The 576,716-nt window shown below is 39.2% G+C and overlaps 7 protein-coding genes and 4 long non-coding RNA genes across 34 annotated transcripts; 7 read left to right on the top strand and 4 right to left on the bottom strand.

The window, feature by feature from the left end:
• Positions 1 to 9,561: 9,561 nt before the first annotated feature.
• Positions 9,562 to 71,098, bottom strand: CGNL1 (cingulin like 1). 3 transcript variants are annotated; one of them, XM_065688416.1, is made up of 19 exons: positions 70,952 to 71,098; positions 53,449 to 55,045; positions 52,857 to 52,951; positions 51,873 to 51,966; positions 50,728 to 50,829; positions 49,848 to 49,996; positions 49,176 to 49,311; positions 46,436 to 46,648; positions 31,187 to 31,393; positions 30,764 to 30,868; positions 25,750 to 25,902; positions 24,866 to 25,036; positions 23,318 to 23,479; positions 22,421 to 22,510; positions 15,911 to 15,994; positions 14,201 to 14,325; positions 13,611 to 13,719; positions 12,567 to 12,730; positions 9,562 to 11,932 (listed from the first exon to the last, which is right to left on the bottom strand). In XM_065688416.1, the coding sequence occupies exons 2-19, from the start codon at positions 55,024 to 55,026 to the stop codon at positions 11,797 to 11,799; spliced, it is 3,873 nt and encodes a 1,290-aa protein (XP_065544488.1). In that variant the 5' UTR covers positions 55,027 to 55,045; positions 70,952 to 71,098; the 3' UTR covers positions 9,562 to 11,796. The 3 variants fall into 3 exon arrangements, with proteins under 3 accessions (XP_065544488.1, XP_065544486.1, XP_065544487.1); XM_065688414.1 differs by having other exon boundaries at positions 9,562 to 11,935; positions 70,952 to 71,097; XM_065688415.1 differs by lacking the exon at positions 70,952 to 71,098 and adding an exon at positions 55,539 to 56,146 and having other exon boundaries at positions 9,562 to 11,935.
• Positions 71,099 to 99,513: 28,415 nt separating this feature from the next.
• LOC136019160 (uncharacterized) lies at positions 99,514 to 107,024 on the top strand. The gene is made up of 3 exons (XR_010614761.1): positions 99,514 to 99,580; positions 104,969 to 105,098; positions 106,779 to 107,024. It is a non-coding gene; the product is annotated as an uncharacterized LOC136019160 (long non-coding RNA).
• A 7,036-nt stretch (positions 107,025 to 114,060) lies between these two features.
• TCF12 (transcription factor 12) lies at positions 114,061 to 278,513 on the bottom strand. 10 transcript variants are annotated; one of them, XM_065688651.1, is made up of 22 exons: positions 278,247 to 278,513; positions 277,040 to 277,131; positions 276,178 to 276,250; positions 233,833 to 233,906; positions 229,583 to 229,651; positions 219,030 to 219,132; positions 182,972 to 183,036; positions 166,578 to 166,713; positions 163,512 to 163,564; positions 142,246 to 142,351; positions 140,958 to 141,097; positions 140,506 to 140,650; positions 138,827 to 138,891; positions 134,554 to 134,632; positions 129,837 to 129,910; positions 128,843 to 128,914; positions 127,912 to 128,118; positions 121,424 to 121,538; positions 120,418 to 120,589; positions 118,891 to 119,120; positions 116,058 to 116,211; positions 114,061 to 114,396 (listed from the first exon to the last, which is right to left on the bottom strand). In XM_065688651.1, exons 2-21 carry the CDS (start codon positions 277,112 to 277,114, stop codon positions 116,069 to 116,071), a joined length of 2,196 nt encoding a protein of 731 aa, XP_065544723.1. In that variant the 5' UTR covers positions 277,115 to 277,131; positions 278,247 to 278,513; the 3' UTR covers positions 114,061 to 114,396; positions 116,058 to 116,068. The 10 variants fall into 10 exon arrangements, with proteins under 10 accessions (XP_065544723.1, XP_065544720.1, XP_065544722.1 ...); XM_065688648.1 differs by having other exon boundaries at positions 118,891 to 119,123; positions 278,247 to 278,510; XM_065688650.1 differs by having other exon boundaries at positions 118,891 to 119,123; positions 127,912 to 128,115; positions 278,247 to 278,510.
• A 38,160-nt stretch (positions 278,514 to 316,673) lies between these two features.
• On the top strand, positions 316,674 to 365,517 carry ZNF280D (zinc finger protein 280D). Of its 7 annotated transcripts, none has more exons than XR_010614493.1 (18): positions 316,674 to 316,846; positions 322,013 to 322,161; positions 325,934 to 325,999; positions 326,101 to 326,471; positions 332,441 to 332,558; positions 339,564 to 339,673; positions 340,234 to 340,463; positions 342,848 to 343,005; positions 343,430 to 343,530; positions 343,619 to 343,765; positions 344,411 to 344,545; positions 346,522 to 346,763; positions 347,908 to 348,048; positions 349,687 to 349,749; positions 350,315 to 350,433; positions 350,611 to 350,647; positions 353,239 to 353,336; positions 363,697 to 363,785. XR_010614493.1 is itself a non-coding variant. In XM_065687939.1 (17 exons), the coding sequence occupies exons 2-17, from the start codon at positions 322,020 to 322,022 to the stop codon at positions 364,331 to 364,333; spliced, it is 2,817 nt and encodes a 938-aa protein (XP_065544011.1). In that variant the 5' UTR covers positions 316,674 to 316,846; positions 322,013 to 322,019; the 3' UTR covers positions 364,334 to 365,517. The 7 variants fall into 7 exon arrangements, 4 of the variants coding, with proteins under 4 accessions (XP_065544011.1, XP_065544013.1, XP_065544012.1 ...); XR_010614494.1 differs by lacking the exon at positions 363,697 to 363,785 and adding an exon at positions 358,698 to 358,745; XR_010614495.1 differs by lacking the exon at positions 363,697 to 363,785 and adding an exon at positions 355,028 to 357,260.
• Positions 365,518 to 399,590: 34,073 nt separating this feature from the next.
• Positions 399,591 to 407,057, top strand: MNS1 (meiosis specific nuclear structural 1). 2 transcript variants are annotated; one of them, XM_065688133.1, is made up of 10 exons: positions 399,591 to 399,653; positions 399,734 to 399,865; positions 400,060 to 400,187; positions 401,021 to 401,123; positions 401,947 to 402,176; positions 402,881 to 403,097; positions 403,176 to 403,283; positions 403,860 to 404,117; positions 405,003 to 405,128; positions 406,769 to 407,057. In XM_065688133.1, the coding sequence occupies exons 1-10, from the start codon at positions 399,651 to 399,653 to the stop codon at positions 406,865 to 406,867; spliced, it is 1,404 nt and encodes a 467-aa protein (XP_065544205.1). In that variant the 5' UTR covers positions 399,591 to 399,650; the 3' UTR covers positions 406,868 to 407,057. The 2 variants fall into 2 exon arrangements, with proteins under 2 accessions (XP_065544205.1, XP_065544204.1); XM_065688132.1 differs by having other exon boundaries at positions 399,601 to 399,865.
• On the bottom strand, positions 405,700 to 432,103 carry TEX9 (testis expressed 9). 4 transcript variants are annotated; one of them, XM_065688137.1, is made up of 12 exons: positions 431,916 to 432,103; positions 431,736 to 431,827; positions 430,771 to 430,834; positions 429,143 to 429,213; positions 425,695 to 425,743; positions 424,583 to 424,668; positions 422,908 to 423,086; positions 419,458 to 419,540; positions 417,135 to 417,308; positions 412,751 to 412,885; positions 412,149 to 412,283; positions 405,700 to 408,371 (listed from the first exon to the last, which is right to left on the bottom strand). In XM_065688137.1, the coding sequence occupies exons 1-12, from the start codon at positions 431,958 to 431,960 to the stop codon at positions 408,294 to 408,296; spliced, it is 1,191 nt and encodes a 396-aa protein (XP_065544209.1). In that variant the 5' UTR covers positions 431,961 to 432,103; the 3' UTR covers positions 405,700 to 408,293. The 4 variants fall into 4 exon arrangements, with proteins under 4 accessions (XP_065544209.1, XP_065544206.1, XP_065544207.1 ...); XM_065688134.1 differs by having other exon boundaries at positions 431,742 to 431,827; positions 431,916 to 432,060; XM_065688135.1 differs by lacking the exon at positions 412,751 to 412,885 and having other exon boundaries at positions 431,916 to 432,060.
• Positions 409,964 to 418,368, top strand: LOC136018674 (uncharacterized). The gene is made up of 3 exons (XR_010614525.1): positions 409,964 to 410,013; positions 416,411 to 416,697; positions 417,470 to 418,368. It is a non-coding gene; the product is annotated as an uncharacterized LOC136018674 (long non-coding RNA).
• On the top strand, positions 421,535 to 449,022 carry LOC136018675 (uncharacterized). The gene is made up of 4 exons (XR_010614526.1): positions 421,535 to 422,020; positions 422,408 to 422,686; positions 422,832 to 422,961; positions 448,713 to 449,022. It is a non-coding gene; the product is annotated as an uncharacterized LOC136018675 (long non-coding RNA).
• Positions 449,023 to 457,538: 8,516 nt separating this feature from the next.
• Positions 457,539 to 507,560, top strand: RFX7 (regulatory factor X7). The gene is made up of 9 exons (XM_065688234.1): positions 457,539 to 457,868; positions 479,990 to 480,023; positions 487,709 to 487,791; positions 488,600 to 488,722; positions 494,719 to 494,835; positions 497,458 to 497,542; positions 498,212 to 498,419; positions 499,074 to 499,369; positions 500,317 to 507,560. Exons 1-9 carry the CDS (start codon positions 457,723 to 457,725, stop codon positions 503,626 to 503,628), a joined length of 4,404 nt encoding a protein of 1,467 aa, XP_065544306.1. The 5' UTR covers positions 457,539 to 457,722; the 3' UTR covers positions 503,629 to 507,560.
• LOC136018717 (uncharacterized) lies at positions 506,778 to 517,003 on the bottom strand. Its single transcript, XR_010614543.1, has 2 exons — positions 516,046 to 517,003; positions 506,778 to 512,655 (listed from the first exon to the last, which is right to left on the bottom strand). It is a non-coding gene; the product is annotated as an uncharacterized LOC136018717 (long non-coding RNA).
• A 333-nt stretch (positions 517,004 to 517,336) lies between these two features.
• NEDD4 (NEDD4 E3 ubiquitin protein ligase) lies at positions 517,337 to 575,706 on the top strand. Of its 3 annotated transcripts, XM_065688189.1 has the most exons (29): positions 517,337 to 517,435; positions 529,282 to 529,355; positions 530,965 to 531,043; positions 531,946 to 531,984; positions 532,429 to 532,482; positions 551,489 to 551,539; positions 554,369 to 554,430; positions 556,470 to 556,572; positions 556,880 to 557,049; positions 557,630 to 557,747; positions 557,875 to 558,042; positions 559,846 to 559,911; positions 560,525 to 560,644; positions 561,072 to 561,278; positions 562,065 to 562,142; positions 562,381 to 562,435; positions 562,526 to 562,584; positions 563,484 to 563,549; positions 565,602 to 565,831; positions 566,449 to 566,570; positions 566,670 to 566,740; positions 567,604 to 567,699; positions 568,793 to 568,866; positions 569,014 to 569,074; positions 569,646 to 569,705; positions 569,801 to 569,908; positions 570,523 to 570,619; positions 573,788 to 573,860; positions 573,938 to 575,706. In XM_065688189.1, exons 1-29 carry the CDS (start codon positions 517,391 to 517,393, stop codon positions 574,038 to 574,040), a joined length of 2,709 nt encoding a protein of 902 aa, XP_065544261.1. In that variant the 5' UTR covers positions 517,337 to 517,390; the 3' UTR covers positions 574,041 to 575,706. The 3 variants fall into 3 exon arrangements, 2 of the variants coding, with proteins under 2 accessions (XP_065544261.1, XP_065544260.1); XM_065688188.1 differs by lacking the exons at positions 517,337 to 517,435; positions 529,282 to 529,355; positions 530,965 to 531,043; positions 531,946 to 531,984; positions 532,429 to 532,482 and adding an exon at positions 536,829 to 538,543; XR_010614540.1 differs by lacking the exons at positions 517,337 to 517,435; positions 529,282 to 529,355; positions 530,965 to 531,043; ... (13 more) ...; positions 573,788 to 573,860; positions 573,938 to 575,706 and adding an exon at positions 536,793 to 538,543 and having other exon boundaries at positions 562,069 to 562,142.
• The last annotated feature ends 1,010 nt before the right edge of the window (positions 575,707 to 576,716 follow it).

Genomic DNA, 576,716 nt, shown 5'->3' with positions numbered 1-576,716 from the left:
TGGTAAATATCATCTGATCATTTTAATGTAAAACTTTCCAAAAAGATTAGGTTTTCCCTGTGTAGAAATTCTGAGGTTTCCCTTGGGCTAGAACAGCATGATTTTGTACAAAGCTTGGTGATACAAAGTGGGCAACCTGTTCAAGTAGAAATTATGGTCTTGTTAATCCATAAAATTTTACAGATACCTGATGACATGGCTAGTCATCAGTAAATAAACCACACACATTTCACCACAGTTCATTCTCTCCTCTGTGAATTCTGGAAAAATGGAGGAACTCCTAGGGCCCATGCTGTGAAATGTGACTGCTCAAACCTCATCAGTCTGTAGATGTCATGGTCTGCATGACACGAACAGTATTTTTGCTGGCCACTGGTGTGGTGTTGATCTACACTCCAATAAGCAAACATCAAACAAATCATGTTTTCAGTGAGAGAACATCCTTGTATCTCTCAAGTCAGATGAAAAAAAAAAAATGGAAATATCTGAGAAAGACCATAAGAAGTGTAAACTCTCCAGACCCTTAATGAAAGCATGAACGTACCTGCTTGTACTTTTCCTGCACTGCTGACATCTTCCTAAGTCAGTGCCTGAAGTTAGGTGGAATGAACCCAGGTCTAGGGTGGTGTTGAAAATCTTTTGTTTGAGAATGTTAAAATGTTGAGGTAAAAGACAACTTCATTTCCAAGAAATTCTTTTTGTGAAGTCATTGTCCAGCCGTAGTCACAAACTACCTCATATTGCTTCTCATTATTATGCAGAGTAGTACAAATGCTCAGACTGTATCAGAGCTGCTATCTTTGTCAGTGGTCAGGATTTCCTGTTTCAGAAAAACATGTAAGAACTTCACAGGAGATAGATGCTGATTATCCTCCCACTCTCTCCAAAAATCTCCCTGGATTTCTAACCGTTAGAGACTGGCTTACTTCCCGAACTATAGGTTTAGTAACTCCTGCTGACACATTTTCATGAATAATGGGTATTCTTGCCAGCTATGAACTTTCATTTCTAGCTAAATTATCACCATCAGCACCAGTGTGTCTAGTCATGCTGCATAAAAAAGTACAAATTTTGATTTTACTTTTTTTATTTTAGTGATTGTCTCCTTGCTACAGTGTTCTAAATGGTAAAGAGCAGATATTATCTATGCTCTTTCTGTCCTTTTTAAATCAATTTCTCCAGACTCAGGACCACTCATTTTTCTGTCCTCCTAAGAGTCATAAAATAGTATCCGAGTACTTCTTACAGCAGTAGCACTTTTCTAGGAAAGCATCATACCCCTTCTCACGTAGGTCACCTCCTGCACCTTAATATCTTGAATGCTATTTTCCCTATGGTTCTATACTGAAAAGGATCTTTGTTGAGCAGTGCAAGAAACTTGTACTCTGGCAGGAACTCAATCTCAGTATTTAAATTTTGAGATAATCTTTAGCTTGCCAATCTCTCTTTTAGGTTAGTGTATATATAGAATCATAGAATCATAGAATAGTTAGGGTTGGAAAGGACCTCAAGATCATCTAGTTCCAACCCCCCTGCCACAGGCAGGGACAACTCACACTAAACCATCCCACCCAAGGCTTCGTCCAACCTGGCCTTGAACACTGCCAGGGATGGAGCACTCACAACCTCCCTGGGCAACCCATTCCAGTGCCTCACCACCCTAACAGGAAAGAACTTCCTCCTTGTATCCAATCTAAACTTCCCCTGTTTAAGTTTTAACCTGTTACCCCTTGTTCTGTCAGTACAGTCCCTGATGAGAGCCCCTCCGCAGCATCCCTACAGGCCCCCTTCAGGTACCGGAAGGCTGCTATGAGGTCTCCACGCAGCCTTCTTTTCTATGAAGGCTCTTTGCAGAGGGAGCATCACAATTGGTTCCACATCAGTTGCTGCATGGGAAAACAAGACAAAAGGTGCACTATAAGGGGATAATTAACACAGGTCAGGAGGGAGGGTGCAATGCCTCAGCTGCAATGACAGCCACAGCAGGACTCCCTGGCTGCTTAGCAGTGCAGAGGGATGAATTTTGCCATCCTCACTATACTGAAGGATGCCAGCAACAAAAGGCAGTAGTGCCTCTGAGCAATTTATCACGCCCTTGGGAAGTGGTGACTAGCACATGGATGTGTGAGATTCTTTATGACAAACCCCTGTATTTTGGCAAAAAACATACAGTCATGTTATTCAGGGGGTATTGTGTCATTAAACACAGTTCAGGATGTATTAAAGTGTATCTGCAGAATGAGGTTGAGACCCGCATTTGCAGCACTCCAAGACCAAGGTGGGCATTCCCAGCACCGGCACTGCCGCACTCTGCTGGGGCCTGCGGGGTGCATCCCTGCCTGGCATGGCAAGAGGGACCGCTGAGGCACTTTAGGCACAACCACAGTTCCCATGCTTAACACTTTGGAAAGTTTTCCGTGGAAAGAGCCCTCCACACTCCAGAAAACTTGCACCAGCTTTCCCCTTTTTGTATCCTCTTTTTTACTTTTTTTTGCTCCAGAGCCAGAAATGTCAAGCTCTGCCAAGCACACAGAACTTTCAGAGGAGCAGCAAAACTTATGGGTATCAACCTCCCTTTTCCTCCTCCATATTACTTCTAAATTTGTAAAAATTATAAAGGTGATGAGAAAAATTGCACTCTCTGGATAAAGACCCAATCCAAGTCAAAATGTGCTGCTTTTACCTGATTCTCTGCATGTGGTTGCAGAGCATCCTCAGAGGGCCTCACAGCTGCTCTCTGGCAGCCATGCACACTCCCATTGGTGCTCAGCAGCATGCCACTGCATGTATACCTCAGGGAAATGTAACTGCAGTTAGTGTAGTAGGTAGCACCAGGATGCTCTGTGGCCGGTTGGTATCTTCATATTCTTGAGAAGAATAGCTAAAATGACATGACTTATAAAAGTTCAGTTACTTGGTATCTGATGCTGTAGGCTTGGCAGGTATAGGAGGTACATGTCTGCGTAATCACTCAGTGTGGAGACCTACTCTATCTAGGAGTTACTCATCCTTTGCACTGGCAGCAAGCTTGACACCATATAGAACAAAGCTGGACAGATTCCTCAGTGAGTTTCCAGGTATTCTATCTCCTCTTGCCACCTGTACTGCCCTTCCCATGTAACTACTAACGTCATTCATTTGATGGCACATGGACGTCTATGGATGTTGCAGTTTATACACAGGCTCCTGAGGTTAGTGTCATCCCACTTTGAGTCATAAGCACCTGCCTTCCCTGAAAACAACCTTGTGAAGCTTTGCAGTAAAAGCCCTCCAGGTGAATACACAAGACGCTAGGTGTGGGGTTAACTGCAGAAGTACAGAAAGCTCACTCATTTGCTCAAACAAGCTGAAAGATAGGTGTTTAATGTCATGTCCACAATGCATCATTGTCGTACCAGCCTGGTGATGTCATCACAGCAGACTACAGATACTGCCTGCCTCTCACTTTACTTGTGGACATGAGGTAAGCAAAAATAAAATCCCATATATGTAGTCAAAATTTCACCCACAAGAAAGAAAACCTAACAGACACCTTGAGAACACAACCAGGAGAGAAACCTCCCCAAGCTCAGTTTTGGTCTTGTTTGTTTTTTTTTCTTAGCTCTGATCAAAACAACCTTCCACTTCCAAACTCTAAACCTGCCCCAAAAAAGCATAATGTCCCAGCAGCCACACCTTTCTGTCAGCACCTGGGAACCCGTGTTTTTTGTGAATAAGCTAATGTTAACTCTGCATTTTCTAAAAGTCCGGCGGTCAGGACTCCTCACTTCCCCTCTGCCTTCGTGCATGTAATGCCATGCACTGGGTTTTCCAGCAGTGTCTGTACTTGTCACTGATGAAGGATGGACCTCAGCTGAGAAGTGCAAGAAAAACTGTCAGCCAGGAACCATGTCAGAAAGCACACCACACATTGGTACCCCTGAGACACCTGCATCTTCATAGAGCTACTGTGCAATAAGTAGCTGGCCCAGCAGGAACTGCTGGGGCTTGTTTCATGGGAGTTGTCACAGGACATGTGATGAAAATTCAGTGTCTTTGAAAAGTAATTCCACAGGAATTATACTTCAAACATTTAATTCCTGACATACACATGCATTTAAATGGAATCTATTTAATTTTAGAAACAAATGGTTGAGTTTGTGAGCATTTTGAGTTGGGTTTGTTGTGTATGTACAAACTTACAGCTACCTTTCTCCTGCAGAGAATATGAAGGATTATCTTACTGAGCAGGGGCTTCCCAATGCCACTGTAACACATCCTCTTAGTAGAGAAACCAACAACAGCAGGAAGGACAGAAGACAAAAGGAGGTTAAGTAGACTGCAGTTTTCCTTCTGCCATCCCAGCTCCACACCAATAGCACCAGTGTGGTCCCTGCATACAGTAGGCTTATTGTGTGCACATCTACAAAGATTCCTTTCCCCTCATATATGTGGCCCTATTTCTTACTCATTTTTTATCTTCTCTGCTTATCCCACAATGCTTATTTAATTTAGTCCATCTGAAAAGGATTCCTAACCAGGAAACCAGTTTGCCAAGCAAACTGAAGAGATGAATTCTCTTGAGCTCTGTAGGAAGCTCAGACAGCCCTTGTGACATCCTGATAAATATTTGTCCTTACGTCGTATCACATACAGCAATACACAGACCACGGTCTTCCATTGTGACTCTTAGTAATGCTTAAGAAGTTCACAGTTGGGAAAGACATTTTGATCTAAACTGTGAATTTGATCTTATCTTAAAAATAGCTGGATACCACACACAATATTTACTGAAATAGCAAGGCACAGTGAGCTGTGTTTAAAGTAAACAGCCCAATTCAGGAGGCTTCCTTTCTTTGGTTGGCTCATGTTCCAGCTTTTACATACTTTTACTGGACTATGCTTTATTCTTTCCTTACCTCTTTTCATAGCCATTCTACCTGTTATACAATAAACCATTTTATTATTACAAAAAATATAAAAAATTGAAACTCCCCATAAAGCAAGGAAATCTATACTTGAGGCTGTTCTGCAGCAAAGATACTCCAACAGAGCCTGCCAGTTACTGCAGATCTTCAATCTCAAATACGTGGCAGGTAAAACAGCACCCCACTAGGAAAGCATTGCAGCATGTCCCACACTGCAGGGCAAAGGGCTAACACAGCACAAAAAGCAGATATGCTGAAAAATGAGATTCACTGAAAAATCAGATCCTCAGCATTTCCTCCTAGTATTTTTATCCAGGAAGTTTCAACATAGACACAGCAAGTTTTCAAAGCCTGGTTTTGTGTTCCATAAACTAGGCACATCGACAAAAGCACGAGGAGGCCAAGGACTGAAGCAGCAGCTCAAACAGATTAGAATCCTCCTATTTCTCAGTGCTCTACTTCCAACTATTAGACTACCCTGTCTTCTCTGGATGGTTCAGCTTCCTTTGTTTTCCTTTGTTTTAATTTGTTTAGACAAATTAAGAGGCTTCTTAGGCCTCTGTCAAAAAGCTCTTTCACACAGCAGATATCCAAGAAAACACCAGAACTCAGATGAAGGTGGTTTGTGCTGAGGATTTACAGTAAGCACAGTGTGACTGTAGCCACTGAATGTGTGTATCAATTTTAAACATCAAGATGGATTATGTTTTCAGGCAGGCACCAAATCAGCTGATACAGCACTTGCAGTGATGCATACCCATATCTGCCTTCAGAGCATGTGTGTATGTGCACAGGTATTTGCTTTTGCATGCTCTAGTCACAAATACCCAATGAGTCTTTTTTCCTTAAACATTATTTGCTGTGCTTTAACCAAAACACTTGAACAAAATTAAAAGTATACCAATCTCAGCCTCATCTATATGGAGCTTTGAGCAACCTGGTCTAGTGGAAGGTGTCTCTGCCCATGGCAGAGAGGTTGGAACTATATGATCTCTAAGGTCCATTCCAAGTTTAATATTTCTATGATTCTATACAACATAAATCACATGCTGGCAGCCTCAGCCAAGTCAAGTTACAGGTCTCAGTCCTTATCTCCCAGTAAAACAAAGGCCATACTGGGCTGAGTATAGTCAGCTATGCGGCTGTCAGAGGTGAACTTTCTGTCAACAGCTCACCTCTCCTTTGCACAGTGGAACTGGTTTCTAGACAGTAAATTTCATTTCTAACACAGACTGAATTTTCCCAGGGATAAGTCCCAAACAGTTTCATCTCTCTTTCCACTCCATGGGCAATAATGTTTTCTTTCTCTCTCACAAAAAAAACCCATCTAAGGAAATACAAATACATCTTCGACCAAAAGCCGAATCAAGGCAAAACACAGAACCACAATTTCTTTCTGGAAAAAAAAAGATAAAGCTAAAACGTGAGTGACACAAAATACGTGTTTCTGATACTGGCAGGCACTTGGGTATCCACGGTTTGAAGGTACTAAAAGCATTTTTGCAAAACAGAACTACCCATGCTGCACAGGGCTACGCAGCTAATCAGTCTGCATTAACAGTGCACCCACAGAAGTATCAGAAACATATGCTGCTCCTTTCTCAGCACTATCATTTGCCTCAGTTGGACTCTTTTGTGAACGTATACAGGAAACAGGCATTTCAATGTGCACTACTTCAATGTGCTCCCTACAATTCTGATCTTGAACATTTATAGGCCTTCCCTGGGAATAAAATCTTATATCCATCCAAGCCCAAATTACGTATCTGTAGGTTTAAAATAGCTTAAGCAACGTTTAGTACCAGGCTCTTTAAGAAACATGAAGCGAAGGTCATAATCAAATCAATCAGAACTGGGCCCTGCATTCGCCTTTCACACCATCTGTATTTTCTCCATAACTTCACATTATGCCATTGATAGTTTTCATTCTAGCGAGACTGCATGCAGCCAAAGGAGATGGTTTGCTTGAAACTAGTATAGTGAAACTTGGTGCTTTGCAACCGAATATATAAAGTGTTCAGAAAGCCAATTCTGCTGAAGAAGCGCAAGTACACAGAAAGCACAGAAAAACTCAGATTACCTGTAATGAGTCCCTCTTCTGCACTCACACATAAGTGTTCCTACAGCTTTCTTACTGGCAACTTGAAGAGCTTAAACCTTCATCATCCACCTGTGCTTGGAAGTTGATTTTTATTGCCTGTTCTGCTAATGGCATGAAACTTCAGGATCTGAATAAGACAGCAAATTGTTATTAGAATCATAGAATAGTTAGGGTTGAAAAGGACCTTAAGATCACCTAGTTCCAGAAGGAGGTGATCCTTGAAATCTTAGGTCCCCCTGCCCTGTGGAGAAGAGATCAAGTGTTTCCCGTTACACAAAACATAGTCTCTGCTGACCTCACATAACGTTCACTGGTACTAAGCATTAAAGTGCTGTCACTTCTACTGAGGTAGGTGAGCCCAATCCACTACTGCACTTAACCTTGTCTGTTGAACTTTACCCCCTTCTTAAGTCTTTCTTTCTTACATGTTAAAAGAAAAACCTGTAATACAAAAAAAAACAACCCAACCAAAAAAACCCCCAAAAAACAAACCACTCCATTTCTATTCATATCTATACCTTTTCCTCAACAGTCCAATGCTTACAAATAAATTCTGAAATAACAGTGAAATTTTCCCTGCTATATAGTAGGGGCAGGGGGTTAGACAAGTGAGCTATTCAGCACCTTATGCAAAAAAGAACAAATAAATTGTTCTGGCAATCTCTAAAGAATGTTGCTCTTTCAGCAAAGTCTTTGAACATTTTGCAATGTTACTTGATAACTGCAGTTGGTAGAAATTAAGCAGCTGAAATGTGTAGTCTACTCATAGCATAGAAAGCTCCAGTAAGCTAAAAGCATCAACATTTAATTACTGAAATATGCTGCATGATCCAGAAGAGGCCAAAAAGCTGAAGCTATTGCACTGTATAACTCACTCAGCAAAGCACACAGCTGATCTGTGAAAAATGAGGAATGTACATGGTTTCTGGAATAGTTTAGAAAATCAGCTATAAATCAGAACAGATTATTTAACAATTAAGTTGAGAGGAATGAGGATAAATCAGAGGAGGAATATGCAGGTTATTAAACAAATTATAGTCTAATCACCATAAGATTAACTACATTTGGGCAGGGAGGGTGAACGTGCCTGGTGATTGAACAATAAAAGGCAACTGACAATGCTGAACTAAAAAAGTATTTGCATATGATAGGGTTTTCCTTAAAGTGCAGCACAAGGAAGCAGGTAGAGGGGACAGTAAGAAGAGAATGACTTTTTCCTTTTTTTTTTTTCCTATACACTAAAAAGATGTTATATCTTAAAGACTTTAATGCTTTTATGAAAAGAGATATCTTCCAAACTCAAGGGCATTAAAATCCAATGTATGTGACGAATATCCTTAATTTTATTAGTTGGACAGTGAGTGAGGAGTCTTTGGACAACAGAAGGATTTTGTTTGCTTGCTTCACATTTACATATTTTGCATTGTACAGCAATTGCCATTGAAAGATCTTGGAACATTTGCCAAATGTTAGTAGTTTAAAACATCAAAACATTCTTGTAGAAGTTAAATTGTATTCCCCAATTACAAAAGTAGGCCCAGAAAACGAAGCGAATCTGCCAGACTGTAACAGACTATGAAAATCCTCAAAACAGAACTTGGATTTGGTTTTCAAACCCAGGAATTATAAATGACCATGCAAGTCTTCTTAAGGCACAAATTGTCAGGAACTGAATATGGCAACATTAATCTTACACTGCTGTTTGAAGAACATGTCTATTTAGACAGAACAGAACTCTAATGGGAAGGAAATACTTTTTTATAGAAAACTTCTCACCAGGAAAATGGTCAAAAACTCTGTGGGATATGAAAAGCCATTAATCCCAGAAAGGACAAAAAGTTCATTGCTCACCATAGGTTACTTACCCTGAGAGAGAAGCATCCACTACACAAGTCATCAGGTTAGGCTTGTATCAAAAGCTTGGGTCTGTTTATGAGATATTACGATATCATCAAAGAAAACTGAAGGTCTCTAAAGCTCAGAATTCAAGCCATGTCTAATACACCAGAAACTGATGCTTGCACAAACTTCTAGGGACTGTCTCACAACCATGTTTCTTCACATATTCTCCCTCTTGCTTCCTGTTTTGGGTCAAGAACTTCTGAAATTAATTTACAAATAGATTACATAGAAATATTGGGAACATTTTTCTAAACTAAACCTTGAAATGAGTTTTGATGAAAACCTACCATGAGATGGAGTGAACAAATCAGACATCCTTAAACTATTATCAATGGGGTTTTTGTGGCAATCAAGATCTACACCCTACCCTTATCACAGCTAGCATGTATTGAGAAACTGAACTACCAACTGTTTTGTGAAGGAGCTGAAGTATCTTTTTCAACATCTTAAGATTTTGTTTGATTTTCATCATATTGTTTGAGAACTCCAAAGAGGAAAGGCCAGGGCCAAGTATAAATGAACAAACTAAAGACCAGTTCTTTTTATGAAGACAGAGAGGGGGAGATCTAATAAGCAGGATAACTCCCATTAGGAGTCTGCAAAGCTGCATCTCCCTCTTTCAAACTTGAAGTTCAAATGAGAAAAGGAGTCTTCTAGATATTACACGCGCCACCTGCTTTACTAGTTAGAAAGCAACTATCCAAATAAGAAGAAAATGCAGAAACTTTTTTACAGCATCAGTATTTCCTAGATAATTATTTTCTTGTTATATTTTAAACACATGAATTTTCCATGAGAAATTCAATTGTCAGATTGTGCATATTCAGTCATGCATGTACAAAGCAGAAGTGAAAAACCTGACTGATTAAGTGAATTTTTCTTTTACGGTTTACTGTAACTGGAGGTAGATGTAATATTTAGGGATTTTCTTCTAGTGATTTGAAATAATAGCTGTCTGTGAACATTAGGACAGAGTACTGAGACTGGAATCCATTGTTGAAAGTTAAATCTACATAAACATGCAAATAAAACAACAAAAAATACATCACAGCAGGTTATATGATGATTGTCGGTACAGTATAGTACGGATCTTCTTGGAGGAAAGTCTCTTTCTGCACTGTCAAAACAGTAATGCGAGTACTGCAAAAAAGTATGTATACTACTTGAAAAGATTAAGAGTATTACAACTGCCATTCATATAATTCCTCATGTATCTCAAACCATCAAAATCAAGTTGAAGGGAATTAAAGGGCAAGAGTCCGTAATCTGCTATGCATTAATAGTATTTCTGATCCCACAGGCAGGAATTTCATTTCACATAACTGTATGAAAATGGCTACTGCCATTGTCAGGACTTTTGCCATTACCAAGTCTATCAGCCTCACTTTCAGAGTTGTTAAATTCATCCTTTTTAGTAGACGCCTTTCTGGGAGTAATGGAAGCTCCCAGCAACTTCAGCTTGAATTATTTTTTTTACAATTACATTACACAATTATTTGTTCCATTCAACAAGAAAGTGCTCACTAACCTGTAACTGTGGACAAATACTAATATTCAATTGGACTTAGCTATGGTTTCTTAACAAAATTACACAGTAGTGCCTTTTCCTTAGAATTCTGTACTTGCAAAGTGGCAAAACCAGTCTGGTGTAATGTAAATAGCAAAAAAAGTATTTACAGCAATAAAATTGAAAATGCTTTTGAAATAAAATCTGCAATTCTTTTTTAGTTTCCCTCAAAGTTTGTTGAACAGATGGATCACCTGAAATGCAGATACTTCTGTAAATTGAAATACTAACATATATATGACCACATACTACAATGCATCACAAATAGATGGCCAAGAACAGATTAGAAAGAAAAATCGGATTACATGCTTTGTGTTTCCCTGGTGCAATTTCTTGCAACTGCATAAATTTTGGGGATCAATTAATGAACAGATTTAAGCATGTACTTAATTCAATGACCACAAGTAATTTTACCAGAATAAGTGGGACTCGTTAGAAACTTTAAGATAAGCCTGTCCTGATGCCCTCAAATCAGCAGGCCTATAATGTTCTGCCTCTGGCAGTATGAAGCCCATTTCAGGAAATGAAAGATGCCAAGTAATAACTGACCTCATTCTCACTCTTCCCTACTAAGAACAGAAAGCTTTCCAAACAAAGTTTACAAGAAAGCTCTAGGCAAACCACACTCATCCTTCTAAAGTCCACAGGCAGGATTAACATTTGATTTCTAATATACAGAATACATACAATAAAGCTTACATTGGTTTAAAAATGCAAATGTACTTCTTGGCTCAGGAATTGTGAATCGGCTCTGTAATGCACAAAATTGAATACATTTTCATTTGTTTTCTTTGTAGGTAAAATCCAAATATAGCATTCAGTATAAATTTAAGTACTTTACATATAAACTGATTTATATAACGTTTGAAACTTTACAAAATAGTACTAGTCAATAAAAAGATTAGGCTTAAAATATTTACATTTTATACATAATTTCCCCCTACTTACAATTATTAAATAATCCTTTGTGGTTTCCTTAATTTTAAGGAAAATCTTTTAATAACTACAAACTAATTTTGAATTACTTTCAAATGGCTTTTTACTTGAGCAGAATTTTAGCAAAATCACATTTCCAATGTGAAACATCCCATGTTTTCAGTAACAGTTATGTCTCTGTGTTTTATACCTGTTTCATAATGCAATCCTGTTTTCCATAATAAATAGCAGAGATCTAAGCGAGAAAATGGCACGGTATGGATGGAAACATTATATTCCCAACACTTAAATCCCTGTATGTCATTTGGCTTTTAGAATATCCAAGTTTCTTGATAATTCACGTTATTCTTCCAGTACTTTCAAGGATTCACATCAACACTTATTTAGATTTTAGTATCATCATCTTTTGAAAAGTTATTTCCTGAAGGTACTTCACAGAGACTGTCACCATCCGTACTGATATCATCATCTTCATCATCATCAGAATCAGCCAACACTTTACTTGGTGACTTCTTCAGTCTACTAAAACAAAAATACACATCTTTGCTATTAAAACTGCACATCTACATGCAAAATACTTATGTAAAGTTTAAAACATTGACAGGATTTACGTTTTAAAGGATGCCAAAGAAATTTGTGCTCCAATAGGGGCAGTTTATCATAGACTACATCTTGTATGAAAGAAACATTCAAGAGAATGAAGATCATTATTTTCAAGCACCTCTAAAGTCACAGAGAGTGGAAACTATAAAACTTGCACACCGAGGTGGTTCAAAGATGGCTGAAGAAAACTAACACAAGGTAGCTGTACCTTTCAGTCATCAGCAGGAAATTTTTATTACTACAAATGATAAAAGTGTTGAGTTCAACTACTTTTTTCCATTTTTCATTCCCTGCCTCAATAACTTGATGCAGCATGCACATCTTAGAAAGAAGGTTTGGACAGCTAGAGCACCCTGGAAAGAACTGGAGAACATTTGTAGAGAAAGGAAATGCAGAAGAGTTTCACAGGTCTGTGTCCTAAACTGTCAGCTTATGACAACCTTCAGGTCTATTAGAGGAAGCCTACAGTTTAATGGACTAAAGCGGCAAGAGATCAATCTTGTGAGTGGCAGTGTAATAGATAATTGTAAGGTCTGAGAAGTCATCTTACCTTAATTCCTTTTTTGCAGTGTTAAGCTGTCCTTGCAATTGTTCATTTATGTCTATTTGCTCTTCCAGTTCTCGCTGGAGTTTCTTTTTAGCACTTTCCAGTCTGTCTATTTCTTCTTCAGCTTCTTCAACCTGACGTTTCATTGCTTTCAAACGCAAACTCAACTGAAATATTTACATGTCAGCTGATTAGAAGACTATTTTAATAAAGGAATTTTATTCTTCCAGCATCTATGAGAGGGAGAATAAAGACACAACTTTGCCAGTGTAGTGACACTGTAATCCCATGCTTCAGAATTATTCAAAAGCCAGCTTTAGACTTTGTGAATAGTGATGGGATACAGTTTTTTATGAAGGAAAAAACACCAACAAGCAAACATACCTTCAGTAGAGTAAAACAATATTATGCAATAGCAAGAGCTGGTTCTCAGTAAGGGAAGACTGGAGCTATTAGTATGTCAAAGCTAAGCAACTTTACCTGACAGATACTCTAAAATGTCTCAAAAACTCAGGATTTGAAAGGATTGTTCTCTTAAAAGATGTCTGCAATTGAAACATATTTCATTCTCTAGGCAGACTATTAACTATTTGACTCACATACTGAAACAAACCACGTTTTAAGCAAGGAATCAACAAAGACCACAGGAATGGTAGAGCACATTGCTATTCGAGTATCAACGTATGCTTTACACTTACAGCTTGTATTTAACCATAGGAAACCAGAATATATTGTTAGTGTAAATATTTATAGCATCATATGTTGGTGTATATATTTATAGGATCATATACTGTCTGTTATTGGCTTTATTTCTTTAATTATAGCATTGCTTCTGTAAGTGCCTTATTTTTATAATTTTAGAAATGAGTAATGATTTAGTACTAGACAAACTAACATGGTGACAATAAGAACTATGAATCTCACTAAATGGATGTTCATAAACAAACTTATCAGCATCTACCTATATTAGTCTCATGTGTTTTTTATATGATGATTTATGCTAGTAGAATTAGTATCAAATATTTGCATATTAGTCTTTCCCTCTACCTGGTCCTTTTGATCAGTCAGTGAGAGATGTTCATCATCTACTTGCAACATTAACTCCTTCACTTTTCTCTCAAGTCTGCGGTTACTTAGTTGGAAATTAGCTCTATCCCTAAAAACAAAACAAATAGAAGACAGGCTTATTAAAAAAAGGAACCAAAATACTTCCAGTCCTGCTGACATAAATCTTTACCAACTTTGTAAGACTCAAATAAACACTAATGGCCCCTGCTCTGATTTACTGATTCCATGTAACACATTAAGAAATTTGTTCACAAGCATGAACCACTAAGGGGAATGTGGAAATGTTAAACTATAGTTTGTATTTCTAAGCCTCTTACTTGATATTAGACATTGATAATATAATAAGGTATGGAACCATGTTCGCACTGTGCTCAGTTTTAAATTTACAAGGGAACATCTAGTGTTCTTTCAGTCAAAAAGAAATTTTGCAATACTTGTATGAAACAATAACCATTTTAATTGCTTGCTTGTTGGAAAAAAGTTAATTGTATTAGAGACTTAATATTAGTAAGAAGCCATATTAACAAACATAAACACGCATATTTTCATCTTAATATAATTAGTTTCACCTCTCTTCATTTTCAAGTCGTTCTTCTAGCTCTGTGATCCTTGCTTCCATTTGAGCAACAAGTCCCTCTTTACTGGATCGGTAAGAACCCTCCAGGTGAAGGATTCGGCTCTTCAAGTCTTTGTTCTATAGTTGGAACATACTTGATTACTACATATATGCTGATATTAACAAATATCACCTTAAAACAAACTAAATTTATCCAGGCAAGCATAAAGTGACCAGTATATTTTTAAGTTAGGAAATATGAAAAAAAAAAAACCCAAACCCAAGTCAGTGAGATTTTTAATGCTACTTTTACCACATAGTTTGAAAAACTCTGCAAGCTTCATGATTTGTAAAAGCACACTTTTTGCCCAGATTTACACTTTAGTTTTTATGAGGCCAGATAATTTTATTTTTTAATGGTGACCTGATGATTAAATAAAATTATAAGTAAATAAATAAACAAATAAATAAAGCGTTCCATGAATCCTTACATATTCTCTGTTACACAGCTTCAAACCATGATCTCAGATCTCAAAACTAAAAAACCTATGACAGAAAACTCAGATCCAAAATATAAAGATGTACATGCAGGCAGCATTCCTTTTTCTTCAAACAATTAAGATGGGATTAATTTCACGTCATTTAAAGCATCAAATCAGGTGCTTGGTAGAAACACGTTCTCTAAAATCCCATTACAGTCTGGTTTATGTTCTTGGGACTGACAGTAATGCTATCATTTGCTAAGACAGCTTTCTTCCGGATCTCAGCTAAGGGCTATGGTAATAACCTTGCTTTCAAAGAGCAGTGAGCTGCAGGACAAAATACTGCAAAAACCTAGAAAGTATTTTTAACATACTTTCCGTCACAGATATTTACACGAGTCACATTCCTCCCCAGACAACAGAGAGTAAAGTTCTCTGTCAAATTTGTGTCTCTTCTTTCAGTGGCATGCTGTTTTTCACTTTTTCACTGTTTGCTTCTACAGAAGAAAATACTCGAAAATCACAACTACTTGAAATTATGATCTACCTTCAACACCATTCCTGAAATATTATTAAAATTGTAAAGAACAGCTCCTCAAAAAGCGGTCAAAGGATTTATGGCTAAACTGGACAGCCATGTCTGCAATGTGCTATAGTCTTTTCTGTATATGTGCCTTTTTAAAATTTCTATATTGATATCCCAGTTTTATTTAAAAAAAAGCATACCATATCAACTGTCACATTTCTTACATTTAATGTCTTTGATCCTCAAATGTATAGACAGGATTTGGTGCTACAGAGATGCCTGCTTTTACCACAACAAAAATGTCTTACTATATTATATGAAACATACGTATGCATAGAATCATAGACTGGTTTTGGTTGGAAGGGACCGTAAAGACCACCTAGCTCCAGCCAACCTGCATAGTGCAAATGTTTAGTACATAAAATATATAAACTGTGACACACCTCAAACTGAAAGAGCGGGTACAGGAAGAAAAGAAAAAAACCTAAGATTAGACTTAATTCAATATTTTAGTATTTTCTTTTGAGAATCAGTAGTAAGATGCGTGTTTTTTAATCTATTCTTACCAAAACATACTTCCAGCAGCACACTGTGGTGAGATAATGACAGCTACTAAATGTATTCCTTAAATGTTTACTTGAATGACTTAATGAAGGCAGATACCCACCCTGTCATCTTGCCAGTGAGATGACATGACAGCCATAATTATAATTACCTGTCTTTCCAATGAAATTTTGTCACACTCCAAATCTTGCTTTATAGCTCTTTCCTGAAGCAGCTCTGTCCTCATTTGTTCAATCTATTATAGAAAGAAGACAGAAATTTTAAATATTTAATTTACATTTATCTATATGGTGCTATGTGTATATATATACACCAATACATAAAGTACATATACCTATGCAATGAGAAAAAATTTGCTCTTTCTTAGAACTCAAGACATTTGCATGATTTCCGCTGAAGATTACTATTAGAATCTTGAAAAGAAAATAATTTTTAAAAAGCCACTTTGGGAAGCCCATGTTATTCCTAGTGCTTACTCTCGGTATTTTCCAGCCGCACTGGGTATTGTTGATGTTCAGTATATATATATTCTATAGCAGGGAACTGAACTCTAACGTGTTGCATGAGACATCATGTGGCAGGTAACTGTGTTTTGGAACATCATAACAGTCTTCAAACACCTTCTACAGTTGTTTTCTTCATTCTTAAGTCTGAAGTTCTGAAATGGCATCTTACCTTTAAGCTGCTGACCTCTACTTTAGAGGTTTACTTTATTAAACACAAACTGGTACTACAGAGAAGTGCCTACAACTCAGTGAGACACTTTACAGACAATTACGGTTTTCTGTGTCTGTGAGAATACTAAAACCTCTTTTTCAAGAGACTGATTGCTCCCCTCCTCGAGTTACTTTTCTGTCTTTCATACCAGGACAGCATCAACATCTGGATTTGGGGAGGGGGTTGTTCTTTCTTTCGTTAAAACACAACTTTTGCTATAGATTCTGTAAATATTTCAGGTGCGTATTCAATAACCAAAAGGTAAGTATATTCTCCACACGTAAGATGTTAAAAAAACTACCTCATCAATACAGAATTTAGATAAGAATACAAAATTAGTTTGGTTTAACTTTCTGTTGGACTTGACTGGGAAAAAAGATTCTGAGGACCAAAGAGAAACTCTAAACTGCCTAACAGCTGCTAATGAAATTTCAGAGCTAAAGGAAAAAAGTTTGTAGTGTCCAAATACTTTTCTTCCCTCTCATTCCTGCTGAGACTGCCCTCAAGTATTTACAAATGCCTTTGCAGGCACAGCAAATGTTACCACAGCATTTGTGCTATTCCCTGCACAATGTTTACTATGATTAATGTCACCTGGGGAACACAGGGAACATGCCAATTACTGTATCTCCAAGAAGACTGACAAATGTTTCAGTGGCCACACTATTCTTTCCTGCTTTATGACAGTTACATATTAACTTGCATATACCCACCACCACAGTTAAGCAGCTTTAAGTTACAGATTTATCTCACTAAAGGTCGTTTAAAAGCCATTAGGAATTCTTGCATAGAAAAATCCAAAAGCAATGCTAAGAATGTGAAGGTCAAACAAGTGAAGCACATGAAATTTTACCTTAGGGTTTTGGGTTTTTTTTTAACCACATTATAATATTAAAAGATGCCTGTTTAGTTAATCACATGTTTAAAAGAAGTCATTACACTGTGTCTGTAGCTTTGGAATGAATATATGAATACAAACAATGGTAGCAATACATGCAGTTGCATATCCTATGTCACAGTACAGTTTCAGAACACTAGAAGGCATTCCTGAAAACTAAGGTCATAACAGTCACTGGACTACAAATATTAGCATGTGGCTGTGTTCTCAACAGCTGGGCAATTTCCTAAAAGCTCTCGTATAGAAGCCTAATGATGATAATAATAATAATATACATTATATAGTATAAGATTTTACATATTAGAAGTTTTATGTATACAAATTAGAATCACACGTCCACAGTAACTGCATTTGTTCATGAAATACATGAAAAATATTACAATGTGAAGGATTACATAGAACGTTACACTGTAATTGCTTTAGCCATGAAGACAGAGACAGAAAAAAAAAAAGGCAAAATTCATAGTAAAATGAATGACTAATTAAAAATATAACTGTTAAGAAAGGGGGTTTGTTTTATGTAGGATCTTGTTTAATGGACCGCTGTAAAGTTCTGCTGTGCTCAAAGGCTGTGGAAAATTTGTGCAACCTTCTCAAGATCTCAAATTAAGGAATTATTTAGAGGACAATTATTATATTTGCAAGATAACTGCTACTGTTGTTGGACACTTCAGGGTAAAAGCAACCTCACGGAAAAACAGTGTGGGAGAGGACAAAGTACTGATTAGCACCAGAAAGCTATGCGCTAATATATAGAAGAGCTTGTAAAAAGAGAAGAGCAGCAGCACACATTTCTTGTATGGGGGAGGTGGAAATTGTTTTCACTTATCTCTTTGCACCTTTCATTAGTAAACAAATAATTAGCACACACAAAGGAAAAAAGCAGTTGACTGCCAAAATGTGCTCAAACTTTTCACTTATTTCACAGCAGTTAGGATAGGCTCTGGAGCTTTGGGCTTCATATTCTACCTTTCCCAGATCTAATATATTCTAATTATGTTAGAAGAATAAACTTTTTCTGCAGCTTAAGGCAACAGTTATCACAGCTGGACTTGAAGAATGCTAACAACAAAGTCTTAAGAAAAGCAATAGTATCAGATTTTACAAGGCTTTATTAGATGTAACAGCATTTTGTGCCAGCTTTAGGATTAGAAGCAACTGTTGAGTTCATTATTAGTGAAAACAATTTGATTTCTAGTAATATTGTAGGTATTATCACCATTGTTTACCATCTCACACTAGGGTCACAGCTTATGTTTCTTGTTAATACCAAGTAAGGAAATGTAAAACTTATATATATGACTATATATATTTATCTAGACATACATACACAGTTCTCGTCAAAACCCCCCAACATTTAACAAACAAAAAAACTAAAGCCAAATAAACCCCCTTTGATCCTTCATAACAGAAAAGCAACCTTCACATTTTCATTTGTTTGCTTCCCACAGCTGGTGCCAGCTAGAGCAGGTATACAGCTATCCATTGGGAATGTTTTACCAAAAGAAAATGAATGATGCAATGCAATTTTATCATTCAGTATTTATTCTAAAGTTGTCATGGAAACTAACTAGTCCATTTTTCACACTTACTGAAGTCAATAGACCCACGTTTGCATTTTCACAGAATACAAGAATTGATGAGGGTATCGAGTATTTTTCATTTTTGTTTGCAAAACCAAAATGGCAAGAGGTGCTTCATCTCACTTGTTTGTAGGGGGAAAAAAGCCATCATGTACTAACATGTGCCCTGTTCCTGCTCCCTTCAGGCTCAAAGGGCAGCTGAGCACTCCAGCTTTCTATGTGTGTGTGATTGTTGACCATTTTGCTCTTGCCAGAGCTGCTAATACCTTATCATTTAAAACCTAATAGGATACAATTCATCCTGGCTCCCAGATTTTTTTACTGTTTCCAGTTTTTTGTGGTACTTCTCAAGAATGAAGTAGGGAAGATGAGAACAGTGTCTCATACAGCCATTTCCAGATTCCAGGGTTTTTAAATTAAAAAAGGCCAACATTTCATGGTAAATGAAATGTGAACTACCAACCTTGCCAATGTTTATTCCAACATTTAGCTGTATGTAAAAAAGAACCAGTTGTTTCAAGTTGGTTTTACTAGAAATTTAAGTATTATCATTCATTATCAGTATATTAAAGTAACATGAAATAATTAAAAAAACAAAATCCAACATAACACATTTACAGAAATACAGATATTACCAAAACAAATCCACTGTAATTTCTCATGTCATTATAAATGCTTAGCAGACCCTGAAATACTCTTTTGTAATTTGACTACTTAGTCATTCTGGCATAAAATCAAAACAAAGCAACCTTTGTAACTCATGTGTGAAATGAGAAACTCCAGACCTCAAAATAAACACGCCTTTTACCCATTATGTAACATTTTGGTCACCCATCTGCGTTTTAGGTTTCCATTCTGTTAGCAAATTAACTTACTATAGAACCCACAAGTGCAGCTATGACTGAGGTTCTTTTATCCTAGGTTTAAAACACAGGTACAGATTCCAGTATTAAAGGCTTCCTGATTTAACCATGACCCCACACTATTATGGGTCCTTTACATTCTAATTCACCCAGACTCACAGAGTCTGCACAATATCAATGTAATAAAAGCAAAAAGACTATACTGCAATCAAATAGAATCTCAGCAACCTGGGTCTCAACAAAGTAGTGTTTCAAGGATGCAGGAAAGAAAGCTGAGCTCTCACTCATTTTAAATCTCTCCAGCTGTCTTAGTTGGATATACAATTTCATTGAAAAGGCATAGAAACTGATTTTACTTTCTGTTCTCCCTCTGAAATTAAAGCTACTCCAAAGAATGTCTGCAATTCTTTTTTTCTGGAGAAAGAGAGAGAAATGAAACAATCTTAGTGCAAACTGCCTCCAGGTAATGAGGTATAGCCCTTAATGTAAACCTACAGTAGTAGATACATGCTGGTTTTGGCTGGGATAGAGTTACTTTTCTTCATAGTAACTGGTATGGGGCTCTGTTCCGGAACTGTGCTGGAAGCAGTGTTGATAACGCAAGGATGTTTTAGTTATTGTTGAGCAGTGCTTACACAGTGTCAAGGCTTCTTCTGCTCCTCACTCCACCAGTGAGTAGTCTGGGGGTGCACAAGAAGCTAGGAGGAGACACAGCCAGGACAACTGGTGCTGGCTGACCCAAGGGATATCCCATACCATAAGGCATCATGCTCACCATACAAAGCTGGGAGAAAAAGGAATGGGGGGATGATGTTCCGAGTGATGTTTCGCTGCTTCCAAGTGTCTCACCATTAGGTGTGCTGGAGCCCAGCTTTCCTGAAGACGGCTGAACACCTATCTGCCTGCCCAGGGGAAGTGGTGAATGAATTCCTTATTTTGCTTTGCTTGTGTGCACAGCTTTTGCTTTACCTGTTAAATTGTCTTTATCTCAACCCATGAGTTTTCTCATTTCTACTGTTCTGATTCTCTCCCCCATCCCAATGCAGGGGGAATGAGCAAGTGGCTTGTGTGGCGCTTAACTGCTAGCTGGGGTTAAACCATGACAACACGCTGTAATGAGGTATACACTAGTTTTCTATCTTTCAGAAAGTAAAACTAAGGGAAGGAACGTTGTCTAGACAGTGATATTCCAAGACAGCCACATCACCATATTTGTTTCCACTGACTATTGAAAACCTTCCATAACACTGACTACTTGACCATGGATGCTCCGGTTACTTTTTCAGTCATCAGGCACTATTCTCTACTTTTCTGGTTTATTGTAAGTTTTTGTCACAGGACCTATAATTTTCTATGTCACTTACTTCAGCCCTCTTTCTTCAGAAAAATGAACTCCTAATTCTCTTAAGACTTGATTTCCAGCTTAATGGTCCCATTTCCATTAGCCCACTCCACTTTCCCACACCTGCGTATTCACTGGCCTTACTGAAGGCAGAGGCAAAATACTCACTTATTTGAAGAGGCATACCTGGCTTACTTTTTATCTTTCTTGATACACCTCATCATACAGTTTCCACAACTTCTTTTTCCTACTTACACAGCCAAGAACCTTTTTGTTACTTGCTTGAATTATAGAATCATAGAATAGTTAGGGTTGGAAAGAACCTTAAGATCATCTAGTTCCAAGCCTCCTGCCATGGGCAGGGACACCTCCCACCAACCCATGTCACCCAAGGCTCTGTCCAGCCTGGCCTTGAACACCACCAGAGATGGAGCATTCACAACCTCCCTGGGCAACCCATTCCAGTGCCTCATCAGAATTTCTTCCTTATATCCAATCTAAGCTTCCCCTGTTTAAGTTTTAACCCATTATGTCTCATGTAGCTTGGCAAATCTCACTTTATCTTTACATTTTCTGCCCCATGAGACACAATCTTGCTATTAAATCCTTCTTCCCTTCTTTCTGGGCTATATACCCATACAACACTTCTGGAACTAATGACTGATGTTTTTGTGTGGAAAACACTTTCCAACTGTCTCATATTTGATATACCTTAATCAAATTTTATACTTGTAATGAAAACAAAGCTTCTTCTCTGATGAAACTGGTCAGCACCTTCAGTTTGGCTGACTTCACAAATTAATTCCACAGTTTCCTATGTGGCTCCTTCTTTGAAATCAAGACTCTATTAATGGTGGCCTACTTTTCAGGAAGCTAAAAAATTGTGATCTTTCAACCTAAAATACTTTCTACAACAGGCTTTCTCTGCTAGCCTCAGCACCTAGAACCAAACCTAATATAGCATCATCACTGCACGCATCAGTCATTACTTGACAAAGCTCACTGCATTAAGAATGATACTGGACTTCAGCCTTTATATGCCATGTGTGAGTTTTCCAGTTAGGAAAACAGGAAAAAAAATGGTCTGTGATGACATGGAGGAGCTTGTGAACCTTCTTTTTTTAGATTTACATACTCTGCTTAAGTACAGTATATAAAACCTATTGCTCATCATTATTCAGTCAATCAATATTGTTTGTAATCCTAATAGGACTTTTTCTTCATCATTATACACCAGTTGGAAAACTTGTTGAAGTACCTGTTCTCTGCATCTACTAATCCTCTCGGACAACAAATCCGAATTAGTTTTTTCTTCATCAAGCTCCAGTTCCAGGTGAGATAACTTGTCCTAAGTGGAACAAAGAAAAGTAATTCCAACATACTACTTTCCCATTCCTCTTCAGATTACTACTAGGGCATTCTTCCTTATGCTTCAAGGACTCAAACTGTCTGGAAGACTATGCTTGAAAAGTGAAAAGTGTCTGAAAACATACAGACTCTAGGAAAAAGAGATTACAGGTAGATAAGTTTTTAAAGGGAATTGTGTGATGGAAATAAAATAGAAGTTTCATTTCCTTTTTTAATCACTCCCACCAATCTCCAGAAAGTAACAGCAATTCTGTAACGATTCTAGAGACTGTTCTTAGAATGTTTGTTATATTATACAGTTGGATGACAAATCTCTTTTCATATGAGTATATGAGTACAATGGTATAAAAATACTTGTTTATGAAAGTCAAAAGACAGCTTAGTTGAACTAAACAGTTATGAAGCTAACCCTGCAACAGCATAGTTAGAATAACACTGTTATTTAGGATCCAGAAATGGATTTATATTAGATGCTACATAGAACTTACACATCTAAATTATTTTGATGTTCTGAGTGATAGGCCTATGAACAAAAATAATATAATTCTGCAGAAGAAATTAATTAAAATGAAAGCTAATTAGAACAATGAAAGAACAATTGCAATTTATAACACATCACGCTACAATAGATACGCTAACAAATTATCAGGATAACCCCTGCAGTATTACTACATGGACTTTCAACAGCATCCACTTATTTTGTTTCTTCCTTGCAGAATCCATGTGAAACACCAAAATTATTTTAACCAGTTCTAATAAGCAAGCAACCCTGAAAAATGCCTTTTACCTCCATTAGTTTGATTTGCCTTGCCCGATCATCTTTTAAGTGGGTTTTGGCTTCCAGTTCATACTCCAAGCTTTTCACAGTCTGTTCTAGCAACTGAGTTTTTGTTATTGCCTCATCCTGGGCTCTCTGGTGGTCCCTCAAGTTTTCTTCCATAAGACGCATCTGAAACAATAAGATGGTAACACACTTTAAACTGTACTTTCTATAAATTAATTATGTCAGTAAAGGGGACTGACTACAAACATGACAGATGTTACAGGAATTGCACTGAGCTATATGCTTTTCACAGTGATTTTTGTTTTATCCACAAGATGGCACCAAGAAAATAAACTTGGATTAAATACCATATCTAAAGAGATACTTCACACTACAGGTTTTACAGTGACATTCTTTATTTATTACAGCAAGCCAAAATTTTCACAACTTTTTAAATGGTTCTATCTTTTGAACTTTCACAATATTATTCCTTTAATTTTCAGACTGCCACTACTTTAGCTTTTGAATAATTATGTAGTTTATGTGTTTGAGGCACTTCAATGACAGCATTTTGCCAATGACATAACTGCTAACAGAACAGTTTGGTTCGGAAGGAACCTTAAAGATCATCTAGTTCTAACCCCCTGCCATGGGCAGGGACACCTTCCACTAGATCAGGTTGCTCAAAGTCCCGTCCAACCTGGCCTTGAATACTTCCAGGGATCAACATCAATATCTCTGGGCAACCTGTGCCAGCACCTCACCACCCCCACAGTAAAGAACTTTTTCCTAATGTTTAGATAGATATTTTGATAAATCCACCCTCCTTTAGTTTAAAGCCATTCTCCAAGTCTGTTAAGAGGTCAGGGTAACACAAGAGAAGTTCTGAACTTGAAAAATCAAACTATTAAAAGAGTCTACATAAAGAAAACCTCTGTGACCAGTGTACTCTCATAGCCTTTCCAATGGCAGAACAAGTATATGTAGATCTTTAAAAGACTGGATTGCCTTTGCAGTAAAATTTACATGCTGAGGTAGACACTTCAAGACTGTGGTTGATTCTTAGCTGCACAGACACCTTTGTCATTTAAAACTGCAACTCAGTTCATACAAAGGAAGAGTAGAATATATGTCAGCTCCTTCAGAGCCAGAATTTGATTTTTTCCTGAGTGGGTGGGGTGTTTGTTTTTTTGTTTTCTAAATAACTGCTGTGGGTTGGTGGTTTTTTTCTAATTCACGAATATTTTCACATTCTCAATTCTTTCAGTAGCAGACATTAAAAAAGCATTAACAGAGCAGCAGATCATCAATGGAATTCTTGTCATATCACTTAAAATACATTTATCAAATACTGCATTTATCTGTCATAAACAGGAAACCCTATTTCCCTGGTAGAAGATATATGTTGATCATCATCATGAAGAATTAAAGTCAAAAGCATGATGATTAAGATCAGTCTCTTATGATGGAGTACACCAAAGCATTATAGCAAACATTCATTGTCTTGAAAATTATCTTAGGTGAATTCTAGGCCAAAGGTTAGAATTTGTCACTGAACACAGAAGTCATTACCTCATCTTGCATTCTCATAGTTGCCAGGCGTGACTTTTCTACCTCAAGGTTTTTCTCTTTCAATTGTCTCTGCACATCTGCAAGTTCTCTACGATTTTTCTCCTTGTATTCATCAAGCTGGTTCTGAAGCTCTAGAGTTGACGTTCTCGAGAGCTCTACCATTTCAGACATCTGGGAAAAAAAGTACATTTTTGTTTCCTAAGTTAGAGCTGCAAAAGGTTCTATCATACTTCATATACTGAAAAGTTTTTGTCTCCAGCTTTGATATTCAGCTCAGTATTTTCAACTAGTAAATTTATCAAACTCGATCCCAAAGAAATGAATTTCTATGCAGAAGTGTGAATACACAAAACAGTAAGGTTTTTGTTTCTAATGGTACGTGTGGCAAAACTATTGTCTTGTCTGTCAGTTCTTCCACCTGACTGATGTAATGAATTGCACAGTCACACTTCACTGTATCAATATTAAGTTGCATGGTTTATACACAGATGACAAAAGAAGTCTAATGCAATAGTGTTTTGCGAACCAGCTGTAAAAGCCCGGAATATTGTTTTAGCATACACTAGAACTGAACTCAAATCTGGGATCCTGTTTAAACAAAACAAAGCTGGTTTATAACAGTATTCTGAGATAGTGGTGTTCCAACCACTGTTCCAGTCCTAGAAGCTTTTACTGATAGTCTCTAGGATAAGGAGACTAAAAGTAAAGTTTGCATTTCACTTTCTTCTACACATAAAAAAAAAACCCAAACCCAACCAAAACCAAAAACAGAGCACCAAAAAAAGCAAAGAAAACCACCACAAAAAATCGAGAATTTGGCGGCTCCTTTGCTTCCATCCGTGAAACAATCAGATTCCTGCTGCCTCTTTGGAGTGAACTCATACCTCCTCTTGTAACTTTTCAACAGTCTTGTTCAGTAGCCGTTGTTCATTTTCCATTTCATTTGTTATCTGCTTTAGCTGTTCCTTCTGGTGAGTTTCATCTTTTAACTGCTGAGTTAACTGTTGCCGTTCCTGAGAAATACAACTGATGTTCTCCTGCAGTGGATGAAAAAGTAAACAAACAAATAAATACACATACATATATGATGACATGTAGACTCTCTTTTCTAATGTCTTAAAGGAATGTTATATAACACTCTCCATGCAACAGCTGCTGTAACATTAAGACAATCTTAAATAATGAAAAAAGTTTACGGAGTTACAGTTTGCTAGCCAGCACAGGACAAACATCACTTTAGCAAAGCAGCGCTCTGTCCTTCCTATAAATTCCTAAAACACTGCTCTAACATTTACAGCACCATATGTAGAACCTTTTCATGATTCTTCTACATGCAAAGCATATATTTAGCTTTTACATTTTCCTATATGATCCCTTTAACACTCCCTTGGAAATTTTTTCCTCAGGTAAAAAAAAAAAATTAAGTAAAATACAAATCTGTTTCTACAATGAATGAGCAATAACTAGTGGGGACTTTTTTTCCTGTTGCTGTACTTCTATAGCACCCAGAAGCCCTAATCAAGACGGTGTTCCATTGTGACAGACACTGTGCAAACAGACCTTTGCGGCTCTTAGCACAGAAATCCTCTTCCTGAAAGAACCTTTGCCATTAATATCCAAACCAGACCTTCATTATCTGTATTAAATTTCAAATGAAGTGCAGGGCTATGCTGTATGCTCATCTAACAGGAGCTCCAAATGCATCTGCTACCGCACTGAGGATGCTTAAGAATGTAACACCCTCCAGCTTCTAAATACTGTCCGTCAGCAGAATAACTGACTGTCACTGGTTCATTCCAGTACAAGAAAAGCAGGTTTGCAGGTTATGGTCCATCTGCATGTTGTGACTCTAACCTCTTCCTTCTCCCTCCATAATAAAACACCTTAATGGCCCAACACCAGAAGACTTGAAAAAAAAAAGGTGTTTTTTTTATGACGCCTGAAAGGCGCCGTTAAATTGATTGAAACCAGATTATGAAAAATTTAAATTGTTCCAACAGAAAAATGTAAATAACAAAAATCACCATAAATTGTAAAAAGCATTCCAAAACATTGTTTTACATTTTAAAATTGGACATTTAAAGTTTTGTTAAATATCTAATACCTAGGATGCTTACTTTATCACACTTCAAAAGATGTTAAATGTGAAAACACAGAAAGTATTTCTCTAGGCAACATAGATCAGAATCTCAAAAAAGAATTAATTTGAGAGAAAAGAAAGAACATTGTCAAATACTAGAAGTTTGAGATTTCTTTCGATTCACTGTCTTTCACATTCCTATACAACCCATCAACAAAAGACATCTCTGATACGAACAGGAGTTACGCTGGATGCCTAAGAAGCACATACATAACCCTAAAACACGCTGGGGGCTAATAGATGCTGTTTTGCAAAGCTTAATTCTACACCAGAACTGGTTTAGCTGACACCAACGGATTTTAAGAACCTTGAAAAGGTTCGACTTTAGCACTTCAGTTCTAAAAGCCGCTGAAATCTTGGGACCCTGCTGATGTGCCATATTTTGAGCAGGTCATAAAAACCTCATGTGCACCTCCTTCCCTTCACTGATCATTTAACTTTACTGTTTGTTTACACATCCTTGAGAAACAAACTGTGCAGACACAGATGAGTGAAGTACATTGTGGCAGAATAATGGTGCCAGCAGGATGCTATGTTCTGCATTTCCAGTGTGCTGGAAAGGGAAGTAAACATCAGAGCAAATCTGGTCACTCTCTACTTCACAGTTATCAACACCAAAAAGCCCCAACAAACCAAAAAGAAACCAAAAAAAACCCCAACCCAAATCACCTAATATGAGAAGAAATTTCACCTACTAACTAGGGCAATTGCTAAAGTTATAATAGGTATGAATACTTGTAGAAAATATTATTACGTTAACAAATGTAAATAGAAAGCAGTATTTAAAGAAAGTAATACTAGGGGGCTTGACGCAGGCAGTTTATCACCTAAATTTTCATCAGGTCATGCCAACTTATGCTTGATTTTCAGATAAGCGGCAGACTAAAATGCCCAAGATTGAAATTTAGCTTTTCCTCCTTTGAGTTATATTCTGGCATCCTGAAAAGAAAACTCTGTACTTTTCTTATACTGCATCTGCCCATTTTCAATCACCGTATTTTTACTATTTGTTACAAAGAAGGATGACAAAGTAAATACTAAGTACATCACTAAAATTTAGAAAGTTGTGGAGTTGTAATCATCATTATTTTTACAGAAAATACAATTCCTAGGTAACTGATCTGTTCCAAGAAGAAATTTCCATTTTGCCAAGTTTGATTTTAGTTAGTTCAACAATAAACTGACAGTGGCACTACTACTTCAGAGTACGAGAATTGAAGCTCAGGTGCCTCACACTCTCATTCCCCCCATCTGTTAAAATCTCGCATGCCCACATCCCTCTTGTGATGCAGCAGTAGCTGTTGAGCCATCTGATGTGCCACGAAAATCAGAGGGCTAAGAATCACAGGAAATTTCCTAGGCCAAGGAAGTGGCCTATCACTTGGAAGTTCCTAGCACTTTCCAACCTCCCTTTCTGATAGATCACAATTATTAGTGACTGAAGAAAGCAAAGATTTCTCTGGCATAAACTGCCAGACTGAAAAAAAGAATTAACAGCAGTGTTATTTCTTAGCAAACCAGTTAGTTTTTAATGCACAGCCACTGTCTGTGGAAAAGTGCAGAATAGCTGATTGTTCTCCGGGCTTGATGAATTCAACTTGGCTGGAAACTGTGGTTTTCTTACCCCATCATTCTGCATAATTTCCTTCTCAAAATCTATTTAATATGATTTAATACAGGTCATACTATGATCTGTATTATTTTTCCAGTAACTATGTCATAGAATCATTTATTCTTCAAATAGTGAAAATACCACTGAAGAATAACAATGTCCTTGTTGTTTGCTAAAATGTAGCCAGCAGAAAACTGGATAACATAGGTACATGGTAAAAATATTCTTCATGAAAACTGAGCATTGCAACAGCAATTATCTTTATTTTCAGAAAAACCCTGTATTACAACAGATACTACTTCATTCTCCAATATTATTCAGGGGAAGCAAGATGTTTCTCATCAACAATCATTTTTCTTGGGCATAAAAATTAGGATATGATATTTCTCTTTTCTAGATTAACTGGAAAAGGAGAAAAATACCAATAAAAACTAGCATGCTAGCATGCCTAGCTTAACACTAATACTCGAGATAGACTAATAAGCCATGCTATAAACAACTGAATCTTCACCCAAAGCTAATCAAGATGCAGGAGATGCATATGGTGCACTGATTCATGTTGTGCAGGAAAGTCAAGTCAGACTGTGATAGAATGGAGTTCTTAGAGAACAGTGCTAAATACAAGCCAATGATGAGCAATGTACCACCTACAGTGATTGTGCAGACCATCAGCAATACATACAAGCAAATCTGGAGAATCAGTGAAGTAGAACAGATAAACATGTTTGAAAAAAAGAAAAAAAAAAAAAAAAAAAACAACTGACCAAAAGCCTTCAATGAAACACTTTTTAATGGAGTTACAAGGAATAGCAGCTTAAAAACATTTTTTAGAAAAAAAAAAATCCTTACCAATACTGTTAAAATCTTATATTCTTGAAGCACATTTCATTTTAAAGACACAACAGGATTTTCTTCTTGTTATTTTTTTCTTTTTACTATGATTAACTGAACCATGGGAACACAGTGGTTAACACAATCTTCTCTTGTCTTACAATCCACTTACAAAGAAGTTTCTTTTTCAGAACAGTAATGTAAAATTTGTGTTGAAGACAGCAAGGTAAAACATCTGTTCCATTAAAAAAGGGCCACTAACAATGTACATATATCTTACTTGAGTCTGACTTGTCTGATAGAATCATTTGAAAACTTTGCTTCTAGAGGCAAAACAAACTAAAAGAAATCTAAACTGATATTGTTGAAATAGATGCTTCTTCACTACATGTAAATGGTGAATTGCAAAAAAAAAAAAAAAAAAAAAAAAAGAAGGCTAGGGATCTCTTTTGGATACAGAATACGGTGCCAGTAAGAAAAGTTTTAAGATTTATACATATTCATCTCTTTCCTAAACAGATCTGCATTTTGTTTCCACCTGAATAATTCTATCTTCACTCATATACAGTATTGCCAACATCCCCCTCCACTGCTCTGAAGTAGATCCATTCTCCACATGATTAATTTCTGAGCTAATACAGGAAAAAGCATATCCTTTCCTGGATACTGAATAGGCTAAGGGGCAAGGTAGAAAGAGGACTTCATACAGAGTTTAAGAGGCTGGAAGTCCTACAATATATGTTAAATTTCTCTGGTTTCGTGCTGTAATAACAGTTCCATTTAATATCTGCAAATAAGATTCATAAAAATAGAGAATCAAATTTCCTGACATTTGTCTACTACTACTGTTTTTATTTATATGCAAATACAGCTTTGTATTCCTCTACATGTAAATACCTACAAACAACCAGAGTTGAATGATTATTCAAAATAATAAAAGACACTTATAAAACCTTAGGTAGTTTATTTGGCCATTAATCTCCTTGAAGTTTTGCTAGATCCGTGGGAGTCAAAAAAAAAGAAAAATACTTTGTCAAGGTAACAATTTAAATTAGATGATGATCTGCTTTTTTTGTGTGTCCCATTGCAGAGGGGTTGGAACTAGACAGTCTTAAGGTCCTTTCCAACCCTAACTATTCTATGATCCTATGCTTTTATGCTTTCAGGAAAAATCTGAAGATTGCAGTGAGCTCTGGACTTTAAAACAGAGTGTGCTTCAAAAAGAATGAGATGTTACACTGCAGAAAGCAATAGCGACTCAGGTAAACAAGCAGAAAAATTAATTTTCAATATTGCAAAATGCTCTTGTTCTTACCTGCATATCTTCCAGCTGGCTTTCCAAAGACCTTTTTAACACTACCAGTTCCTTTGCCTCCTTTTCAGCATATTTCAATGTTTCTTCTAATTGTTGCTTCTCTTCCTGCAATGATATGACTTATACATTTAGAAACAGTGGCAAGGCCTTTAACCTGAGCAGTAAACTGAGCTATAAGGTATATTCAATTCTGGCCAATCACTGATCTCCCCAGTTCCAAGCTGTGACTTTTACACTGTTTTTCAGTGTAAAAGTCCTATACATTCCTATACGTGTCATCAAACTGCATCCTGCTTCTTGACAACCTGCTGGTTTTGAGATATCTTCTCAATTATATTGCCCATCCTTTGTCAGATTTTGTTCTACAATGTAACCTTTACAAACAGGAAGGAGACTACTTAAGGAGCTGGTTTGCTAACTTACCTCATATCTCTTTAGTTTTTCCTTCATTAAATTTTCTTCTCCTTTCATACTATCAATTTGCTTGTGCAACTCTTCAGTTTTAATCTCTAGCTCATCAACTGTTCTCTTCAATTTTTCATTTTCTTCAGTCAGCTCTTTGACTTGATTTTCTATACTATTTCGTGCCTCTTGTGCAGCATTTCTTTCATTGGCAAGGACAGCAGCACTCTGGGAAAAACAAATTATATCACTTTTAAAAAAACCCCAGAAATTTCATATGGTGTCACAGCAAATATAGCTAGGATAAAACATTATTAAAATGTTAACAATAAATTTAACTTAAAATCTGTATTCATTACAAACATGTATTTTTCTTGTTCATATTACTGAGAAATAATACAAAATGAGCATTTTCTTTTCCTCAGGTTACCTATGTGCTAAAGTAACACAAAACACCTCAACAGTATCATGCCTGCGATCACATATTTTCACCTTAACATCTTCCTCTTTATTGCCCTAAAATATTTTCATTACCAAATCCTACTGTTAGGTAATTCCAAGTAATCTAAAAAACTTGACATCAAAAGCCATATGGACCTTTAAGGAAGAACATATTGATGAAGAATGCCTTCTACAGCAACACAAAATCCAGGCAGTCTTGCCCCACTGCTTATTCCAAGCACTAACACCCAACATTCTACACTCATGAAACTTTTGTGGGTCTGCAAAGTAAACAAACCTAGGGAACAGGATCAGCTGTAATACATACAACACAGAGATAAATATAGAGAGAACTTGACACCTAAAAAATGAAGGCTTGTAGGGGAAGTGTTACTAGGAAAAAAAGCCCCAAACCCCCAACCAATTTCAAAACACAGTCCCACAAAGTGCTGTACGAGCCCAGAAGAGCAGACTGTGAGCAGGCATGAACAAGCCATAGAGACTGAAAGTACCTTACAGTGGTATTGCTGCAGCTCTTCCTGCACATAATACAGCCCACACTTGGGGCTGTACTTAATTGGGACTTCTACTTGGTTTTCAGTTACTGCCTGAGGATGGAAGGAGTTTAGCCACTAGTTCAACTTGCATTCAAAAATACACTTTTTATTTTTTCAGAAACTCAAATCGATGCACAACACAAAGAGAATGTACAATAAACCACTCACCACAACTCATCGCATGCGATGACAGATTCTTAATTTTTTTTTTTGGCAGGGCAACCAGCTGCAGCATGTAACTTTTGACATCTAACCACCCCTTTAATCTCACCACTTACTCTCTCTGAAACACCCTACCATTTACTGTGGAAACTATGTCTCTATATTGTTACACTATCTATACTGTTATACTGTAACACAGACCAGGTACCTACTTGTAAACATCTCATTCTGGAGTAAAGAGCTGGTAAGATTTAATCTTTGCTCTTCATTCACTTGTCAGTCAGAATTCCCTCCAAATAACATAAAAAGAAACCAAGATACAGTTTTTCATTCTAGCTCTCAGGCATTCAGGTCTGATAGAAAGCAATACTCTGCAAAGACCTGGTTCTAATGTTGTCATGGTTTAAACAAAGTCATCCATAAATCACGCAGTCGCTCTCTCACTCCCCACCTTCTTGTCCTCCCCCTACTCCCAGAGGGACGGAGAGGAGAATTGACAAGAATGCAACTCCCACAGGTTGAGATAAGAACAGTTTAGTAACTAAGGTATAACACAAATCACTACTGCTACCACCAATAATAATAATGATAAAGGAAATAACAACACCTCAACACCAGCCGACCGATAACTTGCCCAACCCCACCCAACCGCGCACCGACCGATACCTCCTCCAACCCTGCAGTACCCAGCCCTTCTGCGTAACTCTCCATTACATCCTGAGCATGACGTGCTGTGGTATGGAATACCTCTTTGGCTAGTTTGGGTCAGGTGTCCTGTCTCTGCTTCCTCCCGGCTTCCCCTCCTCCCTGGCAGAGCATGAGGCTCACAAAGTCCTTGGTCAGACTAAAACATTTGAGCGGTAACTAAAAACATCAGTGTTATCAGTGCTGTTCCCAGGCCAAAAGTCAAAACACAGCGCTGCACCAGCTACCAAGAAGGAGAAAAACAACTGCTACTGCTGAACCCAGGACAAATGTACAGACCCAGTACCTTCTACATTAAGACCTTAAACAATAGTAAGGACACCAGATATGAGAATCTCTCCAATGGCTATAGATTATGTTTATGGTAAAGAAGAACTGCTACAGGGTGAGCCTTTCCTCATTATACACTCCCAGCTTCATTGTTTTTCCTCCATGAATGAATCATCCATTAATTTCTCTAATCCTTTTTTAATCCATTTTTTGTATCCCTTTTTTTGCCTCTACATTATCGGGTAACAATAGGTAATTGCACATTTATTACTGAAGTTTAACATTGTCACATATGAAATTGTGTTTATCTGGATGAAAACAAAAGAAATCATACAGAGTAGTTTGGTAGAAACCTATTTTGTGAAATATTTTATGAATGCACAAAAAAAAACTTTTCAGTTATACTATTTCTGATATTTTCACCTCCCCACCCCCAAAAGGAATAAGTAAAGTTATATAAAGGAGTGTTTACAAAGTGCAACCGCAATAGATTGTTTTCCAGCAAGCAACAGCTTTAAAATAATGCAAATTAGTTTGATAAAGCGGTAACTCTGAAAATGCTCAGACTGTCTACAGGGTCAATGAACTTATTAGACAAAAACTGGCAGCATAAGCAGGCTGACAAGTTCTGGTCTTTTGAAAATACTGAAAAAACTTGTTCTTTTAAGTACCTGACTAATTGAAAGCTCTGAAATTAATCCCTCCTGATGCTGTAAGTTCTCACATACTGAAATTCCAATAAAATTTATATATTCCTTTAATTCTTGCTTTTTGCATACAGCAAAGTTTTACTAATTAGCAAGCATTTCACCAGTGGCTCCTTTTAGTCTCACTTACCCTTTCTGGAGCTGAGTGAAAGCAGCTGAGGCATGCTGGGGAGTTCAGGGAAAGGAATGTTGATTTGTCTGTTCTTTTTCATCCAACCGCCTACACAGGGCTGCACAGTAAGAGAGGACTGAAGCAGGCCCACACCACACCTGAAAATTCCACCACCTCATTTGCCACAGTTTGCTCTCCTTTCCCAATACGGGAAGTATTATTTACTTAGAAGCACATGCACACACACACAAAAGCAAACAACCAAACAAAACCTCCAGATCTACATACTCAAATACACACATAAATACACAGACATATATATATGTATTTAACCTAACAGGTTCAAAATTAAGTTCAGCCTCCACTGATGCAGTCACATCTGGAGACCTGCTCCAGCCTGTCTTATGCTGTACATATCGTAGGATACTTTTCTGGCCACTAAAATTAAACTGAACTGGTATTCTATCTCCTTTTTCACTATGCATTCCAGTAAGTAAGCAAGATGCTACATAAAAGGTAGAGAAGTATAAAGAGTAAGCTGCAAGTATTAAGTTTGTTAACCTAACTTAAAATCTTGGAAAAAAAATGGGTATATAAGTAAAATCTGCTCCAATTTCCAGATGCTTGAGTTACCAGCACTTAACCAGCACATCTCCACAGGTCTCTAATGACCTTGGCATCATTACAAGGGTTATACCTTCACATGGATGAATTGTTCCCAAACAAATTCTCTAACATATTAAGTACAAAATTCCTTTCTTTAACCTGGAAGGCATGTGTCTTTAAAAATACCAACAATAAACATACACACACACTTTTTCAAAATGGTAGGAAACCTCTCAATATATATGGGAGCTTTACTGTATTTTAGCTGGAAAGTGGCCATTTTTCTTACATTATCTTCTACAGAGAGTAGAACAAATTTTCTTCACAGTGCACATTACACTGTGCACTATTGTTTCAGTATAGTTTCAACTTTTTTCAGGTAAGACTGAGAAGAAATACAGGAGTAATTATCCTATCAGTTTATCATACACAATTGTATTATACACTTAAGGCATGAAAGATCACCTTCAGGGTATCAGTCAGGATGATATTAGAAAAACAATACATTAGTATCTTCAATTTTACAATGAAATTTAAACAGTCAAACCACATAAATACAATTTAGATGTTCTTTGAGCAGAAAATGCACACACAGCATCACTTCTTCACAAGAGTCAAATTACACAAGCTGGGTTTAGATAGAAAAAAACCCCACCCTATATTCATTTATCCTCACTGTAATGAGAACTGCATGCAGAGCTCTTCACTGGCACAAATGAAGCTTCTGGATTATAATAGCTTTTGGCAATACACGTCATCTCCCATAGCATATTGCAACAGAAAGTCAAACAACTCCATGCCTCTTCCTTTCTCCTGTTCTCCCTGTTAGTCTTATCTGGCATCCCATGTCACCTTCTACCTCCCCTCCGGCTCTTCTCTTCGGAAGACAGATGAACATGACAGGTATCATTAGAAAGGATATGCAAAGGAAACAAGCACTGAAATGTAGTTCTGGCAGATACCCCTGTACTAACACCATTAGGGGAGAACCCAGTGGAGAGAGATCCCTATCCATATATTGAATAGTTATGTAAGGTTCAGGCCAGCAGCTATCAAATCATACACTGCTGAAGCAGAAACAGATTGTTGCGCCCTTTGACTATGGAACCCCACTCACACAAGCAGTGTACTCAACCAACCCCAGCAACTAGAAGGCAGTATTACTCACACAGAGACCATACATTAAATTTACCACTCTGTAGTTAGAGATGGCTGACTGTATTCTGCATAATAAAACATGCCAGTAGAAGATATGAAAACCAATGCACTGAAATTACAAAGAAATTACTATGTATGCTGGTATATTTTGAATGCCAACTATTGCACCTCATAGGCTAAAACTGAAAGTGGCAACAGCACAGGCAGTTTAAACTGTACAACAGATGGTATTTGCTAACAGCCAGCAGTAATCCTATTCTCTTCAGTTCTGTCTACATGAGCAAGAAGGCGCAGCTTTCATTTAAAATTCAGTAACTGGCTCACACATTCAAAAAAGGAACTGAAAGCTGTTTGCAAAAGCATTGAATTAGAGTGGGTTAGAGTGATGAAGATGAAAGCAGAATGTTCACTGAACACTGTAGGGGTAGTAAGTACAAATGAGGAAAACAGCCAGACAGGGAGAACTCACACGTACAGACTGTGCTGTGGATCCATATCCTTCAGTCCACACATGACTTACTTGTAATGGTGCTGTATGTAAACAGTGAGTTAACAAAAGGTCCTTAAGGCTTAATGACACAACATCAATTAATGACTCCTGCTGGTACCCATTCATAAATCCTGTACATTGCTACATTTGGGGGTATCGGTGAAGGTTTGGCAATAGTTTTAACTAAGTTTATATAAATTTAACCCACATTAACAGAATCGGGTAAAGGTCACAAAGTAATGATTTAAGTTGAATATGAAACATTAACAAACGTTGTTAGCATAACATCTTCAGTTCACAGAACTGCGGATCAGCCTCTTGAGAGTTGAAATGAGATGATGTACATACACACACATAAAAGCATGTAACAGACAAAACTGGTTAAGCAAGATTCTTGAAAACTCTAAAATGAAATACTATATATTCACATGTATTTGTCATACAAAACCCCAACACAACTCAACAAAACACCAACAACCAAAAGCAAAAATCAAAACCGCAACACACAAACCAAACCAGCAATGAAAATACACACATCCTTGCAGACTTCTTAAACATACTGATACTTTCTTCTCATCATTTTTGATTACATGAAATATTTTATTATGCTTCTCAAATTTTATCATCTGCCTTATCAGCAGACTTAAGCTACAGAGACTGAGTAAAAGAAGCTGGAAATGCATTGCAAATTTCTAAAAAAAAAAAAAAAAAAAAAAAAAGCCCAACAAAACAAACAAAAAACCCGCAACAAACAAACCCCAAACCAACCAAAAAAACCCCAAAACTAAAAATAAAACAAACCAAACAGGAGGGTTGGGGGGGGAAAGAAGCCTGGCTAGAAGAAAGAAAACAGCCGGAATGATGAGGTCCCACAGTACAAAGCCCTCTGTGACTGAAGATAAGTTTCTGCATTCTGTCACTGCCATTGTACCATAGTGCACATAGAATCATAGAATAGTTAGGTTGGAAAGGACCTTAAGATCATCTAGTTCCAACCCCCCTGCCATGGGCAGGGACACCTCACACTAAACCATGCCACCCAAGGCTCTGTCCAACCTGGCCTTAGGCTTACTTACTAGTGCAGCAGTAGGCTCAAACCATCATGAAGAAAAAAACACCAACAAGTTATCAAATCCTAAAAGGTCTACTGCAAAAAATCAGTTTCTGACCAGAAAAAAAAAATCATATATGGAGGAAAATAATCTATGGCAGACTATAACCACTGACATTTTCTTACAGTTCTCACACATTTTAATTCTGAAACTGAAAGGACTGGTCCATCAGTTTGAGAACAAGTCAAGAGTTTACAAGGAAAGAGGCTGTTGCTGCAGAAATGAGCAAGGCAGAAAGGATAGTTTCACAGCTAAGGTGCCCAAATACAGCCCTAGAGAATCTGGAGTCTATTATTGTCTCTGACAAAGAGCTCCTGAGGCAAGTCACACAACCAAAATTTTCCAGAGGGTATCAGTAACTGCATGCTCTGTAGTTTCCTTGGTGGTTGATTTGAGACACTAGGGTTTGGCTTTCAAACTTTTAAGTGTACAGTTGCAACTAAAGTCAGCAAAAACTGTACCCTGAATGTACCAAGGACTGTACAATAGTTAACATTATGTTAGCCTTGTCCCCTCTGTTTGAACATGCACAACTAATGGACCCTTTTGACAGTAATCTGTTTGCCTTTTACTTTCCTATACTTACTATGGGGAATAACATTACTTATGAGCTTGCAGCTGTGCTGAGAAAAAGAACTAAAGTTTGTGAAATACTCAACGTAATTCTTTATTCACAAGAAGTTTTTCATAGTATGTACTGAGTGCAGGAACACACCAAAGTCTGAAAAACACTTATCAGTGTTCAAGAATCAAAATTCTAACGTTGTGTTTAAGTGAGTACAAAACTACTTTTAACTTGTAATAGATGAATGAGAAGATGATGAGAAAATGCATCACATGTATGTGTGTACTATTTGATTTGGTATGTACACCTAATTTATAAAGTTTTACCTATTGTAGGTCTGCTTATCTGACCCCACAGAGTCACAGCTGCAGCATTTATTTTTCAGCTTTGGGCCAAAGGAAGTCACTCTCCATAAGGAAAATTCAGCAGCAAAATTCAATTCCCTAGTTCTCATCCTGCTCATTTCAGGCGTTTTGCGTAACAAAGTGAATTTAATAAAATTTGGGTTTGTGTCCTTGTATACAGATTTATAGTCCAAAACTAACTTAAAATATATTAAAATTACTCAAGGCCAAGTCTAAGTAAAGCAATAAATGTTGTTCCAACTCATGTGTTACAGTAATCTTGGCAAAGCAAACACATTTATACACTATTCTGCTCTCAACTTTGATGCAAGCAGTAAACAGATTTAAAGAATTGGAGATGAAACTCAGTAAAAAAGGCATCAAAATCCTTACCACCACTTATTACTGTGTAAACCCAGAGAAACTGGACAGAATACGCAAACGTGGACCTTGAGATGCAAATGAAATATTCTACTTCAACCTGAATACAGCAAAAAATCTCTTGGACAGGAATGCAGGGAATGTTCTGTAGCTCCACATCTTTTTTTTTTTTTTTTTTTTACCACACCCTCAACACTGGCAAAAGCATGAGAGTGGTTGTGCAACTGATCATTAAAAAAATGGTCTTGACCGACTTCAGTGTTTCAGCTGGTGAAATTCCCTTTTGGCAGTGACTGCACAGAAGAGGACCTTCAGAGTCCTTTTACAAAATATAGAAAGAGGTAAAATGAGCAGAAGCTAAGTATCTTGTTCACAGCTTATTACAATTGTTACATTTCAGCTAGATTCAAAGTTTCTTAGGCACGACTCAGCAAATTTTTCTGAAGACCTTTACATTTCCCTTCAGAATCAAGTAAAACTGAGTTCAACCAATTAACTGTTCTTTAACTGTCATACTTGATGTACAAATCTAAGGAATAAATCTCCATTCAAAATGAGCTAGGGCACAAACTGAAGTTTTTTTAATGGAAGTAACAGACTTTCAAATTTTCTTTCCATATACATACTTGTAGAATCAAAGTAAATGACACAATAATCCTCCAAAACATTCTGAAAAATAAAGGGAACAGTGTGGCTGCTCACTTCATTCTGTTCCTGGTGTGGAACACCTAAGGTATCATGGAAGATACTGTCTGCTAAAACCAACTCTAAATTCTCCTAAGCCACCTTTTTAGGTTGATGCTGGACTCAGTTGTTTAACTTCTTGAGCTACATGTAAAAAGCTTCATGTGGCTTCAGGGATTCAGATCTACCTAGCTCCCCTTAGATGACCCTGAGAACTTAGCAGTGGTGGAGATACCAAATCCCTTTCTATTGCTTTTTCCTCTTCCTTTTTTGTATATACCCACATCAAGGTTAACTAAGAGAACTAGACATTGTTTTCCCTATCTAACATGCAGGTGATTTCCAAAGAAAGAAAAAAACAAACCCAACATCCAAAGACTGACACCGAAAGAAAAAAAAGACAAATATAATGAGTCTCAACATAGGGACAGCCCTTTAATTGTAATCCTTATTAGCTCTTCAGTGAAGACAGCTTCTGAAATTAGTATTATTCAGGTATAGTCATCTAGTTTTTAAAGCTCATGAAAGCAAACAACACGCCTATTTCTACTTGTACTCTGTAGTTCTGGTATTTCTCCTCACTGTGTACCTCTAGGCAATTCTTCTAACCTCAGACACTGTTTCTTAAAGCAGCTGAGGTCCTGGTATACCACTGTAACACTGCATAGCACAGATAAAAAAATCTAATAAAAAATTGTTCTAAAAGGGGAGCGAGAAAACTCCTTGAAAGCAAAACAGTGATAGAGTATTAGGCTATGAGCCCCACAGGACTCCCTCTTCCCCCTCCAGAAAAAAACCCCAAGCTTCTGGAAAAGAGACTAAACAGCTTTACTTACTGCTTTTCCACCTTACACTGATTATATTAATTCTCCAATGATCTCAAAATGAGGCCTAGCCTACTTTAACATACGGCTATGCCTTTGGAAGTTAACTATTATTAGTTACCTATTAAAAAGGTCAATGTGTTTTCGTGTCTCAGTGAGGTACACTGCAACCTACTTGAATTCTCAGCTGTACGTCAAGAGATTATTCAGTAAGCAACTGCACAAACTTACAAGCAAGGGAGGCTGTCTTTCCTTCCATTTCAGCTAGAGCCATTCTATTAACTGGTTAAAAATTATTCTCTTGTGACTGTTTAGAGGCAAGACCTGTTCTCTTGCAAGGCCATTTTCACTGATCAAAACGGTATCATATCCGTAATATTATTTCCAGAACTACTCCAGGTTTTACTTTATGAGATATAATGAAAGATTTAAATGCCTACATTTTAAAATTGAGAATGCACCCCCCTTTTTTTTCTTTTTCTTTCTCCCCAGTATAGGCATGACCCAATATTCATTTACACAGTTACAAAATCCACAGCCAGGAAAGTATTAACCTCTCAAGTAGCAGCTATAACCAAAGTCAATATTATCCTCCTAGCTACATATCATGACATACTCAGATTGGCTTATACTAACAGAATTTTCAAGGTCAGAAGTTGTTGCAAATACCAGAGTAAAATATTAACTAGTTCTGTGTTCACACTGCATCCTACTGCACGGACTTACACAGTCTAGTACTTCACACACATGCACAAATACATACTGTCATAGGACAAAGCACCCAAACTTACAGATACTGTCATCTGCTGACAGCATTAGAGACCCTCCTGATGGTATTAAATAAGTATCTGACTGCACTGGCTCTTGCCAACTTTCAGAAAACAACAAACAAAAAAACCCACAAAACCCCAACCCTCCTTTCCAATGCAGGCTAACCAAACAGTCCTGCCTTAAGGTTCACAACTGTCAAATGAGAAAACAGATTTTTTCTTTTGTTTAGATGTGGTCTAATCCAACTCAAACAGAACTTTGCATGGCAGTTTTGCTAAGAGGCTTTCCGGACTCTACATACAGTATAAAAACCACTCAGTTGTAGTTTCATGGTACTGTCTGCATCCAAACATACACATCCCCACTAAATAAATGCAGAAGTAAATTGCACGGAAATGAAAGACCAGATGATCTGGAACTTAAAAAGCTTATTTTAGCACTAAAGGCAAAGTCACCAAGTTGCATCTTCAGTTTGCTTTAGAGGCATGTTTATTATTCTTGTTGACAATACAGCTAATATTCCACCATTTGTTTGATACTTCTTTTAATGGGTGCCTAAAAACATGCATGATACTATTATCAAATTAATTCCTTTCCTTGCACAGAACAGACACTTGAGAGAAAAAAACAAATCAAATCTGTCTCCTGGATTTTCCATATACACTTCTAAAATACATGTTTCCAATAACAGTGCACATTTAAGCAGTGCCTGCAGCCTTCCTTCCACCACTACACTTCAGTCTGTGCACCCTCCCTTTCTTTCCCCTGTTCCACCAGTGCTTGTAGGACCACAGTCAGTCAAACACATACCCAGTGTTTAGAGGACTGGTAAGGGAGAGCAGAAAATGAAAGCAGGGTGGGGGTGGGAAGTGTGTCATGAAAGAGGGGACATTGACTTGGACCAGACACTCCACTGTTCTTGCACTCTGTATACAGTTTAGATCAGTTACCAACTGGCTTCTACCACTGAAATGAAGTGTTATTTCAGTATGTTAAAGGCTGCTCAGGCACGCAAAGGAAGAAACATCAGTGGCATGTGAAATCTTGGCTCATCTTCTCTTACTCTTTTCCAATTGTTGTGTATCTTGCTTGAGGTAAATGGGCTAGACTCAGGCACAGTATTCAGGATGCAGATTCAGATGAGTTATGGATGTATGTACACAAGGGCATAATGATATTCTTAGGCCCAAGCAACTGCTATTATATAATTTGTTTCTTTTACTGTTATAAAGAAGATGTTTTTATAGAGCTATTTATTATAACCCCAAAATTTCATCTTATTAGTTGAAATCCTGTTAGGTTTTTTCCACATATACAGTTTCACAGTTATATACAGTATGTTTGTCTATCCCTTTGTGTACCAGTGTCCCTGTGATGTACCACAACCAGTTATGTCTTCATTTTACTCTGAGTGACTTAAGTAACCACTGCTCTGTGTTTGTAGAGCATTATTTCAAAATAGGTTCTCAGAATATACTAAAATTAGTTATGCTTCATTTTACATTTAAACTATATTTGCCAAGCCATTTCTGAAGAAAGGCACACAGAGTTTATATCAATATAATCTACAATGTTTAAGCTAGTTTTTGTTAAGCTTCTGCTCTATGTGGGAGATTTTTATTAGCTTTGAAGAAAAAATACATTATCAGGCTTGGCAGAAAAAGAATCAATATGCAACTTTCATTTTAAAGTTCTTTGCACGTCTGTGCTAGACTCGCCTAAATTCCCAATCGCTCGCTCTCTCTCTATATATATGCAATATATATATATAGATATTATATATATATAACTGGGGAAAAAAAAAAAAGGGAAGCTGCTTCTCATCTACAATACTCAATATTTTATATTCGTTTCTTATTTTAAAGGAGTATACTTTCACTTCATAATATATGCAGAAGGTAACCATTGTCTTTTGCTGTTGCTTTCACTTGCTCTGATAAAAGTCCTCTTTGATCATACCACAGCTTTACACATACATGTCAGTTAAAACTCATATGACCACTAGCTTCAGTGAATTCTTAAATGTGTGGATAAATGAAACTGCTTCTAAACTCTAAATGTCTGTTTTATCATCTTGAGGATAAGGTCAGAAGTATGATGAACCCTGAATAAATCAGTCGAGGTCAGGCTTAGATATGCCTCCTCACAATGTGACGATTGCAGCATTTTCTGAACAACAACACTTGCGTAGACTGCTTCTCAAGGCAGACATAAATCTGATAGCGCTGGGCAGACTACAACTGCACTCCTGAGCTGATAAAGTTTCAGTGGAATTTGGACAGTACTAGCTGCAATTTGCTACAACCTTTTACCTACAGTATTACATTCCAAAAGGTACTTTCAAATGTCACTGGAAATAAACAGTGGCACTTCATCTACTTCATCTACATCAGTAACAGAGCACTCGCAAGGTAAGCAGTACAATTCTGGTGTATTGTGCTGTTGGGTCAGATTAAATAATATAAATTCTTTGTACTATATTAATGCCAGGAAAAGGTTCTTATTCCTTACTGCTCTGGCATTTGCTGTTATGGAGAAATCCATGTTTAATCAGAAGAACATTAGCTTTTTAATTTATTATTAAATTAAAGGCAATTACTACCTCACAGAAGTATGTTACAGAAAAGTAAAACTTTTACCATTGTTAAATGGGAACAATCTGGTCTCACTCTTAATAAACAATCAATGAAGTTAAGAGAAATCAGAACATCAAGACCACAAGCACAAGACACAACATAGAAATGAGTTAAAAACATGAACTGTAGCAAAAAAACCAACAAAACCCATACAACTTAATAACCTGTGATTTTATATAAAAATCTCTAGAAAACAAGCAAAAAAACTAACCTACCACATCAGTGAGCACGAGAACAGAATCACACACAACAAATAACCCTACTCTATTATCAGATAACCTTGTGTATGTTTTTAACATGACTTCAAAACAGATCTATGTGACATTCTAATCACATAGACTAAATGCGCTCTACATTACTTGCCAACCTATCTAACATCTCCAGCAGCTGAAAAACTCTGTTGATTTAACACAAAAATTACTTCCTTTCTCCCTGAAAAAAAACTTCCTTTTTGGGCTAAGAGATATCACAAACCACCCTTATTCAGTGTACCAATTTGGATGATATGAAAGCAACATAAGAACTAACGACCTTGTACATACAGACTCTGATATACCCCACTCTACCAAACCACTATTACAGCATTTATACAACTGTTTTCCTCATTAAATACAACGGAGTGGCAGCTTCAATCGTATAAAACATGATTTACACATACACTGTTAGGTATTCCAGATTAATTATAAAACCAATAATTAACATCATAAGTAAGATCACAGCAGATCACTCATCTAACTCCCCCAGTTACATTTGCCTAATAGATGATATATCAAACTCAACAACTAATCTCAGCCAGTAGTCATAGAGGTAATGCTGGCCTTTAAAAAAATCATTAAGGGTACTAATACCAGTGAGATTAAAAACAAATAAAGAAGAAACTTCCAATTAAGCATGATGTAAGAAGTTTTACTTAAAATAAAACCAACAAAAATCACTCAAGTAATATTGGAAGAGAAGACCCGGTGCTTAGAGCAACATTAATTAATTAAATTTCACTTTTGAACATCTTATTAAATTTACTATTAGATAGACTATGCTATGCAAGTAAATAAATGCTATTTATAACTATCTCTACACCACAGCAACCCAGTCATAGAGCCATTTCCCAGGCTGTTATTGTTATGCCAAACAGACTACTCTTTCATTTCTTGTCAGTTGTAATTACAGTTCCATAATTGAAATACAGTAAATTACCATGCAGTAACTTTGAAAGATGGTTCACTGAGGTTAAGCTGTCACTACAATTACTGTATGAGAAAAAATGATAATTTACGTGTTCTACTTTTCTCTCAAAGAAAAAAATTAATTCAGTTCAAGCAGCTCAGATGAGTCAAATACCTTCATGATGATGTAAATAAAGAGAAACAACACATTTATCAAAGCCAAACAAGCATAAGTCCCAGGCTGTATATACAAACCAGTGTATTAAAAACTTTTCTAACCAATGAAGAAAATTTTAGAGACAATCCTCAAAAAAATACTATTTGTCAGAATTTAGTCATACAGTATCTACCCAGCATCTTCCATATATGCTCCTATTTGCTCATAAAGCATATACAGCTTTGGATATATCATTCAAGTTGCAAGCTTAATTTTAATTCAGTTCTACATTATGTTTTTGGCCACAAGCAGTAGGATAACTGCAACTCACTTAACACCAATGACATGAAGGTAAAAGAAATTGGCACAGACATTTCTAAGCATAAAACTGGGCCTGTAATTTTGACTTACACTGCTCAAGCAGTTTGCCTGTAGAAATTTTCTGAAATATTTGACAGAAATAAAATGAGGGATAGACACAAATAACTGACACTGTAAAAATAGTGCTCAAAATCTTATGAGAGCTGATCCCTTACAAAAAAAACTTCCAATAAATTTCTAGCTGCTGTCTTCACAAAGGACATCTTTTGGAAAACAGTAACAGATAACGCACTTCCAAAAACTGTTGCTATTCTCACCCCGACAAAGACCACATGCTGATGCTGGAAGAGGCGATTCCTTCAGTTCCATTTTCCTCCTGTCTCCTTCCAGACATCCAATCCCTGCTGTTTCCCTTGAGCTGGCACTCATTTGACTATTCAGTAAATAGGGTAAGCTCAATAAATGAAAAGGGAAAAGGAATACACAAAAAACCCAACCACCCAACACCAACAGCACAAAAAAAACAAACCAAACCAACAACCAAATGAAAAACCAAACCAAAAACCCCAGCAAAAAAACAAATCACCATACAAACAGAACAAAACAAAACCCCCACCACCTAGTCGTGAACGGTTGAAGGAACAAGAAGGGACAATGTAACCAGGAAACAGGATGTGGCACAAGGAGCTGAAGGTAAGAATAGAAGGCTGCAAAGAACTGCTAGAAGCTGTAATTTCCACAGCATCACTGGCAAAGCACACTGGTGCTCTTCAGGGCATCCTCAAGGTTTCAATGATTCCATTTAACCCAAGACAAGTAAATGGTCCTCTGTACTATACTCCCATCTATTCTCTCTCAAAGTTTACAATGAAGAAAACAGTAAATAAAGATGCAAAGGGCCGCAACTTCAGCTATGGCTAGCAATCAAAACATTATATATCTGCATGAAATGAAATTTATTCTCAGCAGCCAAGCATCTCCTAGCCTAAATCTCTACCTATTTATTTTGCTAAGAGAACAGTAGTATCTGGAAGCACCTATTATGACATCTGTGAGAGGGATGACTTTTCTCTGTAGAAATTAATTGTATTCACTTATTTTCACCTCTGTTGCTTTCTCCAGGCTCTGCTGTAGATCGAGCAATTCTTTATCATGTTGTTCTTTAAGTTTATCCATCTCCATGTCATGGCTAGATACTTCTTCTTTTAGTGCTCCTTTTAAAGCGGTAAGCTCTCTCTCTCTTTTTCTCAAAATCTCTTCTTGTTGATCTTTTGCTATTAATACTTCTTCCAGATCCTGCTTCATTTGCATCAGCTCCTAAAGAACAAAATTAAGCACAACTGCATGACAAATAGCTCCAGCGGATGTTCTGTTTGTGTTTCAGAAAAGGAAAGCAGGTAAGATCCCCAAGGCCAACTTTTATTCTTGTGACTTTTATACTAAGCTAAAAATTTTCTAAACCCTAATACTATTAGAAGTATACCATATAGCTCATGTTTCATATAGTGGGCTGTCCTCAGTTCAGCTGGGTTCTTGCTACTGCTGAACACAGGACATGGGTCAACACATCTGATGCTGCAAAACTATGAAAATACTTTGATGGTGTATTCTGCTGTCTGTAAATAAAGCAGGATTCAAACTAAGGCTGCAATTAGCAACTCCCTTAGTCCTACCTTCTGTAGAAAAGAAGCAGGTAAGAACAAAGAAAAACCTTTTTTACCCACACTGCAAGAGAAGTGAACTCAGTGGTAATTCCTTGTCTTTTCTGCTGGAAAGAATAAAGAAAGTTGCTTCTACAAGTGCTGAAGATAAAACAAATGCTTCCCAACTGAGTCAATGCCTTTGCACCCTTCCTTCATGTTCACCCTAGAAATCATTTCTCCTCTCCAAATTGCTGGGAAAGAAGTGGCTAATCAGTGAATCTGAGTAATAAATATACACATGCATGTATACAAGCACAGAATAAGATAACAGCAACAACTGAAAATGTGCATCTTCAAGAATTACCTAATTCGGTATTTCTCAAGATGTGAATAATTGCACTTTAAAAAATAATGTAAACTTCCCCTGCACTGGAGCAGGATCAGTACATCTAAACTATTCCTGATATGCATCACTTATTCTGTCCTTAAAGCTTGCAATGAATACCACTGTCCAGATTGCCACATTCCACGGTTTATTATCCATATTGACAGAAAATGTTTTCCAATACTTACTCTAAATCTCTGCACTTAAGTCTCTCATTTCTGACTCCATCCCCACACAACACAGAAAAATTGATTGCTATTTCCTTTACTGCAACATTATAAGACGTGCTTTTGACTCTTCCCTCACTCTTACATTCAGATTAAAGACCTTCTTCATAGGCAATGTTTTTCAGCACTATCATCATCATTCCAGATACTCCTCTACTTTTGTACAACTTTCAACTTCAGTAACCAAATCTCACCTACACAAAACAAGGTAGTTATTCTATTCAGCATGTCTTGCATATTAACATCTCTAATATTCCTGAGATCAATAATGTTTTTTGCTCCCTCGTTTGCATTTTATCATTTAGCTTCAACTTCTTAAGCTAGTTCTTTGTACTGGTATTAAGTTAACTGTTTTGGAACTACAAAGTATTAAGGTCATTCTGAATTCTGACCTTCCTTTTGAACAATTATACACTGATACTCTTACACATCCTTATCAACAAATTCAATATCAACGTATTTCATTATCAGTAAATTAATACAACCAATTACTCTCTCACAGGAGACAGAAAACCCATAACTCTCTTGTTTCTCTCCAGACTCTATCCCTTCTCTCCCTGGATTTCATTAATAGAGTCAAAAAATTTAGAGACTACCTTGGTGATTTAATTTTCTTAGTTGAATCTTACCTGGACTTGCTAATATGTACACCTTCCTTAAACCGATCTTCCCTGTCCTGACCAATAAAACCTAATTGTTAAAACTGACCAAGATGATTATCTGTCCTGGGTTCAGCAGTAGCAGTTATTTTTCTCCTTCTCAGTAGCTGTTGCAGCGCTGTGTTTTGACTTTTGGCCTGGGAATAGTGCTGATAACGCTGATGTTTTTAGTTACTACTCAAATGTTTTAGTCTGACCAAGGACTTTCTGAGCCTCATGCTCTGCCAGGGAGGAGGGGAAGTCAGGAAGAAGCAGAGACAGGACACCTGACCCAAACTAGCCAAAGAGGTATTCCATACCACAGCACGTCATGCCCAGGATGTAATGGAGAGTTACCCCAGAAGGGCTAGTTGACTGCAGGGTTGGACGAGGTATGGGTCAGTGCTCAGTCGGGTGGCGGGGGGAGTTACCAGTCGGCTGGTGTTGAGATGTTGTATTCTTTCCTCTTGTTATTTCCTTTATCATTATTATTATTGGTGGTAGCAGTAGTGATTTGTGTTATACCTTAGTTACTAAACTGTTCTTATCTCAACCCGTGGGAGTTGCATTCTTTTCGATTCTCCTCTCCGTCCCTCTGGGAGTAGGGGGAGGGCAAGAAGGTGGGGAGTGAGAGAGCAGCTGTGTGATTTATGGATGACTTTTGTTTAAACCACGACATTATCTCATAATAGTGAATAACTCAGCTGTCCCTTAATCATTATGTTATTTGATCTCCTATTCTAGAAAACGATGGCACTTATGCTTTGTATTCCTTTTAGTGTTAATATAGTTATTATAACATGCTTTCTTAGGTCACCTAATAATGGTATATTGTTTTGAATTGACAGAATGGGAAAAAACAAGACATGTATTTCTTCTACCTGTATCTTAGTTCCCAGTTTCTAGGCAGCTCTGATTTTTTCATCCGTCTTCTGGTACTTTGTAACTAACCTCAATCAGAATCTCTTTCTCCCCTTCATCAGTATGTTTTGCGTTATCCAGTTCATCATGCATCTCGGAGAGCTGGTCTTGAAGATCTCTGATCTCAGTCTGGTGTTGTTCCTGCTCCATCTTCACTTGAAAAAACCTTATCAGGAAAAATCAGACAAAATTTTTTAATTTTTAGAAATTACAAATAGAAATTAAAAATTTGTATAAATTAGAAATAACTAATTTGTTGGTTTGAGTACTAAAAAATACAAGTATGTATTCCCATGTTCCCCACAAAGGAATGGGATATAATGAGGCAGAAAAATGAAATGTCAGAGGGGTAAAAATGAGAACTCATCAGTAGATACATAAGTGGAAAGCTGTATTTTATTTTAAACCTAGTACTATACGCTTGATGAAAGTATCAAGTGTTTCCATATTTTAAAGACTTGAACTATACATTGTGACCATGAAATATAAAAAGGAATTCACACTAAGAGGAAGATTATAAATTCAGCAATCTTTCTCTTCCTTCCAGATATTCTAAAAACATGCCTCTTTTAAACAGTCCTACAATAACAAACATCACTGTGAGATTCCATTAACGTATCCTAAAGACACAGGCACTTTTAAACTAAAAGGTTTAAGAATAAACACAAATTCCAATTAATAACTTCTGTAAAATTAACTCACTCCTCTAGGTTCTGCCTGAGTTCCTTCTCGCTTTCTTCCAGCTGCTTTTTTAAGGCTTCTTTTTCACACACACTTTCATCAAGCCGCAGCTGGAGATCTTCCAGCCTTGCTTGTGTGGCATTTCTCTCTTCTTTGGAATTCTGCTGATTCTGAATTTTGTACACCAAAAGTTAAGCAAGATAACGGACTAAGCATAAATAAATTAAAGGCTCTTTTTTATTGTATGAAAGAAGCCATTGCAAGATTGTGATATTTTTCACTTGTAGAAGTGCTTAATAACCTATGTATATTAAAAGCCTGGAATGTTTATTTGCACACACAAAGCACTGCTTTTTGGTTTTTATTAGAAACATGATAAGTGAAGTCTCCTCAGTACCATCTCATCAGTTCGAAGTATACTGGTTCTTATGACAGGGTTAACATGCAAACTGAAAGAAGCCAAACTGTTTTTCTTCATGTCTTCAGAGCACGGCTGTACTTAATTACTTCAAATTCAGCACTGCAAAAATAATGCAGTAATTAACAAACAGCAGCTAAGTAAGTAATAGTTTGTCTCTCACTCCACATCTGTCTTGCTACAATCAAAAGATTAACATTTACCTCTTCGGATACCTAAGAAATTTTATGTGTATGTGTCTAACATTTTTATTCATCTCTCCAAACTCCTTTTCAAATACTAAGAAAGAGATTTCTCAAGAAAAGGGTAACCATGCTATGAGCAACTACATTTAAAATTAAAAGTCTTCTGTAAAAGCACAGGTATCTGGATTACAAGGAATACGAAGCAAAAAGGAAGGATTCAGCTGGTTGATCAGTTGTCACTTACTTAGAAAAGTTTATCTGAAGTAGTCAAAAGCTTTATAACAACGAAGTGCCATACCTTAATTTCTAGATCCAATTTTTTTTCTAATTCTTCCACTTTCCTTTCAAGTTCTGCTTTTTGCTCCACCAATGCTTTTACTTCAGCTGAAGAATCTGAAACCTACAAATAAATAGAGATGTTTAATCCCACAAAGCCAAGATGCTCTTTGACAATTGTTCTTTTTAAACCTAAAGTAAAGCTACAAGCCAGGCTAATGAAGTGTAGCATCACCAGTGACTTTTCCTACAGGTCAAGCCAAGCTAATATTTTCAAAGGAACCATGAGATTTGATTTTCATAAAACTTCTCAGTAATTGCTCAAGGGATGTTGCAAATATATTTTGCAAAATATCCAAAATATACAGAAAATATACAAACCTAAAGAAAAATTCAAATTAGGCAGCATATGAATAAAGTCACAAGAACTTGGGGCCAAATTTGACTGAGATACCACCAATTGCACAAAACTGCCATCAAAGGGGTTCATACTCAGATGTCAAGACAGATTTTCAAATACTGGTTTTTGGTAATTTCTTCAGATGTGTTTTGTATATTCATTTTGACTGATTACAGCCCAGGATAAAATAATCATCAAAAGTAAGCATTTAATCCACATGCCATCACTGCAACAACTGGGCATTCCTTCACTTTCCTTTAGAACTGAAAAAACAGCTCACCATGTAGCACAAAACAAAAACTCATCAGCAGGCAGACTGTCAAATGCCATTAATGTAATATGGCTTTTAAAAAAAGTCCTAAATTATTGCTTTTCTAAATTACAAATTAAAATAGTCTTTCCATTTAGATATCTATTTATAATCACTATAACAAGATGCTCCACCATTATTTATTAAAGCTACGTATGTTAGCTTTTTCTTTGATCCAACAACCTTTTGATGTTCGAGTCTGCATCTCTCCTTCTAAAATGTAGAAGCTCTCAAAGTAGACTCCTTTACATTATTCTCTAATTGTTAACAAACAGATTTCCCATAAGTCACCTCAGTGCACGATTAAAATTAAGCTATACTACTGAGAATACAACAATAATATACTGTACTAGAAGAATAGTCTCGTTTAGGTCAGTGAGGGAATTCAAGTTTTTTAAGCCCTGTTTGAATACATATCACTATTAAACAAGCCAAAACAACTTAAAAAATTGTTTACCTGTGTCTTCCCAGCAGCTCTCGACTTTAAAGTCTGAATTTTCTCAAAAACCAAGTTGACTTTCCTCTTTGTCGCATCATCATTATCAGCACTCCTAAACCACAGAGAATAAAAGCAATGATATGATCAAAGGCCCTATTTTTTTAATACTGGAACAAATTCAGTGTCCAAACTATGAAGAATCACCAGCATAAAAAAAAAATCCAATATGAACAATTCAGAAATTTTCTTAGCTATGATTTCATTAAACCCTTTACAGAGAGGCTGTTGAAAAATAATATTCACTGAACTCTTTAATTGTAACTCTCTTCTACAAAATTATAGCTGTGGAAAGACAGGTATTCAACATGTATATTATACAAACATACTGAAATTAGAAGTAATTAGTACTACGTTTTTCAAGTTCTGACTATTGCACCATAAAATACACTTTAGCAGCTCCCAGAACCTGCTACATCAGGAATGCAAAAAAAATTAAGTACATTGTATATATTTTAATTAATTTCTCTTTCCTTCATCTTTCAATAAGTTATCATTAGGAAACACCAAGTAAAAGAGTTACAGGTAGACAAAGGATTAAATGTACATCAACAAGAGAGCTTCTGCCAAAACTTTAAGAGGTAACACTTTTTTGTGGTTTAAAAAAAATCCACAAGCTTAAACTCCCATGTGGCATGATTGGAATTCTTCATGAACCTCCATATCACATGAAGTTTAACTCCTAAAATATTTAAAAGATGAAACAGATTTTAATTCATAAATTTCAGGTACCCTTCATCAAATCCTGCAAGATACCTTATGTAAGTCCTGATTGCCTGGGTATTTCAAGATCCTATGCCTTGAAGGATACAGCTCAGATACAGAATTACAAAGCAATTCTAGCTCTGCTTTTACAGTTTCACCTTTTAAATATAATAGAAAATAAATATTGAGAAAATACAGTCTCTTCAGAGAGCAGTCCTCTCCAAAACTATGTTTACTAACCCTTCCTTAAGGTAATTGTAAAGTATCTGTTTAGCAGTCTCTTCATTCGTTTGCTGTGCAAGATCTTGCTGGCCTTTTAAGAGATCAGGAGTTGCCTAAAATGACAAGACAAAACGTCAAAAAATATAATCATACAAGGGTTGTAAATATAACCTCTACAACTTAAGTCCTCCATTCTAGTCTGTTATGAAAACATTTATGTACTGTGGACCTAAGTTCATAAAGATCCATTGGAGTTTTGGCCTGCTGCAATAAAAAGTATGCTCCACACCAAACGAAAGAAAACATAATTTTGCATTCTCCTCTTGTGCATTTATGCTTAAGAATAATCACATAGTTTACGATAAACTGCTTTAATCCCACCATCTTCCTTCACACAAACAAGAATATACTTTTTTACAAACCATGTTTTTGATACTTGCAGATAAAGGAGTAATTTTTGTGATTTTAATTCTCCAGAACAATCCCATTTGGCAGTATTGTGTAATGGGTGTTTGTTCTAATGAAGAGCAGAAAAATACGCATTTAACAGTATGAAAGTTTTAGTATGCTACAGTGCAAAACACAGCTTAAAGAGTAAATTCAAATTTACCTGTATATGAGGGACAGATGAAAATGTTTTCATAGAAATCTTCTTGGCTTCTGAATCATGTGGAATTGTGATTCGGTTTGGCAACAATAAAGTAGAAGTTACTGTTCTAACTTCTTCTCTCTTACTCTGTCCTGGGAGTGTAGACGACCTGATCATCAAGCTCTCAGTATCAGCTCCATTTTGTTTATGGTATTGCAAAGAACTGAAACTGCTATTCTGAGTGTCTTTATCAGGCATTTGCAGTTTTCCAATACTTCGAGCAGAAACCTTCATCTCTTTGGAAGGTGACTTTTGATCTCTGGGTAATTGCTTGTGAAAGCAAACTTTAGATGGTCCCAGCAAGTTCTCAGTTGACTTACCCAAGCTTTTACTGAATTCACCTAAATAATCTGAATTCACATCAGGCCCTAATGACAAGGCACTATCAACGCTTCTTGATCTTTTACGATCATCTGGATTAATTCTATTCCTTTTTCCTGACCTACCTCTTCTGTGAGGATCCACTTTCTTATCAAACTTTTCAATTAGCTGATCTACTCCTGGAAGTGAACCAGTATCAATATCACGGCCAGTTCCAGGCAAAAATGGGATATATCTTCTGTTTTCATGCCGATTAACATTGTCTGCATATATGGCATACTCTTGGTCATCAAGTAAAAATCTGTATAAGGAATTAGCTGAAGTGGGTGTGGCTGATGAGGATGATGATCTCCGTGAGTCATCCAGTACTGGCCCAGCTGAATCTTGTCTGCGGAAGGGAAGAACATCTGGTCTAGGTTTTCTTTTCTCTGGATAAGCAGTGGGACTAACACATGGGGATCCTCCTGCAGATGAAAATGACTCTGAAACGCACACTTCGTTGAGGCTGATGGTGCTACTGGGACAATCCAACAGCTGCTTGTTTTGATCTTCTGTTTCTACTGACCTGTTCAAATGCAATTTTTTTGCATTTGCTTTGGGAGGCTCTACAAGATACATATTTGTCTTCTGTATGGACACTACTTTAGATGAGGAAATCCAAGGCTTTGCTTCAGTTTTTTCGTCTGCAAAAGATTTAGATTTACTGCACACAGAAGACTGGTAATTATCCAAGTTCAGGTTATTTTTTTCAGGATCATAAGGCTGTAAAAGTTCAGGATGTCTTTGAAAGTTCAACAAATTTGAGGATTTCGTTGTTCCACCTTTAAATTCAGATATTCCATTTTCCTTTTCATCCAGATTGGCTATCTTTAGGCTTTTAAGCACAGCCAGTTGCATTTGCTGTGTTCCAGGAAACACAGTGTGTTCACTGTTTTTGTCCTCCAACCTAAAAGCAGTACTGGAGTCTGTGGCTGGCTTGTTCACAGGATGAGAAACGACCTCTTTTCCAGCAGAAGGATTTTCTGACAAACATCCTTCTGTATTGTTTAGTACAATGTAAGGATGTCCATCAATTCCTTGGACTCTAATACTGACACCATAAGACCCCGTCCTCGAATTTTGTGCATTTCTGGTTTTTTGAGTCTCCTCACTTGTGAGTTCAAGAGTAACTTCGTAGTCCTGCTGCACGTGCTTAAAACCAGCAAAATATGGTTCCATGATTACCAGAGGAATATAGCTGAAGAGAAATGACAAAAATGTCATTGTTTAAAACACTTCAGGTTATTTCAGACTTAACAGTAATATGCAGTAATATGCAGACAGATCAATATACAAGCTATACAAAGCTCGAAGCAAATATACTGTGATCTAAATGTCTGACTGATTCTGGACCAATGTAATGTTATTTTATGATTATAAATGGTAAGAAATAGCAAGTTAAGACTATCTACACAGAGTTGGTGCTAACTGCTTTAGAATCAGATTATTTCAAATATAAGCAATTCTAGTACAATTTTTTGAGTCAAAGCAGTTTTTATTTTCGGTGTCTCCACTGTATTTACTGAAAGACTGTACATTTCACAAATCAATAATCATTTTATAGTCAGCAATTATTAACAGCTATATTAATGCTTGAACATAAGACCAGGAGAGCAAAACACAACCAGGCAGTTTTAGATTATGAATTTTAGGCAACTAAAGCACTGCAAGGAAGGTCAGTATCTTCATACCTTTGAGTTGCACTTTTACATATCTGCTTTTCAACATTTGTTTCTCAAGACATCTGAAAATAAAACTTTTTCATTTATTATCTCATTACCATCGGTAAGAATAAACTTTCCTACAGATTAATTCAACAATTCCCCCAATCGTGGGCTTGATCCAGAAAACTCCAGTTGCTATTTTAAAACAGATACCTTGCTGAGCAACACAAATGCAAAAATGCTGCTAGTATTTCCACGGCTGATAGCACCTTTTCCAGATTCAACAGGAATGCTAATTCCAGTCTGTATGTTCCAAAACTATTCCTGCTCTAAAAAACAAGAAACTAAACCCTACCTGCACTTTTAATGTTAAATGCCATTCTCTCTTTCTGTAAGAGCTGGCTTGGTGCGTAGTTTTACTTTACTGTCTGTGGCATATTACGTGCCGACTGTCTAGTGGCAGAGGCAATGCAGTGACAACAAGAACAGTGTCTATAAAAGGATGAAACACAATACCATGATGCAAAACCTGGAGGGAATAAACTTTTGAACTGAGCTGGAGAGTTGAGTAATCACTGAAGCCTGACAAAACCAAGATCATTAAACAGTGGTGAATAATCATTGAAAGGAAACAGAAAGAACAAGATGTCTCATGGAAAAACAAACCTCTCCAACCAGTTTCACCCTCCTGTGTATCTCAGCATGAACTATCTCCCTTCAGGTATTCTAAACAACAGCAAAATTGTAATTTCTTCCTGACAGTGATTTAAAAAGTTTGGCTCACTATCAAAGTCTTCCTCAGGTATTAAAAGATTCAGTGAATTAGGTAAATTCACCAAAACTAATTCAGAGGTTACATTCACTTAGTGAAGGGAAGTAAATAGACAATATGAATTGGATCTCCATTCAAGACTTCCTGAGGAGGAAGAGAAAGAGAACAAGAGAAAAGCAAAGATGAGCCAGGGAAGGGTAAGGGAAATAGAAAAATGAAGGAGCAACAGAAGGTTAACAGCATGTACCAATACACTTTATTATCTTCGTACTCCATTCTACTTCTGTATCCTTTTTTACCTTCTCTGAATACTCACAATATCTCACATTAATTACACTGTTTCAGTGTATAAGCTGAGACAAAAAGGACTAAGTAAAAACAACAGAAGCTGATTCTAATCATCCAGAATCAATGAAAAGATCTCTATTGGGTTTTTGATCAGGACACAGAAATCAGTTCTGAGCTGCTCTAATGGTGGCTGAGAAAGCAAAGGAGGAAAAAGCACAGAACAGAGCTGTAACAGAATATTCACTGAAGGGACCAGACCACACTAATCTAATGAATGGTTGCTGGAGGTAGGAAAGAAACCAGGCTCTCCACTCTGTTCTTCAGACTGTTGAGTGGGTCCAGCTACATTCAATTACTCTTTGTTTGCTCAAGGCAACAAAAAGGAAGTATTTCTGAAAGTTCAAAAGTTGTTTTCAAATAAGTAAGCCTTTTGAAGCTTTCATGCTTTCCATTTTTAATCACTGCTATAGGATGTTGATCTGAAATCACTACTACTGATATGTAATAATTAAAATTAATCATTTGTTTTAGCAAAATAAAAATTATAAAATAAAGTTTATCAGACTTCTAAAATGAATCTGCTTGATTGTCTAGGGAAAAAGTGTTAACAAGATACAATTTTGCAACTGGGAATTATTGACAGAAACTTCAACCAGCCCATGAAAAAAGCAACAACATTCTGTATCTTCTAAAAAACATTTAAAGTATCTCAATGTTCTCAGAAAATACGTATCATTCAGAACTCTAATTTTATAAAAAGAAATCCAGCTTGCAGAATTCAGTATGCTGATATTACACTAAGTTCAAATCATCCATGGTATATTTGTATCTGACCATGCAAGTGAAAAACCCCCATGATTTATACACAGGTGTAGCATACATCTGCAGTAGATAAATACATGAATGCCTTTAGAAGGGACTTCCACTTAGTGATTCTAGCAAAATCATAAATACCACCAATAAATTTAGACAATTTACTTAGCATATGAAGGTTTACACTACACTCTAAAGCTGTGTGTATTAGCAGACCTATAAAAAGAGTAACATTTGTCTGAATGGTAACAAACACAAGATAAAGGGGTCAACAAAAATAAACTTAAAAAAAAAAAATCAAATCAAACAGCACAAAGAATAGGCAAGCAATAAATGTCAGTATGTCAAATTCAGGGTGATTGTAAGAGCTGTGCTTTCAAACATGTTGCAAAGTTGCTAAAAATATTAGATAGCCAGAAAGAAAAAAACAGGCCACACCAAAATAACCCAACAACTCAACAACAACCACGAAACACCAAAACCCTTCGTGTATAGTGGAAACAGTATTTACATTAATAATCTACCTTAAATTAATCATTAATATATTTAATTTGTCTCTAAAACTATCTAGAAATACGTGAATTTGTCTTCCTCGTGCATTATACTAATGAATTATACATACTACAATATATACTATAATATACTACAAAAAAAAGCATAAAACCTTGTACAAATCAAAGTGCTAATACAGAATTTTTAAATAAAACATTTTTTCTTTCTGGAACTTTGAAAAAATATATATATATAACAATCCCCATTACAAGAAAATCAGACAGCTAGTACTACCATTCTAATATTTAAAGGTCTACTTAAGGGTTCCTATTTTATGGGATGTTAAGCCACGGTCAATAATACTCCCATGAACTACATAATATCTGAAAGTTATTTTACAATACCTGAAAACAATGTTGGTAATATTGTAAACATTTTCAAATGCTTTAAAAAAGCATTACTGGTTTTTCTCACACAACCTTTCTGAGGAAAACCTAACTCCTCTAATGATGCCAATTGTTTAATTACAGTTACAGTCATATTTTTACGCAAACACTGTGCAGTCAGCATCTCCGGCTTTGGCAGGCTCACAGCAATAGATTAAGATAAGAAGACTGAAGCTGTTCCTCTCCCATCTGTCTGCCCCACTCCTCTGACAGACATCATGTCAAAAATGAGAACAATGATGATTGAATATACACATCAGCCACGAATATTTGCAGACTGTCATGCCCAGGTAAATGCAATCAACCTTCTGTTCCATACTACTGGTGGATGAAATTCTGACATCTGACACAGGAGGAGCTGACAGACAGGGCCGACAGCTACTGCCATAGCTGTCCAGTTTTAATCTCCTTTAAGTCTGCTGAACCTCTCAAATGTTATGACAAAACAGTTTGTTTACTCTTAAACTTATAAAGAGGTTAGATGTTTTCAGAGTTGTTAAAGAAGAGATTTTCCCCATTTGCCGAGCTGTTTGTCATTTCCTTGTAGTTATCTATAAAAAATAGAAGCTTTTATTTTTTTTATAGAGGGTGATGCACATTCTAATTCCAGATTTTCTGCCAAACTAGTATTTTAACTTTGAAATAATATAGTCTTGCTAGTAATTTTATTTAGTGTCTCACAGAGGTTTAAAAATACAGTTTTCAGAAAACAGAAGCAGTAATTCTGCATGAATTCTTAACCAGGTAGAAGACAGTTCTGTTATTTTACAAAATAAATAAAATATATTCTATTATTTTATAAAATTGATTAGCATCTCCTACTTGTGAAGTAAATATCACAGCATCATATACAAATTAATCAGGTCATAAGAAATAACTACTTCAATAAATTCTTTTCTTTTGAAAATATTCTACTTGCTAAAACGACAGATAATATAGTCAAGGACATACAACCATCAATACCTTTCAGAGATTAGAAGTTCAGCTGCAGTTTAGGACAATGAAAGTATATTGGCATTTTCGGACTGGTAACTTCATCTGCTCTTTGTACCACACCAAATATTATTGAGCAGCAAAGTTTCACTTGAAAACATGCAAACAGTCCAGAAAAGAAATAGTCTGATTTTCTACAGTTACACCATGTAGACTTAAACAGCTGTATTTATTGATCAACAAGTTCAGTAAATCCAGTCATCATCTAGGGCAAATCCAAAACACAGAATTAAAGATACAGGAAACACTGTCAGGTACAAACCAAGCAAATTCACTGTATTAGGCAACACATTAGGTTTTACAGATATCACTGGAATGTATTCACTGTATGCCCCAGATAAGTTATTTTATTCGAAAATACAGCAAGAGTCATTTTCAATCAAATATCTTATTGAAAACTGTCAAAGGCTGAAACAAACTAACTTAATGAGTTTAACCGTAGACTCAGCCTGAGCCTGCGGGCCTATGTGTTTGTATCTACATAGGCCTTTCCTCACTCTGAAACCTCGTGAAAACCTTGTGTGATCCCAGTATGCTCACGTATAGCTTCATCAGGCTAAAGGATCAAGTTCTTTACAAAGATTCAAATATGTTGGTTTGAAAGATGCTTACTTCCCTTCAATTTTCTTTGTTACTAACTCACCTGAAAAACACAGGTCATAACACACTATTTCCACAAGCAACAGTTCTAGCATCCCATTATCTCAGCTTGCACAATCCTCCCTACTCCTTTTGTGAGCCAGCAACCACACAGCCACACAGCAGTTTTGTGTCACACCAGCAAGTAAGGCACCAAGGAGCAATGGAATCACCTATTTTGGCAGTAATGTGGCCTTGGACTGCTTGAGGCAACCACAAAATTCCAAAATGAGTTGTCAGGGATTTTTTGGGGGACAGAAACCTTTAAACTTTCATAAACAAACAAACAAAAGTCGCACTCAAAATGTTCAGGCCTTTCAGTTTGGGAATTTCTTTCTAAAATCAGCCTTCACAAATGTGTTTAAACACTCATTTTAAATACTGGCCTCCAGTGGATGTAGAAGTCCATATTTTACCATTACTCAGAAGTGGTTTCATTTTTCTGGACAACTTATTTTTGCCAAAAGTAGAAACTATGATATTTTTGTTTATAAAGAAAACTTGTGAGCAGAGGATCTCATGTCTGAACATCCAATACTCTGCATGTTCTTCTGTAGCAGTCTGTTCTTCAGTGATGATATGACACTTTTCAAAGAACCACAGAAGAGGAATACTGAAAGTTTAACAGGTCAAAAACATTTTTCAAAAGTGCCACAAAAACATTTCTGTTCTCAGCTACTTTAAAGCTGTCTATGAGGAGCTATGTAAGACCTGCCTTACAATCAAAGAACCCCTGTAATTTGGAACCCTGGCTGTTCTCTCTGGCAGCATTTGCAGAAAAGAGTGCCCTTGAGAAACATACTCTTCTGCCAGACATGGCTGTTCCCTTCAGCAGCTCTGCAGCCATGTTAACATTACAGCATCACAAAGGCATGGAATTGTGTCCACTCACCCATTTCAGTTATTCTTTTGCTAAATCTGTAGGACAGATATATATACATCATATATAGTGTGTATACATATATATATATAAAACACAAAAGAAATATCCAATATCATAATCCTGAGGCTCCTCAAACAGAACCAACTGAAGATTTTCCATTAAAGGAAGATTAGGGCATACCACACTGTCTTCTCTTTGGAGGAGTGAACTTTTCTGAATTCTGAAAATGCCAAGCTATTAAAGGGTAAAATAGCAAATTCCATTTGGTTCTATGGAATTCACCTCGACATTTTTTTACCAGAAAAAAAAAAAAAAAGTCACTGCCCATATTATTTAATCAGTGCCTTTTTTGTAAGCGGGATGTAACAGTTTATGGATGTTTACTCCAGAGTTTTCACACATGCACAGCAGAATGCCAGGAAGGAACTATAAAATTTGTCATCCAGCTTTACATAACATCAAGCTTGCTCTCCAAGCTAAATAATGGATTCTCTGTGCAGCTGACTATTCAGAAAGTACCAACAGTATCACATGAAGACAAAGTGGGCGTTAGGTCAATAATAAATTGCAGTGCTATGGAAAGAGGACAGGAAATAACTCTGGGAAAGAAGAGGAAGGAAAACTTACATACTGTAAGGTTAAAGGAAAGGAAGCAGACAGGATAATTCATGGGAAGACCAAAACTGTAATGTTTTTACACTTGATGGAACACAGCCTCACAAACATGCCTTGCAAGCATGATGGGAAACTTCACCAGTGTCAATCCTACCTACAAGCTGAGGCTTCTGCAAAAGGAAAAGAGACCTGGATTGCTGTCCCTTTGGGGCAATATGGAAAATAGCTCTGGGGTAGCTAAGTTTATTTGATCTACTGCTTACAGCAGAGCAGGAGAGAGGAAAGTGAAAATTTAAGGTTCTAGATATGAGACTGTAAAAAGGGACAGTGAAACCTGTTTAAGTGCAAACTGACAATATCCAGCAACCTAAAGACATATGAAAACAAGTTTGTCATTTTTCTGGTAGATTACTTAAGCCCATTTAAGATTCTTTCCTAGTTTAGACATATTTTTTGTCTACATAAAATACTACTTGTCTCACACCTAGCAGTCACTCCTCAAAATTGTTAGAAAGAAAATTATGATAGTTACAGAACGTAATAAAACTTCCACAGCAATTTCTTCTTGCCCCTGTACTGTCCGTAAACTGCCACTCCCAGTCTGTGGTCAAAACACACAACTTTCAAAAGGCCTATACAGAGGATCTTCTACAGTATATCATGTCATAATTTGGGGGAGGGAGGGGAAACTATCCTGAGAGATTTATTTGATTATTGGTCAGCATTTCTGATGACAGTATCAAAGACCTACCTAAAATTTCTACAAATGAAAGCTAGAAAACAGAACACTAAGCTTTAAAATATTAATTCATTTTAAAGTAGCATGAAAGCTTCATGTCCCACCTCTTCTTCCCACTTGCTAGAATGAGACTGAAGAATTCTATGCCTAAAAAGAAATAAATCATGAGTTGATGGGAACTTAAGTCATTTGGCAAGTATTATTCAGCCTATATACCAGAGTTACACCACAAAAACTTGATTATCACACAGACACAAGACAAAATCTTCAGCCTCAAAGACAGGGCTGACCTATTATTACAGGCAAAATTAACCTTACATATTTCATAAAAACTAAGCTAGCAATTTATGTTCTTCCAAAACCACTACATATAAATGAACTGCATAAGCTATTGCTAAACTTAATACTAGATCTCATCCACCACCTTAGATACAGTGCCTCCTCATACAGTCCATGTACACATCTACATTATTAACTGGTGCAGTACAAAGAGAAAGGACTAGGTTTTGACCTGCTACATTCCATTATAGTCCCAGGACTGCATACCCAACATTGCATTGTTATCAGCAATAAAATTCAGACCCATTGCCAGTCCAAGATGTGCACGGTGCCCATGTAGAGACATAAATGCTGGAGGACCATATACCCACACTGCACATTGCCTCCCTTTGAAAGCAGTAATGCCAGCCTCCGCACCAGAAGCCATGTAGGTCTGTACCTTCCATAAACGCAACATGGTTGGGTTGTTTTTTTTTCTTTGACCAAGTTGAGATTAAATATGGTACTCATGTGGCTTTGGATACACAATGGAAAATGAAGTCAAGGCAGGAACACTGACCCATACAGAGCCTGGTGACAGAAGGAAGCTTGCCATCATAGTACTACATTTTAATAGTATTTCAACATTTCTGAATCAATCGCTTTATTTCTATTCTATGAAAATATTCTCTGTTCTGATTTCTGATGGCAGCCTAGGGCAGCATAGAATTTCTTGCAGGATGAAAACTCCAAGTAACACTTTTCTTCTATAGCTGTTGGTGGAACATCTTAGATTACACATATTATTTTAATAATTTCTTCTGAAATGCAGCATAGCAAAGTGGATGAATTCTGGATTTGATGCTTCACAGATGAAGATTCCAGTTTCAGTTGTGCCCAAATAGTAAAGAACCTTATTCAGATGCTCAGCCAATAAAACAAAATATTAGTAGCCACCTCTTCAAAGACAAGGACAGGAAGAGAACTGTGTTTAACAAACACTGTCAACAGAAAGAACTCAACAACAGTTAGAGCAAAAGATATTGTTCTCTTGCTTACAGATTGGTTCATACTCCCTCTGGCTGAAAAACGTTATGTTTGAGGAAGTCTCAAAGTCTCAAATGTAAAACATCTTGTTAGTCCTATGAAAGTATATGACAGATCAGCCAAATGCTTGAGCTATGTGACAACTAGCAGGTTTTGTTGGTTATGCTTGAGCTGTGTGACAACTAGCAGGTTTTGTCAGTTTATTTTCCTGCCGTCCTCCCCTTTACCCCTAGTCCCCAAAAATCTGCTTCAATGGCTGCAAGTCAACAACAAGATATTTTGGCAGATCCTCAGGTCTCATAAATTGTCAAAATTTGACTGAAGACAAGGACATAATATATATCCCATTTTCTTAACCTGCTGTGTATGAATTCACATTGTCATAATTTTACAAAATTTATTCCCAGAGGAAATAAGGCACGACCTACTAACCTTGCTTACTGAGTGGAAATTAAAGCATTAATTTTGGGTAATGATAAAAACAGTAAGAAAACCCCAAATTTCTCCTGTAGTTTTCTAAACTATCACCACTGCAACGTATATTTTATGTTATTATTAAAAAGTTCTCTTTTTCTTTACTGAAGTAACTGGTTTCCAGATTCTTCCAAATCAAAGCACACTAAAAGTATACTAACAGCAGTTAACCTGTATCACCTCCAAGAAACTAATTCATGTCATCTGTCTCGACTAGTCCAAGGTCTTGTAAACAATGGTACTAGCTAAGTCACTGGAAGCAGACAGAGATTTACACTTGTTTATTAGTAGTTACATTGGTACTACCTTTATACAAATACCTGCTCAAGTGTACTTGTACCACTATACTGTTTCATGTCCCACAAAAACTCACATACACCTGTACAAGCTCTTTTTTGCCACTAACACAGAATCCAGTCTACTGGGGTTATCTAGTTGCACTTTAAGTATACTGACACCACTGCAGTACAATAACGTTTATAAACTTCAACTACAAAAAGCAAGCAAAGAAGAAAACCTTCTAAATACTTATCTCAGAGCTAATTATATACAAGTGATATTACCACACTTAATTCCTCCTCATTTTTATAACAAATTTGGAAAGGACAAGATTAAGAAAAAAAAAAGGGGGTAATAAAGTCACCAAGAGGAAACTATATTTTACACATACTCTCTCCTAGTTTATCAAATTCTAAATGTTCCTGTCTTTGAAGAATTGACAGAAACAGCAGCTGAGTGACACAACTATACTTACAGATTCTAAAAGCAGTTTGTAATTTCAAATACAATAGCTGGGTTTTATCCAAACATCTGATAGGATTACACCCACTCCACAAGAGATTCTGTGTTGTTTCACTACATTTTCCTCCAATTGTCAGTATTGGAAACTTTGTATTTTGTTCCAAAGGAAATTATCTTTATATATCCCAATGATATCATCATTCTTTGAATAATAAAGAGTATCCTGTTCATATTTTTAAAGGCTTGGGTAAAAACCTCAAGCTTGTTAAAACAGTCTCTTAGAAAGCCCTTCCCAAAGTAATGAAAACAGTTAGGGTAACAGTTGTTAAAAAGTTCTGGCAGTGCTTCAAGAACACAGAATTACTTATAATATTAACTTACATAAACTTGCTTACTCCAGAAATTATTCCTTTGATTTAAATGTGACATACCACCGGACCTTCTTCTCAGTATTCTCACCCCCAAAAAATATAACTTTGTATACAGAAATTACAGTTACAGCAACACAACAGATACAACCAGCATAAAACCTTGACTACAGAAGTATAGCTTATTCCTAAATAAAACTATGCATGCAAAAAAAACAAATGCATGCAAAGATCAAAGTCTCACCTATAAGACAACACACAGGAAAGGGTTAATCTCTATGGAGATGCAAGTATTTAAGTACAAAAAATACAAGTAAAATAGACTTCAGGAGTCATGTTTACACAACCAAGGTAAGGCCACAGCTTCATGCACATTCAAGTTGGTTATGGCTCCCATTTTTCTATTGTTTAACTTTGACTTAATTACACTGTATTCTTTAAGCACCTGGCTTCACACCCATCTAGCTTCTTTCAACTAACTCAACCATGGATTTTAAAATTTAAATACGCAGTCAGAAGTGCAGGCCTTGAGCCCAGCCACAACGAGACAAGAAGGTATCATCACACTCTGTCTGAGACATAAGCGAGTAGAGAAGAAAGAGTCTAGATAGCTACACAGAGAAAAGGAGCTTCATCATGTGCTGGACTGCTCCACCAGGAGATGCATCACTTAGAAGGGCTTATGAATCGTACACAACCAAAGCTGTGTGGTATGGACCCTGCTTGTATGCTGAGTACAGGTTTAACCAGCTTCCACAAGTTGCCACTAGTCTTACCTTCACACTGGTATAGATCAATTACTGGGGGGAAATGAGAGAGGTAGGGCTGCTTCCTTAAGAGGCCTGAAGTGTTTGTGGAATTATAATATAACATTACGTACCAATTGTTCTTTCAAAGGCTGCTACTGCTGAACATTTGCTCCCCGAATACAACAGCTAATGGTGTTCAAATGACTGTATGAAGGCATACCCCAACCTATTATGAGAACACAGCCTGACAAAAATATTCTGAGCTCTATTCACACCACTGAAAACATTCCCTCATCTCTATATAGAAGCTTAAATTTCACCCACCACTGCTGCATTATGCTTTATATAGAAATAGATCACAAATCACTACCCACTTTTGACTGGGTTTATATACACAAAATAAATCTTGCACTCTAATAAACTTCATCAGCTTTTCTAGATATAATTTAATCTAATTTAAAATAGTGTTAAAACACCCCTAGTGGCTGGTAATTACTTATAAGGCTTCTGCAAGAATCTACGAGTTTATGTATACACACACAGGGAAATACATAGGCATGCGTACATATGAATGTGTATGGGCAGCCTAGCCAATAAGTCTCCTTTTCAGAATGTATTTATATAATTTCCACACCATACATATAACTAAAAAATTATTAATTTCTGCCAATGCCTGCTGTCAAAACTTGTGCTCAGGATTCCAACAGTCACATAGCTATTTGAATGATGACTTCTACCACGCCTAGGGACCCTCACAGTGATAATACTTGAGGCATCCTCCAGTTTTACTAATCTCCCTGATGTTTTGGGGTGTTTTTTTACGTCAAAGTGCTTTCTGAGACATCTCTCAAATCACCTTTATTCCTCATTGCTCTCTGTCTTCACCAAAATCAAGTAGAATGTGAAAAGGTTATTATAGACATTTTATTTTAAATCTCATACTATCAATCTGTCTAATGCATCCAAGAAATACAAAAGATGGGTCAATTTCACTTAAACCAAGAGTTCATCTGGCTAAAAATTTACAGGCAGTAATGGAAAAATTATATTACACACTTAAAATGTTTGGCTATGGATTTTGTCATCCACTCTATTTCACATAAAACAGAAGGTTACAAGCCTACATTTGAATAAACTCCTTGAAGGAGTCTGGCAATGATGTTGGCAGAGATGGTACAAGGTCACAGCAAATACACTGAGCTCTAATCCCAAAGAGAGGTGACTCCGTGACTACCACTTCACTAAATCTTTGGTACAAGCATTCCTAATGTGTTAATTTCTCAGGTTTAAACATTAAATTTGCATACTTGGCTACACTGGAAAACATTACCACTTAGATTTTAACTCTACTCAGGGAGTCAAGACCAAAACAGTTCCTGAAATGTGTTAGTGTTTCTAGATAAACATGCCTGGAATAAACATTCCCTTGAACACATTAAGTACCTTCCTTGTAACCAGGTCATGTAGCATTCACAGTGGGACAGTTCTCCACTATTTTGCTAAGTAAGAACAGAAATGACAAAACCAACCTTTTTTTCATTTTTACATATAATACCAACACAACATTCAAGATGTATTAAAACCCCTGTAAACCACCAAACTGAAGATGAAGATGCATCAAGTCAACACCATCCTCCTCATTATTCAGTTTCTTGAGACCTCGCAACAAAACTGGGAAAATTCTAACATCTTCACCTCATCATGGCCATTCAAGACAGTTGTTAATCTGTATTTTAAAGATATAATTCTTTGTAAAGCGCAGCTCTGAAAAATATCATTAAACTGATCAGGTAGAAGAGAACATCCTCCTACCCCTATAAAAGAAGGGTAAGTGGGGCAAACAGAAGAAAGCAGCAACACACATTTTTTTAAGCCTGCTTTATCAGAATACACTGGCAGTAGGAAGCATTTCTGCTGCTATTCAGACTTGCATAGAGAGGGTGTAGAACTGGGAAAAATGGTCCATTATTTTAGTGTTCACTGCTATTTCTCAAAAATCTATTAGCATTAGTGATCTTAAGCAGATTCTTGCTTTCTCCCTTCTTTCAACACAGGTAGGTGGATACTGCTATAGGCTGAACATTCTTTTATGTGATCAGGCTCACATGCCTGGTATTAATACACGCGTTTTCAGGTTATCAACATAGTAAAAAGGACAGATATTAATGACATCATCATAACCACTGTGACTTGAAAACCAGAAATGGTAAAACAGAATACTGCAGAATGAAACTGTTCTGGTCTATTTTTCTTTAATTTCTGACATCAGCAGAATTATTTGGCTTCAAAATACTTAAGCAGCTATTTTTAAATAACAACCTGCCCACAATGGTCCAGGCTGAATAATCACCTTGCACATGTGTTCATCTTGCCTTGCTCCCTGACAAATAATTTAAAAATGCAAGTTTGAGGTCATGCCATTTCACCTACACATTTCAGATGACATTGCAGAGGCTAGACAAACCAGTTTCACCAATACTCCCAGAAAGATCAACTTCCTATTACATAAGGTAAACCAGAACAGAGAACTATCTTTACTTTTGTCATCCTTTCATTGAGGTAAAATTCCTTACACAGGATACACCATAAACCATTTTTGCAGTGAATTGAATTCCACATCCCCTATATATACCCTGTCAGGGGAACCTCAGTGCATTCTCAGTCATTTTACTGGGGACAGTGAGATCTAATGCAATTAACAGAAATTAAAATGAGATGGTTTGCTTGGAGGCCATTCAGGCAGCCTAAGCAGCCATCCCATTTATTAAATTTAAAAGCAAAACACAACTAAGTCAGACACTGAAAATAGAAACAGTTTTGTGATACACCCATAGAAAAGACAGACTCTTTGGAATATCACCACAAATTCTGTAATCTAAAAGGTCAGTCATGATAAGACCTACCTTTCCATTTCCATCATAATGTTATATTTGCTAAAATAATCCTGTCTAGGGTGTATTCTCAGTGAAGAAGGTTTCAGAAACAGTTAACATCAGCTGCAATTCAAGGTGTATATAAGCCAACTAGGAATTCTTTTCCAGTGATTAAAGTTTCAAAAACACATCTAAATTATAAATACACACATACATGTAAAAATTTCAGTCCCTTTATAAGATACTTCATTTGAAGCACTGCATTTTATTTATATCATTTAAAAAAGAATTAAACTGAAAAAATCTTCTACTAAGAACAATTAACTTCTCTTATGCAAAAGATTATATTAATATCCTAAAAGAATCCTTAATAAAAATTAGTCATACTGCTAACTTTACATTTTCTATTTAAAAAGTATAGCTATGTTTCAAAAAGCATATGACTATGTTTCAAAAGCATACCATAAAAAGCTGTGTAATTACCTCCCATAACATGACCAGCTTCATCTTTGTAAAACATGCTGCTTGCTACACTACCACTAGTACATTCCAAAACTGCATGAAAAGTTTTCATTTCCATTTATAATCTTTCCCCAAAAGACCGACATTCAAACTAACACTATATTAGATAAAGGCTTACAGCAACTTGGCACACTTTTATATTAATCACCAGTAACCACAACTGGCTTAGTACACGAGTGTAAGTGAATTTATTCTGGGTCTAACATGAGAAAAAAAACAAGACAATTCAATGACAATGTCATTTCTAGAAAATACAATTGGCAGTCAAACAACTTCTTAGAAAGTACTTAAAAAAGTAATCACTGGTTTGGTTTTGCCATTTTAGTTATATTTTTATAAAAGTTTTAATGTTATCTAAAACGAGTTCTATAAAGAGATCCTTAACTATGAGACATATGACAGTTGTCACAATAGGTATCAGACACCAAAACTATTAATTTCATATAGATAACTAAATTACAAAGAATTATATCTTATGGGGTTTCTGATTCGTTTACAGGATTCATTTTGTGTTTGAATGCAGGTAAATTAAATACAGTGTAGAAGTTCAGATAAATAAAGCAACTGTCAAGGACAGGTGTGCACTGTTTCAAATTTGATAACTGTTCAAACTACATTGCAGAGATTTTTTAAAAATACTTACAAACTAAAAGAAAACCAGGAGAAAGGTAAATGCTATAACAACTACTCTGCAACTCTACAACTGCAGATGCTAATCCAAAACTCACCACATAAGTGTTATCACAGTACTCATCTACCCGTAAACTTGTCCTCATACAGGAGGGTTATAAATTATATCAGATGCAAAGTTAATTGGGAAGAATAAATGCCTGAACTGCCATTCTGAGCTTTTCCCATGAAAAAGAACACACACAATGCGGACACGCCCTTTCGCAAAAATAAGCTAATTCGCGGAATAAAAGGGAGACGAAGAAGTCAGAGTGCCCTCAGCTCAGGAATGCCAGGAATCCCCGGAGGAATGCGTGCGGGCTGGCGGCAGCGGCGCCCCCGACACACCTCGGTCTCGGCGACCCGCGGAGGGCTCCTCGGCGACCGAGCAGCCCGGGGCTCCCGGCCTCAGCGCCCCCCAGCCCGGCCAGTGCGCACTTATCTAGAGCCAAGGCCGACAGCAGCACCTCCAGCTGAGGCACCGCAACTACCGCACAGGCTGGTACACGCACTCGGGGGAAAGAGCCCCCGCTCTTCACAGCCGGGACGGAAAACTCGGAAATAGTCAGGTCTCATCAGAGTCTGTTTTCCCGGAACTCCCTCGCCCCTCCGCGGCCCATTCCGCACGCTCGCCCCAGGGCGGCAGAGCCGCCGCTCGCCAGCTCAGCCCCGAGGAACGTTCGGGGGGAAGGCCTGCCCCGACACGGCGCGCCGCCGGCCTCCCCGCGCGTTACCGGCGGCCGTAGAGGGAGAGCCGTGCTGTTCTCCCCTCACGCCGGAGAGAAAGCGGCAGCCTTGGCCTTTGGGAAAGAGCGTGTTTAACGGAGCGAGGTGGAGGAGGGAAGCCAGCCCCTCAGCTCGGGGAGCCACCTCCACAGCCGCAGGCGGCAACCCAACACGGCGACGTCCCCCGTGCCTGCCGCGCTCCGCTCAGGTCGCGCCACAGCGCAGTGCCGCCCGGCCCCGGACATCCCTGCAGAGAGAACAGCGCGGCGCCGTGCCCGCCCCCCCTCCTCGGCTCCCAGAGCTTCCGTCGCAACCAGCCACCGCGCTCCTCACCCGTCCCGAGCCGCCTCGCCCTGTGCGGGGGTTTCCAGCCAACTTCGTGCCGCTCTCGCAGTCGCCCCGCCAGCCGCGCTCGCCGCTGGAGCTGGGAACGGACTGCCCGCCCCTCGCAGCGAGGGAGGGGGGTGCCGGGGCCGCGCCCGGGCCGGCCCGGGCCGGGGAGGAGCCAGGCGGGGGGCGCTCCCTCAGGTGAGCTCCGGGGCTGCCTCTGGCGCGCGCGGCGGTTTCCCGCCCTTTCCCGCCCCGCTGGCGGCCGTTGGGCGCCCTGAGGGGGATCCTGGCGCGCGGGGTCTCCTCAGGTTGGAGCCCTCCGGCAGACACCTATAAACGGCAAACTGAGGGCAAAGCCACCGGGCTCCGCCTTTGTTCTGGCTGCGCAAACGGTGCCAAGACGAAAGGGGGTGGCTGGAACAGTCTGCACCAGAAATCCAGCCACAGGCCCAGGTACTGTCGTCAGCTCGAGGCCGCCTGACAGCCGGGTTTGCTTTCCCCCGCGAGCGGGACCCGCTTGCGCGGAGGTGGCTGGCGATGCTCCCGCCGCGGAGGGGGGAGCTGAGGCCGCAGAAGGACGGGGCAGGGCAGGCGCGGGTTTGAGCGTGTGTTGGAGGGAAGGAACGAGGAGCTGGGCCGCGGTGTGCCTGTACTGCTCCGAGAGCAACATCATGAGCACCTCTGGGCACACCTGAGCTGCCTTCACCGTTTGGGGTGATTTTTCACAATGTCTGAAGTTAGACTGGAAACACCACAACAAGGTGTTTGTAGATTTCCAGAACATTCTACATGTATAGTCAGGACTGACCTGCAGCTGTACGGCAGCATGATTCCTTCCCCTGACCCATGTGTGAAAGACAGCTAGCTGCTAAGGACATGTGGTTTGCAAGTGTCATACAAAACAATACAGTGATTGTAAGCATGTGACCAGATTTGCTCCTTGGATAATTTCTTCTGCCCTTAGAGATCAGTTCTCGAGATTTGAATCACATAAAACAAGCAGCATCCTCAGGGAGAAAAAAGAGCTGATGGTGAATGTATGGGGATGGAGGGAACAACAAAACCTTATATATCTCCTTACAGAGTTGTTATACAGGAGAAGGATGGATAGGCACTCATCCTGTTTTAAAGTTTGGCTGTGCTTGGTGGTCACTGCTCACATTTCTGCCTGAGCTGCTCTGCTACCTGTTACACGTTCTGAGAAAACAAGCCCAGTTAGCAAACACTATTGTATAGAATTGTATTATATATAATTGTATGGATTTTCTATAGAGAATGTCCCTGTCTTAATTAGGATATAAAAACAGAAGGGGCTAAACTAGGAGAGCAGCTGTACCCAACACAGCATCAGTCATAGAATCATAGAATAGTTAGGGTTGGAAAGGACCTTAAGATCATCTAGTTCCAACCCCCCTGCCATGGGCAGGGACACCTCACACTAAACCATCCCACCTAAGGCTTCGTCCAACCTGGCCTTGAACACAGCCAGGGATGGAACATTCACAGCCTCCCTGGGAAACCCATTCCAGTGCCTCACCACCCTAACAGGAAAGAACTTCCTCCTTATATCCAATCTAAACTTCCCCTGTTTAAGTTTTAACCCGTTACCTATCACTACAGTCCCTGATGAAGAGTCCCTCCCCAGCATCCCTATAGGCCCCTTTCAGATACTGGAAGGCTGCTATGAGGTCTCCACGCAGCCTTCTCTTCTCCAGGCTCAACAGACCCAACTTTCTGAGCCTGTCTTCGTACGGGAGATGCTCCAATCCCCTGATCATCCTCGTGGCCCTCCTCTGGACTTGTTCCAGCAGTTCCATGTCCTTTTTATGTTGAGGACACCAGAACTGCATCCAGTATTCCAGGTGAGGTCTTACAAGAGCAGAGTAGAGGGGCAGGATCACCTTCTTTGACCTGCTGGTCACAATCCTTTTGATGCAGCCCAGGATACGGTTGGCTTTCTAGGCTGCAAGTGCACACTGCCAGCTCATGTTCATTTTCTCATCAACCAGCACCTCCAAGTCCTTCTCCACAGGGCTGCTCTGCATGTCTTCTCTGCCCAACCTGTAGCTGTGCCTGGGATTGCTCCAACCCAGGTGTAGGACCTTGCACTTGGCATGGTTGAACTTCATAAGGTTGGTATAAGCCCACCTCACAAGCGTGTCAAGGTCCCTCTGGATGGCATCCCTTCCCTCCAGCCTATCAACTGAACCACACAGCTTGGTGTCATCGGCAAACTTCCTGAGGGTGCACTCAATCCCACTGTCTATGTCAGCGACAAAGATGTTAAACAAGACCTGTCCCAACACTGATCCCTGAGGGACACCACTCCTTACTGGTCTCCAGCCGGACATTGAGCCATTGATCACAACACTTTGTGTGCGGCCATCCAGCCAGTTCTTTATCCACCGAGTGGTCCATCCATCAAATTGATATCTCTCCAATTTAGAGAGAAGGATGTCGTGTGGGACAGTGTCAAACGCTTTGCACAAGTCCAGGTAGATGACACCAACTGCTTTACCCTTGTCCATCAGTTCTGTAGCCCCATCATAGAAGGCCACCAAATTGGTCAGGCAGAATTTCCCCTTAGTGAAGCCATGCTGGCTGTCACCAAGCACCTTATTGTTTTTCATGTGCCTTAGCATGCCTTCCAGGAGAATGTGCTCCAAGATTTTGCCAGGCACAGAGGTGAGACTGACTGGTCTGTAATTCCCTGGGTCATCCATTTTCCCCTTCTTGAAAATGGGGGTTATATTTCCCTTTTTCCAGTTGTCGGGAACTTCACCTGACTGCCATGATTTTTCAAATATGATAACCAGTAGCTTAGCAACTTCATTTGCCAGCTCCTTCAGGACCCATGGATAGATTTCATCAGGTCCCATGGACTTGTGTACGTTCAGGTTTTTGAGATGGTCTCAAACCAGATCCTCTCCTACAGTGGGCCCAAGGTCTTCATTCTCACAGTCCCTGCGTCTGCCTTCTAAGACTTGGGTTGTGCGGTCAGAGCCTTTGCCAGGGAAGACCGAGGCAAAGAAGTCATTCAGAACCTCAGCCTTCTCCAAATCCTGTGCAGCCAGTTCTCCCGAGAGCTTCCTCAGGGGGCCTATGTTGTCCCTAGTCTGTTTTTTATTTGCTACATACCTGTAGAATCCCTTCCTGTTATCCTCAGTGTTGACACTTCTAAGGCACTGTGTCCAGATTTAGGTGTGAATTGGACAAATTACAAATGGTTCTAAAGAGGCATCTAGTGAAGTGATTGCAGACAGCTAACAATGATTTCTTTTGCTGAGAGGGTGGAACTATTAGGTGTGACAGGGGTTATAAAGGCTTCTGTTGTGGAAAAGCGCACCTCTACATAATGTATTCAATTCATTCTCCCTCAAAATGGACGTTGATAGGAAAGTCATAGATCTGTGAATTTTTATGCCCTTGATATTGGGTTGACTTGTCGGAAGAATGCTCATGAAACACAACAGCGAAAATGTGTTACCATCTTGATCTTTTACAGATTTGACCATTTAACATTTGCTTTTCATGTATGCTATTTTCATTTAAGCAGAGGCCATGACTAATCTTGGAGCTGTTTACATAAAAGGTACATATAGTTTGCTTAGCCCCTTTCACTGTAGTTTTCAGGAAGCACACGGTTTTTACCCCCACCCCCTCTAACTGATAAAAATTAGAAATAAAGAATGGGAAAAGAAATACAGTAATTAAAACTTTGTTTGTTTGTTTGTTTGTTTGTTTCCCCTCAGTTACATCAGCTATGTGTCAAAGTTTTGGGTTGAATTCACAGACACACATGTATATGGCTGTATTTTATTACAGTTAAAGTGTGAAGAAATATGCTGACAGTTTGTTCAGCCTTGTAGTTTTGCAACATATGAAGGAATTGAACTTAATAGAAAACAGAATGTTTCATTTTGTAGCATAGTGTAAGAGGTGTAATAACTTATAATTTTCAGGTTATTGTTAAGAGGTTAATTAAAACAGGTGTTAATCAATTATGTTATACAACAATACATTTCCATTGCTTTTAGAAGCAAGCCAAAAAACCATTAAAGATTAATTTCTTGCTAAAACAACCAGGCTATGATGAATATTAGTAACTATTATATAGTCTGTAATTATTTTTTTCACAGTGTATTACATAGAAGATAGCAGCTCAGGATAAAATTCAGTTCCTGTCTGGCCTGCTCAGCATTAAGCTGCTTAGAAAACCGTTCTCCTGGTCTGTATTGAGTTTAGAAGAATTGTTTCATATGATAATTAGCCCAAGGCATTTTTCTTTCTTATTTTTTGCTTTATTTTTTGTAGTAAAGGGAAAAAAGTAAAGAGAAAAAAGAGTGGAACCAGCACAATTGCTAAAATTCTTTTATTGGCTGTGAGCATCCCAGACTGAAAAGGAGAGGTTTGAGTGGGATTTTGACTCAAAGCTCTATCCTGTACTTTGTGAGCCTTTGAGGAAAGCTTAATTTCAACCTTTAAATTTGCATTAAAACTGTAGTTTGAATCAAACATTGTCAAACAGTTTCTCCCAGATCTTTGGCATACTTGAACATGAGTTTTAGAAGCACTTGGTAAAATAATGCTACAAACATTAAGACTTTGTTCACTAAAAACCATAGCCCAGCTGGAATATTGCAAAAGTACAAGGTTATCTAGTGAGGTAAGAATTTTTTGAAGGAACTTATGCAAACATGGCAATAAGCTAAAATTACACTGAAGACAGAGTTAGGTCATACACAGAATGTCATTTCTGTGCAGGCTACCATTTCCTTTCCCACCCCTCATCCACTTACTTTTCTCTCCTCTTCTTTAAATGAAGGCTTTGGTCCTTGTTTACAAAACCGGATGACACTATGATTAATGTCTCTTTGTCCAGGCAGCGTATTATCAGGCAGTTGCGAAATGCAATACGAATTGGAGTATGTAGCTAAAGCAAAAACAAACAGTAATGCCCTAACAGCTTGTGCTGTAGATTAATTCCAGCTGCTTGTGACCCCAGCACACCTTGGGTACCCAATAGCACTCCCAAAATTCAGCTATCGTTTTGCACTGAGTCAGGTTGTATTGAAAGCTTGGTTTATCAGTGCTATTCTTGGCTCCTAGCAAAATGTATCTCTATCTGTTCATATTCAACTACGCATTGAAGTGAATTTGGACGCTTCATTATAGCCTCCCGATTTCCTTGCAGGAAAGTATATGATCCAATAATCATAATGTAGCAAAAAAAAAAAGTTGTTCTCACAGTATGTTACTACTTTGAAACACTGCTTCTAACTCATCTTTTGCAATACATCTTGCAAATTTTCTCAAATTATTATTAAAGAGTAGATACCTGTTGCTTAAGAAATAACATTATCCCTGTTACTACTGTATTCAGTAAGATATCGAATAGACGGTTTATCTCTTTCTTACATCAAAAAACAATCTTCAGAATTCACATCTTCTAGTTTTCACTGACTTGTTTTCTCAAAACATTGTCTTGAGCAGAATGTTTACAGAGCTGATTCTGAAATTACACCTGTAAAATTGTATCTGTATCTCAATCATTTAAACAAACTTCAAGCACTTTTGAGTTATATAACCATAACAAAGTACCCTTTTATAAAAATCAGACTACTTTGGCTATCCTAGAACACCAAGGAACAGTTCTATTTTAAGTATTAAATCTACTGGGGTGTAAATTTATTTTCAGAGGAGAGTTTGGGTCATATAAAGAAATTTAACTTTACACTTTTACCAGATTCATTTTAAGGTATGACCTCTGTATTTCAACTTGAAAGACAAATACTCAGAAAGGGAGGCCGTTAGTTTTCCACCTTTCTTATTTTTTCCTCTCTTTTTGCAGTCCCTTCCCTTCCTTTTTTCCTCTTTCTACTTTTTCTTTTTGGAGCTAGCCCCTGTCTTTCACATTTGTCATCTCTTGTTCTCCTTTTTCTCTATTTTTCCAAATACAACTGTCAAACGCACAGGGTACTATGAATACAGCCCAGAGCACTGGGTTCCCCCTATCTCTAACCCAGTTGTGCAACGAAGAGGCGTGTAACAATATTCTAAAAAAGCCTGAGTCATCCCAGCCATTAGGTAGCTATTGTAGAACATCTTTACATTGCAGGAGAATAAGATGTGGTAAATAAAATGTATTAAAATGACATATGAAATTGTAGAATAAGAAATCCGCATTTTCAGTTGTCTTCAACAGAGGAAAATAACCTGTTTATACTTTATAAAAGTTAGCTTTACTGTTTTTAGCTAACCTGTGATGAAGAAAAAGGAAATTAAGGTTTAAATAGTAACTTGTCTTCTATAGAATTTAGTTCCATTTTAGTTAGCTCAAGTCTACAAATACTCTTCCTACCGAAGACTGTACAATTATTAATGTTATGTATGTGGAAATCAGGAGATCAGGAGTAAGAATCAGTATTCAAAGTTGTAAGGTGAGAAGAAAAGTTTAAAAGCTGTTGAAGGGAAAATACAACACAAAATTAGATCAGATAATGTGACAGTTTCAATATTAATGTAACAAATACATAGCCTAGTAATGAAGTGAATCATTTGTACAGATATGAACTTCAGTTTAAGAATTTGGACTCTGTTCTCCATCTAGCCACTATGAGACTTTCTGCCTCTCATTCTTCTCCTTGGACAACTTTTGGCTATATCCATATTTTTTCCTTCATCTTAACAGCACAGTCTTGCTCCCACTAGCCTTATTCAAGTAATCCTAGCAATGACAAAAAAAAGTTTTTCCAAAACCAGCCTGAAGAACCTTAGGTACTAATAAGTACATTAAAGTTCCAGAAACCACTGTAACTTCTCTGCTGTGGTCTATGTGGCTCGTCTTGGTCAAGTCCAACCTGCTAGGATTTAGCTGTGCCCATGCTGCAGGAGCAAACTGGTGTTTTGGAAGTAGCATAGACTGAATCTCTGTTTTACACAAATACATGAAGTAGTAATTTGTTGGCACTGTCAATGTATTTATTTGAAGAAAGGTTAAAGGGTGCATTGTTTCAGTCAGTGCAAATGTAAACATTGATTCATTTATCACAGAAATAGTAATGTAGTAAATTAAATGGTTCATATGCTCTTTCTGCATGTAGATCTTAAGAACTATTGTTATCTTTTTTCTATATATTGCATATCTATTTCTTATCTATTTTCTATACTCAGTATTAGGAAACTGTACTAGGCATTGTAGAGCTCCATGCAGATATAGATCCATACCAAAAAATGCTTTACAATCTAAGTAGACAGAGGATTTAATCACAAAAAAACCTATAGAATGTGCTATGCTGAAACAAAAATCATGTATCATGGCAAGAAAACACAGAGGTTTTCTGAGTAATTTAACAGTTCTGTTTCTCATCCTGAAATGACATGCATATGTGTAATGGTAAGCAAATGTAAGCATTTTTGATGTATTTAAATTTTACTCTACACATAGATGTTTGTAAAATTAACATCCAAATTCTTAAGATTGGCATCCAACGATTACATCCTGGGGACATAATATATTTGTCTCTCTCAGAAATACTAATTTCAAATCTTGTTTTACCTTCTTTGTAATACCTTTTTTTATTTAAGGTATCTTTCTTTTGTTTACAATGCATATCAAAGATTATCTTGGTTTAGGGTAAGCAGGCAATTCAACATATGTGTAGTGTACCAAGGAAGACAGCATGTAGAATAAAATTAATATTTTCTTGCTTTAAACTGTACTATTGATTAAAAATACAGCAGGACAAAGTTTTATTTGCTTTAATGTATCTTTTCAGGATTTGCAGACATTGCATCATGTATTCAGTTTTCTTAAAAATGTGTGTCTTTGATGAGAACTAAGGCAAATACACAGTAAAGAATTTAGGCTCCTAATTCCCGTTGAAATTAAATTATTATAACAGGGAGGTGAAACATGAAATATATTCTTGGGTTTAGACCCAGATAACTTTTGAAACAGAGATAAAATCATCACTATCCCATGTAAAAATTTACTTTTTTTTCTTTACAGGCATGCATTAATTATTGAGTTTTTTTTCCTCCTTCTTCTACTTTTCGACAAAGATAAGGAAACTTTTCCAACCCTATGTAAGTCTAAAGCAGTGTCTGATCCAAAACCTGTCTCCTGATGCAGTTTTGGTCCGTTGGCCAGTGCACCTTTATGCTGTTATGCAATTGCACCACCTGGTGGCTAAAATCAGTTTAACCGGTATGATCATTCACGAACGTATCTGAGGAGCTTGAAAATCAAGACCATAAAGAAAGGATTATCTTCAATATTCTTAAGATTGTTTTAATCTCTAGACACTTAACCAGGTGAGGTAATATAATTTAAATAGTTTTGTGAAGCAATATTTTAGAATAGATACAAACTTTTCAGTAATATCCCGTATAAGAAACTTTAAGGACTGACTTTCAAAGATCTTTCTGGTTTAAAGGTAAAGCATCACTCCCAATTCACCTGCAGTATCTTAACTACTATTGCATTGAATACTTAAGAAAATATCTTTATCTTTGCAAATCTAGGCAGACCCAAAAAGACAAGTTAAGAAAGATAAGTTTCAGAGGATTGGAATTTCCAACCTTTATAGATTCATTTTGTCAGGACTGATGCAGAAAAATTCTTAAGTGTCTTATTCAATCGTACTCATTTCTATATGACATATACAGTTATTCAAGCTTAAACATGGAAAAATATTTAGAACATACTACTTGAATACAGAAGCCGGGAAAAGGGAGGTAAAATGAATGAGGGATTGGAAATCCTTAGGGTTTTTTATTTTTCAAGGAAGAAAAAAAAAGGTAGCAAACAGGCATACAACTTCTATACTCATTTGGCAGGGTGGAAACCAGAGCAAAGTCAGTTCTCTCTTAACCAAGAAAATATATACAAATATATATTTAAAATGTATATTTTAAAAAAATAGAAAATATATATTTGAAAAAATAAATGAACAATGGAAGAAAGAATTTTTACCTATAAGATACTACTCTGTCTCTTCTCACTTTGATGTTCCAGGAAGGAATTGTCATGGCTTTATGGGAACTGCTACCCAAAATCAAGCAAAACATAAGTATTTGCACAGTAGAATGTACATGTGTATAATAAGCATTTCATGGGGTTGGGTTTTTTATTTTTCAGTTTTACTTGTAAAAAAAATACTTTTTTTGCACAACTCTTACAAAAAGTATTCTGAGAACTAAAATCAAGAACAAACAAACAAAATTAACTGAGGAAACTAGTTCATCCTGGCCTTTACCATGGGTTAGTCCTTGCTTTCTTTTGAAAATACCACACACTGTCTTATTATGGGTTTCCATTTCAGATCCCACACCCATCCATTGTCTTAAGAAGTTTACAGCCTAATTATGAGGTAGCGCAGAATACTTACAGTATTTTAAATCCTCAAATGTAGAGGCTTCAGTGATGAAGTAGCTTCCATCTTTGGCACTCATGCGAAGTCTGCTCATGTTTACAGGTGCTTAAAGCACTCATAGAGATATATTAGTATAGATTTGACACTATACTGATAAATGAAAGTGATACTCTAGTTTTCATTTCACTTGGGGGGGGGGGGTTAGGTAGGAGAGCTTTTCCTTGTTAGTATTTTGTGACTCTAGAGGGTGCTCTTAAAATACTGGTGATTGTAATACTACATGACAATCAATTTCTCTTTCTGTAAAGCTTATCAATGTTAGAATGTTTATATTTACAAAGAAAGTTGTACATCTAGTTGGGTTTATTTTGGATATGGGTAAGAGTCACTATCCACATTTGTATCCAAATACATCCCTGGAAACTTTTCTGGTTTTAGTTAATTTTTGCAAATATGTTTCTAACAAACAGTGATATTATCATCTGAGAAAACTATTGATGCTGTCTAAAACAAGCTGAAAGAAATACTAAATAGAACGTATTTTTAGTTGCAAGGCCATTCAGAGTTGTATAAGAGCTTATTGTTCTGAAGAAGTCATTAAAATATGCACAGAAAATTCTTTAGTTACATGAAGTTGATGCTCCCACATTGCACTATCTGGAATTCTGTTGAGAAAGATTTAACTTTATTTTACTTTGGTTTGTCTGTAGTTTGTTTGATTGTTCTACCATATTCCCAATCTGTCTGTTTTTTCTATTTCTCTAACTGAATTAGCAGGGGGCATAACCTACATACAATAGACTAAAACTTTATCCTGCTGTATTTTTCTCTCAACTGTGCAATATATGTTTCCTTTAATATAAAATTATGTGTTCCCCTCAGTACAGCCAAGAAATGATTGAGTTAATTCTGTGTGCTTGAGAAATATTATCTCCTTCTAGAGAGGGTAGTCTTAAACCTCAGAAAGGTAAGATTTTTATTTTAATACTCAGAACTGCAGTAAGCCTGTTTTAGAGCAGTGTGAGGAGAGTTAACATTTCTGAGGTCAGGACCTTTCCTGTGACTAGGCTATGGGCTTCTGCCAGCAGTGCTCTGTCAATCATGGTTGGATGAGGTGTGATCCTTGACTGACTGTGTCAAAAAAAGCCTGTATCATAACATACACTTACAGGAGCAAAACTACACTTTCTCTTGAATAGGTTTTATGTTGGGAGAAGATGAAATACAGGCTGCAGAAGCACAGTTTTCTCAGCCTAAACTTTTCAACCATTACTCCGCTTCTTATACTGGATTTGTATACTTACCATGAAAAGGTACTCTTACACATGAACTCCGGTAATAAGACTTTCACTAGTGGTCACTCATTTGAAATACAGACATTATATAAAATTAACCCTATTTCAGACCAGGTCTACAAAAGATACTTAGAGTGTCACAAAGCCTGTGACTTGTGACTACATTTTTGTAACCGCTCTACTGTAGGCCCAGTTTAGAACATAGAAGTCAGTGCAGCTTGTTTTGTCTGGGAAATCCCTCTGAGTTTTTTTGGCTAACTTCAACAGCATCTATTCTAGGGAGACTTTGCCAAGATCATTAAGTCAGGAAACCTTTTAAGCATAGACCAAGCTTAACAGATGTTTGCTGGCTTCTAATGAGATGAACTTGGCCCATTCCTATCTCCAGTTTCTGTGTGAAATTCATCACTCTATGAACTTGCAGTTTAGGGCATGTCCCTTAACACTTTTGTACACTATATCATGCAAAGGGGACTTTATGTTAAGTAGGATTTGCAGGTTTTCCATGTGAATTGTCAAAAGAAACTCTGCCTTTGTGAGAGCAGACAAAATTAACTAGCCTCGCACATCAAGCAAGTCTCTGATAGAATAAATGGTACTGCCCTAGGTTTTAATGGTGGAAAATACTTCTGATGTGAGTCATGTAACAGGGGAGCACAATGATAGGCCAAAACAAAAGGATTGTCTCATAGAGCTTTCCTTCCTTAGGATTTAGTATTAAGTAGTAATTTGAACAAATAGAAAACCAGGCCTCCCCAACTGTGAGGAGTACCCTAGCTATTAAGATAAACAGTCATGTTTAATTCTCTTTCTATCACAGTATTTCTTGTGGTCAGTGTTTTCATTTCCAAAGAGAATCTAGAAGTGTCTCACTTAAACATCCCTTATACTGAGGTTTTTAAAACAGGAAGTTAAAAATGCAAAACTAATATTCTCAGTACGAGTCAAGACTTGAACACAGACTTCCTCTGATCACTAATTCTCTATTCACTGAGCTAATAGATAAAACATAATACTTTTCCTCCTTTTTTGTTAGAAAAGGTTGGCATAAATTTCTAACTCTAGGAGAGAGTTCAGAAATTTATTTTGGAGATTTTCACATCTCTACAGCTCACATTAAAGGACAGAATGTCAGAAACAGAACTCAAGACCCATCACTCTTTCTTCAGTCTTTGATAATGGCCAATCTGGGTGTAACCTGTCAACTTTGGTAATTTCTGTGGTGGACCCTCTCACCCCTAGATGTGGAAAGAGGCAATTGCACTTTCATTCTGGGTTGGAGATTCCACTACACAGCAAAGCAGTCACAGTACCAAAGCCTCTAACCTGTAACTACTTACAAAAATGAGCCAACATTCTAAATTGAATCTGCCTTTACTGATTCACTTTTTAAAACACCCTTTACAATTTTAGAAAATCTTAGAAGCTCAGAAGAAACAATTTTGCATTGTACAGTACTTGTATATTTCAGTCAGTGAAAGCTGTAAATGATGCACATGTTGGAATGACAATAAGATAAATGGAAGCTTTCATTGCGAAAATGCAAACCAGAAGACAGATAGCTTGTTTTGCTTTAGGCAAAGCATGAATGCAAACATTTAAACTGGAGAAAACTCCCCTTTCCTTCTGTGGCCCCTCTGAGCCATTACATTAATTACTTGGAACTATTTACCTACTTCCCTTCATTTAGGCCCCAGGTGCAGACACTCTGGATGCTGAAAATTATTTTCATTCTTTTCACTAAAGTGGAAAAACAATATATGGAAACACTCATCTTTTCCTTTCAGAAATCCAGGACTGTGAGGAGAGATGGTATCATAATAATTATTTTGTGCTTGCCTGTTTTTTAACACCCCATAACAAAACACGTGACTGGGGGTGGAGGGTCAGTGATGTTTCTTTTTCAGAGTACAGTGAAAATATTTGTTTAGTTTGGTTGCAATAGCAGGGGCAGCTGGCAACATTTGCACTTACGTGTCTTCCAACACTTCGCTGAAGAGACACCCCTAATCTTTGAAGAAAAGCAAATACCTGATTTTGCAAATGTGCTGACCTGTGCTTATACCATGCCTCTGAAAACCACCTTTAGTGATCAGAATGTTAGCGTGTGTTTAAAGTATGACCAGTCAGATCCAGGCATGCACTTTTCCATATGGGAAGCTAGAGAATTAACGGAGGCATTAAATGTTTAGAAAATAAACAATCAATCACATTAGAAAATAAAAATTAAAAAAATCGCAGCAGAGGCTCAAAACCTAAATTTCTGAATTAGCAGCAGATAGGATCAGTCTCAGTATCTATGATTCTTTCTGGCAGGATAACCATGTTTCAGTGCTCTTGCTTAATTTCATGTCCAACTTCCTTCTGTGGGAAGAAGAAATTAAACCTTTTCTTGTGCTCTTAGTAAGAGGTTCTTCTGCTTTTGATTATTTTGGAATACAAACAACAGACTGTGGGACACTGGCTGTATAGATATCTTTAAATAATTATTAACAAAATCTATGGCTATTTACACAAAGTGTATTCAACTCCTCCCTTCCCAGTAAAGAATATCAGTCAATCCCAGGGTAGCCCAGGTCATCAAGGGGTGGCTACTGAGTCTGGCTCCCCCTGTCACAGCTGCCTGGCAGCAGGCCCACCCTCAGGAACAGCCAGCTGGCTCTGCTGTGCTTTTCAGATTCCTCCAAGTTTGCATGTGGACCTGTGAAGCAGCTGAATTTAGTTTGCCCGATCAGCTTATTTGTTGTCAACCCAGAGTGTATTCCCATTGCCATGACTGCCAATGATGCAGTCAGTTTGCGCTTGGAGTTTTCAGTATGGCCTCTCTGCTCTGTCATTTCTGCTGGTCTGCACTGGCTCTTCAAAAGACCAGATCTGTTTCACACATTTTGTTAGTTTCAAGTCAATTCAGCATTTCTCTGTTCTGATCCTACTGCTTGTCCAGATGCACAAGTTTATCTGCTAACTGCTGGCCCTTAGCAGACTCAAACTATGAGAAAGACTAATCCTTCCTCTATTTTCTCTTTTATTCCAACTGCAGACTTGTGAAATGTTAGAAGCTACTAGGGTTACCCTTCATTTAGAAGATCTTGTTAGAGCGTAGACACCTATGTTCATCATTAATGATATATATCAAACATTAGTCAGAAATATAACTCCCTTGTAGGACTGTCACCAATAATGTGAACAAACCCTACCTATTCTGTGTGCATCTTCTGATGTCAAGAAAAGGGTGTAAGTAGCATCTGCCATAGAACAAACCTTTGAATTCAAGGATTTTCAGAGGCAATCTCAGGAGTAATTCACTGTTAAGAGAGTACCCTCAAAGTAAAAAGATTATTTTCTGGAACATTTGTTTTTCTTTAAACTAAAAATATGACATATGCCCAAAATATGCAGAAAAGCTTTCTATTCCCAACTAATAGTCAAGTATGTTTTTTTCTGGAAAAGCAAGTTATTTGTCCTAGCAAATACAATAAGATGATATTGTAATTAATTTAACTATTCAGTCATATTTTTAATCTCCTTAGATTAATTAATATCCTGTTGCATTTACTTACCTAGCTGAGAGAAAGAGATATTTTGTAAAACCCTATTTTATTGTCTGTTTTATTGTATGTTGTCTTTTTATTCAGTAGGACAACACTAAAAACAGTTGTAGTGATACTCAGTGCTTTATGTGGCCTCATGATCTTAGTTACTTACAGTCTCAGCTTAGTAGCACAAGTTTTCACAAATCTGTCGTATGAAAGGATCTCCAAATTGTTTTTAATCACTCTCAACTTCTGGACTTCTTCTGTGATTACAGTATCGTTACTGAGATGCAAATTTGACTGAGGAAAAACAGTCCGTTCAGACTTCCATATTCAGGGGACGTGGATTTAAGACCTTGTCATGAGTCAGTGGTGGCCCTTCTAAGCTGGGTTACTGATGAGTGGAAGAGGCTTCTCAGATTTAAACAATGTTTTTTCACAGGCACAGGAAGAGACTTTCAGCTGTTTGAACAGCTATTTCTGTTCACTTCTGAAGAGTGTCAAGCTGGGTGCAGTCATGCTTACTGGCTAGGTGATATAACAACCACTTATTCACATTAGCCATGGCCACCAACAGAACAACATCAACACAAATTGCATACTTCATTATGGAGGCACTAACATATCTCGTTCCAATGCTCCTCCAAACCACACTAGAGTCATCTCATTTAGTATGAATTATTTTGTATTCAACTGGACTCAAATTCATCTGCTTTAATAGGTTCTTTGTTACCTTCCCAAATCTTGTTTCAGCTTGTCAGGAAGTTCTTCTATAGGCATAGCCCATGTCAGCTGTTAGCACCCTAAAATCTGCTGGCAGGTAAATTTATTATGACTGAAGCCTGGTCAGGATGGCATCTGAGCTCACGTCTGATTTATGTGGGCAGAAATACCCAGATACTTGAAGCTGCTTCTTGAAATGGAGCCTCTATCACCTGTAAGGATGAGCAGCTGCTGAGTTGAAAATAATATAAACAAATCCTCTGGTATGGAATTCTGTTTACAATACCTGCTCAACATTTAATACTCAACTAATTCCTGTTAAATATGGTATCTAAAACTTGGTCAGGATCAGTATGGAAGTATATAAAGTAAATATATCTGGGAAAGAATTTATTTTAAATTGCAGTGTGCTTGAGAGCTAGTGATTATACTAAGTGTGAAATTTGTGTGATTCATGATTATTCCTGCTGTTTCTGATTTTTGCTTCAAATGGAATTGGGCTGATTGTGAAGCACATTAGTGAATTATACTGTTTGTTTAAGAATGAAGTTGTAATTTTTGAGGGATGTAGAGTGTTATCACTGACATAGTATTTGGGGGTAAGAAATAAAGAGCCTGAGAGATGCTTTCCCCTAAATACAGTGTTCTTCAGACACAAAGACTTGCAAAGGAAACAATTCCTTCTAATTAGGAAAGTAATTTTAAGCAGAAAAAGATGTAAAAGCTTAAGGACTGTTCTTCTCAGAGATGTTTCTGAGAAGAATTAGGGCAATAGAGGATTATTGTTTTGTTAAGCCTTTGATTGAGATCTCAGACTTTCATCAGTTCTGTAGCAATGCAAGCAAGAGATCTAAGGCTCAAACATATCTCCAGAAAAGAGATCTTAGAGAAAGAAAATAAAATAAAATTAAAAAAACCCAACCCAGACTAGGATTTAGCTTTGGGGTATTTATAACTCCCAGTTGAGAGCCAAGGGGAAGTTTTTCTGTCATCACCCTGTTACTTTTAAAAACAGAAGGGGAAAAAAATTTGCTTTTGATTTCTCAAAAAATAGTGTTAGTTATTTGAAAAATTCCAGACCAGAGCATGAAAGATCCTTGAGAGGAAAACTCCGGAGTATAATCAAGATTAAAGCCTGTAATGAAGGCAAAGCTTACTTGTCTGATCAGATCCTAGCATAATGGTCTAGCATGTGATATTATTCTGTGTAAGTTACATAACTTTTTGTTTAAGAGCATACTTTACCTTCAGCAGCACAAACAACATTTTTAACCTGTTCAGATCCTGGAGAAATGCAAACAGATTTGAATAAAAAAAAACAAAAACAAAGAATATCTGTTAACAAAAGAAAATCAAACCTCTCTGTGCCTTGTTTAAGATGAAAGCAAGACAGGAAACTAATAAAGAGGATCAGAGAACCTGGAAATAAATGTTGACAGGCTTGTGCACTGGCAGTTTAAAATCACATGCTATTAAGCATTAGCTTTCTGCTTAAGTGTTTACCCACAGATTGCCTTTTCCTAGTAAAGGCTAGAGATTACCCACAACTCATTTTGTTTGCAGGTTTTCTGAGTGTGTGTGGGTACATCCTACCATTTATCAGCCACAATGCACTGAGGTCACAAGTCCCCTGCCTCATTAAAAGACAGTGAGCCAATTGAAAAACAACTCCCTTCTCCCTTGGCGCATCTGAACATATGGTGCAGGAGTAGTATGCTTAATTCTGAAACAGTCAGATCTGGGAAGAAGCTAAGCAGTTAGGCAAAAAGTAGGTAATAAAGCTTTGGATTACAGAGTCATGTAGTTTTCCTGTTTTGACAATAGGCTACAGTTTTGATAGTAGACTACAGTTTCAAGCTTTTTAGGGTTTCTTACACACTGAGAAACAAAGATTTAAAGTTGCAATATTAAAAACTTTAGTGGAAAAATAAAAACAGAAGCATGACCCTACTCCAATGTGGAAATGTCAGAGCTTCACAAAATCATCAACTGAATATAGAGTGCTGGTGTATTCAGCATACCTTGAGGTAGGCACATTGGTATCATCAGGGTGTTTGCTGCTGTCAGAAAACATACTGACAGAAGAGAAGGTGGTTTCTTGACTCTTTATATGTCTAATATAATGTGATCTAATATGTCTAATTAAAGGATTGTTATGAGTTTCACAATACAGGCATGTAACAATTGCCATTCCACAACTTAGAGACATAGTCTGAATATGGGTGGTGCTGGCTAGTGTCAAGCCACTAGTCTCACCTTTTTATATTAAGAAAACTATCATTCTATATCACTTTTTCCAGGCTAAGGAACAGTTATACTTTCATTCAGCTTTAAAAAGGTAACAATCACTAAACATTTTATACTTGAGTGCAGACCTTCAGGGTTTTGTTCAAAATGGTTGTCCAGAGAACACAGTAAAACCAGTATCTCTTGGGACAGCAATGGAGAAACTTTCATCAGCACTGAGAATGCAAATATTCATTGCTTCTGCAGCCAAGTAAATGCTCTCTGATTTTGTGGCACCATATATTCAATAAAAGTAAAATTACTTTTGATTTTCTTTATTCCCCCAGCCCCAGCAAGATGTCACGTTCCCTGCTGATTACTAAATTGGTTCTGGTTAACCGGAAAACAGTAAAGTTAGCCAGCATGGAATGTGACTTCATTGCCAAATAAAAGGACACTCTTCTACTGCATCATGCCGTGGGCTCGTACTGATGTAAATAATGTAATAGGATGGATAGCCACACTTGTCTGTGTGTTTAATGCTGTGAATTCAAGTTTTTGCTTGAGGACAAGGCCAAAAGAGAATGTTTGAACAGTACTCCTTAAAACTATCTTTCCTTTCTGTGCCAGACATATAAGCTGATTACTTTTTTGTTACATTTTTAACTAACAAGCTGTAATGAGGATTTAGAAAGCTCCTTCTACATCTATTTGCACAATGAAAGCGTAACACCCCACAAGGAAGTGTTTTCTACAGCTGGAAGAAGGTGGGGGGGAGGCAACACTGAAAATAAATGAAACTGATTTTTTTCTCTTCTTTTTCTCCCTCTTTACCAGCTGTACAGTGCTGGGGTGGAAAGACTGTGCCATGTTCTGTTACTTCCTTCCACAGCACACCAAGAAGCAGAGTAACTGATTTTGTTGTCTAGTTCCAGAAACAGATGTGGTTTGAATTTCTATGCACATGGGCATTGGTGCATTCACAGATGTATGTATATATACCCTGCTTATTTCCACATGCTCCTACTTGATTGAGAAGGCCTACCTGTAACTTTTTCAATCACCCACAGCCTGTAAGTAGTTCAAGCACAGCTCCAGAGCCAGGGTTATGCTTTGTCACCAGGAGAAGGGCTGTGATAATGCATGATTAGTCCAAATCCCTGAGAAGCAAGACAGCTGGGACTACTAAACCTGGCATCACTGACTGCAGTGATCGAGTTGTGCACTGGGGTAGGGAGACACCTGGAAGCCATTTCCTGCTTGTGAACTTATCTCCCTCCCCCTTCCTTTCAAAGATAACTATATGCAATGTGGCTTTTGGCCACAGTGAGGTTTTTTGGATTTGTAATGTCAGGAAAGTTTGCTTTAAAGGCACAGGTCTTTCCTTACATATGAAAACTTCAAAAGACAATTTTTTCCTTCTGCTGGTTTTTTTTTTTTTTCTTTCTCCCAATCTCTCAAATTCTCTCTTTGAGACTTTCTTCAGGTTTTTCAAACTCCAAAGAAGTCTTTGCAATTTCATCTTGAAACTGGCAAATGAACCTTAACAGACTAGAGACTGCTTAGGTACTGGCCTGAGCTTTCACACTGCCAACGCCAAAGCCACTGATTGTTGCTTTCTAGACATACCTCGCTAATGTACAAGTTACAATTTCCACAGCCCCCTCCCCACCCATTAAATATTTGAAGTTTCCTTAGCTGTGCAAATTAAGCACATATTTTGCCCATGAGAATGCCTTTGAGCAGCATCCCTTTTGTCAGTTTGGTTTCTCTTGTGCAGTGTGATTCTTACCAGGAGATATCTCCCGATTTTTATTTTTTTTGTTGTCTCTGGAAACATTTCATTTGATAGAATGTTCTCTCTGTTGCAGCTATTTCGAGACCATCTTAAAAACCTGAATGTACACAAGTCCATGGGACCTGATGAAATCCATCCACGGGTCCTGAAGGAGCTGGTGAATGAAGTTGCTAAGCCACTAGCCATCATATTTGAAAAATCGTGGCAGTCAGGTGAAGTTCCCGACAACTGGAAAAAGGGAAATATAACCCCCATTTTCAAGAAGGGGAAAATGGATGACCCAGGGAATTACAGACCAGTCAGTCTCACCTCTGTGCCTGGCAAAATCTTGGAGCACATTCTCCTGGAAGGCATGCTAAGGCACATGAAAAACAATAAGGTGCTTGGTGACAGCCAGCATGGCTTCACTAAGGGGAAATTCTGCCTGACCAATTTGGTGGCCTTCTATGATGGGGCTACGGAACTGATGGACAGGGGTAGAGCAGTTGGTGTCATCTACCTGGACTTGTGCAAAGCGTTTGACACTGTCCCACACGACATCCTTCTCTCTAAATTGGAGAGATATCAATTTGATGGATGGACCACTCGGTGGATAAAGAACTGGCTGGATGGCCGCACACAAAGTGTTGTGATCAATGGCTCAATGTCCGGCTGGAGACCAGTAAGGAGTGGTGTCCCCCAGGGATCAGTGTTGGGACCAGTCTTGTTTAACATCTTTGTCGCTGACATGGACAGTGGGATTGAGTGCGCCCTCAGCAAGTTTGCCGATGACACCAAGCTGTGTGGTTCGGTTGATAGGCTGGAGGGAAGGGATGCCATCCAGAGGGACCTTGACACGCTTGTGAGGTGGGCTGATGGCAACCTTATGAAGTTCAACCATGACAAGTGCAAGGTCCTACACCTGGGTTGGAGCAATCCCAGGCACAGCTACAGGTTGGGCAAAGAAGACATTCAGAGCAGCCCTGCAGAGAAGGACTTGGAGGTGCTGGTCGATGAGAAAATGAACATGAGCTGGCAGTGTGCACTTGCAGCCCAGAAAGCCAACCATATCCTGGGCTGCATCAAAAGGACTGTGACCAGCAGGTTGAAGGAGGTGATCCTGCCCCTCTACTCTGCTCTTGTGAGACCTCACCTGGAGTACTGTGTGCAGTTCTGGTGTCCTCAACATAAAAAGGACATGGAACTGCTGGAACAAGTCCAGAGGAGGGCCACGAAGATGATCAGGGGATTGGAGCATCTCCCGTATGAAAATAGGCTCAGAAAGTTGGGTCTGTTGAGCCTGGAGAAGAGAAGGCTGCGTGGAGACCTCATAGCAGCCTTCCAGTATCTGAAGGGGGCCTATAGGGATGCTGGGGAGGGACTCTTCATTAGGGACTATAGTGACAGGACAAGGGGTAACAGGTTAAAACTTAAACAGGGGAAGTTTAGATTGGATATAAGGAGGAAGTTCTTTCCTGTTAGGGTGGTGAGGCACTGGAATGGGTTGCCCAGGGAGGTTGTGAATGCTCCATCCCTGGCCGTGTTCAAGGCCAGGTTGGACGAAGCCTCGGGTGGGATGGTTTAGTGTGAGGTGTCCCTGCCCATGGCAGGGGGGTTGGGACTAGATGATCTTAAGGTCCTTTCCAACCCTAACTATTCTATGATTCTATTGGGTAAGGTGTTGGTCCCCTGAAATCAGCAGGAGCCACCAAATTCTAGTATGCCCAAAGTTTTCACCTCCTGTCCACTTAAGACTTGAAGCATGTAACGCTTTGTCAGTTTGAAAGTGCTCCAGCCTTTTCTTGATATTCTCTTTGGAACTATTTGTCTTAGAAAAACTAATAGCAGAGATAAAACATACTGGTATTTCTGACACAAGCTTATGAACAACCTCAAATAATATTTTTTTTTATATTTTGCTAAGAGAAATTTTACTTTTCAGAACTGAAGTCTAAAAAATTTTGAAGACAAATTAAAAAAAGAAAAAATAGAGAGCTAAATGTTAGGAGGCCAATAAAAATGGTTTTGTGAAGTCTCATACAAAACTTCAAATATTTTTAAGGGTTTTGAGGAATTTGCTTTTTACCTAAAGACATCTGTTTTAATGTACTGCTCATGAGTATTACATTATCACACTTGCACACAACTACTGCAGTGCAGTAGTTGTAAGATTTTAATAGTTGATTTTCATCTCTTAACCAGTGGTCTGGGCCCTGTCCCACAAGGACAGAGCAAGACAGCAGGGAAGGCTCAGGGATTAAACAGAAGTCCAAATACCAGGCAGTCAGGCAGTCTACAGGTCAGGGTCAGCCCAGGAATCATCAGGCAGGATCATAGTAACAGGCAGAATAGAGATAAAGCTGCAAGGTCAGCCCACCTCATAATCTGATCAGCAGGGTCCAGGGCCAAACAAAAGCCCACCTAAAACATAACACAGGCAGGGACTGAAGGCACAGGGCTGTTCTTGAATGAAGCTCTGGGCTCATGGACAGGGGTGTGGGAACAGGCCTCAGGTAAGGCTGGTGAGGACCATTAAATACCACTAATGCACTCAGGCCTCCTCACATAAGTCAGTAGAACATCCAGTCTCATCTTTTCAGGCATAAGCAAGAAAGGGGAGAATTATGGTTGTGGTTTGACCTGTGCTGCTTTTTCTGACCCGAGTGCCTGATTTCTCAACCATGATATTACAGTAATGCTGTGTCTACCCATAGTTTATATAAACACAGAGTATGTTAAACAACTGACTTATGATGTGATACTTTTTTTTCCACTGAATTTTAGACCATCTGTGTACTAAAAAATTTCTAGACTTGGAAAGAAGATCTGATCTATTCAGTCATTTCACTAAGTAGTTACAGATACTCAGAGTATTCTTCCGTATGTACTTTGATATTTATATTTCATTCCTTTTTTTCATTGCAATTAAGCATCTGTTGGATCCCAAGGCTTAGTTCATACTTCTGTATTTTTGAAATGTCTTCTTTGCTCATCCTAAACCTTTAATATTGTCTGTTTATGTGCAGTTCAATGCAACCTTTTTTCCTAAGGCTTAGAGTTGCTGTAGCGGAGTTTCAGGTCACCTGATTTCTGAGGAACAATTTGGCCCATGTCTATTGGTAAGCAATGTTTTCTTTTTCATCTATCCTAGCTGAGGTAATACATGCTGCTATCTTACACTCTGAGACATAGAGCAGGATGTCAACAGCACTGCAGGGTACAATTGTAACAGGCAGTCTGTAGTTTTGGAATATCTCCTGGTCAGTGTATGAAATGTCCAGCTGGTTAACTGTATCCCCCACTCTGTAATTACAAACTGTGTGATTCTCCTGTTGGCAGATAGAAGCATATCAACTTCTACCAAGTTCATACTCTGGAAATTTGGGCAGAAAGGAGACATTTCAGTGTCTCACATGAAAGAATTTGAAGCAGAGAGCTTCATTATTTACCTCAGTACAGTCATTTGCTTCCCTAATTCTGGCTGGCTGGGACTAGAAGCAAAAGAGAAACAACAGGTTTTGTTCCAGGTGAAGAGTGAATATGTAAGAAGTTAAAAGCACCTGTGCTGGGTCAAACCAAAAGCCCACCTAGCCCAGTATCTTGTTTTAAAAGTGGTCCAGGATGGGTGCCTTGTGAGAAGGAAATGCTTTTCAACTTTTCCTTGCAAAAATTATTTGCTCCACCCCTACTCAGAGAATCACTGTGGGCAGGACAGCTGCATAAGAGCTAGTAATTAATGTTTTATGCAAGATAAAAAGGATCTGTGTCTTGCTGATATAAACCAACAGTGTTGTTTTCAGTGCCAGTTATCTCTGCTGAGGATATCACCTAAAAATTTTACACAGAAATAGTCTAAATTTAGACATGACTCCAGTAGCCATATCAGACTTCATAATCTGTCCACTTTTGATGTCTTCTCACAGATCGTAGCACTGCTCTGTTTCTAGTCTGACACTTTGTTTTGATTTTAATAACCTAATATGAATTAAAATGGCAGGTGCATAGCAACCCTTTTTTTAGAATGAGTGTTTGATGCTAATAGGCATGTTTAGCCAAGACTTTGCTGAGCCATGGCTTTCATCTCAGCCCATACAATACATACATGATAAAAAATAATTAACCCCTTAGCTTCTGGGTAAAGGATTTTGAAAAGCACGTATCAATACAAAAGTTACAAGTCAGTGAAGTTATGGGAGATGATTAGGAAAAGAGGAGAGATTCAGTATGGTCATTTGAATAATATCACTGTACTCTATATTTCTAGTAATAATGATGTCAAGATTGGAAAATCTGGACATGGTCTGATAATAGTCTGATGCATTTAAAAGGAACCAACCACTACAGAGGATTTCTGCCCAATGCAGAAGTGAAAGGAAAATGTAGACATGGGGACAAGCAAGCTGCAGTTTGCTTCTACTGGAAGATTTGAGTGCTCACTGAACAAAAGGGTTAATGGAGGGCTTACAAGAATTGGCTACAGGCAGCCAGTGGATTCAATTCCTGTAGATTGTTGGGACAGTGCAAAAGCTGAATCTTTGTCTCTTGTAATTGCTTTGTTCATTAGCACCCTCCCCCCACCCCAGTAGTCAAAACAAACAGCAAACAAGCCAAGCCATCCTGTCACACTAGTCTTTCTATTACAAAGGTTCCATTTGTAAAAAAAACACTTGTCTATTTCTGTGCTTTTTAACATTTTATCCTCTTACCAGGATGAAGGTCAGCAGAACTCACAAATAAAACATTATAATTTGTTTCACTAGCAAACTAGTACTTTACTGAAGACACATACTCTATCAGACTGTGATAGTGCAGGCTTCATATGTAACCTGAGTCCAATTTAAAATTCTGAAAAGCAGCTTGGTTGGACTCAGTAATCTTAAGATCATTTATGTGCACTGTTTTCTGTGCAGCATAAAATTGGGTTTTTTTCCAATCTAAATGATTATGTGATTCTGTTATGTGTTTCTGCTACAACAGGTTCAATGTATTATTTAGTTTCTCTTCCAGCTTCTGGGGCAAACCCTACATGCTCCAAATTTCTCTCACATTACCAAATAGCACAAGAACATTCACCTGCAGAAGTTCAGCAGTGCTTTTGCTTCCCCCAGGCCTGCTGTGTAACTTTTTTCCTTACTCGTTCACCAGTCTCATCATCAAGCTGCAGCTGAGGGACAGATGATAGAATGGATATAATTTGAGGTCTGTTAGACTGCCTCTAATCCCACCTTTTCCTCTTGTTACACATTTTTGTATTGTGCCTGAAAAGCAGCCAGCCACTGGTACCAGCTACTTCAGAGATTAGTAGTCAAGTTCCTAATTCTTTCTTCAGCTTGTTCCTTTCTGCAGCCCTAAGGATCCTCCCACAGAACCATTACAGTTAGACAAGCAAAGCAGACTGATGGACAGGACACGCAGAGGAGCACATGTAGAGGGTCTTAGTCACTGGGACCTCTTTCTGGAGATTGGGTCCAGCAGTGCAGACATCCTTGATGTAGTGGCAAGACTGCAAATGGCAAATTGTCAGCCTACTGCTTCAGAGGTCCTTTATGATGGAGAAGTTTTCCAGAGATTAGTCAGATGTTTGTTAAGTTTTGTACGTCTCAGAAAACCAGGTCAATAAAAGAAGGAATGTTTTAATGTCTAGGAATGGAGAAGGAAAGGGTGTCAATTATACTTCATCAAGTATAATTCCACCATGTGAAGAATATATAGAAGTATTTTTGTTATTATCTTAAATTAACCAACACATAATATAAATTCTCTGCACCACTGAAGCTTCTAGTCTTTCCGTGACTTCAATATTTGAGCAACATTCCATGTCTCTCATTCTCAGTCAAGAGAATCTGCACTTTCTGGTAGAAAACACCAGCAAAATGGCAGAGCTTGAAGAGAAATCCAGCCCACATGACAGAATGAGAGGGGCTTCTAGAAGCTGCTGGTTAAATTCTACTTTTTTAAAATATTCTTGGTCTTGGATGTGACTTAGTGTTAGAGGTATAATTGCATGCATTCTCAGCAAGGAAATAGAATTGCTTAAGTGAACACTTCCTCCAGAGTTTTCTTCTTTGGCAGTAAGATGGCTTAATGTAGTTTCAGTTTGGATGAAGCTGTTAATAGGCTGCATTCTTCAGCAGCATCTATTACTCTAGTAAGTTACCATCACATACTGCATGTGTATTTTATATGGGTACATTACTATGTATTTGAAACCAGTGAGCTTAAACTGTGCAGCATAATTAGAGGAATGAACCTCACATTGCTTTGTCAAAACGTTCTTTGATTTCTGGATTTTAGGATTATTGGATTAGAAGATTAGATGGGATGCCTAGAAATCTTAAATCGGAGCATCTAGTAAAGTAAGGCTTCTCATGAATCAGTGTTACAGTGTATCTGTAAACCACACAGACTGTGTAAGTTGCTGGAGTAATCGTTCAAAGGTATTTCAGTGCCAGGACAACAGGATACTGTGTTTTCTCTGACCTCCCTTTTTTTCTAACAAATTTTTTAATTTAAAGGAATTCAGTAACTTTTCTTCTTTATAATCAACTGGCAACTGTAGTCACTCTGAGCTTCGTGTGTAAATCACTAAGCTTCCTTGCCCATATGTTACTAGAGGAATCCTGACACTGACCAGACATTGCATGGAATTCACCTTGCTGCGTATGTTTATTAGTTACATTACAATCACCGAGTACAGCTACAATTTAGTGGCTGTCTCACAAGACATACTTTGTTGTCAGAGAATTCTGCCTTTGTTAGACAGTGTCTCTGAGTCCCAGAAAACATGACGGACTACAAGCCCTTCTCTTTTTCTCAGTGCAATAGCAGATTCACTGGCAGGTAAGAGTCTTCACACATGGCACACACAAAGTTGTTCTGTCATTCTATTGTGTCTCACTTACACAGGAGACTTAGTACTTCAGTCCTAGAAGTTTGTGTGAAAAAGATTTCTCTCTCTGCTGTCCTGCCCTTGCTTGGTCCAGCATATTCTATACCACTCATATAGCAATGGAACACACAAGAAAGACTTTCTATATAGTGTATGTATCTGTGTGTATGAATAGAGAACTGATGGCACAATCATAAATATACTATCAAACAGGGAAACTTTGGGACCTGGTTCAAATCCCTCTGAAGAAAAATGCTATGAAATATGTCATGTCAATATTTGAGCAGAAATGTTTGGTAAATTCTGCCGGGGATTCTAAACCTATAGGTTTAGAGTCCAGATGTTTCAAATGGGATGGTTAATGTAATAGTACTATGTTAGTCTTTTCTGACATGGTTTTGTAAGTATTAGGAAGATGACTTTTAATTAGTGTATTAAAGAGTTTCAAAATTACTAATACTCTGTCATCAAGTTTTGTGAAGCAAACAGGAGTTCTGTTCACAAGCAATATGGAGACAGCTGTGCTAGCCATATTCCCAAGCCATTAACAGAATAGTTGTCAGCACTTCAAAGCACCATATTCCCATATCGTTTAGTATTTGCACTGCTAAAATGACAGCATCCAAAACAAAAACCAAAATGCTGAAGCATTGCAATATGATGAAGATCTTGACTGTCTGAACAGAAAGATCATCATGGGAAGGTGCAAATCATATTTTTATTTTCTGGGGTATAGAAAACCAAGCTGCTTTGGTATAATTTTGGCATCTTTTAAAATCAAATGGTATTTTTGTCAGTGATTTCCACAAGGCCAAAACTGTGCATTCTGGGCCTGATAGTCTTGTCAGGATTTAACATACCTGAACTAGCAGAATTATACATAGTGATAGCTTTCATATTTTCAAACTGAAACTGTAGGAATAGAAAAATAACAGCTTGTCATTTCCTTCTTTGTTGGCAGAGCTCTATCAAAAATACTTTTTTTTCACTAAATTCCCAGTATTTCAAAAATTTCTACCTGAAGTAGAACAGAACTCTCCAACTTCCTTAAGCGTAGTGAGCTGTGTTTCTCTTTAACCCAGGGGCCGATACAAAATGGTGATACTATTGGGTAGCATAAAATAAGGAAATGAATAGCTTAACAGATGTTCAATGGGATACATTTTTTTTCTTTTTTGTGTGTGCCTGCTCACTACTGTTGAACAGAAAGTATCTGCAAATACTCTTTGGATGCCTAAACTGAAAAGTCAGTCTGACTAAGTCTGGTCTAAAGAGTCACAGCAGGGGAGTCTCTATCACTGACAAGAAAGGGATCTCTAATGTAGTACAGGCTTTTTGCCAGCATGGGATTGCAATCTTCAGGTTGTTTTCCCTCATTTTACACCAGTGTAACTATGCTGTCTTTAAAGAGTATAATGGGTACCAATTTAAGCCTGATCAGAGTACAGCTTTTCTTTAACTACATATCCTCCTAAACCACTTATTTCTGTGAGACATCACAGAAAAATTCTTATACAAAAAGCTAGAACACATAGCCTGTAAATAGGATCAGAATTGGATATGAATCACTTCCCACCCCCACGAACAGCCTGTGCCCTTAAGTAGAATTATAAACCAGAGGCCTTGAAATCAGGAGAAATCTCTGGCCTGTTCTGAATTGCTCTCATGGATGATACTAGCCCCAAAGAGCATGGCACAAACCACACATGATTTGGGGGTCAGTAGAACCACCGCTAACTTTCTGTCTGTCAATCAACCCTTTTTGTGTGCCACTAGTTCTAAAAACCCAGTTGTTTTTTTTAGCTTCTTTGCCTTTTAAAAGATATACAAGATAGTTCTGAAGGTTTTCTGTTCTCAGAGATTTACAGAAAGAGAGAAAAGTGTAGAAGGTTATAGTATGTGAATCCTGCCATTTAGATTATAGAAATATTTTTGTAATCAAAAATATCCTTGCCAGAAACAGTTCTTTGGTATTTAGAAATCCTTTGCTAAACAAAGTAAAAATGAATGATAAACAAAATCAAGTTTCCTTTGAGCCTGATGTTCTTGCAGCTGCACTCCACTTTTAAGAGAAACTCATTAGCAATTAATTTAGAATGACACTGGCAAGCAGTCCCCAGACTTTAATTAATATCTTTTTGACAAGCTCATAATCTTTCTAGTTAATAAAGTCTCTCTTAAATTAGTTTAACTCTGATTTCACTTATCATTGTAAGCAATTGTCATCAAATCTAGGGTACTTTACAGAACTTTTTAATTTAAAATACTTATAAAAAGAGAATTTATAGTTGCATTTTACAGAGTAGAATCCACAATTGACGAAGGTCACCCTCAATCCACAGGCAGAGCTGGAAAGAAAATCTAAGTTCCTGAATACCTTTCTATTGTTCAATTGATTATGCAACGGTGCTGTCTCCTGTCTCAGTATCTTGCAAGGAAACGGTTAAATTCTGATTCCAAGTTACATAATTGATTCTTTTCCTTTATGCCAGTATCAAGATCTTAGACAGTTACAGTACAGTATTTTAACTATAATATAGTGAATTACTGTCTGTAAATGTTACTTCAATAATAAATATCAGTATAGGATAATCTAGAGGTCAAGTTTTCATTTAAACTTGTGCTCTCAATATATGTGTCTACTTTTGAAAACTTTGCCCTTAAAGCTTTGTGTCAATTTTGCCTGTATGTCTCAAATACAGAACTGACCTACATGACAACTTTATGCAGCCACATTACTGTGTCCTGCAGAATAAGAGAGAATACTGTGAATTGGAAAAGATGTTGAAACAAAATCTGCTTTGGCCTCTGGGTAAGTTAACAACTTTTATATAAATATTATGAAACGTGCTATATGTGTGCTTGTTGCATATGTGTATTATGAGGGGGAAAAAAAGTATCTACTCACCTGAAACCATTTTTTTATGTAGATGCTGTAGCGAAGTAATTTTTGATATGTAAGATCACACTGGTGTTTCTTTCTACTTTGCCTACAAAATAAACTGAGAGGTGCACAATTTACTGTCAGGCTTTGAGTCTGATAAGTTTTTTCAGGATTTAGAAAACTCCAGCTACTGTAGTGTAAATCTTACACTGATTACATCTATGAAGAAATTATATCTTTTCATTTTAAATCTAATTAATGCCTAGTATCCAATAGACAATTGTGAGAAATATCTGTCTAAGCATTGGATGACTGTACTGTAACACACTGCCAGGGAAGATGGATATAGGGTAATTTTTGAAGGTAAGTTTTGCCGAGTGAGGATATAAAAGTTTTAATTTGGTGATTCACAGGGATGTTTGGTTTTTTTTTTTTAATTTTTACTTCTCATGTAAGATGAAGAATGAGGTAAAATGGGGTATGAAAAAAACCAAGATTTGCTTATTAGTCTCCTCTGTCTCCTCCAGCTTACATAAATGTAAAAGCCTAGTTTAAAATTCTGTCTCATTAGCAAACACTAAGGCAATCAAGATGGCTGAGAAAGGTCAGGGATGTTACGCAACTTAATAGGGATCCTGAGACCAGAAGACATTTCACAATCTCTAGAAGTCATGAGCAGTCTGTCTGTGCTCCAGAGTATTTGTCTAGGATATGTAAAACTGAAAATAACATGACCCAAACACCTTCTAGAACAGTTTTAGTAGCAATAGGCATCAATCTGTACTATGAGCTTAGAATGCTAACTTTACACAAGGAGTTATTTTAGGTTGCTTCTTTATCTTTGTTTTTTCCTGTTCTGAAGTCAACACTGCAGGGGGAGGGGCGCGGTGTGGAACAAAAGAAACTCTAAAAAACAAGACAGGTATTAATTAGTGAGGAGAAGTGCAAAAACATATTTTAAACCAGTAGGATATTCCTCAGCTGAATTTCTACAGTTTTTTCTTAAGTGCCTGCTTCCTATGTCAGTATCAGCATGCTGAACCAGAGGCCTTATTGCTGTGACAATTCCTGTGTTTCTGTGGCAATGATCATTCCGTTCCAGAAGCCACAAATTAGAAAATGGTTTCTCACAGTGAAACACCAAACGAAACACAACATGATCTTCCTCCTTTCTCATGCGTGTTAACTGTAAAAAGTTTCTTTGTCTGGAATGTGGCTCTGATTACATTTCTCAATCCAAAAATAAACATGGTGCAAAAGGAAAGGATATAGGAAGGGGGGGAAATGCTGTCAATGGGCCACCCTCAGGAAAACCTCACAAGATCTACTCTCTGTCTGTGCAAGCCATGGAAGAGCTAAGGAAGTGATCCCAGCTTGGTGGTCTTATTTTTAATTAAAACAAATGAGGCTCTTTCAGCTGCTGCAGATAAATATTTGATGAAAAGAGACAGGGACAGATGTCAAAAAAATGTAGTAAATAAAGAATAAGACCAGAAGAGCAAATGTTATAACAGCATTTTATATATATTAAAAAAAAAAAAAAAGAAAAAAAAAACAAAACCAACTTTACAGATTTCTGTCAAAGGCCTAATTTTACTAAGATCATTCCAAAAGCAGGAAGATTAATTCTTCATATTCTTTTTGACCAAGTAGAATGAAAATACAAGTGCATATAGATAAAGAAACGTTTTTAAGTCAACGTGCTGCACATTATGTGCTTTAAACAAGACTTCAGAGTCATTTCCATACTTCCATAAGAGTTGATGTTGATATTAGTTTGACTAGTAGTTTTGCTCCAAAATACATGTTAAGGATGCACAGTGAAAAGGTGCCTAGCAACATATATTAGCAACATTCTCATTGCAATAATGTGTCGTAACATTCCTAAGTCTTGTCCTTTGGGAATGGTTCATTTTAAAAAGTGAACAAGAAGACCTGCAAAGGTCCTTACCCACTTCAGTTACTCTGTGACTTGATAGCAGTGGGTCCAGATTTAGCTCACCTTTTAGCAAATTCAGTTATAGCATTCTGTGAAAAAAAAAAAAATAATTATTTAATGTAATTAACTTTAAAATAGGCCATAAAAGAAAGATGAGTCATTAAACAGAGGAAGAATCTCAGTAGTTGGTTCTTTCAAGATGAACATTTTTATTGTTAGCATTATATTGGCATTGCCTGCTAGTTTAAGGTCTGACGCTGCCATTCCTTGGTAAAATTTATATTTCCATCGAGTCCAATGTGGATTATACATCTGAATGTGAAAAAATTGATTGTATAAGTAGACCTTACAAAACTGTACAGTGAGTGAACCACAGAAGTTTCAATGGAAATATTTAATGTGACACTAACATTTAAAAATAGCACAGTGATTCAGTTCACCAAGAGCAGGATAAATTTGTATAATCCAAATTCTGAAAATAAAGTTATGAATTAATGTAGTTCTGAAATACATACCTGACTCTGAAGATGGTTAAGAAGAAAAAGTGAGAAGCTGATTGCAGTTCTTAAGGATCTACATGGAGATACTATAGAGCTATGGAGTCCAACAGTGGGCACAGGTGAAAACAGAGCAACATCTGGTGACGTAGAACATAAGTTAAATTCAGATGCAAGATGAGAAACAAATTTTAAACACTGAGGAAAAGTAACCTTAGATTGCAGTGAACTTTCCATATCTGGAGGTAAATAAATCAACCTGGAATTGTAATGACTAGTTATACATATCACATGGAAATCAAACTTATGCAAAGAGCAAACTTTCTGATAAAGTTATAAGTCTAACTCCATTTAAATCAATTACAAACCCCAGCAGCTTTGAGTAGATGTTGAGTGAGGCTGAAGGTGAAAATCAACTCTGAGAACAGTTACAATCAACTTAATACCCAGTTAGGACAGAAAAAATGTGAGAGGATTATTTACGAGTGATGCCTAAGTTAGGAATTCACAAAGAATGAGTTGCAAGGATCTCTGAGCGCTTTAAGGGACCCTTGCAGAGGCTGATAGCATTCGGCAAGGTCAGCATTCTCCCAGTTAGCATGGTGTTACCATACCTAGCTGAGAACTTACCTGGAACCTGACAGCAGCTACCCTCTTTATTTAGTCTCAGGCTATCTATGGGCTGTCAACATAAGATGCAGACAAACTGTTGTACAAACACAGAATTTACTGGCTGATAAAGCAATAAATAAAACATGTAGGCAGAGGGGCCAGCTTTACTTCTGTTTTCTAAACAAGTGTAAGGACTACAAAATCTACAATGCCAAATCTATGGCATGTCCAGTGCAAGACATGAGAGAGGCAGGGAATTGGTACATTTGCTACTTCTGTATGTCCCAAGCTGGCTGCAGCTAGAATATGATTCAGCCTCAGATCAACAGTGCCTGCACTAAATTCACATGTGGCAGTTGTAGATAAACACTCAAAATACCCACACATGAGTTCTATGCTACTGGAGCTATGTCCAAGCAGTATTGTCATTTACACAGGCAGAAATTGAGCAACTTTTCTAAGGAACTTCCTTTCTATTTTTCAGCATGCAGAGGAAATAGATCAGAGATGTGTTTGGTGTTCCTAATCATTAGTGATGTGCTATGTAGAGGTCCATTTCTGGATCTCTACATGGACTTCTGTGCCCAGTGAAATACAGGCAGAGAGAAAAAAAAAAATTCTTCAATTCCTTGTTGAAAAAGGTAAGGAGAAGGCCCCAGAAAAATAATCACTCCTCCTTTACAGATAAGATTAAGGCAGACAGAAATTAAAGGACTCACCAAGACTTTGCCACACAGTCAGGATTTAAACTCAGAACTTCTGAATCCAACTCCACTGCCTTAACCACACATTCCTTTGCTTTTCTGTATTCCCCCACAGTCTTAGGCCATGTGGCCACTATTGGTGAAATGAAAAACAGGTGCAGATCCATGAACAGATGGGAGCCCAGCCCTGGCTGATCTCTGGAGGATAATACAGTGTTGTTTTCCGGCAAAGGACTCCAGAGAACCACAGAGGCAGCCCTAAAAGTGAAGCTGCTCAGCCTCACACTAAATGTTATCTCCACCAGCCCAGCAAGAGGGAGTTTTGAGGCATGGTCTGTTTGTCAGCAAGGACACTGCCTTACTGACCTCTCAGGCTGGCAGTATTGACATCTCTGGTTTTCAGGCATTCCTATAAAGGTTGTAGAAGACTAATCGCAGTCTCATTCTTCGCAGTAACTGCAGCCAATGTTTCTAAGTTGCTGAAACATAAAAGTTCTTCCCTTGAGTAGCCAACTTGGGAATGTCTAACCCTCAAAAAATGCCATTAGTCATATGCAGAATCTTTCTCTGGGAAAATCGGTAGTGGTATGGGACAGATCAGCCAGGTAAGATGAATAATATATTTGTTCTGGATCTGTGAGGATAGATCTAATTTTAATTTCCAGTTCATGGAGAGCTGATTACTTACTCCACAATACGTGGTTAAGCAAAGAATTTGGACTGCTTTCTCACTGGGAGAGAGATAGTAGGTAACTAGTAGGGTAATTGCCTGATCCTAAGTGCAGGATGGAGTGCCAGGATGCAAAGTACTTCCCTGGCTTAAGTGACCCACAGTTATAGTCCCTGCAATGGTACAAGACACATTTTCCCTCCATGTGTCACCTGGCACATCAGCCAGAAGTATTAGAGAAGACACTGTGATCCTCAGTTTCCTCAGATCCACAGAGCACATATCAAACCCAAAGAGGATAACATGCAAGAGGATGGGGTATGTTTCGTGGAATCATAGGACAGTTTGGGTTAGAAAGGACCTTTAAAGGTCATCTAGTCCAAGCCCCCTGCAGTGAGCAGGGATATCTTTAAGTAGATCAGGTTGCTCACAGCCCCATCCAACCTGGGCTTGAACACTGCCAGCAGTGGGGCACCCACAGCTTCTCTGGGCAACTAGTGCCAGTATTTCTTCAGTGTGCATGTCCACTTGTGCCAAGAAAATCTAATAAGACCTGACTGCTTCCTTAGATACCATTTAAATTGGGGCCACAAAACCTGATTTGCAGCAGTAGGCCAAAGCCGCACTGCTAACACCATGTATTCTGCTCATGCTACACAGTAAATCAAATTGTTTGGGAAAATCTATTTTATCCCAGTTTTAAGCAGGTTTTGAACGAAAGCATTCTCCACAGATGACACTAATAGAATTTAGCAACAAAGACCACCCAGGACACTGGGAATCTCAAACTGCTTGGCCTCAGTTTCTCTGATTCATTCTTCTCAGCTTCATGTGTGCTCTTTGAGAGACAAAAAATAGCATTTCCTTAATTTTGAACTTCGATTTCTCTTCCAGACGAACATTCGTGAAAGCAGCTGGTCCCAGAGGTGGAACATTCCAAAACCCCATTTGGGGCCAAGTGAGTACGTTATGGAGTCAGCCGTGACACCACTTTATAGAGAACAGACAATGAGTTTTGGATCTCGTAAGTACCTTTTATCCCTGCAAATAAGTTCCCTTCCCCCATTCTTTTGGAAACATCTCAGTCTGTATTGGAAACAGAGGATGTAATTTATTTTTATCGCCTTCCCTGTCAAACTGGCCAACTGCCACAGGGTTCTGCTTTCAGATGTAGCAAGAGGCAGGAGAATCACGGTGACAAACCATTCATTTCAGTGGCTCCTCCTGTTTCCTTATCTTATTTAGAGGCTACCTACTGTGCTCTCTTATCACTCTTTCTAATCCTGCAAAACTTCTCTGCAACTTGACCCCTTCACAGAAAAAGCTGACCTGCTTAGACCTCCCTGCTTCTCTACGCCTGTTCCCTTCCTCGCAGAGCAAGTTGCTCCTTCCTTTGTTACTTTAGAACTCCTTTTTCAATTCCTATCTTAGTCCCTCTCTCCTCCTTTTCCTAGTTCATTATATTGCATTGTATTTCCTGGCTGAATGCACATACAGCTGTGTGGCCTCCTTCGGGTATGCTTAATTTCTCACTGTCCAGCCTGCCCTTTGATGTCTGCTGAAGAAGGATACATCTTCTTTTCCATCTCTTCACATGTGCTTATTAATTACTCTCTTCAGAGAGACTGTTTACTGACTATCACTCTGTTTACAGTTGAATACAGCTAAACATTTGGTCTTCACAGTTCTTATACACCACCCACCCGGTTTCTTCCCAATTGTTGCAGAATAGGTGTCTCCAAATCACTTTATAAAGTCACAGATGAATTGTACTTTCATTCCCACACCCAGCCTCCTACTCTCAAACACTGTTTTTGCCTCACTTACAGAGATGTGAAGAAAGACTTTGCATTGGTAATTTTGTCTCTAGTTCTCTAATAAGAAATAAACAGTGAGGCTTAACATTTTGACCTTTCTGTTGCACATATTCCTACCTTGGACACTGTAGAGAACCCTGAAAGCTCTGTAAGCATCAGACTTCTGACCTGTGAAGAAATAATACGAACTCAGTACCAAGTACAGAAGAATGCCCACTGAAGTTAGGAGGGTTATCCTATGCATAAATTGTTCATATGTCTTTGTGCGACTAGGAACCTTGGGCAGGGGGAATTTTAATGTGCTGGGGAAGGATAAAAATTACTCTAGCAAATGTGCAGAAGAGAAGAATTATATGGTTATAATACAGCAATTGAGATCTAAGATGAAAATTCCTTCAGATGTCCTTCTCATTCCATATGGAGCTTAAAATATTACAAAATAATATGAAATAAATGTAAAACAAATGTGGACTAAATTATGTTTTTTCCAAAGAAGAGATTATTGTCAATCACAGAATCATAGAATGGTTTGGGTCAGAAGGGACTTTAGAGCTCATGTAGCTACATCCCCCCTGCCATGGGCAGGGACACCTTCCACTAGACCAGGTTGCTCCAAGCCCCATCCATCCTGGGCTTGAACACTGCCAGGGATGGGGCAGCCACAGCTTCTCTGGGCAACCTGTGCCAGCGCCTCATAGAGAAGAATCTCATCCTATCTAATCTAAATCTACCCTCTTCTAGTTTAAAGCCATTACCCCTTGTCCTATCAAGAATGCTCCTTTAACTGAAAATTGCCTAAAAAATTTACCAGTTTAATAAGCATATGTTCAGTATAGGCTTATTAGATTTGAGTTGAATGAGACTTCCCATGTAATTACTCCCTCAAGGTGAGTGTAGTGCTGCATACCAGAACTGAGAAGAACAACTTGCTCTCTGTTCTCCTGCCCCCGCTGCTCTCTTCTGCATCCTGAGGAGGGTCAACTGCTGCTGTACCTAAATGAAGCAGCCCCAGCACTGGGCCTGGAAGGAACAGAAGCCAGCATGCTTCAGGCTGGAAGGGAAGGACTGGAACTAGAGCTGGAAGCCTGAAGGGATAAATCCTCAACAGTGGCCAAGGAGCCAGGCAAGAAGTGGCACAGGTAAGGGGGGCAGAAGTGTCTCTGACGTTTACCTATGGATGCTGGAAGGAGCCTTGCATTGTTAAATCTCACCAATGATCTTCACACTCGAGCAGTAAATGAGCATCACAATAACCATGTTATTAAATAGCAGAGGCATGTACCTGGAAATTACAAATTTTAAGCTTGCTTGTAACCGATAAAGTTTGGAGACCATATCTTATGCTACACAAGCTGGGGGTGGGGTGAGGGCAGGGACAAGGGAGGAAAGAAGTCCAGGAGGACCTGTGGAAGCACGTACAGACAGCTCAGTTTACATGGCCTGCCAGTTGAAAAGTCAACAGTAACAGAAATGTAGAATTGACCGGTGTGTGGCTGTGGTTATTTTTCATCAGTTATCATGGATATACAAAATAGCCACACCAGAAAAATAGACAGCAAAGCTTAACAGACATGTATAATTTTTGGTTTCATTCACACTCTTTTCCCTGATACCCCTGATATTCCTTTAAATGCAGAATCTGTATTTATATCCAAAAAACTTTTATAAAGAGAGCTTTATTGACACATTTGTTATACTTCTATATAACATGATAACGACAACCAGCTGGCTACAGCTAATGGCAGGCACTAATTCATACTGGGTTACTACCTTCATGTTCTGCAGGCTGTCACTTTCTTCCCGCCATTTTTAGCATTCTTGCCCTCTTGTACTTGCATTTTATGATGCTCATGTTTACTATTCTTGCATGCTAGGAAAAGAATGAGCATTTTAAAAGCTTTATGTTTAATTACACTTGCAGCTATTACTTAGTCACATAAACAAATTAAATGGACATTTAATTAAATGTTACCCTTTTAAAAGGGTAAACTGGAAGCAGAGCCTATTGACTGAACACCGATATTGCATGCATTTATCTTAATTAGTCAGGTAGCATTAGGGATTAACGTACTTTAGCTGTTATATCCATAATCAAATACATTAGCATTTATGTCTTTGTAGCATACAGAAGATCAGTTAAGATGTGAGCTCTCTCCTGCTGGGTACTGTACAAACAGAACTTGAAGTGTATCTGAAAGACCTCCTTCTTAAGTCACCTTTGAAAGAAAATACTGCAATACCCTCTCCAGCTTTTGCAGGTGTGAACTGACCATTCTGATGACAATTCAAACCATGATCCAAAAATTTCCCCCACCTTATCATTTTGTATTTATATATAGGAGAATTCTCTCCTATACAGCGAGCTTTCAGTGTTTTGAGATGGGGATTTTTCATTCATAGAATCATAGAATAGTTAGGGTTGGAAAGGACCTGAAGATCACCAAGTTCCAACCCCCCTGCCATGGGCAAGGATGTCTTGCACTAACCCATGTCACCTAAGGCTCTATCCAGCCCGGCCTTGAACACTGCTAGGGATGGAGCATTCACAACTTCCTTGGGCAACCCATTCCAGTGTCTCACCACCCTCCCAGTAAAGAACTTCTTCCTTATACCTAATCTAAACTTCCCTTGTTTAAGTTTGAACCCGTTACCCCTCATCCTACAGTCCCTAATTCCATTCTAGCACATTGAGGTTCTAGTTTGAGTGAAGGATGGTGCTATAGTAAATATCAAGCCCAAATGCCTCGAAGAGCTTATCTGATTTTGTAAGCAGTTATTTCAGAGGTCAGAGAAAATCATTTGGGAGTAGTCTGGAGCACCAAATCTGGTTGTACAGCAAACAATGGGCTATTTGGTGTCTTTCCAACAAACACACAAACTAGGGGTACTGATTAATTCCGCTTCTGTGATAAGCTAATGCTTCTGATCATCTCATTTATGGATTAAAATGCAAAGTAATGAATACTTCTCGGATACCTCATTCTACAGATGAGTTCATAAACTCATGTTTGGAGAACTTATTTTTATAGTGATTGCTACAGACTCATTCATGTTCATGAAATTTCTTTAGTTGTGTTTGGATCTGTAAGACTAACCTCCTCCAATTCCACCAGAAGTATTTATTTTTCCTTTGTGCATACTGGATAGAGAAGGTGTGCATTTAATACAACACTGTGTGTCAAAACTTACATGGGCATAAGGAATCACTTAATTTACTTACATAAGTAAGTAATCTAGCAAACTAGTGAAACAGCCTGTTCTGGCATTTCCAAGAGCTTTCCTTAGTCACTAAAATACAGTGGAGGGGGGTCAGAAAAAGCCTCAGCAAAAAAATAAGAAAGTAGGGCCTCAAATCCACATTACCACAATAGCAACACACTGTGGTTCATTCTGTACAAGAGTTTGATGTCATGTCCATTTACTTCGAATAATTTCCTCCTGGATTTTTATCATTTCTAAGAGCTGAATTGTTGAGTTTTCTAAAACAAACATAACTTACCATGTTGTTCAGAGGTTTGATGGAAAGAGATCTCCAGCTATAGGAGCTGCATAGGCTTCTCATGCTTTTCAGAAATCCAGGACTAGCAGTAGTCTATGTTTAACATAGACTGAATTTTGAATTATATTGTAAATTGCTTTCTCGTCTGTTCCATCACACTTGGCAGCAGTACCCTTCTGATACAGTTTAATTCCTTTGTCTCTCTATATTTAGGTGATACTGTTAAAAATGCAGTGGATCTCTCCTGAAAATGAAGCAACTGTGGTATTCTTGTTTTTCTAGTTTACCTGAAATGACCAGAATTCCAAATATGTAACTTAGCCACTGACCTTAACGGATCTGCCCTTCATCAGTTATGATCAACATTATGAAAGAGATTTTTATCTCACTTGATATTTGGTATAATTTTTTTTTAGGACTATTTTTAAATCAGTTTTTATTTAACAGATGTTGTTAATTGCATCAAAACATTTGAAAAACCAGGAGAGAATTGCAAGAGCTCAGATGATTTGCAGTTTCAGAGCCTAAGGCCACTTGATCAGACCAATACAAACAATCCCAGGGGACTGCAGACAAACAGCTTGACTAGCTATCATACTGAACATGCACATGCAGTTGCTTGTGGTATCAGTTGAACAGTATGTCTGTGTTTTAACCAGGAAGTAAACTCACGATATTTTGCAATGGCATCCAGGTTGACAGTGGGATTAACTTCAGGAAAACAAATGACGGTTAATCAGTACAAAACACCACCCAAAAATGGCACCTGACTTAATCTGCACTTGACAGCAGGAGCTGGAAGGGAAAAGAAAGGATTGTGGCAGTCTCCTATTAGCACCATTTTTCGCCTTCCTGGAAAACTTTTCCCTCACTCTGCTGGGCAGGTGAGCAGCAGAAAGGCAGGACCTGGGGCTGTGCCTGTCACCAAGGATGGAACCCTCCATCCCTGTGTTTGGGGTGCCCTGTAACCAGGGCAGCCATACTGTGCCTCTCACCTCTGGTCACATCTTGTATGGATGGTGTCTGGAAGCAGGAAGGTGTCAGCTTGCTTTCTCATTCCTACTGAGCATTTGAACCCCACTGTTGAAGTGCTGCCAGGCTTCCAAACTGGGACAAAGTATCTCTTCCTTCTACAGGACATTTAGTATCCACAGGTTAGGTATACTAGGAAGCATAAGGTATTAATGTTACAAACAAAAAGCAGTTTACCATCCAGATTGTCTTTTACATTTTGGTTTTGTTCTGCCATGATTTCCAGATGCTAATGGGGAAAATGTTGACTCATTCTTGGAACAATGTTAACTCCTACATAAAGAATCCACAATCTTCTTTTTAACATCATATTACTCAGCGCTGGAGGCAAAAAAGATTAAGTCCATTTTAAGCCTCTCCCAATGCTTTAGAGGAAAGCTTTCCTACAATAATCCAAATGCTCATTCTAGCAGAATTGTATTTATCAAAGGTATTGAAGGACTTGTGATCAGAAAGTGTATGCAAACAGGACAGCAGAAGTATGGTAAATACAAAGAGGAAATGTCATTTTTACTCTCTCTTGAAGAAGTGACATTTGTAGTAGGTCTCATTCAGAAATTGGGAGAGGAGCAATGATGGATACTCAAAGGCTGGATCTGTTATTACTACTGGAGTAAGTTAGAATTGAGAATGTGTGCTAGTGAAGGCAGCAGGGCACCTCGGCACCTCTTCCACAGCTAATACTGAAGATGTACTAGAAGACATACTTACAAAGTTGAGTCTCACCTCCCAATATTTGGCCAGACCTCGTGAGATTTGCCAGTGGTTAAAAGTGCTAGCTTATCAGAAGACCTTGCCTGTATAGGTATGCTGACAATGTCACAGTGTAAAACAGATCTCAAGGTGATAATTGGATTTTTTAAGGTTACAAAGGACAGTACCAAGAGTTGGAAAAGACACAGTACACAGCAGCCATGCTGACATACACCGCATTCAGTTAAACATCATAGCTTTATATGTACAGCATCTATTTGCTTGTCTTTGATGTGCTTTTCCCAGGGATATTTATTTAGAAAACAGTTGAAAAAACTCAAGTTTTGGCCAAGTCTGCTTGTTACTTGAGGCTTTTGGCTTAAACAGATGTGGACTAAGGACTGCATGAGGATTTCCCCACTGTATGGTGTATGCCTTGGACATTGTACTCTTGCCATTTTCTTTCATTTGCACTCGCAGAGAGCAGAACTGTAGAAAATGTGAAAATGTTAATTTCCAGCTTAAGATACAGACTCCCCCCTCCCCCTTTTTTTTCCTAAAACCTACATAAATGCATTGATTCAGAAGTAACTTGGTGCTGAACGTCAATTCACGAAAGGGGCTTCAGCCTTAGAAACCTATTGTAAGGACAGGCAAAGTAAAGGAACAAGATGTAACAGGAAGCATATACCTATTGCTCAGCTCCTGCTCCCAGATTGCTATTTGCCTATGAAATCCCCCTTGTTCCGCAGTGAATGCAGGCAGGGTACTGCTCCTCCTCGCCTCGCTGAGAATTTCTCTATTTGCTTCACAGGAAGTAGCAACAACACTTCTTGTGCCTGCAGCTTATGCTGTGTACCTCGAGAAAGGATGTTAGGTTTTATTTAGATAGAGGTGGGAGCTGATTTTGCTGGTGTTTTTCACGCAACACATTACCTATGAGGAGAGAGGAATTTAAAAAACTCACTGATTTACCATGTTAAAAAAAGATGGCACATTTATTGCTACATAAATGTTATATACATAGTGTTTTCTGTTACATTGACAGAAATTTTTTTGAACTTCTTGCTGCTGGTTGGAAAGGTTTATCAGCAATACCTTGAAATTTGACACAGGGTACAAATCTGCAATAAACCAACAATGGAAACTGGAGAACAAGATGAGAAGCAATTCATCTCGGACAATTAGCTCTTACAATACTCCATAGGTACTACACGGTATGCTAGAACCCTACTATGGTCTTACAATGCTATTGTAAATTTCTGATATTAATGAACAGGTTATGGTAAATAACCCTACATTTTTACTACCTAATATAGTAAAATAAAGTAAGAAACTTTTTACTGAAAACTTTTTCGATTTCAAAAATCTAGAAAGAGTAATATTTAGAATTCAAGAAATTTTCTTACAAGATTATTGTATAAAAGACTAGCTACAGTGAAAAATAAGCCAAATGTTTTTTTCTTTCTATTTTATGAAGGAAAGCTTCTGGGCATACTGCAAAGTCTAATATAGCCAAAAAGACAACAAGCTTAGAAGGAAAAAGGCCAGGCAGTGGCACGTGATCACTTTCACACGTCATAAGCAACAAATTTGTTTAGCTGATAAACACTGAAATGAAGAACAAGGCCACAGATATAGTCAGGTGTTATTTGATGATCTATGCAAATTAAAGTAATAGAAATGAGTCCACTAATTCCACAAACTGTTTTGTTAGGAACCATCCAAACCATGAGCTGAAATTCATTAGTTTATTTTTAACAATCCATCCTTTGTTCTTTCAATTTAAATGACTTCATAAAAATTACTGGTTTGTTCCTGTTTTGTGTGTGAACCAATTGCCAGTGATGAAAGATGCACTATATGAACAATAGCTCAGACAACCTTGGCGTAGGAAATTTCCTCCCATGGTCATTGCAGTGGAAGACAGTTTCCATGGAAGTTCAAAGAGATTTTAACCATTTCAACACAACTGTGACAAAGGAATACTTAGGGACACTGTTCTGGTAGAGAAACATTTGAAGGTTCAATGCTAATGTGGCTTGGAAGGGGGGCATTTGATTCACACTGGGTTTTTTTTTCTTCACTGACAAGCCATACAAAAATGACAAGATAGTTAATGTATACAGTAAGGAAAAACTGGTGACCATTGCTCTTATATTCCATTATGTAAGTAAGCCCACCATACTGGTGGTTATAGCATCACACTACCTGCCACGGTGAATGTAGGATTTCACTATTCACCAAAATTACAGCCTGAAAAAAAATCTCCTTTGTATTTTAATGCATTTTGTGCTTACATACAGCTAACACTTTACATGTACTATATGTAGTACTTACTGCTCGGAAAACAAAGCAACTCTAACAAAGTAGATTCTCCCCACCCAATTTACACTTCACGTTACAAGCTTTACTATGAAGCCTAGAAGCCTAAAAAGGTTTTGTTTATAATTAGAAAAACAAACAAAAAAAAAAAGTATTTGAGGAAAGTCTGAGGGAAAATAAAAATAACTTCTTAAACCCAAGAAATGTTACGGTCACAGCACTGCTCCTGCTGGCAGCCCTCACCAGGCCTCTCACTGGCTTTGAAGCACGGAGCTCAGTATGGAAGGGTGACTATGACCATAACTGTTCAGATTACCAGAGACCAAAAATAACATAAAAAAAAAAGCTATACCAAGGAATAGTTTCCTATTGCATGGAAAACACTAGTCATATGGCAAAAGGAGAGGAAAGGACAACAAAAGACTTTTCCCTTCCTTTTTTAAGACACTAATAGGTATGCTGGGAATGCTACGGGTCGATGTTTGTCACTGCTTTGTTCTCTGAATGTGAACAGCTTTAGCAAATGCTGGCATCCAGCTGAAACTTTATCAGCCTTTAACATGTTAACTTTTCCCTTTATATGTAGACCTTTACAGTTCCATAACAATAAATAAAATTTGTAGTTACAATGCATTTGTCAATTCAGTTTAGGCACAAGGCAACTTCCACAATGAGTGGAGAGATCACAACAGTCTCTGATTGTGCAGAAGCGACACACTGCTTGCAACAGAATGATATGTTCAAGAGTATTTCATGGGCTGAAATTCTGTCTGAAGATCTTGTATCTTCAATCCTGATGCAGGTGTTGACCAGTAGCTTTGATCATAAGATTGCATTTGGGTTTCTTGCTTCAAGTGTTTTCTCCTGTCAGGTTTGTGTCTTCATATAATGTTAGTTGTCTGTGTCCTTGTGAAGAAAGGTCACCTTCTGTGTATCCTACCAATAATTCTGGAATTCTAGAAAGAAATTTGGAAGAGTAAAGGGGTATTATCAAAAGAATCAGTAAGAAGCATGGTTCAACACTGGGACTAATTTAAACCATACCATTTCTATTTTTAACCATACCATTTTCAGTTAAGCACAAAAGAAAAAAATCACACTGAGAGGCCTTGAAATCCTTCTTTCCACAGATATCCATCCATACTGAGTATGATACATCGAACAGTTTACTCTCAGGAACATTCTATTTGACCTCGTGGGCATGGGACAAAGTGAAATCTGCAAACCTCAAACCTTCAATTTGCATTTGACTTTGGTCTCTAAAATAAGCAGGAGTCAGTACCCAAAGTGAATCACTACAGCTGAAGTTAGCCATCGCCATATACCCAATGAGCTTTCCACATCAATGTCCCACCTGAGTCACCTTACAAAGTTACTGCTATTAAAAACCAAAGATATTGTAAACTTTTGAAAGCGGCACATAACAGGCTATAAATTCTGCTGTAAGTCAAGAATTCTCTGACAATTTAGAAGTAGCCTGTTTCTTTGGTATGAAATAGAACAAATTAAAGACATTCTAAGCACCTTCTTTTCCTAAAAAGAAACCCCATTTTGTTTATGAAGCAAGCAGCTGCCCACGAGAGATGGGGAAAAAGTACTGCCTCGAGTAAGGCTTGGTTTCAATGCCATTTTGCTGCTTTCTAAGGAAGATGAGGGAGTAATAAATTTCCACAGAATACATTCTGGCAAGATGGATGCCTTTACCTTAAGCTAAAATAGAAGCAAACCAGTCTATATACACAGCAACAACAAACCTCCGCAACATAAAATTTAGTAAAGTTACGGATGTAAGTAAAGGCATCAAACCCAACTGCTTACTTGTTTTGAAAGTGGCAACAGCTCTACTGGTTTAGAAGACATGGAATAATCAGATTTTTTTCTGTTCAAAATCAAGTTTTCTTCAATTTTAAAGAAAAAAAAACAAACCAAGCAGCTACATGTAATAAAGCCACGAGACTAATATATCCTTGGTAAGAGCACCCCATCAGCATGATTTAAATGAACTACTGCGTTTTGGACTACATGGGGCTTTCGGAAATACTGATTCATCTTGCAAAGCTGAAAGCATTACTTTTTAAATCTTGACTATCTTTACTAATAGAGACTGTGACTTAAGATAGTTAAGCAATCTCTGCTGGGCACACGAGATGAGCTAGAATGCCTGGCCTTATGCCAGACAGCAAATCTCTTTGCGATGAGAAGTCTCTCTGTTTGTTTCAGCACTGGGAAACTACATGGATTTTTAAACGAGCTAATGTGATATTTAGATAATTTAAAAATGTATAATTCATTTCTATTATGCTTGGCTTATCTAGCAAACTGTTAACTATTCCTCTCATGTCATGCCAAGAAGGCCACCTGAGCCAAGAGATGTAGCCATTGGCAACAACACATGGAAATGAAGAGTTTAATGACAACTTCTTGGGATTTTGTTTTATTATAAAACTAAACAAATCTGCAAGCTTTGCTTATGCTCAGAGACCTCAAAGTACTTAGCAGCATAAAGAAGTTTGGTGCTAGTGGCAGCCCAGTAACTAAGAACAGGCACATCTACATCTCCCTAACTGTAGCCAAAAAAAAGCAACAAGAGCCGTTCCCCTCTAGACCAGAGACGTACCTGGCTGGTGTTCACATATGACCCATAGGGTTGGTAGTTTCACTCAGGCCAGGGTGGCTTCCTGGGTGTGGTGTTGGCGGCTCTGCCGATACGGCAGACACTTTTTCTTCTTCCCTTCTCTTAAGGCAGGCTGCTTTAGGGTTTAGGTTTCGCTCTGGAACAGAAAGATGATATTAACATCCCATATGCCGATAAAGAGGGCAGTATCAATCCATTAACTGCTGGAGTAAAAATAGCTATGTAGCTTCCCTCTTCGAACTCCTGATGTCCCTGCGCTAAAAGGCAGGTGTCTAAAGCTGCGGACAAGCACTACTGAAAACCCTCCCAGGCATCTCCTGAGATGGCATTAAAAAAAAAAAAAAATAAAAAAAATCACCCGAACTTCCCTAATTGCCCACCCACCCCCTCAAAAACCTGCTACAAAAGTGCCTCCCTTGTCACCAGGAGTTGCTAACGTGCAAAACGAGAACTCTAAGAATTTACAATGCAAACAACCCCGGATTTATTTCAGTGTTTCACTGGTATGCTGAAGTCCCACCAACCTTACTGACAGCACGCTAGTTTTAGTAACATCACTGCTGCTTTATTCACCTTAATATTAGCCTGCTGTTAGAAAAGGGGAGGCTGAATGTCCTGAGTCAGTAGCTCTCCGCACACCCTCAGGTCTGGGAAACCATCTTAAATTGAAAGAATATGACAATGGCACGGAGCAGAAGGCTCATGTTTTTTCAAACCATGTTTCCTCTCACATCGCAGTCAGTACTTTATATAGGCAGCTGTGGACCAGCTATCAAGCTACCTCCATCAGTATATTTCCACTTCCCCAATTAGCTTTGATAGATGAAGCTTTGGATCTAGTTTTCAAATTATGATAGTTTCTAACAGTCAACTGCTTCTGTTCTTCAAAATGTTTTTTCATGAACCAAAATACAAAAGATGAAAACTGCCATGGCCAAAAAGACACACGAAAAGTGTGTACTATGTTCTACCAGCGCATGTTGAATTTAATCAACATGTTGAGGTATTTTTCTAGCTGTCAGTGAATTCTGGTTTGCAGTTTAAGATTGCAGATATAATTTTAGCTGCAAGGAGACTGCCAAGACTGAACAGACAGCACAAGCCCTTCTCCTGCACTGCACAGGCACCCCATAGTAACTGCAGTTTGCATTTTACAGGGGTAATCTGACAGAGGCAATTTTGGACAGACTTGCTAATTCTGCTTTCACCCAAGTCATTACCAACTGCCTCCTACTGCATTTCCTAAAGATGAACACTCCTAAAGAGTCTACTGGGGGAAAAAAACAACCCAAAACTGCTAACTTTTCTTAATCACAGTTTTCTTTGTTTAAATCTGGCTTGTCTTGAAGTTTTAAAGAAGATTTAATTATGTGGAAACTCTGAAAGGAAGTTAATTTACAGCGATTTATGAAACGGAGATAAAAATGCTAGCCTACAGTTAGAGCTCAAAATCTGAAACGTTTCAGTCTGAATAGCACCAATCACAGAATGAGAAGCCTCATTACCAGCAGGGAGAGGAAATGGCTGATGCAATTATACAACGCACTGGTGAAAGCTCCTCCGGGCACCGCACAAAGCTCCGGTCACTCACTGTCAGAAACAGGTGCTAAGAAAGACGCAGAGATAAATGGGGAGTGCAGCCTCTTGCACAAGAGGCATCGTGTGCTTGCGATGCACGGGGAGTAGGAGCTGAGATGCACACGTGAGGAAGGAAAAGCTCTCAATTTACACTGCCTGCAGAATAGGTCCAATTCAACTGTAAGTACATACAGAAGAAGATTTCCACCAGAGGCATAAGGTTCAGAAGCAACCTCTGACTAGTGATTTTACTAGTTTTCACACAGAGCTTTCTGTGACTGACAGAATCTGGGAGAGCCAAGAGATGGACTTGATGGTTTTTAAACATTAAAAACCATGCTTGATTAATGTTATTCTGACTTCTTTGTAATATGCAACCTGATCTTCCAGGCTATGTCATTTTCAGAGCAAAACAATTCCCAAGGTCAAAGTCTCAGAGATGCTAAAATAGGCCTTTGCCATGGCACTACTTGGTGCCTCATCTGCAGAGTACTTAGCTGCTCTATGGAAGAGCTCTGACTGGAAACTGCGAGCCTTTATTAAAACCCAGGTCAGTAAAACTCTGCCTGAAAACACAGCATCTCATCCTTACTACACAGTACATAAGCTTGTGTTGAGTTATTCCCTTTGTCACTTTCACTGAACTTTTAACTACTGTTTTGACCTGTGCAAAACACAAGCAACAAAATAGGAAATGGAAGTAAAAATAAGATACACAAGAATAAAACACAGACATCATTCAGTGGCATCAGTGATTCAAAGATGTAGTGCATTAAGCAAGTATGACCACTGATGTCATCCACATCTGAAAGACCTTCCCAGTCACCCGATGCACTTCTGTCAGCAGGACACCGACGAAAACAGCTAGTCCAAGAGAGCAAAACCTGATGGAATGCTCATGCCAGCTACACAGATCAGACTATTTCAGTTGGACAGGACCTACAAGGGTCATCTCATACAACTGCCTGAACTACTCGGGGCTGATCAGAAGCTCAAGCAGGGTGCCTCTGCACCTTAACATGTCTCTGACTCAATTCAAGTAGGTTTTCTCTCTCCTCCCCACTACGTGTTTAACACAACCCCCTAAGTAAATGGTTAAATTCACTGCATTTTAATACTTCGATTATGTAAGGTATGTCTTAAAATAGATCTCATATTTTTGTTAGAGCTTTTGTGCTACTACGTAAGTGCTTGTTACAATTTAAAGCAAGGTATGTCAGTATTTTAAATCATTTACCTCTCACTTGCTGCTCTAGACTGAGGATGACTGCCACAGCCTGGTGAAGAATAAGCAGCTTCGTCTGGGGTTTCTCACTCTTCAGATGAAGCTGACACATACGGCCAAGTTCTTTGAACGCTTCATTAATGTCTCGGACACGCAAACGTTCTCGAGCGTTATTTGCCATCCTTCTCTCCTTTTCTCTTTCTATTTTCTGCTCTGGGTTTAAATCCTCATCTTCATTAGTACTGCTGCAAGAAAGCGTAAATAAAAGTATACTGAAGTATCACAAGTGATCCTGCTGCTGGTTCAAAATTTCCAGCTGATGAAATTAAACTTTCTCCACTTAATCTATTTCATATTGAAGTATACTTAGATAGCTAAGGAAGTGTTCCAAATCAGTGCTGAAGTACTCAAGCTAACTCTTGCTGTTCCTGCCTCTTTCTGAAAGTAAGTTTTAAATGGTGTCTGGCTGAAGAATATACACAGAATGTTGTCTACAGGTGGCAAACATCTCTAGGATAAGTAGTGGCAACACACTGCCCCTTGAAGCAAAACTACCACTTCACGCAATCACTGAGGAATGAGGAGCAAAGAGGTAACTCAGCCACCTCATCAGGTGAGGAATAAGGCCTTCTCAACAAGTAGTTCAGACAGTTTCCAATACACCAGCTTATATAAGAAGGCATTCAGGTAATTTTCAATTTACTGTGCTTATTAAAAAGCATTAGTTTTGTTAAATACCTTATTAGCCAATTTTAGAACTATTTTATCTTCTAATAATACCCAGCGTAGAGCTGATCAGTTCTAATCAGAATTCGTGTATCACTTCAAATTATTTATTAACTTGCATAGCCTTTTTTTAAAATATAGGATTGTCCAATTCAGTCTAAAACTACGCACAACCTCTGCTCTAACTAAAATTAACACGCTAAAATGCCATTAGACACATGTGATGATACAGACTGCGCTGCCAATTGTAGCGAAACTCTCATTGTTTACTGTTATCCTAAAGGTCAATGCTTGTTTCAGGCCTATCAGGCACATCTAGAAGAATTTTACTCGGCATCAGCTCCAGGTTTTTTGCCTATGGCTTGGGAGGAGGAAGTGTTTCACAGACTACGTACCTATCGTGCTCACCCCAGTCAATCAGGGTTACCAGGCTGCCGCTCTTCATCCCCACTGGCTCAAGTTTAGAAGCGCAGCCCTGGCCCAGGTACAAAATATCGCAGGTTTCTAACGTTCTCCCATCCTCTATGATGGGCAGGGCTCTCTGTATCTTACACCACTTATACGTACACAGGCAGCTATCAGGGAAGGCACCAACGTAAGGGAATGCACACTTTTCAAGTGATTTCCCCAGAAAATCCTCTATTCTGTATTTAAGTGGATACAAATACTCAAACTGTTTATCTGTTTCAGCTGTCTATTAATAGATGCACTGAGGTAATGCAAAAGCCTTGAAATAAATTCATCAAACATAAGGACGGCATGCTACACAGCATTAAGGAAACACAAATTCTCTAGGACATGTCAGCAACCCACCTTGTTCTGCCTCTAGATGAGACCTTGATATCCTTCTGGGAGGACTCATCATCTGATTTCATGTCATCCGATGAGGGGGGTTCATGTATATTTTCATCCTTCTCCTTATGTTCAGACTTGATTTCTGTTGGACCTATAGCCACAGACTGGCTCTGTAAGCCACCTGACAATGCTGCGGGCAACCAGAGATCAGAGTGAGTATCACGGGCATGAAATGCCAAAGAGAATCTCAAGCAGATATTGTCAATGGGAGGCCAGAGCTGAGCACAGAGTCTGGGAAGACGACAGGAGGAACTACACTCTGGCAACGACAACAAGAAGAGAAATCTTGGTAACACTGCTGTAATTGGGCATGTGTCAGGGGTTGTAAAGGGATCACAGCTCAGAGCAGCTTGATCAGTAACAGCTTCATCTAAGAAAAGCACTGTTAAAGACAACAGGACTTCAGTGAAGTAAGGAAACTTGCACCTTATGTCTGGGCTGCAAATTTTAGGGCAGAGCTGCACTGACATCAAGGCTTGGGCTTAGATCAAACGTGCAACATGCACCTCCCTAAATGGTGCAAGCATGCTAACAAGTAAGCTGACTTGTGTCTTCTATAGCTTACTACTTCAAGCTAAAAACTGAGGGAACCATTACCACCTGTATGGAAGGACTTCCTTTTATTAGCCAGACTGAAACCTGCCTTCAGCTCACTGCAGCCCTTCCTGCCGATTCGGAAATGGCTGCAGTACTGCAAATGCCATTACGGCTCCTTCAGCCAAGAGAACACGGCTGTAATGCAGTCTTCTGCTGTAATTATAGTGGGTCAAGTCTGACACAGGGATGCCCTGAAAACTGTTGCAGGGATCCTTCACAACAGCATTTTACAGTATTTGTAATTAATTTCTTATTTCTCAACATCATCTATGTCTCTATTCCTTGTGCTGATGCAATTTTACCAAGATTTACAGCCTCACTGGCTCTGGATTACTGCAGACCCCATTTAAAATCACTGGGAAGTTACCTCGGTAGCTTTCTTGTGTTTTATGATTTAGTTCTGTGCTCTGAGCAGAAACTGCACTGGGAAGAACTGAATGGTTGCTGCTGAGGCTGACACTTTCTTCCCGATGAGCCGCAACCTAAAGCAAAGCAAATATTTCCATTAAAGATGTGCTTTAAAGAAAAAGAAACAGTCCAGATACAGAAGTTTAAAAGACAAAGTACTTGCTGGATTACAAACCCAAGTTAAAGTTCTAGTTTGGTAAAGGAAAGATTTAGTTGGAAGATGCTGTTACACTACACCACTTGATCATACCACACGGGATTAAGCTGTATTTCAAGCAAAGCAGTGACCAACACCTGTTTGGAATAACACAGCAACCTAGCAACAAGGTTTTTCACTACTTTCCCACACAACACTACAGAGTTTTCTCCTTGATTTATACCTGAGAGGTGTAAGACTTGATTAACCGTTCATTGTTTAAACTAATTCAACTAGCAACTCCTCTGCACATAACATTTTGATCCTTAAACCATGGGGAATAATGGCCTTCACCCCTCCATGTGTAAGGTGTGTATACTGCCCCACGCTCACATACACAGAGACGCACATGTATAAATAGCATCTCCTCACTTGTGCTGAAACAGCATTAAGGCAGAACTGGATCTAATATCAAAATACTATTTTGTTCACTTTAATAATTCCCTTTCATTTTCCTCCTTTCTCAGCTAAATACATTTATCTTAGTCCCATTACAGAATCTTATAATACAAAAATAACCCAGGCATCTAACTGCCCCTACCACCTCTCAGTATTTTCTAATCTGCTCCTTCATAATACATCATGATCAAATTTCCAAGCAGCACGCATTGAGAGGAAGCATAAACTTGGATTAACAGTACTTATGCCAAGAGAGTGATGAGTGCCCGTGCCCAGCTTGAACAGGCAAATCTGTTAAAAACTCTGCTCAAGACAGAATACTGTTACTAATGCAAACCTCTATAAAAAAGTCATATTCTTTTGTTTGAGAAAGGACAAGGTACAGACACACTGCCTGTATTTAAATAATCTGGAATGCAGACTATTTAAAGCTTTTGATTCCTAAAGACACAAAAGTCCTTTAAATATTTATAATACAACTACAATACAATTATACAGCTAAAAAAACCCCCAAACCCTAACAAAGCTGAGGATTCTACTATTATTTATATAGTTACAAAAATTGGCTACAGATGAAGCTTTTTATTGGAACAGTAGCAAACATGTCAACTAGAAGATTAAGCCTTTAATTAAATAGGTTTATTGCCTGGAGTTACACATGAGAACCACTGTTTTTCAATAAATCCTTCAATCCTAGTAAACTGCTGAGCTTTGAATCCCTCTTGAGTAATTAATGCAGCTTCTACCTTTCATGTCTTAGTATGGGTTTTACCCAGAGAGAGATAAATACCCTTATGCAAGTTTATCCTTTGTTTAATACACACTGGTTCCTGTAAGCTAACACACAGGAACAAGAAAGGAAAGGGGGAACCCCCCCCCCCCTTAACTAGTATCAGGTCATTCTGGGCTGCTATCCGTATCTATTGTTCTGCAGAAAATCTCTTGTATACTGCGGGATATCTGTTGCTATTTAAAGTGTGTTTTATCTTCCTGTGCGTGTAATAGGCTTTGTTTGTGAGAAGTTCCACCGTGGATGCAGTCATCTCAGCTCCTGCGGTGCTTGAGAGTTCACTGGGAGCAAAGAGCAGAGCCCGGGCCTTCCAACCTATGAGACAAAACTCTTTACAACAGGAACGTGAAGCTTGCGCTGCACAGAGCACTTCCAAACTGCAGTCTTGCCCTAATTCTGCCCTGCAGGTTGTGTGTGTGACTTTGTTCTTCTGCTCATGCGAAGTCCTAACGCATGAGGGTGCTTTTATTCAAACTACAGACTGTGAATCACTTTGGGGCCAAGTCTGCTCCAAAACGTACTTCTTACAAAAGGCAAAAATTCTTAAAGCTGTGTCCAAACGAAGCCGCTGCCAGAACCCTGGCAACTTCCAGATCTAGGGCTAACCTAGACGTGAGAGATAAGCACATCAGTTCTGATACAGGCAGCAAACAGACCGGGAATAAAAGCTGAATTCAAGTCCATGTTCCAGTCCTTTGAAACAGGCTTGCAAACTCAAAGCGTACAACTTAGAGTGACACAGAAATCTGAAGAGCCAGGTGCCACGAACCTGACCGTGCCATGAGCGCTCATCTCTGACCTGCGATGTGCTAGCAAATCCCAGCAATCCCTAGACCAGGAGGCTTGCTGCGCGCCACGGTACCCCACGCCAAGGCCCAGAGCCGTTTCCTGTAAGCACGGCTAATCTGGGCCTGCTTCAAGGCACCAAACTGGACCTGAAGCACCTTCTTTCCGCCGCCCCTTCCCCGAAGGGGCTCCCTCCGTCGGGGCCTCAGCGCCACCCCGCGCAGCCCCCTCCCGGCAGCGTTACCGGTGCCACCGATCCCCGGCTCTGCCGTTTCGCGGTGCCCCCCCCCGCCCCGGGGCCCGGGGCAGCCGCCAGCTGCGCGGGGCGGGGCTGCGCGCGGCCCGCATTAGCATACAGCTGGGCGCCTCGTCCCCGCCTCCGCCCGCGACAAAGGCGGGCGGGCTGCGCGCGCCGGGGGCCCGCTCTGAGGTAACGCTCTGGGCCGCGAAATGGCAGCCGGGCTGCGGCGGCGTTCCGGCACGCACCGCCCGCTAAAAACGGGCGGCGGCCACGCACCGCCCGGCAGCCCCCCGCAGGGACGGGCGTGCCGCGTCCTCAGCAAGTCAAAGAGGTCACACGTAGCACACGGGCAGCCCGGGGCCCTGTCCCGGCTCCTCAGTGCCGCATTTACCACGCGAACTGAAGCTCTGCCCTTCGGGAGACTCGCGGCAGGGCAGTCCGCAGCCACGCTGCCTTGAGAGCTTAAACAAACCCGTGAGTGCCGACCCTGCTCGGTCTGTTTAAGTGGTAACATTTGGGAGCTGCAACTAGCAAAGCAGTTCAGTATTTCTGGCACCTCAACAAAAACCAGGCGGATCGCGGCAACCGGCAGCGAGCGCACTGCTGCACATGTGGAGATCCGGCCCGGAGCCACACGTGGCGCGGCTAACGCGGGGCCTGCGCCTCACACTTCGGTTTCGTTATTAGTTTTGAACTCGTGGCAATAACAGCTCTTGAGAACTGAAAAACCGACGAAAAAACTCCCCACAAACCAGCCTTTGCTCCTATCTGCTGCGGGACTTACCTGAGCACACTGCAGAGCACAAGCACTTCTCAAGCCACGCCAGGTGACCAGTAATACAATTTTAACCAAGGTGAACATAATTGAGACAATGAAAAGGGCTTTGGAATCCAGATTTTTACACTTGGGACAGCTCCAAGTGGTTCAGCGCGAGCACCGGCTCTGCTCAGAAATACAGCGCCTGGAAGGGCTTTGTGCAAGAGCAGAGGGTGGTGCTGCCAAAGCAGCTCCTGCTGCCCTGTCCTGCCCGTACAGCACAGCAGACACAGGGTAAGAGGAGGGAGGTTGTCCAGTTGTGTTGGATTCCTGCTATACCTGGAAAAAACCCTGTGAGTTAAGGATTGAGTTTCATCCTTAACCGAGTTTCCAGGCCTTTTATTTATTTATTTTTAATCAATTCAGGCTGTTCTTTTTCCATTGTACTTCAATGACAAATAAAAAGCAGCTTGAATAAGAACAAAAAGAGTATTACTTCTTAACTTTTCAATAATACATGAAATAAAATACAAATCAACTTCAAAGGCCATTTAGCAAATATTTGATGAGTTTGAGATATTAAAAATCTATTTGAATAAATCTAATGGCCAGCCCAGCTAAAAAGAAAACAAGACCATTCAGAGCGAGCAGGAAATGAAGTCAACCAGAGTTTTAAAATAAATCTGGCTCAAAAATTAAGCAAATGTTAAAATAAAACCATGTCTGGTTACACTAATTACATAAAAAGGAGTTAAATTACTCATTTCCTAGCTCCTTCTGCCAAGATCATCATCTTCAAGGGAAATTAAATTTAACTTTTCTATTTTTTTTCCTACAGAGAAAAAATGTTTTGTATGAAGAGACACCCCCGCCTCCCTCCCCCAACAAGGAAGTTTCGTTCAGTGCTGCATCCCAATGACGTTTCTTGACTTAAACCCCTTCCGAACACATCAAACAAGAGCAGGTAAACACCTGCATGATGTTCACATTTCCCACCATGAGAGCCAATACATTATTTTCTTAAAATTTACTGGGGGCTCTCTGAAATAAAGCACTCTTTAATTTCTGAACAAAGCCTAGACCTTACGGTGCAAGTGGTGTCAAATTCTCTGTTCTCCTACACTTAAGGTATCAAGACATACAAATAGTAAATAAGTATAGGTTGAAATTAACTGATTATTGAATAACGCAAGAATTGCACCTCTTTGAGTGGGGGGCACTACTGCAATGCAGTCATCATTAACTAACACTGCTCAGAAAGGCCAAGCCTCTGCTCTGTTCATCTTTCAGGCTCTATCCTAAGCCATACTGAGTGCCTGTGACTGCAAATGATGGCAGAGGGCACTCGCTGGGGACTGGTCAAAGCCGCGACAGGATGCTTTCTGTTGGAGCCAATTATTCTGATGTAACAAAATTAGGGTTAATCCAAGGAATTCTTTAGCTGACTCACTATTCAAGCAAAACTGATCTGCAGGCTTGCTTCACCCAGCCAGATGAAATACAAAAGCAAGTGTTGGGGTTTGGGTGTTGTTTTTTTTTTTCCATTTTCCTAATCTAAGTGTTTTTTTTTAACAGAGGGCAAGCATCTTTCAATCGAAACAGCAGGTCAGTCATTAGGTGGCAACTCAAGTCTAGATTACATTTAAGTTACACAACTACATCAGGCCGAGGAATTCATTTTGGGGAGTCATCTTCCACCGCCACCTATTTCAATCAAAACCAAGCTGATAAAATATTTATCACAGCTTAGTTTAAAAGAGAAACAGAGATTTCTGTGTACATTGCAGCACTATCAGCATTTGACAGGATCTGGCTTGGAAGCACCAGAAGGTTCCACAAGACAGAGAGAGAACAATTCTGCCACTGCAGTTTCAGTCACTCTACCCCACGTCATTAAGACCGAGGAAAAAACAAGTTTTCTTTTGTATAACTAGACTGCAGTACCCCAGACCACTGCAGAACATTCCCTTTTAACAGCATTCTCTAAATATGCGGCAGTACTCAGAAAAAGTTCTGAAGTATTTATGCATCACTTCCTTCATTACTAACTGTAATGGTGAAGTTGTACAGAAACCTAAAGCTGGGTATGTGTTGGAAAGCACTCCCCCCCGAAAAGCCCCCAAACACACACAGCTTATAGAAAGTAACCAGTTCTTTTTGATGTCTACTGCAGTGGTTCTGAAATTAATATAAATGGATGTGTGACGTGCGAATGGGAGAGCCTGGAACTAATTCAGTTTTATAGAATACAAACCCTTCAGCAATTGGGGTACCTAATTATTTTGATGATAGGTGAAGTTTTGCCTTGATCACACAGTGCCCAGCTGTGAATCTGTTTTATGACAGAAAATTTCACAGCATGTAACTGGTCTTTAAAATTACGCTGTAAACATGCAAACACATGGCACCACTAAAATAAGCATGTTTTAAAAAGCCCTTTTTCCTTTAAGCGTTCTTGAGAAGGGAGGAATGCAAAGGAAGAAAAAGGGAGGTGAGCAATGCTACAAATAGATTTCGTTTACTGTCTAATGCTTTTAACATACTTCTGATCTATAAAAAGCTCAACTACATTTTTTCAGAACAGTTCACTTTTTTAAAGAAACTAAAAGAGATGGATTGAATTATTTCACTCTTCTTGGGGATTAATCTGAAAGTTGTTTCCTCTTCATTGTTACTTACACTACAGCTGTGCTCAAACTCCTTTTCATTTAGAAAAAGAAGTTTACATTTTGAGCCTGCGCACACCATGGTTCCACATTCCAACAGCTTCCTCCCAGTCCTCTGCCAGCATCTGCTATTGAAGACTAGTTCCAATTTACAATAAACAGCTTTTCCAGACCAGAACACTTGAAATTCAGTCCTTCTTGACTGCTTTTCCCATTCAATCTCCCTATTCACCATTTCAAGGAGAAAACTGTTCTGCCAATTATTACACATCTGGAAAAAATGCATGTATAAGCTGAAATGCTCTCAGCAGAAAGTTTCAGCTTTCTGCATATGGTCACAGCAGGATTTTATGGGCCACTGACCAGGCCCAAGTTTAAGTTTTCCCATCTTTCTCCTCCCCCTCATTTCTACCCCCACCCTAACTCTCTAATTGGAAACCCATAGCAGGTGCAAGCTGTCTGCCACCTTTTCCTCTGCAGAAACCTCAAGCAGTTTCTTCCCGATAAATGTTGGCCATACACTCCAGTTGCAACTCACTAGGCTCTGCGCTAAGTCAAATGCACCAGCTGAAGCCGTTATGCATAAAAACACACATTTTAAAATACCATTACCATTGACGCTTGTCTGTTGGTTGTCACAAGGCTAGATGCTCCATAGTTGGAGTTCAGGCTTCCAATTGGCCCATTGTGGGATGGTCCCAATAAACTGTGTATGTCTCCATGGCCACCTGACAGGCTTGTTGAAGGCCCCACAGCATGATTTCGTAGTACATGGATGGCATCATCAAGTCTGTCCAAGCGATCCTCCATTCGAGACTGCTGTTAGAATGTAAGAGGGACAGGAGCAGCTATTACTGAATAAACCTGCACGCTCATTACACCGCAGTAGTTTCTACCTCAGAGATATTAAAGACAGAAGATGAAATGCGTATATCAAAGACTTTGAAAGCACCTACCAGCACTACAACAAACAGAAAAAAGAAAAGATATCTGGAGATTTAGCTCAAGATAGCATTCATTCCACAAATAGGTGGCAGCTTTTAAAGTGAATCTTATTACAAGGTTAATGTTACTCAGCTTCTATTACATGGCATGAACAAAGAAAAAGGAAGTGCTACAAAATAAGCTAATAAAGGATGAGAAAGAATGATCATAAAATCAGCCTCACCACGTTGGTAACAATAAAGAGAGGCAGTGGCTTTTTGAGAACCTGTATTACAAAAAACCTAGACAAAACTTTGAGCTATCATTTTCTAAAGTGGAGCTTTAAACACATCAGCTACTGCAGAAATAAAAGTAAATTCTGTATGTTACTGCAGGAGAGTCTGTCTTTAAATTACTTTCCTTTAAAAAAAAAAAAAAAAAGACCAAAAAACCCCAAAGCAAAACGGATTCTGACACTGCAGCTCTCCAGAAACTGAAATGGCAGGATGTTGGAGTCAGAAGATGGGTCATATGCTATGCTAATTTAAGTTTTTAATGGGGAATCCGAAGGAAGCATTAATTGAAACACAAAAAGGCACCATCTAAAGTGAAATAGTACCTCACAGACATCCTTTAAGAAGGACATTGCATCTTGCAAATGCTCGTGAAGTTGCTGTTCAACTCGATTTTTCTGGCAAAGTCAAGACAGAACAGGAAGCAAAGCACAAGTTAAGATTAATTCAAAAAAGAGGTGAGGAAACAGCTGATGTGCATGTCAGCAATAAATTGTTAGTGAAGTTAATGCAACAGAGATCTGATTATATTAAGATAAGAAAAGGCTAATATTTAACACTGCAGTTTTGTTAGGATTTTAAGATGTACGTAACAATTATACTTAATTGCAAAAATATTGAAGAAAACGGACTTGGCTTAAACTTATTCTTGTTAGTCAGAAAAATGAAATTTCACCTGTGGAAACTAGAAATATTAACAGGTAATCAATGCCTCCCCTCAAATTTTTCCCTTTTCCTTCCCGATCCTGTCTCAGGAATATTAAGGAAGAAGTCAGTAACTTAAATCCTCTGCTGAATCTTCAAAGGAAGAAAATTTACAATGCTGTAGATGATTTCCCATGTCTTTTTCTGTTAAATGGTTCATTAATTAATAAATGAATACTCCCCCAAAACAAATAATAATTACAAATAAAATATATTGGTACTTTAATGACAAGTGTAGTGAAGGCAAGCCCAAGAGGCTACCATTTCATGGAGGGAGGGGAAGGACAAGTAAATGCAAAGGCATGAAGTCTTTATCTTTCCTCCAGACTGAACTTTAGATAAGAATTAGCTATGGATTTGTGAAAAGGTACCAGAATCTCATAACAGCGCTTTAGCACCAGCTGTCCTCAGCACAGAAGCCTGATGCCCAAGGAACAGATGGTGAAAGACACACCCTGCACGTCTTATATTGTTCAACTGAACAGGCCATTTGTTAGCAAAGAATTCATTTGTAATGCTATCCTACTGTTTCCTTTAATGATATGCAGGATTTATACAAAACCAAGCCTTCAGCTTTTAAGTAAAAAGTACGGTGTTGCTTTCAACAATTCTTACCAAGGAGTGTAGAGAGTTTTCATAGTTTGGAGATGAGGGGGCTTGTCCTCCACTCCTAGACCACTGACTGGCACCTGTCAAAAGTGTCTAGGTTAACAGAGATTTATGCAGCGGAAGTGGGAAGCAGTGACGCGATATTTCTCAACTCAATCAAAACCAGCATTCTGCATAAAGGTAAGCTAACATATGGGTACACAAAGGAGGACAAATTCCTTCATTCTGCCTTGCAGAGGGATAATTTTTATATCCTGGCATCTGTAGGGTTAGGTACATTGTCGATGACAAAGCAGTGACATCTTCACAGTACTTAAAACGATACAAGAGTGGACTAAACACACACACAGAGTACCTGAAATACCTGCCCTCTGCCAGTGTCACCATAAAAGGGTTGCTGAACTCCTTCTTCAGGTTATGTTCAGTATACGTAGGCATATCTTTAATAATGTTAAAATATACCACAAAAATATTTAAAGAAAGCAAATGGACACTGAACTAAGGATAACTGGAAAACCATTTTTATGACACCTCTTTACTAAATGAGAAAACTTAAAACTAGATCAAAAGGATTTATCTCATTCCACATGATACCATTTTAGATTATAATGCATTTCTAGTTTAGAAGAGTAAAAATACACCCAAGTAATCCCCATTTGTGATTTCAGATACACTGCACATAAATTCGCAGTTAAAGAATACTGACTGTGCAACAAATCGTCAATTACATCCATACTACCTATACACTGCAAATTCAAATCCATATCCATTCTCATCCGACATAAATATACCTAATTACCGTGTAAAAATAAAAAATAATTAGATGTGAAATGCTAATAAAGAAGTACTTTTAAAACAAAGCCTGAAGTAGTCAACATGTATTTTTCTCACCAACTAATAGTGCATCTTTTATAAAGATACTACACAAAATTCTATGGCCATTAGAGACAGCTTCCTTTCAGCCATACAAATGTAATAATAAAGCAATTACATTAATAAATTATGGACGTACAATCCAAAGCAGCTCATTAAAGGAAGAGCCTGTGGGCTTGTTCTTTCAATAACAGCCAGAGCTGTACATCTGGAAAACTGGGAAAAGGTTTAATAACATTACAGTTCCTTTGTTCAGAGAGCTGCAAGTAGTTACCTCTTAAAGAAAGGGGTTTATATAACAAAAAGAGTACAGCTTGCATAGCTATTAAAATACCTAAATATTTCCTTTCTAATTAAAAAAAAATAAACCATCTCCAGTTTCATAGCAGCCCAGAGCTGCCGTAACTGTGCTGGAATTCTCTTTTAAAATACGACGACATCAGTGAGCAAGTTTATAATTACCAATTTTCACTTCACACAACTACTCCGGGTCTGGATCTGTAGTCTCCCCCCTGCATTACTGTCGTTCCTGAACTGTGGAATGACGCTTGGAGTCTCACTTATTTTTGCAAAGCATTAATGGAACAACTTTAGAATATTCTGGCTCACTGTAAGGTCCAAATTTTTATCTGGTCAAAACTCCATTTTTAGAGACAAGACCATAGTCAGGGCTTTTAGTGAGTGCTCACTACTAACAGTGAGTGTGCTGCTTCCTACAGTAAAGCATCAGCTGGCAAACAGAAAGGCAACCAGTTAAGAAAGCAAAGGCTCAATGCCTGTTCACCTTGTCTCATGAGTTTGTTGGGGGGCTTTTTTAACGGGAAAAGGTTATTATTTCCTTAGTGTAAGCCCTGAACAAAACTCTTGAGTGGGACTTCTCACAAAGGAAGAAAAAAAAATGAAAGGGGGGGGGGGAGGGAGAGGGAATACTAAACTCCTGTCAAACGAACCACCCAACTGCAACCTGCAGTTTTTAATCACACCTCTAGTAATGCTGGTGCTCTTTCTGCACGGTGGCATACTCTGTCTCCATGTCTGCGCAGGTTGCCAGATGGCACTGATTTCCTGCCTTCCTCATTCCACTCCCCCTCCTAGAAGTTTGTGCATGAAATCCACCAATTATATTAGAAAGCATCCTGGCACCACAAGCCCTGCAATTAACAACTGCAGCTTTTAGTGCAGCACCAACATAGCAGCATGAAAATACAAATAAGCCAGGCAAGTGTTAGGATTTACAGGGGTCATCGATAGTAATCACTCCAGTATTGTTCTTCTACTACCAACACTAATCCTCTGGCTCTCCTTTCAAACACACTCTCGGCATCAGAGTCCACAGAGGGCTGGTTTTGTACCCTCAGAACCAACTGAAGCCTTCTGAATACTTCTGATCCTGGGAGGAGGATTCTTAAAATACCAAGGCTCCCACCATTCAGATCCGTATATAAACTTCACATACGTATACACAATCATTGAAACTATGCAAGAAGCTAAGCTCTGGGCATGTTTATGTAAAATTAGAAACTAAATGAGGGCAGGGAAGATGAGACATGCTATTGTCTCACAGTACTGGGGGGTTTTCATCATGTTGTTCTCAAAGCTTTTACTTAAATTAATTAAAAAATGTCATTACCCTTATTCAGTAATGTAACAGCCAAATGGTCAAATATGAGTTTATCTACGTGTGTCATGAAGCTATCATCTCTCAATGCTTTAAATGGCAGAGTACTCCTACTGTAATTTACAATTAAAGGATATGCAAGTTATGACTCACTCAAACCTATAATAAGAAGAATGCTAGATAAACAAAGAACTGCCTGCAAAAAGAGGAAAATCACAATGAAGGCTGAAATGCTGCAAAGCATATTATTTTAGTGTACATAAAACATTTGTGTTATCTGCAGTAACTTTTTGGGTCAGGACAGAAAATGGCTACCAGGAGTATCAACAGCCATAAATGTAGTAGTAATTACTTTACATTGTGCTTCACTGTGTTCTCAGTGACTCATCTGGGAATAAAGATAAAAGTCCAGATTCATAAATGAAGGTAATTAACTACTGCAGCAATTTACCAAAGGCTTGATAAATTCTGTATCACTGAAATTAAAGGGGGTGGGAGGGTATAATCGTAAAGCAGATGCTAAGTTTGTGCCTAAGAAGGATTTCAGAATTATTTGCTTGCATCTACTACTGTCTTAGCCATTAGAATCCAGAATAATGAACACAAATTAAAATGCAAATTTTGGAGAGTTTTACATTTGATACAGGTTCCAACAGACAAAGGCATCAATGGCAAAGGGAAGCTTCACATTTCAGGGACCTTAAATTTGTATTCTAAAGCCAGGAATTAGCTGGCGCTTTCACACTTACAAAATCAGGTGTAGTATCTGCTCGGGGAACTCCAGTTGGGATCTTTAAAATTTTAAATACTTTGAAATGTCAGAACTTCTTTCTTCCAGCCACAAAACATTTTCAGTATTTGCTTTGATGTTAAAAAGAAAGCAGTAACAATTTTCTGGTCTCATCTACCTTTTCAGTACAACAAGGATACGCAAACCGTTTTTTGTCAACTGCAATCACTGAATCAAAAAGCCCGTTAATCCCATCCTCATTCAATTCAACACAGATTTTTCAGACAGAAAGAAATGCTCAAAGCAGCTGCTCAGGTATACCATTTCAGATATTGAGTAATCCATTAAGGCCATAGAAAACCAGAGCAGTGTCCATTAAACGTAAGTCAGGTATGAATGATGGAAGTTTTCTGGGTGACACTGCATGTAGTCTGTATATTCACTTACATATGTCCATGGCTGCATTTTACATGCCATAACTTTAACGAATTACAGCTCTAGATGACAGAAGTGTCCAGCCAAGCTCTTTCTGTGCACCTTTCACTGCAAGTTAATTTTGGGGTTTTTTTTATAAAAAAATCTAAACACTATTGCAAGAAGCGACCAATGGCCTGGAGCCTGCAGGGATGTATTAAACAACAGAGAAAGGGAAAACAGACTGTTGTATAAACGTTAAATAATTTAACTAATCGCACTATAGGAAAGAACAGGGTTAAAGTTACATCATCTTGCTTGTAATTCTAGTTCTTTGTTAAACAACAAATTTAACTCAATGGTGCTTTCACAGCCCTCTCTATATGGAGAACAGCTGTTCAACTTTTACTAGACAGCTGAGGCCACAGTGTCTGTGAAAGCTGCACTACCCACTAATAGCTGTAGGCAGCTGCCCACAGTTCATCTCCACACAGGAATGCTCCTTCCCACATTCACACTACAAACACACAAAGCACAGGTGACAGAGGTGGCTGCAATACAGAGCATTTATTTTGAAAAATGCCAGAAATTCTTCTCCCATAGAATGAAAGCATTCACGAGAGATACGAATGAAAAGCTATCCTGTGTAAGAACTGGATACTCTCATAGCTACTATATTTTCATTAGAGGGAACACACATCTGCTGCGTTTGTCACTGAAAGCTGCCACAGAATTTTAGCATATAGCTTAAAAAAAAACCCAACAAAACCGACCAAATCACTCTTAATTCTCTCCAATGGTACAGATCTGTACAGACATCTTTATAGCTGTGGTTGTATATGGTCATTCAGTGTTGTCAAAGCTTATTTTAAGAAGCTAATTTTAAAAGCCTGTCACCAGGATTTAAGTGAATGCTCGTAACAAACCAGCTAAGAATCTGGAGTTCTAAACCTGGATTTAGTACAACAGAAATATAAACAAAATGCAGAAGTAATTTTGCAAGGAATCTAACTGCTGATTTCACTGGGATTCAGAACAGGAGGCTTTCAAAACAACACATGAGTTACTGACAAATGGCAGGTCTCTACCTGTAAGAGGCGATGGTGATCCAACTGGTGTTGACGGATTCGATGGGAAACTACTGCTGGTATGATCAGGGGAATAAATCTAACAACAGACAAAAGAGATTGTGTATCAATACATGCCATAATATTCAGTAAAGAAAATAGCTATTAGGATTCCTTTTCATGCTTTTAATTGTCATTCATGATGCTAGACTGATAAAAACCCCAATTTCATCCTTCAATCACAGCTCTGCTTTATCACACTCAAGCCTCTAAAAATGTCCAGAGAACTTTCATTTTCAAGCAGCTGTCAAAATAAGCACAGCCTGTATCTGATAGCAACACGAGTGTAACTGATCTTCCTTCTACTTCAACAGCAGCAGAAATTACAGCCTTGTTGTCACTGAAGGAGAACAATATACATAAGAGTTAACAGCACAAAGATAATTATAACAAACAAAACTTCAGGAAAATGTGAAGAAATAATGACTTCCCAAATTTTAAAGAGAGAAAAGATTTTAGCAGGCAACACGTTATCTTCTAGAAAATAAGACTTCACAAGAGAAAATACCAAGAAAACATTCAGCCCTAGTTACGTACCTACCAAATGAGAACCATCTGAAATATTGTTGCTCTTCCTATTGTATTGCAGTGCGTACAGTTTTTCCCTGTTATTTCTGTACCAGTTGCTCCCTTGAGATAGCAAACCTCAACTTGCAACAATCCATTCCTTGCTATTAATGTAATTAAAAAGCCTTAATAAAAACAGAAGACATAATGCTTAAAGCTTTAATTAAAACTTAGAATTCTAAGATTCTTGGAAAATTCATTTTTTGAAGGCAACTGAATCGGTTTAGGGGCTGACTACGGACTTTAGAACATATTTTTATAGGTCACCAGTTCAAACCTGTTTTGCTTGAGCAGAGACCAGGATTTGTTAGTCATCAGATGGCAGTTAAAAAAAGTCTTCACTGGCAGTGTGGTTGATGTCTCTTCTCACAGACAATATGACATTTCAGCATTTAGCTGACAATAAACTGGGACTTGGTTAAGTTGCATATTGTATTTTCTGAACTGACAAAACCAGGACCTGATAGACCGCATGCTCCTTCTTGGTTTATCACACTTTCCCATTAGAAAACACCATCAGTTCCCTATTGGAAATACCTTCTCCATTTCATATATGCTAGAAAGAGGGTATATTTAAAGAACAAACCACCTCAGACCACTGTAGGAAATTCACGCATTGCGTATGAGTGTAAAAATAAATCTTGGGTATCAGTACGGGAACTGCAGAATTCCAGGCAGGTAAGATACAGAAAATTAAAACTGTATGAGAACAAAGGCCACGAAGTTTGCTTTGAGACTGGCTGTTTTCCACTGCTCTACCTGCTGATTTTGTTTTGCTGATTTTGTATGAGGGAAAACCTCCATTATGCCAAAGCCACAACTAAGACACGAGGTCAGAATTCATTCTGCATTCAGTCCCTGGTCGCTGTGCTGTTAAATGACCAATGATGAACAACCCTGACACCTTCTGCCAGGCTTAAACGGTAACATGACTCATTTTACTGCAACAAATGAGACTCCTCCTCCTATCAGTCATGGTCCATTCCAATCAGCGGGATGCCAATATGCCAGGGTCTAATGAAAAGGCTCTTAGACAAAAGCTGCACAATTGAGAGCCTGCAGAGCCAAACCTCGGAGCTGTTAGTCCAATTTTTTAAACACTACAGTGTACATTTCAGTTAGGCTTTGTTATGCTAATGTTATTGAGTCTAAAGCAACAAAGAAACTTAATTCATGAATTACTTTTAGAAGTCAACTTCCCCACATTTTCTTTTCTTTTGTGAGGGGACCAGTGGCTATTTAACTACTGAGACCGTACAAAGGCCTTTACCCTAGTTCTGAGGTAGGAATCAAAATGTAAGTTATCACAAAGAGGTCTGATATAATCAACAAAGTTAAACAGTCCTCCTGTTTGATCTCCTCTAAATTAAAGACCAAGTGTTTTGATTTGGCATTAGGCAATGAAATAAACCAGATGTTTCTCCTGCCATATAACCCTCCATGGGCACAATCTTAAAGGGTTATTGTTTGGCAAATGTTCAGGGAAACACATTAGAAATGGCACGAATACCCAGATTTTCTTTTCTTTCTATCTATACTAGTTCATTATCCAAACTAATGCGTAATCCACAGGGCTTTGGGAACTTTGTGTAAATACTTTCATGTACAATTCTCTTTCTTGCCTACCCTGAGATTAAGACCACAATTATCCAGGCTTAAACCTAAAATAAAAGAACCTTTGCAAATGTATTATCTGGCCTTACATGTTTAATCACATACTATTCTGTATGGTCTTTAATACCTAAACTGAAGAACAAATGTCGTATCCTCTGATGTTTCGCACATGAAAGGCCTATTGTGAGATGTACATCAACAGAATTTTAGAACTAAAAATTCCTCTCAACAGTTGCAGCAGTAGCCGTTAAAACCCCACCAGAAAGGCACGTACTGTCGTCTTGGGGGAGGCAAAAGTAAACACTAAAAAAGACCATCACAGTATTTAAATGAAACTTTGATCAAACAGAAAAAATATTCTTGTTTTACTGGCTATCAAAATTCATCAGTGCCACCTTCACCTGCAGCAGAGAGCACCTCCCTGCTCTCCACAGCCGAGCTCTGCTCCTCGCCGAACAAGCGCAAGAAGTGTGCTGGGTGCGCGTGTGTTGTGGGGTGCGGGGGAAGCAGATGGATGAGGCGAGGGATTTGAAGTGTGCAGACTATGGCATGCAGTGATAGAGCAGATGGAATGCATCACCATCAGCTATGACAGAAATGATTTATGGAATGACCTGGCTGCTCCTGCCAAGCAACAACACGGGATGACAGAAACAAGTTTCTATGACAACCAGAGCCCACCCACCAGTTAGATTAAACATTTCTGCCCTGACTTCCACTCGCAATATATTTAGAGTTTTTCCTCACAACATCAGCCTGGCTTTCTCAGCTAGAGACTTGGGAAAAAATACCTGAAAGGATGAGAAAATAACTTATAAAAGAAGAGCAGTGGAGAACGTCAAAGTCCCGCAGCTCTAACGGGCCAGCGTGTCAGACTTGCAACAGAAATTTTGGTCAGGCTGCAGAACAGCAGAGCAGACATCCTGATACATCTGCAGAGTAAGGAACAGCCTGAAGTATGTAAGCATTGCTATTTCTAGGAGTCAAAATGATCCCAGTTCCTTTCTGACAGGTCTCAAACAGACAAAAAAGAGAGTGTTAACTGCCCTCTGGACTTGTGAATTGTTATCTGCTTGCTGAATCCCCAAAAGCAACAGGGACAGCGTTTTTCTCCTCAAAGCCAGTAGGTCAGAGTTCTTCTACCCAATTTGGACATTACAGACATTATCAGATCTGGTAATCTTTTAACATATGACCCTCTGAGGGATGCAGGGGAAACAGGATCTGCACGAATATGCGCATCTGCATTCACTGGTATGAGGTAACGGATGCAGAATCCAACCCAGGAATGGTGTTTTGGGCCTGCAAAGTAGTCATTTCTATCTCTTAAATCAGACCTAGTCACCCTATTCGCTATGTAGCAGAAATACAAAGTGGTCCCCCAGCAGCACTCCTAACTGAAATTGCTGCTATACTGAATCAACTACCACTTCATAAAACGTACATCTGATTGTATTAATGCAAAAGTAACTGCTATATGGGTGCACATACCGAGCTTATGGTAGACTGAAGGTACCTGCAATATTTTACATTATCTACATTATTCTAGCAAGAGTTAAGAGTTTAAACTTTATGCATATATAGCATTTTAAAAGCTGCTCCATAAATCATAGCTATACAACACAGCCTTCAAACCCACTCAGTTTAATAAGGCCACTGAGAAAACATTTTTAACCTTGAGGCAGGATCTGCTCTAAGACTAATGTTAAAAATATTTGACTTTAGCTCAACACTACAGGGAAGAAAAAAAAAAAACCCCACTAATCAACCCCCAAGCTCGTCAGGATTGTCTTCTCCTTAGTCTGAACAACTTTCTGAACTCTGTCTGCCCCAAAGTTTTTGATCACCTAAAAAGGCAGAATGAGTCTTCTACAAATAAAAGCATTTTCCACTTGTTTTTTTATACATTTATCTAGTATATGACATTGCATCATAGTGTATTATTCTAACTTCATACATGAAACTCCTGATTTGGTATCATAAAAGGAATGAAATAATGGATGTAATGATCAAAATATGATTTTCAGATCTGAATATTCGAACTGCTACTTACAGATGCCAATGCCTTCCCGAGGGCATCACCTGTCTGTGAGCTTCCAGCACCATTTCCTCTGTTTCCTGTAACATGGAAAGCAAACCCAACACTTATTTTTAAAGCTGAAATTTTATTTATGATTTTATTCATCGTGTACAGCTGAGCAACCACTTCTGAAGTGGATATTCTGAGGAAGTCACTGTCAACAGAATCAGCTCGCATTATACTTAAAAAATTAAATTAAACCAATTATATTTAAATTGAGATGATCTCCTCTTTCAAGTCACACACGGTATCACCGCGATAACTTCAGGACCAGCAAGGGAAAACAGAAAACAGACTGAAATTATTTTCTAGAACTGCAGGCTAATTTTAATGAAATATAAGAAAATCACAATCAGAAAATTGTATCATTGCAGCTGATTTCTAAACTGCTATCACTGAAGTGCTGCACGTTTCATTAGTTCTTAAAGCCAAATGCACTGAATAGCTCCTTGTGTGTCTCCCTGCGCCCCCTGCTCTAATTCCCCGTGTTGTACTCTCATCTTTATTTTAGAAAATCCCTGAAAAGCTCTTATCCACCAAGCTTTCTGTCACCCCTACTCTCAGTTGCATGTCAGCAGCTTTGCATGCCCTTTTGCTCTACACACCATTAAGCCGAGAGGCAGTTTGAAGCCCTGCCAATTGCAAACACAGAAAGGACCTGAATCCTGCAAAATACCTGCTTTACTGTAGGAGACAGACCCTTTAAAAGTGAATCTCCTTTCTCCAATTATCAACTTCTAATGGAAAAAAAGAAGTATTTAATATGAATGTAAGCCGTTCACACCAGAAACCCAAATCATGCAACACTTGCTGCTTCAAGTTTGTGGCAAACTTGGATTTTCTAGCCTGAATTTCCCATGCAGATTCATTAACTGCATTCTGTTTAAAAGACCCAAGTGTAAAACTTCCCAAATCAAAGCCAATACAGTCACTCTAACTAAACTTTGTTTACTTAAAATGAAACTAAGTGCAAATCATATCAAACTGACAAGGGGCATGTACAAGCACTTAATTTCTACGGCTGTATCTTAAGATGTGCAAACACATGTAAGGAATGGATGATCATCCTGTATTTTGTGCTTTCTAAGTAAGCACAGAAGAGACAAATCAGCCACCATCCTGGCTACTCAGTAATGTCTGAATCAGTTAAGAGAGGAATTTACAATGCAGTTTACCAAGCTCCCTGAAGAAAGAGCCTTCCTGCCTTTCTCCAGCACAGTACTTTGGTGATGCAGCAGCTCTGAAAACTGCAACACCAGAGCTACTTACATGAACGGTACATATAGCGAACTATGGAAGGATAGCTGCTGTAAAGTCAGATAGATGCGATCTCCTGGGAATAGGCTTGGCTGCGAAAGCAGACAAGCTAGTAAGTCTTAAGCTAACTGATTTGCCTCATCTCAGCCATACTGAGGACACAAACGTCACAGTGGTGCAGTATCCCTGATTTACAAGCATCCTATAAATTAAAGCTTACAAATTTTGCATGTCATGCAGCCCCAAACTGCATTTTCTCATAAAATTGAAACAAATAGAAAACAACAACAACACCTCCCCCCCCCAAAAAAAAACCACCAAAAAACACCAAACCCAAAAACTTAAACGAAAGGGGAAAAAAAAAAGAAAAAAAAAAGGCAGGAAGAACTTTTTACCCAGAATAGTATCTGATCCATTGACAGGTGGAGTGTGTGAGGCAGCTACATAAGGTGAACTGCTGGTACTGCCACGATGGAAGCTAGACATTGGAGGAAGACTGGCATTTATATCTGTAGGTGAGACTGAATGTGGGGGATAGCTCTAGAGAGAAGAGAAACAGACGTAAGACGTAAAGTTAGTCTTTAAATAAATGTTGACACTTTAAGATACAAAATACACAACACCCAGCTCCTTACTAAAGAAAGGGTCTTCTCCATCCTCTGAACACACCACTATATAGCCACAGATTATTTATACAACAGACTAGTAAAAGGACATAAGTCTAATACAGGAAGTCTGTGATTTCTGACAACTGGGTTTTTAACTGACACACAAGAGCACCAAGAAATTAATTCCTGTAAGTCAGCTCTCTGTATACAAATACACGAATCTCTGCTACGTGTCTTACCAAACGGTCGTGTGTGTGCAGGCTGCCGTAACTGCCGGACTGGGACATGTGGGAAGAGGAGCCTCCCAGCATCCCACCGTAGCCAGGCTGGCTCATGCCATTGGATGAACTCCAGAGGTCAGAAGAATTGTGGGTCCCATCTTTTTTTTTTGATAAAAAAGAAAACAGAAACCCCATGTTGAATGAAGAAGTGAACTGGGTGCTACTTCCCTTTACACCATTACTTTAGGAGCATACAGAACTCAGCTACTCAGACAAACAGCAGCCGGGAAATGGTGACCGGTTCATCCGGTGGTTCCTATTTTCATGCCACCACGCTGCTGCTGAATATATGAAAAAAAAAAAAAAAAAAAAAAAAAAAAAGAACCAAACCCAACAGAGGCTTTTATAGCTGAAACACAATCCCAGCACAGCTGAGAAAATACCCAGTACTTGTGCTAATTACACAGACCTTCAGTAAGGCCAGATTTATATCTAGAGGCTTGATAAAAATTCCAGTCTGAAAGAAATAGTAAAAAAGGGGGTGGAGGGGAGAGACGTTTGGCTGAGCAGAGCTCATCACGAACATACAGTGCAAAACAGCGATTAACCTAAAATAAGCAATTTATAGTCTGAAATACCTCCGTACCATAAAAATATAAAAACATTTCATAATAGCACATTGAAGTCACGGAAATTGCTGCATTACATAAGCCTTAAACCCGTGTGTCGATGCAGTTTTCCTTCTGCAGCACAAACTGAAGTGTTCTGTAAATTCCCGTATTGACAGACTATGCTTTCAATATGCTCCAAAACCTCATCAGACTCTAGTACGAGCTAACTGCATGACGTGAGGCCAAGGAAATGAATTCTGCTCTCGCTTTGTTCAGTGCAAACCCCTTTTTTTGGCATGCTGGATATACAAACATTTGAGAACTTAAGACTGTTAGCTGATATTGTACAGTCAAATTCCAAAGCAGCCAAAAAGCCCCCACCTCATTTTTCTCCATCACTCTAGTGTGCTGCTCTGAAGCCCCTACAAATCAAAGGATGGCGGATTCTCTCCATCTGGCCTGGTGTATAATCCCCTTAAATTTCAGTCAGCAATTAACGTCACGAGAAGAACTTTAAATCAACAGACAGCTCCCTTCATCTAACTGGTTTAGACGTATATAAAACTTATTCATAGGCTCTAGCACAAAGTTACCTTTACACTTCCTCATTCATTCAGTACTGCAGTGACTGACTGCAGATGTCGACCCAAAGGACAAGTGACATCTGCCCATATATTTACTGTCATTTTACCCACCTTGCATAAAGAAAGTGCTAGCAAACATACTGCTCGGTGGCTTAGGAGATGGGTAACTTGGAGATTCTCTGTTGAAATCATCAGAACTCGGGGACGGTGCATACACCTAAATATTGGAGAGCAATAAAAGCAGGTTAGTAATATCTGGGTGTCGTACATTAAAAAAACCCACAACAGCATACAGCCACAGAGAGAAAGCACACATAAAAAAAGAACAGTGTAGCAAGCTGCAGCATTTGTTGCCCTTGTTTTATTTGCTTTTTAGCAAGTTGCCACAGTACAGAAGAACTACAGTAGAATGATCCTAACAACACACTTTCTGGTGTGCCAACTCAGCCAGGTGGCCTGATAAAAGCCTGAATGCTGATTTTGCTTTCTAAGTGCCTGACTCGCACAGACTTGTTGCTCAAGATAAAAAAAGCAAGATAAAACAACTGGGCCCCAAACAAATTTTATTTTAAAACAACTGTATGCCTGTTTGAATATTTAATTAGCTGGCATCCCAACAGTCAGAAACAAAAAGAACATCCAGTGACAGACTCAAAGGTTTTAATGCAACCATTGTACCATCCTTTTAGAAACTTCCACACCCTTGTAGAGTCATCAAAAGTGTAAGTAATGCCAGTCCTGAGGACTCATCTTAAAACTGCAACATCCAGCATGTTATTCTCACACTGGCCTAGCATTAAAGAAAACCCGCCTCATTCTTTTTTCAGTGTAACTCCACATTGGAACAACCATTCTCAACTTGCAAGCAACAAATTATCTTAACAGGTTAAAAACTCTAAGATGCCAAACAAATGTAACCATAGAAGTCTTTCACTGCAGGGACTCTAGGAAGAAATACAAAGTATATTCAGGAATAAGTCAAATCAACAAAGCCAGCGTTCACAGACTCAAGGACTTGACCCACAGCATTAGCTGCTCTACACAACACTATGTCATCACACCAGTATTTTGGTCAATACACTGAACACTGCAGTATGACCAGCGCATGCTAAAAGAAAAATCTTACAACAAGAAAAAGTCAAATTAATAAATGCAGCGAAGAGTATCAAACTGTAACCCTGAAATGAGCACCTTTTTGCTACCACATAGAAAAATAGGTATTTTTTCACTTTATTATTCACCTTACTTGTAAATATGTAAACGTTCATAAACACGTACGTTGAGAGTAATTTTAGAACTTTAAAGCCTACATAATGCAACTTACAGAGCGCACTATGCCCTACAATCCTAAAATAAGAAGTGATTACTTCTGTCCCTTCCTGTGCATCCAGGCACAAACGTTCCTCCAACATTCACATCTCTCCCTCGTCTTTCTGGGATGTTGTTTACCAAGCGAGAGAAGGGCCAGGAAAACCAAGCCGGCCAACAAAAAGCCGTAAGTCCCCTAAAAGGGAACCATTGTTCTCCAGGAGAGTGACTGTTGTGATACGGATATTTAGAAAGTGAAGTGGGCAAGTCCCGCTGCCATTTGCATACCAATACCCCTCCTCCCCACTCCCAAATGCTTTTCTAGCCTGCTGTTGTCAGAACAAATGGCTGGGCATGTGCCTGCAGACAGCGCTCTTTTATATCAGAGGGGCTGATTTACCACTCTCTTAGACTCATTTTACATCAACAGAATTTCAATACAATCTCTCAAACTGCAGTACGACGGAATCGGGACAAGGGCACAAGGAATTAAGTTAGGGCATAGCTGTCGATATGAGCCATGTAATGAGAACGGCAGCAGGTAAAAGGACACCTGGTAAAAAGGAGTCAAGTGGAACGCTTGCAACTTTTTTTTTTTTTTTGCTTGTTTTAACGTTTTTTAAATCAAAATAAATGATTTTTTTTCTTTTTTAGGAAAGAAAGCCTTTCAGTAAGCTTCTGTTCAATATTTTACTTGCAAATTTTCAATTTATGGAATAAATGCCAAACAAGAGATGCTTACCAAACCTGAGTGACAGAATGACAATACGTTCTAAGTGATGTTAACAGTACATATGTATTTACTATATATGATGAATGCATGTATATTCCATGCCTCCGACATATTTTAACAGAAATGTCACTCTGTCAAATTGTAAATACTCGCACTCATAAGACTGCAAACATATTAGGCAAAACTGGGCTTAATTTACAAGTTCTCTGTTGTGCAGAATAACGCAGCATATGCTATAGCTGATGGATAATCTATCACTGTCACAGGACAGCAGTGGAAACAAAGCTTTATGACATTTAGCACTTCCATGGAGATGTACGCTGATTAATGCGAAATCACCTACGGTGACGGAGTGCATTGCTTTTAAACTATAACATTATCAGTGAGATTTGTAAATACAAGCTTCAGACAAATTTTAACATTTTGCATAATTGGGTGATTTATAAAAACTGAACAAACACCATCTCAAAAGGGAAATTAAACTGAAAAACTCCTACAAATGTATCACTTGGATACATATGTACAAGCCATTAACATCATAAAAATATTATGAATTATATTAACATAAAAGAGGCCCTTCCAAACAGCTACATGAAAGCCCTAGCACAGACACATAACTTTATATAGTTTCTGCTTGTTTTGGTATCTTAACTATAGCTTGCAAAAAAACATAGCTGCAATGTTATGAAGCTGCACTTGTGCCAGTCTAGATTTTTCAGATCAAAGGGTTCTTGCGGCAAAACACAACTGATGTGGTCTCAAAGACTTCATTAACTCCAGATGTGGGGAAATAGCCAGCCAATTCCACAAAAGGAGCAAGTCTCTTTTAGTTACAATCAGAACTACCCACAAATTAAAACCAGGCCTCTGATGTCATCTGATCACCTGCAGATGAGCGCCAGGTTTTTTCTGGTTAATGACCTAATCATCATTTTTATGTTGTGTTACTACAAACAGAATTCAAAAGCAAAGGAGAAAATTTATTGAGATTAACGTGAAGTCCACGAGAGGCGAAAGACACGGGCTTAAAATAAAGAAGTGTATAAAAAAAGCTGAAGTTTTATTTTCGAGCCAGGAAGCGAGGTAACGGGCAGCTCGAGGGCTGGCTCTGAGCACCCGCACACACCCAGAGCCCAGTCCAGCAGATCGCAGCCTCTGCGGTGCTGGTCTGCAGCTTGCACGGCTGTGTCCTAGTTAAAGGGCTTTCTCTTCTGCAACAGCTGAGTAAGGCTGTTATAAATATGACGTGGCTGCTCAAGACAGCCTCTTTTAGCTATTAAACTGATAACAGCGACATCCAGAAGGCACCAAACCAGTTTCTCCTGGCTGACATTCCCACTAAGATGAGGAATACTGTCAAAAGGTCAGCCTGTCTGCAGTCTCCTTGAAGAGTGTTGTCTCCAGAAGGTAGAAGAGGAGCCCATCTTCTAATCCCCTGAAAACGCATTGCACCCTAAGGCATCGGATGTGTCTCCATGCTGACAAGCAAAACACTCTCTGATTATGAATGGGAAATTCCCTTCTGATAAACTCACACCAAAACTAGATTTTAACATGACTTATCAAGTGGAGGACTTGACTTTCTTGGAGCTGTGCTAGAATATACATCAATCTTAATGCTGCAGTGCTTCTGAAGGGGAGGCAGCCTCCACGGAGGGAAGTAGGACAAATGAGTTGCAAAGGACATCAAGTCAGAGTCCCACGTCTGTCTCTTCTGCACCCTGAACTGGATTTATGTTTCTCCAGTGGGAAAAGCAGGATGACAACAAAGATATTTTTCTGAGAGGTAGTTGTGGAAGCTGGCTTCAGAAGAGAGCCGAGGCGCCATTATCTGTACTGCATCACGTTTAAGCAAAACAAATACATCATTCCAGTTCCAAAATCTGCCCTGATTATTAACATATATAATGAACACTATCATGAAAGTTACACACACCTCATGTATCTAAAACACATCAAAGGACTAGACCGTGTGCTTCTGTTTACTAACACAAGTGCCAATAACATGAACATTAATTTAAAGATCTGCGTTTACCAAATTTTATGCTAAGTAAAACTTCCAAGTCTTATTCAATAAATGCATTTAACAAATACAACTCTTTGAATCCTCCTGTTTGCATACTTCCTCTCAGGCAATTTTCCTGTAATATGTTTCAAATTCTTAAATATTTATCAATGTTTAATATTAATGTTAAAAGGAGATTAAATAATAGCAACAAAGCAACCAAACCTTCCTTATGACAAGCTTATGCTACCTCAAGACCAGGGCTCCCATCACACATACTGTTTATGGATATAGGAATTATGTTACTCATTTAAGCCTAGTTATTAATAATACTTGGAAGTTCTGAAAAATATTTATCAAGCTGCTGGAGACAGGATTTTCTGAAACCAATAGAGACGGATAACCTATTCTGTAGCTTGTAAACTCTGCTAAGTAGCCTATCTACATTCCATCAGCATCAGTCATGCACTAAGCAAGTGTGCACTGACGAATGATTTGTACATGTGGCAAAATTTTACAGTGTATTATCTGCAGGTTTTGTGGCAAAAGCTAATTCTACTGAAAGGCAGCTCTGGGAAAACGAAACTTGCTTTCATGTTTACTAAAGCTTCAGGAATGTAGAACAGTAACTATAGTTTTCCATGCACCTCTCTACAGTGAGACAGAAGCTGCCAAAAAAAACCCCAAAACCCTAACCAAAAAACAAAACCACCACCATAAATTCTGATGTAGTTAATACTCAAGCAAGATGATAAAATGAAGAGCCCCAGTATACAAGATCAGTACACCAACCACATCCTCAGTCGTACTCTGCATTTCCAATACCAGGTGTAAAGGTTCATACATTTTAAAAAGCCGCCTCACCACCCAGAATAACAATAAAACTCTCCTTTGAAAGAGCAGAGCATCAGTCTTCTCTGCAAACCCAACCATGATTTTTAACATTCAAACTCCCTGAAGTAGCTAAACTGAATTCCATCTTAAATAAATGTTTATGCAGTTTAGGCATGCTATACATGCCTATTTGGCTATTTCTGAAATGCAGAATCTAACTGCAGTGACACACAGCCTAGCTTCTTCCCCAGTGTATGACAACTAAAGTCATGTTAAAAAGTGACAGATAAACTTACAAAAAAAAAAATCCCAAATTCTGTATATGGAAACCTTTTGGTCTGTTCTGTTGATTTTATTTTCTGAATTGTAGTGTGAGGCAGAGAGCGGAGGAAAAGCAGGTAAGGCAGCAGGAACACCGGAAATACATACACATTTGCAGCGCTTGAAGAATCTTTTTGCATTTTATTTGCTAAGCAAAACCTCAAACCTCTTCCCCTCACTCTTCAAACTACACTCTGTTAAAGTGTGCAAGTGTTAGTCTATTAACTAAGTCTTTAGAAATTCCTGATTAAATTCAGATTTTAAGGAAATAAAATCAGCTGAAACTCAGCCTGTTTCTTAACCTGTTCCCTGTATTTCAGAAGGCTGTTCTAGCTGTCATAGGAAACCCCAGCACCAGTACTAACCACAGAAGATGTACTATAAACATGCAAAAGATCGCGCTATCTCTCCTCTGAACTCACTACTCCTCTTAGTTTCCGTAAACCGTCAGAAACTATAATATTTCTGCAAACAGACTTCAACATGCACATGATTATCAAAGCAAACGTGCTGAGCAAACAGGGGTTTGCACCTCTCTAGTGCTCACATTTTGAGAAATATAGATCTGTCCAATACAGCACCTGATCCCAGCCCTCGCTGTTTTCATTTGCCCAAGGAAAGGGACATAACCTTCACTTTAAAGCATCAATAAAGCTTGTTGCAGACAAGACACCCTTCTGGCGTGGGACCACTGCTCAGCAGATTGTCAGTTCAACGCAATGGAGTGGAGAAGGGAAAACTCTCTTGGGCTGATGCATTGTAACTCATTGGGGTTTTTTTAGTGGGATGGGGAGGTGAAAAAGAATGGTGAGGAATGGGGGGGGAAGAAATCCAGCTGACCGGTGTTTACTACCTCTCTTTATTCAATGTCCGCAGCCGTGCGCCCCTAGAGATTTTCCAGATTATCTTATATTTGTCCGGACTTACAAATGTTAGCATTGACCTTGTCTGAGTTGCTGTGGGCAGCATATGGTACAGAACAGCTTTAATTGTACTTTTCTCCCTCTATACTAACAGTTCCGATACTAATAAAAGCAGAATTGAATTGCTCTTTTTAACACCTGGCTGCTCCAAAACTCACAAACTGAAAACATTCTACGCTGATGTTAAAAGACTTAGTAATTATTTATTGCATAGCAGCTCCAGACAGACAGGCAGCCGTGTCATCTAAGCATCGCGCAGTAGTATTAACATGTTTTTCTCTGCTGTAACTCTGAGATCGACAGCTGCAAGACATGCATTTTCTCCACTAAAAAATACCCAAGTATACACATTTGTACTCACACCTGTGTGTATTTAGACATTTATACGTGTGTGCCCATTTGTACGCACACACACATTTATAAACAGCCTTCTAGATTACAAATGCATGAGAAAATTCTCAAAAAAAATCCCCATAAAAAAAGAAAAAATAAAATCACAAACCACTGTGTGAATGCAAAATTATATATATATAAATATAGATATATATATGTTGGGGTTTTTTTCCTCCCTTTCCAAAAAGGCATTGTAGAAATCTACTATGAAAGATGCAGCAACTCCACCTTGGTAAAAGGGCTCAAAATCTCAGCCTGTGCTGAGAAAAACACTTACTCAGACTAGTACATCAAATTAACTTATACAGTGCACAGAATACAACAATAATGTGTAATACAGTCACAAATTTAATCTCATAGAAATAGTAATCATAGCTGATACAAAATATAATCAATATTATTCCTTAAAATTATTTTGGTGATAACTGATACTTTATTGCAGTCTATATAGAAATAATTCTAGAGTACATTCAGAAAACAACCAATTTATTTCTACACTTGTAGATGAACTGAAAGGAGTGGAAATCTTTAAAGTCTGTATTTTATTCCTTAAGCACAAAGAAGATACAAAACTTCTATCACTGAAGTATTATTTTGGTGCTATTGCATTTTATAAAATTTGAACGGAAAGGCCCAGTGAATGAAGCTCATTTATTTATTGTTGGAAAAAGAATCCAATCAAAATTTACCAAGTACAATTTCAATTTGTGCTCCTATTTCTCCCTGAACATTTTTGCAGCCTTTTTTTTTTTTTTAATGGGGGTGTTTTGATGATTTCTGGGTCTGTAGCAGAGCTCTTGAAAGAAAGGGAAGAAAAGGAGAAGCTTCAAGGGAGATGTCATTTTTAACTAGAATTATTTTCTCCAGAAAAGCACTATATTAAAATTTTGTTAGCCTCCATAAGCTGAGAATATTTTGTATATATCAACAGGTGAAGGACAAAAAAAAAAAAACCCCACAGGCTAAATCTTTAAGTTCTTTATTTTCTTTACAAAACAGATTAAAACCTTTTTTCTTTTTAATTTGGGGAGGACTCTTGATATATATATTTATTTATAAAACCTATTACACATAAGGTAAAATTTTACTCCTTAGCAGGGGATATGTATTAAAACATTACTATTCACTTCCATGCCTCCCTCACAAAACACATAGAAATTACAAAAATTGAACCTCTTCTTATAGTAAACCCCGCTGACTTAATTTTTAAGCTTTCAATTTCTGTGCCAGTGCACACAGGACCATCTATTGGGCTGCTCAGACACTTGGCTTTTAGCTTAATATTAAGCTTTCTCTGGCTTACAAATTTAAGAAGTTGAAAAGAACACAATATTTAATAAAAAGCTAACAGACACACACACATTTTCTGCAAATCATTTCCTACTTGCTTTGTGTGCAAATAAATGAGATTTTATATATGTCAGCAGGTATCAAGGAATGTAAACACTCAAAATCTAACACAATAATCTAAATAAAAATCTCAAATCAAAACAACGAGGTACATAATGCCAGCTACTAATGGGTCAAACAATACAAGTATAAGTAGTGAGACATCGAAATGAGGGTATGTACTGTTCCCTCACTATGGAAAGGCTCATACAAAGATTTGGCAAACACACCAAGAGGTGCACTTCATAAACTGTAACACAAAAAACAATCCCCCCTGCTTCACATATCCTCCTGCCGTATATTTAAATCGGTACTTCAGTCCAACCTGCAGAATTCCTAGGAGAGAAAATGCTAAAGACTAGTGAGATGTTCGGGAAAAAAAATTACTTAAATAAAACCCTGGGCAACATGATATAGGATCATCATATGATTTGTCATCTATTTACTAACTCTTCAAGCTCATAAAGGTCACCTCTGACCCACAACAGGCACATGCTATCAATTTTCCAGCCAGGCTCTCCTACAGTACCAGCACTTCCATCTACTATGTGCCTGGAAATACTTAATAAGATCAAAGCCTTTTTTCCTGCTACAAGAACAAAGAGAAATGTTGTAATAGAGTGATCTGTGCTCTAGAAAGAATAAAATCAAAACTTCATGCAAGTTATATTCCCTTTGCTTCAGGGGTATTGTATAGTTAATTTTACTTAAGTCTTATATATATCTCCACATAAAACTTCAAACAGATTGTTTTAGCCTAGGAGCAGACATGAAAGAAAAATAATGTCATATTTGAAAGACAGCTGGCATTTATACCAAAGGAAATGAAATAGAGACCAAGCAATTTTACGCATTCCCCCAGCCTCTCCTCCGGTATCTTTTCTTTTATTCAAGAAGCCCAAGCACAGTGTCTTCAGTAACTATAAAGATCCACAGTTTAATTATCGCCGAACAAAGATCTTGGCAAAAGTTTACCAATGACGGCACGGCGCACACAGGCCCGCAAGAGAAAGAGCGGTTAAAAGAAAGGGAAAGAAAAGAGAGATCGGTATCAGCGTCTCGCTTTTTCTTCCTACTTAATGTAGTTTTTATAACAAAAGAAAGCCAAAACCGCACACATCATCAGCAGACCGGGAGAAGCACACTGTGTGCAGTTCACCATTGTTTGCTAATTTTTATACACAAAATTCCCAGCTGTCGTCATCCGAACTTAAAAATTCAAAGTATCAACCGCGAGGCAGAAATCTCCGGTTTCCACACAGTCGTAACGCAGAGAGGAGACTTCTGTCCGTGAACCTGCCCGCCCGTCTCCCCCTCCTCCCGGGGCAGCGCAGGACTTCCCATGTCCCAGTCCCGCAAGCGAAGGGGCAGCTCTGCGCGGCAGCGGTACCGGGGCGCGGGACCCGCCGACCGGCCACGGCGGAGGGGCTCGAGTCGCGCCCCGGCAGGCGAAGCCCAAACCGGGCACCGGGCAGCGCGCACCGAGCGCCGCGGCCACGCAGCAACTTCTCCGCAGCGCCCCGCCAGCACCTCAGGGGCCCCGAGCGAGCAGGGCGGGAGCGGCTGCGGCCCCGGCCCGTCAGGGAGCGCCGCCTGGCTGCGGGCCGCTGCCCTCCGCCCTCCGTCCTCCGTCCTCCGCCGAGCCGGACCCGGTGCTTCCGGACATAACTGAGGAGACTCGCACCGGCTCCCCCCGCGGACCCCAGCGCAGTTCCCCTTCACGACCACTCGCCGCCCGCCCCGCTTGCTCCGGCACCGTCGGCGCGGGCACGGGCTGCCCGCCCGCGAAGGAGCCGCCCTAAGACCCCAGTGCGTGCCCCAGGACCGGCCGCCAGCCCCGCGCCCGGCGGCTCCCGAACAAAGGCGGCCGCCCTTACCGTCTTCCCGTTGTAGTAGTACATGAGGGAGTTGCTGCCCACCCCGGGGACCGGGTACGCGCAGTACATGGCGCGGCTGGCGGCGGGCCGGGCTGAGCTGCGCCGCCTCCCTCCGCCTCAGCCACCCGCCCGCGCGCCGCTCCGCGCACATGGAGCGCCTCAGCGGCGACTTATGCAAAGCAGGACTGAACCATCTCCGGCCGGCGCGGGGGTAGGGCCGGGCGCGGGGCCCCGCCACCCGCCGCGGCCCGCGCCCCAGACCGCGCCAAGCGCCGGAAGGCGGGGGTGGGGGGAGCGAAGGGGGAGCACGCCCCAGTCCCCACACGCGGGCCCGCCGCCCCGAGGAAGGCGCGACCTGCGAGGCAGCGGCAGCGGGACTCGTCCTGAGCCAGTTCACCGCCCGCTCCCTGTTCTAATTAAATTAGAGCACTCGCGGCAGCCGAGCCGCCGCTCGCTGCGGCTCCAGCCACACGGCCATCTGCCTCACGGAGTTGTCTCCAACTCCGGCAGCGCTTCGGGAGCCGCCGGGCCAGAGGCCCCGGGGCCGGCCGGAGCACCCCGAGAGACACCCCGCACCGGAAGGCTCGTGTGGCGGCACAACACGCACGAGACGCTCGGCTTCATCGTCATTCTTAAAATCATGTAACTGCGTTCGTGTCACAGTGTAACTCCAAAATCCAGCTTCACGATCCCGTATACAAAGTGTGATGGCTCTTTGGAGACATGAGCCCAGACTTCCTGTATACTGTATAATACATTTTTGCAAGGAAAAAGCAGTTCTGTGCCCATATGAGAAAGGGAGGAGACCCTAACAACCCTGGCGCATCACAAAACGGGCATTACACAGCACAGCAAACAGACCGCAACTTCCATCGCAGTAACCCCTCGTATCTGCACATTACCTATGCCTGGTTTCTTCACTTAACAGTGGCATTAACTAATGTTAACTCTTAAATGAGGTTCATTTCTTTATGTCCTACACATGAATGCAGTTGGCTATTAACTGAGCTCCTGATTAAGTCAGAGACGGATTTCAACCCAGGAAAAAAAAAAGGTTAAAGCGAAACCACATTCTCCACCTCTGCGTCAACTGCCAATGCTGTGAACTCCCCCTGCCTCCCTCCTGACAAAAGCAGGAAAATACGTCAGGATAAGGAAAAAAAAAAGTGGACAAAGTTCAGCAATTTACAGGGAAACAAAGCAAGCTGCAGAAATCTGGTTCATACTGCCAAGCACCTTGTGTCAGTGGAATCTTCTGAACTAGAAAGATCCGCAAGGGTGACAAACTGACTACAAGCAGAATACTGTGGTCAGATAAAAACCTTAGTGGGTCTTCTGTATCATACCCATTATCTCAGGACATAACTACTGTAGTGTCTGTACATACACAGAATATGCTCATACTGACAAAAAACATTGACACCTCCAGCTTCAAATGTTTTCTCAGCGAACTCTTCCAATCATTGAGGAGACTACTGTGCTTAGAGTACACTGGCAAATACATCCTGAAGTTTACATCAACTGAAGAACACTTGCACGTTCACTGCAAATCAAACTATATATCCAGAACTGTGCACTAAGGGTAATGATATCCAAACTCAACTCTCCTCTGATACAAAAGCCATAGCAGCAGCTGCAAAAAAGAACATCACTATACTTCAGACTATTAAATCGCCAGGCCTGCAGAGTGACTGGCGACTTCCTTCTTCCCCCAGGGACCACAAAGACCTATTTCAGTCCCCAGAGAGTCTGTAAGAAGCTTTGATTTGCAGCTAACAATGCCATTCCTTAAAGCTCCTCACTAATGTTCAGGACTCTACAGATGAGATATGCTAAAAGATCTTCAGATGTTTACACGTGCTACTTCTCATAGCACCCTAGATTAAAATCATCAATTCAAACTACTGTACAACTTAGAAAAACCCTAAACACTGGAAAATGCACTTTCAGCTTGCAAGAGCTGAAGTAAGAAACCCCTTGTTTTCCTGAAATAATTCAAGCACGCAAACTTTTTAATCACTAAATATACTTCCACGGTAACTGGAATCAGTTCTTTGAAGTAAAGACTATCATCAACATAGTTGTAATTGCTACTGCGCCTCCATGCACACATGCTCTATTTTTTCCAGTAGCTGTATTTGAGCTGAAGAGCGTGATCAAGCCCACTCTCAAATAATCAGCATTCTCCACCCATATTACAAACAATTGGAAAAATGCTAAAAGATACAGCAAAAAAAATAACTTTACTGGGTAGCACTGGGGAGGCTGGTGTTTCTCTGCATTACAATGGCCCTATACTAGTACAGAGCAGATGTAATGAAAAATAAATAGTAAATATTACCAGTTAGTATTACCTAGCCCAATTAACATCTATCAGCACAAGGAAATCATTGACGTTGCTCACCATCACACAGTTAAGCCAACAGCAACAATCTGATCAATAAAAACTGAGTAACACCACTGCAAATGCTGTTTGTAGACAAACTGGTTAAAAAACTTGTACCTCCATAATGAGGCAATAAGTGAATTTCCTCCCGAGCTACTTCCCCGCAAATCAAAAGGATAACAATTTCATTTTACCAAAAAGGGATTTAGTTGTCCTACCCTCAGTTACATTGGTGGGAATAAAATCTTAGGCTACAATATCTGAGATTTATCACTGCAGCTGCTCTACATTTACCGTACAGAAACGCTGTTTCTCACAGGATGTTTGCTACATCGATGCACCTTACAGGATCCAACCATAATTCCCTCCAGCATATGAAACTTTAACCCACAGAAGTTTACTTGCACCACAACACATGAAAAATAAACCTAAACCGGAAGAATCTGAAAGACTGCTCAAACACTTGCGCCATTGTTACCAACAGCTCTCTATATGCAGGAACTACTCCCACATAACTGTTCCAAAAGCTCCTCAAGTCCAAAGTAAGTTTTCGTTTTGTGGTTGCAATTTTTATAATCCCCATTTAAGCCAAGCAACAGCTGCTCCGAAATTTGTTTTCTTAAGAGAATCATGTTACAGTGAAATGAATCATCGCTGGATTAGCGATACTGTACTGGGTACAGTTGTTTACTCCATTTTTCCTTGGTGACAAGTCAAGGGTTAATCTCATGACTCAGCCTGACAAAACAAGTCAGCTGGAGACAGGGCCAATTTTTTAAACTTGATTTCAGACAGACATGCCGTCAGCAGAGGAGCACTGAACTGACATGCACTTTGTAGCCCGAATTGTTTCCACTCATGACCCTGTACTGTGTGTCAAAAACAATAAACTGCCTGTTTCTAAAGTATGCAAAGAGATTATGAAAGCTGATGCGGAATGAAATACTGACCTAATAATAAACCAAGCTACCTGCAGGAGGGTGTTTTCAAAGATGGTTTTAACACCAAGAGGTTTTGTGAATGAACTATGTGTTCTCCCTGAAAACACACTTTTATGTGAAATACGGTTTTGTCCAACTTGTCAGAGCCTCTCACAAACACGCGATAAGCACATGTAACCCATCATTTGAATTTATAGAAAAATAACCATCATTTCTCCAGATGACTGAAAATTATACTGTATGAAGGATAATTATGTAACTGTCTCAGCGGATGAGAGCCATCCTCTGGTCAAACCTATTCCACAACACTGAAGTATCAAAATACTTTTAAAAGGCTACTGCTTTTTAATCATGGCTTTATGTTTTAAATGGGTTTGTTCAAATACAACAAGCAGCAAAAATGAGAAAGTGAAAGTTCCTTTTTCACCAACAAAAGCAACTGTGACCTGTGTGCCCAAGTACCACGAGTTTCCTCGTAGAGAGCTGGTTTCAATCCTGCTGACAAAATGGTGACCTCGTCAGAACCAAAACCTGCTTTGAGGGGATACAAATTCCGTTGTTCTTACCAAGCTCCATTTAATTTCTTAGGGGCTAGGTTAACCTTCTATCTGTGGAAGTAAGGCGAAGGCAACTGCCCTAGAAGCCCCTCCTTTCCTCCCCACTCTGTCCAAGGTTGGAACTCCTTATCAGTTTCAACCACATTTGACAAAGGAACAGAAGTTTCACAAGTGATTAAGCTCTTACCAGTTTCTAAGAAAACAACCTGAAGAGGAGACAGACCCCAGCTGATGCCCCATTGAAATAAAGGCAAGGAATGGGGAAACCAGGATAAAGGACAAATTTACAGTCCACTACTGAACAACCTGTTGCTAATTAAAATGCACTCAGTAACTTTCAGCTGCTTCTCTTGCAACTATAGCAAGGTCAGAGTTAGGATCATTGATAAAGGGTGCATTGAATATCATGCATAATGTAGCTGTTAGACACAGACAAGCTTTCAAGCCTTAAGAAACAAACCTGGCTGTTCTAAGGGGAAAACACATTGCTTATTATACTGTCCTCTATTCAATTGATCAGTTAAGTAAGTGCTAATTTAGTTTTAAATCCTGGAAGTATAGCCTTGTGTTATTAACCAACCACTAAGTACGCTGTTCAGCAGAAACAGAGCAGACTGTGTGGAAGACAATTTAAAATAACCCAGTGGACTAAATTCAATAGGCAAAACCTCCACAATATCCAAAGGAAGATGATTTAAGCAAATTAATTTACTCATCTATGTAAGAGCTAAAATACTTTGGTGGTTTTCCTTTTCAAAAGGTTTGTCTTTAAATTCACATTTAACAGTCATGTTACTACAAGCAGGAAAGAGGGAACAGTTTGAAAGAATAGAGAATAGACAACAAGTACTAATGAAATTGCTATTAATTGCTATCCATTGCTTTTACCTAGCAATACTACCAGGTTTTAGGGATGTTTGTTGGTTTTTTTTATTGCTGCTTGGGAGGGATTTGCTTGTTTTCAAAAATACCCCAGTTACCTGTGACAGTTTGGGTTAAAAAAGTTGGGTATTTTTGTTTGTTTTAATTGCAAACTCCAGGTAGAAAGTTTCTCTTTCAGTAGTTTTCCAAATAATACCAAATTTTACATGTTTAAGTTTTTACATAAATATTGTACGAGAGCGAAAAGCATGAGGAAAAAAGTGCTGTGTATCACATTCTTCAGAACCAAGCACAAAACAGTCTGAGGTTTCAAGACTTGTTCTACAGTCCTTCAAATACAGCTTTGATGGAATATTGCTCAAATCCGGAAAGTTTTATCATGTTGCTGAAATACTAAGCACTGAAGGTTTGAAAGCCTCTATATGAAGGTCTTAACTCCCCGTGTTGGCATTAAAAGGTAAATAAACATGTTAATTACCCTGAGGGAACAAATAACCCCATCAGAAGTCAGATAACCATCATTCCAAAATGTGCTTTAACCTACCCCATCTGAACATGTGTACAGACCATAACACAATTGTAAAGCCTGACATCAGTCAGCAAGGGAAGGCTGCAGACGTGCTGAACCTTTCCACTGCAACTCAGTAGGACCAAGAAAATCTATTTGGAAAATTAAACAGTGATTCGGGGGTCCCTCTGCTGGTGCAACCTCACAGCATCGCTCAACTCTTCTTTCACCACTGAAGGACAGGGTGTTTTTCACTTCCTCCCCTCACCAAAACCGTGCAGCTGCACCTGCACTCGTGTGAGCTCCCTGTAGGTGGCTCCAGACTCTACACCTGAGCCCAGCCAAGTTACACACACACACACACACACACACTCTTTGTGAATTCATGAAACAATCCCGGGACAGAGAAGCTGTAAGAAGCTTGCGTCTCACAACGCAGAGAGCTACTTGTGCCGCAGCACGTATTTCCCTGCATTCCTCCCTTTCTCCTGCACTCCAACTTGCTGCTTGGAAAAACTGTTTTGCAAATGAAGCCAAGCGAGTTACCAAAAGCCAAAGGAGCAATCCTCCTGCCATCCACAGTTAGGAATCCACCTACTACTTCCCTACAGAAAGAAAAAACGCTAACAACTAATCCTAGCTATTGGTGCAAATGGTGAAATCCCATACTTAAATCTCCAAGACTGCACAACTTGCTTTTTTTTTTGTAAGCCTTGACATCACAAGAAACTCCGTGGCACTAAAACAAGAGGTAATTTAATTCAGTTTCTTCCCTTCAGTGTGTAAAGACCCACCTTGACCTGAAATTCCATTTCAAGATGATGTGCTTTAATTTCATAAAATAAAGCAGAGCTTTAATTTCGGTACCATTCTTTTGAAAAAGCAATCATTTCTGTATTGCCCCTTTTGACAAACGGGCAAAGCAACCTGCCCAACACTGGGGCTGAGCAACCAACTGAAAGGAAACATCTCATTTCAACAGCACGTAAAAGCCTAGAAACACAACATTGCTCACCACTTTCCCGGCTGACTTCAGGGATTATAAAAGCCTTCCCACCAATACCACAAGTATTATCAAGCAAAAGACATTAAGAAATAGTCTTCAAAAAAGCTTTTATCCTTATCTAATGTTATAAAACACCACACTAATTTATGGTAATGGACACATTAATCTTTGAGGTAAAGCAGAAGTTGCAGCAATTCCATATAAATTCTCCCTAAATTACATGAGCTGCAATTCAGTCATGTTATTTTTTCCAGATAACAGTTTTAGAACCTATGCACAGATTTAAGGTCCATTTATGCAGATCTACACTCTAATTTAAGAGCATTTAATGTGCTCATTTTGATATGTTGTGAAAACTTCCAAAATAAACTATCTCCAGTAAATCCAAACACAGAAATAATTTGACATCATTAGATATCCCTCATATACGTATATGCAGGATTTTAACAAAGAAGATCTCTCAGTGAAACAACCTCACACTAGTTCCCCTCACTCAGATGATGAGAGAGTCTGGAAAAAGTATTTGATTTTCATTTAAAAAAAAGCTATTAGGAGAGGGCTACTTAAGCACCTTTACCCTAATTCTGTGAGAACTCAATGTGAACTTTTCACAAGACTTGGCAATGGACTGCTTACTTGTTTAATGACAGCTAAACGTGCCCATATAGCAAAGAGCAGGTGGAATGCTATAATCTGAGGTTACTGCTAGTTTCTGATAGATTTCAAATAAAGCTCACATTGAAAAAAACCTAAAATCATCTAACCAGAAACACTTCTGCTTGATTTGTAACAGAATTTGGGGGTTGGATGGTTTATATGTTTGCTTTTTGTTCAAGCTCACAGATGAACATGGTGCTTACAAAGGAGTCTAGAAGCAAGTCCCTAAAAACATCCCTTGAATCAGGTGACCAAAGAACAGGCATAAAGCAGAAGAAAGGAAGATGAAAGACTAAGTCAGAAGGAAGAAATGGCAAGTTCTGTGTTGCATTACCCATAAGGATTTATTTGCTCAGTTTTGTTATTTAAAATTGCCTTCTAAAACACAGCACAGCATCGGAGGCAAGGGTCAGTGAGTTACTGCTGTCTTTGAGAGTGTTAGATACTGAAGACAAGTGACAGTTGAATGTATTACTTGACTGCACAAGGCAATTCAGAACAGCTCTGAACAAACTAAATGCTGCTTTCTATATTCTGACACCATTTCTGGCAAGGGGGAACAAATCTTACAATAAAAACAAAATAAATAGAAGTCTCACTAGAAAGTCAGCTAAACATATCACCGCCAGTCAAACACTGCACAAAGATCTACCTGGGATGCTCCACAGTTTCTATTCAGAGCCACAGACTTCAGCAGAGTATTCTCTACACCAGGCTACTTCAATACCTCAAACTTGGTAATACTGAGGATAATTCTCTAAAGAAAGGCCACTCCACATAGTGAACACTGCATTTCAGATAAGCATTCAGAGGATTGGATCCTTTCCACCCCACCATTTCAAATTATCTCCTTTACCCTTCAGGAGGGGTGGATGAAGTAGGAAGCACAGAAGGGAGCAAGATCTATTATTTTCCTTCTGGTACCATTGCTATCTTTTGAGACATCTCTTAAAGCATGTTTATCAAGCTCGGTCTTAAAAGACTTAACACAACACCAAAAAAGAACAGTAAATGTCTGGGAGGTAGTTCTATTCACTAAACCAGGTTTTGGGGGCTTTTTTTTAGCCTTCCTTCATAAAGAACTCCTGTAATAAATTAGCACCGTGGACTATACACATACAATAGAGGATGATATATGAGGAACCCCTATAATCAAATTGTAAATTGTCTTAAATATATTGAAAAACAATGAACTTGAATTTACTAAGAGAGCTCTGGTACTAGAAAATACTCATTTGACAATCTCTTATTAAATAAGTGGAAATCTAAAGATTAATATTAAACTGATTGTCTCAGGTACTGTGGAAACTAATACACTCAAAATATTTATTAGAAATGGCATTACACAGAAAACAATCATGTATTTGTTCCTGGGTGTCAGAGCTCATTTTCTGTAACAAAAATTAACAGACACGATGTATTTCAGGTTTGTTTCTCTGACATGAGACTAATTAAATGGCAAAAGAACAATGATATTCTCATCATTTTTCTTAGAATTATGACTTAACAATAGCTACACATTATGGTGCTAATAAAAAAAACATTAGTTTGAATTATTTTCTGACTACACATGTAAATAGTATGTTTCTGCTCCTAGCCCGTACATAATTAGATGGCAATCTCCCTGTGCATTTCCAAGTGAGCCTTACTTGTCTTTCTCCTCCCTCTGCGGACTGAACAGTTCTTTGAAAACCCTGGTACCCTGCTCTTCCTAATCCAGCCCCATGGATTAGTTACAACTGGTTTCAAGTCATATGATATTATTAAGTTTCCTGGCTTAGTTAAGGTACCTCCCACAATCAGAAAACAAATCAGAAATACAACGGTCCTGAATCTCCGCGGATAATATAACTCACCAAACAGTATTCCCCCCTGCTAGAATATAAATGGCACATCATAATTTTTCTGCTCACTCAAGCCTGGCTTGAGCTAACAGTGAGAAAAAATAAACCACTGATTGTTTTAGTTTCTATCCTCCCCAAAAGGCTTTAAATTTAGTAGTTGTACAAATGCTCGCGTGTCAACATTCAGAATGTTTTGGGCAATGACTCACCACTTAGAAACTTACAACAGGAAAACTTAAAAATGCATCTGCCCAGTGCATCTGATTTCTGCAGTAAAAGGACAAGTTCAGATTCAGTTGCACTCCAGAACGTAACTAAACAATTTGTTAGCACTTTTCTCTGTAACTGTTTTTACTTTAGACCCCGATAAAAAACACAGGAAGAAAGGTAAACCTCAAAGCAAGTAATTTCAGAAAATACCACACAAGTGCAAGAGACAAAGACAAAAACTACAGGAAGGGGTTTTTAAATTGTTTTTCCTTAAAAGACTTTTATTAAATTATAGTTATCTGGGAAATTAAATTCCTGTTGAGTATCTGCTGACATGGCAGCCCTATACTAACATGACAACATTGCAGAAAATCTTTTAGAAACTGAAAAAATTAAATACAGATTTGTAGAACAGAAGTATCACTTTTCTTGTAACTTTTCGTATTATAATTAAACTTATCTGCACTGCCTACTAGATAAACAGATTTTTATCTCTCCCACAACACATTCAAGACTTCTCACCAAGGTATATTTAAAATAGAGGCAATACTTCCATATTTATCTGTCAGTGAAATTTAGGTTTTGTGTCATCTTCCAAAACACATCATACCTTGTATCACTTTTTTTTTAATACGGCATTTTTGCTTCAAGGCTCTATTCAGCCCTGACAGCATGGGAATACACAGAAACAGTACTTCAAAACTGCAGCATCGCAATCACTGTTTATTCACAGTAACTGCACTTTATTGCGCAGATCGGTACAATGTTAACACAAATAAAATTTAGCAGCATTTTGTTGTCTCCACTCCTCCCACGGAAGAATTAAATGAAAGCCATTTTTAAAATACCGTTTCTTAAAATTAAAGTCTGGGAAGAGAAATGAGAGAAATGTTTCATTTGCTAAAACAATCTCTCTACCTGGCTGACGCTATTAAACATGTAACGCAAGCTTTATTACTCGCCCGGAATTATGGTAATAAATTACATGAAAACTGCACTGCTCTGTATTTTAGCTTCTCTGACATCTTAAATATATTTTTGTTAACCTAGCAGAAATCATCTGCTAGACTGCAAAGCCACCCTACATAACACACAACTGTTAAAATGTAAATTGCCAAACTATTTTTAGCTGCTGCTGAAGGGGAAAGGAAAAAAAAAAAGGAAAAAAAAAAGCGGGGGGGGGGGGGGGGGAAGGAAGAAGAAGAATATTCCTGGCCTCGGGAATAATGATTTGAGGCATTGTGTTCATTTTGTTTATCAAGCAGCTATTCAGCCTCTAGTGGGGCCCAAGTGCTTATGCAAGCAAAAGCTTTTAAGAGTGCCTGCAGCTGCAATCCTGGCTTCCAGGTAGGCTGCAGGTTCAGAGCACAGCTGCCCCAGGCTATCTAGACTATCTCAGCTCCATCTGGAAGTACGGTTAAAATAGGATTTCAGATCCTTCTTTCTGTATGTATCACAGTGAGCAGGGGGAGGGAGAAGGGAAAGAGGGAGGAGAAAACAGGGAAGATGCAAGGGCTAGAAGACACCATCCGTACTTGAGGCTCAATACAAAATGAAAAGCTCAGAGCATTCCGCTCCGCTGTATCTCTGCTGCCCGTGCAGTATGTTCCATTCAGCCTATCCGGCTTTGAGTTATGACTCAGCCAAGTGCACCTGCGCCCATGTGTTAAGTACTGCCAAATAAAAGCCCAACAGCCATTTACACAACAAAGAGATGTACCCCGCAAGGCAGGAGCTTCCCCCTCCCCTCCTGTTTGTTCTGAGCAGGGGAAAACACAATTCCGTCCTTCACTTCACTGGGGATTTTTCACTTCACGTGGATTTTTAAATGCAGATTCATTTATAAACAATTTTCTCCCTTTTAAGAATAAAGCATATTTAATACCACAAAACACCCCTATAGCATTAGATTATCACAGCCATTAATGATTTTTCACCAAAACCCTTCCAACCTTTTTCATCAAAGCCCTTTATTCTCGAAGGATAAATTTTCAAGCAAAGAGGGATCAACAAACTAGTTGCTTGAAAGCTTTCCTGATGCTAGGCTGAAGTTAGGAAAGGCTTAATGAAGGCTTTAAAATCCACCAGGGCTTCACAATGAACATCTGACTCGGTGATTTATGCATATTAATAACCTCAGTCCTACTGAGGCAAGCTGAGCTGTACATGTCCTCCGAATCTTAATGTCTTCAGCTCCACTGGGATTATTACAAATGTAAATTTCTAAGATTCTCAGCTATTAATCTCTGTCTGTCCTCCTGTTCAGCAACATAATGACTAATTAAACATCAAAAGACCTGTACAGGAGATCTTCTTTGACAGCTCCTGGCCCAGCTCTCTTCCCAAGAGAGGAATTCAAATGACAGGGACAAGTGGGTAGGAGCATATGAGCAAGCTACAAATCACTGCTATGAAATCTAAAAATTCCACATCAAATGTGTATTTGGTCCTCTGGAACCACTCCCAATCACCTAGCCTAGCTGTTTATGTCCAGCAGATATCCTTCCTAATGTTGAAGTTAAGTAATTTGTGAGGATGTCAAGTGAAGAGAGCACAATTTGAGCACGATTTGTTTACTATCAGTAAAAACATGCAGTACTTACAGAAGAAGGCAAACCAGGGGGCACCTTTCTTACTTTCTTTGTCTGGAGAGGATCTGTACACAGAAAAACAATGTTTCATCAAATATCTCCGTTACAGATTAAAAAGAACAAATAGCTATGTGAGACAGTTTTTTCGTTCCATGCTAGATTTCTTTCTTTCCAGTGTGATGATGCATTTTTAGTCTGTGCCAGTGAAATCTTTCACACCAATACAAGAATGTAACATACCAATGTTCTTCTCTAAAATAAAGCTTCTGCTAAATATTTTGCTAAACAATTACTTTCAATAAGAACACTAACTCTGAAGGGCACACTGATAACCCTTTCACACTTGCTAAGAAACAGTAAGATATGGACTGATTAGTGAGAGAAATGCTCTCCCTTTTTGTACTTCAAAGACAGAACTATCAAAAAAGATTTTGACATGTTGAAGTACAATTTATACTCTAAGAATACTAATATAATTTTCCATCCTTTTTAAACTATAGCAAGGTTGTAAATAAACAGCAAATCCAATGACCTAATCATTTTTCTTAAGTAGTAAAGCAATACAACTCAAATTTGCATGTCATAGTAAAGCATGATACCTCCTTCCTTCTACCAGCAATTATTATAGCATCACAAAAGTACCTAGCAATTTCACTACCTAAATTAAGACTCTGAACCAGTTTAATCAGCTGCTAATAAAATTACATTTGAACACTGTTCATGCAAATTAGAAGTTAACTGATGGTCTGAAGACTGGTATCTGGCAAGATTACCAGCTCTACAGTTGACCCATTGAGTCTTCAATTAAAATACAAAATTCTATTTTTCTATTTTCATTCAGAACATTCAATCACAACGTTGTTATAAGATATGACAAGATAAAGGTGAGATAAGGTGAGAATATCTGCTGGGTATCTTTACACTGATCGTTCCCCACAGGGCTTGTTTGAAATGAAAATAAAAGGACTTCTGGAAGAGATATTTACACTGCACTCAAAAGTGTCACCTAGAAGGAACCACTGGTTGGGTTCTATGAACTTCTGTAGCAAGTTTAAAGATAGTTTGTTAAAATCCTGGTCAGGCAACTCCTTCCTGGGGATAAAATGGCCATATTGTTGGACTTCTAACTAGTAACATTTAACTAGTCCTTAAAAAAAGATGAAAATTCAGACATACTTTCTCAAGCCACCGGAAACAAGATCTGAGATACAAGTGTACTTCCACTTCCCTGCATATCTGGAATAACATTTGTAACCAGCAGCTGCCATGTCCCAGGTTTACAGTCCTCCAGATTCACCCATGAATCTTGGTATCATGCTGCTATCATTTGAACAGGTTTATACCCCCGACCCCCGCTTCTCTTTCAAGGACAAAAAAGAAATAAATAGTACTACTCTGCAAGCACCATGCTTAGCTTCATCTTGTTATATGTAGTATTATTTGCAACTTACTGAACTCTAGTTAGTTTGCACAAGAAACTAACTTAATCACATAATGAAGTAAGTAACAGGAATCAGACAATCTGATGTAGGACTCTCCCTCAGTGATTGCTCCCTAACTACTCTATGATTCATACCATAACCTTTCTGCACATGCTGCCATCAATGTCCAGCCAGCACCCAAACACTCAAATAGCCTCCCACTACTTGAAACCATAGCAGGTTACTATTACCATAGTTTCTCACTAAAACTAATTCAATGGGGACTAAAATATGATCATCATTATCCCACGACCCAACTCTTCTATTAAGGTTCAAACACCCTTCCAAGCACCAAACAATTTCACTTCACTTCACTTTCCTCAGACTGTTCCTTTTCTGAAACAGATCTGAAGAACTGCTGCCTTTGATTCTCATGTTCTGAGGAACACGAATACTTACAAAAATATCTGTGAAGACAGACAACCCCAGATTAAATGGTGGTTGTCTTGACAACAGGCTAAAAAGTTACACAAAAAAGGTATTTTAAAATACACACACACACACACATATATATAGGTAAAGTTCCAAAGTAATATATTCATAATTAAAAGTTTTAAGAAAACAAATGTCAAGTATGTTCAAAGCTTTTTTAATGCCCAAGGAGTCCGCAGTTCTAGTTAATACTAAAATTACTTTAAGAAACAATTTGCATTTGATGAAACCTTATTTTGAGAAAATACAGTTTAAGTTATGTGGTTTCAAGAAACAAGATTTTATTATGGAATAGAAGTGCTATACAGAACTGGGAGCATTAAAAACCCAAACATACAACTTGACTAATCCTAATGACATAACATGCTAACATTGAAATATAGTAGCTTTTAAAATAGAATATCAGGTTACACTCCTTCTTACACAAAAAAGAATGTTTTAAAACTTGCACACCCAATTATTCATGATACTCATAGCAGAAATGATAGAACAGCTGGTTCCTTCTTGATTCCCTAATTCAATGCGAAGTCTTTACAGCTATGAAACATTACAACTAACTATGACCGAGTACAAAAGTCGCTTAATCTCCAAGTATCTCCAGAATAAAACATTAATACTGTCACAGGATGAGTTCCTGCCTGTACTATTTTGCAAGGTAGTTTGATTTTAGGATGAACGATTAGTTTCCTATTGGTAAGAACTTTAAAGGCATGTTGAACCAATTACAATGAACTATATATTGCCCTGAATAAAGTTACTTTTAGCATATAAAAGGATAATTGTTTCCCCTTTGTGCCTTTCCCCTACTAAATAATGGTAATGACCTCAAGGTCAGGCATTTCCAGGAGTTAATGATGGCATGGGTTAAGGGCACTCAGCTGGTCATCAGCTCCTATCCATCTGTCATTATTGCTTTTGCAATTAAGGGGTTTATTGGGAGTTTCTTGTTTGTTTTATAAGCAATACTGACCAGTGTTGAATCCAAACTAGCATATCAAAGAAAATGTTAATAATTCCAGTTTATCTCTTATATAGCAGTTTGCTGTAATTTGAATTGCTCAGTACAGAGCAATCTCTAGTATATAAAATGAGCTGTCAAAGAAAACAATAAGGTCTGCAGAAATGCATCAGGAAAAGTAGTTTAAAAACTGTCTATATTACTCACCAAGAGCTGGTGAGTCATGAAGTGGTCTTCGGCGCTGATTTGTGCCGGAAAATGGATAGTAGGGTGCTCCAGGTTTTCCCGAGGATGACAGCTGACCTGGACTTCCAAGCCCCATATCTGACCGAAGCAGACTAGACTGCAAAATATACAGAGATAAGTAAAATTAAGCTCTATAATAACTCAGCTGTTATTATAGCAGGCTGACAAACTATTAACCACACATACTGCTCTCAGCATTTATAGAAATTTACTGGGCTTTCAGTGAGGGTCTTGTAGTTCAAAACAGAAAAAGTCTACTTTTTGAAATTAGCATTCAGAGACTCTACATTAAAGCATAATTCAGAAATGCAGAGCAAGTTTGGCTGCGGGCCTCCATGAAACCGGAACCACTGCAGTTTAAATAAGCCAAAAGAAACAGTTCATACTTAAATTCTAAACAAGTATCATAATACGTTGTTTAGTTTGCCAGTAACACCTCTTCTATTACACAATATAAACATAATTGATAAAAACTGCTAAGAGTTTATAGTGTGACATCAGGCTTTAGCACATACTCAGAAATCCAGACTTGTATTACATTCATAAAAACACGGAATAATTGTAAAAAAACCAAAACAAAACGAAGCAACACCCAAAAACCCCCCACAGACCAATGAGATAAGATTAATGCACAGACCATAAAAAATGATGACATTTTAAAAACTTCAAGCCACTAATGTAGTTGAACCCTACCCTTTGTGTTCCCTTTTCATGCAGTAAATACAAAATCATTCTGAATACTTAACAAGTGCATTTTATACTGTTTGGCCTCATGTTATTCGTATTTCTTCTGTGAAACTGAAATGAATGTTAGTGATTTATGAGAACATAGTTTTACCATGGTTGATATTATGTTTAGCCTTCCTTGAGTCTGAAAATCCCCAAACTTGGAGGGAAACCCACAGAACGCTGTACAGAAAACAATGCTCCCAAGGAGTGAAAGTGCATTCCCCACCACTCCCCTCCTGGCTGTTGCATGCAGCTTTCCTCATTCAGCAACATTCAGTCTGTGGTACACATAGCTAAAGACACTTTGCTTTTAATATCTGCAAAATCCGATTATTAACTTTAATAACCTGCAAAATTGAGGTTCCATGGTGGCCTTCAGAAACAAGTGATTTGATTTCTTCATACTTGGTCATTATGTAGTACATACAGTCTTCCCTGTCAGCTGGCAGGACAACAGCCACACTCTTATCATGCAATTGTCAGGTGATGCTAAGACACAAACCACTGACTGGTTTAACTTTTATACCAAAACAAACCAGAGGTGCCACTAGCTAAAGTTTCTCCTTCAGCCCCACCACTCCCAAGCCAAGTTTCCTCCTCCCCTCAAGCAACTCTCAATAACAAAGTCCATGTGTCCCTGCAGGTCCCAAGCTCACGGCAGGAACTGCTCTAGCACTGCTGCCTTCTAGGGGTACAGCAGCCCACAGGAATAGACGCAGAGGCCATTGCTCTTGGCTCTCCTCACCTTTCCTTCTAAGGCCTGGATACCCTCATTCATAAACAAATGTACTTTTTGGATCACATTATATCATTCAAGCCGATTCTTGTAGTGTGATGACTGGTGAAAGGTGAGGCTAACTCACATGGCTTTCAGCAAGGTACTAAATTCCTTCTCATTTGCAATGCACTGGGATTAGCAGAAAATCCTGAGTTCATATAAAATTACAGACCACATAAAAAAAATAAGCAATAACCTCAAGTGCATTTTTCCAGATAAGTGGCTTTGCATCATACCACTACTGAAATTTCTATCTTGTACTTCTCTGATGACTAATTTGAGCATGAAAATCTTGTATTTTAATTCAAAAGACTGGGATGTGAGTCACCCCATTACAAACTAAAGGAGGGCTCAGAAGTGTTAACTATTTCTTACAAATCTATCACACAGTTTGAAGAACAAAGTTAACAATGACTAAAACTGGTAAGGGCATACAGTTTCCCCTCAATTCCATTTCTTCATTCTTACAATAAAACAGTCTTTAAATCAGAATTGTTAACATAAAACTCGTACTGAAAAGAAATACCCTTATAAGGAATGAAGTGATCTTTACACGAAGTACACAGAAAATATGGGGTGTGTGGAGGTGGAATCTGCTTGCAGACTGTTTCAAGATTCGCTATTTTTGTCTCTGACAAACAGTTAAGAGTTTATTGTTTTGCAGAAAACCTGATTATCAGAATATCTGGCTTACACAGTACGAGTCTGAATTTAGCAAAGATACTATTCTAAACAATTATTAGTGGTGAACACTGTGCAGGAAACCTGGGCAACATTTTGTGAAAAGCAAAGGCATTGTTCCTCCAAAACACCTCCCAAAGAAAGAAATGAAACCAGTTCAGCACTTAGCTTAAGACTTGACCTTCAGCCCAAGAATACCTAGGTCTGAAGCAAAACTACTTTACATAGCCCATGGGGAAGGGGAAGAAGTACTGTGATAGTTGTCATTTCAAGTAGCTGAAGCAAGGTCCCACTCACAGCATCCCAGAACCACTGAGGCTGGCAGGGACCTCTGGAGGTCATCTAGTTCAGCCCTGCTTGCTCAGAGCAGCTGTCAAACACAATTAAAAACTATGTCCCACTCACATTAAAGACAAACCTCCCTGCTTCCCCCAGCATCTCCTGATCATTGGCAGGGATTTTGGAAATGCAATGGGATCCATACAGACACCTCCAAAAAAAGAATGGAGGAGCTAAGAACCCTCAACTCCTCTATTCACTGGGTGGTAGCAGGGAAAGAAGGGGAGGGAGATGACAAAAAAAAATGGTCCAGAACAACCCAAACTCACTTCTACCAAGCCACTCCAAAAGGCATGTGTCTATACCTTTTCCAGACTTAACCTCCAACCTTTACCTCATGACATTTGCCACTCTTGCTTTTGTTCTAAGCACTGCAGTTGTTGATGTTTTTATCAGACCCTGAATTTCAAAGCAGCATGGCTACAACAACATGAAGTCAGTGTGTAAGTAATATAACACATACGCAGTAAATCTCAAGCTATGTCACGCTCTAAAGAAGTTTCCTGACGCATACTGTGTTTGGGTAAGAATTCTTTATCAAAAAAGGAGGGGAGGGTAACACACCAAACCCACAACCCTCTTCCACCATCCCACAATCAAATGCAGCATCTGTTTAAAATTTTATAATTGTTCCTCAGTCTTCCAAAAGAAAATACAAATAGATGTCATTAGTTCAGCTCATTGATTTTTCTGCCTGTTTGAACCAATTGAGAAGCAATATTGATCAGGACTGATCCTTTCCTAAGGGCATCTGATAAAGAAAGGAATACAAAAATACCACTGAGGATAGCAAAAAAGCTTTGTATTATCAGCACCAAGCTTCTCCTGACTAAGTGCCCGAGGTCCCTGCACAGAGGCAGATCACTTACACACATAGTTTGCAGCATTCTCCACAGAGAATGTTCATGCTCACTCCGAACCTCATCTGCCAAGCACGGATCCAATTACTAAAGAATAATCAATGACTGGTTATTCTCCTGAACACTACTGAGTCCTGTGTGCATTACCATTATAAATAAAAAGGCATAACCCTTAAAATATGCCTCTTTGGATTCTATAAAGTGTATTTTCAGCCTCGAGATAAACAAGAATTTATTTAAAGCAGTATTTTCCCTAAAGAATATGTGTTCAATAGCCAATCTGAAAAAAAAAAGGGAAACAAAATAAAAAAGGCTTTTATTACCATCACTGAGGAACACAACAAGCCTGATGCCAAAGAGAAGAGAGAAAGAGGTAAACACGACTGCTTTACTTCTCAAATCTATCCCTTTCAGCAAAACCAAAAACCAGTTTTGACAGCCTCAGGGGAAATGGCACAACATGACCCAAAAGAAAAAAAAAGGCTTTTACAAGGGCCACTATCGAGACAAATGCTTTATAGGTGTCCTTTTCCTAAGACGTATTCTCATAAAAATAAAATGCAGGGGAATCATCTGTTCAAACATCGCAAGGGTGAGGCGCGGGGAAAAAGAATCACATCTACATATGGGGTGTGTGTATTTATGCACCTTTGTTGCAGAAAACAAGTGACATTGTACTGCAGCTGCACTTAACGTGCACGCAAAGTTAGCTTCCATTCAAACTAACAAGCTAATCAACCATATGCTTATATGAAAATGGTATGTATGCCTGAGATAAAAAAAGCTCCTTACTCGACATATTTTAGGATGTTTTTGAAATTGATTCTTTCAAGGAATTCGAGCATAAAAGGGAAAAAAAAAAGCATTTGACTACTTTGGATGTTGTCTTTTCCCCAGCCCAACTCTATGAATCTTTAGAATCCAAAAGATACTACTTGATGCCAAAATACTGCTCTGCCTTGAGTGAACTTCTAGGACACCAGCCAGCAGGATTCTAATATGTTGGTAAACACTTCTTTGATTTTTTTTTGTTACTTTGATATAAAAAAAGAAATAAGAACATGTAAAGGCCTGCAGATGTCCTTATGTAATATTCCTTGCATCTCTCCAGCACTGAGGCTGTATGTAGATAGGAAAACCAAGCTATCCTGCAAAATACACAAACATTTTTTAACTAACACACTCCATACACTGCACTATCATATATAAGCTTTTACTTTTCAAAACAATGTATTTGTTATGGGCAGTTAGCCATGTGCTTCTTGGTCTAAATCTCGTTCACGTTCATAGCCAACCTATGCAATATTTTCATCCAAATACAACCATGTGCCTTTACATTATTCATTATTTTCTATCAAAAGAATAATATGGTTGAGAATAAAAGCACTGCCCATTATATGCAACTGATTATGACAGGCCCATTGTGCTGGCATAATAAGGCAGGCTGCTTTGGCAGTGAAATGAGGGCTGCACCTTAGCGACTGCAAACTTAGACCTTGTCCCTCCCCTCCAATAAAGTACTCAGATTTTATTTTCCCTAGGTTTTTTGCAATAGCTTTCTTTTCAGAGCGTTTATGCTCTGAGGCCGAGCAGCCAGGCTGGCCCTATTTCCCAAAGCAGGGAAACTGTCCAAAGTTTAAAAAAAAAAAAAAAAGAGTACTGAAGTGTCTAGTTAAAAACTGGGAGCTTAGGTCCATTATTTTGTAAAGGCAAAGTAACACAACACTTCAATCAAATCCCTCCATTATTCCATCACATAGGCGTAGACTAACTCGCTTTGCATTTCTATTTCTCAGAATGTTACAGAGCAGATTGTAAGTGCATTCCTTGCCTTACAGTAAACTTGAGCCTCTGCACTGAGAAGAGCAAAAGTTTCAGATGCATGTCCTTTTATTCAAGTGAGCCATTTGGATGACATAAAGCATGCATGTAATGTATCTTTATTTCACATCTTGCCTTACGGATAAACCTGACAATTTGCATGAGCTAGATTAACGTAACAATCTAGCTCATGTCATCTAATATAACTGAAGAATGTAACAAAACTGAGAAGTCAAACTCCTAAACTTGCAAAATCCCCCAAGTTGTGTGTGGTTACTGTGATTCCACAAGAAAACCTCTCACAAAAACAAAACGTTAACAAATAATTGTTCTGTGAGATACTTAAAGTACAGAGGTTTGAGCTGAAAAAAAGACCATTCACCTCAGCTCCACATCATGCAGTTTAAGCCAAAAATATAACTAAGATACAAAGTGTTGAATTTCACTTAACTCAAGTCTCCAGTCTTTGGAAACTGTGATGAATATGCACTCCAAAATAGGAGCTGAATTTGGAAAAACACTGACATATGATGTAAATTCATTTTAAATTTAAATTCTAGAGATATGTTTGCAATTATCAGCATGTTGTTAAAGAATCTCATCCTGAGAATATCATCAAATAGTAATGTGAAATACAGTGTTACCATTTTGAGAACAAAGGGACCCTGAATGAGTAATCAATAGCAACTGGCAGAAAATGAGGCATTAATTATGATCCTCTCTAGTGTTTTGTCTCAAACAAGGTTTCATTAAATACATTGTGCTAACCTGTACATCTTCGAGCCATTACCAATAGATCTGATCGGATACATTTTTGGTCTGTTTCAGGAAGAGGAAAATATCAGAATTAAAAACCAACAACATCTAAAGTGTTATATGATAACTTGAGCATTTTTTCTTGATCAATTTAAAGGAAATCAGCAGTTGCTAATAAAACATCTCAGGAGAGGATCCTCTAACAACATGCTGATAATTGCAAACATATTCCTCATCTGAAAAAAAATACTCAGATCTTATAATCTCAATGTAGTCTCTTGAAAATTTAATTATCATCTCCTATACCTAAAGTATCATGCAGGTTTGAGAAGATAATGACAGTCATCCATCAACTGCATCCTGCCAGTGTAATCAGGCTAATCTAGCTCACTGGAGTAAAAACCTGCTACCTAGGGTACTAAATACTGAAGTGATGCAACATCATAAACAAAATAACAGACGTTTAGTTTTACTGTCTTCTCAATTAATGCTAACACTCAAAAATATCAAGGTATCAATATATTCTCTTTTTACACCAAAGCTTTTCCGGATCACCATGAGGTGCTTATTTAATGTGTTTACCTAAGCAGAATCCGGTACTAGGCAAAATTCTGCTTATGTGTAAATATACTGAAACTAAGCACAGGGACAGAGGACAGAAGGAAGAAGTTTATTCAGAATTCCATATAGGTTTTTTAGCAGTGAGCGGAGTAAAGACTAAACACAAAAGCAAGGAAACATTTTGTAGTCCTTCTGTATCTAGATGGCTTTAAAGCACCTGATTAATACAGATACTAGAATGAGGCCCTTCCTTCTCTTTTGCAGTAGTGGCCTCCCTGCTCTGCTACCGCATATTGGCAGGAGTACAAATTCTGTTTTACGCTTCTCAAAGCGGCACCCTGCTGATGTTGGTGTCCAATCCCCGAGGTTATGCTGGCTCAGCTTGTCTTTGCTCATCCCCCCGGGCAAGGTATTTTTGCGCTGCTGACTGAATTCTAGGAAGGCATTACTAAGCATTGTGATTACAGGTCAGGCTCCCCTCCCTTTGCCTTTGAATCTTTTTGCTGCATTATGAAAACAGTAATTTGAACAGCTTCCTCACTGTGATTATACAAAAGCAGAAGGTTTGTGGAGAACTGCAAAATGTCAGAAGAGAAGCAGCTGAGGGGTTATTCATCTACTTTTTAATTTTTCTGTACCAGCCTTCCTGTGTTTCTCTCTGATTACCAGACACGAGCATGAGAAGTCAACATTCTAGTAGAAGATTTTTTTCTTATTTACAGAAGCCAGACGATAAAGCCCAAACTATCCTTACATCTGTTTCTCCCTCCACATCTTCAGCAAAATGATTTCAAAAGATTTCAGACCGTTAGTAGAATGCTTCATGTACACAGCATGGAACCTGTGCACCTCCTCTCCCACACAACAGAAAAAACCTCACTAGCTCAAATCATGAAGTCGGAAAATGCATAACATCATGAGGGTTCAAAAACTAACATTAACATAACAACCAGATAATTGTTAGGGCTTAACACGGAGGGCCCATATGTTTTCACATATGATCAAGTGAAAGCTATGCCCAGTACTAGGGTGCTGATAAAGAGACAAGCCCAGTGAGCATCTTGGGGTACAATCCCCTCTCCTTAAAAAAATGTCACCCTTCTCTCCCTGCTCTTTAGAAATCTGTGCTATCAGGAGCACTATCATCTTGAAAAGCATGCCACAACACAACTGAAACCGGTGCAAGTTGGATGACTTAGTTCCATGGAAAAGGAATCAAAATGCCAAATCTGTCTTGTGCTTCTTTCCAAGCACTGACTATTGGCTCAAGCTGCAGTCTCTCCTAGCCCATGCTAGACAGCAAATAGTAAGCAATAGGTTGCTTACAACACACTTACTTCCCCTTTCCCAATTCCACTCAAGGCCTTGTATTCATCTTAAGAGCAGTCACCTGTGCAGATGCAAAGTTTGGGAAGGGACTTTATCCCTCTGTGAAGAACGGAAGGTAAATGGGAGCTCAGCATACTAGAATAGTCATAGACAAAAAGAATAAATGTCAAGAAAACCCAAAGGGCAATCCAGCTCATTCAGACTGACAGGTTTGGCTGGGAGAACTGAGATAATCTTTTCTCCATTCTGAAATAGTACCATAAATTTTTAATTGGGAAGCACCCAGCTCTGAGGCAGTAAGATTAGCTGCAGACAAACAGTAACTGGCTGAACAAATTGTATCTGCACTCCATGTTATAACATGCTTTTTCCTGCCTTATGCAGGAATATGCAAGATACTATATATATATTGATTTACAGGATATTCATTACCTTAAACACAATCAAACATTAAAAGGAGGCAAGAAAATTTGCCAACCCTAAAGAGTGTGAGAAAGTGAAGGGCAAAGACAAGTAACAGTTTGTCTGCTTAAGACATCCAGAATGATTCCTTGCAGAACTGCTCCCTTTTATAAATAGCATCCCTCCCCCAAGTACAACTAATTCCTAACACCTGCTACCCACTCCATTCCAGGGGGATGTCTTCCCTGATTAACTTCAGGTGGTCACCTCCAGCTCTGGAAGAAGACATCTCGCCTGTGCCCAGTCCTGTTTTACTTTCTGAAAAGGTTCTGCAGGCTCCTTATTTGCTGAGAGACAGGAGATTATTCTCCCAGTAGCACAATAAGTAATTCACTTCTAATAAATCATAATCAAGAGAAAGTTAATATAGCTTGATTTTACTTGAGGAGTAAAATGAAGCAAAATAAACTCAAGTGTGGACATTCCATCTGCCCTTAAACTATATATCCCCCTCCCTATTCCAGCCTTTTAAGACGGTATCAGCTGGCAGAATCCAGAGTCACTGCTTCAGTTAACATTGTGTCACAGCCTTTCCTTCAGAAGACACATTTCTTAGAGATTGATAGCTCAGCTGTAAAAATCTGCTTTGGGGAGACACCTGATATCAAAGATGTCAAAGAAGAGCAGATTAAACAGAGAACATTTACAAAATAAAATCAGTTTGTCAGCTTTAAAGTTATACTGGTATTAAAACCCACACACATGTACAAGCCTTATTTTTTCTGTTTCCATAACTCGGTATTTCCTGGATGTTCTCCATACTGTTTCTAAAACTCTGTGAGGAAGGAAGAAAAGCAACTGGTGCCACTGACTGTAGTCTTCTCTAAAGGCCTCACAGATAAGAAATGTCCAGAATACCATGTATTTTTCTGCCTCACTGGAAAGACCCACCTAAAGCATCATCTAAATCTTTTTTTAACTACAAAACTGTTGCCATCAATAGCACCTATGCTTTTTTATAATTAGCGCATTTAAAGTGTGCAGAGCTTTTCCTTACTATGGGGAACATATGAGGGGTGTTGCAGTTGCTTGTTTGATTGGGGGGGGTGGGGGGGTTTGTTTGGGGTTTTTTGTTTGGTTTGGGTTTGCTTGGTTGGGTTTTATCCCCACTCTAGCATCCCTTTTGCCACAGTACTGGATCCTCTACTGTGTGTCACCTAGGTGTGGTCTAAATTTGCCTCTTTCCATCCAATTATTCCCGAGACAAGCTATTTACATTTTTCTCTCAATTTAAACTCTTTCATTAATTGCCCCCCTCTTAAAAATCTTTTCAGTAACACTGCAGTATCATCGGAGCAGATGGCACATCTCAACACAGAGTAACTGTCTAATTATTTCTCTCGAGGAAGCCAAGCAGGGATAGAAGTCTCAGAGACAAGTAATAAAAGTTTCAGGATATGAACCGAATTCCTACAGGAAGAAATGAAGACTGCAGAACTCCAAATGTGTGCAGACTTCAGCATACATCAGGTACACCCAAGAAACTGCTGGCCCTACAAGAAACACCTGATGTATTTGTTCCTCACAGCTGCCTGCTACTTCTTTCATCTTCCAGCAAGACATCTAGTGCTCACTATTGTTGACATATAATGCTACACCAAAGCATGTTAGTAGTGGTCTAGTACAATGGCCCTTGCATTAAAGTAATGAATAGCTAAAAACTCAGCAAAGCATCCTAGGGGGACTGCAGAGACATGCCATGCCACCGTGCTGCTTTTGGGGAGCCATACCTGCAGATCAAGAAAGACTTGTTTGGAAGCTTTAAAAAATAATCATGTTTTAAAATGCCATGCGCTACAAATACCTGTTTTCTTTTCTGACTTGCCCATTTCAGGTAACATGTCAGCTGTCAGACACCACTAAAACACTACTCTATTCACAGTCACTCATTTCTCTCACTCTCGCCACTTCCGAGTTTTCGGTTCTTACAAAACACATATTTCAGGTTACATTTTTCATACTGTTCTTTGCTTTTCTATTTTTGTCAGTAAAACTCATTTCTGTTTCCCACATACCTTTTTATACACTCTTACCTCCTAACATTCACTTTTTTGTCTGCATGCTTGTTCTTCCAGCTGTTTAACGTCACCTCACGCTTTACTAAAAAAATTAAGTCGGTTCTCTTCCCCATAATACCATGCACACACCTTACAACTCTATGGTTGAGGAATGTTTTTAAAATACATTTAAGATGGTGCTATTTCATTAATTTTTTTGTCTATGCAGCAAGCTGGTGTCTACATCCCAGGACAGATACTTTGTTCACTCTTGCTTGCATTATTCCTCACCACCTCACACAAAAAAGTTGGAAAAAAAAAAGAGCTTGTACATTCCCTCTAGACAACTCAAATTTCTGGAGTTCTGTTCTTATCACACTTCTCTAACCTGTGAGGTAGCTGTTATGGACAGCGTGCTCAGAGATACCATTTTCTCCAGCAAGGCAGGACTGTTCTTTAGATTTGCATTCTGCTCAAACTGTTTTAAAGTCTTTTTAAATTTGAAAGAGGCAAATTACTGACTATGCAAAGGCAAAGCAACATACACTTGCAAACATTTCTTTTGCCAAAGTGATCATCTGTTAAATTGCCCAAGAAATTGGTGCTAAAGGCATTTTTGGCGTTTATTTCAGAGTTCTTATAGTGTGTTTGTTAAAGAGCGACTTAAAATTCTTTTGCACAAAAATAAAACAAGCTTTTTAGTCTGCAGAGGATGTAAGAGCTAATAGACACGGGTTTTCATGCTTGCAAATTTATTCTTTAATAGATTGCTAAATTTGCAAACAACAAGATGCAAACCTTTCAAATTCCACATTAAATTGTGAAGAAAGTTGTTCTTTAGTCAATAAACAGAGGTCACAAATTTTTGCTCAAAAGCCAGCAATATGAGTTCCAGTTGCTTAATAACTATACAGTATTAAATTCTGTAATATATTTCAGCACAAGTCAGGCATATACAAATCTAGCTTTCTCTAACTGACCTCCAGATGAGAATGTTTCCAAGTTGAATCACAGCAAAGCTGGAAGACTGATGAGTTTGTTCCAACATACTTTAGCAATCAGTGTGAAGTCAGCTAATTTCTTCTCCAAGGTACCTACCTAAGTTACAGCATACATTGAAAGTAATGAAACACAAAACATGCTCTGAAGATGTACAAATGCCACATTTATCTTAATACTCCAGTGAAGCGTACTTTTTCTTTCCTGATAAAGAAGAAACTGGTAAATCCTGAAAAGTGGTCTGAAATCGTATCTCAATATGCTTACTTGAAGTATATTCCAATAAGGAACACTAAGTATGGTGCTAATGTGCATAAAATGTTACTGTCATACTGCACAATTCAGGCTCACTTAATAATGCCTGATGTGCCTTGCATCATGTTGCAGTGATGCAATAATCTGCTGCTAAATGAGTCACCTCACATGAGCTTCACAGCAATAGCAGAGTTGATGGCTATTGAAGGGAAAACTGGAGCAGTATTTATCGGAAACATTGATGGGCCAGCTCTTTCTATTGGATTTTTCTTCTTCATCTGAAACTAGAGATTCTGAAGTAGCCTTATTTATTACCAATATGTACAAAACTTCTAGAGTAATGAGTTAAATGAGTTAAAAGCAATGAGTTAAAACCCAAGTGCCACTACTAAATAAAATATAGAGTACACACAGTGTCCCATCAATTCTTCATACACACTCTATGTAGTACGGTATATTTCATACTGCATGAAATATATAGTAGCATATGTAAAGATCATGTACTATACAGTAGTATATTCTGCGCAGTATTTTATATGCAATTTTACACAGACTAAATGAAGTGCATTTAGTAAATATAATCCATAGCTCCTTCCAGCATTCATCTGCAGACCAATTAAGCTTTTTTTCTAAGTGTTTTTACACCATTTAAGCATCCCATCATCATATACTGTACAGATTCAAATGAAAAATAAAGTAAATTACTATTTGTCTCTTTATAAAAACGTTACACTAAACAAAACCTGATTAATGTCTTTTTAGTTCTTGCTTAACATCCACTACATTTAGTAGTTGATTTTTATCTCCTTTCTTGCACATGGGATAGTATGTGGACCTGAAATTATTATATGAAGGGAGGGTTATTGTGTTATCTCAACATGACAAGAAATCCATAATGCCTATTTTTCATGCATGATTGTTTAGAATTAAAATGGAACATTAGGGGGACAGTCACAAATAATTTACTATTTTCAGCCTAGTGATGCTAGTGGGGAGAGACAGACTTTGCCAGGCAGATGAGAACAGGCACTGTTAGGCCAAAGGACCATCCCCCCCCTCTCTCCACCAATTAGCCAGGGCACTTACAGGCTCATGGGGATAAAGTTAGCTTCTGTGACGACCCACAGAAACAATTAGAAGAATTAGTCTAACAGCTACACATGTACTGCACATTTATCTCAATTTCACTTTGAAAATAGTGCAGATTCCTGGCTTTCTTCAAGCTCAGACCTGTCAAAGCAATGTTCAGTGACAGCTGGGTGCCCTTTTGATGATACTGGAAATGGGAGTCATGCATGCAGTTTCTGAAGTCTCAGCACACATCCACACCAGGTTATTAACACCATTTACACCAGTGACATATGGAAAGAACTTTGGTAAGAGAAGAACAGGTTAGAAAGCATTTGGAGAAGTTAGGTATTTTCAATTCAGCTGTACCCTACATATAAGATACTCAGAAAACTGGCTCTTGCCACTGTTACAATTTCAGAAACCTTAGCCACTGTCTGAAAACTCATGGCTCTGAGAGAGTGCAGAGACCAAGAAAGAATGGGATTAGTTGGTTTGTTTCACAGGTAGGAACAAACACAGCGGCTTGCTAATCCTCAACAATTAAAATTTCATTTGGAAGAATATACTGGAAAAAATAAGACTGAAAATGCCAGAAGGTAACAAAGGATTTGTATAGATTCAGCTGGAGTAAACTCTCTAAAGCCTATTCACTTCCTTCTCAGACAGCATAATAGGTGTTTTAATAAGGCTTTTACTACTTTCACATTTCACAGGTGAACTAAGGAACCAAGGACAACTAAAACTACTGCTGAATACAGAGCACAGCTATTTAAAAACCAGTAGCTAAGAGTTCATGATCAACACTGGGTGAATGTATTAACTGAGAATTTGCAGGCGTCTGTTTTGGGCATCATTCCACCTCTTAATTAGTGACTTGGATGAAAAACGAAGACCACATTTACTAAATTCACAAAGCAACCCAGAAGGATCTACAAATGCAGTGCAAGCCTGGAATTCAAAGTTGCATTGACTAATTTAGAGAAGGTAGAAGCAATATGTTAGAAAGTAAATACATTTTTGCATATGGAACCTGTAAACTGAAAAATACAGGCTCAGGAATGACAAGCTGGCCAGCATTACCATAAGAAGGCACTGGAAAATTTTAGACCATGACCAATCAGACAAGTATCAAAGAGTGGATCTTTTTTTAATGAAAAATGATAAATACCATATGGCAGAAGAAAACAACAGTATTGTCAGAAAGATCCAGGAAATTTGTTTTTGCCATAATGGTAAGGCCTTAGATGATGTACTTTACCTAGTTTGAAACACTGGAATTCTCTAGGGTTGTGAACCTACTGGAGAACATGCAGAGCAAACCTTAAGTTTTTCTACCAATACTTCAATCTGAGATAGACCCTGATACATACCTGCTACTAAATATATACCTCATTATACACATCAATGTAAAAATTAACTCTGTTTAAGTCTTATCTTTTCTAAAGACTGCATATCATCTTAATCATCTAGGGGATTTCCAGCCTCTACAGACTTAAAAGAGCACAGATTCTTCTCCACATCCACTGCCTGCAAGACAAGAGTTAGATGCCTTAATTACAAAGATATTTAGATAAGGCATCAGGGAAACTTTTCAGGAGTAAGTATGTTTAAAGGAAAACAAAACCCAGTGTGGCCATGCAGTCTCCATCTCTAGAGGTTTTTTAAGAACTGACTACATGAGCATCCATGAGGGACAATGCAGCTGATTCTTCATTTGGATTGTCAAAATGATCTCTCAGGATCGCTTTCTACCTTCTTCTCTAAGATAGCTTTCAAACATAGTAGCTACATTGAGCTGTATTTCAGGCACTGCTATGGATTTATGAAAAAAACATTAAAAAACCCAAAATTCAGAAACCCCACCACATTTCAAGTTAGCAAATGATTTCAAGCTCTGTCAGATTTAACAGATACTGTCAAATTAAGGTACAAACTGTAACTTATCACAGAAATTTAAACTGTATTAGAATTTAATTGCAAGTTAATTCTATGATCATTTTCTATTACCCTGGGCTATAAAAAACAAAACAGATTTACCTAAATAACATTTTTCCCATATACTGACAATATATTAGAAACTGTGGGTGAGGAATAAGCAGGAAGCATATCAAAGGAATAAACAGAATTAGAAGCGATGTTAATAGAAACAAATATGTGTAAGATGTTGGCTTTTAGAGAGCTACATGTAAAAGATTAATATTAAATGGTACTAGATAGAAACAATTAGAAGTTATAAAAGCATTCTCCTCAGTGAGAAGCCAAAGAACAGAAATTACCCTCATTACTGCACAGTGAAATAGAATTTTATGCGAAGTTAGCAAAAACTCATTTTCCAATACAGAACATTAACTTAATGAAACAGAAATGTAGAAATTAATTTGCTTCCAAACTAATGTCAAGTTTAAGTTATGATATTTAAATATACTACACACAGAGCTATTTGAACAATAATAATAATAATAACATTAATACAACGTTTTACTGTCTAGACTGGCAATAATGTGAAGCCTATAACTTGAACTTAAAAGAGTTATCCTGCTTTCTGTGAGAATGTTACTGAAAGCTCACCAATACAGTTACAAATGGGTCTTTGTTCCTCACATCTGTGTTGCACAGAAGTAGTAAAAGCTGTGAGAATGATCCTTTTTTTAACAGGGGAAGCAATGCTTGGCCTTCATTGCCACATGGGGCTGCCCAGTCACACTTCCCAAACTACCAGTGAAAAGATTCAAAACCAAGATGTCAAACTCATATGCTAAGTTTCATCCTCAAGGAGAAAGATGTTCCTGAAAATATCAGTTCAAAGCAAATTATCTACTTACAGTAAAATTAAAAGAGATCCCTCTTTGAGAAAACAAACACAACAAATTAATTGATTATAATTAAAAATACAGTTATCACTTATTTAAATCTTTGTCCACAAGTACAGAATGCAATCAAAAGTTCATTAAGCATTCAAGCTTCCTGTACATTCGAACAGACTTTTAAACAATGATCAGAGTACTCTTAGTGTGGCTCATTAAAAATAACATGGAAGAGATCTTCACTCTAACATGAAAATTTAACGACGTAAGATGAAAGTTTCTTTAATTAAAAACCACATCATCTAAATTACAAAATAAAACAATATTACACTGGATAACCCAACTGCTAAAAACTGAAAGCCTAGTAACACTGTCTTCTTTAAAAAATACCCATGATGTCCACAGGAATAACAGTTAACTTATGAACTATATTTGGCAATTACTGGAATATTTTGACAAACTAAATGTGGAAAGTATCACGAGTATCATGGACTAATTGTGATGTGCAGTCAATACTGGCCTGCAATTCTGTCTGCAGACTTGGAGAGGGGAACAAATAACTGCAAAGGGTAAGAAAACTCATTTCACAATCATCTGTAGGAGAGATGTGATACACCTGGAGCACATTGCTCCATATGTTCAGACCAGTAACAATCTCCCTTTTACTAAAACCATTAGAATTCATGCTCATGAGCTACAGAACCAGTTCCACTCATACACAGCAAAAGTGTCTCCTCTAAGCAGATGTATTTAAGTGCAAGGTAATTTGACCACACAGAGGCCAGAAACTTTATTCTGCAGGTTGTGGAATAAATTCTTGTTTATTATGTTTGGTAGCCTGACACATTCAAGTAGCTTAAACTAAATTCTAGTTCAGGTTATTCCATTTGCTTTCAGTCATCACTATACTTACCTGACAGCCTGGTAACCCCGTATCTCTTCCATACAGTGGAAATGGACCTCTGTCGGAGGTTTTTCCTGTAAAAGACAGGCATTTGATTAGGTTCTTCTAAAAACCTGCTAGAGAGCTGCATCAGTTGTCCTTACACAGGCAACTCAGAAAATCTGTGAGCATCATAGTAAATTTACAAAAAATAAATTGCATGAATACAAGCCAGCTTTTATACATGTTTTTAACACACGCCAAGACCACTACTATGATAGATGACATACTTGCCTAACTCCATTTCTTACATAACTGATCAGCAAAAAGAACTACTGCCAGTTTTTGTTGTTATAAAATATCCCCATCAGTATGCTTAAATAAAAAGGGCAAAGGTCCAGCTTCATTTCTGTTAACAATGAGAAAAGACAGAGACACTTTTAGACATTTCTCCTTCCTACATGGAACTAATGCATGGCTGGTATCATCTTAGGCAATGAATATACATCGCCAAATAAGCAGCAAAATAAAACCAACAAAATGACATGAAAAGTGAACAAAAATTTCAATTCAGAACAAGAAAACCCACACCAAACTTAAGCCATGGATGAATCATTCAGCCATTGCCACTTACCCCTTAAATCCTTAAAAATCCTTTCATTTCATATACATTCCAGTCAGGTATAAAATACAAGCAATAAAACTGGTCAAGATGGCAAAACAGACTGGACTCTTCTGCCATATGTGCAATATTTGCCTGTAGGTAGCATATACTAAATATAGTGCCTTGTACAGAGTGACTGCCCTCTGATGTTGCGATCTGAGGTCACAAGACATTAGCAACATACTTGTCAAGTCCAGAAAAAGTACTTCATGATTTATTGCTGCTTATGCCACCGAACTGCATGTTTGTGTACTAAAACTCAATGTGAAGTTCTCCAGTAAGGCTCCAAAGTTTGTCAATCAACATTTCTTTTTAAAACAATCCTGAGTAGAAGTCTCTTGAACAATGTTAAGAATCAGACAGTCAAGTATGTGTGTAATGGAAAGCACCAAGCGTAGATGCTTGCCCTGATTATGACACCGTCAGAACTAAGGAACACCCCATAACACCAGTCACTCTTACCCAGAGGTAATCATTAATACACTACAATACCAATTTATTTGAAAATGGATGTCATATTACCCAACTAGGCATTGCCTTTTCTAAACAAGGTATGTCCCATTCAGCCTTCAAGAAGAAAAAGTAGCCTTGCTTGCACATTCCCATTTCAGTGATAAATAGCTCCATGCTATTACAAATGCACTTCTTGAACAGGACTTCCTTTGCTTTTTCTGATTTTCTCTGTTACTACCAAAATTCCCTAAATATCATTTTGTAAGAGGAAAAACTAAGGTATGTTTATAGTTCATTTTAAATGTGCATCTTGTGTAAGCAGAGAGGAAGTTTCAATCTCTTGGAACAACATCTCTGCAAGGTTATCATCTTGATAACAGGTAGGCTGGTCAACAATAGTTTCCTTAAAAAATAGCAGCTTTGCTGTAACAAAGGGACAAAACAACCCCATTTTTCTGCTGAAGCAAATTGCCTCTAACAACTATCAGGCACTAAGCAAGTAAAATACCTAGTATGCAAAATTATATGAAGTAGGATGAATCACGTTGTTCACATTAAACCAGACTCAGCATTTTCCTCCCAGAAAATGAGAATCTTGTACCACATGATAAACAACTTTGACTGAAATATGCAGTATTCCAGGGCAGGCTTTGAAACAAATATTTGTACAAGAGTCAATTACAGATGCTAGAAAAATTATGATTTAAATTATGGTTTGCGTAGCAAGCAAGAAACTGGTAGATAAGAACGCATAAAATCACGTTATTCAAATGTTCTCACTTTGAAAGTTTGGCAGGTTCCTACTACTAGGAAAAAAGCTTACTAGAATAGCCCAATCTATACAAAATTTGGTTCTAAGAAATAATCAAGAAAAGTCAAGGGTGCCTGATGCTGCACTGCCTAAATATTTACCCAGATCTGGAGCCAATTAATATTTAACCTGTGTTCAAATGGCTAAGTTTTTCAGTGAAGGGTTTGGGAAGCAACCTAGGACCAAGACAGTGACTTTCTTAGAGTCTTCCAAACACACTCCCAGTGCAAGCACTTAGATATGACTCTCAAACCTGCAATAGTGTCACAATGTTAAAGGTACACAATTTTAAATAACAATAAAAACCAACAGGCACACATGACAGAAATACATGTTGAGCCCACACTCAAGTCCTGTTCCTGGTTCTCCCTTGTAAGTGGAACCGGACTGTGCTGTCCCTTTTGCAGGACTAGAGCACTGTGATAGCAGCAGTCTTCATATTTGCAAAGCAGAAGCATAGGAGAGAGAAGGTGAGCTATCCTGGACACTGCTAAAGCACATCTGTTGTGCTGTTCATGGGAAAAGAGGAAGGACTCCATCAACAGCCCCTGGAGCTTCACTGATACTGTATCAGAGGTTTCCCAGCATGCTGGTGTCTGGCTGTACCACAGGATGGTTTCACTATCAACACAGTCCAAAAGTGAAAGAGTCTTGACTACAAATTGCCTGTTGTCATTTCAACACACTTCAGCTGCTCCTGCCTAGGCGGGATGATACTGTCACTACTTAAAGCCTTGTAAGCAAACGTCACAGGTAGTGTTTACTTATCAATAGAAAAATACTTAGCAACTACTCCGCACAGTGAGCCAAGTGCCTTAAAAGCAGGTAATGCCGACTTTGAGAAGGTGACACTTCCTCATTGGTTTAACAAACAGGTAGGTCCCATACATAATGTCTGCAAAAACCAAACTTACCAGGGTACCGGTGTTTATGACACTGAAAGCCAAAGCAGACCCTGAAACGTCTTGCAGGTTTACCCCACAAGATTTGCTGTTGAGCATATTCTAACCTCTGTCCAATCACATCTTCACCTCTTGTCTTAGTCAAGTGCTCACTGCGCAGACGGCAATAGCACCTTTCTTTATTACAGCTGGAAATTCAGAAACACTAATGATCAGCTTTAAGGAGACACGAGGAAACTCACTACAGCATCTGACATTAACTGCAAGAGGGTTATGCAAAAACACCGTCAAATGACAAAATCCTCCCTGAATTTTTTCCTTTGCACAGGTTTGTGTGAACATGACTGTAAGGCAGTGTGCAGACATACCAGCTGGGAAGGTAAAGCAATGCCCAAATGAAATTTATTTCCTCATCAGATTCTATTTTCACAAAATATTCATGAGAATTAAAGCAACTTGGGCCAGTTTTCCCAGCCCCACCGGTTACCATCAGCCTTGTGCAGTACAGCTCTCCATCACCTGATCACGTACTTCCTAACTCACACATTTCAGAAAGAAGCTGTCATTTTAGAAGCAAAATCTAAGCCTTGCTTACACAGTGTCTCAATACCCCAGAGTTTTGTCTTTTAACCAGATCTGAACTAAAGCAATGGACATCTAAAACTTATTGAATTGGCTGCATACAGAAATCTTACATCTGCATAGATCAGCTCACAAGGCATTTGAATCTCTGAACTTGAACTCGGCATGAATTTGTATTCTTTTTTTTTCTTTAGTATGTTTCATGTGTTTTCATGAACAAAACCTTCCCTGACCTAATCGCTTCCTAACAGGCTTAAAAGCCCGAGGACTATGAGTTAAAAGACATCCAAACAAGAAAATCCCACGAAGCATTCTTAATCACAAGTATTTCCTGACTTCATAAACTTACAGCCTGGACACATTCTGCACCAAATCAAACATTAATAGGTATTTAGTAAATAATTTTCTTCTCTTGCAATCACTTGTCTAAACATGATATGCTCACAACTTAATATAGCTTTCAAATACCACACAAGGAATTGTCTTCCACAATAAATCTATCTGTATAACAGCTGTGCAGACTAAATACTCTCAACACAGAATGAACTGAAACAGCAAGATGCAAAGTGATAGTGAGCTGAAAACAGCTCTACATAAACTCAGTTGAGGACTACTTCAGTGAATGTGCTATAAATGCCTGCCAGTAGTAAACCAGCCTTTTCCCACCACTTCTAGATAATGCTTGGTTTATGAGAGTATGACAGAACATAACTCTACAAAAAATCACTCCAATTCTCACAGAATTAACCCTTTACAGAATGAAGATCTTTGTATGTATCGCTAAAAATTCATTTAGGTGCCAATATGGAAAGCACCAAAATTTTTTAATGAATCCATGTTTATCATCCAGTATAAATACCACCGTGACCACAGCTGGCAGCTGCTCTGTTTGTCAGACATGAAGTATGTCTGCCCTACTTGTACAGAGAATCATCTTTCAGCAAATCTTGAGGCCTGTTTTTAGAGTTCCTAATCATCAGTTCATCATTGAAAACACTTAACTGGCCACAACAGATAGCATATCCAAAAGTCAAGTCTGTAACAAAACGTTGCTGGTATCTTTGAGGACTTTTTGTGGGCTTTTTTCATTTGGGTTGAGGTTTTTTTAAGTTATTAAATTGCTGTTGGTAAATTTGGTTAGAAATCAATTTTTATATTGCTTTCTCCCCTTCCACACCCAATAACAAAGACTCCAGCAACAAAGTACGTGGCTTTGTTAAGTCACAGAATACATTCAAATGATTTTTCATATGCAGATCCAATATAATAACAAACAAGCTGTAAAGGCCATATTAACAGGTGCATATGGACGATTTAAGAACAACATTCAAAGTAAACATTTGTCTAAAACTCTCAGTATCATTTTCCAACGTACCACAAAATAGAAAGAAGCAGGCAAGTTTATACAGGAACATCCTTGCTGCCCCCAGTACAGACCCATTCTTTATTTTTATTTTTGTTGCTGTTAAAAACTCTTATTCAGCAATTATGAATTGTCATTCAGTATGGTGAGGAAAAGATTACACTTGATCAAAACACAAAACCAGCCTCACTCCCAGGATTTGGCGTGCTGCCGCCCTCTCAGAGGCAAGACTGACACATGGAGCCATAAAAGTTTTACTACATATCTAGACATTTCCCACAGCACCAGAGGAATAATTCCTTCCTCTTCTACTGCTATATAGGCCTACTTATTAATAGAGGCTGTCAGTTTTAATATCTTATACCTACAATCTTATCTCTAACATTTTAAAGGTACTCAATACACATACGTTTGTGTGTGTCTGTGTGTGAATATATAGTGAATAATATATAATAGTGAATATATTAGTGAATATATAGAAGAATATTACACGTTTTTCCTTACAATACTTGTGACCAGAACTCATGGAAACAAAACGAGATCTGAAGCAACATAATTTCAAGAAAGCGCTTAAAAGAAGTGACCTCCTATTCTCTTCACAACAATTTAAGTATTATTGGCTAATGTGTGCCAAGCACGCTGCTGGCTACACTGAGGATGTTTAACAAGCCAGTGCCAACAAGTGCAGCTGCTGGACTTGCAGCACCCTCCTCCTGTTCATCCCAAGCCAAATTACTCACTCAGCTATGAACAATGAAGCAGCAACACAGGAAAATGCCAAGTGCAAGCGAGATTAGTGATGAACTGCAGGATCCCTACAGAGGTCAGTGATTAGCAGGTCCCCCAGTTGTAATCACTTTCCTAACCTAGGATTTTATCTCATCATTACGCTCCATCTTAACTCAGTCTTCTGACTGCGAGCAGTTTTCCAATCAATAACCCTTGAAGTCTAGCAAACTCATCCACACTTTCTTTACCTTTTAATAAAGCAAACCTACATAATACAAGTTTTGAAACGTAAGATTAATGAGTAATTAATGCATTAAAAATGTTACTGGAAAATTCTGCATTAAAGTAATTGAAGAAAAATTCTGAACGTATTAAACCAGGAATGCCAAGTCCAAGAGATGACCGCCAATGCAGCCTATACAGGTAATCACACGAACATTGGTCTATGTGTTTTTGAAGTATGGATAAGGAAATGGTATGTACAGACTATGACCAATGGAAAAAAAGAATACATTATTTGAGATTTCTCCCCCATATAGTGACATCTTCTAAAACCAATTTTCCCAGACAGGGGAAGGAAAGGTTAAGGCAAAGCTGGGTTTTAAGTCTACAGATTTGCTCAAAATTTTGAAAGATCACGATCCTACAGAACAATTCTAATGATCTGCAAGAAGCAAAATACTGCAAGTTTGAATAAGATTTATGGGATTAAAATGTCCAGTCTCAGGTCTGCCAGAAATCTCCTAGGATTCTCCATGCCATAAATTCTCATTTTTAAGATAGCACTGTACTTCTGCTATCCAGTCCTATTGCTTATTTGCCTTATTTTTTCCCATCTAAAAGACCCAAAATATGTAAATTCTGAAGCTGGACTCACCTGGAATCAACTTCCCATTATAACTGCTGAAATTTAGGTACAATCTTTAAGACAGCAAACACTAATTTATTGTTTTTGTTGATGTTTGGACAGGATCATCTGGGAAAAAAGCTTGGCTTTTTATTTTTTTTTTCATAGTACTTTCCAAAGATCAGAAAAGTTCCTAAATTCTTTTATACTTGTGCGGGCACTTGCAGATGTCTTTCACTGTAAGAATTCTACTGACTGAACTGACCAGGCAGCAAATCTCGAGAATACCATATTACAATGTTAAACTTGGAAGCCACGGGATATCTTACCAGACATTTAATACAATATTTTAAAAAGAAATGTCAGTGTGTGAAGTGGTATTAAAGAACCTGCTTCCCAAAGACATGCCTCTGACACTTTCATCCCATTGATTTGTAAGTACTTCTGAGAAAAGATGGAATATTTTGTCAGTTTGCAGAGCACTGCACAGATCTTGTACTGTAAAAAAACAATTTATTAACGCTCTTACGTACTTACACAGGAGGTAAGGGTGGACTAAATTCCATATTCTATTTGGACTGAACCTATGAACTTGTAATTTACACGCTCATGTCAAACCGAGAACATTTCTATTCCACCAGTGGCTGATCCATGATGGCTCCCCTTCCTCAGTACTGTTCCTGTCCCTCCACTTACCAGGCTTACACTGTGCTGAATAACACATCAAATGTTAGCAAGGGTAAAACAGACTGAAGTCTCCAACAGGAAGATGCACATGAGTAACTGAAAGCAAGGGGACAGAGAGAGCACAAACCTCTTACATGAAGAAAGAACTTCCTTATCCTCCTCCTCCAAACCTAAGTGGGTAAGTATCTGTGAACCAAATAATTCCTGAATAGCTGTGTAGTATATTTAATTTCAGTTCTCCACTGCTATGTCTCCTCTAGGCTAGCCTTACCATAAATAATGTTACCGCTCTAGTAACACATTAACATCTGCTATGCATAGAGAGAACATCCAGCAAAATGTACAAAAATGTACTAAAAATGAGGGAAATCAGGTATGTAAAATATTCATAAAATAATAACCACACCAAAAATGCATGTGAATGCACACACATTTCAAATTGCTGACAAGAAGGCATTTTATCACATGCATTTACTCACCTATCCACCACATATATTTCTATAGTGTCCATGTGCCTTCCCTTTGACTATTAAAATGTGCCCGCCATCTTGCCAATCTCATCCCAAACTAATGAAGTTGCTACTCTCAACTAACTTGAAAAGCATTCCTTGCTCTCCTGGTGTGGAATTTGTCTCAGATCTAATGACAGAAGTTATTCAGCCTCTGTCAGTGACTCTGAACATCAAGCACATTATTAAGTCTAAAGGGAAGAGGATTTTTTAATTGGAAATTAATAGAGAATCTACACTTTACAACAAAATGCTACACCTGTTTCTGATTAAAAGATCATTTTGGAATACTACTTACTACAAATTGCTAAATTACTTCATATATATATATATATAATGATATAAAAATTAAAAAACAGTTACTTCTGCATGTATCCACAGCTCCTCTCACCATCCAAGATCTATTAATTCATACTAAACTTGAAAAGCCAGCTTTGTCAACAAAGGTTTCCCCCCTCACCCATTCTCTATATAAATGCGGGTACAAACATGGAAAGCACTTATAACCATCCTCCATTAAGCAGCTGGCAAACACATACAACAGTACTCTGTTGTACAGTTCTTATTTGGATGACTTGCATAACTTATTCAGACTTCCCCCTTCACAGGCAATCCAGCCATCCCCATCACACAGAGACAGATGTTTGTCAGGTATTCCCAAACTGCAGTCTCCAGACTGCTAGGCTGCAAAAAACCCAAGACGAACCAAACAAAACCCAACCAAAACAAAACAAAGAAAATCAAACCTTGAACACCCATTAGATACTAAACCAGGCTTCAAATGAAAACAAAACAACATGTTAAGCATTTTCCCAGCATTACTGCTCCAAGACAGCAATTTCTGTAGTCACCACAGAGTGACCAAATTATCCATTAAAACAGGAGCGAAAATCCTCACAGGACAGTGCCTTGAAAGCAGTCATCTCCTGTTTGGGGGCTGAAATCCATAACTATTCACATGCTCTACTTGCAAGCACACTGAGCCGAAAGAAGGTGAAATGAAAGCCCCATAAAAAAATAGACAGTTTAAACTAATACAAAGCTCCTAAAATGCTAGGAGATTAAAATAGGTGCTCTTATTTCAGTACAAAACCAGTAAGGGACTTTAGACTGTCCAGAAATTTGAAAGCAGTCCTACTAAGCCATAAAATACTGACGATAAGTGCAGAAGAGAACATCACTGTGTTGCAGAAAGACAAACTGGTACCAGGGACAAACACTGGAGACAAACACAGAGAATGAAATTCTAACTATCTACTAAAAAAGAAACCAAAACCAACCAACCAGACAAAAAAAGCCCATTAAAAAAACCAAAGCCTGCCCCAAACAACAACAAAACAAAAGCCAAGCAAAACCAAACAAAAATATGAAACACCCCCAAAAAATTAGACCTTTCTAAACCATCACCCGTAGGCAACCCATGTCTCCATATGTTCATGAAAACACTGATACCTTACTGCCAAGGCACCTGAAAGAAGAACGCTGGGGTTTGAAGTTATTAAAACAAAACCAAAAGAAAACCCCAAAGAAAAACCAACACATGAAAACACCCAGCAACTAAAAAAAACCCAGCCCAACAAGCAACATTAAAACCCAAACCAAACAACCCAAGCAAAGAAAAGCAGTTGCAAAGGAAAACATGCGCCCGCTGTTTGTTTTGGGAGGTGAGACAAATGGCATTCTTGATAGAAAAAGAAAAAAACCAAGTCTTCATGACATATCACAACAGCCGTGGGAACGGACTGAAGAAATGTTAACAATAACATGCCAGGTGAATGCAAGTCTCAGATTCAAAGCCACCAAGGAACATGGTGTGCTGTTCAGTGAGCTAAAGAATAAAACTTCATGTATCACTAAATACTACCTCCCCGCTCGGCTGCCCATGCTTTCTAGAAGTATCACCAGGCTGCTTCGAATGACCTAAAGCAGGTAACAAAAACACTTTTCCTCAGCATGTGACGAACAAAAAGAATACTCACAGCAGTACTGGTAATTATTTTATAGAAATGATAACGCAGAATGATGAAATATTTTCCATTTCGACAACAAGGAAGATGGAAAAGCAATTGCTAACATTCTGCACTTTGGCATCGGCCAATCTAGATAACCCAACTCCAACAGGACTAATGGGGTTTTTTTAATATATATAAACCAAGGAGTTCTCTCAAATATCAGCACTGGCTTACTTTTAGAAGAACAATTTAAAGGCATAATCTAATTACTCTTCCAAAATAATAATGCATTAAGGTAGTAAAAGCCAGGCACCAGACAAAGTTTTAAAATGCAACTGTGAACAGAAGAACATCACTGAATATTTTTCAGTGACTCAAACTTTGTCCCTAGATTTACACACACACTTCCACTCTACCCCATCAACATGACAATCGAAATGTGTTACTGGCAATTCAGAGCTTGTTGGCAGATTGAAACAACTGAAGACAGGTCACTGATCTGGAGCGCTCAGAACTGCATGTAACGAAGCAAGCTGCCTTTTTATTCAGCCAAGTGCAAAAAGATGCCTGCAGGATTGAGACAAGGCCCTACAGCCTCCTGCTCTTTAACTAGATTTATCGTGGGGAGGAGGGTGGTGGCTACAGAAGCTTTTTGTGGTCCACCATTATCGTGACCTTTCCTGTTGGCCAGCCTCAGCATCTCTGCAAGAGGCACACCAGCCCTTGCAAATCCTCCCAGGCACTGAACAGGAAAGCTCAAAATGTCTACCTTGGGGCTAGGAAAATGTTACCATAACTCAAGGAGTTGCAAAGTGAAAATCTTCCTTCTCAGCCTAAATACTGTTAAAGAGTGCAAGTAAAAACCGTGTGGGTTTTGTATCTTTTCATCTATTTTACCTGCTCGTACTTCAATTCCTGTGCTACTGAATGGGAACTGTGCAGTTTGCGCATTATTATAGAAGCCTTTCATACACAAACAGGGATTAATTTCAAAGACACTTTCCCATTTTGTATCTAGCCCTTATCTCTGCTATAAGCTCTCAACTACACATTACTTCTTGATATTAAACAGTGATAAACACTTAGAAAAAGGCTTTTCTTGATCCTGCTCTCTCTTGAGTTACTCATTTAAGTCTCAGCATCTCAGGCACCTATTTTACTTCTCATGCAGTTGCTTTTCAACCTAAATTTATGCTTTTATCAATCTCCCTCCATCTCTGATTTTGTCATTAACAACTATACCATGTATATGGAACCTCTCCTGCTTGAAGTCTTTACCAGTAGCCCAAATTTGGGGGATGCAGTTAGCATGCCTGAAGGCAGAACAACCATTCAAGGGAACACAGATTATCTAGAGAACTGGACCAACAGGAACCTCATAAAATTCAACCACAATAAATGTAAAACCCTGCACCTAGAATAGACTAACCCATTGCAATGGTGCAGGTTGGGGACCAAGTCTGCTGAGGACTGGTAGTCTTGAAAAGCACATGGGAGAGCAAGTGGAAGGGAGTGATTATCCACCTCTACACAGCACTTGTTATACCATATGTAAAATAGTACATCCAATTTTGGATCCCTCAATCAAAAATATTTAAAACTAAGAAACAGAACGAAGCTAAAGAGCAAAATGGTCAACAGGAACATTCCCGCTGCCTTCACTGGACACTGAACAAAGCCTCATGATGATGCATCCCTTCCTTTAAATGGTATCACATCTATTCCAGATTCCCAAATTCTAAAATCCTGCAACTCACAATTCTCCCTCCAACTTCCCATCACTCAGATCAAATCACTTCTGCTCCTCCAATTTCTTTTCTCAGCTTCCTTTTTATTCCACAGCAGGCAACGACTTGATGTATCTATTTCTGTACTGGTTTCTCTTTACCTCTTACACTGAGACTTCATACTTATTTTTCCCCCAACATAAAAATTTAAGCAAAACCAGAAATGCAAGCTTTCCAATTCAGCTGAATTAACTCCCTTAATTATTCTTTACATACCGGCTCTGAAAAAATGCTCATGCATCTAAAAAACCCTACACGCTATTTATTCTATACCATCTTTCCTTCTCTGCCCCTGAGAGCACTCTCTTGCATACCTGCTCTCTGCAGTGAGTTTACGATTTTTCACTATGCTGCATGAAACAGTAAATGATTCTGAATGATGACAAAAACTATTCTGCTTTGAGCAAACCATTTGAGGAAAGGTAATAAAAAGGATTAAAACTGCTATTGAAATGTCTGGACCTCTCCATTTTTAGATTTAAAAGTGCACAGTAAAACATCGCATTGTTGTAGGAGTTCCAGGCTACCGTTGTATCTTAACACCCTCACTACTTCTATGTTAATTTAATTCACATGTATATTCTAATAGAAAAACAAAGTAGTACTGAGGTGATTTAAATTGTTGCACTTTTACTTTTAGGGTTATTTTCACAAAGTCTATTTTAAGAACTCCTTTGGAAGCAATTGATGTTTTATGCAGTGAACTGCTATTTTCCCAGATTAATAGAATATCCATTCTTTGGCTCACAGTTTCCATGACACTAAAAACAAAACATTCATCGGCACCGACTCAATGTTTGATGGTAAATGCAGCTGCAGCTCACAACAGCTCGCAGTGTACCTCAGCCTGCCTCAGCTGAACACAGGCACTGTATTTTCCCAACGCAATTTCATTGTTTTACAGACAAGCCCTTTCTTGCCAAACTCAAACATTTCAAACCCTGCTGGTATTCTGTCTTGAAATGAAAAGTAATTCAGTTCTGCAAGTAATGATACTAATGCAAAGTCTTCCAAATTACTGAACGAAGTATATAACCAGAAACAAGGCTTTGGTAACAGCGTCATTTGCCCCACAGTTATGAAGAAATTTTTGGCCCAAGAATTTAAAACTTTGTTCCCTGTTATAATTCCAACTCACAAGAAGAACATTACAGGGACCATTTAAAACTCATAGACAGAGAAAATCACATTGGCAATTCAGAAACAAGGAACGGCACTCATCAGCTTTCAGTGCTGCTTCACTCCCCAAAAGAAGCATTAAAGCACACACCTTTCTTAAGAACAAAAGGTATCATGAGACACAGGCTTTTGCTTTAGGGGAAGATAGAAAACTCGTATTAGCTAATAATTTAATCCTGCCCCATATTAGGTAGCTTTTCATCTGTTTGAGATGCAGTTTAAGTACAAGGTCACTCACCTTTTCACACTGGTAAGCACACTGCTGTTACACACACCTTGACTTAATCCCATCGGTCTGATTCTAAAAGCCATGCTGAAAACAAAACCTAAACAATGCTCTGCATTTGTAAGAAGCATTTTTAGGCACTAATTCAGTAGAGCTACAAGGCAAATAAGTACTTAAAAGTATAAAAATGTACTAAATTCAGCAGGGATTGCTCGTGTAATTTAAACTGTACATTGGTGGACTGCAGGCTGATTACAGAGAAATCTGACAAAGGAGGATGCATCACCTCGGTCTACTCAACGCAGGCTTTAAGAAATTCAGCCAGGACCTCTGAAAGCACTGAAAATGGAACATGTCAATAATAACCCATTTGCAACTTAAGGGAAGTGCTATTTTAAGCTAGAAACTAATTTCTTTACATTATGCAGGCTGAAATCCGTTTCTGGTTTCGCTACAGAGCAGAGTAATGATACACCCCCTTCTCCAGGCGAAGAAACAAAGTCCTGGCTCACAGCGTGCGCGTGTTTAGGGACACGAAGGAGACAAACCTTCGCACTGAACTACCGAAATATTACGAAAACAACTTTCCAAGACGAGTGAGAGCGGGAGGGGAGGGAGGCGGTGGCAACCTCCTGCCCCCGCGCGGTGCTCCGCTCCCCGTCCTGCCCCTGCCCGCTCGGCACAGGGCTGCCGTGCCGAGAGCTCCCCCTCCTGTCCCCAGGCTCTCGAATCGCGCTGCAGATGGAGCTGCCGCACATCAGCAACCAAACCGGTCCACGGCCTTGCGAGAAACCTCTACATCGGCACGAAAATAATCAGACGGGAAATATAAACTAAAGGCATTTCCTTATACTAAAATGGAACAAGGCTCCCTTTCCAACCAAGCTCCTTCAAAATACATCTCAATAAAGAAAAACATTAATCCAAAGACTGCAGCAGTATTTATTAATAAATCATTAGCAAAACAAAAATAAAAAATTTATTGCTCTTCATACCCAAACCACCGACTTCAACTTGAGATTCTGCAGACCCTTCAGGATCAAAGAGCGTTACAGCAGCTTACTGTCAGAGGCCAGTGGAATTCACTTTCAGGCATGACTCCTAATAAATTTCTATTGATGGCCTTTCTACTGACAACCTACTGGACTTTTATAACATGCTCACACTAAGCCATTAACAAGAGTGGATCATTGGTGAGCTCCCCACAGGCCACTGCAGATTACAAGATCAGAAAAAAGTGAAGCCTGCTTTTGTAGCTTTTCCAGGAGCTGAATAACAACCGCACACACACAAAGAACATTCCCCATTGCCAACACGGCACTTACATGTTCATAGAATACTATGAACTGGAGTGTAATCTATGTCGCAGGTAATCACCGTAGCCTAAGAACAACATTCCTGTTATTCTTCAAATGCAGTCCTGCAGAAGTTCCTTAGTGGGTCAGTAAACACTGATACAGAACACAAATGCTATCTCCAAAATTTCGGTTTTATTACGTGTCTGCTGAGGCTTCGACTCTTACTTTCCTTCAGAAGCCAAAGAGGCGATCAGAAGTCCAGAAGCTGGTAGAAAGAGTCAACTCCCCTGACAGTTCCTGGAAAGAATTTTCTTATCTACAGCTTTAAATTTTTCAAGTTTATTGCAACACTGGTGCACATTTTCCTATCCTAGCGTTTCCCAAACAGTGGACAATAAAATACAGAGACCCGCTAGCTGACTAGCGCACAAGATAACATGTTGTTCTTCCTCTACTTGAAATACGGAGCAAGTTTTACTAAAAATGCTAGACAGATCAAAGATAGATCAAGCTTTTTCCTGAGACTGCCTTTTCCCAACTGCAGTGGCGGTAGCAAATAGGTGACTTCATAGTAAGAATGTAAGCAACAATGTCCTTAAGTCCACAGTAAATTCCCACCCGGCTGTGATACCACACATACAGCCTGGTATGCAGGGGAGAGATGAATGAACCTAGAGAAACTTCTTAAATTATAATTTGCAGCATGAAAAGCTGAAAGAAACCCCATATCCTAAGTCCTAAGCTAACACAGATTCTTCATAGGTCAATAGTTAGTGTTCCTTTTTACTGTTCCCTTCTCAAAAGCAGATTCTTTCTAGCTGCTTACTTTCCAAAACTTCAGATAACGATCAGAGATGCTGAACTGGGATGTCCAGCTAGGAAGCTGGCAATGTGGGAGAGAGACTGGACAGACAAACAGTATCTGTTATAACCACAACCAGTACACCCCTCATTCCCAGTCACGCACCACATCTTCTCTACCTGGCCAGGTACGTACCTCAAGAGCTATTTAAAAAAATAACAAATTCATATTCATGTGATAGTGGTTCAAAGGAAGGAAGAAAAAAAAATACATCACAGCAGCTGTTTTGGATGGGAAGGTCAAGATTTCCAGAGCCTCAAAAAACTGCTTTAGAAGAACTTCCAAAACTGCTATCTAAAAGATGTCTGCTTTTCAGATAGTAAAGCACCCCATTTTATCTGGAGCGTAACTCGATCACAAATACACAGGAATGCTGAAGCCATCTCATGCAGCTCTATTTGAAATCCTAAATATGGATTTATGGCCTTGATCTTTCAAACAACTACATACATGCTTAACAGGATTACGCATGCTTAAAGTCTCTTCGATGTAGAAGTATTTGTAAAATTAGGACTTACCTTGGGCACACAGATCATTCAATAGGAGACATTAGATTTGTATTGGCTTTTGTTAGACTCTAACACATTAGGACACTTCCCATTATATAATGCAACCACTGAAGTAAAAAAATTAAACTACTTCAGCAGCATTTTCCTTCCTTACATTGCAAAAAGCTTATAAGGATTATTTTTTTTCCCTAAAAAACACAGGATAGCATCAGGGCATTACCAAAGCACCAGAATGCTAATTAAGTGATCATTTTGCTTATGATTTAAAAAGAAAGTCATTAAGTAAAAAACAGAGTTTTGTTTCAAACAGCTTTTCTCACACTCTCCTATAACATTGTGTATTCCTGCAACTGGAGCTATCCTGAAATACCTGAAGAGTCAAACCACTTATTATTTTAAGCATCTTGTATGTGTGTATGAGTAACAATACCTCACCTATGTTTCAGTGTATCCAAACCACTTCAGCCATATAGTTTCACTGAAATTTTTCTTCCCTGAATAAGACCCATTCTTTGTTTACTACTTTTTTCTTTCTTTTTTTTTTTTTTTTTTAAGTCTTTTTTTTCCCAATTACGGGCAGGAAATAAAAAGAAATGCAACTCTTTTATGTAAAGTAAATCCATCTGGATGTTTGCTGCATCCTATATTATAAACTTGTGATCCCCAACCAGAATGAGTTATAGTGAAGCTGCAGGCAAAATTGTCTCCATATACCACAATCCATTATCCCTGTCAAGTTAATGTTGCATGTTGAGCCATATGGCGTGGGTACACACTCAACAAAGGAAATTCCTTAAACTTGTTATAATCAGCACTTACAGTCATCCAAAAAAACTGACATAAACAGCTTTATTGTGTTTTGTGCATTTCAGTTGATATCCATGACAAAAAGAGGAAGCTGGGGTGGGGGTGGTAAAGTTGCAATAATAAAAGGGGGGAGGGAGAGGAGACAGAGAGAGAGACTGTACATTTCATAATTACACAACATTTTCCTTAGCAAGTGATTTTCAATTACAATAAAGCTCAAGCCTCCTGACACTGATACACTGTGCCAGATTAACAAGAAACAAAAAAAACACTACCAAAACCCCCTGCATCAATACCTCATTTTCAATGCAAATAAGAAATCCTGTAGTTTCAAAGTGCCTGACTCATGTAAAAGATTCTCAATTAAAAAAAAAAATCTGAATCATTTTTAGTTTTCCTGACTTTGGAGAGAAGGTTTGCCTTCAGTTGTTGTGTAATTACCAAGAATTTAACAGTCCTTCATTAACAACATGGTAATTTAAGTAAAATATCTTTCTATGCATCAAGTGTAGGTCACAGATGAATTAAGGGCTCCCAGAAGCCTCTGCTACCTGGCACAACCCATCACATCAAGCCTAAGTCAAGGTACAAGTAGAGCAGAACTTCATTCCAGCCCCCGCAGTGACAACAATAAAACGCTGAGAAAACACACTATCAAATACTGAACTCAGCATCAATTTCTGTTAATTACAGCCTTGTCAGCAACGTGATTATTCAAACAGCTCATGCAAATGTTAATGAGTCCTTATTTGCATATTTATTTTTTCCTTTGTTGAAATGTCATTGATTATTACATTCTACAATGATGAATGCTGCTGATGATGTGCTCTGATATGTAATTAGTCATTAAGTGGAATGAATAGATCAATTATGAAAAAGGAGTGAGATTAAGAAATATCAAACAAGACCGCCCAATGTAACTATAGAATTTTTTTTTAAAGGAACTAAAATAATTTCTTGGCATTTAAAGTGCAAGATCAGTAGTTTTCAATAAATAAACTACTACTTTTCTGAGGTTAAATAAGATCTTCCACATGCGCTGCTACTTGGGTAATCTAATTACAATAGCGGAGCGCTTTTGTAAGAACAGTGAGAAATCTGCAGTTACCCGTAGGTTTTGGGGTTTGGTTGTCGGGTCCCGACCCTCCCCCAGCTCTTAAAAGGAATTATAGCTGTCCCAGAGCTGCTCACGAGCACGCCGCAGACTATGTGATCTTTTAGCAGAAACGAAAACAGCGCTCGCTGCACTCGCAGCAGCCCCACTTTGTTCTCAAGGCAAAGACTCACGCTGCCTTTTGCAACCGCCGGCTCTAACGACCCAGCCAGCGCTGGCTGCTGGCGGATGAAGGGGAAATGGGAGAGCAGAGGAAGGAAGGAAAAAAAAACCACCCAACAAAAAAAACACATTACTGCAGACCAGATGGGAACATTCCACATGACCAAACCAATCAATCACCTCGGTGGGGCGCAGGTGCAACACAGCCGTGTAGCAACACACCATTTCACAGTCTATCGGGCACAAACACATGGTCACCAATCAATGGCACCCCCAGGACCTGGGGGGGAGGCTCTCTCGAGCCTTACTGGTCCATGCCTGATGACTTCATAATCACACATCATTTCATTCACTGGAGGATACAAACCAGCATTCTAATAACCTTCCCCCGAAACCGGTCATGTTGTGCATATTAATAGTGCTGGGTAGAGCTGAACCACCGGCTCTGCGCCGCAATCTGAGCAGAGCCTGCAAGGAAACAACCTGAAGCTACAAACTTCTGCCCGAGGAAGGATAGTCGGCTCAGACCCAGATCAATGGAAACATTATTCATTTTGCCAAAATAAACTGTGCACGACGCTCGCACCTTTCACAAAGCAACCCTTGAACAATAGCAAGCGAGCAGGGATAAAGGACAAAGCACGATGAAAAAAGAAAGAATCAATGCAAGAATGTGCTTCTGTACTTGGCGATATATTAGACAAGATTCTGAAACAAACAGGACCACTGGCAATCTAAAAAACAAATCTACAAAATCTACCAAAACAAAACACACAAAAAAAATCCACAAGCTTGACAATGCTCTCAGTGAAATAAATTCATTTCTTTTAAAGCAAGTATCACATAAGTTTTAAAGCAGATAAAATATTACACAGCATGATGGGATCACACCACATCAAGTCCTGAATCAGAGCACTAGCTGCTTTTGACTACAGTTAGCAAAAAAGGCCAATTACAAATGTCAATTTATGTTTGTTTTATTGATGACTTAGGAGTATAATAAACATTACAGACATAAGCGTATGGAGACAGTTTGGCCAGAGCTTATCATGCTATACTCATAAGCAATTGCACTGTTAAAAAGATATTCGGAAAACAAATGTGACAAAGAGTGCATCTTCTCTTGAAATTGCATTATGCCTTGGAGGTCAAAGTCAAATAAGTCACAACTGAAATGTAAAGTACTAAACAAACTATTAATAAGCACTTTTCACATTTAGAATGCTCTAAGTGCCCAGGTACGCAGCACTCCACCATTTGGTATCAGAGAGCTTAGTTTTACTTTTGTTTTTCTTAAGCCAGTTATATGAAGAGCAGACACCTCTGAATCACACGGTTAGATCCCACAAGCCTAGCATCAACTGAACCAGCTCATCTTTGCTTTCAGGCATAAACTGCTGAGAACTACTTGGAGAAATAAGTACAGTAGCCTGTATAGTAAGAGTATAGCTGTCAGGCTGCACTATGTGTTGCTTTTGGTTTATCGCAATTCCTCCTTTCCCATCCAGAAGGCTATACAAAGGGGCTACAGTGTAATTCATTAATACAAGAAGGGGTGTGGGGGGAAATCATGTCAAAAGCAGAAAGCACTATTTTTGTTAAAAACCAGATCATTTGGTGATCTGTATTGCTGCAGGCCCTTTTATCTCCTTCCCTTGGCTTCCTCCCTTCCCTATCTCAAAGATCTCAGGAAAATGCACGGGCACATTTGCATTTTGCTCTCAAGTCAGAGTCTTGGTATGATTCACCTTTTCACAGGGCCAAATCTGTGTTCTGTAATCCAAAAAATCCACACGATAAAGAGATTGCAGACTTGGTGCTAAATGAACACAAAAGAGTTAAAGAACAAACATGAGTAATATCAAAGGAATATTCACATCCTTCTGCAGAATCATGTTGACCAGCAACAGATGAGGAAGTACTCTCCCCACACTAGAATACAAAAAATCATTAATCAATAAATCATTAAATTAAGGGCCTGACGACCAGTTCTATTCTGGGCACTCACAGAATGCTAATTACTGTACTATCTGGGGAACCTACAGTGTTCAAACCAGAACATCTTCCTTAATAGGATCAGGTTTTTTAGATTACATTCAGCTTCTTTTATTTTCAAAGCTCTTGAACAGGAATTAAAAATGTCATAGAATGAATCAAGTACTAATACTCGTCATACTTCATATGCAACACAGGGCAAGCTGGTGACTATGCTACAGACTTGAAATCTCTTAAGAGGAAAAAAACTAACAGCTGGTGACATTTACAATGGAAAGAGCTGGGAAGAGTTTGACAAAGAATGTCATCCAAAATGAAGACAGACCTCAGCAAACCTCACCCATACCTTAAGCAAGAGGGAGAAGGGGACAGTTAACCCAAGTGGCCAGGCCAGCCTGAGCACCTCACCTGCCTTCCCTGTGCTAAAGCACTACACGAGGGAAGCCAATGACATATCTCTGGTAGTAGGCATACCCCAGACACTAAACCTCTTCTGGTTCAGAACCTCTCTTCTCATTGACTAAGGTAGGAAAGCAGTGCAGTTTCGCTTGCTTGTGATGTAATTGTACCTAAAAAAGCTACAACATAGAAATGAGGGTTCAGCTGAACATATGGAAACTAAAGCACAAAAGGATAAGGTTTATCAGCGAAACTTCAAAAGAAAGGGTATTCCAAGACGGCAAAAAGGTGGCACCACTTGCAAGCAAGGGGATTTCAAAGAAATCTGCATGAAACGAAGAGACATCTTTAATGAACTTCTGAAAACCTTTTAGAAGTATCGGGGATCCAATTGTTATATCAATTTTATAGGCAACAGGACATCAAGATAACAGGAACAGATTTTAATCAGTTTGTTCAAATCAGTGAAGGAGTCATGACAACAGTAAAACAAATTCTAACCCATAAGCAAAACACTATATAACTCCTGAGACATTTCCGGCAGCAAAGGACTCTAGTGAAAATTTCCTTATACTATGATTCTTACCCCTAAAACATACAGAAGCAAAGTTGCCAACAGAACAGTACATTTAATTCACACATATATAGTGTATAAATTAGTAAAATTTATCTTGCAAGTAGCAGCTTTCATTTATCAATTCGTTCAAAATTAGGCAAGTACCATTGTTTGGAAAAAGGGAACCAGAATATAATGAGCAAGACAGTTATAAAACAAATGAACAACACCCCACCCCCAAACCAGAAAACCTCATCTTGCCAGTGCAACGGTAACTGGTTACAAGGTTAACCTGAAATGATTTCTGCAAGAAGTACTCCGAGTATTATAAATACAGCAGAACTGTTATTTACGATAAACAAGGTAAAAATGTGTTGGAACTTAAAACAGTTGATAGCTAAGAATGCAAGAGTTTTGTGATTTCTGGAGTAAAAATGGTTAAATGAGACACAGTTAATGCAAATGTTGCCCTAGCAAGCAGAAGACACGCATTTGGTCAACGCTAAAAAAAAAGCTTTATGAAATTAATTCAACAAATAAAACCACAAACTGAAAACATGGCTAAAATTAGGTATCTAGTTCCCGTAGTAAAAACAATTCTTTTAAGCATACAAATCCAAAGAAAAACTGTAACACTATGAAGAACGTACTTTAACTACTACAGAAACATACAAACCCAGCTAAACCAAATGATTTAACATTTAGATACAAGCTACAGCTTAACTGGCCTCTCTTATCTAAATCACCCCTACTGATGTTACTCAGCTTTATCCAGGTCAATAAAAAAAATATTCATTTTACATGTTGTCTAACTGGATTCCTTATGATCAGCTGTTAGCATCAAGCTGGTTGATTTCCATTCAGGTTTTACAGCTGGGTTCATTATAAAAAAGGAGTATTAAAACTTGGGCAGGCATAACTGGCTTTGACTTCAAAATAAGCATTTTTAAAGTAATCAAGCTATACTTCCAGGTATCAAATAACATTTTCATTCCAATACTGTTTTTTCAGTGTGACACAGACTGCATGTATTCAAGAATTTCCTGTAGCTGACGAAGTAGCAAAAGTAAAAAAGCAAACAAAACCAGAATTTTCAGAGAGGAGAAAAAAAAAATAAAATCATGAATAGAACGAAGAATTTACCTTCTCTCAGTAAAAGTCTCCTTGCAAAGAAGAGCTGGAGTTACATGGAGGCAAGGGGTTATTTTTCTTTTTTTTTTTTAAGATATAAGGAATATTTGGGGATTTGTTTTACAGTACTGAGTCGCATCTTTACGCTACTTGGAGCTTTTTTACATTTAAAGGCTGCTCTTGATAGTGAGTATTTTCTGCAAGATGAATATATTCTTGAAAAAAAAAAAAAAATCAGCATCCTTGGGGGAGAAAAGGGAAGTCTGTGCAAAATTCTTTATTTCGATTTGGCTTCCAAACCAGAATATAGATGCGCAGCTCTCCCAACAATGCCTGTTTAAGCAAGTATTTGAAAAGGGTCAGGAGGACAGAAAAGAAAAAATCAACTTAAGTTAGAAAAGGTGCTTCTGTGTACAAATGAAATGTGTACAAATGAAAAGATAAAATATGGCCACCTAATAATTTGCAGCTACATTGCCTCCCCCTTCTTAAATCACTGCAAATGTCTGCTAGAAAGAAGAACAGGTGGATTTTCTCAGGGGGAGGGAATAAAGAAGGCAAAGAGCCACCTCCTCCTCACAACAACAGACCTTGAACAGGCTACAAAGGGAGTTAGGGACTGCACTGCTCACACGGGAAGGGGATAACGCAGGAATACATATTGTGAAAAAGACAGTCAAAAGCAAAAAGGCAGGAAGGGCAAGAATGTAAGTAATTGAGAAGGAAAAACAACACAAAAAGAAACCTGAAAATAAAATTTACTTGCTGTAGTTTGACACGGTGCCCTCACTGTTGATGTACTACTATACATTTGCAAAAACAGGGAGATACACATCTTGCCACAACAAAATGGTCAGTGCATATGTTTTTAAACCACTGAATCTGAAAACTGAACAGCCAGATATGAATTTAAGCTTACCTGCTATGAATTTTGAACTATTTAAAAAGCATGAATTGCATTAAATCCTAGAAACATCAACATTTTGTTTTGTTTGGTTTTTTAGGCTCCCCAGAGCATATTTATGGACCCCTGAAAGGAGACAGTTGACCAGATCTTGTATCTTGAAACTTCAGGTTTTATTATCAGCTGCTAGTAATCCTGTCTTACAACCAAAAAATGTATCCAAAGAGAGACACAAAACCTGCATCCTGCAGTTACAATCACTTGACATGATTCTTGTAACAAACTAAAAACAAACACAAAAAAATCCCCATCAAACTTAAGAAATTTAACGAGATAGCATTTTTAAAGCCACACTAGTCCTTTTTGTGCCCTATTTTTGAGTTCGGTCAGCAGTTTCCTCTACATATGCATTTATATGATATGACCCCCACGTTATTTACTAGTAGAAATTAAATGCGAAAAAGTTTTGAGTTCGTACTTTCTAAACTGGTCACAGCAGAGAAAGCTCAGATGGGTAGTCGAACTGAACATCCTTAGGGAGACAAGAGCCACCCCAGCGGCTGTGCGGGCAGAAAGTCTCCAGGCAAAGTGATTCATCATGTGTGGCAAGATGACTGTGACATCTACAGATTCTTGCCTTGAGCAGCATGGTACATGCTACAAGGGATCGAGCGTCCTGAAAAACACCCATGCACAACCCAGAAGCTTCAGTAAGAAGGACATGTTTTAAATAACACAACACTGGACACTAAAAATGTGCATGTTATTTTGCTTCCTGCAGTGGAAAACTATGATGTTCCCCCCTTCAGCATGTCTGAACCCATGCTGTTGACCTAACACAGAAATAAGCAAATTTTACAATTTTGCATTCAAACTCACTCTTTCAGAAGTAACCCAAGGGTGTTTTAACATCTGGCTCATATTCCTTCCTCCAATGCAGCTAAGCCACAGCCTTGCAGGTTTGTTTACAAGCTGGCCATCAATAAATGATTCTTTTCCCAATTTAAAACATATTTTCCTGTAATGGCTTTTATTATTCTCTTGTCCATGCACTGTAACTTCTAGCTCTTCTAACAGAGCATCAGAGAATGCACCTCCATTGCAATAACAGAACAAACAGTTTTGATCTTCCAAATCTAGTGCACAGCAATCTGTGCTGTGAAAGAGAATACTTACTGTACTACACAGCACCCCTGTTCACAATCTGCACCCAAAGATCACTTGGAAGAGCCTCGTTTTGAATGTGCAGATGTCTCATACAAGCAAAAAGTTCCACACTGAAACAGAAATACTCCTCTACCATGGTATTCCACCAATAGCACTGGCCAGTAACACATACACAGATAAAGCACCAAGAATAACAACAGAGCAAATGTGAAGAATGACGTTATGCTCTACATTTCAACAGCCAAAAAAGTACCATACTGTAAATAACAGAGCATAATCAGATTTAAACCTTTCTTTGTATTTAAGATGAAGGGGAAAAAAAAGATAAAACCTATCTACAAAAAGCAACATACCTGCACAAAACCACAAAAAAAAAAAAAAATGGCCTTTCTTAAAACAGTCAAAAAAGTCAACTGACCAAGGAAGACAGTCAAGCCTGGTAAAGACAAGAAAAATCCTGACATGCAGCTGTGAGTAAGCCTTATGGAAGTGCCCAGGTGGAACAGTGTCTTGATCCAGATGGGTGCATTCAGGGACAAAAAACACAAGTTTAACCATACAGTAAAACTATACTAAAACTATACCCTATAGATTTGAGAACAGGCAATTCTGTTGATGATTTTAATGTAAATTTAAGTTTACATTATTTTCTGCTTCTGATGTTTTGGCATTTTTGAAGGAAATATATTGGACCAATGACATACAACTGTGTTGCAGTAAAACAAGAAAGCAACATAAAAGTACCATCAAGAAAACAAGAGAAATTGGACAGAAGGGCAGTGGCAGCTTTTAGAACATAGCTTTCAGCTCAATAGCAGTGCTGAAATAATGATGCTTTAGAACACAAGTCAGAAGAGGAAAAAAAGTTGCTGGGGCCTGGATAACATTTTCTCCTGATGAATCACCGCTTTTCAATTTGGTGTTTTATTTCATGTCGGTTTACTGGCATTTGCACTATGTCTCTATCATGAGACCAAGCTGTGCCTGTGCTGGGGGAAGAGGGAGGCACACAAACCAGCAGCTTGGAGGAGTACAATCAACAGGGAAGCTTGCCTCCTTCATACTGCAGAATGTCAACCAAGCACTAAAGAGCCAGCTAAAGTCACTATCTTGAGTTCAAGGCGTTAGCGCTCCGAATTTTCTTCTGTGTAGGCAAATTGAGATGAATCGTACAGAAAATCCTCTACAAGTTGTTCTTTATCTTTACTCTGTTCTAAATATATTACTGAAAGCCCGCTGTTAATTTCGTATACGTAAGCAAACTATCCTACATAAAATGGTTACAAACTGGAGAAACACATGGGCTTTTTCCTTCTGCCAGCAATCTATATTCCTTTCATAGTTTGCAACTGTGCCACTTAATCACAAAAACCAGCAGTATTTCTCTTCTGGCCCCTCTGCCTTTACCCCCGGCTCCAAAATACTGGAGGAACAGGTTTACACTCAATTAATTTTAATAGTTTTACAAAGTTGTTGGGTTACTTTTACCAAGTACCTTTTGAACCGTGTTTCTAGGAAGATACATTTCTAAAGTAATAGCAAATAAAAAAAATGCAAATGAAATGAAGAACATACACATATACTGGACAAAAAAATTCATTGTAATTGTGCACAAGGCATAGTGCCAGATAGCTGTCAAACAAAGGAGCAAAATCATACAGTTGTTTGGCACTCAAGGCTGAAATCATCATGAAACATGCACTGTTTATAAATTGTCATTGATGAATAAAAGCAGTGAACAAAAAAATTAAAGGAAATGCAGCCAAGCACCAGAAAGACAAGCCAATCATCGCTCCTCCTCCCACCACTCTCAGCAATCAAACAAAACAAAATAACCCCCAAATCCCCAGTATGCTGGGCAAGAACAACACAGCAGTGCAAGGTAAACTGAGCATTGCGTGAACGGCAGACTTCAGACTGTGCTGTCATAGCTCAGCCCAATGTACCCAAAAAGTGATAGGTTCAGGCACCTAAAAATAAACGGCATGAGAATTTCTCAGCTTTGTTATTTATGAAGCAATATTTTAAATACTAGCAACGCTAGTGACATTTATCTTGAGCTTAAGCATATCAATCCCAGAAGATGTAAAGAAAAATTGTTTCAGTGATGGTAAAATATATTAACAGATCTTTTGCCACAGAACATAGCACTGCTGGAAAAAAAGCCCAGAAACAGCCACAACTATTGTTGAGACAATTTAATTCACACCAGGTGAAAGGATGACATTTCCTTCGACTGAGTACAAAGTAAGACAGAATTGTATCCCAGAAAGTAAGAGTTCAGTTTCCGATCTTGGGTATCCGTACCAATTTCAGTATCTTTCATACTTGAAGCTGTGTAATAATGTAACACATTTATATGGAAACAAAATCTCCTATAAAATTAAAGAGAAAACTTTAGAAATATGCAAAAAAATCTTCATTTTTTGACTGACAGGTAGAACATTAAGGTGTGCTAAATGCTTTCTGTAGAATAACACATACAAGCTTCTGCCAACTCCTCTGAAGTTAGGGTGACATGATCAGAAGATTCTCTACAGTATTTCACAAGGCAACGCAACTTTTAAGATAGGTATGGCCTATTAAAGAAATACGGTTCTGTAAGGAATTATTTTCTTTAAATCTCTATTCAAGCAGGCTTATCAGCCTGTACTTGAAGTTGGATGCAGACTCCAAATATATAAATTAAATCAAACCTGAGATGACAGCTTGCAATGGACTAGCAGTATGTGAAGCAAATAAAGGATGTCATAGGAAAGAAATGAATCCAGTCAGAAACAGAAGTGTTACTTATCACAGCAAAATTGTAAGTCAGACTTCACTTTGATCCTACAATGCAGAAAACATACTTAAAACTGCAGTACCCTCATAAAGAGTGTGCAAGTACACTTCTTCCTATCTCTGCACAACTTTTTTTACACACAATAAAATGTATTTATGATGCAGTCATGCACTTATGTATTCAATGCAAATCAAAGGGATCAGCCTTGAAACTTCAAGGGCTGTTAACAAGTCACAACATCACTCTCAAGGCTTCTGTTTTCTATGTCCCATTGTATAAAAGGAAGAAATTGCAAGAAGCCTTATTTGTAGTGCATTTGTGCCACAAGTGCCGGGCTTATTTTAGAGATCCCTGTTAAACCGGAAAGTAAACTAAAATTTTGTAATAGCTATTGTGAAGGTAGTACTGGTTTTGCACACAGCCTCTACACTCCCAATTTGGATTTACACATTATACATTTACACATTACATATTTTAGTGCACTTGGTGCCCAATTACCTTTAAGGTTTATGCCAGACCTCAGCAGTTTCAGGCAAAACTATAAAATCAGTCTGAATTTATTTCAATACTAACTGCTGTGATTCTTTTCCATTCCAATGAACCTTTTTTATTTCATCACTGAACTTAAGGCTAGTGTTTTCTTTAAAGGAATTAGTAACAGTAAACCCAAATACTGTCAGTTACTTTATTCCTGTACATAATATAATATCATATAAAATGATGTATTAACTCATCTTCAGATGGGGGACCCCTTGTAAGCATCTTCCACAAACACTCTCCCCAGCCAAACAGCACCCTCCCTCCACCAAATGCCATCCTGGTGAGGCTTGCACTCATAAGGATAGCAAGGTTTCTATTTCTCAAAGTGACCCTTCATCTGGATGCCCAAGAAATAACTCCTCAGAATTTTCACCTGACTTCCCAATACACATACATGCATTAAGAGTGACAGAAACCACACACCCAGCTGAAAGCCACCGTGCTGTTTGCCTTCGGAAAAGCATAAAGACAGCAACCAAGGAAGGCTTGCATGTAAAGCAAGATACTACCATCGCCTAACAGCACGAGCTGCAGTGTCTCTGGTCTTCTGCACATAGCTGTTACACAAAAATCTTTCACCCACTTTCCAGAAACAAAACTGTGGTGCAATACTGGGCTGAAGTGAAAGCGTCCAGGCATTATTTTCAAAATCAAACTTTAAAAATTTGCTTTCTTTTGGTGATACTCGTTCCATTAACCCACTCCATAACTGAAACACTGCACACGTGCAGCAGCTTACAACTCTAGGGAAAACACAGAGGCCACTCGGGCAACTCAACAAAACCAATAGTATCAGAAGTCCAATACCTTTGTGCACCTAAAAAGTAAAATTACATCTTTTATAGGCTCACTCGCACCATTCCATCCGGTTTGCTTTTAGCTCTGAGGTGTCTGTGTATCTAAACAAAGTCACGTTTCCAGCAGCAACAAACATTTGACTCACTAAAACCCATTCTCTCAAGAAAACTATTAGCAACTTCAAATCATATTAAGGCAAATACTGTAACGCCCCAAATCACAAAAGCTACTTGTTTTGGCACGAGCAGCCTCGTTACATCATTTTGGTTGATCAGTTCAGGATTTAATCACTGGATACGGGCTGCTACATTTATTAAAAGCTGGACTGCTCGAGACTCACAGGCTGCAGCTTACACGCACACAAGAATGGAAAAAAATTAATGGAATGAAATAGAGATTAAGTAAATGATTTTTATGCACCTGGCGATAAGCAAACATCTTTATTGCAAAACAAAGACAAGCCATGAAAAATTACAAAATTATCTTTTAATCACCAGTGAGCTTTCTACAGTCTCCTATTTGAACAGGATAATAGTTATTATGTAGATCCCTCAGCAACTGCCTCATGGGGAAGTTACATCACCAGTATGGGAAAGAGTCACCTCCCTCCTCCCCTCTCCCTGGAAAGGAGCTTGGCGCCTTCAGACAGACTGAAATTTAAAATCCTGCAGCTTCACCCAGCTGATCCCATCCACTGGAACACATCTACAAGTGCCCAGGGATGGCAGGAACCACAGGAGAGAAATATGCCCTTTCAGCATTTCATGCACTGATGAGCCTTGTAACAGATAAACATACCCTACAGCAGCTAAACTGACATGTTATAACAAAGAGGACTTAAAAATTTCATCAGATTGCCTCTGAAAAGGCAAATAAATAGGAGAGTACACTGTGAATAAATTGACACTCCAGTGTATCAGACTGCATTAACTAAAACCGAAGCTTTGCAGAACAAATTTTATCAGAACCAAAATATTTCAAAATTAAAAATCCACAGACTTGCATGTTTGAATTCCCTCACTGGCAATTCAGAAGTACTCAGTATGACAGAAACTCTGGGCTTAAGCGTGAGGCCTTTTGGAAGGAGGCAACACTTTGCCTCCAACACAACCCACACTAGGGCCCACTTACTCTCCCGTCAAACAGGCAGTGCCAACACCACCACTACCCGCAGGGCACCAAACTGCAAGTTCTGCCTGTGGGACATGCTGTGCCCTGTGTAAAGGTGCTGGTGGCAATAGTAGTATCCAGTGAAAAGGTACCACCTGCTCTTCATCATACAGTTTAATGGATTTTCAAACTCAGATTCTTCACCTTCCTACTTGCCAGAAAAAGGACCTTTTTGGTTTTTCCCCTTGAACCTCAGACTAAGTCTGAAAATGACTCCAGCACTGATTTGGAGACTGTAACAGTCTTGTAAACTTGCACAACGTTCCCAGTGCTCGCTCAGGCTGAACTGCCGCAGCAGTCACTTGTCAGGCTCACGCAGGGAGAGGAGGTGAGCGCAGGGCACCTGCTTGCCCTGCTCCTCACCCGCCAGGGCAGGCAGCTGCTCCTACCTGCAGCCCCACACCTGAGCACCACCAGAGGAGGGAGTGGGGCTGCCTGCCCCTCTGCCACAGCTGCTGGCAGGAGGAGGATCAACCTCTCCAGGGGGAGCGAGTGCAGGCGGACACCTGCTACAGCACAGCATTACCGGGGATGCGAGACCCCACTACATCTGTGGAAAGCCTTGAGGTATTACTGTGTTTAAAGAAATGTTAGGAAAGCTATTTGATTGAAATATTACTGTAAACAGAAGGGAAAACTGAGCTTAACACACACTCTTGTGAGCAAAAACCCAAGGGTAAAAATGCCCTGCACTTAGCACTTTCACTAAATGACTGTGTAATTTAATTTCCCAGAAACCCATTAGCTTTCACAAAAGGAAAATGAAGAGCAGATGAGAGCAATTCTTTGGTGTGAGTAGAATTTATTTAATGTAATACCTGGGGAAAAAAAGAAAAGAGAAAAGATAAATCTGAAACCGTACCAAGAGATACAAAACATCGTAACTAGCAAGCTTCAGCCTGCAGATCGGCACAGCAACCAGTAAGCCAGGTCCAAGGTTTTACAGGCAGGACCAACAAGAAGAGTCTGCCTCTGCCTAACTGGCCATGCCAGAGCTGGGACACAGGCAGATGTCCCCAGAACAAAAGGATTACTAGTATTTAAAACAAACAAACAAAACAGGGCAGAGGGGGAGAGAGAGAATGAAGGGGAACACACCTGCATTTTACAGTGATTTATATATATGAAACAGTTCTAGAAGAGAGGAAGAATCATTGAAACTTAGCTTAAAACAGTTCTCTGAGTTTGAAATTTTCATTATAAAGACCAAAACACTATAAAATTCGCATTAGGCTGTTAGCCGATCTATAATATCATCTACAAAGGGTCAATCAAGCAATTAAGCACAGTGCCAAAAGGAGAACCAACATTCTTACACGGAAATGCACATATAAATCTCCCATTTGCCAGGTTCATTATATGCAACTATTGCAGAATAATTATTTAGAAGAAAAAACAAAACATACAGCTACGTGAAGCAACAAGACATGCAGCTTTAGTGAGCTGAAGCAACAGCAAGACTTTCGGAGACATAGCCATGATGTATAACATATGGATGAGTCGGCATCTTGGCATTTTTAGCTTTAATAATAAAAACAATAAATGATTTGCTACAATGTAAACATAACGCTGTGAAACTGCATTACTGTAACTGCATACTGAAACAGCTACTGTCAAGTGAATTTCAAGGGACTTTTCCAGCATGGGAAGTTGACAAGTGTCTTAAAGCAGCCCAATACCCTTGAGTAATGGAACTGTGGATGATTTTAACTTGGCCTTTTTTACTAAGCAAAGTTTTTCTGAACTCTTAGCCTACAATAACGTCTGACATGTAGTTATGTGAAGCTTACTAGCTCTCCTTAACCATTTCCTTTAAACTTATTGCCCTCTTCCTGTAAAATGAGATTAACTGAAGCACTTGGTATAATCTTTGTTGTGCCCCTATTTTGTTATCGTCTTCTTTTAATGTTTTCCTCTTTTTTTTTCCCTAATGATTTCTCTGAAGGATACAAAATATTTTGTCCCCAGCATTCTCCAAGTTAATACCGATGTAACTGCGCACAACTTATTTCAGATCAATCTTGCCATTGCTCGTATCTCTGAAGATCATTTCCCTTGTGATGCCTATTTTATTCCATGTGTGAAGATTAGTAATAACTACAGAAGTCAATTCAAGGAAATCTAACTATTATTTTGGACAAGACCTGCCAACACACTACTCACATCTGTCCTCTCCTTTCCTAAAGGTAATAAAACAAGATTCCTAGCAAAAGCTATAATGGCATCATTCTTAACATTTGCCATTTTAATAACTATTTACCCCTGCTTCCTTTTATTGCTTTCACCATCATAAAGCCATTTGATAATAAGCTCTACCTCTGCAATTTCTAAGTTATTTTATTGAAGAGCTACTAAGAAACAAAATCAGCAGTTTTCCTGAGGATCAGTTAGATTCTTAACTGAGAAGTAATTCAGATCAATGCCTTCTTTCACATGTATTTTGAAGTTCAAAAGTCTCCCTTTTTACCAAGGATAACCTTTGCAATTTATGGTTTAAAAAGCTTACATCACCTGTTCAAGAACACCAACACTGAAAAGCTTACTGAAGCTTCAGCTATTTACCATGTCACTTCAAACAAATGCCTGTAATGTTCATCTTTTAAAGCACTTACCACTGGGACACTTAACTTAAAATTCAGACAATAGATTTTAGAACAAAAATTAGACATAGCAATGTCACGAGTTTGAAAGATGCACTAACTACCAGAAGCACAGTAGCTCTTACCAACCAACATAACCCAGCAATCAAGTCAATTAAGTGAACAGTAAAATCAGAAGACATCCCCAATCCAGATATTGATCACTCATTTACATGATTAATCCACAAAATGAGTCTTTAGTTTCACAGTAACTTGAAAGACAATTCATGGAATCTGGCTTCAACCCATTAAGCACCTCTCTGCTCCTGCCACCCTTCACTCCACGTGGCAGTTTCTACCCAACACATACCCATTAACCACCTGCTACATTGGTACAAGACAGTTAAACACTAACAGAGGATAATATCATAATAAATGGTGTATGTATATGTAATTTATTTGAAAACCCTGTTTTGTGATGCCTGATGACAAACCACCTGAGTGATTCAAGCACATCAGATACAAACGACATTCAAGGGATTCAGACAGCAAAAAGCCCAGAATTTATTACTTTGCTTTCACGAAGGAGTACTTTGTTTGCTTCCTTCACATTTTTATTTCAGGGTTATCCTTTATATTCATATTATATAGAGAGTATAAGAAACTATATTTCAATTAATAATCTGAACAATTTATAGCTCTAATTACCTTAATAATACTGAGGCGTGTCTTGACTTCCCTGCATACACTTAATGCTGACCCTAATAAAATACTATGTCCACAGCTAGTGCAGAGTTAAGTTCGTTAGCAACAGTCACCACCTCACTAGGACACTAGTAGAGGTGGCTGTTACAGTGTCCACAGATGATAAGAAATAAGCTAGTAATTATGACCCTGCAAATGGTCTTTGACAGTGAGAATGTGAGCCCAGAAAGATGCAAATGATCCAAAATCCTTCATTCCTGTACATTCATTGTTTCCTATGACAACAGTTTCCAGTTATCTTGGTTGACAAGTCTTTAAACCGTGTGACTAGCTCCAAAATACCCAGAGTTCTAAAATTTAACCAAATTAAACTGTAAAGCAACTAGCAAAAGAAATAATTGTAAAACAAGGAAGTATACTTTAAAGAAAACTTGGAAAAATGATTTCTCTCTCTACTTCAAGCAACCAATTTTAACACAGCAAGCTTACATTCAACCACCATCTTTTCACTCACTATTGACTAAAATTTTTTATGACATTTTATCATGTATAAACCTGTGGAACCGTGTAGGACACAGATGATGAATACAGAGCACTAAAGTTTTGCCTTTATCCTTTCTGCCTCTTGTGAAAGAACACATACTCAAAAAGAAATGAAGTCACAAACTTCAGATTTTCAGGGCATACCAACAAAAATCTGGTTAAGCTATATACAAGAATGATATGCTTTCTTCCTGGTAAGCGAAAATAGAAAAGCTCTGTAGAATAAAGTCCAGGGAACAGTACAACAGAAGACACACTACAACATACTCAAAGGGTCCTAGCAAAAACTGACCTCTACTTGCAACAGCAGCGCACTAAAAGACAGCATAATTACAGAGAAAGAATCTCATATCCTTGTGAATAGTTTTCTAGAATGTAATTAAACCAGAAAGTGTTGAATAAGCAAAGATTATCCAGTCTAAATGGAGCTACAATACCACCAATATATCTTAGCCTGATTTTCTACATATCTCTATGGATACCAACAGACTATGGTGGTGCCAAGAGGATTCAGTGGTTTTACTTAAAATACAAGCAACGGCCCTTCTTTTTTTATACTAACAAATCAACAGGATAATTCTGGAATTCATTAGTGAAGAACACTAACCAATCCAACATAATAGCTTTACTTCCTCTGCAAAACACTTCAAAAAATATCTAAATGAATATGGAAATGCATCTTTCTGTGGTAAATTGTTCATTATTGAATCATTATCAACTCTTGTTAGACAAAATTTCCCTCTTTTGCAATGTACAAGATCATTAAAATGTTTGAGAGCTCCATCATGAAAGACAGTGCCACTTTATAATACGCTATCTCTTCAGGCAAATATGCTTACGGCTGAACATAATACACAAAATAACAACATCCCCTTGACACACAATTTTTTCTTTTAATGGTGCTCTTAAGTGTTGACAGCAATGGTGAAATATGTTGTTTCTCTTTCTTTTTTATTTTTTTAATAGTTTTTAACTATTTCAGAGATGTATTTCAGTCATGACAGAATGTTGGGAAGGAATGTGTTTCTTAGCTCTTCAGCATGCAACCCCAGATGCTCCATCTTTCTATTAGCCTAGTGAGATACTGCCTATAAGCTCATCAAGTTCATGTTCTTAGCCTCCATCTCCTTTTAACATCACAGACTAATCAATCGATGCACTAAAAATCATCTACAGCATCTAATAAAATGGATGTTTTCATCCTGTTTATAGGAATGTGTCTGCAATTTGATGCTACACAAAAAAATTACACAGTTTAAGAAACTTATCAAGAAATCTCATCTTCTTTTCAATAATAGATATAAACACAGAGGTACTACATAGAAAACTAACACTCAATGTTTCTATGTAGCTTTCATCATTACTCTCTTCAAGCTTTCAGCATCAAGTTTGGATACACTGCAAAAATTCCTGATGTGAAAGTATGATATACAAAGCTGCATCCTTTACTGTAACATAAGTAAAACGAATAGAACTTTTTGTTCTGACAAGCCAAAAACCACGGGTGGAATGTTTTTAAAAGCATAGAGTTTTGAGGTGTACATTTCTTACAGATATATTCTGAAAGCTTTCTAGAATTCTAGACTGAAATGAAGTACTATTGCTCCAACAAAATAAAATCTGCAACAACAGTTAGCCATAAAGCATTACAAAACTATTTCAGCTAACAACTGCTTTGGGCAACTAACACATACACATCTTGCAATTCATTAGACCTCTCTACAAAACAATCTCAATGGAGGTTTCTTCTCAAATCTGTATTAAGGATGTAATTTATTATGTCTAATGGAATCACCTAGCCATCTCTTCAATAAAACTGAAAAACTAACAAGATAGTTTCTTCACGTGTTTAGAGGCATATAGTGTTTAGAAATTGAATGGCTCAAAATAAAACCATGGACAATTAAGTGAACAGTTAACCACTGGCAATACAAACTAAAAAAAAAAAAAAAAAAAAAAAAAACCAAAACTTTGCTATGTATTTTTGCAAAATAACAAACAGTGTCAACTACAAAGCCTAGAGCCATTCCATACGTGCTACTGATAAAACACTGGAGAAGCAATCGAAGGAATTTGCCTTTTCAGTCTCTTGTACTTCAGAAAGGACAAAATATTTGAAACCATATTAGGGGGATGCTCTACTCTGCTTTATCAAAATAATTAAGGGAAACTTCATTTTAGCTTTACTGTCTTCAAATATAAGTATCATTGATCAATTGACATGCACTCTAAACAAAGACTACAGACACTTTCATTTTCAATTTACATAATCCTAGGTTCATATATGGAAGTTTAAACAAAATTTTGATTTCAGCAATAGCTGTGCTTCGCCTCCTCTATTTGGGAGAAATTAAAAGTAGTAAACAAAGACTGAGCAAAGTAGAAAGATTTCCAAAAGAAATTGCAGACCACCGGGATTTGGATTTAGGTAATCCACTTAGATTACCATGGCTATGTCTTAAAAGGACAATACTGCGATCACAAAATAGGTCATGTCTGCAAGACAGAATATATAAGTGAAACAATGCCAAATATACAAACTCAGAACAATCAGAGTTATCCCTAGGTTTAAGATGCAAGAAAAAAACATTTGTGCCAAAGCCATGTACTGCCAAGCAACAAATATTTAAAAAACAACATTTTTAAGCTGTAAACTGGAATAGGAGAAGAGTTTCAAAAAATGCCATCAATACATTAACACGTTTCAAGTAACACAAGCGCAGGCAATGAAGAAAAAGCTTTCAATACCTAAACCCACCAATGTAATACACATTTTGCTTGTTTTGCCAGTTTCAAAAATAGAAAATGTTGGACGCCCACAGGCTTGGACGCGGTAACAACAATTGCCTTGCAAAAAAGGAGTTTGCAACTATTTGTTAGAAGTGACAATGTTCCTAACACAACAAATATCAAAGAAATCAGAGAACTAAAAATAAGAGGCAAGACCTCAAATTATTAGCTGAAGAAAAGCCTGAAGTAAATTGGTAGGTGGTTCAGCAATTGACAGCATTAGAAAAACAAGGTTTTTTTTAAATGTTCAAATTAAAAAATTCTGTAGATGTCTTCTCACAAAAGTTAAGGGATAGTCTTGAAATAATTTAGAATTCACACAAACATAAAAATCAAATATAAATTTAGCTGCTTTCTAGATCGACTTGAGAAAATCTAGGTTGTTCTTTCTTCGAAAAACTCCTGCCCAATGCCTTTATGAGGAATTTGCCCAACATAAAAAGATTTCAATAGGAAAGTTAGTATTGCTATGAGAAACAGCAACCTCCAGATGCTTGACATGTCAGGCCTAGACAAGGGAATGAAAAATGTCTCTTTCTGACCAAAGAGGCTTTGAGGGGATACTCGTAAAGAATTACCTACTTACCCATCAGATTTGAGTTCATGAAAGGTGTCGGGGACAATCCTTCATGGGGCCCTAATCGACTGTCATTCAAGTGATCACTGTAATGAGGACTGTCTGCAAAACCCTAGAGAAAAAAAAGAAAGAGACCAGAGTATTAAACAGATTATTTGGCAGCCCTGCTAATTGAGTGTAATGACACTTTCCTAATTAAATGTGTGGAGTCACAATCGGTCATTAATCACAAAAGTTGGCTTTGCGTCTATCTCACAGAAATTACTCCCTGCCCGTATCTTACCTTTTCCCCCTCTTTCCTTTCTGCCCCATCAAAAAGGAACCACATAATTTCTTAATAAGCTGTGTCCTCATGGACAATATTTCTAGAAATTGAGTAATACTGAGATATGTTGATATTTGAATCCTCTTAGTGATAAGTCGCTCACCACTGAGAGAACAGAATTAGTCTGGAGAACCCAAAACTGATTCCACCCCCACCCCCCCACCCCCCACCCCAAGGTTTCTCTCTGCATTAATAAAACACAGCAAAAAGGTCAGCATGAGAAAGGACTTTCCTGACATTAGGAAAAAAATTTAGTGCAAATGAAAAGAAGGAACTCATTTCCCCTTGCAGCCTGCTATTAATGTTACAGATTAATAGGCATTTTGACCCTATCGTATTACTAAATGGCATAGCTCACTGACAAAAGGTTTACTTCCAAGCAGTGATCAAATAAACAACTTTATCACCCGATTTGCAAACAAGCACTCAAACCGAAAAACTGTTTTGCCCTTTTGTAGCATTTGTAGAGCACACTTAGCAGGCTTGGAGCAACCCTCTCCCAGTCCGGAAACACTGGCTTCTTGAAAGCTCATGCCAAAGGCATAGAGACAGAAACCACAGAAACCCTTGGATGCACATATTATTTAATTAACCCAATTACTTAAAATTCTTTCATACATTTCAAAATGCTTTCAGCTTTTCCATATAGAGATACGAATATGGAATTTGACATTCAGACTGATCAGATGTGCACTGAATCTCTTACTCTGTACCAAAACACGACAGACCTGACACTCAAAATTGCACCTCCTTTGTAGCCAAAGTTTTGAAAAACATTTTGTTAACCTTATCTTATAATTCCCACTTACTAATTTCTCTAAGTCTGGTAGAGAGAAACCCAAAGCTCAGGCCCAGTTAAAGGGGAGGGAGGTGGAAACTGTTCACAGCTATCAGAAACCATCCCAAGTGCCCTGAGACTATACAATCATCAATCACTGAACATTTATCATTTCTGCAGACCACAGGCTCACATTCAAGACAACATTAATGGGGCTGAAACAGGCCTCACTATCTTTGCAGGCACGCTGTCAGTTCTACCAAAGGGCTAGTAACTGAGGGCTAAATAACTGTCAAATCACGATTGCTGCTTACGGATGCATGTCACAGCTCTTGCTGCTATTTGGCTTTAAAAGTAATCTTCTGGGAGTCCCAACTCCCGTATGAATCTTCGGCTGACTTTATCTACTTCAGAATCAGTGATACACATGTGATAGGCATTCAGAAACAATCTTAGTGACATTTACAACTTGGTTATGACCACAAGGGTGTCCTCTGGTAACCATGACCTAGCCCCGTCTGTCAGACAAGCAGCATGTAGCAGCAGCTGCCAAGGAAATGGAGTGGCTCCTAGCTAAGGTCACCACATGTGGTTTATTTTTATGCTGAAATAAAACAAAAAAGAAATTAGAGCTGCTGAATGAAGAAAAAAAAGATACAGCTCCTAGGTAGGTAGTTTCCTATTTGGCTCTCTGCTTATACTGTAGGGGTTTTAAAAACCTTTTTCCCTAAGACAATACTTCAATTATATATATTTTTTCAAGTAAAAAACAAGAAAGGACACTACTGATAAAAGAGAATCGTTATCTCAGACAGCCAGGAGTGGTACCTACATGAGCCCCAGAAAATGACATCTTCAAGAGATCTTTATTTACAAATAATAAAAGTACTGGAAATGTAACAAGAATAATTTCATACATGGTTATACATCATACAGTACAACCTCTCTAGCACACAAAGATTAGTAATGCCCCTCCCCAGGTTAATATGCATATTCCCCCCCAAAAAAAAATATCTGGGGAATTGGAGAACTGGATGGGTAGTTTACACAGAAAGGAACGCTCTCCCTTCTACTATCAGAATTACTTCAAATAATGCTTTACATCACATTCTTTTCATATCCTCACAGTTTCCCAAAATGCCCTGCAACCAATTACCACAGCATCAAAATTACATTTCTACACCACTAAACAAATCAACTACATCTACCTGAAATAATGCTTCAAGCCCTTCACAGCACTAAAACCATAGAAGACATTACTATAGAGGGGGGGGAAATGTTCTACAGCATACGCAAGCAGAAGAGTTTTTTTCTGTGCTTGGTTTAAATTCCTAAAATTAGAAGTCAGGCATTTTACCCTTTGTCACGCAGTACAGAATTTACACTTGTGCAAAGTGTAACCTCTCTCAGCCTTCATCCACAGTAGACCTACATAAAGAGGTCTTCACTTGGCTATCAACCATGACATGAGTTATTCAGAGTCTTAGTAATGAGTTATGGATTATCAGCTCAAGCAGCAGTCTTCTTTCGGATTAGAAACCCTGGACTGATTCCCACATAACTCACCCATATTAAATGCATACGAAATAACCACAAAGACATGCAGTTATAACGAATTTCTTCTGCACTTCACAAAAGCAAATTAAGCAAAATCTGAAGAATTCTAAGGACAATGACTTAAATTAGATAGAGGTATTTCAGAGCATTCTTCACATTTAAGCTGTACTTCAAATAAAATTGCATTTGTGATACCATTCCTTGTTTCTACATCTGTATTGTTAACTTACATAATAAACCGCATAAAGTTCTACTGGGAAGAGCTATAATCAGTCATAGATAAAAGCTTTAGAAGCTTTCAATAGCTTCTGAAAAGCTACTGGAATCTTCTAGTCATACAATCAAGGCTTAAAAATGTATTTAACAAATACGATAGTACAAATGGACAAGATGTTTACTGCTTTAAGAGGAATGCGGTCAAGATCCTTAAAAACTCTGTCGGCAGCACCTGTACAGGACAGTAGTTTATTAAAAGGATATCCCACCTGTGTGACTGAGTAAGAAAGAGAAAACACCATCAGCTGGCATCTGAACTTGCCTCTCACAGCAAAAGCAACAGGGGGGGGGGGATTTATATGCATCATACTCTATCAGAGCCCCTTTTCAAATCTATGTTTTAAAGAAGACTCAATAATATAGGCAAATCTCACTCTTTCCTTCTGAAAAAGGACAGAAATTGCAGTTCATGACAATTTTGAAGAATATCATCTGAAAGGGGACTCAGTCGATTATAGCTAGATACTGACTCCAAAGAGAAACAGAAGCTAATCAGTTATGCCAAAAGCTGTTCTCCCCCTTGGGAAGAGCTATTCAGTGGTACATACTCTGAGCTGGCTCTGCTGGAACAGGCTGGTGATGTCATTCTTGGACCACAGGTGGGCTTCCAAAGCCCTTCAGAGCATTGCTACCTACTGTTACCTGTGAGCCAAGCTTGACATAGAAAAGCTGGAAGGAGACACTTCATGCTGAGTACACATCCCCACTTCTGCCAATTTTCCCCCCCAGCAAACATACCAATGGATTAGCATGCATCAGAGCACACAGGTTGAGTATTTAGCAAATAACTAGCAAAAAGTCTGCAAAAAGGAGTTACTGATAAATTTATTTTCTGTTCTGAGCACCCTATTCTGAAGTGACAGCAGATAGCTGGGGACATTTCTCTGTCTACAGAAAGCAAGCTGGTTTTGACTATGATAACCTTCCAGTATCTAAAGAGAGCCTACAAGAAGGCTGGAGAGGCACTTTTTACAAGGACATGAAGGGACAGGACAAGTGGGAATGGTTTTAAACTGATTTAGATTCTTCCCTGTGGGGGGATTTAGATTCTTCCCTATGAGGGTGGTGAGGCACTGGCACAGGCTGCCCAGAGAAGTTGTGGCTGCCCCATCCCTGACAATATTCAAGGCCAGGTTGGATGGGGCTTGGAGAAACCTGCTCTAGTGGAAGGTGTCCCTCCCTGCCTGTGGCAGGGGCTGGGCACTAGATGAGCTTTAAGGTCCCTTCCAACCCAAACCATTCTGTGATTTTATGATTAGATGCCATAACTGTAAACTCAAAAACATCTTGTTTAGACTCTCTCTTACATAGCTACTACAAAAGCAAGCAGGAAGGCCTAAGGAAGGCAAAACTTTTCTTTCTGTACAACAGTACAGAACCCCAATACAGTCTAATGGGGGCTGACTGTTCCCTTTATGCTGCTGTATTTTGTAATGTTGTCACCAGTCACTCTGCACCTGGATTTCAATCTGACTGCATGTCTGTGATCAGAAAGACAAAGTCAGACATGTCTACAAATGAAAGCAACAAGTATCATCCATCAATAATACCTGTCATGAAACCCAGCTGAAAGACTACTGGTAATTAGCTCTGCAACGCAATTGAGTAGCAAAGGCACTCTCAATGTTGAATGCTCTAACATTTTATCAATTTTTCAGGTATTTCATTGGATTAGAGTGATGTTCTCTAAGCAACAAACACAATCCAACCAACCAAAAACCAACAACAGCTGCAACAGTTTTCATTTCCACCTCTTCTGCGTAAAATGCCCCAAGTGTCCAAGTAATTTAGTCTTTACCAGGAGGATGTCCCATACACAGGTACACTAACACAACTAAACCAATTGAAAATGAGACTGCTTACAAAATCATAAATAGCTGTATGCAGGACACATGAAAATTATCTTACAGAATGTGTTTCTCTAGAACAGAGAAAACACACTCCCTCAGCACATTTATCCTACCACACCATAAGGGAAGGCCTGATACAATGAGTCAATGCCCCATTTTGCAAAATAAAACAGTAATGAACCTCCTAAAACTCAGTGTCTTTCAATGACCATTAAAGTTCTGACATTTTGGATTAAGTCGATCAGAGAACTCACCTAAGAACAAGTCAAAAAGCCTCCCTTGGCTCACTGTTTCTACCCCTTTTCATTGCACTGAAAATGAATGATTCACCCTCTCCCTTTTGCTTCCACTTCAAAAACATAAAGCTGTTGTCTCTTAGTAATTATTTTCTGAAGTCACACCAGGATTTGTCCATGCTTAAGAAAAACTGTACTCCTGACTCTAACTCAAGTCGGTTGGTTGGTTGCTTGGTTGGTTGTTTTTAAATAAGTACAACTATCTCCACTTCGGGGTAAAATCTGAAAAGTGACTGGAGACACTGTAACTACATGGCAAACTATTTTCTCATGCATTTATTGACTTCATGGAACAACTTCTTGCCATACAGTCACCTACTCCTCAACATTTAATTTGTCCAAGTCCATGAAAGTAGAGAACACAGGCACTTTTTCCTTGTTCCCCCTTACCCCAAGCCCTCTCCTACTCAAGTCCCTGCAACCAGACCAAAATCAGACCCAGCTGTAGCTCATGATCAAGCTGCCAGATCAGTGAGTGGCTATTTGCATTTTAGCAACTGACAATACAGCCCAATTACTGCCTTTAAACTTAAACCATTAAATTTTCACTAAAATGAATGGTTGACTTCACAGTTTGACGTGGCCAAAAGATTAAGTTTAATAAAGGCTGCTTCCGATTCCTTGAGTTTCACAAGTTTGGCTGACCTTACCTAACAAATATTCTTTAAAACTCGGGAATGTTGAAGTCTCTTCCGAGCTAAATTTGGTTATGATCATATGAATCAGGCAACAGTCATCTAAATGACTAATGTATAAATGAATGACAATGAATCTACTGATGAAATCCACTTTATTTTGGATTATCTCCCTCTCCAAACTAATCTGAGATTCTGAAGACAAACAAGAGGGGAAAATACTCAAGAGGGGAGGGAGTGGGGGAAGAAAGCAAGATGCAGAGACTGACTACGCCCAGGAACATTGCGGTGAGTCACTGACTGAAGATTAGACACAAGGCTCTGGGCAATAGCCATACCAAGGTGTCCTAGCTAATTTAAAAGATTATGGATTATGTGATCATGTATGCTTCCAGAAATAAACAACCACCTTGTTCTGGAAAGAGTATTTCCAGACATTGAGGGGGGAAGGGGGTGATCGCGTATGGAGCAGATGGACAAGAATGCTAGACTCCCTACACCCTTTAGATCATTTCATATTACAGCCAGTTGCCTGCTACAATGCAAAGGCTAAGAGACCGAGCTGAAGATCCATCTGATGTGCCAGGAAACAAGCACCTCTTCCCTCCGCAGACTCCATGCATGCCATGTCCCAGCCTGCTGAGAACAGGCAGCACTTCAGTCCCATGTCGCTTTACTGTGCAAAAAACTGTATAACTCTTGAACAGGGGAATTAATGCAGTTAGTTGACGGAGATCACCCAACTGCAACAGAAACAAGGAACTGCACACTTTCTAGTTTTAATTCTGGTTCCCTTTCACTATCAGCAAGCAGTAACATTCCACTACAATATCCTAAAGACAGAAACACAGCCTTATATATTACTTGGTAACCTGCTACGGGGCGGGGGGGGCGGTGAGGGGGAGCAGGTATCACTACCTCAGATTTCAGGCATTACTGGGAAAAGTCAAGAGAGCTTTCACAAGTGCCCTCCAAGCATCACCATAAGAAGTTATGTGCTTTGTAAGAGAGCTGTAAAAAATTTCATTAACTTATTTCCACATATCAAATTGAAATAGATGAAAGCTACATGTGCAGGAATGGAGTATGAGAACAACTGAAACACGGTTCACTTTATTTAACCTGGTAGAGCTTTGGAAGGGAGAGGGGGCACACCACACCGAATCAAGAACCTACTTTGAAATAATTACTATTTTCTCCAGTTGCAAATCAATTTCCAGCAAGTTAACTCGGTGAATGATGAATCAGATTTTAAACAGCTAGAACCAATGGCCAATTACACCTCTCTAACCTCTCCTGAGAGAACAACTATCAACATGATCTCAAATGGGACAATTCCCTGGCCACATGGAAAACGAATCTGTGAACAGATTCTAATAATAATTTCAATGGGTAGGTAATTGCCATAAAACCAAACAAAATAAAAACCAGAACACACTTCTCCAGCATGGAGTGAAAGCAGATTTTTCTAGCTCTTATCTAGGCTATAAAGCAGGAAATGAAATAATACAGGTATAGCCAATATACTATCAATAAATGCTTAGAGACAATACTTAAAAACCTACCTAAAGCGTTCAGAACTTACATGTCAGAACTTGCTTTGAGAAGTGCTGCCCAATGAATCAGATTACAAAGCAAGCTGCATTTGCAAACATGTGCTGTGCACTGAATATGGAATATATAATTTTACCTTTGATTTTACACTGAATCATCTGCTTACTTATGAAATATCTCAAGAAAAGCAAATAACCAGAAGAACCACCAAACAATCTCCATTGCCCACAAAAAAACCAAACACCACCAGAGACAAAAAGGACACAGATACAACAGATCTGATAACACTTACTGTATTTCTGTATCCCTCTTGTTTTGCTATTTTAACAGCCTCCTTTCTTGCTAAGTACATGAGATTAAGAGGTATAAAATACTATCTCAAAACCTGCTAGCTCATTACTATTTTTTGACTTCTTCATAAATGAAAAGTACTTCTGGGGAGGGAAGAATAGTTGAGGCATACAGTATTTAGGTTCCAATTTATGTCTGAGTATTTTACATACAACACAGGGCATTACCTGTTGACAACCTGTTGACTAATGCTACAAAACCATCTAAATCTAGTAGTGGTATCTTGATCTGTTCAACTCTGGCTTCAAGCAGATATATAGCAGAGTTACGTAAATGAAAAGAAGGATAAACTGCATACTCAGTACTGAACCTACCTTCTGTGTTAAATCAGCTCAAAATGCACTCGGCTTTTAGTGCAATGTACATGGTGGAAGATACTTAAAACACTCACCGTTCAGATTTTGGAAGAGAACAACCTCAGCTAATTTACGCTACATTTTTTATTGGTTTAAATGATGTGTCTTTATGTAAAAAGACTATTCAGCAAGGAAACATCTAACGAAAAATATTTTTAGATTTGCCTGGTTTGCAGATAGCAATCTAAACAGATTAAAAAACAACTTGCTCCTCTTATTGCAAAGACGTTACAACAAAATCAAAACAATGGAAGAAAACCTCAGAAAGCAGGATTCTTCATGAAATAAAAGCAATCATTAGCCAGGACGCAATAAAAACTATGGTAGATGTTTAATTAAAGGCAATGTATATCCCAAAAAACATGGCAACACTATTCTGTTGCTACATTATGAGTATAATTTACAACTCCCAAATAAAGTAGGAAAGCTAAAACGTTCAGAATCATCTCACAACAGGAAGATGAAATTTTCATATGCTGCAATGCAGCAAACATGCCACTTGGTTCAAGCACCTCAGAATTGGCCTCAGAGAGCTCAGTAGAGCAAGGCTTTCACAAAGCAGCTTTACGGTCCTCTGCAACAAACACTAAGAGCCAGCTACCCTTCTAATGCAAGGGATTATGAACACGTGCAAAAATACATCACCTAGCTAAGGGAGGGACTTCCATACATCAACCGGAAGACAATCACTAAAAAAACACCACTGTTGCATACATAGAAGTAAAAGCGAGCTTGGAGAGCTGGAAGAATAACAAGCACCACAAGCAACAGAAAACAGTGACATGGTTTTGTATATGGGCTTCGTTATAATCATTCAAGGATAAGGAGACCATCAGCACTGCGCAGAATTCCCCTGACTTGCTAATCACCACTCCGAAACAGTTCCCTCTAAAAAGAGAACAACTATATATATAAAAAAAAAAAAGTTTTCCTACTTTTTCTCCCACAAGAGACATTTTCGAGTTATTCCTTTTTCTAACAAAAGATTTTGCTCACAGAAATCCCTGATGTCTCACCTTGCACCTTTCCACAAATTTAAGACTGTCACAGCCAACTCTACACTAAAATGCTCTGTTCTTTCAGCTTTACAACACTGTTTAACTAGTACGTAACGAAAATCAAGGCTCTCACAAAGTTTTCTCAAGTTTGCAGGGGTTCTCAGCCTTCAATATTAGTTTAAAACACCACTGAAATAAGAGTTTGTTAGCTTTTAATACAGTATTACCAGAGACTCTTAAAATAAAATTATATAGAAAACAAGAGAAGGAGCTTTTGTGAATTAATTATTGACCACAAGATTAAAATACATGAACACCCCACCCCAAGCTCAGGAATATATGACCAGTTTTCACAGTGAAGTCACCAATGTGTTTTCCCCACTTTTCCCCAAAAAATGTATTCAGCCCAAAACCCATTCTAAAATAACCCTTGGTGCAGAACTGCAAATCAAGTTCTTCATGTAACTGGTAATAAAACAGCAGAGTCTGGTGTAAATGAGCACAAAATGAACGTGGTAAAAAATAACTCAATGTCATAACGATGTGTAACAACTGTACAATGTAAGAAAAGCATCTTTTTCTATACAGTTCTTGAAACATCAGAGCTCAGTGATGGTCAAAGTATCAAGACTTAATACTTTCATTCTCTGTTCCTTTCTTGCTTTACTATGTCACGCAGAAATTGATGGTATACCCTCATCTCTACTAGTACAAGCAGTCATAAACACCCTAAATTTGGGGTTATTCAGAAAAAGCAGAAAAATTCAGAGAACAGCACCAAGAACTAACCACAGGTTAGGAGAAGTTACTATTCAAGCAGGTACCAACAGACTGGGATTCTTCAATTTGGTTGAGGAGAGGAGAGACACAGAAGTGGCATGTAAAATAAAGAGGTTTGTTTAAAAAACCAAAATTAAGCACATCAGTAACAGCCAATCATTAATATTTAGAACACAGGAACATGGCGGAAATCAGTGAAATCACTGATCAGCACGCTTAAGACTAAAACATCGATATTTTTGCCAAGAAACACTTGTAATTATTGCCAAAACTGTAAGCAAAGTCAGGAAAAAAATAAAAATAAATCACAACTCGCAGAGAACAATTCCACCAACAGCTGTAAGAACAACGTACAAACGGTCAGCTCTGCCCAGGAAACCTCCTAAGCCCCCAAGTACTGCGTGTCTCAGTAGAGTATGACAGTAAAAATGGCAAAATATTTGACCTATACTTGCACTCTTCCTTAAGCATCACTGCTGGACACAATCAGACCATCTATACTGACCTGAACAGACCTTCACCAGGAGCTGGGAAAGGAAGATCTCCTTTAGCCAGTCTTCCACCATCTCATTTAATTAGCTTTAACAGGTATGTACTTAACTATCACCAAATTCCAATTCTATCTAACTGGAAATTGCTTATCTTCATGTGCCTTTGGAAATCCCAGCCAATACTGTGACAACAATTTAAATTCTTAAATAGTTTGGTCCATGTATTGTGACCTTTAAAGTAAAACCCCAGTAGCAGGCTGCAAGCAGATTTAAAAATAAATTACCACACTCCCGATAAAAAAAAAGAAATGGTACCTCTTGAGGTTTCAACTTTTCTATGTCTGTGGAGAGGTCCGAGCTTTTTCCATGAAGACTGCCATTTTCCTGTGAACAGGCAAGCAGTAAGAACAATTAGGACAAGAATACCATTCTATACTGAAATTATGGAAAAAAAGCACTGAATTTTCAAGTTGAACATGTAATACAATTATAACTTACTTAAAAAAGGAGTGTGACCAGCAGGTCGAAGGAGGTGATCCTGCCCCTCTACTCTGCTCTTGTGAGACCTCACCTGGAGTATTGTGTGCAGTTCTGGTGTCCTCAACATAAAAAGGACATGGAACTGCTGGAACAAGTCCAGAGGAGGGCCACGAGGATGATCATGGGACTGGAGCACCTCCCGTATGAAGATAGGCTGAGGAAGTTGGGGCTGTTCAGCCTGGAGAAGAGAAGGCTGCGTGGAGACCTCATAGCAGCCTTCCAGTACCTGAAGGGGGCCTATAGGGATGCTGGGGAGGGACTCTTCATCAGGGACTGTAGTGACAGGACAAGGGGTAACAGGTTCAAACTGAAACAGGGGGAGTTTAGATGGGATATAAGGAGGAAATTCTTTCCTGTTAGGGTGGTGAGGCACTGGAATTGGTTGCCCAGGGGGGTTGCGAGTGCTCCATCCCTGGCAGTGTTCAAGGCCAGGTTGGATGAAGCCTTGGGTGGGATGGTTTAGTGTGAGTTGTCCCTGCCTGTGGCAGGGGGGTTGGAACTAGATGATCTTGAGGTCCTTTCCAACCCTAACTATTCTATGATTCTATAAACTCTGTATGTTAACTACAAGGAATAACATGGGAACATAAAAGGCTGTGTATCACGTGCCCTGCGTCCCGAGAAAATCTGATCTATATTCTTACAATATAGACCCACACACTCATTTCAGCTTTTCCTCAAAGTCATCCAATCTGGCAGCACATGAAGTAGCAGACCTTATTCAAAACTCTGAGCCAGGAGTGCAAAGCATTCCATTAGTTGAAAGAAAATCAAAAAATAAAGACCATACATCTTACCTCAAATTTATGCACGTGAACTTCATTTAGACTGGTAAATGAAGTCCAGCGCTTTTACAGCAATTTCAATGCAGAAGAGAATTTCCTTTGTTCTACGTTTGCAAAAGAACATGGCCATGGGATGAATTAAATTTGTGCCTCCTAAGCATTACCAATTCTGTACACACACTGTATGTATTTCTACTGTTCATGACTTCTGGGGAAAACACCGGAATGGAGTTTTCCTGTGAAAGGAATTCAGTTTTCTTTAAAATAAAACTGTCGTCATTTAAACAATATCCCAGACAACCATTCTTTACTGCTTCATGCAGGGCCTCTAGAGAAAATTGCTGTGTTAGTTTTTTTTCGACCCCATCAAATTTGTAAGTGTATTGAAGGCCTGGGCAAAGATGATACTCATCAGCCAAACTCTCTGAATTCCTTTGGATAGCCACTTCACATTGATGCTGCATAATATCAATCCTGACCCTGTGGGATAGGACTTACTCCTCACCACATGAAGATGATATCCTACATAAACGAAGGAGATGCACATGTTTTGTAATCTTAAAGCCCGGCATCAGAGGCTGATGCCTCCTAAGACAACCCAACCACACTGGTGTCTCAGGAAAACCTAAACCTACCAGCATCCGCTACCTGGTCAGCGATCCCACCAGGAACTGCTGCCAAACAGATCAGAACCTTCAAGGACTGTGAGCCAACAACTCAGAGCTAAACTGACCCCATGGAGAAATTTCATGGGCAGTCTAATCTAACACAAGGCTTGCTCTTGAATTTCTCATTCAGCAGGTTTTCCAAAAAGAAAATCAATGTACAAAGACACTTGTAGAGATACTCCACTTATAATAACCTTTCACTAGGATTTAGGACTATTGGGGTGCTGTCCCCCATCATTTCTGCTGCCTTTTGACAGGGGATTTTTTTGCTTAAATGAAGAAAAATCTACCACCTCAATACTACAGGAACAAATCCTTTATTTTTTTTTTCTTTAAAAAAGAAGGCAAAGAACACAAAACACTGTTTTGGGAGACAGAGGGAAGAAGTGAACCTTATTATTTCATTTTTAGTTTATAAATCGAGAGAGTTTGCATGCAAGTATTTGGTTTTCTCTCTAAATTTTATAATGATGCACACAAAGCTATACTATAGAATAATTAAATTCAGCCACAAATACAAGTAGGGAAATCAATCTACATGTCAGGAATTTCAAAGTCTGTAACTTTCTGAAAAAAAATCAGACAGCATTAACTACCAATTGTCTAAAATTAAACATAATTTATAATTTATTTAGTTTGAATTAAGGAAGACCTATTAAAACTGTATGCTCCAGTTTAAACAAAAATGAACATATTTGCTTTCAAGAAAATCCTTTAACCATCACAAGCTGTAAATAATTGGTGCTTCAGAATGAACTCTCAGCATCATCTCAAATTACTTGGATGTAAGAGAAAAACCTCTGCACTTAGCAGAGAAACAAATGCTTCAATAAAATTCTGGGGATAGATTCCATCAACTCTTAACAATATACTCAGTTTGGTTAGAATCCAACTGTCTTTAGCTGAAACTGTGCTATCATAAATTACGATTCCGCAAAAATTGTTTGCTGGGAGGTAATTCCTCCCCCCGTCTCACCCTGAACCACCCCCACCACCCCTTTCTTTCACTTATACTATATTAAGTTCAAGTTACACGGTCAGGTGTGTGCCTGTGTAAGAATTTAAGATCTATTTTTCCTGAAGTCTTCCACAGGGCTAAAGGCAAACCTACATTTACACTTGCTTTTCTTAATGATACATCCCAAATAGCAACAACCTCTTCTATGGTTCTAACTTCTGTTAGAGCACTAACATCTGCTTTTATTACCAGCTTTAGGGTATAATGGTATAGTTTGTGGAGGGTTCAGTTCTTGATCAGCGTTTGAATTTCTTAATTTTCTGTTACAGAAAACACCTCCCCCCACACACAAAAAAACCTCACCAACCCAAAAACAACAACAAAAAAAAAAAAACAACAAAACAACCAAACCCAAATAGTAAGAACACACCCAGCACCCTGACTTCACAATATTGGAATGTTAGCTGGCTGATCCTCTAAGAAGAAAAGTGATTAATATAGCTAGTAAATTACAAGCTCAAAATCATGTTAGGTCATCTTAATTTATGACTGATTTAAATTGATCAGCAACATCATAAATGAGTGTCAAAACACCAAATAATATGACTTACTTAAAGCTGCGTAATAAGATTCCAGTTCAAATGTAGAAAAAGCATCTAAAGGCTCATCAAATTACATAGGATGTTTTCAAACAATGCCTACTTTCTATGTTTCACAGAAATACTTCCACCAACCACAAAGGTCTCCTATTTTTTTATTATAATTTATTTACCAAGATCAATGGAAAAATGAGGACTTCATGATAAAATCTTCCTAATGCTTTCTTCCCAAGTCAGAAAGCAGCTTTAACAATATCCAGTGAGCTGGACAAGACCTTGCAGACTATCCACTTTATTCCACAGCAAAAGAAAGCTGCAAAAGAGCTAACACAGCTTTCTGGCTCACAAGTACTGAAATCACAACAGATTATTTAGACTAGGCCCATCAGTTCTGCTGTGCATTTCTAATAATTTATTCATTAGGTACTTAGCTCATTGGCTTTTCAGGGAGTAGCTATTCATAAAAAGAAAATTGAGAATATGAAAGAGAGTGTGATTTACAAGGGAGAAAGCTTGCTTTTGACCATTGAGTTGTTTTTTTAAAAGGCAGTATTATTTTAGGATATTTAGATACTATCAAAAACCTTTAGCTCAATAACCAGGATGGATGAGGCTGGAATGGGAACAGAAGAAAGGTATTTAAAGAGAAAAGCCACTCTCTGACATGACAAACACACCCTATAGCTGGCTAATGATAATGGAAAGTGTTCCCTATGCTTTGCAAATAAACGCACCCGAGTAAGTAATGACTTATATTTTCCTTTTCCGACCATAAGGTAAATAAAACAGATATTCATCATTCAAGTATACAGTTACGTCTTTTCAGAAATTCTTAACCTTTATAACTTTTAGCCTTAGAAATCTGAATCACTACAGCAACATATCAAAGTTTCTAAAAGATGCTAATCTGTCATTTAAAGGATCTTACCCCTCAAAAACATTGCCAAATCATTTGCTGATTTTCACTGCACATTCCCACATACTTTGCCTATGAATTATTACGTGGAAACCTTACCCTTGAAGATTCATACGAAGGACTTGGCTGACCACTTGTTCCCCAGGATGTGGCACCTGTTCGCTCATCCATACCTAGCAATAAAAAGAAAAATACAGGCCTATTAGAAAAGACAGCAAAAGCATAATGTTCTCTGATGCAACCTGAAAGCAAATTCATCCACTTCCATATATTTAAAGCAGTATTTCTAAAAGCAAAACTTAAGATGAACAGTTTCCTTGTTAATGAAGCTGGCTACAAAGCAACCTACTCATTTGGACACCTGCAGCTGCTGAAAACAGGAGCATAAAAAGTCAAGATGATTTGCCAATCTACAGTGTCTGCCCTACCCAATCCATAAGAAATTAGCATCAGTAACAAAACAAGCACAGCAATGTTAGCATGGCTTTCTGCACAGCCTGATTTATCCTTCATCTTAAGCAGCAAATATTGCAGCACATACTGTGAAATGTATACTTGTTATCAACTTTTTCCTCTCATGACTTGCATAAGTATTGTAATACGTGCAAAATTATTTCCCGTGCTTGTTCTTTATGTGACATGCAAGATATTTTAGGGGGGGGGGGGGAAGCAAGATAGACTGGTTATATGTCAATGGCTTAAAAAAAAAAGTCCCAACCACCACAGATACTCATGGTGTCTACCCTAGTAAAACAGGAATCTGTAACGGTTCTTTTAGAATCGGTTCCTTTTATGCAAATCCAGCTTGCAGCTCAAAAGAGAATGGGGAACGAAAAAACAGGGAGTTCTTTAGACTCTGTATCAGAATAAATATCCCCTGTATATACACATATAATTTATATCCCATGTTTTAGCCAACAATTACAAACACTGTTACCAAAAATTTCTCTAATTACTTTCTATTAAAATTAATAGGTCAAACCATCTTTAAACCACATTCCAAAACAACTGACTGCAAAAGTATCTGAATTCCTGTAACCAATTCATACAGGATAAGGTTACTATTCTAGTAATCAAGTTCCTGATTATCTGTGTCACAAGGTATTTTTAACAGGAAGGAGCACTTCCATCCTAAATTGCAGACTTCCACATGCTTTGGCCTGCACAAACAACTCATTATTTCCCTGTCACTCAAACTCATAGGAGTTTCGATATAAAGCATAAATTCTTTATGTGATGTATAGTATGAAGTATTTATGAAGCTTTATAAAGTAGTAATTTATAAATAAGAAAAAAGTGTCACAATTTTATGCTGAGTGCAAGTTACCCCATCTATAATCCCTAAACCCTTATTTTATACTGAACCTACAAAACTTTCATACATGCCTCACAGACTGGCCACACTACAAAATAAAATGCAAGAAAAACCGTGTAAATAACTACCTGTGGAGTAACAGTATGCTAATATTTTTCTGTTTATGAAGTTTTCTTTATGAAATTCTAATAATTTTTTCTTTATGTATTTTTTGAAGCTACAAAATACTGTCTTGACAAAGCCTGCAGAAGGCTTGTTAAACGGGGTGTACAGCACAATCACCCAGCTGAAAGCTACAGACACCTGTGTACTGCAGGAAAGATCCTCACGGCTGGAAATGCAAAACCACCACTGCATTGAGCCAGCAGTTCGTGGAAGTTCGCTGCCTTGCAGCTGACAGCACTGTTGTTGTTTCATTGTAACTGGTCCAGGAGCTGAGTAAAAAGTCGTGGCTGGCACTGACAAAGGCAAAAGTAATCCTTTGGCACAACTGACTCTTCTCTGACAGAAACAACAGCGCTACTAATCCAGTGATCATCATAACAAGTCTGCCAGTGCTTTAATTTCGAAAGAGACATATAGTGGAGAGAGGAAGAAAGATATCTTCCTGCAAGACAAAGTGTTTGGGAAAGTCAAAGACACAGTACATTATACCAACCCATTTAGGAAACACGTCAGCAGATAATGGTTATGGCAAAGAGTGTGTAGATGCATGGCCCCTGACCAGTAAAACGTGTTATCATTCAAAACTTTGAGTCAGTGGGGAGTAAGGACCCACGTTAAAATTCTGCTAACCAGCAAATGTATAGCTAAAAACTCTCAGAATTCTAAATCTGAATTATGCAAATAAATTTTTTTTAAGAAATTGCTCTAAACCAAAATGTAACAGTTAAAGATAGGGAGGAAAACTGATTTCTAAATAGTGCCCAGAACTGGTTCTCTAAAAAAGCCCAGTACGGTTAGCTGGAGTACTGAGCAGCACCAACACACTTCCTGTTCCTGCCAGGTGTCTTTCCCCTCCTTCTCAGGCAGCATTTTTTCTTCTTCTACATGCGCCAAACAGGCTTGCATCTAGACCTACCCTTTAATCAGAATTTGCACACACGGCACACACATTCTCATTTTAGAAGCTCCTTGAAGGCTAAGAGAAAGAATTTCACTGCATACAGAACACGAGCACTCTGACTTCCCGCTGCTTGACATCTGGATTTGACTTGGAACAAAGCTGCTGCGGCCCTCAGTACCCATCAGCATAGCACACACCAAACAAGCAGAGAATTGGCCAGCAACCCTCAACCAGGGCATTAGATACATATCTACGGTGATGTTCAAGGAACCTGTCCTGGTTGGTACACTAATGTATTTTCCAGTGATGACACATGAAAAACAATCAAATGCTGCAAGAGACAAAGACCCAGGAAAAAAACTCTTAACAGGCTGGGCACAAACAAACATCACACAGTTTAATGCAGCTAAAGGTAGCTCCACAGGAATGCACCAGGACCATAAAATACGCATTCCAGATGGGAGGAGAGTGGAAAACACTCACTAAGAAAGAAGACAGGGGTCAGCTCTGGTAATAAATTCAACAGTCTCAAAGCAAAAAAAAAGTGTCATCAAAGGGTTAAAGCATTTTCTTGAGAAATGCAAAACAGAATTGAACTAGGGGAATCATCGCCTTCAACAACCCCTTCCACACGGAAATGTGGTGTCCAATTCCAGTATCCACTAATTCCTCATGGATGTTAAAGGGCACAGGAAAGCTGTGACAGTTAGCAGAGCACTGAAAACCATGCTGCACATGGAAAGGCTGCAATATCTCCATCTGTTTAGCAATGCCAAGAAGGGGGAAATATAATAACTGTATGCTATAAACACAGATACATGCAGTCAGGTAGACAAGAGTATAATGAGGTTCTAACTCCACCTCCTTTTTTCTGTAGGCATTGAGAATGGAAAGCAACTGAAATAGCTCGAGCTGATTTCATAGTTCTCAATCAAAACAGGCTACTTGTACAGCAGACAGGCCACAGTTTAACTAGGGGTAATTCGGTACGCTTGATCTCTGTTTGAGCAGACCTAGCTGGCAGCCTGTGGCTGGCCTGGTTTACCCGGCACCTCCAATGCAGTCCCTGCTGCTGTGCCAGGTAGGGCCGGCAGGACACTGCCCCTGCCTTTGGCCAGCCCTGCAGACAGAGAACAGCCCCAGCCTAGGACCCCAGCCACGGCACAGGAAAGACTGTGTGTTCCTCACTCACCTTGAGTGTGACAGGCCAGTCACGAGGGTGTTTTCCGACTTTATACACTGAACTCTAAAAAGGCTTTGCTTATGTCACTTTAAAATATGGCGCTGTGAGCATTTCGAGCTCTTCTACAGGAAAAGCTGAAGAAACCTGTTGCCTCATTACTTCTATGTATGCATTCATTCTGAAGAAACAGGTCCAAACATTTATCTAATAAAAAAATTGGATCTTACAATCAAACTGAAATGAAAGTTGTTGCTCTTGCTCGTATAAAACAAAGACAACCATATTTAAAACTTATTTCAAGAGACACAGGCTCTCGTGTTCGTGTACACAAGATAGGGTTACCATCTGCTATGATCTTGATCAAATAAATGATATGACAAAAAAAAAATCACATTGTAGATTGTATACTAGGTACTCAAGGTATGAGTTTCTCTCTTTCATAGCTTCTTTATCCAATTTTGTTTCAGAGTAATAATATTCCTTTAGATAAGATTCAACAACTGAAATCAATTGCAAAAAAAACCAAGAGCACAAACCATAACAACATTGATCGTATTTTGCATCTTAGACACCCAAACAAATCAATCTACCATTAGACCCTGTATTGTAAAAAGTCTATTGTGAAGGATGATACAACTTATTACCTAAAACTGTATTTCAGGTCTAGAATTTCCAGTAAGGGGATGCAAAGAGAAATATTATTTGATGGAGAAATACTACTTCAATTAAAAAATTTAAATTTCAATAGGTTAAGACTATTTCTCAGCCTCTTCTTGCTTCCAAACAGAAAATATTTCTCACTTTATATTACACTTAATATTTTTAGTAACATAATGATTTCCATTCTAAAACAGTAGTTGAAATTTGCAAATCAGATAAACTAGTAAAGAAAAGATAAAAGTTCCACACATTTATTACCAGCAAAGGGGCAGGGAAGACAGGGGACACTGCCCAAAACCAAAGGCAGCTTGACAATAGATGTCATTTGGTGGGCTTAAAATATACAAAGCTAAGGACATTAATCAAATTGTGAAGAGAAATGAAACCCAGGCAACCTATCAACAGTCTAACCACTGAAGTGCCACTGGGATAAATTCAGATGCAACATTATAATTAGGTAAAAGGCAAACCACTTCAATTTCTAACTATATAAATAGAGGGCTTTCTCTCCAGCCACCCCCAAAGGAAAGGCATGGGGAAGTACTTCAAGCAAGGCGGGAGGAAGGGTGAAGAAAGAGATCTAATCTCAATCCATACTGCTTCTTGGAGAATGTAACGATTGCCCTACAGCATAAAAATGTAAAGTCCGGATCAAAATGGAAAGTTCCTCCCAGTAAAAGAACTTCTTCTTAGAAGCACCAGTGGCAGTATCTCTTCTTATACCTTTTGCCCCAGAGAAGACTAATGGAAGTGCAACGGATATGTCACAAACACTATCTTGAGTCAGAGTTGTCTGGTACAAACTGGACTCCACAATTCCTTCAGGAAACTTCCTGAGATACTTTTATTCAATTGCATGATGTTGCTTGCTCTCCTCCCTGTATGAAGCCCCAGAGTTGCAGATCAAATACCTACATCCATTGTGTGGTCTAAAAGTGAGATTTCTCCTGGGGCCTAACCATTACTTTCAATATCCTTCCCCACCTGCCCAGTCAGGTTTATAACCATGAGAATTGAGGTTGTTAACTACCAAGCTCTAATGGCAGACATTTAAAAGCTCAATGAAGCGCTGCAGGGATTGAAGCCACCCTGAGGAGGCATCAGTTATCTCAATTATTACCCATAAAACATTAGCTTCCATTGGAATATTTTTCTTTGTAAAGATCAGTTTGTAAGAACTGTCTGAAATAGCAACAGAGATTCTTATTAGTAGTAAATAAATTAATCTGTATTTTTGAAACTTTGTTTATCCTGGAGAATCCCAGAGCACGATTATCTGACATAGCAAAGAATAAACATCCGCTATGCCAGTTATTGTGGAAATTATTTTCAGAATAGGCAATAAGATATGCTATACAAAGTTAATTTCTATCCCCAGAATAAGCAATCACAATTAAAACTTCAGCAGAACAAAATTATTCAAATGGGAGAAATGTACATCAAGTACACATCTTGCCAGAGTAACAGCAAAAACAGACCAAAATTAGCATTGACAGGTGTTAAAAATTAGTTGGATCCTAAAATGTATCAGCAAATTGCATTAACTCTTTATGGAAAGCTTTTTAAAACCTGTATTTCATACAGAAAATTATTTGCAAGAATAATAAAACTTTGGGGTGTACACTTGGAAGATTTTTTTCTAATACAACAATACTTACATTGTATAAAGACAGAACAAAATGGGAAAAAATCATGCTGTTTCAGGAAAACTGATGAAAGATTTAATTTACTTTAACAGTGTCTAACATAAAAAGTCAGTACTGCTAATAGAGTTCCTGTATAACTGCAAAGTATGTTTTAGATTTGTTTCCACTCATAACCTAAATATAATTTGCTATTTAAAAAAAGCCATTAGTACTTTTTACTTAATTTCAGAAACAATCCTATTCATTTCTTGTAATAAGGCCCATGTATTCTGTAAGAACAACATTAGGTTATTAATTCCTGTAATAGCAGTGCTCTTACAGCAATGTCAGAAGTAACCTGCTTCTCCTTCCTCTTACTCTGTTTTCCAGACTCTAAATCACATCACCAAACACAGCAAGTGACCTGGTATGACCTGAACACTTTAAATACAATACAATCTGCACAAAAATAACACTGGAACCGGCATTTCCCACCCAAACTGTACTAAAGCAGAAAACCCCATATTGCTACACTCAACCTGCCAGAAAAACTACATCAGGTACAGCTCAAAGAGGAGAGCATACTTACAATACTGTATGTAATACGCCGTATGCAATATATTTATACATTTGTGTATGTTTATTCAGACAAGCACAATTAAGGATGAAAATATAAAATCAAGCATCTAAATTAGTTTAAAAAAAAAGTTTCCCTGTATAAATACATGCTTTAATACTCTTGGGGGGAACCCAACACCTAAAATGCTTATGTTCATGTATATTATATTTACACGTGTGCAGACACAGTTATAAATTGAAACCTCTCTGGTTACAGATGCGAATTCAGCAAACCAGCTTAGAGATCCAGCCTTTAGCAGGGATACAAGCCAGACCTTTTCTTCATATGTGAACACACACGGCTAAACTGCTATTAAATTGCATCATACTGCTTATTCGCCCCTCTGTATTGAACCATGAAGTATCAGACTGAAAAGCTCTAACACGCAAGCCTCAGCTTTACAATATTAGCTGCCATAATAATCCATTCAACTGGCAAATTTTCCTGTGGTTACTTCAGTTATGACTCAACAGCTTTAAATAACCACACACTTTACTATACATATACATATATTTATACATATTTTTATTTATACGTAAAACAAACCAAGGCCAGTGTCAGAAGACTGAACACACCAGGCCAAAAATACTCAAATATAGCCCCACAGCCAACAACCACTGTTACCAACTGTATTACAACAGTACAGAAAACAGCCAATTCAGGCACCAGAACACAATACAGCCCGAGTTACACAGTGTGTAACTGAGGCACTAATCCTCATGAGCAAAGAAAACACTGCAAGTCTAACAGCTTTTCTAACAACGTGTCTAAAAACATTAAGAAAAAGTGCTTTCAGTCATTTACTGCATCCAGCAAACTCTGACCCTCTCGAAAACAAATTCCAAGATCAACCTATCAGCATTCCTTCATAGTGTTGATGATTGTCACGCACATGTATGATTAAAATCATCCAATTGTACCAAATTAAAAGTACTTGTTGATATTTAGATTATCACTAATGCATTAATTAACACTCAAACCCTTTAAGGAAAAAAAGACCCTCTGATATACCAAGCAGTTGGGAGGGGTGTGGGGGGTGTGTGTGTGTTTGTGTTTAGGGAGAGAGAAAGAAGGAGGTGAAAGGAACTGAAATGATCCATTTGTGAGAAATGTCATGAACTTTGTTTTTCTGAGTTCATGTAGGTGAACCAGAGGAGAAATAAAGTATCACACAAAGACCTTCCATCCTAGTTGAGCCTTGATTTTGAGCTTAAAGTACAATGGCAATATACAATACAGTATAGACAGGGAAATGCAAATGCCACATTTAAATTTCTATGACTGGAAACAAAGATATTTACAGATATGCAGTCCAGATCACAGAATTCTGATCTTCAAAAGATCTAGACCAAGCCATTTCCTAAAAGTATGTGAAAGAAAGCCTATACTTCGCTAATGCATACAGTATCCCTGCATCCGATTTTTTGGCTACCCTACGCCACTGAAATCTAACATCTATCTATTAACAGCAGCACAGCATCCCGGCATCTCACATTAAAACATCAATACACTAACATCTTATGTTTATCGTAAAAGAAAACTTGTAGAAGACAAAGTAGTTTGAAAGATTTTCAGGTTTACCCAACCCTAACCCCGATTCTTCCCCACCACTGCCCCCCTGGTTTATCTTTAAAAGAAGATTTCTTACGATTATTTGCTCAAAAGAGTACACAATTCTTAACAGAATTCTGGCTCTTTCAATTCAGCTGGGAAAAGTGTCCATTATATGAACACGTCAGCATCAGACATCATCTTTTAACTCCAAATCAAAGTTTATCTGGTCAGTATTTAAACAGGGAGGAACGCCTAATGGATAAATGCAAGCACAGCACATTTGTTCAGTTAAGCCAGAGATATGGTAGGCCAGCTCAATGCTAGATGTGAAAAAACAATAGAATAAATATAGCAAATATTGACTTAGGAATTATTACAACCTGGAGCACTCATCTTGCTCTTTTTGGGTTTTTGTTGGTTTTGGTTGTTTGGTTTTTTTTCCCAAAAAATCAAGAGGAAAGCCTCCATACTTCATTTTCATCCAAGAAAGAAGCTTTTGCAAGGTTAGGGCTTTACCATTTGCCCTACAGCACAATAACATGCCCGGCTGGTTTGTCCAAGGGAAGCTAGCACCTATTCCCTCAGTAAAACCTCTGCCCAAAGCCAAATGTGTGTTCTTCCATTATTTTAGGCATAGAGGGGGGGGAAGAAAATAATAAAAGGTTTAAACTATTAAAAACTTTCAAGAAGCCTCTTTATCTGCATTTATACAGCCAAGAATCCGAGCTGATGAAGTTAACATTAGCCTACAGTGTCAAAAACTACTTTTTCCAGGATGCATTGCGCACTAACTGGTGCTTCCCCTTCATAAGCTGGCTTGAACGTAATAAAGCTCTTGCCAGATACTCCTTTAGCAGAGGTCCAAAACCAACAGTTCTCAGTAATTCCATTACTTCCAAAAGCCATAAGCAGAATCCAGTTTGAACAAACGATGGAGACCTGGCACAGCCTGTGCTGCCAGCAGGGCCCTCAGACACCTTAAAAAAATACCCTAAACCACAACAAACCCAAACAAACAAAAAGCCCCAAGAATCCTTCAAACCTCTTCCCTCAACACTGAGACAGTTCTTCCAACCACTTCTGCGACAGGGATTTTATTGGTATTTTTGAGCCTCATTCTCAAAGTAAGAAAACATGACATTCTCTGTCAAAGGAGAGAAATCTGCCTCTAAATTTCCCAGATACCATTATATCTGCCCAAGTATTTGCTGAATCAAACTCCTTGCTGCCTGGGTTGTTAACTGCTTTCTGAGTCAGGCAGGCAGGCTTGTGTTGACAGCTCCCTTAATGTGAGTGGCAGTAAATGATGGTGTGCCCACAATGCTGGAAAGCTGATATGATTCAGTTCAGTCTCTTACATCAACAAACGAGGTGGAAGGAAGATTGCTGCCTGATGTTAATGGGGCTTGCACTAATACACAGCAGTACTGCAGCAACTGAGATGTCTGAGGGAGCCTAGTTTACCCTTCATCCCCCCAAAAAAGTGTTTCTGTTCGTTAGGAGTTCCCACTATTTAAAAGGAAGGCTGCTCCTTCCATTGAACCAACGTGTCTTACCACACCTCACTGATGTATTAAGTCGCCCAACACCTGTATTCACCAGTTTCTTCCTTCATAACCAAATGGTATTAACCTACTTATTTCCATTGCACTTCACGATCATGTGCATTTTATCATTCTTCTGCTAGTATATCCATGCTGCTACAGCTGGTAAGTTTGGAAGGATTACTTTCCAACAACAAAATTATACCTTTAGATAATTTAGTCAGTTACACAGGAGTAACAACTCTAGAGCAGTCAAAGCCCCCCCTTCAGCACTGCGTTATTTAAATACTGAAAAATAATGACAACAGTTTAACACTGCTAATTTTGCAGAGGGACCCAACTATTTCTAAAAGAACTTAAAGCACTACCCTCACTCACTTTAAAATAAAAGGCTCTGGGTCTGGTTGAAACGAGTCCAGAAATACCTACATTTGCTAGCAAAGATGTCGAGATTTCTCCAACTTTACTTCTTAACCAAAAGACACAATTTTTTTCCTCCTGTTTGAAGACTTCACTGCTCTTCCTTCTATTTCTTCTGCTAACCTTTCATATAATACACCATACTCTGGTTGGACTGTGTAAAATTTCTCCTTGGCTTAAATCCTAAATATCACACTTTTTATAGAAATGTGAGTTTTCAATGCTTTTCTTGTAACAAGTGTTACATGAGCTAAAACACTTTTAATAAAATACACTTAGAAACTATACACACTTCAGAAGCAGAAGTTTGATGGAAAAGTTAAAACTGGAATTTATGTTCAAGTACCTCTACTTTAAATTGCCTTCGTTTTTTAACAACCTTACGGCTGGAACTGACATACCTGTTGCTGTTGAAGGGCATTTTTTAAATGAGGACAAGTTGCACTTTGAATAAATAAACAAAAAATCTGCTCCTGCTTCTCAAAGTATGCTGTTACAGTAGTTCTGTAGGTTATAGCTAGAAAATGCTGAAAGCCAATGAAATACGGTTAGACCCTTTCTGTGGTGAAAAACACCCTTACCTGGTAATTATTCTTTCAACAATAATAAAACCTCATTAAACAATTCCAAACATTAACTTGAATAGTCTGTAGACAAAAAAGCAAGTAGCCATCAATAACTGGATGGCTGGGGTATTTTTTTCATTCCTTCTCCCAGGATATTTTAAAAATCTCTCCTAACAAAAGCAGCAAATAAGTCTCACAACTTCATTCCTATAAAACTTAGACCTTAAAATTCAGAACAAGTTTCTAGGGATATTTCATTGGGACACAGAAACTAATGATTTTAGACTAGAATTAGAACCAATACTGTAAGTTTAATATTACAGTTGAGTAAAAATAAGAAGTGGATAGAAAGATACGAAAACTCTCCAGCCGTTCCCTATCACTGCAGGGAGCCGGTTCCTGCCAGCACAGCATCCAGCACATTGGCTAACACGTAAGCTACAGCACTACAACACTTCCTCATCCGAAGTAAGCCTTTAAACAGCCAAGCAACATTTCCCAGCTCCTCAGAAGAGATTTTGGTGCAGGAACCATTGCCAGACAACAGCTCATAAGTCAAGTTTTATGTATGCAAACATAAGCCTATCTTACTAACAACTAAGGGCTGGCTGCCACCCCAAAGGAGGCCACCCTGCTTCCCTTAACACTTCGCTGTCCCCATTGCCCATAACAAGGCTTTTGTGTCTTCCTCCCTCATATGAGCACCATTGTTTTGCAAGGTCCTGCAGAACACCCGTTCAGGAAGAAACTAGCAGAAAACAGAACCATAAAAACAACCCTTGCTGGTTTCTGGCCAGATGAGATCATAGAAATATTTCACCACTGGGGCAGAACATGACCAGCACTGGCAGAAATGAAGGGGAGAGCACAAGAATCAGACAAGACCAGAGTAAGAGTCACATGAAGGGCCAGAGAAGCCAGCCCACCACTTCCCAAGCAATCACTAGCTCTGAGACTGGCAATACTCTAGAAACATGGTGATGTCTTTGGGGAAGAGGGAGAAGACACCACTGTGTGGTAATGCACAAAATCCTGCAGTCTACTTTGGAACTCTACTGGCTTTATTGGACCATTGCTACTACATGAGCGTGTGAGAAAAAGAACAGAATAAATGCATCTTTTAATTACAACAAAGACCAACAAGCTTCATAAAATCTTAAAGCTATCAAATCTGCTCAGTGTTAGGGTAGAAACAGGTTACCAGAAGTTCAACAGTGCCAGAACACTCACACACAGTATCATTCACTTGCTAGAATTCCAGCCAAAATTTAAAGGAAGAGTAAATTACTTGAAACTAAATGGCAACAAAACCCAAGATTTTTCCTTCCCTGTTTCTTCTGTAATTAAAAAGACAAAAAGTAGGACTCTTTAAAAATTTCTAAGTACACTCTGAATTCTAGCCAAAACAAGTCTACAGTTCCATGTGCCAAATAAGTTGATTCTATAAATTACTATAGCACATTTTCTCTTTTGTATTTTAGAATCTTAAGCACTGCCAAAACAAGCCAATTTAAACCTCGCCTCTCTGGGTGGTGACTTGAAGTTTAAGTTTTGTTGGCCTTAAATCTAGCATTTGGCTCTCTTTCCGTTACTGCTTTTAGCTCTAGCAACAGCTTTCAGACTTTGCTTCACTTTGTACTTCACTTTTTTCATACTCCAACACAATGAAATTTGTGTAAGTGCCCAGCTCTGCTCAGCCACTAAAAATAAAATGTTACCCTTTATAAGGATTATCAAATACTTGAGACACTCTTCAAATTCTGTTGAATATGTAAAATAACAAAAAATGAAAAAACAGTTTCTGCCTTTTTGAAAGGGACAACTATGACTCAGTACCTGGGAAAGAAATTCTCATATTCCAGTCACAAAGAACATTATTACCCTTCAGTGTACTATCACTTAAGTGTTTTGCAGATCATACTGTGTGAAACAGTAATAAGGCATCAAATCTCTCTTCATATCCCTATTTGTACACGAACTATTACTGACTTGGGTTCAGACAAAAAAATATCAACCCTCCCTTCAAGATGGAGAGCATTCTGAAAATTCACACATGTAATAGGACAACTCAGAATAAGCACCACATACAGCTCCACAGTATGCGTTCACATGGACTAAAAATGCAGAACATACTCCTTTGGAAAAGGATGGCCCACATAATGTTAAGAAAATTAGGAATACTGGTAAACTGAACTGCACTGAATCTGAATTCGAACAAATGTGGTATGCTCACGTAACTGAAGGGCTACAGTAGATGAAATTCATGTCCTTTTGTGCCCATTCCACAGACCCCAACAGCCAAACCAACACACAAGTACTTCACTGAACTTTCACAAGTGATGTGAAAGTCCAGTGAATCTAACATATACATGTTAACATCGGATGCACATGAACCAAACGTAAAAACTCAAGTACAAAGAGGTCCAGTCCATTGTAATTCACTGCACTTATCTAAAGATGTAAAATTTATATTTAGAGGGTCACACAAAGGCAGTAATCATGTACATCACTCAGGTGCGTATATGTAATTTCAACTTTAAAAATCTCTGTATGTCACCAATTACAGTATCACCTTCACATGAAGTAATATGGACGGTTGTTCGGATTTTATTCCTTGCTCGACTTTTCTTTTTAAAAAAACAATAAATAAATCTGAAGCCACTTCCTTTGACGTTTTCAAGTTCACTGATGAATTTTTAAACAGAGGCATAACTTGCCTTGAGTAACATACATATTCTTAACCAATTATCAAGAAACCATAACACTGTATACACTTGAGCCCTTAATATCTCTTTAGCCTAGTTCTCCTTTTCCTAAAGGACTCAGAGTGTATCATTATCTTAATCTACTAGGAAGAAACAAAAGAAAATGAAAACCAAAACCTAACCACCCACCACGTATGAAATATTACATAAAAAGAAGACAATAACAGACAAGAAAATCTACACCTGCTGTTCTTAAAAAAAGGTTCAAGGTGAACAGAAACTTCACACATGGACCTCTTAAGATCTGTGAAGCCTCTAAGTTATCCAAGGACTCCTAGGTTTTTAAGTCTTAAATATCTAATACACCCTATTCATAGAAAATATCAATTGAACATAGGTTAACCCTTTCATTGTAAAATCAGAGTTTAGCAGTTTACAAAAGATTCTAAAAATACAAGAGAAGCTAAGCCATTTCATCTAACTTCCTATTAAGAATAAAATACCTTTGAAGCTAAAATTCTAGACTTGCTGCACTTGACTATTATCCAGAGTAATGCCATCCACAATGCTAGCTACAGCTAACTAATAGAAGAATCTGATGTGGCACCTGCTCTAATCTAGTGTTGCACTTAACACCTTTTATACTAAAAGCCAATTAAATCTCCTTCACACCGACATACCTCATTCTAACACAAGGTTTACAAGATTTTGTTAAATCATTATAATACAGTTTCTGCTGAAAAAAACCCCACATGAATTATAGAAGGAAATGCCTGTATTTCAAACAGGTCTCAGCATCTGGCCTAAGGAAAATACTGACCACAATTACAACAGTGTCATCACGTGCATGCCATCTTTTACACATGAAATTCACTCAGAGCCATTTTTAAAACAGCTCCAAAATTAGACGTCTGGAACTGCAGCAATCTTCAGGCTGTTAAGCTTCCAGACCACAGCCAGTTCATAGCAGGGCTGATTAGCTCAATCACAGCACCTTGTTAAAAGCAGCCAAGAGCTCCAAACTGAATCTAAATCACATCAAGCAACTCAAAGCACAGGCAAAAGTACTTTACCCTCAAAGCATCAAGGATACTAAAATAAAAAAGGATGGATAACCTACACAAGTTCATGAGTTGATTAAAACCCCATGATACATAATGTTTCCACAGACAGCACATATATCAACAACAAAAAGCAGTATTTAGAACAAGCCTAGAAATCAACTTCATGAGCACTCTTAAATTACGGAATACTTCAAAGTTCAACATTCTGTTTGAACTTAGTAGTTGCAAATACGGTTACAGGACAAGAACAGTTATAAGGGGTGGGAGGCAATATGCTATTGATCAGAGACAGGGGGAAATCAGAGCTAGTAGCTCTAGCTAGGTCTTTACTAGCTCTTTCTTTGTCCCTTGATGCTGTCAGCCTCATTGGAAAGGAAAAACTGATCTGTAGGACTTATTTTGTTTACTTTTAAAATGCAACAGAGGTAAATCAAGGCCACCAGCAGCCTAAAGAGGAAGAACAAACCACCTGCAGAGGTCAGTATTGTAAAAGCACCTCAGTAAAAATTAAGCAAATTATATCAAATTCTCTATTTAGGAGGAACATTCTACTATGCCTATTGAATAATGGCAACCTAATGCATCTATACACATGCATGTATTCTTCTCTGTCCTTTGGACAAATAGCACAGAACTAATTTTGCTCCTATCAACACAATGTGGAAGAAGAAAACCAAAATTCTTGAACTGGTTCATCACAGGTGGAATACCTGAATAACTGCTTAGTGAATTTAATGTCAAGAATTTTGTTTTCGTAAGCAAGTCTCTATAAAATATTAAATATTATATAGAATATATGTATTCTATAGAGAATATTCTATATATATGAGAGAGATGGTACTATAAAGTCTACTTTCAAATTTACATATAAAGTTTTCATACTAAAATCAAACAGTAAAATTACTTCTCAGACAACAGAATTTTGCTCGGCTCATATCACAAAATATATATGCTACTGTAAAAGGTTGTTCTGGAAGACTGAGAAATACTCACACAGTTCAAAAATTTTACATACTCATGGGGCAACAAGTAAAATAACTTTTACTAGATCACGAAAAGGAGTTAAAACATAGAAGAATGCATTAATATGCTCTACGGTGAAAAGGATCACAGGAATTCTTACCATTGCATCTTTTCTCTTAAAGTGTATGACATGCACCAGACAAGATACCAGGTTTAATCAAAGCTTTCCATTGATTTCAGCAGGAAATTTTACTTTAAGTTATGAAATTGACTAGGAAAGGTACACAGTTATTACAGTCTTTCCCACAAAAAAGACAGCTGCAACAACAACAAATTTAATGAACCTTCAGCAATAACATTAATGCCTAATTCATATACAAAACTTTGGTCTGAAATTCTTAAGTTTTCAAAATCGTGACTTAGGCATCAACACTATAAGGCAGGAGAAAGTCACCATACCTACTTAGCAAGCAGCACACAGAAACCGTATTTTTTCTGAAAAGGGTCAATATGAACGTTTAGATTTAAGCAAAAGCGCGATTCATCCTGCAGCAGTGACTCATAAGTTTTTAAATGTCTTTTTCTTATGTTTGTTTACCATTGTGTTTGGTCTTTAGGACATGCTGTAAGTGTTTGGGTTTTTTGTTTCCTTATTTCCAGTCCTTCCCTTTGGGAAATTGTTTTTTCTCCAAGGTTCTCCAAGTTTCCATCCTCTTCAATACACATCCAGTTCCTGTATTTGCACCTGGCTGTCAGTTACAGAAACAATTCAGTCTCCAGACAACCACTTACATGACAGGAGTTAGCTGCAATGGTCCCCAGGCTGATCTGACAAACCATTTGTTTAGGAACCTGCTTCTGCCACGTCATAGTCTTGGCTGTTGGGCTTTTTTTGTTGGTTTTTTTTGTTTGGTTGCTTTTGTTTGTTGTTTTGTTTTGTTTTTTCAGTTTTGTTTTTGTTTTTGTTGGTTTGTTGTTTTTTTTTTTTTTTTTGCAGAAAACAAGGAATCCATCTACTAATCCAGAACACTCATGTTATCCAACTACACAGACCAAGCAAGCCAAAAGTCCTTTGAATAACGTGACCTTTGAGAAATCCTATCGGCAGAACTCCCTAAATCAAGGACCTCGGCACTCTTCAGCCTATTTAAGAAGCCAAAGTGTGAAGTAATTACTTGACTGTATGATCAGAATATTAAATATCTCACACTGTCCATGTTCAAAGTGAAGCTACTGAATAACAGAGGAACTACTTCAGAGTAAAACTTTTTTGCTGACTACCGCTAGGACCAATATCAACAACATCCTCAGTTCCGTGCCAGGCTACACCCTATGCTCAATTGTCTAGTAACCAAGCATAGTTTGGAAAAAACACTGTTATAGCTGGCAAACATGATCTTTCACTATCACTGCCAGAACCACTTTACGTGATGATTGAGACCGTCTCTCTACAACTTCACTATCATCTAGTTTTTAGGAAACACTGAAGTACTCTGCCATTTATGAGAGTGTTAGGTGCAGTTATTAAAAAAATTACCTGAATTTTTATTTCATAGAAGGGTGTCTTCTGTAAGTCTTCAACCAAAAAAGTTGCTGTAAAAGTCACTGTGCTACAAACACCACAAATCTCGGACAGAAGGTATAATTCCTTGTTAACAGACCTTCACTGCATACCCACATCTGTACTATGTGGTAGTAAAAGTAGACAGAAAGAATCTGTGAAAGTCTAAAATGGTTCTACAGTCCAGAAAATAAGTATACACATATGTGTATAAATAAATAAATATAAAAATAAAATAACAACCAACTAAATCATTATTTCCTTTAGTCATTTCCAGTTCAAGAATCCAGGGTAAAACCAGAAAGAAAAAACACTAAAAGCCAACCTAGGACAGAGACTGACAGCTTTCAGTGCACTTGGCCTTGAACGCTTCCAGGGATGGGGCATCAAAAGCTTCTCCACACTAGCCAGCCTGAGACAGGAACAATCCTTAAGCAGCTACAGCCCAGTCTGAAATGACATATAAGACCTGTTGCCTTTGACTGAGACATGCTAGGAGATTATAGCAAACACGCTATACAAAATCAATGAGCTTTCTTATAAACAACAAAGTTATTACACACCTCTATATGGATTTTTTTTTTACATGGACCTTTTATTGTGAATGGATGCATGCACTGATTGGTGCGATAATAATTGCTTTTTATATGATATTCACTGTAGCATATGTACTGGAAAAGATACACTTGACGAAATATGTAAAACCAGTCAGTAAAGACTGGACACGTCTTTAAGCAACCTTTGTCTAGTGGAAGGTGCTCCTGTCAGCAGCACGGGGCCAGAACTGGGTGATCTTTAAGGTCCCTCCCAACCCAAACTATTCTGTGATTCTACATTACTCTATACCAATGGATTTAAGTTTACCTGCAAACTAGAAACTATCTGTGCTGTATCTGTATCATTTTAGTACAATCTTAAATATTATATGCAGTATTTGCATGGAAAACATTTTCAATCAATGTATTAGGTTTCTAGCTCTCTCCTACATCTACCACACCTGTCTTTGGGAGCAAAGATGGGAAAAGGTAAGAATTACTTCACCAGATAGTTTCTCCATATTAAAAAAGGCCCCAACTATATTCAGAAAGGGAAAGAAAAAATGTTTTATTAAAGATTGCTGAAACAAAAATGAGAATAAAAAGATGCAGAAGAAAAATGAATGGCTGCAAAACAAACAAGAGGAGTCCTAAGGATTCAGGGAGTGATGGGTCAGGAGAGAGAATAATGAAGTAAAGGACAAGGAAAAAGAAAAGATGAATACAAACAAAGTTTAAACCTTTAAGAGCACCAAATAAAGTATTTTCTACTAATCAGCGTATGTGCACACACATGCACATGCAGCTCCCTGACCTCTCCTCCTCCTGACCATGTCAGTAAGCACTCCATGGTAACCTCTCAGATGAACACCCCTGCCTGCGAGCGTGCAGGCATGTGGCACACAAACAACCTCCAGCAGGCAGGGCTCCCCGCATGCTCCCAGCCCTCAGCTATGCCACCAGGTGAGAGCTGCTGCACCAGCGCTGGGCTTCCTCCCAGCTGGAGCATGGGGAAGTCAGCCTCCTCCTGTCTTACCTAAGCAAGACTGTTTTTTTGGATGGCAAAGTGGGAAGGCGATGTACGTTACCACCTTGAATAGATTAGGCTTTAAAAATAAAAAGCACCACAAACAAATCCCCACACACAACTTCTGCCTACACTGTAACCAAGAGCAAAAAGAAAGGAAAATTAGAGCATGTATTACTAAGATGGATTTTTAAGAAAAAGCAATCCTTTCCCATAGCATGTTCCATTTAATCATCCAGGTGCTGTAACAATATCCATTTGCTATTGAAATGGAGTTATGTTACAAAAGATCAGATAACAGTAACAGGCAACATTGGACTATTAATGCCACAACCTCACAAAGTATTTAAGCATGATACTGACTTTGTAAGATTTAAAATAGCAGCACACACGCAACAGCCCATCCTTTTATAAGACATTAGCATACTGGTATTAAATGGTTGGATTAATGGATTATAAAGGACTAACACCATAAATTAACTCCGATACATCTCAAAGTTGCTGAAAAAGAGACGAGAGAAAAAAGGAGGGGAAAAAAAAACAAACAAAAAAAAAAAACAGGCAAAGAAAGAAAAAGGAAGAGATCAGCATTCTAGAAGTATCCCTGGGGGAAAGCAGCAGCCGATCATGGCACACATTACCTCTGCCCCTTGTTCATCCATCTGCTGCACCCCAAGGAATGCCACAGGGGAAGCAAACATGTGGAGCACAGCTAATAACAGCAATTCTGTCCATATTAGAAACTAATTATCACCCTTTCCTATCAGGATCAGTGCTTCCAGAATTATAAGCAATTTACCCTACTAAATGCAGTCTAGAATTTAAACACTCAATAACTCAATAGCTTTTAAAAAAAAAATAATAATAAATGCTGATTTGGATCTGTATATAATACAAATTACATTTCCTTTCCTTTCTATACAATCCACTCTCTTGCACCTGAAGATTTAAATTTTGGGGGGTTTTGTGGGTTTTTTAGTGAAGGGATGAAGAGAAAGGAACTCTGCTTTAACACAATCCTGCGCATTTTAACTCTTGGCTCCAAATTGCACAATAGCTGTGATTAAGTCCAAGCAAATCTAAGAAAAAAAGACAAACATTGGGTCTGTATTGCATTGGCAATCTTCTGGAAATAACCAGCACGAAATCCCATTGCTCCCTACCAAATATTACTTCTCATTAGACACACAGACTATAAAACTACAAAATGAGATAAAAAGCTGTGAATAGCATTTTATATACTGACCTTGCAAACAGAAATCAGTTTTCCCTTGGTCTATTTTCATTCTACCAAACTAAAAATGTAGAACTTGGAGAACTGCCGAGATTCCTCTGCATTAGGCTGCTCTATGAGAAAGTAATAATTTTGCTTCAAAATAATCAAGAAAAATTTGTTTTGTTGTAGTTAACATTACCTATTTGAGGCACTGCTTCTGCACACAAGTGGTCCAAATGGTCTACAGCACAATCCAAAGAAACAGGGAACACTAAGGAAAATCATACTATGAGTGCCACAACCTGAATAAAGAGCATCAGGCAGGGATCAAAACAGTGCTTCTCTCACAAGGATCTTAATTTCTATTTGTTTTCAATCCATCCACTCCTGGAGCCAAGTACTTCTTCAGCCCTCACAACCCCCAGTTCTGTATCACAGCCCACCAAGACCAAAGTACTCTTCCAAGTTCCCTCCAAGCCCCTCTTGGTTAGCCAGCAGGTGCCACTTTTTTGGAAAGACAAGGTCAACAACTCCCTAAGGATTTGAGCAAAACATCTCCTCAAGCAAGCAGTCTGAGATTTGAACTCTGGTCTGCCTGCTTGAGACTGCACATGCTGGCTCAATGCCTTGAGGTAGCAATGTCAAGAACTGTTAAAGAAGGATGTACAGAGATGCCTCAAAGATGTAAGTGAAAAGCATTCAAACAAAAATCACCAAACTGATTCCTTTGTACCTCTGAAGAACAGATACTACCTTATCAAACATTTTCAGATGGAAATGAAACAGTCCCCAAAATACTTAATTCAAATGTAAACGGAACTTAAGAGTCAGATGCTGAAGAACTGTAAATACATAGCACAGCACTACTTTTTGGAGACAGCCAGATGTTATCCTAGTATACATTCAAACTACTTCTAAAGCTATCTTTTTTAAATCAAGAATAGTCAAGATTTTACTTATGATCAACTACATCCTTCAGCATGAAGGGATACAAAGAACAAACCTAATGCAAAACGCCAGCAACTTCACTTAATAAGATTACAGTACATTAAAAGGTGCTCATAAGCATTTTCTATAAATGAAATGTAAAGCCTGATGACTACATACGATCCGGAAGACCAACCTAAGCTCATAATGAAGGTGTGACAAAGCTTAGTACCTAACACACCAACAGAATTGGTGTGGTTTTGAGGTAGCTCAAAATTCTACACCAATTTTAAGGCAGCCATGTTCTCACTTCTCAAAATGACAGTGCATTTACAGTGCAGTAGTACATGGCTGGAAAAATTAAGCCATGTGTCAAATACCCTTAAAGAAATTAATAATAATATATGCATATTTAACTCAGTACTAAACAGTTTCTGGAATGCAATGAAAAAGGGGTATTATGATCTTTTATGGGCAAAGCTAACTGGCAGACTAAATAAATCTCAAGAACTGTATCCACTAATTCATTAAGTAATAGCAGTGAAAAGAGGAGGAAAAAAAAAAATCAAAACCCAACACCCCTGCACTCGTCACACATGCCCTCTACCAGTACACAGCAGAAAGTACTACAGTGAATCAATAAGTATCAGGCAAATTTGGTTTTGTTTCATCACCTTTGCAATTTTGAGCGCGTTTAACCCCACGCCTACCACATACATACACAGCTATTCTTATATCATCATCTGCACCCCTCAAGAAAACAATCCTACAGAAGATCATCTAGACTAGTAAGGACACCAATTTGCCAAGAGATCTGACAGCAGCAAAAATAAACAGCATATAGACTGTTCTACCAACACTCTACTTACTTATCACTCTTAGCTTGATTCAAGAACTAAATTTACATTAAAATACTTGTACAACTGTACTTCTGTTTACCATAAGCACTGTGTTCTTTAATGTATCAGTGTGAATCATTCGCATGCTTAGGGAGGAAAAAAAAAACCAAAACAAAAAAACCCCAATTAATCAATAAGCATAAAACATAGGAGCAAACATCATTTCACTTCATACTTCATACCTGGTTGTATGGCCGATCAAAACATCAATTAAGTCTATACCACCCAAGGTCTTTATTTCTCTAAATAACATCTCAAACCATAGATACGAAGATAAATTCCATCTCATTTGTAAGAGTTACCAGGAGGTCATTATGCACGCACAATGCATACAGCATACGAGGAGGCGATCTAAAATAAGGATACTCTTACACAAGCCAGTCACCCATTCTTTCCACCATCTACAAATAATAAAAATTACAAAAAAAAAAAATGAAAATAAATGTATCCCCTCTATAAAGTAACCAAAAGATTATTTATGTTTGTTCAATTAAAACTCAATTCCTCAAAAAATATATTCCTTGCTTCCCTTTGAATTCAGAAGGCATGCAGGCATTTGAGTAAATTATGTAAGTACAGCCTGGTGTCCATTTCTAGTAATTCTCATAATAAAAGCAGAGTTTTAAGTAGAGCTCCTTTCTGAGAGGATTTTTTTTTTCCCCCAAAACACTAGCAACTTGTCACAGGCCATAATATAAAACAAAAGGGCAAACTTCTTAACCTGTTCCTCCTGCTGAGTGCAGATCTAACTACAGACATCCAGATACATGCAGCTGGATTGGAAGCTGCATAAGGAAAAAGGGGTTTGTTCTTTTGTTTTAATAGCATGCAGCAACCTACTACATATAAGTACCCTCACAGGCAGCAGAAAGGGAGGCAGCATTCACAGAAATGTAGGCATATTCAGACAGCTTCTACTCTGCAGTATCCACGCTTACCAAGACACTTCCTTCGCTGCAGTGCGCCTTGTGTTACCATGACATTTACTTCTGAAGTTTCCCATCCCCAGGTGCAGCCACATTTTACAGGAAGTATTTTTAAGGACATGCAATATTATTAGATTTTATTTGGAAGGGTAAAAAAAAGAAATCAAAAATTTAGGACAATTTTCACTAACTAATAATAAGGAGCACTACAGGAAACTTCTAAAATTCATCAAGATCTCCAAAGTCAAAATAGAAAGGCCAAAGTGCATTGTATCCAGCACAGAGAGAGCTCCAACTCAAAGAAGTACAGTAGAGGTATATCAAGAGGAGGGTACTTTACATACAGAGCCAGCCCTCTCCTCACACAGGCATCTGCAAGTCACCTCCAGTATCAGGCCAGACACCCATCCAACACGCAACAGAGAACCATTTCCAGGCTATGAAAGAACATCCCTTTGGACTTCTACTTCCCTACAAATAATCTGGTAGGAGTGAATGACGACTGCACACAAAAGGTCAGAGGCAACAACTTCCCAAGTAACTGGCACAGCCCCAAGCCATTAGAATGGAGTTACGGATAAGCCAAGTTTCTGAACCTAAATTTCCGCACCCCAAAAATACCTTAGCATCCTGCTTCAACTCTCCCTCTCCAACCAGCCAATCCCTAACAGCTTCTTTCCGCTATCGAAACCAGACTGGCAGTAAGGGCAGAATGAATTTGTTTACTGCAGAATGTAAACCACAACCAAGCTCTACCACACGTGCAGTGCTAGCTGCGCGAGCAAATGGCTTTCAGCCAGCTTGACTCCTATCAGTCAGGGGCAGGAAGAAAACCAGACAGGCCACTTAAGCAAGGCTTGTTCACTGTGGGACAGCAACAGAAGATTTATTTGCACAATTGGAGCCATTATGCCAGTAACTTATGTTCATTGACACCCTTTGCAGAAATCCAGGTGGTTACCTTCCCTCAAAGGAAAAAGTTACAGCACAGAGATACATAGAATATACTGCAATAGTTCCAAAATGGCCGAGGCCACCTGAATTAAAGTGCATAAATAGAAGTGTAAAACTGCCAGCATGCAAGTGGCTTCACCACAAACATAGTACAGGATTTTTATCCAGCCCCTAAAGCACATTCCAATGGTAATATCCTGTCCTATAAAGGCAATACCACTATTGCAAGTGTATTCTATTAGGTATAAAATTCTTAGTCCTGTAGTAACTTCACACTATCAATATTAATTTTGCAGGCTATACACAATCAAAATGAACCACCCCAATCAAAACCAGGTGCCTGACTTCTAACTATACAGACAAATATCACTGACAGGTTCACTGGTCTAAAGTTACATCTTTCACTGAACTGAGATAATATATGTAAATTAATCTAAAGTCTGGGAAAAGGAACGTAGGAAACACTAACTGGACATGCTCTATCAATTCACTTAAGGCCAGGAAGAAAGAAAATAATAATAATAATCGAGCATAAAATGAGAATTCAGGAAGTGTGTAAGAATAACATCAGAAGACTTCCAAAGTAAAACTGACCAGCAACAAAAATGCACACTTCTGAGGTGATTAAGAAGGATAAGGTATTCTAAGATGCTGTGATAAACTGTAATACATTTATGCAGAAACAAAATACACTAACAATAGATTACCTGGCAAAACTTTAAAGAAGCTAAAAGCTTAAAAGATTATGTAAATGGAAAGTAACAAAGTTGACAAAATCAACAGATTTCACTGAATTAACAAATGCTCACTGAAATTCCATGTGTGCTTAGAGATAACAACCAAAACACAAAGACTAAAGATGTTCTGGATAAAGGAAAAGGACAGATTCCTTTCCCTGAGAAATGGGATTATACCAGAATTTCAGCAACCCACCTCACAGCCTCAGCCCATTTGCGACTGTGATAGAGCAGGGTGAGGAGGAAAGGCAGCCAGTATTTCAGTGTTGACAAAAGCAATGCGCCAGATAGCTCTAGTGCTTTTTCACTTTCAGTTTGTTCATTACTACTACTATTACAGAACACACAAGGTACTTCACAAGTGTAAGCATGCTTTACCTTTTAAGCTGCCCTTTTTTTTTTTTTTAAGGAAAATCAAAAAGGCACAGCCACAGATACCAGATTTGCATTACATCATAAACAAACATGCCCAGGATTTTCCAATAAAAGGTATCAGACTTCAGAGAAATGAAGCCATTCCTTATCTGGTTACATTTTATCTGAAAAAGCACAACAAACTTCTCAAGAAAAAATAATTATATCAGGCTCAATAGTGTAATTCCAGGCGCATGCCAATTAGTTCTATATACTGGGTGTATATTTCAAAGATTGTTCCAGAAGAGCTGAAAACAAATAATAATCTTTTTTTTAATCTGTCTGCGTTTAAAGTCAATAAGCCATGAGGCTTCAGAGGGAAAAGCTGGCTGAAAACATATTTAAAAGCCTATTCCTAGCCCCAGGAGAACAGAAAGTCTCAAAACACTAAAGCTGTCACTGGTTCAGGGGTGACTGCAGACACTGCTGTGCCTCCCAATCACATTTTCAGTTGTAAATTTCCAGAAATATACGTGTGAGAAGAAATTTTAAGACAAGTGATTTTTAAAAGGAAGAAGATTTGAAACTGCTCAAAGGTATTATGGTAATCTTCATTTGAGGCTGTCTGGAAGAATACACATACAGTAAAAGTGAATCAAAATATATTTCAGAACACAGCCACTCACTATTCCTAATATTTATGGTCCACACCTCTCCATGTATCATGTATTCTTTCCTTGTAACAGACACACACACATTACCACTTCTGCAAGACACCACTGTACCAGGAACAGCAATGAAAGAGAAAGGTAATGAATTGTCCTTGGGCATTTTGTCCATTGAGACATGTTAGGAAGATTAAGGGAAAGTAAAAAACACAACACAGAATAAAGCATTCAGGATTGGCATTCATTTGGTTCGTATTGTACAAATGCTTGGAGGAATTGCATGCACTTAGAAACAGTTAACTGTATTAATGACATGGATGAAAGTCAATGAAAGACAATGAAAATGACGAAATAAAATTAAATAATATTAAACATCATCTGAACATCCAAATTCAAATCTACCCTCTGCAAAAGAAGTTAATTTTACTGTTTTTCTTGATACCCAGTGACAGCTATATTACGACAGTTTTAATTACTACATTAATACTTAATATCAGAAGCAGCTGCACCAGCAAACTGTTATCAAAAAAAAAACCTGTTTTTTTAAACAGCTAATCTTTTTTTTACCTTGGAACTGAAAATAAATTTCCTACTACAAAGTATTCATTCAGAAATGGGAAACATACTCCACATCAAGGCCAGAACAAAGCCAACCCCAGCTACCAAAACAAGTAACAGAAGGCTGGTAGTGGACAGTAGTGAGCACATGGTAATGGACATGGCCATCTGCATGAAGAGCACCAAGGGCAGAGGAGTATAGTTCTTTTCTTTCCCAGCTTCAAAGTACAACACTACTCTTACAAAATGTTGATGGTCTTAAGCTTTCTTTGTTCTGAGTTTCTGGATAACACAATCCTGCCAAAATAAATACGAAAGTTGCTTTCATATTCTCTTTCATTACCATTTAACTCAGACAAATATTCTTCACGAACAAGTTGGAGAAGACCTCCATCTACAATAATAACACAGTGAAGGATCAAACATATACCTTGCACATTAACAACAAATAAAGTGGTAAGAATCCCTTCTTACAGATCAGGCACATGGAAGAGCAAATAGCCTTCCCAGACTAAGTTTCAGCCAGATCACTGCCCTAGGCTCCCCTGGAGGACACTTCTAGCTCCCCATTTCCCCAGCTTTCTGCGTCTCCCTAAATACTAGCCTCAGTGCAAGCATCCTACTTCTCGTAAAAGCTGCTGTGAAGTTAAAAAATAAGTACCTCAATTGCTTGCATTACAAGAGAAAGCTGATAGGATTAAAAAAAAAGACGCCTCACAAGTATCACATTTAGAAGTTGCTGTATGTAACCTATAAATCAGGGTGAGCAGTTAATTCATCTTCCTAAAGGAACGTTCAATTCCTTAAGTTGGTTCACACTCTCTCCCCCTTCAGTGTTTTCTAAAACATTGTCCCTGCCAGCTATATCAGAAATTCTATTTAAAGTAAAATAAGAGAGAACAAAGTTACAATTTTTGGAACACTGTTTTTATCCCAACCCAGTTGATTTTACTGAGGTTTACAGAATGTAAAGCAGCTTTCCCCCCCCCCCCAAAAGCTTGAATCAAATATAAGCCAATAGTCATAACACCTTAGTTTGGCAAAATACACTAGTTTAATTTTGCGTTACAAAGCACTGTTCCACGGCCAAGGCATTGTTTTTCTCTTCAAGGATACTTGCATACAATGTAGATTTTAGCAATCAAACACAACTGAGACCAAAGCATACTGTTAGTATATAAAGTGTTTGTTTTCAAAATATCTGTACTGCTTGAAGTCTTCCCCTTTGACATGTGTTTACTCATCAGTACTTCTTAAACTTCCCCTCACATACCAGAATTATGATACAAGAATTGTGTACTTTACAGAAGGCTCTATTTAATGGTATACAACTATTTTTATGACAAAAGAAACAAACAAGTTAAAAAGCACTTCAGGGGAAGGAGAAATTAATGTTTTGAAACTAAGTTCTCCGTGATCATTAGGTTAAATCAAATTTGTTTCATAACTTTGGAACACATGCTGCTGTAGCACAATTAGCTTTTCCATCTCTGTTTAAGCACAGGTTCCATCTACGACATCCCAAAGGGTATTTATTAAGTACGCAGAAAACAGGCACGGTAGCAAATGCAGTCACATTTCACACAGCCTCATTTCTTGTTTCAGTCAGAGTAGCTTTTGTCAAAAAAACCACTCGATTACTGAATCTTTTTAGCCTTGTTACCATATCCGTGATTATTAGATCATGGCCATGGGCTAGACACTGGTACATATATCCAGCTGTCAAAGTGCATTTAATCCATTAAATACAAAGGATAGCTATGGACAGGACTGTTCTCTGTTTATGCATCAGGAAGCCTTTTTGAACTAGTAATTTTCTTCCTTGAAAAATTTTTGGCAAATGTATTTATCTGCACTTTCTTATTTGGATTAGATTCAAATACAATTTACAGAAATGAGAAGCATATGTAATCTGTGAGGGTGTGCTAAAACGATTTCTAGAACATTGCTATGAGTCCTAGACTGAAATGTCTACTTCCACATTTTTAAGTAACAGAACTTATATTTAAAAAGCTGTATAGTAGACACAGTAAGAACTGAATTGAAAATGAAAACCACAAAACTTCATCAATGTAAGTAAAAGACTGAATAAAACAGGCAGAGAAACAGAAATTATACACAAAAGGAGGGATTGAATATTAACATCGGAAGTATGCGCAAGCTAATTTAACTGTGCTCAGGTATGAACTTAAACATTCCAATTTTACCATTTCCCTGAGGAAGTTAAAAACCATTGTCTCTTCTACAGTGTGAACACTAGACCTCATTTTATACCTGAGAAAACCAGAGAATAGAAAAGTTCTTCAAAGAGACATAGGAACTACGAAGCAAGGTATGAACAGAAATTCTGCCTCTTTGCTATGTCCTTTAAAACTAAAGTTCTCTCTCTCTTCATTGTGCAACAACACAATCTTGGCAAAAGTTTTTGATGGAGATATTAATGCCTGCTTTAGCTTATTTAAATAACAAAAACAACACCACTATCAGGTAACAGTATTTCCTAAGAATTTGTTATTCCAATTAAATTTTAGACGTGAATTTTCATGAAGTCATTAAGACCAAGTATGTAACATCTAGAGAATTTTGAATTTTGTTCATAACTCAGTATTCCGTCTCCTTATAATTTAACTGATCTGATAAAACAACACAGATAAAAAAAAAAAACTAGAAGATACTGAAAAGTATTTAGTATCTCAAGATGGAAGCTTGTCACATTAACTAAATGAGCAGCTCATTTAATTTTAGAGCCAAACATCCAAGTACAAAATTCTTCCAGAATTAAAATTGCAAAAGATGAATACTTCTCATACTAAACTAATTTTAAATGCTATCTCTTCTAACCCTGACTCAATCAGGCCAGTATTAATAAATACTTATGTATTCAGAACACAATGAGTTTATCTTAATGTTATTTCATTGAGCCTATTGCCACAATGCCCAAAACGTTGCCTACTCATAATTAACTGACTCAGAGGCTAAACGAACATATTAACAGAACTTTTGTAGGAGTCCTGCAAGACCTTCACAGCTTCTTCACATTTCCCCCTAAACGTGACTTGAGACAACTGGCAAAACAGTTATAGGAAACTTGGGTTATTAATGTTGTTTGTTCCCAAGGATAGCTGGAGAGCATCAGTACACATGTCCGCTGATGCGGCATTAAATTTGCTTAAATAGGGGAAACAAAAACAAGCAGACACCTTGCAAAGTCTAATTCCCTTGCTTCACACTCTCACTGCGATCAATGCTGACCTCTCCTTGGTGCAGGATCCGGTCACCATGCCAAGGTCACTTACACCCCGACTTGTCTACCCAGGTTAGACCAACACATGTAGAAACTGCAAGTAACAAGTCCTGTCTAAACTGCTTAGAGCCGCAGCTCAGTAATGCTTCCCAGGGCCAAGCCAACCTGAAGCTAAGCTTCATCCCTACTCTGAGAAAGGGGCAAAAGGGGGCAGGGACTGAAAAACAAAACCCAAGCTTTAGATCACTAGTATGGCACTTACTCACATCTGCCACAGCAGGCACAAAGGTCTTCACAAGTACAAATAAAGTATGATTTCATTCTTCCTTATTTTCATAAGAATAAAAAAGAATGAAGTGTTTGTTTAATTCTCATCTATATCTACTATTTCAGAGAAAGTGGTAAAGTGAAAGCTAAAGAGGAGAGCAAGCTTGGTGGGTAACTTCAAATTTCTTTTTTAGAGGCTCTTTCAGTAACAAAGGAACACTTAAGCATGGAAATCCCAGTGCACATGAAAGAAGATGCTGCAGTGTTCATCACACTTATAAAAGTTTTTGCTTTTTGCTTTTTATTCCTCAGTTTTAAAGTTGTTTGATATTTTTAAATAAGGAAAAAAAAAATTAATCAACTCCATCCTCTCAGCACATGTAGAAATAGATGTTACTGCTGTCTAGAGCATCTGAGCTACACAAATTGTCTCTGAACTCCTCCTACACTTCATCTTGGGGAAGAAAACTTCACTTACTAAGAAAAAAATTATCTGATGGAACACAAGAAATTCATAGCCTTTTCTTAATTTGATATCAAAAGAACGCTTTGAGAGGGAAGTATTTATACACAAAGATCTAGCCATGTCTGCTTAAAAAGGAATCCTAAGTGTAGTGATTCTCCTCCATTAGTATCACATTTAGGGTTCTGTAATATAAATAACACAGGAGCAAGGCAACCATTATACCTAGAAAAAAGGAAAACAAGTTGAAAAGCATCATGAATAAAGCAGCATATTTTTACAGCTATTTTGTGGTAACCAAAATAATGGAGGAAACATTCTGAAATATTTTCCAAGTACCTAAAGGGACAAGTATTGAAGGGAACTATGAAAGTCACCCAGTGATACTTCTGCAGTGAACACTCAATCTATGCATTCATTCAAGCAAAGAGTGTTAAATATAAGAACTGTTCACAGGATAAATTTTAAAAACACGTAGTTTTATGAATAGGGTTTTCAACCAATAGTTAGCTCTGAAAAAAAAGGAAAATAATGTATTTTAAAGATATGTATACTTCCCGCTCTTTTCACTACAGCTATGTGCTAATACTGGCCAAGGTACTTTCAGATCAATGCACCAAGCACTTCAGGAGATGCAACAGCTCTGCCAAGAATCCTGCCTTCAAAAGGACTTTCATTGCTATGGCAACAGCATGTTCTCCAGTATCCAATTCGGAGACAACCTATGACACATACATGAGAGATGGCCAAACTCCAACTGATTCCTCACTGCAGCACAAGTCGCATTGTCATACACAGACCAGTTTTCACTTGCAGAAATGTAAAGCTACAAACCAGGGATTTTTTTTTTTAATAATAGTTCACAAAGCACTTAGGTTACCTACCAACAAACATCCACCTAGGAGGAAAAAAAAATGTCATTCACTTTACAGAACAATTACGGACTAGTCAAAGGCCAAAAGGAATATAATCGTTAGCCTAGAATATAAATTGCATTATGCGTCATCTCCCATATGCAGGCATTTACCTCTTTTCTGATCTCAGTTTCCCCTAACAGGATGGAGGGAAAAGGAAAGAGGAAGTGTTTGTACATAGTAAATAAGCAGATGATTGAAACCATTATTCAGTACTCAGCAAGTATCTTGAAATTAAAGTGGGTTTAATGAGTGTAACAGACATGCATAAATATAAACTCTGGGTTTACCGCATCACTCAAAAAAAAGCCAACTCTCATGTCTCTTTTAATGCTTCACCTTCCACCCAGAACCGTATTCACGAATGCATGGCCTTACATGTCTTGAAATTCATTCACCTAACATGCAGAGTTTTAAGTATTCATGCCATATATATCACTCTTACACTTGTAAGAGTTTGTGTACTTTGACACAGGATCCAGCCAGTAATTCAAACTATTAAAAAGGGTACAAAGGAAAATAAAGTTACATGTCCACTCATATTACATGGCAGCTTTCAAAAAACAGACAAAATCCAGCCTGCTGTTGCTCACCTAAATTCACTCACCCCAGATGGTCAGATATATCCTTCCTGTAACACAATGAGAAACGTTAACAACATGATTGCATTCTTTACGTTCCTGGCAACCTTAAAATAGTTTAGCAACCTTTAAGATTACTTCTGGTTGCAGCACACAGCATTCACAGGAACTTTTTGTAAAGAATCACAACCTTTAAAACCTCAGTGGAAGAAGAGATTAAATTAACTTCCACAGAAGTTGACTATTTGCCACTTTAAAGGGATTGACTTACAAAGAGGGGAAAAATAAAAGGCCCTTTCACTAATTCATGAAGGCGTGAAAGACTGTTGGGAGAGTATGTTCTGGAAAGGATATGGTCTCCCATCCTTTAAAGCCTCCCTGCTTTCTTCTGAAGGAATTAACTACCTTGCCTTGCAAGAAGTAATAGTACAGATTACTAATTAAAAAAAAAAAAAAGTAATCCTAATAAACTAATGAAATTAACAACAGAAAGAAAAAAGGTGGGGATTTTGGTTGGTTTGGGGCTTCACTGGGGTTTAGGCTTTTGGGAGGTTTTTTGCATAAGGTGTTGGGGGCATTTTGTTTGGTTGGAAATGTGGGGGGGTTTTATTGGTTGGGGTTTTGATTTTTTTTTTGTTGGGTTTTTTTTGTTGTTGTTGTTGTTGTTGTTGAGGAGCTTTTTTAATTCAGCATCTCACAAGTACTTGCAAGAAAAATACCCAATTTAAATGTTCCTGTCATAAGCAATATTGACAAAGTTCATGCTCTATTTTTTTGTGCGCTTATTACTGTCCTCTGGCAAGTGAATACGATATCAGAGATATTTGCAATGTTACTAAATAAAAGCATTACACAGAGCAGAGAACACGTCAGACATTACATGCATTTACACACGTAAAGTGGCAGAGATGTGCATTTCTTCTAGAATATGTTTGAACTCTGCAGCAGGAAGCACCATGCATCATTTTTAGAAATAAACAAAAGGTTTTCATTACTCAAAAACTCGGTCATCTTCATTAAACCACCATCTCTTCATAAAAGCCTTGGCTTCATTTAGCATTCAGGAAGATGAAAGAGCAGCTACCCTCCTTATGGATTACTCCTCTATTACAACAGAATGTTTTGCACGTCAAAAGCAAACATTAAAGGATTAAATGATATTGTCATTTCTGCTCTTGTTTATTTGCAGTGGACAGGGAGTAGAATCGCAAAGAAACAATCAGTGATTATTTTAAGCTGTGTTCTTTTGCAAAGATTATGACTCATGGAGTTGCTGCATAAAGAAACTGGAACGGGATAGGTGTCGCATTGAAATCCAAACACCACAACATAACAAACGTTTGTCCTACAAGCAAAGCTGCCCGGTTTAATCATTTCACAGAGTAGCCACAAGAGCTCCCGGGATAACACCAAGACAATAATATCCTGCATTCAAATAAACAAAAAATACGAAGATAAACAGTGAATCCCGTTCTTCTACAGAAGACTAAAACTACGTTAGGATTTTCTGAAGTGCATTTACCTCCACGGTATCCAACTAACACTAGTGCAACACGGGAAAATTCAAGAGATACGCGATTACAAGACATCCCTGAAGCATTCAAAATCAAATGACTTCATCATGGATTTATCTGCATCTTTCAGGCTTCAAGCAGAACTAGAGAAACCAAGTTCACAAAGCAATGTTATTTCAAATTAAACTCTACATTTTTCTCAACACATTATAGGCTAATAGGCATAAATCACACTCAAGTTTATGTTTTACTACATCTTCTTCTGTCTGGTTCCCTTCTTATCACCTAATTCAAGTAAAAAAAAAAAAAAAAAGCCACCACCCAAAACCAAACCACACACCAAAAACCAAAACCAGTTTATTTTGGACTTTCAGATAGATGTTAAAAAAGCGCAGATAGTACATACAAAAAACAGCAATGTGCATTCTCGTTTTATTTCAGGTACAATTTGGAACCACACAAGTGCACTAAAGATTTTGTCTGTAAGACCTGAACATGGAAGAAGACAGAAGGACTATAAATCAATTCACTCCCCAAAGATAATGATATTAAAATTAGCAATATATTTTTGTCATACTCTTAGCAGAATAAATACAGACACCAGGCCAAGTTCTTGCTTACAATGAATTACAGGTAAACTCTGGTTTAAGCTCAACTCATTTAACACACAGAACATACACAATCATGGTCTGATAGTTCTTGGTATTTTCCCTGCAAAACCTATACAATTAGGAATGACCAAATTTGGATTTTGTTTCCTAGTTATGCTTTTCTAACAATTCGTTCTGCCTATTTATATTTTAAAAGAGAAAAAAAATATGCTGTCTAAAATGTAATTTTCACAAATCATTTCACAAAATGTAATTTTCACAAATAAAACTCTAACCCAGCCTAACTTAAGTTTCTCTGTATTACCACAGAAGACAGCAGCACAGAGCTCTTTCAGAGACGAGGCACAAACCAAACATTTCCTGCAGTTTTGTTCATGCAAAGGAAAGCAAAACAGCAAAAGCAAGAGGTTCAACTTATTACTGTAACTCCACGTAACTAACAACCTGATAAAGCCATGGAGATACCACCGCTTCTGTGGCAGAAAAAATAAAGTCTGCAATACCAAAAAGCAGACTTGAAAAGCATAACAAATACCTTCCATGCCCACAGAAAAACCTAAAACAACACAACATAAGCAATCCCTGTAGAAGATCAGGCGCAAGAAATCAGGAAGAAAGCAGGTCAACTGCAATAAACTAAATTTACTGCAGGGAAAACAATTAATTCAAAGTTGTCAGCTGAATGTAAGAAAAAAAAAATCTACCTATTTTCCACTTAACAATAAAGAGAAACTAAGACCAGAAATGTACACTTTTTACCTTCTTTTTTAAGTGCAGTTCTATAGCATGAGCTGGGCTTTAAGTTTTCCATGGTGCAAATGTGGAAGCGCACAATTTTCCCCATCCATGACAAACCTTACTTAATGTTATGCTAAAGTTTTGTTGGCATTTGTAGAGAGCATTACCCTACTAAACAGGGCTGTAAACTCTTAAGTTTCTTCTTCTTCCACCCCCCATTCCATGTACCACTTTAAAACACCAGCAACAATTATTCTGATGTGATCAAGAAAGATTTTTCCACATTATATCGGCAAGAACATAAAGTTTATTTAATTTTAAGCAATATCAGCTCCTTCTTTAGAAAAAAAAAAAAAATTCAACCCTAGCACACAAGAAGAATCCAACAAAGTCCTAAAGAATGATTGGGTACATTTTAGCCTGATTATCCTCTGAAGACAGTGAGGTATTATTAAATATAACAAAAGCTACTCTTTCTGATCATTCTTGGTATTCAGTTAACATCTTCACCAAAAAAGTATGTCCTTTATGTTTTAGAATGTTGTGTTTACAAACACAGCTTTGTTTCACAAATGAAAAAACAAGGCATCCATTCAAGACATTAAAAAACATTATCATTAGCTCATCTTAGAGTCATAATAAGAAAAAAAAACACCAAAAAAAACCCTTTGCCCCTACAACCACTAGGAAATAATGGATTGCAGTAACTAAAAAGCCCACAATTACTTCGAAATCATCAGGTTGAGTATACAATAGAACTGAGGACCTTCTAGACTTCCATATTAATAAAAAAAAGTAACAAATTGAAGCGTGGCCATCACTACCAAAGACAGAAGAAAAAAATCAAAAAGTAATAAAAAAAATGTAGATATTTAAAATACATTTCCTGTCCTTAGAATTGTAATGTTGTACTGAAGTACTACTTTCCCCTTTTTCTTACAGTGCTGAGTAACCAAACAAGTGATTAAGATGTATATACAATTTAAAACTAATTATGAGTACTCAGTAACAATCTTCAACAAATTATTCACATACAGAAGAAAACAGTGCCTTTTCATATTTCTTTATTTACTACTTAAACCTAGTGACTTCCTCACAGGAGAGCATACAAAACTAATTTAAGTGTTGCTATATACTTCTGAAGAAGTACTAACACATTAAATTAGACAATGCCTCTGAAAAAAGCTTTTTAGAGAACATGCTTTAGTCAATGAAGTCATTTATTGAATCTGGTTTTTCAAATACGATAAACTATATTTAAGGGAATTTAAGATAGAAAACATACTTATTACATCACATAAATCACAACTCTGGTTGTGTAAGTAATTTCAGAAATACTACAAAGCTTCTAAAAATGCTCAGTGCTATTCCCCAAAAACATAATCACTAAACATTAGAGTATCCAAAAAAGGAACTGCATGCACCTCTGCAGTCAAGAGAAGTCAGCGCAAGGAAATCTAGTAAACTACTTGAGTTCGTGCACATCTTTCCATTTTAAAATTAGCCTCCACAAACTCCACTTTTATTGATATGGTTTTACATTACTGCCTTCAATATTCCCTGATCATAAATAAATACACGATTTTCAACCATGAAAATGACACCATACCTTTAGCAACTTAAAGAAAATACAGCTTACTAAGTTTATAGTACAGTATACAGTAGATCAACAGAAATTCATATAACAGTATCTATAGACTGAACTATAGATAAAGCAAATTATCTGGGACAAAACAGCTGTTATACCCACTTGACAGCAAAATGACTAAGGGGTCAAGTCCTCTATATGTGACAGCTGTAAAGAAATAGGGGGAAGGGGAACTCTGGCACGTACATATGAATGACACGTTTTAACATGAAATTCCCTTGCCAAAGACCAAAAAAGAGATCGCAAACAAATAAAATCAAATAACCCCAAACCTTAGCACAAGCTACAGACTTAACAGAAGTTCTATGGTAATTAAGGGACTGAGTACAACCCCAGCTGCCATTAAAAGACACACAAATACCTAAGAACCTCATTTATACCTGTCTTTACAGAAAATTAATTCCTCAGATAACATGTAATTTCTCCTCAGTCTCTCTCCAGGATTCCTCCTCCATTTTACTCCAACCTTTAGTCCTTGTGTTGACATTCATATCAACACTTCTCTACAGGTAAACCCCAAAATACAGCAACAGGCAATTTCAAATCATATTCCTTCCTTCCCACATGCCATTAAGACCCCTCTCCAAAGCATGTGGACATTCCTCAGCACTCACAGTACATCAGAAAAATTTGACAGATCGAATAGCTACTGGCTGGGGTGAAGGGCGATGGTGGGAGGTGCTCCATCCCAGGTAGTTCCACATCAGGAAAGGACATGGCACTACCACGACCTCAGCCAGACCTTCTGAAGCCACACAGAAACAACATTGCAAAGATCTTCCTTGGTTGCGAGACAGTAATGTTTTATATGGGGATTGGAGGTTAGACCCTGTGCTTGTAAATACATCGCAGCTCTCATCCAGGGAAAATTAACTGCTGGAAACACAGGATTACCTTTTCAAAAGAAGGTTCTGTATGCCAATACAGCTTAAGTTAGTTTGCTTTATTAATGGTGGCAAGTGTATCTCTGAACTGAAGACACACCAAACACTACTAAAAATCCCAAAATTAGTTACCTGGAATACAGCAAGGAATTTCTGACCAGTTGGCATGAAGTTCATATCACCACCTAAGTGGTAACAGCCATTTCAAAAGCATAGCCAACAGCAACAAATGATGGACAAACACCTACTTATCTGCTCATCAAGCTGGATTCAGAACACCTACCTGTTCCAGGAACAATGCCTTTTTAACTTTTTTTTTCCAAGCATAAAACCCTCAATATCCACATTGTGAGCATAAATGCATTGAGAGCAACTGTCTGCTTTAAAGTTGGGTTATCAGTTCCCTCCGTTTGTCCAACATTTTATCCCCCACCTTTCTAAAACAGAAATATGGAAGCAGTTACTCAAGCCCTTTTATGTGCTGTACTTTTCAAGACTGTTCATGGAGCAAGTGTCTAATAATTTACCTTTCAGAGACAAGGGAAAAAGAGAAGAAAAAGGGACAGCAATAGTAAGACAGAGGCTGCCAACAGATGATTTGCAGTCACATATTTACTTGCACTGTATCACCTTTTTAGTTTTCTAAATGCCATAGGTGAAGGAACCAGACTGAAATCTTCACTTCACTTGCATTTGGCCCACTTGAAGGGTAACCCGTGGGTCTCCCCTACAAACAACTGAAGAGGAAAGAAGCTACAGCCCTTACTGCTTTCAAGCACAAAGCTTCTACAACTCTTCCCATGATCTGCAGAAGAAGACAGAATCTACCAACCCTCAGACCAAGATGAAATACCAGGTTACCAGGTCTGCTGGTTCACTTGTAATGGAGCTAAAGAACAAAATTAAATATAAAAATAATAAAAGCACCAGGTAGCTGCATGACCTAATGTTTATTACAACAGGCCACCCTAGATTTCTGGCATTTATCACACAAAAAGCTCATCTTCTTTTGAACAGCAAACTAAAACACACACGATAGTAACATATTTTGGATGACAAAACCAGAAATGCATACCAAAATCCTGAAACACAGGCCTTCCACATTTTTTTATTTAGAAGAGTCTGTCATGACCTAACATACTGTAGGACCAGACTGTACGAGCGACTACATGAGACCTCTCATCAACTCCTTCATTCAGAGTGACAGAGCACTGGAACAGGCTGCCCAGGGGGGTTGTGGAGTCTCCTACACTGGAGATATTCAAGGCCCGCCTGGACAAGTTCCTGTGTGATGTACTGTAGGTTACCCTGCTCTTGCAGGGGGGTTGGACTAGATGATCTTTTTAGGTCCCTTCCAACCCTTGGGATTCTGTGTGATTCAGGGATTAAGAGCAGGCATTAGGAATTTCCTACACCTCAACAGAAGACTGCACCAGAAACACATGTAGAATAGTATCACAGAATTGATTCTTCTTCAGAATCACAGGGAGAAAGAAAGAAAACATACTGTCTTTTGAAAGGCAAGGGGAACTGATTTGCATACATAAGTCTCATCTTTCTGCAGTTTTCTCCAAGGCTGTGATTTGGCTGTCAGAGTTAAGAGTGCCTTTTCTCTTCAACCCTTGCAGTGGGTTAACGAATGCAGCATTTAAAACATTGCCCATCCAGGTAACTCTGCAAAGATTTTTTTGTTGGGTTTTTTTTTGTTTGTTTGCTTGTTGTACAAGGAACTGCTGATGCAAAAGTTAAAAGGAAGTAAGAGTTTACAGGCTTGACAAACAGTAACCAAGTCAGGTTGTGCTAATTTTGGAAACACTGGTAACTTAATAGACCTGCTAAAGAATGCCATTGTGTCCAGTTTCAAGACACATGGCCCCAGTTTAAGGACACTCATGTTAATGGCAGGCTATCAACTTAAATGATCTTTGCATGAAGCCACTCATTAGAGGCAATTCCAATCCTTCCTTACAAACTCAGTGCATTAGTAAAGAAAGGTGGAAAGGGCAGTCTCCTAAATTTGCATTAAAAGGGACCCAAGTGATACAAATGGGTATCTAGACAGATACATTCATAAGGTTTTTTGCATGAAGGTCTAGTATGAAGAATGTCTGGGTACACAATGTTGTGCACAAAGCTGCGCACAAACAAATGTGTGCACAACAATTGAAGATAGTAGGCTCTAATGAAAATTCTCAGCTGTTTTCTTCTCTAACATCTGAGAAGTTACTTGCAACAGAAAAATTTAAAAAAGGTTTTATTTTAGAGTACCACACCTGAGATTAAAAAGTTTCAAATTTAAATTGAGATCGCACTGAGAACCACGGGAAAACTAAACTGTTATTGCCTATGGCAGGTGTCTGAATATTGTGACTGAATTTGAATGGAGTTGCTGTAACAAATAAAGGGTATTGGCGAAATCAGTCACCATTCAGGTTTGCACTGCCATACATTTTGAGGTTTTGACAAAAGCAAAACAAAACAGAATTCCACCATAAATCATAAACACTGCTATTAACCATAGCATGAACACAGAAAACTTTAAATCAAATCTGCAAAAATGCCTGATAGAGTGTATCACTGGCCTTTACCTCCTCCTATGATTTCCAAGACAGAAATGGCCTTATCTTCACAAGTTTTGGAGGCAAAAAGAATGGGAAGTTCTGTTTCAAACAAGAGGTAATTACAACAGGTATGACAAGGTATAATTCTGAGGCTTAACTCCCTGACTGACATCTCAGGTTACTTCTCCAATCTGTTTATTTTCACCAATAGTCTGACCAGGTTATCTGACTTTATCAGCAGCTTACACTACTGACTGTCAAAAGATACTATGATGTATCAGATTGGTTCACTTATTTCATCTGTACCTTTCATTCATAACTGATTGACCTGTAGACAGCGCGCCTGCCCGACAGCAGACTCTAGCTGTCTTTTAATAAAAACACAACGTTCACATGTTAACCCATGACAGAATTTTCTTACAAAAGATATCAGTCATATTAGCCATTTTGTTTATGCAATCCAATTAGCCATATTTTTACAGCATAATCAACAGAATACAGCAGATATATACCAGATCGAAATTAGTAACATACACCCTGGTATCTCCAACACTTCACAAAGCCACACCCAAAAAACAAACAAACTTAACCATTCCTGAACAGCAACTAATTTATCCTTTTAAACTGGGAGACAGTAAGGAAAACGCATCACAAGCATTCCAGCCTTCAAAATCAGACTTTCCAGAAACAAGCAGTCCATGCAAACAAGCAATTGATCTTCACCTTCTTAACGGGGACCATTACGCTGCATCTCAAATCACTGATCAGTTAAAGAGAGGGCAGGTAAGGTGTTTTCAGATTTGCTTGTTTCAAGTTCAGATGAGAAAAAGAGGACTGTGTAATAACAAACAATAAACACATGCTTTTTCCAACTAAGGAAAACACTTTGCTTGGGACAAGCAGTTATAACTTTCAACGGATAGAGGGAAGATTAAGATTATACATTAATTAAGAGAAAATTCTTTACTGTGAGTGTGGTGAGGCGCTGGCACAGGTTGCCCGGAGAAGCTGTGGCTGCCCCATCCCTGACAATGTTCAAGGCCAGGCTGGACGGGACTTGGAGCAACCTGCTCTACTGGAAGGCGTCTGCACCCCTGGCAGGTGGTTAGAACTAGATGAGCTCTAAGGTCCCTTCCAACCCAACCCATTCTGCGATTCTGTGTTAGTAAAGGCGTTAGAAAAATAAAACAACCAAATTTAATTGGACAGATTCTGAATCAAGCTGCATCTCTGCAACTGCCATCAAAATCACAGAAAGTCCCCATAAGAGGTAGCATCATTCTGTATTCAAATAAAATTAAAGAAGTGCTTTCTAAGAATCCGTGCACATTGTGCCTTTCAGTACCAGACAGCTCAAGGAAATAAATAAATACCTCCCTTCCTCAAATTTCCCTTAAAAAGTAGCCTCCAGCAGTTAAAAGGAAAAAACAAGTAAGTAAAAAAAAAGTTAAAAAATAAAAATCACACATTGTTGGTCCTGTAAGTTACAGAACACTTGAAATTAAAGCAAGATCATAATTAAATCAGACTGCTAGAAATTAAATGCCTGTACATTGTCAATGATCTTAACATAGTCTTTCTACAACACTTAACACTGACACAGAACACAACTGATACAGAAGTTCGTCACCTCTCATTCCTGCAGAGTAATCCTCCTAGGTCAAGACTTCGGTCATAACACTACAAGAACTGGGGCATATAATCCCAGTAACCAGCAAATCTCTGCAACTAGAAATGTTTTGAATTAAAACCCACAACCATTATCTCTTCCAAGGGGCATTCAACTACCCTTGCAGCTCATTTGACAGCTGCAGTGTGTTGCTTATAATTGGTATCTATGTGCTGATATACCATAATGGTAAAGAAATTTCCAGGCGTCAGTAACACTTGTTTCTCCCAAAATACTAAGTATTCTGACATTCTCTCTTCTTCTGAGTCGTCCAAGCAAAGAAGGGAAAAGTAACCTACAAGCAGGGCCAGTCGCATTACCTGACACTGACTTAAGAGCTAAACTCAAAATTAAATCTTGATTATTCAACAGAAAATTATTCTACTCATTCAGGAAAAGCAAGCGGAAAGGGGGATGAGATGATCAGGTTGTGGTCCCCAGAGTAGGTTTTAGCTGCCTGAATGTCTTCTAAAACAAGCTTTTGAGAAACAAATATCTTGAATATATGCATTAAAAAAAAAATTAACTACATCATATACAGACCTGCTGTCTTACCACTGCAAATAACTTCAATTTAACATACTTTGAAAGAGCAAGACAAAACCACTTACATGTTTTAGGAGAGAAAAAGTAAAATGCTTCTTCAAGTATGTTACAATTACAACATTTGCGACCTATTTTCACTAAATTAAACATTGAAGATAATCTCTGAAGAGTCTGCAAACATATACAATTCAGAAGTTTTCAGATAGTTTTGAAAACAAAAATTCTGAAGTGTCACTAAGATGCCAGGTGTTTCATACGGACTCTCAAAGTAACACCTCTGACACTGTAAGAGGCAAACAGGCGACGTTATTGCTCGACTGCCAGCAATTACTTCACTCCTCTACTGGCATTCTAAAGTTTATTTTCATTAACTAAATCACAAGCATCACTTTGTTGTATTCATAAAAACAAAAATATCACTTCACTATATTCACACAAAATAAGCACACATGAAAACACATTATCTAAAAGTTACTTAGTTTCTCTTCTGCAAGTGGTAATAAATCCAAAAATTATATCAAAACCTGCACTTACTTCCTATTAGAGGCTTCACTTAAAAGTCTCTGAAAGGAGCCATTATGTGGACTTCATGAGAAGACACTCAAGGCATAACGTACATGCAACATGTAAATACAGTTACTTGTTCTCAAGATGCACCGATAAACAGTCAACATGAGAGAATTTGTCAAGATTTGGAGAACTACACAGCACTAGGGAATTGTATTAGCCTTACGTTTTCCTTCAGAACCGCATTTTTAAATATATCCTTCAAACGGGGAGTATTTAATTCTTTGTCATTTTACTTGTGCTTTCTGTTTTCATGCAGGGGATAGGAAATACTTCAACTGAACAGGTAGACTTGATTTTATCAAACAAACAAAACCAAAGCAGCCCTTCACTTTTAACATTACGGATAAACAGACAACTTGCATGTCAGTATGACTATAGATATTTAACACTTCACTGTAGTGGGACAAGTACTCTAAGGCATATAGAGGGAAATTGTGGTTCACAAAATGTGTTAGATCAAAGCAGCACATCTCTAATCTGAGAATATGTACAAATGAAAGATTACTATACTTGAAGCACAAAAAGAATAAGCTAAAGCATCAAGACCTAGTTACATGAACTTTTCGTATCTAGCAAGTGCATCCTACCTGATCCACTGAACTGGCTGCTTCCTAGTGTAGTTGGTCTGGTTTTCCCACTATTAACAGGTGGGGAAAACATCTGCAAAACAAGAAAAAAGATGTGTTTAAATCGCCTTTGAAAGTCAGTTCTAAATTATCAATGTAAACTTAAAAAAAAGTTAATAGGAAACAATTCATTTTTCTGTTAGACAATGAAGAGAATACAAGATGCATGCTTAGACCATTAAACCAATAAGCTAAAGTACTCCTTACGATTTATTGATACCACTAACGTCTCTTTAAACAACTTTAAGAAACTTTAAAAAATTAAAAGGAGACCTACTACTACTGTGAAAGTTTCTAACAGTTACTATAGAGCTTAAATTTTGCTACTCAAAATACGTATCTTACAGACCTGTGAGTCTAATGTCACTGGATACAGTCAGCTGTTGAGAAGCAATAGCTTCCTATTATGTTTATAAATGAAGCACCTTTCTGAAATCAGTTAGGACTATCACACTGAAAATACCTAAAATTTTCTAAGCCCAAGCTATCAATGAATAACCTCTGTTATTTAGGGGTATTACATTTACTTTTGGTTAAAAAGAAAAAAAAAAAAAAAAAAAGCTAAAGTATCCATGCCACACACCAGCTTAATGAATGTTAATTATTCGATTATGCCATCACTGGGTCAGCCTGATTTTAGCCAGTTAAACCAATTAACCCAGCTGGTATTACAGTATTAAATCTGGAAGTCTAGACATTACATCAAAGTTCAGGTGTCCAACTTAGCTGAGCCGGACCCAGCCAAGCCCTGCGCGCTGCTGCCCCTACTCCTCAGCTCGCGTTACCACGCAGAAGCCATGGAAGACCTCGCAGAATATCCTACCGCGCTGAAGTCCAGCAAGTCGCTCAGCTCCTTGTCAGTTCCTATCGCGGCCATCCTCTGCTGCTGGGAATTCATCTTCTTCCACTCACCTCCTAGGGCACAGGGAGAGAGGCGCGGGCAGCGCTGCCACCTCGGGGCTGCTGCCGCCCCCCGCTGCCGGGACACCTGCCGCAGCGCGGACGGGCCGCCGGGAACCCCCGGGGAACCTGGCTGCACCGGGCTGCCCGGCGAGACGCGCGGCCGCTCCCCGCACCAGCCAACTCTTCCCTAACTTTACTCGGAGCCCCTTGTCTCGCCCATCCCACCTCTCCCCCCCTCCAGCGAGGAGCAGTAACGCCGCGCCGGGGCCACGGCCAGCAGTGAGGTTCCCCCCGGGCAAGCGAAAGCAAGCGAGCGGCCGCGGCGCAGCGGCTCCCCGGGAACGCGCGCGGCCGCCGCGACCCGCTGCCTGCGCAACAATGGGGCTGACAACCGGGGCCTCCCCGCCGCCCGGCACCGCCGCCGGCCGCCCCCCCCTCCGCCACCCCGCGCCGCGCGGGCTCTGCCGCTCCCCGCGCGGGACCGCGGCGGGCCGGGAGCCGCCCCCGCGCGCCGCACGCGCACACGCGGCGCGCGGACGGGGGCGCGCGCCACCAGCGGGCGGGCGGCGGGGGGCGTGCGCGCGCGCCGCGGGATGCGGTGGGGGGCTGGGGGGGGGGGGGGGAAAGGAGGAGGAGGAGGAGGGGCAGCGGGGCCCGCGCCTTCTGCCCGGCGGGCGCCGCGGGGGCGCTGCCGCAGCCCCACTCAGCGGCAAGTTCCGGAGCCCCCGGCGCGGGGGCCCGGCCGCGGCCGCCGCGGTCCTTTATGAGTGCGCGGAGCCGCGCGGCCGGCAGCGCGCCCGCCGAACGCCGCCCGCCGGGGCCCGCCGCTGCCCAGGGCCGGGCGCCGCCGCCGCTCGCTCGGGGTCCGCCCCGGCGCCGGCCGAGACCCCGGCTCGCCGCACGCCCGGCACTCCGCCCGGCCCCGGCTGCTGCCGCCCCTCGGGTCTCCCCCGCCGCGCCTCCCGCCGCCCTCGCGCAGGCCCCCCCCTTCCGGGCGGCCCCGCTCCCTCCCGGCCGCGGCTCCGCGCCCCTCTCCGCCGCCTCTGCCCCGGCGAGCGCCCGGCCGCCGCTGCCCTCCCCCACCGCTCTCTCCCAACTTCTCCCGGCCCCTCGCCGCCCGCAGTTACCTGCTGCCCCCCGAGCGCTCCGGTGACCAGGGCCGGCAGGCGGCAGCGGGCAGGCCGCGGGCTGGGTGGGAGGTGGCGAGCCGCGCGCTCCCCCCCCGCTGAAGGAACTTGTGGGTTTCCCTCAGGCAGACATTTTTTTGCTTACAGAGCCTCAGCACCACGCTCACGGCTCCTGCTCCGTATCCCTCCGCGCCCAGCGCCTCCGCGGACTTAACCCGTGACGCGCCGCGTCGCTACCGGCCGGGGCCGGGCGGGAGGCGCCGCCGCGCTGGCGGTGACCCCGCGGGCGCCTCTCGGAGCCGCCTCGGCCCCCGCCCCGGCAGCGGGGGGCGGAGGGTGGTGGCGGCGGGGCCCGGCCCGGGCCGGCGGGCCGCACGTAGCGCCGCGCAGGAGCCGGCGGCGCGGGGGAATGCGGGACCCATCAGCCCCCGGCCCGCCCGGGGACACCGCAACGGGCCCCCGCAAAACCCGCCCCGCACTCATCCAGCCCGCCGGCACAAACCTCGGCATGCAGCTCTGACTGCAGTGGCCGTGCCCCGAAATACGTTATCCGGCTCACCCCGAATCCACATACTCTAAAATACGCCTAAATACTTTGAATACACCCATGTACCGCCTCATTTTGCAAAATAAAATTGCGCATGAATTGTATCAGGCTTTAAACGTTCATTAGCAGCTTCCTCCTAAATCCCGACCATTAAAACATTAACGCGTCAAAGCATAAGAACAGGTATGCTAGCGCAAGAACACACATTCAAACAAACTCTGCACTTCTCTCAAACCGGCTATGCTGCGGGCCTCCGTGCGGGAACGGGAGCCAGCAGCGAGCAGACCTTACTGGGTCTTGCCGCTGCTAGAGACAAATTACTTTGGCCCCACTCGGTGCCCTCCTCACGGGGCAGCACTACCCGCTGTCCTGAGGAAGATCCTCTCGCTTCCGCAGCAGCCCGGGCAGAGCACGGTGACCCAGCCTGCAGAGCCCCCAGGCGGCACCTACTCGCCACCGCCCAGCTCTGGGCCTGCTCTTTCCTGACCCGGGCTACCCGGGCTACCTATGACGGCCAGAACTAACAAACAGCCATCTCGGCAGGGACTGGCGTATCGCTATTTGGGAGCGAGAGGACTTACAGAACACAAGGACAGAGGGAAACGGTACTTAAAATCCTGGAGAACCTGAAACGCTCCAGGGAGACAGTGAGCGCTGAGAGCAAAGGCACACTGTGTAAGGAGCATTCATCCCTCACAGGCTGCAGCTTGGCAGCCCCCCAAGTTTGGAAAGCAGCAGGCTGCACAGAAAGCTCTCCAGCCTCACACCCGTCCCTTCCAACCCCCAGATCCCGACTGTGACATCTTCCGGAGGAAGGGGAGGGTGATAACAAACTTACCACCCCCAGGCAAAGACAAACTGGAGATTCTGGAGCCTTAAAACGTTCTCCTCCATTTTTCTCCCATATATGCTGTGTACTGGATGATCATCTGGCCTCGATTCTATGAATATTCATATATTTACCACTAAGAAATGCAGGAAGCAATTTGTATTAAAATATCAACACAATGACTCCCATTCTCTGTGCCCTGAGGGACACAAATATGTACTTTTTCCCTTTGATGTACAAGTAATACAGTTACTTATAGAGGAAAGCACCCAGTGACAAAAATCATTACACATTTCATGAGGAGTGTCCTTTAACATATTTCAGTTACAAGGAAGATCCCCTATTTATATACCGTGAAAATACTATTTCTCTTGAAGTGTTACTGTTTAACCAGTACTGGTACTCGGTGCCATTAGGACAGCTGCAACCCTGGGAAGCACTGATTAGAAGCCTGGCTGACTAGGGAGAAGGTGGAAGCACTAAAGCTACAATTACTTGTACTGATGTGTAACTGTATCAAAATTAAAACTTAATTTCAAATACAATACTTCTTATTTGCCCTCTGACCAAATTTGTAGGCTTCTGTTTGCAGCCACAAGTTTTGCATGGTAGATGCTATATCCTCATAATCCATGCCATAGGGTTTAAAGACACACAAAATACCATAAGATGTTCCATTTGGTCCACAACGATGCGTCACTTTCTCATGTAGATGCTGGCAGCAAACATGCTCATTACCAAAAGTCCCATGTAGCAGCCATTTTTCTTCATTACATCTCTATGGGCTGACCATCCTCTTTGAAAAACTTAATTGCCAGGCACCTGCAGAAAAATGATCAGAACATAAACGAAGTTGTCAAAAATTACGCCAGACAATTTAGCAAGTATCCAAGGCCTCAGGGGAGGTATTCTCTGGCCAAAAATGTACCATGAGTCTGACCTAAAGAAGAGTACTCTGGGAAGCCAAACTGAAATGGGTTGGCCAATTTAGAAATTTCAGAAGAAACTCATGTAGATTGGTGGACTGAAACTGATGTGAAAGATCACAACAGAAAGTATCACATCCTGCATTACAATAAAATTCTAAAAAGAGATTTAACCTAATCTTCCCCAGGTACTGAACATCATCTGCCACATTGGTAAGGTATCGAAACCTCAACCTATTCAGTTTTTAACCCCCTTTCATGTAAAACTGATCAAAATTAACATGTACACTTGAAACACGGAGGAATAATATTCCATGTCCATGCAATATTGTCTTTCACCTATTCTCAGATTCCCCAATCCCTTTCTCAAGCTGCTATTTTCTAAGTATCCTTTCATCTCTGCCACTCTATAAATGATTCCTATTCACTGCAAAGATAGGAGTTAAAAAAATACATGCATTGTAAATCCTTATCCTGTCACCGTCATACACAGGAAATGAAACAGAAAACAGGGGCAACACACAAAAAAAAAAAAACCAAAAAAAAAAAACCACACACAGGAAAAAAACAAAAAACAAAAAAAAAAAAACCCAAACAACCAAAAAATATTTGGAAATCTTTATGAGAAATATGACCGAGTAGGAATTTTTAAATAAACATTTTAAAACATTGAAGAATTGGATATCTGAAACTAGGTTCAGACAATTACAACAGTTTTCCGTTTGCAATAAAAAAGCACTTCCAGCTTCATTCCTGCTTCAATCCCTAGTTATGGTTCTTCCTTATACATGCACAAATGCAGCAAACATACTACACACATCGTACAACAATGAAAAGCAGCCAGCTTTGCTGTGCCACAACGACACCTTCCTTGTACGTTACATAAAAAGGCTGAAATGCTACTGTCTTCTGCAACTGTTACACCCTTTTTTCTTTCACTTCTATAAAAATAGGTCTTCACTCCCTAGGGAGCTGCAGATCAAACGGATAGCACAGGAAGATAGGAGCAGTCATAAGCACCGATCATTTTGCTAGTGATTTTGTGAGCAAAGACTCCAGCAACCCGGGCTGAATTCCTGACAATGCTTTCCCCATCATATTATCATCAGTGAATTTTCTATCAATGTAAATGAATTTATTCATCTTGTAGATAAACACCCTTTCCTTAGACAAGTCTTATGTCTCTCATGGAGCAGTGCAAGTAAACCCATGCACACAAAGTCATCTCTGAACTCCAGACACTGATTCAACGGTAAATCTTTACAGCAACAGCCCTGACAACTGATCTACTAACAGCAAGATGGTCAGCTACCAACCAGAGCAATCAGGGAATTGCTAGTTGCCAGATGGTGATGGCAAAATTCTTCCGCAAGCTTCAACGTGACCATGAAAATTAGAAATTACATACGGGACATAAAAAAATTAAGAGGAATATAAAAACCAAATCACTTGAGCACAACCCCCTGAAAATAATCACACTCAGATGCTGTTTCCACAGCCTTCGTGAATTGCTTTCCACCCACTCCTTAAAGGAAAAATATCTGATACAGCAGACAGCTGTTGTGCATTCAGGGATGTGAGAAAATGTATTCCGTATTACTATTTAATGTATCATGCCTGTGTGAATAAAATCATTAAGCTTGCATGTCTCCTTTTGGTTTATTTATTCTTAAATTTACACACACTGAATTAATTCACCAGCACCACCCAAACTGCACAAGCTCCAGGGGTGTTCCCCGACAGAATATTTGACCCAGGATGGAGTTTGCACTGGAATGGCTCCTTTAAATCAACACATTTGTGCTCAGCCTGCATCCACAGCCCGCAGTTTATCCTTCATAAATGCTATTGCTCAGCAAATGGATAGTCCTGGAGAAAAGCCAGCAGACCTCCTTTCCTGCTCTATTTTTTTGTTTGTTTGTTTGCTTGGACAAATTTCCACCCTCACTTAAACCACTGAATCCTTTCTATTGCTTCCAGCAGACTTCCCAGTACCGACAGCCATGCTCATTTGGAGTCCACAATAAGGAGAACACAATTTTGTTTCCTGCAACTAGCATGGGCAAAGCTATTCCATTTTCTCACCGACCTGTTCCTGGGGTCACCTAGAATCCGACTCAAGCCAGTAAGAACTAACTAAAAGATTTCTGTTGTCATGCAGGAAACTTCTGGGTGAAGCTTTCGGGGAGGTACCATGATTTTCCTGCAGTTCTTCCTTCCTAAGCAGACTTTGTAAAAGTATCCTACAAACGATCTTACAGCTCTGTTCCTATGACCGAGCCTCATGACTGCACAGTGATGCTGTTATCAGTACAGCCCATCTTACAGATAACTGAATTTGCGGCCTCACTTGCTGCCTGCTATATTTACATCACAGTAATTAAAATTATATAACATACATATTATGTAACATATTCTACAATGGAAGAGATTTAGAACATTTGTAGGAGGCTGTAGTGGTGGAACCTCTCACAAACGGAATTACTCATGTGAGGTGACCAGAAAGAGCACACAGGTTGACTGCCGTGAGATTAAAACCTGTTTCTGTGGGGGCACTGACAGTTACACTTAGCTTGTTCCTGCTGACAAAATACTCGTCGAGTACTTCTGGACAGGCAGGAAATGGGTGAAGGCTTCAGCTCGCCGTAAGGGACGATCTTCACCGAAGGAATTCTTACAATATAAGAAAGCTGACTGGGGGAAAGGGTGGGCGACTAAAAGAGATCGCGGTGGGGGGGCCCCTCCCGTCCACGCAGCAGGATCGGGCCCTTGCACAGAGGGGCCTCCCGCGGCCGAGACGGCGACGCAGCCCTCCGGGCCGCTCAGCGGGCAGCGGGGTACGGGCTGCGGGGCGGAACGCAAAGTTGCGCCCCGCCCGCGAGTGCCCCGGGCGGAGCCGCTCCGGCCCGACGGCGGATGCCAGCGGGCGACGCGGCAGCCCCTCGGGGCGCACAGACCATGGCCCGCCCCCAGCACCGCCCCGGACGGGCCGCGTCTCGCTGCCCCGGGCCGGCCGCCGCGGGGAGGGCGAGGCGCGGGATCGAAGTTGGCCGCGGCCACCAATGCACCCCCGCCGCCCAGCTCTGCTCCGCGCTCGCAACGCCACCCCTCAGCGGCACCGGCACCCCGCACCCTGCGGCCGATCACGGCCCCGCTGCCCGCCGCGGCAGCCCGAAGTCCCGCTGGCCGAACAATGCGGAGGACTATTTGTCCTTCCGCCGGCCGGCGGTGCCGAGCGAGGGAGGGGGGCGGTGGCGAAGGGGGTGGGGCTGGGGGGCCGCTCCTCGCCCCGGGCTCGCGGGGCGGGCGGCTGACCGCTTCCCGGCGCCCGCTACGCGCTCCGGGGGAGCGGGGCGCTGGGCCCCCCGCTGAGGCCCGGAAGCCGGGCGGGAGCCCTTGCAGCGGGCTCAGCCGTCCCAGGGCGCAGCGAGGGCCTTGCGGGAGCCGCCTCCTGTCCCGGCACCGGCGGCGCTCCCGAGCGGCTCGTTCTGGCGGAGGGGAAGCCCGGTCTCCGTGCTCCCGTCCTGCCCCCCGACCGGCTGCCCGCAGCCTGGCCCGAGCACGAGGTCGCCATAGGAGCGCAGCGTGGCTCGAAGGCAGTGTGCGCCTTGGAGCACCGCTCACCGTCCTGCCTTAGTGCTACAAATGAACATCGCCAGCTGCAAAGTAAATAGTTTAAATCCAAAAGTGACTTTAAATTCACACAGTAGGTGGTTTGGGTACTTGCAATGTTTAAGCCCACCTTTTTAAAGTTAACTGAAAACAATTAAATTCAATCTAAAAGCCACATGCTTTGTTGCTTTTGCAGGACCTTGCTACTGAAATACGTAATCACAGGAGATTAACACTAGCTTAATAAAATTAATCTATAGTCTCTTCAAAGGTGACAAAAAAAAAACAACAGTATGAGATACAGCTTAATTTAAATAAACACCTAAACATACTCCGAGGTAAAGCATTCATTAAATCAAAAGCTGATAGATCTCCCTGGAGCCCTCGGTGTGGAGGTGAAGCGTGCGGGAAGGAGCCAGTGTGCAGGGACAGACTGCTGGCAAACCCAGTGCTAGTGCTGTGCTGCTGCACCACGCTTCAGTACTTTTAAGAAAACTCATTTATAAATTCGGAAGACATGGATTGCAAGAAAGAATCACATAACTGAGACTATAAAATGGAGTTATTTTCACTGAGAAAACTTAATACCAAGTTTTATGTTTCCTATGTAAACTATATGCCCTTCGCTACAAATTTTTATGATCGACTGCATCATGCAGCTCAATGTGAGCAGTTGCGACATAGCCCTAGGATAAGGATCCCTGCTGAAAGCAACTGGGGCAAAGCATCTCTCACTAAAAAGGTGTCTCACACAGACTTTGGCTAGACAGTTAGAATGGTGCTAATGTGCAGAGAGGATAGAGCAGGAGCATCACCATTTTTTAGTCTAACTTCCTAGGGAAATCACTTGCAGACAGCTGCACTGTGTTCATGTGGCTGGATGCATTTCCTTAATAAATCATAAACTTATCTGCTACTTTCAACCAAGGAAAACAAAGAGATCACATTCACATGCATTTAATGGAAACAGGGATTAAAGCAGGAAAAAAAGAGGCCCTGTTGGTGCACCTACTGAAGACTAGTCGAGGGCAATTCTCGTCAGCAACCAAAGACCCCGGATCAGGATGCAAAGCCAGGAGAAGTTAACTTCAGCTAGTCTCCCTTCTAGCAGAACAATTTCTGGTATTCTGCCTGTCACCGGGAGCTAGAACCAGCAATCTGTTTTACACAGATCTTTCTGAATGCTTCCCCATCACCGAAGTTTCACAGGAGCCAGGAAATAATTGCTTTAATGTTACCAAAAGCCGTGTAACCTGCAGGTAATGTTTTCCTTTCTAAAACTGCTTGAAAGAATGTAACTGAAGTCTGACTAGTCTGACTACAGCCATTCATCAGCCGGTCCCAGATGGGCCTCTCTCTCATGCATGAGATTCCCACTGAACGCTAATTCCCTCCTTGGCGCTGAAGGGAACAGGTTCTGTCCCTCACACAACTAATGGACCATCAGATGATGCATCTTGGGGAACAAGGAGATAACAGAGAAGACCAAATTTACAGAGAAAAATCACAGCCTTGAAGAACAGTAGGAACTCTATACCAAGCATATATGAAACTACACTTTAAATTACACTGAAAACAGTTTAAATTTTTAAGGTAGTGGAGTGATAATACATGGGTGTTAGTATTGTTCTCTGCTTTAGGGCTTTTTGGGGGGTTTTGCCCTTTTTTTAAGGTTTTAGCAAAAAAAGAAATCTTAAAGTTTTAAGTTCTATTTTGAAGACTGCTGCAGCCTCATCTTAGGTAGACACCTGTATTAAGAAAACTGAATACACAAGTATCTCCTCATATTATCATGATTATTTTGTCCAATAATATCTGCAGAGCACATCAAATGAATTTTTATTTGGGAATACCATTGTGGGTACTCTCCATTTATGGGTTCATTCTAATTAATATAAGTATTTCTGTTAGAAATTAAGGACAGTCTTGCAAGTGTTCTGTTCAGAGTCAACTACTGACTGACATTTAATGTTCTTTTTACATGAATCTTTAAAGACTGAGCTCCACAAAACACATCTTGTGTCTATCCATCCCCCTCCATTCTGCCCTTATATGGCTCTTACCATAGTAAAATCTGTGGGAATGAACTCAGTTGTTGAAGATAGTTGATTAACCAAGATCCAGAAAACACTGTTTCTCTGTCCCAGAGTAGAAAAAAAACCCAAAACAGCAGACCCACAAACAACAGATTCAGAAATAATAAATAATGAGACAGGATTACTGCGCATAGGTTATTGCTTTTTTGACCATAAAGCTGTTCCCATGACAGACATGCAAATATTCAAGGCCAGATGACTTCAGCAATGACACCCATGCTTTTGATGGGTTCAACTAGTTTGCATTATCTCATCTGAGCCCCTCTTTTATCATATGTAGGTATGAGACGTCTTATGCATTGCTATGGTTTTGACATTGTCACATGCAGATACTCATGGCAACTACAAAGTTTCCAGATGCTACAGAACAGTACTGCAGAATTTTATGAGTTTGCACTCAAACTAGAAACTAACATAGGAAATTGTGCATGTTATACCATGTAGCACCAAGTAGGCACCATGTACCATATAGGTAGCTCCACACTGTCTTAAGTCTAAAGCTAAAGTATGTTTCAAAGAATGTGATTTTTTTTTTGGTATTATTAGTTTTATCTTTCTTTTGGGGGGGAGTAGATTACTTTCTAAACAGCATATCTATGCTTTCAGTTCTTTGGTGCATGTACAGCACTAGTTATAACTTCCAAAGCCATCATAAATCACAGGTAATCCTACCCTTGCTGCAGATCCTGGAGAGCTGGCATATGTCGGAGGCTTCTGAGTAAAATATGACCTTTAATCAAGTTTCAACAGCTTATAAGAACGGAGAACATACAAAAGGCCACACTGCTAAGACCAAAGGTCCACCTAGCCCAGTAGGCTTTCTCCAAAATAACAACCCAGTACAGTATGCATTTTCTTCAGTTTAACCTCTCACACGTTCTCAATGTAGTGGCTATTCAGTGGGATACTGGAGAGTGGAGATGAGTTTGGCCCTGTGCCCCTTCCTGGAATTGCATTGTTTCCAGGGTAATGAGAAGGAATAATCATCAGCCAGTACAGGATGCTCAGGGAAATATGTAAGAACCAGGCATGAGCAGAGTCATCCTGTATCTGGCATATTCCCGCTTCTGCCAATGAGAAAATTAAGAATTTCTCTAGCAAGAAGTTGCATTTGATTATTGTTCTTAACAGCTATGGAGGGCTTATCCTTTATGAATTTCCATGGTTCGTGTTGAACTATTCTAACTACTCAGCAGCTTTACTTGTAGAGATCAGGAAAACAAGAGTCAGCAAGTAATGAAAGTTTTTAATACTGTCAACGAGGCAAACACATTCCATTAGGGCAGCTGTCTGGAGGTCAGTAAAGGAGATCCAAGTCTTGAGGGAGAAGACTTGTATTTATTCTCCATCAAATACAGGCTAAATATATTGCCATTGAAGTCTCAACAGCCAAGTTTGATTTCTGGCAAAATCTGAGATTTTAGTCAGTCATTTTACATTCTCCACATCACCTTATCTCTAGTTGTAAAATTAAGGTTTTACAACATGGAACATACTGTGATTAGCCCAGGGTTTTATGATTAGTTTGCTATTATATGCAAGTTGTTGCCTCTAGGTTGCTGGGCAGAACAAGGAGAATGGTTAAAGATCAATCTCTTTTTACATTTGCCTTAGTAGGACTCTATGTAGAATTTAGGGATTTAGTATCTTTTATGTGAACCTCATGAAGTTCAACAAGGCCCAGGTCCTGCACATGGGCTGGTGCAATGCCAACCACAGCTACGGGCTGGGTGGAGAATGGATTGAGAGCAACCCTGAGGAGAAGGACTTGGGAGCGTTGGTTGATGAGAAGCTCAACCTTACCCAGCAGTGTGAGCTTACAGCCCAGAAACCAACCATGTCCTGCGCTGCATCAGAAGAAGTGTGACCAGCAGCTCCAGGGAGGTGATCCTGCCCCTCTACTCAGCTCTCATGAGACCCCACCTGCAGTCCTGCGTTCAGCTCTGGGGCCCCAAACACAAGAGGGAAGTGGAGCTGCTGGAGTGAGTCCAGAGGAGACCACAAAGATGATTAGTGGGCTGGAGCACCTCTCCTGTGAAAACAGGCTGAGAGAGCTGGGGTTGTTTCAGCTTGGAGAAGAAAAGGCCCCGGGAAGACTTTGAAGCAGCCTTCCAATACCTAAAGAAGGCATACAAGAACTCTGGAGACGGACTTCTTACAAGGGTATGTAGAGATAGGACAGGGGGGTGGCTTTAAAGTGAAAGAGGGGAGATTTAGATTAGACATTAGGAAAAAAAAATTAACTATGAGGGTGATGAGGCACTGGAACAGGTTGCCCAGAGAAAGCTGTGGCTGCCCCATCCCTGTTCAAGGCCAGGCTGGATGGGGCTTTGAGTGCTTGGTCTTAGTGGAAGGTGTCCCTGCCTGTGGCAGTCTGCTTGGACATAGATGAGCTTCCAGCCAAACACATTCTATGATCTTTGAGACAAGTACCCTCTGTTAAATCGGATTAAAATTGGAAAATACATTGACAAGCTATTAGGAAGACAAAGAGATGAACTAAATTGCATAAACATATCTTCCGTAAAGCTAAACCAAAATAAAAGCAGTTACAGAAAGCACTTGCCATAATATTGTTCTGGTTTAAGTCAGTGGAAATGAAACTACTAGCTTCAAAGGAGAACCAAAGTATAGCCTGTCCAGTGTCCCTTCAGTAATATCTCCAGCACAAATGTCACAGCCTGTCAAAATAATTCATATTGCATGTGGAAATTTTTCATTAAGTTCCATAAGAAAAATGGTGATTTCAAAGTCAAGAGAGTTTTCTTTCTAAAATTATTTTGTATTAATCTCCTCTTTTTCAAACTGCACAAAAAATTCAGATTAGTTGTATAGCTCAAGGCAGTTCCAAAGTTTACACTCATTGTTGACGGTGATTGAAGTGATGGTTATTAGAGACCTGAGCAGCTGCATTGCCATCAGGGTCCTGGCTCAGAACTGAAAATTGAGGGGTTGCCGAGCCGAAGCTGAAGTTCAGAGCATACTTTTATCTCTTGCAGGCAAGAATTATGGCACAGTTTGCAAATTTTTTTCTTTGTCAGACTCAGTTCAAGTTTCTGAAAGGCTACTGTTGAACAAATAAGTTTGAATGCTGTCTTCCACTTCTTAGCTTTAAATATTACAAACCCTGTAATATTACAAACCCTGTTCTTACTTTTAACATTAGGGAAAACATTTTAACAAGACAAATAGAGGACTTGCAGCAGAATCTTGTTCTCCTGAACCATCTCAAAGTTTTAGGTTTCTCTTCAGTGGAGCTATGATTTTCTCTCTGGTCTTTCAACTCTGCAAATAATCAAGTCACTCTGTATAGGTCAGTTTAATTTTCTTTATCTCAGTTACCTCATATCTAAAATAAGAGTAGACAATAACCTCTCTTAAAAGGCTCTCTTAAAAGTTCTTCCAAAAAGAACTAAACTGTAAGATCTTCAAATGAAACACATAGTAAAAAAAGGTTTTAAGTAATTTAACATTTAAAACTAGGAGTGGGTAACATTCTGCATATCTCTATGACTGTATTTTAATTTTGGATTGTAGGATAGATGTACATAGAAAAAGGTAATTTAGAGAAGTTACCATTAGGGATATATTACCTTCATTTTAAAAAGCTAATAATGTTAATCTAGAAAAAACCCTCATTATTGCTATTTCATACCCAAAGATTTAAAGACACACTGTCCTACAACTTCTTTAAATATACTTTCAAATTCTATGAGAAATTTAAAATTACTGCCTCTAAAAGTATTACTAGAATATATGGCCTGCATTTCCTAGCAGCTGTATACAGAAGCCACACATTTAACTTGCATTTTTCTATGTAAATTTCCACTCACCCAATTTCTCTGTTTCTCTGAGCATGTTTTAAAATATGTAATTTCAATAGGAAACAGTTTCTATGGTTACACCTTCTACCTGATATTTTAAAAACACTGCAAAACATATGTTGCAACTCAATATCAATATAGCCTTTAAACTCTTCCTAAATCAAATAACAAAAGAGGAATTATTAGAATATCAGTTAAGTGAGACCTGCTTGCTGGGGAGAGGTGTTGTTTGTTGAGTATTTTTGGTTTTATGCTGCAGCTGTGTACGTGTATATCGCATTTATGGTGTTTAAGCTGGAATGGTAAAATAGCATGAGGTATGTATACCTAAAAATAAAAGTTGTTTACCTCTTTGTCTGTGCGACAAGGCTATTTCTTGGACAACTCCAAAGAAAGAGAAAAATTCCTTTACAGTAAATTTTACAGCTACTTGCCATTTGTAGCTTATAAATAAAACGAAACATTATAGATGTTTACTGTGAGTTATTACTTACCTGAATTTCACATATTCAGAACTCATTTTTCACCTCTCCATTACAGGATACACAATACCCAAACAGGACAGTAGAGGGTTAAGAGGTCCAGAACCATAATATGTAGCATAGATGCAAGTCTGGGAGGAAGGCCACAGAATAGTTAAAGCTTAACTCTGAAAAAGAGGTCTCCAGCTTTTATTTTCCATAGGAGAGACTTTATTTTGATTGATAAGACCACAGTTTTAAGAAGCCTGTAAAAGCTTTCTTGAGACAAGACAAGTTTCCTTTGTGATTGCTTTTCAGGCTGACAGTTAATAATAAACAGTGGTACTTTGGTATGTAAGCAATTCTGACTGCCAAGACACAAAAGAATACCAGAACTGTTACCTTTATATCATGATATCCATGATAATGGTCTTGCGACCTGCTCAGTGCCACCTCCTTTGTCTGACTTAGCTCTGCTGTACCTAGGATAGATAATCATCCCCATGTATCTTTTGGTTTGTCAACCTTGTGAAGTGCCTTCCAACATGAACTACCCTATGCTCCTATGATTTTTTAATACTAGTTAGTTTAACATTTCTTATAAGCCCTCATGCCAGCAGAGAAATTGCACATGAAAAACTGCTATAGGTATATAGAACTTTCTCATAGAGGATAGAACGATGATGATGCCTCCGACCTACCGTCAGTCTTTGGAAAGGTTAGCAATGAAATATCAGATAGTCTCCCAAATGCAGAAAAAAATGAAAACAATTTGTTTAGCATGATGTAAAGCCAAATTAAAACTAGGACAGAAAGCTTTTGGGGGAATAGACACATGCTAAATAAAAGTGGCTGCTGCCACTGTCACCCTGCAGGGCCTTTCAAGATACCATGGAATGTGTCAATGTGATTTATTTTTATGAATTATTCCTATGGGCATTATGTATGTATTTTGTGAAGATTAAAAGGAGTTGTTTCTTTAGAGATACTACATTAAGAATACCATAATGTTATAGTTTAATTTTGTAAAATAAAAGATCCCACTCACTGAGCATAAATCAGTATAACAGAATAAATACTGTACACAAATTCCATCCCAGAACAATTCACAAGGCTAAATACATTTGTAAAAGCCAATGAAAGTAAAAATTAAACAGATGAGGCAATGAGCAAAAATATTTTACAGTTCTGAAGCAATATACTCAGGGACATATTTCCTGTATTGTACGATTTAATTTTCTTAACTGTATCTGTTAGCCCGTCAAGAACTTACAAAGACCCTGTCTTGCCTGATGGCCACTGGACCACTGATATGGGCCTGTTGCTGTTGCCACTCTGCTTGCCTGTATCTGGTGTCCTGTTGGTAACGTCCTTGCCTAGTCTGCACTGTGGTCACCCCTCAGCTGCCAGCTCAACTTCCCTTAGGGAGCAACCTGCTCTTGATGTTCCTTGACATTGTGCTTAAACTGCGCTCCTAAAGAGACACACTATGAAAAGAACTCATGTAGTGTTCAAAATGTGGAAAGCCTGTAATTAAGTAACTCAAGTCTTCACTCATGATGGAAGGGTAAGTTGCAGCCAGACTGATATGCCCTTTCTGGGCTTCAGATATTACTTTTATACAAAAGACAACTGTTATAATAAACACACATATGTCTATTTTATCTTAAAATATAAGCAACGGGACAATTACTGGAAAATACTTACTGCAAGAAATGTGTTTTTCATGACTGAGACCAATCTGGACCATTAACCAAGTCTTAACCCATTCCCATTTTGTTGTGAGAGAACAGAACAAACATTGTGGTCTTTTATAAAACATGAAGCTATTTGTATTACCTTTCAGAGATTTTTAAGCAGGGTAGTAGCTTACCTTGTCCATCCATTCCTCAGTTTCAACTTCTAAAACACGTTTTGAAGTGTTACATGCTAAGCAAGTCTTTTGCATCTATACGAAGTTAAGTCTCACTCAGTCATATATTAGTGAAGTACTAGGAATGAGTCGTAATTTTATGAGGTGCCATTTTTCCCACAGCATATTAAATGCAAGAGCATGTCACACATCAAACGTATTGCCACTAAGGTTTATTGTTAAGTCTGCCAAAAGCATTTTGTTCAGAATAATGCTTGTTGTATCTCTTGGAGCTAGAAGCCTGTATTAAATGCGGTGCTTTGCTGCCGTCACCAGGATAGAAGAATTCTTTCCCTGCCTCAACTCTGCTAAGAGCTTCAACGGTGTCAACATTAATCTATGACACAAACATTATAACTGCTAATGTGCAATTATACTTTGAGCAACTGTGGAGTTTGCCACTATATCCATAATGCAAGATCAATGAATAGTTGGTAGTTCTAGTAGCCCCAGTCTTAGTCTCTCATTTACTGTACATTAAAGCAACTACATTGTCTTCAACAGCCTAAAAGGTTTAGATATCTACCTGAATTTGTAGCCTATTCTAGGCGCATATGCTTTGCATTAGACAAGTGGGCGCTCTATCTCATACATGCATGGTTATGTATAGAATTAGTCACTTACTGAAGTGTTACTGAGGGGTGGGGAGAAACAAATCACAGCAGCTAACGTGGACATGAAAATAAGACTAATCTCTGTTGGGCTTCAGTTACTTCTATCTAGAAGGCTCTGTGTGCATCATTACAATCCTACTGTATAATTCAAACTCTTTCATCTAGAGAATAGCCTAAATAAGCAGTACAAGAACACAAGTCTCTAATTCGTGTAAGTGGTGATAATACTACGAGGCATTCCTTGAGTTTTGACCTTCATGCTCTGAAGTATGAAGGGTTTGTAAAAGTGATATAACCATTATTTTTTCAGCTTTAATTTGAAATTGCACACTACCCAGATCACACTGTAAGATCATGAGAGTCCGCATGTGAATATTAATGACAACTGAAAACCAACCACAGTCTTCTGCAGCCCTCCCCTACTGTGATTCATGAGCATCAATGTAAGTTGTGCTTTCTAGAAAAGAGGACTTGAGGACTTGATTCTAAATGTGGCATATATTTGTCTAAGCCATAAAAATACTGTGGAAGGAGAGGCCCAAGGCTAAAATAGCAGGTGTTTTTCAAGCTAGAACTGAAATCAATTGGCAGCACTGCATGGGGGAAGCTTGCACAGTATCTTCCTGAACTCTTTAAGATAGCGTTGGCAATCCTTATTTTCATGAAGTTAAGATTATATACTTTTTTTAGTAAATTATAAAAAAAAAATCACTTCTAATCAGACCTTTCCATGTAAAAAAAAAAAAAAAAAAAAAAAGAAAAAAGAAAAAAAGAGCTGGGCTTCCTGACAGAAAAATCTGATAATTCTTGGATACAAGCAAGGGTTCATATAAAATTGCAGATCTTTTTTAAGCTCTTTGCGCAGTGGCTTTATGATTGTGAAGGCTGCCAGGTTTTTTTAACGGCTTACATTTCAGAATGTAAGTATCAGAACTATGGGTGGCATCAAGTATTTAGGTTTTGCACCATTTAAACCTCACAGCTGTTTAATTTACCTTTGTTGCATAATAAAACCATCTTGGAATAAAAAGGGTACTTTTCAGTTAAGACTAGTCAGAGCAAGATCACTAAATGCCACTTTAGCTGCATTACACAGGTCTTCATAGCATTTCACAGAGTAAAAGAATTTCAGAGAGAGATTCTTTAGGCTTCTGAATTCTTTGTGCTCCTCAGCCAGTAAGGAAAGACCAGAAACAGGGCTGACAGCAAGGATAAAATAAGTGAAACAGGATGCAATGGCTTACCACCTATAACTGCCAGTCTTAATGGGGGTAGTGACTACAGCACCCTAGGGCAGGGTGGTGAGGGTGACCCTGGTCTTCCGGGTCACTGCTGAGTAGGAAGGATTAGAGCATTCCCCAGGTTGCTGACATCTGTTATAGCCAAAGCATAACTGCAACAGTAGATAATTTCTAAAACTCTTCCAGTTTCACTTGCCTCCCTACCAGACAATCGCTACAGCAAAGAATTATGCACCCATTTTAACCACATTTCTTGCAGTTCTTGCACTGAGAGTGCCTTTGTCCTCGCCACAAGAAAGATTACTGTCTTGCTGGTAACTATCTTTCATGCTACTCTTCATCAGTTGTTGATTTACTACAGCACTGCTAAGTAGTGCTGAGGATGGTCAGCATGAAGTTTCTTTCTGTAATCATGACAGAATGTTTATCCCATCATTTCTTACCCACGTTTATGTCATTTTGGAGATAGACAGCATTTCCAGGTACTATTAAACAATTACATTTCAAAAAGGTCGGGAATGTATCTTTCAATTTTTCTAAGCAGAGCATAGCCAGACTCTTGTCAGTGGTACTCAGTGACAGGACAATAGGCAATGGGCACAAGCTGAAACACATTAAATTCCATTTAAGCATAAGAATACACTTTACTGTGAGGGTGTCTGAATGCTGGAACAGGTTGTTAAGAGTGACTGGGGAGTCTGCATTCTTGGAGACATGGCACTGGGCAACCTGCTCTAGCTGACCCTGCTTGAACAGGGGCATTGGACTATACACAATTTAGGTGTCTTCCAACCTCAACTATTGTGATTCTGTAATTAGACCACCTTCTTTAATGAAGCCATCATGAGATTTATGCCTTTTACTTTGAGACTGGGTAACTGTAATTGATTCAGCAGTGCTAGGCCTCATGATCACTTAAGAGTACGAAGCTGCTAGAGATTCATAGCCTAATAGTGAAAATGAGAAACCTAAAAAGCAAACAACAGAACTGTCTGCCAGCATCTTTCCGCACTGGCACATCTTCCTCTCTGGTCTTGAACAGGCAGGTGTTGTTAACTCAAGCTAGTCTATAAAGCTGCAGGAGTTTCACAAGAGAGAGATGTTGCTGAGAAGATTCTCTTTGGAATTAGCAGGATGTTTTTACTCTTTCAAATGTCCCGAGTGCAACCCCTATCTGCTGTTTTCTGCACAGCATTTGTAGGTGTTACTGGTATACAAAAGGGGAATTTCGAAGAGTGAGAAAGATCACAAGTATTCAGGTTGAAAACATTCTTTGTTTTTGTACATTAAACACAGTTTAAAATTAGTCTCCCTCTAAATATTAGAGATTAAGTGTCATTCAGGTGTGTTGGAATATTTCTCCTCTTTTCAAAAGCTACACATACTCAAAAGTTTGGCTTCCCTTCAAATGGAACAGTGTAAGAACTGCTGAGCACAGGGGTTAGCAACAACTGCACTTTAAAATAATGAATACTTTAAAATTATGAGGGGACTGAGTTTATACGTGTGAAATGGAACAGGTAAAGCAGAGAGGCCATGAAAATCAGGTTTATACTAGGACTGGTTGGACTCATGAAATGTGATTTGATTATTAGCAATAAAATTTGCACAGATCGTGGAGTTAAACATATTTGTAGAGAGAGGCCTCAGCTGCACTGGCTGGGAAGAATGGGCTTGTTTGACAAAGAATTTGAAAACAAAATAGCTCACTTAAAAAGGCAGATGCAGAAAAAAGTACACAGTTTGATGTTAAGCTTCCAAAAGCAAGCAGACTGTAATTTTTTTTTACCTTTCAATATTCCATTCAAGCTCCTTTCAGTGGGTAACAGTTCTAAGAAAAAAAACAAGCAACAAAACCCCACAATTTTTAAGCAAATAATTGATCTTTAATTTTTAATGCTATTCCTATGACATTGGAATTAATTGTACGTATTACCTAATAAAGGCTCTAACAGCCTCTAAAGGCTTAATAAAGGCTCTAACAAAGTATGTGTTTAGCCAGCCCTATCTGTGTAAAGTTACATGAGGCATTAATACACCAAGACCCCTCCTCCCTATACCCCTCCAGAAAAATGATCCCCTTACTTATCTTTTCAGCATATCAAGCTCTTTCATTCATTTCTTTCACAAGCCACTGTTGCCACTATTCCCCTTCATGAGTCTGGACAGCTGACTCAAGTTGATAGCTGACTCTTTTAGAGTAACAGCCAAAACTGTTTCATACTGTAAGACCAGTGCTATCTGTAAAATTCCTCATTTCTGAATTTTCTCCTAATACGTATATAATTTCATCACGTGTATGTTATCGTGTAAGGCATGGAGAGAAAAAAGAGTTTTGTTTCCTTTTTTGCTATTTTGCTGAAATAGTCAAATCTTTAGGAGGTAATGCACAGTAGAACTCCTTTGCACAGCATGGCTAAAATGTGATGAGGACTATGTTTTAAAAGTAAACCTCTCTATTGCAAAAAAAAAAAAAAAATAAAAAAAGAAGGAAAAAATGAGTTGAGGATGCTAATCAAACAGTACAAGAAGTCCTTAAGGAAGTATGATGGTGTTGAATGTGTGATACAGGCCAGTTTTTGACTAAGGAAAGAATGGTTGTGTTAATTAAAACACACAAGGTATGGGCCTAGAAGCAGAGATTATTTGCAATAGTTCTTGTGTTTTGCAGACAATAGGAAGCAGGGTTTTGACTGGCCATCTGGTCTGCACTCTATAGCTACAGCTGTGTTAGCTAGCTCAGAGGAGGAGTTGCAGCTGTGTAATGAATATATACAGCGTAGGAGGGTGTGATATTTATGGCAAAGATAAGAATTGATGAAAAAGTAGGACTGAACATGCTTTAGGTCTAAGATGTCATTTCAAATCCTGTTGTCTATGATTCAATGCTGGACATTTCCTTATAATATTTAGAGACCTGAACTAAGAGGTCTGATTCCTAAATTTGCCGTGGTGTGCACAAATGCAAATGCTAGGAATTAGTATACAACTGTCCATGTCAAATTGTTCTAAACATAGTTATACAAACACAGGATTTTTCTGCCAAGCAGAATGATCAGAAGTCTGGTTTGATAACTTAGTACCTAAGAATTGGGAATTTCATTTAGATAGCTCAGAACTGTGAACACCTTCATCAAAATTCATTTTATATTATTCACATCAATGAATCTGCCTCAGAATTAAAGATGGTCTGGGTGTCTGGGCAGAACAACAAATTGTCATTGCAAGAGTACACCTCTTACATAACTTGTTGATATTTATGTTTCAGTAGAAAATGTTTGGGTTTTTTTTTTTTTTCATTTACATAAATACATATACAGCAGATGCTAAACACATTCTACCTACTGCCTCTTCTACAGAGATGGAGAATAAATAATTTGAATGCAATCGACTAAAGTTATACCTTCTCCTAGAGAACATTATTTAGCTGCCACGAGTAAAGCTATTTGCAATGGCCCATATACTGGTAGAAAAGTACTAACCTGGCCACCAGTTACTGACAGACAGGAGCTAACACGCAGTTGCTGCAGCACGCAGTACCAACAAGAAGGTACCTGTAACTGGGTGGAAAAGGAATTGGCAGCAAGATTTTGCCTTGTAAAAGAAACATACCTTGCATGGTAGGTACAGCCTTGGAAAAAATATTTAGCTAGGAGCCCGTGAATAGAGAATTAGTCACATTCCTGGTTGCTTTTCCAGTGCCCAGGAGAGTTTGACAAGCACAGACAAGTGTGAAAAGCTTTGATAATAAATCTAGAGATAACATTCATCTGAAGAGTTGGTGTCCCAGGAGCATGGAGGGAAAGTGTTATTTTCTAGTATTCCTTTAAAAACTCAAAGCAAATGCCTATTATTCTGCCTAAGAAGGCATTCTCAGAAATCTCATTCTATTAAGTGCTACTGCCTTAAGTACTATCAGACAGTCAACACGCTATGCCTTCAAAAAGAATTCGTTCTTAGTGAAAAAAATGGGCCGCAGTAAATCCTGAGATATAAGGGTGGACATAAGTAGCTGGCATTTGTTTCTGATTTGTGTTTATCTTATTTCATTGCAAATTTTAATTCATCTCTTCGAAATGAATATGGAACATTTCATTTGCTGATCTTTTGCATTAATGTGGTCAATATAATTGGAGCTGAAGTGAGCTGTTTGCCAGACTTTCTAACTGCTGCCAAGAAAAACTTGGGTGTCATTTTAGAAAAATCCATGGGCGGAGGAGGAGGAGATCATGACCATCTGTCTATGCATCAAAGGCTAAATCATTATAGGGGAAAAATAACTCCTCTGTTGTGTTTGCCAGCCATGTTCCCCTTTAAAGTAAGTTCAGATAGTAACTTTGAAGATGAACATTTTCAAAATTGTCCTGTGGGTTCAAACATTTATTGGGAGGAAGTTGAGAAAAAATTTAAAGGACAAAACTGCACAATTTGGAAGTGAACAAGATCGCGGGAGGATAACATTAGAGGAAAATTATACAGTCTCCTTGGAATCTTCCCAAATGCTTTCCATTGCACCCCTTTCAGTTCCAAGATCTAACAAGTATACAGAAAGAGAAGCACACCGTCTTTTACTTGTCCTGCAGACAAATTATGTGCCATGCCATGCCCTGTAGCATTTACAGACTTCTTAACAGTTAACAAAGAGACAACAGACTAACAGCATTTGAGAGATACAACAGTAAATAGACACCTAGACCTATTTGAGTCTTAGAACTTCAGTTGTCAGTTCGGATAATAGTCTGAAAAGTAACTGGTCTGCAAAAAAATGTTTATCAAAAAGAGGGGAAAAACCTGTAGTATAGCTAATACTTTGCTTTATTTGGTTGCGTTTTTTGTTTAATGCACTCCAAAATTAAAATCTTGGCATCACACTGAAATCCATCATATGGAGCTAAACTACAAATGTCTTTGAAAAGCCATCAGTCCTTCAAACCAGGAGTCACTATTGCAGGAGTGCTGCGGGCTCCTTTATCAGTAGTCGCTGTGACAGAAAGGCCTCTATGACGGGAGTGAAATGACAACAAATTGAAAATGCCAGTAACCATGGGAGTTCTGTTTAGACTGCCACTTCCAGCATTGCTGCTGTTCTAGTTGAGCCTGCTATAGTAACTGCTTTAGTTCCCACAAATTCTACCTTCTAGCATACTCTCCCATCAAAATATTTGCATTTTGTAGGGTATGACATCTAAGTCCAGACATTGTTACTTAAAAATATTGCTCTGGCTTTTCTAAGCAGAAAACCTTCGTAGTGTCAGTCTTCAAAGGGAAGATTTACAGTTCTTATCAGGTGTATGGGGATTTTCTTTGTATTGAGATTCTGAGTTCTCTCCTTTGAAGATAAGAAACCCCGCTTATCACCGACTTTATCTGAATACGAATGGGCCCCTGGATTTGATAAACTGTTTAGGACTACTAGGATCAAATCCTAAATATGTGCACATCAAGGGTTCAAAAGGTGAATTAATTTCACCTTTGTATGCTTAGTATTCTTAATTCCTGTCTTTCCTGATAGTAAGTAATAAAATTCAAAAATGTAATTTTAAAGAATTATGGCTTTTTGGAGTTATACTTCATGTTCTGCTCCAACATTTTAGAATAAAAAACTATGTATTACAGACAGATCAGCATGTGAGTTTTGGAAAAATAATCTATTGCTCATTTGTAACAAATGCAAAACCAAGCACAAGTTATTTTTTTATATGCAATCAAAGGCCAACAGCATGTTTCATGTACTTGAAATGGAACAAACACAATTTTAACTTGCAGTACATTCTGAGCAGAGAGCCACAGCATTCTGCCACATCTGGAATCTTTGAAGAGACATATATACCACAAGTTTCTTTCTAACAGTAACTACAAAGTATTACCTCAGCCTCAGGTAACAAAATGCCAGCATGAAGACGAATGGGAAAATATAACTGCCTAACTAAGATTTTTAAAAGATACTGACAATTCAACTTTTACATTATTGAAGTTGAACGATACCTTGAAAAATAACTCAAATTCTGCAAGTCTTCCGTAAAATCAAAATTAGAAAATTCGTTCACTGCAATGATACGGCTGACTTTGCTAAAATGTTTGCTTGCATCAGGCTTCTCACTTGAATTGTACATTAATCATCTTTTTAAGCCTTTAGTCTTTAAGTTAACAGTGCAACAGCATTTGTGTATTAAAAAAAAAATAATCAAAGGTTAAAAGAGTAAAACCTAATAACAAAGCAGTCCTGTAACACTTGCAAAAACCTGGTGGTAAAGAATGAACTTATTTCATTATAATGAAAAGTGTGCATATATATGTTTCAGGACATTCTCCTAAGTGTTTAAAAAAATACCAAAAGTAGACACCTTTCTACCCCACCGTGTCACAATCCACATGGTCAACAGATAGTTGACCATGAATAGTAAAATTTTACTGTCTGAGCTGAAAATAGGATATCCTGTAAAGCAGAAGTGTTAGAAATCTGCATGGAGGATTGAATTGGAAAACTGCCAGAAGTTCAAGGGCCACATCCATTTTGCATAAAATGGAGCAGATGGTAGCTGACTTAATCTTTGATACCATGGTACGGTCCACAGAGATTATAAATCCCAGCATGAAACACTCAGTTCTATCTTGCATTAAGCAGGTGATAAAGGAAGATACAACATATCTTGCAGATATTTTGAAACACCTACTTTGAAAACAGGCTCTGTGCTGCATTAGTGTTTCTCATCTAGATTTTTTTCTAGCAAGAGTTCTGTTTTTAGCACCTACAACTAACAGCATACAGCTGATAAGTAACTAAACTAATTCGCGGTTTCTTGGCCGTATTATCGGAGCTTTGCCTATGCTGGCCCAAAGATTTACCCTGTTTCCTAGGAAGTCTTTTTGCTATGTTACACAAGCATTTATAAATCTTCCATCATTATATTTGATCTATCTGATGCCACTCAGAGGCATAACCAGATCAATCAACGGATCAAATTATGAGAGTAGGTATTTGAAATTCTTACACTACTCAACAAGCTTCTGGGACATTAACATATTGCTAAGGAGAGGATGTCTTGGCTTGTCCCTGAGGACCATAATATAATAGCTATTTAACATGCCACAAATATCTAAGACTCTCAGGTTTTTTGGTTGAGAGTGTAAGAGATTTAGAGCCTATTCAGCAAATCTTAAATGTAAAAATAGTCTCTCATATTAAGCAAATCAAGTAAACATAAAAAAAATACTCTAAATAGAAATCCACACCATCGACATATGCAGACTTAGGAATATGATAGAAAAATGTGTTACGGATAGTATTCAATGAGTCACTACTTGTAGACATCTCTGCGCAGCACCATATCAAATTCACACTGGGTATAATTCATTATGTAATATAAAGGATCTTAACTGGTTTTAGTTCTGTTCAGACACAAAATGCTAATCTGGAAATACTGGTATTTCAGATTGAAGAAGGCTAAGTCAAAAGAAGTAAAGTATGGACGAATTTTGTCAATTGTCCACAACTTGTTCACACAGTGTAAAACCCATTGGACATCTCACAATAAAAATGATCTGTTAGTAGAAAGATTACCTAAAAAAGTAGTCGTAATGTTTTTGCTGGTGCTTCTATATCTATTTCCTTCAGAAACAGAAAATGGACAAGATTTTGTCATCCAAAGTTATAATCACTATTACTCAACACTTGTGAAACCCAGCCTTAGCCTGTCTGCTTTGCTCTGATCTGACTGCACAGAGCAAACAAATCTTGAAGGGCTGACGTGGTGGAGAGTTCACTGACATTCCTGCACGTCTTTCAGATCCTGCTCCCCTTCTCCTATGTAGGTGCTGCCAAACAGTGGACATAGCTTTGCAGCACTGTATTGCTTGTCAGGATCTCTGGCTAAACCTTTAAAAACTGACTGAAAAGCTCAAACACATTATTTGCCAGAGCCTGCTGGGGATGTAGCTCTCACTGTTAGTACTGTCCAATTTGTCATGAAGAGTTCCAATCTCATGACGTGGTAACAGCTACAGAGCCAAACAGTTGTATCCCATTGCTTCAACTGGAATAGCATTAGAGCTGCTATTATTTGTGTCAGGGTCTGACTCAGTGCAAAACTTTAGGGGCATCACTGCAAACTAAGGGGTTGTACTAAGGTTTATCACTTCTGATGAAGACTGCCCTGAACCTATAAAAGCAGTAATATTTCAATTTTATAGATGAGAGAACATGAGAGAGATCAATTATTATATTGTTTAAATATTACAGAGAGTTTAGCATTCAGGAATTTCTGCTCTTGTCCTAACACTGCAATAGCAAACCAAAAAAATCAAGGGGAACAAACATTTACAAATTATTGCAAGTGCATCCTTTTTCTCCCTCTAGTTGTTTTCAAGCAATGGCTTCCTCTTAACAGCTTTTAATACTTTATTAGTAGTTTTCATCAGCATGGTGTTGTTCTCATTTGTTACTTCTATGTTGTTATTATGAAATATGACAGAATTCTAAATATTTAATGGGAATGGGATTATTAGCAATGTGCCCTTGTTGCACACTGTATTGTTATCCTCCTTAGTATCATAAAATATAAAATGTACCTGTAGCAAAGAGACCTTAGTTTCTTTGTCTTAGAGCATACAGATGGAATTGAATTCCTAAAGCAGTCTTACGTCTGCAAGTGTTATTCTCAAGATCTCCATACAGCCTTTTTAGATTATTATACCTGGACACCCATGAAAAAAGTCTTTCTCCATCTTCTTTTTAATAAAGTTCACTTACTGTTCCAAGATATACTGGTACAAAATGATTGGTTTGATTACACTCTAAAATTGAAGACCACTTAGATTTTGTTTGGTGTTCATCAACATAAAGTAAGTTTATGATTTAGTATTTTACTATATGTGATATTTTTCTTGCAGATTATAACACCCCTCAGAGTATTCTGGGTTCTTAGCTCACCATTTTCAACAGACTTTCCTAATGTTCTCAGAGGAAGGTCAGACTCTGCCAAAGGCATATAAAGAAAAACTCTAATTTGAAATGGAATATTACAAAACAGTAAAGTCTTTAAGAATCATGTAGGACAATCTTTTTTTTTATGTGGTAAACCACTGGATGAAGATTATAAAATACCTATTAGTCAGTTGAAGAACACAGGGTGGTAAACTTCCTAGATTATTCACTTGGCATTGATGGTTTTGAAAAGAGTGTAAGCAACATAGAATTCTGTTTACAAGGTGATGGAAGGAAAAAGGACAAATACTTTGTGGCTCGTAAGGTAAGCTTTGCCCTCTGAAAGAGCTCATTCTAGGTTGGTGGTATATTTGCAATAGTTGAATTTAAAATTTTATTCGGCACTTCAACAATATGGCAAATCAGTGTGGTTTTTTGATATAAGCAAGATATAAAAATAGAACAGCAGCCCAAAACATTCACTGCTCATAAGCAGAAATGCAGAGCCTGCAATGTACTTAGGGCTGTGTTACAGATCAAGCTCCACCAATGTTAACCCAGCTGTGGGAAGGGGAAGTTCATGACTAAGTCAGATTTTCTTTATAGAACAGCTGGTGAGACCAACAAAGTTACTCATATGACAGAAATAAACTGGCAGCAACCATAGAGGTAAGCTGCATTAAGAATATGTAACATCATATATTGGTCAAAAGGAACATGAAGTTATTTCTGAGTTGCTGAAGCAAAGTGAAATACATGGTTCACCTTGTGTAGCAAAAGCAAGAGCACTGTCTAATCAACAATGAACTACCCACCTTATTTTCTGCTGCCAGTTGTTCTCAGCTCCACCGAAAGATTAGGTTAGTGGCAGGGTGTCAGTCAGGTTCCTACAGCCCTGATTGCTCTGTAAATTGTAACAGTCCATCTGGGACTGCTGCCGCAGCAGCTGATTTTCATCTTGTGTCTCTTCTCGCCCCTCTGTTAAGTTCTGTCACAGACCAGCTATCTGCTGTGCTCTAGCTTCCAGAAATTCAGCCATTTCTTATTCTTCTGTATCTTGATCACTACAGACAAAAAACACAACAAGGCCATTTTTAAACCTTTTTCCCTCATTAACTGAGGCCCTTCTTCCTCAGTGTGCTCTTCCACCTCATTTTGAGGTTGTGTCCAGCTGACATCTATACAGCCAGGGTAGCATCTAAGCCTTCCACTAGTCAAGAAGGCAACTTATTTCAAACAGTATTCCTTAAAGTTCTCATACATTCACTTTCTCAGTAAGCTTTACAAGAGAGTCCAGCAAGAGTAATCAGGAACCAAGCCTAAAGTTTGCATTGGAGAGGTGGTTTTCTTGAAAATGGTGAAAGAATTAAAGTATTTCTTGAATCACAGAATGGTTTGGCTTTGAAAGGACCTTAAAATTATCTAGTTCCAACCCCCCAGCCATGGGCAGGGACACCTCATCCTTGACCACGTTGCCCAAGGATCATGAAGTCTAATCAAGATTTTGTTTTTCACAAAATCATGGAAATCAGGTGCAGGGTGTTCTTAGCATCGATTGCTAACTACTGGGAACTGGGAAATGGAATCAAGTTGCAATGTGCTACATATAGATGCCTGACTTCTTCAGGACGGATGAAACGAAAGAAGTAGTTAGCCAGAAAGATTACTGAATTGTGGGGTTTTCACTATGAAAAAATTCTGAAAATGCTTTGGCCTACATCTATATGGCATAGTTCATAAAAGAAAACCATAATTCAAGATTGATGTCATCAGAACTATTGCGATTCTGAATCTGCCTTAATTTCTAGTTGCTTAATTTAGTTGCTTCACTAACTTCTCTTCAGAGAGGATTTTAATTTATCAAGTTTCTGCTTTTTCCATAATATTTTTCAGTAAGTTTAGCTGGCTTCTGATTTACGCTATTGAAGATTTCAGAGTAATGTCAGCCACCTATGATCAGTGTCATTTTTAAAGGAAAATTACTGAATAGAAATGCAACCAAAACAGTAAATATCTGGGAAAAGACACTGCAGAAACTTTTCCTACTTAAATTCCCTTTAATATGCTACACTAGAAATTAGTAAAATTTAATTTATTTGTTTTAATCCAATTAGCGCAATATTGGATTTATATACGGTGAGGAAGCTATGTTCTGTCAAGGGACACAAGAATATCTGGTTTCGACTTTGGAAGTATATTGTTTTAAATATTTCTGATGTTTAAAAGGGTAAGTTTATCAGGTGGATACACTTAATTCCTCTCCAAAATAACAATAAATTGAAAATACTCTACATGACTTAGCTAGATATATGATTCCTTGGGAGCAGGATCTCTTCCCCTATTCTAGATCATCAAGTGATGAACAATGTGAATGAACATGGCTGCTTCTGCAAATTGTTTTCAATTAGCTGTTGAAACAGAAAACTCATCTGAGAAACTGCTCTAAAATTATACCACAAGTTTCCCAAGTGAGTGCTTTGCTGCTGAACTAAAAGAGCAGTCCTGTAGCTTGAGCCACTAGAGACTGTTTATAATTAATGCATCATCTTTTGCAGGTGCATTTATTACAGATTTTGTTAGGGTATTGGCACTTTATAGCTAACTTGGATTTTATCAAATTGAAAGTTGCAGCTTTAGTCCACATAGCATATACTGAAAGCAGCAACGTCTGTTGTTAAATGTGTAAGTCCATTCCACATGGTTAACTTTCAGAAGACTGTTTTATTTCCAAATTAACCTTTTGTCAATGCTGGTAACTGAAGTTGCAGCACTATGTGAAAGTCTTCTCTAAAATAATAATTCTGAACAGAAGGCTGCCTTTAAGTATCACTAGTCTCTATATACCACTGTTTCCACATAATTCTCTTTCCTGAAAAGTAAAATACTAGCCTGTCTTGAACCTTCAAAGGTATGAGCTGTTTTCTACTGACCTGTACATACATGGCCTTTCCAAAAACTAATTTGGGGGACTGGCAGATCTGGTGAGTAATCCTGTCTTGTATGCACAGTGTCCACACGAGCTTAGAAAACATGAAAAAATACAGCTTAAAAAAATTCTGTCGAATTCAGATAAGCATCTGTTTGTTGCAGAAGTTTAATACCTGTACTCCACCTCCCTAAATAAAAGCAGAGCAGTTGACTGATTCTTCTCAGTGAAACCATATACTGGAAGTGGGACACTAGAGAAAACTACTCTTTTGCCTGTGACAATGAAATTAACCACAAAACACCAACTGTTTAGGGCTTCAGTGTCTTGCTAGACATTTAAGGTCTAGAAAAATTATTTCTGTACTGCACATAAATTTGTACTAACATATCAGCGCAGCTAAGGAAATCACCCTGCAAATAGCCACTGCATGCATATAAAACCAGGTCTGGGTAATCTGTGGCCTGCAGAATGTTATGCTCAAGATCCCTGAAACAATTCTGTGCAGCCTCTGCTTACTTGTATTGCTTGTTAGGGTGTTTTTAATTGCCATGGCATTGTTATCTATCATTTAAAACTGTTTGTTCATATAATTAGATTTATTTTTCAGCTGTTGTTACATCAGAATGGCATTTCTGTGGTCCCAGGCCACAAACATTTTCAGCTGATACCAATGCAACAGTGTTAATCACAAAATTCCAATTTATCCCTGTCTATCATCACTCAAAGATAAAAAAACCCATCTGTCATAACTTCACTCTCCTGTAACTCTCTCTGTAATTTAAGGTTTAGCTCTACAATACTTTGTTGCTACAGGCTTTCGTGCCATGCTGGTCTCAATTGCTACCAGCCCATTATGTGGGTCCACACCACAGAAATATCATCTTTAGTTGGCATGAAAAGTTTAACACTGGCCAGACACAGAATCTGAAGTGAGAAATTAATGGATATTTTCACTAGTTTTATGGACTTACACAGTGGGACAATGACAGGGTATATTGAGAGGAAATGGAGTGCTATGGGAGATGAAAAAAAGGAAAGAGAACAAACATAATCAACTTGAAGTGAAGTTAGCACAGAAGTGGTGTCTTCCCTCCCTCTTCAATATGCTATAAATTCTAGTTTGAGAATTAATCATAGAATCACAGAATAGTTAGGGTTGGAAAGGACCTCAAGATCATCTAGTTCCAACCCCCCTGCCATGGGCAGGGATTAAGACTAATTATTATTTAAAAAATACTTGCAGGATGCAGAAAGATAATACACAAGTCAGCAGAATAATTCTGTTTCTGCTAGTAAATGTCAGAGGTGATAGAATGACACAGACTGTCAATGTGACTCTAGCTATGCTTCAAGAGCCAACTCAGACACTGATTGCTCATGCGTCATCCTTGGCACATCCTCGGAGTTCAGGAATTACTGGGATAATAACAGTACATTCCCTTTGCTAACACAGGTCAGCAAGCATCACAACAAATGAAGCCTGGCTCTTGCTTGCAAACGAGTTCAAACTTAAAGAGGGGAAGTTTAGATTGGATATAAGGAAGAAGTTCTTTACTGTTAGGGTGGTGAGGCACTGGAATGGGTTGCCCAGGGAAGTTGTGAATGCTGCATCCCTGGCAGTGTTCAAGGCCAGGTTGGGTGAAGCCTTGGGTGACATGGTTTAGTGCGAGGTGTTCCTGCCTATGGCAGGGGGGTTGGAACTTGATGATCTTAAGGTCCTTTCCAACCCTAGCTATTTTATGATTCTATGATGGAAGCCACAGTTGTGCCATTTCTCAGCTCTCTCTCCTGGGCAGAATGAGTGTTTCTTCGTTCTAGCTCTCAGTACGGGTGCTCTCTGCCCAGCAGTTATTTTTACAAAATTTTAAAATTCTTAATTACTTTAAAGGTGTATCTACCTTTTATCAAATTTGTCTCAAATCCGCGTTTGTGCTCATCCTATTAATGGGGCACATATACACTATGCCTGCACAAATCTCCTTTCCTTAGTAAACTAGGCTAAATACCTCTAAGAAGCCAAATGTAAGTTTAATCTTTAAGAAATGACATGTTGTTAAAAATCCATTACCTACAGACATTCCTTCCACATTTTATGTCATGTTAATACCACCATTCAAATGTACAGGATAAAATGAGAAATTATTTTCTTTATATGATTTTCTGATCCCTCCACCCCACGGATTTTCAGTCAAGCTGATTAGAACACCTGAAATGTTGCACAGCAAATGACTGACTTGTCTGCCTCACAATATTAACACCAATGAAGTATGCATCACCATGGTATTCAGATGGACTTTGCATTTTGATTGAAGTACAAATGTGTCCAGGTAGGAAGCATGCATTCTGTTTTGTCATTTGGCAGGAGAACTACAAACTGGCTAAATTTTAGTGAAGGACCAACTGTTCAAGAATCTGGACATGATGGAGAGCCTTGACAATATTAACTCTGTTTCAGAGTTGCTGCTCACAACTTTGTTTCATAAGTTTTCTTCAGCAAGTATAGTAATTCCAGCTAAGAACACTATATGCCCAACATGAGGGAGCCTGAAGAAAAGACAAACAATTCGAGTCTGCTGAATATTGAGGGAAAAAGGAAATAGCTGTGTAGATATAAGGGCTGTTGGGAGAGTTTCAGACTTTATAAATAGCAGTGGATCAGAAAACTTATGATTAAAAAAACCCCAGCACAACAATTTCTTATAACCATGGTATCAAAAATTACATAATTCTACCATTTGAAAGCTATCATTCATACACTACAGAGGAACTTTCTAAAACTGAAGAGAAAATGCTGATCTCCTAAAGATTGTTCTCCATAGAACCTGGCAAAAAATGCAGTTTAAGGGAAGGCAATGATACAGTATTCATATGAAATAAGTAGTATGTTTTAGATGCCAACACTTCCTTTTGATGGCTCCTAAACTTTGTAAAGCAGTGTGAATGCAGAACTCTAGGACATGATTAGCTAAATTCATAAGCAAGAAGAGGAAGGTAGAAGTGATGATGCCTTTCATCCAAAAGTCCAAGCACCAGTGCATTCACATGGGAGAATGGAATAGGCAAAGAAGACCTCTGCTTAGCTCCTTCCTGTTTGAGGAGATCTGCTCACTCAGATTAGTAGGGATTTTGGAATAAACCTAATTTTGATTCACTAAGTCAGAATGACTCAAGACTGGTGGGTAAACTAGGAACTGGGGAGGTGAGGGAGGCACCCTCGGCTCTTAATCCCCGTTCACACAGACATTTAACATTCTTAAACTGGTTCGGCTAAATCAGAGAAGAGCATCCCAAATACTCTGCAAAACTCTGATTAAATCAGACCCATGGAAAGTGCTCATTCTAGGACTAATATGGGGTCTCCCCTTACAGACTGTAAATTACTTGGCTAGTGGATAAAACAGCAATCCCCATTGTCTTCTGTTTTGTTATCCCAATACTTTCTTTCATTTCAGTTTGGCAGCCAATCTGACAAATAAAAATCACTTACTGGCACAGACACACTCAGAAGTCATGGACACATTTTATAGATGTGATGACAATGCCAAGAAATCACTTTCAGTTCTAGCTTTGTGAACAGAAGCTGCTATGCAAATGCATGATTACTTGTAAAGAATAAAAGAAATCTAACAATCTGAAAGTGTGTCACATTCTTCTTCTTCTTACAGTGATTTGCCCAGAGTTGCTCATAACTCAGCAGAAATTCTGAATAATATTATCCTAAAGGAATATTACTTTTAACAGATTTTCTTTACTTCTGTATTATTAGTTCTTTTCGTTTGGATTATGAGAAAATACTTATTGCTTAGGAGCTGATATGTTTCTGTGTTTATTCTTCAGGTATTTTTAAAATCTTTGTAATAGCAGCTCACTGCGACACAACTTAAGTTACTTTGATTTACAAGCAGATGCATCATTTATTACTTCTTGTACTGTTTGCAATAGTTTAAAAGCCACATTGGGGCATTGTACTTCTACACGTTTGAATTAACTTTTCTTTCTGTCCTTTCTTTTTTGGAAGGAATTACCCTCTTTTTGTCTGCCCAGCACAACATGGTTTGCTTGGGGGATTTTCTATGAAGAATGGGTAATCTATTGCATGAGTTAATAAAGTTTTACAAATCACAACAAAACAAAGCACTACAGGACTCTTTTATTTTTCTTTTCCCAGCAGAAAATATGACTGGAACCTTTACCCAGTACTGTAATTTCTCAACAATAGTCTCCAGAGAATACATTGAGTTGGTATCATGTCACTTTTCCTATTTAAGGCTCTGCCAGTATAACAATGTCTGGCATCAACCCAGTGGAACAATATTCTTTACTACTGAAATACTTAATTGGGTTGAAGTAGACACAAAGGCTAAACCAAGTAGTTATTTGCTTGGATTTTCTTTACCATGTGGAGTACACAGTAGCAGACAGCTAGGACTGAATTTGTTCCAAGGTCAATGATAAAAATTAATCCAACAGGCAAGGTGTATTTCCTGTGTCTCTGATCTGAGAACCAGAGCAGTTCCAGTATTTAAACCGATGTACATAGTATCATTTTTTAAAATCATTTCTTAAATGAAGACTAAACTATTTCAGGGGTTACTTCTTAATGTTAACCTACTAGCTTTATTATAACCTAAAGTCACTAAGTAAAGTTTCTGGAAATGAAACCTTTTTTTTTTTTTTTTTTTAAGAAATAATTTTCTTTTGCATCCAAATAAACAAACTGAATTTGTATATAGCAACAACTCTAGTTGTGACCATTTTGACTCTGATAGAGTTCATCCAATTCAAACATTTCTTGTAACTCCAAGCAGTTTAGCATGTGTTCTCATCTGATAGTTTGAGTAATGTTGACACAAGAAATACCTGCACACTGAAGAGACACTGACTCCTAGAGATGTTAATTATTGTTTTTTTAATTGCTATTATTCTGCATGATGGTAGTTAGAAGTGTTACAAAGATGATTTATGGTTTGGGTTGGGTTTTTATCTTATTTTACAGAAGCATACTTCTAAAGTTTAAAGGACTGGAAGATTGTACTTTCTGCAGGGTTGCATGTTAGACTTTTCGTATTGTCTCAAAAAGCAAAACATAAACATGGTATGTACGCCTAACAAACATTATAAAATCATGTTATAAACAGATTATCTCACCCCTTATTGTTTATACGTGTGCCAAATTCCTGGAGGTATGATACTGTAACAACAAACCACAGCAGACTAAATGCAATCAATTTTACAAACGTATCTTACGGAATGCTTGAATACTTGAATAAATCATACATGTGTTGAACAGTGTTTGTTTTGCAGATGTTCTTTTAGTATCTGTTTGTGCATTCATAGTTACAGGCTTCCCATCTGAACATATCCATTCTAGCAAAATTTTGGCAGCAACTCCAATTGTAATATCATGCAGGTTGGTACTGGCTGTATGTGTGTAGTGCCCCTAAGAATAACAAATCATATTAAACAAACCCATAACTTCAATGTTAACGAGCAAGACCTCCTCACCCTGCTGTGTTTTTACTGACAAACAAAATCAGAATACAACAATTGCACTCTGATTTCCAGATTACATTCAAATGGAGTCCTCATTCAGTAGGCTTTTAAAAAAAACATCAGCATTAGGTGTACTTGCCACAGTAGTTTAGTTAGCACTTCCTCCAGTAGCTTATAGCATTAAATGTACCAAGTCTGCTTCTGACATGTTTTAACTTACTCTAGAAATCTTCAGTGATGGGGACTTCACAGTCTCCCCAGGTAACTTTGATGAAATAAACTTTGAAGTTAATAATAAGGCAGCAGCATGTTAAACTCAAGCCACATCTAAAACTTGTTTTTCAGGATTATGGTCAATATATCTCAGAACATACTATAAACTTCTCTACACTTCAACCACTCGTCAAATATTAACTTTTTTTTACTAAATCAAGAGTGAAGAAAATACTCAAAGTTCATTTTTTTAATATCAACACAAACCTGAAAATTACATAAGAGATATTTTAGTATCAGCAGAGCAGAATGGGATGTCTGATGAAATGTATTGTAAAGTTTTAGTCTGTGAAAGTTGTTTTCGTAAAAAAGTTTGATAACTTTATGTTCTCCTAGTAATCCACTTATATTTCTGTGTAGGTAAATCCATGATTCCTATTTAAATTCCCTGTAACTTTCTTTGTATGCGGCACTTTGCTTCAATTGGAATGCTCCTGGCATTGTTATACTGACCTCCAAGTTCTACGACAGAGGTATCTGCATTCTGGTGCAGCTTAACTGATCCTCATGTTTATGTAACCTATAAACTTGTAGGAGGCCTGCGCAAACAATTTATGATGACACCTGTCACTGCTTCAGTTAAAAAATGTGAATTTCTTTTTTTAATATATATAAATATACACTATCTCCCATTTGTCTCTGTTTGTGGAGAGAGTTGGGGAAGTGAAGACTTCCAATCTAACAAAATTGGTTAGGTCATCTTAATAACAAAATAGATTTTCTAAGATGAACATCAACAGCAATATTTACAAGAATGCCCTTATAAATTCTTAATCCAAAAATAATGTAATTTGTAATGCGTATCTGATTTTGTGAATCTTCAGTGGAATGGGTAAAGGTTATCCAAATCAACCTGTAACTACAAATGAATAAAACACTAACTTGTCATACGATTTCATGGTAAGAATTAAGGTGGTTTATATACTTTAAGCACATATTTTGCATTTCTGGCACAGCAGGGTTTCTAAAGTATCAGCTACATTTCCTTGTTTCCCACTGTCTAGCTCTTCAGTACTGATCTGGAAAAGTAAAGCAGTTCAACCAAACTATTTGTGTTGCTAAAAATCTTGATGGAATTTCTGTCTTTTAGCTACACATGGATGGATGTCTGTGGTTGAAAATGAAAAGAATCAAGTTAAAATGCATCTTGCTGAGGTGAAAAGTAATCATTCAGCTTTTGCAGACATAGATGCATTGTTTAAAGACCTGACAATAGATATATGATGATTTTTAATTCCCCAGTCCCAAGCTTTTTTACCATAAGAGAGAAACAGATGACCATTTAAAGCATTATTATATTGAGCTTTTTGGTTACAGAAATCAGTGACAGATAGACATTTACTTCCCCCTTTTTTATTTTTCTAGTCTCTATGAATGAATATGAGGATTTTATTTTTGTTAACATCTGAGCTGAAGCAATTGCGACCAACTGCTGTCTTGCAACTTGCTTGTCTTTAGTTATTACTTACTACTTGAGAAGACATGCTTTGGTTTCCAATTTGCTCCCACTTTGCCTACTCAACTACAAAATCTTTATGCTTAGCTGATGCTCTTGCCTCAAAATGCCTGAACATGATAAGCAAAATAAGAACAATATGAACAACTGCTGGTTGATACGCAGAATAAAGCTGATAGTTGCATTCATATTTCTCACTTATTCATCCCTCTACCAATATAAAGTCAGAGGAGTCAAGACAGGAAATAAGTTATACCCTCTGGCTTTGTAAGCAATACAGCTACTAGTTTCTGCTACCTCTTTACAAACTTCTGTATGCCCTCTCAAAATTAAACTATCATCTGCTAATTCATCAGTGGTTGATACAGGGTGATGTGGAGGAGCAGACCACTGGGATAGAAGCATTCTGGACCACTGAGGGATTTTGCCATCAGCTGACTTCTCTGGCACAGACAATGTTTTTAGACAAAAACCAGAAACTGATGAGAGATTATTGTCAATAACTCACAGAAGGAAAAGGAATGCGTCTTTAGTAATTAAGTCACAGGCCAGTTGATCTAAGATGAAGTAATTCAGACTAGTTAGCTTTCAAGCTCAGCTTTACTACTGTAGCCAACAGTGCATGTATGCTGCCCAACTGCATGAAATAAATTGTTCTCTGTAATCAGCTTCTGTGAAGTTTCTCTTTTAGAATATATCGTATGTTTGCAGTTTTCTCCGCAAGTTTTCAGGCATGGCTCTGCTAAAACATCTCGTTACCTTATCAGTACTTCCTCTTACATATAAAGCAGCCTTCCTTCATGGTACTTCATTCTGGCTCGTGTCTCCAGAACTTGCAGTTTTTTAAACTGCATTTGAAAGTACTGCATGTCTTCCATCATACTGCCTTCTCCTAAAGGAGATATAAATCTTCCTGTCCAGTGCATCTGCCCATGTGTTTCTTTTTGCAAGGACACCAAGGAGGAATATGTTCTTTAATTGCCTGGATCTACTTGCTCACTGCAGTGATAACTGCCAAGGACTATTATTAAATGTGGAGGGTAGGAATCCCTGGTTTTATCTGCCCCCCACTCCAGCACATCCCACATAATTTCCATGGCTCATGAGGAACATTAGAAGGGCACCTTCATTGCTGATGCAGTCTATGAAGTCTCACATCTTAATGTCAAAGAGACACAGCTCACCTATATCACAGCGCACTGAGTTTTCAGTCTCTTCTTTTTTAAAGAGCTTTCTCAGATCTCATTGAACTTTTTCTTTAATTAGTCACCAATTATTTGTTGCAACACAAAGTTTTAGGGCTTTCCCATTAACCACCTACTAAGCTTAGCCAAGATGATCGTCTATAAACCAAAGGAACCTTGGAAAGAACTATTTCATTGCCATTGTGGGGGCTATTTACTATCCTTCATTCATTTGTGAGTTTCGAAGTTGTGAATGCTTATTGATTCTCACCAGATAAACTTATTTTGCTCCTATGGCTTTGTAGGATGATGCAAAAACATGATATTCAAACAAATTTGTCCAAGGACTAGGTAGAAGTCTTGCAGAACAGACAGTATGCAATTATGCACCTTTAAAATGCATGAATTTAATTGTATGTGTAGAGTTGATTCTAATTATATCACACTTTTTCAACATTTTACCATGTAGTCTTACTATACTTTTAATATTTATCTTGCTTATTTACCTTGCTTGAACAAAAAACCTGCAATGATCTCTCAGTAAGCGAGTAGTTGAAAATATGTCTCAAATAACTGGACTATAAATCTCACTTCACATTTACTTCTATCTAAAATAAGTTTCCCTCTCTAGCTCCCGTATTTTTTCTTTTCTGCCAAATACCAAGATTATTTCTTTCTTTTTCTTTTTTTCTCCTACTTTGGCAGAATGTCATAGTTTAACAATTGTTTAATTACTAAACTGCAATAACCAAATTATTTAATGGCATAATCACTAAGCAGCAATTACTTAATTACTAATGTTGTTTTGGTTTTTTTTCTTCACTTCTCTGAGATTCCAAAGTAGTCTGGAAGCGTCTCAAGGCTAAAGATGATAGGGAAAATGAGCAGAATATTTTCCATGCTAAATACAGTGGTCAAATCTTTAGAGCTTAAGTTCATAAGGACACTTCATTTATTCTTCTGAAAAAAACTTCAATTTGGGAGAGACTCTATAGTCAATTAATTGAGGATACCTGATGGTAGCTATGGCAGATGTCACCAACAGTAACTTCTGAGAATTATGGGCTGAAAAAGTTGAGTGATACAGATTAATGTGGGTAAGTGCTTTCCTATTATTTATCTTCAAAATTCACCAGAAATATTTTCAAATTCTAATAAATGAAGAACTGTGTGGAGTTTTAGTGCGGGTTTTTGTTTGTAGGTTTTGGGGTTATTTATTTATTTAGAGTAGAATGGACAGCAAAACTGAGAAGGGGAAAAACAAAATTTAAACTCAGAAGCATTCTTAGATGTTGGCCAGGGTGAGGGAGCACTACGGACAAAAAGGAATAAGAAAACCTGGATTTCTTAGTCCCCTTTCGACTAACAAATTTTCTTGTGTAAACTCTCAGGTGAGTGAAGAATGCAGCAGCTCTTTGTGGTGCTGTACTCCAGGACTGTTTCCTTTAGCAACCGTGGCTTCACTGCCCAGTTTGGGCCTTGTCCAGCAGCTTCACAATGTCCCGCTGAAAGTAATGGCATGTTTTATCGAGTAAAAGTTTGGAGCAGTCGATCATGGCTTTCTGTTATCTAACCAACTGGGTAAACGACTGTGAGAAAAACCCGCAAGGAAAACACCGACACACAACAAACCTCCAGTCAGAACAGTGTTCAGTTTAGAAGCTTGCCCTCCACCAGTTCCGGGAACACACAGTTACACTGAGTTGCCTGCACTTAACTCTGGGTACAGAGGTCCCTAGCTTTTCTTCGGTCACATGTACAGCTACCAGTGCTTGTGAGGGCCATGCCTGATCTCCGCTCGCGGCCTACTAGGGGCTGCTCCCGCCGGCCCTGCACGGCACGCGGGGCCTACTTACGGGCGCAGCTGAGGCGAACACCGCTCCGGGCGCTGGGCCCACCGCGGCTGGGGCTGCACAGCGGCGCGGCGCAAGCGCAGCCGGGCCCGAGGAGGCCCGAGGCGGCCCGGGCCCAGGCTGAGGCCGAAGCCGGCCGCGGGGTGTGAGGCCCGGCACATGGCGCGCGGCCCCGCCCCCGCGCGGCCCCGCCCCGCGGCTGCCGGAAAGCACGCGCCGCTGTGGGGCTGACCCGCGCGCTACCCGGCAGGCAGCGCGCCGCGCGGCCTCCCCCGGCGGAGGCTGAGGTGGGGCGCCGCGGTCCGGCGATGTGAGGCTCCTCCGCCGGCGCCGCTGCCTCCCATCCCCCCCGCCAGCCCGCCGCCGAGCCGGGCGGCCTGCCTGCCTGCCTGCCTGCCTGCCGCGGCCCCTCCGGACGCGCAGCACGGTAAGCCGACCCGCTCCTCGTCCTCGGCCCGCCCTGCCAGGGCAGCCTGCCACCTCCGCGGGCGGAGGGAGCCGCCGCTCGGCGGCTGGCGGGCCGCAGGGGGATTGTCGCCTGTGAGAGCGACGCCATCTTAGGTCGGAGCGCGGCCTTGCACCCCCCTCGCGTCTGTGGATGGGGACCCCGCGTCCTGAGGGCTTCCTCGGAGCCCCCGCGAGGCCCTGCTGGGGACCGGGCGGTCTGCCCGCACGGGCGTCCCGGGCAGGGCTCGCTCCGCCGTGCCTGCGCTGTCCCGGGGTTGGCTGCGGCTGGGGTCCCCGGCCATTGGCAGCGGGTGCTGGGCTTGCCGCTGGGCCTCTTCCCCTCCCGCTAAGGCTGTGGTGTGCGGGCCTCGTCCAAACCCGAACTTGCAGTCTCCGTTGGAGTCCTTGCGGTCACCCGGCGCGGGGAGGCAGGACGGGCAGGCTGCGCCAGAGGCGGCGGCGCTGCGGGCGGAGAAGCAGCTGCTCGGCTGCCCCGGGGGGTCCTGGCTTTCTCCCGCGGCCTCGCACCCACCGCAGCTCGGGAGTGTGAACTTCTGACTCGTTTGCAAAGGCAATATTGCCCTTCCCTAGGCGGAGCTTATACCACCTCATGGCAGAGAGGGTGGCGTTGACTGCTTAGGCTTGGCTTTGAGGGAAGTTGCTTTATACTTTGACGTTTTAAAGCGTCCAGGTTCAATTTCAGCGTGGTCATTGTTTCTTTGCTGTTGAAACAAATGCAGCACTCGATTAAAATAAAACATTTATAGTCATGATGAAGCTGTAGATTGCACACTCCTCTACCACAAACATGCCATGTGTCTGGATGTGAAGTTATCTGAAAATTACAATGTGTATGCTCACCATATATTATTTACAATGCCGACCTTAACTTCCATGTTCATTTGAAGTGCAGCTATTAACTGCAGTTCAGTTAATAAGGGGAAAAAATATTTGAATAATTCACTGATGCTCGTATTATGGAAAGATGACAAGGCCAGCTGGAGAACTTTCTGGTTAAGGTAGATGTCTTCGCTCTTAAAGCTCACTGCCAATTTCATACTAGTGATTTGGTTTCAGTTCTTTTAAGCAAATCCAAAGAAGTGTTGAGTATGGGAAAGCTCACTTGACTTTAAAAGTGGAACAAGTGAATTGCATCTAAAGTAGTAAATGGGTTTTCAGTAACTCTAAATCGGATTGCAGCTGCATTTCTCATGGTTTTATATTGTATTGATTGTGATTAAGGTGCACTTCTGCAGATCGCTTTCTGCTGTTTTCGCTAAGCTGTCATATTCCTGTTGCATTTAGTAATGTTTGTATCATTTTTGTTGATTCAATGTGAGTGCTTTTAAATACAGATTAAAAAAACCCGCCAAACAACCCCTCTGATTTTTAAGTAACTTAGCTATGTTTAAATGTAATTGCCATGATAAATGAAGGTGTTTGAACTAGTGCTTTTAAAACCCTTGTTTTATGAGAACCTTATTGCTCTTTGCAGTAAGTTCAGGGTGGTGGTTTTTTTTTTTGTCTTGTATCAGTTCATTGTTTGTTTGGTAACAATAACGATGTTCTTAGAATTGTATTTTTGAGCTTGATTATCTCTGTGTGCCTAATGAATTTACATGGCTAGCCTTAGATTTTGCTTGGCCAATGCCTTTTAAAGTAACATCTTGATACAGTTCGTTGATACTTTTTAAGTCTTTTAACGACCTAGTTCACGATTTTGGTGCTTGTTATCCTAGAACAATGGATTAAAAACTATTTTTAATAGATATATTGTTTCATTGGAGTTTTGGACCTCTTGGATCCCTAGACTACCTTTAAGGAGATTTTTGTATGAATATGCTTATACATCTTAAAAAACGAGGGAAATTGTTTACTGACAGTAAGTTCATCTTTCTTACCCTGGGGTCCACACCTCCACTGGGAAACATTTGTGGAGAGTGGAAAAGGAGAGAAGGATGCACTGTTGTGTTTGGCTTTGAGACCAACCACTAGCTGGATTCCTGGAATGGATTTTCTATGTTAATATAGTTACAGGAGCTGAAAATTTGAAATTGAGTTGTAGTCTAAAAATGGATGTAGTGACTTCCTTTGGTAATGGAGACCATTTGAGGAGATCCTGACACTTGTAATCAAATCCATTCCCCCTTACTGCAACTTTGATTGCTCAGGCCACACGTTTTTTGACCTCTCAGTTGTGCCGGTAAAACTGTTAGTGGGCCAAGTTATTTTTAACCTGCACTGGTTCATGTTTTAGTCCCTTGAAAAGTTGTACTAGCACAACTGAGGGAGTAGTGCAGGAACAGGACAGGAACCCATTAGGTTGGCTTTGTTGTCAGGAAAAAGGTCAGTGAAAGTTTGGGCTTCAAATTATAGCATTGAGATTAAAAAAAGTAGATTAAAAGGTCTGAAATAATGTTGATACTTGTCTTTTAAAAGCTGCCATAAGATTTGAGTCACCTTTTCGGAATACCTTAACATATACATCCTGATTCATAAAATGAAATGTCCTTAAGAGGTGCCACCAGTTGATGTAACTTTTTTGAAGCTGATTTGGAGAAATCTCCAAGAACTCGCCAAAAAAGTTTTAAGTTGACAAGTAGGTATTATTTATTGTGGTGCTGGGAGACATGGGGGATCACTTCTCCAAGCATATCTCTCCCAGGCATCAATCAGGCTGTAATTATTTTGTCCTTAAACATACATATTCATTAGATTACATACATTACATCATACTTCTAGAGAATGCCTCCTGTATGCATACAAAAATGTGGTAGTGGGCTTGCGGATCCCTGGTGGTTATTTCTTCATCACTTTGTTTTAGGATAGTTGTCACATCAGTAACCACCAAGTGGTTCTGGCAAAGCTTATCTTAGTAATTTCCTTTTCTGTATAGTTGCTAACAAAGCCTAATGTTCTTGAGGTTACTTATTTACACCCCTATTCTTCAATCAACACTCTTCAATCAGCACCATTCTTCGAAGTCCATGGCTATGTTATAAAATTACTTTTAACTGTATTAAAAAAATCAGCTGCATTATAGTGTAGCTGAGGTTATCACGTGTATCTTGTTAGAATTCTGCTAACATACAGATTGCTGGTGGCTATTTTGTGTTTTTAGTATAAGTTAGATGTGCTCTCATTTGCATTCTCTGAGCACATTTTATAGTTGATTACTTTTTTCTTGAGGTCAAATACAGCTTTTTTTATTCTATTTTTTGTTTTTTTTTTTTTTAACGAACAACCCCCTCCCCAACTCATGTTTATGTTGTCAGTTCCATGAAAAAAAGAATCTGAAAATAGACTTCAAGGCACAATGAAAGACTAATAAACTTTGCCTCCGTGCTAGTAAAGAAAAGGTGTTCCAAGGAATGTCCTTCAACAGAGTCACACTCTGGAAAAGACCTTTAAAGGTCATCATGTCCAACTATTACCCCAGTCTGCTAAGTCCACCACTAAACCATATAAAATAAATAGCTTAAGAGATACCAGTTTATGATTATGAATGTGATCTTGATTTTTTTTTTTTCACCTTGTATGTGAGGCTTCAATGACATAAACATACACATTAGTGCTGATCTGAATGCCTTGGCTGTTGGGTTTAGGAAGTCAAACTGTCAGAGAACTTCACTCTGCATAATAGTGGGAAGTCAGGTTTCCTTAACTAGTTTGCTTTGTCAGTTAAGTGTTGTATCAGCATAAGAATGAAAGAAGTATTGGTCATACTTTTTGTTGGGAGTAGCCTGGTAATAAGACCAGAAATACTGATTGTGGCCTTCATGAAAGGAACTGTGGCTCAGATATTCTTTGTTTTTTGTCAAAGCAGTCCAGTGATGAATTAAATTTCATGTGCTTTACTGCTCATTAATTTCAAGGAATTCCTATAGTGGCTGGATATTAATATTTGTATACTGGCTGGCTTCTTCATGCAAAACTACATTTTTTCTTCTCCAGTTCACCAAAAAATGGCAACACTAAATTGTCTTAAGTTCTGTCTCTAAGGCAAAGCAAGTACCTTTGTATGGGGGGCCCTGATCCAGGTTATTGCTGAGACAGCACTGTGGTTTTAGGAAATTACTGGTCTTACTAGCAATTAGATCATAGTTAGTGTGTGTAAAGAAATATGAAAGTTTCTTATTTCCGTACAGGAAAGTTCAGAAATACTTTCAAGATTGTTAGAGAATGTGAAAAGAAAGAAGAAAACTTAATTGGCCATCACTATTAAAAAAACTAAACTAACACCTAAAAAAACCCCTAAATCAAACCCATTTGTGGTTAGAAGTGCTGACGTTAATTCGATTAATTCCAGAACTTACATATTTTCATTACTATTTTCATACATGACTTTTTTTACTTACAGTAAGTCTCCAGGCACAAGGGATTCAGTCTAGTAAGATAAATGCCAAATTTTTATGAAGTCTTAATTAATGATTGTGGGCATGGGTTGGGATTTATTTTTTCTTATTGTTGTGTGTTTTTTGTTTCAGGGTGGGGTTTGGGTTTGTTTTTTTTTGTGGGTGATTTGTTTGGGTTTTGTTCTGTGGGTTTGGGGGATTTGTGTGTTGGTTTTGTGGTTTTTTGAAGAAAATGTGGCTATATGGGAAGGCCTGGCAAAATCTTAGAAAGTCTGTGGGGCTGTGGTAGGTTTTGGGTTTGGGTGGGGATTTGGTTGGGTTGGGTTTATTTAGATGTAAAGAGATTAAAGCTGTAATTAGTGTTTCAGTAACTTGGTTGTGCAAGGTTATATCACATGCTTCTTAATAGGGTCTTTGTGTTTCTTGTGTATCACCAGGAATAGGAGTTATTTTTTAAAGATATTCTGCATTGTGGTGTCAGAGGCTTCTTCTGGTAGTTACAGGGGGATTGTAAAAAATTAGTTAATGTGGAGGGTATCTTTGGTCTTATCTCCTCCTTATCAGCAAAAACTGGAATTTAGGTAATTACCAGAAAGGTGATGTGGTGTCAATCTTTGAAGATCTTCTATATCAGATCAGGTTAAACCTGTACAGAACATGGTGGGTGGGGAAGGGAAAGAATTATTGTCAAATGCAGTTATCTTCACTGAACAGTGAAATGTTTGTTTCATGAAAGTTCTGAATGGTTTGCTATGTGTTTTGGTTTTTGTTGGGGTTTTTTTTTTGTCTAGTCTAAAGATGGCAGAGTTATTTATGGAATGTGAAGAAGAGGAGCTAGAACCATGGCAAAAGAGAGTGAAAGAAGTGGAAGAGGATGATGATGATGATGATGAGCCAATCTTTGTTGGAGAAATCTCAAGCTCGAAGCCAGCTAGTACATGTAAGATGACATTTTCCATAATTTAAAATAGGTACTTCTGTGTGTAAAAACTTTAAACTTAATTTAAAAATAGGGATTTTTTTTTTTCCCCCTTAACAGTAATACTGAAGAAATTCTACATTTTAAAGCTGTTTTGCGGGTCAGGGTCATACTGAAAACTTGAATTCTTAAGAAATTCTGTTCTAAAATCTATATTGGATGCAGCTCTGTCTACCTTTAAACTTCAATCTCTATAGTCAAGGACATTTGAAAGTTTTAGCATTAGCAATATGGTTAACAATCAAATATATATAGTTCTGAAACCATGCGTGCAATTGCTCTCAATATAGTTGATATTTAGTTACATACTTGGAAGTGTCTCTTTGCTATAGGAATGTGTGTGAATTTAAGTATCTGTTTTTTCTCCACCCCACGTTTCATGTGTTGGTGGACAGTCTTGATTGGGTGGACATCATTCTGATAAAACCAAGGTAACTGTCTTAAAGTGTCTATAATAAAAGCATGATCAGGAAAAGTGATGAATATGAAAATGGTAGAAGCCTCTCTGTTAAGAGTGAGATTTTCATTAATAATAATAAACTCATTCATCCCCTCTAAAACTAAGAGATTTTTTTTCATCAAATTCTATAGTTTTCTCCTAATGCAGCCAGTGCAGGGAGTGAGGTTAGGTGGTTGTGATGACAGCAGATGTGTCAGAATTCCATGTTTGTCCTGTGCTTGTGCAGGTAAGTAAAGGAGAGCATCACTTTTATTACTTGAGTTTTAGTAATGAAACTTGTTGTTTTCTGTGTGGAACTGTCTTGCAGTCATTTGTTATGAGGTGTGACCTAAGCTTTCTCTAGCTACTGAATGCTCAGGACATTGCCTGGTGAGGTTACTGCTTTCAGTTTGTGCCTTATCTCTTTATCCAAGATTTCCATAGTTGTTTTCTTAAGGGGTATAGTTTGCAGTGAAGAATCTCAAGACAAAATGTTAAACTAAGCTTTCTGTTATACTCTAATGCATGGACTTGAGAACTGTTACTAGCTGTTCAGTCAGTTTAGTTCATGATACTTCCATGTCACATCTGAACTCTATTTTACTTAGTTACTACACACTGGGGTAGTAAGTCTAATGCTTCTTGTGCTGGCTTAAAAAAGTGGGAAATTATGCTTTAAAGAAGGACTGAAGCTGATGTTGAAGTTCTCTAACCTGGAAATAGTTCCTATGCCTCTTAATATTTTAAAAGTATTCTAGAGCCTCTTGAAGATTAGAGGAATGTTTTAAAATTGCTCTAAGAAGTTTTCAGCATTTACAAACTTCTAGGAGGACTGAAAAAAAACCTTTATTACTGTTTTCTGGAAGGTCCAGAGGCCTCTGGGTTGCTGCTGGTTCTTGGCTGTAGCTCATAGCATAGAAGAACTGTTAAAGCACAAGGCATACATTGGAACAACAAATATGCCAAGTTTCATTGCAGTTGTCGTAGTCTCAAGAATTTTTTGTAGTCATAAAGGATAGAAATAGTTTAGATGCAAACATATAATTTTATTATGATTCAGCAACCTCAAGAACTTTGGTAAAAGATACTTAAAATGTATGCATCATATTCTACTGCTGTCCATACTCAGTCCTGACACAAGTAAAATCACTTATGGTGTAACTTTTTACTTTATCTCTTTTCCTTCTCTTTCCTCAACTTTTCTCTTTGTAATCTTCACTATCAAAAACAGCTATGGAAGAATGACCTCAGTTCTTCTCTGGCTTGTAAGTAGTACTACCTGGCAGTAGTCAGGCTTCAGTTTATTGTTGGTGATAGGCAAGAGACAATGAACTCCACTTTTATTATCACTGTTTAGTTTTTCCCTGGGAAAATTCCTGTCTGATGAGATGAAAAATTAGATGACAAATGGAAACTTGCTTATAGTTCTAAATTTTCTGAAAGGTATATTTTCTGCAGTACATAGCTTTTTTTTTTTTTTCTCTTACCTTTTCCTGACAATGCAGTTATCAGTTCTTATACAGACTGGTGTGGAAAACTTGAAGTAATGGTTAAAAACTCAACTTTGACCTGCTGGTACAGTGTCATGTACAATAAAGTGCTTCTGATGTACTGGAGGATGAGTTTGACTAGGATGAAAAGTAATTTACACTTTGTTCCCTTTACCATTTCCTGCAACTGTTCATTTTTCCTACAGTTACTGCTCATATTTCTTGCTTCCTTTCCATAATGATACAAACCTGTAATTTGTTGCTACTTAAAAATGTTGTTCTGCATTTTACCTTTCTTATACTTCAGTGCTCTTTCACCTACACAGGACAAATAACACTTTGCTGGGGAAGGGAACAGGTCGCACCAAAGCTGTGATGAATCAGCTGAGTCACGTAAATCTAGTTTAAAATTCCAAATCTCAGAGTTACTGACATTTTCTGTTTAAAAACAGTAAAATCTACCTTTGCATTTTAGGATGCCAGTTGTGTGTGCATCAGACTGTCTGAAGCTGAATGTACTTTGTGAGACAACCTTTAGGATAGAGGGGTTTTTTTTTGTAGGTAGATGAAGTTTCATTTCACTGTGGAAATCAAATGTGAGGTATAGACTTATTAACAAGCATGAAGAATAACATGTTTAGCTAAATACCAATTTAAGATAATTCTCATAGTGTTGTGTTAAAGTAAAAATAGTATTACTGTTACAGAATGAGATTTTGTCGCAGCTTAGGAAATGTAAACCTGTTTGGGTCTGCTTGCAGCTGCTTTTTTATTAGTATGATCTAAATGCAGGTGACAGGTTGAAAGCTGTGATCTTCTGAGCTCTACTGCTATTAGTTTTATTTATCAACCTCAATAGTATATATTAATGAGCCATTGCTGCTGGAAACAACCTTAAGGTTGTTAAATGCAATGTGTAGATACTCTTTATTGTCTGAGATCTGACCCTGGCTTGAGAAGGAACTTTAAATCTTGTTGGTTAGATACTGGAGGATCAATCTAATTTCATATGCATATTTTCACATGTCAGAGCAAGTAACTCAACAGCAACAGTAACAAAACGGAGAATCTGGAGTTGAAAAATACTTGCATTTGATGAATAATTTTACAGCTTTCTGAAATGATTAGAAACCCCAGACTAAGATGTAAGAAGTTGGGGAATGTTGGTGGCATTAGCTAGTGAGTAAACATCAAATCTAAGAAATGACATGTGTTTCCTGCAAGCTAGAACTCTGGTTATAGACTACCATGTAGGATGTTGAAGAAAATCAATCCTTCTGTAACACAGTTCCAATACTACAACTACTTTGGTTGCTGGTCTGTTGATTTGTCTTTCGCACTGGAAAATGGAGATCATGAAGTCTATACGCAAGTTTGTAAGTGCTGCGTTTTCCTGGAATACATAAGCAAATTGTGTGGTTACTGATTCAGACAAAATGTTTCCTTTAGTGTAGAGCAATACAGTATTTGGGAACTTATATATATATGAGAAATAGAAGTAAATAAATGCATTGTAATTACCAAAGCTTCTTTGTTTACAGTTGTATTTGTGTGTTAATCTGTTTCTGAGAAAACAAAAACTGAGATTCTTAGGTGAACTAGCTTAACCTGAAAGGAGGGGAGAATTCATCTTAACTTGTACAAATTGCATTTTGTTTTGCCAGGTATTTATTTTAGAAATAATCTTCTAATTTATTAGTCAAATCCTAATTGGCTTTCTTAGTGGATATGAATGCTACTTTTATTTTGAAAAGCAATTAAGCTATTAATTTAACTGCAATTAAGATAATGTAACTTTTGACAGATATATTGAACAGAGTCAACTTCAGCTCATCACGAAGGGGGATACAGAATGGTGCACCCAGTAGAGGTACTTTATTGTCCTAATACGGTAATTAAAAAAAGCACAACGCTTATGAAACATCTGACTGCAGAATTATAGAAAGATAACTTTGGAATCCTTTGCAACAGGTACAGTTACTACATTCAAGTCTGACAGTCACCATTATGCGCCATCTGCCTCCAGTCCCAGTGCCATGCCTGTTTCATCCGTCTTTCAGTCTGTATCCAGACCTACAACTAGCTCTGTAGCAGTTCAGCCATTGTCTATACCAGTGAATGTTTCAGGAGCTTCACAAACACCGCAGAGACCAGTTGCTGGATGTTTATCAACACAGCAGATGCCTGGGTCAAGTTCGGGAATATCACAGCCTGTTAGCAGACCTGTAACTGTTCCAGTGACAACACAGCCAGTATCGAGAAGTATCACAGTTCCTGTAGTGGCTCAACCTGTATCCAGGCCAGTGACTACTCTAACAGCAGAGCCTGTAATACTCGATCAGGTAAATTTATATTCCCTTAAACTATCAAAGACTTGGGTGCAATTACTTTTGAATAAATTAATAAGCAACATGCTGAGCCAGTCTGGTAATTTCAAGACCTGGACTAGATTATAGACTAGCATTATGTAAACTGTAAAGATTCTAGGACCATAACCTTGCACTGGTGAATTAAAATATATATTTAAATATACTGATTTGCAAGATGCAAAGATTGTAGCTTTAGTAGCAGTGGAATTTCATTCAATGAATATCTTAGGCATAAGAGAAATAAGTACTGTTTAGGTTATGTTGTATGGAGAAATAATAGAAATTCACATTCTCTAAATTTTGCAAATTTTTTTTTGTTCAGAGACAGATCCTCTGTATTGATAAGTTCATTTCATTTTTAAATAGCTTGCATTTGGTGTTTAAGGTAACATTGTACTTTTTCCACCTGATTTTTACAGACCCTCTGTTGGGATTTTTACTTCTTAAGAGAATACTATAGTGGGAGCTCCTTAAGTGTTTTAGCTTTGGGGTTCTCTTGGCACTTGTAGTGAAACAGTAGTATGGTAAGGAGGACTTAAGTAACCAAAAGTTGCAGGGCCAGTAGGTGAAACAATTTGGCAACATAATTGTTCTGTTTGAAAAGCCCAAGGGAATGATGCACATAGTTTGTGTATCAGAGATCTTCCTGGATTGCCACAGAACCTCAGAATGGTAACTTTAGGGAGTCAAGTTAAATGTTTGGTTTATTGCCTTGGCTGTTGGACATTTGTGGCAGAGAAAGAATGAAAATTAAAAATTTCATACTTGGATGGGAGAAACGGATACCATTATTGAAAACAATTTAAGATTAAACTGTTCAGACAATGTGCCTATAATATTAACTACTTCTGTCAGGTTAATGAAGCCTGACAGTAGGTTCCATATCTACTATGCACACAAATATATGCACCTGTGGTTGTCTCAGCTGTTAGTCTTTTGGTATAAATAAAAATTATGTGGTTTAATGTATTCTGCATTTGTTGAACAGGGCAGTCAGTCTGAGCACAGTTCATAAGGCCATTAAGGCTTGAGAATTAGAGGTTCTTCTCAAGACTTGTGGCTAAATCATTGCCCATGGGTGGCTGTATTTTAAGAAAAGCAATGCAAAGTAATCATTGCCCATCAACTGGGTAGCTGAATCTCTGGCCAGTTCATTAGGAAAGAGCTCATAGTTTCCAATTTTGAGTCTTCAGCAGCTGATTGATAGTTTGCAGAGAGAAATTGTAGACATGTCTAGTGAGGTGGGTTAGCTAAATTGGTCTCTGACTGTGTGTAAGAAAGACTATAAGTGATATAGGCAAAAGTCCAGTTATCAGTAGGATGTTTAGGTTGCCTCTGGAGTTCTCTTAAATCTGTCTTTATACAGCAGGACAGATTGATATAGAAAGGACTGCTACTTCAGATGAGGAATACATGCTTCAAGTCTGGATTTTTATTTTTATAAACGTTCACTTAGGACATAGTATGCTTTATAAAATCCTTCAAAGGAACGTTAGGGTGTCTTGCAGAATCTTTACTGCAAGAGAAAATCCACTGCTTCACCTCCCTCACACGTCCATGCTTATGCTTTTTTTCTAATAGATAAAGCTGCTGGTGGCTTCTATGTTGTTGTTATTAGAGAACCTTAGAGTAAACAGGCCTAGGAAAGCTGAACTTCTACAAAAGGTGTATGTTAACTGGACGTAACTCAACAAGACAGCGATTTGCTTTAAAGACACTATGCACACAGCACTTGTAAGAGTTTTCTCATTCATTGAGTTTACTTTCAACAGGAATGTCACAGATGAGACTTAATTTTTATAGTCTTACTTTGCCAAAATCTGCAATTTGTTTCTTGGCAGAGAAACACCTATTTGAAGAAATAGGATTTTCAAGGTAAATGACATGGAAAAGAATATTTTGTTTTGTTTGCTTGTTTGTGGGTTTTTTGGTTGGTTTTTTTTTTAGGGAGGTGCTATAGTTCAGTTTCTTGGGCAAGATTCTGTGATTTTTAATTTTTAAAAATATCATTTGTGCCACACTGCCATTTGCTGTTAGAGTCATAGAACAGAATCGTTAGGGTTGGAAAGGACCTTAAGATCATATAGTTCCAACCGCCCTGCATGGTCAGGGACACCTCACACTAAATCATGTCACTATGTCAACCTCTGTCCAACCTGGCCTTGAACACCACCAGGGATGAAGCATTCACAACTTCCCTGGGCAACACATTCCAGTGTTTCACCAGCCTAACAGTAAAGAACTTCTTACTTGTATCCAGTCTAAACTTACCCCGTTTAAGTTTGAACCCGTTACCCCTTGTCCTGTCACTACAGTCCCTAGTGAACAGTCCCTCTCTAGCATCCTTGTAGGCCCCCTTCAGATACTGGAAGGCTGCTATGAGGTCTCCACGCAGCCTTCTCTTCTCCAGGCTGAACAGCCCCAACTTTCTCAGCCTATCTTCATACAGGAGGTGCTCCAGTCCCCTGATCATCCTTGTGGCCCTCCTCTGGACTTGTTCCAACAGTTCCATGTCCTTTTTATGTTGAGGATGCCAGAGCTTAACACAATACTCCAGGTGAGGTCTTGTGAGAGCAGAGTAGAGGGGTAGGATCGCCTCCTTCAACCTGCTGGTCACGCTCCTTTTGATGCAGCCCAGGATACGGTTGGCTTTCTGGGCTGCGAGCGCACACTGCTGGCTCATGTTCATTTTCTCGTTGGCTGACACCCCCAAGTCCTTCTCCACAGGGCTGCTCTGAATCTCTTCTCTGCCCAACCTGTAGCTGTGCCTGGGATTGCTCTGACCCAGGTGTAGGACCTCACACTTGTCATGGTTAAATTTCATGAGGTTGGGATCAGCCCACCTCGCAAGTGTGTCATTGTCCCTCTGGATGGCATCCCTTCCCTGCAGCATATCAACCAAACCACACAGCTTGGTGTCATCGGCAAACTTGCTGAGGGCGCACTCAACCCCACTGTCTATGTCACCTTCAAAGATGTTGAACAAGACTGGCCACTGAGGGACAGCACTCCTTACTGGTCTCCAGCCGGACATTGAGGCATTGATCACAACTCTTTGTGTACGGCCATCCAGCCAGTTCATTATCCACTGAGTGATCCATCTATCAAACTGACGTCTCTCCAATTTAGAGACAAGGATGTCATGCGGGACAGTGTCGACTGCTTTGCACAAGTCCAGGTAGATGATGTCAACTGCTCTACTGCTGTTCTTAGTGTCATGTATACTACCTATATTTTTATTCTTGTCCTTGGTTTGAATTCTTCATTCGCCTTGGGCGTTTTGTGATGGTTTTGCTCACATGTTTTCTGTTTCTTCCTGTCTTGATTCTTCCAAAGGGGCAAGGGTTTCAAATAATTTTTTCTGGGCAGTGTTTGGCATTTGGATCTTCAGCTTCCAGATGTTGAAACTCAGCAGAGAAAGTAAAATATTGCAGCTGTGAGGTATGACTAGACACTGTGGCAGGACCCCTTTTTAGCTGAACATCCTTTAGAGTGCCTTTGCATTCCTAATATGTTGCGTTATTTCTTAATCTTAGGATATGGCAGTGTTGTCTCTGGGTTCTGATTGCTTTTGATTGCAAACTGACTTGGAACACATTTCCTCAATTTCGTAACATATAGATCTATTGTTAATGTTTGCTATTCCAGTTTTATCATTGAAAATACCCATTTCCAGTCACAGGATTGATTCACTGACTGTGAAAGACTAGTTTTTGTGTTCTTGTTACTGCACCATGTTAATGCAGTTTCAGAAATTCAGAGTTTAATTTGGCTTCAGTTGTACTGTTCACAGCAGTTCTAATTCAGTCAATTGTAAGTAAAATGATAGAGCCAAATTACATGAAAAGAATAATTATAAACAGACAAGGAGGTTTTGAAAGTGACAAGACTCTGAATTTACAGGTTGTCTGCTTTTACTTTTTTCCTTGCCTGGTATTTTGAGTATGTTCTAGGGAGATGTACACATGCTTTCAAAATACCCAGGCTATTATTTTGAAGACAGTTAAAATGAAGACATGAAAATAAATCAGCCACAGAGTAGTGAGAGAAGCAGATTTTGCATGTGCCTATTGTATTGGTCATATTTTAAATGTAGGTGGAGTGCATAGTCCTCCATGCTAAGAGCCTGCCACCAGCAGCCAGTAGCATTAGTTGTCCTTGAAGTAGGGTTTAGCTGAAGCTGCTTGATTTGTAACTTGTTTCACTAGTTAGTCTGAAACCATTGTGGCTACAATAGCGCCTGCTGTTTTGTGACTGCAACTGAAGTGTTACTTCTAGCAGAGCAGAGAAATTGAATGGCAATTTCCACAACTACTCTTCTAAAGTTTGTTTAGTTTTCTTAGACTGGATGAAGTCACTCCCTAAAAGAGAGAATGGATCTTCATTATCATTTATGTTCTTCAGCTCTTCATTTAAGAGATGTACAACAAAAAGGCAGGATGTCAAGAGGCGTCTTCCTTTTTGTTCAAATATTTTCTCATACTTAGGAGTTCTGAAATAGCCTATCATACCTGTATGCTTGCTTGTGCACCTAAATTGTGACAACTTCCTCCACACAGATGTTTTCAAATAAGTAGCACAGTTGTGAATAAGAAGCATTTTTTGAGATTGATCTTTACAGCAGGAAGTGTTTTGGCCTTTGTCTCATGGATACGCTGATGACAAAGTCTGTGTTTGTGTCTTGGGTGATTATTTTGTTTTTCTGAGGAAAATGGAGCTATTTCTGTCAAATTTTTTGTTTCACAATACAGCTTGATGAAGTGTAAGCAACTGAAAATTATTTCAGAGTAGAAAGATCATGTTGTCAGTATTCTGGCATTCATACCTTAACATTGATATTAATCCTAACTCTATTTTAAGGTTTTTATAGTTATTTATTACTATTGCTGAAAATATTTCATGTTTCAGGTTGATTGTGTTAGGATATATGGCTTACTGAGATGTGAACAGTACTGATGAACTTTGGTAAGAGTATTTCTCCTACCTTGCCCCAAAACTTGAATAAATGTAAAGAGAACAAAATTTCATGTTTCTTTTCCCTCCCAGTATTACGTATTCGGTGATCAGTGAAGGCATTTAATTTTAACAGTTTCCAGTGTTGGAGCCAAGAAATGTGGACGGTTTAAGTTTGTGGTATTAAAGGGCAAACCTTTTAAACTGAATGGTAAGAGAATACCTGTACTTGGAGGTGCACAAAACCTAATATAAGAAGGCATTAAGTAACACGAACCAACTTTTACATTAGCTGTGTGCTTTCAAAAGGGGTTTTTATTATATTATTTACAGAAGTGCTTATGAAATTACTCAACATAAAAGAAAAAAAAACCCTTTAGTAATATTGTGTATGATTGCCATTCCCAGTCAACATCATATAGATACTTTTACTGCAGTTAAAGGTTGACCACTTAGTAGAATTTGACTTATTTAATATCATCTTGCTTTGAGAAACTTCTGCTTGCTGCAAGTTTATACTACTTTTGAATTGTGTTTTCTGATCTTTTAAATTGCACCTAGCAGTTACACAAGCGTAACACACAAATGCCTGAGTTTTGGTTGAAGGAAGAAAGTATTAAGAGCTTTTTTTGAAAAATTAGTGTAATTTTAAGTAACATCAGACTTTCCAACAAAAGCAGTTACAGTTAGCAATTCAAACAGGTTTAGTAATACTTGATAAAATGGACTTTCCCAGGTCTTATGGTGGTTTTTACTATTCTGATACACAGCTATGAATAAATTAACAAGCACTGATGAGAGTTGCCAACTTATTAAAATGTCAAAAAGAAACTATTTTGGGGAGATTGTAATTAACTTGATTTACAGCTGAGTACTTCGGAGTGCTTCTAAGCAGTCATATGTTTTTAAAATAAACCCTTTGAAGCCTGCAAATAAAAAAAAAATGTTAAACCTAAAATTTCTTTTCCCTCTTGAAAATATCTTATTAGGATTACATTATGGATTCTCCACCAGCTGCACCAGATAATACATCTGGTATACTGTTTGGTGTGAGAGAGAACTCGGGAGTCCCACAGTACCAGACTGGGCCAGCAGTGAATGTAACAGGTGGGTATAACTGTAGTAGTTCATATGAGAAAGAAACAGCCTGATGTCATTTAACTGGAGTGCAGATCTTTGTGTTACGTCTTTAAATAGAATTTCTAGAACGTAGTATAGTTACTTTATTCTTCTCCCTGTACTTAAGACTGTATAATATTAAGCAAAATAGACTTTGGACCCTTGTGTTGTCAGACTTTGCTTTTCAGTGCATTAGACTGACTGTAATATCACTGAAGTCTTATAATGCTCATTTAGATAGAAAAAAAAGTATTGCTAGATCTACTTCATTTTTTTTAGACTGAACAAGGATCATTTTCAGTATATCCAACACTCTTTGACTAGCATGAATAAGAATGATTTTCAGCACAAGAGGGGCTGTGAACAGTATGAGAAAAACTTTGATTCCCTTCAATGATGGATGATGGTCTTGGTGTCTTGACTGTTATGTGTAGAAGCTGGAGTAGATGATATCAAAAGAATCCTGCCTGAAAAGGTGGGGAAGGGAAAGAGTACATAGTTTGATAATATTGTTTGGTTTTGGGTTGGGTTTTGGTTGTTGTTTTTGTCTTTTTGTTTTTTTTCCCAACTAGCTAAATTGTGTTTTCAGCAGAGACTATTTAACCTACTTGAAAACAAACCAAAAAGCACCCTTTTTTGTGTTACAGCAGGTGAAGTAGATATGAAGCATACAGTGTGCTCTATCTTAAACGGGCTATAGCTTGGAACTTTGCTTCTCTTTTGTGAAGGATTGTACTTATGTAATAATGGGCCAGTATCCTGTCATTCAGTCTGTAAGTTACAGATGACAGTCATTTCTGATTCTTCCATGAGGTAACAGGTTATGTACAGTGAAAAACCTAACTGGTCATACTAACAAGTTATGTAGAACAGAGTGGTTACTAGTTTATTCTTGATGTGGTGATTCTGCATCTCGTAGATACTTATCAAAGAAGGTCTGGTAGTGTATTTCCTTGCATGTGTCCCACTATTCTGTTATCTCATTCTTGTCTTACTGGGTTTCATAACTTTTTGTTATCTAAGCAAATATCTTATTTCTTGCAAATGATCAGTATTCCATCCATTGTTCTCTAAAGAATAAATTTTTTTTTGTCAATTCTTTAGTTGATTGCTTAGGAGACCTGCTTGCATATTTAAAGCTTATTTGTGTTAGTCTCTTTTCAAGGAATAATACTTAAAAGCATCCAGGATTATAATTCTAAACATGTTAAATATACCATATTTAGTCTCTTTATTTCTGTAAGGTAACAATAGGTTTTAGAAATTCAAAGGTTAAAAGGTGTGGGTTGAAACATGAGTATCTTTGTCACGGAAGGTAAACTTAGGATACATTTCACTTTACAACAAGGAGTGTCTGTGTATTTTGTGGTTTGGCCTGTATGGTGAGATCACTTAAAATGTCTGTGTTCATGTTGATTGAATGTCCTCGTGTTGATCGGATGTCCCAGTGCCTACTTGCCTGCTGGCGCTGTGCTTCCTTTTAATTTATGTGGAGCACCGTGGGCAAAAGACATTCTGGAATGTGGTATTTAACTGGCCTGTGGTATGGAGGACAATTTAACATCTATACATAGATAAAGACTTTTTTTTTTTTTTTGCCTTAACATAGCATAAATGTTAATTTCTGATGTCTAATCAGGGAAAGGACAGGCTGCTAATAGACAGCAACTAGTCATTTTATTAGTTTGCTAAATAGGTGGTGTTGTTAACTTAAACAGCATCGGTAACTGATCTTCAGGTTGGATGGCCACTGGGGATGTGCATAAAACTGTAACTTGTTTTCTGAGAATATTTTGAGGTCATTCTTCCACTAACTTTACCCACTTGGAGGAACCAGAAAATGTCATAAAAAATAGAAAAACTGTTCTCTTGTATTTAGGAGTTGACTGGGCTGTACATATGTATTCATGGCATTACATTAATGGTAGATGTTGCTGAGGCATTGTGTACCAGAGGCCTGAAACAATATGGTTTTCATACCCCTATTCTGTTAATTTGATCTGTTAGCACAGTATACTTGATGCTTTTATTGTAGGTTACCGCTTCTATGTCTTTTGCCATTGTTCATAAAATCAGGCCCCAGGCAGCACAGATGCACCCAATAGTGTTAAGGATTTTACAGTAGTGTTGTAATGTGTGTTGAGAAACCTTTTGGCTTGCTGATACAGCATCCAGTTTACTTTACTTCTTGCAATCATTTTAGATATTGTACACAATAATACTGTGTGTTTGAGAATAGCCAACTGTTTCGTAATAGGTATAAAACATTGTCAGAAGTACTCACTAATAGCATGAAGTGAAGGTAATAGACTCCTGAGCAGCCTGAAAACTAAACAAGAATTGTTTGGCTGCTTCTTTGCTTGGCTGTCTTGAGTACCTGAAGTCCCTGACAGTTGCAGCAGTGTGGAATGCTGGGTAGAGGATTGGACAAACTAGTCTGGGACATGGGTGATCTACACAGCAGCTGTGTATACACCCTAGCTGAGAGAGGCACTTTGAAAAAAAGAGGAATCAGTCTGATTTATACTGATTAGATATTAAATAATATTTGGAATTGGTTTGATTATTTTTCAGAATAGGCTTAATTTTTTTTTTTCCGATGAACAAACAACAAATCAAATACAAACCTATATATATTCTGAAAGGGGCAATTTGTTAGACTTGTATAAGCTGAGTTAAAGTTCACCTTTATAAATGCATGAAATAGTCTTCAGGCTCTAATTGAAATTATTACCAAATTTGTTGCCATGTAAGAATAGTCTTCTAAGTCAGGTTTTCTACAGTAAAAACAATACTTATTACTTTTGTAAAACCAGCCAGACCTCCTGTGTTGTCCCTGGCTGTCATTACACAACTACACTTAAATATATAGCAGCAGTGCCTGATGGCCTGATGCTTGAATAGTCTCTGATACAGAAGAATGCTTAAGTCATACCAGCTCTATAGAAGCCTTTGTTGATCAAGACACATATGTCAATGTAACCAGCTCATATACCTAGTGGTGCAAGTGTAAATAAATTAAAAAACCCTAGGAACAAGTAGTATCTAGTGAATGACCTGTTTATTTTGTGACTAATGAATGACCTGTTTATTTTGTGAATGTGTTCGTTACCTTGGCCAAACAATGCCTACAGTGAGACATTTGAGCTTAATGTGTTAATTTATGTTAGAAAGAAGGAAATTATGTTATAGTGGAAAATGTTAGGATGATTAAATATATATATAACAAGTCAATTATGTTTCCTGTATGAGGGGTATAGTGTAGTAAAATCTCTCCAAAATGCTCAAATATCAGCATTGCCTGCAGGGAGTCTTTGCCTCTGTGGGTTCAATGGGAGACTATCCAGAATGTTTGCTAGGTGTTGATTGTTGTCACTGAGTAAACACATCTTGGGGGTGGGAACAGTTTTGTTTCTTCTCAGAAGGTTGAATAACTGTGTGACACAAGTTACCTTTGCTTGGTGAAGATGACTTTCTAACTCGGTTTAGAGCTAGACTGTTGCAAGGGCAGTATTCAAGAAAGTTCTTAGTTCAAATCATTGTGTCTGAAGTCTGGTCCTTGTTGCTTATGATAGTCTTAAGGCTATTTGCAGTCTGTGATTCTGACAGATTTACAAGGCCTGTGCTGGCAGTTCAGACTTCTGGTGTATAGCTCTGCTTTTTCAGGTCTACTTGAGGGCTGAACTCATTGATATTACATCATCAAGTGCAATCTTACAGTGACAGACAAAAGTTTCAGGACAAGATGGAGCCAAGTTTTGATGGGCATGTTAATCAGGCACTGAACCTATGATTTCAGAGTTATTTAGAGGTGTTCTTTTGTTTAGAAGGAATACTGCAAAATGCTGTTCTTGCAGAAAGGAGAAAATAGGTGTGCTGTGATTGGTTCTTGGGAGTTACGACACTTCATTCTGCATACTACAACCTGAAGTCTCATATGTTTTACAGAGTTACATAACAAACTAAACCAGCATTAACATAGAACCAGGAGAGAGGACAGAAGTTTCTCATTAGAAGGGCAGAGGTTGTTCCAAACAGTGGGCATTGCAGAAACCAGCTGTTTAGCTTAATTTTATTACTGTGAACTCACCTTGTCTCAGAGTAGTGTGGGTCAAGATGTGAAAAGTAGGCCAAATGAAGTCAGGTGGGCATAATATGATTTACTGTGTTTCAGGGATGGGTCTGTATCTCTTTGCGTTTACACTTCTCCACTGGCTTTTGAATGTTTAGTCTGAGTTGGATATAAGTTTCTAAACTTCTGTATGGTTTATTATTTAGGGAGATCTTAACTGCTTTATGTGCACTTGCCTATCTTTTAAAGTGTAGACATCACTGCTGTGTTTGTAATTTACTAAGAAAAAAAACCTGAGGTTCTTTAATTTAAACCACTGTAGTTCTGAATGAGTGTTTTATATTTAAGTGTCTTGCTACTTCTGAAGACAATAGAGCATTTCCAAAAAAAGGCCAAGCCTAATGAGGTTGGTGCTGGAAGCAACTCAGCTATTTCACCTTCAGTTAACTCTACGACAGTAACACCATCACAAAATGTATCTTGAAAAGGTAGGGTAATCAAATGGTCTAGCTGTCAGTCCATGCATTTGTTGCGTGGAAAAAGGTAGCACTCTTATAATGTTTAAGTTGGTTGGTATTATTAATGCTAGTATGGCAATGTAAATGAGTTACTATGTTCTTACGCTTTAAAATAAGAAAAACCTTTCTGTGCAAAGGTTTACATACCTTTACAAGTTAATATACCCTAGGTTATTATCTGTTCAGATTTTAGACCTTTGTTGTTTCAGTTGTTTGAATTCTGTAAAGCAATGACTTATTTGTTCAACAGCTGTGAAGGCAGATGATCAGAGTAAATGCCCCTGATGTCATATGCTTAAACCAGATTTTCTGCATCAAATAACTGAATAGAGAGTTGAAATTTAAAATGCAACCAACCAGAAGATCAAGATTGAAATAATTCTGTGACTGCTGAATTTATCAACCAATTCTGATCAGATAAAAGGAAGAAAAATCATTGTAGCAATGCGAGGCAAGGCAGCAAGGACTCAGATTGTAGAATCTCCATTTTAGGAGATATTCAGAAGCTCACTGGATGTGGCTCTGAGCATCCCAAAGGAAATTGGACTTTGAGAGGCTGGACAAAAACACCTCCACAGGCTCAACCTAAATTACTCCTGTAAGTCTGTACTTTGACTAATTATTGCATTTTGCAGTTCCTCCCCTTCTTTTGCAGCTGTGTTTTTGATACAGTTTAAAGTACTGGGAAGGGAGGAGACATTTAAGTTTCAAAGAGAGGATGTTCTTTGAAAGACCTTTTCCTCCCTACAAGAAGAGAGGTAGTCTAGCTGTTTCAGCATATTAATAATTAGGTGCATTTTCCTCCAGAGCCAAAAGGTGCTTTCCAGCTGGTTGTAGTAGACAAAGATTGATTTTTCACTTAGAGAGATTTCCAGCCACATATTCTATCCCATAATGTTAAAATGAGGCACTACCTGCGATTCTGTTGTTGGGAATAACTTTAGTATTTGGGGGGTTTGCCTGTTTGCAGCTGGTTTATTATCAGACCCTTCCCCAGCCACCAGAAGGAAATGGCTACAGTATGTAATATGGCAGAAAAATATTTTCTTCCACTCTGTGTTGGGTAAAACAGGTAATGTGCTGCAGTCTAAAATATACAAAAGGTAACTAGAGGATCTTCCTAAATGCTGTGACAAAGTTAGTCTCTAAGCCATTCCATGCTAGCATCACAGTTTTTAATCTGTCACAGAAAGCAGCGCTGAAGTACTACAGAACACTATTTTGCTGCAGAACCTGCTTTCTTCAGCTTGCCTCCACTTAGCTGTGATGTGTCCAAGTGTTTAACCAACAGTGACAGCAACAGTTTGCAACACTGCTTTACAGTACATCTCTTGCATGGCCAACCATTCATGTGATGGACTTTGTGCTTAAGTATGATTCTTGGCAATACTGCTAGCTTCAGGGGAGAATACTGTTTGATCCATGTCTATGTCATGGACTATGCAAGACTACTTTTATGAAGAAATGTGTAATGCATGGTCATCTCTTGCGCTTATTTACTTATTCCCTTGTTATGAGGTGGATGAATTTATGTGGTTAATTTTATTACATTTTTTTCATAGCCCTAGCAGGGTACAATTGACTCTACAGTTGAGATGTTAATTGAAACTGTTTCTGTGCTTGACCTCTTCTTCTAAACTACATATTCAGCACAGAGTCATCCAGCTATTATGTCTTGAGAATGCAAGAAAACTTCATCTGGAAAAGTAGCACCTGCTCTCATGTATTTTGGCAGTTTGATGAAAACTGGAAGCATGGGTTTATTCATTGAGGTTTAAGCTAATGAAGGCTTTTTTGGTTTTGCTCAAAAGGTATTAATAATTGTATGTTGACAAGAAAAATACTATTTTTGTTCATTACTGGGAGTAATTACTTAGAGGATTTATTCTCCAGGTTCTCCTTTACTCAATAAGAATGCTGCATCTGGGTAGACCTGGGTTCTAACACCTGTCCAGAGAGAAAAAGCCTCACTGAGAACCAGATGGTGAAATTCCTTTCCAAAACCCATTATCCAAACCCCATTGTGATGATGATCAGGTCATGGAATGAAACAAGTTTTACATGCTCATTTGAGAATCAGAATTTTTTAAAACATCAGAAATCCATGCTACCTGGGGAGTGGCTTGTGCATAGAATTAGTGCTTTGTCTCTATCATGCTACCTTCAGCCTCCTGTTTTATCCTTGGTTGCTGCTGAGATTTTGTATAAGTTGTTTATAGGCCTGTATCAAACAAAACAAAGTGAGTTTGGAAAAAAGAAAGAGTAGTTAAAAGATGGTTGTAAAACCTTGCTTATGGTTACGTCAGCTACATCAATTGTAATAGTTTTCATTTGAAATTGCATATTTTGTTAAGATAATAATGTTTGTGAGTTCTGAGTATTAACATCTTTTAAATTTTACAGGTACAGATGCTGTAGCAAGCACCATTAAAAATGGAGGACCTTTTCCACGAGCCTGTCCGAAGTGCAATATTCATTTCAATCTTATGGATCCTCTAAAAAATCATATGAAGGTAAAATACTTCGGGTTCTTAAACATTATAGCAGTCTTAATGTGGGCTATGTTTTTGTATGAAGTTAAACTGGCTTCTGGCTAGGATCAGCCAGAGCCTAAATGCTCTGTGTCTCGCAGTCATGGAGAGGAAGAAAAGAGTAGGCTGGCTATAAATCCTACCACTTTTTGTCTTACTTTTCCAGTGAGTTGAGACATATTTGCTGTATGTGTATGATTTCTGTCTATCACAGCTGGGACTTTCTGAACCATTGGCCAGCTTCCTGTGAATTTGATGAGGATAAGTGCCTATGATAATAGGCAGCCAGCTGACCCACATCTCTGTTAAATTGCTACTGAGACAAAGATAACAGCGTAAACCTACCTTTTTATTTTGATACAGTTACTGGTCAAAATTTGTATTTGGATATGAATGAAGTCAGTGTGTCAGAGAATTGAGCTTTGTATCTAACTCCAGTTAGTGAGTGGCTCCAGTTTTAAAATGTTACTGTGATTGATGCAGTTTGTTAAGAAAGTTTGATACCTTTGTTTCTGTTTCTTCTTCTCCCCACTGCCATCCAGTATTGTTGTCCAGATATGGTAAATAACTTTTTCCTGGGAGTGGCCAAAACAGAATGTTCAAGCACAACAGGCAAGATTGCTGAATCTGAGAAAGGAAAATTGATTATGTTAGTTAATGACTTTTATTATGGAAAACATGAAGGTGACACCCAGCAGGTACAACAGGAGCAGAAGACTCATACAACATTCAAGTGCTTCAGTTGTCTGAAAGTTCTTAAAAATAACATAAGGTATTTGAACTCACTTAATTGTTTGTTGATCACTTACAGCCCATAGTCTTGTGCATTGTCTCTCTGGAACAGATTTTTTTTTTTTTTCTTACTGAAAACTGGTAATAGTGAGTAGCTGAACAGAAATTGAATTAATCTTCACTATGCATGTATGGCCATAACAAACTTTTTCCAGATTAGAATTAGAAAATTTTATGGTGTTTAACATAAACAGTAGAGTTTTAATGAGAGCAGTTGTAGGACTTTGGGGTTAGAAAGGGTAACACAGTGTTTTACAATTTGCCATCTGGATTGATGGTGGTATCGGTAGATGCAAGTATTAATTCCCTTTAGTGCTGCACAATGACTAATAGTTGGTGGTTTACTTATGTAACATCTGTTATTTTGATGGAATAATTTTACTTCCAAATGCTGCAAAAAAAGTTCAGTAAGCTGTTTTAATGGTTAGACATTTCGTGTCATTGTTCCTGTGAAAGTTAAGGTCATTGAACTTTTATACATGCATTCTTCAAGGGAAGCTGAAGTAGCAGAATGTAAAACTGAAAAATGGACTATTCCTTCAAAGGGTGTAGTCTGCAATTTAAAATGAACAGGTTTTTGCTAACATTAGACCCATATTATTGAAAAAACAAAAGCTTCATGTAATTAGAAACATTCAATTTGCTATTAATTGTTAAGGATTTATAAATCCTAAGTAAAAGTATTGGTAAATTGTCTTAAGCAGTTAGAAATTGTTGTATGTTGCTAGACTTTAAGAGTACTCTTACGATTTTTATAGTTTTTGATATTTATGGCATTTCTTCCTTTGCATTTTATCTCTTTAAGTGCAGTAAACAACATTTGATATGGGCTAAGAGGCTTTTCTTCTGTTTTTGTATGCACAATACTTTTCAAGTAGGCCTTTCTTGCAGTATCATGAAAAGTAGTTCACAGAATCCTTGATTTAAAGATTCTGGGTTCATTTAAAAAATACTTTTCAGGCATTATTTTCTATTCAGCATTATATTGTATGCTACTGGTGCTGTAGTGCCTGTGTGTTCTACAGCAAGTCATTAAAAATGAGCACTTAATTTGTTTCTCAGAGTTTCTGTAGAGCTGACTTCAGCCATATTAATTTTTGCTGTACCTTTGTCCCTGTCTTCTATAGTTCTCTAACTTCAGATTTTCTATTTCAAGGTGTATTTTGCACCTTTAAACATTTCTAGTGGACAAAATATGTAGTATGTCTTTTAGTGGAAGTTTTATGGACCTTAATTCAGAAAAGCACAAAAATGATTTATCAGTTAATCCCGTACTTTCTTTAAAAGATCTGTGGTTGCACATATAGATCATGTTCAATCTATGTGAAATAGTGTTCCATTAAGGTAATATACAGTACTAGTATCAGTTTTTTTTCTGCTGCCTTTTTTTTTTATTTCTTTCTGTTTTAAGCAACTTCATCATACTAGAAGCCTGAGCTCAAGAGACTATTCTCCTTGCTTTCTCTCTCAGCACACCCTCCCCCCCACCCAGTTCCAAGGTCACCACTCAGAGAACTACATTTTTTATGCGAGTGTGACTGACATTTAATAGTTCCTCTGGCTGTACTGAAATGAAGCACATTGAAAATGGAACAGTTTTTAACAGTAGTGTGTTGTACAACTAACCTATCCTTCTGCTGCTTCACCAGTAAGTGTGACCTGCCAGTGCCTAGGCTTCTCAGAATAGGGTCCTGCTACAGATAGGTGGACATACTAATGAGGAAAAGGTGGTAACTGAAGTAGTAACATACCATCAAGTTTCTCATAGTCTTCTGATTGTCAGCTGTATAGTGTCATTCTTCGATAACAGTCCTTCATAATTCAGTTCAGTCCTGAGTGCTTTATATAAAGAAAGCTCCTGAAAGCCTGCCAATTTTGAATGGAGGTAGTTTCAGATAAAGCTGTAATGTTCTAATTACAGATATGTTCTTGCCACTTTAATAGTTTTCAGCAGAGCTAAAGTTATACTTGTTTCAGAATGTGGCTTTGAGACACTGGTGGTGGTGAAGCCTGAACAGCTGATACATTTTGTTTCTGCCTTTGCTGATGTCCCTTTCAAGACAATTTGCAACTGTGAAAAAGGCAATAGATTGCTTAATCTTGGAACACGTTTCAGATACATTGCATGGTTCTTGTAATAGTCACAACTTTTTTTAAGCTTTGAAAGGTGATTTCTGTCAGTCAGCTTGCTTAACTCGGTTACCTCTTTATTACTTTACGAACACTTAATCCTAAGATTTTTTTGAAATTGAGAAATCCTTCCAGAGTGTACTTTAGAAAAAGAATCTGGTACCTCTTGCACGTGATTTATCATAGCGAATGTTAAAATGTAGGTTTTGCACCTGTTTTCACTATCATTTAAAGGTTTATGAACCACATGAAACATCACTTGGAACTTGAGAAACAAAGCAGTGAAAGCTGGGAAAGCCACACTACCTGCCAGCACTGTTACCGTCAGTTTCCCACACCGTTCCAGCTGCAGTGCCACATTGAAAGTACACACACCCCTTACGAATCATCTAGTAAGTTGCGTTGTGTTACACTGAATCTTTTTGTGGTCTAAAATTTTTAGGTATTTTCTGACTTTGCTGGTTTGTAACTTCAGAGTAAAGCTATTGTATTTTAAGAGTAATAATCTTGATTTAATGTAGGAGCTGAGTACTCGTTCAGTTTATGTAAGATCAGTGTGTGTGGAAAAAATATTCTTAAAGAGTTTTTTTTTTTGTTCAGTTTTTAATTGAAAGCTTGACTGCAAGAATTCACGTTGTTTAAGGGTCTTGGACTCCTGGCTTTCTGAAATTGTACAAGGAATTTCTTCTTAATTATAGAATGATAGTTAGATTGCTTTACCTTTATAGATACTTATAGTTGACATAAACATAATATTAAAATTTATTTCCTTTCTTATGACCCCAAATTTTTACTCTTTTTCTTTCACTTTTCTAGCGATTTGTAAAATCTGTGAATTATCCTTTGAAACAGAGCAAGTTCTTCTGCAACATATGAAGGACAATCATAAGCCAGGTGAAATGCCGTATGTTTGCCAGGTATCTCAAGTGACAGTTTTGTTTTTAGATTACACCCCCCCGATCTTTAGTATTAAGTTATAACAAGAAAGTTAAATTTTTATTTTAGGTTTGCAACTACAGATCCTCAGCTTTTTCAGATGTAGAAACACATTTTAGAACAGTTCACGAAAATACAAAACATTTGCTGTGTCCGTTTTGCCTCAAAGTAATTAAAATTGGAGCACCATATATGCATCACTACATGAGGCATCAGGTAAGCAGGTATTTTCAATCCTTGATGGTAGAAAAATGCCAAATACACATAATGAATCTGTTTCTGGGGGAAAACAAAGGTGTAACTGACTTATGTAGTTGTTAACGGGATAAGAATAGTTAATAGTAAGTCTGTAAGAGAATTGTTAGACTTGCTTATGTTTGTGTATGACAGCAGCTTGTTAAGAAAAAAAACAACTGAATATTCTGAAAGTATTTCTGCTACTTGGTTTCTTCATTAAGTTGTAGTGATCTGTTCTGCTTCTCCCGATGGTAATAGCAAACCTTTCACTAGTTCAAGTAGACAAATAGATAACAAAGTCCCGTGTCTTCTTGTAAGTGATAACCTGATTCCTTGTCCTCTTAGTAATGATACTGCCTTGTATTTTCACGTATTTAAATTATTATTTTTAACTACTATTTAGGTAATATTAATAAAACTAATACTGTTAATATAATTAAAGTAATTCTAGAGAGGAGAAAAAAAATCCTTTCTTAATTCTTTAATTCTAATTTTGGCTTTGTGCAGTATCAGTTTTTCTGGTTGATGTTTTAGAAGCTGGATGGCAGTTGCTTGAGACCAGCTAGGGCTGGAGTTTATTTATCACGACATTCATGCTTGCTTTCTGTCTTCTATTTATAAAAGAAAAAAGGAATATACCGCTGTACTAAGTGCAGACTGCAGTTTTTGACATGCAAAGAAAAAATGGATCACAAGACTCAGCATCACCGAACATTCAGGAAACCCAAGCAGTTAGAAGGATTGCCTCCTGGAACAAAGGTAAATCTTCATACAGGAGAATTAGAAGGGACAAGGGGGAAAAAAAAAAAAGCCCAAATGGACAACAAACCACATTTTGGTAGAGAAAGTCATGGAGTTAAAAGTACTTAACTCTTTTCTTATTTCTTTTCTAAACCAAAGATTATTTTTTCCCTTTTTTTTTTTTTTTTGCCACCTCCAAATCTAAAACTCAAAAAAACACTCCTGTTGGAAGAATCACCAGGTACAGTTTACAGCTTCCTCCTGGTGGTCTGTGGTGTTGCTTTCTGTCCCATTTGTCTATACATGGATAGTAGTCCAGTTAGTGCTACTTTCTTGAGCTGTTGGTTCATTTGTCTTCCTTCCATTTAGCCTTTCTTGTGCTAGCAGCAAAGGAGGTAGTCTGGGTGTGATCTGAGGGGTCTGCAGCATTTCTTGTAGAATATATTTCAACCTGTGGAAGGTGGTGGCAAAAAATCATATAGAGTGCAACACCTACTTCTCTATAAACAATATTGCTTAAAATCTGAGTTCACCAGATCTTTTCTAGCTCTAGCATTTGAATGGTAAAAAAAACACACCATGATTTTCTGTGAAGTGTTTCATGAAGTAGATTTAGGTCCCCTCACAATGCTTAGGCGATCTTTAAATCCTTCTTCCATTTCTCAAGAAGGAACCACTTAGACTAGGATTTTCCTGTGGATTTCAGGGCTTTTTGCTACAGTTTTTTAATGAAATGCGAAGATATGTGTCCTTTCACTTGAATGGAAGAAGAAAATTACGTTTTAGTCTTACCAGCTCTTCACAGTTTGTTTCCTATAGAATCAGGAAGAGAAAATTACTGAAGTTGATGGAAGTTGTTGCTTGGCCTAATGTAAAGCATTGCCAGTATCTCAGTCTTTTAAAGATTTCAGGGTCTTCATGATCTAAGAAAAGCTTAGATTATTTATAAAATTTTAGTGTTAGTAGACACCTGGAACCAGGTTTAGAAGATGAGGTCCTTCTAAACTATGAGTATGAGCAAGAATTATCCCTTGGGGCTATAAGATGAGAAACAAAAATATCTGAAGGAAGTAAATAGGCTAATAATGAGGCAGCAAGAACACAGGGCTTTAATTAAAACGGGTCAAAGTACTGCATACAGTTCTGGTGTCCCCAGAATATGAAGGACCTGGAACTGTTGGAGCAAGTCCAGTGGAGGGCCATAAAGGATGATAAGGGGGTTGGAGCACCTCTCACACAAAGACAGTCTTAAGAAAGTTGGGGCTGTTCACCCTGGAGAAGAGAAGCTGCATAAAAACCTCATAGCAACCTTCCACTATCTAAAGGGGGCCTACAGAAGGACTCTTCATCAGGGACTGTAGTGACAAGGCATGGGGTAATAGCTCAAACTTAAACAGGGGAGATTTAGATAAGATACATGGAAGAAATTATTTATTGTGAGAGTGGTGAGGCACTGGCACAGACTGGCTAAGGAGGCCGTGGCTGCCCCATCTCTGGAAGTGTTCAAGGCCAGGGTGTGCAGGGCTTTGAGCAACCTGGTCTAGTGGGAGGTGTCTCTGCCCATGGCAGAGGACTTGGTACTAGATGATCTCAAGGTCCTTTCCAACCCAAATCATTCTAATTACAGGCACTGACAGAACTGTTTGATACTCTTCTTAGTAGGGCTAATTAGGCTTATTCCTCTTTTTTTTCCACTGCTACATTATTTTTTTGTTTATCTAAGAAAGCAGGATGTAGCCAGTTACGGGTCTGAAAAGACATAAGTGTGTTGTCATGGCTATCTCCACCAAAACAAGAGCTTTTAAAGCATCCAATAGACTATTGAGGCTAGGTTTGTTCTAGTCAACAGCATTTCATTATTTTCAAAGCAGTCTTCACTGTGGAGCATTTCTTATGCTCTGATTTTTGCCTGAAGTGGCTTAAACACTGAGACAAATAGAAATGGGAACTTGGCTTAAATCTAAATAGAAAATGTTTTAATTTCATACTTGTAGGTGACTATTCGAGCATCTCTTGGATCTCTTCTATCAGGAGCATCAGCTACGTCTTCTGTTAGTACAAGTTCTTCCACATTTCAGTTATCACCTAAATCTAAAAATACCACTAAAAATCATAACAAATCTAATACAAATAGGTCAAAAGCAAAATCAAAACCAGCTACATCAAAGAAGCAAAATGCATGGACCAACAGCAGGAAAAAAAAAGAAGTTACAAATACAGCATTGCATAATCTAAGGTAATATACTGGCATTAAAAATATCTTTATACTTTGAATATAAATAATCCATCACTTCAATGTCTCCTCTAATAACTTCTAATTGATAATTTATACTGCAGTAGAGAAGATTAGTTTTGTAGAAAAAGCTACTGGTACTGTTATTATAGTTCAGAATCTTCATTCACCAATTTTGTTGGTGATAGACTACTTTATGCTGCAAAGACATATGTTCTGGAAACTTTCCTGTCCTAAATTTAGATTTAATTTTTTTTTTTTTTTTTTTTTTTGCACAGAGCCACAGAGTGTTGAAATACTGACTCATGAGTCAGATTTATGTTTAAAAGTGACCTGAGGACGGGAATACATCTGCCTGCTTGGGTGTTCTTTGCAAGTTTTCTGATGCAGGGCAAAATATTCCCCTCCTTCAGTTTTTTTTTTTTTTTTAAGGGGTTTATTTGAATGTGTTATTTGAAAGGTCAAGTCTTCTCTGTCCTAGGAGATACCTTAATGCTTTTGGGAATGCTGTCTTTATATTTACAATTTACTGGGTTTTGGTATCCTTGTGTTAATAATTTAATGGTTGTTTTATAGACTAGAATATAACTTCATTGGCTAAGATGAGTTAATGTTTTTTTTGTCAAAGATTGTAGATGCCTGTCTTCCAGTAAGGTGCTGATGCTCCCAGTGCATAGCTCTCTGAGACATCCAGAATTGGGGAAGAGCAGGATTACGTTCTTGCCTTGTAGATATTTCAGAGCAAAGTGGGGAATATCAGGGGTGACAGGAAAACCAACAGCTTTTTCTGTGTGTTGTAGTGGATGAATCATTTCTTTGAAATCCTTGTCAAGTACATAGAGACAAGAGTAGCAGCTGAAGTTGGAGGTTCTTATCTACTGCAGTACCTTCTTGGCCAGGAGTTGCCAGTAACAGATGCTTATATTAACTTTCACATTTTTTTACTAAGATGAGAATGACAGCATAACTTAAGGAAGAAGGGAAACAAAGTTTTTGTTATGTGTGCTATGGTAACCTTTAAGTATTGCACTTTTGAGTTCCTCAAGTAGGAAGTAGGCAATCTTGCTACTAAAAGCAGTAAGTTTGGAATAGTTATCTTGTCTTAAAATGTTGATATTAATAGGTAACTTTTTCATATTACTATTAGGTATCTTTCAGGAGTTCACAAATGCATTGAATGTTACTCAGAAGTAAAAGATTTTGCAAGCCATTTTCCTGCTTATGTCCACTGTAGCTTATGCAGATACAACACTAGCTGTAGCAAAGCCTATGTGAATCACATGATGAGGTAAGAACTCTTCAGAAATTTGATTGGGATGTCAGATACTTCATAAATTCATATAAGGTTTCTCAAGTGTTCCTGGCAGCTGAATTTTGAACTGGATCATAAGACTGGCAGGGAAATGTGTAAAGTTGGTTTTTTGCTTCGGAATGAGGGCCTAAACCCAATGTTCTTGTTTTGCCTTAAAATTCCAGTGGTTCAGGAAGTGTTTTGTCTTTGCTTCAGTTTCTATGAGATATTCCATAATGATTTCCACCAGACTTAGCAAATTGTGATTAATTGTTGCACGTTCCCTGGGATTCAGATGGAATGCCTTATCTGATTTTACAAGTGTTGAATGCATACAGCCACAGATATTGCTAGTGAAATCTGTGCACAGACTACTATGTAAAGGATGTCTCAAATAGCATGCTGAAGTGGATACCTTTTCTTAGACTACATCTGGTCAGCCGTTAAAATAACATCTCATTTTGCAGGAGTTTTGTCACTGCAAATAAGACAGTGTGGGGTTTTAGTGATGACAGCGCTAAAAAGCCTCTTAAGAAAATAAATGATTGTTTTCAGAGCAATACAATTATGCTCTTCAATAGTTAAGACATAGCAGTGGCAGTAAAACAAAACTTTGAAAACATACTTGTTTATCTTGTGCCCTAAACAATCCAAATATATTGCATAAAAATACAGAAGGCAGTTGTCATATTAAATAGATGTATGTATAAAATGCCTTGGTATTTTTGAATGCTAGAATTCTTGAATTTATGACCCAAGTCTTTACAAGTTTTTGAATGCTTTATATGTTGACCTATTCAGAATAATTTCAATGCTTATGTAAGTCCTAGACTGAAGTATGATTTTATGGATATAAACCATTGGTTGCATGCTTAAAAAAAACAGTTAAAAATAATGTGCTTCAGTCTGGTTGTACAAGAGATTTACTCCAGAAAAGGGGGGAGTAATCTAAAGTAAACTGTTCCTACTGTTGTCTATGTTTCTGGGTTTTGTAAAATTCAACCATGCAATAAAATAAGCAGTCTTTTGTCTTTGTCTCCTTGACAAACTAATGCTCCCCATGCGTTGACCCCCTGCAGCATCTATCATAATCTTTTTTGGTGAGTGTAAGGAACAAGGGATGGTGAGGAGCAAGGTTGTTAAAGGAAGGGTGTTTTTGCAGTAGCAGCCCCTGTACTCAGCTGTTTGCTTTTTTGTTTCATGTGGGAGTACAGTGTTGGCACATAGTTAACCTGTATAAGAGAACTTACAGGTTTTCTAAATATTTTATTTACCTCATTTTAAGCCATTTCTTTATGAAGTGTGAATTCAGCAAAGCTTTGCTTTTGTGGAGCGGTGTGTAGCTATAGCCATGGTGCTTCGAGAGCTGAACTGCTGATGAAAGCAATGTAATTATGTTCTTGCAGGACTGTGCTGACAAAGTTAAGCCTTGTTCCTCTTATTTATAGGAGAGCCAACATTCTAAACTAGAACTGATACTCACAATTCTGTAAGCTTTCAGCAATTTTATGTTTTAGGATAATGCAGGTCAGTTGCCAGTCTTTGTTTTCGTGCCTTGTCATAACTAATGTACAGTGCAGAGAGTATTGTACTTATGAAAACCAGTCTTAAATATTAATGTTTTCATTTATTCAGTTTTCACAGTGCTCGTCCAAGTAAAAGATTTTGGATCTATAAGAAGCATTCAGAAGAGCTACGGTAACTCAGCTTTTTTTTTTTTAGTTACATATCATTGTGGTTTTACTTTCTGATAGGGAACTGATTTGTTAAATGAGATTAGAGCCTATTGAATTTCTGGGCTTCCACTATTTAGGAAGAGCAAGGAAATAAAAACTTTAGCTCTTCCACTAGCAGTATTCTGGTCAGTGACAGCTATTTGTTATTTGTCCACATTTAGTAACTTCTGAGCAATTTTAAGAAATATTCGTTTCTTTATGTTCTGGTTATTCCTAATATGCACAATGGGGAGGGGGCAAGGGAAACAAAAGAATGAAATACCCACCAAACCCAAGAAACTCATGCTTCACAGATAAAGTTGTCCAAAGTGTTCTCTGTGCTATGTCCAGCATGGAGATACCCTGGTCATTCATAGGGATTACCAGGTGCTAACTGCAGTATGAAAAGTTTTTGTGAGTGATCTTATCTAAAGGTGGAGGAAATTTTATTTTGTTTTCCTTATAGTCTGTCCAGTTGCTGTAAGTTAAGAGAACTGTTTGCACAGCTGTGTTGTGTTTATACTTCCTTTTCACTTTCTGTTTTCTAGAGGTGTGACTGTAGTGTGTCTTAACTGTGATTTCCTGACTGATGTTTCTGGCTTAGATAGCATGGCCACACATCTGAGTGAAAGCCACACTCATACTTGTCAAGTTGTTATAGAGAAAGGTGAGTACATATAGTGTCTTTTCTATAGAGTATCCATATACAAATACCTCCATGTGGATGTTTTGGTGTTAAATGCAGTCCTTTTTTCAGTTGCATTATTGTTATTTCTGTGTACTTGGATTTAAAAGTTCCACATTTTTAAATATTTTTAATAAAATATTTTGTTTTTATTTTCAGTTTCTGTAGATATCCCAACTGCTGAACAAGTATCTGAGTAAGTTCTGTTTTACTGCTCAATGTTTATTTATATTACTTTAGTGACAGATGGCCAAAATTTGCACTTTGAACTTGGATTTTTTTTTTATTTCATAGAATGTTGAATGCATGATAAACATAGACCTTTACTAGTACTTACTGCTCTTACTATGTCCACAGTTACAAGAATGAGGAGAGAAAAAGATTACTGCAGCCAAAATCAAAAGCAGATTTTTGTTCAGTTTGGCCAAAGAGACAAATGATTCTTGAAGTATTAGCATTTTTCAATTGCTACTTCTAAGCTAGGCTTTAAAGTGAGACTGCATAGTGAGACTGTTAATTCAACTTGCTTTCAATACTGGCTTTAGTGTTTAGTTCTAAATGACTGTTTTATGTTATTACATAATAAGAATACGAAAATGTGACTTTTATTGAAGTGGGACAAATTCTTAATCTGTTGTAAATATTAAGAAAATATTTCCAAAATTGTTACTGGTAAGACACAGGAATACTGTTTTGTACTAACTCTTTAATTCCACTTTCAAAGAAAAAATAGGAGGATTTTGGCTTTCAGTTTTGTTAAGGATTTGAAAAACAAGCCTACAGAATTCTGGAGTTGGTGTTTATAGAGTTGGTTGGGATTTTTTTCAACCATGGAAGAATCAGACATGTCAAGCCATCCCTGACTGTTCTGGAACAGTACCTGAGGCTTTACAATGTAGTTTGTGAACCTGCTTTATCCCTTAATTGAAGGGTCAGGGGTGCATCAGCTGAATCAAACATTTGAGTTCTCTATAAACCATTTCAGGACACAGGAACATAAAGGTCAGTTAGACTGCAAAGAAATATGCTTTAAAAGATGGAAGAAAGTAGTTTAACCCTGATTCAACAAGTTGTCATTGAGTCCATCTACCCAGCAGCAGGATTTTAAAAGGAGGTAGATACTCATGCATGATGAGAACTCTTTCAACAGTTCTTAGGCCTCTAAGCGTAAATCAGCCTTCACTGAGTGTTGGAAATAACTCCAATAGGTTATTACATAACTGAAGTGTTTTCGTACTTAATTTCCATAAAGTGGCCAGTAAGAGGGTGTACTGGAATAACGTCATCTGACCTAAACTTAGAAATGCTTTTCTTTACCTATGAATAATAGCATCAGATACAGTTGAGTAAAACTGGTGGACTGATAGGATGATTAATAGACATTATTTAAAAGAACTGAAGATACTCTGGCAGGAAGTTAATTAGTTTGGGAAAAAAATCAAAAAGCCATATAATAAAAAATTTTCCAATTTTGGAGCACGGAGTACTGGAATTGGACAAAACAGTGGAAGTAGTCATCTAGGAGGGCGAGCTGTTACTCCAGGGTGGCTTGTGTTCTTTAACAGTTTAGATTTTAGTGAAAGTCAAACAATGGGGAAAATAAAGTTTTGAGCTGTGATAACTGTGGAAACTCTTAGCTTTTCTACTTGGAGCTGGCATTAGGTGTTGGGAATTAGTACTTGCTGAACTGTCTGTAAGGAAAGGTTATAGCTTTTATAGTATTTAATGGTGGGCAAAAAGGTACAGTTGTGGCAGGCTGTTGTCAGTACTGCACAAGGGTCTTGCTGTCTTGAGTATATTATAGGGATGTCAAGCATGTTGGATTACAAAGTAAGTATTACTTGGAAACAGAAGGGTAAGTGCTGAAAAGACTTGAGGTGGACTCAAGGATATGTGCAGGTTTCATTCTGCAGGCTGCTAGTACAGATGCAGTTAGCCACTGTTTTTGAGAGCTCTGATGTTGGCATAAGGTTAGTTACTGGTACTACATGAGATGATATAATATGTGATGGTGCTTTTTGAAACTGTCAAGCTCTTAGACTTAATTTCAGTAAATCTTGTCCTGTTCCATGTACTAATTTTCTAATACTTTGGACAAGAATATATCATTGCTAAACCTAAAAGTATTGAATATACCTGTGCAGCAGATACTTTAAAAATTATTTGCAGTAGAAAGTACACACAGAAATGCACATCTTTTTGTGGGATGGTTCTTCATAGTACTCTGGTTTGCTTTGGAAGAAGAGGAACTTGCAGACAGTATTCATAACTTATGCACTGTACTTTCTCCATGATCTGTGAACATTTCTTTCCATTCTTTGACCTGTAACTCAGTGAGATACGACTTGTTCATGGGGCTCTTTAGAATTACTTCATCATCAGAAACAACGACTTAATAGTCTTGAAAACTTTTGGATCTTCTCTTGCATCTCTCAGATGGTATCTTTTGGTATCTTTTACTATATATCAGACTGTATGTGTTTTAAAACTCCTCTTTATTGCTAATAACCAGACATGTTCCACGAGTGCTGTGCAGTGTTGATGCAACTGTCTTCAGATCACAATCCTGTCATGAATAATACAGATAACCTAACTGGAGATGTTCCAGCAGGAATTGTTATTTAAGTTGTTACTCTGCATAAAGTTGCCTTGTTTGTTTAGTGATCCACCTTGTGCTGAGGGAATAAAGCTTAATAACTATGCCAATATTCTTCTAATGCTCAACTCTCTGCTTTGCGCAACAATTAACATTTTTAAATGAACTGACAGCAGACATTTTTGTTGCAGGGGAGTTGAAAGTGAGCAGGTATCCTATACTGCCTTGGCTCACTGATACATCATTGTGGACCAGAAAATTGAACCCAGTCCAGCTTGGGATTATTTTGGTATGTAAGCGAACAAGGATCTGACCAGACCTTTTCCTTTTTCTTCATGCATTGAAGCTGTGGTATTCTCTTCTTGCATCTTGTAGGCAGCAGGTCTGGTCTTTTCTCCCAGTATTGTAGTCTGGCAAAGGCCCTTCTGTGTTAATGTTCTCTGCTTTGCAGCATTGACTTGCAGCTTTTTGGGGGCTGTAGACCTTTGAAGAGAGGCTTACAAGGAGTTTCACTTATGTGATACAGTGTTTCTTTGCTGCTCATTTGCAGTGTTTCTTTGCTGCTCAAGTCTGTTGTTACCATCCCCAGCTAGAGTAGCGTGTAAATGATAACATGTATGTGTTGACATCAAAGACCATTTTGTTCTGACCTTGATCCTAGCTTCTGAAACTAATGGGCTTTATCATTCTCTTTGGTGTTCACTAAAACATATAAGTCCTGATCTATTATTCAAGTAAGTTGCATTTTTGTCTGCCAATGACTTTACAGTATATAGTGGCAAAATATACTTTGAATGACTTCTGTTGCATGTAACTGCATAAGCTGAATCTTGGCCAAAGGATTTTATTAGTTGCTTTGCTCTGGTAGCTAAGCTTCTTTTTGCTCCTAAATACTGTAGGAGGAAAGTATGTGACGGAGGCAGATACATCTATTGAGCCTTGTTTCTGAGGGTGGAGCAGCTACAGTTCATTCACACCTTGTTCTTTTGGTATCATCTCTCATCTTCAAGGATACTCAAGCTGCTGAGACATCTGCTGCTTTTGATTTCACTGCTTCTGACTTCATCTTTAGTTCTAGATTATCTATGGCAAGTTTATCCATCAACAGGTTGTCTGGATGTATGACGAGCTTTCTTTTTGTCATGATGAACATCTAGTGTTCCTCCAAACTCAACCTCCTGATTACAGTGAATATATGTCTTGGTTGAATCTTTCATATACTAGCTTCCAAGCAACCTAATAGGTAGAGCTAATCTTAGTCTGAGATCAGTCACTGTTATAACCTCCTAGTTATAAGAGGTTATTTTTGATGAATGCAAGCTGTTCTTGGTTTGCAGCACTTTCTTTTTCTGCATAATCAGATTCTCTGAGATTAATCCGTTTTTATCACTATTTTTGTCCTCTTCACTTTTAGTTTTCAAACAGTTTTGGTTACAGTGAGCTTCTGCAATCACTGTGAAATTGCTAATAATGGCAAGGATCCTGTCATCCATTGTCTTATGCGTATTTTGTGATTGAGCATCTGCACGCTTACTCGGTACTCTGAAGTCTTGTTCTTTTTGCTATTTTTTTTTCCTTCTGACAGAAGCTATGTTCCATCTTGAATGCTGCTGTTCAATCATCAGTTACCTACTACAGGTTTTTCTTGCAGGACTTATTTCTGTTTTGACACAGCAGCATTCAAAAAAAGCATAGTGGGTTTGTGTTTTCATTGTGAATGTGCTGTTGCATTTCAGAGGAAGTTGGTTCTGAGATATTTCACTTAAATTCATGTTTCTGGCAACAACAAAACTGGAATATGATTACAGATTTTTAACTTTTCAGAAACATTCTCTAAGAATTTCCCAGAAATTACATTAGATTGACACTTTGATTTGAAGCTGAGTGAATGTTACTTCTTTTGAATGCTCATTTTGGATATTATCAATTGGTTCTTTTACAGCTTTGCTACAGATTTATTTATTATTTTTTCAATTTCAGACTTGCAGTTAAAACGTTTGTACGCTATGTACAGATTTGTCAGCTTTGTGTAAATAGTTCGTGTAGAAACTATTGGCATCATGGCGTCCTGTTTCCATTTGTTTGAGGATCTCAGAAGTGTTACTCATGTGGAAAACTCATAACATAAAACCTGTGCTAAACCATGCAAGTAAAAATGCGTGTCTTGACCTAAAGTATCCCTGATGGTCCCAACAACTACAAAATTGCATGAATAATGAAACGTATTGGATTGTATCTGCAAGGAAAGAGCATGAATATGCAAAATAAAACCCGTTTAGCTTATGCTCAAAGAATTAAAATTTAATTTATACATGCTTTAACCTGTCTTTTCTTTGTTATTTTTAGGATGTTGAGTGTCACTGGAATTTGGGTTCTTAAAAGACATGCAGTTGCAGAGCAGCCTTACTTGATTAGCAAATTATTTATTAAGATTGTTTGGAAAGTCTTTTTGTCTTCTCAATTGACCTGACAAGAAAGGAAATGTTTGTTTCTATTATGCTGTTAAATATTTGTAACAGTGCATCTTGCTGCGTAATAACACTTAACTACTCCTGATAATACTAGGAAGTTATGTAGCTGTCTTAATTACTAGCCATCTTTCTTTTCCCATTCAGCCGTTAACAGCGTAAAACACCATAGTGTAGAAGCAGCTTTTTCTCTCTAACTGTGCATTCTACATTCACATGTAGAGTGAGTGCTTATACAGTCAGATGTCTGGGGGAGAATTGTGCTTTATGAATCATTACCTCTACTTAGAGTTATATTTTTCAAAATGGGAAATTCCTACTGAAAGCTGGAGTTCCCTTAAAACACATAAAATCAACCAACCAAAAACACTTCTATTCCTTTGGTTGTAAAATAGATTTATGTTTATAAAGTAGAGTGTAGAAAGTACCTTGAGCCACTTAAATAACATGAAATTGTTTTCTAGAAATTCTTGAAGCTGCAGTCATCCTAGAAAGGTTACTTTTGGTTAGGGGTAGGTAGAAAAAGGGATGGTTGGCCAAAGATTCCAGGCGAGTTCCCATACTGCTTACACAAAGAAGCTGTGGGAATAACTCTCTGGTTGTAAGAGAACATGACAGATCACTGGGATGACAGTTGCTCTTGATTTGGGCTCAATGTATGTTTGCATGCAAATATACATAATTTTATTGATTGTAGAAATGAGAATACTTCCATTGGTGCTTAGCCTCTGCATTTCAGTCTGCTTGTTTCACTGATTTTCCAAATAACATCCACTAGTCCTGGGTGACTCCTTATATATCAAATACTAAGTTTAGTCTTTAAGGTATCTAAATTAATATTTTTACTTCCCTGGCTTTTATTCTGAGTCTCTTTGGTTTTATGGGAGATCTCTTCTGGTGAGTATCTAGATCAAGCTGAACTTTTGTGCTCAGCTTCTACGTTTTGGGGTTTTTTGGTTTTTGTTTTTTTTTCCTCTCTTCATTTTTCTTAACTAGAATTTTGATGTAGAATGAAGAATCTTTGGGGTTCTAGAGATGCTTCAAAATACCTCAAAATTCTGGCCCAGCAGGCTGCACTTACCAGAAATTGTCACAATTTTATTTTCATAAGGTTCTTTCCAGAAGCACTGTAGCTGCACAGATGCAAGAAAGTATGCTTTTTTAGAACTATGGGATATAAGACTTCTGATATGATAAAAGTGCCGGGTACATCACAAGGTGATAGCTTTCTATGAGTTAGTATCCATTTATGAAATTTCTGCTAATTACAAATTAGAAGGAACTATGTTCTAAACCCTATTCCTAAACAGAATTAAAGTTGAGAATGTGTCAGGAATCCAAGATAACCCGTATTAACGAAGATGTGGTTTGCACAAAGTATTTTAAAGCCCTGTTCACTTCCAAAACAGCATGAACTAGCCAGTTTGATTATTTTATAAGCTATAAAACATGTACTTGGAAATCTGTTAGAAATTGATCATGTAAAGTGTTTATAATTTATTTAAAACAATCTACAGATATTGGATCCAATCCATACCCGATTATTTTGGTAGCAAAACTTACATTTATTCTGACAAGAGTAGTAGGATGTTTTGTCCTTGGATATACAATATTTGCTTTTTTTTTGTGTGTGTCTAAATTGTTCTGCTCTTTTACGAGTGTCTGTTTTTAGACAAATTACTATTTCCAGCATACTTGTTTGAGTTCTTGTGTAGAAATAATTAAAGCAGTGAAGCAAAGCTAAATATTTGGTGTTGCTTCGTCTTTTACTTGTGTTGCTACTGATGATTAAATACTTTGGAGTATTTCAAATCCCTGACCCAAAAAATACGTTGTCATTTGATTTACCCTGATCATTTTTCTTACTGTTAATTAGATGAATATTGTTACAGTGCTATCGTAGCAGTGTTATTCTTAATCCCTCCTTTTTAGTTATTTTCACCATCTTCTATTGCAAAATTATGATCTGATAATTAAAATACTTATAAATGGTTGTTTATATTGCAGTCCAAGTTGCTCGTCAGCTGCTAGGACATAAGTATTAGAAGGTGTTTATGGTTTACTGAAGTTATGTGCTAAAATTCTTTAAGAGGTCTGGGTTTTAGCACTGCTTTCTTAGATTGAATTAGGAAAATACATGTGGTAGGTGTCAATCTAATATTAGTATACATTTTTCATACAATTTAAGTTGCTAAAGCTGTTTCTTCTGTCAAATATTCTGTGCTTTGTAGACAACCATTAAGACTTGCTGAGGTCTGGTAATTTAATGTATGATTAATAACATTATTTAAATATAACAGAGGCAGCACCATACTTCAGCAGATTAAATTTGCTTTTAATGCAGCATCAACAAAGAAGATACAGGCATAAGCAATTTTGAGGGTTATGTTCATTTTCTCTTTTTTTTTTTTTAATAGGAAACCCTTGAAAGGTTAGATTTTATATTAGAACTGATGACTTAACAGGTTTTGTAGGAGACATACTTCTTGTTATCTCTTTGATAGCATTTTCTCATATAAACACAGAAAATCTGTGTTAATAATGTTGTGATAAGCTGTTTATTTAATGTGGTTTTTAAAGGTCAATTAATTTAAATATTGTATAGTTTATCTAATGCATGGTCTGTGTCTGTAAGGTGTTTTGAGGGAACTATCTCCTCCAAAGAGCAGTTGGAAGTCAGCCGCACTGTTTTACAGTTGTCCTTAAGTAATCTACAGCTGTGATCTGGGTATTTGGGTTATGTTGGACAATTAAAAGAAAATTGTGCTTGTTTTTGCAGAATGTTTTTGTTGGGTCATAGTGTGTCTTGATGCACTTAGTTTAGCATTTCAGATCTTTAATACCTCAGGCATGATGTAAAAAGCTTTTAATTCTTATGTAGAATTGCAGGAAGCACTAGAGTCAAAGTACTGCTAACCATCTTAAGACTTGCTTCCCTGGTTTTCATGAGGCAGGGTAAACTTGTTTCATGTAACCTTTTCCAGTTATCTTATAATTTCTGCATACCAATTAAAAAGCTTTAAAATGCTGAAATGCTCTTCCAGAACTCTGAAGTACATCTAAACTCTAAATAAGTAACAACTTGAAAAATTTATTGCAGATTGCCAAGTCATCTTCACCCTTATCTCTATTTTAACCATACAGTTTTTTAAAACTTTGAATCTTAATTCATTATTCACTAGGTTAAAGACTGAAATCTCCATTAGAGAGAGAGAGAACCTAAGTTGGAGGTAATGTTTTTTCTGTTCTCCACACAGTCTAGCAATATCTCTGAACTTCATAACTAGTTTGAATGTCCAAGACAACTTTTCTTTAGCTATACAAAAACCACTGGGTCGTAGTGGTTAGAAGGTATGTATAGTGTAGAAATCTAGCTTTGTGCTTTAAAACAGAAAGGTACGGCAGTGTTGGAGGGACACCTACAGTACATCTGCCACATCCAAGGATTTCCAGTTTTCAGTCAGTCCATTCTGATTGATTTATATGCCAGGCTCCAATGAAGGAATGGTTTAAGGCTTAATTTATCTTCATCTTCAGGGAATCTGGAAATTGATCTGAAATATAACCTGAGATATGTGTAAATACTGACTCTAAACTGTAACTTTTGGAGGTTTTTGTTTACACTTTAAAGAGGAAAATCTTTGGAAATGGCTCTTTAGGCCTGAATTCTTATTTTTATGTGTACAGATTTTCCCCTGTTTTCTGCATATCAGGAAGTGAAATTATCTCACACTACTTTGTGGTTTGTTTTGGGCATTTTTTATTAAAATGTTATCTTTGGATTCTGACTTCTAGAGAATTTTTCTTTTCTGTAAGAAGTTGTCTTTCTTTTGCCCTTCAAAAAGGGCGATCTGTTACAGAAATCCCAGCTGGTAAGAGCATGGGAGAAGTCCGCAGATCTAGTAAAGATTTTTCTTGTAACACTGCTTGCCTAAGTTGTTTTTTGGTTTGGGGTTTTTTTAACAAGCAATAGTTTTGTAGAAATGTAAGAAAAGACTGTTCGTCTTCATTCACCAGCGTTAGGCAAGATTCTCAAACATACACAGTAACACATTCCCTTTCCGTAGACTCCATTACCACTTCAGATGTGTTTACTCTTAGTTTTTCTTTACTTTTTTTTCATTTAATCCCATATTGTGTTTTAGCATTTCAGAATATGTTGAGTTTGCAATTTTTGTTTCATAAAACTGTTCTGTAATCCTGGCTTTCATCTTAAAATTAAAAAATATAGCACCCTCCTGCCTCCTGGAAAAAAAAAAAACAACAAACAACCCACAAAAAACAAACCAAAGCTTGTACCTTAACCCTTTTTGCTGGAAAAGATGGAGAATACAGACAGAGTAGCCTACTTGGGTGTTAGATGTCTGAATTTACAGAAAACCTGAACCAAGACCTTTCAGAACAGTGATGAGCTGCCTATTCCATGTGGCCTGGGCCATGTGGAACCTCAGGTTGTTTTTCCAATGTGTTATGGAATGCCTGTTACTTTGCTGCAGCCAGATACTTGACAATTTGGCAGTTCATTGAAATACACAGCAAGAAGACAAGCACACAAATTTGTGGAATTCGTTACGTCCATCTGGGGAAATAATTGGGATCTTGTACATTTTCTTTAGGTGTACATTGTGGGTGGATTCATACTTCATATAATTAATAAAAATATTTAATTCCAGATACCACAGCCTGAAATGTCGTGTTGTAGTTAGTGATTTTTCACAGTTGTTGGTGCAAATTTTGCCTTTAAAAGCTTAGTCAAAACGTAATTGTAGTTACTTGTTACATATGTGCTTATAGTCAGAGCTTCCAGTTCATTTCCTCAAAGAGAAACCTAATTACCATGCCTCTGGACTGCTCTGTAAACCAAACCAGCATTTGGGAACAATCATGGAATGTGCCTCAAAATGATTGTGTTGTTTCACACCAAGCAGTTGATGTAAATGCAGCTGTAATACAGGTTTAGTTATCTAAGAATACTCTTCCATCTCTTGGATTTAAAATTATGTCTTGTACTACTCCCTTGAAGTAGTCGTACTCTAAAAGATGATTTCATATAGACAATATGGCAGGTAGTTCATTAGTATAGCCAGTATTTGGTAGTCTGGCCACAGTTTGTTATCATGCTTTAGAAAATTGATTCATTGTCTTCATTAAAAGGCAAATTTTCTCATTTTCCAGTCTTTTTGATGTCTGAATTTTTCATTTTATTACACTGGAACCAGTATTGTTGCATATAGAGTACTAAGAGTATGTTTTGTTCCTAATATTGAATGGAAGGCTATTGTTTTTCAGCTTACAGAATGATTTCTTGAAATGCTATATAATTTTTCTTTCTGTTTTGGGATTTTAGTGTGTCACAGTTGCTAGGTTTTGCTTATCCATCTGCAGCTCTCAGCAGAGGTAAATTATCTCATTGGAGAAATATTCTGTCTAATTGAACTTAACTGTTGTGGTTAGTGGTCTAAAAGATCACTGTTCTTTGTGGCTAAGTTTTGCACAACAATCATCATCAAAAACCATGGTTTTTTTTGCCTTGTTTTATTGGTATTATGACTCACAGGAAGGTATGCTGATGAGAGAGACAGCTTTATTCTGCATGAGAAATGAATATTTATGTACATACATTTTCTTCTTCCCTGCTTACTCTTTTCCTGTGGTTTGCTGCAAATGAGTGAGAATGAGGGACTAGGGTTGAATGAAGCAGGGATTTTGGGTACTAGAAGGTGAGGAAGGTTGTGGTGGATTCCTTTTATATGTTAAGGGCAGATTTATCCTCTTAAGAGTTTCTTGATGTGAATCTTGTATGTGTACATAAATGTCATCCATCCAGAGTTTCCAGTGTGGAAACACTGCTCTGTTTGTGTGGATGAGGCATTAATCATCTCTTTATTTAAACCCTTTTATTTTACTTTTTGCATATGTTTTCAAAACTTCCTACATATGAAGTGTAATTCTGTACTTGTTAGCTCTGCAACTACACTTCACCCTCAAGCTGCTTGTTGAAAAGTAGTAGCTAAAGGTCATGTGTATAAGCACTCTTCCATAAAGAGTTGACTGGATTTTCATATGAAAACAGCTCTAAATATTTACTAGCATTTATACAGCTCTGTATAGCTGAAGTGTTTCCCTGGAATAGATGAGGTAATTAACAACAGTTATGGTAAAACCACTTAATGTCAAACAGAGCTGATGGGTGGCTCTAAATGTTGGCTTTTGTCTTGGAACTGTCCTGAGTTTCTGTAGTTTTCTACCAAATATTTCCCTTCCTCCACCCCTCCAATAGAAATTTTGTGTATTGGAGAATGTCAGTTACTGATATTGATAGGTCAATAAATGAGAGAGGAAAAAAAAGAAAAGCTTAGATTGGCACAAGTAGCAAATACAGGTTGTAATTTGGCCTCGAGTTAATTCTTTATTATAAATGAAAAATTAGTGGAACAGGATGAAAATATTCTTATGAGTGACTGGTAAGATTTAATCATTAAAGGATAATGCCTCAGCATTCTCTTATTGCTGCTCAGAATATTCTTCTGACTTAAATTCTAAGTAGGAAGTGGAATATTCTTGGATTAGTTTATTTAAGTGAAAGTGAAACTTTAAAACAGATTTCTGAATGCTCATAGTATGTAGCCCCTCTTCAAGAATAATGACCCTGTAAAATAATTTGGCATATAGGTGAACCACGTGAGTTGTTTTCAATTCCTGGATCAGTGCAACAACATATCTAGACTCTCAGCTTGAAAATAATATCATAAAATCCAAGCAGTAAGGAAATGGCTCTCCCTTTAAAGAGTCCTGAACTGTATGTCAATTAGGTAATGTTAAAAGTGGTTTTAGCCAAAAATTATTTCAAACCATTTGAAGAAATAAAGTACAAATGCATTTAGATTGAGATATTTGGTGATATTTTATCTCTCACATCTTCTGTCTGCATGTCACTCATTAGAGACTACTTGCAATTTAAGTTTTAATTTTTATAAGGTATTATTTTAGGAGACTCTCCCCCTAAATTCACTTCCTATATAGAATTTGTATCTTAATTCAGACCAACAGTTGTTCTTCCGTATTACTTCCACCCCTGCCTTCTTTTGTCTGTCACCATCATAATTTGAGCTACTTATTCTGAGAAACTCTGAATGGGTTAGAAATTATAGCTAACTTTTACCAAATTTAAATCTTTGCAGCCAAACTTGAGTTCCATTATTGGAAGGGTGGGAGAAGCTGGTGTTCCTATAACAAATGAAATGTTAGGAGCTAGTATTTAGGATTTTGACTATTGGAATATGAACATATGAGCAAATTGCATATAAAAATATGACCAGACTATTATGTAGGTTTAGGTTGGGGTTTTTTTAGGTACGGTTGGCATTTGAAATACACAACAGTTCAGTCTGTCTATGAACTATTCTGGTTATTTTCTTTTTCCTGGTCACTCTAAAGCACTGCAAGCATGTGGCTTTATTGAAATAATACGAGGTTTAAGCAATCAGTTTGTGTACAGAGTTCATACACTTTTCTTTAGATTTTATTATACAATAAGATTCTCATTTTTACTTGCATAATTCAATACTGATTTATATTTACTTTTCATAAAGAGTTTTCATTTGAAAGGTGACACAGGTTCACTTTTTCAGTAAATCCAAATCTGTAGTTGCTCAACTAAATTACGGATTTAAGTTAGTTTGAATTTCAACTGTTAGCCTGTTTTCTCACTTGACCCATTAGTATTGCAGAGTCCGTTGGTCACTATAAAGGTACAAACGGGCTGGTTGTGTTTTTGTTTTCACCCCCCCTCCCATGTTTTTGGCTTTGCACATCAACAAAAATTTCCAAGTAGCTGTATCTGCATCTGTGTGTCCTCTGCGTGTGCAAGTACAGGAACTTCCTATTGTTATTTGGAAAATTCCATGCGTCACACAGAGAGGATAACTTAACTTTCCTTTTTGGAGATGAAATGCAGAAGTAGAGAGTAGTAGTTGACTGCTGTATTCAAAGCTGAGTTTGTAAATAGGTAAGAAAAATGCGGCTGTTACTTAAATTCAGCCTATCTTGCTAGGGAAATTTGTGAGAATTACCAAATAGGAAATGTACAAGACTGCCTTTTGAGTGCCTCTTTGTGGAGTACAGCCATGTGTTGCTTTATTTCATTTGTGGTTAAAAATAACTTGTTTTGGTTTTTTTCAGCAAACAAGAGCATGACTCTTCAGACAAAACAAAAGAATTCAATAGAAGCCAAACTAAAAAAGTTGCGTCAGCTGAAAAGAATGAAGAAAAGTCATCATTGTCAAACACAGAAAATGTTCCTAGTTTGGAACTCCCTGACAACAGCTCAAAGAATTCTTTGCATGAGAAAGGAGCATGTTGTGATTCATATAACAACAAACAAGTAGTAGATGAGAAACAAAAATGTATTCATGGTGAAAGCGAGTTAAGAACTTGCCTAAGTTCAGATAGTGTTATCTTGAATGAGCAGACTAAAGTGCATAGTTTGGATGTAACTACGCTTTCAGCAATGAACCCAAGGGACTTAAAGCTAACATTAGGTGAAGATGTTAGTTTTGAGCAGTTCTTGAGAAAAAGAGATGAACCTGAATCCATTAGTTCAGACATTAGTGAACAAGGTAGTATTCATTTGGAGCCTTTGACTCCATCAGAGGTACTAGAACATGAAGCTACTGAAATCCTTCAAAAAGGTAATGTTGCACCTTCAGCAAAGAAAGCTGGACAACTCTCTGAACAAACAGATGAGACTTCTAAAGAAAGCAATCCCAACAGAATGGAAACAGTTGTACACAAGACAGATGAAAACGAAGAAAGCTGAAATAATGTTAATTTTGTTTGTTAAAAACAATGGTAAGAACACCATGGACCATTCCTGATGAGTGTGCTCATTTGCTAATTACTAAAAACAGAGGGGGCTGGGGCAGAGAAGAGATGCTGAAGTGGAGTCTTGCGTATGAGGACAGCATGTATGTGTATGTGCAGCTGATTAAATTTACAAAAGGTGATGTTCAGATACATCTTCCTGTCTCTTGGATATGATATATGATTGACATTTGAAAGGAGGAATAAATTCTAATTTTATAGTTTACTAGCCTGGGATAAGATGATTTGTTTGCCAAGAAAATATTTTTTTAAATCCTTCAGTGTGAATATCATTAAACAGTGGAATTTAGTATGGATTAACTTCTGAAGCTAAAATGGAGCACACTTGCAATGATGGTTGTTGGTCTGCTGATACTTGGGGTAAACCTAAACCTTTGGACTTGATGTCACATTCCTGTCTGTAAAAGCATGTAAACAGAATTATGAGTCTGTGCACCTCTGTACAGGTGTAATCCTGCCAGGCTATAAGCTTACCTTAATAAACTTTCAGTGAAAGTGAAGCTATTACAATAAAAATATATATTTGTGGGGTTTTCAGTGTGCAGGCTGTGCAGAAATACCTAACATAATTGTATAAAGTAGAACATAATGCTGAAAGTACTGTAGCTGTTAGGCTTTTATCGTTGTTTATTATGATTCTTAGCCTTAGACCCATAGGAATGGTCTGTAAGTCACACCAAAGTACAGTTTAATGTAAAAATTGTTTTAAGCAGAAGTCAGGAAAACCCCAAACTGGAAACATGAACTGGCATGCATTCTGCCATTTTGCAGCTGCTACTGGCAAACTGTTACAAAAAGGACACAAGGGCATATAAAGTGGAATTGTACAGTTCAATTTCAGGACTTTTTTTGTAGTCTAAATGGTGTACAGAAAGATGGCTGCTGGTTTTCATTTAGTTTTTGTTTTGGGTTTTTTTTCTTTGTCTTCTAGTTAGCAGCTAGATATAGGAATGCATCTGATTAACACTAGCTTGCTCTTATGACTTCATTGCTCCATTTGAAACATTCAGAATGTGCTTTTGACTTACAGTTTTGTTTTTAATGAATGCTACATGTTTTGAACAGCTGTTAAGGCACTGCTGTAAATTATTACTTTTCGAGTAAATATTTGCAACAAAATTTTGTCTTTGTGCATAATTTGATGCTCAGCTTGAAACTTTGGGCAGAGTCTTCCCACCTTTATAAAATAAGTTTTAGTCATAGTTCCCCAAATCATTTCATTTTAATATTGTGAATTTGAGACTTACGGTGGTGTTTTTTTTGGGGGGGGGGGTAGGAGGGAGTTTGGTGGTGGGGTTACTCTTGCTTTAGAACTAAATGAGTAAGTGCCTGTGCATAAACATATTTTTGTAGCTGTGTATTGTGGTAAGATGTGCTAACTTTCCTAGATGAAATACAGATACTTTTCTGGGCTGTCAGCATGCAGTTGAAGCCTGCTCTGTCCTCTTGGGTTAACTGGGCTCAGCTGCTAAATGAGTCTAAACAACTATCAAAATTGAGAGATCATTGCAGCTTATTGGAGGAGTTGGACCCTCTGAATAAACCACATCAATCTCAACATCTCAAAACCTGCTTCATACTCTGAAGAGCTATATGATGTAAACTTTGAATTGCATCTTAATTTTCATCTATGCAGGTTTGGAAGACTTTAAAAAAGAAAACCAGAACATTTTACCTAGTCACAGCTCTTCAAGACCTGCCAGTTGAAGAACTTCAAACAACAAAACACATGAAAAACCTGACAGCAATGAAGTTACAGTATTCTTTTGTTCTTAGTTGTTTGGGAATTTTGTTGGGTTTAGTGATCAAGTTAGTAACTTGAGATAGGATTAACCAGACCGATGTCTTTATGCCTGTACGTGTGTATAAAACACAACATTCAGAATGAAGACAGTTTAAAGGACTTAAACAGCTATGGAACTTGGTGTGTATGTTACTGGTGGAGTCTCTGAATGGGTCTGTTTGAATCCAGAGAAATCTCAGTAGTATTTTTTATATGATTGAGGATCTTCCGTGCAAACGATATATTTTGAATAGACCTTTGATATGTGGTTTTGGAAGAGATTAAGTTCATCTGGAGCCAGTTGTATAATACTTACAAATTTCTCAAATCTTTAATTAGGCAAGTAAACTTTTCAAACGTTTACCATTTTGATAATAAGAATTTGGCCACATGCTGTTGAGAAGTTGGAAAATAAAACTTGGGTTTAAAAATTGCATATTTGGCAGAAGTGTACATATTTTCATTTTCAGATACGTAATGTATAAAGCATTGTTTAAGTAATGTAGAGAATGGTCATACAAAAGGAAATGTTAAATACAAAACACCTTTCCAAAAGAAGAGGTGAGCTAGAACTACGTTGTTCTAGCAAGACCATCAGATCGCTTTAAATGGCTAAGTTGATTCATGAAAACTGTGGCATGGAATTTTTGTGAAGGAGAGGAACTAAAATTCATTGCAATTTTTCCTGAATCAAGTAATTAATTTGCTGACTGAGCACTGTAGGAGACTGCATAATTATGAAGATTAATCTCTATCGTGTTATTTGGGAGGTTTCCTGGAGATAAGTTGACTTGGTACTTCTGGAGGAAGTCACTCCAGAGGATCAAGTTACATCAAATGCATTTTGATATATTTGAACGTGACTATGCATGATTCAGGGTTTTGTTCATTTCTGAGTAATTTCAAAGTCTTTTTCCATACAGTATTTCTTATTCTGTGCCACCTGTAGTTTTGTACCTGGGGAGACATTTTACTTCAAGTTTTCATTGCCTTATTAAAAAAAAAAACAGTAACTGAAAGTTACTTGTATCCATACTAGATCCATCGTCTCCTTCCATCTCAAAAGATGAACCATATTTGCTCGAATAATTACCGCAGATGGTTTAATGTTGATTTTTAAGGAAATAGCATGCTATGCATATGCTATTGTTGTTATTTGCATTTAAACAAAAACTTGACATGATTAGTTTATGGTCAATGAGTGTTCAGTCACTTGGAGCTTCCGCAAGTGCAGCCAGTGTCTTAGTTTGCATTGTGCAGTTTGGGAAACAAACTGGCTTACTGTGGTTCAGCTTAACAGAATGGATGAGTAATCCTGGGAAAAAAGAAATATAGATCAAATTATAGCCTGTACTGAGTTCTAGGTATTGGCTGATGTATTTTAAACAGGAAAATTCTTATGACAAAACCATGTCCATTTTTTTTCCTGGAAATGGGGAAAGAGAGAGAATGCCGGTTTTAAATCAGGTTCTGTGGTGCTTTACTGCCTGAAGGCATTAGGAACTGAAGGTCAGGGTAAAGAATCTTGAGTAAGGCCTGGAATTCTGCAGAACCTTGCAAGATCTTGGAGCTTTTCTGCAGACATTAAGCATCGTTATTTATATGCTGACATGTAGAAAAGGGGGGGGGTTACGCTGTAGAATATACTAATATTCCACCAAAGACTGGCCATAGGCTGTCACAGTAGAATTTTGTTAGAGACTGTTAAGGAACTTGTGTGTAGGGCAAATTTTTCTGTCCAATTGTTGTCTTTTTGGTTTTATTACTCTTTGATTTTTTTGAGGCTTGTGAGCTTATTTTGTCTGGTTGCATCCTGTATTTTTTGATGACTGCTTAATATGCCTCCAATAAAAAACATTGGTAAGTATCTGCTAACCTTGATTTTTGCTTTTAATAAAATGCTTACAGCAGTTTTAATGTAGCTCAAAAGGACAGTTCTCGGTTCTTAGATGAAGCCAGGCATGTATCTCTGTTGAATGTTACATTTAAATGCATAATTCTTGCTATACTTTTTCCCCACTAGCTCAGTGCTAAGAGGGGAGGTATGTTGACTGGTATTTCACGTTAATTTAGACGCTATGCAGTCAGTTCTCTGTGTTCCCTTGAGTTTTGGCTCACTGCTGTAGCTAAGACAATTAAAACTTTGTATTCGGTTGTTTCATGGACCCAAAGTAACCATCTTAGGTCCGTGTCTCCTGTATCGCACCAGATCTAAAAACTAAAAGGTGGGAGATACTCCACTGTGAAAGCCTGTACTTGGAGGGAGTTGAATGTAGTAGTTATGACTTTAAGGTGCTATAAAGCTAATGTATTTGATGATGTAAAATGTGCTGGTTTTGTTGAGGGTTTTTTTACCGTTCAAACTATTCTGTCAGAGAGGCTGTCGTTTTTTGTGACTGCTACAGGGATAACTGATATTATATATATATCTGCATTTAAATTTGGGCAAGTTTAGCTTCATCCTAAGTGCTCAAAGTACATGTATGGGCTACATCACACAATTTAAAATATGGTTAATTCCATGATCAAAAAGCTTTGGCTTGTCAGCCACCAATTCTCCATTTTATAGCAATTTTAAAGTAACATTGTTGAATGAATCTATTATGTTACGAACTTAATGTGAATAAAAATAATTCAGATTTTAGTTCACTAAACTCTCAATATTAGGCATGTAAATCAAATAGCTGTTTTCTCCAAAAGTTGTAGTGAATGGGGTAGCGCATAGTGGTAAGAACATTGTCTCATACTGGTAATACGGTACCTTGAAAATGTAATCTTCATATGTTTTGCTCACAGATAGTATAATTAATACCCTTTTGAGTAAAGACAAGTAACATGCTGGTCTGTTTCTTACTTAAAACTTTCTCATTGTGATACTGTCATGCTAGCAACAAACTGAGGGCCTTGCTTTCTTCTCTTCTAAGGCTGTAGAAGTGGAACATTGACTACTTAAAAGTTTTTGAATTGCATATATTTGAATTACCTGTGTTTGCTGCCTGAAATGATTGGGTTTTGTTTACCAGCTTTTCAGCTGATTTCAGCTGAGACTTGTGCCTTTCACCTAAATCTTCTTTAGTGGAAAGCCTTCTGCAAGGCTTCACTTAGTCTTTGGGCTAGCAAGCTGATGGCACATACTATAATTTTCCTGGGATATTTAGTGAAATGCGGTGTATTCGTTAGATATCCTTTAAATGGCTGCTTTTTCCCTCTCACAAGCCTTTGTATCTTGTAATGTCTTTTCTTGGTGGTGGGTGTATAAACTTCTAAGTTGTTGGCTGGTGATGGAAAGCAAGAGAGAGTTCTGCAGAGGAGAAGCAAAAGTAAGTTCAGAATTTTAATCATGAATAGCAGTGTGCAACATGCAGGACAAGTTGGTGGTTAACCTGCTTTATCTGGTAAAGTGAAGCTTTTCTTAGTGCTGCCTGAAATTGTAACTAGAGGAACCAGAGCAGTGGGGCACATCCAACTTCAATGGCTCTGGAAGATGGCAAAAAGCTTTAGATACCTGTATCAGATCAGAATTCACAAGAGGAGCCTAAGGCAACACATTCATGCTAGGGAAGCTTTTCTTCTGTATATGTGACTTCCACTGTATTTTCTTTCCCAGATAACATATACTGGATGCCCTTTGGAGACTATAGGAAGGTCACTTAGAAGAGAGGAGATGAAGAGTGCTTGTATGATCTTCCTTGATGAAACCAAAAAGAAGCTCTTGACATGTGGCATGTATGCTGTTTTGTATTAATCTAATGTGTCTTAGTGTTGAGTTATTCATCTTTGCTAAATAATGAGGTTCTGTCAGTTCTTCTGAAGAGTCTCTTAACATTACTATTTAAAATAAGTATCCTTTCAACTGCAGCTTGTCACTTTTCAGTGACCTTCGTCTGACATAGCAGGCTAATAATCACCACAGCAGAAAAGTGTCCAGGCAGGCTGTCTCATTGCCTCTTTTAAGGCTGATAATGACTTAGCCTTTCTTGAGGATAACCTACAAAGTTTTTTCAGGTTTATTAGAAACGTCAGTGCACAGAACTCGCTGTCGATTAATTTAGTGAGACAAACTTATTCAAGTGGAGCATACTTCTTAATACCTTAAAACTTATTTCTATTTGATAGAGGAAATCCATTGTCTTCTGGGTTCCTCAGCAGTCAGTCTTGATGATGTAACAGGAAATGAAAGTACAACCTGTGTTTACAGTCAACATACCAAAGTCTTTCCTAGCAAAAGTAATGCAAGTTACTTGTGGATGGGAATGTGTAAAATAACCCACTCTGTCCAGAAATCTTCTCAGTTTCTTTCAGTGGAGTGAAAGATAAAGCTTCCTCCCTTCCTTTTGCAGTTGTTTCCCTTAGCATATTTGAAATACTGGTGAGGGTGTAGTGCCAGTATCAAACCAGCTATTACATTTGTATGGTTTCAGAATATCCAAACCGGCATTATTGTGAAGGATGTTTGAAAGATGAGCTGAGGAGCTAAAACTCAAACCTTGGCTGCAGTTTGTTGCTTTAGTTTCACAACCCCAAGAAAGGCTGTGTACCTGATGGTTTATCTATTATACGCCTGAAGCAAAAAAAAAAAAAAGATGATTCTTCTCCTGTAAGCCTGCATCACCAACACCCTTTTGAGTGTCATGCTGCACCACCACAAAGAGTTAGGTGAATTTTGCTTTATGAATAATTTCTTTAACTTGGCAATTACAGTTTCTTCTAGATGAAGGTGTTTGAGTTTCAAAGATGTTTCTAAACTAAGGCTTGTAAGGCTCTGATTTTGTAAAACCATTTCCAGCGATTGAAGCAGCCCTTTTCCCTTGTAGCTGCTAAGTCTCACTTAAGCCAATTTTTGCAGACACATGCTGAGCTAAAGCATGGAGCTGACCAGGTAAAAAACCACACTGGCAGCAGCAGAGGACAGCATAGTCAGTTTAGGCCATCCAGTTGTTGCTGAATGGGAAGCCACAGCTTCAGAAATACGGCTTTTGGAGTGGTCTGTAGGGAATTATAGACAAATTCCTATTTTGTCCAGGGAAAGCATTTCCATAAGAGGAATAAACACAGAGAGCTTTTAGTATACCAAACAGCTGCAAGTAATGAAGCCATTGGATCAGTTCCTTTTGGAAACTGTCTGCTTATTATGGCTGGATCTCCAGAGATGTTAGTGTAGTGTATTTCAATTGTTACACAAATGATAGTTGTGTGTATTTCAGTTAACTGCTGCCACTGAAGGTAGAAAACTTTTCCGAGTATGACCTATACATCCTTCAGCATAAAGGCTTAAAATTGTAATACAACTTTTATAATTTGCATGCATGCCATGTATGTCTTTTAGATCTGTGCAGATTCAACATATTTTGTTCATCCAAGCAAGCACACAGCAATAGGGACACCCTGTTGCACTTACAGGAGGACTTGTTTTCAATGTAAGTGCTGAAAATTCAGATGTTATCATGTAGGGTTTTAGAAAGTAGAAAACTAGTCTGCTACCCAGGAAGATGTTCATCGCTCACACGTAAATTTTTAATCATTTATATATGGAATCTTATTGCTGAATAAACCTGGGACAGAAAGGAGGGACTCAAAATGAATCCAAGTAAATGAGCAATTAGGAGGAATTCAGCCTGAAATGAAAACTTTATAAAAATTCAACAACAGGGGTCTTATTTTTTTAGCATGTTAAAAAGAGGGTAGAGTTCAGCAACAATCCTTACGCTCTCTTGAGCACGAAGTTGACTGAACAGATTGTTGTAAATTTGCCATTCTACTTGGAATAAAGCATCTCTCTAATCCAAGCACACTTCTGACTAGGTGAGCTACTCAATGGACGGAAATGGGGTTTCATTTCCAGTCTCCATAAAAGTAGGTGAGATGCGTGCTAAGGAAGTAGGGCTCCCTGAGGGCTCTGGGAAGCATTGTTCCTGTCCAGGACAGCTGTGCCTCTCAAACTGTTGCTAGGTTTGTGCACTCCTTGCCAAAGCTGGCCCTTCCTCGTACAGTTGATCCGCAGACACTATTATCTATGGGAAAGTTTATTCATTGTTGAAAGGAAACAAACGGAAGAATTCTGCATGAAAGCAGACCTCCTGACTCTGAGCTTTCACAGAGTGATTTAACTGCACTGGAGAGCTGCTGTTTAACAGTGCTGTCTTGGAAGCTTTTAACATGCTGTTGCCTCTTAATTGCCATTTGTATTTTGGCAGTAATAAATATTATTACTGCCAAAAATATCTGTAGTCTTCTCATGTCATATGTGACATATATTAATATATTCTTGATTTTATGTGTTTACACAGTCCTTACAAATGCACTGGTTCTTTCCATCAAAATAAACTGTATTGTTTGAGAGAGCTTACAATCCATTTGTAAGCTTATGAGAGTTTTTGATCACATCTCTCTTTGTATTTTACCCTGCATAAAATAAATTGGGGGGCAGGGACTATGAAAAAAAATGGTTTAAAGGTCCGTCTCCTGCTTATCCCTAATTACAGTGGATAAAATATATTACCCTGAACTTCTGACTCCCTGCAATAACAGTCATATTCTCTTTCTTACAGATGATGCTAAAGGTGGTAGGAATTCTGCTGAACAGAATGTCCAGAGAAAATACAAAGCAGCAAATGAAGTGTCATTGGATTGTCAAGATGCCTAACGGCAATAAAAGATCAATAACAAAGAGCAGCAAATGGAAACTTCACTGTGCATGGAATATAGAACATGTACAGGCAAAATGATTCTGCTTTTAGTCTTTTAGTTCATGTGAGCAGAGGTCTCTATGAAGAAACAGGAGGTTCTGTGCAGTGTCTGACCAAACTAACTGTTATTAGTCGCCTCACAGCACAAAGAGATTTGACCTGACTGTAAATTGATATGCTTGAGTATAATGTACACCAATTAGCTAAAGGTCAATAATTGTTAAAATTCACTCAGTCCAAACTCAATAATTCTTGTCCATCAAGATAAATGTATTTCACTGCCATACCTGGTCTGGGGGAGGTGAACAGCACTTTCTGCACCTCACCCATATTAGATGCTATGGTCTTGACTTTCATTTGCTCTGCTGAAAACATGCATAGAGTAGAAAGCTTTTATGCTTGCTGAAGACCATACAAAGTCAGTAGTGCCTCTTTATTTGTGTAACACCTTGTGTTTTGGGGATGCAGTAAAACCAGTTTCAGTTGAACCAGCCTTGTGTTCTTTCTCCTAGCATAGGAAATGGACTGACTCTCCTGTGGGGTATTTTTTTCTTTTACACAAACATATCTTTACTGCTCTGCCCTCAGTCTGACAGTGAATAATTTAATTGTGCATAGTAAAGTTAGTGCTGCAGGGATATAAAATCAGCAGTTACCAGAAAAATAATTCTGTGTATGTAGGTCTAATATTCACCAGTTTCATGGTGTCTCCCTAATACCCTGAACTTATGAATACTTTGCCAGTTCGGTTCTAAGATCAGGAACAAAGAGAGAGATGTATATTAAAAAAAAAAAAAAACAAAACACAAAAATCATCTTCCTGCAGTGGCAGGCGGAACACTGATGGTAGAGGTCATGTCGCAGAGCCACTCATCAGGCTCTTCCACACAGTGCCCAGTGGAAGCTCTAAGAGGAAGTTACTGAAGCGGAAAACAGCTAAAAAAAGAGGCAGCTTCATCCATTTAGGTTGCACAAGAGCGTCCTTTAAATTTGCAGTCATTTCTGCATCAGATGCTTGTATTTTTACCATTCCTAGCATTAGCAAGTTCTGTGTTGCAGATTGTGCGACTAGAAAGGTTAAAAAGTAGAAGTTGATCAAAGAAAGTTAACAGAAGTATTCAGTTCTGCACATAGTTGTGCAAATAAATTGACTGGGAACCTGCATATCTAGGGAAAGGTTCCCAATGCACGTGCTGAGCCTGCACAAAGAAATCAGCAGCCCTTTCTGCTGGCTGCGGTCTGCACGTGCTATTGAGGTGAAGCAGAGAGGCCATTACTGTGTGTGTAGATGGATAGCTACTGTAGTTGCCGATGAAACCATAGCTCATTAATCTTTGCACCCTTTTATGGACTGTTGGAGTATGTGATGGAGTAAATGCTGCAGGGTTAACCAGCCGCAGTTGTGAAATCAAGAGGTGCTTAACTAGATGTGATTTGAGGTATTAGAACCAGAGGCTCTACAGGCAATCCAGGCAATGATTTCTTCTGTTACTACAGAAGCAAGAGGGTAATTTCTTTTAACAAAACTATATATCTTTCAAAGTATGGGTGAAAATCTGGATGAAACTCTCTGAGGTTCAATTAATGCCGCTAGGGCAGCTTGTTGTGCACTAGCCGTGTTGATGACTGAGTCGGTAACCACTACAAGAAGATATTGGCGAAATTGAAAATAGGAGTAATTGGACTACCTTCAGACTTAAAAAGCCTCTTTGCAGAAGAGCAGAGACAAATGTAAAATATTCTGGTGCTCCTAAAATTGCATTTAAGAGTCTTCTTGTCAATGAAACATGATAGGTTTATTAAATGTGCTACAGAATACTGTATGAGAAAGTTGGTTTTATCTGCTACAGTTTTTCTTCTTAATTTCAGCTGTATGTATGCTACTGCAGCCTCAAAACATCTGGGTACAGCAATTTTTTTCTTTCCTGCACCTGCGAGTGTAAGTACACACATAAACAAAAATGAAATTAAATCTTTCACAGAGCCAAAGAGAAAGGAGAAAGCCAGCCAGCCGTGAAGCTCAGGGGAGCAGTATGACAAGTGCTGAGCTGTAAACAAGCTTGAGAGGGATTTAATTCTTATGACAAGCGCCAGTGGTAGCATCTCACATGGACTCAGCATATGCACACATTTCAGAGGAGGAATCACAGAGGACTTAATGCAAATATAAAAAAGCTCAGAGCACATCAGCCTATACTATTCTAAAAATAGCCTCATAAATCAGGGTGAGGTAGGGTGGTAAGTATCTTGATTTTTCAGGATTTTGCCACTTGTAACAGGGTTTCTGGCTTAAACTTGCACTAAAATTAGACTTTATAACATATAAACTGCACATGCAAACTGCAAACATGCACATATAAACTGCAAATTCTTTGGGGCAGGAACTGTCTCATATTTGTATGAAGCACAGCAAGACCTCGTTGGGTGGTGTTTTTAGGGTGATAGTACAATATAAAGGCTGAGTAATAGCTGCTGTACTCAATTTTAAACAAGCTTATTGTAGGTCTGAAGCTTTTTTGTTGTGGCTGTTTAAGGAAAAAGAACCAAGATGTAATTTGGTATCCAAATTAAATTTGAAAAGCCTCTAATGGACACTTATTCCCTAATTACAGTCAGGTCCTTTCTCTTTCAAGATGCTCATAACCACCTTATTTCTCTAGGAACATTCTGAAAGTACATACTGCAAACCGTACCCTGCAGCCTGTATTTAAGGAGATTTCCCCATGGCAGTTGATGGGCTAGTGCTGCAAAATGTGGTCAGTTTCCACATAACCTTCAGGCAGCTTTGAGATGAGCAGCATGCTCCCTGCACTCCAACCACTACACAGGTTTGACTCGTTCAAGAAACCAGAGCCGTGCTCTGTTCACATCACCTCTTCAATCCAGCACCTTTCTTTTCTGCTTTTGTCAGCCTGCAATGAATGAATTTAGATTTACTAGCAAAGGGTTAATAATCCCTGGAGGTATGGTTTTGTATTGTTTGCAGGCGCATCCAAATGCTGTCGAGTTGTGCTGTAGTTGGCTAAAAACTGTTCTTAACTGGAGTTTAGATTTCATTGGAAAAGGAAGGCAGTCGCTAGGAGGAGAGTGTCTCTTGGACCCAATCTTTCTTGCTCATTTAGGTGATTGACAATTGGAAGGATGTGTTATTTTACTGAAGTTCTACTACGTTTTAAATGTGCTGAATTTTAAACACAGTTTTACAATACTGATATTTCTGGATTTAAACATTAGATTTATGTGTGTGTGTGTGTGTGTGTGCACACTGTCCTTCATTTGTGTGATGTAAATACTCAGTTCCTTAGGTGCTTTCTGGATGTGTGTTTTGCACATCCCCTGTACTGCAGATGATTGAAAATGGACCAGCATTCTCAGCTGGTATGAATAACCTTCCAAGTAACAATTACAAGCTTGGGTTTATGAGTGGAGCAGTTTCCCACCTTTGGTGTGGAAAGCTCAAGCTGCTGCTTCCCTCTCATAAGCACAGTGACATGTTCTGGGTTCAAATGATTTGTTTTTTTAATTCTGATTTTTTCTTTAATTTTTCTTTTACGGACAAGTAAGCATAAAAGGAGCTGGTTTTGTTTTCGGGTAAATAATCTAATGGTTTTCAAAACTGTAAGCAAGCATTGTCCTCTAGGAATCTCTAACTACTGATTTTAAGTTACCCGGATAGATCAGTGTGTGGGAGAAGAGCAGAAGAGATCCGAATCCGTTCGTTACCAGGTGATATAAAGAAAAAAATTAACTATAGAAAATCCAGTCTGAACCCTCTACTATTTGTAGACATTTTGGGAATCGCATGTAAATACAGGTTCAAATACTGAAGTAAGTTAAACAAGCCTCTCTGAATCTTGAAAGTGAAGTCCCAGTGTAGTTTGGATCCTGTAATGTGTATGTTCTTTCTGAATGTTGAGCATAGTGCTGCATATTGCATAAAGCCACAGAGTTATTTACCCAAAATTCCGGGACTTTAAAGAGCCCTTGTGTGAAGGTAAGACAACGTGTGTCCTTCTCAATATAATCTTTTTATGCAGATCAAGGGCTAGTATCTGATTTAACAAAACAAGTTACAGTGATTCCATTTATACTGCAGCCCTTTGAAAGAAGCGTTGTACCCCTGTCAGCAATTCGATCTTTATTCATGGCAAGATATAAATTTGACTTTTCTGAAGAGCTTGTACAAGAAATGTTACCCAACACGTTCAGACGTAAGGGGTCTTGCATTCAGGTCGGCTCAACTGTTACTTTGCGTACCTTATGGATTCCTGATTTTCAAATATCTTCAACCTTCCCATGAAGAGAAGGTCTGGGTTATGCTAAATATCTCATAGTAACTTTTACAGTTATGGATTCGCACGTTCTATTTGTCTTGCACAAGTAGGTTGAAATAGCCATAAGGCTCAATGTCTTCCTGCAATAGAAGTTGGAAGGGTGGTACTGGGAGGACCCTGGATACTGTGGGTGGCAGTAGAACTGCTCATTTTTACTGTCCTGAGATTATCATCTGTTGAAGAGTAAATAGACAATAGAGAAGACTGTGGGAGGCTGCTGCGCCTGTGGGGTTTCTATTAGTTTGGATTTCTTTATAGGTAGTGATGCCCAGGTATACGCTTTATGATTCTTTATATCAACCTTGCCCTTCTTGTCAGGGAGGGCAAGAAAGTCCCTGCTCACCCTAAGGTTTGAGTAGACTATTTATGTGAATACAGATATGTAATAGCTAAGTCCTTAGGCTAATCAAAAGGCAGCTATATACCATGCTATGTTATTCTTATAATGTCCCTATAATATAGGAACAGGCTGGTGGCTTTTAAGCTTCCTATGCAGAATGTTTTGCTCAATTTTATAACTTGATTAAACCAAACTTATCTGTCTCTTTCAAAGGTAAAAGACTGGATTTAGAAGGAGGGAGGGTTACTGAGGTAAGAAACAGTTAACTGTTGCTCTAGGCTTCCTTGTGCTTTGTGCCTGCCAAGTTCCCTCTGGCATCTCTCCACTTCTACCTCTGGAGTAGCTTGGGCAGCCAGTAGAAGGAGCAGCTTCAAGCCCATCCTACTGCAGATGTCATTAGTTTTGGTTCTAGTAATCAGTGAAAAGCTGCTGCTTTCGTAGCAATGGGGAGTATTTCTATCAATAAGGCAAATACCTGTTTTTTAAGGAGGGTCTGTTTTTTTCACGATTAACAGAAATTAAGTTGATTGTACTTTATCGTATGTTCTATTACTGAACCTAGCTCACCCTTCTAGTGCTGTAACTAAAAGCAAGTGAAAAGCAAGCTGCAAGTTGACATAGCTTACAACTGAAATCTTGCTTGTGCTACTTTTAAGAGTTTTGAGTGAGCTAGTACTGTTAGCTCTCTGGTTGCATATATTGGTCTGAACAGTCAGAAGGTTCAAAACGTTTAATAGATTTCAATTAGTAAAAGACAGAAATTCATTCTGCATGATGAAGACAACATTCACCAGAACACAAAATTGTCCTAAAAACACTGGCTGAGTTTAAACCTTGCTCCATTAATTTAAACCCCTGTGGACGCACAGGCCAAACCTGAGTAACCTGCAAGATTTGTTAAAGGCTTTGCTCTTCTAATTCCCACTGGGGTATTTTAATGTTGACAGTTGTTAAAGTTCTCAGATTGGAGCTTCACATCGGTATTCTCTTCCTCACAGACACCTGTAATGGGATTCGTCTGTTTTCTTTGTTATTCCCTCTGCTCATTTAAATGTAATAGGCATTTCTCATCACACCACTGGATTAACTTTCATATAAAGTACTAAAATACACAGATAGGCACTCATATTTGTCCCAGAAGAACAGAAGTGTATTTTGGTTTTGAATATAAAGCTGGCCAAAGATAAATACAGCACTGTAATCCTCTTGCCTTTCTTTAAAACAAAACAGACTTTTTTATTGAAGTTCCTCCTGAGATTTCCGTTTGCCCTCTCCCTTATCTCTGAGAAATGTTCCTGGAGTGGAGGAATTGGTTCCATTGATATTCTAGTGTCTTACTGTCAGTTACAGGGTCCTCCCCTGCTCCTGCAGTCCATCCCTTCTGACTTGTATTAGCTGGAATCATGGCTTTGCTATTTTTTCCCCTGGGAAGGATTAACCAGGTATCCGGTGGGGTGGGCATTGCATTTCTTCACGGATTGTTCATTTCCAGAGTCTTTGTTTTCCAAATGATGTTAATGGCATGTGGTAATGGCTATTTTAACCTGATGGCAGACTGAGATTCCTATTGAACCCATTTTGTCTGCCTAGATTCACCTGCAGTGCAGGCAATTCAGGATGCCAGCCTTGTGCTTGCACTTCCGTTAACTCAAAAATAGCTTGAGTACAATGGCTGGTAAAGCTGAGAGAGGGTGGCTGAGCAGTCCCAGACAGAGCTGTTAAGCCATACAAAGTTTTCTGCTGCCACAACTATGCTCCTTGAGACACCTCACTGAGCCAGTGTGAAGTCTTATTAGTGAGTCTCCACTGTATTGTGGTCCCAACAGGAATCATCACAGAATAGATCTAGCACACCAAGTATGATATCAGCTGAGATGTAGTCATTATGAATCTAATCTGCAGAAGATACATGCTGCAGTGCTGGTTAAATTAAATTGTAGTAGGAAGTCAGGCTTGTATGTATCTTGTTTAATTCCCTTCCTCAGTGAGCAGGGAGCAAAACAATAACTGAATATAGATGAGTCAGTCAGTGTTATTTAATGCTCTGCAAATACTCTTTCCATACCAGCAGTGTTGCCCGTGTAGCTGGAAGAAGGGCCTTCTGGTGTGATGACTCTGGGTATCATATTTGCTTTTACAGCCTTTGTATGAGGGTGGTAGGCTGTCATCAGTCAAGGCTGGCTTTTGGGGTTAAAGTGATACTTCAGCACTTAGACGAAGCTGTAGTCCTTGTAGCTGTTGACTAGGATGGGGGTTAGACTTTAGTAATTGGTCTAATGCTCTTGTGAGGAAAAGCAGTAATGCGAATAAAAGATGTAAGATACTTAATTTGAGCAACATCAGTTCTAGTCTGCCCTGACTTCATTTTAGCTTCTTAGGGAACTGTGCAATTTTGGCCTTTTAACTCCACCCCTCATTGCCATTTTTCACTTCTACAGCTGCACACAAAAGCCCAACCCAGATTTATAATTCTGGTGTACGTGGTGTAGATATGGTCGGGATTTTGTGTTACCTACCTAACAAAAAAAAAAAAATCCTGTAAAGTTTTCCAGTGGGAGTTTGGAGCAAGGAAGGATTTTCATGGATCCAAGCCAGAAATATGGAGAATAAGGAACTTTCTCTAATTAGCCTTAAGTGAAAATTACATTAAGCAGAGCATATATAGCACTTAGAGCAGAGCTAGAAACAAAGTATTTCCTTGATTGAATTCCAGTGGTTTCATTTACAGGCCTTTCTATCAGTCAAATAGAACAGTATTTTGGAACAGGACGGAGCACTTCAGTGTTACCATGCATAAAACAAAACCAAAGCCCTACAACATACTTTGTATGAAGAATAATGGTATGTTTTGAATCTTGTTTTTATTTTCAGTGGTGTAAAAATCCTATTTCCATATTTGAATAGGAAGATTTTTGATGTCTTATACAAAGCTTTTTCTTGTCATATCTTAAAAGCAAAGAGAGTGTAGTTTCTAATAATAAAAATCTTTGCTCTAAGAAACATGCTAGCATAAAGATGTTACCTGTGCATCAAGCGTAAAGAATAATGTTATCTTGTTATAATGTGTCAAAATACTCTTTAATGAGAGAAGGTATATAAAATGTACGAAGCAGGGTGAACCAGCTACTGATACCTTCATTACTGTCTGTCAAAAAATGACAGTCCTATCAGTGAATGAATGAGCTAGAAAGCATAAATGGACAGCTTATAGAAATTGCTTTCATAATAAATGGACAGCTTATAGAAATTGCTTTCATAGTGATCTCTGAACACAGAAGATGCAGTTTTAAGCCTTCGCATTTCAATGCAGTCGTTTTGGCAATAACAACATACGGATGTGTTAGGTGTCAAAACCCTTCTATTCTTTATACCCCATAGTTAGGCTTTGGAGTATTTTTTAGTTTTAAATACCCTCGGTGAAATACCTGTGCATTCTATCTTTTAAAAATTATTGAGCCACTAGCATTATTCTCTGCTGTAGAATTCAACCTACTAGTTAAACTTCTAACAAGTACAGTTGCTGGGGGTTTGGCCTTTCAGGATTAATGGACCTCTTTGTCTTGCTCAAGGCATATCAGAGCATAATACTATGAACAAAATGATAACCTGACCATTGATTCCAGGACATGATGCTGGGGCATATTATTTTTGAGGCTCATTCCAATAATAAATTACAGTTTTAATGATAGTTTTGCTAACATATGGCAAATAGAAAACACTTTCTATGGATTAAGCAACATAGCTTCCATTAAACCTCTGCAAGGACTAAAAAACAGTAAATTCTTACCCACCTAAGTGTTCATTTGTTGTACTTTCTGTTGAATTATTTAACACCATCCTCCTTTCTGCTTTAAGGTATAATCTGCATTAGAAATACTATTCCTAATCAGGTTACAAAGTCTTAAATCATATATACTGTTCCTGCTATTCTAAAAGGGTACATGATGTTTACCTGAGAAGCAGTGAAAGGCAGCTATATTGCTCATAAATTAATTGATGAATATTTATATACCAGATGGTTTTTTGAGTGCTAGCCAAAACTGATGGTGTTTAAACCAGAGCAATTGACAAAGATTGGAGGAAGAAACTACTCCATGGAGTACTATGGAGGTGTAGTACATTTTTGACTTCTAGCAGCAAAATTGTTGAAGGATTTGGAAGTACAGCTTGCCTACTGCTGATACCTTCTTGAGCTTCACATCCTTGATTGTGCATCTGATCCTGTAGTTAGCCTGTGCTTTTAAGAGAATGATTACTGCTGTACATAGCACAAGATTAACAAGTGCTGAAAGTATGATGACTCCAGTAACATGAATATCTATCCACAGCATCCCTTGGAACTAAGAGTCTGACTCCGTGACTCATTTTGCTGTGCACGCTTTGAAAAGCAGAATCTTTGTTTACTGGTTAAGCATTGAAGTCTGAGACATGGGGGAAGAGGGAGCAAGGGAGAAGTGATGGTTTGTTTTAAGAGATGCATTCCAGCCTTTACTTAGTTTATGCCTATTTTATACAGTTTAAATTAGATAAATTTCAGTACATTTGTTGTGATGTATTTGTCCAAGCAATCTGTCAGTGGTCGAGTAGTATTTGCTTACAGATTTGAATTTTGGTGCCATCATCTGTTACAGTCTATAATTGCAACCTGGGCAGGTTGGGATCCTAAAACATTTAAGATTACACTTTTAGTATTGCTTGTTTCACATATAACTTCAATTCTTGTACTCACAGAAGAACCTTATATATATATAGATGCTGATTTAAAGAAAAAGAAAAAAAAACCCCACAAAAGTCTATGTAGTGGAGCAGGCGTTTCCCATTGGGCTTGATCTTTTATGTGAATTTTAGTGCAGACAAAGCAGAAATTTTACAGGGAAATAAATTGGGCCATGTGAACTCTAGAACAGCATCTGTAAAGCTGATTTGATGCAGCTATTTTACGTCAACACCTACAAATGCTCCTGAGCTTTTGCAGCAAGAATGTGTGCTGTAGTTGTTATTCTGTTTGGAAACTTCTGCTGTTTGTTTTGGTAAAGAGTTTGACCAGCACAAAGAAAACTGTTTGGAAGTAGTAAACACTGACTTAATTCTGCTGCTGTAGAAACTGCAGCTAAAACTCCCATTCACTTTCCCGGGAATAAAGTATCCTGCTGCTATTCTGTGTTCTCTTCAATACTAGCATCTGCAGAAAGAACGATTGGTTTCTTTGCTTTACCAGAATGGTGTATTTAAATGCAGCAGATCATCCACAGACAGAAAGATTCAATATGAGACTTACTTGCTGGTAGTAGATGCCTACACTGTACTCAGGTTTTTCTGGCTGTGAGGTGTTGTAGTATTAATGTTTCTTTACACATTTGTAGCTCATTATCGCTGCATGGAAAAACTCTCCTGTCATAGCTTCAGCCTCCATTTAACAACTTCAATCAGATCCAGCAAAAGAAATAAATGAGCTGATGTTGGAGAGATGTCTCCATCATTCTTCATTTTTGAGAATGAAGAGCAAGACTTGGCTACACCTCAGGGCTGTGTGCCTGACATTTGTGGGTGAAAGTCATTGTCCAAAGATGTCTGTGCCTGTTTCATTTTCCATCAAAAGCCGGTGGAGAGAGATGCTGACATGATCACACCCTGAGGTAGACACTGATACCTGGCAGGCATACCTGCTTCTATCCATTGCCATTAACAGGACTTCAGACTCAACTGGAGATGCTGCAGTTTAAATTTTGCTAAGATGGATCCCATACAATATATCCACACTGCCACCAGGTTTCCATTGCAGAGAAAGCAGCTTCATGATGAATATCTACCAAAGGTTGTCAGCTGAAAAGAAACTGCTTAGAAAATCCCAGAGCCCTGAAACCCTGAGCAACATGCTGGAAACTGGCCCAGCTCCAAGCAGAGGGTCAGACCAGACAACTGCCAGGGTCCCGTACACCTACAACCTGTGGTTTTGGCTTTACAGCAGGTTCCCCATCTCAAGGGTGAGAATCAAGGGGGAAAACTTTCCCTGGTAATGTGTGTGGGATTTCTGTGTGCTACGGGTGATCCTTGGCAAAGATATCTAACATTTATAACTCGGTGACTGATTTGTGCTGCACAGTAAGCTGCCCAGGTGAACTCAAAACTTGTCACTGATTTTTGCACTCTCTTAAATCTTCCTGTTTCTTCTGTGCTTCATTAAAGTCAATCTGCTGGATGGACTGTCACTCAGGCTAGGCCTGTCCTGCTGTCTGCACTCTCTAGGGATCACCCTTCATCCTGATAAATGGTCTATTAGGAGAGCACGTGTCAGAGAGAAACCCTCCGTGAAGCTAAATAGATTAGAGTCTCTTCCCTCTGAACAGTCTCAGTGGAATGGAGGAGGCATGATCGTTAAAGCGGATTTAGAATGAGAAAGCACTTTTTCCTCGGGACAGGAAATCGCTCAGAGTTTGGAAAGGTACGGATTAGTTCTAGTAAATGTATAAAGTGAAAACTCGGTGTGAGCACTTGCCACCAGAACGAGTGCAGTGTGATGGTCTGGAAGTTGCTCGGCTTTCTTTCAGTGCCCACTTGGGAACTGAGTAGATACAGCCCTTCTTGGTGGAGGCTTTGTAATACCTTTCTGTAACTACAGCAATTGCTAGCATGGAAGAGCAGTGCTAAAACAGCAGCCAGTGTTCTTGCAGTGCAGTTTAGAAAGATGTCTTAGCAGCACCAGCATAACGACCAACAAACCTCCAGCAAAGGGAGGGAACTTGTTCTTGCAGACATCATGTCCCCCCAGCTGTGGCACTGTAAGTCCTTGACCCTCTAAACACATCATGCTTACAGTAAAGCAAAAAATCCCTTACAAATGGAAAACCTGCCCTTGAAACTCTCTGTTGACAAGTGTGATTTAGCACAAGGGATCACACAGCCAAATGCCTCCGGTTCATCACGTGGTGCTGCCTGCCGCTGGTGCGGGTTTCCTCAGGTGGAACATGGGGATGGGAGCGTGGGTTGCTCCTGTTGGTTTCTCTGTGGAGTTCAGGAAGTGCTAGGGAGAGGACGATGAGCTCAGTTGTTTCTGAGGCTGGTGGACATTTAGCAGAGGTTGTCCCTGCCCGCCTCCAGACCCCAAGAAGCAGCTTTGAGCTCCCAGGGCTGCTGCTGCCTTCCTTTTTTTATCTTTCTTACTCTTGGTTTTTAATATTTTTTCCCTTCAGTGTGTGACATCTTCCCATTCTCTGCATCACTGACTGAGGATGAAGGGAAAACTCCGTCAGAGCCTTCCCCCACAACTCTTGTGTGTCCTGACAGCCGTTTCCATTAGCAGCACAAGTCTCAATTTCTCTGGTCTTGAGCTTATTCACCACTTTGTGGATGTTCCAGGTGTTGCAGGGGTGCCTGTGGGAAAGGGGAAGCCTATGCAAAGAGTATGCATATGAGACCTTGGTGCTGCTTTTTCTGCTGTGTGCAGGGACTAAAATAAAAAGCTCTGATTTTCACCCTTGTTGGAGCCAGTCCAACAGAAATACTTCTGTTCTGCTGGCACTGAAGGGGGTGGCAGATCCTCATTGATGTCATTTGTACCAAAATGGGGAGAGAGTGCTGCCAGAAGACACTCTTGTGTGAAGAGTGGCTATAGCCCAGGGAGAGCTTAGGAAAGATTATGCTGAGAAGCTAATTTGAGATGAATTAAAGGAAGATAAATTCACGTTTTCTGGTAGAGCATCTTTCAGGAAAAGAAATCAAATAAAACAGCATAAAAGTAATAAACATCAAAGTCAACGTTAGTTCTAATGTAGTGCTAGGCAAATATTGTAGGCTTTTTAATAATAGTAATAAAAAGCTACAAGTATCATAACAATATGCATGCTGTAAACTCATGTAATCTCATGCAGTTATTGTTCCTAATGTGCATCTTGGTTTTAGCAGCAGTAATATATTCTCTGTCTGCCTGGGAAGATTTGGTAGACAATGACTGCAGTGATGGTACAAAAACTGAAAGAGGTGATGTGGGGGAAAGGGAGCTCTGGAAGGCTCTTTTCAGCTCTTTCTTTTGTTGTTTATTTAAATGCAAATTCATCAGCCAAAAAAAAAAACAACACACGTCCAAAATCTGATAAATATTCAGCAGCTTTGGTGGATTTGGGAATGTGAGGCCAAAGTTCCAGAAGCGGGGAGTCACACAGACACTTGTCCTGGGAAACAAGGCACTTCTATTTGGAAGCTAAAGGAAGAGCAGAGTATAGCAAACACTTAAATTAAGCCAAAGCCTACAGTGTGTATTAGTGTCTTTTAACTGTACTTCAAAAGTCATCTTTTAAAGTAAACTATGTAGAAAAATAACTCACTTTTGTCATCTTCAGGCAACCCTAAGCAGTACTGAATGCAGACAGCTCTAATCAGTGCAGCCTTCTCCCTTCAGATCTGTAGATGACAAGTGTCTGTAAAAGCATGCTCTGCTATGGTTAGGAAAGCAGGTTGTTACACAGGCAGGGACCAGGTCATCATGTGCAACTGTAGTCATGAGCATGGTATCTAGAGATGTCATTGTGCTGCGAGTACTTTGGTCTGTATCAGTGGACATGGCCCTCCCCAGGGTGAGATCTTCTCCCAGGGCTGGACATGGTCTTATGCAAACAGGTGCAGAAGCTCATTTTCCCTTTGTGTCCTTTGGAAAGCTGATGTCTGCCCTGTGTGGCTTTCAGTCCCTGGACAAAGCGCAGCAAAAACATGGCTGCTGCATGTGACTCCTGTGAGACAGAACTGAACCTTCCTGCAGCTCTGGACTCCTGGGGATAACCTCTCCTTTCCTCTGCCAGTTCTGAAGAGGTTATGAGAGAGGCAGCTCCTCCGCCTGAACAACATCAGGACATGCTCCAAATATGTGCATTCTTTAGTTTATTAAGGCTAAAACATACTTGACCTATTTAAAAAGTGTCGCTGTTTCCAGGGTATCAACAATAAAAATAATACCTGAGAGATATCTACAGAAGAGCTTGGAAGCACGTCATGAATGTCATGTTATTTCATGGCTTTATGTTTAAGCCATCTTAATTACAGCATCAACTTACACTTCAAAGATTAGCAACTAGAATGACTTCGAGACGTCGTTTAAATGAAATCTGCATTGCATAAAAAGAACTCACAGTAAACATCTTTGGATGTAGGTAGAGATGACAGAAATGTGTGGTTTGATATTTATTGTGTATTGGTATTGCTGTTCTTGTCTTTTTTTTTTTTTATGTTTCTACTATACCTTATTATGAGTTGATTACAGCAGCCTTGCCTTTACAGGTTGACATGAGTAAGCTTGTGTTTTACCATTATTATTATTATATCAATTGCTTGTAAGCTCTGCCTGTTTTATTGCTGAATTACAATTTTTTAGCAATATTACTTAGAAATGTCAACAGCTGTCTAGGAGTTTGTCTGGTTTCATGCAGATCAGTTTAAATTAAACTGTCCAAATCTGAGGTACAATACAACTTAATAGAGTCTGTCTATACCTAACAGTCATTTAGCACTGACTAGGACTGCCATATGTTAATATTTATGGAGGTCTGCATACATTTTGAAACGAGACTTTTTTTTCATTGCTTCTTGAAAAAAAAAAGAGACAAATTCTCTATCTGATGTAGTTGAGGGCATAGAAGGTCGATCTTCTACATCTAAGGGCAGTGGGTATTTAGGATTACGTATTATTTAAGCTGTATCTCACTTTATTGTCTCAATTTCCACATCCCTCTTTGAAATCACATTGTGGTTGATTTGTTTTCTTGCTTTCAGCTGGGGACAAGCTGCTACAAGGACTTAGGCTTAGATCTGGACTGGTTGGACACCATTCACATCCCAAACTGTGTGCAAAGTAACAGAATGCTTTCCATGATTTGCTAATCCAGCTCAGGAGCCAAGCAAGGTGAGTGTTAGCTGCCAAGCTGCCTGGAAGGCAAAAAGAATCAGGTTTTTTTTACTGAAATAGTGAAATACTGGGCTTTTTTAAGAAAAAGGGGTTTGCCTCTTCCCCCCAACTAGATCTGAAATAAAAACTTACAGCCCCTCAGGACACTGGCACATTGCATCAAGAGCAGGAAAGAATTAATTGTTCCTTTCAAGTCAGTTGTTAAAACAGGAAAATATTTAAAAAGTGAATCTTCCAGTCTGGAGATCAGCAATCTTGTTTTATGTAGCTGCCAGTGAAGAGTCTGGTGTCAAAATGCAGTGGGACTTGTAAGTGGTAATCAATAAACATGAATTATTTAGGAGACACAGGATAAAAATGAGCAAGTGTTTAAAGCAGGATTAATCCACTATGTAAGCACTAAGGAATGTGTATGAATTCTTAGCAAAATGATAGTGATATCCATTTGGAATCTCAGTTTGCATGCATAAAAGCAAGTGTAAGTGAATATTTCATTATCTAAATGTAAATAAATTATATATAAATTTTAATTAAACTGTGTGAACCAACTGTTAAGGGTCAAGTATCTCAAGTTAAAACAGTACATAATACAGTATATAACAGCAGACGTGTCTGGCCAGGTGGTGTGAGAATAAGAAGTGACTGCATTTTAAGTAAGTAACAAGCACCTGGAAATCATGTGCAGAGGGACCGCAATGCAGCTGACCGCATTGCAAAATAACCTGGAAGGAAGAGATAGTTTAGGAGTGACTGCTTTCCCTGTGCAAGTCCCTGTGCAACTGCGTAGACAGAAGGTTTTAACACCATACCAAGGTGGAGGGGAAAACAACCAGCCTGTAGTAGAAATAGCAACACACGAGAGACAGACTGATTCAGGCAATTTACTCTGCTAGGCATCAAATGCTTCTTTGAGGCTGTAAGTGATCATTTAGAAATTATCTCAGATCAAGCACCCATAGCCAACCAAAACCAAGTAGAGAGGAGTCTTTGTTGAAGGGGCAATGAGAAAGTCTCATTTAACACAGACACTCTGTCATTCACACTTTTTGCTTATTCTGTCTGCAGAAGTGAGGTCCCAACAGAGCTCTTAGATGCTGGAGAAGCCTGATGAGAGATGTCATTCCAAACCCACCAACAGAGAAGTCACCCAGAGAGAGGAAGAGGAGTAATAGTTGTTACATGTAAATGAGGTGAGGCAATGCCTGAAAAAATGCTTCACAACAAGAGGAAAAATGAGGCCAGGAATTGGGAGTGCCCAAAAGAGCACTTTGGAGAGCAGCTGCCTGTGGGATGCTAAGAAAATGCCAAGCAGGTAACGGAGACAAGAAAAGAGGTAGAGAGAATCCATCTGAAAATACTAAAATGAACTTCCTAACCTACACCCCTGTCTCCGTAGTACATGGGTGAGTAGATATGGGGACAGGAAATGTTTTATCTATAAGATAAAACAAAAAGTAATATGAGAGGGTCAGAGTTGATTGGTTTGTGGTTTTTTGGTTGGGGGGGGGGGGGTTGTTGGTTGTGTTTGTTGTTGGGTTTTGGGTTTTTTTTAAGCAAAGACTGACATGCATGAAACAGGAGTGAGACCATGACACTGTTTAAGCCAGTGGCAAAATCCCTTTGACTCCAAGTCACAATCAGGGCTTTTTACTTGCAGTTTCTGGTCACTCCTCACCATGTCATGTTAGCACTTACCTCGCTGTTGGACGTCAGTACCAGGCCTTAAGTTGTGTGCGAAGTTGTGTACACACATATGCACATGCTGTACGTTTTGTACACAGAAGTGTTCATGGCTGTCTCCCATTTATTGTTAGAAAAATGTAGGCACAGAGAGCGGGGGACAGGTGTAAGGCTCCTGACTTGCAGTACAGCACTTCATGGCAGGTAGCATGGTGGTTCTGGGTGTCCCTGAGAGCCCAACCTGCCCGAGAGACCTCCTGGGAAAATGGGGTATCATCTGTTCCTAGAAAACTTGCAACTCAGAGTGTGAGGCCAGTGCTGCTTCATGATTTGCAATGAGCAGAGAGGCTGATGAGAATGGCAGTTGTGCATCTGGGGAAGTTTGACTTCTGGCACTGCAGTGATAGCCTTCAGTAGGCAGTAATGCACACAGGTGCAGAACAGGTATAAACGTACTAATCTGCATCATGCTCCTCTGGTCTAAGTATGACAAGCATTGTTGTAGGCATGCAAAAAGGCAGCAAGATAGTTTTCTGAAAGCTATGTGGCAAATAAGAGAGGATTCCAGATTTCAGGCATACCTAATCCTCAGTTTGCCCCCTTCTAGTTTCTCCAGGTCTCTTTGCTGTTATCACATACAAAAGGTACTTACATACTTGAAAATGTTCCCTCATGAGTTGCTTGGAGAGCTATTAAAGAACCCACATGCAGGGGATGAACAGAACAAGACTGCAAGTTTCTCACTGTTTAACAGAAATGCAGGAATGGCAAACTCCCCCATAACATGTAGGATGGGTGCTCCAAATCGCAGGAGAAAGACTTTCATAGCAGTGTTTAAAGTACAATTGACAAATCTGAAGACTATCAGTCCACAAACTGGAAGAAAATTAACTATTGCAGCCTTTTCAGTGTTTGGAAGTTCCATTGCTTTCAGGACCTGCAAGATTAGCCCCCAGTTTACAAAGGAAACACCTTACCTGACAGGCTTTTGAGTAATGTTCCTCTTTGAAGATATAATTCAAACCACCAGTTCATTCTAGAGCTTTATTAGAGACCTTCATCGCTGTGCTGCAGTTATTGGTTTCCTTGTGCATGGAGTGAATTAGTGCCATGTTTCAGCTGGATTTCATGATTGTGATAACCAGTCAGTAGTAAAGCCCATTCAACTCTTTGAAATACCAACCTGTTGTGAATGCAGTGTCATGTTTCATGGTAGCAGATTACCTTATGAGGGAGAGCAAATGTCTGCATAGGAGGCTATTTAGTTCTTCTTTGAAACTGAACTTTTGGACAAGCAGGAAGAAGTAAAAAGGAAAAAAATCCTGAAAAACCCTGGATGGGTGGGATTTTCAGCAAATGTCTCTTTACTTAGCTGTATTATTTGCCTCAAAGGCAAATACATCCTCTACATTTGTTCTGCTGTTATCCCGCTGGAGTCAATCAGTTTAACAAAGTTGTTATGACTGGTCTGACTCTCACCACTGGGCACTGAGTATTGCAGAGGCAGAGAAAGCACATTGCTGCTTCTCCTGCCTGCCTGCTTCTAACCCTGACCCACCACCACCTTGCACTTGTATGTATGGGTTTTGCTGAATAGACAATAAGCATGTGCTTACTCTAGCTCCACTAAAGCTTAAATTTATAAATTTGAAAGTTCCTTCTCCTGTTATTTCCTTAGCTTCCTCTTCCATGTCCTGCCCTATAATCTGCAGTAAAAACAGCATGTCGATACTGCTTTCAAACATACACATTATCTAAAAGGCAAGCCCAGGTAAAATGTTTTCCAAATGAACTTGGTTAAAAATTCAGGAGTATAGATGGATGGGGAGTGGGAATTCCCAGTATATCTAACATTAGGAGGAAAGCAGAAACTGCTCATCTTCACATATCCTACAACGTTCTGTAGGACACCAGCTTCAAGTGATGCACCCTTATTAAAACATCAAAAATGTTTCTAGACTCACTGCAGTGAAAGCAATTGTTCGACAGTGGTGTCATCTATTGGGACACCAAAATGATCACTGATTCTTACATGAGTAACAGAAAGGTTAACTTAAAGATCTTGAAAGGGAGAACTTATTTAGCTAAAAGGGACAAAAGATGGGGGGGGGAAGGGAAGGACTGAAGAAAGTTGTATACAAAGAAGCCATTTAATGCAGATTTGCCATAAGGCAAGATAATAATGCTTGAATGTTATGAACTGCAGAAACTCCATGAACACATTATATTTTAAACACTTAATCTGTTTTACAAACTATATACATTCTTCTGCTAAATAAGATGAATTGCAATTCAAGGAGCAGTACATCCTGACAAATCTCCTCCTAAAGGCATCCATTAATATAAATCAACAGTAGCAATTTTGTTTGATCATTTATTTGCAAGAATCATTAAGGTTTATTAGCATAATTATTCCCTGTGGGACTTCATGTCACATAAATGAAAAATGGCATTATCAATATTTAAAAGATAAGTGCGTAATGTTCAGAGTACTTAAACAGCACTCTGCAGGTGGTGTCCAGCTGGAGCAAATTAGATAAGGTTTGATTTCTAAATTGTAGAAATATAATTTCAGTGCAACTGTTTATTTCAAAACTACGTCTGCTCATAGTGCAAGGTATAAACGCACAGCAGAACTCTGTAGTTACTTGTTACAGTACATGTGCGTACATTGTTTTCTGATTTCAAGTAAGCGACTTGTCTCAAGATATCAAATAGGAAACAAATGTTGCTTACGGGTGGAAGTCCTTTCATAATCCTGTCTTTTTCACTTTTTCCAGTTCTATATGATGACCTGAAATTTACACAGTGAAACAAAAGGACTTTCTCTCTTATCCCCGTCTCCTTCCAAGCAAAATAGTAGTTAGAGTGTCATTAGATCTTCTCCTCTACAGATCACAGAATCAGCTAGGTTGGAAAAGACCTTTAAAGACCATCGCATCCAACCTTTACCCCAGGACTGCTAAGTTCACCACTAAACCATGTCACTAAGACCCTCATCTACATGGTTTTTGAATACTTCCAGGGATGGTGATTCCACCACTGCCCTGTTCCAATACCTGATCACTCTTTCAGTAAGTAATTTTTTCCTAATATCCAATGTAAACTTCTCCTGCCACAGCTTGAGACCGTTACCTCTTGTCCCATCACTTGTTCCTTGGGAGAAGAGACCAGCCACCTCCTGGCTCCATCCTCCTGTCAGCTAGTTGTAAAAGAGCAATAATGTCCCACCCAAGCCTCCTTTTCTCCAGACTAAACAACCCCAGTTCCCTCAGCCACTCCTCGTAAGACTTGTGCTTGGAGGGAGACACTGCTGGTGCCTCGGTACCAGCTCTGTGATCATCTCAGTACTAACAATGAGCTTGGCTTACACGAGCACTTTCTGAAGTAGACTCAGGGACTGAGGCATAGTAAGACATTTGGGCAAGACTGTGCCAGTCCTGCCCCTGAGTGGGCAGCTGCATTCAGCACGGCATGGGCCCCATGCTCACAGCCTGCAGGCACTTCCAGGTTTCTGCAGGATGCTGCGGAGGTCAGAGTTAGGAAGAGAGTGTATGGGAATATAATGATGACAATCAGAGGGAGATCAGATGAGTGAACTGCCTGCTTATCATTTGCTTCTCTGGTTGCTCTTGCTGCTGCTAGAGCAAGTGCTGAGTGGCAGGTGTGAGCAGGGGCACACGCTGCTTTGGGGAACAGTTGCCAAAGGTTCCTGCACAGATGAGTACCATCCAGGCACTGCTCGAAGTGAAAGCCTTTGACTGAGGGAAGGGACTAGTGAGAGTCCAGCTGTGAGCAGCAGAGCAAACACAGCTTTTGGGGCTGGGTGGGCCCCACTTTTGGGCTGTGGATCGTAGCATGCAGAGCAGCATGGTGCAAGGCAGGGAGCATGGCACTGAGCCTGCTGACACTGAAAAAGGCCTCATGGCCCCTCTGTGTGGCTGCTGGCAGTGCTGTGATCCCCCCAGCTCTGCAGTGCCCTACATCAGGGTGCCTTTTGGACAGACCTGGCATGCAGAGTCCCAGCACAGGAATCATGCTGAGAGGTGAGAGACTGGAGCACCTGGTAGGCAGAAATCCATGGGCTTTGTCTGGTCCACACCAATACACATGCAATTCACCACCTCACTCATATTTTTTTGAGCAAAAAATTGCTGTGTTGTCAGCAGTGAAATGTGTCAGTAACCACTGTGTGCTCTTCTCCTTTCTAAAGGTTCTTGAATAAAACATCAGGGATTTTACTAAACATGCCCCAGGACTCCTGCAGACATATGGGGCAGGGAAGCACAGCCTTTGCCAGCCTGGGGCTCATCATGGGGCTCTGCCAAGCCTGACGGGCAGGATGAAGTGCCAGTGTAGAGATGTACACAGGCAGCAGAATTCCTTTCATATTGCTCTCAGCTCTTTCTGGGACTGATGTTTGTTTTCTGTAACTGCCCTTCAGTTGCCCTTTCCGTTGCTTGGCTTAAGGTTATGGTTATGGATTAGTTTGTTAAATACTTTGTTGTTTGCAAATGGCATCTATCTTCCTAGTTTTCCACTCCTTGCTAAGCTCCCCTTCGGAGTTCCTCAGCTTTGTAATTATTTACAAATGTTAAACTGAACTCTTTGGAGTGAATTGTGTTTGGTGGTATCTTGGAGGAATGAAAGGGGTTCTGCTTTCTTTTAAGTATGTTTCTTAGTGCTCTCTTTTGCACTCAAGTTAGAATATATACTTACACTTGGAGCTGCTGCTTCAGGGGAATAGGCAGTCCAGAAAGCATATGCCATCTCACCTTTTACTTAGTGCATATTTTTCTATGCTGCTACAGGGAGAAAAGTAGTAAATCTTAGTACTTAACAGTTCTGTTTCAATATCTCCTTTGGCCTTGGAAATTATGAATCTTCCATCCAAAGGTGTACGTTCTCGTAGCACTGCACACAAAATACTGAAATGGAAACCACAACCTTATCAGGTACTTACATGACACCCAAAATCAGCTGAGGCGAGGACGATCACTGGGTTAGAGCCAGTGACGGGTTTCCCTCTGAGACACTCCCTTCCGCCCATTCAGTTGGGCACTTTGGCACATGAGCTCATTGCAGCCTGGTTACTCAAATGCCTCCTTTAAACCCTGCACAGTAAAGACAAGGAAAGGAGAGAGATGTAAAAATCTAAGTCTGGTATTTAATCTTCCTGCTTCCAAATGAAAAGCTACAGATGGAACTCATTGTCTTGAGGGGCACTTTGTAACAAATAATTAAATAGGAGCTCATGTGTAAAAATCTGATTAAACAGAGAACTTTCTTGAAAAGCTTTTACAAACAGAACCTTCATACCCATACACATTTAATTCTCAACTAAAAATCATCACTGTTAATTCTCTTAGGAAAAAAATCAGTCCTTTTGCTTGAACCTATGTTCTCTGTTCTTTTTCACGGGGGGGGGCAGGAGTTTGGTTTAAGACAGGTAAGTGGGTAAAGATCTCACTGCACAAACCAGAGGTGTCATTGTAGCAGTGGTTTTACAGCATCCTGTACATAGAAGAACTATATATGCTCTGCCTAGAGTATTTGCTTAGAAAGAAAAAAAAGAAGATACCAGGTGAAGCAGAAAGTCTGGTAATTGCAACTTGTATTCTCCTGAGTGTTTGCTACTTGGATTAAGAAGAGCGTGGTGGACATGGCTCTCTCATTGTTCTTTAATCGCTGAATGCTAGTAAAGTTGTGCCAAATGCACAGGACAAATGCCCTGTTCCACAACCCAAACAGATCTACTGGCCAGGCAGCCAGTTGGCAAGAAAGCTCAGACTTTGCTGTGTGCTATAGAAGCTCATTTCCCAGCTCACTGAATGGATGTTGGATGTTGTACAAAACCTGGCTGATGTTCATGCTGTAACCGCTGCCTTTTTTCAGGTTGCTTACAGGAAGCAATCAAACTGCAGTACAAAGTAGGGAAATAATAAGAAACAATATAACATACAGGACACTTAAAAACTACTAAATAATGTAAATAATGTCGGTTGATGGAAGAGATGCAGAAAACCACCAACTTGGTATTGGTTGGAGTAATATGAATGGAATAGAAACTGCGGAGAAACAGCAGAACCCAAAGAAAATAGGAAAGAGTGAGAGAGCCTCAGGCAGGCTCTCATCTTGACCCTGAACAAATCCTGAAAGGCTGAACGCTGGCTGGAGAGAAAGACTTGAAAATGAGTGACAAAATAGTGTCCTAATCCCCTGCTTCTGTTTTACAGCATCAAACAAGTTTGGGCTGCATGTTTCAAGAAGCACTTAGTTTCCTGGCATTGCTAATGTGGAAACAAAGACATGACAAGGATTGTGTAGAGGTAAGAGACTGGGATGAAAAATGATTTTGTCAACACGTAAGCCTGGAAGGAACTGTCTAATCCTTCTGCCTACAAGGAAGCTGAACCTGGTGTAGCTGCACTACACTGCAATTTTTATCTTTTAAGATGCTCTCTACAGACTACTTAAGGACTCTGTTTTGGTGTTATCCCACCCTTTTAACTACAGTAACAATTATTTTATGTCCAAGCAGCAAAAATACTTTCTGTGAGAACCACTGGAGAGTAAGATCACTGTGGTGTAAAATTCATCTGTGGTCTTTGGAACTTATGTATTCAGTCGCTAAAAACCGTGTGTCTCCTCAGAGGAGCAGGTGGGTGCATTATAAACCTGAATGCATCAGTAATAAATACTATCAGGAAATGTTGAGAACGCTGTTTACACAGGAGTACATGCTGTACAAACCTGTGGACAGAAATGCATTCCAGTAGTTTGCATGTCAGCCTTTAGACACACAGCTCACAGCTTTTACTCATGACCAGAAGGACTGAGCAGAGGTGAAAGACCAAAAAACAGAGCATGGTGCCCCTAAAAAAGACTGATTTCTGTTCATGTCCTTGCACAAACATCCTTTCTGGCCAGAGACACTGTTTAATCTTTGGAAACTCAGTACTACAGCTAAATACCCATTAAACCATGTTTTTCTCATTAGGAGCAGCTGTATTTTTGTTTAACGCATCTGAAGCACTATTTTTGTTCCTTGTAGTATTTTTGTTTACAATCCATAATGTCATAAGTAAAAGATCTCTGCTGCTGCCACGGGACATGTTTTTATCCCTACTGCTGCAGGATAATAAAAAAACCACCCCAAAACCAAGTTAGTGCTAAGATTTTCTTGACAGTGATAGCCCCTTAGCTGCTAAATCTGCTATCCCATCCATCACTGATCTCAAGCAAAGCAAGCATTAGTTTCTCTGTGGCTTATCTAGGTCTTTAGTAGATCAATAGCACAGCTCAGATGTTTCAGACTCTTCCCTGTTAGTTCACATTTATCTTTTCATCCAAAGAAGGTAAATTACCTCACAGAGAAGCTGTGTTATCCCCAATAGCGGTTTATAATGTTGCAAAATCAGCATGACCCACATATCTTATCTCAGCTGGAATGCATTTGTCACTGTCTCATGTTATGATCATCTGGTAAAATGCCCTAGAAAAGAGGTAAACCTGCAAAATAGCTTCACCATTTTCATTTAATGACCTTTTCTGCTGTGTGCTCCTGTACCACCTCCTATTTAAACTGCTTAAGTAAAGGGAAGGTTATTTTTCCCTTTAATGCTCCATTTAATCACTTTTGTCACTAGCAAAACTGTTCATGCCTCAGCAGTCTTCACTTCTGCTGTCATAAGTTGATCTGTATGTGGTGATATTTGAGTCTGAGAACTGAATCATTTATCAATATCCAATGTTAACCCTGAGAAAGGACTGCTGAGTTTAATCCTACATTTGTACAGTTGGGTGCTGGTTACCTGAAGCTTGTCAGGACCTGGGAGTGTTTAATGCTGTTAGGAAAAAGGAATGAGAAGCAGGTCACCGACCACTAAGCTGTAACCATGCTGCTGCCGGAAGAAATGCTCTATGAAACAGGAGTTTGATAGCAATTATGCAGCTGGGACTCATTCCTTTCCAAACTACAGTGAAGTGGATATTCCATTATCTGTTATTCTAAAAACTTCATAAATTATATTATGGAAAGAAAGCTTAAACATAAACACACTCCCAAGGAGTCTGATCCAGCTGGCTGCAAAAACTACGTTCTTACTCAAGTAAGCGAGCAACTCTGGACTGAACTCTGTTCTGCAGGTGTGAAATTATTAGGTCTTTAACTGCGAAATTAGCTGGTGCCATCAAGGAGGTCTGCTTTTTGACATGAAGAAAATGTAGGTCTGCCTTCAACACACTGCTCGACTTCTTCCCAAATAGGAATGTACAAGGGGGGCCCCTACCTGGAGCAGTGACCTGCTGTGATGGCACAGCTGGGAGGAATAGCAAAAGCAGATGCTTGCCCCTCAGGTGGAGGTAGATCTTGCAACGGAGGTGACCTTGCTGAGGAGAACAGGATGTGCTTGGAGGCGCAGGACAGAAGCACTTGCCCAGGTGCAGGTGCACTACTCATGTGCCTGCACCCCCCAGCTTTGCAGATAAACTGGACAGGGGGGTGCAGCCAGTGCCTGCAGACCGCAGAGCACCCTCTGGGTGCTGTGGGGAGTGCACCAGGAACTGAGCTGGGCTCCTGCCGAGAGGCACAGTGTGAGTCTGAGCGGCCAGTGGTCACAAACTGGAAATGGGGAAGTTCTGACTTGATGTAGGGAGTTAAAAAGTAGACATTAAGACAGCCAAGCTTTAGGACAGGAGCCTGTAGCTCCTGGGGGAGGTCTCAAGAAGAGATGGGACCAGCGGTTGTATTTGAAATGAAAGAAATTACTGTTTTCCATCTTCAAGTATTCAATGTAACAAAAGGAACAGGGCAAGGACATATCGGGTGTTTCTCTGGAGTTTCTGGAGTGTTTTCCTCTCCCTGTTCTCCCCATGGAACACTGTACTTGCCTTCCTTTGGTAATCTTCACACACAGTACTGAACTCTCCCTGTGGCTTAATTTATGTTCAGGAAAACAATCACGGCATTAAAGGTGAGGAGTTTCTGAGCGCAAAGTGCCATAACGTATCGAGGATACAGTAATTCTCTGGTTGTTTTTTCTTTGCATTTTAAACACGCTGCAGCTCGTCTGAGATGCATGAGAAAGAAAGAACAATGAGGCACTAAGGCCTGGAAACATCAAAATATTTTTCCTTTGGGATCTGACTGGATACTAGTGCTGTGTTTTGTCCGTTCTGTGGAGGCGCTGCTCACAAACACTCTTTACATGCAAATACAAGCCATCTCTTAATATTAAAAAATACCTTTGTGAATGGTCTGTTTGTCTCTGATGTGTGTGTGTGTGTTTTCAAGCATTTTTACTCCCACCTTTTTGTCTGAGAGCTTTGTTGTCCTGGAGACTGCATCCAGGTATACTTCTGTTCTCATTTTAGAGTGCTGCTGTTCCCAGCTGAGGACATCACGTGAGCAAGGATGAGATTTTTTTGCACCTGGTGGTTATTTGCTGTTATTTCCAGAGATGAGGGGTCCTCATTCTGTTCCTTTGTTGGCAAGAAAGAGAACTCCAATTATTTCCCGTGCGTCATGTTAGCTCTTCACTGAGGAGATGGGACAGCAAAAGTATCTTTTGCACCTTTATCCTTTCACCCCACAAGACCTCCAGACCTTGAGCACTGGACATCAGTGCTGGCACAGTGCAGCTAAAAGCTTCCTTCTTTCTAAGTAAGTCAGCACCTCAGAATCACTGGGGGATACTGGTAGAGAAAGTTCATGAGGTTTCTCTCTCTCATCTCTATCGGTACGCTTTTAGTCAAAGAATGGTCTCCTGCAGTTGACTCCCCCCACAGCATTGGGGAAAAATGTTTGCCACGAAAAAGGCAAAAAACGAGCTAAAGCTTCAGAAAGTATTCCACTTGTTTGGGAGATTTTATAAAAAAATACGAATCAATTTAAAATAATGACTATTCTCTTCTCTAGATATAGGTGTATTGAGTACAGAATTGGTAGAATCACGCAGACTTATTTTTACCCAGTTCTGAGGGGTGGTGTTCTCTTAAGCTTTTTTCATTTTATTTTATAAAGTTGGTTAACATGACTGAATTTTAAATACTGCTTTGATTAAGTTTATGTGTCTTTACTTTCACACCGCTAGGCAGAAAGGAAAACAACGGTGTGAGAAGTGGTACAGGCGCCTGGGCAGCGTTTGGGGTTGACTCCCTCTGGGAGCAAAGCCATCCCCCAGCACCCCTCCGGGGCGAGCACTGGTGTGCGGTGGAAGGGCTCTCCGTGACCGTCTGGTTCCAACGAAGGACACCCACATTCGCCTTCTGCATGCCGGGGGCTGCCGGTTTCTCCCCTGTGCGGTTCCCCCCTTCCTCCCCGCCTCGCTGTGAGGGGCACAAACACTGACCCCAACGCGGCCCGCCTCAGCCCCGCTCCTGCTGCGGCTGCGCCCACCTGGTACGTGACAGGGCCGGCCTGCCTTTCCACCAATCAGCGCAGCGGCCTTCCCCGGAAGTTAAAGTTGTTCCCCGCCCTTCCTCCCGGCCGCGTCGCTCGTTGCCATGACAGCGGCGGCGCTGGCGGGCGGCCGCCATGGTGGGTGTCGGGAGAGGGGAGCCGGGCCGGGGCTGCTCCTGTTCTGTCCCGCGGCCCCCACTCCGTCTTCTCGCCCGCAGGCGTCCGTGGAGCGGGACGCGGGGCGGGTGGAGGCCTCGATGGACGCGGAGGAGCGGAGCGGGCGGCGGCGGGCTGTCAGGCTGTGGGCGGCGCTGGAGCGGGAGCGGCGGATGGAGGAGGCCGTGCGGCAGGTGAGGGCGCCCGGGGCGCTGCGGTCGGCGCTCGGCGGAGGGCGCGGAGAGGTGGTGCCGCTGCCCTGGCAGGTCGGCTTCCGGCTGCCCTGGCAGGTCGGCTTCCGGCTGCGCAGTCCGGCGGCCTGCGTGCTTCTACCTGTGGGGGCCGCGGCGGGGGGAGAGGCGTTACCGGGACGGTTTGTTCTGCTCAGGCCGAAGAGAGCAGAGCCCGGAGGGAGCTGCAGCTGGAGCAGGAGGAGAGGCTGGCGGCAGAGCTGGCGAGGCTGAACCACGAGAAACTGAAAGATGAGAGGATGAGGCAACAAATAAGACAGAACAGGTAACGCTTGACAGAGCTCAGTACTTCATTTAACTAGCTGCTGCTGTAAATCATTCCCAACGCTGGAAAGTGTGCCTATAGAAACATGCAGCCTGTCGTGTACTGCCTGCTTGCTTTTTATTTCTCTTGATTGCATTTTGACTGAGCCTTAGATGCAGTGAGGTTGTAGGGCAGGATCTTTTCAAGCAACAGCGGCAGTTCTAGTGTGCTCCAATCAGATGCGTAACTTATTTTTTACAATAGCCATTAACTCCCTAAATTTGTGCAATAGAGAAGATCATAACTGGAAAAAAACTTGGGAAAAGGTTGATTTTGAGTGGTGGTTGGGAGAAAGCTGTGGCCAGAGCCGTGGCTGCAAATGCCACAGAGGTGGACTGGGAGTTGTGACAAGGGAGGTGTGACGAGGCTGTGCCCTCAGGGGGGTGAGACACACTGAAAGTTGTAGCAGAAGCAAAAATGACTTTGAGCTAGGAGGAAAAGTTATTTTAAGAGTAAGGTTTGATAAGTTAAAGCCAATCTTGTCAATAAAGATTGTTATGTTTTGAATATGTGTTTATGCATATACTTCAAGTTAAACAGTTCTATATGTATATTCATAGTATGCATGTATTTATGTAGTTAGATGTAAAGTATGCACAACTATTGACAGCATATGTAGAAATACAGATAACTCTTGTTTTAAAACAAGTGTTCTTTTTGTGCTTTTACTAGAGCAGAATTTTTGCCTGAAAAATACTTTTTTAAACTGTGTTTAAGCAGTGAGGGAAATTCCATTTTTTTCCTATAGGTACTTCCTTATAACAGGATAAATGTTTATCTCTTCATCTCCCCAGTCTTGAACTTCGGGAGCTGGACAAGAAGCTCAAATGTGCTTACATGAACAAGGAGCGAGCTGCGCAGATCGCTGAGAAGGCAGCTCTGCGGTATGAGAACATGGTAATGAGCTGCACCCGAGCACAGGGGCTTGTTGTAGGGATGGTGCTGAGCACCTTTCCTTTGCCACTGAACTTGCTATCTAAAACAGTGTTCAATGTGGGTATTCGGGGTGTGTTGAAAATGGGGGTTAATGAAGGACTAATTATCTATCAATAACCAGCTATAGAAAAGGTTTGTTTTGTTATTACAATCAAAGTAGCAGAATAAAGCTGTGTGAATGGAGAGTTTTTACTTTACTGGCTTTGTAATATTATCCAAGTTAAAACTGTGGCACAACATATAGAGCAAGTGCTTGTTGTAGTGAATCATTACCTCAGAAGCAGATTGTTGAAAATGTTGTTACTACACATCTATCGGAACAACTTCAGAGAGAATTGTGAACTTGTATTTATGTGTAGAATAACACTGGTGATCAGGCAGATGATTCTGATTCCATGAATGTTTTATACACAATTCAGTTTATGTGGATTGCGCTAAAGACAGGAGTTGACTGAGGATGTTCTGTGGTGTTAACCCACTTCCAGTCATTAAGCTGATCATAGTTTTGCTTGTGCTGAATGCTCTGCTTGGTCTTCGTTCAACACGCAGCTTCCTTAAAGTACTATTAGTTCCTTTAAGTTGTTTAGATATTGAGGATTCTCTTCAAGGGTTCTGCTTACTGAATTAAGCTATTAGGCATGTTTAGTACTGCATTTATAGACTGAGGTGGAAAACATTCCTTTTTTTGTAGTGCTGTGTAATTCCTTTTTATATTGTGTGTGTTTTCATAACAAGTGGTATTAGTGGGAGTAAAAAGGAATCTTGCATTGCTTTTTTCCCTTAGATACGTGAGGGTGAAATAGCTCAAAAGATGAAGGAAGAGCACGAAAGGGCAATAAGAGAAGAAAGTACTGCAGAACTGAGGCGAAAGGAGGAGAAAATAACATATCACAGAGAACTGGAGAAACAGGTTGAGGAACAAGAGAGGAAGAAGCAGGATGCTTATGAACAGTTTCTAAGAGAGAAACTCATGATTGATGAAATTTTAAGAAAGATCAATGAGGAAGATCAAATGTTAGTTACTTTTAATTTTTACTATTTCTTAACTTGAAGCAAAACAATTCATATACTTCTGTGCAGAAACCTAATTCTTATATATTTATTTCATAGACTAAGGCCCATTTTAGTTTTCCTTGGTCACATTTTACTAACAAGAGACAAACTTGTTGGATTTTGCTGTATAAACATCAGAATGTTCCAGCCAGTCTTGCATCCTTGTTCCCCAAACACAAAATCCAGCTGATTTCAAGGTGTGCTTCCACTGGGCCCATTGTGCTGGAAACGGCTGCACGTCACTGATTTCTGCCTTGCCTCCTGTCCCTGCCTCTTTGTGAGAGATGTTGTGTGCCTGCCTTATGGACAGGGAGAGGAAAGGAGGTTCCTGAGGGCAGGGTGGTAGCGTCTCTGTGGTGTGGTAGCGTTTGGTATAAATAAAAAGTGTAGGAGATGCTGGTGCCATTAGGCTATTAGGTTTCCTCCTGGTTTTGATTTGCAGTAGTAGTGAGTACCCATATGTGCAGTCTGTCCTCCTGAAGAAGCGGGTTAGACATGAGATTCCTTTTTGGGGGCAATTCATAAATAAGTATGTTCACTTTAGCTATGTAAATGGATATAGAGAATTGTTAAATCTTAGTCTCTGGAATTTTGTTAGCGATGAGGATATGGTCTGCTTAACATGACTCTGCACCATGTTAAATATTTTTTTCCATCTTCCCCAGGGAAAAACAACTGAAGTTAGCTAAAATGAGAGAAACTCAGGCACATATTGAAGAATATAAAAAAGATCAAGCTATCTGGGCGAAAAGGAAACAAGAAGAGATGGAAGAAGAAAATCGGAAAATTATGGAGTTTGCCAACATTCGTCAACAAAGAGAAGATGACTGGATTGCTAAAGTTCGAGATGCTGAGGAGAGAAAACAAAGAGTTCAAAGCATGGTACAAAAATTTAAATAGGAGAAATAAGATTCTTGTACATTCTTGTCTTTATTTAGAAATCTTTCCTTCTTGTGATAGATTGCCCAGAATCTGGAAAAAGAACAACAGAAGCGTGAAGAACAAGAACAAATCCTCCAAGAGCTGTATCTGGAAGAACAAGCGGAGGCAGAAAGGAAGAAGGAGATGGTAAGTGCTGGCAGGTAGGTGAAGCAGAACCTGTGCAGTGGGGAGGAAGGGGAATATTTCACTTTCACGGGGTTTCTGCAGATTCATGGATATTGTCGTACTTGTCAGATACCAGGTTTTTTAATATGCTGTATGTATGTTAATGTGTACCTGTGCATAAACTGTTAAGGGAAAATGCAGCGGAGATCATTGCAGCTTTGCTGTAATTCCTCCAGAACATTCAGGCTAATGGAATTGGTCTGGATGAAACTTCTATAAAATGAAGATAGTGGTTATGCAGGAAAACATGTAGTTTACGGAACACTTGTAGCTATGGGCAGACAAGTCTAAACAGACCAGATACAAACATGTAAAGAGAAAATGAAAGATTTGAATCACTGATCTAGAAGATATGTAATAAAGTGAATGCAAGGGCAGTACTTTACATCCCTTCGCTTCTTCTGACATCTTTGTGATGGAGCGGTGCTCCTTCAGCTTTTGCACGTGTCACTGGAGTTACGATGCTTTAAGAACATTGAGTGAGAGTTTCCTGAAGTATGCTCAGTAGCAGAGCCTTTGATTACATTTCCTTTACAGGCAGAAATAGAAAAGAGAGTAAGGCAGCGCCTAGACTTACGGCAAGCGTACGAAGAGCAGTTGGCTCTGAAGGCAGCTGTGCGACAAGCTATGCAAGAAGAGGAACAAGCCTTCAGACAACAGATGTTGGCCAAGTTGGCAGAGGATGATCGCCTTGACCAGCTGAATGCTCAGAAACGAAGAATGAAACAGCTTGAACACGGAAGGGCTGTGGAAAAACTTATTCAAGACCGTCACCAACAGTTTGTTGCAGATCAAGTAAGGGTTTTCACGTTTGCCTTAGGTTGGAGCCAAAGGGTTTCAATGAGGACACTCCTGCTACCTGAAGTGACAAGGCTGTTGTTACTAGGGAAAGGTGACAGGGGACTTGCAGAGAAATGTGCAGGGGAAGCAGGCTTTTGTTTTGGTTTGCTGACAAGTGCAAAAAGTCTTCTTCAAGCTAACTTTTTTTGTAGCTCAAGTCAACAACATCCCTAAAGCCCTGAATACTTGACATGCTCTGCAAATCCCTCCTCAGGAGCCATGGGGTCAGCGGCACAACTAGTGTACTACACTGATAATGATATATGAAAAGGGGCAGTCCCAGCCTTGGCTTTAGATTAAGTCTCTTGAATTATCTGAGGAGCAAAAACGTAAACTGAAAACAAGTCACAGAATCCTCTGCTGTGGTTTTTGGACCCATTTGTAGGGTAGAAGCCACATGTGCAGTGTGAATTGTGATTTCTACTTACCAGCATGAGACTGCATGCCTGTTTCTCCTTTTCTTGGATTAACACAGAAGGGCAGGAACAGCCTAACTTGTCTGAGAGCCAGGAAGGAACCAAAACTTAACTACCTCAAAAAGGGCTTCCAGTACTGAGACCACATGCTTAGCCAGCAGACCAGCCCTGTGTCTTGCCATTCAGTCTTCTCTCACATTTTTTTCTCATTACCAAATCCATATTGTTTAAACAGTGCTTTGGGGTTTTTTACATAAACTTTTTCGCCCTTTTCAAATGAATTTCCTGTGACCAGCAGTTAGTAAGTGGAAGTTCAGAATTTACTCCACTAAAAAAGTTTCCTCTTTATACTGTGGTGGATATTGGTGGAAGCAAATGTTCAGAGAGCTGAAACTGCACCGTTATGAGAACTTCTTTACTGTAGGAGCGGGAACTTGAAGAAAGACAGTTAGAGGCGAAGAGAGAAGAGAAGTTCCAGGCAATTGTTGAAGAAGAGAGACAGAAACTCTTGAAGGAGCACGCATCTAAATTACTGGGTTATCTTCCTCCAGTAAGTGAATTGTATTTTCAGTGCTTTAAATGTTTGCCCTGTTTAAGCTAAAGTTGCAGAGCTGTGTGAATCCGTGGAGTCGGTGGGTGTCCTTTATTGCGTCAGCCCTCCTGAGCTCACCCTTTCCTTTTTCCTTTCTTTTTTTCTTTTTGATTTGGGAAGCAATTTGCCAAAATACTCTTTCTGTATGAGGGACTTTGGGCTCTACTGCAATGCGGATGCCTTGTACAGATCTTGTGGAAAGCTCCTACAGTGTTTTGCATGTCCAGTTTTTGGAGTACGGCATGTAAGTTCTAGAGCAGGGCTCTGCTCGCTGGAAAGGGGTCTGCTGTATCTTAAACCCTATTTCCACCGTGCTTCTCAGTTGAGGTCTGGGGAGCAATTTCCTACAGTGTTGGCTTCTCCTCCGAGTCTTCCGCTCCCAAAGGAGCAAGGCATTGACTCTGCTGTGTTTCAGAGCTCACTGCATCCATCCATCCATGCGTCTGTTAGAGTTAAAAAGATGGAAGAAGTCACTGTAACAGGAACAAACTGCAATTTATTTTATATTAAACTTCGTAATCAGAAGGATCACCTAGTGGGACACAAATGAACAAGGAGCTGCTGTAGGGATCTGGAAATGCATTTACATTTCTTACTCTTTAAAGAAATTCTTCAATACTGGAAAGCATTGTAAATGGAGTGTAATTTTTATTCAAATATTAATACACTGATTTGGTCATGAACTTGTAACATTTGAAGTGAATTATTTTCTAATGTAGATTTAGTAAAAGATAACCCTAATTGGCAATATTCTGGTATAGTCTTCTGGTTTGAATTTGTTGCTGTAGGAAGTCTTGGTGATGTCAGTGTCCAGGGCTCACGCCTGCTCCATGATATTGACGTTCTGCTTTGTTCTTTCCTCTACTTCAACACTGTGTCTGAATCCTGTAGTCGTACATCATGTTACTTCGCTCAAAATGGTTAAATAGAAAAGTGCTAATTCTAAATATAAATGCAATTTATATTTATACATATAAATATAAAATTATATATATTTATATAAATATAAATGCAATTTGTAGTTTATTTTTTTTCTTAAGTGCTGCCTTAAGCATGTTCTGTGGGTCATACACATTTTTAGCCCTAAAATTAATTTAGAATTAAAGATCCCGATTTCCAGGTTCCCTTGCTTCCCTTCCCCAAAACGTAATTTCTGATGAAGTTGTTCAGCATCAGGTGATTTCCAGAATGATGTCTTTGTATGGGCTAGTTCAGTACAACTAAAGGTGGAGACAGAGCCTTACCTCAGCCAGAGCTTCTCCTCTTGATTTCACTGACCTATGCTATGCCGACTATGAACGCTTCCATTAAGAGAATGCAGATGAATGTTGTCGTTTGTGCATTGCTCATGCAGGAATCTGTACGCAGTTCTTGCCATCGTTTGTGTGAAAAACAAAAGAGGCAGTTCTAGGTCAGCACCCAGCACACCCGTTTGAATTTAAACTCATCCATGAAGTTTTGTGACAGTTCTCAGGGCTGTTTGTTTCAAAAGTGACACCAGAACCAGGATACAAGCTACAGCACTCTCTTCCCTAGAAAATTTCAGAGATCTCTCTGTGTTTTACCTTCCAATGTGTGTTTCTTTCCCCTTACTGCAGGGAATACTCAGAGATGAAGGTGACATCAATATGCTTGGAGAGGATTTTAGACTGGCATATCAGAAGAGAAGAGGCAATGCACTTCCACAAGAGAGCTGAAACTTCCCCATCTCATCTCCGGGTTTGCCACTAGGTGTCACCGGATTTCTAATGAAAACTTCCATTTGCTGTTAACATTGAGGAACTCCTTTTTAACATCATAACAAGTCTCCATTTTAAGACTGGGGCTCTAAACTGACGGGCATTTAGCTCTGCATTTTGCATCAATAAACTGTTACAGAGTGCTCAATTAGTCTTAGTCAGTAGCAATACTAAAAATGTTTTCTTCCGCAACTCTGCAGAAACCTAAGCTACTGCAAATTCACATAAGGTTCTATCAATGCACTATTTCTGTTTGTAACTTAGAAGATTTAGCTACACTGGCATTATGCTATTAAAAAGTGCTATTAAAATACTCATCTAGATGTAGCTACATCTCATCTCAGAGGGGTGTATCTGAGTTAGTTGTTTCACTGTTAAGTCCTGTTACTTTGCTGGTAGGATCTACACAGAGATATTTTTCCATTTTGAGGTCAGAACCACCGTTTATACCTTTCTTTCAGTGCATAAACCTACTGTTTATCTGGCCCGTTCCTGTTCAGTTACTCTGAGGGAGGAATCTGCTAAAATAGCTGAGACTTGGCCAAAGCTCATTCAAGCAGCACCATCTTTTCTTGTTCCTGTGCAGTAATGTTCACATGATATTCTTAGCCCATCTACACTTAAATTTTTATCTAGTTCTTAATTATAATGATGACACAATGAAATTTTATGCTTGCGGAGCACCATGAACGCTCCTGACTGCATCCCAAAGCAGCAGCTGCTGGCCAGGGAGAGATTTAATATTTTCACTTTGACTCAAGTGCCAGCTCTACAGAACAGGACTGCAGCAGGTTCTGCAGCCTGTCTGGGGAGTGAGGGGCAGTCTCATGGGTGGTTTTGCCAGCCAGGGTGCAAGATGTAACAGCTAAAACAAGTTATGGTCATTTCTATAAAAGAGCTGGTGGTGCTTAAATTAGATGCCAGACCAACCAGCTCCGAGGGGGGATCTGTTACAGAGAACAGACAAGGCCAATTTTCCAACCACGTGTTTTAAAAAGGACATGACATTTTCTTCTCAACTGGATCACCCAGTAATTTATTTCTGTTCCAACAAGGAATTTTCTGAGACTAAACCCTGACTTCTTTGGACAGGATATTACCTTAGGTAAGGTACAGTTTAAAATGCTAAAACAGAGCAAACTGATAACAAAGTTCACATACTGGAATATTCCTTGTGTAGTCTGTGCTTTTCCACTTATTACAGAATGGAGAGTAGAGGTTTGTATTTCATGTGATAATACAACACAAGCTCTCAGTCTTACAGGGATTAAACAATTTAAACATAAGGAAAATCAATTCACTGGGATATACAGGTAGTAACAATTAACAACCATTCCTATATGGTGCCAAAATACTGTACCATCCAACTTGTGTTTTTATGGAATCAATTATTTCCCCACTCAAGAGCTTTCATGAATTCCTCTTCAGTAAAAGAAAGCATCTTAGCAGCTTCAATGTGCATCTTAAAAGGAAAAAAAAGAAAATAAACTTAGGAGCAGAAGGTAAACCAGTGAGTGACCAATACAAAATCCTGCCTAACAGCCGGTTTGGGTGGATGTGCCCCTGTTCCAGCTGAGGCTGCTACTTGTACTTTTCCTGCAAAGATTTATAGTGTAGGGATAATGTGATAAATTTTAAGCTAAACCTTGCACCTGCAGCTCTAGTAAAACAGGACCAACGGCCTTTCCTAGTTCCTTACAGTGCTTTACAAGTATCTCTTTTTTAGTGAGGCACTGGAGATTCCTGAAAATCTGCCAGCTCCTGTGACCTCTGAAGAGCACGTGTAAGAAAACTGGTATATGCTCTTTCAAGCTGATTGATACACAGCTGCACTTTAAAACTACTACAAATCAAATGTATCACTAAGCTTCAGCGTGCTGGTGCTTCTGATATGCATGACTGGATGTTAACTGAGGATTTTAACAAAATGCCACCATTAAAAATTAGTCATCAGCATAAAACAAAGAGTAACTGTACTGCACCTTAACAGGAAATGCCTGGAGCTGACCACTGGTGACTGTGTTGCCACGTATCACACCATACACCTGTGGTCCATTATGCACCCACACACGCATGTACATATGTACGTGTTTAAAAATCATTCAGTAGTCTGATTTTTATTTCTACTACACAGAATATAGCACATGAAAAGCAAACTGAACAGAACTTTTAAAACGCAGAACAAATCTATTTCCTGTTCAAATAATGCAACCGGTTGGAGAAATGTTGCCAAGATCATTGTTGTTTGATGAGAAAACAAATACTAAACAGGCAGTGTATTTGCACAGAACTGCCAGCTAAAAAGGCACAACAGGAAGCCCCGAAAGCTCCCTGGGCTCCATTCAGCTGATGTCACAGCAGAGGCCATACATCCTCAGCACCACGCTGCTGCATCAGCTCTTTACCTAGGAAAGTATCCCAGCTAAATAGTTTTACTGCAAATTTTAATAAAATAATTACGTTTTGAAGAATAGGAAACAATTCATGTCTCCAAACAGTCCATTATGTTGGGGTTTGGGGTGGTTTTTTGACATACATACTCTAATATATAGACCTGTTGTCAGTTCAAAAGGACTGTTCCCATGGGTACTGTAATATGCTCCAGCTCTGTAAAGCTCAGACTAACTTCCCTTAATCCTTTTTAAAACTAAGACTTCCTATTAAATTCTCAAGACAGAGGGTGGTCTGCAGAGACCACCTGGAGCACCCACAGCTCCCTGCTGCCAGCTGCTGCTCATCCTACTGCTGCTACTTAACACCTTTTGGGGATTTTCCCCTCTTGCCATTCTTACCCTCACCTTTAGGCTTGCTATATCTGCCACGTGCATCTGAATCTGCCACACAAACACTGCACAAAAGGCCCAAACCAGGTTTTCCTCATTAATTCAACAAAAGCCTTGTGTGAAGCAGATTGGAAGTTCTCTGGGTAGTTACACAGGTAGAGCACATGGGAACTTTAGCAGCTCCTCCCCTGTGCCTACTGCCAGAAGGTACAGGAAGCAGAATTAGCACCATTCTCTTTCAGGTTCTTCAGTCATAGCCTGATCTGGAAGGGCAGCTAACAACATCCTTCTGTGAGTAAATGACAGTTTTTGTAAGAAAAGGTAAGTGGCTTCCTCTACTTTCTGCTGTTCTGATACAGTATGTGTAATTTTTTTCAGAAACATATTTAATGAAGTTTTGTGGTATTGATCTGAGACTATGGTTTTGGTCCATGGTCAAACAAATTCTGCTCTTTGACACCCATTTCAATGAATTCATGTTCCACAGGATAATGTCCTACCTCACACATAGAGCAGATTTTGAGGGAGTTCTCAAAATAAACACGAAGAGCTAGAAGGGCTGGCCAAAAGCTAAGCTAGCACAATTTTTGTTAGATGAATCCCCAAGATCCCTCTGCATCCTATTACTGCCAGAAAAGTTCCACCGGAAATGCAGGAGCAGCCACAGTTTCTCTTGTTCCAGTTACCTGCCCTCCCTCATCCTGTGTTGGAGAGGCATTCCAGCTTCAAGGGTAAATTTCCATATTGCAGTTCCCATTCTTAGGATAAGTATGTGTATTTTGTTACATGAAGCTGCTACTTCATACAAAACTATTCTTCCTTGGTGGGGGCTCAACAGCTTCCAGAGTGTTTACAAAATGTCTGGTGATCACTGCAGTGCTCAAAGGGTAAATAAAATGTTCAGTTTTCTTATCGCAGAGGCTGGCCCTTCTAAGGTGCTTCTGCTCAAAAAGTCACCAGACATTGCTGTATTAACTTTCCAACTGCTTTGCTTTGAGAATGCAGAAAGAAGAGCAGTTAACTCCACCCCAAAATGAATCCTATTAGATTCAACAGAGTAAGCAATTCGTAGTGAACCACTCTGCGGTGTTCAGATCTTGTGCAGTCATTTGTGAAACCTCTATCTCTGCATGTGTCTTGTTCAGCCTCAGAGGGAAAAGCTGACAGAAATGACAGCATACGATCCCAAGTATTGGGTAAGTGAAAGGTGTGATGGAACTAGTAAGGCCTAAGTGCATCAGTAAGTGGAAAACTGATTTAGGCAACCTGTATAGTAAGCATTCCCCTCAGTTTAATTTTCTTTCATGTAAACTCATAGATTCTTTCAATTCGTATCATCAAAGCACATTTGACAGGTCTATGCTGAAAATGTATTTTGAGAAATACAAGGTACTTACCCACTCTGTAGTGTCCCAGGTTTCTCTTTCTGAGTAAAACACCCCTCCTTTTTGGGACATCAGTATAGCTTTATTGAATGTGATAGTAAAGACCTCTTTAGCTCTAGTCTATCTGAAGTATTAATCCACTTTTTGAGAAACACCTTTTCTATGAAAGCTGTATCACTGATTATTCAGCATGAATTGTCAGCAGGTATTCTACTGTCTATCTTCTTTATAATTGCAGCTTCAGCTGCTAAAGAAACTGAAAGGCACTCACCTCTGCCCTCTTACGCTCTGAGGAGAGGGATGGAGTGAGATATGAATGTAGACTCAAACGCTTTTCAAAATAAGGCTACCTGCAAGTCAGGGTGGATGGGAACAGCCATGCAGCCATGTAGATGTTACTACATCCTCTGTGATTCAAAGTGTGTATGATATTCCATGAACTACAAAAGGAGATCAACTCCCCTTGTCCAGTCTAGTAAATTCACACCTGGGATATAAGTACTCTCTCCTTTTTCGTCTGACACACAAGGATCTGCACCTGGGCAGAGTTGTACATGTACAGCATGCCTCAGAATATAAATAAACAGTGCTGATAGAGAAGGACACGCTTTGAGGACCCAGGAAGAATGTAGGTCTAAAATGTAACGGCTCACTCCTGAGAGGGCACGCTGTTACAGCTGCTGCTATGACAAGTAATATGCTGGAGAGGGGGAACTAAAATCTCAATCACTAAAATGGATTCTACTGACACAGCAGCAAAGGGAGTTGCTGGGGTTACCTGAACAGTATTTGTTCTGGGACAAACAGATACTCTCAGTCCTAAAGTTTGTCAGTAGTAATCTTTCACCATGACAGGATATGCTTCAAGTTAGGAATGGGGTCAATTCAAAAGGAGACCAGCCTCTGCTATAAAGCAAAATGTTAGCAATATACACTGAAAAAAGTGAGGCTGCTGCTGCCTCACATTGAAACCTCCCAGTCTTGGGGCTTCAGTTTACAACCCTAACCTTACCTAACAACAGGCACATTTAGCTAGAGATTGTTAACTGAAATAGAATACCTGGTCCTTACCTTTTGTCTCTTTAAGATATCAATTAACTTTAACTGCTTTTTAAAACCCGTCATTAGCTCTTCTTTTTCCTTCTGCAGTTTCTTTTTCTCTGCTTTTAATTCTTCAATTATTTTGAGTTCTTGGTTAGTTGCATCCTACCATGAGAAGGAAAGGAGAAATGCATAATTTGTGGAAGTGCCAATGCAAAAAACTTGGCATTACATCACAAAATGACAAACAGTAGCCACACGTGACATTCCTGAAAAGATATGGGATAAATCAAAATATTTCCACATCAAAACTTAAAACCCCAAAATCTCAAAGATAAAGCTGTGGTTTGCCTGTGTGTATGTATCACGTGTGTGTGGGTAGTTCTCGCTTCTTCTGAGCACATCTAATTTTCACACAAATGGGGAAAATTAGAAAGGTGGTAACTTTATTCTGGACATTTCTTCCTCCTGCATAGGTTGCAGTAGTGTCTGAGATAACTCATCAAGCCTTACTCTAAGTTAATTCAAGACTGTAAGAGATATGATGCTCCCAAAGCTGATTGAGCCGTTTGTCTCTTTTTAGCATTACTGATCGATTACAGATCAAAATGTGCTTTCCTAAGCCACTGTACCTTGTTACTTTGCTTCAGTTTACTCAGCTCCACTTTATACTTTTCTGCTTCTTCAAGGGCCCTGTTTAAGCAAACCTCTGTTACACTCTGACTGCTTGTGGCCTGCTTTTGTACGCGCTTTAGATTCTCCAATTCCTATTTAAGAAGGAAAGAATCAAAACAAACATTATGAATAATGTTATTTTACTGAATCCCATACAGACATCACATTTACAGCAAGGCTCACCCTTAAAAACTGAAGAGCCTGTGGGCTTCTTTGGCCTGCAGATAGAATCTGTCTCAAAGACAATTAATTACACCATCAAAACATCCCCTTCTCCTTTGAAATTTTGTAAAGGGATCTTTATAATCTTTGTTTTAAAGTTCTCTCAGAACAGTTGTGGAGCTGATCATGTAAGACCACAGGATTGACTGGAAAACCTGTATGCTCAGTCAGAAGAAACCCATCAGTATGTGCCCTCTGTGGCAGACTCTGGAAGGGTGGCTGGTATCCCCAGCTGCTCTCTCCTACATGTTCCTTTTACCTCTTTTCCCCAGAGATCACTGCATGCCAAAAAGTTAAAACAGCCTCCTGAAGGTGGCTAAGGGTAGGAACTATTTCATCTAGCAGAAAATAGCTCATCAAGTGATTATGGCAACAATCAGAACAGTTCTCTCTTGTCTCTGATGATAGTATTTCATAGTGCTGTATGTGGGGAAATGAGAAAAAGAGACCAAGCTGAGGAACAGAATAATGAGATTAAAGATCAGGGAATACAGATAAAAGACAAAGTAGAAGAAATAAACAATTCTGGCAGAAAGAGAACATCTTGTCATTGTCTTTGTCAAATTATTAGTAATGGGCACAGAAAGATTCTTTTAAGCAGATCAGGGTAGAGAGGGGGCTTGTTGTTAACCTTTTATCCTCAGACTTATTTCTGAGTAACTGTTATATTTTCTCCATTTCACACCACCTCTTGTGGTTACTTACGATTTCCACATTACTTATCCAAGAAATACATCCTAACGGGCCAAGTGTATGCAGTAAAGACACCGGTAAAGTTATGATGGTAACAGGTATTTCTAGGAAGCTCACAGTTTTCTCCAAAATGGATGAAGAATATGGGAGAGTAAGATGCATCTCACTGACCCTCCAAAATCCTGTTGGTGAATGTGCCTCCTCTAAGAGTGCACAAAACCAGATATTGCTTCAAGGTTTTTGTCGCTAACCTGTCCATCTGACTGATTACAAACCACATGGGAAAGAGCCCAGCCAGTAGAGCAGCAGAGTCCCCCCACAGCACCTGCATCATCAGGGAATGCAAACCCATTTGCTGGAGACTGACCCAAAGAAAACAAGCTGCACAGCCTGCAAACCAATCTGTCTTGTATCAAGATGATGAAGCTATAAAGAGTCAACTAAACCTTCTGTGCTATGTACTTTATTCTGCATTAATATGAAAAGCTTTGGTATGCAGCCTTCCAAGCATTTAATGACCAAAACCACAGTCTCCATGCAATGCAAATTACGTATCAGCTAATCATATCATTTACTGAAAGAATTATAATAATTCTTTTAGGGCCTTTTGACATTTACTGTCATACATAATACCTTATCAAGGATTTCTTTTTCGTAAGTCATCTAGTGAGGATGGTTTTAATCTTAAAAATGCCTGAAATAAGTATTTAACTTTGTAAGTAGGCAAGGTTTCTGCCAATTCTTCAATATTTGAAGTAAAAGCTGGATTAATTTTCTCATGTAATGTTTCTCTAAGTGTGTGTGGGGGAAGCACATTACTGTGTTTTAAAACTGCATCCCATTTCCATCCCTGGATTGTTTCCCCTGTTCTGGCATGGCTGACGCACTTAAATATCAACAGGGATTGTGACACCAGAGAGCTTGTCCACAAGTAACCCGCCCAGCAGGCTTGCTTTTCTCCCAGTAGCAAGCATATACAGCACTTCTATCTTTAGAAAGCTCAGCAACACCTGTCCACCCCCAAAAACATTTGAGAGATGATGTTTGCTTAACGTCAAGCCCTCCTTCAAGGCAAATTATAAAACCCTTGCATGAAGCCTTAAAAGGAGTAAGAGAACAACCTTAGTGTTTCCCTGATCTTTATCTAACACTACAACAGATTGAACTAACAAGTGAGAGAGAAAACGGAGGAAAGAATGTTCTTGTAGACAGGCAGTGAAAAAAGACAGAAAAGGTGATGTCGTTTATTAGATCAATGAGATGGGGAAAAAGAAGATGCAGGAAAGAGGGTGGAAGATTTGTGCAGCATCAGCACTCAGCTGCTGCCCGAGGTGGGTGTTCCAGCAGAAATATTCAAGAGTCCAATCACCAGAAGAATGAGAATTAAAAATAAACTCATTACCATGTTTTAGGTAAATTGTGAAAACCAGGTGAGAATCTGTGCCGAGGCACATGAAAGAAAAAGTAGCTGGGGGATTAATGAAATTGAAGAAATTCTGGGATATCTGAGGAAGCTTGGGAAAGCACATATCACAATCGGAGTCTTCTATCATTTATGTTGCAGCAGAAATCACAACAAAAGCAGTAAAAGCCCAAAAATCAGAGATTATATTTGTGCTATCTCAACTATGCTTTCTCCATACTGAAAGTGTGAGTTTTGAGTCTACAGGCACAGCAGTACAAATTCAGGCCCATGTTCACAGGAAATTATCTTTACATGTATGTCTAGAAGTAATCTACAGCCACATTAATTATATGGTGTTGAATAATACTTCATAACTACAGAATAAACCAGTTTTCAGATTGCCAAGTCCATAGGAGGTTTAAGCAGTTTCTGCAAAATTATTTTTAAATGCATGGGTTTGGTAGATATTTTTTTATATCAGAAAAAAAAAGTAAAATAATTTCTGAATTAGCAGAGAACCACTCATTACATACACTTGCCTTTTATGCCTTATTAGTATTTTAAACAAGTACCACTATTTGTCATGATCGTGTCTGATCAGTAACTTTGAGAAATTCTAGAAAACAAAATCTATTAGGAACAACAGAAGCAACTGAGGATGGTAAATGCAGAGCAAAGTGACCATATTTTGGATATAGCAGCTGTACAGCACAAGTGAATAAACTTTTCATCACAACAGACATCTAAATACTGGGATAAAATTTCTAACTGTGGCTGTGTATAAGAACCAACATAGACTGTCTAAGGAAATTATGGAAATTACCATCACAGAAGGCTTTAAGTATAGGCTAAACTTATTTGCAGGAGGGTTTGGATATCATCTGTCCTGTCCTGGTTTAAGAGAATGGCCTAAATGATTTTGTAAATCTTTTAGTCCTATTTACTGTGAGCTGATGAACAGTATGAGTACTTCTGTTATTTGCTGACAGAATCAACCATCAGGGTACTCATTTGAATCACAGAATCACAGAATCCCAAGGGTTGGAAGGGACCTCAAAAGATCATCTAGTCCAACCCCCCTGCAAGAGGGAACTTAAAACCTCCAAGAATCTGCATAAAAGAACACACAACCTTTAAACATTTTAGTTTAAAAACACTAGAACTACAAAACTTAAGATTGAAATTACAATGCTAGAACTACAAAGCTTAAGAAAGCATGCCTACACAAATGTGTAATATGATTTAATGGAAGTTTAACAAGACTGTGTCAGGCTGAGCTGTGTTCTGTTTTCCCCAGGTTTTTAACAGAAACGTTCTCCTGGTTATACTACATGTGCGACTCAATATTATATGTATCACATGATTTTAAAGTCAGCCTCTTCCACTCTGAGTAATTAAACCACATGCTGCTGTTAGATGAAGTTTCAAACAAGCAAAGCTGTATATGCAGCCATCTGCTACAACTAGGCACCTATACAATTTTGCATATGTGGCCTACAGCAGGAGACAGGTTAGATTATTTCATTTTCAAGACCAAAGACACATCCTTTCCTCTACCTGCAGAGACACTAATGTAAGCCACAGGTAAGCTTTTGGTTTGTTTTTTTTAAAGTTCACCAGGTTCTGCAGTTGACAATAAAACTCTTATTACCAGAAGTCATTTTTGACCATTACAATTAAAACCAGAAAAATAAAATTTCCCTGTATTTTTCAAGATTCCTCTGTGAATTTGACAGTGGTTTCTGAAACAGTTATTTTGTCTCTTGTGGGTCTTTTACACAAGAACTTAATTATTTTAAAATACAGAAATATATGATGGTGGAAGCAGAAGAAAAGCAATTTGTAAAATACATTACTTCCTCCTTTCAGAAAGTGATTAGACCATTTAAATTACAATTTCTAAAACTACTATCAGATTGAAACACTAATGGGATCAGTAGAAACACATCTATCAAGCTAGGGGGATGTGATGCAGTACTTTCCCCCTTTTATGAGATAAATGAGACTAACATCTGCAATACCTTTTCTAGAGCAGTGACTTCTTGTTGCAACCCTTGACTTTTTCTGCTTGCTTCTTGTGACAACGCTTTGTACTTCTCGCTCTGAGAACACTGCACACTGATGGTTCGTTGCAGTCGGGCAATTTCTCCTTCAGTTTCTTTAAGCTGAGACTTTAAATTCTGATTTTCATCATCCTGTTTGACAGTAATTAACACAAAGAAACCCCAACTCGATTATTGCAAGGAAGCAGCAGGATAATGCAATAGTAACATTTTGTAAATAAAAGACAGTAAATATATATGTATTGTACATATGGAGATCACTAGTTTAAAAATTGTTATTTTTAAACTTGCAGATCCTTCATGATGGACTTCACAACAATTTCAAAGAGGAAGGAACTACGAGAAACTAAGAAAACAAAACACAGATTTACCAGGACAACAATTCAAAAGATAGGAACACTTTCCTTATTTAATTTTCTGCAGGCTTTTACTTGGAAGTGTCTTATAGCAGTATGTAAAATATTTAATTTCTCCTAGTTCAGAGGTTTTGAGAACTATGAAGATGTTACAGAATAGTGTGAATAACAGAGGCACACAGATATTTTGTGACATTTTGTGGGAACAGCTAAATGCACTCGTTAGGAAAAATTGGAAAAAGAACAGAATATAACTACTGATAAATCAATCCATTATGTTTTAGGAGATTATCTGGTTTTCACTTAAAAGCAAGCTAATGATCCGGGATACATCAAGTATTCAAATTCAAGATTCTCTTAACATCAAGTAAATCCTGTATTAGATTCATGACCTTACTGGCAATTACATCCCACATTAGGCATTTTAATTTCAATGCATTTTTCTTTTCTAACCTTTTAAACATGGTAAGTGAATATTAATGTTACTTCAGAGATACATTATGCCCTTCATTTCTTTAAGAAAAAGAAATCAAGGCACACACAGAAATGGAATTTCCATGAAAACAGATCTTCCTCTCCTGTTCTCCCAGCAACTAGGAATACATGCTTCTCACATGCTTTACTCCAAGTTTCATGTGCCCACATGCACCTCAGAAGTTCCTAGTTCTTTAGACTTAAAACAGATTTACTGCTTCCTTAGAACAATTGGACTGTGAATTGGAACAAAACCAGAATCTACCTCAAGGCTTTGTGTATCTGAAATTTTTGTGATCTTCTGAATGTAATAAAGATATTTTCAGACCAGAGAAACTAGAACCCAAGACAACATGTTTAGATACAGAGTGCTATGGGACCATGACAAGAATAAGTACTGGGTCATCTTCTGTCACCTGCTATAGTAACAGAATTCTGTGGTATTTTTGGCATGAAAATATGAAGTTCAATAGCTACTGACAAAATTATATTTTAAAGGATAAAGTACAGATATAAAATATCAAAACCTAATTCCTTTCAAAGATTTTCTCCAGGTACTTATCTCACAAAACTTATTTAAGATCATCCTTCTCCTTAACTCTAAACTAAAAGCATGAGAGAAAAAATATAGGTAGTTTGCCATATGTTCTGAATGCCATCATCACATTTAGGCTTGAGGAATAGGTGCAGAAAAGCATTCTGAAGATGAGAGACTACAACTAAGAATGATCTAATAGTGGAAAATGGAAAGTTAGTTCAAAAATCTTCCTTGATTACAAATACATGAAAAAGAGGTGGCCCCTCTGGCAGGCAGACACTAACTATTTAAGGTTTTACAGTTCAAGAGATGTTTAAGCATTACCTAAAAACATATTGCTAGACAGTGCAGATCATAAAACTCACTTGTAGTACACTCTAACACTAAAACATAAGTGTAGCTCAACAATGCCTTAACTTCAGCCTGTTCTGCCCAAACATGTAATTCCAAATACAGTCCTCTGCATCAAGTACAATCTGAAGAATGGAGAAAGCCAAATTTCTGTTTTGATTACAGTATTCCACTTGAACTGGATCAGAGATCAGCTCCAGGCACCACTCCTCTCTGTGTACCAAAATCCATATTTGACTGCTAGCTTCTCCTCCTCCTTTTTCTGAGGCTCTGCTAATGCTCTCCATCCCAGCAGTAACAGCTAAGGCACTCTGCAACACCGGTGTTCCTATAGCTGGGGCATATCTTCGTTCCCAGTGGTTCTTTCCTGCCTGCAAGCTTTTAGCCCAAGATCATACAAATGGAGAAATTACTATTCTTGATTCTAAATTCTTACAAAATCTAAACAAAGAAGACCCTTATCTCTTAATACTTGAAAAGGAAAGGCTGAGGGAATTCCATTATGTTATTTGTTACAGGGGAACTTACTCCATTTCTACAGACAAGAAAACTCAGCTCTCACCTTTTTTCTGCACTCACGTACTACACTAGCCAGCTCTTCTTGTGTAACGCGTAACTTTGCCTTAAGAAATCTTACTTGAGCTTCTGTGAACATAAAAAGTTGTATTTAATATCCACGAGTACTCATTATTCGATGCAGTAAAGAAGCAAGACTGATACAAGAACTCACTTTCATTATCTTGTTTTTAAAAACACACTACACTGTTTTTAATTATTAAGAGAAAGAGGAAAATTACTCAAATTCCTAAATAAGTATTTCAGGTTTCTCACTCTTAGGCAAAGCTTTGCATAGATTTTTCTTCTAATGACTGAACTCAGTATCTTTAAAATATAAAAGACTCATAATTCAAAATTGAAGCTTTTGGCATACTATGCTATACATTACAGCATTCCTTGAGATTGACGTCAAGAAAACTATATTGTAGGGTGTATCTACACTGCAATCAATCTGTAGTTGCAATTTACATGGTTACACCCAAAGTAGTTTTAAACTGTTCACAAGGAATTAAATGCAGAATGCAAAACCCTCCTAACAGGTAAACACCCCTCCCACAGAGTAAACTGTGCTTTTTTAAAGTACACTATTCACTTAATAGTCTAAAATTAATTTAATCAGATGTTTTTTCCAAATGAAGTACTTTATTGCTCTTGGACAGCTAAGAAATGTACTACTGTCATGATAAAACAAGCTGTGTGTGAACAATTACGTTCTTTTACCCTGTATTCCCCACCCTTTCCCCAGATCACTCACATGGAACTCCCCCTGAACTTGCACAGGCACAAAGCATGGAAACAGTATGAGGCTCAAGTTGAGCAAATAAGAAAAACCATTATTCACCATAGGTACAAGGGGAAAAGAATAAAGTAGAGGAGGATTATCAAGAGCTGCATGGAAGGGATGGATGATTGCATGTGTTCACTTGTTGGAAGAGGAATTCTTTTAATTTCAGCCACCTTCTCTTAACTGCCAGTTGCAGATTAAGTTGCAATTCTGCAGAGGCCAATTTTAGGTAGGATTTAGGAAGACACCACCAAAAAACCAAGATACAGACCAACTTTTTTCCTCCTGTTACATCCTTGCTAGTTTCTAGTAACAAGTAGCTGTTCTGAGATGGAGACCATATTGAAGCCACCAAGTTAATACTCTTTCAGGTACTTCTATACTATTGCTTGATTTTCTTCATAATAAAACATATTGTAGTTTGACATTCACAATATCCTGTGGCAATAAGTTGGCTAATTTAATTATGCATTGTGTGAAAGAAAAACACTTTGTATAGCTTGCTTTAAATCCAATTTAATGGGGCATTTACTAGTGTTTGCATTACAAAAAGACAGTTTTTCCCTTCCCATTACTGTTTTCATCATGGAATTTTTTATACTGCCCTCATTTGTTTTGTTTTCAGACTGAAGATTCAAATTCAAGTTGTCCCATGCTTTTAACTGCTACTATATATTCCTTCCTAGTCTTAGATCCTGGTTTTGAGATGGGCTATGCAGAACTGTGTGTCATACTCAAGATGGGGTAGTATCAATTATAGAATAGCATAATTCTAACAGCACAATATTTTGTTTCCTGTTATCTTCTGAAGGATTTCTAACAATCACTTTGCCTTTTCCACCATTAAACATTAAGTTTATGCTTTTGGAGATGTCTTAATTGGTCATAACTAAACAAAGTCCAGCTCAGAAGTAGGTGTAACTGGAGGTGGTTTCTCAGCATTGCTGTGCACACTTTAATGCTGAATATAAACCTGCATTCTGTCACCTCACTCAGTACTGAGATTCCTCTAGAACACTTCAATGTCAGTTTTAACTAGCCTAAGTTGTTTCATATGCAAATTTACCAGCTATGTTCTTTATTTCCAGATTATTTTTCTTTATATTGAACAATGTAAGCTCCATGCAGAGCACTCAATGGCTATACCACTACCTGCCAAAACACAGTTGCTTCTTTTTACCATTTTGGTTCCTCTTTTACTCAGTCCACACACAACACCTCTTCCAGTTTAGACAGCTCTGTGTCATTAAGAGCGCTTACTACTGAGCCTTGTTGAAAACCCAAGAGCACAGCTAGGACCAGATCAGCTTTTGGAGGTGGCTATGATGCAAAACTAGTTTGAATTCTCACAAGAGGTAAAGATAATTAAACAACTAGTTTCCTAATGGGTTGCTTTTAATCACCTGATGAGGCTGATAAGGCGAGGGGTATCGCTTAATAGGATGGTCTTAGTTTGTAAAGTAGCCAGCAGTTTAGAGAATGGTAGGCAAGATTTTAATGTTCTGATTGAATGAATAGTTGTCTTGAATTCCTAAGGTAATCTGAAGATTAACATGAAGTGTGACAACAGAGTCAGGTATTTTGTTCGTATGTGTGTGGCTATATTAGATAAAAATAGAGCTTCATGTTCAGCCTTCTATGTGTCTGTGTGCTTCTACCACTGCTTCTTACCACAGAGTTGAATTATAACCCACAAAAACAGGCCTTGAGAAAAATGATGTGTAAAATCCTGTGTTGGCAGAAAAACGGCTGCACTGTGACAACCTCTGATCATGAAATAAAGGTATGGAACCTAAGTCCAAGATAAGCACTGCAAGAAGCTGAGGGAAAGGACAATGCTATCGAACCTTATCAGCCATTGGCCTAAAAACTATCACAGGCACATAAGCCCAAGGAATCACTTTACTGAGAGATTCCAACTAAGGGATCAGCCTGCTCTGTTACAAGGTCCTATTTAGTTTTCTACCTTTACTTCAAACTGTTGGATTAAAAGAGGAGGTTTGGGGCATTTTGTACTACTGCAGTGAATCTCTGACTTCATGCTTACTTTACCATTGTAAGAAACTATATAAACTCACTTTTATTACATCTGAGCCAAAAAGGCAGATGTGCATCATTCCTTTAACTTCATTGGCAAATACTGCAATCCCCTTTCCTATTCTATTTCTAGGACAAACACAAACACACCATGTGGAGTGGGAAAGTAGCTGGAGGATTCTCATTCAAGCACTGTAGCTGAACCATTACTTCATTTAAGCCATTCACTAAGATCCACAGCACTGATCTGAGGAAAGGCTTTTTCCTCAAACGGCAGAATCTGTAAAGAACAGGAGTTAATCTATCTGGAAACAGAAGCTTAGCATCACGTACGTCTGTTCCCGCAATGAAATGAATCAAAAGTCAGGAACAAATTTGACATATGTAACCACCCAAGTATCTTCCTACAAAGGTAAAAATAAAATAAAAACTCACTTTTTCACATGATTATTCATACGTGATCTGATCTTTCTCTAGGATTACATAAAGAAGAAAAACCTTCCTGTTCTTTTGCCTTTAACTAAAGATCATTAGAACTTTCCCTGCAATTCCTACAGAAACTCCTGCAGGAGAACCCATTTCTAACAGTGAGGAAGGAAGAATAAAACTACTTAACCACAGGAGGAAACCTACCTGCTCCAATTTCATTTCCAGCACTTGGAATAGTATCATCATCTACACAATCTGGTAAGACTCCTTTCTCTAGTTTTGACTCGACTTTGCTTATTGTTTTTGCTAGAGAAAAATCTGTGCAATCCCCCAGTGCTGCAACAGCATCAACACTTTGTACTTCCAGGTTTCTTGCTTTTGAACTGAAAAAAAAAGCAGACCTTGGGTTTTAAATGTATAATAATAATTTTAACATCTACAAAAATATAGCGTATTTGCTATTTTTAAGAATAAGCAAAGTTATTTACCTAATGCAACTTCATTGCTTGCATTCATATGAAAGACACATTGATGGCAATTTCTCACTTTATGTAAGATTCCTTTACTGTATTCTATGTAAACAATTACAGGGCTTTACATATTATAATGTAGAGGACAGAAAAGCCAGTACAATTTTCTACTGAGAAGATTCTGGCATGATCTTCTAATTCAATAACTTCATAACTAAATCAGAGTAAAAGTAAGAAACAGGAATGTTAACTTGCCTTTAGCTACTGTCCTTTGCCTTAAATTCTGCTATTTCTCCCTACCCCCCATGTTAACTTCGAGAACTCTGTCCATTCTAGCTATACTCCTACCTTACCACAACTTCTGTATCATTATGCCTGGCTAGGAAAATTCATTGACCCTGGAAGCAGCATACCAAAGTTTTCATAAAATCAAAACACACAGTGTTTGACACAACTGCTACACAGGGTATCTCCTCATCTTTCTTTTATAAAAAGATAAAGTAGTTCCTACAGGATCTGAAGCTTCTGAATTCTTACTCCAGTATATCCTTATCCCAGTGCAGCTGCCAATCTCTTAGCCAACTTTCTCCCACAACTTTGGGTTCATCCTGCATCTGCACAATTTCACCTCTAAATCTCCTGAAGTGGTGATAGTGTGACAGTCTCCCCTGAACTGCCCAAGAGAGGTCCAGAGGGTCCACAAGTGACTTACAGGTCCTGAAAGACAACCTCATCCTGTATTAATTACATGTTCTGTCTCTTTGCAGCCAATTTTCATCCTGTTTTGGCATTTGTCCATATTTTGTGTCAATTTTAATTTGCTCCCAGGATTTTATGCATTTCTCTACTTTTTTCTTTTGTCCAGATCTCCATTTCTTGCTTTTACAACCTTGAATTTACTTTTGACAGAGCTGAAGCTTTTCAGCTTGGAACTCCTGAAAGCTGTAGCACTATTACTGACTCTGTCCTGTCCTGTGAGCCCAAGACTCATCAAAATAAAGGAGACACTCAAAAGCCTTATTTCCCATCACAAGTCTGATCACAAATCAGTCTGCACCAGCTAAGTGTGCTCTCTCAGGTTGATTCAGATTATGTAATTCCCACATGTATGCTCCTTAGGCATCCTTTCACTTGAAGAGTTAAAAGAGTTTACCTGTCAGCCTTGAGAATGCTTGAGCAGAAAGGAACAGTTGTAATATTAATCACACATGTTCCCTAATAATTTTTGGTATGTTCTCTGCAAGCAAACAGAGAACATGGTGGAGCTGACTGAGCAGGACCAAAAGTTTGATACATTTATTTAGACAAGTATATATAAATATAAAACCATACATGAATGAAAATAACCTGATAGACAAAAATAGCAACTAAAATATTTTATTACAAATAAAAAGAGGTATATAATATACCTTGAAGTTGTTCTTTTCCCCTTACTTCCAGAGTATGGTCCGTTCTGAGCCATCAGCATGGATGCACATTTCTTCTTGTTTGCTGGCTACAATTTGTTTCAGAAAGTAGTGATTTTTTTTAATTAGTTAGGAATTACTTTTTTTCCCCCTTTTTTTTTTTTCTAGTGTCTTGTGGGTTATTTTGGGTTGTTTTCTTCATCTATTTAGACTCAAGGATACTTTTCAAATTATCAGAAGCACAATTTTTCAGTTTTATTTGCACTCATATTCATCTTGCTACTTTTACAACCATAGGCCCAAATTATAATACATCCAACGGTCATTTGTTTGTGGGAGGTTTTGCACACATATTCATAATAAATTCAGGCATAAGCAAGACTCTTGGCAATCAAGATATTAACTACTGAACTGTCACAAGAGTGCATTTCTTTCAGGACTTCATATTTTCGTGCCTTCAAAGCCATACTATTTTTATGCATTTTTTATTTTCATCTTACAAATTCCCTGTAGAAGGAAGATCTAACAATATTTTTGTTACTTTCACCCAAACAAATATTCATCCAAAATTAAGGGGGTTTTATTGTATTCTCATAAATGAGGACAATATTTTGGAAGTTTTAGCTCACCTCCTAAAAGATTCAATATAACTGTAATTAGAGACCATTGAGTTTGCTGCTATTCTCAGTCTCCTTTTTCCATTCTATTTCCCTTCCTGTACTCAGTTATTTCGACTACTTGTTTATTATTACACCTAAAAGACAGTAGCACTGCCTTTAGTATTATACTGGTGGGGGAGGAAAGAGGAGAAAGGAAAAAATTTATTATATTCTAATACTTTGCACTTTGATATGATGTTCCAAACACTGAATAATTCTGTGAATGCTTTACAGAAGAGGAAACTCAGAACACAAAAATGAAATGTAAGTCCACTTAACCACCAGTGGCACTGAGAAAGCCGGGTAACATGGTTCCTGTAGCACTGTTTTGAGCATCATTTCCTTTTGGCTTCCTACCCATGTAAGTCCCCAGTGTACAACAGCCTCAAAACCAAAAGTAGTATGTGGAAATCATACTAGAAGACAAATTAACCAGGATAGTTTTAACTCTGATACCTTAGTGTGTGAATGTGTAAGAGAAGAAACTTGAGGACAGAGTGGGTCTCTGCAGAAAAAAATTAAAATAATTAAAAATTAACTGAACATGTATAACAACATAAATATTTTACAATAAAAATTGACACTCCCCTGCCAGAATTAGGAGAATAACATTTTGTATGTCTAAAATAAATCTAGCTAAGGTACTTTAACAATAAATTCAGTCTCATTCTCTGCCCTTCCATTCTACCTTATTTGCTATCTAAGTCACCTGCAGCAGTTTACTTAGGTACCACAATCTGAATCTCTTACAATTCAGGTGACTGCTGCTTATCTGCTTATTTGGCTGAAAATCATGCTGCTTAGTAACTGAACTTCAAGTTAAATGATTATTTTTTAAATCTGCTGGGAAAAAGCAGAAAGTTTTAGCATGCTGTGTACTATCCAAGTCCAGTTTCTTGTCATATATATCGCTCTTTTGCTTTCAGAATGAATTACAGGCATCTGTGCTATTGCACTGAAAGGCTACCTTTTTACTACCCTTTGTAATTTTTTACTTCAATTAAAATGCTGGCTTATAAAAGATTTGGAATAAAATTTAAATATAAGCACATCAAGTCACCTCAATTTTTTTCCCCCAGCTGATTTGAGCAAATGTTTAGATACTGCCTTTAAAAATTTCACAGACATCCATTCATCAAGAAGAATTATCTGCATAAAGCTCCATATTTTATTAAAAAACCCAAACAAACAAACAAGCAAACAAAACCAACCCCCAAACCCCCTAACAAAACCCCTAACCAACCAGCAACAAGAAGAACAAAAACACAACTGGAGAAATCATCTGTGTGTGGCTGGCAACAGACTTCAAGAATAGGATGATTAGTTTTCGTCTATTTACCCTATTTTCCTTATGCTTCCTTCCTATTGGCTAACATTAAGAGCATGCAGAAAGTGAGGATTTGCTGCCATAGAAATAGCAGTTTCATGTTATTCTGAAAAATATGAAAATACAATGCTCTCTGTACTCAAGAAAACAATAATGTTCTTTCCATCAATAGACTAATCTGTTCCTACTATAGCTGTTGTCTCAGGGCCTTCTTTAAAAAACAGAAACAAAATAAACCCTCATTGTTCACTAAATTCCTCAAACTTGTTTAACCTTAACGATTTACTTCCACTTCCCCACACATGACAACCCATTTTTAAAACCTCATAATACAGTTCTATAGTTGTGTCATAAGTGAAATGGATGTGTAAATCCTGAAAAGGTATATAAATAAGTAGCTAGAGTATTGTGGCAACACTGAAACAGAAGCTAATGTTTAACAGTTCCATCTCTGCATGTAAACAGGAGAGGCATGTGCATGAGCAAACCCTTTGTGTTTGCTAATCCTATTCAAAGCCTATAGCATGCTTGTCCATGCGCACAGTTCCCATCGCCATGAGCCTGGCAGTGCTCTGAGGAGTGAAAGTGTAAACAAAAGCTGATGTCAGTGTGGTGTCACTGGAGCTGCTTTGTCTCTATATAATTCAAGTTCCTCTGAAAAAAAAAAGATGCAATAAAACCTCCAGAACCACTTATTTTAAAATATACTGATTTTGAGTGACTTATATTTGTTGTTCTTTTTTCACTTTGCTTAATGATTATTTTTTTCTCTAAACCTGTCTTTTTTTCCCCCCTGTACTACATCTTTCTTTGCTTCAGTTTCTCCCTTTCTTTTCAGTTGCTTTAATGTTCATTCTCTGTAATAAAATCAATGGAAATTTCAAATGGATGTTTCAAAAATCTCTGAAATGTTTCCTTTAGATTTATGGTCTATCTGCTTGCACAATTTTGGAAAACATAAATGGTCTAAATTAAATATTAAATACTTGGAACTAATCTAATTGAATGGCCTCAATGTTCACTCATGGATAATCAGTGTGCCTAATTCCTAGCACACATTTCTATTTTTTTCACTACAGTATAGGATTTAAATTCTTCTGTCACATAAATATCTGCCAGCACACAGACTGTGGTTGTTTTAAGGTATTTTAATTTATGAAGGTAACTGGGAGATCAGCCGCTTCGCTGACATGCCAATTGCCAATATTTGTTTTTAATTCTTCCAGCACTCCCATTTATTTCAAATGCATACCATCAAAGCTATTAACCCCCTTTGTAGTAGGGCTAAACCCTCCAATCACATCATTAGCTCATAAACCAGCCCTATAACTTAACTCCAGTTTGAAGTTCTTAAAAATCTTCTACAGCTCAAAATCCATCTAACAGAACATAAAACTAAAGCAAGATCCAGAATTTGTTTGCAAAGCATGATGATACTGATAACACATGGAGTTTTGGGTTCCCCTCCCCCCCCCCGCTACAACTGACAAATTTAGCTTTTAAATAGCTCAGGAATAATTTTAACTACAGCAGCAAACTTTTGATGGTATAGCCAAGCTTCTATCACAGAGTTGCTTTCTACCACAGTCACACATTTTGTGTTCTGAAAAACCCTTTCATGTCCACAGGGAAACCCTCAGTTTTTGGTTTCGCTTTTGCTCTGCACAGAAGTAATTATTTCATCATCTCTAGCAGACTTTCATATATACTATTTTATGTTTCCCAACTGCTTTACTTTTGAAACACTATGTAGTCTTGCCCAGTACCTCTATTCTAGATTAGCAGCATCAGAAATTTAGGAACCTACCAGATCAGATCCTTGATAAACTGTGTATTAGTCTATCTTAAATTCACCCACTCCCTGTGCTGTCAATATACAAACTCTTGAACAACTAAGAAAATAATAATGCCCCTGACCAGCTAAGTAAATACACCTATGTATCCACTCCAGCACTAATGGGTTTTAACTTAACAGGCCAAAACACACAGCTGTATGTACGTTCATAGAGGCCAAAGCTGTCAGACTACTGAGGTGTAATGATATCCAAGTTCCAGAGGATGGCAGCTGAATGGTTGTCTGTCTTGGGTTTCTCTCTGTGTTGGGGTTGGGGTGGGAGTGGATTTTTTTTGTTTGTTTATATGGGGTTTTTTCATCAAACACTTTCTTTCCCAGGAACATTAGGCCAAGTTTAATATGAACCAGTATCTATTTATTCGCTTTGTCAGATGAACTGGTTAAAAACCACCTACTGCTGTCTAGTGTTTCGTACTGCAAATAAACCTGTTGCCTTACCTTGCTTTTTTATAGCTATCAGTACTACTTAGTATCCTAGGTAGAACATGTCATGAAAATGAAGACTTTTTTGAAATAACAAGGAATAACATTTACTTAGCATCAACTGTTTCAAATAATAGGAAAAAATTAGACTCCACCAATCCAGTATGCTGCAAAAATAGATTCAACAGCAGCATAACCAAGGGTGCAAGGCAGGGTGTGCAGGATCACTGTAAATATTCCCCATGAATTATATGCAGCAGTTGTAAAGCACATACCTCTGTTAGCTGTAAAGCACATACCTCTTTTTGGCTTCTTCAGATGATTCAGTCTGTACTGACACTGGTCTAGACAGTATCTCCTGTTGGCCTTTCTTTATTTAAAAAAAAAAAAAAGGTCAATTTGGGGGGAATATAATCCATTAAAGACTAATCACATATTTGTAAATCACAGATCACAACAACAGTCCACTACAGAGAAGAGTGGAAACTATAGCCTAGTGTGTAAAAGAACTTCTCAAACACAGGAAAAGATGTGGAAAAGTTAAAATGCCATTCCTGTACCCCATCATGTATTCCAGCTCTGCAGTATGCAATTGCCTTTTGCTTATAAAACTTTGCTCAACTTAACATCATCTGAGATGCTGTTACCCTCTTTCCTTTTTCTCTGAAATACAGGAAGTAGCAAAGGCACAGCAGGTAGAACAATTTTTCAATTTTCCATATTGTATAAGCCTTAGAAATAAATCTTTATTCTTGCAATATGACTATAATTGGACACTGATATTGCTGTATGTACTTTAGAGAACAATTCAGTCTGAATGTTCAGATAGCTTCTATGCTGCTAAGTTACAATCACAATGCATAATCCAGAAGAAAATGCAGTTGTCCTGTTTTGTGTTTTGTTTTCTGGGGAGGGTGTTTAGTTCAGGGCCTTTTTGTTTCATTTTTAACTTAAAAGTGTTTTTCTCCTGTTAAATGTGTATCTTTGCAATCTGGCAGTGCCATGTGGTATATTAAGTGTCCTAAGAATATTTGATCTTCTGTTGTATTTGGAGAAGGAAAAACAAAGAAAAAGGTGGTTTTGTTGTTGCTGGCTTTTAAAGGAAAGAGACTAGATGCTGTTTTAGCCACTTCATCTGCTTCTGTTCCAATGTCAAGCAGTTAGCCTCAGCTTGTCACAGCTCAAGAGAAGACTATGTTTTCACAGGACATAAAAAAGAAATTTCAGCAGTAGGAAAAGTGCACACAAGTATAGCTCTCCTGAAGACTTAGTAATTTGCTTTTTAAGCTTTACTTATTTGAGTGCATTTACAATGAATATATCTAATATGTAGAACACCTTCTCCAAACTGTTTTGGGCATTAACCATACCTCCCCCATTCCCTTGTTTTAATTTCCTATAAAACCCTGACTCTGTGTGGTATACAGCCACACCAATGTTAAAAGATAATACAGACAAAGACGGGAAATTTTTCTGTTTTAAGAAAGTTTCCTTCTTACTAACCAAATATTTTCTGTTTATGCTGCTCATTCTTTGTACTTCTTTCAGCTTGACCAATGTAGATCCTATTTCACTAGAGTGTTATTGCAACAGTATCTGGTTTTCAAATACCTAGGGGTTTGTTTGTTTGTTTGTATTTAAGACATAAAACCAGATACTTTTCCTAAACAGCTAAATTTTTTTACCTGGCTTTATGTATATATCTGCACAAATGCTGTATGCATCTGTGTGGAGACTGATCTACCGGATGGAACTATATAAAAATCGAGTTTGGATGTGTTCTTAGTAGAAGTTTGTAATCTTGGAGGCAAAAAAAAAAACCCAAACACTTTTAGTTGTCATGGTCTAAATAATTTCTTTTGAAACTGGACCCTGCGTACATATGAAACAAGGCTGAATCATGTAACAGTCTGCATAATCTACCCACCATTACTTCTTCAGCCTGACGCACCAGTTTTTCTGTTTTTGCTTCTAATTCTGCATTCAGTTGCCTGAAAGAGCAAGAAAGTTCATCACTGAGGCTCTGAAAGATTTGGAAAAAATAAATGTAAGCATGAGGGTACCACTGCCTGAACTAAGTGAAATTTTACAAACTCCTACAAAGAAACACCAAAATATACTTGAGGGTATTAACAAAGTTATGTTTCAACGATTTCCTGGGTTTCTGTCAAATCAATAGTTGTAAGTCACCTATACCCATTAAATAATAAGGTTCAGACTACAGTTCTGAGAGGTAAAGAGTTTTGGCCACATCATTGCTTAATACACATTTTACATCTTCATCTCCTCCATGCTTTCTGTTTTTAAGAGTCTTTAAGTATACTCAGCAGCAGAGGCTGGGACAGGAATCATGTACAACTACATTTCTTGATCACATAATTAAGATGTGTCACTGTACGTATGTACAGGTTAAAGTAAGCTTGTGTTCTTGCATGCTTCATAGCCTTTCATGCAGTGGGAGTCACCGAGGTTGACACCGCTCCTTGTGCACGCTGAGAACAGGTAACACTGACTGCTTTTAGATCACTTTCACTGCATTTGTGACATGCTTTAGAGCACTTACGCGTTTTTTGAACAGACTTAAGCACTTATACGTTCATAATTTAAAAGTAGTGTCAGTGTTTTAGGAGTCTAGTGTCCAACGCTGCGGGATCGAAGCGAGGCCTCGCACAGTGCACAGCCCACCCTAAGGCGCCTGTGTGAGGCGGCGGCAGCAGGGAGGCTGCACCGCGGAGGGCACAGTTAAACATCGTCGTGGTACCCTCCTCTCCGCTTCGGCGAAGCTAACTGAGGGTTCGGGTACAGGGGGTTACCGGTAAACCCCGCTAGGCCAGGGTGCGGGACACGGCTGAGGTGACAGGGCTTGGCCGCCGCCCCCGGCCTCCTCCTTACTTGTACTCCTGCTCCCTAGCCAGCAGGTCGCCACTCAGCACGCCGGTCCCCGTGGCGGCGGACGGCGTGGGGCCGCCGGGCAGTCTCCGCACCTGCAGCGACGACGCGTTAGTGTGCGGAGCGGGCACGGCGCGGCCACGCTGCCCAGCCCGTCTGCCGCTGCCCGCCCCGCCGCCTTACCCCGGGCAAGCCCCCGCCCCGCCGGACCCCCCCGCCCGCCGCCATTTTGTTCGCGCGGATGCTGCCGGGTGGCGTCTCCCTCGCCGGGGCAACCGGGAGCGGCCGTGGTGGTGGCTCGCTCGGGCCCTCCTCCGAGCCCCCGTTGCCGCGGCCGTTGCTCCGGGCCCGGCCTCCTCCGGCGCTGTTAGGCTCGGGGCAGGGACGGGGCAGGCACGCTTCGTCCCTTGCTGGCAGGCGGTGGGAAGCTGAAACGCCGCGTCCCCGTTTCCCTCGCAGGGCTTGGTGACCGACCCCACGGCAGGAGCCCTGCGACAGCCGCTGCAGTCCGGGGCACGGGCCCCTGAGTAGAGCCCCGGGGTCAGCTGGCTGCTGGCATGGCGCTGGGCTGCCGTGGGTTCGGGTGAGGGGAAGTGATGAGGTCTGAGGGGGCATTACACTTACTGCTGTGATAAACATGTATTACAGCTCTTCAGTTAGAGCCTTTTGGCCTGGCTACATACTGTCCCACCGACATCCCTTCAGTGTATGAAACTTTGGTGTTTGCAGCATTACGACAACGGTTCTGCCCTATTTAATGCTGTGGTCTCTCTGTGTTTTCTATTGCTGGTTTGATGTTGTCTGGTTTTTGCCTTTTCCTATAGCGTGCGTTTGAATGTCTCCATTATTTTTGTCCCTCACCCATGCACTGTTTGATTTTGCGGTGTTTCTCCTTCATCCGTCACTTTCCCACTCACCTCACTCACCCCGGTTTCCATTCCCAAATTTCTAACAGATGCTGCCAGTTCATGCAACAGCAGCCCTGCCATCCTGTGCCTGTATAGGTACCTAGGTATCTACACAGCAAGAATAATACGGTTCTATACCCTGAGTTCCATGAAGTGTATATGATTTTAATGAAGAGATTTGCACAGAAGAAATCAGAAGGGCTTAGCTGACTAGAATTAGAAGGTCTGTGCATAGTTGAAGGATTTCTGCAGAAGTATTAGTTGGAAAACAGAAGAAATGCTTGGAGGAGATTAACTTTGAGCACTGAGACATGCAGTGTAATGGGATAAGTGGAGGTGAAATGAAAGACAGTACAAATGTGATTAATGGAAGGCAAAAAATAGAAATATCAATATAGAAAATGAAAGTGCTTAACAGTAACATTGATACAAAGGTATGGACACAAAGGAGGAAAAGAACGAGCCTATGAAAAAAGTTATGGAGATTTTGAAGAAATTGTCAACCAAGAAGTCAGTCCATTATAATTGGTTTTTTAGTTTATTTTTTTTATGAACGAGAATAGCAAGAGGTTAATAGTGGCCTTTCAGAAAGAAGATATGTGGAATTTAACTCCATCATTTATGCTTTTGATTTGAAGAAACAAGAAAGGGCAAGGTTAATAGTAGAAACCAAACCTCAAAGGGAGAAGACAGATTTTGTTAAGAAATAAGTTGCAGATTCCATGAGAAATTAAAACATCGTAACCAAAGCAAGGTTTTAGAAGCCTCTCCAGTGAGGTTTAATGAGGTTCTGGAGAATTGTAAGAGAAACAGAGGAGCCAAGGAAGGGAAACAAGTTTGGCAGCATGAAAGCTCCAAGGAGAAACATGCTCTTTCTACACAGCAAATGGGATTTTTCAAAAGAAAAGTACTATATCTTTTTGTAGAACTAAAATATCATCTTAGTAATATTCAATATTTAAAGTTCTTGTCCAATATAGCTATAAGATCATAGCACCTTAAAAATGCCAAAAGTATTAGCTGAGAATCTCTGCCAGTTAGATACTGAGGCAACAAAATCACTGGTTGAGATTAGAGAGATTAGAGCCATGGTTTTCAAGCCAGTTTCTATCTAAGTCTTAATGAACAAAAAAAAGGGGTTATTTATTATATCATAAATTGTCGAATATGTTAACAAACACAGCAACACAAGGGGATGGTTTAGAGCCCTCTGGGAATAATAGCATATTTATATATTAGCATTGCAGATTTGAACAATTTTTCTAAGTTTCACAATGTGATTTATTTAATAGGATTTATTTTATTGAAATATCAACTGGATTTAGAATTAAACTATCTATATTTGAAATAATATGAAAAGACTAGGATGTTTAGATAAGTATTTTGTAGTGAACTTTGAAGTATTTCTCCAGAGATGTGGAAAACAGAAAGAAGAGATTTTGGTACATTCTTGATCCCTTACTCCATTAAGGTTTTATCACTTTAAAGTTGACCTGATGTGACCTTAACAGTTGTGGTTAATTCTCTAATACATAGTTGGTAACTGGGTAGAGAACAGGCTTATATTGGAGATGACAACCAATAGCAAGATACATAAGGACCTCAGAAAATGTATCTTAGTATTTATCTGGAGAAAGAAAAAAGGGCATTTGAAAGCATAACATTGGTATGATACAAGATTTAACCAACATTATTTGTCAGCAGATTCCTATTTTCCATTTAAATAATTTTTTGAAACTTGACCCGAACATGGTGACTGTAAAACCAAAATGTTTTTGTCATTTTGATATAAAGCACACATCAGATTGGATGCAGATTTCAAACAGATTGATGTTTGTGATCGTAATGAGCTGCACTTGGGGCCTGTTGCTTGGGACCAGCACAATTAGAATAGTACATCACCATTCTGTATTTTCCAAGTGTTGCAATTTTCTTTTGGGTTCGTTGTGGATGTTTTTTGGTGGTCCGGTTTGTTTTTTTGTTTGGTTGGTTTTTTTAGAGTTATAATATCTCAGAATTAAATGGCTCTGACAGAAATGTTAGATTTGAAATTAAATGGTTCACCGCGTTGCTGTTGTTGCTCTTCCAGTGAAGGAGGAGGTAGATCACAGAAGCTGGTCAGAGTGATCCAGGACAGAAGGGTATGCACAGCTGGTATGATGTTAGAACAGTTTATTGCAGAAGACTGCTGAGGATCAATATTAAGTGTTTACTTTTGATTAGACCAAAGAAGATGTGTTATTTGTTACCTGTGTCCCTCTTTCTGCAGCCACAAATTTTGTGATCTTACTTTCCTCACCGAATAAGAATACAAAAGCACAATATTTTTATATTAAGTTACTATCTTTATACTTTTAGACACATTTTTTGTTCATAGTATCATCTTACTGGCTTAAAGATTCATTATACAGGATTTTGGAACTGTTGGAACAAGTCCAGAGGAGGGCCGCGAGGATGAGCAGGGGACTGGAGCACCTCCTGTATGAAGATAGGCTGAGAAAGTTGGGGCTGTTCAGCCTGGAGAAGAGAAGGCTGCGTGGAGACCTCATAGCAGCCTTCCAGTGTCTGAAAGGGGCCTATAAGGATGCTGGGGAGGGACTGTTCATCAGGGACTGTAGTGACAGGACAAGGGGTAACGGGTTAAAATTTAAACAGGGGAAGTTTAGGAGGAAATTCTTTCCTGTTAGGGTGGTGAGACACTGGAATCGGTTGCCCAGGGAGGTTGTGAGTGCTCCATCCCTGGCCGTGTTCAAGGCCAGGTTGGACGAAGCCCTGGGTGGGATGGTTTAGTGTGAAGTGTCCCTGCCTATGGCGGGGGGGTTGGAACTAGATGATCTTGAGGTCCTTTCCAACCCTAACTATTCTATGATTCTATGATTTTCCACACTTCTCATAAAAGTTGTGATATTTACTACAAACCTAGAATAGTACCTACAGCCAACATTATAGGAAGGGACAGGATCCCCCTGTATATCCCATTACCTGTCAGAAAGAGAGAAAAAAATGTGGTTTAGGACAACATTTTCTTCCATAAAAATCATTGCAAATGTATTAGGCCAAACAGACAACAGCTGAGACCCTTGCTCACCTTTTCATATGTGGGTTTTTTTGCTTTTAATAAGGCACATTGTAAACAAATAAATAGCATCATATATATCCCTCCACAAATGTTCACCGTTTAGTAAAGAATCACTAGAAGGGTTATATATTTGCTTTGGTGTGTGGTAGAGCTAAATTTTATTAAAAACATTTATATAAATATATATATATATGAGAGCCCTTAGTAAAATATTACCTCTGTTGATTCCACATCTAGATGAAAAAGACTTTTATAGGACTTGCTGCTGCCTGCTGTACCTCTGTCTTAGGAAGGAGGGATGCTTCACTGAGGCAATATAACACGAAGTATGTCATTCTTACATGTAAGCTAGTTTATTTGACCAGGACAGTCTGTACTGCTTAGATTACCCTGCTCCAGGTTAAGCAGTCATGGAGGGACTGTTTATCACACCACATATTACACTTTCATGTCTGAACTCTGGTACATTTTTCTGTCAACACCCCTGTTTAGTCATGAGAATCCAAAGCAGTCCAAGGAAGGAGATGTGTGTTAGTGCATGGGCTGCCTCCATTGCAGCTGTGTGTGCCACACAGTGCTGCCATATCTCGTGGTCCGTGTGACATAAGCTGCCGTTCACACCATGCCTCTTATCACTGTGCTTCACAAGCAGGGCCATGCACAGGGAGCCCCACTCAGAACAAAACCTACAGCCTGTGCAGGCTGAACCCAGTCATCAGGAAGTAAACCAGAGACAGGCTGACTGCAGCACTCACAGATGAAGGCAAAGAATGTAAAGCAAGCAGGCAGTTTGTTTGTTTACTTATTTATTCTAAATGTAGCAGAAAGGATGCCTAACGTATGCAAAACATATCACTGTTACCTAAGCAATTGTAACAATTACAGTCCCTTCACACTTGAATAGTTTCCCTACCTTAAATTTTTGCTTCATTTTCCTAATGCCAATTTCCTGGAGGGGAGAAAGGGAAGAGCAGAACTTTGGAATGAATTGTAGGTGAAATTTAATACTTAGCAGCTTTCTGAAAGCTTGGAATTTTTTAGCTCTAAATACTCATTTTAGGTTTTACTTCAAAAGATACAATTGCTATTTCATATTCCTATTATGTGGAGTGGAAGCAACATCTAATCTTGAATTCACCTACAATCAGACTATAATACATATTTTTTGTGCAATAATAGGGAAGAAAAAAGTACAGCATTTTCAAACAGTAGTGGAGTGGTTGGATCTAGACAATGTGTAGCTATTAAATCAATAATCCAGACATTGAGGGAATTGCCCAGACAGCTGTTGGATTTTTTTCCCTAATCGGTAATAATAATCCAATGGTGTTTGAAATGGCATGATTGTATATTGGAACCTATTTTTGTGCTGGTATTTTTTCATGCATCTCTAATGGCTCCCTAAAAGACCAAGTATTATTAATAGCTGTGTATTTCTTATGAAAAAGCTGCTAGCTTTTTGGATATATGAAGTCTTAAAAAACCCTTTGGACCTTACTGACAAACACCCGCAGCTGATTTACTGTCAGTATAGCCTGGTAGCTTTTGTTTTCTAGCAGAATGACCCTGATGGATGTTAGTTGCCTGTGACAGAATCTGGGGAGGGGCATGGGAACCAAGCATAAAGGTTTTGAGGGGCTCTGCAGCTTGGGGGAGGGCAAGCCAACCTAATAAGTCTCTTCCATCTCCAGTGTCTCCAGTTTAGCTTTCGTATGGATTCAAGTGCGATGGAAATGTTTATTCTGTTTCTAATAGCTGTGTAGACATATACAATACCTAGTTTCCAGGCTAGTCTAAGTTATTTTTTTCCTATAGCTATAACCAGCATACTTAGGCTATCCAGATTGCTATTTAAAAATAAAAACATTTTTCTTTGTTCTTCTCTGCTTCGCTGTACTATGGGGCTTACTTATTTCAGTGTCATTCTTTCTAACCTAATCCAAACAATAACCTTGGCTCAACAATTTAAACATATTGAATCCCCGAGCAGAGTAGTTTTCCCTAGTAATACTCTGATTACAGCAGCTTTTATGTCTGAACAGGAAAGGACCTTAAACACTAAATCTCATCAGCACTGTAAAAAATAAGTGGTGAGCATCAGTCACATTTTCTTGAAATACCACAAGTCTTTCTTGAGGCCTAATCCTTTAATCTCTGGATTTTGGGCACTTCTGTTCTGATTACTAGGGATCAAAAGGTTTGGCAAATACTCTTCAGACCACTCTTCAAAGTGGCCACTGTAATGTTGCCAGGTTGTTATGACAATTGTATGATTTTTCCTTGTAGTAGTAGCTGGTATTTTTGGAAAAAAGCAGAGAAGTTTGCCAGTGCAACAGTCTGCCACACGGAAAATTAATAGAAAATGGTCCTCCGATACAGTGGTTCAGAGGATTTCAGAGCATGGCAATATCAGAGGGAAATATCCTTCACTAATGATGTAAATCCCTCCTACTAAGACACATTTTCTAATGGAAGGTACCCTGAACGACCTGCTGCAACATACACAAATGCTGTTTTCAGATCTTGTTCCCAAAGATACAAAGTAATAATTTAGTGAAACTAGAACTCTTATGCCATTTCCTACCTTTTTTGCATGTCATCCATAGACCAAAATCAGTCCCTTAGATCCTACTACTAGATAGTTTTATCAAATGTTGATTGGTCTGTTCTGGAAGTATGGTTTTTTTCCTAAATAATCTCATTTCCTCATCCAATTTCAAACACAGACTAAATAAGTTGAGATGAATCGGTGACTTCTCCTCCCCAAGTTTCATTTTACTTATTGCAAACTAGAAATAAAATTTGGCTTAATATTTTCCCTATATTTGATCACCAGGACTCCTAAAGACTGTGACTTTACATGTTAGAGCTCTGTCTAAGGAAAACAACCCCATCTCACTTAAATGCGAGAGGTAACAAGCTGCTTTTGAGAAGAAATCACTCTCCCTTCAACAAAGAGACATGCTGTTGACAGGGCAGATTTGGAAAAAGAATCAATCTTGTCACCTAGATGCAGAGCCCTGCAGTTATAATAGGAGCAAGTGCAAATCTATACATGCTATTCCTGTTCATCACAGCCTTCATTGCTGACCTGCATTTATTGTTCCTATCCATGTAGTTGTCAGTAAGAAATCCAGTCATGTATTTAGAACCCAAAACCCTGGAGCCTGAAAGAGCCAGAGACTCTTTTTGTGAATATTTTATTTCCATAGGTGTGTTGTCATTTGTATCCAAATCCTCTTCACTTGGAAGATTATGTTCTGCTACATAGCATAAAATTCATTTAGAAAACACTCTTTTATACTGTTGTTTTTGTGAGGTTTGCCACATTGTATATTTGAGCATGCATATGAAGGGTGAATGCAGATGAAGTCTCTGAGAAATACTCTGCTGTGTTGACACCACCACAACAGATCTCGCCTTTACTATCAACTTGCATATTTTTATTAATTTTTCATTTAGTGCAGGGTAAGACATCATGGTACTAAAATATGCAGTGAATATAGTGTGGCAGCCCCAAGGAAATTAATATTATGTAACAAGCACAAACAAGTTCTAACGTTTTAACTGTGTCGATGTTAGCATTCAATGTTAGCCTTAAACTAGAATAACACATCTTTTGGCATTTGCTCTTTCTATGTTGCTTGATAAAAGAAATGATAATTCAGTCTATATTGTCAGTTCAGCCCTTGGCTGCCCTACTAATGCCTATTCTCTGGTAGAAAACTTGTTTCAGTGTAATAAAATGGATTAAAAATCAATCTACACAGCTATGTGTAAACTGCCAGTATGAACGCAGTTGACTTGTTAGTGCGTTAAACTGCATTGGAAAATTATTTCAGCTCAAAGGAGGTACAAACTTTTTTGCTAACTGTAGTAAAAGATGTGTAGCTGAGGGAGAAGGTTAGTTTGGTATCTTTTGCCTGTTTTCATAAACAAATGCCAACAACAATTTTTGTTATTGCCGAGCCAGCAGAAATTCAGAGGGGTTTTCTTTTTGTTGTTCTGCCACACAAAAAAGGGATGTTATTTTAACAACAATGTTTGATAGCTTTTAAAAATACAAGGCCTCACTTTTAGGCATGCTGAGCCCCAGCAATTGCCATTAAAGTAGGTTCTTGCTGCAGATGCCCTACAGCACCCTGAGGAGTCCCTCAGATTTGAGATCCAAGTACATTAGGCAACATCTGTGATGTAAAGATAGGCACCAGGAAAAGCACAGGGACTTTTGTTTTCTGTACATGAACTCTTTCAAAATATACATATATTGAATGTGTTCATAGACTCTGCAACAGTACCATCACAGCAGTCAGCCTCAGCTTAAACTAAAGCAAGGCTTCTCTAATAGGAATTGTTGGGTAAAATTTGGACATAACTACTGTGGGATGATCAGGCAAAGTGAAACATCCATCTTTTGAAGAAACTATGGCAAAAATAACCCTGGGCTGAATACTGAGCTACATTCCCAGAGATTTAAAGGTTTCTGTTGTGTGGTCACAATGTTTTGTATCTCTTAAAGCAGCTAAGGTTTTCCCAGGATTCATGCCTCAGCAGGTAACAGTTAACAGATAGCTGAGAAGGCCTTCTGGAAAAAGAACCCGACAAAACATCTAAGATTTCTAATCCCTGACAAAACCCAATAGATAAATTAAAATGTATTAGTTGCATGTGCAAACAAAGTGGAAAAATGCCTTTGCTTCTGTCCCACCACTCCATACTCTCCTCTTTCCCAAAGTTGAATCCCTACTTTAATTTAGGTGTTGTATATTTGTTAGGTGTTATAGGACAGATGTACAAGTAATGTAGTGGTAGGTAAAGGGCTGTGCATTCCTTTAAATTCCTTTTTATAGTGAAATAATTTATTAGCATTATTACATGAATGTTTGTCTTTAAATGCTCTGAACCTTTGGTTAACAAGGTAGGAGAGAAGAAAGACTGGCTGATGTTAATTTTGAATGAATCAGCTTTTATGCCGTTGGCTGTCCTGAGTAAAAAGAGCACTCCAAAGGCATTAAAGTTCAAAGACTACATTGTGGGTTCTTTTCCCTAAAACCTGATCAAAAGAAAAAGATTCATTGGAACAGCTATTTTGTTTGCTTAGATTTGGACATTCTTCTCCAGTGTTGGCAACTCAGATTTTGCAAGATCATGCCACTGCATAAGAAGGAGAAAGTGGAATGTGGAGATGAAAGCAAATGTTTGCTATCAAAGAAAAGCTGAATTCTCACTGTAAACAGGTAGTTTGAATAGTGAAGCTATTAGTTGTAAATTTTTTGCTGATATTAGTAAATTTAAAAATTTACACTAAAACATTAGGTGTAAAGCTACATTAATACTTTCTGAAATGAAAAATCAGCGTATTAAACAGCTCTGGTTATAAATGTGATTCTGTAGTGCTTCTTTTCATTGTATATTGAGTCTTAAAAGGTACTTAAGTAGAATTAAAACTTAAAATGATACAATTCTAGACTGAGATCGTCATAAGCTAATGTCATACCTCCAGTCCAGAATGGTGACTTAATTTCTGTGAGGATCACCTGTTTGTCATTTCTTAACCAGGCTGAACTAACAGCTGTATTGCAGATGGTATTCTTAGTGCAACCTGAAAGTCCAAAAGTGCACTAAAAACTCCACACAACTGATACTGTGCAACATGAAAAGCTGTTGTACCTGCTGTAAAAACATTATTTATAGTGGAAGTCATTATCTCTGACATGAATTTTAATGCATTCAGTGACAACAAACATACTGAGACTCTTCTTAGGGACTGTCTTGTTACAAGTAATGTGTGATGCTGGTTATGTGAAGTTGCTGATGTCTATTAATTAAGCTTTCTCCTTGTTTTAAATATTAGAAGATGAATTAGTTCAATTAGAAGAGAAATATTTTCAATTTAAAATCGCATTAAGGAGATATTGAATACAATAAAATCATCATAATATTTTCTAATAAGCTCTTAGCAGAGGACTATGGGTTTCTGACACTGGTATCAAACTGTCAGGGGTTTGCTCACAGCATTCCTGTTTTCTGTTCTCTTGCTGTATAACAAATCTGCTGTGGGCCTGAGTAACTCACATGTTCTTCTGCTCCATTCACTGACTCGAGGCACAGTAAAGTATTGTCTGTCCCATGTGTGGAGGAAATCAGAGAAGGCACTTTCTCTGGCTGATTTGGGAAATGATGCTAGAGATCACATGAACTGAGGAGAAGGAAAATGGATCCCTAAGAAGGGTTGTCAGAGCTCATTTAGCCTTGGTGAATGATCTAAAGAAAAGGTCTCTGAAGTCAAACTGGGACAGCAAAGAGAAGAGCTGTAAAGAGTCTAGCACATCAGCTGTGAAAGAGCAATGAGCAGAGTTAGTGGAGGTTTGTCTGATGACTGTCTTTCAAATCAAGCACATGGAAAGATGATGAGAAGAAATCACTTTAACCCGCACACAATGGGAAATTAAGGACTGGAAAAATCTTTGTAACGTATTGCTTGTGAAAGAGAAAAAAAGGAGGCAATGGCAGTGAAAAATAAGTTAACTTTTCTTTGAAGTCAGTACAGCATGAAGAGCAATCATGCATCCTTTCCCTGTGCTACGCTGGCATCCTGACTAAGTGCTGGCCTGTAGTAGAGAAACCACCTCCACTAAGATTGTGGTTTATTTTCCATGCAGCTTTTCCAACTGTGTTGACATTAACTATAAAGCTGCACATAATGTTATTCCATGCCATGTATAATTGTGTTTTCCCTTATGTGGTCAGCTGTCCAATAGGAAATTAAAATAAACTACCTCTTTTCTGGGCCACGTTGAACAGCCATTAGATAAGTATGTCTGAGCATTCAGTGTTTTATAGAGCAGTGTCCAGGTCTGTGTCAGTGGAGTTTTACAAAGCTACCCATGTGACAATGGCAGTTGTTGATCTGAGGGGGCTACGCTGAAGAAAGCACCACTTGTGTAAAGCTGAAAGCATATTTTCCACAACTTGCATATTTTTGTAGATCTCATTTGACAGAGATTTGAGTTTTGTTGGAGATTTATTCTGATGTTGGAAGTCTGTTTCAGGAAAGTGGTTAAGCTCATATATAGTGCTAAGCATGTGAGCTGTTATCTAACTAAGTTGCTGAATCAGATTTCTAAATTTGTTTCCTCTTCTTTTGAATGGAAATTGATCCATCTTCTGAAACACTGCTCATGCTAATGAAAACATATTTATTTTTCCAGAAAGATATGCTAGGTCAGTTAATGTTTGCCTTTAAAGTTTGGTTTCTCCTGGCAGAGAGAACAGTTTAAATTATGTCTGGGCTACAGTAGAACGAATTTTGTAATGAATATATAAGTGATGGAAGAAGCATACCGAGCATTCCTGTAAGTAATATGAAGCACCCTATTTTATTGTTTGATCTATGGCTGTACTGTTTGAGATTAATAAGATTTCTTCTTTTTCTTTAAATCTTTTCCTAATGTTTCAGTCCCCCAGAGTATTTATCCTTTAAATTAGTAGCATGATATGAAACTGTACTGTCTCTTTCCAAGTTCTTTTAGAATTTACCGTTATATATGAGTTTAGCTCAATTTTGAAAAAAAAAAAATTGTCAAGTTTTTCTCTTTTGCCTATGATTTTTATGTCAGAGACCACGATGCAGAGACCACCTTTGCAAGTGATGCTGTGTGGTCTGAAGTCTTAGTGTATTGCAGTCATTGACACAACATAAACCTGAGCTTGTTAACTCAGCTATCCACTCATGCTGTCATATCTGTGTCTAGGTGGCTTTAACCTTTTACTCTTAAAATACCTCATTGTTACTGCCTCTGGTTCAGCTGTGAGAATGTTAGTCTACAGACAGTTCATGCAACACCAAGCTTTTGTGTTCTAGGTTAACTAGTACTCAGATTCATCACAAAAGCAGACAAAATAGCTGCAGAAATAGTAAGAAATTACTCCTTTGGTTGGGAGAGAAAAACTGAAGGATGGAACCTGTGTTTTGTCACCTCAGACACCAGAGAGCAAAGGATTATATTGACAGTTTCCCAGGATCCAAAATTATGTTTAATCTGTTTACATAGCTGCATAGGTTATTTGAATGAGAAAGGAAATGAAAGTGGCCATATCTACATCAGCTGGTAGCTGTTCACAGGAAGCAGCAGTTACTGTCTAGCCTTCTTCCACAGGAAAGCCCTCCCAATTGCCTCATGTGAATGTGCGGTACATGGACATGAAGCTTTGCCATCAAAAAACCACCAGAGAGTAATACGAACTAATACACGAGTATAGGAATTAGAATAATTCCTGCATGAGCAGAAGCGAAGGTAATTTCAATTGCAATTCTCGAGCTGAGCTAAACTGGCAATTGAAGGAATGTGTATTTGTAATCAGTAGCTGTGCACTTGCAGTGAAGGAGAGACTCGGGAATGGCACACTTGGACAGTATCACCTCCTTCAAATGCCCTCAGCCTGTGCAGTACTCTGCCTTTTCCCTCTTTGCTGTTTTTGGTCACAGCTCACACATCTGTGAATCATTCAAGGGGAAAGTTTGAGAGATGCTATGTGTCAGGTCAATCCAGGTTCATTAACTATACAGCCTTAGAAAGCCAGAAACACTGGTGTGTAAACAATGGGGGAGGGGAAGGGAAGGTTTAACAAGACAACCAGGGTTCATCTTTTCTTTCAGTGTTGCATATAATTTGGTTTTCTGGCAGCACAGTAAACTGCAGTTGTATTTTCTTTAATCCACTTATACAAATACAGCAGCCAATTAATATTCCTGCACTCTGTGTGTCGTGAAGGATGCACAGAGAAAGCCTTTGTTATTTTTCTGGTGCTAAAGGAGCTGCTCATGTTAAACCATATTCCTCCACACAGCAACAGCAACGTAAGTGACTGACAGCATTAATTCAATCCAGAATGCTTGATAAATTGAGAGGGGTTGTTTACCTAGTGTATGAAAGAGTCTCTTGGGGATGGGTTTTATTGTGATCTGCATAGTCATCCATCTTCCTATACTGTCTGTGCTCATGTTTGTGGGTAAAACATATACAGTAATTTAGCATTCAGATAATCCCACAGCTATAATCCAGACAGATTTAGCTGAAATTTCTCCAGGATTTCTATTATCTAGATTTAGCAGTGTGGTGTCGACTGGATATTTTAAATTGCTGCAAATGCTTTTTCCTACAATAAACAACATATTTTGATGTTCTCATAATTGAAGCTGTGGATTCTTCCTGGCATTAACCACATGTAAAAATGTATCTTTGTGAGGACAGTGACTGCACAGCTGGAGCATGGTTTTAATGGATTCCAGCTATTTGAGTACATACCACATAAGACCATACAATGTTTATATGAAAATCAATGTAACATATATGAAAGTACTGAAGATAATCTGAAGAATGTGCATCTTCACACATCATCTATTTGAAATCGAATTCAACTTTAATTCAACTTCAATTTTAATAACATTTTACTACAGTATATTAGACAATATAATATAGAGCCTGGCTCTCTGACAGCATTTTTCATAAGTAGATCACAGCTTTTGTTGCTTTCGGTTTCCTCAGATAGAACTTAGAGTGTTCCTTGCTCAGCAGTTTTGAGGAAAAGAGGCAGTCCAGGGGGAGAGAGAGCATCATTATCCACATGAAATGAAGGGATATTGAGTCCAAATGCACTGGGTGCTTTTCACAGCAGGCCACCCTTTGTCATATGTTCCTCTGATTAATTGCAAATATACTCAAGGGAGCAAAGCAGACACTGAAGAGAGGGTTCAAGTACTGCACCAAAAGTGCCAGCCCTCCTACACTCGCTAGCATTGGTGGAGCTGCAGGAGAAAGAATGCTTATGTGGGAGATTTTTAGGAGGGAAATGTACTGTGGAGAAAACTGTAAAGCTGCTTCTTTCACCCAAGTAGCTTGAGTGAGAGTGTCTGAATTGAGGCGAACTGCAGAGCAGGGCAGGACTGTTCTCTGCCTAGTAATTGTGTTGCAAATGTACCAAGCACATTATTCACCCCCAGGTCAGATCTTCTGGGAAGAGGCTTGTGCACACTTGGCACAATAATTTGATTCTAAGATTATGTCACCCATAAGAGTCTGAGAAATTCAAAATAGGCAAACCATTTGGGAATGTTTGGAAAACAAACTATTTGGAACCATTTATGGGAGTTGGGATGCCTTGTGTCACGTTTTCACTCTCTGAAGTGTAGGATTCAGATGCCAGTTGAGTAGGTGAATTCATATATGCTGCCCATGAAAGCATTGTGCTGTGTTCCAGATACCTTCTGACTGTGCAATATCACCAGCCCCAGTAACTGTAAAATCTTGGGAAGTTTTCAATATGAAGAGGGAGGATGCTGCGTCTGTGTGGTGGTACTTCTGGTTTCATGCTTGCTCTGAGTTGCTCTTTGCAATACTATTGCAATTGGGTTTCAGAAGCAGCAGCACTTATGTACTTGCAGCTAAAAAGAAAGGGAATCAGTAAATTCACTCACCTCACTCTGATGCCCCTGCTAAAGCAGTGGGCCTGCTCCTGTTGCACTAAAAGCCTCCACTTATGGTGTAAGAAATTATATTTATGCTGGAATATCTATCAATATCCAAGTTTCATCCTCAGTAACTTAGAGCTATGAAGCTGTAATGCCAACGAGATGGAAAAGCAATCCGATAGCTCTTAAACTGCTCTTTCTTCCAGACGGTGCCTGGGGCACCAGCTGTTGTAGCTGGGAGTTTTCAATCCCCAGTTCTCTTCTTTCTCAAAAGGATTTCCTTAGACTCCTAAAAAGTGATACCAAACCACCACAGATGAGCAGAAGAGTTTAAAAAGGACCTGACATAACTATGTCTTAGCTGCATCTTTATTTGAATAGAAGTAGAAATCAATTTGAAGTTTGACGGGCAGTGTCTAAGGAAGTTGCAAATGCACCCACAGGCATTCTCATTGCTGCACATAGCTGCTCAACTCACTAGTTGGAGTCTGGTTGCCTGCTTTTTTTTTTCTTGCCTTTTTTCCCCCATCTTCTTATATCCTGACCTCTCATTCAGTAATTAAATCATGCTGAGGACATTTTTCCTCACTCCCTTTGGATTTTCACTTGTTAATGCAAATGCATCTCAAAATACCATCTTCCCAAGTTATTAAATCCAGGGCTTGGTGTTACATACTGGGCTTAGCTGAAGTATCAAACCAGCAAAGAAAGACCAAGAAACAAAACAGGATGTAAACCATGTAAATATTAACAGATTGTTTTTATGACTAAGCTATGATCATTCTCTGTTAATTTGTCTATGTTTCAGAAAAGAAGGGAGGAAATTTGAAGAGCAGAGTAGTAGTTTCTTACAGCAGGCAACTGTGTGTTGTGATGTAGAATTTTCTGTTCAAGAAAACTGACAGTTAAATTACTAGTAATAAAGCTTTGTATCTTTCCCATGACGGTGTTTGTCCTCTAACATGGTTGTGCAACTGCATCATCTGCCATAAACTGCACCAGTGTAAGGATGGCAGAATCTGGGCCTGTAGCATTTAGTTAACCATTCTGTGTGCCATTAGCAGAGCTGGTACCTTTCTGCCCCCTCCCCTACCTCAGTGCAGGAGGAATAAAGCAACTCAAACAAGTCAATGGCTGCAGTTCTGAAAACAGATTTTCTGTGCAAGAAGTTGCCATATACACAATCATCTCTTTGAGCAACAAACAGCCAGAAGATACTGAGCCCTCTCTCAGCATTGCAGAGGGAAGAATCTCAGTCATGGCTTTGGTAGCTGTGCCCTGCTGTTTTTTTAACCCGTTGAGGTATTTTCTAAAGATGCTCTTATTTCCCTGTGCTTGGCTGGTGTTATGGTGACCATTAGTGAATATATCAAGTTACTGGTATGGGAGTAGCCCTGCCAGGAAGCCAGAGGGCATGTTCAGTGCAAACTGTTTTTAGAAGACCAAATAGGCACAGCTCTGAGTTGGGTGCCTGCTATGTTAATAGAAGGACTAAATGTTACTTCTTCTACCCCCTGAACTTGGACAGAACACAGGCTGTATCTGAGAACCCTGAACTTGGACAGAACACAGGCTGTATCTGAGAAAAGCCTTACTTCTGGGTTGATGTCATATTTGGCTACTTGGCACTTAAAGCATTGTGTAAAGAACAGTTTTCTTAAACTGGGATCAGACAGTTGGAATTTTGAATTTGGGATCTGCCAGAATTCAGGAGGAGGAGTTTTTCAAAACAGAAAGGGAAAAAATTTAGAAAGGAAGCAAGCAAACAAATAAATGCCCCATCCTCCCCAACATGGGAAATGTTAATGAACAGAATGTGATCAACTAATTTCTGTGGGTTAAAGTGAAAATGAAAGGCAAAGTCAAAGCTGCCCCTGCTTCCTTTCTTCCTGATGTTGAAAGAGATCTGTTTCTTGATTCATGAAGGAAGGAAAATGACCTGCCTCAGGAAAATCAAGTTAGGAAAGTAACTTACTGATTTATTTATTTTAGTCTTCTCATGGTGGTATAAAACATCCAGCTGCAAAGTGCACTGGTTTGTAAACTGAGCCGCTCCCCTAGAGGTTATTCAGATTAAAACTGCTGGAAAACTCTGAGCACCATCCCAAACAGTAAAGTCCAGCATTTTATCAATTATAATCCCCATGCTTTCCTCCTGTCCTCAGATATCGGTTGTAAGATGGCAGCTTTTATCCAAATCTCCATGAGTTCACACATAATATTTATTAAAAAGCTATTTAAATACACCAATAATCTCTTAGGTTCCATTCAAAATAGCAGAGGACATCACATGCGCTCTCGTACTGAGGTTTATACCTTGGTCTGTTTTGCTCTTGAATTGTTAGGGGGATTTTAGAAGCCTGATAGTATGGGAATGGCTGTTTCTTGGCTGTATTGGGTATTGATTTGTAAGAGAAGTGATAGTGTAACTGATCAACTAAGTGAGACATTGATAAAGCTTTTTGATAAAGGATGCCGTTCTTCTCCTATCTCAGCTCATTTGCTATTGTGTTTTTTGCTAGGTTGAGCATCCAACCCAAACACGTTCATTAAGACCACAAAGATCCCTGTGGGTACTGAGAAGACTATAATCACCACTGCTGACTCATTCAGTGCACATGGGACCTGCTACCCAGCCTTTCCCTCCCACCCCCGTTCACATGTTATCTGCCCATGGAGTGGGTTCCCTCAACTGGGAACTGGCTTCATCCCCATCTCAGTGGTACCTTTCCTGATAGCCTAATTTTGGCTCTGAGCTAGATCCAGTGCCTAGATAGGATAAGTATAAGATTTCAGCCAGATGGATTATGATCAACATTTTCTTTTCAATGTTCTTGGCTCCAACCCCACAGAAGATTGCTTCAGCCCAACAGAATAAAACCCTGTCCTTCAGGCAGCTGAGCCAGTTGCCTTATTTTAGCATGCAATGTGATTATCCTGTATGTTCCATATAAGAGGTATTCTACTCAGACCTTCTGGTTTGCACCTGAAATCTGAATTTGCTGTAAACTTTAGGACTACACAGTGTGAACTTCCTTACACAAGTAGATGAAGGCATTAAGAATCTGGACTTATGTATAATATCATTAAAAAATAGTCTATTATTTCTTATATTTCCCCCTGATAAAAAATAATGTACGTGCTGTACTGAGCTCTGTGCTGCTATGAAGCTTATAAACTTATTCAATGCACATAGATAATGACTTTTTCCCCCCCCCAACTTGATTATAAATTAATGAGATTTAGCCCACCAGTCCTTACTGAGTAATTCTGCAATCACATATTCATGCTGAAGAAGACCTTTCAGTGAGATTCTTCACAGGGTAAGTCTTTGCCAGCTATTGGAAATGGGATCATTGCAGAGATACTAACATTTGCCTGCTACTTACCCAAGGTAGCACAAATCTGCCTGGCCTTTTTGTTAACTATTTATAATGTAGCAGACAAAGATAATATTCTTAGAATTATTATTGGAAGAATTTGTGATCTATTATGAAGTGAAAGTGATTTTGATATATGAGCAGTATTGGGAGGAACTGCCAGTGTGAAAACTCAAACTGGATCTGTGTTCATAATAGTCTTGTCTCACAGGAAGTGGTGGGAGTAATATGTGAAAGAGGTTGTTCACATGTCAGTATGCTTGGGAGCTCTCTAGGTGGCTTTTCCTGCACTTTGTGATATTCTGCAAAAAGATTCTCCTTCCCCTTCTTGATCCTTTTTATGTCACAAAGTGTGCACACAAAGCCATGTCTGTAACAGCTCACACTGGTTCTTCAGCAAAGGGTGCAAAAGTAGGATCAGGTGCAAAACAAAGGTTCCAGTCCATGATGGTGGTTACAACTACAAATCTCACTGCTAGATAATGTTAATCATTAAAGCAAAGGTATTCTTAAAACTGCCTTCATTATTAAAGGCTGATTTATCTTTCCACATTATATTGTGATGAATACCAGACAAGCTTTTGCATTGCTTTTACTCACAGCATAACTGAAATCACAGTTTTCATAATAAAGTCCACAGCCTGCAAAAGATTTGTATTCCAAGTGTATGCATAGACCCTGTTGTTCTAGACTGTACTTCTTTCCTGAAGCATGCACGGACAAGCTCTTCAGTGTGTTTATTACTGTACAACACTGTGAGCCAACTAATGTTTATTAGTGGTTGCGCATTAGGTCACTCCAGAGTTTCACCACAACAGGGTACGTTTTAAATGGGTTGTGCCTGAAGGGCACTATCCCCTGTGGATTAGCTTAGAAGAACCTGAATCTCAATAAGGATATGCTGAGCTCTCACCTCAGCCTAAGGGGAGAGTACGTAGTGACAAGTCCCGTCCTTGTATTCTCCAAGCACAACCACTCTTGATTTGTGCCTGGTCTTTTTCCAGGGCTCTGGGATGAAGGAAACCTTCTGCATGTCCTGTCTCACTCCTTACAGCTGCACTAAAGCCAACCGCAATTACTGGTATATGTATTATGTTGAATAATTAAGTCTATGTAACTTCATAAATACATGTGTATTATACCTAAGTTATGTTAATAGAGGAAAGATGCATGCATAACTATATGTATCAGACTGCTCCATACAGATGGTATTTATTCTATATTAATTAATATTGCATTCAGAATTTCCTCCCTCTTTAAATATTTTGAACATAATCTTTTAGAATGTAAATGTACACATACAGATTCTTTTTGTTTTGACAGCTGGCCATTGTATTTGTTTGTATATCTTCTTTCAACAGAAATGGCATTGGTTTGTTCTTACAAGTACTATTTTATGTATCTTCTACCTAAATGCCATTATTGTAATTCTACTCTCTACTTAAGTTAATCAACTGATTTAATCAGTTGAAAGATGGAAGGCTAACAATGGTGCTAACCCTCCTGAAATTTGGAGAGTTAACAGGTTGAGTTTGACTGCATTTGAGTCTGCAGGTGTTGGCTTCACTGGCCATCACCTTCTTTTATAGTTTGTTTTTTCTTAGCCACTTGTTTCAAAACAACATTACACATAAGCATGAAATGCAGCCACTGCTGAGATTTTACTGTTCAGTGTAACTTGTTCAGAAAGACTGCTTGAGACATGTGGTTTTTGCCATTGTAGTCTTACACTAGAACACCTCCGCCTTACAACCAGAGCCACACAGATGTGGCTAAAAACAACAAAGCAATGACACTATCATGGATATTCAAACCCCATTGCTTTAAGGGACACTCTAAAGGAAACTAGGCCAAAAAATTGGCCTATTTTAAAAGACATGGCAATCTGTTCTTTTAAAAAATGATTCACACTCCACTGAGTCCTTCTCTTTCTCCTATACCATGAAAAATACTGTACAGTAGCAAGAATCAGCATTTTTCTCTCTGTGTAGTTTCCCATATAAATGTTCGAAGCTGAAATCTCCAGATTGACATTTTAGCTTTTCTCCCTCACTGATCTTGAGAAAAAAATCATCTTAAAAATTACCAAATGCACAAACTGAACTAATAAGGTGTGGCTAACTGCAATTGCTACCTCTCTGCACTTTCTCCCTAGCATTAGCCGCAGTGGACCCATTTGGCAGCCAAAAGGTCTTAGAATCCATAAAGGATTTTTGCTTCTAGGGACTTCCATGTTTTGCATTTGAAAGCCAGGAGCAGTGAGCCATATTTCTCAGTTATTTTGTTGTTTGAAATCTGGCTGTGAAACTCTGTTTACTTTGTGCTGGACTCCCGCCAGAGGAGGCCTGGTTTTAGCAGATGGTCACAGAGCAGAGGCCAGACATTTCCTGCTGCGTCCTGACGAGGCACCGATAGCACCGCTCTCAGGCACCGGCAGCGCTGTCTTCTGCAGCCACCATGCTAGAGGTGCAGTGACTGTTGGTGGAAAGGTGGTGAAGAGTCCATGACGCAGCCCCTGGGGCAAAAGCCTTTGTGAACAAGACAGTCCTGACATGGTGCTCAGAGGTGGTGGAGCTGCCAGCCAGAAGACGAGCTGGAGTTTTGACTAAGAAGAACTGAAGTGTTAAACCAGATGGACATAAACCAGTAGTGATGAGTTGTGATTGCTTTGATCTTTGATAGGACACCCCACTGTCTTGCCAGGGATACAGAGCTGAAAGAAGAAAGACAAAAATGGGGGGCTATGGCATTGTGTGGGTTTACCTGTCTGCTCTACAGGCACAATGTGCACGTAGCATTTTCCTTTTCCCCCATTTCTGGGGGGCAACTTCTCTGAGAAAGAAAATCCTTAATGTGTCCTCAGGCTGGTGTTTGATCTTTCAAGACACTGCCTGCTTGCAAGATGGGGAATCAAAGGGCAATGCCATAATTGCAAGCACTTGTTTATCGCTGGATCACTGCCTTGCCAACTTGCATACAGGAGAGAATGCAAACAAATTTCTCAGGAGGCCGTAGGACCTGGAAATCTTCCAGCATTCCTTTAGGCAGCAGTAAGATTAAGAACATCCACAGTTTGTCTGGGGACCCAGAGCTTGGACCAACATAGCTGAAATTCACAGATCCTAAATGGCTATATGGCTCTGCATCTGGGGTTTTAGTGCTCTGCCATTCTCTGCTATCAGGTACCTGGAGCCACCACATTACCATGTCAATAATTTGGGTCATGATTTTGTGCAAGTGACAAGCACCCTGTGAACTGCAGCAGGCCCTCTCCTTGCACACAAGCCATTCTGCAGGTAGGCAATATTTAGTTTTGAATGCTTGCGCCTTCCCAGTTTACTACTGGATCTCAAAAGAAAACTAATCAAGGGAAGACTGAAGTGTTGACTGCTTTATTACATGCAACTTGCATATATTTCTCTCTCCTTGGCCTTGATTCTGTCAGAATCTCCTCAGACTGAACCTCTGGGTCAGCACAAGAGAAACTGACAAGATCAGGCATCCACATCTACATGGAGCAAGGGTTGCATACCCATTTCATTAGAGCCTTGAAACTGCCTTGCAGAGATACAAATGACTAAATAGATGGCAAAGCAGAGAGCTGGAGCTGTGCTTGCCAAGAAAACTGCTTCCATGACTAGTCAGAGTGGTAGCTAATACTTTTTCTTTGCTGGAGAAGGACTTGTGATCATGTGGCCTAGCTCACACTTCCCTAGCAGTTTCTGGTGATTCCCATTATTTGCCATGTTGCAATACTGGCCACCACATAACACTTGCACCCACTCCAAACGTGCTGCAAGACCCAGCAAAGCTCTGCAAACCTCTGGTCAAGTAGGATTTCATTATAATTAAAATAGCCTCCTTTACATTACCAGGTTTGAACACAGCCCAGTTTCTCCTGTCAGTTGGTATGATTTTGAAGGTTTTCTAGGTAAACTGGCTATGTTTTTTTAAATAACTGAAACCATAAAAGCTGAGATATTCATTAAAAATGGTGAAGTGAATTACTAGTTATTGCACCTTCATTTTAAAGGCGCTACACATGATATGAGATAGCAAAACAAAGAGAATCAGAGGGAGATGTCTTGGGCATAGCTCGGGATACACCTAGACAGAGATCCCTAGGGAAGGAGAGCTGCAAAAAGCCATCAAAATGGAGTTCACTGAACCAGCGTTTAAAGCTTTTGGAAAGTGTCTTTTTTTAGCAAGCCTTTAAAGTCAATTATCCTCACAGAATATGTTTTATATTTGTCTTGAGGATAAAGATAGCAAGATTTCATTATTTATCTGCCTGAGACCTCAGGTTAGTCCCTCAGTGTGCAGTCTCTGGCTTTGTGCTAGGCAAGAGGTGGCAGATCCCTCTCTATTGACAGGAGAGAGGGAAAAGTGTCTTTCCCTCCGTGCTGGCTGCTAGCTGAAGAAAGGGCAGCGAGATTTTCCTCCTTGAAAGCATGAGATGCTATATTCCCTGACTGTCAGAGACAATTTATAACGCAAGAAAAAACAAACCAAAGCCATGGTATAGTAGAGAAAATGCAGGAAAATAGGTTAGACAGTATTTAAGTGAAACTTTGCCCCACAGAGAGGGCTTGTGTTAGAGCCTAAGCTCCAGAAATGGAGGAAAAATAAACACATCTTTTGGAATTAACCTGAGAAGATGGAGTTAGCTCCCACCTGTCACAGGACTGCATGGTGGAGATTGTCTTCTTGCAGACAGCCACTTCTTTCTTTCCCCAAATCAGCTCTTTCATTCTCTTTTGAAGGTCAGCCTCTAATGAATATATCTGCCCAGCGCAGCAGGCTTCCAGTGCTTCTCACTTAGAAGAGACAGGAATTTTAGTGCTAATACAGCAACATCAGTTTCCAGATGAGCAAAATCTGTCTGCAGAGCAAAAAGAAAAGGTGGAAGGGAAGCTCCTGGCCTACCTGCTCTGAGCTCAGCTGCTGCTCTTCAATAAAAGCAGACATTTAGAAAATAGGAAAAAACCACAAAAGATCCCAGTCCTGCAAATACTGGTCAGGTTTCTGACATGCTTGAACTTTCATGCATGCCTCTGTTTACAGTAATAGGACTTAAAATTAACTCCTTTGTATTACTTTTTGTGTGTTTTTTGCACAGTGCTCAGGAGCTCAATCTCTGCGTCAAATGAAGGTGCTCAGAGCCATTAGATAGAAGAACAGTTATAGTGGTCCTTGGTGGATATTCCTTGGAGGCCTCCAGTCAGTCCATCTGAGTTCAGGTTTGTCTCTTAGCTGCTAAGTAATTCGCCTCAATGTCTCCAAGTTAATTCTGTCAGCCCAAGCTTTTTGTTTACACAATTATTCTGGATCTATTTGTTCTTTTCTTTATAATCATAGAATCAACTAAGTTGGAAAAGACCTTTAAGATTATCAAGTCCAACCATTACCCCAGGACTGCCAAGTTCACCACTTTAGTTGTGTATCATCATGTAAACTGCCAAAAGATGCCACCATTTTTCTTTCACCCATTTTGCACAGCGCAGAGACTGTAGGAAACACAAGGCAAGCTCAGCCAGTTGCATAGATCAGCTAAAATGGCCTTCGTGTGTGCGTCTGCCTACTGCATAAAGGGAAAAATTCCTCACTTGGTGCTAGAATAGGCGTGTGACAAACCTGCACCAAACCCCACGGTCAGTCGTGCTGAGGGAATGTGGGGAAAGCACTGAGGGGGAATTACTCCTAATATGAAAAGGACTCTTGGAGAGCAGAATGTGGGTTTCTCTGCTGTACTTCTACACAACACAGCACCATTTCTTTCAAGCTTCGTAGTGGGAAAAAAATCTTCTTTAAGAAGAATTTAGATTCTTCTTTATTGCTAAGCCTCTTTTTTTACACAAAATGGGACCCCAATCTCATTATGGGCCTCTGCAATCTTATTTTGGGCCTACTACTCAAACACAGCAGTAGAAACTGGCTTGCAGTCGAAAGGCTTTTTCACACCAAAGAAAGCACAGAAAAAAGTTGTGTTGTTTTTAAAGAAGGTGAGTTGATGGTGAGATATGGGCATACAGACATAGGTTTTGAGGCCCACTGACCACTTCCACCACAAAAATGCAGCCTGGGAGTCTGACCCACTTATTTAATCTCTGTGCCAATTTAATCACATTGTGCCCTAAAACACCTGGTGTGAGCACAGGGGTGTGATGGCGGTGCTGGGGTGCCAGCCCCTGCCCGGCACTGTTTGCAGAAGAGATGTGACTCTTATTTTTTTGGTTACATGATGCCCATACAGCTGTACGTAAGTGTGATGACAATTTGACATGGCTGGGAACTGAAATTGTGAGGAACTAAATAATAAATTTGTCTTCCAACTGCTGGTTTAGACTGAAAGCAACACTGAAATGATGTCTTTTTTTTTCCAATTTACTGTAATAGTCTACAATCCTGCAAACACAATCCATGTTTGTTGAACTTCATTCCGATGTGTAGGCCCACCAATTTCAGTCTGGACTAACTGAATATTTTTAGGGCTGGGATCCCTGTGGGTTAAGCTGCAGTCAGGCAGATGTCACAGGGTCCAAGTAAAGATCTCAACAGGGACAACCCTGGCTGTGTTGGTACAATTGGTATTAGGTGGAAATTGCCACAAAACTAGGAAATGTCACCCAGGGCATTCCCCCTTCTCTTCCCGTTTACATGCATATTGAAGTAGTTTTCCTGCAGAAAGCATAGCAGTTAGGGATTTAAAATTGATTACTTTTCTGTTTACTTCTGATTACAATTTTTACTTGTGTTTTTCTCTTCTTTTATTGGATGCCCTTCAGAAATTTACAGTAAAAGTTAAAAAACTGCTTTTAGTAAGAGGCAGGAACAAGAAAGCTTAGCTTCTCTGGTTCTGAGGAGAAGTTTTATAAGGAGAAGAAAATCACCATCATTGTCATAGCCATTAATATTCTGATTCTGGAGCAGTGGAGAGTAAGCGAAGATTTGGTTTTGAAAAGTATCCCTTTGGCTGATGACGCAGTAATTCACAAATACTCATCTCCCACATTTAGCAATGCCGTCTCCATGCGTTTTTATATTGTATGTTGTCTTTCGGCGCATATTTTCTGTGATTAGCATAGGCTAGTATGTCACTCCTTCTTCCTTGCATACCGCTGTCAGAAAGGGGACCTGTGTGTTCATCCCCTGCCAAGCGAAACTGTGAATTAGCATCAGAACACTACTGGAATTGGAATCATTGGGAAAAGAAGGGATATACGGGGCAGCTTGAGCCGGCTTTTCTGTTCACAGAAAGCTGGGGGTAAAGACCCGTGGGAGTCATGGCACCACAGCCCCGTTTAGATGCAGGGGACACAGAAGACCGAGGGCAAGCGCAGCCCGACCCGCCTCGATGGCTGGCGGCAGCGCAGGGACACGGGGGCAGCGAGGAACTGATTGTATTTTCATTTACAGCCACCGGTGACTTGAGGAGCTGCCCGCGCTGGGGGCAGGGGAAGGTGCCGGCGGCAGCGGCTGTGGTGCAGCTCGCTGATGTAATGCCGCCGCCGCCGCAGGACCGGGGTTCACGTGGCTCCTGTGCGCAGCTCTGCGCTCGGTGCACCCGTACGGATCATGCACACCGACGTGCATCGAACACAGCTGTCCCTAGACCCGCGCACACGCACGGTCACACACGTGTTATTCTCGCTGCTGCGCGCAGCAGGGGCCGCCCCGCAGCGCCGGGCAGCCCCGGGGACACCCCGTCACCGCGGCCGGGGTATCGCAGCGGCCGACCCCCGGCTCGGGCTCAGCGCCTCGGCCCCCGGCCGCGCCCCCGAACCCGGCCCCCCCCTTCCCGGCGGCGGCGCGGGGCGGCCCGTCTGCTCGGGCAGCGCCGAGCCTGCGCACTGCGGCGCCCGGGCGGGCACGGCGGCCGCGGGGCGAGGAGCGGCGGCGCGGGGCGGGCCGGGCCAGGTGCTGCGAGGCGGGGGGAGCGCGGAGCGACCCTGCGCGGGGGCGGCGGCGGAGGCCGTGCCGCCATGCGCCGTGCCGCGGGCCGGGCTCGCCATCCTGCGGCGTAGCGGCGGGACGCGGCTTGGCTTTCCGCCCGTGATGTCCCCCGGGCAACAGGGGAAGGCGACTCACTCGAGGGCTGCGGCAGAGGCCTAGTGCGGCCAGCGCCGCTCCGCGTCCCCGCCGCCGCGCCCCCATGGCCGAGGAGCAGCAGCCGGAGGGGCAGCCGCCGCGGCGGCTCGCCGGCACGCCCGTGCCCGGCGGGGCCCTCCCGGCCCTGGTGCCGGGGCTGCAAGGCGGCGAGGCCAGCGCGCTGCAGCACAAGATCTGCAGCTCCATCTGGTAAGGGCCGGGCCCCGCCGCCGCCGCCGCGCCGCCCGGGTCGGCTGGCCCCAGGCCAGGGCTCGGTGCGCGGTGGGGGGGAAGGGAAGAGGGCGCTGCGCGGGCGTGGAGGCGGCGCGGGGAGGGGGGGAGCGCGGCCCCTTTGTGCCGCGGTGTGCGGAGCCTCCTGCCCCCTCCCCCTCCTGCGAGCGGGGCTGCGCCCCCAGCCGCGCAGCGCGGAAAACACGCGTGGCCGCGGGCAGGTGCCGCTCGGCGGCCGCAGGCTCGGCGCTGCTGCCCTGCTTGGCGCTGGTGGTTTTCCAGGGACGAGGCAGCCCGGCCGTGCCGGGGTGGGTTAGTGGTGCTGCCCGCCCGTGTGCGGGGATGATGGTAGCTACGGGGCGGCTCTGCTCAGCCGGATGGGTGCAGTCTCACCTGCCGAAGGCGTTTTGATCAGTCGGCATCTTACGCGGCACCCTGTTTTTACGGCTGTTTTTCTTCACGTTCACGTGAGACCCCCAGCCCAGTGTTGATGCAGCAGGGAATGCAGAGCATCGCATTAAGGGTGCAGTTTTTCCAGCTTCCCTGTAAACCTCTGTTCTGAGTTTCCAGTTTAGCAATTGAAATGCAGTTTTGGCTAAAACTTGTGGTGAGGGTTTGCAAGTTCCTGCGCAGGAATCCAGTTGTTTTGGGGGTATTTCCTCTTAAAAATTAAAACAAAATTCATAGTAAACCAACATTTTACTTCATAGTATTTATTTTATGTGCGTTTTGGGTTAAGACTTAAATGGAGTTGATCTTGCAGTGCAAATCAAATGCTTGGGTTTTGGTTTCAATCTGGAAGAAGCTGTCACCTGCAGCATTTGTATTTTGTCTGTTTTTAAAAGCTGCTTTTGGCTGAGGAGGCTGATAAAAGTATTGTGAAAGTTGGGAGTTGTAAGTATAGGTTACTCATAGTGTTTTCCTTTATACACATCGTATGTATATATTTCTGCACATTCTCATCCTAATAAAAACATACTGATCTAGCTTGTGTAATACTTCATATTGTAATTAGATTTTATGGTTTGAATTGATGTAGCTGGAAAACAAAAATAATCAAAAGTATAATTTTGCCTTCAGATTGTATTATCGTCTGGCATACTGAAATGGCATTTATTGTTGGGTTCTTGGTTGTTTTGGTTGTTAAACAGTAATAATTCATTGTCCTTAATCCACACTTGCTACCTTTTGTTTTGGTTTTCTCTGCAATGTGACCTAGAGGAGGAGTAGGAACTGCAGAATTTCCTGTCTGTTTAGATCACGAAATCTTCACACCCTCTTAATTTATTATGGTATTTAGTCATGGCCTTTTTATATTTTCTTCTCTTTCCATGAGCATGCTGTTTGGAAATGAGCCTCAGAGAGCATGTTTACATTGCATTCAGATTAGGTATCATGTCCAAGTTGAAGACAAAATGGCTACTAAGTAAAACCTCTGCTTTTATTATAGGTTTTCTTCTCAAGGAAATAACAGCATATATGTTAGCCTTTTAAGTGAAAGCTGCCTACTTGTTTCAGGTAAATTGAATGAGTAGCCTGAGCCCATGTTTGGTACAAAGGAATGCAGGGTTTTACCCGGTGCCTACTGCCTGTGGCCAGCAGAGGTTTAGCCAGCACCTTGCAGCCCCTTCTCCTGGTACTTTCACAGAGGTTCCTCACCTCTGTGTGAGCGTTTCTCCTGGCTACCTGCTTCCTGCACCAGGCTGGGACTTCCCTGCTGCTTTCAGTCAGTATCTGTTCCCTTCAGTTATGCTGTTGAAATGCAGTATTTGAAGATAAGGTTATTTTTTAGAAGGAAACCTTTTCTTTGATATCTTTAAATCCTTTGGGACTATTAGAAATTCCGTGTTTCTGTCTTGCGATGAAGCAGTCTTCATTTGAGGCTGGAGTTTAGTGTTAATTTGCATCTTTCATGTAGATGCAGTGGTTGTTTTGAGCAGCAAAGATGAGGAGCGTTGCCAGGGAAGTTGTGCACACTGCACTTGGAGTAAACAGTGGAGAGTCTCCTTCTGTAGTTGCAGTCTCGGATCTGCTATTCTGTTCACTGGGCACTATGTGCTGGTGATGGATAAACAGTGGGAGAGATTGTGGAAGGCTGCTTGTGAAAATGGCAGTGCTCTGCTGTTGACAGAACTAGGTGTAATGTGCAGAAGAGAGCTTCCTCTTTTCTGCCTTCCCTCCTCTCCGTCCCCTTGTCGCCTGCTGTGCCAGTTTTGTGTGATGGCAGGTTGGTGTGTTCAGTTCCTCCTTCACTTCTTAGCACACCTAGATTAGTACTCTTCTCTATTGTTTTCCCCTGCACATGTTTGTGCATAGTGGATGGCTTTAGTTGGTTGTGTTTGTTTTTTTACAAAGGGGTTCAGTCTTCAAATGGCATTGTCAATGAAAATAGTATAGCAAAATATAGCAGCTACTGAAATGCTGGACTTGAGGCTCACGAACAAGTCTGTGCATGTCCTTCCACTGCACTGACAAATATAAATATAGTATGTGATGTAGGCCTCAAGTGGGACAATGAGGTATTCATTAGCTTAACTCATACTTAATTTATGCTGTTTATTAAATTAAAATATAGTTTGACAGAAGTAACTCAAGAGATTGTGAACATGTGGAGTCCCTTTAAAATGAAACAATAGGTTAAGTCCTACTGGTTAAAGTTGCAGGCATGGTTAGTGTGTGTACTGAAGACTTTATACTGTGCTTGCTGGAGTGCAGTCTGGTTTGGTTTGGCTTTCTTTTTTGTTCGGTTTGGTTTTTGGCATATAAAGTGACCATTAGTTTGGATTGAGGAGGGGAAGGTAGAAGATTTACTTAGCTATGCTTAAAAACAAATCAGAAAGTATTTATTTGCATTGTAACATCACATGCAGGTATTTAACTGCTCTTTGGTTACAGTAATTAAAGCTCATCACTGTCAAACTGCATTTTTTTCCCTTGTCTGCCCCACTTGAACTCTTCCAGCAAAGTGGTGTCAATTTTTGTTTGGTGTTGTGTAAGTGGCCGAGGCAGTTTGATGTGTTCTTACGGTGTCAGTGAAACAGGCAAAAATAATATTAGATGTCTTTTCCCGTTGATGGATTAGAAGTCTAGACAGAGAGGGCACGTCTTTGGGAGCCCCGCCTGGCTGATTAGTGTCAGGTTGGGCGGGTTTGTAAATTGCACTGTTCTTCACTGGACACTGGGCCTTAACTGCCTGGTTTTATTTCCCTTTAGATTCATTAAAATTTTCATATTTATTAACAGCTTTTTGTCCGGATATTAAAGCCTGAGGTGGGGAAAACCTCCCTCGTCAGCTGTCTTGAGCATATAGACTAAAGGGGTTTCGGTTATTTTCTTCGGGTGAGGGTACTGTATTACCAAACATGTTTTATTTGTATATGGTATGTATATGTATGTATGTATATGTATGATGTTTCTGTATCCAGACATAACGTGGTGAACACAGAGTCCAACATTACGTTAAATTGCCAAAGAAACCCTATAGCTGAAGACAGCCAGTGATATGCATGTGTAAAAGCAGTGGGGAACTAGGATTGAGATGCGGAGGTGACCAAGGGAGGATGGTGTTGGCTGAGGGTCTGCTCTTACTGGCATGAAAGAAAAAGACCAACAGTTTTAGGCAATTTAATCCCTCTGCTCATTGTATTAATCTAAAATCCAGTCTGTAGCTGTGCACGTCGAAGGTGCAGAAGGGTTTGTTTTCATGTGTGGTGTTGCAAATAACTGGCGATGATTCTTCAATGAGTACTTGTTTACTGTTGTAAATAGTAATGTGGTGCTTGCATCTGTGCATCTATTGGCCGCAGCTTCTTTCACCTTGCCTGCGTCTCAGCTCTTTTTGACCTAAAGGCATCTGTTAGGGTTTGAATATAATAATTCTACTTGAGAGATTAATTTCTCTCCTCCCTCTCTCCAGTATCTTGTGTGTAAACCAAGCTGAGGACCAGGCAACATGGAATGGCAAACACAAAGCGTTGCTTCTGCAGCCGTTTCATTTGGATGTGGGTGTGGATTTCAGATTCATAATTTTTGTCCTCAAATTGCTCTTCTAGCTAGAAGTTGTATTGGAAAACCACATGAGCTAGGTCAGGCAGTGCCAAAATTACATGTCCTAAGGCCCAGTTTGCCTTGTGTTGAAGGGGGAGTAGAAAGTGAATTGTACCCTTGTTAGTTTTGAGTTCTTGGTGTTGTGCTGGAAAACCAGATTAACTGATCGTAACCACCGATGTTTTCCATTCTTGGGGAGGCTCCATTCTTTCTAGTCACTCACATCATTCCTGCTCCCTCCTGCAACTGCACCCATTGCTCCTCATTAGGCATTGTCAGCAAGTGTGGATAGTCACTTAGCTGTTGGCAGAGCAAATGTTCTGCAAATTGGGAAATGCCATGGAAATTTTTCATAATACGAATTGCTTCTTATTTGTATGGTTAGGTCAGCAGAAGAAATGATTGACAGACTTTGTAATAAAATACCCAGCAACGAAGAGGGAAGCTCAGGGGGTGTGCATTTCAGGCTCTTTAAAAATGCAGGTGCAAACACCTTTTTGGTAGTTACCTTCTGGAGTTGAAATTCCTATAACAACTTTTATGTATTTTCCTTAAAAAAAAAAAAAAAGCCAACAACAAAACAAACAAAAAAACCCAACAACAAACCAGATTTCTGGAGCCGGGTTGGATTAATCTGTAGACAATCCATCTGCATTTACTCTTTTTCATTTTTTCAATAGTTTTGGGAGAGGGAGGCAGTGAATAAGAGAAAATAAGCCAAAACCAGAAAAACCCCAAACCTCTATATTTTGTTAAATGGTCTGTCAAAATTGAGTGGAAAACTTAAAATTTCCTGTAAGAGATTAGTTTCTTTGTGGTTATTCTGTGCAACAGCCACCGTTCCCTCCTTCATCCTGGTTAATTCATTGTTGGAGGTGGGGAACAAAACTTGCAGTTCTTTGATAAAAGAGTAACTATTGTGAGGAAGAGCTAATAATTGACAGGCATACAGGCTGCGCTTGTTTCACTAAATCTGTGTATCATCAGAAATGTGTTTACCTGCTTTGAAGAAGTACTTTGAGCCCCTCAGCTAAGAGATGCTGTGTAAAACTGCAAAAATTTCTTCTCATTAACCCAGTTTTCTCTGGCTTTATGGTTCCGTTGTTTACCGGTGATGGTGAGACTTGCCTGTCCTGAATGTATTTCCCGTATAAGCAGTCAAATACATAGGAAAAAGTTTAGCATGTTTTAATAGTATTGACTGTATTTTAGAGTAGTTCTTGGTGATTTCAGGAAAGGTAAGACTTCCTTGGACAAAGCATTTGGCAGCATGTCCTTCTGCTTTGCACTCTGCTTCCCCAAATGGATAGTGACAGAAAGTGGAATTTATTTGATTTGACTCCGTGTGTTTCTGTACCGCTTGGTCAAGGTAGCTCACTTGTAGCTGTCGTGGAGGAAAATGGACTTCTGAGGTGAATGCCATCTCCTAGGGTTTCCATAAAACAATCCATCTGATGGCATTATGTGCCTGTTTCTCTTTGACTGTAACGAATTTTAAGCTGTGTGCCAGCATGTAACCATCTGTGCTGCAGATCTCTTGAATTGGGCAAAATAAATCCTACACCATTTGTCACTTTTCCAACTTGACTTATTTTTCTAGAGGATGACCACTCCATCCCCTCCATGGGTTGGTTTGGAGATCTTCGTTCCTTTGAACAAAGTCCAGGTACACCCAACTATTACTACACGTTCCTGTACAGAGGAAACCCTTTCTTTGGGGGGAAGTTCCCCTGAAAGAATTCCTCTTCACCAAAGTGGCTTAAAAAAGCATTTACTATTCTCTGCTGATTGCATCCCGTTGCCATTGGGATAGCCTTCCTCAGTGCCGCTGGCGGCCGGGAGTGGGCAGGTCAGTGGCACGCAGCAGTCGGTGCCAGATCGGTGTGGGAGGAGAAGCAACTTTCCAAAATGGGGCACGGCCACCACAGTGGTGGAGTTTCTAGGTCAGCAGGTGTGGAAGCCAATCTGGTTTGCAGGCGTTTTTACTAGGTTAGAAAATAAACCTGAATAAAGTGAATGCTGACCTTTATGTAACCTTTTGAGAACGGAGTTGAGGTTTTATTGAATATCCAGGCTCTGAGTTGGATGGAATAGCTGTGCAGAAAAAAGGTCTTTGCAATACAGTCTGCTTTTAGGAGGAGTGGATTTTCCACTCTTGCTCGTGGGTTTTGTTTGTCTTTGTTTCTTGAAACAATGGGATCTAATAAAGTATATGGGAGGAAAACAATATTCAAGTAATAAAGAATTTGGCTAAGTTTTACTGCTGTTCATTTAAAATGCATAGGAGTGCATTAAGTTGTTGACTTCACAGCATCAAACATATGCAATTCCTTTTTCATAAACATTTTATTTTCCACTGCAGGAGTTCCTTTCACTGAGGCAAGTCAGATGATGTGACATTGTGACTCAGAGCAGCATTTCTAATGAGCTCTTAATAAGCAGAGAATTGCAGGATTGTCCTTCCAGGCCTCCATAGCTGGGTTGCTTGCCATTTGGGGCAGGTCTGTTTGATTTGCATATGCCTGTATGCTGCTGGAGGGCAGGAATCCAACTCTCAAGCTGAAAAGAACACTTAAAGCACCCCAGTCCCTCTCCCCAATTTTCCAGATGCTGTATAAATTAACCAGAGGGAAAATATCCTAAGTGGTGAGATGACAGCACTGCTCAGGTTTGGGTGATCAGATTTATACTGAAGCACTGATTAACCTGTTAATTAATTGGGGGTTGGGGTGGTTTTGTTAGTCTTTTTTGTGTGTGTATGTATGTGTAGTTTTGAGAGCAGGGGTTGAGCTTAATGTTTTTATACAGATCCCATAACTTATGTATGTTGCCTTCTCTTGTTACTCCACTCTGCTGCTTGCCAAACAGAAGTATTTGGAGAAGGGCCAGAGCTGCAAAATTCAGATCAGGATCCAAATTTGGATTTTTGGTTCAAGCGTTGCTAATACCTAATATTACAAAGCCTCATGTATAAATAAGGAACTCTTTTTTTAAACTGTGAAGAGGAGGAGGTGAAAGTAGCTTCCCAGCTCACCTCTGGAGCAGGCCAGGTAGAATGCCGGCTTCTATGTTTGAAAAGCTATCAACTGGTGATTCAAAGGTAAATTGAATAGATGAAGATGCAGTGCTCTGTCACCTAGGAAGAGCCTGACCAGAAGGTCAGCACAAATTGGCACTTTCAAGTCAGTGAGAAGAATCCCCTGAATACATCTAAAAATTCTGAAGGTACTGGGGTGTTTGGTTGTGTTCCCTCAGATCTTTGGGAATTCTGAGGGTTTGCTTTGTTTCGTTCTAAATGGAGTTAGCCACTGTCTCCATTTTAATGCTTTCTTGATTTAATGGAAAAAGGATTATCTCTCATCAAGTAGGATGCTTGTTATCGGCTGCTATGCCATCAACAGGCTTTCAGTAAGCTGCCAAGTGTTTTCTGTTGTTGAATGCTTAATCATTAAGACAGTGGAAAAAAACATTCAAAACTTCCCAAATGTTTTCCCTGTTGCTTGTTTTTAAGTGTTCATGGTTGCTGTGGGGACACTGTACCAGTACAGTTGGAGAGGCCGGATGTTGCTGCAGGTAGCACTGGGGATGGAGATGGTCTCAGTGGTGGGATATGTGCCGTGGGGGCCTCCTGCGGGTGTCAGACCTCTCCTTTTGGACCTGCTTGGTACCACTGGTGAGTGGTCTCATCTCTATCTGTTGCTCAGGCTGTGTGACCTGTTACCCTTTTCTGACTATAACCTGTATAACACACCACATGGTGCAGTGCATGGCGATTGGGGAGGTGAGGGATGTATCTACAGATGTGTGTCTTATGGGGTGTACCTGTGCTCCTTCAGAGTGATGGGTCCTGCTTAGCCTTTTCCTGAAGCTGGTTGGAGATGGTATCTCTTACCGATTGTCAGGTACTTCAGGTTTGGGAAGGAAATCCTGTACCTGGGAAGAACTCTCATATTAAATGAGGCATATTCTCATCTCCCCTTGAGAGGAAACTTGTGGTTAAATGTCAAGGTCCATGATTTATGGCTGTCATTTCTGATGGATGGTCTTAGAGGCATGGAGGCAATCCGTATTTCTTAGTCAAAGATTCTTAAGTGCCACCATGAGGTGTTTGGGATTCCTGCCAGTGAAATAGTTGGAATTACAGTTCATTACCTTGGTTGCCTATAAAACGGTGAATTAAATTATTTTTAAAGCTGTCAGCAAAGCAAACAGCCTGATGGAACTTCTTCTTAGTGTGAGGTTGTCTGGAAGTGTCTGCCTCAAGCATCCTTCAGACAAACAAGAATTAGCTTGTGAGCAAGGTGTGCTGAATAGTAGGTTGAGCAATTCTTTCTACTGCATTTTCCTCACCGTCTTGCCCTTGTTTAGAAATCACCTCAAAATACTTGGAGTAGTCTTTGTGACTTCAGTGAAAATACTGTGTGCTTTCTCCCTTCCTTTTCACAACCACTGCCATGTTAAAGTACAGACTTCAAATACCAGTTACCCAGTGCCACAAGTGGTAACTGTTTCAATTGTAAATTGAAAAGCTTTAGCATTTATTTTAATATTTTTTTGCAGATGGACTTAAGTCCTTTTTTAATCTGCTTTGAAAAATAGTGACAACTCCTTCCTCCGGAGCATGCTAGCTTTATTGCTAATTCAGTGGGGAAAAGTACTTGAGAGGCTTGAATGCTGGGGGAAGATACCGGGCAAAGTAAAGTGGTTGTGGATGCCATGTCAGTGGGGTGTCTGGAGGCAGTCTGAAACTGGGACTTGAGGCTTCTGCTTTGGGCCTGGGCATCCTCTGGCAGGACAGGTTTATTGTCTGTGCTGGTGTGTGCAGGCAGTTGTTTCTCTGAGAAAGCACACAGGTGACGGATGCCTCTAACCTGTCCCTGCTGTGCTCTCGAGGGATACTCCCTTGCAGGACGGTACTGTGCCGAAGAGGGCTGTGCTTGTTGGTTTTACACAGCATCCTCTGCCTGCAACTGCCATCTCCCATGCTATGTTCAGATTCAGATGCTTTGTGCTTCTCACAGAAAGGTAGATGATGGCTCTGTGATCCTTATGCTGATGATATGAAAGTTGGTAGGTGCAGGTAAGGCACCTGAGAGCTTGCTGGCCGGTTCTGAGCCCTTGCATGAAAGCTGCAGCTCTTTCTTCTGTGATAGCACTATCTGAAGCAATGGCCAAAAACTGTTCTGAAATAATCTTGCAGGAGCCGGAGACAGTGCCCCAGGAACCTTTTATCCTGGCTCTGACAAAATACGATGTTCCTTTCATTAGGGGTACTTAAAAAGTTTGCCTATTCACTTTATAGTTTGATTATTTTTTTTATTAGGCCTGTTAGCATTATAAATGATGAGCTGCGTTAGGGCCTACAGTTGCTGTTAGTGGTCATGTAAACTAAATAAATTAGTTCATATTTAAAAGACAGTCAAATTACTCACTGGCAGTAATCGCATGCTGCACACCTGGAACCACAGTTTGCTGAAGAGCTAAGCCAGCTCTTGGCTCTGGGAGCCTGCTCTGCAGAATTACCTTCGTTATCCTCGATTTCAGTGCTGTAGTTCAATGATTAACTCATAAAAAGTTGAGAAATGAATTGGCAGCTCAGAGAAAAGTGTATTTGCATCTTCCGTTCAACAAGTGGATGAAGTGGGGTTGACAGATCTAGTTTTAAAAATATGGAAAGGGGTATTTTGAACAGAAACCATCATTCGTATTTAACAACTAGCGATAGCTACCGAGTCAAACAAACGAAATCCCAAGTAGTCAGCCGATGTGCTGAAGATACAAGAAAAAGCATGGTTTTTCTTTTTATGCACTTTAGAAATGCTGGTATGTGTGTGTTTTAATTACATCACAGACAAGTTTGTCTAAATGCAGTATACAGTGAAACCTGAGTTTAAAAAGCCATCCTGTAAACCACTTTATTATGAAAAAAAAAAAAAAAGGCTAAAATGCTGACCCTGAAGATTTGGTGTCCTGTATAACTGAGTCCCTTAGCTTTGAAGATACTGACAACTATCTCTTTCTGATTACTTCTGAGTAGAAGCTCGGTATCTGATTGCCTGTAGATATGTGCCTGAATGTACACTGTGAGTAGTCAATTTTCCTGGTTCATAATGGTAAAGAGATAGTAATGTGCTTGATCTCTCAGGCTGAGAATAAAAATGGGGGAAAAATAATTTTTTTTTGTTTTTTAGTACCAGTGAGTTTAAGTAAGTCCCCATTTAGCTTTCATTGCACATATCCCCGTGGACTGCATTATTTTCTTGCTGTAAGCTTATGTCTCTTGGAGGCATTAAGAATGTGAGGTTCATGTACCATCATAGTTTGTACATTCAAGTTGGTGAAACTTAGCTAAATTGAAAAACCAAACTTGAATTGTGTATACAGTGGTTCAGTTTGTGGAAGGTTTCTCTCAGAGTGCTTTGACACACATGTAAGTACTGGGGTGTCATTAATAGCCTCAGATGTTCAGGATGAAAATATTTAGAATGGGTGTTGGCAGTTAATCATTGTTATTTGTCACTTCAGGAAAGTTCTTAGTTACCACTGAGTACTTTAGATAGTAGTAGCTTTTTGGCAAATTAGGCCCAATCTGGTATAGGAGATAGCTCAAGTACATTGTATTCTTCTGGAAGAGATGGTCCTTTGCTAAATTTGCCAGTGAGCTGCAGTTTTGGCCTGATCAGTTTAGCTGCTCTGTAAGGGAGTGCAAAGCAGCATATAGTTCACCTTGAAAATTGAAATCAAACTGTGTTAATGATGAGGAAGAGACATTTTCATTCCTTTAATGCAGACATCTGCTCTCCCACTGGCATGTTTACGCATGATGTGGTTCACAGGAATGAAAATCCAGACTGATCCAATTCTGTAGTGCTCTTAGACAATGTCTCCTCCTGGAAGGACCCAGCGGACAAGTAACTGGGGGTAACATCAGTGTGAGACTTCTGTGCAAGCATAGTTCAGTAAATTGTTAGATGCTGAAAGATGTTAGCAGTTATGTGCTGCAGCCTACAGGTCGATTTCAACAATAGGATTATCTCAGTGAATATTGCTTGAGTAGCTTTCTGTCTACAGCCATCTTAAATATAATTCACTGTTGCAATGGTACTTAGAAAGTCAAAAGTTTAATGCAGCTTTTCTGGCATCTGTTCTGGATGTAATCAAGGACAGCCTTTTCTGTTTCTGACTATTTTGCTAAAGAAGTTGTGGTTTAAATTTAGAGTTCCCTGGAATGTTTGAAATGGACATACTATGAATAGGAATCCATACAGGTGGTCTGCAAATCATTTTTAATAGGGTGCTAAACTCAGTGGCCTGCATGGCTATGACTTCAGTACTTTGTACTAGGACAGGTCAGATGCACTCTGCTATGTTTTTAAAAGTAAACCATGACATTATGAAAACTTCTAAAATAGGTATCAAAATGGTTGTGGACAATGCTGTGCCTGCAGGGCAGGTATGCTGCTTGAGAAGAAAATTGCTAAGTTCTCAGCTTTTCAGTCTCACCCCTCTAGTTTGCTGCAGAAATGGGATGTGGTGGCAGAGCCAGGCATAGCACAGTCTGCTGGCAACTGACTGGCTGCATGCATTGTCCTCCGTGCTGAGGAGTCAAAGTAATGAACCCTGAAGTTGTGGGGTATTAAGTACTGGTCAGATGCCTGCTGTTCATAATTTCCATCCATAAATGAGGTTTTAGAGGAAAGAAGTAATCTGATAGACTTGCTTGTTCATTTGTCACAGCCACAGAGACAGCCTACAGCCAAGGAGGCAGTGGGTGGAGAGAAGGTGACAGTGAATGATGCTCATCTGCCCTATGATTGTAGTTTATGCAATGCTGGCAGAGGAGTTGTATGTTCTGGGTGCTGTGAAGCTGCACAGGCCTGATGGATGCCTCAAAATCTTGGGTTGGAGCAACTGGTCCTGCAGTGCAGCCTTGTAAAAGATGCTCTTTTGACACAGTTAAGCTATGACCTACCACATAGCAGTGAGTACAGTTGTGTTCAAACCCAGCTTTGTACGAGCAAACTGAAATAGATGTGTGCACTTTTGAACTTACACAGCTTTAACTTAATTGAATGTTGTGCAGCTTTAAGCAGGTGCAGCTTTCAGGTTTAGACAAGCTTGTGAGCCTGCATGTAAACTGAAGTTCACCTGGGTTGTAGGCTGGGGGAACTCAAACTTTCCAAATTAAAAACTTGGGAATTGGAGTAGCATGTGTTTGTAACTTTTAGGAAGATCCCAATTTAGGGATTAAAACCATTTTATCAGGTTTATTTTTTTTTTTACCTCCGGAAACAGAGGGTGGAAAAGTGATGGGTTTATACTGCTTTAGCATTCAGCGAACTGACCTTTGAGGTAGGCAAGAGACTTCTAGCTACTTGCAGCTTTTTGTTTGCAGAGACCAGACAGTTTCTGTGCCTGGAGTGAGAAATGCCCAAGGGTGCAGGTGCAAGGCTGAAGGATGGGGCCTGAAAGAACCTGTGGCAGCTGAACAAGAAGGAGGAATTTTTGAGATGCGAGGTTGTATGGCTGTCACCATCAGGCAGCAGTGCCATGTTCATCCTCCATATGTTCAGCTTTCACATTCTCATCTCTATGTAAAAGTCAAGGACAGGAGTAGGGTTATGGGATGTGCCAGTGAGCAGTGTGGCACAGGTCAGGGAGAGAAGTTAATTTTCCTGTGGCAGGGAAGTCATGCTCACATAGCACCAAAGAAGTGACCCTTTTAGTAGGCAGATTCTTGCAAAGTGCTTGTAGATACTCAGGGCATTACTCAGCACAGGGAAACCAAAGAGGTTGCAAGGATTGCATTCCCTGGGAGTTACCAAGGTCAGCACTTGGGTGCAGGTTCCACAAGCAGAAAAAAAGATGCAGGGGAGCTGTGCGGTGGAAAGCCATGAGAGAAAATAAAGAGGAGGAGGGATGCAGACATCCAGAGATCAGGCAGAAGCAGAGGTAATGGGATATTGCAAGCAGCATTGGGAGTAGGGGGCTAGATAAAATCTGTGTTTGTTTGTAGAAAGACAGCATTGCCTGTGGGTGAGCTATTCCATGTGAAGGGGAGAGATGGATGTCTGTGGCTTGGAGGAGGGACAAAGCATGTGTGAGGGAAGCCCTGTGGGTGAAGCTGAACCTCCCCAGTGCAGTGACTGGCGAGCTAACCAGCTGCACTGCAGCCCTCAAAGCGCTGCTTTGCTTCCTAGTGTGTGTCAGGCCCCAGGTGCTCTTGAGATGGTAGCATGGTGTGAATGCTAGGGCTCCTTTCCGGGCTCCTTTCCAGGCTCATAGTGCGATCCCGCTGACCGTGAGTGCTGCTGCTGTCACCCCTGTAGTTTCACAGGGCATCCTTAGAGCCGCGTGGGACAAAGGCTTGAGAAAAATCTCACCATGCTTTAGAGCATCTCCAGTTCACACCCCTTAGAAATTCTAGCCTTAAGTAATGATGTGAAGAGGCTTCTGCAGACCATGGCTGAAGATTCCGCAGCAGATCTTTAGCTAGCTGTGTGCTGAATTCAGAAGCAACCAGAGATTTTGTTTTTTCATAATTGGTTTTAAGAACACGAGTTACCATTGTGAGATACATGAGCTGTTGAGATGGTTGATTTGCTGTTTAGCCACAAACCTGCCTGTCTGGTGACTGTATCTATCCATTCTTTCTGCTTTTAGTGGGACATACTTTAGATTTAGATTGCACACTCAAGTTCCTGTTTGAGTGACTTTTTCATGTCACTTTGAGATCACCCTCTGCTTTTTGTTTTTAGCCTTTCTAGGCAATTGATCTTTGCAGACTACTCTTAGAACAATGCCCTGCAGTGCCCCATATAGATTGTTAGTAATAAATGTAGGATGCAGCTCCTCTGAAGTCATATCATCTTCCCACATAACGTACAGAGGGCATTGCATCCTTGGAATAGGGTCCTGCCTGAATATAATAATACACATGGGTTTAAATTCAGAGCAGTGCGGAAAGATCCGGGGTGAGAGCTGTGTAAAAGCACTCTCTTTGTCTCTTCTAAGAGTTCATTAAAGTAACTTGTGGCAAAATGCTATATTTAAATAAATGTAAAAACCCCCCAGGGATTTGAACAACTTGTTGCTGGAATAGAGCACCTGGTCTGTGTGGCTGTTGCAGGTTCTTCCCAGGAAGAATTGTGAAAGAAGCCTCTAGCATTGAATACAGCAATATTTCTTCAGAGAGCTGAAAGAAATGTTTGTAGACCCAGATTTCAGATGTAGGTATGCTGATGTCTGCTGGCTAATTATTTCTTGGCAGTTTATTGCAATGGGCTGTGTTGGAGACTTGGGTGTTTCATTAGCAGCCTTATCTTCCTTCTTTGTTCAGCTGTTTGTATAGTTGGCATTGTTTAACACTCAGAATATCATCATAGTGTCAGAAATGGGGAAGGGATTAAATTTTTATCCAATGTAAAATATTTTAATTACATTCATTTTAGTAAGAAGCATTGAAGTCATGCACTTGACCAGTTATAACCTGCACTAAGTTAAAAAGTCGTGGCATGCTGAACCCCTGCTTTTCTCAGCACTGTGGTGCAGCGTTGCTCCTCTACGTGTCGGATGGAAACTGGTCTGTCTTACTCTCTTCAGTGAGTGGAAGGAGGTAGTTTAGGTTGCAGTGAAGTCGAAATGGTTGCAGCTCGCCCTTGTTGCACTGTTATATCGGCTTGCGGTGCTTGTTCCTTACTTGTTTTGCTGTGAAGAGTGGTTTGACGACCTGAGGAGGAGTCTGCCTTGAAGCTGAAAGAGCCAATATTTACAAATTGGTGAATACTTGCTTTGTTTACTTTTTGAGGCCTGAGGGTTGGACACTTTTCTACATTCCCAATGGGCACAACTCTGTGGCTATTTTGATTCTTTAGGGAAGTAACAGCACTTCATGTGCTTCCAAGATGCAAGTCCCTGTGGACTTCATCTGGAATATGAATATATATCTGCATTTGAGTGCTGGAGGATTTACTTTGTCTTGTATTAAATGTTTTGCTTTTTGGTTGTGTTTGTGCTAGGTTCAGCTGCCTTGTCCCTGCGGCACAACGCTCAATTATCCCCAGGGGAGAGAGGAGTGCAGGCAGGGAGAGAGCCCCTAGGTGGCATCAGAAGCCACCTGATTTTTGGCTCCTGCGTGCCACAGGATGAGATGTGGATGGGAGGGGAGACATGCACTCATGCTGGGATGTCAGGGTTGACTGGCAGACATGCCCAGCTTGGGTGTGCTTTTCTTTCTCAGTAACCTGTGCTAGCAAAAGCTCTTACTGCATTAAGTGAGCAGTATGTATAGTCAGCATTTCGCTTACTCAAACATATTTCAACCTTTTGCAGCTCTGCTTTCTAAATATTTAATTGAAATGCTTTTACAGCCATTTTACTTATCAACATGAGCCAAGCCAGACAATGTAACATGGCATATGTTAAGATGTTAATTGAGTAGCAGCACACATAGGCGGCTGTTTCATAATTTTCTCCTTAGATGATCCTTGGCTCCAGTTTAACGTTTCTTTGTGGTTCTGAATGGAAGGTTACAGAAAGATATATTTAGAGCTGTTAGTCTAAGAAAGAAAAGCATTAATTCAGTAAGATGAAGATTTAAGGGCTGAATCCTGCAGGCACCGCTGGGACACAGTGCTTGTCGTGGTAAGGATGTGATAATAGTACCTTTCTTATAGTACCACTTACTGTAATAGGGTTGCTAATCCTTTTATTGAGTGGTTCCTCACAGCATGCACAGTAAATAGATTTTTATTTTTTTCTAATGTCACCTGATGCCATCAGGCTTGTAGAAGTGATTGGATCTGTCCAAAAGGATATATGGTCAGTGTAGTAATGACCCTTGCTATTTTAGCATGACTTTCAGAAAGATGACTTTGCCAGAACTGTCACTGTTGGTATTTAGTAGTGGAGTCTGACTTGCTTTCCTTGGGAGCTAACTGGGTTTTTGCAAGAGGCAAAGAGGCAAGAGGACACTGCACAGGAAAAAGAGCTCTTGGATCAACACCCAAATACCTCCTGTGCCTGGGAGACACAGACAGGCCTGGGAAATGCTGCTCATGTGGTATTGCACCCACAGAAGCAGCCTTTCAAGACTACCCCGAGACCCCGTTGTTCAGTAGTTTGTCAGACAACGTCAGAGGTTGTATAGGGGAATGGCTGGTGCAGCGGGAAATGGAAGCTTTTCAGATCTGAGAAATTTTTAAAAGGCCATGTGGTCAAAATAATTCTTCCTTGGCAGACAGCTCGAACTGCTGTCCTGGGTTTCCTTCTCGTACGGAAGGCTTGTTTGCAGAGTAAAAGTGCTGGGGCAGCAGCGTGTGGCCATGCAGTGTGTGGCCACACAGTGTCAGGGTCATATGTGTGGGCTATGAGTGAGCAGTTGGGAAGGTTTCCTGTGACCGTGAACAGCTCCTGCTCCTGTCCCCCACGAGTGGGAGCTGTGCTGAGTTCCTGCTGGTTTTGTGCTAAACTCTTATGAGAAAAAACTTACAAGCTTTCTGCTTTGTTGGGTTTTTTTTTTCACCTTCTCTAGTGCTATTTTAGAACTTCATAAACCTCCTCTCTCCCTTTATTAACTGTCTGAGAGGGTAGGTGGTTTACCACCTGAGATGATAACTAGTTAACAGTGCTAAGTAACTATACCTTGGGGTTTTCCCTTCTAGTTGCAACTTTTCCTCCTGTGTCCTGTGTATTGGGTAATAATGTAACGCAACGCAGGAGTACTGGAAACTGGAGCCCTGCAGTTGGGAACCCTTGCTGTGGTGTCAGGAGTCATATCCTGTCTTCCAGATGTATGGCACACCTATTAGCAGAGATGGAAAGTGGTTCCTCTTCATTAATTGCATTAGGGTTCAGCAGAAATAATGTTTTCGTTAAGCTGTCCAAAATGTACCAAGCACATAAAACACATCTACAGAGGCTGCTTTTGGGAGGGTGTTCCATCTTACGCAAATACTTGCAGTTTTGGGCTGAAGGGAATACAGAGTATCTGTGGGAACTTCACTGATGGTGTGAAACTTGTAATGAAAAACATCACTGGGGCTTTCTACATTTGACCACCTACTCAGATTATTACAGTGTCTTGCATGATAAATTGTGGCTCCCCTTGTCCCCTGAATTTTGCCAAACTGGACTTGTTGCTGTCACTGCCATCTTCCTCCATTCGAGAACCGAGTTATTGCAAGTGCTTGAATGAGGAGAGCTGTTTCCCGTGTGAGTTGTGGGACTGGGAGGGCCCCTGCCAGAGCAGCGTCCTGGAGCTGCTGCTGTCCTTCTCCTGCCAGGGTCACAACCCAGAGCCCCTTCACTGGCATCCTCCTGCACAGTGTGTCCCAGGACAGGGGCTGTGCGCAGGGGGTGGGTGTTCATACGCTGTGTTCGCTGTGCGCATGCTCCCCCAGTGTTTGCTGTGCTGCTTTCACAGGGAGTGAATGCTCTGCAGCTGGAAAGCTGATAAGGGGTAGATTCAGTGGCTGTGCAGGCTGTGAGAAGGCTTAGAGTTAACTAGACAGTAGCTAATAAGGGTTTTCTTTTACCCCTCCCAACCAGCTTCCTCTTTCTGGTCTCACAGGCATAATGCCTCTCATATCCCTTGTGGTTATATGGTGTCTACTCTTTGCAGCATTAAGGAAATAGAATTCAGAGCAACTGAATTCTGCCACCTCTTGTAATATGATAGTCCCCTGCTGCTCAGTGAGTTCAGCTACCTGTTCCTGAAAGTGAAGTGTTACTTAATTAGAAGAAGGTTCAGCAGCATCTGGTTTTATGCCACTTCAAAATAAATTTACATCTCCTTGCCTCCTCCCCTGCTTTTTCGCCTTGGTGCAAAGTAAACTCAGCTGCATACCTGGGGAGAGAACACACTCCTCATTCTGCCCATGCCAAGTTGGAGCTGTTAAAATGGGGCTGTTTTGAGTAGAAATACATAAATAGGTCAGGGAAAGCAGGCACGCATACTTTGGCATAAGATAGAAGAGCAGTTTGAGGAAGTGCTTTAGACTGATTTCCCCCCCCCCCCCCCCCCCCGCCCCGTTCTCCCCAAGGTACTCTAAGGAGTTTGTCAACGTGGCTTCAGCATTTAGAAGCTTAAATTACTGCAGCCTTTGAAGGTTACCTTAAAGATTCTCTCAAAGGTCTTGGTTCTAAAGGTTAAGACCAAAGCTGAGGCCGTTAAGACGGGCTGGAAGTTTTCCAGTAAGGCTTCCCACTGCAGGTGCAAGGCAGGCTGTTCCCTGGGAGGATGTGGGACTGGGAGTCTCTGTGGAACACAGTGGCTTTTGCAGGGAGCCACTCTGCTATGCTTCTCTAAACCACAGGCTAAGAAACCCCCTTTTATCTGCTGTTCTGTTGAGCAGTAGAAGATGGGTTCTTGTGTTTGAGTGGCTGATGGTAGCTCTTCAGAGGAGCACAGTTCACTGCTGGTGTTTGGGAAGAGCTGACTTTTTGAGGAGCATTGCAGTACACAGTAGAACAGGAGTATGTCCCTCTTAAGTCACTCAGTGGGCCTTACCTTTCAAACTATCTTCATGCTGGTATGCACAGAGAAAAAGAATCATCATTGGTTGTGATAGAGTCATTGAATTTTGAGGGGGGAGCAAAGTTTTGTTATATGGTTTTATGCTCCCACGTTCTTGTGGTAGGTCAGTATCTGGTACAAGTTGGTAAATCCAAGGTGTCTGTAAAAGCAGGTACCTTTGTTATCACCCGTAAGAGACAGCTATGTCAAGAATTGCAGGTTGTCTCGTGGATGAAATTGCTTGAAGTAGCCTAAATGAAGTTGTAGATGAAGTGAGTGAAGAGTTTAACTTCAGGGAGACTGTCAGCATGAAGAGTTACCAAAGAGAGTAACATCAGCTGTGCTTCTAGGTGTGGTGGGTCACAGCGAGCCCCAGGAGGAGCAATGCTGTCTGTTGGCTTACGGTACGGTTTCTAAGTTTAGTTTTCCGATGGGCTCAGGTCCCTGGTAGGTTGAGCCGGTTGTTCTCATTAGTGAGAACATCTATCACTCCTGCTGCTCTCCTGCAGCTGTTCCTAGACACGCAGCAGTATGTGGGTAGCAGCCTCCGAAGGTCAGAAACTGCTGAGGCCTGATTCAGCCTTGCTCTTGGGATTGCTGGTTGGAGTTACTGTAGAGTTGGGGAAGGGGTTCATTTGACAGAGACAGAAACAGACTTACTTATTTATAAAGGAAATTTCAGCCTTCAAAGCATACCTGTCCAGCTGGTGGAGGCAAAGGAGGGGTGAAATAAACCAAAGTGGCAAATACAATGTGACTGGAATGGCTGTTCCTTTACCACTGTTGTCACTTCTCCTTTTTATCTTCTGATTTGATGGAGATGTGTGTCCTGCAGTGTCATCAGGTGGAGCTTTTCTGTGCGGTGCTCAGCACCATGAGGATGTCCCTGTCCAAGCAGCTTCCCAGTCAAAGGGCAGGTTCCTGAGGGTTGCCATTGCTTGTCTTTGACCTAGATAGCTCCACTGGAAGACACATAAGAAGCATTTTTTTCATAAGGCACAGGCTTTATAGACTCAGGCTATGCTAGCCTACCTGTGCTCTGGCTAGGGTAAAAGAAGCCTCAGTTTACCACTATCAGATTTCAGTGGTGTCCTCCCAGTAAACTAGGGAGCATGGATCAGGAGATGAAAAACAAAAAAGGTGTCAAAACAGAAGCATGCTTGTCCCTGCTGAAGCCATAGGACCTTTGCCTTTTAAAATGTCACAACATTTGCTTGCATATTGGAGGACATGAACTTGACTATCCTTTTTGTGCCACCAGTTGATGAAAAGGAAACAGAGAGGGACTGCATTTGATGGCCTTATTGTTGCTCTTATGCTGCAGCTTCTCGACACTGTTGATCAGTGCTGTAGCAGCAGAGGTCACAACTGGAAAAGCCTGAACTAAATTTGAGTTTACATTTACTGACTCAGACTGATACTTGGAGATAAAAGCACAGCTCTAGGGATCTCCTGCCCAGCTGCCTCATGGCAGCTTGCCTCTTTCTCTGTGCAAGAAGAAAGTATTAATGCAAATGGGCATGCTTATGCGCAGTTTGGCAGAACCTAGCAGGATGGGAAGGCATGCTGGCTGAAGCATGCTCTTCTGAAGAGCCCAGTACACAGTGTCATCTGCAAGTCTATAGAGCAGAGACTGTATTTGGACCAAATTTGATCTGCCTGTACCCTGCATCCTCTTATTCTCAATGCTCCTTTTCTGCATTAAGCTATCATGTAAAGCCACAGAAAAGGTTTAGGTACAAAAATGGGCACGTATGCCTGAGCCCTGTTGCCTACTGCCGTGAGCATAGCTTTATACGAGAGGCTGTGGATCTGAAGCAGCACAGGGAATGTGAGACCCTGCTGGAGGCAGGAGGCAGTGGGGTGATGTGGAGTCCAGGGTGACAGAAGTGGTGCTGAAGAGCCCTCTGTTTCAGCATGACTTTTGTCAGCATGGCTTGGTCAGCTTTGGGTCAGACACAGTGATAACTCTTAGCAGCAGGAGGTTTCCATGCTTGGTCTCCTTTGACTAGTAAGCCTGTGGTTTTGGAAGAGTGAGATGACACTTGTGTTCCCTTCTGCAGTTGCTACAGTAGATGTGATTGTCTTTCCTAAGGCAAGGAAAAGCTCCCATTTTACTGTACTTAGCATTTCCTGTTCTCAGAAATCCTCAACATCTCTGCTTTACTCCCCTTTTAGTGTTCCTGAGTATCCACCCAACTGATTGTCTTCTCTACAGGAAGTCGGTTGAAGTGGATGTCTGCTGATGTATCTGCTTCAGTGGACTGGTCATATATTCTTCTTACCTGTAGGCATTTTTTGTTGTATTCTGTCACATTCTAGCATGGGAAGGGGCATCAGTATTAGCAGCTCCTGCAGAACAGAATTTTAGATGGTCATGTTTCAAAATGCAGTGTTGTAACAAGCGGGACAACCAAACTCCTGCCCCTTTGACACTTGATACCACAGTAGGTGCTGTTTCAGTAGCTTTGGTTCCTATCATTGCCAGACACTAGAGGCATTTGTTTTGCTTGTTTCTTATTTAAGATTTTGGTATATCCATCAGATACCTTACTTGGTCTTTCTTTGTATATGGTAGCACCTGTAGAAAAGTAAAATATGATCTGGAAAAAAGATGATCTGGAAATCAGATGTTTTGTTGTGTTAACAGGAGATTGAATTATATTTTATTCTACTAGAAAATAGTAGAATTTCCTAGTAGAATAGGAAAATGCTTCCTGAATTCTGAAAACTGATGCTTTGTGCTTGCTCAGTAGCTGTTCAACAGTAAAGACTGTTGGGGTTTTTTTGCATATTAAAGATTCTGCTATTCTTCAGAGCGATAATAAAATGCCTTCAACTAATGTAGTTAGACCAGCATGTGAAATAAGAGCACACTGAAGAAATGCAAAAGCTGCTTATGGGTGTGTTTATATGAAGTATAATCAGCTCCATACTGTTTGCACTCCTTGGCACATGTACTGAGGTCGTTTATGGCATACTTTAATTCAGTCCCCACCCAGTGGCTTCTTAATAAGCCAACTGGGAGGTAGCAAGACTAACGTGGAAAACTCCTAAGTTGCCAGTGGGATGCCAGTTGTGTGCTTTGTAGCAGCTCTTTGGAAAGCTAGAAACAAATGCCTTGAAGTGGTGGGATTTACTGAAGTGTGGGGAGAGACGGTGGTAATTGTGTTTACAGATGAACAAGTAAAATGAATCTGAATTGTGGAAGAGCTTACAGTAAATGTAGTAACATCCACACTGGCTGCTTTGCACCTTGGGATAATAGCTCCCAGTTGCAATGATACTGCATTAAAAAAAACACCTCAGTTCTTATATAAGTGAGTGAACTACCAAGAATCCTAACAAACAGTTAAGTTCGGGCTGCCTTTCTACAAAAAATAGCCAGATGAGTATTCTTCCATGAGCTGGCAGGATATTTCACAGCAGGAGGCTAAGCCCGTAGTACAGTGATAGAAATTGTAATATGTGGTGGTTTTGTCTTTGCTGTTTAGATTAATTCAAGATTTCTGTTCTCTCTTTCTTCCCTCACGTCTAGCAAAACTGTACAATCTAAAGTGGACTGCATTTTGGTAAGTACAACTCCAGAATGCTTTTTAATATTTAATAAACTGCAAGACCAAAATAGATGTCTCCCGAGGCTGGCAGCCATTATGAAGCCTTTCCTTAGCAGTGCTTTAAGGTACTGCCATTAAATGTGATCAAAGTTAGTTCCCATTGCCAAAAAAAAGCAAACCATGATGTGGGTTTGGTGTTTGTTTTTCATGGAAATATTGACCTCTCTGCTTTCCGTTTGTACAACTGTCAGTGTAGATACGGAAAGGTGAGTTAGTGCTTTTGTAAGCATGATTTTGTTAAAGATACGTATTGTGCAGATCAGAGTATGCAAGAAGCTAACTGTGCCTTCAAGTTCCATTGCTCTTTAGGCCTTTAATGACAATGATTATGTTGCTGTTTCCTTGGAACAGATAATTTATGGCCAGTAGTACATTTTAAGGAAGGAACTGCATGTTCACACAAAACCTAGCAGACTGATGTCCTCATGTGAAAATCTTGCAGGTGTCATAATTACCAGATTTTTGGGTTTGGGTTTTGGTTTTCTTTCAAGTCTTGCCAACCTCAGAAGTTGCACACTATGCCAGGCCTGTTAGCTCCACTGTACTACTTAGGACAGAGAGACACACTATTTCTTGAAGAATGAAAACTCTTGAAATGCACAAACATCATCTTCCTTTGTGCATTAAAATAACAGGATCTAGATTAGAGATGATTTCTAGGAAGCAATATCTAGCATGAACTTGGAGGTTTTATTTGTGTGTTTTTAATAGTGAGCAGGTTGCAGATTTCTTTAAATCAGAGTCCTAGTTCATGAATCTTAAGACTGAAAGGGGCTGCTTATTCTGACTTCCTACCTTCAGCGTTTCATCCAGAAGTACCAGCGGGTGAGACAAAATGATGACATACACAACCATCTGGATACGATCAAACATAATCTGTTCAGCTGTATGGCTGAGCTGAAGAAGAATACTCCTTAAAGTCACATTATTGTAGGCTAATTCAGATGGAACTGAATTGTCTTTCCTTAAAATGTTGTCTTAACTTTAAACTTCTTACTACAATAAATTAAGCTGTTGTACTGCAGACAAACTTGAACCCAGTTTTGCATTATAAATTCTTGAATGCATCCAACTAAAATTGTGATGCAGAAATGTCATTTTTGGCCTCATTATTGCTTGTTGACATTTGTGGGCACAAAGCAGGTGTCGTAAGATCTTAATTTTAGTGTTACGTGACTCTTCAGTGGCAAAAGGGCAAATTGCAAAATTGCACTTGTAAAACTTTCAATACCAGGTTTTCCTGTGGTGAAAAATGGGAAGTGGGGCAAGTGTTTCTAAGCAGCATCAGAGAGGGAGTAAATAAGTAGGAGGTTAACTAGTCATCTGCTTCTTGGAAAGCCATTTTAAGAAAACGGAATGACATTGGACTATTCCTGCATTAAATTCTGTGGATTTGCAGACCTAGGGTACTGAGATAGGGATTATCAGTTTGTGTGTGCCCATTTGTTTGTGTAGGTCTCATCCATTGGATGGACAAGCTATTTTTATGAATAGTGCTCTTGCAGGCAAAGCAGTCTTCATTGCTTGTCTTGGAACAGAACAGTAATGTCCTGATGGTCTAATTTTCTGTTCCAGATGCCTCCTTGTCTGTTCTGCTGCTGAGTTCAGAGGAGTACTCTCAACAGTGGAAAGGCCACTCTTGGTTAGCAAAGGTAGATCTAATGCTGTTCAGGTAGTTTAAAAAAGAAAAAATCCAACATCAGAATAGTTTCAGGAAATAAAAATTAAGTTGAATTCTGTCAAAATGGCTTCTGCATTTTTACATGCTTTCGGAAAGCTGTGAGCTGCAAGACAGAATTTAGAAGTTAAACCACCAGACCAGGACTGTATAGCTCTAAATAACTTGTTCAGAGCTTCCTTGCAGCACTGTTCAGTTTTTGTCCTGCAGAAGGTAGATGAGCAGGTTGCCTCTTTCTGGGCATGCGTGTGGGTTTGTCAGAGCAGTCCTGTGATTTGGGTTCCAGCTGCCTGCAGAGTCAGACTCCAAGCTTGGGGGCAGGTCAGAACATTTCCTTTAAGTGCACATTCTTACGTGTCTGTTTCAGATGGAAACCTTTTCAGGGCCTTTAAATCAGTTCCATGAGGCCCCAGGGGACAATGTCCCTTGTCTCCCTCATTGCTCTTAAGGAGGAGATTTGGGACTAGGTTTTACTTATACTGGGAGGTGCTTATGATACCTTGGAGCATTTAAACTTGATCAGTTTGCTAGCGATCTTAAAAGGAAAAACACCAATAGAGGAAAAATCAGTCTTGTTACCATTTGTGTTTGGTAACAGCAGTCAGAGCAGCAGTGTGCAGAGCCACACACAGTGCTATTTAGCATGTAGATTCCCTGGTTCAACACAGGATAGCAAGAAAGAGAAATAGGAAGAGGAAACTGAGGTGATGGCAGTAATTTTGGTTGTGGAGGTATCTAGCAGCAGAGGACTATGGAAGACAGCTATTATAAGGGCACTGGAACTGCAGTTACTCATACAAAAGACCAAAGTCATCTGCCTTTTGTTTGGTAGGCTGCACCACTTGCCTCCTGACATACTGTCAGTTTCTGGAAGATCATAAGAAAATCATTGTATTCTGTGCAATCCAGAAAAGATAATTAGCAAGAATTGTGGTGTAAACAGCCATTAAAAATTCATTACAACATCTTTTTAACTGTAGTAAACATGTCTAGCAGTAGAGTCTCTTATGACTTTGCTTGTTATATTTGTTGCCACATACTAAGTGAACTCTTGAACCTGATTTTTAAAACTGTAAGCTCCATATAATCACTCAGCAAGAAGGTTGAAGTTTCTTTCCGTAGTCCTCTGCAAAGAGGTCAGTGCTGGTGAGGGTGTGCTGGATCGATGGCCATGAAACCCAAAGCTCGTGATGGCTGGAGCAGTTAAAGTGTGGACAGCAGCAGGACCAATATGCCAGTCTGCCTCTCCTGCAGCAGAGAAGAGGGTAGCTTGTCTTCTTGGCCCTAGAGGGAGATGGGCAGAAGCTTGATGAAACTTTGGCAGCTGTGCTTGGGCACTGTCAGTGCAAAGCTGCCATGTGTTTTTAGGGCTTGTTTGGAATATTTAGCACCTGAAATATGTTTCTGCTTCTGTTCAGATAAAGCACATCAAATGTATTTATTAGCAGCTTTTTAGGATAAGAGGTTCTGTTTCAAGTATTAGCCATTTTCAGTCTTTATCATGTTTCCAGCAAGCCATCTGACCTTGAGCAAATTATCTAACCTTTGCTTCTTGTTTCTCTATTCACAAAGTGGGGAGATGGTTGCTTGACTGCTTGGCTATTCTTAGTCTGGTTGTTAAATAATAGATGTTTGTTCTGCTGAAGTCTGACAAGCTTTAGAACCAGTCTGCCAGTAGGTGGAAGTTATATTGCCATTGGCATAGCCTTTTTTACTTCGATTAGAGTATAGGTATCTATAAATACTCAAAATGTGGAAAGAAATACTAAGATCACTCTATGCTCTCTTAAAATAGATGTCTTCCAAAAAGCTTGCAGCAGTGCCCCTGGCCTTCAGCTCCTCTTCACCAGAACTCGAGGACAGAAATAACCTGTGGAAATATGAAATGGTTCAAATTTGAATGCTGTTTTTCACTCTGTTCATTACAGAAGTTGTGACTCTGCTAACTCTTGCTTAGTGTATTCTTCCTCTATCTTATCTAAAGTTTGGCTGACTAAATATTTTCTTCTTTAAAACAGCCCAGAAAAACCTGGAGTTTTCCTAGGGTAATCCCTTTTGATAACTTTAGGATGAAACTTCACTGGCATTGGAGACCTAACGCTAGGTCAGCAGGGAGAACCAATCTACCACGGTCAGGAAACCTTAAACGATGTTCTGTGATTCTGAAGACTTTTGTGCTGTGAAAAGTTTCAGTGTCTAGTTAGTGTATCTTAGCATGAAACCAGATGTCAAACCCTGCTATTTTAATTAAAAAACCCCAAACCAAGAAACCCCAAACTAAAACCAAACACAACATATTGGCCATTCTGGTTTATCTCGCAGCTCAATCAAAATGCCTGGTAGAATGTAAAAGGAAGTTGCATCTGTTCCTAAGAGATCCTTGCTGTGTGTGTGTCATAGACAGCAAAAGGACAGATTCATTTGGCTACTAATAATGCAAATATAAATGGATCTCAGGTTTAATTTTTTTGCTGCATATGTTATGTATTCCTATAGTGAACTAGCTGTATTTGGTAACTGTCATATCAGAGATTGCTGCTGCTTTATATCTTACTGAAAATCTTTGCTTAGCTGTGACTTGAGGTTTGTAATTCTTTGTCCTTAGTTTTTCTGTCTCAGATTCTAAGACCACTCAAGTTTTGGCTGAATTGAAGCTAAGTTGTGAAAATAAGTCTGAACACTGGTTGCTCTCCACCTTCTCTGAATTTTCCTTTAGTTACTGTGATTCCAGTTACAGGAGATGAATATAATGCGTGAAGACCAAGACTAACAGAGGTGCTTTGTGATGGCTTTGCACCTGGGTCCTGCAAGCAGTTCAGCATGCTTATTCTAATAAGTTCTGCATTTTTCTAATGCAGCTTCAAGAAGTATGGTTTATAAGTAGCCTTTGGAGAATTAGACAGTCTGATTTGGTAGAACCAGTCAATCGAGGTCGGGAAACTTCAAGCTAAATTTTTACTTTTAAGGTGCAGATAAGGATTCCCCAGACACTTTACATTCTGTATGGGTTTTAAAACTACTGTAGCATAAGCTTTTAAAGGGCTATGCAGAGTGGAATTTGCCCAAGATGATGCCGGCATCCCAGTCTTCCTTTTGATGTTTTGACTCTTTTGTACTCTGACTTATTGACCTAATTGGGGCGGGAGGTAGAGGAGAAAATGTGTGATATATTTTGTGTTCTGTTTCTTTTTATTCATTTCCATATGCATCCAATTTAGCACAAAGTGAAACTCAGGGTGAATGAATCTTTTTCTTCTTGGTCAGTAGTCAGTAGGCCAGCTGAAATGTTCCTCTTTCTTTTCTGACTGCGTGAAGAAAGCAGAAAGGTTTGATGCTTTGAACAGTTGCAGTAACAGAGTTATTACTGAAATCCAGGCCGTCAGCACCAAGAACTGGTGGATGTCAGCTGAGGCTGAAGAGGAGATTGTACTTCCTGAGGTTGTAAACAAAGATTTGAGAGTTTTAGAAATGTTTAGAGGAAATGACCTAAACAAAACAATGTTTAACAAATTTTTAACCTAAACAAAACATGGTATTTCCTGAGCCTACTTGCACTGGCTGTCACATTCCATCTCTTCACTGCCACTTCTTCAGTTTTAAGATGATTTTCTCTAAATAGATTCAGTCTCATCTAATAAGCTTAGGTTTATCTAATTATCACCCAGGTAGGATTACCTCTGTGGACTGCCTTGACTCCTGGCTGTGTGTTAACTCTTCTGTTTCAAGGCGGTCCTGCCTCCCTGGCACTTTGCCGCAGCCATTGCAGCCATTGGAGTTGTGCAAAAAGTACTGTGTGGGGCCAGGTGTGGAGAGGAGTGGGGTTTGAGTGACAGCAGAGAGAAATTACTACTGTCCAGCTGCTTCTGCTGAGGGTGTGAGGAAGCCGCCTCAGCTCTAGGGATGCGCTTTTGCTGATGGGAGAGTTGCTGGCTTGCTTGCATCTTTTAGAAAAGGCTCTGCTAACACAATCCCAGTCACATTTTTTTCTCTACACATATATTCTTGGGGTTTTTGGTTATTTTCTTTTAATTGGGAGGGCTTGATGGATGGGCCTGTATAGCAGAGCCTCCCGTAGCTCAGGCAGTGCCCTTCCCTGAAGCCCTTCCTTCTGCCAGGACACAGCAGAAGTTGCTTCAGCCACAGTGGGCGTCGGGACAGCTTCAGGATATTTTGATGAAAGATAATGTTTCTTTTCACCTTTTATGTTGCACTCTGACACATGAGGCTTGGAGGTGAGAGGCTGTCTTCCACCTCAGTGTCAGAGTCATGGGGGTTTTTTGTTTTGCCTGAGATGCTTTTGCCACATGGTTTAGCACTTACCATGCAAGGTAACATCACCTGCACTGCATCCTTTGTTGTGCTGCTTTGGCAGTTCCTCGAAGGAGAGGAGATCTGATAAAGAAGTGCAAGCTTTCGTGCAGTTGTTACATTTCTGTCTTTTAATAAATAAGTGATTAATTTTCTTCGAAGAATGTTGATCTTTCAGTAATGGGTTTTCTCAAAGGAAAACTCAGCTGCTGTGACTTGTGCAGGAAGGCAGGAGCTGAGAATTTGGCAAGCTGCACCCAGTTAAGAAATACCTTTCTGGCTATTTGGTGGTCTGAGCACCACTGCTGTGTAAGCTGCTGTAGAGCCACACAGAAATCGGGGTCAGCAAATTTCAGGAGTTCATTAGGGGGAAGGAAAAAAACCTGAATGTTGTGGTTTGCTGCAGCTTACAAAAGCAACAAATCGGGTGTCTGTTACCTGGCTGCTGCTGGAAGTGTTTCTCTTGGCTCTCAGAATGCCTGTGGCATCGCTGGTGGCCCAGTTCTGCGGAGCAGCTGGGTAGTGGGGATCAGCAGGCCCTGTGCCCTCCCAGCACCTTTCCTGGGTGGCGTGTACCAGTCCCTGCCCAGTCTGGAGTTAGGGTGGGGACCTGTCCGTTGGATGCAAAGCCAGCAGAGGCCAAGTGGGAGATCACCTCTCTCTAGTACTGCTGTTAATTTTGTGCCAGCCGAAGTGCGTTGGGTCTGGACATGCCGGGTAGGTAGGGAGCCCCAGGTTGGAGTGTTCGGAGCTCCAAAAGCTCTATTCTGACTTAGAAAGGGATCATGAGTCTTTGACTGTACTGATGGTGCACCACCTCATGCGTTGCTTCTGCAACATCTTACTGAAGGAGAACCCATTTGCTCCTTGTTGCGTGGTTTTACTCAAACTGCTGCAGAGCAGGCCTGAGCACGTTACCACAACAGATTCTCCTAGTATTTCTAAGCCCATGTAGCTGGTTTCAGATGACCAAAAGCTGGTGTGTATGTAGCAATCACTGTTTACATACACCAGGTAAAACTCCCCCTTGTGTCTGATCCTCAGCCAGTATCCACTGGAGGAGATGTCTGGAGTCACTGAGATTGATGTTAACTGAGTGCTTAGTCTTCAGTATCTGTTCAATATCTCTGATTTCCAAAGGAAACAAACAAAAACCCCATGTGTATAAATACATTTTAAAATGCCATCATTGAAGCCTGTGACACTAAACTATTAGTATATAGTGGATCCACAGCATCAGGTCTGATATCCCCTGTTGTTAAAGTATATTTGATTTTGATACTGTGTTGTCAGAGCTGCTTCATGTGTGCTCCGAGAAGATACAGTTTACATGTTAGGTGTCTGGTTACGGAAGTGACCTGGGAAAATGTCCCTAAGGGATCCTGCTTCTGTTGCATGTGACTTTTGTAGTGAGGACAAGCGCTTTCTCGTGTGTGATGGTGTGCAAATAAAACAAGATCACATTTCTAGTCCCAGAGTGCTCAAAGTCACATTTTTCCACATAAGTAAATATTTTCTCGTTTGCAGTGGTATCGTTGAGGACTGTGCTGTTGGATGACAGTTCTCAGCTGTCAAACTCAACTTTTTTGTTTGCCTTTTCTCCCCCTGCCCCACTTCTTTTCTTTTTTCAAACCACAACACCTTTGTTATCTAGCAAGAAGTTGAGAAGTTTACAGACCTAGAGAAACTCTACCTCTACCTTCAGCTGCCTTCGGGTCCCAGCAATGGAGACAAAAGGTATGTGTGCAAGTGTGTAACTGCGAGCAGCTAGTACTGAAAGCTTACTTTACTTCCTGTGACACTTATCTGCTGAAGAACCATTCACGTGATGTGTTTGGTAGCAGAAGCAGCCTTTATTAAGCATTAGGGACTGAAGATTGTGTTGTGCTGTTTTGTTTTTCTAACTTTGGAATCTTTAGTGCATGAATAGCTTGTAAGTACAAACCTCCTAAAACACAAGAGTCATTGGAGAAAGTGTTTTGCAGCCCAAGTGTAATCGTTCCTTCACTTTTTATGTAGGAAGTGATAATAGAGCAACACATGTGATTGTGGGGGAAAGAGGAACCAATGGTATTTCTGGTAACATTCGTTTCACTAAAGGAAGGTCTAGAAAACCAAGCTGACAACATCACAAAGCTGGTACATGTTCTCAGTAGGATGCTTATCAGCCTGCAGGTGCTTACAGGAAGCACTCTGAGCATCTGCTGGCAAAGGGCAGCTGGCAAACTGAGCGGGCAAAGCTTAGAGGTGGTCAGTAAGGAGCAATAAATGTAAGAGGGGAAGTAGTGAACTCTCATCCATCACTGTCCATTCATGGCTGTGTATCAGTAGAGAACTGGAGTGTGGAGTCAGTATGTTAAATTGTGGATGGAAGAGGGAGATATCTGCTGCCCATGTCTCAAGGAATAGTTAAGTGTGTGAAATAGCATCCTTCGCTGTCTCTGGTGTCTCTGCCTACCTGCGTAGGCAGACTGTTATAAAGTCTTGTAACTGAGGAGCAGCTATGGAGCAGAGACTTCATCAGCATTGCTTCTTCTTTCACTAGCGATCAGATCTCCATGTCATCCAGCCGTGCCCAGCAGATGCACGCCTTCTCGTGGATACGGAACACCTTGGAAGAGCACCCCGAGACATCCCTTCCCAAGCAGGAGGTTTATGATGAATACAAGTGAGTGCTCCTGAATTGGAATCATGCATGTGGCTTTAGTGACCGTGGATAGTTCTGTGACACTGGCTCTATAGGCACTCTACTGATGCACATGTATGAGTGCATACAGTAGAACAAGGCCTTGTATACTGATGTACATGAGAATGTTCTAACTACAGTGAGGCAAACTGTATTCATTGTTTCTGCCAGTGAAGATAAGATTGTGATGTTTAAGTTGTGTATTAGATATGCTGAAGGAAAGATACAAACATATCTTAACAAGTAAATATCTGTATGAATATCATTTTGGTATTTGTACAGAGCAGCACAGGTAAAAAGCACCAGTTATTATCTGGTGGTACATTTTGGTCTGCTTACTTATACTGCCTTAGATGACTCCATTAACTAGGTTGAGGGGTTGAATTGTTCCTCCTGGAAATGCAGCTGTTTTGCACATAAGATCTAGCCTGTCACACCTTTCTTTTCAGAATAATGCATAAATATTGGACCTTCCTGCAGCAAACCTGATTTCTACAGAGGCACTATGTATCTGAATATGTATGAAATCAGTAACCAAGGCCACTGCGAGTCTGTGTTGTCAAGTCTCAAAGCTACCATGTAAGGGGAAAGCGATTAGAAGCAAGGGAGAAGGAGCTGTCTGACGGAAGTTGGATTTGAATTCATTTACGGAACATTCCCTGGGGCAGGAGAGGAGCATGGGGGAGAAGAGAATAATCATCTCCAGCCCGGTTGCCCGAAGATGAATAGCAGATTTATGATCTAGTATGAATATTTCCATAATCTGAGCGATTACAGTAATTTGCAGTGAGCCGAATCCCTTCACCCTCTAAGTGCCTACAGGGTTCAGCCCTTAGTCATTGTTATTCCAGGGTTGCCTTTTGTGAATACCTCCTTTTAATTAACTCTCTCTGGTCAAGTTTTTCACTCTGAGCCCCGAACCATGATGGCATTCGCTCGCCTGGGGTTGATAAACATGCACACACCTATTTCTGAGATGGTGCCATTGACTGGAGCGGTGACGCAGCCTGGAAGTGGAGCCAATGGCACAGACGTGCCGGGGTGGCCAATCCCCGAGCAGCAGCCGCTCGCGCAGACACAGCAACAGCGGCAGCTGCTGTGCGGGAGAGAGATGGGAGCGTTATTCTTAAATATATTTCTTATTAAATAATTTATGGCCTGCTTCAGCAACAAATCTGCTTGGCTTCCATGCTGTGCCAAGCTGCAGATGCCCGGAAAAATCATCATCTACAGATTGTGGAGTGTGAAATTTGGATGGCTTTTGTATGTAGCTGCATCAAGTATTTGTGTATTGTATTTTTTTTTTCTCCCCTAACAAAATAAGGGTGGTAAGCAAATATTCAGGAAAATATCAAATGTTTGGAATCTGTTCTCCTTTGAAAGCATCTGTTCTGTTTTTAAAATATTCAGTTTCTTTGAATATTTTCATGAGTTATTCTTGCACACCAAAGGAAAAGTAGTCTTGGAGTGGGAGGTGGGGAACAGACATAAATACATGAGAGTTAGTTTTGATAAGTCATTTTTCTTTGCTGAAGGGTGTTAAAACCTCTCAAAACTCACTCCTGTCATACTAACAAGTTACCATTCTTTCCTCTGTGTACCAAGATAGACATTGCATGCGTTTACAGTGAGGAAGCTTATGCACTCTGCACGTATAAATCAAAGTTACAAGGCTCCAGAAGAGTGATGCGTCCCACCAGCATCTCAATTCCTGCTCTAAATTTTGGTCAGAATAAATCTTGCAAAGCTACTGGGCTTCTGCATCACCTTTCATGTGTTTGGGTTCATTTCTTTTCAATGAAGAGGGAATACAGAAGCTCAAAGTCCTCACAAATCCACCACTGGCAAGTGCTGATGGTGTTTCCAGCTCTTCCATGTTTCAGTATCCTCTTCTTGTTGTGCTTATTCCACACAGCGACTCTTCTGTTTTCTTCCTCTTCTATTTAATTGTGAATTCATATCTCTGACTGGATTGTAGTGAATGGATCCCTCTCTCTTTGGAAGGGAATAAAATAAAAGAAAAATGCAGCGTAATACAAGGCAGTAGCACTTGGGAAGGTTGAGAGCTTGCAGCTGAATTTCAGAAAGGAGGTAGATGAGAGCTAGTTCACCTCTCTTGGTGCTGTGAAGCTGCTTGTTTCTGTTGGCACACACTGTTCTGCCAGCTTCTTCTGGGACTTATGTGGGATAGTCTGGAAAATACTATGGGAACTCAGGAGGAGCTGCCTAATGTTAGGTAGCCTGTAGAGAATGGATGCTGCCTCCTGTCAGATGCTTTCAATGTCTTCTTGTAAGTCAGTTTTATTTGGGTGTCTTCTCCCTGTTAGTAAACACTCTTCTGGAGGTGGCCAGGTGTAGATTTAGCTGAGTTTAGGGAATTAGGATTTTGAGTCTAAGTGTGGTCCTGCAGTAGGTACGCAGATAAAATCCCCATTTGCCCACAAAATGATTTGTTGAGCCTTCAGTAAACACGTGGGTCCTCTTATCTTGCTTCAACTGTGGTGACACAAGGAAAGAAACTCATTCATGTTTAAGTTTGGCTCCCTGAAGATTCACTTGATACGCTTAATATGGATTATGAGGTCTTTGAGTCATCCTGTATCTCTTTCCTTTAGTCTGTAAATCATTAATCCGTGCTTTTCTGGCTGCTGGGCCACTCTGATGCTAGATTATGTGCACTAATATTAAGAACGTAAACCAACAAGTTAGGAGAAGAATATTCAGAAACTAGCACAGAAGAGGGTGATAATCTAGGAATATCATGCCTGCTAAAAAAAAGACACAAGATACTAGTCTTTAGATAGCACTTAACCAGTGTTTTCATGTAAAACTCCCTGATAGAAACAGGCTGGGACCTATTGTGTTGTACATCTAGTCCTCTGTCATAACCAACTACCTATATATTCATTTTAAAAGAAAATCAAACTCCACCTAAAGCAGCTGTTTCCCATCTCTACTGCTGCTCTTGGGAGTCTGACCTGCACTTAAAATGGTTTTCAGATACCTGGTTTCCATCCTATCTGATTTTTTGGGCTTATTTCTGTGCTAGAATTGTTTATCAGCTTAATGAGAGCCTGCTTCTTCCTAAGGTTCTTTGCTCTAACCCACTCTTAGAGACCAGTGTTTTTGCTGGATTGGATAAGCCAAGATCTTTGCTTCATTTCATGCCAAGTTCTTCATCATTTGCTGTTCATGTTATTTTTTTCTGCCCAGGAAGCTCTATGGGCTGGGCTGCATAGCCTGATCGTCTTAACAGGCTTTTGGGTTAATTTGTACGGTGGGAGGTGTACTTCAGGTGTGCTCCTGGAGTCACCTATGTCTTGAGTACATAGTTTTAAGATCTTAGGGAAAAAAGAAGGGGCCTTTTCTCTTTATGATCATGATGTGGAGCTCTGTACAAAGGAATGTAAGCAACTGCCTGTCCATTGTCATTCCTGTCTCTGCATAGACCTTCCCTCCCCCATCTGCTTCCCACCCACCCTTCAAATAAGCAGAACAGCTCCTGGGCTCAGCGATGTGCCAAGAGTGCAAGTAGCAAAGAGAAGAGCTTCAGGGAAGAGGCTCCTGGTGCATGTTGTCAAGTCAGTGAGAGACCACAGATGGACATGGGGGGTTCTCGGCTGAGCCAGGAGGAGGAGGGGCCACATGGGATGATCTGTCTGAAAACTGGAATTACATGATAATAGCTCAGAAATCACAAGCTTGCAGGAGCTGCCAGTATGGATTTGAGGGGACCACGTAACTGGATGCTTTGCTGCTAGCAAATAAGTGTCTTGAAACAATGTGCTAGACTTGAGGAGTGGATCTTTTTTTCCTTTTTCGTTTGTTTATTTTCTCCTATGCAGGGAATAATTTTAACTTGGAAGTCAATAGCTTGGTAGGCCCCTAAGCCTGTTGTTCTGCTGGGTTAGGTTTTCATTTTGTTTTGCTGACACTGTTGAGTTTCAAAGATAGTGCTGACTGTGGCAGAGAAACTCCGAGAGCCCTCCTTTGCATGCTCGTTGAGACTTGAAGTCCTCTAGTCAGCATAAGTAAGCAGTAAAGAGCCACCTTCTAGGAATTTTCAGAGTAAAGTTATTGGGGCCTGGAAAGATGCAAGGGCCAAAAACCAAACCTGCACAGGTACCGATCACCCATAAAGCAATGTCTGATTCCTAAGAGGGTGCAGTGAGGCAGGAGTATTCCTTTGTAGTAACTTCAGAGGGGCATAGAATTCAGATTCTGTGACTGACCTGCATTGGGATGAAGTTGGATAAAAACATTCTTCATGTCCCATACAGAGACTACGCTGACGGCTGACTGCGAACCAAGTTGTAGGCAACATCTTCTGGTTGGCACAGAGTGGCCGTGTAGATGGGGAAGCGGGCGTATGCAAACTCTGCAGGGAAATGTCATAACCGAAGAGCGTAAATCTTGCTGTTTATCATCATCAAAATCATTACGTTTGTGGTGGTCCTTTCCAAGTAGAGGATGCTTTCATACCACCAAGGCAAAAGCAGGAGATACCTGCTCTATAATAACTAGTATTTTGAAGGAGAAAATGCAGTGGAAGTATCCCAGAAACATACTTCTTTCTGCAGAGGCATTCCAACTGGCCTACTTGGATGCAAATGCCATTGCTATTTGCTACCAGTTTTAAGAGGTGATACTGGGCATGAAGGACCTGCTTCAGGAATGTTGCTCTGTCTGTCTGTGTGTGGTTTTCCATGTGTGTACCTGATTAGAGTAGCAGGCGATGTGGTGTATGAAGTTAGTGTTTTTCTGCTCTCCTGCTGATGCCCACACAGTCATCTTCTCAGAGATGGTTGTGTATTGCTGGTAGGACATTTCAGAGGAAGGGAGGTCATTGTTATCTGGTGCAGACTCTGTGACTGCAGGAAATCTGAATGAAGATGCTCTGACAGTGTGTGGTTTGGGCCTTAGCACGGTAACATCTGCGAAATGCCACAAGGCTCTTGAACAAAAGGCAGTATGCATTCTCTTCTTCGTGCAGCCTGAAGCACTTACTGTGTAGGTAAACCTGCCGGAACAGTTCCCAGTTTTCTCCTCTGGTTTCTCATGTTTGTAATTTTCCAGAACATTCAGGTTTTGCAGTGAAATCAATGATTCTTGTTCCTGCCTCAAGGAGGAATTTTTTAAATAGATGTTGAAACAAATTTTCCTGTGCTGTTTGTGAGAACCGAGGACAGATAACAGTGCCCATTTTACCAGGATAAGTAAACCTAAGAGAATAATCACCTTTTGTTGCTTTATTCCCCTGTGCCATCAGGTTGCATGCTCAGTCACACAAAGATCTACCTTTGCAGAGGCAGTTGAAATCTGTTAATTTAGGATTGTTAACACAAAGATGTTTATAATTAAGCAGCTCTCATAGTTCAGTGCTGGTTACAGTCATTAGAGGACTAGCTCCTTCAGTATGTGTTTGTTATACGTATAAAGGCAAAGCTGGTTCCCTGGAAAGGTGTGTTTTGTTAAATTGAGTTCTGTTTAGCTCTGTTAAATTGAGGTTGTGTAGGCAGAATCTTTCGCTGGGCACTGACAGATCTCTTACTGCTTTTCAAACATTCCTGCAGGATTTCAGGCCTTACCACACTCAGGTATACTTCTGGCTAGAACAATGTCTCTGCTTTTATTATGTCCTAAAATAAATGAATTGAAACATTATGATATGCTTCAAACTAAGTTGTGGAGTAAATCTTAACTGTGCTCTAGATAATGCCACTAGTTGTTATGTCTCCACATGACTTGTCTTTGAACTCAGTAGAGAGCAAGGCAAAAACTATAGTATTAATAGCTCTGTTCATACATTTTTAATGCATTCAGTTCGTTGTGGATAGCTTCATTAATGTTAAATGTGGTTCTAAATATGGATGGGTTATAAGTGTTTTCTTTTGAAAACCTTTGATGGAGTCTAGCATGCAGGCTGGCCTCTTGTATTAACTTCGATTCCATTCACACTTTCTTTCTCTTTGTTGCAGGAGCTATTGTGACAATCTTGGCTACCACCCATTAAGTGCTGCTGACTTTGGAAAGATCATGAAAAATGTCTTTCCAAATATGAAGGCCCGTCGTCTAGGCACAAGAGGCAAATCAAAATATCCTTTGCTAGAACACTTCTCAGTAACTTCTGCACTTGCCTGGCGAACATCTGTCGTTATGGCTTAACTACCAGCTAAATGTAGAAGTAATGTTAAATAAAAAATGCAGGCACTTTCCCAATGTTCTTTAAAAGTCAGTAATTGCAGTAGTGTAAGGTTGCAAGATACAACTTCGGAAACAAGTGCTTAAATTTAGCTTTTGATGCGTAGCTGTCACAGCAGCGAGGAATCAAGGAGGCTTTATCATTTAGTGCAAAGGGAAGTAATGGAATAAAGGAAGGTGCCTTATGTATGTGCAGTGACTAATGTTTTATTGGTATTACAGCTCAGAATTACCAGAACATTTCTTGCTTTTCTGTTATGCTTGTGCACACCAGTAATGTAAAAGTTAGTTGTAAAGCCAAAGATCCTTATTAATCTGTGCTACAGGTATCGCATTAAACTGCCTCTCAACCGTTAGTGTTGCTTGGAAGAGAAGAGGGAATTGGGAAGTTGTCACAAAAGCTCACTTCGGACTGGAAGGCACAACCTGAGCCTTGTGCTGCTGTCGGAGAGGGAGATAACTCCTTTACTGCATGGTGCAGACCTCCTGAGATAGGAATGGCAATTTAAAGCAAGAGCCTCTAGGAGGTACTGTCTCTGTGTCTTGGCTGCAGAGCCTTGTTCCCTGTGCCCAAAAGTTGGAATTCACTTCCTTCCCTGTGTTAGAGAAATCGTCCATCCATGCTGCAAAAACACTACCCCACTTAATGGTAACTTAATACAAACCTTAAAATACTTAAAAACCTGATGTTGTCATAGTGTAACTAGACATAATTGTTACAAGCAGAACTACGCACAGTTAAATCTTGGGACAGATTAGTTTAGCAGTTAATAGGCAGCCAGTGTGAAGAATTCAGTGCAAATGCTGTGCAAAAGAGTCTGCTCATACCACTGGTGCTTCTGCTGCTTTAGTGTAGGGCAGAAAGCTCTGATATGTAAAAAATGCAATAATCAAGTCTAAAGGAGGCTACAAGGGTATGAATTTCTCAGCCTTTTCTGAGACTGAACTGTGGTTTATCTTGTCTTTATCATGCTGAGTTGTTCCACTAAAAACAAAAAACTGCAGTGATTTTCAAAGTAAGTAGGTTTTTCATCAAGAATTTTGTCTTTTCCAAATTGAGAATTCCACCTTCCCTTAAGAATCGGTACAAACCATCATGATGGTGTCTGCTGCACCCCCTAGGATCCACTCTTGCTCTGTTCTGATGTGCTGGGTAGGCTAAGCCACTGCAGTGAGCGAGAGAAGGAGACGGTTAGAAAGCCAAAAGGCATCAAGGTAGCTTGTAGGCTCTAATTAGAAACCACTCAGAACAACTAACAGTAATGATGTGGACACACTATAATACCAGCCTTTGCCAAGGTCTCACTTGAAGCATGCACTTAGGGAATTAAATGCTAGCAGGTAGCCCAGAACTGTTTATCTTCCCTAGAGGAGAAAAAGCCTCCCATGTAATAGTAAATGAAGAAATTGTGTCAGTTAAATTGTTTCATAAAATACAATGTTGGATTATATGGCAGTGGAGCGCAAAAGTTAGTAGTGATGTTCTGGATAGAACTAGAGAAGTTTTAAGGAGGAAATCAAATGCTGTAATTGTAGCTTGACCCAGGGTATCTGTCACATTTATTTCATAAATTTCTAATTCGGAATGATTTAAATGGGGCCTTAGCTCACATTTACTGTAGTATCTAGCCTCCTTACATTTATTTAACTGTAATTATGCTTAATCCAGGTTAATGCAAGCTTCATAGTGTAAGAAAGGGAAATATAGACAGACGTATTTACAGATTGTGGAAAATTAGTCTGAAGAGGATTTGTGTGTATGTGGACTGCCAGCGTAATGCTGGGGAGAGGAAAAAAGGCTGATGTGACTTTTAGACCTAGAAACAAGTGAGAGTAATGGAGGGAGTGTATTTTTGTGTGCTGATTTGATGACATCAGCGTAAGAACAAATCTGGGTATTTGTATCCGTGTTTTTACAGAAGAATTATCATGGGTGGGGAGAGAGCAACAAAAATGGCATGAGATCTTGGGAAGAAGTGTCCTCATCAGTCACTTCATCTTGTTATGGAGAATTTCTGTAGTTTATTGAAGTCCCTTAGGAGAAGGAATTATCCGAAAAATCATCAAAAAGGCAAAAAAGAACAACTCAAAATAAAAGTTAAGTTTGGGAGCACATTTTTAATAGTGATTAACGTCTGGAAGTGCAGTCTCTGTCTTGTTTCAGGCTTGGTTTATGAAGGGAATATACTCCAAATTTATGTTCGTGATTTAAATGTTGAGTAGCTGATTGAAACTATTTGGTGTGGTTTAGTGGTTCTTTTAAGTTATCAAATTCAGTTCATCTTACCCAGCATCACTTGCTCCTCTGTGTAGATGGAGAAGACCAAGGACATGCCGAAGAATGCAGCCATTTACAGGCTTCTGGTTCTGGCTGGCTATGAGGCTGTTAGTGACAGTAATTGTTAGATCTATTATTGAGATTGCTTGTAAAGCTTATGAGGGGTATCAGGAATTTCTGCCCTTCCCTCTTACCCCTAACTAACAAGCAGACTATTTAGACCTTAATTCTTGTTCACATATTGCTACAGTGGACTGAGGAAGAAGGCTTTTGTGCATATGCCAACACTGCCCAACCTTGACTTTCACAAAACTGGAGATGGGGTATGATACATACTTGCTTATTTATATGTATTTTTGCCTGTTAACATTTATTATGTTGTTTTTCCATCTGACGTTTTCAAAGCAAAGTGAAGAGCTCTGTAGTTCTTTAAGATTTTTCTTTATGATACTTCTATTCTGAATCATTGTTTGATGTTTTTATGTAAGTTCAGAATGAATTGCAGTGCTATTAAACTAATTTAGGAGGTGAAGCAGACTTACCCTGCTTTGCCACCCACAAGCTGTATCTTTCTAACTCTGTTTCTGTTCTGGTTTTACCATATATTAAAAAAAAAAACAACCCAAACCAGCAAGTCAATGGAAGAGAAGAGGAACCACAGTGAAAGAGGGAGTTCCTGGGTAGTGGTGCCTGCTGAGTTGATGAGATTCTGGCTGCAGGAAGCATCAGTTAGTGGTGGTCCAGATATAAGGAGTCTGCTGTTTTCTTCCAGGAATGTTAGCTCTATATAAGGCCTTCAGAAACCAGCAGCAGATTAACGTTAAGGCATTTCATTTTGAATTATATTGATGTTGTGATTTTATTTTGCTAATTTCATGAAAGACTGTGAATATACTTCTTGGGTGTTTCTGATCATCAGTTGCTGTCTTATTTTGGTTTTCATGACTTAGTGACCCTTAATAATTAAAGTAACCTTTCCTCCTTTGTTGTAGTTGGATGGGGCAGAGCCATCTGGGCAGCTACAAAGTGCTGATGAGGAAGTCGTCTCTGCGGCCTGCCGGCTTGTTTGCGAATGGGCCCAGAAAGTGCTGAGCCAGCCTTTTGATACAGTCCTGGAACTGGCTCGTTTCCTCGTGAAAAGTCACTATATCGGTACCAAGTCAATGGCAGCTTTAACAGTAATGGCAGGAGCACCAGCAGGTAATGAGATAAACCCAAGACAAGAGGGACTTGCTTTGAAGGGACCTCGTTGCAACCCCCCTACCATAGGCAGGGACACCTCACACTAGATCAGGTTGCTCAAGGCTCTTTCCAGCCTGGCCTTCAATGTGATCCATTTAGTGTGGTCTGTTCTCATATGAAATGCATTGTGTTTAATGCTTTGGCCATTAGGTAATATCAGCTGCTCAGAGCTGTGCCTCCGTGATACAGACCCGCAGGTTTCTGGAAAGATTTTCTGGTTTTAGAGCTGCCTTGGACATGGGTAACAAAACAAAAACACGGCAGATGATGAATGTTAAAGGTTCATGTAAAATACATCCGCTGCCCTCTACTGTCAGTTGAACGAAATGCATTGGGTTTTAGTTTTGCTGACACAAGTTGGGATTACTGGAAATAAGGTGCCAGTACGTAGTGTTTTAGCAGCATGTCTCACAGGTAGAGGTTTTGCCACAAATGTGGAAATAAACTGAAACACTGGGTAGATTGGAGGCTGAAGTGCATGGGAACACCTCATGGGTATTCCCGGAATGGTTGTGGAGATGCCTGCCTTGTGTTCTGTGTGGTTAGATACAGAAGTGGCACTGCAGCAGGCAAGGTATGTGTGGCTATAATTCATTCTTATTTTCTATTCAGGAATAAAAGGGATCCCCCAGCCCTCAGCTTTTATACCTACTGCTGAAAGTAATTCCTTTCAACCGCAAGTGAAAACTCTGCCATCTCCTGTTGATGCCAAGCAGCAGCTGCAGCGTAAGATCCAGAAGAAGCAGCAAGAACAGAAACTGCAGTCTCCTTTGCCAGGAGAGTCTCCAGCAAAGAAAACAGAAGGCACTGCAACCAACGGCGTGACCAGTATATCTAATGGAAGTCCTGCAATTCTGTCTCCTCCGCCTATTGGCATTGTTGTGGCAGCTGTCCCCAGCCCAATACCGGTAATGTTCTCCAGCAGTTTTTTAGAGAAACCACCTTACGAAAGGGTTGTAAATCACCAGTAACTGAGCAGGGGTGTCAGTGGGATGCAAGAACAGATTCCATTCAAAGGCTTGGGTCCCTTGATGCTTCTCATGTCCCAGTGACTGTGTTACGCCACATGAGTTACAGGATTGATACAGAGGCAACGGAATTCTGACCACATAGCATAGGCCAAGTTCATCTTTGAAGTCATTGACAATGGGATTTCTGCTAGCAATAATTAAGGTCATATGTGGGAATAATTGCCCTTAAGATAAAGTTTAACCAGATGAGAGAGCTGACACTAGACGTGTGGGTCACTGAGCCTCACTATGGAATCTAGATTGCCTTCTGTGGGCTCAGCGCATGTAGTGACAGCAGCAGTTTTACTTCTGCATGAATATCTGTAGTATGGAGCATCTTTGTCGTTCAGGCATACGAAACTGGGCTGGCAGCAGTGGTAAAGGTTATTTGGTTTTTAAGTTATTAGCTCTGTTGTAGATTTCAATAGGTTGGCCAATTTTTCTGCCCAGTAGTCTGTATTTAACTGGTTCTTGAAACCCTAACAATGAGCAGTGTTTTCAACACATCCTCTCCTCTTTAACCTTTCTATGTCTGTCTTTTTGTTCCATGTGGTGAAGGATTGTATGAGAATGACCCTTTCATTAGCAGAAGAGCAGACTAGTGTGTAGGCCAGTGCCTCATGCGTTACAAACTGAGGCCATGTGTCTGTCTACCAATCTTTAAGCAGACAAATAGAAATTGTCTTGTATATAATTGAAGAGCTTGTTTTGTTTCAGGGTGACATTCGCTAGCTTTGGTGTACTGAGCTGTGTTGTCCTTCACCTTTGAAAGCTTGGGGGTGAGGTGGTCCATGGGCTTTGGGGACTTCCTTGCTTCATTGCCACACTTTTGTCTCTCTCTACAGGTGCCAAGGACCAGGCAGTTGGTGACATCCCCAAGTCCTATGGGATCGTCTGATAGCAAGGTCCTGCCGCTCAACGTTCAGGTGGTCACTCAGCACATGCAATCAGTCAAGCAGCCACCAAAGACTCCCCAGAACGTTCCTGCCAGCCCAGTTGGTGACCGCTCTGCCCGGCATCGCTACCCACAGATCTTACCGAAACCAGCAAACACCAGTGCTCTCACCATCCGCTCTCCCACAACGGTGCTCTTCACCAGTAGCCCAATCAAGACTGTTGTGCCAGCTCCACATGTGAATTCCTTAAATGTGGTAAAAATGACAGCAATATCTCTTGCCCCGAGCAGCAGTAGTGTGCCCGTCAAACAGACGCCTTCAGGTAGCAGTAATGCAGGAGCAGGAGAAGAAGGGAGGACTGGTCCACAGATCAAACCCGGATCTGTTGTTTCACTTCAGTCTCCAGGATCCAAGCCTAGCACTGTCGTAGCTGCACCTGCGGTCAAGGTCAAAATGGAACCTGAAGCATTGCTGGATGAGAACTCGGTACAGGGCCAAGAGAGCTCTGATGTGTCTAAATCCGTAAAGGCAACCCCTGACCTGCCTCCTGCTCAGCTAATCAATTTTGAGGTTGCAACCTTGAAGGTTTCAGCTGATGATGTTGTGGAGACAAAACCAGATAAGGGCTGTGATCAGGGAGCTGAAGAAGCAGGGACCAAATATAAAACAGAGTCTGAGGAGATCACACCAGTTTCTTCAGCAGGCAATAATCAAAGCACTATAAAGGTCTCAGTTGCCAGTCAGAACTTGCCCAGCACCAGCATTGGTTCACCTCCTACTGGTGAGTCTATGATTAAAGACAAAACATGCACTAAAAGTCCAAGAAAGAGACAACCTTCTACACTTCAGGATTCCCAGGTACCACCTGTAAAGAAACCACTGGTGGAGCAGCTTTCAGCTGGTAATGCTGTGGAGAGTCAAAAAGCAAACAGTGTTAAGAAGTCTCCGAAGGCTGGATCATTAGCCAGCAGTGACAATACAGCAACACTTGCTCAAGTTCCCAGCAGCATACCTGTGAAGGTACATGTGCCTTCTGCTGCTGCAAACTTAGCAACAGACTTTTCTTTGAGCACCAATTTAAACACCAGTGATTCTGCTTTAGTACAGCAGCTTGCATCAGCATCATCTCCAGACATAAAAGTAAAATTGGAAGGAAACTTATTTATCATAGAAAATGATTCAAAATCTGATGGCAGCTTTAACCCAAATACGTGGCACCATATCACCAAAACCTCCGACTTTGCATCTGTGAATTGTGAACAGCAGCAAGACATCAGTGTTATGACCATTGCAGGGCACTCTGGCTCCAGTGACTTACAGGAATCGGCATGGGAGCCAGTGGACTGTGAGGGAATGCAGCAGGATGTGTACAACCAGCAGTTACAGAGCCAGATTCAGGACTCCTCCTTGGGTCAAATACAAGCACAGCCTTCAAATCAGTTACCTCTGCAGTCGGAGCTGAAAGAGTTTGAGCATACAGTCCCACAGTCAAACGATAACTTCTTTTCATTTGATGATGACCTTACCCAGGACAGCATTGTGGAGGAGCTGGTGCTCATGGAGGAGCAGATGTCCATGAATAATTCCCATCCTTACGGTGGCTGTCTAGGAATGGCGCTTCAGAGTCAGACTGCCACTCAAGGAGCTCCCGTGTCATCTCATCCAAGCAGCACGCACTTCTACCATTCGATCCATAACAACAGCACTCCCATTCACACTCCTACCCCCACGCCGACCCCGACTCCCACCCCAACCCCGACTCCAACACCCACCTCCGAAATGATTGCTGGGTCTCAGAACATGTCCCGAGAGAGCCCCTGTTCGAGGCTGGCTCAGACGACTCCCGTAGACAGTGCTCTAGGAAGCAGCCGGCATACGCCGATCGGCACGCCGCATTCCAACTGCAGCAGCAGCGTTCCTCCAAGTCCTGTGGAATGCAGAAACCCCTTTGCATTTACTCCCATCAGCTCCAGTATGGCTTACCACGATGCCAGCATTATATCAAGTAGCCCTGTGAAGCCAATGCAGCGGCCTATGGCTACCCATCCTGACAAAACCAAGCTTGAGTGGATGAATAATGGCTACAGTGGCGTTAGCAACTCGTCGGTTGCAAACCACGGCATCCTTACGAGCTATCAGGAGCTGGTGGAAGATCGCTTCAGGAAACCTCACGCTTTTGCTGTTCCTGGCCAGTCGTATCAGTCCCAGCCACGCCACCACGATCCTCACTTTGGTCGAGTGACTCCTGTTTCCCCTGTGCAGCACCAGGCAGCTCCTGTCAGCAGCACCACCAAGCAAGAGGGCTTTGCTGTTCCTGCTCCTTTGGACAACAAAGGAACCGGTTCCTCTCTCAACAACAGTCTGAGATGCCGGAGCGTGAGCCCTGCTGTCCATCGCCAGCGGAATCTCAGCGGAAGCACTGTTTACCCTGTTTCAAACATACCACGCTCTAACCTGACACCTTTCGGAAGTCCAGTGACTCCTGAAGTTCACAATGTATTTGCTAATATCCATGCAGACACCAGTGCCAATAACATAGCGCAAAGAAGCCAGTCAGTCCCGTTGACTGTGATGATGCAGACGGCCTTCCCGTCTCTTCAGAAACAAACAAACACTAAAAAAATAACCAATGTGTTGTTAAACAAACTTGATTCTGATAGTGATGATGCAGTGAGAGGTTTGGGAATGAACAACATGCCCTCAAATTACACGGCCAGGATGAATCTCACTCAGATTTTAGAGACATCCGCCGCTTTCCCTAGTGCCAACCCGCAAAATATGATCAGTTCCAGCACTTCGGTTTATGAATTCCAAACACCAAATTACCTCACAAAAAACAGCAGCACCGATCAGATCAGTTTTTCTTCCGGAGATAACCAAGCACAATCAGACATCGGAGAGCAGCAGTTAGATTTTAGCGGCGCTGTAAAAGACATTTTAGGGGAGGACAGTCTGCCAACAAACCAGCAGCTGGTGAATCAGGTGGCATCAGATCTCAATAACGTTGCATCTGTCTTTTCCAGCGACATCAGGTTGTCTTCCGAGCTCTCAGGCAGCATTAACGATCTGAATACTTTAGACACAAATCTACTGTTTGATCCAGGTCGTCAGCAGGGACAAGACGATGATGCTACACTGGAGGAATTAAAAAATGACCCCTTGTTTCAACAAATCTGCAATGAATCCATTAACTCAATGACTGCGTCAGGTTTTGAGTGGATGGAGAGCAAGGATCACCCTGCTGTTGAAATGTTGGGTTAATCTTGTTTTATAATATGTATGTAGCACACTGTATCTAAGAGACAGACGTATTGTATTTGTCTTAATGGAAGTGCCTCCCGCAGCAGAAACACTTGCTATGTATTGTGGCATTTTTAAACAAGTTTGCTGTACCTGTTGCTCATTCTTCAGCAGGGAAAATGCAGTCTTACCAATTTTAAACCGATCTCTGAAGGTGGTGGGCTGTCAAGGAGCCAGTGTTAAAATTGGAGTTTTATAGTGTTTCCCATTCAACATTTCTTACTGTGTCAAATAAAGAAGTGGTTGATGGCCAGCCAGCAGTGGCAGCTGTGGTTGAGGCTTTGGGAAGGTTGGAAGTCAGTAGGCTTGCCAGACTTCGCGTTGCTTGTTACTTCTTAGTAGATGATCCTTACTGACCGTTGTCTTTCAGGTTTGAAACGCAGTGTGCCTGCAGATAGGTAGGTGCAGGGGGTGGGTACAAGTGAGCCAGGTGACTGACATGCAGGTGCCTGATCATTGTGTAGCTGTCTTGAGCACTGCTCAGTGGTGAACTGTGGGCAATCTCTGTAGCAGTCTGGTGCCATTGGCATCGCTGGTAAAACACAGAGATAGGAAAAACTAACAGGAACGATCAAGGAAAAAGAAAGATGCACTAAATTTTTTATTTAAGAGAAATAAATCTATGTAGTGATTTTAGCCATTAATATTCATGACATACTTGATATTTTAGTTCTTGCTTCAGTGTTTTTATATTAGGTAAAATTCATGAGAAAAGATTTTGAGCACTGAGATTTAATCTAGGTATAACACCCTATTTTAAGGCGATAGGTACTGTTTAATTATTTATCAATGCTAGAGAAGGAACGTGATACTTTCCCTCCTTTTTTAAAGAAGAAGAGCAGCTGGAGCTCATTAAAATACTATTTTTAAAGATGCGTTTGTTAAGCTTGCTCTTTCCTAACCTAGTGGAGGCTGTAGGGAGCTGGTCTTTTCTCTGTGTTTCGGTAGGTTGAGCCTTTCTGCTTTTCTTGCTCTTTTTTTTTTTTTTTTTTTAAACAAAAGATGATTAAAATATTAGAAAATGTGGTTGATCTAAAAATACTTCATACAGAGCCATAATACTGCCAGGCACTTTACAGGCACACAGTAAGAAGTGACGTTGCTTTTAAAAGTACTTCCTGGTTTAGAAGCCTGAGTTCCATTTCCAGAAATGATTTGACAGGACTGGTGGATCTGATATTTGTTTGGAGGTTGGTTGCTCACAGGTCCCTCGCTGACCCTCTGGAAAATGAGATTTAGGCTTCTGATGGAGGAGTTGGGCTGAACCAAACAAAAGACCTTTTGTTTTTCCAGCATGGCATGGGTCTCTATAATGGCCAAAAGAGACAGGCCATGGCCCTGATGCTAGAAGGAGGACTTGCAGAGGCAAGCTTTTACAAAAGAGATGGTGCTCTTAAGGGATGCCATGCCTTGAGTTCAGAATAAAACTGATTTTCTCTCCCGTGAACTCACACGTTAAACAGAAAGCAGAGCAGAAACACTTTCCTCTTTTGCATCACTTCTTTGAATAAGTGATCATGGATTTATGAAGGGGGAGGCACTATGAGCCCCCCTGGATTTATTTAAGGGGAAGATGCTTCAGATTTTTCAGGTGATCAGTGTTTTTTTAAGTGTCCTGGTGGTTTTCTGTTTCTTCACTTTTTGCTGATGACTTGAGTACTGGTCCATTTTTTGGCGGTGCTGATTTACCTTGTGCAGCTGCACTGGCACTTGAGGTGCTGGTGTACCACGGCTTCTCTTGCTCTTGCCTCAATTCATCACCAGTCTATGGCCTCTTCTGCAGGGACAAACAGTTGTGCCAAGCTGTAGCACCTTATGGGGCCTGATTTCACTGTGCTTGCATCTCAAGTTTTGCCGCTTTGTCAAGAACAAACTTGGAGAGTTCAGTTCTCTCCTTGAAGCATGTGGATGTGCGATAGTGTGGTTTGCTTTGTTTAAGACTGAGTTTTAAGTTTTATTAAGGCAATGGGGCAGAGACTAAAACCTGCATGGTACCCTTGTGCTTGTTACCTTGCCAGGTGTCTGCCAGTAAGGCTTGAACTATTTTTCTTGGAGACTGAAGTTGCTGAAGGCAGGGCTTGAGTTCTGGACCTGCCCATGGCCTTTTGCCAGAGATGTGCTGAACATCCTCTTACCTTTGCTTTGTTTGGGTTGTTTTCCCTGACCCTGTGGGAAGTGCCAGCACTACTGTGAATAGGCAAACCTACCTTCCGATGGAGAGTGGCGCGAGAGGCCACGAGTGCCGGCGCTGCAGCAACCCGTGTGTCTGCATGAGCTGCTGGGCTGGCCTCGCCTCCGGGTTGCTGACACCGAGATTGAGGTGGGCTTGGGGGGCACAAGTTTTTGCCCAGCTCTGCTGTAGCATTTTAAGAGCCTTTCTCAGAGCAGCAAGAGCAGATTTAAAGCTGATGCGGTCAAATTATGCAGCCTTCACCAAAGGTTTTTAAAAGTGCGTTTGAAATTATTGTTAAGTACAAGCATTACATTGGGCCTAATGTGATTTAATTAGAGAAAATACCCTATAATCAGTGGATCTGAAGCAAATACATGTTTAATTTAAGAAATGTTCCATTTGAACAAGGATTGTTTCAAGTAAAATGCAAGGCACAGCTTTGTACATCAGTGTGTGTTATTTTAGAGGTGTTTGTGTTGGTGTTACAATTGATAATGTTAGGTCCCTGTACTTAGTGCTAGTTAGTTCTTTACAATACATTGAGACAGAGCACTACTGCACACCAAAGTATGCAATACCCAAAGGAAAAATCTGTGATTCTAACAAATGGAAGCCTGTCTTGTCAGATACTCCAAAACGAAGAATTTGAGACAGTTCTGACCCCTTGTTTACATTATTGGCTTCCTACTAACATGAGAAATGAATTATTTTGATAGCAGGTTTTGCTAAACTATAAAAAGCCTAGTGAATTTGTACCCTGTGTACAGTATTGCAGCAAACACTTTAAATTGGGTTGGTTGGTTAGTCCAGCAAACTTTCTGGGTTCATATATTGCACTAAAACTCTGTTGAACCTGTGGCAGGCACATTCCTTAGGATAAATGCAACAAATACGGCCCACAGATTAAAGTTAAAAAAAAAAGGCAAAACAGAAAAAAAAGTTTTTAATGTGTTTCATTATTAAAAGGCAAAATGTCATTAAAAGTGACAGGTGAAATTGTCTTATGTAGCAATGTGCATTGATCTCAATGAGATATTTCTATTATTCTCTTACATGAGAATATTACAGCAGGAAAAATTAAGTTTAGTTTGCTTCACCATGTTAATACATGATCACAAAACGTGCATGAGTGTTAATGACTTAATCTTGTACAGTACTAGATATATTCCTGTAACCACTTTTATTTTTGTTATTCTTTTGCTGTATTGAACTGGTTCAGTGTTAACCAGGTGAGCATAGTTATTCACAAGTTATTTACTTTTTTATGTTAACTAATTCAGCTTAGTTCTTGTTGAATATGTTCCTTTCTTGGATTATTTTTTATTGTTCTGGTGTTGAAAAAACATTTTTGCATCATTTTATCATGATAAGAATTCATGAAGTAAATAATTTGCAAATAATTGCAATAAGCACTGACTTCTGAACTGAGAAGAAGGAAAGCGTTTCTTGTGCAGTGCATCTGAGGTTCATATAATAGTCTTGTACTATACTGTGCTTTATTTACTGCACCGTAAGGAAACTAAAATCCCTGTTCCACGTTTTCATTTAGTGCAGGAAATCCAGTTTCTCCCCTCTTCCCCAGTGTTTTATTGTCTGTTGTACTGCTGAAACTACAGTAGTTGAATATTGCAGTAGCATTTCAGTTATTTTTTTTATTGAAAGTGCTCAAAAATTGTTTTTTAAATGTTTTCAAAAACAATAAAAACATTTTATATTAAAATGACTTCTGGAGCTTTTTCTTTACATGGAAAACGTGCATTAAGGTTGCCCTAAAATACATGGCTTTGTAGTTTGTGTTGAAGATGGATCATAGCTGCCCGGTTGTACCAACTTAAACTGCAGTTGCTGAGCCCAGTTGTACACTTAAAGCTGAGCATGAAGGTGAACCTTCCTAGCTGGGGTGCCGTGGTCAGTCTGTGCTCTCAGTAATCTCTTAAGAGTTGGTGCTAATGGGTTTCTGGCCAATTACTTCATATTCCTTTTCTGTAGGTAGCCCTGTAAGTGGTAAGTGCTTGTGTGGTGATACCCTTACACTTGAGGGATAAAAAGCTGCAGCTTACAGCTGAACCTGAACTGACAGCTCAGATTTGCCATCAGACATTAAAATAGCATTTTGGCACAGGCTGTGCTTCAGAACGTGGTGGTGAAAGTTGTGCAGGTCAGAACTGCCATCACGTGCAGCTCCTCTGCTGCAGCCAGTCTGATGGCTGCTGGTCAGAGCGTTCATTTCATGTCTGGGTGGTGGCTCCTGCTGCTGTGGCACAGCCATCCACAGTGCTGATGCATGGCTGGGTTTGCTTTTCAATTCTAGTAAAGCACTCTTACAAGACAGCATTACAGTGCAGCTTGACGTGCTGCCATAAAGGGGAACATATACTGTTCTGCTCTATGGAGTCCTTTATTTGGGTTGTAAAATCATACATAAACCCAACCGTGTTCCCAGCTATGTGACCACAATGGAAACAGAAACTGGCTGTGAGAAAATAAGGGTGAGGATAAATACTCAGGTTTTCATGCCAAAAAGATAGCACTGGTTGTTGACAGACTCCATCCCAAACCCCAGAGCGCCAAGATGAGCTGGCAGGTGGCAAGATCTGATGGTGGCACAAAATCACTTAGGTTTGTCAAGAAAGAAAAAGAATCATCAGGGACACATAAAGGAGTCAACATGGATGAAAGAGCATCCGAAAGATCATCTTTAACATGAGATTGGAAGGGATGCAATTATATCTTGTTGGATCCTAAATTAACATGCTCTAAAAGGAGTTCTCGGTGAACAATTCACGGACATGCTTTCTCCATGTTCCGCAGTCATTAAAAACCCACTAAAATTGCTAAGGAATGAGATGCAGTGTAATGCAGGAGATAAAAAAGGCTATTTTAGAAATTGGTAGTTCATCTGAGGTAACAATGTATTTAATCAGAACATCTCAGCTGCAGACCAGAAAGATTTGCTTTTTATTAAAAGGTTCATAAGAGCAAGCAAATCTGTGGCTGTGAATGGAAATGGCCCAACAGCAAAGACTTAGGAAGGTGGAAACGTTAGAACTAAACACAAGATCAAAATTACCTTGAAATGTTGAAGTCAGGAGCTTTGTAGGTTTCAAAATGAGTACATGTTTATATGTTTAATGATGACCTCCAGAGTAAAATCTGAACAACTGCTTAGAAGTATTTTTACATCTCCAGAAATACAAATCTGTGTGTGTGAATGCAGCTGGTATTCTGGTAAATAGAATTCCTCCTCTAGGGTCTTAAGGACTGGTGCATGCAGTCTTTACTGTGTCTATGGCACTTGATGCCACTGTGTTCTCCAAAGTTGCCCTTAGGTGGTCACAGAATAAATCGCTGCTGTGAATGCTGCTCTCCTAGACCCAGGAGGTAGGAGGAGCTCAGTCTGAACTCAGTGCTCAGCTCAGAGCCCGAGGTGGGGTATTGACTAGTTGATCTCTGGAGCTTCCTGAGAACCTCACTTTGTCAGCATGTGTATTAAGGCAGGAGGGATGAGTAAACCCAGCTGGATCTGATTGTGCAGCATGGCTGCTCTCACTCTGGTAAAGTTAAAGCATAATATTTGATGATCATCGCATTCATTAGCAAACTTTAATTATCTAGGCTGCCTCTGTTGTGTAAGTCAGAGATAATCAGTCTTGCTGCTTTCCTCCCCCTCTTACTAATGGCAAGTGTTAAGACTGAATACGGAGAGAAAGCACGAGAAAAATATACTCTGGAAGACAACTCCAAACTTAAGAAATGAGCAGTGACCTTACTGTACACTTTAGGTGTTCCTGAGAAATGCATGTAAAGGAGTGCAATAAAACCTAGAAACTTAGCACTCCTAATAGTTACCTGTATTCACCCAGACCAGAAGAGCGTTACACATCGAGGAGTTAGTGATCCACATAACGGTTAACTATTAACCTAAATATGCCCAGGCCTGTGCATATGTGCTGCCTGCAGGGTAAACTTGGCCAGGTGACCATAGGAGAGGAGCCTGCAGGCAGCTCCCACCAGCGCTGGTGATTACACCATCTGTGTGTCCTCGTCTTTGAAAGTCAGCGAGATGTTCTCATGTGAACATCCCTTCTGCCTGACAGAAGTAATGGTAAACAGAGTTGTCTGCTTGTAAGAAAATCCTAGAGTAGCTCAAGTGCCCAAAATGGGGTGACCCTTCCACAAGCAAGATCTGCATGTGGATCAGGTGCCTGTTCAGTGCTGCATAGCTCAGGGATTTGAAGGCACTTAAGACTAATTTATACTGCTTTCTCTTTGTTTACAGTGCTCCCTCTAGCACAAATGGCATTTTAAGCAATACTTCACAGAATCTAAGTGCCTTTGTTACTGTTATCAGAAGAAACCAGCACCTCCTAGAGTGTAATTAACATTACCTAATGCAATTGGACATGTTCTAGTCTCTTCTGATTTTCCTGCTCAACTTATTAAAAATACAAAAAGGGTTAAAATATAAACTAACAGTTAAGACAAAAGTGAACTGAGGACATGGAGATACTCATTTAGAAAACATACAGTGCTAAAATGACAGCAGTTTCATCCTGCAGATTGCAGTGTTTAAATATCCAAAACGAAAGACTACCTTGATATAATGTAGAATATATAAACAAGTGATTATAGTTCCTGATAGGTCACAATGTTTCTGCTATCTGATTTGAATCCGTAGGAGATGCCCTACTAGTGATGTAAATACTCAGATGTGTTGCCTTGGAACATTTGCATGTCTATTCTCCAATGGCTTTGTCGTGGCTCCTCCTGAGTCTGTTCTTCCTGGTCCTGCCTACCCGTTTTCTATATCTGGTAATGCCTCAGCTCTGAAATCATCAAAAAGGTCCATTTTTATCCCTGTGGCTCATCTGTTGTCAGCTTCCTTTTACATAAACTGCTTTTATGTGGATCATAGGTTGTGTATCATAGGTTGTGTATCATTGGAACTTTGCCTATTCATACTTCCTAATTAGATGATGCCCGTTAGAATAAAATTTTGAGTGGATCTCAAGCTGCTGTTTCAAATATTGTGAGCCTTCATGTATCTTAAAGGTAGGAAAAAAGATGCGTAGGAAACTGAAAATACATTTCCATGTATTCAGGAGCTGATAGCCTTGTATCCAGTCACTAGCTTGTTGTTAGTGGCTTTTTGTGAAGACTAAATTGAACAATGTCTTACCTGGCAGCTGCTGGAGCTGAGTCCATTTGCAGACTCAGGTTTTCTGAGGGCTCCGTACAGAAGGGTGGCTAATAGGAATCAAGAGAAGTGGTCCCTGCAGCCTTCCTTGGGTAGCTGACCTACCCATCAGTAAAAAACTGTGTTTCTCAGCTCGCTTATGTTAGAGAGCTATTGGTTTCCCTCTTCTCAAATACCGATCTCTGGGTTTTAGTCTGGATGGGAAAACACAGCTACATAATTATAAACTAACTGATTAGGACTCATTCATCTCCTTTCTCTGTCAAAAATACCCGAGTGTTCAATTTGCCTGCTTCATATCAGTACTTCAAAAGGACACTTGTTCCAAGGACTGTGATAATCATTTCCCAGAGAGATCAAGCCCAGTTCCTCCTTGCTCTGAGACAAGACCGGCATTTTGAAACGCGGTGTTTAAAAAGTGATGTATAAGCAATGATTATTTCTGACTGGAACAAAATGCTCCTTGATTCTATTTCAAATTGCTTTGAAAAATCAGAACAATCTCTCCTGCTATGTATGTATGAGAGGGGAGACGAAGCGCCTGTGTCCAAAAGGCCCCGCTCTAGGTTCTTGGGCCAGTGGCATAACTAAACTCTGCTCTGACAAGGAGTACTTGTGGAAAGCAGATCTAATGCTGGGACTTGAAATGGCTGTCTCTGCAAGAGCAAAATGACTTCAGTCATCAAGTGTAAGACTTCAGTGCCTACAAATAAGGAATTGCTGAAGCCCTGTTTAAGCTGAACATAACCTAAGAATTATTTTACTGCTTTAGGAATTACCTGAAGTTGCTCTTTTTTAATAGATAACATCTATAAAAGGTAGCTATATAATTCAGGTGGATATTTGCACCTCCTTTTGGCAGAGGTAAGTCTTCTCACTAATAGGTATGCTTTTACAGCATGCACAAAGCCCTACATCTTTATCAGTCCCGTCATCCTGGTTTTAGAAGTACTTTCTTATGGGATTAGTTTATATGCCAGCCAGACCTGAAGATGTGTGGACACTTCTTGGACAGTGTGCTATTGTGTCAACTTTGGCCTTATTGGTAATTAATTCCCAGTGACAACACTTTAAAGTTCATTGGAAGCCAATCAGTGGACCAAGGACAACACATTAAAAATCTGTGTACTCAAAACTACTTGAATGCTAAAAAGCCCTCCGAAGTAAGTAAACTTCTAACAGCAATTATTTACTATTCCATTTTCCTAATACAATAAGGAAGAAACAGTATGAGCAGGAGCATCTTGTGTGAGAATAAGAAGCACAAAGATGGAAGTGCATTGAGTCCTATTCAGTCATGTGCCGAGTCAGAACAGTAGCTTCCTCTGGGTTTAGCGATGTTTTCAGCAGTGATAAAGAGCATACAGCATGTACTACTGCATACACATATGGAGAATGATAATCTCAAGGTATTTAAAGGAGAAAAGCCCAAATACATCATCTCTGGATCTTACTTCTGTAACATTGTGATGGGTTGAGCTGTTAGCAGAAGTATCCACAATGACTCTATTAACCATGGGATCACTGGTGGTGAATTAAGCCGGGAACAGCATGACAGCAGTTGACTGGAACTCAGCACCTTCGGGTTCCTGTTCTGGCAGCTCTCCTCCCCTTCATGCTGAAAATAGGGAGAGAAAGATGACATCTGAGTGGTGGTGATTCAGACAAGTGTTTACCACTTCATTCAAATGCATATGCACAAAATGAGTGTGACTTTCCACCTCCACCACAGTTGCTCTTCTTACGATTCAGGTTTGCTCATCAGGCCAGAGAGATTTCAAAAACAATTGCTTGTAAACTGTTATCCCAGTCACAGAAATTAGGAAAAACATTTATTCCATCTTCCCTTTCTCACAGCCTCCCCCTGTGAGAGCCGGAGGTTTCAGCAGCTTGCCTGGGGGACAGGAATATCTGTGGGGGGAGCGGAGGGAGCTGGTCCAGCACTGATGTTAGTGCCTTGGGAGCACAGTCCCACGCTTCGAGAGCAGTGTTACATTTTGTGTGGTGGCTGCCCTGGAAAAGATCTACTCGAGTGGAGAATTTCTGATTCACCTCAGGTCTGTCCCTAGGTGATGGTCACACCTTGCTGTCAACTCGCAGGGACACAGAAGGCTGCAGGATCTGAGACAGCTGGAGGCAGTATCTTGGCACCAGGCAACACAGAAAGCAACATATGTCCAGACAGAAGATATGCTGCTTTTAAGGGAACGGAGAAAAGTTGAGGAAAACAGAACCAGTGACTACGGAGAACTGAGAATGAAAAGGTGCAGTAATGGGCTGGCAAAAACCTGAGCATGAGCTGACGGCAGTTTAGTTGCAGTGCAACGCAGAGACAACAAACAGTCAGTCTGGGTTTTAGTCTTTAGTTTTACCAGAATAAAGCTCTTGCTTACACAATTTGAATTTTATCTTTCTATCAGTTTTGCATCTTATTATATTGGTGTTTGAAATCCAGTACTAAGAGCCAGGATCTAGCACGTATTTGCATGTAACTGTAGAGCCAGATCTTGGGCTCTTAACTATATCTCTGGCATAAGTCTCATCAGTGAGTCATTGCCATGGTAGAGAAATTGAGATTAGTAGACTATCAATAGGTGTATTTACTTCTCTTAGTCATACCAATGACTCACTAGCAATACAATTCTTTTCTATTAATTCCCTCTTCTATGTAGCTTTCCATTTACCTGCCACTGTGATGTTGTGAGTGGTTCATCATAACATTTTCTATTGTATGACTCAGTAGAACGAAAGACAATAGGGCAGAAATCTGTGTCATTTGCATCCAGATTTTTTGTTTAATTTCTGATTCCTTTGGTTTAAATGTATCCAGTTTGATTTAAAATCCTCTGTAGCAAAAGTTTATCCTGTATTTAATAAGATAAATCATACTTTGATGTCACTTGATGTCCTAGCTTTTGTAATTTAGCCATTATTATAGTTAACATACATTCTTAAAATAAAGATTATTTCATTATTATAACCCTTTGGAATTCTGAAACAAATCTCCTTTTCCTACATGATTTCCTCCTTTAAGAACTCTGCTCTATTTTTTTCAAAGCAGTTCAATATTATAGTATATGGATTCTCTTCAGCTTATAAAAGCTTTTGTGGTAAAGAAAGATGCAAACCAAGTATTGTAAATGTATATACAATTCCAACCACAAATGGAGCCAATCAGGCTGCACACCATGAGGTAAGTGATGGAAAATATTTTTAAGGTTTGTAATTTTTTGATCTTTCATGGGACTGAGGGTTAATTTAGATGACAGGAGAAGTCAAGCTTCTTCATTACCAGATGAGAACTCACTATTGGGATGGAGTAATGAGATGAAATATTAATATGTTTTTAATGGTCTTTATATACAGTTAAAGTGTTCCCATGCACTCAGATGATCCAAACGCAGGTTATTCTTTGCAACTGAGAATCAATTATTTGCAGAAAGAGAAAGAGCTCTCAGAAGAGCTCTCTTCCACTGTTAGTTTGTAATTACGTAAGACCATGAAATATTAAATGCTGGAGATATATATCTTACATAAGAACTGAATGGTTGTTAACAACAAACTGTGGTTTATTTCCTCCTGTTTTTAAGTAAAAGAATAATTTTAAATCCTTCTGTTTTAGTGAACTGCTAGGTATCTTCCTGGAATATTGAAGATAACTTGATCCCACTGAAAATGCATGTAGACCTTATCTTAGCATACAGATGCCTCTGGGTAACAAACCCAGAAACTCAAGCCTTGTTGATAACAGGTCATCTACTTATAGATCTGGGGTTTGACTATGTTGTAACTCTTGGACAATCAGTGGTCTTCCCACACAAAAAATGAATCAGTGCTGTGTTACACTCTGCTGCTTAAAAAATGTGATAGAAGAAACTGAGTGTGCTCATGTCCTATTTTAAATTTCAAAAGGGCATTATTTCAAATTTATTGAAATGGTGTGTGCCTCAGAATGTAATCTTTTGAGGTTTGATATCTTACAAAACAGCCCATTCAGTAATGCTCTAATAAAATATTCACGAACAAGACCTTTGTTAAACAGGACTTCAAGATGCTTGAGGGTGCTTCTTCTCACAGCCTTCTAGTGTACTGAAAAGCTGAGGCTGAGAATGCAGAAAAACAGGCGAGCAGAGTTCAGGCAGGTGACAGTAATGTTGTAGTGGGAGATTTGTAGGGAGAAATAAACCAGTATTTTTCATTAGACTAACCAAAACAACTTAAAAGAAACCTAAACAAAACCACAACAACAATAATAAACAAATAACCCCCCCCAAAGCAACAAACACCACCCCCCCCAAATGAAAAACCCTACACTTTTGGGGTTCTGAGGTTTTGTCAGACATGTTTTGTTTGTACACACTAGCAGAGTGTAAGAGGCAGCATTGCAAACCCAGGCATTCATGCTTAACAGCCAGAAACCCACATGCTTTTTCTAGCAAGCTGCAAGAACAATTTACTAATCAACATTAGGCTCAATCCCAGAAATAAGTGCTTCACAAAGTGACTGGACCTGCAAATCATGCCTGCTGTAACTTAGGCAGGTTTTCTTTGCTTGGCTGTCACCCAGGAACCTTCCCACTTACACTGGGACAAGCCTCTGAAGTCATGCTGAGAGTGTTGTTAGGCAAAGCTGAAGGAAGAGAGCTGGAGAGAAACACTGGGTATAGAGAGGCTTGATCCAGAAAGAGGACGGGGTTGTTTCCTTTGAATTACCCAAAAGCTTATGTGGATGTTTTTTATCAGTTCGTCTAATAAAAGACATCATTTTCCCATGTTTCTACAATCTCATATTCACCAACAATCATGACCACAAAGACGCCGCTCTGTTTCTCAGACACTCAGTCTTCCATAGGTAATACCCTACAGTGATTTTGCAACATGCACAGACTGATGTTGCTGTTGAGACTGCCTTTCCTCAGAACATCCTGCTAACCCTGGGAGGAGAGCCCACGTGCATGTGATAACGGGCACAGGCCTGCCAGAGCCCCGCTGTGGAGGTGTTCGTTACCTGGTGTTTTGTGATCTGCTTGGGGCACAGTCCAAAGAGGTGAGCCTGGGTCTGTGTTTGCTTTGGAAAGGGCAGAGTTTGTCGCTGGATGATGAGAGCAGTAGGTCACCCAGGTCGTGAGGCACCAGGCGCGATGAGCTGAAGGATGACAAAAGACAACAGCTCCCTGACAGCACGGGTGCTGCTACGTTTGTTGGTTGTTAGTGACACACGTGATTTGCCACATGCCCGTCCTAAGATGAAGGTATTTTTTGTCCTTGCAGACCGTGCAGTGCCTGGAGGAGTTTGGCTCAGGCTTGTACTAAGGCTTATGTCTACAAAGCTCAGCCTAAACCAGCACTTTACTGATCATTTTTCAGCACAGCTCTTCTTGTTGTCCTCTGCAAGCGACTCCTGAGTGATTCCTGGGCAGCTGTCGATGGTGGTGTGAATTCAAGCCATCTACACCACTATCATGGAATGAGGGCCAGCGGCTGCACCGCTTGGAAGCATGAGCAGGGAGCGGAGAGCAGGTTTTTCTTTGGAGAAAATGGGAAATCTTTACAAAGCTGTTGCTTTGGTTTCAGACAAGGCTCTTAGAGTTTATCTTCCCCTCTCCTCTGGCATCCTCCCCGCTTGGGTGTTATGTCAGGTCAGCTCCTCGCACAGCAAGGACTTCCTTCCTCCTCCTGCACTACCTTGCCCTGCCCGGCAAGGCCCTTTCTGCGCGCTGACAACGGTTACTTTTTTCCTCTCAGTTTCCCCGCATGTTGGCAATCCCAGAGGGCTCCCTGGACGGGAGGGGCTCAGGGGAGGGCCACAGCCAGCGCCTGGCCCGCGGAGATGCGGGCAGAATCCCGACGATTCAAACCTCATGGAAGATGTTTATTGAAACGAACCCGCACACGCCGCGGTCGAGCCGGGCCGGGCCGAGCCGAGCCGAGCCGGGCCGGGCCGAGCCGAGCCGAGCCGAGCCGAGCCGAGCCGAGCCGAGCCGAGCCGAGCCGAGCCGAGCCGCTCCGCCGCGCACGGCGCTGCCCGGGCCCCGGCTCCCTGAGGGGCGGCAGAGTCGAAGGCGACTGCCCGCGCCGCGCGTGTCTCCGGGCGGGGCGCAGAGCGAGAGCCAATCAGAAGGCGCCGCCGGCTCCCGGGTGGGCGGTGGAGCGGGCTTCTGAGCCAATCAGACGAGGCGGGGGGGGGAGGAGCCGGAGGGCGGAGTGGTGCGCGCACCCGCGCTCGCGGTGCCGAGGGGCGGCCGCCGCTGGCGCGCGCGGCTGGGCCGTGGGCGGGGCGGTGGGCGGGGCCGCGGCGGGGCGAGCGGCGGCGGCGGGTAAACACGGCGGCGGGCAGCGCGCGGCGCTCGGCCATGGCGGCTGCTCCGGTTGAGGTGCTCGGGCTGCCCGGCGAGGAGGTGAGGCCCGCGGGCCCCGCGCTGCCCCCGCGCGGGCGGCGCCTTCCCTGCAGGGCCGGGGCGGGCCTCCCCTCAGGGCGGGGGTTTCCTGCGGGCCCGCCGCTGTCTGGCGCGGCGGCGAGATGGGGGAGCGGGGCCGAGGCTCGGCGTCCCGGGAGGCGTGAGGTGTAGCGGGGGGCCTCGGCGGGCCCGCCCGGGAGCGGGGCAGCGCGGGGCCGGCGCTCCGTGCCCGCTCCTCTCGGCCCCGCCAGCCCCGTCCGGCTGCCGGGCGGTGGGGCGGCTGCCGTGTCCCTGTCAGCGGCATTCCTGTCCGCAGGCTGCTGTTGGAGCCGTGCGAGCCTCCCGCTATGGGCGGAGAAGTTCGCGAGCGTTGGGCAACTTCCCCGTGAGGGTGCTGGGCGGGTGCAGCGGGGCCGCGTCTCCCCAGCTCGCTGCCCCGGTGCTGAAGAATCGAGTCTTTGTTTCGGGCGGTCTCACAGACAGTATTTGAACCGCTGAAGCGGTGCGCGGGTTGGAACTGTACAAAACACGGTTTGGGGCCTGAGCGGTGGCGCTTTCCTGTGCGTTGCCATGAGCGGGAGTGTGAGGTCTGGTGTGCGGTTCAGTGGGCTTTGCAGTGAGCTCGTGGGTAACTGAAGGTGGTTTCTGCAGCCACTGCTGTCAGGTCCTGGCTCCTGGGCACGTGGGTCTTCGGAAGGTGGCTGGCACAGATGTGCCCGTGACTGTGCTTAATGGTAGACGGGCGGGGTGAGCTTTGGCATTGTCACTGTGGCTTATGCATAGGGCAGAATATTGATGGAATAGTTAACTTCATCAAGAAGAAAGGTCACGTTGTTTTTTAATTGCAGGTACAGGAAGACTAAAAGCTCTGTCCATCCAAAAGCTGTTTGGTGACCTGTGTGAAATGTCAGTAATGTCTTTTTGCCAACAGGATGTTTCACCAACGTGGTCTTTGGTCAGCTCTTTGTGTCCAGGCAGTGATGATCTCTGTGTCAATGCACACTTGTTGTCCTTAGCAGGAATCAACTTGATTAAAACTTTGAAATATTATTCCTAGTCTGTTTTAGCATGTCTCTTTCTCAAGTTCTGCTTTACATCTGGAGAACTAACTATAAAGCTCTCAAGTTGTGGGTTTTGGTTTCTGTATTTTTTTTTCGTATTAATATTTGAATTGCATAGGAGTTCTAGTAGAAAATGATGCCAGCATGCTGCAAGGGTTGCATAGCCCTTCTTATTGCAAGATCCTATTTTCAATTGCTAGTAACTTTTTGAGACTATCTAGTTGGACTAAAACATTCCATGCCTCAGGCTTTCTTTTAACTTTATTAAACTTTGTTCAGTTTAGTTGTTTCAGTATTTTGAAATCTGGTCAGAATTGAATAATTCTGATCTTCCCTCCATCCTTTTGAACACGAGCACATTCCTTTGGAACAGCTGGAGGAGGAGAGAGAAAGTTTGAATATGTAACAAATCATCAGATTCAACTTCTTCCATAATTCAAAAGCTTAGCCAAGCTTTTTCAAGCTACAGATGTGAAAAGTGCGGTTTCTTTATGATCAACCTCTGATACTCAGTTGGTGCTTGTTGGTTCACATATAAAGGACTCTTTTCTTCATAGTTTTCACATGTTATTCTGCATGCACAAGTGACAAAACGAATGAACTTAGGGTTACAGGAAAACTGCTGCAAGCTGCTTTGCCTGGAGTGCTGTAATGGAAACTAGGGTTGTGTCTCTCTAGATAGTATTTTTTTGTTTTCTCAGAGTTTAAATCTGGAAGATTGCATACACAATTCACCACAAAACCACAGAGTCAGAAACCCAAATCATATTGAAAGTAGCATCAAGGAGTTCTCTATAAAAACCTCCCCCACCCCTGTTTTGCAAGCTTTTCAGAGTTTGTCTGCACACTGCTGCTTCCCCAGGGCTGCTCTGCAATCCATTCTGCAGGATGGATTTGCTTGGGGTATGGATTAAAATTGTCTGGTAAAAAGGAAGTGGTGTTATCTGCAAAACGTTTTGTTGTAGCTATTGCATATAATTGTACGGTTAACATAGTAATTGTAAATAACAAAAGAAGGTGAGAAGTTGGTCCACTTGTTGAGGCAGTTGAATGCAGTGTTAGGATGAGCATTTGTCCTTAATTTATCTGGTTCATATTTTTTTCTGTAAAATGGATAGAGTATCATGCTGTCATCCATAGGACTTCTTATGACTTACTTGGATATTGAAATAATGAGCACTAGAAGAGTCAATGGGGAAAACGAATAATTCTGTATCCAGAGCAGGGTCTATTGTTGCATACTCGGATACGTTTACCTTTGAGTGTAGTTGCAGGTGTTTGTTCAGATCCGCAGGAGCAGACTAACACAATTGCTGCTGTTTTTCTTTGTCATAGCAGTGGTAACTATGCTGGTGTTCCTAAACATGCTTGTTGAGGTGGCTTGTCCATTACTACAGGTTTTTTGGCTGAGTGACATTCTAATACAAAACTTTCAGGTTTCTAAGACTTGTATTTCAGTGGGTTAAACACTTTGATCAAGCATTTTCTGACACTGAGCTATTCACTTCCAGTTACTCTACCTTTGTGACAGTTGACTGTGATATTAAATACAGCATTACTCTAAGAGTTAATTTCTAAGAGATATTTCAAAGACTGAAGAAAGAATTGTTGATATCTCAGTCAGTGCTCCCGTCATTTCTTTGGTTACAAAAGGAATCACATTTTTCAGTGTTCTGCTGGGTTAAAAATTTAACAGTTGAACAGCTGTTCAAAATGACTATTTTTTTTTTTTTTTTTATTAAGATGCCTGCTTGCCCTGTTGGGCTTTGGAATGGCTTTTATTAAAATGATGCTGCTTGTTGATATTCATCTACTTCATACCCAATTTAATTTAAAGATTTCATTGTGTCAGTGTTCTTACACTCCCAGCCTGACTTGGGGACTTTCTTTTTTCACATAGCTCTTTTTATATTGCCTAAATAGCATTATAAAGTAGCTAGCTTTTTTTATCTGTCGTGTCTATGATGTTTGATCTGTTTCAAACTAGTAATGGGAACTTCTCACAGGCAAAAATGCACTTTTGACTCTTACTCATTGCCATTTCAGGTTTCTCAGTCACTTAAGAGCTGTCCTATGTAGACCAAGTGTTCATTTTCTGAAGCTCACAGGTTTTCTCATAAGCATGTGGTATTCCATTCTGGAAAGCTTTGGATGTATTCTTACGTTCTTTTAGGTTATACTTCTGGAGGAGGTTGTTTATGGCTATTTCACTTGCTGCTGGTAAACTGAAAGTCTTGGATACATGGTTTGTCTTCTCTGCTGCTGCACACCTTACCCCACAGTCCTTCTCATATTGCTGTATTTTGGAGATTATGCTGATGACCAGAAATCTGTAGGCTATTACTTAGGAGACTGGCATGTCTCATCTTCCTCTGGATTGCTTCTGATGAAAACGTGAACCTTTTCTTGGTGGTTGGTGTAGGGTTTGGTGTTTTCATTTGTTTGATTGGTTATTATTTATTAATTTAGGAAAAGTCTGTTGGCAGACTGGTAACTCCATTAGTGGACTCTTGTCTCGAATCTTTTCCTTAATTTGCAGACAGAAAGAGATGTTAAATACAATCTGCAGTAACAGCCAGCATTTCTTGAAAGATGAGACTTGCTTATTTATGAACACAGAGTTCTCCTATGGTACAATTGAAGTTTAAGTTCTTTTAGTTAGTAAAAGACTGGATTGTAACCAGCAGGTCGAAGTTAATGACTTGTAGGCATAATTGAAGATTGATTAATGTATTTCTATAATAGGAATCTTCCTGAATCTAAAACTTATTTTGTTTGCTTTGAGAGAATTTCTTCAAAGAATGGTCTGGCTCTAATAGCACCATAGAGGGGGGAAAAGAGGGCTCTTTGGGTTGTGAAGGAAGGGTCAATACAGCAGTCTCCTTTCTTATTTCCATCCCCTGGTGGAATGTTAGCATCACCAGTTAACGTAACTGGTGATGCTAACAAAACTTATCATTAGAGGTCACTTAATATATGTGTCTGCCTAACTTGCAAGGTCTGAATATTGCATGAACTACTTTCCTTCAACTAAAGCTCACCATTCTGTGGGAAATGCTTTCTTTCAAATGGGATGATAAGTTTTAATAGTAACTTCATTTGGTCTGTTTCTTATGCTGTCAACTTTGTATCTATCTCCTGATGGAATTGCTTAAGCTGAGTGTAGAGTATGTAAGTGCTCTTAGCTAGCCTGATCTTAGAATTGTGTGCTGGAATTCTTTTGTTTAAGATCTGAAGAATTTTATTTAAAATTCTTAGTACCTTTTTCTTTATAATATATGAGGAAGGTCTGTTTGTGAATGTGCTTTTTAATGTTTGAAGAATGTCAGTATCTTCTGGGCTGCTCAAGGAAAAACCTTCTGGGCTAACCCCAGTGTAGATAATGGAAGAGCCAAATCCTCAATTATTCAGACTCTGAAAGCTTTCTTTGAGGAAAGATTACTTATCTCTCCCTTAAATGCCCTTAAGGAGTATGTTTTTGTTGTGAAACACTCACACATAAGTTTTATGGTCACTAATGAGCTCCAGGTAAAAAAACCCAACCAAACCAACCAAACCAAAACCCACAAAAAACAACAACCCCCCCCCCAAAAAAAAAAAAAAAGGAAAGATAAATTCCCCAAACCAACAAAAAAATCCTCCAAACCCCTCAAAACCAAAATAAAATGCAAACAAACTTTTAATACAATTGAAAGAAGTGCTCTTGGTTAGGAGATACAGTCTAGGAAACTTGCTAAGATGCAGGTTGTTTAACTTACAGCAGCACAATGGTGTCATCTACTAAAATTGTCAGATGCAAGATGCAAGAAGCTATGTACTCAACTGGAATGTGTACACACTTTAGGTGTAAGTAATCTTTCAGCATTGTTTCTGAGCTGCTCCTAGGCTTCAGAGCTTTTTATATTATGCTGTCTGTCTTTAATCAATGATTTGTGCTTGAAATACAAACTAGTAGTAGGGTAAAGCTGGGTACCTTGAGTAAGGTGTCTCACAGATGTGAGAAGCACGTTATAAAAGAAACTGTATATTCGTGGTGCTTATCTCTTATGCAAGTACTTATTCTTTAACAAGGTCTTGGCTTTAGTGCACTTCCACCCATGCAAGTGTCCTGACCTTTCTTACTGTTTATAGCTGTTCCTTAGTAAGGTCAGCAGGTTGTGTAGATGTGCACTGAACACTATAAAAGTTGATAATCTCTTATTTTTTCTCCTCCCGTCTACTGACTTTCTCAACCTCAGTACGTGGGATGGGAGGGATCGCCCTACATGGGATGCAGAACACATCCAGCCTATTGAACGGCCCTTCCTTTTTAGGCCAGGCTGTTTTCTGGTTTCAGTTTTGAACTTCCAAACTCTTGGTATGTTTATCTCAGCTTGCTTTATCTGCACATACCCAAATCTGAATTTTCTGTTATCTCTGCATGCTATGTGCAGGCATGATACGAAGCTTAAGAAATCTTTAATATGTAATTCCAGATATTACCAGACTCTTCAAAGGTGATGCTGCTGTACAGTTTTATTGTTGTAATATCTTCTGATGCTCTTTTTGTGGCTTGACAGTGGCAGTCGATTCTTGACCTCTCTAACTGGAACAAAAGAATAACAGGATGTTATTGCCTGGAGCAATTCTTTACTACAAAGCATGCTCTCTGTTAGACTACTTCAGACATTTTTGTATCCTCTTCCTCAAAAAAAGCTCTCTAGTAGTCCAGCAGATGCTACCATTTTATGTTTTACATCAGACTAACCATTCTGGGTTTGGTTTTTCCTTGCATCCTGTGTGAATTTTCTCCGTAAAAGTATATTGTAAAAGCAAAACCAAAACTTGAACCGAAGATTAAAATAGGAAAGTGAATAAAAATCATTTTTTTGGTACTAATCAAATACATACTATGAAGAGCCCCTTTTAAAAACTTTTCTATTGCTAGACAATTACTGTATTTTGTCTGAATTTGTGTGTGTCTTGCACACATCAGTCTGGTATTTCTATATGGTAGTTGACTGATTGGAGTCAGACTCAGATAAGCATTTGCTGGAGGTCTGGGATGTGTCATGAATCATTGTTCAGCAAGTTGCAATCTGTTTCTCAGGTTCAAGACTCCTGTAAAGTTGTTTGGACTTGAAGTGTTTACATTAACATCAGAGCTTTTATAGCCACTGAGTAGATAATAGCATGTTGTTACGCATTTTGTCTTACAGCTCCAAGTGAAGGAGAACAGTTAGTGCAATAGTTGAATTATTGGATGTTGCAGACCCATGTTGCTTGGCATAACATTATAGTGTTTCAGTGTACAACAGGAAAAATGTTGAGCTTTTTTCTCTCGCTCCCTGGCTTCAGGTACAGGCAGCAGCTAATACTTGCAAGGTGACCAGCTAGATCTCTTTGTTGTGATCTTGTGAATCTTCTGACATTGGGTTTGTGTTGGGAATATTTCATCATTTACAGTCTGTGAAACTGTCAACGCACTCTATGGGCACATACATGTATCTGTACACAGGCATGCGCACACACTCGCAGATCGGAGCCTATGTCCAAGGCCCTGGATCACACTTACTGGTCATTCTCTTCTTTATTCAGTATTCTGTACTGTAGGCATCACCATGTCCCGGTGTCTTAATTTATGCGTCCTTTCTCAGGCTTTCTTTCTGTATATTCTTTTTTTTCCTGTCTTCTCTTCCATCTTAAACTTCCACCACTAAAGCAGGAGTCACTTTCCAGTTGTCATTAGCATTATTTTCCTGCTGTGTGAACTTTGGAAGGTGGTTGGTGAGAATGGGCTTTGGTAATGCTCATCCTTTATAGTCATTGACTACAAACAGCTGTAACCCAGGCAAGATCATTTGATTTTGATCATGTTGTGAGCACCTTTTAAACTCCTTGAAAGCTTGACATTTCTTTGCAAATACTGGTTTCTTGCCCAGAATGAATAGTTCTGAATCTTGCCTTAATATGTATTAATTGAATCTAGGTAGATTCATAGTGGCTTTTGTGCAAATGAGCCCTATTCACTTCTGGAAGTGCCACCTTATTAGTCTGACTCTTGCTTTGCTGTGTAGAGAACACATTTTAAAACTAATAGGCATACAAAGTATCACAGGCTGACAGGCATTGGCTTTAAGGCTTTAAGTTGTTGCTTGTCTACATATCAGCTCAGAAACTGATTTCATTGTCTTGTTCCATAAGATCTGTTAGTAAACAGATCCATTGTTAGGAGGTTGTGAAAATGGCAAGGGTTAGGAGACCCAGATATTTTGACCAGTTAATCTTGAATGTGTACTTTAGCATGCACTAATATATATGACTGACAATAGAATAATGAGAAAATCTGAAAGTCCATAATGAGATAACTAACTTGCTGATTCAGCTTTGTAAAAGGTGTTTTGTCTGACTTAATCAGACTCAGAATTTCTGGACAGCTCAGTCTCTGTAATATCTGGTAGCCTTATCCCACCCTTTACCCTATACCACAGCTTTAAATATATTGTATAACCTCTAAAAATAAATTATCTTTTAATTTGTTGGGATCAAACTAACTGAGATGAACACTCGGTGTCATTTGGATTTCAGTTTTATGGAGCCACTCCCTCGCAGGTTCAGTAGTTTAACAAGTAGTTATTTTCCCACACTGCTTTTACCTGATTCGTACTGGAGTACTCATATTCTTCAAGGGAACGCTTTACAACTGATAGTTTTAACAGTGAAGTGATCTTGTATTTTGTATATGATGCTGTGTTGGGGCCATTATTGCATTTGTTTCCCCCTCCAGCCTCCAAAGTGGCTGGCAGTCAAATGTCAAAAGAAGCTGAACATCTGTGCTCCATCTATACAGACAACCCGTGTATGACTCTGCCCAGAGCTGCTGCCTTTGGTGGGCTGTTGTGTGTGCGTGCTTCTCAAAGTGCATGTCTGTGTTACAGAACAGCTGGGTACTAGGGCATTAAACCTCTAAGATTCAAAGCAGTAGTGGTATTCAGTCCCCTCAGCTGCACAAATTCAGTCTGACCCCTTTCAGTTAATGTCAGGACTGCAAAAGCATGGGTAGGCATTTATGTCCAAGAAGAGACCCTTGGGGAGAGAAACGGGTCTGAGCGAGCAGTTTCCTAGGCAAGCTGCAGTGCTGCTAGATGCCGCTGGCATGCTCCTGGTTACTCACTAGGTGCCTACCCCTTCCAATGCCACCAGAGCTGCTGGAAGCACTGCAGTGGTGGAAATAGCAAGGTGAGCTTGAGAATGTCTGCAGTCAATATAGAAGAGGTACAGGCTGCAGCCTTTGTGTATCTTGGACCACAAAACACTATCCAGTTGCAGCTGCCTGTGTATCTACAGAAGCAGTTACTAATCAACCTTTTCTTGTATGTGTGGCTAGGAAGAGGGCAATAAGGTCTCCTGCACAAGGTGAATGAAAGAAAAGGTTCAAACCTGCCTTCGAAACCAGGAAGCTTTGGTACTGAACCTATTCCTTGTGGATGTCAGAATTAAATATCTCATTCTTTGTCTCTGTGCAGAGCTTATGCCGCCTAATTTTTGGCTGCATGCGATCAGCTTCAAACAGTCCTGGAACATGGATGTTTGGATGTTCATTTGGAACATATTTGGATGTTCACTGCTGTGCCATCAGTGTGTTTGGGACAGCTTTTGTGAGCTGAGGCAGCAGTTCCTTAGCAATTCTGCCTGTCATCAGTGAGCGGGGAGAAGAGGTCATATGGTCACGGTGCAGATGGGTATCCTGTCAGCAGGCCTCTCTGCCTCTTCAGGATGTGCAGGGTTGCAGCATAATGGGACCTTCCAGTGTTAGGCTTTTCTGACTGCGTTTGGGTTGAGCTGTCTGAATTTCTCCTGATTTGCCTTGCACATGGGTGTGACAAGAGAATAGGGAACCTAATCTCTTCTAATTAAGTACTGCCTTTGCACGTTAGCGTGGTTTTTTTTCCTTGAAGTTTCTAGTCTTTATAGCTTGGAAAAGAAAGAATTTTAAACTGGTTTTGTTAATCTGCGAGGGTATTTCTACATGGCAGTTCATAAGCAGATGTCAGCTTGCTTAGTTGTTGTGCTGGGCTACATAAAATTCTGTAGCTGCCCTAGTTTGGCACTGATCCCAAATACATAAAACTCTGGCAGCAATGCATGTTTAAATCAGCCTTCATCATCCCAGCCTCAGGTTTGCGGCTTCCAGTTTCCTGAGGTCATACACAAAGCAACTTGTCTTTATGTAAAATAGCATTCAAATAAATTCAAATCTCTTGTAAGATATAAGTAAACAAACTGTGTGATTAAGCCTCCTTTACAATCTGAGGAGCATAGATCCTATTTCTGGGATCTCCCCATGTGGACTGGATTGATGCCCTGCCCGTGCCCAAAAGCATCTAACTGTCTTTACTTTTCTCATGCTTGAATAGCTGAATAAAGCTGGTAGTCTAAGCAACTAAATGCAGATGAAAGAAAATGTCTTTGTCTCTTAGGGAGGTTTATCCTATGCTAGTGTCGGCCTTTGCTCTTTTTCAGAGGAGGAGGTGATGAGATTGTTTCTCGAGCTGGATTCTGTCACTTGGGTCCCATGGGCTGTGACTGAGGAGCCTCTTGCTGGGAGAGGGTAGTGGTGCTATGAGTGAAGTGCGGAAGTGCTCAGTGAGAGCAGAAATGCACATGTGATACTCTTCAACTTGAGCAGTCTCCATAGCTAACTGATGTTGAATGTCACTGAAGCCGGGTAATTGATAGGAGCTGAATTGGGTGCTGTTTTGGAATGCAAGTCAAGGGTGGGTATTTTAGGATTTTTGGGATAATACAAAAATATTAACAATCAGCTCTTCTTTATTGGATGCCAACATAGTTTTATACTTGATTTTTCTTAAATCTAGTCAGTTCTATTGCTGTCATAAAATATATTGGTAGCATCATGTGTTACCTTAAACGCCTGGTCATGACTCAGAATTTTGAAAGCTTGGGACTGCTACTTGTAGTGCTCAGTGCAGTTGGTTATTAGGTTTTCTTTTCTGAACTGTTAAATTTCCTATAAGGAGACAATTTCCTGGGAGGCAAAGGTGAAGATAGACTTGATTAGTCAGGAATTGCCTTGGCCAATTGACTGATCAGTGGGTCGGTATTGTAGATGTTCATCTCAGTCCCCTAGCAGTCACCTCAGACTATAGAGAGTGGGGTAAACTTCGTTAAAATACATTTTATGTAGCTGCTTGTTTTCAGCTTTACCTTGTTAGCCAGTAGTCTCTGCCTCAGGATCAGCATGCAGTTCTCTCCGTTAGCTTTGCAAACCCCTCCAGTTGGTATTGGTTAGGGAGTCCAGCCCTGTGATTATATAGGAGACCAAGGAGAAAACAAACTTTCTGCCTACAAGTCTCCTTTTGAAAGCACTTTGAATCATATGTGGAATTCAGGAATGCCGCAGGGACAACATCTGCTGCTTCACCCATTACTCTCGGTGTCTGTTTAACTCCTTAACCACCTAGATTGGTTCAGCTCTCCTCACAAGTGTCTCTGACAAGCCATTGTCTACAAACAGTCCATCTGCAAAGCTTTTTGCTTTTTAGAAAAACTGCTCAGTTGCCATCTTCCTCTGACATGGTCACAGCTGTTGGGATTCCCCCCCCCTTGAATTCAGCAGCTTATCAGATGAGCCGTGCAGGACTCTGCGGGGCTATATTAATTAACAGGAGGAGAGTTAATTGCTTATGTCGCTCCTGTGAAGCTGTAATTTGGATAATGTGTACCTGGAACAGTTTCTGGTTTTTAAAAATCTCGCCCTGCTGATGGGTCATTTCAGAAATCCCAGTGTTTTAAGTGTGGCCTCTCTGTGCTGTAGAATAAAAATGGAAGCAAGAATTCTTTATTCTTGCTTTTTTTCCAAAGTTCTTTACTGCTTTATTAATATGTTCTGATACATTTGGTACCTTTTTCATTCCCTCAAGGATAGAAGTTTATGGTCAGAATTTATTTCCGACCCCATGATGAATGCCAAGATACCATTAGGTGGAAACTTTCTTGGTCCATATGCATTTGCCTGAGTGTTTAATGCAACTCACTTGCATGGCTGGTGAGATGGACGTGGCAGCGCGTTCGTTGTGTTCCACGTGCACCAAAGATTGTTACACTGGTCAGAGCAGGTTCTCAAAAAGGTCCTTGTCTACTCTGTTGAAAAGACAGGTAACAATTGCCTGCTGAAAAACACGGAACTGCGTGTGGAAAGGGCTCCCAGCTACTTGCCTACCTGGGAGCAGTAGAAGTCACTGGGCTGTATTAATTGCAGCGTTAGCAGCTTGGGCTGACTATTACCCTACGAGAAGCTATGTGTGTGCTATGCAGTACATCCATACTGCATCCAGTCTGATACAAGTGTGTTGCAAGGCTTGCTGGGGAAATGTGGTAACTGCTGCTGCTGAAACTGTTTGGAAATTAGGAAAGAGGGTTAACAGTCTTGTTGGGCTATGCACCCTAACTCGAAACAAAATCCCACTTCTTTAGAATGCTGAGAAACAAAAGGAACTTTAAACCCCTCAAACCCTACTCACTTACACAGTTTTGTGTGTAATTACACATTACAACATATATCCATACATCTGGATATGATGGAGATAAGACTTTAAAAAAGGGGTAAAGGCAGAATAAATTTGCTACTGAAACTTACAGCTGTTTCTGTAAGACAAGTAACTGCATTATTTAGCTTTCAGTGTAAATTCAAAATGATGGCAAGCATTGTTTTCACGTAAAAATTAAAAATAGGTCTGAAAAACATCTATGAATGCATTTTGAATATGTTCTTCTTCATTTTAGGAGAACACACGAATTGTCAGGGTGAAGATTATAGCTGGAATTGGCCTGGCCAAGAAAGATATCTTGGGAGCCAGGTAAGAATATATGTTGCTTATGTATTAAGAGGCAGCTGCTTTTTTATTTCCTTTCCACAGCTGTTTAGATTTTAGTAAATCCTGCTGTGTCTCTTTCCAAAAACATCAGAACTATTTTAACTGGTGACCTTATAAAATCATCAGAGACTATATCAATGTGAAGATACCTGTTTTCTTGCCAATGACTCACTTGGACAGATCTTATACACTGGTAAAACAATGTGTGGGAAGGTTTAATTCTCTTCATGGTTAAATAGTTCTGTCATGGAGCATAGACACACATATATATCTTTAGGTAGACTGAGTTAAAATAACAGTTCAGTTATAATAAAAACTGTGTTATCTGTGCTTTAAAGGCTTGGAAGGAACACAGTACCAAACACTGGTAGCAACAAGACTGTTTCAATTCAAATTATCTGCAGAGGAATAGCATCCACCAATTGTATAGATGTAGTAAACCCATGCCAGTGGCTGCAGGCTCTGGGTATGTACATATTTGACAGTTAACAGTCTGCATAAGGGAAGAAACAATCAAAATACTAACATTGACCACAGGAAAGATCAGACTTTTGAACTGGTAATTGAAATGCTTTGTAGGCTCTTGTTGAATTGGCAAGTAGCAGCATGCAGCTTGCACTAAAGCTACTTCTTCTGGCCCATGTGCAGAGGGTCTAGAAAAGCACTGATGGATTTAGTACTAGTTCTGCTGTCAGCCACTTTGGCATATGTACAGAATGCTGTTATTTTAGCTCTAGCAAAATTGTTATATGTGACATGAGCTTAGCATTAGAAAAATTTCTCTTGTGATACTCATATTTTTCCCTAAAGCCAGACAGTCTCCGTTCAGTTTTTTTTTCACATGCAATTTTTGTGCTTTAAACAAAATAGGGCAGCTTTTCTCATCATAACTTAAATATGTGAAAGCCCTATGCTCTTTTGCCATGTGGCAGACAGTCCTGGTCACCTTTTGTTACTGGTCTGTTTGAGCAATCGAATGCCTTGGCTCTGTTCATGAAAAGTAGGTATTCATGTAATCTATTGTTTATTGTACCACAGGAAGGAAAAAGCCAAATCTGAGGCAGTAGGCCGTTTTAAGCAACCATATTAGGACACCTTCATCCACAGAAAAATTCAGGTTAAACTGAATTTCAAACTGACAGAACATTTAGTAAAAAATATTGCATGTTCAAGGAAGTACTTCAATTTCCAGTGTTGTAAATTGTTAAATCCAAGAGATTTAATACTTCAGGTTTTTTCAGTCACAACTGGTTTTCAATTTTTTTCAATATATGTCTTGTTGAACTGCTTGAGGATTTATTTAACTTGTGCTCATGAGATTGGAACCCTGAAAGAGGGGAGAGAATCAAATTGTAGTGACATACAGAGTATAAAATGGCATAGTTACTAACTATGGTCGTAATCAGTAACGATGGTCAGATTAGTTTTAACTCTAGAAAATGACTAAGTACAAACGCGTGTGGTATTCATAAAGTAACTAACTCCTAGTTTCACAGCTTCTATTAATTTAACCCTTTAAAAAAATCAGCTGCTAATAATGCTAACGAAAAGGATGTACAGCAGCATGCTTATTTTTCTTTCCCCCTCCCAGTGACCCATATGTGAAAGTGACAGCGTATGATCCGGCGAATGGAGTCCTTACCAGTGTTCAGACAAAAACTATTAAAAAGGTTAGCCATCTAATCTTCGTGGGTGTGGTGGTTTTTTATCGGACTCTAGAGGAAAAGTTAATAGTACAGGAAATACGAGAATTCATGTCACTTGAGTGAACGGAATGGGGAAAGGAATGTTCCATGCCCTACTCTGTTTCCATGTTTATGGCATTATTTTGGTATTTTCTCTTCAATAACTATAGTGAAAGGTGGAGAAACACTAAAGAAGATGAGGTGAATACAGATTTGAAACTATGTGATTAATGGAAAAACCGGATTTTTCTGATTTTGTGAGATCATTAGTGACACAAGCATCTCTGTTGCTGTACAACTTTTATATCTTAGTTCGAACCATAAAACTGGTTTGTAGTGTTTAAATATTAAATTACACAGGTCACCTGAGCCAGGCCACTCCTACTCCTTTCCTTAGAATATAGGCAGGAAAAAGTCAGTATTGGCAATTTATGTTAGATTAAATAAAAATGAAGAGTTGTATACATAAGAGGTAAAGTACTCTTCCAAATTGTTGTTCAGGTAGTGGCTGTGATATATGTTACAAGGTCACTCGTGCATTTTCCCTTCATGTTGATAACTGTTAATTTAACTACGACGAGAGTTCAAAATCGCTCTGGTATGTTTAAAAACAGCCACAGTTGAAAGATGTGTTTAGTTGAGCAGGTTATACAGTGTATGGCCCACCTGTGCCTGGGCTGTCTAGATTACATTGTTGAGAGATTTGGTATTTGCTAAGAATTCGTAATTTTTATGTGCAATATCAAGTTTAAAGCTTTTGTACTATAAGCGGATTGTTACATGGGATAAAACAGATGTGCAAGATCAAAGCATACACCAAAACCAGAATAACCAATACTGTCTTCCTATTTTTTTTTCCTTTTCTCTAACCACTCCCTGCCATACAGTCCTTAAACCCAAAGTGGAATGAAGAGCTCTTATTTAGAGTAAGTGTTTTCTATAACCTTAATACTGATGTTTGATATTTTGTTAGCACATTAGGAAAGATCTTTTATCACTACTTCAGCTTAAAATTGGAATTATGTCTATAATTAATGTTCTGAAAGTTTCAGAGACTGCTTTTCTGACAAGTACATTTCCCTATGTTTTTATTTAAGCCAGAGTTAGATTTTTAGTCTTGATGTTATCTTAATTCCATGAATGTTTAGAAACACAAACATGGAGTTAAAAACAGTTTGGGATAGCACCAGTCTTGGCTTGTTGTTTCCATTGGAAATGTGTTGCATAGTGAATGGCAACAAGATGTAGATTTTCTGTTTAATTTAGTTCTTAAGCATTTCTTTTGTCCTTCATAAACATAGTGATTTTGCTGAAGACAAATGCTGGTATTCGGCATACATTTTAACTGTTAATGTATTTATTTTCCGCAGGTTAATCCTCAGAAACACAGACTCCTTTTTGAAGTATTTGATGAAAACCGTTTGGTAGGTTCTATTCTGTTAGTATTTCAATATATTAAAGTCTTGAATGAAAGTAAGCTCATCTGGATTCAACATGGATAAAAACCCCACACCAACCCCCCCTTAACTTCTATAATGAAACCTAAAGCTGAAGGCAGACCCGATTCATTTACTTCACTGACATTACCACACTTTGTGATGCTCTGAAGCAGTTATAGTATTATTCCTATCTTCTGATGTGCTTTAAGTCATAAAAGCATTGTTCTTTTACAGTGCTTTTCAAATGATATGACCACATTCTTCAGTGATTTTGAAAGCTCTGCATTGAACATTGGTTTTTCCCACAAAGTAGGTGTATTGATGCATGGTGTGAGCAGCTTCAGTGTGTGAGGAGTGGCAGGAAAGAAAGCAGGTGTGCATTTTCTTTGGGAAACTTAACAAGTTGGATGGTGGGTTGTGACCTTGTATATCGGTGTCACTGTCTGAATGGCAGGTCATAAGACAAAGGGATAGCTTGTGCATTTATTTTCTTGGTGTAATCAAAACTCCTCCTCTGCCCATGCTCTCATTTTACTGTGAAGATATCTACTTCCCTATCTTTCTGTCTGTATGTTTTATTGTAAATGAGTAAGGTTGATAGTCATGAGAGTTGCATCCTTGGGCTACTTCACAGACATTCCTTATCACTTGAATGTATACGTTTTCCTTCTGCAGTAGTTTGATACTAATAGGAGGGGTTGAATGATCTTTAGTTTGTTCTCCAAGCACAGTTTCATTCTGATAGCTCTTATAAAGGATCTCTGTGCTTGAACAGTGTGTTGGCTGTGAAGAATATTTTTTTTTCCTCATGCTTTCTCTGTATATTCAGTAATCCATTGTATCTTTTATGGAGCTGTTGCTCTGTGAAAGTCGCAAAGAGTGACTGAAAATGTATGTAAATATAAACACAAATCGTCGAGAATAATTATCTAGAAGAGGCTTGTTTCTTGGTTATAGGCATTACACAGTGCCCAAACCATTTACTTCTTGACTTGTGGTGTTACCTGTCCCAGGTATTGCAAATATGGTCTCTATTTTATTTTTTATAAAGTAATTTAAAGGGAATCGTCAGCATTTATGGCCTACATGGCAAGTTAAATAGGATTTTTCAGGATGCTCAGATGTTCACCTCAGTATGACATTATGGACTACAGTGTATTCATGAGGTTGAAGTACTTTGTCCGTTAGTCATTGGAACATTACTGCCACCGCCTGGAAGTCAGGAGGCATGATTAGAGAAGTCAGATTCCTGATTGTTTTTTTGGGAGAAGGCCACTGCTTTCGTTGTGGTTTACACCAAGAGAATTCTGTAGCATTCTTTATCTAATCTGGAGTAGATAAGTTGTTTGGCCTGTTTGCTCATTTTACTGGCATCAGCTTGGAAGTGGTGTTTTGCTTCCTGTGTATGATTATGTTTAGAAATCAAGGCATCGTGACCCCATCAATCACTGTATAGTTCTACAATAACCCCAATATTTTTCATCTTTTCCACCTCCTCACTTAGTGAATGGAAAGGCTGTCTAGCTATTTCTCTTTAGCTTGCTCTCGGAAACGCTAAATTTTTATCCCAGATGTCTTGAGCTGTTTTAAATAAGTCTAATTGTTGCCTTAGTTGTGATTTGTTGTTTAGCAATGACAGGCTCCCCCACTGTAACTGTTGGGGATAAAGTGAAGCCTGAAATCTTTGCTTTTTTGCTTTTAAGAAATGTTGCTTTCTTGAAAACCAGGCTCAAGACCTACATTGTCTGATGTTAGGTTTAAATGCAAAGTCTTGCTGCACTGGCTGTATTACCAGCAATTGGAGTTTTAAAATCTTTCTGTAATAGCTTTAAAACTTTTCAAATACTGCCTGTCTTGGTTTTGGTAAAGGCAGCGCTAAATATAGTTTGTTCTATGGGCTTATTTCAAACCATTAGTAGAATAAAGGGCTTGAGCAGTTTGTGGAATCCTCAGGGAAGGTTGCCTTTGAAAACACATAAGAAAAATCTGTCAGGAAGGGCAGTGAGATCACTTATGAGAGGGACCAGTGCAGGAAGGGACTAGATGACTTCTTGCTGTCTCTTCCTGTCTTAAAATAACTTGTCACATATTTGTGTCTTTCAAAAGAAGTGCCAAATCTGCTACTGATGCTGAAGAAGCCAATGATGTTAAGATTTGAATGGAGCTATTGGTACTTAGGAAAAAAATACTGGTTTTATTTTGTTTATGTTCTAATTCAGCAAGATGGAAATCTGTATTTTAAAAGCCATTTTATGTTGACTAAGGATGCTGTAGCTGGCTAGCTATACGTACCCAGTTCCAGCTAAGGAAGAGTGACATGATGAAATGAGCTATTTCCCTTAAATCTTAAGCCTGAGTTACCAAACTATGTCAGCTTATTGTTAGATACTTCTTTATTAAAATTGGAAAAACACTTTGGATCATCTGTTAGGGGAGAAAGGGTTGCTTTGTTGGGCAGAAAAGAAGCTTTAAGAAATACATCTATTTACTCTTCACTTGCATATCTTAGGGTGAGCTTTGTGGTTGCTTGTGTGTTTGGTTTTTGTTTGTTTGGTTTTTAAATAGATATTGCTTGAATTTCAAACGTAACTTTTTGAAACTGAGACCGAAAGAATCTTTTATGGTATTTTCCTTTTTTCTTCACCCCTCATCCCAGCCCCCCTAAAACATAAAACATGAGAAGAAGTCCAGTTGGCAAAGCATAATGAAATAAATGAACTATTGTATTTGTTGGCTTTTTATGAATAAGCTAGTATTCATTTATTGCTGCATTCTAATAATGGAATTCAGGTAACAGAGGTTAAGTAAGCCCTGGAGTGTCATTAGAAAACAGATTTGTTACTTGCAAACAGGGTACTGTGAATTTGATTCTTGGCTCTTTTTTGGGAAGGAGGTATAAATGTTAATTTTACTGCCTTCTAGCTTAAAATACAGTAAAGGTTAAATAAATATGGAGCAGAAAAAAATCTAGTAGTATGACCTATAAAAGTATAAATGGCCTAGTGTTCTCTTCTGTTTGCACTTTCTCAGCAGCACTAAGTAATTTCGTGTCAGTGCGGTAGCGTTTAGTACTGCATCATATGTGGCTTCTGTATTCAAAAGTACATTCATAGCCACATGTTTGGGGTCACCCCCCTTGCCCCTAATCCAAAGGAAACCCCAACAAAACCAAACGCGCAACAAACCAACAAACACCCAACAAAAAAAAATCCTGCTGAATGTGGAGATTCAAGATAGTCTTTTTTCCAAAGCCCCACTAGGTGCCAGCAAAGGACCTTATCAGACAACAGGAGCCAGCGAAACATTTTGCAGGAATTCTCAATGCCATTACTCTTGTGAGAGTTGACAGGATATTGGCTTCTTGACATGCTGATCAGTTTTGTTTTAAATAAAAATTAAACCAAAACAAAAAATACCCATGAATGTGTGAGTTTGTATCTAATGATGTAGAATTGCTTCTGTAATTGTGCTTGGTAATCATATTTTTCTCTGCACATGCTTAGCTTTGTGTGTTAAAATATGCGTAGGTGCTTATATATTTACATGCCATATTGAACTCTAGTGAATGTTGGCTTATTGTGGGCTTCCAGCAAACAAGAGGTAGGTAGTTAGGTTTGTAATAATAGTTGTTTCTCTCTACCTTCAATAGCTGTACTATAGAAAGGTTACAGTATAAAATAAAAGGTTGAAGTGGTAGGCTGAAAATAAATTCTGAATTAGTAATCAGAGTAGCTTTCAGTGGTTCTAATTCAGTTGTACTTCACTGAAAATTGCAAATTAATTGGCAGGAGAGGTTTTACTATGTGCAAATCTTTAAAAAGTGTGATTGCTTCACAGCATGTAGATTGCGAGATAGAGCCAGATTTCTTTAAAGTGTTACTTAAATAGTGCAGAAAGCCTTATTTTTCTTTTGTTTTCAAAGGGGAGGAGGCTTATTTCCCTGGTTTATGCATAGTTCAGACCTCAGCAGTTTGCTAGCATGGTTACTATTTGGAAATTGAATCCTAGACTTGATACTCAATTATATGGGACTTCATTCCTACCAACTTCCTGTAATTCTAAACCTATGGGTAAAAATATTAGTAGTCATACGCTGCTGAGGAAAGTACGGACACATTGACTCAGCTCATGCAGCTGCAGCAGGAGTTGCTGGTTTAAACTTGGAAGTACTGGAAGTTTATTATTGTATTCATTTATGCAAATTACAGAAGGTATAATTGAAACAAGGTCAGTAGTGTTTGTCAGTTGTTGCAGCTGAGGTCGTTGGAACATGAGTGCTTTGTAAATGAATGCTTTCTGACTGCATGCCATCAAAGACGGTCCAGAAACTGCAGTTCAACGAGTCGCTGACTTATTTCAAGAGGTACAGTTTGCTTTTTTTTTTAACACTAGTATTTTGTAGGAATTAGGACAAAGACTGCAACTTCTATGGACTTTTACTGCTGTGATGTACTAGCTCTAGGTTCTGTGCAGCTGCCTGTAGCATTTCTGCTGAAGGAGCTTTGTGGGTTTCATTTGCTAACATGCATGGAAATGAGAACAAATGGCACGACGGTTAAGATTGCATTTTGCTACCCAAAGAAGCAACACAGATCCATTATCAGAAACCTCTGAAGATGTTTTGGATAGTAACAATTGTATGTACTTTAAAAAGCCGCATAACTCTGCACTTAATGTTACACAAATGAAACTGACTCCTAGACAGGTTGCTTATGCACCTGTAATGCCACAAGTAATTAATCAAGAGGAAAGTGCAACTGTTTCTTCACTGCAAATAAAAAAGAGCACTTCACTGCACATTTCCCTGCAGTCTAGAAAGTATAGTGGATGTCTTCGGTCTGGTGATGCTGAACCTACTGGTGAAGACACTTCATTCATTGGTATTGCTAATGAAGGAAATTGTGGCGCCAGAATTGTGGCTGATCATCGATCTAATGATAGCCTTCTGAGCAGTACTGTTCTGTGCAATGGCAGCCTTAGCAGTATTGCAGCCAGTGACAGTGGATCGTTCAGCAGTGCTGGCAGTGACTATGGATCATGTGCAAGTACAACAAGTGATGGAGGTTCATATAGTAACAGTGTCATCAGTGACAGTGGTAGTGGCACTCTTTCGACAGGTGATGGTACTTTCTGTAGTAGTATTCATGGTGATTCTCCATATAGAAGCACTGCAAACAAATGTAATCCCTATCGGAGCAGCTCATCTCGAGAAAGTCTGTGTAGAAATATTACTACTTTTGACCAAGATGCTTTATCAGTAAGGAAGAAAACTAAAATTCCATTGCGACGTTGTTCATCACTGGTTATTTTTCCTAGGAGTCCTTCCAGTACTCCTCCAGCTTCACCAGTAAGCTCAGGTCAACTACCACATAGAGGGTCGTATCAAACATCCCATAAACTAATTATTTCTCCTAGTGACTTGGCACAAAAAGAAGATCAAACCATTTCCAAAGGATTCCTTTCGACAGCAGTCAATGGACTTCGACTGTCTAAAACGGTTTGCTCTTCTGACGAAGTCAGAGACATTCGACCACTTCACTTGAATCCATCTCTACAGGACAAAAATCAAATTCTGAATAGTTCCAAGCAGGCAACTTGTGAAGAAGTATCTGATGGCTTCTCATGTGTTTCAGTTCATCTCTCTCGAAGAGCATTTGCATCGAGCAGTGAAATGGTTAATGGCTGTTGCAGTCCAGAGTTAAATCTGAACTCCACTGCAAAATACCCTCACTTAAAACTGGCACGTAGCACATCTGCATGTTTACCCTCAAAAATTGATCCAGAATATCAGATTAATATAAATGAACTAGAAAGACCAAATGCACAGATGAGCAAAACCCACCATGTTTTGCAAAGAAGTGTTTCGCTGGAAGGATCACGTCAAAAAGTTTCTTGCTGTTTATCCAGCAAGTGTCATAGTGGAAGGACGTCTCAGTTGCACATACAGTTCAAACCTGGGAATGAAGGAAAACCAACTGTTGTTAAGAAAAGATATGGAACCTCTAAAAGAGAAATGTCTAGTACTTCTTTGTGGAGGCCCCATAAGGTAAGTGTTCTGGTTTATAGAAAAATTTGATAGTATTTTACAGCTGAAATGTGACTAGAAAATAATAAAATTTATAGTCAAGACTTAAATGCAGTGATTCCAGAATTTCCTAATGATGTCAAGCTGTCACCATTAGAAAGTTAGTTTTCATGTTATCGGTAACATTTGGGGTTTAGATTTGTTTCTTAGAATACGGTACATACAGTAGCATAGGTGAATAGGTCTTACAGTGAAATGCTTAATATATAGAACCAATAATTTCCTGTTTAAATGAACTCTAGGGGATTTTATTGTCTAGTTATGTGGGCACGGGAATTCTTTAAACTTCTGATGAAGTTTCATAGTTTTTAAATACACAACTTCTCAGAAAATTAATGGTAATTACTGCAATTGCATAGAAATGGTTAAAAATTAGTGTATCACTGTAGAGGCTTTTAGGTTTATTTCATATAGGCTTTATTTTACATAACAGTTTGTATGTAGGTTTAAAAATAAGTAATATTTGAGCAGAGAAACTGTAAATACCGTTTGTTTCTGCATACACCCTGAACCACAGGAATTTTCAGAGTTTCCTCCTTTTTTTTTTCTTTTCATTTTTTCTTCCCTCTCCTTCCAACCACTGCTTCAGCCTGAGCAGTGCACTGTAACCTAATACCTCTCCCAACAACATTGCTGTTCAAATTATAGTACTTGGGTCTAGAAGGCTTATATTAAATGTATTTTTCTGGTAATGAAACTCGTGTCCAACTACACTGCAGAAGTGTGTTTGCTCTTATTAACTCTTAAGGCAGTTTGTTTTCTTAGTGAGGCATAAGCCACAAGAAATGTGGATTTTAAGACTTGTTTAAATAACACTGTGAAGACCTGAATGATCTGACTAGTATATATTAGTTTTAATTCTGAATTCTGATAAAAGTGCAACAATTAACGTTGACCAGAATTGTTCTAAGATTTCATCCTCTGTGAATTGACACTACTATAATTTAACATGCTTGTTTAAGCAAAAGGCTTTATGCCAAAGATACGTAGTTATGACAGTCCCTTTCTAAACTAGAAGTACAATTACCTTGGAGGTATTAGCTTGTAATTTTCAGTCAGTTGCTGCCCTAAGTGTGTGGTGATTCTACAATTTTTGATTTCTTAGGAGTTTTGTATTGCTTTTTGGCTGAAAAGAGGTTGAAGAAAAATGCGCTTTTCTTCTTGTATAACTGTGATCTGTGTTTAAGCTTCATTATAAAAATCACAGTGGATCACAGGTAATCATTATGGATACTCTTTGGTGATTCCTCATCCTAAAATCAAACTGTAAATTTGATGGTGACTTCCACAATAAGCACAAACAGGTTATGATGTAATTTAAGTAGTCTGGATCTAGTTATTTTTAATAAGCATATTGTAAAAAGCAAAACATGTTGAGTCATGCACTTCAAGTACATTTCTCGTCAACTTGCTCTTCTCGCTGCTGTGTTTAATGTCAGTTGATATGCAAGATATTTTATATGTTAATACTGAGTGAATTTTTAATAAATGCAATTTAAATAGACTCTAAGTTCAGGGACTAAAGTGTTGGCAAACATTTCCAGAAAACCTTGCAGGACACTGGACTGACAATAGTGTGCTTCAGTTCCTGGGAGCAGTGTTTAGAGTGAATTGGCATTAAATCTAAGGAGACTTAACTTTTTAAAGTGCGTGACAGAATGCTTCTGTGGTAGTTGAGCATTTTACTGTGGTACTGTAGCAGCATGTTTCAAGCTTCCTGAATTTTTAAGATTTCATTTTCTTCTGACTGGAAGATGAGAGAGAGAAGCTTAAAAAAAAAAAAAATAGGGAGAAAAAGTCTGAATCCCAAATTGTTGTGGTTATCTTGTACTTTTCATATACTTGCAAATATTTTGATTTGTGCCATGTCTACATACATCTGACATCACACAAACTGGGCACAAAAGAGTTTATAGCAGTGTACTTGTTTCTGATTTCTTTATGCAACAACAGGCATGTCCTGAAATGGACATTGGAGGATATTATATAAAAACTGATTTTACTTAAAAACCTGTTATAAAAAAATGGAAAAGCTTCTCACACCAAACCAAGCAAAAAAGCATGGTTGACGTTATAGCAGTTCAGCAATTCACTGCAATAAAATAGATAAATACTATCTGTATTTGCTATTACAGTCTTTGTGACAAATATAATAAGTTCTATGGCAATCATTTAATTGTATAGTCCAGTTAATTATCGTGGTGTATTGTGACTCCTTTAAAAATAAACAACTCCCAAAATATTTCTCTTGACTCCAGTTAGTCTGGCCTAGTATATTGATATGCTGAGTCTGGGTTCAAATTTAACAAGATGATACTGGAGTAGCATTTAGTAATGTCAGCTATCTGTGCAGAGCAGTCATGAAATCAAATCAGTGCTTTGGCCAGGGACTCCAGAGTCTAAAGCAGCAAAAGGTCTATGCATTCTTTTCTTACGTGCCTAGCTGCTAGCCTTCAGCCACCTTGTATCAGATTTCCTGCTTTCTATAATCAACAGCTTGTTAAAGGCTGACTTAAAAAAAAAAAAGAAAAACCAAACCCTGAACAACAACAACAACAACAAACCCCAAACAATCCCCCCCAAAACCCCCAAACCAGCCCTCATTTCCATTTCTGTGACAACTGCCCTTGGATTATTTTTAATTAAATTGAAGAATGTGGAATGGTGATGGCCCTCATACAACTGCTGAACTTTACTGGAAACACATTGAATAGATTCTGCAGTAGATAGTGGAATTTCACTTATGCAAAGCAGGAGGAAGAGGTAGTTCATGATTGCAGCACTGACAGTTGCCCTTGACTTTGTATTTCTGTTCTGAGTGTTTTCTCAGGGCATCTGTCTCTTGCTTAGGGTAGAAATAAATCTGCAGCTAAAGCACTTTGACATCGCAGGTGTGAATTGGGAAGGTACAAGTAAGGAAACAGTTTGCGTGTCATCTTAGACCTCTAAACTTCAAGAGGTACAGAGAAAAGCAGAAGCAGTGACTTACAGTTCCACTTCTTGTAGACCATAAATAAGCCTAAAAAAACAAACAAAACCTGTGTTAATCTCTTCCACAAGTGTAATAATATTTTGCTGACATCCCTGTTGACATCAGCCATTCCTTCCCCGTCAGTATTGCTGCTGATTACATAATGTGAATATCATAAATGTACTTGCAAATCTGTTTCAGCAACTGTGTACCTTTAAAACAATTTCTTGTACAATTAAGGGAGTCGGTATGTTATTGTCCTTTTCTTTACAAATAATGTAGTAAAGGTTTGTCTCCAGTGAATGAAATATACATTTTTGAAGCAAAAAAACCCTTCAGAGGTGGTGTAGAATAAGCATAACATTTTTTCTACTGTCAGGTTTGTGTGAAGAAAACCTCTAGTTGGAGCTCTCAAGTTAGGTTTTTTTTACCGTGTTCTGGAACTCTGCCTTTTGTATTTGTAAAAGGAGATGCTGCTTGGATCTTTCAGCACTAAATGTATATTTTGGACAAAATGTGTGTGAGGATGGCTCTCTTCTCTAACTTATTTCCCAGCTGTTCTGAATATGCTGAGGGGACTAGAACTTGGCCTGGAAGATACCAATTCCCTCAATAAATGCTGCACCACAAGTTAGCACTGAATAGTCTGTTGTCTTCTCTCTTGGATCCTCTTTAAGTATAGAGCTTCTCTCTTAGCAAAAATTCTTCACAGATGATAATGGCTTAACCAGGGAGAAGTGCCAAGAGAAGGGGAAGACAGCTGTAGCTTGCCTCCATCTTTGCTAATTTAGTAAAGGGGCCGCATGGGGATTGATGTCCCAGATCTTGCAAAAGGAAGTGAGATGGAAAAGGGGCAGGTGAAGCGAAATATTATAGAGGCAATACAAGGTGAAGCACAAATTGACATTTCTCTCTGCTATTGTGCTATGATAACCTCATCACCTAAAATTTTCATATTGTTTAGTATTGCGTATCTTGAAGCATCTTACAGCATGTTACATTACATACCTGCCCTTATAAAAAGTCCCTTTCCAGCTTTCTTGTAGGCCTCCTTTAGGTATTTGCTTAAATACAAGTCCATCTTGCTCAAATGCAGAGTTTTCTTATGGCTTCTTCTCCACATTTCTTCATGCCTTTACTTTTTGATTAGCAATCCTCTTCAAGGAGAGAAAAAGATTACACACAAAGGATGTGATAAACCTTACAGCCAGGACTAGCTGCGAACAGCTTCCACGTGGAAGAATTAGCAAAGGAAGCAGTTAATGTTATTTGGTATCAGCTCCATCCCAAAAGTTCTTTTTCTGTCAGTTATACCAAGTTGTATTTGGCAGCGGTGAACCATATGTAACTTTCAGAATATGATCGTGCAGTAAGGAACAGTGTCAGGGCAGAACACTTGAATAGCCCTGTAAATCAAAGCCTGAGCACTTTGTAGGCACCAGCAAACACTACATGTACATATTAAGGGGAGTTTTATTTGACTGTACTCTGCAGAAGTTGTGATTAACCTCTTTGTATTTACAGCCTGCAGCTGAATTCATTTGGGTAGGTTTCTCATGCTAACAAAAGAGGAAACTAAAACTGCAAAACCATGCAGAGCAGACCTCCTGAGCAGCTTATATAAATATTTAAATTATCCAGCCTTCAGGTTGTTTCATGTCCTTTTCATCTACAAGGAGAGAATGGGAAGCATTGATGGAGTGACTTCTTTAATATAGCCACAAGCTATAGTTATTTTGTCTCTTAAGACTCAGTATATGTTTATGAATGTGTTAAAGTAAAATTTGTTCCCAAAGCAAGATAAGAGATACTCTTCCTTTTACACCTCACTAGCCAGTAGCTTGGAGGCTTTCAGATGTGAGACCATGGTCATGACTAACTTTTTAATAGTAGTTTATATTTGTTTTCTGTGAGAGGTTAGATCAATGGTTTGGGTTAAACAAAAACGTTTCTTGGAAAATGTTATGGTGATGTAGAAATTGGTCTTTGTAAGCATTACAGTGTAAGACAGAAGCCCTGACAAACTAATAGCACCTGCAGGTATCCTCCCAAGAATTGTCAAGAAGTTCAGCTATAAAATTGTTGAAATACTAACTATAATGAATAATCTTTCAACCTATTAGATTTTCTTACTGAAGGAAGGTGAGTATTATGCCGGCACTTTAAAATGACCAAAAGGGCATCTACAGGCAACAGGCCAGTCTGGAAGAAAGTGTATGGAATAGAGTTAGTAGACACATGACCTGCTTTGTGTTTATAAGGAGGGAGAACTGCTTTCACAAAAGGACGTTTTGTCTTAAACTCAAGGTAAGCAAAGATGGGCGAGCTGGTCAATGCAGGACACTGAGCTTGTAAACTTACTTGACAAGAACCCTTAGCAGAAGTTCTGAAAAATACTCTCAATGCATAAAGCGCAGATTTCATGGCCACTAATTAAAACTAAAGTGAGAATTGTCACCTCTGAAGTTACAGAAGATCTCATGGTAGTGACTAGACAGTAGAATGAACAATTTGAAAATCAGCGTTGATAATTGCCAAATACTGCACACAGTGGAAAACCAGCTGAGGATGCAGGCGTGGTAATCACTCCCATGCTGGCCAGAAGTGTTTTATGCCATGGTGAGTGACTTGTGGAAAATGTCAGCTCAAATCTTATTGACAGTTGAAAGGCAGACAGAAGGTTAGGATTTAATAGGAAAAGAATAAACTAACAAAATGAAGAACACCTTTCTGGAGCTGTACAAATCCACACGTGTGCATGGCATGCATACTTTTTTTTTTTTAGGAAGCATGTGTAACAAAGCTAGAAAAATAGCAAGAGTGGTCACAAGATTGGGATAAGTTGTATGTGAGGAGACACTAGGTAGGCCAAGGGTTTCTTAGCATGGGGCAGGGGGGGAGTAAAGTGAAGTAGTGTGAAAGGAGTTTTATAAAACGATAGCTCATGGGGGGTGAATTTAAACAGAATCCACTCTTACAAAACAAGTATGTTCTCTTTTGTGTTGCTGAGCTCACTGCTGCAAGATGTTGTACGTACCAAAAGTAGAAATGGATTTCAGGAAGAGATGGGGTAAGTTGAAGAAAGGTCCATCAAAGAGTACTACATTCTCAATATATATTTTAACATCAGGATCAGAAAGTCCATGACCCCTCACCCATTAGAAATGGGGATAGATCAGAGGAAGTTCTATTCATAACTGCTACTTTCATTATTTCCTTCAGCATCTGCTTTTGGCCATTACTAGGAAAAGGCTACAAAGCTCCACAGAACATTAGTCTCACTACAAGGCTCTTTGCTGCTTGCCCAGCCCTTGCAGCCACCTAGGATCTAATGGTATAAATGCTCTTTCACGTCCTCCTCTCACGCTGGGCTGAGGGTGGTGTGCTGTGTTGTAACACGTTTTCTCATCTTCCTGAAGTGGATGACTTTCAGAGGCTGAGCAAGCAAGCTAAAGTGACTGGTGTTTCCAGGGGAGTCGTGGCTTACAGCTGACTCTCACCTTTGTCTGAAGGGGACTGCTCTGCATTTCTCTTAAATGTCTCTGTTCCGAGTGAACTTTCTTCCTCACTCGCTGTGATGAACAGGATGTGCTGATTTGGGAATACAGCCAATAAAATGTTTGTAGCTCATGTCAGTGTTAGTTTATGGATCCACAATCATCTCCATTTCAAGAGAGTACATTACCTTTTTCTATGGTAAGTGGCACTTTGTGGTAAACTGGAAAGTCTACAGATAGATGTGGTTATTGTTTAGAGCTTGGGCCACTGTATCAACTCTAACATAAGCAAGCAGGATTGAGGGAGGACATCAGGAAGTTCCTGGCTGAAATTACATACAAACTTGAATTGGAGTAATTGAAGTCGGGGCATATTAAAATGCAAATGGGACACTGCAGCTACTCAGTAAGAGGAATGTGGGAAGAGGCATAGAACTGGATTCTGTTGGACCTGGATGATTTCTCTGGCAAGCTGTGGTTTTCCTAGCATAAGAGAGAAGACCTTGTTTGGAAACATGAAAGCACAAGGGCTTTTTGAAGAAAAAGATTTCCAGAATTTAGCATGGACTTTACGTACTTTTTAATAGTTTCTGTCTTAGCCAGTTGTTGTAGTAATTGTTGTTTCTAGAAAGTTCAGTTTGGGATAAATACTTAGCTTATAAAGAACAAATCCAAAGTGGTTAAAATCTGGTAAATTACAGGCCAGTAAAACTCATGGGAAGTGTAATGTAACTTTAGTAAGAGATATTGAGCTTATCTGAAATAAATTGTAATACTGCTTTTGTTGTAAGGTGATTGTGGGTGGATTACTTGTGTTGTAGTTGGTTTGTGTCATAGAGGTTGAGGCATCCAAGGTCACTTCACACAGACAGGTTTTGGACAGATAGAATTTATAACTTGAGTGTAGCACAGCTTAAAACGAACTAGGAAGTTCTGTTGTAGCCCTGTCATCTGTCTGCTTTTATGGCTGGCAGCAGTAGGTGTAGGCTTGGAGCTGGAAGAGGTCAGTAGGTAGGGCTTGGGGCTCCTGTTCAGATTGGTGGTGGCTGAGGACACAAGTGGAGCGCAGAGGAGCATGGAAAACCGCACCATGGCTGGCAGTGGCCACTGGCTGAGTGCTGGTGCGAAGGCGCAGGGAATTCCTGAGTTAGTGTTGATGTTGAATTTGGATCGGCAGTAGCCCAGAACAGCAGACTGTAAGAACGCTTTTGAAAACTGCTGGACTAACTTTGTAGTAGGCTGAGGCCGTTCACCCTGCATCCAGCCCTGCTGTAGGTCCGTGTTCACAGAAGTTTGTTAGAAGGGGTCAGTTACTTGTACCACCAGGGCCAACCCTTCAACATTATATTCGGGACTGGAAAAAGAAGCAGCTTCCAGGCACAATGTGATTTATTATCTGTGTGGCACTGTATTGGACTTCATGGAGTTCCCAGGAGTGAGACCATGATGCAGAGATGCTCTGATTGCCTGTCTGCATTTTTGAGGCAAATGGTTTGCCTTTTAATTATTTTTTATTTTCATACTCTGTTTGTTCCCTCCCGCTCTGGATAACAAAAAGCTGCCTGTGTAGTGAGTCCTTTGGCTGGGTGTGTTAATTAGCCAGTGAGGTTAACGTCTGTCATATCTGGTGTATCTGATGTTTATTTTACACACGTGGTTTAATGTTTGATAGAGGTTTACGTATTTTTGACTATTTTAAGCTTTATAGTGTTAACTGGTGAAGGTAAAAGTGCACCTGGAATTGTTACTGCATAAGTTTGTTTTCAAAATTTATTTGGAGTCTTCAGATCTGGCACAAAAGCTTCCACAAATAGATGCAGAGGTTTTCTGGTTTATGCTAATATGAAGGTAACTGACTTGGTGTCAGGAAATGGCTTGTTGAAATAGTACCTAATTAAATATTTGGTACTATTTTCTAGTACTTTTTCCAGGTTTGGTTGGTTTAACACAGGAGGCCAAATCTGGATTGGCTTTTCATAAAATGTAATATTCCTGCTTTTTTATATGGTAGCTTATTTGGCACATATGTCCATAAAACAAAGGGAACTCAAATTCCTGATGAATAAAATATACTCATTACTAACTTTTGACTTGTTCTCCGTTTATGTTGTGCTTAAGTTTGCTTGGTTATATTAGACAACTCCCTGTCTTCCTCTTACCTATGTGAGAATCCTTGTATGCAAAAAAAGGGAAAGCATGCCATCTGAACTTGCTTTGTTAATGAAATTTTAAGGACAGCACAAGCTCTCAAAGTAGCAAACACTCAGTGGAGTAATAATTACTGTAGACTAAATATGAACTTCTAAGATTCTGGTTCTATATAAAAAGTGTAAGCTATAAGTGGAGAAACAGATGACACTTTTGCTCTGGTCTTTTTAGAGAAGCAGTTATCTGAAAATATCTGAAGCAGGGGAGAATTAGTGAAAAGAACTTGCGTGTCATTTCTAAATGCTGTCTGTTAAACAGATGGTGAAACTGCTGAGGCGTGTTATGCTGGCACCTTGCTGTTGGAGCAGCCAGCAGGGCTGAAGGTCCTGCAGAAACACATGTTGCATAATAACTGTTGATCTAACAGTACGTATTTTCTCTATTTTGAAAATGCTGATAGGTTCTGATGTCTCAGTATCGTACCCAGTTGGCCATAGGTGACAACTAAAAAGAAATGCCTACATGCCATTAAAAATATTCTCCTCACCTTCTACCTCTCCCCCTTAAAAATACATGAGTCTGTAATGAATTCCACGCATCAAACTATGTCACTCTGCAAGATAGAAACATTACTTTTAGAATCCGAGAACTTGGTAAGATCTTAGCATGATGATTGAATTCTGCATTTTTGAAACTGTTATTTTCCCGTGATGAATAGCACATGCTGGCAGTATTTTATGGAAGAAAATTCACTTTCCTTGATTTAGAGTTCAAGAGAACCAAAGAATATGCTCAGCACAGCATGAGAAGAAAAATTCTTGAAGTTGCTGGTGTAGCTTAGGAAAGTTATTTGGGTTTTTTTTCATTCTCATCAAGCTTGCAACTAATGTTGCTGTTTGGGTGTTTAAGCAAGAAGAATGTTGGTTTTATAAGGAGTCTATTGAGCTCTTGTTTTCTCAAGCAGCGATAGTCCAGATCACTGTTTGTTTTTTCAATTTGAATTGATACTTATATTCCCTCCAGTAAAAGCTGTACACTTTCACATTTGGCCATACTGCTGTAGATTTCTGTGTGAAGGCCGGCTTAGGCACAACACGCTGCCTGTTTAGTCAGAAAAAGACTGGAAATATACTTAGGTTCTAATTCATGCACTAACACCAACAAAAGTCAGTCTCACAAGTTGGTAGAGAAAATATCTCTTATTTCAGCACCTTGGTCCTGTACAAGAGCTGTTTCAGAAGGCACTGTGGTGAATCCAGCAATTAAGAAAGACATTAAATTCAGTTAACTGTCTTAAAATGATAATTTACAAATTAAAACATAAATGATAAATTGCGGGTAGCATGCTCAGTACTGCTGTTAAGTGTGTGACTCAGATAAGCATGTCTGTTTAAAATCTATTTCTATCCAGTTTCTAATGGAAATTGCAGAAAAATAATCCAAAATCTTAACTGTTAAGGCATATTAAGTATATATTCTTAAAATAGATGAAAATGAATTTTGGGCTGGATTACTTTTGGTGCTTTTCCTTTTTGAGCATTCACTTTGGCATTGAACTACAGTTCTTTAAATGAGTTGTATACAGCAGATGTCTGTCCTCACATGTTTTTAATAACTTTCTATAGACTAAACCAGTGAATCAGAAAACTAAAAGGCCTCTTTGTTAGTGTACTGTATCATTAATTAACGTTTATGCACTTATGGTTTGGCAAGCAGAAAGTTTGAGTTCTCTGGCTGTTAAGAAATTAGAAGTTGACAAGAACAACTGACCCACTTGTCTGTCTTGAAGAAACTGTGATGCCTGCTCTCATGGAATGGAGATCCAAACAATTTCAGCTCCGTTGGCATTTAATTGTTAATGTGTGTGATGTCTGTTTCAGAGGTTCTTTGGCACTTCTTTGAAGGCAGTTAATCAGCTTGTCACAGTGAGGCACATTGCTAAAGAGCATTCCTGCTATCTGATTTATGTGTTACTTGTTTGGAGGTCAACAAAAATCCTTGACTGGAGGATTTTACTCTCTGGCTGGAGGGGAAAGTACTGTTAAAGGCTGGTTATCGAGGCTAGCTCTGCTAAAAATAGCAGGAGAGGCAGCAGAATAATAAAGTGAATAACAGGAGCAGAGCCCGTACTAAAATAATGCTGGTAACAAACACAATGTTCTGAGGTTTTCTGAAGTACAGCAGACTTTTGTCCCACATTCCAGTAATTTATTTGAAAGGCATGTTCCACTTGAGGATTGCCAAGAACTTTATAAATACTAAGCCTTTTAACATGTCTAAGGTATGTGCCGTGCCATTTTAAAAAGAACCTCAGAGGCAAAAATGATAGCTATATTTTTCCAGAAGCTTGTGGTCTGTAATAATACAGAAAGTCTTCCCTCAGTAGTTCAGGGAAGCTTCAGACTCTTCAGGTATGAAAACCTGTTGTAGATTTCTATTTCAAATGAGTTAGTGAACTAAAAAGGTGGGTGTTTTGTCTTTATTTCCACTCCTCCTTCAAATCTGAATGTAAGACATACACGCTATGAATTCAGTCTGAAGGTGTGCATCTCTATATTTCTAGTGCCCTATCATCTATGACAAGCTCTGCAGACTGGTTGTGCTTTTTTGGGGATATAAAAATTTTATACAGACGTGAGACACTGGTTCTCCATATGCACATATAATTTAAAGATGAAATGGACAAATGTAAGAGAACAGAGCTAAAGAAAAGAGTACCAGAATTATTAAAGGAGAATTGCTTCAATAAATACCTGTAGCTATTAATGTCAGAGCTGTTTGAATGGAGAATGGCATCAATGGGACAAAAAGTGAGCAGGCTTGGACTGGAGCTTTAATACTGTAGAATATTGTCATTGAACACTAAAACATAATTGTACTACAAGAGAAGCGAGAGGCTCTAGGGTGGAGGGAATAGGTGTCAGTATGATGCAGAGCCTCATATTGGAAAGTTTTTGTGGAAGAAGGCCATCAAGATCCTTGGGTGATGAGTCTGATAAAAAGCTTGTGGTGCACCAACAGACTTAGGAAGGAATAGGCACCAATTCTTTTGTTAGCTGGAAAAATCAGGAAGATCAGAAACCCAGAGGCTATACACAGGCTACGCTGTTGATGACTTCTACAGTTTCGTACTCTGCCAATGCAAAGAAATGCAGTCTTGTTACAGAGCAGACTTTTGAAAAATGCCATAGGCTTATACATACCTTTTAAAAATTTCATGCCCTCTTGATTTTAGCACACAGGCAGTGATATGCCTTCATGTTAAATGACCCATGTAATACGTTTTCCTGTTTTGGTGGAGGGTTGCAAAGGCTTTCAGATCACAACTGAACTTGAAACAACATATGCTTCAGTACTCCAGTAAGGAGTCAAGTAAAGTACTTTGGCTGTTGGCAGTGATTATTGGCAAATACTGAAATTACTTACGTGAATTACTCAAATCTTAATTTCTTTGGCAGGTAAAAATCAGTGATCAAAAGTGAACTGCACAGTGATTACAGGTATTGTCAGGCCCTCCCCTAGTACAGCAGCATAGTCTGGAGGGAATCGGGCTGTAAAGTTGCTGGAGTCATACTCTGGTTGTAGTCAGTCCAGGCATCCAGGTTGGGGCAGAATCTGTCAGAATTTAATTGTTAAAACTGAACTCCACAATGTGTGTAGGCAAGAGGTATTTTTTTCACGGACGCAGTGATTTTTAGTGTATTTTCAAATGTCAACAGGGATGTCTGGCAGGGGGTAGAGAAAATAGCCAGACTTGAAGCTCCTGCTGCTGGGCTTTGGGACCATTGGAATTGCCGGAACTTCCAAAGCACTTACCATAGATGAAACTTGGTTTTGCTTTCCCTTATTTTTAGCAGTAGCTGTATTATTTTGAAAAGAAAAAGAAAAGTTTATGTATGCCTTATAAAGAGCTGCCTAGGCTTATAGAAATTGTCGGGTGCTCCTAAGAAGAAGGTCCTTCAGGGCAATGTTTCTACTGGAAATGCTGATGGTCATGGTCTTGATGCTGAACAGCTCTCTCCTGTTTGGTTAGCGTTATTCTGTGTGATTTAAAACCTATCTAAATCTCTACCCCCAGCTCTCTCAATCCTCAGGCTGAACTGTCCAGGCCTCTGAGTGTTGAGTCAATCCGAACTCATTCTGTACAGCAGAAGTCTTACTGTCTGTAATTTAAGAGTGTCTTTAAGTTCTTCGCAAGCATTACTGTGCTATCAGGGCTTTGTAACAATGTTTTTAAAACACTTTGCAACTTTAAACTTTGTGTTTTTTGTTTGTTTTTATTTTCTGTAGACTCGAGATGATTTTCTTGGGCAAGTGGATATTCCTCTTTATCAGTTACCGGTTTGTATTTTTTGTTTGGTTTTATGACTGTGAAAGGGAAAAATGATTCTGTATGTAACAGTATTTGTCTTCTCAGGAAGTTAACCCTACTGATAATATAAGTGATTAAATTCTCCTGCTCTGTGGGTTTTCTGTTTTGGTTTTCTTTTGTGGATTTGTTAGGTTTTGGTTTTTTTTTTAGTGCTGATATTCATCAGAAAATGTAGGTTACCTTGTGATTAGATCCTGGTTTCTGCTGCTTACAGGAGTTAGGAGTGCTTTTAGCTTTTTCAAGAATAAAACTACAAGGTTTGAAACAGTCTTGAAGACAAGGGACTGAAATTATTGTCATATTTCTCAAAATACTTTATACATTTACTTTTAATATTCCTTATTCTTATAAACAGATACAGGAAAGGGTAAGTGGGGAATAGTGGTAAATAGAGGTAGGGTTCCTTTGTACATTCTTTATATATATATATATATATATATATATATATATATATATATATGTTTTTAGGTTTGGGTTTTGTATTCCTTTTTCAAAGTACATTGTTAGTTTTAAGCAAATATCACCAAGAACACTGAGATAAGTAAACCTTTTCGTTTTCTTCTGAGGTTTCAAAACATTAGCAAATGCCAACAGATTTATCAGCAACTGTTTTAAAGACAGAATAACAACCATGGCAGAACCTTTCCAAGGGCAGTTGTTCTTTCATTCCAGTAAGAACTGTGTCGGGAGTAGTTACAGATAAATACTGTTTCCCATTGTAACTGGGGTATGAGATCACACTAACTCCTTTGCCTCAGGTGGGTTGGAAAGACTGGCTATAATGTCCCTCTGGAGAAGGCTGACTGTGTTTCCAGTTTCCATTAATAAGCTGGACAGCACTATCTGGACTCGAAGATATTGGTGCATTTCCTTTTTGTTTGTTTTGTCTTAGCCTGAACTAATTTATAGAACCTCACTGAACTGTTTTCATGGCAATTTTCTCACCTTTCCTCAAACACTGGCTTTTTCCTGTGTCCTCTTTCCTTCTATCTTCCTGGTTGCTCCTTGTTCTTAATGACTGTCTTGCTGTCTAAATCCGTTCTACTTTACTGGCCCAAATACAGGTGGAGTTTTTTTGAAAGTCTTTTGTTTACCTGAGTAAATATATCCCGGACAAATAAAATCAGTTTATAAATTCTTTACTATAAGCAGTTTTGGTTTTGCTTGATACAGTGCAAATACAGACTCTTCATAACACGAAGCACTGACAGTTGGGAACACTTATAAAGGGTAAATCGTCTACGAAGTAAGATAGTTGGCAGATATGATTTTGCTCTTTCCAAAACAAAAATGTATTAATCCAAGTGTAATCTAGCATTGAATCTAAGGCAGCTGTTGTGTTTGTAAAGTCAATAAATAATTATAAAACTTAGATTAAGATGATCTTTTGCTCACCTCTGATGTATTTCCACAGTGTCTGAGTGTTTATGTTGGTAGAAATAATGTAATCCTGGGGAGTGGGGTGGGGAAAGCCCCAAAACCCACAAAACCAAACCCCAACCTTAATTCCATTCTAATTTCAAAGAAGTATTTACCTTAGTTGTGGGGTTATTCATATTGTAAGTGTAGGGCCTGTTCTTGTGGATTATACCAGTGTAACACATACATCATTACAGGTTGAAAATGTGCATTTAAATTCAGTGAGGGTGGAACACTTCAACTTGAGTGTAGTATTTCTAAATTGTATTCGTAAGGGCTTACACCAAGATGTCTGAAATATAAGAGAGCATTTTGTTTCTGAGATTTCATGTAATAGTTATCATGTTCAGTAAAATTTAGACAGCTTAATCATAGGACTTTTCATAACAAATTTCAGCGGTTCCAAATAAAATTCTAAAATCTCGCCCTTAGTAATGGCTGACCTTTAGATTCTGGGTTGGTTTTTTTTTCTTCTTCTTTCTAATCACATGGTGACACAAATCAGGTATTTTTTGAAAATACTATTGCTTCACTCTTTGAAGATTGCAACATAACCATTGTTCTTAAATAAAAGGCCTACAAGCAAAGCAGTTGCAAGTCTTTCCTTGTATTCTACAGTACTTCTTGAAATGGTTAAAATGTATTGATTAACAAACACGTAAAGTTACTCCCCAGAATTTGCAAACAGCTGAAAAAGGAGGGGAGGAAAGGGCTCATGAAAGAGATTGACAAATGTTCCTGAACAAATGGTATTGTAAAAATCAAATGGTTTTGAAAGAACTGCAGAATTTCACATGGATTATAAATAGTTTTGTCAACCAGAAAAATAAGTATCTTTGTTTTCTTTAATGATCCCTCATGTGTGTTTTTGTACCTGTCCGTGGAATGTATATTTATGAACTTATGTCAGTTGACTTCTGTGCTTCTTCCTGTTGTGAATTGGAACGGAGATGTCCTCAGAATGATTCTTCTGTGATTAATTTTATCCCCAAGTCCTAAAGCTAGAAATGTTTTTTTCTACATGTGTTCTGTGTAAAAAATATTTGAAAAATACTGAGGGAGGAAAGAGAAGTTATGGCAGATATTTTAAATGTGAAAATTGAGACTGTATTTCTTGTTGTCTGGCCTAACAGCTTCTTCCTGTGCTTTAGAAACTGTAATATATGTATACACTGAAAGGTAATTTTTTTTCATGAACTGGGGATTTAGTCTTATAATGATGATTAAAGCTGGTATTGCTGCTACTGTACCTAAAGCTGTAATTTACATTTTAAAGTGTTATCTGGCCTTTGAAGAAACTCACTATAAATTTCTGATAATTTTCTTTAACTTCAAGTGTTGGGTGCAGATTTTTCTTGAAAAAACTTGTCTTATTTCAGACAGAAAATCCAAGTATGGAGAGACCATATACATTTAAGGATTTTGTTCTTCATCCAAGAAGGTTAGTAAATACTACATATCTGGTTTCATATCTAAAAAATGCCATTATGTAATTACTTGTACATAGGTAAACACTGTCTATGTTTTTATGTTTTCATTGAAGAAACTTCAGTATCAGTGGAGTAAGGTATTTGTGATTCTACTAAAAAGTCAGCATTTATGTTCTGGTTTTGGCTGGGATAGAGTTAATTTTCTTTCTAGTAGCTGGTGCAGTGCTGTGTTTTGACTTCAGTCTGGGAACAATGCTGACAGCACACCAGTGTTTTAGTTGTTGATGAGTAAGGCTTACTCTGATCAAGGACTTCAGGATCTCATGCTGTGCCAGTGAGGAGGGGCACATGAAGCCTAGAGGAAACAGAGACAGAAGGCACCTGACCCAAACTAGCCAAAGGGGTATTCCATACCACAGCGCATCATGCCCAGTATAGAAACTGGGGAGAGTTACCCAGAAGGCCCATATTGCTGCTCAGGTCGGGCTGGGTATCTGTCAGCGGGTGGTGAGCAATTGTATTGTGCCTCACTTGTGTTTATTGGTTGGGTTTTTTTCCCTTTACCCTTTTAGTTTTATATTCTCTCCTCTTGTTTCCCTTATCATTATTATTAATGATGGTAGTAGTAGTATATTATACTTTACTTACTAAACTGTTCTTATCTCAGCCTGTGGGTTTTAAATTTCTTTGATTCTCCTTCCCATCCCACTCAGGAAGGGGGGAACCATGAGTGAGAAGCTACATGGTACTTAGCTACCAGCTGGATTTAAACCACGACAATTTGTTTAAATACTTACATACAATTTCATAAGAATAAACCATTTTTCTTCAGGCCATGGTATAATTAATTTTATAACTTCATCTGAACCAGTTTACTGATTTGCTGAACAGTGAACAGTCTCTACATAAATTAACTTCAGTTGCTTGTTAGTCAAGAATCTGACCTCTTGTAGTGGCTACCATGGGAATTGGGCAGTGCTTTGTAAGTGCCACAGGTTTGGGCACTTTCTGCCTGAAAATCTTATTGTAACTTTTAGATGCTTTAGTGTTGTTAATGCATGTTCTTCAGTTTTGCTCATATTTGCTTTTACTGATGAATATTAATAATAAGGTTACTACCTTTCCAATACCTCAAGCTGAGTAAGAATTATTATTATGTTAATCCTCAAATGCATTACTTTATTGTATTGGAAAAAAGAGAGTAAGTTAATTCTTTCAAAGAGATATGGGCCTTTCTGAAACTAAAATGCAACCTGAATGAACATGTTTATAAACGAACATGTTTATAAATCAACATGAATATTTTTATGGATATCAGAAAATCTAATTCACTTTTTCTGCATGGCAACAAACAAAAAACCCAAACCCAAAGCATGAGATCTTAGTGATTTTTGTTGGTTTGTTTTTCTTTTTGGTCTTTACTAAGATCACGTGCAGGCATCTGGTTCACTCGGTATTTTCAGGATTCTTTTTTGGTGTTGTTTTTTTTTGGGGGGGGGTTTTGTCTTTTTGGGTTTTTAATTTAATATACCTATAGTCAAATGGATGAGATAATTCCGCAGGTTTCTTTTCCAAGTGCAAATACTAAATAAAATCAATATGGGGAAATCCTGTTTTCAAGCTTCTAATGAGGCATTAAGCTAAACACAGAGAGGCAGATGCTGAAGTATGAGCTTGCTGTAACTTAAAATTCTAGGCAAAGTAGTCCTATATAGTGCTTGATAGATTGTCTGCACGCAGTCAAATTATCATAATTATATGAATGAAATTGTCATGATTAATATTTTCTTGTGCTTTATTCATTGGTTACTAGTGAAGTTTTCAAAAGAGTAAGTTGGAAAGAAATGTTTCTAGTTGTGGTACATAAATCAAGGTGTTTTCAGAAGTCTGAAAACTCAATACTGTTATCGATCTTCGTTAAATTATAAAAAGCCAAGTTTGTGTTGAGAAACTTAAAAGGAATCCTCTAGCAGTGCTTTTTCAGCTGTTTTATTTCCAGGTCACAATTTCACAAGTGCACAATTAGAATGTTTTATTTTCTCTTCTGCAGCCATAAATCAAGAGTTAAAGGCCACCTTCGATTAAAAATGACATACTTACCTAAAAGCAATGGGTCTGAAGAAGAAACCACAGAACAGGCTGAAGAATTAGAGGTGGGAAAAGACATATTTATTGCTGAAAAACCTAGCAAATGTCTTCAGCTGTTAAGGATGGTGACAGTAAAAATCAATGTTAGGAATCACAAACTGTAAACAGTGTTTTAGAAACAGAAGGCGATAGCTTGTATCTTAGAAGTTGTAAGACTGCACAAAAATTCTGGGGTGTTTTTTCTAACTGAAGGAGTGGGTTTGTCAGTGTGCCTAAAAAAGAAAACATACGTTAGGCTTTTGGTTTTGATGTGGTACTAACTTGCCATAGGTCTATCAGTAATATTAATGTAGTTAATATTATATCTCTCAGCCTGGATGGATTATATTGGACCAACCAGATGCTGCTAGCCAGCCACAGCAACAGCAGCAGGAATCTCCTCCGTTGCCATCAGGCTGGGAAGAAAGGCAAGACATCCTCGGGAGGACCTACTACGTCAATCACGAATTCAGAAGAACACAGTGGAAAAGACCAACTGCTCAGTATGTCTTTTGGCCTGAAAATTCAGATCTTATATTAACTAGTGTAACTAGTTCACTCCAGTTATAGTGACAGCAAGGACAGCCAGAAAACTAACAGCTTGAGAATTAGCAGAGAGCTTTTCCATGACTTAACCTTCAAGCCCATGTGTAATGATCACTGGTTAATGGTAATTTTAACCGCCCAGTACTCTTTCTGTTCTCTGGAAGTATGCATTCAAATAGAAACTGATTGCAATTTTAAGAGATAGTAACTATAGAAATGGAAAGGAATTAATTTTCCAGCTCTGAACCTGGTTCCTCCTTCCCAACAGGCACTGCATTAAATTATTTACCTTGATTTTTTTTTTTTAATTGTAGTGGTTTTTCTTAGTGTGTGAGTTACAAAAATAATCCGTGGAATGCCCTCTGGTTCTTAGTTAGACTTATGCTTCACGTGGACGTGAGTGCTTAAACACTTCGCATTCATTTTTACAGCTCACTGTGTCTTTTTCTTCTGTGTGTTTTTGCTGTTAGCCTTGCTTACTGTTGAGAGGTAAAAACTTGGCTACTGTGTGCTGACTTCCCTCCCATCCTCCAACAGGGACAATGTAGCTGTTGCAGACATTGGTAGTGTGCAGTTGGAGGCCCAGCATGTGTTCACTCATCGGCGACAGATTTCAGAAGATACAGAAAATCTCGACAACAGAGATTCCCCCGAGGTAAAAACAATCTCTAAATGTTTTTGAAATACAGTTAGCTTTTTTATCCCGTCAAAAAGCTTGTCTTAACTGTGTGCAACTTGGAACTATTTTGTAAAATTATTTTTTCTTTATTTTCTTTTTAAAGAGCTGGGAAATTATAACTGAAGATGAGGCAACAATGTATAGCAATCAGAACCTTCAAATACCTCTCTCTCAGAGTAATTCTGATATGCAGACTCATCTTGCAGAAGAATTGAATGCCAGACTTACTACCTCTGGAAGTTCAGCTACTGGCCAGTCAGCCACCTACACTGTAAATTATTTTTCTTGTTGTTCTAATGTACAGAAATATGTACAATATTTTGCTCGAAATGATAGAATGCTCTAATGATAGAATTAGATCCATAAATACTTAATTTCATCTCAAATACGGAGGATTTAAGAATATTTTTTAAACTGGAACCCCATCTAAGCAAACATTTTATTCTTACCTACTTCACTTACATGAATTTCTGCTTGAGATTGAAACAGACTTACGTGAACTGTTTTACAGTCTGTGAATCTACCCTTTCTACTGTCATACTGAATGATGAAAACTACAGATGAAGGGAGCTATATCCTAAAAGCTTATTTCTAAAGGAGCTGTGCTGTATTAGTTACTTTTTCCACTAGGACAAGTTTATTTTTCATTGTGAATATTGGCGGAAAGGTTTATGATCAGTCTGAGTAAAACTGGTACCTCCGTAGCAGTGAAAATGGGACCTTGCTCATACAGTTCCACAACTGTGTGCCAGTTAGGAAACTTGTGTGATCTCTCAGTGAGTCTGTTCAGCTTGCCAACCCAGCAGAAAACTATTACCTCTTTTTTTTCTCCCAGCTCTGTTTTTATTTTCAGTTAGCAAGCTGAAACAGCATGCTGTTTTGTCTGACAAATACGATGGTGGCAAAGGGGAAGCAGCAGGAGTACGTAGCCAGGAGTGAGGCATGTCTTTTTGGTGGTAGCAAGCAATTAAATATGCTCAGCTGTCTTGTGAAACCCGAGCTCCACAAACAGCCTGGTAACCTGATATGTGACTTAAGAAATCCGATGTCCATTCAGGAAAGCCTATAGAGGTGACCCAGACCATCCAGTCTGTTAGGTTGTGGTATTTAAATAAAATCATTAGCTTTTGTGATGCTGAGAATGCCATTTCAAATGGAAATTTGGAGTTGACTGGTTTTCTAAGTTGGTACAAAAGCATCATTAGTGTTGCTAGAAACAGCAAAGTGAAAGTAACAGGACTTTACTGGATCTCTGCTATTCAGAATCCTGTGGATAACAAGAAAACTGTTATTTCAGCTTGCTTGGGTGGCCTAAGCAAAGGAAGAGGCAGATGTTCAAATAATTTGCACAAGCCAGCTAGAATTACAGTCTTGCCTCTTTTTTACCACCATCACCCCCCCCAAAAAAAAACCCTAAAAAAAACTTAATTATGCTTTTTCTTTGAAATATTCTTGAAAGAGTACATGGAGAGGTAACAGTCCTTCAAATCATCTGGGAAATTCTGGAGCAAGATGAAATACAGTTGCTTAATTATAGCAGATGAAATCTAAATATGATTCTAGGCTGAAAGGTGGATGCTTACAGAAAGTCCAGGGATTAAGTTGCTTTTCTCAAACTGAATGTCTCAGACTCTCATATCTTGTCATTATTGACTTAATCTAGTCTCTGAAAAGTTACATTAGCCCTGATCAGTCACAGGCTTTAGTCTACTGTAACAGGGTAATGCAGTAAGTTCTATACTGTAAATTCAATTGTAATACAACTGCTTATAATTAACTCAAATATTTTGCATGTGAAAACATCTGTTGTTAGGGTTTTCAGAACTTTCAGAACTTTCACAAGCCTCTGGTTTCTGTTTAAAGGATATAATAGAGTGTGGAACTTAGTATTTCTAGGAGTATGAAAACAGGAGTTTCCAAAATATTAGATTAAATTGATTTTTCAGAACAAGTAAGACACTTGGTTCAAGATGAAAACTGTAATATTTAAAGTGTGATAACCATTGCTGACTGTTTGCTGCCATCCTTAAAGCTGCAATAATAACTAACATGTCATTCCTCTTTACTACTTCAGAACCATTCCAGCAGAAGAGGGAGTCTGCAAACATACAGAGTTGAAGAACAGCCTGCACATCCAGTGGTACGTCATTTTCCCCAGAGAAACACAGGCTTGGGTAGCAGAGAAGCTGAAGGATTTTTTAATTTAATACTATTTCTTACGTGCTGATATTTTAAATGAGATTTGGCCTTTGTTTCTGGCAGCTGTCCTAACAAATTTGCAATTATGAGTCTAGCAAGACTGGAGTTTGGTTGTAAAGCTTTCATGTTCCAACTTTGTGATTTTAGTTTATCATTAGCTTAATGCATGCAGAAGGAAGTAGTCTTCCCATGAAGCCAGTAGTTTTATTTTGCAAATTGTTTGCTTTGTAATTAAAAGCTGTACCATCGTTCTTACGTTATGTTTTCATGGTGATGCTGCAAACTAAGCTGAAGTATTAGGGGATCAGCTGTACCTAAACCAGGTATACATATGATTCCTTTTAGATGAGGAGCTTGAATATAAAAAAAACCCTGTGACTTCATACTGTTCAGTAAGGACTTAAAAACTGCTTTTCTGTTTTATTTAGTTAGTGAAAATCATGAACCTTCTGAGTTACAGTCTTGTTTTGTTGTCTTAATTGGATAGAGGAAAGGCTTTGCAGTCAATTTCATAGTTTTCTTAATGTTTTTCTTCTGTTATCGCTAATATTTAGTTACTGCCTACTTCATCTGGATTACCCCCAGGCTGGGAAGAACGACAAGATGAAAAAGGGAGGTCATATTATATAGATCACAATTCTAGAACCACTACCTGGGTAAAACCAGTTGTACAGGTATTGTCTGTCTTCTGATTTATTAATGTTTGTAATCATTCAACCATTTAAGCATTTCACATCATAGAAGTAAAGTTTAGAGATCTCTTTGAAATGAAAAAAGGCATAAAGTGGTAAAGCACTACATAAAATATGTGGGAGAATGCAACAAGAGTTAGGAACAGTAATATGGCAAGTCACTCTATTATCAATGAAAGCCTTCTGGAGGGTGATAGCTGATGAGAAACCTTAAAGACTTCTTTTAACCTTTGTACCATAATCAGTGATTGCTAGTGAATGTTGTTGATATTAGACTGAAATCTGTATAGTGTCTGGCACTTGCTTTATGAAGCTTCTTTCATGAGTCAAAACACAGGTTAATAGAAAAAAAACATTGTTCTACAAGGCTTTGATTTGATACTTTTTTTTTTTTTATCATTTACCATAGACTGCTGTGGAAACAGGTCAGTTGTCAGCTACACAAAGCATTTCTGTGGGAAGACAATCACAAGCAACATCAAGTGATTCATCACAACAGTCTTCTCAGCAGCAGCCTGAAATGGAGCAAGGATTTCTCCCTAAAGGCTGGGAAGTTCGACATGCACCTAATGGGAGACCATTCTTTATTGACCACAATACCAAAACTACAACATGGGTAATGGAAAACTGCTCTTGTGGACTGAAATTACAGTTCAAGCCAAAGCTTTGCTGCTTTCAGCAAGCTTCTCTAGATTTCTTTAGTGCCAAGATAGCTGTGTCACGTCCCTTAGGGAACATATATAAAATAAAAATGCAAAGTCATTTACATTATCTGTCATGACTAGAATATGATGAATTTTACAAACTGTATTGGTACTTGAAAGTTTAGCTTGGAACAAAGAAAATACTGATGTGTGTAGGAATTTGGTTTGCAGACATAAAGCATCTCCTACATGACACTTCTGTCATAACTATGAAATTATGATAGCTTGTATGTCCTGTTAACAGAAATCAGTTTTGTGAACTTGCCTTCTACAGGAAATCCATTACCTTGAATTTGTCACACGGGTCAGTGCACAGTGCAGATTCCTGTGAAAAGCAGGCCAGGTGTAGCTACAATATGGATGAGGGAGTTGTACAGCTACAGATCCACAGAGTGGCACTGCACACCACTAGGGAGTGCTTATGGACTTCAGCATTTACAGAGTAGGTCTGTGTTACTGTCAGTGAATGAGAAACAGAGAAATGCATTAAATTGATTTAAAATTAATATTCATTTTGTCAGGATTATGGAAAGACCTAATTTTACACAAACACCTTCTCCCTACATGGCTATATAGAATATGCAACAGCTATCCAGGTGGTACTAGGCATATTCTTTACACAATCAGTAATAAAGATGAAAGTATTAAAAGCAAAACAACAAAAGGATTGTAACAGGCTGCTTGTTTTGTTTTCAAAGGAAGATCCAAGACTGAAAATTTCTGCTCATCCAAGGAGAAAGACTTCCCTAGATCCAGGAGACCTGGGTCCATTACCAGTGAGTAAACAGTTTTAACCTTTTTTTGCAGATACAACAATTTAACTACTTAAGTTAGTCCTATAGAAACTTGCACATGAGAAAATGCAGCCTGCTTTTTTTATACCAGAAATACTCTATTTAAATTCCAGTGCTGAGGGTAGATGGAAAGGAGGAATGCCTCCAACTGCAGATCATGCTGAGTTCTATGCAAACTATACAGTCAGAAATTTGTAATAAAAGTGTGTCCTTCTTACAGCCAGGGTGGGAAGAAAGAACTCACACAGATGGAAGAATATTCTTCATAAACCACAGTATGTACAATGTAGTGTTCTCCACCCACTCATCATTTTAAATGTGAACATTAGCTAAATTAATGGAACTAATTCAGAAATGTCTTGCAGATACAAAGAAAACACAGTGGGAGGATCCTCGACTGCAGAATGTGGCAATAACTGGACCAGTAAGCTTTCGTTATGTAGCTTTATATATTTGTCAGGAATATTGTTAACAGAATTCAAACAAACTCGTCATTTATTGGATAGTCAGTCTAGAAGATGAAACTTCCAGGGTGTTTGAATAAAGCATTTTCATTTCTTGATTTCAGGACTGTTTAGAAAGCTTTTGGTGGAAATGTTTTTAAAATGCCAGAAAGAAAGATCAGTTTCCACAGTAGCTGGAAAGTTTGGGGGTTTGAAGCAGACAAGAAATAGTATTTTTTTTATCCACAGTGTCCAAAATGAAAAAAAAAGAAAAAGTCTTTAAAATGAATTACATTAATTTCCAACTGAAAAATAATTATCTAGCCTTGACACTTAATCTAAAGTGCAAAATTACCAGGACTAATTGCAAAGACGGTGCACATTATAATTATAGATGGGTTTTAGTGTTCAGCTGATATCTGTGTGTATTAATAGCCTGCATATGTAAACAACCTTCTCTGTCCATGGAAAATAGAGGTGACTCTAGCCAGGTCTGTCATGATACAGCAGGGAAGGACTATGCATTATGTAAGTCACCAAAAGCATTTTGGTCACTTTGATCTGGGTCAGTCAGTGATCTGATTCACATCAGCTAATAGTAAAGTACAGGATAAATCCTATGGAACAATAAAATATAGGATAAATCCTATCAGAACAAATGATCTGAACAGAGAAGTACTTTTCATTCCAGATGTTTTGAACTGTCTGTATTTATAAACTGAAAGTCTCCCTTTACGCTTAGTAAAAAGTATATTTCTGTTTTCTCAGAATTTAAATGCATTTGTCTGTTTTTCATAAATATAGACTAGTTTCTGTTACATGAGTTGGTAGAGTATTTCAAGCACATTTTTTCTTTGCTTTTCTTTTCTTCTCCCCAAAGGCTGTGCCTTACTCCAGGGACTATAAGCGAAAGTATGAGTTCTTCAGAAAGAAATTGAAGAAACAGGTTAGTAATCAGTAGGAATCCAGTAGAAGGTTAAGAAACTTACAGCCCCAAACAAAAGAAAGCTTAGGTTACAGTGAAAAGATTGAATTTTGTAACCTTCTTATGGCTGGTAAGTTTACTGTCAGATCGCAAATATAGTTGTGAAGCAGTAACTTGGTAATGATTAGAGTTTAATCTAACAGCAGTTTGTGACTATGCAGTGTTGAGGCTGAGTGATCTAATTGAGAAAGTAGAAATTCTAAAAGGTTAAAATAACTTGTGAACTTGGAAGTAGACTGGCAACAGAAAGGTTTGGAGATCCCTGATCTAGCATACTAGTTTTTGGAACTCAGCATATGGAAATACAAGTTCTCAGAATAGATTTTAGACTGTCCGGATTGAAATCGGTACTGTCATCTTGATCAGGCTAGATGATTGCAGTAAATTCTCATAGCTTTAAAATCTTAAGTTTATGAATCTCATTTACAAGTTCTAGTTTGAAGTGACAGTGCCAGGTATATTTATAACACATAGCATAAAAGACTGTAAATAGCATCTGGATATTAGGATAACAATGAGTCTCTGCAGAACTGCAGTCAAATTTGGTATCCTTGAGAGATATTTTATATATATAAATACAGCCTTTGAGTTTAGACGCTTAGTTCACCTTTACCTACCAAGTCTGTCTCTATTCTGTCGCTGTGTTTTGAACTGACGTGTAAATTGCATGCAATTATATATGCACCTCACTTTTTGAGTTCCAAGTCAAACAAACTTGGCATTCATTCAGATGTCATTATCCTAATCTGAGAAGTGATAGACATCTTAGCCACGCAGAGTAATTGTAGTCATTAAAGAACTAAATACATGTCTAGATTTTAAAGCATAGGTTACTATTGCCTTTTAAACATTCACAAATACCTAAATGACAATTTAGGGTTAGGGATTGATTTATATTGAGATTAAATTATTGAATACTGTTGCAATCAGCAAAGTTTGGTTTCAGGAAATGATTTTATTATTGCTTAAGCTGCTTTTTTTTTTTTTTTTTTAATTCTAAAAATTTCATTTGCAATTAAAGGCAGGAGTTTTTAACTCTTTTTTTTAATTTAGAGGTGTTTACTGCTTTCTGAAATGATGAAAAAGACCTATGGATTTCAACCACCATCTAAAAATAGGGAGATAATAGTGTAAAGTATTTTGCAATGTGGAAAATGGCAAATAATGCCCTCTCCCACCCCAAGCAATTATTTTTTGCTTATAGTTCAGATCAAGCTGCTGTTGGATATAAATAGGCATTACATTTAAATGCAGCATTCTAGGTGGGGTTTTTGTAATTTAAGATAGACTATTTAAGGAGTATAAGAAAATAAAAAGGAAGCATATCCAAACATGTGCTCTTCCGAGTGATTTATGAAATACTTCTGCATTCAAAAATTCAATATTTTTACTTGGTGTGTTCTTTGAAATTTGAAATATATTGAGTTTCATTGCATCATCCTCATCTAGTCATAGAGAAACACGAGATGAAATTTCCTGTCCCCACTTTCACTGAATTTCTCAATTTTGCCTGAAGCAATTGCTGAAATAAACTGGCTGAAAACAACCAAAATGAGGAAGATACTCTGTTCTTATATAGTGATTTAATGATTCAACAAAGTTTTAGTCCTGGTTTATTAGGGCCTTACTCTTAGTGGGGATTTTTTTTTGGTGTTCTTTTTTGTGTGTTTGTTTGTTTGTTTTAAATCAATTAGTCAATTATGATGAATTTTCATTGTTAAAAAAAGATTCCATGCCTTGGTGCATGCAGAACAACTGAGCGTATGCTGCTATTAGTAAGAATTTATTTTAACCCTGTTTTCTTGGTATGAAATAAAATTTAGTATCTGAAACTCTCCATGCAAGTTCTATGTAAATAGAAACTCATGTCAATCATACTGTGTTATGTTTACAAATCATTTAAGTAAAGGATTTGTGTGTCATTCTTTGTCAATAGAATTTGTGCACTCTGTAAGACTTGAAGATGCTGGGTTTTGTTATCTTATTCTATCTTTTCTTTTTTTTTTATTTTAGAGTGATATTCCAAATAGATTTGAAATGAAAATTCATCGCACAACAATCCTTGAAGATTCCTATAGAAGAATTATAGCTGTAAAGAGAGCAGATTTCCTTAAAGCAAGACTTTGGATTGAATTTGATGGTGAAAAAGGTTTAGACTATGGAGGAGTGGCCAGGGAATGGTTCTTCCTTCTCTCTAAAGAAATGTTTAATCCTTATTATGGATTGTTTGAATATTCAGCAACGTAAGTAATACAGGTCTGGAAGACAGGAAAACTAGTTTAGTTAGGGAAAGTAAATCAACTGTGTTTCCCATATCTACCTTAAGAATTGAATTAATCCTCCCCCATCCCCAGCTGTATAGAAGGGTTTAGTTAATGGCAATATTGTGCATCTAGTTCTTTGTTTGACAGAAGAATAATGCAGAGACAGTACCAGTATTTTTGGTTTTTTCAGCAATCTAACATAAGCTGTGTCATTTTTGCATAGACAGGCATACGCTTGCAACCATCTACTACTTACAGAGGAAGCATTATCTAACAAATAATGTGGAGAATGTTATTCTGACTACTGTCAAAACAATAGGTGTTAAATCTTTTTTCTTTGATATATTTCTAACTTATGAAGGTAGTTCATAGTGTTTCAAAACTATTATTTCTGCTGTGCCAATAGAATCTTCTAATGAATATTGTTTAATATTAGAGGAGAAATTTACTAATCCAAATATGATGATTTTTCAACTTCATGAAAAGTAGTATGTGATTTAACCCGTGATGTCTTTTGGATCTTCAAATGTGGAACAGTTCCAATAGCACAACATTTTGTTTTTCTTTTTCTTCCTTGCTTCCTCCCTCAACTTCAGAGATAACTATACTCTGCAGATCAATCCAAACTCTGGACTTTGCAATGAAGATCATCTCTCTTATTTCAAGTTTATAGGTCGTGTAGCTGGAATGGCTGTTTACCATGGCAAACTTTTGGATGGTTAGTATTTATTTTATTTAATGTGCTATTTAGATTAATAATATGGACATTTTGAATTTTAAGTTGTGTACTATTCAGTTTATTTGTTCTTCTTTAAAGCCTTTTTTATTCGTCCTTTCTACAAGATGATGCTCCAAAAGCCAATAACACTTCATGATATGGAGTCTGTGGTATGTAATTTGCTTTATCACGTATGTTCATAGGATTGTAGAATCATAAAATTAGTGTTGGAAAGGACCTTAAGATCATGTAGTTCCAACCCCCCTGCCATGGGCAGGGACACCTCACACTAAACCGTGCCACCCAAGGCTTTGTCCAACCTGGCCTTGAACACCGCCAGGGATGGAGCATTCACAACTTCCTTGGACAACCCATTCCAGTCCGTCACTACCCTCACAGTAAAGAGTTTCCTCATTATATCCAGTCTGAACTTCCCATTTAAGTTAGGGTTTCATGTTCTTTTTGTATATATGTTTTTAATGACATTGTGAATGAGCATGATTCAAAGGTATTTTAGGCTACATCTGTTATAAGTCTTAAGTTGTATAGGAATTAAAAATTCCACTGAAAATCAGAGACTTAGACTCTGGTTTAAGTCAGTTAAGCTGTATTGAAAATTTACTCTGAAATTCCTGTGATGGTTTTTTAAATATTTTTTAAACTCTTACGTTTTGAAAAATAACTATAAACATCTTTGGGATCCCTGTCTCAACTTGTTTTTTAAATTAGTTTGTGTCCTTTGATTATTAACAATAAATGTATTATACTTTCAGAGACTGAAAATACTAATGAGTGATAGAATGTAATATTTTTAGAGGAAATCTTATCACCATTGCGCTACGTGAGAGATTTTTAGTCCTGAGATTGCTGAGTTTCAAATGTCTTTGTAGACATTTGTACAATTGCAGAGACTCTGTAACCAACATGGGATTATCCTAGGTAGCAGCATTCACTGGGCTGTAATGGAGCCTTCTGTAGCATCGAAGGTGGCCACTCTATTTTGTATTTACTACATTGTAATTCTCTCTTTTAGGATAGTGAATATTACAATTCTCTGCGATGGATTCTTGAAAATGATCCAACAGAACTGGACCTCCGATTTGTAGTTGATGAGGAACTTTTTGGTCAGGTTTGTATGTTTACATAAAGTAGAATAGACAAAACCTGAAAGAAAACCGTTTGACCTATGAATTTAACTGATTTTATCTGTATGGTAGTAATACCCCTTCATTCACAGTCATGTTGGTTTGTTCAATCAGCTGCATCTTTTAGCTGGCACATGTTTAGGCAGTGCTCTGTTAGCCTGGCTGTGATGTGACAAAAGGACTTGGAAATAAGCAAAACTTTAAAAAATAACTCATGGGTTTTTTTCTTAAATAGTACTTGAATTGTATCTGTTGCTGTGAGTGCAACTAAGATTAAGATATCCATAGTCCCGTTAGTTAATCTGGAGTAGAGGTTGGGTTTATGTGATTCGCTGGAAAGGATGAGCTCTTTTGGATGAATGATTGGAATCATAATTTTCATTGGGAGATAATAATAGGGTATTGTTTTTTTTTCTCTAAGAGGCACTAGAGAGCTGTGGAATAACCAAATCTATTGTTAAGTAGAAAGCTGTCCAAGATAAGTCATGTAGAAACATCACAGGTCTTAAATACAAATCCCAAATTAGAGATGCCAAGTAGATCTAAGTAGGATAATAGCCTTTGTGGTCTTCTGTAACTAAAGTGATCCTAAGTAAGAATGTGAAAATGTACATCTGTAATGATGTGAAAATCAGGCATCTGTCTATTGAGGTTCTAGTAGTACAACTTATTATGTAACAGATATGCATAGTCATTCACCTATTTACTGAGATCATTGCTGAAATCGTTCTGTAAGGGTTTTTCCTTTGAAATGCGTTAAAAAAGGCTGGGTCATTGCATATGCAGTTAGCAAACTGTATTACTGAGAACATGTATGCAAACTTAGATGATCTTTTGTAACAGGTCAGAAAGAACTGAGATTGCCCCCTTGGAGTGTGATATCCCTGAATAATAAATATATTTTTTAAAGCAGTCAACCAAATTCTATTTATTTTTGTGACCTTTGAAACTGGTTCTATTTCTCATGGTTTTCAAATTCTGCAGTGTTCAGGAGTTAACTAAATCACTTCATATTAGCACTTGAATTATGTTACATATTTATCACATTTTAAGGCCTATTCTGTATATTGCATTTAGACTCATCAACATGAACTGAAAAGTGGTGGATCAGAAATAGTTGTCACCAACAAGAACAAGAGAGACTACATTCAGTAAGTAGTGGTCACTATGTGCAATGTATCTCACTGAATTGCCCCTCTAATAACAGGGGCTGTCTTAGTTGTATTAACAGAGAAGGTTGTTGCTTTGTATATAAATTGCTTTTATTTTAAATGTGGGTTATTGTTTTGTTTTTACAGTCTCGTAATTCAGTGGAGATTTGTGAGCAGAGTACAGAAACAAATGTCAGCCTTTAAAGAGGTATAGTTTTAATTACAAAATAAATTCTAAGAATTTGTTCTGTCTAATTTTAAGACAAACTTTTTTGGACATCCTGAAGACCCACAGATAATGTTGCTAAAAGTAGAACAAAAGGCAGTAATACTGTTTGTAGTCAGCTTTGAATTATTTCAGACTTAAAAATCTTTTTGGTGCATTCTTACTGTTTAATTCGTATTGAAAAATTTGCTTATTTCTCAGTCCTGGCTAACACCTTTAGCTGTAGTGCAAACTGTGTAATGAATTCTGCAGAGAAGAAAATTAATTCTGTTAGTTTGGTTTAAACTATCTGCTTTATCCTTATTTGCTTAAATGATATTACATATGTTATTCAGGCTTACATAGTCATCCAATCAGTGTTGCACAATAAAGATGCAAGATAAATCAGAATTAAAAGTAGCATGACCAAACCGGGGACTGCTGGTGTCCAAAATATGTGTTTGGTGTATTGCTTTGGCTGCGTTTACTAAAGCATCTAAAGATCATTTTAACTGAACAAAAAATGCTTAAATAATGTTGACTTGACTTTTAAGAACTTCCCTCATCTTCTTAGGGCTTTTTTGAACTAATACCACAGGATCTGATTAAAATCTTTGATGAAAACGAGCTAGAGGTAAGTGTATCATGGAAAAGAAATTATGTTCAAACTTAATGTTACTGACTTCAACTTTGGTGGTGTTTGTTTTTGTTTTTTATTTATCTGTGTAGTTATTAATGTGTGGACTGGGAGATGTGGATGTGGCTGATTGGAAACTACATACGAAATACAAAAATGGCTACAACATAAACCATCAAGTAATACAGTGGTTCTGGAAGGTATCATGAAGTTCTTGTTTTCTTTTATTTTTATTAGCTTAAAACCTGATCAAAAGCCGCTGCCTTTCAGCTATGCTAGTTTATCGTGTGATTCATGAATCAGTAGGTAAATATTTGAACATTAAAACTCCTGAGAAAGTAAGAAAACTAAAGATGAGATGCATGCTAAGAATGTAAATACACTACTGATGCTTACTTTAAAAAAATAAAAGAAATAATCCATGTCTGCTGGGGTTTAAAAATATTTCTGTGTAGGTTTTTCTGGCATGGTTACGCTGAAGAGGTGTTAAACTCTTCTGTTTAATAAATTACCGGAATTTGGCTGCTAGTTCGTGACATCAGGGAACTTCAAAGCAAGTAGGGGCCAAATCTTCAAGGGAAGTATTTTAACAGCCTGCTAAGCCAGTAACTGTACTCTTGTTACAGTGCCATTAAAAAATTGTTGACTTCATAGCTTTTAGTAATAGGCAGAGAGGTGATCTATGTGTGTCACTAAAAAAATGCATCTATATAAAGGATAATGATTTAGAAATAGAACCTCTGTTGCGTAACTCTGCTAGCTTTAAAGCTTAATTTAAAAATAAATCTTTAATTCTAACTGTTATCATACATAGGCAGTCTTGATGATGGACTCTGAAAAAAGAATAAGATTACTTCAGTTTGTTACTGGCACATCACGTGTACCTATGAATGGGTTTGCTGAACTGTATGGTGAGTACTTAATTATGTTCACAATTAAGTAACAGAGAACCTGATGTTGACATCGTCATGATGTTTGATTTCAAAGATAGGCACGTTATTTTCCAAATTTTGCTTTAAAAATGGCTTATATACTGACAGAAGAAGCAAAGTTAGAGAAGAGTGACTGAGATCACACATTTCCCGTGTTCTATAAATAACTCTGGGTTTGAAAGGTTTAAAATGTATAGGACATTTCAAAGGAATATGGATTCTTAAAGTCATAAAGAGGTGCAAAAATCTTTATTAAACATGTGATTGAGGTTGAAGAAAATTCTCAGTTATCTAGGTTCAGGTTACAAAGACATGCTGGCTTCAGTAGTTAACTTGAGATTCTCCTGAGTTCCTCAACTACATTTATTTGCTTACAAGCCACAGTTGTACAAATACGGCTGTCTGTAAGGATGGACTCTAGAGAGGACCACGGAAGTGACAGAAGTTAAACATAATGCCAAAAGAAAAGTAGTGAAACAACAATGCAGAGACTGAAACAAGCACATGGCAGTGAGGAGCAGACTTCAATACCGAAGTCAGAAAACCCACTGTGGAAAGACTGCAGGCAGGCAGATGTAGCAGCCCACAAAGGGTAGGGGTGTTTTGCTTATGGAAAGTCTTTTCAGTTGCGATCAGCTATTACATTTTCTGCTAGACTGCTTTATGAAGATTAAAAGTGCTTGAGATCCTATGCAAATAGCTGAATAGCCTAACTTGCATATTTGAATAAACATTTCCTTCTGTGTAAACAAGACAGTAATTTGTTTGTAAACTACTAGAACTGTGAACAAATACCACCCACCATGTATCCCCATTTCTCCTTCTCTGTCATCATAAATACTCAGTTTATGTTTTCCATTCTGTTGGTGAGTTGAGCGTTGCAATGGAAAGGACAGTGCCCTCAGCAGACTTGAGCCATGTGTCTGCTGTTGCACCTGAACCCTGGTACTGTTGGTGTTACAGAACATGCTCATTGCAGTGGAACCCAGTGAGAATTCTGCTGCCTCTTTTTGTTTATTTGTCTGAAAACACTTGCAGAGATAGAACTAAGGAATGATACAGGGGAAGAAACTGTTGAAGCTCTTAGCTCCTGTCTGCTCAGGGATTAGCGTATCCTTGGGCAGTCTTCTAGTGTAATCCCAATTCTTGTAGTTGTGTTCACTCATTAATGACAAATTTAATTAGCTGTTGTCTTGCACAGTGCTTTGTTTCTTTCTCTTACAGTTATTTCCGCTTTACTGTGGCCAGCATGCCACCCTGACTCAAACCCAGTAATGATCACAAACAATCACATTTCCAGTACCTGCTTGTATTTGAAGAACTGTAGTTGGCTCTTCAGTGCTTCGTGTTGATACGTGGCTTTTTGCTGCTGCCGGGCTGCGCCTGTGGTTGTTCCCTCCCCAGCTTCGGGCTGCGGCCCTAGAGCTGACTTTCTAGCCAGAGAGCCCCCTCTTGTGGCGCAGAGAAGCATTTCTGCTCATAAAAGGAGTGCTGCTTGTCCTGAAGCAAATCCACCCAAGTTTTGAGAACTAGGACACTGAACAGACGTGGCTTTCTTATTTCTTGTCTTCCTTCCAGTCTGCTTTGTCAGCCTCTAGTTAGTTAGTTGGATAGCTAAAATGCAGAGTTATTACCTATTGTTAGGTAATAAATGTGAGGTTTATCTTCTTGTCACATGGTAGGATGAACCGTCGGTCATAGAGCTGCTTCTCTGCTTCATCCTTATCTCAGGCGTTCTCGCTAGTTACCTTTTCTAACCAGCCTTCTCTGTTGAAAAAGCATGTAACCCAAAGAAGAAAGTAAAGAATAGGAGCTGGAAGTGCGCCCACAACTGCTGACATATCTAGTTCATTCACTAGACTTGTATGAAGTATAGTTTCTGTGCATTGACTGGTATTTCCTACCTTTTCATGTATGTTAGTAGTTGTGGAAGGGTTTTTTCCTCCTCTTATTTTATTTTCATGCTTGGGATGAATTGTTTTGGGACTTTTGTTGTTTGGGTTGTTTTTTTTTTTCTGTATATAAGTTTGCTATCATCTTCCAAATCCACTTCTACAATGTGCATTATTACATGTTATAATTCAATTATGAATACATATACATTTTTTTCCATGTCTCCATAGAACCACAAATGAAATCTTATTGAATTGACAATTATAACTTGTGTAGTTGGAAAAAAACCTGAACATCCAACCAAATTTTGGAGGAGTCATAAAAAACAGGGAAGGTGTTTGCCTGCATTGTAAAATCACATTGATTTCATAGGTCTGAAAGTACTCTACATAGCACTTATACCTCAGCTGTATTCATAGATCAGCTTGTTCTCATTACTGCTGTTCATCTTAGTCTGAAATATGTTTTACATCTTCCATTTTAGAAGTAAAAGGCTACTTGTACTTGGGTAGCCATCTGCCTTGCAGTACAGTTCTCTTAACTGTATTGATGGTCTCCTTGTAGAACTGTCAGAGGACATCTACCCTCAGAGATCATCTCCTGTTCTCTGGCAAGATAGTGGTTTATTTGTCTTTTGGGTTTGTTTTTTTTTTAGTTAAGCTACACAATCTCCTTCAGGCATAGATAAATGCTTTCAGCAACTTAAGGAGATAGTTAGAAAATGCCCTTGGCATCCACTTGCTGAGAGCTAGGAGGTTCAAGAAACTTTCAGATACACCATTCTAGAAGAGTTGTGGAAGGCATGGACGTAGCTGGAGCTGCACGTGTTACCCAAGAAAGTTCTCTCAGGTGCATGAGTACATCCTGAAGTACACGTGTGGTCACTGTGTTTCAAAAAGTTCTCAGTTACTCTACTCTGTTGTTGTGAAGGTGGGCACTGAATACTTTCTGCCAGGTTCTGTAACTTGGCACACTGTGATTTAACATGTCTAAATTTTCACTTGCAAAATGTATACATTATAAAACCATCTTCTGCAGAAAATTTTCAATGCCAGCTACTATGCATATGCATCTGGGTCTTAAATGTGTTTTACCTTAAAGGGTGAAAGACCCTTGAAATTAAGATACAGCAAAAAATAATTCTGACTAACATCAGAATTGCATTACGGAAACCCCCAAACATTTCATAACTTGCATTTCTGATTAGAAAAGAGTCTCATAATGGGGTGAAAAATTATGTCTTCTTTTCTGCAGGTTCAAATGGACCACAGTTGTTTACAGTTGAACAGTGGGGCACCCCTGAAAAACTGCCAAGAGCTCATACGTGGTTAGTATTTAATTTAGGTAAATTACGACCTTTTGTAAAAGTGATGAAATACTTAAGAGTTTTCATCTGTTTTTCAGCTTTAATCGCTTGGATTTGCCTCCTTATGACTCGTTTGAAGATTTACGGGATAAACTTCTTCTAGCAATTGAAAATACTCAGGGTTTTGATGGGGTTGATTAAGACACAGACATAAATTGTATCGGTCCAGTGCTGCAATTTAATTTTAAGGGTTTACAGACAAATTTGAGTTCTCCAGGGACTACCATTGTATTTAGTTACATGGCTATTGAATCTTCATAGTATTACTTGTAAGTATTCAAAATTCACTAACTTCTGACAGTGTATTTTGCCGTTTCCACAGTTTTGTGTACCTTGCTAATAACTACAATATACACATTGGACGGGCCAGTGCCAAGTAAGTCAACACCTAAAATGTTTTTAAGCTGTTGCCTCTTCTACAGTATTTGACAGACTGTCCAGCAGTAAACTACTGAAGTAAAACTGTGAAGAAGTCTTTGCAGAGGGTGTAATTTAAATTGCTGCTTTAAGAGGAACAACTGAAATTGTTAAACTGTTTTAAAAACCAAACCAATGAAAAACCAAACCCAACAAACTTCATGTAATGCAATATCATAATCTGTGCTGCTTCAATCTGTTTGCTACCCATCTGTCCAAAGCATATTAGTAAAAGGAAAGCATTTGTTTGCATTGTCCGCCATCAGTTTGCAGAGCATTGACTTGCTGACACATTGTATTTGTTAGAGTTCTGTTTCTAACATGCTTTTGTTAAAACAGTGTAACAAAACCAGGATTTTTATATGAAACAGACAAGCAGCATAATTGAGTTGTAATGAGAGATAATATACTTTATTTGAATTTGTATACTGTCATTGGTTCATTGAGTGCTCATCACTTTTGATAAATTTGTAGTTCAATGATGGATAATATTTTCAATTCAGCCTTTTGCAACAAAGTAATCTTAAAGTGAAATTTATATGGGTATCACTCAGTTACTGATAGATAGAGGCCTTTATTATCCATTCTTGCAGTATTGCACTACATAACAATAAAGAACATGTTTACAGGGGTTTCTGGGCCAAATTCGGCAGTCTGATGTGTGCACGCTTCTCTGAACTGCATGGAGGTTATGCACATGTGATCAGGTGCGGAATTTGGTTCTGTAATATGTTTACAGGTTGTGCTAGTTTCTACAGCTGCATTTTTATATTTTTTTTCCTCCACTGTTAGTCTAGAAACCAAATTTGGTAATACCGTATAACCAAAGTCATAACCAACAACGTGCAATTGATTGTAGATCAACTTGTCATATAAATACTAGGTTGATTTCTTTTGTAAATGTGGATGTTTTTTGTATTAACACTTTTTTTGAGCAAGTGCTGGATAAAATGATTAGCAAAATTGGTTCTAAAAGAAGAAACAGGTTTATATACCTGGCTTGCTCTGATTTTAATATTTTATTACCAATACGATCTGTAGAAATGACAGTACCTAGCTTTGGCCAGGAAATTTGTTTAGTCTCCATAAATATGCAAGAAGGAAGTGTAGCACATCTCTCTATACAGATATGTAAATTATGTAACAAATGTAATGGGTCTTAAGGGATATTTAAAATCCCACTTTGTTTTATTCTTTGTCTAGGTCATTAGGGTTGAGAATTTGACATGTAAATAAAGGTAACTTATACAAATTTCCCAAATCTATATCCGGTTTTGTAAAACGTGAATGATATATCAGTAAATCTGTATAGATTTGAATGTAGCAGGTTTTGTTGCTTAAAGTATGGAAAAGGATCCCGAGAGCAGTAAATAAAAGTTTATTCTAATAAGGTGCGATTCAGTTCTTTGAAGTGCAAATCGGTAGTCTTGAATAGCAAGACTTTTGTTTAGTACTCCTAGGTAGACCTGGGCAGCAGCTCCAGCTGCTACTTCTCTATAAGTGTTGAAGTGCAACAGCACTGTTCCTAGTCTTCTGCTCCCAGACATGCAGTCTGTGAAAAATTAATGCCATGTTTGTGTAAGAGCTCTAGGTCACAGTGAACCTTCATTGTACGGCCAGCCTAGAAATACTACACCGCAGAGAGGAAAAGGTGGAGGTCCCACAGAAACACCAGATTCCCAAGAGAGGTGAAGCTGGAAGCTTGAGGCTTCTGGCACGAGAAGAAAGGTGGCTTCTCCACCCTTGGGTATGAATTTACAAAGCTGCTATGGTGCCGTAACAGATGAAGAAAGGAACAGGTTTCGTTAAGGGAAGGGTTCAGCATTAAGGGCCAGATGGGCCTGAACCAAGAGTTCACACCAAGAAGTGGTGGGTAACAGAGTGCAGATGCTCCCTTCTGTGGGCTTTAAACTAGGTTTGCTGAGGAATGGTGATAACAGCTGGTGGTTAAGTTAGAGAAGAGAGGTCAATTATGCTAAGTACTGAGGCAGGGTGAGGGGAGCGAGGCAGCCCTGATGGAGGATGCCAAGAGGGGGCCCACCTCTTGTGCCTGCTCACACTCAGAGGCAGCCAGGGAAAGACCAGGAGGAGCAAGGGACATGGCTGGAGCCACTCTGCTGCAGGGAGATCTGTGGAAGGGGTGACAGGCTGGTACAGAGCTTTGTGGGTCTGGGTCAGGGCAGGACTTGTCCTAGGCCACCTGTTTGTCATGAGGGAGTGGCAGAGTGGGCTCTGAAGGACGTCAGGAAAGTCCAGCATTGCGAGCCCTTGCTCTTACACGAGACTAAACTCCATGATGTCTGCGGGAAGGGCAACACAAGGAGATACAATCTGCAAGGCTTCTGGAGGGGGCTGTGAGCAGCTAAACAGCGGTGCTGGTTTGGCCAGCAGGGAGCTGCT

Source organism: Lathamus discolor, chromosome 8, assembly GCF_037157495.1.
Source record: "Lathamus discolor isolate bLatDis1 chromosome 8, bLatDis1.hap1, whole genome shotgun sequence".
Taxonomy (NCBI): domain Eukaryota; kingdom Metazoa; phylum Chordata; class Aves; order Psittaciformes; family Psittacidae; genus Lathamus; species Lathamus discolor.
This window is presented reverse-complemented; position numbering and strand designations above follow the sequence as displayed.

Excerpts from the sequence above, each read along its gene's own strand:
- TCF12 (XM_065688648.1), bottom strand. The coding sequence starts at position 277,114 with ATGAATTCCCAGCAGCAGAGGATGGCCGCGATAGGAACTGACAAGGAG. Across the intron at positions 276,251-277,039 it reads ACTTGCTGGACTTCAGCGCG|ATGTTTTCCCCACCTGTTAA; the intron begins GTAGGATATTCT and ends CTTGTTTTGCAG. Across the intron at positions 134,633-138,826 it reads TCGGGAAGGCATTGGCATCT|ATTTATTCCCCTGATCATAC; the intron begins GTAAGTAGCAGT and ends GTCTGTTGTTAG.
- TEX9 (XM_065688137.1), bottom strand. The coding sequence starts at position 431,960 with ATGGCGGCGGGCGGGGGGGTCCGGCGGGGCGGGGGCTTGCCCGGG. Across the intron at positions 425,744-429,142 it reads TCTGAAGAAGCCAAAAAGAG|AGACCCACTCTGTCCTCAAG; the intron begins GTATGTGCTTTA and ends TTTTTTCTGCAG. Across the intron at positions 423,087-424,582 it reads GGGAAAAGAACAACTTCAAG|TTCAAAAGCAAGAAACCTGG; the intron begins GTATATTATATA and ends TTTTTTTTTCAG.
- MNS1 (XM_065688132.1), top strand. The coding sequence starts at position 399,620 with ATGACAGCGGCGGCGCTGGCGGGCGGCCGCCATGGTGGGTGTCGGGAG. Across the intron at positions 403,098-403,175 it reads AACAAAGAGTTCAAAGCATG|ATTGCCCAGAATCTGGAAAA; the intron begins GTACAAAAATTT and ends TTCTTGTGATAG. Across the intron at positions 404,118-405,002 it reads AACAGTTTGTTGCAGATCAA|GAGCGGGAACTTGAAGAAAG; the intron begins GTAAGGGTTTTC and ends TCTTTACTGTAG.
- CGNL1 (XM_065688414.1), bottom strand. The coding sequence starts at position 55,026 with ATGGAACCATATTTTGCTGGTTTTAAGCACGTGCAGCAGGACTACGAA. Across the intron at positions 49,997-50,727 it reads AATTGGATCTAGAAATTAAG|AATCAGCAGAATTCCAAAGA; the intron begins GTATGGCACTTC and ends TACAAAATTCAG. Across the intron at positions 30,869-31,186 it reads AAAAACTAAAGAGATATGAG|GAAGAGAAGCAACAATTAGA; the intron begins GTAAGTTAGCAA and ends ATATCATTGCAG.
- ZNF280D (XM_065687939.1), top strand. The coding sequence starts at position 322,020 with ATGGCAGAGTTATTTATGGAATGTGAAGAAGAGGAGCTAGAACCATGG. Across the intron at positions 340,464-342,847 it reads GTTCTTAAAAATAACATAAG|GTTTATGAACCACATGAAAC; the intron begins GTATTTGAACTC and ends TATCATTTAAAG. Across the intron at positions 343,766-344,410 it reads ATCACTACATGAGGCATCAG|AAAAAAGGAATATACCGCTG; the intron begins GTAAGCAGGTAT and ends TATTTATAAAAG.
- NEDD4 (XM_065688188.1), top strand. The coding sequence starts at position 537,041 with ATGGCACGACGGTTAAGATTGCATTTTGCTACCCAAAGAAGCAACACA. Across the intron at positions 556,573-556,879 it reads AACAGGCTGAAGAATTAGAG|CCTGGATGGATTATATTGGA; the intron begins GTGGGAAAAGAC and ends TATATCTCTCAG. Across the intron at positions 573,861-573,937 it reads CTGCCAAGAGCTCATACGTG|CTTTAATCGCTTGGATTTGC; the intron begins GTTAGTATTTAA and ends TCTGTTTTTCAG.
- RFX7 (XM_065688234.1), top strand. The coding sequence starts at position 457,723 with ATGGCCGAGGAGCAGCAGCCGGAGGGGCAGCCGCCGCGGCGGCTCGCC. Across the intron at positions 457,869-479,989 it reads AAGATCTGCAGCTCCATCTG|CAAAACTGTACAATCTAAAG; the intron begins GTAAGGGCCGGG and ends CCTCACGTCTAG. Across the intron at positions 497,543-498,211 it reads TTCACAAAACTGGAGATGGG|TTGGATGGGGCAGAGCCATC; the intron begins GTATGATACATA and ends CCTTTGTTGTAG.